This window comes from Rhinatrema bivittatum, chromosome 5, assembly GCF_901001135.1.
Source record: "Rhinatrema bivittatum chromosome 5, aRhiBiv1.1, whole genome shotgun sequence".
In the NCBI taxonomy this organism is placed as follows: Eukaryota; Metazoa; Chordata; class Amphibia; order Gymnophiona; family Rhinatrematidae; genus Rhinatrema; species Rhinatrema bivittatum.
Genome location: NC_042619.1, coordinates 214,398,766 through 214,859,254, shown reverse-complemented (window position 1 = coordinate 214,859,254; position 460,489 = coordinate 214,398,766). Strand labels below are relative to the sequence as shown.

Below are 460,489 nucleotides of genomic sequence, written 5' to 3'. Positions count from 1 at the left end.
GATGCGACATCTATTTCCACCTGAAGACCTGTTTGCGAGCTTTGTAAGGGCAATGGCAGAAGCCATCCCTTTCCAGCTCCTTTCAGAGGAGGATACCTGTCATAAGATGCTGGAGGTCCTTCAGTTCATCGATGCTCCCAAGGAAATCGTGGCAGTGCCTATCCATGACATCTTTAAGGAGCTCCTCCTCCATATGTGGGAACACCCAGTGTTGGTATCCCTGGTCAACAGGAAGGCCGATGCCACCTATTTGGTGCAGCAGGCCATGGGCTTTGAACAGTGGCACCTCCCCCACTAGTCGGCAGTGGTGGAATCTGCCATGAAGAAAGCTAGACTATTCCGGTAGCACGCTTCCGCCCCTCCAGGGCGCGAACACAGGAAACTCATTGGCATAGGGAAGAAAATGTTTCAGGGTGCCATGCTGGTGGCCCACATTGTGGCCTACCAGTTGCACATGACCTAATATAACCGCAATCTGTGGAAACAAGTCCAAGACTTTGTGGAGGGCCTTCCCCCAGCAGCAACAGGAATCTTTTGCAGCCATTGCCGCGCTGGGCCTTGAAGCAGATAAGCGAGATGTGAGATCCATCTATGACATGTTTGAAACCGCAGCCTGCCTGACCTCCGGAGGCAGGGACTCCAGAAGGCTGGCTTGGCTCTGAGCCTCGGGTCTCAGGCCGGAAGTTCAAGACAGGCTCGCAAATCTCCCCTGTACAGGCCAGAACTTGTTTGGGGACAAGGTGAAGGATGTCATGGTGCAGTTGAAGGATCAGCATGATACTCTTCAGCAACTCTCCACCACCCCTCAGAAGGCCCTTCCTCTGCCAGGAAGACATCCAGTCTGGCCTCTCGCAAGCCCTTTTACCAGCTGAGGAAATACTCTCCTCCAGCCGCCCATGCTTGCCCATCTCTGACCAGTTCCAGGGGTCGTGGCTAGCAGTAGCGGGCTTCATGGACCCCAGCAGGCCCCATCTACAGGCTTTTGACTGGCAGTTTGGGGGCATGAGCCAGACGCCGGCTCCCCTGGCAGTTGATTCCCTGGTCGGTGGCAGACTCCTTTGCTTTGCCTGCTGTTGGGAAGCAATCACTTCAGACCATTGGATCCTCTCCATTGTCCACCAGGGCTACCAGAGACCGCTCCACCATTTCCATCATGGGGTTTGCCCGCTCATCAGGTCATCCTTCAATCGGAACTTTCCGCCCTTCTAGCAACGAGCGCAGTAGAACCAGTCCCCCGCGAGCAGCAAGGCCACGGCTTCTACTAGAGGTACTTCCTCATTCCGAAGAGGAACAATGGCTTGTGCCCCATTCTCGACCTCGGGGCATTAGAAAAATTCAAAATGGGCTCTCTGGGTACACTGATCCCATTCCTCCGAAAAGGAGACTGGCTTTGCTCCCTCGATTTAAAGGAGGCTTACGCCCATATTGCAATTGTCCCCTACCACAGGAAGTACCTCCGCTTCCTGGTGGGAATGGCACATTTTCAGTGTAAAGTGCTGCCCTTTGGGCTGGCATCAGCCCCACACATCTTCCCCAAATGCTTGGCGGTGGTGGCTGCCTACCTCAGGTGTCGCTCAATGCATGTCTTTCCATACCTGGACGATTGGCTAATCCGAGCGACACCTGCTCTGGGGCCTTGCAAGCACTGGCTCTGACGGTTCAGACACTGCAGATGTTGGGATTCGTCATCAACTTCCCCAAGTCCCATCTCGGTCCATCTCCACGGCTAGACTTCACAGGCACCAGGTTAGACATGGCACAAGCAAAGGCTTTCCTGCTCAAGGACCGGGCAGTCACCCTCTCCTCGCTGGCCACCTCACAACAAGAGGGTGCTGGCCCGCCTACTGCTCCACCTGCTGGGTCACATGGCGGCTTCCATCCACGTGACCCCCTTTGCCCGCCTCCTCTTAAAGAATCCTCAGTGGGCCTTGCATTCCCAGTGGTGGCAGGCATCCCAGGCTCTGGAGGCTCCAGTTACAATCATGGACCCCATCCGTCTTTCCCTGACCTGGTTGGAAGCCCTTCCCAATTTGGAAACCGGGCTCCCTTTTCAACCCATGCCGCCCCAGATGACCCTCACCACTGATGCCTCACTTCAGGGAAGGGGGGGCCCACATGGACAGCCTGCATACTCAAGGCCTCTGGACTGTGGCGGAAGCTCTCTGACAGATCAACTTTCTGGAGCTTCGGGTGATCCAGTACGCCTTGTGGGCCTTCCAGGACAGGCTGCCCTCCAAGGTCATCCACATCAGAACAGACAACCAGGTGGCAATGTGGTACATCAACAAGCAGGGTAGCACAGACTCATTCCTCCTCTGCCAGAAGGCAATGCAGGTCTGGGATTGGGCCCTTTCCAGGGGGATGTATCTACGGGCCACTTACCTGCTGGGTCACCTAAACACACTGGCGGACCGCCTCAGTTGGTCCTTCCAGCCACACAAGTGGTCCCTGAACCATGCGGTGGCGGCCAACTTGTTCCACCTCTGGGGTACGCTGGACATGGACTTGTTCACTTCCCCCCACAATCACAAGGTGAGCAGATTCTGCTCCCTGATTTCGGGGAAGTGCCATCTGGCCTGCGATGCCTTCTCCCTTCACTGGGGGCAGGATCTCCTGTACGTGTACCCCCCCCCCCCCCCCCATTCTGCTCCTCTCGAGAACTCTGATGAAACTGCAAGAGGATGGGGCACCATGATCCTAGTGCACCCTCCTGGTCAAGGCAGGTGTGGTTCCCTCTTCTCAGGGACCTGTTAGTGAGCGCACCTGTCCCGCTGGGGCAACTTCCGACCTCATATTGCAGAACCAGGGCACCCTGCGCCACCCGAACCTCCAGGCCCTGGACCTTATGGTGTGGATGTTGAGCGCATGATCTTTCAGCCTTTGCAGTTCTCGGATGGACTGTCCAAGGTCTTCATTGAGTCCCGGAAACCTTCCACCTTGGAAGTCTTACAGCTTGAAGTGGAAGCGGTTTTGCATCTGGTATGGTGATCACGAACTGGACCCTTTTTCCTGTCAGCTCCCCCACTTGCCGGATTATTTCTGGCACCTGTCCGAGTCTGGCCTCCAAACCAGCTCAGTCCATGTGCACCTCAGTGCCTACCACCAGGGCGACACTGGTGTGCCCGTTTCAGTCCAGCCTCTTGTCGGACGCTTCATGCGGGGCCTCATTCAACCAAAGCCTCCACTTTGACCTCTGGCTACCCCGTGGGATCTCAACGTTGTTCTGGTGAGGCTAATGCGGCATCCATTCGAGCCTCTTAAGTCCTATGACCTGAAGTTCCTCACCTGGAAAGTCATGTTCCTGGTGGCAATCACTTCCGCTCACAGGGTTCGTGTGATCCAGGCCCTGGTTACGAACTCTCCCTTCACGAAGTTCTTCCAGGATCATGTGGTGCTGCATATGCATCCCAAATTTCTACTGAAGGTGGTGACTGCTTTCCACATCAACCAGACCATCATCCTTCCCACTTTCTTCCCAAGGCCTCATTCCCACCCAGGGGAACGTGCTTTCCACACCCTGGACTGCAAACGGGCGCTTGTTCTATTTGGATCGTACAGCGGCCCACAGGCAGTCCTCCCAGCTCTTTGTGTCGTTTGACCCTAATAGACTAGGAGCAGCGGTGGGGAAGCAAATCTCGTCAAACTGGCTAGCGGATTGCATTGCCTTCTGCTACGAGCAGGAAGGCCTTCAGGTGGCTGTCAGGGTGAAAGCTCACTCTGTTCAGGTTATGGTGGCATCAGTAGCCCACCTGCTTGCAGGCCCTGTCACTGAAATTTGCAGAGTCACGACCTGGAGTTCTCTCCACACATTCGCTACTCACTAATGCCTTGACAGGGATAGTAGTCAAGACAGCGCTTTTGGCCAGTCTGTCCTGCACAATTTATTCCGTCCTGAACCCAACTGTCTCTAATCGTGCTCCTTGTGGGACCAGACCGCTCCTTGTTAAAGCCGCAGTTTTGTTATGCCCGTTGACACCTTGTTTGGTTACTGTGGATTTCCTTTATCGAAGGGGGCTGTCTGGAGCTCTGTAATCACCCACATGTGAGGACAACCTCACTTGTCCTAGGAGAAAGAGTGGTTGCTTACCTGTAACAGGTGTTCTCCTAGGACAGCAGGATGTTAGTCCTCAGGAGTCCCGCCCGCCTCACCACGATGTTGGGTTCACCTTCGGTTTGTTGTTGTTTTTCTCATTCTTATTTTTTGGTATATTACGAGTCTGAAAGGGGACTGCGGGTGGACACGCGGATAGCAACAGGCTGGGCTCCATTGGATGATTTCATCCACATGTGAGGATTAAATCCTGCTGTCCTAGGAGAACATCTGTTACAGGTAAGCGACTGTGCTTTCTCCAATTAGTTTTAAATGTGCTACTTGCTAACTTCATGGAGTACACCCTAGTCCTATTATCCGAAAGAGTAAATAACCAATTCACATCTACCCATTCTAGACTTCTCATGATTTTAAAGGCTTCTATCATATCCCCCCTCAGCCTTCTCTTCTCCACGCTGAACAACCCTAACTCTTTAGCCTTTCCTCATAGGGAGCTGTTCCATCCCCTTTATCATTTTGGTTGCCCTTCTCTGTACCTTCTCCAGTGCAACTATATCTTTTTTGAGATGTGATGACCAGAATTGTACACAGTATTCAAGGTGTGGTCTCACCATGGAGTGATAGAGGCATTATGACATTTTCTGTTTTATTCACCATTCCCTTCCTAATAATTCCTAACATTGTTTGCTTTTTTGACTGCCACAGCACACTGAGCCAATGATTTCAATGTATTATCCACTATGATGCCTAGCTCTTTCCTGCAACCACTGCAAGCCAACCAAATATGTATGCAAGCCAACCAAATATGTATTTGGTTGGCTTGCAGTGGTTGCAGGACGCTTTTTTGCAGGAATCTAAGTCTCATGGCAAGGAATTCGTATGGACATCTACTGGACTACCTCCGGCTTTTTCAAAAACTTGCTTAAACAGAGTTATTTAGTACAATATATGGAATATAAGGACCTTACATCTGCATGAGGTGCTGTATACAGGCAAACACCACTTTCATTATTCAACAGCCCCCGAAGCAGCTCAATAGAGCGAAACTCGGTCTAAGTCAGGCTTTTTACTACGAAATAATAAATTCCTTGGTGTTTACCAATCTTCTTCTTTGTGTGGTCAAGACTTGGGTAAATCCATGTTGACTGTGTTCCATTAAAACATGACTTTCTATATGCGCTGTGATTTTGATCTTTAGAAAAGTTTCCACTATTTGTTTCGGCACTAAAGTAAGCTCACTGATCTAGAGTTTCCCAGATCACCACTGGAGCCCTTTTTAAATATTGGGGTTATATTGGTCACCCTCCAGTCTTCAGGTACAATGAATGATTTTAATGATAGGTTAAAAATGTTAACTAATAGATAAATTTCATTTTTTAGTTCCTTCAGAATCCTGGGATGCATACCATCCAGTTCAGGTGATTTGCTATTCCTTAGTTTGTCAGTCTGGCCTACTACATCTTCCAGGTTCACAGTGATTTGGTTCAGTTCATCTGTCTCATCACCCTTGAAAACTATCTCTGGAACCAGTATCTCTGGAACCAGTATCTCCCCAACATCCTCATTAGTAAATACAGACGCAAATAATTCATTTACTCGTTCTGCAATGGCCTTATCTTCCCTAAGAGCCCCTTCAACCTCTCGTTCATCTAATGGTCCAGCCGACTCCCTCACAGGTTTCTTACTTTGGATATATTTTAAAACATTTTTATTATGAGGTTTTGCTTCTACGGCCAATTTCATTTCAAATTCTCTTAGCCTGCCTTATCAATGTTTTACACTTAACCTGACAATGCTTATGCTTTTTCCTATTTTTTGCGGATGGCTCCTTCAAATTTTTTAAGGAATTTTTTTTGGCTAAAATAGCCTCTTTCACCTCAACTTTTAACCATGCCGGTAATTGTTCTGCCTTCCTTCCACCTTTCTTAATGCGTAGAATGTATTTAGACTGCGCTTCCAAGATTGTATTTTTAATCTATGTCCACGCCTGTTGTACACTTTTAACCTTTGCAGCTGCACCTTTCAGTTTTTTTCTATTTTCCTCATTTTATGAAAGTTTCCCTTTTGAAAATTTAGTATTAGAGCTGTAGATTTACATATTGTCCCCCTTTCAGTCCTTAGTTCAAATATGATCATGTTATGATCACTATTACCATGTGGCCCCATTTGGGGAGATGTCTTGGCACAGGGAGAGAGAGAAGGGGGGAAGGTTCTCCTGCAACTGCCAGAACTTGTTTTCATGGAGGGAGTGCCAATTTTAATTTTGGCACAGGGTGCCGGTTACACTAGAACTGGCCCTGCCTAGATCCACAATTTACTGTGCATTGTCTTCGTAGCATTCTGGCCCTGCATGCAGAAATGAGCTATTACACGGATGGAAGATTGGAGAGTGGTATTAGTAACAGTGCCTGCAGCAAGGAGCTATTTTGGGGTGGTGCTTTTGCAATAGTTCACTAGGCTGGCTGGGAACTGGGAGCAGCTCTGGGAGGTTCATATTTCCTTGCCTAACATTTAAAGCCTCCCATACAAGAAAGTTTTGCATATAAACAATGTAATCTGTGATGCTCCTTTGTTTGGATGTTACACACTAGCTGTGCTTCATGAATTTGTAACTTTACTTTCACAGCTTTTCAGGTATAAACAGAATTGTACTTCCCAACAGATGTTTGGTTTGTTACCGAGTCCTCTCAGGGCCAGGAGCCAGGGTATCTGGGATGCATTCTCCCACATGAGGTGAGACTGATATTTTGGAATGGATTAAAAAAATACCTGATATGAGCCTTGCTTCAGGCCCCCTTAACTATCAGATTGGGATTCCTCTAGATGAAATCTGTTAACTGGACCATACCCTGCTCCTCAGTCAGCTGTGAACTGGCCCTTTGATGGCTGAAACACTGAGGGAGTGCAATGAGAGGAAAGTTGCCCATGGTGGTCTGCTCCTGAATTTATCTGCCTAAAGTTACCTGGGTGGCTTTCCCGGATCAGACTTACTCATCTACATTTATGCTGATAACAATGAATTTCACTGCTACCTGGCTAAATTTAGGCCATGCTCCTAGAACTCCCAACTTTTTTTTATTCAATTAAATTTTACTTGGGTAAAATGCTACCCAAATAAAATTTTGATGGTCAACAGGCATGGGAATTTAAATCTCAATGTCTAGGTAACTTAAAAGTTATACGGACCAGTGGTTCTCAACTCTTTCCTGGAGGCACACCTAGCCAGTCATGTTTCAGGATTTCCAAAATGAATATGCATGAGGTAGATTTGCACATACTGGTTCTCCAATGTATGCAAATCTAAATCATGCATATTCATTGTGAATATCCTTAAAAAATCCTAATGGCTAGGTGTGCCTCCAGGAGAGGGTTGAGAAACACTGATCTGTACAAACTCTTTTGAATATTAACTTTGTATGGCAGTGGTATTCCCCCTCCAATCCTTGTGGGGTGCAACAGGTCAGGTTTTCAGGATATTCCTAATGAATATGCATCACATAGATTTGCATGCAACTCTGTCATGCATATTTAATAGGGATATCCTGAAAACCCAACCTGTTTGCCCGCTCAAGGACTGGAGATGAATAGCAGTGCACTAAGGGACTTGATTCATTAAGGACCCAGTTTGGAGCAGGAGAAAAGACTTATCTACATCTTTGAAAGTCTGAGATTGCATCAATGGAGAAAAGGCCTTTTCCAAAAGATAAAAAGCAGGATTAAAAAAAAAAAAAAAAAAAAAAGCATAAAACTGTTTTTTTTCATTTCATTGATGGGCAGGTGAGGGCTTCCAAAGTCACACAAACTCTCGGAAATTCTCAAATGATAAAACTGCAAGAGCTTGCTGTGGGTGGGATATTCATACCTGGGAACTCTGGTTTTGGCCTGGATACTCCAGAATTCTGGAAGAATTGATGGGTGTCCGGGCCAACATCTGAAAATGTTTGGTGCTCCTTCCTGTAGAAGCAGGCCCCAGAAGAAGATTGTGGGAGCTGTGCAGGTAGGAAGCAGGAGGAGCGTCGGACCCCTCTGAGAAAGAAAGACAGAGTCTATGTAGTCATGGGGTGGGCTATGGCCCACCAAATTAGCACGACACGGTGATCAAGAAACAGCTCTAAGGGCTCTGTAGATCTCATCCTGAGGCAGCCTGAGAAGAGAAGGCACAGCAGCAGGGCCACCGAGGACCTCCCCCGGCAGCCTGGGGGGGAAACTGGGGCCCTGATTGAGCATGTTTGTGAGATAGAATGCTTGCATGTGAGAGCCAGAGAGCATATGAGGGTGACATCCTTGTATGTGTGTATAAGAAAGAAAGACAGCATGTGAGTGAGAACCAGCATGTTTGTGTGTGTGTGTATATGTGAGGTGGAGACAGCATGCAAGAGTGAGAGCCTGTGTGTGTGTGTGAGGTGGAGACAGCATGCGAGAGTGAGCCTGTGTGTGTGATGGAGACAGCATGTGAGCCTGTGTATGTGATGGAGACAGCATGTGAGCGTGAGCCTGTATGTGTGTGATGGAGCAGCATGTGAGAGTGAGCCTATGTGTGTGTGTGATGGAGACAGCATGCGAGAGTGAGAGCCTGTGTGTGAGATGGAGACAGTGAGAGCGTGCATGTTTGTATGTGGGAGAGAGTGAGAGCTTGTATGTGTGTATAAGATGGAGACTAAGTGTGAGACCCAGCATGTTTGTGTGTATGTGTGACATGGAGACAGCGTGTGAGAGTCTGTGTGTGTTTGAGATGGAGACAATATGTGGGAGCATGTGTTTTGTGTCAGATGGAGATAGTGTGTGTGTGAAAGCCTGCATGTTTTTATGTGACTGAGAGCCTTTATGCATGAGATGGAGAGACAGCATGTTTGTGTGTGAGAGAGCATGTGAGTGAGAGTCTGTGTGTGTGTAAGATGTAGACAGTGTGTGAGAGTGAGAGCCTACTAGAGATGTGCTTCGGGTAAAAATTTCATGTTGGGCTTCATTTTGGGGGCCCCCTGCTGGAATTTTGGTTTTCCCGTGGTTTTCTTTTGGGGGGGCCCCCGATTTTCGGGTTAGTGCGCACTATCGGGAGTGAAAGCCTGTGTGTGAGAGAAATGGAGACAGCTTGTGAGATTGAAAGCGTGTGTGTGTGCATGAAATGGAGACAGCTTGTGAGAGTGAAAGCCTGTATGTGTGTGAGATGGAGAAGAATGTGTGAGAGCCTACATGTTTGTATGTGAGAGAGAGACAATGGGAGTGAGTGAGAGCTTGTATGTGTGTGGAAGTATTAAAGCCTGTGTGTATAAGACTGAGACGGCATGTGAGGGTGAGAGCCTGGTGTGTGTGTGTGATGGAGACTGTGTAAGCGTTAGACCAGCATGTGTGTGTGTGTGTGAAAGATGGAGACAGCTTGTGAGAGTATGTGTTTGTGTCAGATGGAGATAGCATGAGAGTGAAAGCCTGCATCTGTGTGTGAGAGAATGAGAGCCTGTATGGTTGAGAGTGAGAGGCTGTTTGTGTGTAAGATGGAGACTGTGAGTGAGAGCCTACATGTTTGTATGTGAGAGAGCATGTGAGGTGAGAGCCTGTATTTTATTTTTATTTATTTAAAGTTTTTTATATACCGGTATTCATTTTCACATCATATCGGTTTACACGGAATGGTTTAACAAAGTAAGAGAAATACATTGAACCGGTAGAGCTAAAAATAAGAGCAGGTAGAATAAAAATGGGTAACAGCATAAATATGTCATGAATTGCCTGTATGTTGTGTAACATGGAGACAGAGTGTGAGAGCATTTGTGCCAGATGGAGATAGTGAGAGCTTGCATGTTTGTATGTGAGAAAAGGGCAGCGTGTGAGTGAGAGCCTGTGTGTGTGTGTGTGAGAGAGAGAGAGATGGTGACAGCATGTGAGAGTGAGAGCCTGTGTGTGCGAGAGGGAGACAGCATGTGAGGGTGAGAGCCTGTGTTTGCGAGAGGGAGACAGCACGTGAGGGTGAAAGCCTGCATGTTGTATTTGAGAGAGAGCATGTGAGAGTGAGAGCCTGTGTGTGTGAGAGATGGACACAATATGAATGTGAGAGTCCGTGTGGTTGAAGGGAAGGAGGAGAAAGAGGGGGGAAAAAAGACCCTAAAAAAGGAATAAGGAAGAGAATGAGAACATGAAAAAAAAAGAGGCTGGGACCAACAACTTAATAAAATAAGATCAGAAAATAAAGGTAAAAAAAAAAATAATTATTTTCAGTGATTGGCATATTGCTGTCTTTGAGAGTGTGCATTTCTTATATATTTGTATTTTGCTCTCTTCAGTCAGAGTTTGATTTCTTGAGCCTTCCATTTTAGTTTTGTTTACATTTTTTTGTTTCTAATTTGTAGTCCCATAGGTAAGGGTCGATCCTTGTTCTGTGTGTGTGACAGAGGTGTAGTTTCTGTATAGGGATTTGTCGCACTATGACTTTTTCTGTTTCCTCAGTAAGTGGTATATTAGTGTTTTAGGGCCTGGTATAATAAATGCATTGCTACCTTTTCATAAGACTGCTGCTTTTTGAGTCTGCAGATTTAGTGCTGGTATGGCATGGTTCTAGGTGTTTTTTATTTATTATTATTTATTTTGTTTACTTTACAAATTGTTTGGCAGTGGAGGGTGCTTGGTTTGCTGTTATTGAGGTGAGAATGTGTATGGAAGAGTGGGAGCATTGAGTGACTTTGTATGTGCCTGAAATCTGTGGGTGAATGTGTGTGTGTAAGAATGAGCATATATGTATGTGAAAGTATGAGTTAACATGCAAGTGTGTTAAGTGTGTGTGAGAGAGCTGTATGCATGCTGCTACTGGTGCGTGCATTCCCTGCTTCCACCCCCACCCCATATTAATTTGCAGCAATCTCAGTGACTGAAAATCAAAAGTTTCCAAGCATGGGGATAATGTAACATTTGGCTTGCACTGATAACCAATTCTTGCTGATAGCACCAAGTTCTCTTCTGGCCTTACTCTGTTGCCCTACTATTCTTGCAAAGTTCATGTTTGTGGTTTCTCTGTTACTATGTATCTAAATATTTTTGTATTAATGTGCAAGACTGATACCAAGATGCTACAGTTTTTTAATGAAACAAATATGGTCTATCATTGTATTATTCAGCTCTGGTCTGAAGTCTTCTGCGGTTTGTAAATGCTGTCTTCCAGCATTTAAATTATAAAAGGAAACAGGTCTGCTCTCTTGAGATTATGCTGTAACAGGAGCTGAACGCCCAGAGGAAAGGTGTGCATGAATGGAAGTAAAACCTGAAAACGTGAAGGTTTGAACTAGCGTGAGATGCCTCTCCGTGACAATATAACTGCTTTGCTCAGGATCTTTTTATCTTAAGTGTTTGCCCTTCGTCCTGGTTTATAAAGCTCCAGGCATGTGCTACAGTGACTACTATGGATGGGGAATGCCGCAGAGTGGACATGGGGTGATGCTGTGCCCGCGGACAGCGCCATGAGGCTGAAGGTGAGGACTGAGACAGTGGTCACTGAAAGCCGTATCCTAGAGGTGTCACCAGCTTTCTCCAGGTTTGCTCCTCTACCCGCCCTGCACGAGAAGCTGGGCAACACTGGACGAGCAGCAGAGTACTGCTTGGACCCGCTGCTCCAGCCAACGATTCGGGGAACAGACTGCTTGCATTCGAGGGAAAGCTTAGCACAGAAACATTGCAAAACCCAGAGATTTCAGAACAAGAACAAGCCTTTCCATTAGTATAATCTAACAGAAAATGTTTCCTAAATACATATTTTTTTTCTCAATGGTGCCCTTTCATGAGTTGGTGAATATATCTCTGCGAGTATCATTGTCTGAATGGATAGCATGGCTGCACTATTATGTATGGCTATATATATAAAATGATTCTTTTATATGTATGTTAATGGTTTGTTTGTTTTTTCATGGAAAGGGTGGTGAATACCTGGACTCCCCTGGTGGGAGGTGGTGGTGGAGACAAAAACGGTGATGAAATTCAAAAAGGTGTTGGATAAACACAGAGGCGCTCCCTATTAACAAGAGGAAAATGATATATATGATAAAGAAGCAGACTGGCTAAACACAGCCTTACGAGTACACGTTCCACAAAGAAACCTCCGCTCAGCAAACAAAGCACTACTAACAATCCCTTCAGTAAAGTCAGCAAAACTAACCCAAGTGAGAGAAAGGGCTTTATCATTGGCTGGGCCCATACTATGGAACACAATGCCCCCTGAACTCAGATTACAGAATAATCTCAAAACTTTTAAGAAAAATTTAAAAACATGGCTCTTTAAAAAAGCCTTCACTAAAGAGTGTGGAGGGTAGAGAATGAAAGTACATGGAAACGCAGATGAGAATGAATTTACTCAATCCTACATTTAAGAAGTAATATCTCAAAGAGATAGTAACTCTATAATATACCTGGACTTGACCAACATTACTCAAATATTGATTTTATTTATGAAATTGTAACCGAACTTTATTGGCACCTGTTAGAATGTACGATATCCTAGATTTACTAACCTTAGTCTATGTGCCTATTTGTAAACCGTTGCGATGGTATATAACTTAGCGACGGTATAGAAAAGTTTTTAAATAAATAAATAAATAATCTGGTTCAGCCCAAAACAGCAGTGAATTGACTGCATTGTGCTTCCAAGAAGAAACAGGGGTAACCTGCACTGAGCAGCAGTTACAACCCTAAACAGAAGGCGTGGGTTGGGGGGGTTAACCTGTACCGAGCAGGACTTACAACCCTAAACAACTTGCGTGTTAGACTAGGATGGACTTTTTTGTTCCTAATCTGTGGTCATTTTCTATGTTATTAAGGGGCCAATGCAATAAAGTGCATTCAGCCTAGCGCACAGGTTTCCGTGTCGTCGGATGCACATTTTGGATGTGCCAGACTAGCACCCGATGCAATAAGGGAATTAGCATGGCCAAAACACCCGCCCAAACAAATGCATAGCCAATGGCACTCGTCACATGTAAATTCCATGTAGATGAGGCTATTACCCCCCAATGCACACTTTTTAATGCAGCAAAATTAGCTCCAGTCCCAGAGCTGACTTAAGTCAATCCACGAGACAAGGGCTCATTACAAATTTAAAAAATACTGTCCTTTGTGGTTCCTCCTACTTAGTATCGTTGCAATACTTCAATCTACTACTTGTGGCTTTTAAGAATATAAATTTGATATAAAATTCTGGCTGCACAATATACACCCCTGACTATTGTGAGTGTATATTGTATGTGTCTCTTGGCAAAATTGACCTGAAGCGGGATAAAACGGCCCCTCATATTGAGTGCCTTTTACAATTGTGGGCACGCAGCCAAGTCACCTGGGTGCCCAATGCATGAGCACTAGGGCCGCATAATTCTTCCCTAGCGTCTCCTTTTTAATGCAACGGTTAAATAAAATATTGCATTGGGTGCCCAGGAGATGTGAAAACAAGTGCCCATTTTAACACACGTCTTATTGCATCATCTCGCTTGTGTGATTAAGTATGATCAGGCCTGACAAAAACAGGACAGTGGGACCTTGAGCACAGGGGGCCTCAAAATTACATTTTTTTTTTCTGCATGCAAGTGTGAGGGTGATTTTCAGTGCTCTGCTACTATTAATATTCACCTCTGATCCAGTAGTTCTCAGCTCCATGCTGGAGGTGCTCTGACTGCTCTGGTTGGTAGGATATCCACAATGTCTGTGCATGAGACTGCTTTGTGTATACTGGGTCTCTAATTGTGCAAATCCAGTGCATGCATATTAATTATGGATATCCTGAAAACCAGATATGATTCAGGATGGCATTCAGGCCCACAGTATTAATATCTTGGGTGCATTGCTCACTCGTTCCATAGCTCCACAAGCCTGCTGCTTTCCTGTCTTCTAATAGCCCTACCTACCTGCCACTCCCTCTTCCACTTGCTGCTCTCCCTCTTCCTCCTCCTCCTATCACTCTTCTACAGGTCCATGGTGAGGCCTCACCTGGAGTACTGTGTTCAGTTCTGGAGACATCTCAAAAGGGACAGAGACAGATTGGAGGTGGCCAGAGAAGGGCGACCAAAATGGTGGGTGGTCTCCATGGGTGCCTTATGCGGAGAGGTTGAAGCCATGCTATCCATTCAGACAATGATACTCGCAGAGATATATTCACCAACTCATGAAAGGGCACCATTGAGAAAAAAATATGTATACCCTGGAGGAGAGGAGGAGGAGCAGGGGTGATTATGATACAGACTTTCAGATACTTGAAAGGTTTTAATGATCCATGGTCATCAACAAACCTTTTCCATTGGAAACAATTTAGTAGAACTAGGGCTCATGATTTGAAACTCCAGGGAGGAAGACTTAGAACCAATGTCAGAAAATATTTCTTCACTGAGAGGATGGTGGATGCCTGGAATGCCCTTCTGGAGAAAGTGCTGAAGACTAAAATTGTGAGGGGCATGGGATAAACACTGTGGATCCCTAAAAAGCTAGAGGATGGGAATAAATAAAAAAGCTTAACCAGCACGGAGCGGCAGTTACTACCCTTAAGGGAAACATGGGGGTAACCTGCACGGAGCGGCAGTTACTACCTTGGGAAGCTTGCTGGGCAGACTAGATAGACCATTTTGGTCTTTTTCTGTCGTCGTTACTATGTTACCTTTGTGGTAAGAAATTGGCACAAGCTTGGGCTGCCAACCCCATCTCTTCAGGAGGAAGCCCCCCTCTCCGTTTGGCAGAGAACTGCATCATTTTTTGTTTACCATTCCACAATGCACTAGTCTGGTTCAGTGATAGCTTTAAGACAGCTTTGGTCTCATTCTAAGCTTTCACATATCTTTGTATGCACTAATAGACATTGCAGTCTGGATTCCTCCTCCAGCTAACCACAAGTCCCTGTTCGGGACTTACTTCCAGGCTTTCTCCCTAAATCAGTAAGCCAAATCTAACATAGTAATGGCAGCAAAAGACCAATAGTCCATCCAGTCTGCCCTGCAGGTTTTTCATGGTAGTAGACCATAAGAAACTTGCTGGGCAGTCCTCACAGCACACTTGCATCAGGAGTTCTCCTTCAGAAGTGTCCATACATGCCATCTAACTGCCAGAATGATTTCACCCGATGAGGAAGAGTTTTATTACTAGCACTGGGCCTATACTGACCTCATGGCGAAGTGCATTTCTCACAAATTTATTTTTTCAAAGTACAGCTGCTATCAGACCCATTTCCTGAAGGGAGACACTCCTGGCTTTTTTAACTCCTCACCAATGCATTGGGGTAGTGGCCCAGTGTTATCCCAAAATGAATGAATTAATTTTGTTAGTTGCATTTATAACCCAAATTTTTTAATATGAAATTCATCCAAAGTGGTTTACAGTACATTAGAAAAGCATCAGATATGCAAAAGGTCATTTACAATTTGAAAAAACTAGATAACATAAAACAAAGTAGCAGCAGTTAAAATAGCACCAATAAATATTTCATTCCAAATACAAATGTATGTTTTTTAAATAAAAATTTAAAAAAATAAAAAAGACTACATATCCCACAATGCAATGGCTCAAAACCCCCCCCAAAACAACAACCCACGAATGGACTGAAGACTGCTGGGATCACTTAGCCCCAGAGACCTTTCAGCCATTTTGCTGGAATGCTGTGGATTGTTCCAGAACTGTGCAAATGCTGGGAAAAGCTGACAGAGATGCTGCAGGACCCGACCCTCCCTCTCCAGGAGCTCATGAGGTCTCTTACCTCCCTCAGCTCCTCACTTCCCATTAGCTAGGTCCTCACGTGTCTTCCCAGAGTATTAACTGTTGCTGGGCAGATTCTGGCAGGAGCCTCTGAGCATGCTCAGTGCCCGGGCTGGCTCTGGGCACTTCTTGCTCTGGCACAGGAAGCGTTTTTTTCTCTTTGCCCACGTCTCCCCTCTCAGGTCAGTTCAGTGCCAGAAACATTCTTGGCATGGCAGTTTGTGTGAGCTCCCAACACAATCCATGTGAATGGTAGAGACAGAACTGCAAAGTGCAGAAGAGAAATAACAAAAGACAGTTCTTGTGGTCTGCTGCTGCTCAGGCTTGTCCCTGGTCAGATTATATGTCTGGCCTAGTGGCAGGATACCACATGCTTTGCTGCTATAGCTGCTATTTCTCACAGGCTTAGTTTTTCCTGCTCATTCTTTTGTTGGGAAGAATGATTTTTTTTTTCCCTCTTAGCTTTGGGCAATGTGCACCTCTAATCTTTCTATTTTGCACAGTACAGGAGGAAATGACTTTCTGTTTCTCCACTGTTGCACTACAGGCAGAGTCTGGCTTCTTGGGTTTTGATGTCAGTATTTATTTATCTTCATGTTTCTAGTTTGTGTGGGCCCTAAGAAGGCTAAAAAATAAGATGAAGGTAAGACATTATTAGTGGCCTAACATCATACTTAAGGCCCCATGCACTACACATTTTTCCCACAGACACAAAATGGAAGAGAATCTTTAGTTGCTATTAATTAAGTTGACTTAGAAAATAGCCACTGCTATTACCAGCATCAGTGACATGGAATAGACTTAGTTTTTGGGTACTTGCCAGGTTCTTATGGCCTGGATTGGCCACTGTTGGAAGCAGGATGCTGGGCTTGATGGACCCTTGATCTGACCCAGTATGGCATGTTCTTATGTTCTTAAGTATACAGACTCTTAGTTCAATAAAAAGATCTTGCCTACAATTTATTTCTTCACAACTTTTTATTTTTTGACTTAGAGTCCTCCTGCTGCTTTGGGATACTAGTTCAATTGTAACCTGACACCACAACCCTTCATTTGCAACTAACTTGAGATTTCCCCCTTATTTTCTATCTCCTCCCACCTCCTGTTTAGTTTGGCCATTGCAGTTCTAGGCCTCGGCTGGGGGCTACACACTGCACTGGGGTTCCTTGCCAAACCTTGCAATCATGGGGCCCTGAGTCCGGCCACTGGGTGTCACATTTGTGCAGTGATTTGCTCACTCCCCCTTGCGGGCTTTGAATGCTACCTCTGCTCCAGGTTTTTTATTTCTGCATATCCCAAGGGGACTAATCTAACACCTCCCCCTACTTGTACCTGTATCTGGTGAAGGCTTGTGTTCTGCTGTGTGACTGAAGCGAGATATTCTGCTAACCTGCAGTTTCTGTGGAGGAAGCTAAAGCAGTTCAGTTTAGTTAATTTGCCCAATACGTGTTCTAGGGCCAGGGTTAATATTTGCAGGGCTGTCTTAGCAAACATAGGGTTTTGTACTGCATCAAAGTGCCTGGTGGTGAATGGGGTTTGGACCACTGGCACTGAGGTGATACCAGGATTTAAATATTCTTTCTCTTCCTCTGTCTTCTCTTCATGTCAAAGAGCTTTATTGGTATAAACATATTATACAAATAAAAAGAAGAAATAAGGGCAGTTCAACGGCAAATTGGGTGGGGGGGGGGGTTGTCATTGATAGCTGTTAAACCCAGTTGCCTTTTCCAATGTGCTGCATGGTCAAGGTGAAGACAACTCCTGTCATACAAAGACATTCAGTGCATTCCTAATGAGCTGATGTAGGCTTGGGCACTCTAGCTTGAGGGAAATACCGGTAGATTTCTGAGTGGTGATGCCTTCTGCTGTAGCAGAGGGCGAAACCAGTCCTATATGAACAGTTCAGATCACACATGGACAAAACTTTAAACCAGATGAAGGGAGGGGTAGCGAGTGGTAGTTTGACTCCAGCTGTCATTTCCAGAAAACAAATAAGGTCAATGGCGAAACATACACAGGTGACAAAACCATTGTAAGAACAGAGAGTGGACAAAGTGGTTACATATTAGGCCACAGCCAAGAAAGCTAGGAGCAGGAGCAATACCGAGAAGATTGTGGACATAAGTGCTCATTGCTTGTGAAGTATCATCCAAGACTAACAGCCACTAATGTCCAAGACACATTCAGATACTGGGGTAATGAGTTAATGATTGGGATATCACTATAGCAGGCTCTAATCTGGCCAGGAAGGACAGGGTAGGAAGAGATGAGAAAGTATTTCCATGGCTTTAATGTTATTTTGTACACTGAGGCCCATGGGGGAAGGGAAGAAAGGGGGAATGCAGGCTGCTTGGTGCTTTGATGTTACTACAATGCTGGTTGAATTCCCAGCTCAAGTCTTGCCCGCTCCAGGTCACCCAGGGCTGGGTGAGTGGAGGGAGTCTTACTTATCACACAATGGTGACACCTAGGGGACAGATTTCAAGTCTAGTATTGTAGGGTTTTGGAAGGGGTCTTGGAGGATGACTTCTAGCCAAAGACTATCACTACAGTGGCTGGACCAGAGTAAGTGGGGATGGGGATGGGGACATAAATAGGGGTCAAAAAAGCACTTTGAGTTGTGAATGAAGAGTTAGGGATCCCAGCCTTAGTTTCAATAGAGCTGGAAGGCCACAGGGAAACAGTACTATAGTGTGACTGAAAGAGCTTCAGCACAGACTGAAGAAATGGCCATGGCAAGGAACCTGCATAAGATTCCAATGAAGGAGGAGGGGTTGCTGGGGTGAGATTTTAATCCTCCAGATGTTGATTGGAGTACCCCATCCACAAAAACTGCCAACGATCCTGGACACCCTAGAAGGGGGTTCCTCAAATGATAACAGATTCCATAAGCGAGGGGTTGATACTAGACCTGAAATTTCCAACAGGGAAGGTGTTACAAGAGGTGATTGGCTGAGATCCTACTGAAGAACAGATTGTGTCGGTAGGAGGGGGGAATATCTTTATCCTTATTACAACAAAGTTGTCTAACGAGTATCATTCCATGCACATTCAGTATCCATTTAAATCACTGTGTCTTAAACATATCTCATAGCATATTCAACAAAAACTCATGATGTAATTTGCAAAGGATATTAAAAAAAATAATCACAAACAGCTAGTTCATCAACCCAGCTACAAGTTTTAAAGAAACAGTGTTAGCACCCCCATCCCACCACCCAAAGTTCCAGCCTAATGAATTAAGCCATCTCCTTTTTTTATGTCTATTTGTAGCATACTTGTGAAAGGGGCCCAAAATGGACACACACAAATCATCTTCTCCCTTTAAGGATGTGGATCCATAACACTGTGGATCCATAAAGTGAAGAGGCCGTCAATGAAGAGTGGGTGGCTCGCCAGAATGACGGCTACTGCCTGGAGATAATAGCCTCATTCAATAAACATACACATGGTTACTGTGACTCCAACATCACTCTAAGCTTCAACAGCAAGAGGAAATGTGGAAAAAAGGATTTGCACTCACAAAGCGGGGAGTAGCTGGCTTGTTACGGCGGTTACTACCCCAAACCAAATAAGCCTGATACTTCACTTTCAATGCATATCCAGCATAGCTCTCTGCTTCAACGGCAGGGGAGAAGAAAAACTAATACTTCACGCATATCCAGCATAGCTCTCTGCTTCAACGGCAGGGGAGAAGAAAAACTGATACTTCACGCATATCCAGCATAGCTCTCTGCTTCAACGGTAAGGGAGAAGAAAAACTAATACTTCACGCATATCCAGCATAGCTCTCTGCTTCAACAGCAGGGGAGAAGTAAAACTAATACGTCACGCATATCCAGCATAGCTCTCTGCTTCAACGGAAAGGGAGAAGTAAAACTAATACTTCACGCATATCCAGCATAGCTCTCTGCTTCAACGGAAAGGGAGAAGTAAAACTAATACTTCACGCATATCCAGCATAGCTCTCTGCTTCAACGGCAGGAGAGAAGAAAAACTGATACTTCACGCATAACCAGCACAGCTCTCTGCTTCAACGGCAGGGGAGAAGAAAAACTGATACTTCACGCATATCCAGCACAGCTCTCTGCTTCAACGGCAAGAGAGAAGAAAAACTGATACTTCACGCATATCCAGCATAGCTCTCTGCTTCAACGGCAGGGGAGAAGTAAAACTAATACTTCACGCATAGCCAGCATTAGAGATGTGAATCGTGTCCTCGATCGTCTTAACGATCGATTTCGGCTGGGAGGGGCAGGGAATCGTATTGTTGCCGTTTGGGTGTGTAAACTATCGTGAAAAATCGTTAAAATCGTGAGCCGGCACACTAAACCCCCCTAAAACCCACCCCGACCCTTTAAATTAAATCCCCCACCCTCCCGAACCCCCCCAAATGCTTTAAATTACCTGGGGATCCGGAGGTGGTCCAGAACGGCGGCGGTCCGGAACGGCCCCCTCAATAGAATCGTGTTGTCTTCAGCCGGCGCCATTTTTCAAAATGGCCGCCGCAAAATGGCGGCGGCCATAGACAAAAACGATTCGACGCAGGAGGTCGTTCCGGACCCCCGCTGGACTTTTGGCAAGTCTTGTGGGGGTCAGGAGGCCCCCCCAAGCTGGCCAAAATTTTCCTGGGAGTCCAGCGGGGTTCCGGGAGCGATTTCTTGCCGCGAATCGTTTTCGTACGGAAAATGGCGCCGGCAGGAGATCGACTGCAGGAGGTCGTTCAGCGGGGTTGCCGCTGAACGACCTCCTGCAGTCGATCTCCTGCCGGCGCCATTTTCCATACGAAAATGATTCGCGGCAAGAAATCGCTCCCGGAACCCCGCTGGACTCCCAGGAAAATTTTGGCCAGCTTGGGGGGGCCTCCTGACCCCCACAAGACTTGCCAAAAGTCCAGCGGGGGTCCGGAACGACCTCCTGCGTCGAATCGTTTTTGTCTATGGCCGCCGCCATATTGCGGCGACCATTTTGAAAAATGGTGCCGGCTGAAGACAACACGATTCTATTGAGGGGGCTGTTCCGGACCGCCGCCGTTCTGGACCACCGCCGGATCCCCAGGTAATTTAAAGCATTGGGGGGGGGATTTAATTTAAAGGGTCGGGGGTGGGTTTTAGGGGGTTTTAGTGTGCCGGTTTTCCTGCCCTCCCCCTTCCCCCGATTTACGATTTTTTAACGATAAATCGGGGGAATTGGTATTGTATCGTGGCCCTAACGATTTTTTGACGATTTAAAATATATCGGACGATATTTTAAATCGTCAAAAAACGATTCACATCCCTAGCCAGCATAGCTCTCTGCTTCAACTGCAGGAGAGAAGAAAAACTGATACTTCATGCATATCCAGCATAGCTCTCTGCTTCAACGGCAAGAGAGAAGAAAAACTGATACTTCACGCATATCCAGCATAGCTCCCTGTTTCAACGGCAGGGGAGAAGAAAACAACCAATAAGGGCTGAATAACATAGTCTGGGTAAAACAAATAAGCAGGGGTGTAGCTTGCTTATTGCGGCGGTTACTACCCCTACTACCCCTAACTAATCAAGCTTGATATTTCACTTGGATGCAGCTCCATCACTGCTATCTACATTAATGGTGGGGGTGGAAGGGAAATAGAACCAAGAGCTAAGAGAAACAGATAAGTATGAGAAAAAAAATGTGTGAAGCTTGCTGGGCAGACTGGATGGGCCGTTTGGTCTTCTTCTGCCGTCATTTCTATGTTTCTAAGAATGTTGTCATTTTTTCATATGTCATCAGTTCTCTGGCTTTTTCCCAACCACTCCTTAGAAGTTGGGCAATCATCGGATTTCCAATTTCTTACTAACACGCACCTTGCTGTCAAAAGTAATTGCATAATGTTTCCTCTTGGCACTGAGGGTATAATTATTCACCACATATCCCAAAAGCTGCATGTCTGATTTCAGATGAACCCATATTCTACAAATCTCATCAATCCTTTTTTGTATTATTGAGCAGAATGACTTAATATGAATATAGTCCCATCACATGTGGGCAAATTCCCCACAACCTCACCAACAAAGAGAAGAACCAGTTCATCCCATTTTGAATAAATTTCAGGATGTTAAATAAAGTTGACATAACAGCTTATACTGGAACTGCCTAAGTGTTGTGGAGAAAGAACAACGTAATGTGGATTTATGAATCTCTCTCCACTGCACTGGATCAAGTGGTTCATCAAACCGCCCATTCCAAGCTTCAACCAGTAAACGATTGTTATTTCCCAAATCCTCCAGGAGAGAGTAACAGAGCAATATTCAAGGAAAACTAAGTGCCTCAGTTTTTGGTATATAAAATTAGGTGAAATTTCAGCCAAACCTTGGGTACTAAATTTTAAGTTGAAAATTCTAACTTAAGTTCTCTAAATATAGTGCTGCTATTACATGTCCTACGATCAGGTGCCTACCACTGGAAATCAGCTCCAAGCCCCAGTTTACTTTCTATTGATCCCGCCCTTGGCCATGCCCACTTTTTAGAGGGCTAGTGACAATAGATTCCTAAATTTAGGCCACTCAGCCCTACTTAGCTTTCAACAGGTTTGATTTTGGATCCCAGTTCCAAACGTTAAGGAAAGCAAGCACTTTGAATGATTGTGCGCAGCAGTTCCAACAAGAGACACCCCAAGCTGATGAGGCAGGCATAATTATTTTCCTCATGGCCCCATTCATTCCAAAATATTGTAGCTGAAGATATTATACAGAGTTGATTATATAGTCCATTGTCCTTTCTCTCTTCTGTGTAGAGAGAAAGGTGTCATCTTCAACCGAATGTCACTGGCGTGATGACACCATCCTCCAAAATCTCCCGCACAGAATGGGACTCAATGCTCAAATTTACTGTAAAGGCAAAGTCTGGGGGGGAGAGAAGAAGGATAATGAGGACCCGGGCAGCGCCTTCTGATTTTCAGCACTTTCCAGACACATTTTGACTGGCTAGATTTAAGATGTTCATTTAGCCAGTCAAAATCTGAGCACTAAAATTAGGTACTCGCCTTTCTCTCTCTCTCTCTTTTTTTTTTTTTAATCTATCCCGGGCAGATTTCTTTTTCCTCTTTCTCATTTGGATGATGTGAGATAAAAAGTTCTTGTATTCTTGTATATGTTTTGTGAAAATAAAAAAAAAAAGCTATTCTTTCTGTAAAAAGAGGTAGTGAGAGTGGGAACCTTGTAACTTTGCCTGTATTCACTCTTTCTGTGGACTGGTTTTCCCAAATACAATTTCACACTACAAAAGACAATAAACTGTTCTGAATGCCAGAATCAGTGGATGATGAGAAAACATTTTCATCTGAATATTTCTAAAAATTTCAATAGTTCAACTTAAAAAAACCCCCCAAAAACCAGAAGTGCCAAACTCCTTCATAGGAACTGAACTGCATCTCTTCTATGTCTAAAATTGTTCCTTGTAAGAGTACCACTTGATAAATTAATTATTGAGATGCTGAGTCCTTATATTTCTGCTCATTCCTTCTCCTTGTTTCTCCTCCTTCTTTCTTGCCTTCAAACACTAGTCTGAGGAAAAAGATGCCATTTCTACTGACCACATAAAGCTTGCACTTCTCTCAGTGTTTTTGATTACATTATGCAGCTGGCATGCTGGAAGGCCAATGTAATTCTCAGATTTCCAGTAAGTCAAGGCCAAAAAGAAATAGAAAAAAAAAAAGTTGCTACAATTTTGATAAGATGTTTCACTCGTTTTGTTCATTTTCTGAATGTTCATTATATCCCCCGGGGTTCTTTTGTCTGGCCCAGTGAGATGTGGAAGGAGGGATGTCCCAGTCTGAAAATACTGTGGTTTGAATCTCCTGTTTGGGCATGAAGTGCAGTGGGTGCCCCCAGCTCCTGAGAGCAGTCTCCCCTCATGGAATGTGCCATCATTTGCCTATCTCACTTGGCCGGCAGCACGGTGTATGAACCCTATGTCCCTTTCTTCACCGAAAAGCTGTTTATGTTTCAGTTTTGCTTACTTTGCAGCTTCCTCCTACTTCTTTGGGCTTCCAGCTCTGTTGGCACCATCCTTTACTGGGGCTACAGTGCCATGATTGCAGTTAGCCCCGGGTTTCTTCTTTCATTTTAATACTCCCTCTCTCCCCCACACACACACATTTAGCTCGGCCTCTGAATCAATAGTGCTTGGCCATGAGTCACAGAATGCAGCACTATTCTCTCCAGAATCCACTAGAAGTGCACCCTAAGTCTGACCAGTTGGTGTCATTGGTCCACAGTGGTGGGAAATGACTCCCCTTCCCCAGTACTGGGTGGCCTGAACAATAGAAACGCGATATCCATGAATCAGAGCTGATTCTCCACATGGAATCACAAGTGCTGCCGTTGAGCCCCAGATGCTGGCCAGAAAGCTCTTTCTTCTGTTCTGTTCTATTTTAATGGCATACCTAGCTCTCGTTCATCACTTGAAAGTTCATTTAAAAGGGGGAAAACCTAAATAGCTTGAAACAACCCAAGAACAAAACAACAAAACGGGAAGGGAATTCATACATACCCAGGCTCCTTTTCCAATCACTCTGAAGTTATTTATTTTATTTATTTTTAATTTTTATAGACCGAAGTTCTTGTAGGAACTACAAATCAGTTAGAAATTAAGTCCTTTACATGGGTGCACTTTTTCCTAAAGAGCTTCCACACCTATAAAAGAACATATGAATGTCTTCCTCCTGAAGAAGAGATAGCTGGAAGGAGATGTGATAGAAGCCTATAAAATCTTGAGTGGGGTGGAACACGGAAACAGAATGGTTATTCATCCTTTCAAACAGTACCAGGCCTAGGGGACACTCCAGGAAGCTGATAGCACATTAAAAAAAAAAATCAGAGAAAGTATTTTTTCACTTGGTGCACAGTTAAACTGTGGAATTTGCCAGAAGATGTGATAAAAGCAATTATTGTAGCTGAATATATAGAAGGTCTAGACAAGTTCCTGGAGGAAAAGTCCATAAACCATTACTAGCCATATAGACCTAGGAAAGCCACTGCTTATCCCTAGACATAAGGAAGAAGGACTAGATCTATTCTTTGGGATCCTGACATGTACTTTTATCTGCATGTTCTCTGTCAGAAACAGGAGGCTGGGCTTGATGGTCCTTTGGGCTGACCCAGTATGGCATTTCTTATGTTCTTAATATTGCATTGTCAAGACACAAAAGTTTTCAGTATTGTGGGAGGAGGATGAATTATCCATGCAAACTCTCATCTATCAACAAGATGACCTGGCCTGCCAAAAAGCCTGGAAGACCTAAAGATTTCAAGGACTTTAATTATTTGTACTAAAAAGAGAAGGTATGAGTTTTTCCCATGTAGGAGGGAAGTCTTGTTTTTTCTGCTGTGCAGTGTGTTGGGGAGAATCAGTTAAATTAAATAGCAAAGCATCATTATAAGACTAGCATTTATGAGGTCCATATTCAAAACCCATTTAGATGAATAACTGTTATCCATCTAAATGACTTACCCGGCTATATTCAGCCTTTATCTTGCTAAATTTTAGCTGGCTAATAAGTTAGGAGGCTAGAATTTAGGAAGATAAATTAGGGGTGGTCTAGGAGCGTAACTGGGAGAAACTGAATTAGCCGGCTAAGTCTGGTTGAGTCAAAGAGCTGTCCTAAAGTTACCCAGCCACAGTTAGCCAGCAACAAACAGGGTCATTCATCAAAATGCATTAGGCTGTTATCTCTCTCTCTCTCTCACTTTCTCTCACTCTCTAGCCAGGAGAAGCCCAAAATACAAAAATGCCTGTCTGGGAACTTCGCTGTTTGCAAATTAAAAATATCACGGGGTTGCACTGTTGAATAATATACCTCCAAAGTTAGCTGAATAAGTTCATCCGGCTAACTTTCCAATCCAGATTGTGTCTGAATATAGACCTCACAGTTTTCTACAATATTTTAAAAGATGGTACGTCAGTGCTGTATGGTGAAGAACATTGGTCGTCTCATATCTCAATGTTAACTTTAATAGGATTTGGTGCAATGTTAATATGACTTGGAAAAATTATGAATGGGTTGAAACGGACTTTTAAAGATTACAGAGACACAAAAAAGAGTTGAATTAGCACAGGTTTGAAAGTTGTGGGCAGTAGCGCCAGTCATCAAGGCCTCAACAGATAAAGATTATACATAAAACTTTGATTGCTAAAGAGGTTAGGGCTGTTCAGCTTGGAGAAGAGAGGGCTGAGGGGGGGGGGGGATATGATAGAGGTCTTTAAGATCATGAGAGGTCTTGAACGAGTAGATGTGACTCGGTTATTTACACTTTCGAATAATAGAAGGACTAGGGGGCATTTCATGAAGTTAGCAAGTAGCACATTTAAGACTAATCCGAGAAAATTCTTTTTTACTCAACGCAAAATAAAGCTCTGGAATTTGTTGCCAGAGGATGTGGTTAATGCAGTTAGTGTAGCTGGGTTCAAAAAAGGTTTGGATAAGTTCTTGGAGGAGAAGTCCATTAACGGCTATTAATCAAGTTTACTTAAGGAATAGCCACTGCTATTAATTGCATCAGTAGCATGGGATCTTCTTAGTGTTGGGGTAATTGCCAGGTTCTTGTGGCCTGGTTTGGCCTCTGTTGGAAACAGGATGCTGGGCTTGATGGACCCTTGGTCTGACCCAGCATGACAATTTCTTATGTTCTTACATACATATGTCATTTAAATTATGAAGAACTATTTTTTTTTTTTAAATTAGTGTCATTAGTTACTGCATTTATTTTAAACTGGCTTGTAGATGTGGCCAGATACAGTATATTAAAATGAAAATGCATAATGCAAAACAATATTTTTAATAGTAATGATTGCATTTATTTAAATTCTACACTCAAACTTGGGTGTCGGAAAGGGGTGAGCCACAGGGCCCATGGCTCCACCAACTTTGGGTAAATGGACAGGGCAAATTAAAATGCTTATTCTCCCATATACAGTGACTCCTCCCCTCTTCCCCACTTCCTTCCAACTACCTAATGCAGAAAGCTGTGATCCTTCCCCTTCTATGCAATTTGCTTGTTGAGGAAGTTATAAGATGTAACTTCCATGTCAGGGCTAAAGGAGTTTGGGAAGATACTCTTAACAGGAATCTGACTAGTCCAGGTTAAACAGAAACCTGCTGACTCATAGGGAGAAGCGAGTCTGGGAGGAAGCAGGAAGTGAAACAGCCTGGAGGGAAAGAAGCCTAGGAGTCCTGAAGCCAGGGCCAATCTCACTACAGCCCAGAGCCACAGAGAAGCAAGCCTGGCTAAAGAGAAGCAGGAATCCTAACAAAAGAGACTAATCAGGAAAGAGCCCAGAACCGGTAGGAAATGCTGCCGGCTAAAGGAAGCTGGCAGCTGAAACTGCTTGCTTGCTGCAAATCCATGTTCCTGAGAGATGGGCTGACATCCTCTGAGGATACACAGAGAGAACAAAGTACAATCAATCCTGTATTAATATGAAGGCTTTTGTCTTGGCAAGTTACTTTAAAAGAAGCAACCCTAAGACTAGAAACTGAAAATCTGGCGATTCGTGATTTCCACCATGAGTAAGCTGCACATAAACAGGAACATGGGACCTCTTCAGCACTGGACCTGGCCTCTCTCTTGTTCTTGAATCCCTTTCCTGCCACCCCTGCCGATGAACCTGGCCTCTCTCTCTGTTGCAGCTGCTGCCGTGACTTGCTTTGCAAGGTAATACTTGTGACTTGCTTTGCTGCAGATGTCACTGGACCTGGCCTCTTTTGCTGCCGCTGCCATTGATACCAGAGAGGCCTTCCTGCTGGACTTGCCTTTCTGAATAGAGCTGCTGGTGGACCTGGCTTCTTTCTTTGGGGGGTGGAGAATTGCACCATGATCCACCAGCACTCAGAGACCTAACGTCATCCTGGACAGCTAGGGGTCGGGGCTGGAAGAAGAGACAGCAAGATGGGGATGAGTGGCAGCAGAAGGGAATGGGAGCAGGGGAAAGGAGAAGGGGGAGAAAATGGGGGACTGAGAGCAAGAGGGTGTGAGGTAAGAGGGGGATGCGGAGAGAGGTGGGATGATAATTTGGGGGAGATGAGGGGAGAGGGTTGGGGGCAGAAAGAAAGAGAAGGAGAGGAGAGGCTTTGTGGGTATTATTGTTGGGCCAATGAGCAGAGAGCGTACATTTTGTAATTAGCATTATTATAGTAATGATCATTTATACTTTATATGGTTTACACAAAAAATGTATAAAACAATGACATTAATTGTAAATGTACAGGGCAGAGTTGAAGGCGATTTGTAAGCCCACTCCCCCCCAATCCAAAAAGGTATCCACAGCCACAGCTTAGGAAAATGGACACTTGTTATTTGAGTATCCCTTTTCCTAATCTGACTGCGGCACATTTTTTTTAAAGGGTTTTTTTTTTGCCTCTCTTTGTTTTAAGTTCCTCTGACTTATTGTCGCCACGATATTAAGTTGGAGAAACTACAGAAAAAGAGTATTTTCTTCTTTTCTGTCAACTTTAGGGGCTTCTCAAAACTTAACATCTGCTCCGGGGAAGGGGTTCATTTCTGAGGGAAAAATATGTGCGCCTTGGGCGCATATTTTCTTTTTTGTATTGGGAAGTAATAGCTAATAGCTTCAGCAACAGGAATTTACATGTCATGAGTGCTATTAGCTTCACGGTGGGCTGGACGCATATTTTTGGCCGCGCTAATCCCCTTATTGCATGGGGGGTTGTGGACGCGCGTCCAACCATGGGTTAACCAGTGCGCTTGACTGAGTGCACTGTATTGCGTCAGCCTGAAAATGCATGAACCAGTCTTTCTGTTTATTAATCAGCTAATAGGCGGCTTTCTTTGTGTATGTGATTGAGATTAAGTCTTTTTGTGCATCTGTGACAGAGGCGCAAGAGTTCTGGATGGTTGCACAAAAGAGAGAGGTATTTGCATATGTGCAAATTTATTTGAAAAGGAGCTTGAATTTGCGGGTATCTGTCAGAGATGCTCTGATTGTCAAAAAAAGAAGTGTGTAAGTATTAAAAGGAGGCAGTGTGATCATTGCTGCTTTCCATCTTTGTCCTTTATTTTCAGGGTAGACGTGCAAGTTTCCCTTGCTGGTCAATACATGAGTATAAGTTCTATGGCACCTAGAAAAAAGAGGTGCTTTTGTAGACTCCGATCCAGGAATGGACACCATCTTGCGGCATCCAATATAGGCAAAGGGGTAAATTTTATATCGTGCGCATGCATGTTATAAAATCAGCATCCTAAAATACTTTCCTATTTTTTTACAGTTTTGCAGAATGTAAAAGAACACAAGGCTTGCCATACTGGATCAGACCAAAGGTCCATCAAGCCCAGTATCCTGTCCCAACAGTGGCCAAGCCAGGTCACAAGAACCTGGCAGGATCCCAAGAGGTAGAGAGATTCCAAGCGGCTTATCCCAAGAATAAGCAGTGGATATCTGCCATTCCACCTTAATAATGGTTTATGGACCTTTTCTTCCAGGAACTTGTCAAAACAGTTTTTTTCTATAACTACACTAATAGGTTTCACCACATCCTCTGGCAATGAATTCCAGAGCTTAATTATGCATTGAGTAAAAAAATATTTTCTGTTATTAGTTTTAACCATATTAGTTTTAACCTAGTAACTTCATTGCATGTCCCCCTGGTCTTTGTACTTTTCAAAAGAGTAAACAACTAATTAAAGTTTACTGGTTCCACTCCACTCCTTATTTTAAAGACCTCTATCATATCTCCCCTCAGCCATCTCTTCTCCAAGCTGAAGAGTCCTAACCTCTCTAGCCTTTCCTTTATAATTTTGGTCGCCCTTCTCTGTATGCCTACAACTGTCAGAGTGCATGCCAAAGGACAAGGACAGAAACTGGCATCTGTAGGAGATTCTCCAGCCTTTGCTATAAGGAACACCTACCTTCCTGCAAACTCTGCCATAAACTATTGAGATAACTGTTTATTTATTTATTTATTTTATTTTATTTAATTTCTTTTCCTATACCGATGCTCAAGACTAGGTCTTATCGTACCGGTTTACAATGTAACTGAGGGGAAACCAATTAACATCAAGGTAGAAAGTAAAGTTACATTAAACAGGGAGCATAAAACCTGGGCAATGGAAGACAGTACAGAGTTTAAACTAAGAAACAATTAGAGAGAGATAAATATATAAATCAACAAAAACTGTAAGATACAAAAACATAGGTTTATCCTAGGCAGTTATTAGCCTGGTATGTCCAGAGGGAGAAGGAAAGGGTGAGGTTGGGTGGGGGGAAGGGATTGGGGAGGGGTGGGGGAGTGAGAGTCAGTGATGGTTGAGGAGATCCTTCAGCGGTAGGCTTCTGCGAAAAGCCAGGTTTTCAATTTCTTTCTGAAAGTTGAATGGCATTGTTCTTGGCGTAAGTCTTGTGGAAGTGAATTCCAATGTAGTGGACCTGCTGTTGAAAGAGCTCGCTTGTGAATAGTGTTGTGGACCGATGATTTGTTGGGGGGGGGCCTTGAGCGAACCTTTGTAGGCAGTTCTGATCGGTCTTGCGGAAGTATGTAATTCAAGTGGGAAGGTGAGTTGGAGAGTGGATTGCTGGTAGACTGATTTGTGGATGATGGTGAGAGCCTTGAAAAGTATTCTATATTGGATGGGCAGCCAGTGTAGAATTTTTAGTATTGGTGTGATATGGTCCTTGCGACGAGTGTTTGTAAGGATCCTAGCCGCTGCGTTTTGCAGCATCTGAAGAGGTTTGGTGGACGAAGCGGGCAGACCAAGTAATAGAGCATTACAATAGTCGATCTTTGAAAACAGTATGGCTTGAAGCACCGAACGGAAATCCTTGAAGTGTAAGAGCGGTCTAAGTTGCTTCAGGACCTGTAGCTTGAAGAAGCATTCTTTGGTTGTGGCGTTAATGAATTTTTTGAAATTCATTCTAGAGTCAAGGGTGGCCCCAAGATCTCTGACCTGGTTTGCTAATGGGATGCTAGCATTATTTGCGAGGGGGTTGTTGTCACAAGGGGAGATAACCAGTAGTTCCGTTTTGGAAGTATTTAGGACCAAATTGAGACTCGAGAGCAGAAGGTTGATGGCGTGTAAGCAGTTGTTCCAGAAATTTAGAGTAGAGATGGGGTCTGAGATGGGGATTATGATTTGTACATAATGTTGTTTAAAGAGCTTTGCTGAACTTTTCTGTTAAGAAATGTGCTGAATCATTACATGCTTCCTCCTTGCATAGGCTCCCGGTGGGAGGAGTCATCCTAATTTTCAGTTCCTGTTTCATAGCTTACCTGCCGTAGTTTGAAGGAGGGATTTGGAACTCTAGGGCTGTATAGTAAATATCTTCTGTGCTAGAGCTGAAGCTCTAATGCTTTACTACTGCTCTCCTCTTTCTGAGCTGATGAAGCAGTACAGTTCTCTAAACCCCAGGAAAGGATATACTAAGGAGGGGAGTGGGGTTTGTGCTCCACATGACTTCCTCTGATACACACGACCTCTTCAGGGCTTTTTCTGTGGGAAAGTCCCAACCTTGACCAGTCTGAAATGTGAGAAGCAAAGAAGAAACTACCCAAGTTACAGAAAGGAGAACAGCAGCATCTCCCTCCCCCATCTGTCTGTAACCTGAGAAGAAAACGGAAATCAGTAACCAGAATAAAGCAGCCAGACAGAGAATCTGCTGGCACATAATGTCCACAAAGACCTATTTAATCTGCCCTGTATTCTGTGATTTTATTCTTTAAAAGAGTTTCTATGATTTTTCCTGGCACTGATGTCAGGCTCACTGATCCATAGTTTCCTGGCATTACACTGGCCACCCTCCAGTCTTCAGGTACTAGGCACATATAGATACAGATAAGAGACAAGTCTGTTCTTTATGGAGCTTGGAATCTAGTCACGACCAATAAGCTTTAGGAACTGTATGTATTATAGTAAACATGGTTAAAATAAAGAGGATGTAACTGGGAAGAGCCAGGGTTTAAGATTCCAAAGCAGTCTTAAAAAGCTGGGGTTTTAGGCAGGGCTTGGATATGGCCAGAAAGGAAGAATGATGCGCCAGCCTAGGAAAGCTGCTCTAGGTATTTGGTGCATCAAGTTTGAAAGTGTGAAGCAGAGAGCTGGTGATGGAGGAATGCACACAGGCCATGAGCAGGGGGTAAAGGGGGAGATAAGAGAGGAGAGGAGTGAGGAGCTGCAGAGTGAATGCATTTGTAGGTGAGTAGGGGAAGCTTGAACTGGATGTGGAAGCCACTGGGGGAGCCAATGAAGTAACTTGAGAATAAGGATCAAATGGTCATGAGAGCACTAGAAGAAAAGTCAGGCAGCTGAGGTTTGAATAGACAGATGGTTTTGACTTTAAATTCTTCTCAACAAAGAACCTTCTGTGCTTATCCTGGGCTTTCTTGAATCCAGAGTCCTTTACGGAAGTACTTATTGCTAAAATTCTATCCACCAATTCCGGAGACATTCACTCAGCCATCATTAACTGTAAAGAATATACTGATCAGACCATGGATGAAGAAGCCCCCAAAAAACTCATACACAAAATAAGGAACCACCATGCTCCATGCTATTTTTCAGAACTTAAAGTAATGAAACAAAACCTCAAGCACTTGGAATACGGATGGAGGAAAACCCCAATAACAGAAAGGAGGGTAGCTTACGATATTTACCTAAAGAGCTACAGGAAACAAGGTCAATGCGACAAAAAAAAAAAAGCGTTTTACACGCAAAAAAATGCAACAGGCTTCTAATGACTGTGCCCAGTTATTCAATATAGTCAGATCATTAACCAAAAAGCAAACCTCAAACATACCATCTTCTACAAACTTCTGTAATCAGATGGGCAATTTCTTTACTCTCAAAAGCAAAAAAAAAAACACAAGTTTTTCACACCTACCTATGCCTGCCGACAAACAATCTGAAAATCGAATCCCTATCTCAGCTAGCTTATGGGAAACGTTCACGGCTGTCATGCTCAACACTATAGAAAAAATCATTTCCAAGATGAAGAATTCAGTCTGCCCTTTAAACCCATGTCCCACAGTAATTTTAAAACATACAAATGCAAGCCTTTTACAATATCTGGCCTCAATAGTCAACCTTTCCTTTCCTTGAAGTTAGCATGTGGCACATTTAAAACTAATCGGAGAAAGTTCTTTTTCACTCAACACACAATTAAACTCTGGAATTTGTTGCCAGAGGAGGTGGTTAGTGCAGTTAGTATAGCTGTGTTTAAAAAAGGATTGGATAAGTTCTCGGAGGAGAAGTCCATTACCCGCTTTTAATTAAGTTAACTTAGAAAATACAAAATAGTCACTGCTATTACTAGCAACAGTAACATGGAATAGACTTAGTTTTTGGGTACTTTCCAACAGTGGCCTGGATTGGCCACTGTTGGAAACAGGATACTGGGCTTGATGGACCCTTGGTCTGACCCAGCATGGCATGTTCTTATGTTCTCATCTAGTGAACTCTCCGACCTGTTAAAACAATCACACCCATTCCAAAAAAACAATCTGGCAACCCTCTTGACTTCACCAATTATTGTCCGATCTCTAACCTACCTTTCTTATCTAAACTTATTGAATCTGTTATCCTCTTTCAACTCACAGATTTCTTAGAGGAGCATGAAATTCTAGATTCATGAAAACATGGCTTTAGAAAATGATATAGCACCAAAACATTACTATTATCTTCATATGAAATAATTCTCTATGGCTTTGATGCTAACACTGATTACCGTACATCCTAGTTTTTCTTGATATAACAGCTGCCTTCGATACCGTTGTCTACTCAACCCTCATATCATGCTTGGCCTCAATAGGCATTTCCAGCACAGTTTTGAAATGGTTTGATTCATTCTTATCAGACCGCATGCATCATATCAAGATATATGTTCTTCCTTCTTATCTTGGTTTAAAATCACCTCCAGGGTTCCACAATGTTCTGTTCTTTTACCTATTCTGTTTAACATTTATTTGGCCCCACTTTGCAAACTCTTCTTCTGTTTGGGTGTCAATTACAATACCAATGCCGATGACATCCAGTTTTTCATACCATACGCTCTTTCCTGGATTAAATACTCTGGACATAGTCTCTCTCAGCATTCAAACAGTTAAACAATGGCTAATGCCAATCAGATTACAAGTAAATCTTAGAAAAACTGAAATAGTCATACTTTCGACAAAACTACTTCTCACCCCTTCCAACTTCACTTATGCTTCTAGGCCAACAAATTCCAATGAAAGAATCAGTTAGCAACCTTGCTGTTATAACAGATTGCATGAATGAACATATTACTACTATTAAGGTCATCTTTCTATAAACTGCGCTTACTGAAAAATGTAAAGCATTAGATTTGCAAGACTTTCATTTGGTGTTACAAGCAGTAATACTCAATTCACTGGATTATTGTAACTCCCTTTACCTTGGACTTTCCCTTTCCACAAAGACCCTGTTACAAATTATCCAGAACTCTGCAGCAAGAATATTAACAGGAAGCAAACTGAGCACATAAGAACATAAATAGCCATACTGGGTCAGACCAGCATCCTGTTTCCAACAGAGGCCAATCCAGGCTACAAGTACCTGGCAAGTACCCAAGCACTAAGTAGATCCCATGCTACTGATGCCAGTAATAGCAGTGGCTATTCTCTAAATCAGCTTGATTAATAGTAGTTAATGGATTTCTCCTTCAAGAACTTATCCAAAACTTTTTTAAACCCCGCCACACTAAGGGCACTAACCATATCCAGAGCTTAATTGTGCATTGAGTGAAATAATTTTCTCCAATTAGTTTTAAATGTGCTACTTGCTAACTTCATGGAGTGCCCCCTAGTCCTTCTATTATCTGAAAGAGTAAATAACCGATTCACATTTACCCGTTCTAGTCCTCTCATGATTTTAAAGACCTCTATCATATCCCCCCTCAGCCGCCTTTTCTCCAAGCTGAACAGCCCTAACCTCTTTAGCCTTTCTTCATAGGGGAGCTGTTCCATCCCCTTCATCATTTTGGTCGCCCTTCTCTGTACCTTCTCCAACACAACTATATTGTTTTTGAGATGCAGCGACCAGAATTGTACAAAGAGTGATCTCACTATTGAGCAATACAGCGGCATTATGACATTTTCTGTTTTATTCACCATTCCCTTCCTAATAATTCCTAACATTCTGTTTGCTTTTTTGACTGCCACAGCACACTGAGCTGACGATTTCAATGTATTATCCACTATGATGACTAGATCTCTTTCCTGGGTGGTAGCTCCTAATATGGAACCTAACATCGTGTAACTAAAGCATGGATTATTTTTCCCTATATGCATCACCTTGCACTTGTCCACATTAAATTTCATCTGCCATTTGGATGCCCAATCTTCCAGTCTTGCAAGGTCCTCCTGCAATTTCTCACAATCCGCTTGTGAATTAACTACTCTGAATAATTTTGTATCATCTGAAAATTTGATTACCTCATTCGTCGTATTCCTTTCCAGATCATTTGTAAATATATTGAACACCAGTCTAAGTATAGATCCCTGAGGCACTCCAATGTTTACCCTTTTCCACTGAGAAAATTGACCATTTAATCCTGTTCTCTGTTTTCTGTCTTTCAACCAGTTTGTAATCCAGGAAAGGACACCTCCTCCTATCTTATGACTTTTTAGTTTCCTTAGAAGCCTCTCATGAGGAACTTTGTCAAACATCTTCTGAAAATCCAAATACACTACATCTATTGGCTCACCTTTATCCACATGTTTATTAACCCTATCAAAAAAGTGAAGCAGATTTGTGAGGCAAGACTTGCCTTGGGTAAATTCATGTTGACTGTGTTCCATTAAACCATGACCTTCTATATGCTCTGTGGTTTTGATCTTTAGAATAATTTCCAATATTTTTCCTGGCACTGAAGTCAGGCTCACTGATCTACAGTTTCCCGGATCGCCCCTGGAGCCTTTTTTAAATATTGGGGTTACATTGGCCACCTTCCAGTCTTCAGGTAAAATGGATGATTTTAATGATAAGTTACAAATTTTAATTAATAGATCTGAAATTTCATTTTGTAGTTCCTTCAGAACCCTGGGGTGCATACCATCCAGTCCAGGTGATTTGCTATTCTTTAGCTTGTCAATCTGGCCTACTACATCTTCCAGGTTCACAGTGATTTTTTCAGTTCATCTGACTCATCACCCTTAAAATCATCTCTGGAACCAGTATCTCCCCAACATCCTCATTAGTAAACACAGAAGCAAAGAATTAATTTAGTCTTTCTGCAATGCCCTTATCTTCCCTGAGAGCCCCTTTAACCCCGTGGTCATCTAATGGTCCAACCGACTCCCTCACAGGTTTCTTGCTTCAAATATATTTTTTAAAGTTTTTATTGTGAGTTTTTGCCTCTATGGCTAACTTCATTTCGAATTCTCTCTTAGCCTGCTTTATCAATGTTTTACACTTAACCTGACAATGCTTGTTTTTTCCTATTATCTTCAGATGGATCCTTCTTCCAATTTTTTAGGGATTTTTTTTTTTTTGTTAAAATAGCCTCTTTAACCTCACCTTTTAACCACGTTTTAACCACCTTTTAAATAATTTTTTCTTCCTCCCAGCTTTCTTAATGCATGGAATACATCTGGACTTCGCTTCTAAGATAGTATTTTTAAACAATGTCCATGCCTGTTGTATACTTTTAACCTTTGCAGCTGCCCCTTTCAGTTTTTTTTCTAACTATTTTCTTCACTTTATCAAACTTGATCATGTTATGATCACCATTGCCAAGTGGTCCCACTTCCCTCATCAAATCCTGCATTCCACTAATAATTAAATCTAAAATAGCTCCCTCTCTCATTCGTTTCTGAACAATTGCTCCATGAAGCAGTTTATTCCATCCAGAAATCTTATGTTTGTTACGCTTTACTGAGGTCAAGCGTTACTGGGAGCTCTCCAGCAGAAGCGAGGAGAATGTGTGCTCTTAGTGGTGGAACCGTCCAAGTCTGAGAGGTTTGGAGTAGGCGTGATGACTTGGAAGCAGACATGACGACTTGAGACTGGGTCAGACACGACGAGGACTTGGAACTTATGAACAAGCAAGAGTCCAGGCAGTGCTCAGCAAAGAACCACCGGAAGGCGACTCCAGCCACCACAGAAAGGGATACCCGGACGGAATGGGTACTCCCTGGATCTGGCCGACTGGAGACAAGGTCCGGGGCAAGCGGCTGAACCAGGAAAGGACTCAAGGCACAATTCAGGGAGGTGGCAACCCAACAGCCCTCCGAGGCCGGCACAGGATACGGGAGTCTGGGCAAAGACTCGAAGCTCTGGAAACAAAGGTCCTCCGGAGGCGTAGGCTGCAGGAGAAAAGAAGCAACAAGGCAAGCAATGTCCCTCAGACGCCCTACACAGCCCACCACAGGGCGGACCCATGGGGCTGATCACGGACCACACTGTTCCTCTACGCGTCCTACACACCTGGACGGCTGGTCACGGACCACGAGGGAAGCGGAACAGGCAAGCCTCAGCACCTCTTGGAGACATCAGGAATCACGAACATTTGGAGAAGACATGAAGGAATTTGGACATCACAAAGTGGAACTGAAGACATCACGGAACTGGAACATCCATGGACGAAGATCAGAAATGCCAGGCAGGAGCTGGAGACGGGAAGTCCTGGAGAGGACAAGCCCCTTGCCGAAGCAAAGCTTGAATGCAGAGGAAGTCCTTTTGTAGCCCAAGAAAAAGGCAACTCCCTGGGAGGAGTTCAGATGGGCCACACCTGGCTGGCCCTATAACTGAGGAGAAGTGCTGCGGGCCGGCCCCTAGAGAGAAGGAAGCAGGAAGTCCATGCAGATCAGAGCAGGCCTCAGGCATCGAAGGCCTCCCAGGCCCTGGAGCAAATCCTGGACAGTTCGTAGGCGAGACCCTGGCTTCGGAGCGGCCTCCAGGAAAGAGGTGAGAGGCCTCCTGTAGCACAGCTACAGGAGGTTTCATAACAATGTCACTAGTATGTCCTGATGTTACATTTACCCAGCCAATATTGGGGTAAGTGAAATCATCCATTATTACTGCACTGCCAAATTGGTTAGCTTCCCTGATCACTCTTAGCATTTCATCATCTGTCTGATCATTTTGCCCAGGTGGGTGATAGGCATTTACTATCACTATACTCTTACCTAACACACATGGGATTTCTACCCATATAGATTCTACTGCGCATTTAGTGTCTTGTATGATCTTTATCCTGTTGGACTCTATACCCTCTCAGACATAAAGTGCTACACCCCCACCAAGTTGATCCTCCCTATCATTGCGATTTAATTTGTACCCTAATACAGCACTGTCCCATTGATTATCCTCCTTCCACCAGGTCCCTGAGATGCCAATTATGTCTATTTCATCATTCACTGCTATACATTCTACCTCTCCCACCTTTCTTCTTAGACTTCTGGCAATGACATACAGACATTTATTTCAAAGTGCGTTTTTTGTTTGTATTAGCAACCTTCTTTTCAGCTGATATGGATAATTTGGAATTCTTTAGCTCAGATTATTCTTTTCTTATAGGCACATGGACTACTTTTGCTTTTATTAGAACCTCTCTGTTGGGATGCCCTAGCTCTCCTATTTCATTAGTATCCTTCAAAGATACATTCCTCCGACTCATGCACTGCTGAGTGACTGTCAGCTTTCCATCTTGTTCTACTTTAAAAGCTTCTCTATCTCCTTTTAGAAAGTTAGCACCAGCAGCCTGGTTCCATTTTGGTTAAGGCAGAGCCCATCCTTTCGGAAAAATCTCCCCCTTCTCCAAAAGTTTCCCCAGTTCCTCACAAAACTGAATCCCTCTTCCCTGCACCATCATCTCATCCATGCATTGAGACTCCGGAGCTCTGCTTGCCTCTGGGGACCTGCACGTGGAATAGGGAGCATTTCAGAGAATGCCACCCTGGAGGTTCTGGATTTCAGCTTTCTATCTAAAATCCTAAATTTGGCTTCCAGAACCTCACTCCCACATTTTCCTATGTCATTGTTGCCCACATGTACCACGACAGCTGGCTCCTCCCCAGCACTGTCTATAATCCTATCTAGGTGACGTGTGAGGTCTGCCATCTTTGAACCAGGCAGGCAAGTTACCAGGCGGTCCTCACGTCCATCAATCACTGTTAGGAGTTAACAGTCTGCTAGGGAGTTAGCAATCTGTTGTTATTTAGGAGAGTTGTGTGTGGATCCTTGGACCAGTGGCAGATGACCACGCCCCCGGGGGAAGATTCCGAGAGGGCCCACCGGTCAGGCTCAGAGTTAGGAGACAGACACACACCAGTTCTTTTATTAGACAGTATACTGAACCACCAGAGGTGGCAGTAGTGAGCTGGAATGTCCGGCTGGGCTGTAGTCCCTCAGATACTGGAACCGCGATCTCTGGAGGCTGAGCTGCAGAGAAACTGAAATATAGTGAGTAGGCAGGGTATGCAGAGTTCATGTACCGAACCTGATGGTAACACTCACACAATGTCTCATAGAAGCCCAGGAGCTGGAATGTATAGGCCCTCGAGAAGCGAGTACCTGGTTCCAGGAAAAGCTCTGAGAAGAGCGATGGAAAGTCACTGATGTAGTTGGCAGTGATGACTTCCAGGCAGAAGAGAATATGGAGCAAGTCTGGGAACGAGGGCCCTCGAGGAGCGAGTACTGGTTCCAGACTGTCACCTGAAAAACAAAGGAGAGAGCAGGGCCCCCGAGGAGCGGGTACCCCTGGTAAGTCCGAGGAGGCAGAGTAGCTTAGGTAGAGTAACCCGAACCCTTGCTAACTCAATCTGTTAGCAAATTCTAAGACCTTATATATCTGTCACGGGTGATGTCATCTCAGGGGGACGCCCCTGAGGTTCGCGCCATCGCTGGTACTTCAGTCGGGGCCGCACCGTGCGCGCGCCCCTACGCCTCCAGGAAACATGGCGGGTTGCAGCATCTAGCCGGTCCGGGGACGCCGGAGGACTTTGGCAAAAGGACGCTGCGGCAGCCAATCTTCCCATGGTCGAAGAGGGAGTCGCCAAAGAGATAAGGAGGGCGGAGAGAGGGCGTCGGGAACCGACAGACACAACAGTCACCTAGCTCTCTACATTTCTAATAATCGAATCACCATCAGATCACGCCCACCCTCATGAACTTACACTGGTTGCTTCTTGTTAGGAGGTCAAAATACAAATATCTCACCATAATATATATAAGTTGCTAAACAACAAATCTTCCACCTGGCTTGTCTCAATGCTTAGACTTTACAAACCCACAAGCCATCTGTGTTCAGTGGGCAAAAATCTGCTGGAGGTACCAAAAGTAAAAATAGCAAGACTGGAGATTACCAGAAACAGAACAATCTCCATGGCTGGGCAACGTTTATGTAATAGCTTTCTGGTATCATATATATGACTTTGTCTTCAAGAGCATTTAAGAAAGCACTAAATACAAACTTATTTGAGCTGGCTTCTCAAAAATGAAAATTGGGTGTTTTGCCTTTTTTATCATTTGTTTTTAAAACTGGATTTACATTTTTAATATTGTTTTTAATGATTTTGTAATGTAATTGAATGTAAGCCGCTGTGAACTCCCAAATGGAACATGCAAGATATAAGAATTTTTAAATATATAAATACATTCTCTTACTGTTTTTTACCTCCACCATCTTCTCTTGAAGGTGGATTCATGTATCTACCATTCTTTTTCTGAATTATTTCCTTATATTACTTTTGAGCCTACCCCCCTTTTATCCTTGTATCAAGACCTCTAGCTCTAGAACAGTGGTTCTCAACCCTGCCCTGGGGACCCCCCCAGCCAGTTGGGTTTTCAGGATATCCACAATGAATATGCATGAGAGAAAATTTGCATGTTATGGAGGCAGTGCATGCAAATGTTCTCTCATGCATATTCATTGTGGATATCTTGAAAACCCGACTGGCTGGGGGGGTCCCCAGGACAGGGTTGAGAACCACTGCTCTAGAACATCCTTTCCACTGAAAAGAGGTTGCTTCTTGTTCTCTGTTTATACTTTTGGAGTATTGGATTGCCTTTATCATATCTCCCTGTATCTTCTTTCCTCTGGGATATACATATTGTTATATTCTGTTATGTTTGTAGACCCTGGATCGGGGTGAAAGCTGACTCCACCCACAGGGAGGAGCCCTGTGGGGACTCACCACGATAGGCTTGGCCATAGCTGAGATGGACACAACAGCAAGAGACTTTATTGTACTGGAATGTAGACAAATCCACCAAGTGGGAAGAGAGAGACACAGTCCAGAGGAAATGGTAGATCAATTATGATATCCCCAGTAGTGGTCCATACAGCAGGGTATGCCGGGGAATCCCTTCTTCGATTGAACTTCCTGTATCGATCCGGTAGTGGCCCGCAGCGCGAAGTACACCGAGACTCACAGGAGAGTGTTGAGAGTAGAGCAGGAGGTCAGTACAGCTGAATAGCAGATGTTACTCACTCTGAAGTGTGCAAGGAAGGTTGCTGAGGCGATCACGGTAGTGGCCCGAGGCACGGGGTACACTGTAGGTTCGTCAGCTGAAGGTAGCGAAGTCACAAGGCTGAACCAGACAAAGCCCAGACTAGATGTAGAGAGATTCCAAGCAGGAAGGCCCCCGAGGAGCAGGTACCTAAGGCGTTCAAGTCTCTGGGTCAGGAACGAGTTCAGCGTAGCAAAGCAAAGCATCTCTGAAGGAGTGGAATTCAGCAGGAAGGAAGTTCTTGCTAACTCGTAGGTAGCTCAGACCGGCTGGCTCAAATACACGCAGGCAGATGATGTCATGTGGAGGGGACGCCCCCTGAGGTTCCCGCCATGACTTGTATAAGATGTGGCCTGGTGCGCGCCTTTGGTAATCCCAGATTCAAGATGGAGGACGAGATTGCCCACGCCGTCCCAGGAATGCTGAGGAGAGCGGCATGCAGAGGTCGCCAATTGTCCGAGAATTACTGATGCAGGAAAAAAAGAAGGTGAGCCACAGAGGTCTCAGCCATCTGTGACCGACAGGCGCAACAGTACCCCCCTTCTTAGGGCCCCTCCCAGGGGGTTTTGGCTTCCTTGGATAGTCAGATGAAATTGGTGAATCAAATCTTTATCAAGGATATTTTTTGCAGGCTCCCAGGTATTTTCTTCTGGCCCATATCCTTCCCAGAATATGAGGTACTCCCAGTGCTTCCCACGTTTGTGAATATCAAGAATGTCCTCCACTTGGTATGTGATGTCCTCTTCGGCATCAAGAGGTTGAGGATCTAAACCTCGGTGTGCCTTAGCTGATAGGCAAATCTAACTGTGGGGAGAATAAATAAATAGCCTTGCTTGCTGGGGTAGTTAAGCAGCATGAAGCAGCTGGAATATAGCTGATCGGCGTGGACGGTAGGAGAACAAATATCTAGGGCAGCTTCCCATTGCGTCGCCTACAAGACACAGCTACATGGGGACCCCCCGAATAAACGATTGTGCCATCCCCGCAGTCGGGGCGGAGTACACCACGGGAGGAGCGAACGATCTTGTTTTGGAGCCCATGGGCCGTGTCCCCCTTCATCCTCCCCTACTCTCACCTTCAGCCCTTACAAGTTGCATGAACTGAAGCTATCTAAATCAAGTTGTTTTCTGCCTCTGTCAACTTAGAGAGGCCATCTACTTTTTGAACTCTTTCAGGGGGTGGCGGAACTGGGGGGAGACGAGGGGAGTGAGTCGGCTATTGGGCGCTGCAGACATAGGAATAAACGAAGGGAGCGGGTGAGCGCAAGCAGCTAGATAATTTTGTCCTTGTAACTACTTAGCGGCGGCCATCTTTACAAGCAGGAATCAGTGGAAGTCTCAGCTAAACACTGGCCACTGACTTACCTCACTAAGGTCTGGCTGTGTGGGGCAGAAGAATTTTCACAAGAACATACCTACGTACCCACAATTAAACTTCTCTACAACAAATTGAGGAAGTGTGTGATGAAGTGGACCAGTCAGAGTGTCGGGCTAGAAAGCCCTGACTTACCATGAGCCTTTAAAAGTGGCATGGGAGGGGGGGGCACTGATGGACGCCGCTGTGCAATGATCGCTTGAGGGACGGATTATGTCCCCTCCTCGCCCCGATTTCTCCTCTGCCTTCGCTGGACCCATTGAATTCTCTTCACTGAACTTTTTCCATTAAACTCCTCTTAAGATAAATCTTCTTCAAGACACTTTACAGATCTACCAATTCTTATTTGAGAAAGCTTCAAGCATCCTGAGGTCGGGATGACCGTCTGTAGAAAAGCGGCAGATTTAAAGCAATTTGCCTTTAGCAAGTTAGCGGAAGAACAGGTGACAGAGGCAATGCTACCTCCGACTACATCCCAAGGTCTAAGGAATGCTGGTGAGGATGCAGTTGCTGCGAGAATAGAGGACTTGGAGATCGCCCCGGGGGACCCAGCTTCAAATTTCCCTACGTGGGATGAAATGCGTGGATGGTTTATTGAATTACGGTCGGAAATGCGGAACCATAAAGCAGAAATACTAGCATGCATCGAGAATATGAAAGAAGATATTGCCTCCCTGGGCTCTCGTGTGGATGAATTAGATGGGAGAGCGGATGGACAAAGCGTTCAGATGGAGGCCTTGTCAACCCAAACAAAATAGTTCACGATGGAGCTAGAAGCTTTGGGGGACAAAGTAGAAGATCTTGAAAATCGATCCCGCAGGTCCAACATACGCATTAGAGGAGTTCCTGAAGATGAGCAATACGCGGATAGCATGCAGACGGCGATAACCATTTGTCAAGATCTCTGGACCTGTTTTGGGACTTCATCGGAGGAGCATGATCGCATCCTTCAGGTGGATTTGGAACGAGCACATCGGGCCCTAAGGCCCAAACGAAACAACAAGCCCAGGGACATCATTATTAAATTTCTTCACTATAAACAAAAAGAACAGATTGTCAAGCTGGCACGGGCTCATCCCCAATGGAAGTGGCATAATCAGGACATTACCATCTACAACGATTTGGCGCCTTCAACGCTGCAAAAGAGGTTCCTACTGCGTGAGGCGACAACTGTACTATGTCGCGAAGAGATTCGCTACAGATGGGCCTTTCCCTTTGCTCTGATTTTCCAGCATCAAGGTATCTCGTACAGGGTTAAAACGCTAGTGGAGGCTGCCGACTGCTTCACTCAAGCTGGTATCAGCTTTGACTTCACTCCAGCTCCTCGGCCCACGCCACAGGTAACCTCGGATGCAGACCTGCGATGGAGACGACAGGGGCCGGGACGAGGACGGCTTTGTAGACAACCAGCGGGCTCCAGGACCTTATTACTGATAAGGGCTGATGGTGAAAGATCTTTCTTATTGATTGTCTCCAGGGTGAAGGAGACAGTGCTGAACAAAAGATTTTACTTCAAGCTTAGAACTCACAGGCTCTCTGAACTCACAGGCTCTCTGAACTCACAGGCTCTCTGACCCTCCCTTTGCCTCGACCTGCACTGCAGACGCCGGATCAACACGCGGGAGCTGGGAGAGGGGCCCGCGCAGCCGGCGCTTGAGCCCATCGGGGTAAGGCCTTCATCCTCTCGCCCCGACCACCGAGGGCCCCCGTGCCGACCACGCGGGAATTTTAAACTTACCTGCGGCTTCCTCATCGGCATCCTGATCCGACCCGACCAGACCTCCAAACGCAACTTTTCTCCGCGCCAAAAACCGCCGCGATCGGAAGTCCCGCCCACCGAAGCAAGCCTCCAATAGCAGCCAGCCCAGAGGGGCTTTAAATCTGAGTCAGACCGGCGCCGCGCGCCTTGCGTCGCGCGCCTAAGGAGCGCGACAAAGGGGCCTGCCCCTTTGTGTGCCCCTTCGTGTAGCCCCGGAGGGCTACACTTCCAGCTCCGGCTCCAACTAGCCTCTACTCACAAAGACTGCCTTCTCCCCCCGGCCCATCAACAGCACAAACGCAGCACCACTACAACACAAGCGCTACACACTAAAATGTTCCCCACCTTCCCAATACCTATTTTACAACACAGCCTGTCAGCAATAGGAAAACCTAACAGATCATTCATACTACAACACAAACGACAGGCGCTACACCGAAACCTTAAATCATTCACCCCAATTTTGATAACACCCATCACCCAACTCTTAGGCCTCACTGTATTCTCACTTTCACTATTCAATGCACAATCTCTGTCCAAGAAATCTCTAATCCTCAACGACTATCTCCTTGATACCAAACCAGATATATGTGCTATAACAGAAACATGGCTCAAACCCACGGACACAGCAATTATAAACCAACTTCCCACATCAAACTACGACATCTTCTCCATCCCCCGACTGAAAAAAAGAGGAGGAGGACTCCTATTTGCATCAAAAAAAGACCTCGGGTTCATCCAGCACCCATACAACTCAGACTCTAAACTAGAAATGGGTCTCTTCACCTCGGAACAACTACAAATCCTACTCGTCTACGCCCCTCCGGGCCTCCTTGAGACAGACCCCTCCCCCTTAGTAGAGGAAATCACAACCCTCATCAAACTGGATGCTCCAGCAATTATCCTAGGAGATTTTAATCTGCATGTGGACAACCCTACCCCATCATCCAGCTGTGAATCCTTTCTCTCAGCCCTCTCAGCCCTGGGTTTCAAACAATTAGTTACCAAACCCACACACAAAGCAGGCCACACGCTGGATCTTATCTTTATTAACCCAGGCATCAAACATTCTTCACGCCTCAAAAGCAAGAAGGTCCCTTGGTCTGATCACTCACTTATCTCAACCGCATTCTCATTGAAAAAACCCTCCACCTCCAAAGGGCCCTCACCATCTTTCCCATACAGAAGATCCTGCTCTACAGAAGACCTCAGCTCCCACCTAGCCTCTCAACTTCCATCCATTGATCTCTCAAACCCGAACACAGCTCTCCGCTCTTGGAAAGCCATCACAGATTCCATAGCCGACAAGCTATGTCCGCTAGCAACCAAAAAATCACTCCCAAACGCCTCCAAAAGACAACCATGGTTCACGGAAGAACTAAGAAAGCTAAAACAAAATCTAAGACAGAAAGAGAGCGACTGGCGCAAATCCCCAAGCACCAATACACGATCCATCTACAAAGCCACCCTCCATCAATACAAGTCAACTACCTCTAAATCCAAAAGGGACTACTATGCATCCAAGATTCACCACTTAATCTTCGACGCAAAAGCCCTCTTCGCCTATGTCTCCAATCTCACCCAAATCATCCCACAGGAGATTCCCAACGACCTAGCACAATCCAAAGCTGAAGAACTTGCTCTTCATTTTCACAACAAAGTCAACAGCCTTCTAACTCATCTGCCTTCTAATCCCACCGACCCTGCTCTTTACCAGTCTCTTCAACAGTCATCCCTCAACAACAATGGTCTGGAAACACTTGAACCCATCTCTATCTTAGAGATACAAACTCTTATAAGAAGAATGAAACCTTCCTCCCATCCTTTGGATACTATCCCCACCAAACTGCTCCTGGCCATCCCTGACTCCATCGCTAAAACTTTGTCGGACATCATAAACTGCTCACTCTCCCAAGGACTATATCCTGACGACCTCAAATTGGCCTCCATCAAACCTCTACTCAAGAAACCCAACTTGGATCCTAAAGACCCCAACAACTTCCATCCTATCGCCAATCTCCCATTCATAGCCAAGATTCTAGAAAAAGTTGTCAATACTCAACTCTCCGAATACATAGAAGAAAACAAAATCCTATTCCAATCACAATACGGATTTCGCAAATCACTGAACACAGAATCCCTCCTCATCTCCATGTCTGACTTCATATTAATGGGCCTTGACAAAGGCCAATCCTTCCTCTTAATTCTACTGGACCTATCAGCCGCCTTTGATACGGTCAATCATTCCATTCTCACTTCCATTCTGGCTTCTATAGGTATCTCAGGCACCGCTCTCTCATGGTTTAAATCTTTTCTCTCCAATAGAGGCTTCAAGGTTAAGATACAGAACAAAGAATCTTCACGAATGGACGCATCCATAGGAGTCCCTCAGGGCTCCTCACTGTCACCTACACTCTTTAACATTTATCTTTTACCTATCTGCCAACTCCTCTCCAACCTTAACCTCAAACATTTCCTCTACGCCGACGACATCCAGATCGTGATACCCATTAAAGAATCCTACACAAAAACATTGGTTCACTGGGAAAACTGTCTCTTCGAAATTAAACATCTCCTGGCTAACCTAAACCTAGTTTTAAACTCCTCTAAAACAGAACTGCTTCTCATCTCCCCAGATAACAATGCCATCTCTAATCCTCCAACTATCCCAACTACTACACAGGTGAGAGATCTAGGAGTATTAATTGATAACCGGATGAACCTTAAAGCTTCCATCAACAGAACCACCAAGGACTGTTTCCACAAACTCCAAGTTCTGAAAAGAATTAGACCACTCTTCCACACTCAGGACTTCAGAACCATTCTACAAGCCATCATTTTTTCTAAGATCGATTACTGTAACTCTATCCTTCTGGGCCTACCTTCCTCCTATACTAGACCCCTCCAGATGTTACAAAACGCTGCGGCAAGATTACTGACAAACTCCAGGAGGAGGGACCATATATCTCCAATCCTAAAAGATCTCCACTGGTTGCCTGTTCACTTTAGAATCCTCTACAAATCTCTTTCCATAATATACAAAACCATCCATCAACTCACCCCACTCGACTTACAAGTCCCATTCCAAATTTATAACTCCTCCAGACCAACAAGAGACACACTCAGAGGATCTCTTCAAGTGCCCCCAGCCAAAACTACCAAACACATTACCTTGAGAGATCGGGCCTTTTCAACAGCCGGCCCCCTTCTATGGAACTCCATCCCACCGGACCTTAGACAGGAGCCCAGCCTCCCAACCTTCAGGAAGAGACTCAAGACCTGGCTGTTTAAAAAAGCTTTCCCGGACACCGATTAATTCTATTCAGCCAGATTCTACCACTTCCACATGTAAAAATGTTATTACTAATGTAAATACCTATACCTAATGTTATTCTCTCCCTTTTCTTCTCTCCTCCCAGTTCTATTACCTTGTTATTTGTAACTGCTTCCTTCTACACAAATAGGTTATTGAATTGTTCACTGTACACCCCTGTTATATGTAAACCGGCATGATGTGTTTGCAACATGAATGCCGGTATATAAAAAATTTTAAATAAATAAATAAATAAATAAAACATGTTGTTCATTATTGATGGTTACAGTCCGTTTAAAAGTATTATTAGTAGATACGTTAAGTAATTAGAAAGTGTTGCGCTAACTTTTGAAACACATGGGTCCGGCGGGTGGGGGGGGAGGGGGGATGGAGACTTGGAAGGCAGCGGTGTACATCAGGTACCCCCCAGGGGTTGGATTCGCAGAAGATGGTGAGCGAATCCCTTTTGGTTAAGGTGAAGGAGGCAGTGGAGATAGAATACCTGACTAACTTTTCCAACTTAGACAGATCCAGATTATTCTCTTTTCATAAATTTGAGGCGATGACACATTCTCACTCTCCAGCACGCACCCAAGGTCCATTTGAATCTTTACAGGAAAATCTCCATACATTTACAGCGATGTTTCCTTTATAATTGATAATGGTTAGGATAATCTCGCTCAATGTTAAAGACCTAAACACTCATAGAAAGTGCTTCCTCCTCCGAAAAGAGCTGCTACATCAAAAAGCAGATATTGCATTCATTCAGGAAACCCACCTGCAGCGCAAACATGAGCATTTATTACAGTACAGAGAATTCCCACATGTATTCTTGGCCACCCTGTTGCGGCTTGATGCTGCTGGAGAGGATAGTGGACTCTTGGGCCGACCTACCGAGGGTGACAGGGTAGGCCGGGAGGCGGAGACGCAGCCTGGCAAAGCTTCACCCGGAGCCGGGGACCCCCCGGGAGGAGCCCGTAGGGACCCGGGCCCTTGGGACTTAGGCGCTGTTAAAGAATGTCCAGAAAGGCTGAGGCGGAGAGAAGGCCGGAGGCCTATCAGCAGCAGAGGAAGAGCGGGTCAAAGGGCTGGACCAGCAGGGACGCCGGAACCAGGGCAGGCAGAGAGAGATAAGAGTTTGTGATACCCGGGTAGGCTTGGGAGCCGGCTGAGCTGAGCAGAAGGTCAGGTGGAGGCAGGGCAGACCGAATGCTTCAGCGGAGTCAGAAGCAAACGGAGTCAGAGGCAGGCAGCAGGCTTGTAGCGGAGTCGGAAGCAAACCGGAGTCAGAGGCAGGCAGCAGGCTTGTAGCGGAGTCGGAAGCAAACCGGAGTCAAGGCAGGCAGCAGGCTGTAGCGGAGTCAGAAGCAAACCGGAGTCAGAGGCAGGCAGCGGGCTGAAGTGGAGTCAAAAGCAAACCGGAGTCAGAGGCAGGCAGCGGGCTGAAGCAGAGTCAGAAGCAAACCGGAGTCAGAGGCAGGCAGCTGGAGGTCAACAGGAACGCAACTGGAAGCAACTAAGAAGTTGGGAACCTCGTTGCAAGGCGTTTAGGGAATGTCTGAACGCCGGCTATATCGGGAGCCGGGCGTGACATCAGCCGCGAGGGCGGGGCCGGGCTTCCGGGAGCTGGACGCACAAGAAGGACGTCCTCGCGCGTGCGCGAGACCGGAGAGGAGCAGGCCCGCAATGGCAACCGCCACGTGGGAAGAGAGAGGCCACTGGGGCCCGGACCGGGCGGAATCCGGCGACTACTGGAACGGAGGTAGGCGGGCCTGAGCCCTATCAGGAGAGGGGCGGTCGGGACCGCAACACACCCGAGGATCAGAGGCTAAATATTCAGGAACAGGGATTTTGATATCAAAACACTTGGTATTTGAACATCTATCCCACGCTGCTGATCCGCATGGGAGGTACCTTATTTTAAATATCCAGATTGGCTCGAAGAAATTCACACTAGTGACGGTTTACGCCCCTAACAGAGACACAGGGCCCTTCTGGAAGGAATTACATGGGGCACTAGCATTACATGCGGATGGGCCAATTATATTAGGAGGAGACCTCAATGTCTCGCTCCGACCGGACATAGATACATCTAAGCTGCACTCTCAGCCTTCTGGGCCTGGTAGGAAGGCAGTGCGAAACCTTATATCCGATTGGAACTTGGTTGACATATGGAGAAGCCGATCCCCAAGTCTAGATCATACACTTTTTATTCTGCACCTCATGAAAGTTATTCACGCATAGATTATTTTTTGGTTGATAAACTAATGGGAAACAAGGTTAGGGGTGTGGATATAGACGCTATCACTTGGTCTGATCATGCCCCCATTACTCTTGAGGTAGATCTGGATGATAGGGACGAGGGCAGTCTGTCCTGGAAGCTGAATGAATCCCTACTACAAGACGCAGATTTTGTACAGATGCTGAGTGCTCAGATGCAGGACTACTTCTGTTTGAATTCTGGAGGGGAGGTATCCCCTAGCACCCTTTTGGAGTGTTCCAAGGCAGTGGCAAGGGGGATTCTGATCTCTCGGGCAACTGCATGCAAATACCAGGAACCAGGGGGCTCGTATAGCTTTAATGGGCAAAATCTCAGCCTTATCGCAGGTACATATGAAAACTCATTCTAAGCACTGCTACCAGAAGTTACTTGCCCTCAAAGATGAACTAGCGCAACTTGATAATAAACGTATACTTCATGCTTTGGACTCCCTAAGACAGAAATACTATGAAGGTGGGAATAAGGCAGGCCATTTTTTAGCATGTCAACTTCGGGCACGGACCTCCCAAAATAATATTTTAAAAATTAAAAATTCAGCAGGAGAGATCCTCACTGCCTCGGCGGGAATACGCAGCACTTTTTCAGAGTTTTTTCAGAACCTGTACAAGTCTGAGGGATCCATCCAACAGACTGACATAAACGCATATTTGCAAGATTTAGAATTGCCTAGCTTGACACCCGAGCAACGACAGAGCCTGGATGCTCCGATCCTCCCCAGTGAGATCGAGATGGTGATTAAATCCCTGAAATCTGGTAAAGCTCCTGGATTAGATGGGCTTTCTGAGGTGTACTATAAAAAGTGTGCATCCATAGTAGCAGAACCCCTAGCCCAGTATTTTAATAACCTCAGGGAGGGCAAAGGCATAGGGCCCCACAACAATACAGCCGGCATTACTGTTGTTCTGAAGCCTGGACGAGACCCGGCACAATGTGGCTCTTATAGACCCATCTCGCTTATCAATGTGGATCTTAAAATCCTGGCTCGGGTCCTAGCTCAGTGACTAAACAATTTTCTCTCACAGCTCGTCCATACTGATCAGGTAGGGTTCATCCCGCAGCGCATGGAGGCAGATAACATAAGAAAGGTCATTGATCTCATATGGTGGGCTCGAAAAACATAGACCCCTGCGGTATTATTATCCCTTGATGCTGAAAAAGCCTTTGACCTAGTGCACTGGCCCTTTCTGTTTTCCACTTTAAGACATATAGCTTTTGAGCCCTTCTTTTTGCAATGGTTACAACAGCTGTATGATAAACCCACAGCTAGGGTCAAAGTGAATAGCGGATACGGTCCTGCCTTTCCCATCGGAAGGGGCACTAGACAAGGATGCCCACTCTCCCCTCTGCTATTTGCCTTATATCTTGAACCACTAGTGACTCGGATCCGTAAAACCAACGATATATACGGAGTCCGGTTGGGGCCCGAAGAGTACAAGGCATCCCTGTTTGCTGATGATATCCTTTTAACATTAACAAACCCGACCCCGTCACTGGAGGGGGTTACTCATGAACTATATAGATTTGGCAAAGTAGCTGGCCTTAAGGTGAATCTCTCTGTCTGAGTTGCTCAATGTGACCCTGAGCCCGGATGAAGTGCAAAATATACGCAGCAGGTTTCCGTATAAATGGGCGACGTCCCATATAAAGTATCTGGGGGTTTATTTAACAGCTAGATTAACTGACCTTTATAATTTAAATTATACCCCGTTACTAAATAGTCTAACCCTGGATATGAGCCAATGGAACAGGTGCACTTTCTCATGGTTGGGAAGAATAGCCATTACGAAAATGACAATTCTGCCTAAATTCCTTTATTTGTTTTCCTCCCTACCAGTGGATGTCTCTTCTCTCCTGATCTGTCGCTGGCAAAAATTGATTTTTTATTTCATTTGGCGCAGACGCCCTCCCCGTCTAGCGCGTCAGGTTCTATATCTCCCGAAGTCGCAGGGGGGACTGGGGGTTCCCAATCTTTTATGGTACTATAGGGCAGCCCAGCTGCGGGCTTTAATTGATATCCATCGTAATACGGAAATTAAACAATGGGTGACTATTGAACAAGCAATTTTAGACCCAATGGCTCTACGGGCCATATTTTGGCAACCTCGGAATACCTGGCGGACAGCCAAGGGCATAGCATGGTCATTACAGGTCACTTTGAATATTTGAAAGCAGAGCAGTAGGCAAGTAGTTGGGGCCTATAAATACTTCTATCAAACTTCTCTCCTCTATAATAGACACATCTCCCAGTTGACAGTTTGGAGGAATGTGGGTATTACCACAATTGGCCATATGATGTCCCAAGGGTCGATCCTATCAATGCAGGGTTTAATGGATATCTCCTCCTTTAGCTCAAAGGATTTCCTGGCATATGCTCAAGTAGTCCACTTTATTCAGACTCTACAACGCGCTAAAGTGTTACGACCAAGTCGCTCGCTGTTCGAGTCTCTGGTGCAATATAGTGACAGAATGAAGGGGCCTATTTCTAAAATATATCATGCTCTCTTCCCAGATAAGCAGGAAACCACACGTTTGCGAGACAGTGGGCAGTGGATCTGGGGGAGCAATTGAGTCCTCAATCCTGGGAGGCCATACTATATTTTGCCAGGAAATGTTCAATCTCAGCTGGATTGCATGAAAATTGCTATAAGATGATATACAGATGATATCTCACCCCAGATAAAATTCATAGGATATATCCGGCTGCTTCGGACTCCTGCTGGCGCAACTGTGGAAGTAGGGGAACTTACTTTCATATATGGTGGACTTGTCTGAAAATCCAGACCATTTGGGAGATTCTTTTTACCTGGTTGAGTGACCTGTTTCATGTGCCTATTCAGGCTTCTGCTATTACGGCTCTGCTGCATGTATACCCAGATGCCCTACATAAGTCCCAGCAGCGCTTCTGTTCTCATACTTTTATTGCTGCTCATACTTTGATAGCAGCAAAGTGGAAAACAGAACAAGTACCGCAGTTGCCAGAGGTCATAGATAAACTCCATATATACTACCGACTGGCATCTCTAACAGCTACTAAATACGGGAGAATGTCTTCTTTTCTTAAATCTTGGAAACCGTTTATGGAATATATTTCTCAAATGTAATCTGATATTGGGTTAAGAGATCAGTTGCTCTATAACAACTTGGGTGAGAATGTCCCTTTACCTCCTGTATTCCAACGTGTCTTCAAAGTGCCATGTTTCTTTTCTAAATATTATGTACTGGGTATGAGAGCATTTTGGTATGCAAGTGAGAAACCAATACTTGACATTAATACCTCTGGATTCTGTAGCAGAGAGGCTACAGCTCCACTACATTGATGAGGGTGGGGGAGGGAGGGGGGATTCGGGGATGTATTCTGTATTCATATTGCTATTGTAATAGCACTGTTATATCAAAAGTTTAATAAAATTATTAATTAAAAAAAAAAAGAGGTTGAGGATCTGGAATCTTAGTAGAAAATTCGGAGAGGATGAGCGGCTTCAAGAGGGATACGTGGAAAGCATTGTGTATTTTCATGGACGTGGGTAACTACAGATTGTAAGTTACTGGTCCCAGATGACGTGATATGGAGAAAGACCCAATATAGCGTGGAGCAAATCGGACAGATGGCAGCTTGAGACAGAGGTACTTGGTGCTGAGCCATACTTTGTCTCCTGGTTGAAATTGAGGTGCTGCTCTGTGATGAGCATCGTAAACTTTCTTGGCATGTTGACCCGCTTTTTGAAGGAGGCCCTTGATCTGGGTCCAGAGTTGATGGAGTTCTCCAGCTGAAGCCTGGGCTGCAGGTGATGACACCAACAGAGGTATGGGTAAAGGAGGTAATGGCTGACGACCATACACAATTTGGAAAGGTGTAGATCCAGTAGCGGCTGAGGGATGCGAAGTCAAGGCGAACTCTGCCCAGGGAAGTAATTCTGCCCAGTCACTTTGTTGGGAGTTGATTTAGGAGTGAAGGAACTGCTTAAGTGTGCGATTTGTCCTTTCGGTTTGACCATTTGACTGTGAATGGTATGCTGACGTTAGGTCTAGAGAAATATCAAATTGTTTACACAGGGCTCTCCACAATTTAGCTGTGAAATCTCACCTCTATCCGATAGGATATACTTTAGCATGCCATGCAGGCGGAATATGTGTTGTATAAACAGCTTGGCTAATTCTGGGGCAGATGGCAATCCCGGTAAGGCCACAAAGTGCGCCATTTTTGAGAAGCAATCAACTGTGACCCATATGGTGTTGTTTCCGCTTGAGATGGGCAGGTCTACGACAAAATCCGTCGCGATGTGCATCCAAGGTTCCTCTTGGGCTGGTAAAGGCTGGAGGAAGCCCCAGGGGCAACGGGCAGGAGGCTTCTAACTTGCGCAAGTGGCACAAGATTCCATGTATGTGCATACATCCTCCTTCATTGAAGGCCACCAATAATACCGCTGTAATGTGGATAGCGTACGGAATTGCCCAGGGTGACTGGCCAAGCGGGAATCATGAGCCCATTTCAGAAGTTTCTTTCTCAGGCTCTGGGGCACCACTGTCTTCCCGGCTGGAACAGAATGAGTATTTATTTATTTATTTTATATACCGTCAATCTGAAACAATCTTAATGGTGTACACAATTATATAAAAACCTATATAATATTACAATAAAACAAATTTTGAGAATCAATATAAAGCATAATTATTTGCTACATAATAAAATTAAATTCAAATAAAACACAAATTATAACTAATATAAAATTATAGATTTAAACTTAAGAAATAAATAAAACCAATAAATTAAAATAAAAACATAATTTAAAAAAACATAAAACACATATAAGCCAGATGTTATAGCTTTAAAAGCAACAAAACAGCCAGAATAAGGGAGTAGCAGCCAGCATCACCTTTTCAGGGCTGATGATATGATGAGGTTCGTCAGGAACATCCTCTGGAGTGAAAAAGCGCGAGAGGGCATCTGTGCGGACATTCTTGTCAGCAGGGCGGTACTTAAGCAGGAAGTCAAACTGGTTAAAAAACGACGACCATCTGGCTTGTCGATGATTCAGTCGCTGCACATGATGCAGATATTGCAAATTTTTGTGGTCCATGTATACAGTTATCTGATGTTGTGCCCCCTCAAGCCACGGGCACCACTCTTCAAATGCTAGCTTAATAGCCAACAGCTTTTTATCTCCTAAACCATAATTCCTCTTGGCTGGAGTAAAACGCCGGGAAAAGGGGGGGGGCGCTTTCGCCACGGAGCAAGATGGCCGCATGACTTCGTGCTCCTGCCTTCCTCAAACCCAGCCACAGCTGCAAAACTGCCTTAAACCTTGCAAAACCGCGATCAAACCTCACCGGATTGCCAGTGTACCTCCCGAGATGGCCCAGAAGAAAAAAGGGCTGGATTTTAAACAATTTGCATTCACACAAAACGCCGGCCTCCATGACGGGCCTAACAGCGCTCCTGAAGCCCCGGATTCAGGTTATCAGGTACCTGAGGGGGAGAGCGTACTGGGGGGAATCGCGACACAGACCTCTGACCTTCCCACGAGAGATGAATTCCGATGCTGGTTTGGGGACCTCAGAAAAGAAATAAAAGATAATAAACAGGAACTTTTAACAGCCATGGAGCAAATAAAAGAAGAAATGGCTGAAATAGGGAGACGCGTGGATGAATGCGATATGAGCTTAGATGCACAATCCTTGAAAATTGATGCCTTACAAAAATCAGCATCACAAGCTGTTAAAAGATTCAGAAGATATTACAGCCAAATTAGAAGATTTGGAAAACTGCAGTCGGCGCAATAATTTAAGGTTTAGGGGCCTGCCTGAAACAGAGGCCTATATAGACTGCGGAGACACTATACAGAGTCTTTGTACCGTTCTGTTGCAACACGATAATACCAATGCAGACAGTCCAACAGCCACTTCCATAGAGCTGGAACGTGCTCATAGATCTCTGGGCCCTAGGATTAATGGCAGACCCAGAGATATCATAGTTTTGCTAGATATACTATGAAAGAAAAAATATATCAAATCGCACAGAAGCAATCCACGTGGGAATGGGAGAATCATCCTATTCAAATATACACGGATCTTTCGTCTCTGACAAAAAAAGAGAAAGGAATTCAAGGACATTACTACGGTGCTCAGAAGAGAGGGCATCAGATATCATTGATTGTTCCCTTTTGGCATTGCCATCACTATTGCTGGCACAACATCCAGGGTTAAGAATGTGGAAGAAGCAGTGGTCATCTTAAAAGGCGCGGGACACCAAGTGAAACTGTTTCTGGAAAGAGCTCTTCCCAGGCTCCGGTGGACACCCCAAAGTGGTAGAGGGTCTGCAACGGAGGCAAAAGGCTCCGCAGGAATTCTGGAGACAGCATCTCTGATCAAGATAAAGGAAAAGGATTAACTTTTGCTGGTTTGTTCCTTGACATAGGTCACTTAATCTGTGGACCGAAGATGGTCCGTGTCACAATGGTTGCAGCAGGTTGAATTTCCTAAGTTAAGCTGAGGTTTATTGTATATTACATGTGAAATGTTTGAGAGAAGGCTGGGTTCGGGGGGGGCAGGTTCCGTGTATGATCACATCCTCCATAGCCTGCACAGATATGCCAAAGGCAAAGGTCTGTGGGGCGCAACAGGATTTTATTGAACAGGGAGAGAGGAAGTGGGAGGGAGGGGATACCACAGGGGGTTTATTTCACAATTTGAGTATGCAGAGCACTGAGTTATGTAGAGTTCTAATACACAATATGGGTAGCAGGGAGCTATGTGATATGAGAAGTGTGACAGTGGAGTGGGGTAAATGCGAAATGAGTCCGGGAGGGGGCACCATGGCTGCGTGGCGTGGAGAGGCACTCGAGGAGATAAATGAATGTTACCATGTTGTCTATTAAATTATGGTCTCTTAATGTAAAGGCCTGAATAATCCTCAGAAAAGGCAAATTTTTAGGAACGAAGCTCAGGATTCGAGGGCAGACATATTATTTCTCCAGGAAACACATTTGAAAAAAAGGTATGAACGTTTGCTGTTGTGGCCTCTCTATCCACGTCAGATCCATGTGGTGGCCTCTAAGGTGGCGAGATATGCGGGTATCAGTATTCTCTTACATAAGGACTTACAAGGAACGATTCTCAAATCTATTGCAGACCCTATGGGGAGGTATTTGTTAATACAAATGGAATTAGATAAAGCACTTTATACTTTCTTAAAAATATATGCTCCTAACACCGATCAACATAGCTTTATAGAAAACTTGGGTCACCTGTTAGATATGGTAGATGAGGGCCACTTGATACTTGTGATTTTAATATCACTATTTAGCCCCATATTGACAACTCATTTGGAGGTGGGGCGGGAGCCTCTGTGGGACGCAAATACCTTAAGAAATTTATTGGGAACAGGGATCTATTGGATATTTGACGCCATTGGCATGGGTCAATGCGAGATTATACATTTTTCTCGCACCCACATAACTCCTATTCCCGAATAGACTACTTTATGGTAGACAGACTAGTCAGTTTACAGATTAGAGAACCAGCATTAGGTTCCATCACCTGGTTGGACCACGCTCCAATCTGGCTAACTATCCGAATTGACAAGAGCTACGACAGGCATACGAAATTGGAAGTTAAATGACTCCCTACTAGATGACGCCTCATTCTGCCAGGCAATATAATTGGTGATAGATGAGTACCATCAATTTAATGGGACAAACACACATCCCAAACCACTAATATGGGAATATTTAAAGGTAGTTCTTCGAGGTAAATTCATTTCTCAAGCTACTTATCAAAACTTATGACGCGAGCGAAATTTACAAGCGAGTGACATAGCACACAAAAACTACAGCTTGTAAAACAAGAGCACTTTGAATGGGGCAACAAAGCAGGATGTTTGCTTGCATGCAAATTGAAGCGCCAAATTGCACAAAATCAAATCACAAGGTTAAGGCCTTAGATGGTTCTATGTTGGATACGGCTGCGGAGATACAGCAATGATTCCTACAATTTTATGGCACGTTGTACGAAGCAGATCCCAATATTAAGATAGAAACGATTGATGCTTATCTTGAAAAAATAACTTTACCCCAGATTACAGACAGAGAGAGACAAATGTTTGAAAACATTATCACCCCCACGGAAATTTACCAAGCGATAAAAGCCCTTAAAGTAAATAAGGCACCAGGTTTAGATGGGTATATGGGTTTATTTTATAAAAAATGTACAGACCAATTATCCCCTTATTTACTGGAGGCCTACAATGCACTGCAGGATGCTGCCTCTCTACCCCAGGAGGCTAATGTTGCTGGATTCACTATCTTGGCCAAACCAGGACGAGACCCTACAGATTGTGGGTCATATAGATCCATATCCTTGATAAATATAGATCTGAAGATCCTGGTTAAGATATTGGCCACCTGGCTCAATAGAGTAATGCCTAAGCTAACACATCCAGATCAGGCTGGCTTCATTCCTGGATGGAAAGCAGCAGATAATGTCAGGAAAATAATAGATTTATTATGGCAGGTCAAACAAACCCAAATTCCGGCTATATTATTGACTGTCGACGCTGAAAAAGCCTTCGACTTGGTCCATTGGCCGTTCTTATTCAGAACATTGGAAAAGATGAACTTTGGCCCAAGGTTTCTGAATTGTATCCTAAAATTATATGACCACCCAAGGGCTAGGGTTAAGGTAAATGGGGTATATTCAGATCCATTCCCTATTGGTAGGGGCACAAGACAGGGGTGCCCGCTGTTTCCGCTGCTATTTGCGTTGTTTTTGGAGCACTTTACTACTAGAATTAGAGAGGAACAGTATATATCTGGTATAAACATAGGAGGAATTGACTATAAATTATCATTACTTGCGGATGACGTGCTGTTCACTCTGATGGACCCGCAACAATCCCTGGCCAGCGTAATCGATAAGATATTGGAATATAGTTCCGTGTCAGGATTCTGTTTAAATCTCGATAAATCTGAAGTGTTAAATATCTCCCTGTCCAAGGACATTGCTGATCAATTGAAATAGCAATATCCATTAAAATGGGTGGGAACAAAAATAAAATCCTTGGGGATTATGATAGGCACTAAGCTCGAAGAACTATTTAAACTAAATTTCCTTCCTTTGACAGCCAAAGTCTTTGGGGGAGCTGGATGTCTGGTCGAACTTACCTGTCACCTGGACCGGGCGAATAGCGATCTTAAAGATGACTGTCCTTCCAAAATGTAATTATTTATTCCAATCCTTGCCCATTCATATTCCCACTGCCCTACTGAAAATGTGGCAGAAACATTTATTTGCATTCATTTGGAAACGGAGACCCCCCCAGGGTATCACAAACTGTCCTATATAGGCATAAATTGAGAGGTTGGATGGGGGTCCCTAAACTCCAATGGTACTATGCTGCTGCACAACTTAACGCTATCCTATCCTGGCACAGGCAAGGAGAAACCCCCCGATGGGTTGACATTGAGCAAGCTTTACTGGGTCCGATTCCACTTTGAGCTCTTATTTGGCAACCTAGAGGGACGTGGAAATGAGGTGTAATATCTTTTACCGCTCCAAACTACACTGAGTAACTGGGATAAGTGGAAACATCTACTTATAGGGACAAGGAAGTATTTTCTTAACATGCATTTATTTCACAATACTAAATTTCCTCCAGGGTGGGACTCCTCTTTACTCCAAGATTGGAAAGTGGGGGGTATACTTACTTTAGGTCAGATCTGGAGCAAGGATGGTTTGATGACCTTCAATCACCTCCAGGAACTTTACCAGCTTCCACCCTCTGCGGTGTATTCATACTTACAGGTCTGCCATTTTGGGAAAAGGGAGATCATACAGGATGAGCTTCTAAAGGGAAAATCTAAATTTGAAGGGTGGCGTGATTTGGCAGATCATATTAAGGGTAGTCTATCCAAGCTGTATAATATGCTACAAGGATCCTTGGTGGGAAGACCTACCTATGTTCACAAGTGGGCAGGGGAATTGGGGCAAGCATGAGGAATGGGATCAGATATTTTCTTGCACTAAGCGATGCTCTGTTTCTACCTCTCTCACTGAAAATGGGTATAAAATACTATTTTGCTGGCACTTCACACCCTACAGATTGTTTAGGGCCAAACTTCACTTTATGTTGGAAAGGTTTATGTTGGAATTGTTGAGGACAGATTGGTTCTTTTCTTCATCTATGGTGGGAATGTCCTCAAGTGCAGAGACTATGGCATGATGTGACTATCATACAATGTACTTTAAGGAGAAGTGTAGTACTGACCCCAGCTCAAGGACTTCTGAATGAACCTATTGATGGTTCCAAATATGAAAGCCTGCTGGTAAATAAATTCTGCATTGGGGCCAGATGTTTACTGGCGGCAACATGGAAACAGCCTATGGTACCAACGAAAGACACTTTACTCCAGAAACTGGATACAATGGGGTAGATTTTATAATTCTACGCGCGCGCAAACAAAAGTACGCTGGATTTTATAAGATACGCACATATCTTATAAAATCCGGGGTCGGCACGCGCAAGGGGGTGCACATTTGTGCAACTTGTGTGCGCCGAGCCCTGCGCGCCTGCCCGTTCCCTCCGAGGCCGCTCCGAAATTGGAGCGGCCTCGCATAATCGTACATATCATACTGTATTAGTAATAGTATAAATGTTGTCTTTCTGCATACATATGTATAATGTTTTAATGTTTGAAAATGAATAATATACATTTCATAAAAAAATAAACGCCGGGGAAAAAAAGAGCAAGAGTGCAGTGTCTGAGTATCGCTGTTTTGGCTGAGCACGGCTCCTACTCCAATATCGGAGGCATCAACCTCGACAATAAACAGCCATCGAGGGTCCGGGTGGTGAAGGTAAGGTTTTTTGAGGAAGGCTTCTTTGAGGGTCTGAAAGGCAGCAACTGCTTCAGGTGACCACTGTGAAGGGTTGGCTCCTTTCTTAGTCATGGCAGTGAGTGGTGCCGACAAGGTGGAGTAATGCGGAATGAATGTGCGATAATAATTGGTGAAGCCGAGGAAGCAGAGGAGTGTTTTAGGCCAATCCTGTATGCTTTTGTTTTTTTGTGGATCCATGTGGAACCCTCTACTGGACACCACGTAACTCAAAAAGGGAACAGACTCTTGATGGAAGGCACATTTTTCAAGCTTAGCGTAGAGACTGTTATCCCGTAGTCTCTGCAAAACTCTGGCAACATCCACAGGATGGCTTTGCTGATCTTGGGAAAAAATTAGTATGTCATCTAAATACACAACCACGCATTGGTACAGCATACAGAATCTCATTCATCATATTTTGGAATATGGCTTGAGTGTTACACAGGCCAAAGGGCATGACCATATACTCGAAATGGCCATCTCGGGTATTAAAGGCCGTTTTCCACTCGTCCCCTTGATGAATGCGGACCAGATTATATGCCCCCTTTAGATCCAGTTTTGTAAAAATCTTGGCTCCCTGGAGTCTGTCAAATAACTCTGAGATCAGAGGTAGGGGATAGCAGTCCTTGATGGTGATTTTGGTTAGTCCTCTGTAATATATACATGGGCACAGAGATCCATCCTTGCCGACAAAAAATAATCTTGCGCCAGCAGGTGACTTGGAGGTCGGATGAATCCTTTTTGCAAGTTTTCTTGGATATAAGCCGACATGGCCTCAGTCTCTGATAGAGAAAATGGGTATACCCTTCCTCTAAGGGGCTCTGAGCCTGGTTTTAGATTAATAGCACAGTCGAAAGACCAGTGTGGTAGTAGTACATCAGCTGCTTTCTTTGAAAACATGTCGTGAAAGGATGTGTATTGTGGCGGCAAACCTGGGAGGGAAGCGGTGGTAGACATGCAGGGTATAGGAGTTACACTCTTCAGGCACTTGTCGTGACAAACTGTACCCAATTGTGAAAGTTCCATGGTGCTCCAGTCAAACTGGGGTGTGTGATCGTGCAGCCATGGGAGGCCCAGTACTATAGGATGAATGGCCTTGTCAAGAACCAAAAATGAGATGGTTTCAGTATGAAGGGCACCAGTGCGCAGGCAAATTGGTTGTGTGGTATGGGATACCTCTCCTGGTAATGGTTCGCCATGTATAGAAGAGAGAAGCAGGGAGGAAGTGACGTCACCCACCCGAATGACAGCGTGAAGCAGGGAGGAAGTAACGTCACCCACCTGAATGGCAGCGTGAGACTCGAGCTCCCCGCTTGATTGTGAGATCATCCCCTTAAAAGTGTGCCAGCCGAGGGATTTTAGCTGTGCAAATCGGAGGGGGAATGTCCCCAGGGACGTAGTAGTAAGTTTCCATGAGTTTCAAACAAAAGAAAAAATTCTCAGAGGTGCAAGAAGCCTCACGGATTTACAGTGGCATGGTAATCAGGTGGAAATCTTTCAGGACCTTTCTCCCATAACAATCAGGAAACAAAGAGAGTTCCGGGAGTTCCCGTTTGGACTGCTAATTACCATCAATGGGATGACTTCCCAAGTCCAGACAGTGGAGGCAGCAAAGAACATCATGCAAGCAGCAGGGATCTGGAAAGGAGCGACCCCTTACCTAGACAATCAGCCCATTCAAGCTTCACCCAAACAGCACATCAAAGATGGCAGAAGGTGTCTCATGGAGGCAAGCGTTTGAGATGCCATTCCGGAGGTGACCTGGGAGCCAGCAGAGCAGCTACTTGAGACTCTGTTATATATGCCGGGATGTTCTGGCGTATCAGGATTTTCCAACAGCTGCTGCTATAGAGAGCCCACAGACCCTGGATGATGACTTATTATTGAGATTGGAGGAGACCAACAGCAAGGCTCGAAGAGCCACCAAATCTGGGGTGCAGTTTATTGTTATTATGGACAGTTTGTATTGTTACAGTACAGTCCGAAAGGGGGGATGTTATGCATAATATTGTTAATGTGAAAGGGGACACCTCACGAGGCTATGAGATGGATGACAGTATTCCTCAGAGAGCAGGGGGAGGTGGGGGTGGCTGGGGTGTGTGTGTGGCGTGGGCATCAGTGGATGGGGTGGTATTTAGGAGAGGTGCATGGTCTAATCATTACACTAAGGGAGTCAGATGGTGAAGGGGGGAGGACATTTCTGTGTTTAATGTTATTTGGGTGTCAAAGTGCACTGAGCCCTGGTTGTATTGAATAATATGGCGGGAACTCTTAAACTTCTATCTTGGAATGTTAAGGGGTTAAATACCTTCCACAAATGGAAAACATTGTTACAAGATGCCCAACACGGGGGGGGGGGGCGGAGCCAAGATGGCGGCGGGACCCTAACACTGCGCTGCTCGGCGTCTTGTTTCCTCGTAAAACTTTCCTCTAAACAATCGCTATGCCGGCGAAAAGGAAGGGGAAAACAAAGATCTACCCCTCCGAACCCCCTACCTTTACCGGGCAGCAGACTATTCAGCAGTGTTTGGAGACAGCTATTAAGAAAGGGCCAGGAGGTCCGGCTGTCGAAGGCAGCGGAGGAGAGCTACCTTCGACCTCGGAAGATGTTTCCCTGAGCCCAGACGTCAGACCTCCACCGCAAGAGCGAGAACTCCAGCAGAAGTTAGCCAGCCAAAGCCCCGAAATGGCTGCTATGGATTTGGCTTCGGAGGGAGCGACTGCTGGGATTGAACCCGCTCTAAGAATGCTGGAACCCTCAACCGGAGAGAGAGATGGGAGTCCGGCGGAGGAAACATCTGCGGTTGGAGGAGAAGGTGAGACGCTGAAATTTCAGCCAGCCTTTGTCATGATTCCAAAACCAGCAAATATTACCCTTGAATCTATCTGGGATGATTTGAAGCACATGGGAAATGCTGTTAATGACTGTTCAAAGAAAATAACAACTTTATCTCAACAAATGGAAATGATCTCAAATAATAATAATGACCAAATGAAAGAAAATCAGGAAAAATTTGTTAAAATGGAAGAAGACATAAAGGTAATAAAAAATGTGCAAAATTCCCTTATTCAAGATGGAGACTTCTTGAGTAGGAGGGTGGAATTTGTTGAAAACAGACTGAGACACTTGAACTTGCACTTTTTAAACTTTCCCAAAGTGGTGGGGGAATTACCTCGTGTTATGCTGAGGAGATATCTCCTAGAAAATTTAGAATATACCTCTGATCAAACCCCACCTATGGACAAGGTTTACTTTTTGCCAACTAGCACAAAGTTTCAAGTGCAAACACAACCAATGGATCTTGAAAACCTTACAGATTACCTTGAGTCATCCCACTACGAAATCATTGAAAGAGCTACACTATTGGTTACTTTTTTGACTGAAATTGATCTTAGTGCAGTCATGAAGAAATATTTTAGAAAAGCGAATAACCCATTTATGGGACAGCCAATAAGAATATTCCCTGATTTATGTAAGATCACTCAGGAGAGAAGGAAAGGTTTCTTAGCCTTAAGACAAGAAACCCTGAATATCGGGGCTTCTTTTTATTTAAGATATCCTGCTAAATGTTTAGTTAAAATAAGAGGAGATAATTTTGTATTTACAGCTCCAGAACAGTTGAAAAAATTTATAGATTCAAGGAAACAGGGAACAACAGTTGGAATCAGTGAAATGACATAAATAATTGGTAATAGCTAAGTACCCGCTAGGCTATTTCCTATAAGTGTTTCTTGTGTTATCTCCTTGATAATTCTCCACCCCCCAAAAGTTTGGGGTCTAACGGATACTAAGATAAATGTTATTATGTTTCTTCTGGGTTTTTTGTTTTTTTTTGGTTTCTTGTTAAACTACGAAATTGTATCATGTTTCTTAAGCAAAGTTTATCTTTGTGAAATTATTTGAAATTTAATAAAATATAAATAAAAAAAAAAAAAAGATGCCCAACATGCCAGGGTTGACATTCTTTTCTGTCAGGAGACACACTTAAAAAAGACATCAAAGATTATTAGTGTCTCCGAACTTCCCACTGCAGTATTTTGTTGTGGCCTCAGTCAAGGGAAAGTACAACGGGGTGGGGATCCTTTTTTCAAAAAACCTAACAGTGGAGGTACAATCTGTTATCAGTGATCTGGAAGGTAGATATTTACTGCTGAAAATTAAAATAGGTACCCAGGTATACACACGAGTGAAAATTTACGCCCCTAATGTGGGACAAGGACTATTTCTAGACAAGTTGTCTATGGTGTTGCAACAATGGGCAGAGGGTTCATTAATTGTTGGAGGAGATTTCAATTTGACCTGCTATCCTTTTCTAGATACAAGTAAGGGAGGCCAGTCCTATGCTAAATCATATAGTAATGTATGAAAGTGCTCCTACGAGACTGGAATCTTGTAGATATATGGAGACATCAACATCCGTCAGAAAGAGATTATACCTTTTACTCACAAGCACATGGGACTTATTCTAGGATAGACATGTTTTTAGTAGACAAGGCTTTGGTCAACTATGTACAGGATTCTGATATTGATGTGATAACATGGTCGGATCATGTCGCTATTCGGCTTACTATGAGGGAGCTAGGCGGTCAAGAAGGGGAGCGCTATTGGAGGATTAATGAGAGTCTTCTTGAGGATGAACAATATGTTGTTCAATTTCAGCGAGAGATGGAACAATATCTAGGGGAAAATGATATCGGGGAGGTGTCCCCAAATACACTCTGGGTTTGCTTTAAAGTGGTAACCAGGGGCAAGCTAATTGCCATGGTTACTTATGTCAAAAGGGAGAGAGAGAGCCAACGCACCACTATCTTAAATCAATTGGGTCACTTGGAGGTTAGGAATAAAAGACAACCGGATCCTCATGTCCGCACACAAATAGACAAACTACGGGAAGATCTGAATAAGCTAGACCTGGGGACTATCACTCATCAGTTAAATAAAGTGAAACAAGAGTTTTATGAAGGAGAGAACAAGGTGGGACGGCTATTGGCTCGTCGCCTTAAGGCAAGAATGGGTATTAATCAGATTTTAGCAATTAAAAATGGGAAAGGGGAATTGGTCTCAGAGAACGCCGCTATCCGGGAACGGTTTACGCAACAGCTTTACGCAACAGCTTTAATCTAGAAGAGAGGATATTACTCAGGAGCCCATACAAGACTATTTGACGGATATTACCTTGCTGCAATTACAGATCAAGCAGCGGGATATATTAAATAGGGAAATCTCAGAACTTGAGGTAGCCCATGTAATCTGAGGATTAAATCAGGAAAATCCCCTGGAGTCGATGGCTACTCTGCGGGCTTTTACAAAAAACTCACTACCATATTAACCGGTCCCCTTACCAGAGCCTTTAATAATCTTCTGAATGACGGGCTGATTGCAGCAGATGCCAACAAGGCGGGGATCACAATTTTAGCGAAGCCAGGGAGAGATCCAACACAATGCGGACCATATAGTCCTATCTCCCTTATAAATCTAGATCTAAAAATTTTAGCTAAGGTCCTAGCTAACCACCCGGGGGGGTGTGGCCACTGATCTGATACACCCAGACCAGATGGGGTTTGTGCCTGGTAGACTGGCCGCAGACAATGTGAGACGGGTTCTTGATTTGATCTGATGGGGGCAAAAATTGAATATCCCTCTGGTGCTGCTTACGGTCGATGCTGAGAAAGCATTCGACATGGTCCACTGGGATTTTCTATTGGTATGTTGGATAAAATGTGAATGGGAGGAAATTTCTCCACATGGATCCGAAGACTCTATCACAATCCCACTGCTTGTATCAAAGTTAATGGGGGCTATTCTAAATCATTCCCGATTGAAAGGGGTACTAGACAGGGTTGCCCTCTTTCCCCGCTCCTGTTTGCACTGTACTTGGAGCCTCTCACAGTGGCCATTAGGGCAGTGGCAGTTGTCAAGGGTGTGTGTGTGGGGGAGCAAGAATACAAATTTTCAATGTTCGCGGATGATATCTTATTTACTGTAGCATACCCTGCTGAATCTTTAGCACCGCTGGTACAGGAGATGACCAGATTCAGTGCTGTCTCTGGTTATCAACTTAATGTGGACAAATTGCAGCTTTTGAATGTTACAGTTCCTGCGCCTCACTTTGAGGGATTAAGGAAGGAGTTTCCCTTCAAAGTTGTGCACAAACATTTGAAATATTTAGGGATGAGAATAGGTCCCAAATTAGACAATCTTTTCCAGATTAACTATGAGGGTCTTTGGTCACGTATTTACAAGATCTGCAGGTATGGGACAGAAAGGGGCTATCATGGCTGGGCAGAATCCCTACGGTAAAAATGAACATCTTGTCCCGCTTTAATTATCTATTTCAGACATTGCCAGTTAAGGTATCTGTAGACTCCCTCAAACAATGGCAGAGGAAACTCCTCCACTTCATTTGGAGGCATAGACCTGCCAGGGTTAGTAGCACAGTACTATACTTACCAAAACTAAGAGGTGGCCTTGGAGTCCCTTGCTTATTGTGGTATTATGTAGCAGCACAGCTCCGAGTAGCAGTTCATTGGCATACGACAGTGGGGTAAGAGATGGGTCGACCTGGAAAGATATATGGTTCAGGGGCCCGCCCCAGATTCACAGATGTGGCTGCACCCAATCGATCGTAGGGCAGATCCCTCTATTCCACCTACCATCCGACTTACCTTAAAGATCTGGGATTTGTGGAAACATACATTGACAGGTGATAGAGCGTTCTACTATAGAACGCCGATATTCCACAATCGGGGGTTTGCTCTGGGGCAATCCCAGCACTTGGCTCGTTGTTGGACTGAGGGCGGTTGCTTTAGACTGGAGCATGTATTAAAGGGAGGGGCTGTTCGGGATTTCTCCGAGGTAATGGGACAATTTGGTCTTTTGCCCTCAGATCAGTTCTTTTATACCCAACTTAGACACTATATGTCTCAGGCGCAGATCAGGATTGACTTGGCGAAGAACAGGACACTCTTTGAGGGCTTTTGCGATAAAGCGATAATGTTTCTAAGGTCATATAAAAGCTTTACACGCTATTGAATGGCGACTTGCCGACCTCGCCAACTCATATACAACATTGGAAATCTGATATCCCAGAGCTCTGCACCACAAAACGCTGGTCCAAGTGCTTTTAAGGTCAAGCAGTGCTCTATTTCCGCATCTCTGGTTGAACAGGGTTACAAAGTTCTCTACAGATGGCACATAACCCCCGTGAAGTTACATAAATTTAATTCTAGGCTGCACAACCACGGTTGGAGAAAGTGTGGCATGATAGGTACATATTTCCATATGTGGTGGACGTGCGCCAAAATAGCTACCTTCTGGACAGAGGTAGCGAAGCTTGTTCTAGAAATAACAGACACACAACTGGCATTACACCCAGCTCTGATTTTATTAAGCATTCAGACATCGGCAGCCTCATTAGATCACTTTTATCTAACTACACAGATATTAACAGTAGCCAAAACAGAAATAGCAAGGGGCTGGAAACGGGTGGCAGCACCCTCCAGACAGAATGTTATACAGAAACTGGCAAGGATCTATTATTTAGAACACTTGACTGCCCTTAAACATAAACGAATAGATAGGTTTCAGAAGCGTTGGCAACCATATACATCTTGGTTGGAAAGACACCCACCAGACATCAGCTCATTGACCATCCCTACTATCAGCCAGAGGGAAATTACACCATGAACATGACGTTATAGCAATCATGGTAGTGAAGAGAGTATTATTTATTTCTTTGATGCCCACGTGGGATGGGGAGGGAGGGTGGTGGGATGGGCTGGGGAGGGGAGGGTTTCATGCTATTCAAAATGCTGGGATAACAATGTACGTTTCTTGGAGATTGGTGCCTGTGATGTTGGGGCATATGTTTGCACATTTGTATATGTTTTTCTTTTTGATACAGTTCTGTATTATAGGCAGAGACCTTATGTTGTACATGGTTATCTCTGAAAATCATAAATAAAAAAAAAGAAGAGAGAAACAGCGGAGTGGTTGTTGGAATGGTAGGAATCAGAAGAGAGAAACAGCGGAGTGGTTGTTGGAATGGTAGGAATCTGTAGATGTTCTACCAGTCTTTTGAGTTTAAAATTGCCACCGGCTCCGGAATCGACAATTGCAAGAGTCTGGAATTCATGGGTCCCGGAGATGATCAAGACTGGGAGTGTCAGTGGAGGAGATGGTGTAGGAAGAGTCCTCCGGCGGATCCTAGGTCTGCATGTTTCCCAGACAGATGGGGCAGGATTGAACCGCATGGCCTGGTTGACCACAGTACATACAGAGACCCATTCTCTTACGGTAGCACCTCTCTGGCGGTTAGATGGCTGCGGCCTAACTGCATGGGCCTGAGCTGCAGGTGTGGCTCGTGGATGCATACTCACAGAGAGGTGTTTCTTAGGGCTCTTAACCTCTTGTGATCGTTCCCATAGGCGACGATAATTCTCCCAGCGAGGTCTATAAGTGAGTCCAAGGTGTCAGGTGATTCACTTGCTGCCAATTCATCCTTGATACGGGAGTTAAAGCCCTCTAGGAAAATCACACGTAGACACTCTAGATCTAGTGAAGCTCTGAAGATAGAGTCTTAAATTCAATCACATAGTCCAGGAGTGGCTTGGCTCCTTGTTGGAGATGTAACAGAGTGGATCCGGCGACTGGCTTGCACACAGGGTCGTCAAATATTGACTTAAAGAGAGCAAGGAAACCTGGCAAGTTGCTAAGGATCGGGTCATTGTGTTCCCAGAGAGATAAAGCCCAAGCCAGGGCTTTCCCGTCTAAAAGAGACAGGATATACGTAGTCTTGGATACTGCAGTAGGAAAGTAGGTTGGTTGTAATGAAAAGTGCATACAGCACTGATTGAGGAAGCCTCTACATAGCAGGGAATCTCCTGAGAAGCGAGTAGGGGCTGGTAGTGGTACTGCAGTTTGTCCTGAAACCACAGATGATGAGGCATCTTTGTCAGATGTAGCTGGAGTATTCAGTTGTGAATTCAACTGATCAAATGCATTAGTCAAAGTCTCTATCTATCTATCTATCTATCTATTTATTTATTTATTAGCTTTTTATATACCGGGGCACGTTAAAAACATCACCCTGGTTCACAATGTAACGTAACGTAGCAACAGGCTTTACAATGATTTAGGATAGGAAACATAGACATTATTTAGCTTAACAATAAATTAGAATATATAAACATTATAACAATTAATTCAACTTGAGACTGGTGGTTATATGATAAACTCTTAAGGAGAGTAAAAGAGAATAGGTTCATTAACTATTCACAAGGCAACTATTCACAAGGCAACAAAGTATATGGGCGGTAGTGGAAAGGTAGAAGGACGTTGGGGAAGGTTGGGACGAGAGGGGAAGAGGAAGAGGGGAGGGTGGAAGGAAGGGGAAGGGTGGAGGAAGGAAGGGGAGCAGGGAAGAAGGGGGGGGGGGGCGGGGATGAGGGACTCTAAAGTCCTCTGTTATTCAGCAATAAGTTGGGCCAGGCCAGGGATGGCCTGAAGGGCTGAGACCTGAGCCGGGTCCATGGAGTTAGCAATCTGTTATATTCTGTTATGCTTGTAGACCCTGGATCAGGGTGAGAGCTGACTCCACCTACAGGGAGGAGCCCTGTGGGGACTCACAACGATAGGCATGGCCGTAGCTGAGATGGACACTTTATTGTACTGGAATGTAGAGAAACCCACCAAGTGGGAAGAGCGAGAGACACAGCCCAGAGGAATCGGTAGCTCAATGATGATATCCCCGTTAGTGGTCTGCAGAGCGGGGTACGGCGGGGAATCCCTCCTTTGATGGAACTTCCTGTATCGATCCGGTAGTGGCCCGCAGCGCGGGGTACGCCAAAAATCACAGGGGAGTGTTGAGAGTAGCAGGAGGTCAGTAGAACTGAATAGCAGATGGTACTCACTCTGAAGTGTGCAAGGAAGGGTGCTGAGGCTATCACGGTAGAGGCACGGGGTACACTGGAGGTTTTGTCAGTTGAAGGTAGCGAAATCACAAGGCTGAACCAGACAAAGCCCAGAGTCGATGTAGAGAGACTCCAGGCAGGAAGGCCCTCCGAGGAGCGGATAGCCAGAACATGACAAGGCCCCCGAGGAGTGGGTACCTAAGGCGTTCAAGTCTCTAGGTCAGGAACGAGTTCAGCGTAGCGAAGCAAAGCGGCTCCGAAGGAGTGGAATTCAGCAGGAAGGAAGTCCTTGCTAACTCATAGGTAGCTCAGACCGGCTGGTTCAAATACACGCAGGCAGCTGTTGTCACGTGGAGGGGACGCCCCTGAGGTTCCCGCCATGACATGTATAAGATAGGGCCTGGCGCACACGTGTGCCTCAGGTAATCCCCGATTCAAGATGGCGGACAGGATTTCCCATGCCGTCCCAGGAATGCTGAGGAGAGCGGCATGCAGAGGCAAAGGTCGCCAATTGTCCAAGAATTACTGATGCAGGAAAAAAAGGAGGTGAGCAACAGAGGTCGCAGCCATCAGCGACCGGGCGCAACACATATTTAGGACCTCAAGTCTTATTTCAGATTCAACCATTCAACCATTTTGTTAGCCCTACTTTGTCTATATCATTTGGAGATACAGCCTCCAGAACTTGACATTATTCCACATGGGAGTCTCATAAATGATTTGTACAAAAGCACTCTCACCATTTTTTCTACTGGTGATACCCCTTCTTGTGCCCCTGCACTTCTCTATCACTGCCTTTTCACACTGTTTTGAAAACTTGAACTCATCATATATCATCACCTCAAGCTCCCTATCCTTTTTGAATTAAATTAAACATCTTTCCAAACTCTTGCGCAATGTGAGTTGTCATTCAGGTGTAGTAGGTATGTCTCTGCTGTAGAGAGCTTATAATCTCAATGGGAATTTGAGGCAATGGAGGGTTAAATGACTTGCCCAAGATCACAAGAAGGGTTGGCAGAATTTGGACCCTGACTTCTCTCTCAGCCTGTTCTTCAATCACTAGCCCATTTCTGTTATGAACGCTGCCCGCGGGTGTTCCCCGCGAGCAGGCTCACTGACTCACCGCAGATGTTTTCGCCAACGCGGCAGGACGCCGCCGTTGGCCTGCCCACGTGGCCCGGAGGCCGCCTGCATCTCTCCTCCGCTCCGCGGTCGGAGCCGCAGCCTTCTTCGGGGCTGGGAGTGCCCCGACGTCATCTGCCTTTTTGCGGCGTTCAGGCCGCAGCCCCGGGTTGGAGTAGCAGCAGGAGCCGCTCACGTTGGAGCCTGCTCCCAGGCTCAGCCCTGCCTCTTCTGGCGTCTGATGCACAGACGCTGTGCAGGCCGCTGGCCATGGTCCTGCACAGCCTCTGCTTCCTGCTACTAGGTGCGCGGCCGCGTCTTTCTGCAATATTTAAAGGGCCAGACACAGGAAGTGTCTGGGTCCCACCTTGATGACTGTTTCTTGCTTCAGCCCTATAAAGGGCTGCTCCGTCCATTGTTCCTGGCCTTGCATCGTGATGTCTTCCATCTGGAGGCTCCTGCCTGCCAGAGTTGTAAGGTCCTATGTTTTTGTGGAGCTCCTCGTCTGGTCCGCCTTCTTCACGTCTTCGTCTTGGTGTTTCGCCTGAGGTCCATGTCCAGGTGTCTTCATGATCTCCTTCGTCCCGGTGTTCCTGCCTTCCTGGATGTTCTTCCCTAAGCCTCGCCTCGCCTCTTCAACGCTCTCGAGCCTTCCGGTCCGGTAGGCCGGGGTCCCTCAGATGCAGTTCTCCTGAGTGGACTAGCCTGCCGGTGGACGGTTGTCCTGTGCTCCTGAGCCGTCAAGTCCTGATGTGTGTTCCTGTGCTGTCCCGCTCCCGTCATGGTCCGTGACCAGTTTGCAAGGGCTGTGTAGGGCGCGTAATGGACAGGGTGGTCTGTGACTCAGTCCCGCGGGTGGCCTGAGTAGGGCGCCCTGAGAGACAGTACCAATGTCCATGCCTCGTGTTGTCTTTGTGGATGTCAAGAGTCTTGTCTGGATGCCGTCCGCATTGATCCCAAGTGTCTACGTCATGGATACTGTTGCATCAGCCTTGTGTCCTCGCCATGGATGCCGTTGCATCAACCCCGAGTCTTCGTGCCTTGTGATGCCGTCGCATCAGTCATGTGTCTTCGTCTGGATGCCGTCGCATCAATCCACAGTCATGTCTTCATGTCAAGGCCCGTCTGCCCTCAACCTCAGGCCAGGCCTGCTGCTCCATGCTGCTCGCAGCAGGTCCGAAAGGGCCCGGAATGGTCTGAGGACCATTCACCTTCCAACATCCTTGGATGTTTGGCCATGGGAGCTTGCTGGCCTGGCCGAGGGCAAATTGTTCAGCCAGGCGGGGCCACCGTCAACCCTTGGCTTGGCTCAGAAGGTCTGGGTCGGGCTGAGGCCCATGGGCACACTAAACCACCAGAACACAACAATTTCTGTACTTTTTGATGCACATCAGTGCCTCACCCCCCCTCTCAGATACTGCTCTCTTGAATTATTGTACCCCAAATCCATGGCTTTACAATTTTATTTTTGCGTTAAATCTTAGTTGTCACACTTCTCAAGCTTTCTTAAGACACTCATTTTTTCTACTCCATCTGGAATATCTACCCTGTTACAGATATTAGTATCATATGCAAAGAGACAAACATTTCCTTGTAGCCCTCCACAATATCAACTTATGAAAATATTTAGCAGACTTGGAGCTAGGACCTATCCCTTAGGCACTCCACTAATCATTTCTCTTTCCTTGGAATGAACTCCCTTGTCTATCACTCAACCAGTTTTTAGACCAATGTACCACCTTAAGGCCCACCACTAGGCTACCCAGTTTAAGGTGAATTTTAAAAGAGTTGCACTCATAAAAATGAGCACATTTGTGTGCATAATCCCATAAGTGCTATTTTTAAAACCTCAAACATATATGCTTAAGTAATAGTGCACAAAAAAATTTGCTTGTATAAAAAAAAGTGGAGGACTAGAGGTGTGGCCAACATTTACACGTATAAGATGTTATTTTATATTCTGCATAAGCAATGCATATATGGCTGTGTAAGTCAGAACAGAATTCTTTATAGCTAAATACTGACTGGGGGAGGGGTCTGGATAAACTGGGGTGAGTTCAGGCTGAAGAACCATCGGGGTCTGATGACCTAGGGCTGGACTGGGCAAACTGGTGGACTAATTGGTAGAAGTAGTAATTTCTTTAACACGTGCATTTTATAAAATTTGATCATTTACATGCAGAAAAGCCGACAAGTGCTAAGGAAAATATGCAAGTTAAATTTCCTTGTGTAAAAGATTAAAATTAGGAGCATAAATATACGCACATAGCAGATGTGCAACACTTATCAGGATAAATTGTGACTTATCCGGCTAAAAAGCGCTATTTAGCTGGATAAGTAAGATAGCCGAATAAATCTTCAAATGCTATTTATCCAGCTATCTTCAAATGGGCGTTGTTTAAAAATACCATCTTAGAAACCCAGATCAGATGTGTTCCATGCATTAAAAAAGATAGAAGGAAGACCAAATGACTGCCGGCATGGTTAAAAGGTGAGGTGAGAGAGGCTATTCTAGCCAAAAGAATATCTTTAAAAAAATGTAAAAGGGATCCAAATGAAGAAAATAGAAAACAGCATAAGCAGTGGCAAGTTAAATGCAAACCTTTATTACGGAAGGCAAAAATAGAATTTGAAAAGAAGCTTAGTGTGGAAGCAAACACTTATAATAATAACTTTTTCAGGTACATTTAAAGCAAAAAGTCTTTGGGGGAGTCACTAGGACCATTAATGCCCCTTTTACTGCTCAATCATCTAAGGGATGGCAAGGCCTTAGCAGAGAGATTAAATTAATTATTTGCTTCAGTCTTTACTTAGGGAGTGATAATGCAGATACCCAAGCCAAATGTGATATTTAAAGGTGATGCTTCAGAGGAAATTAAATAAATCTTAGTGAATCTCGAAGATGTAATAGGCGAAAATGACAAACTAAAGAGTTGTAAATCACCTGGACTAGATGGTAAATGCTGAAAGAACTGAAAAATGAAATTGCAGGTCTATTTGTAAACTGTCATTAAAATCAGTTATGGTACCAAAGAGTTCCAGAGATGATCCAAGAAACAACGAACCATTGTATGTGATGTCAGTGCTGGGAAAAATGGTTGAAACTGTTATAAAGAACAAAATTACTCAACATATAGCTAGGTATAGTTTAATGGGACAGAGCCATCTGGATTTATTTATTTATTTATTATTTTTATATACCGACAATTGATCTCAATTGAGATATCACACCAGTTTACATTCAGGTACTGTAGGTATTTCCCTATCCCCAGAGGGCTTACAATCTAAGTTTGTACCTGAGGCAATGGAGGGTAAAGTGACTTGCCCAAGGTCACAAGGAGGGACAGCAGGACTCAAACCCTGGTCTCCTGGTTCATAGCCCACTGCTCTAACCACTAGGCTACTCCTCCTCCTTTAGCCAATCTGCTACATTTTTTGAAGGTGTGGATAAAGATGAGCCAGTTGATATAGTGTATCTTGGTTTTCAGAAAGCATTTGATAAAGTACCTCACCAGAGACTCTTGAGGAAATTAAAAAGTCATGGGATAGGAGACAATGCAAAGTGATTCTGGAAAAATAACCTGTGTTGTAGTTACATGGTTAGGTTCTGTATTAAAATTTACCACCCAGGAAAAATATGTGGGCGTCATAGGGGAGCGGTCAAAAAAGCAAATAGCAGATTAAGAATTATTAGGAAAGGAATGGTAAATAAATAGAGAATGTCACAGAACCTCTCTATCACTCCAGTGTGAGACTGTACTTGAATACTGTGTGCAATTATGGTCACTACATCTCAAAAACGATATAGTTGCATTGGAAAAGGTTCTGAGAAGGGTGACCAAAATGATAAAGGGGATGGAACTGATCCCCTATGAGGAAAGGTTAAAGAGGTTAGGCCTGTTCAGCTTGGAGAAAAGACAGCTGAGGGGGTATATGTTAGAGATCTATAAAACCATGAAAAGCCTAGAACAGGTAAATGTGAATCAGTTATTTACTATTTCAGATAATACAAGGAGTTGGGGCATGCCATGAAGTGAGAAAGTAGCACATTTAAAATAAATTGGAGAAAATTATTTTTCACTCAATGCAAAATTAAGCTCTGGAATTCATCGCCAGAGGATGTGGTTAAGGCAGTTAGTGTAGCTGGGTTTAAAAAGGGTTTGGACAAGTTCCTGGAGAAGTACATAAAACACTATTAATCAAATTGAGTTAGGTAATAGCCACTGCTTATTACAGTAATTAATAGCACATGATTTATTTACTATTGGATATTTGCTAGGTACTTGTACCCTGGATTGGCCACTGTTGGAAACAGGATGCTGGGCTTGATGGACCCTAGTTCTGATCCAGTATGGCAATTTCTTATGTGCTTATGTAAAGGACATTTGGTCTGAATCAGTATGGCAACTCTTGTGTTTTAAGAAAATGTCAAAGGCCTTGCTAACCTCCACCACTGCTTATCCCTAAGCTATTTCTTGGATCACCCACAACTGTGCCATATAGTAGGCGCCTTGCCTTTGTTCTGCTGTGCCTAGAAAGAGTAGGAGGGGTTTATTAAAGTAGCTGTGGGTGGGTCTAGGAAAGGGAGCAGCTTTTTAGATAGGGAACGAGCTGGGAACCCGCAGAACCGAATTCAGGGTTTGCGTTTGACACTGCCACTCTGTGACCTTCAGCAAGTCCGTTTCATTCTGTAGCTCACCCGCTTAATGAAACAGTAAACTCCTGAGGACTGCGCTTGGTCGTGTCTGACGCTTATGGCAATCCCTACACATTCGGTATAGAGAAGAAAAACAAATTAGACTTGAAATCCACATTACTCTAAAAATAAACCACAAACCTGGTACCCCCCTCCCCTCAACACCCTCCTCCCAAACAACACCTCTGCCCTGACGTCATAAACGCGGAAGTCACGGGGCGCGCAAGGCCTGCCTCCCCGGCAATGGAGCCACTTCCGGGCCCAGCTTAGCCACCGGTGGGCGAAATGCTCCCCGGGCCTTACATCTGCATACATTTGCCCCCCCGCCCACCGGATCCGTGCTAGAGGCTATAAGAGGTCTTCGTGAAGCCGGCGGCCCGGACAGGCAGATCTCGCGAGACATCGCCGAAGGAGGAGCAGGCGAGCGGCAGAGCCGCGAGGCGGGGAGATGTTGCGCGCTGACGCAATTTTGCGTGGGCGCGTTTAAGGAGACGCATAAGAGCCGGGCGTTCAGTTGGAAGTAGACCTCTCACAGAGCGTTTCGCTGACGGAGAGCGCGAGCGGAATATTCTTTGATCCCCTAAAACAAAGTCCCCCTTATTCTTTAGTTATGAGTCATGTGGCCGTGGAAAATGTCCTCAGCCTAGACCAGCAGGTAAGGAGCAGGCACCAGGGAGGGGAAGCGACAATAGCCGCTGGGAGAACGGACACATCCTGTCGGGCCTGAGTCGCTCTGTTTATGTATGTGGGGGATGGGGGAGGGGAGTCGCCGAGTAACGGCCCGAAGCAGCCCCGGAACGTTTTCTCCGTATGTATGTACTGTGGTGCGGGGTTATCGTCGAGGGCTGTGGAGAGCTGGCGCGGAGGAATGAGGTGGTTGGAAGGGTTAATACACCCCCGGGGGGGATGGGGGGGGGGCTTCCCTGGCTGAGCCCAGTGGAGCCGATGGCGAGAGTGAATGTGGCATCCTCGGTTTCCGGTTGGCGGTGGGGCCGAGGTTTAGATTTGTTGTTTTAGGCGCACGATGGCGGCTTTTGTTGTCTGGCTGACGCGGGAAAGGTGGGGGGCGCGTTCATGCGGGTCCCGTCCTCTGTTATGGGCTCGCTCGAGGAGATTCGGGGTTTTCTTACTCGCGGTATATTAGTGACCGTGCCTGTGATTTCTCTCCTGTTTCCCCTGGACGGGCCCGAGCCTCCTCTGGACTCCTTTATCGTCGGTGGGGGCTGCCTTTGTTTCCTTCTCGCTCTTCCTTTGTTGGCGCGGGGCCTGGCCGGCAGGGCTGGTGACGCAGCTGGTTATTGGTGCGGCTGCTGCCGGCCAGGGGAGGAGCTCTCGCCGTACGCCGCCTTGGGAATGCAGCGTCGGAGGCGCCTTAAGCACGTAGTGGTGGGGGAAGGGACGGTGTCAGCTCCGCCGGGCGCACCCTGTTATCTCCCCCTTTTCCGCTGGGCACGGTCGTGGAGGAGGGGCTTATAAAGTGTTCCGTAGTGATGGCGATACTGAACCCGAGTTAGGCCGGAGGCGCTGCACTCTTTACTCCTAACGCGCGGTGCTTTGCCACTGATCCTGTTTTCTAGTTGCTTGTCATATTTTCACTAGTGGGCTGGATCCAGAAAGTGTGGGGCTAAGGTCACTTACTAGTGAAGGCGGATCACGGCTTCGTTATGTAGGCTTTTTATGCGCTTTGCGGTCAAAAGCCCCCGAATACTGTATAAGCGATAGAAAAGTTGATATACTTACCATTTAGCACGGAAACTAGTTTTTCGAGACTGCCGACGATCAAATGTCGCGGTACAATTATATAATTGTTTAATTTTAGGAGTAAATTATGCGTTCTTAAATACGAATGTGGCTTAAGGGGCGAAACTGCAAGACTTTGTTTTTAAGTGGAGCAACTGGAAGGGATAAGTTAGTACTACTTTTTGGTTTTTGATCCAATGAAACTCCTGGTATTCTAGCTCAGTTAGCTTCTTAGGCTACAGTACCTGGGTTTGCTCATATTTTCCCCAAACCTTTAGAGCTCCCCAGTCAACCATTGCAGGGATAAGACTGGCCCAGGGAGCACACATTTGTTCACTGGAATCTAACTAACCTAGATCTTATGTATGCCTACCAGGTGTTGCTGTTAAGCAGTGGTTGTGAATGCCGTTTCCTGCAGACTGGAATTTAGCCTTGGGGGGGGGGGGGGGGAAGTGCTTTACTTTTTTCTTAAATTGTCAAGTATTCAGTGACCTATCTGCTTCTAATGTAAGCAGATGCTAGTATCTTTGCCATTCAAATGGAGTTTGATATGGGCACTTACAGGCTGATGCTATACAGCGTAAAAGTGAGTTCAGACTGAGTGCACAGTCTTTGAATGTGCACACATCCACCTCTCCTGGGTGCTCAATGCAATAGGCGAATGAGCTGCCACGCTAAAAGGGACGCACAATGGATAATCCTTGCATCCCTAGTGTTCTGCATTGGGTGTCCAGAAAGTGGCTGTTCACTCACAACAGCCTGTCCAGAGCTTTCTCCCCCACCCCTAGCAGGGCTGTTCCTGATTGGTCCTTTCAGGGTGGCCTTCTGAATGGTGTGGTTCTTTCACTGACATGTGACAGTGAATGGACCAATCAGTGGCAAGTGGAGTGAATAAATTAAGTATAAGGCACTTAATAATGTATTCACTCCTTCATTTATTGCTGAAAGGGGTTCTTGGCATTGGGGGGGGGGGGGATTTAGTCTGGCAAGGACTGTTTTACCAAAGGGATCTTGGATGTTCTATTTCAGGTACAGGACACCCGGGTCTGACCTGGACTACTTGGCTAATCAGGCCAGACCTTGGGGGTGCTGCTTTGTGGTGTCATCCCCCCCCCAAGCCAAACGACCAGCCATAGGAAGCAGGAGTTTTTTGTTGAGTGCAGGATGATTCTACTTTGTGGTTCCTCTTAGTAACATAGTGATACTTAATAGGAAGAATCGGACAGCAGGACTTTTTTCGGTGGGCCCTTGACCGCAGCATGGTTTATCAGCTCCTGGGCAAGTGTTAAATTTGCCATGATAAAATGGGTGCCTTGACTGCACAGCAACTTTTGGCATCACAGGGTAATAGCTAATAGCTCGCACTAATCCCCGTATTGCAACACGGTGGGGGTGTTGTGTCCAATGGCATGTTACCCAGTGCACTGGCTTGAGTGCACTATATTGCATTGGCCTGTTATGGTTTGTAGTTTATTTCCTAGGATGTCTGACATTAACCCAGTCAGGACTTGAATTATAATCTATCCTGTTCACTTTGGAGAAGTGACACTTCCAATGAACTAGACATATTTGATATGGGAGTAGAAAATTTGAAACCTTTTTTGTGTTGGTGTTCCAGTAAAAACATAGCACTATACTATCAATAGTAGCTGTCATGCCGCATTTCTTGTATTAACAGAAGCTATAAAATATTGCATAACTTCGACTGCGTATGTCATCTGGCAAGCTCTTCTGTTCCCTGGGCTTCCAGCTCCTGTTGAACTACCCTCTGGACTGTGAAGTTCACATCTGTCTGGGATTCTTCCATGTGTTAATTCCCTACCCTCTCCTCTTCTAACAGCTTAGCTATTGTAGGGATGTTATCCAGGAACCACAAGCAGGCTTCCTTAAGAACCTGGTGCATGTGCACATACAGGCCAATTCAGTAAAAGTCACGGGAGAGCAGGCGAGCGCACAGGCCACTCCTGTGCGTGCAAATTAGGGCCCACGGTAAAAAGAAGCGCTAGGGACACTAGTGTCTCCTTTTTGACAGGTGCGCGACGGCTGTCAGCAGATTTGACAGACTCAATTTTTCAGGTGTCTTCTCAAGCCCGCTGATAGCTACAGGTTCGGAAAACGGACACCAGCTAAACTGAGTGTCCGTCTTCCGACCTGCGGGCTGCCGGCTAATTTAAATTTAAAAATTTTTTTTTAAACTTTGGTGCCTCCGACTTAATATCAGTAGGATATTAAGTCGGAGGGTGTACAGAATAGCAGTTTTTTGTTCTGTACACTTCCCCGGTGCCGGCCGAAATTTCTGAAAGTAAAATGTGCGGCTTGGCTGCACATTTTATTTTCTGTATAGTGCGGGAATAACTAATAGGGTCATCAACATGCATTTGCATGTTGCGGGCGCTATTAGTTTTTTGGGGGGGGGGGGGGGGTTTGGACATGCTATTACCCCATACTCTTTTACTATTTTTACTATTTTTTATTTTTACTATTTTATTTTTATTTTATTTTTACTATTACCCCATACTCATATTACCCATACATAGTTCTCTATGTATTCACTGCTCAAAATTTTTTTGCCACTATCCCTCCTCCTGTCCTATCTTTCTCTCTGCCCTATTGCCCCTTGCCCTATTTCTCACCCTTTCTTGCCTGCTCCACCTATCTCCCCACCCCTGTTCTTTGTAATTTTTTTCTGCCTGCCTCAGTTTTTTGTAAACCGGCGTGATGTGCCTCACGAACGTCGGTATAGTAAAAGTTCTTAAATAAATACTGTATAAAGGGTAAAGCTAGCATGATTCGAAAACACACGTTCAAACCTGGGCTAACAGTGCTAGCTCTGGACTAGCCCTAATCATGTTTGTTTTATTTTTTAAAAGTGCATGCAAAGGTGGGAGAAAAAAAATTGCAAATCAAAATTGAGGTGCTGGAAAGGAAGTTTAATTGCTATTTTAGCTGTTTTGGTTACTTTCCTAACTCAAGTTTATTTTGCTGCTTTTTGCTTTCCCACTCTGACTTTCCCTCTTTCCCTTCAAATTTCAGCAGCCCAGCAGGGGCCACTCCTGCCACCCATGTTTGTTCAAGCTATGCCTGTTATGACACTCCCCTTATTTTATAGAATAAACTCTGTCCATTCTTTTATTACCTTGGAGAGAGCCTGTTTTGCCACTTCTGGGTGTCTTAATAAACTCCAACATATTCAAAACATTTCTTGATTGATATTTGTGGGAAACAAGCAAAAAAAAAAAAGATCTAAAACATAGACCATAATGACAAGTCCTGTTGAGGTATCATCCATTTGATTAAAATTGCTTTTCTTGCTACTGAATAAGGCTAGATGAATGGTCTGGTATGCTTTGTAACTTAATGTTCATGTTCTTGCTAATAGTTTTGCAGGAATTGTGAAAGTGGTTAAATCTGTTAGAAAACAGTTAACAGAATTCAAACATGAATCTTATTGGGTAACAAACATAGAATTAATGGTGCCTACTTTCTTGGACACGTCTGCTGTAGGTGAATCAGAAAAATACCTTTGCCTGGAACTTTGGTGCTTGCCTGGTATGTCTAGGACACAAGTGATCACAAAGGCTAAAATGGAATTAGCAAAACAGTACTCAAAGAATCTGACCAGCAGATAAGGGAAATCAGTTGACCAAAGCATAACAAGAGCTGGAGTTGCTTCATGAACCCCAAGTGGATCAAAATTTGTCTTGGGAATGGTTAAGGAGAGTGTAAAGTTTAGACCTAAAAATGAGTGATAATTGAGGCTAGTGGATTGTGGACAAGATGCTTCACAGCCAGTATAGAGAGAACCCATTAAAACTGAAATAAACTCTGCAAAACAGAGCTAGAAAAATGGTTTATACAAGTGAAGTGAGGATGCCAAAGGCATAAGATGGTATAGCTTATCTGTAAACATAACACTGCACTAGAAAAGCACTGGGATCATGACTGAGAATTGTAGACTGTAATTACCTGGGATATTCCCATTTCAGCAGATAAAAAATCTCAATGGATGAGAAGTGTGGTAAAGAAAAACCACAAGAACTGCATTGCTGATAAGTGTCAGTATCAAGTAACTATTCTGTGGATTGTATGGCAAGAATCCTCAAACAAATAATGCAATCGGAGACAATGGCAGAAAGTTCCGATTGTCTTGGGCACCATACACTTGGAAGTTTTTAATCAAGTTTATCTAGACTTGTCTGTGAATATAACACCTTATGAACTCAGAAGGAACCTCTTTGGCAACATGTAAGCTTTAAGGGCATTAGTAAATTTGAGATTAAGGTCACTCAACATGTGGTTTACATGTAAGGTTTATTCCTGTCTAGGAATACTTAACCAACCCATTTGGTCATATTACCCAGATAGGCTAAAAAGGCATAGCTCTGTATTTACTCCACCAGTCTGAAACCCTCGAGTACTTTGTTCTACTGCAGTAATCTTACATTTCACCAGCACCAAGTGACCTGGTCTCCAACAGATGGTGATATGCTATAGATTTTCTAGGCAAAAACTGAACTCTTAAAACTGCAGTCTGTTCTTTGTCAGCAGCAGGTTCTAGAGGCCTGGGATAGCAGAACCTCTGGTATCGTTGAAAAAAGATGGTCAGGCTCCCACTTTTCAGTACAGTAGAATTTGAAGCAGGAGCAGCTCCATATGTAACCTTGGTCAAGTATGAACAAACTTATTTTGCTATGAGAATGCTAGTATGGTCCAGATCAGGAACACTTTCTAAAGTGTCGTCTTGACTTTTCTTTGAGTTTCTGGAAGAATCCTTTGCCTGGCATCTTCCTTTCTGGGAGCTATTACCTGCTATTGTCATGCTTAAACTGTCTTCTGGGTCAGCTCTTTAATAGTTGGTAATCTTGCTTTCTGGGGCACACCTGGCCACAAGCATATTTCAACCCACAGTATTAACATCTATGGGATAGGGAAACTCTTGTAGGCTGGGATGTAAGCCTTCCTTCTGTGTATACTGCACTGCAGGGGATAATATCCCTGCTGCTCTCTTCCCCTCATCTGATGGTCTACCATTTTAAGCAGGGGCCACCAGTGTGGCTCTTAGGCCAGAAAAGATAGTCAAGCCCTATTTTTATTTTCTAGGGTATTAGTTGTCTTACTATCTTTGTGGTAACATCTCCCTGAATGGAGATACTGTTTGGATTTTGAATCTTCTGTACATAACTTGGTGACTGGAGCTTGCCTATTTGGCATGCCTGGTCAGAGCAGCACAAAATGAAGCCTATAGATGTGGCCTGTTTGCCATTGATCCCTCAGACCTTTTCTGCTAGAAATATTAAAGCACTGATAGGATTTGAGTGATATGTACAGCTGGTCAAATAAGACATTTGCTTAGGGACTTGTACTGGGGAGCAGGAGTCGCTTGGTCTCCATTCCTCTTACACAGGTTGCCTGACTAGTTTTCTCAGGAGTACCTTGATGTAGATTTAAAGGGAGGCAAAAGATTTCCTTTTTTTTATATAGGAAGAATTAACATACAAGCTTTCCCAAGGGACCTGTAGCTGGCCCCAGGCTGACTGTTGTATTTGTGCTTCTATCATGGCAGACGTTTAGATAAACCATATTCAAGCTCTCCTTCAGTAGCTGCATAGCTTATATTTAGTGGGAGAGGAATTAAGCAGTGGATTTTTAGCACCAGACTTAACGACACTCAGTGAGTAGACTCCAGAGTAACATTAGAAAATATCTTCATGGAAATAGCAATCTATTCAGGAAGGTATGGGATAATCACAAGATCTTAATCCTTAGGTGTGCTTTTTTTAGATTTGTCTTTTTGGGTTTTTTCTTGGTCTAGTTTGGATTTCTTTTGTTGGCTTTTTTCTGCCTCTCCAGTACTGGTAGCAGTGGTGACGCTTACAGCCTGAGTCAGTGGCATGCAATCTATTTTTTTTTTTTTTAAATATGTAGGTGACTTGCTTTGGAAGCTTCTATTCCTGACTGAAAGGGAAGACCTCAACTATGCCCTGAGGCAATACAGTAGATAAATTGGGCAGACTAGACAGGCCTTATGGCTCTTACCTGCAATCATTCAGTTTGCCTTTTTCACTAGACAAAGCCTTGAGGCTGGCTTTATGCAAGCCCTTTTTTTTTTTTCAAGGCTTTGTCAAAAGCAGAGGTCTCATTTATGTAGTGCTTGAAATGTTGGGAATGATAGGATTCCTTGCACACTGGTCTTTGTTGGAAAATAGTTTTGGTGAGGATCCTGTGTGATCTATTTTTCATGAGGTTGTTTGGCATTTAGTAAAAATAGTGACTTTCAGATGGTAAAACTTTCATATAAAATCAGTTGTGCCAGTCTCTGGGCAAGGGAAGTATTTTGGAATTCTAAGTTCATGACTGTTCAAAAGCGGTCATGAGAATTGGATTTTAAGGTTTTAAAGGAGTCACTCTAGTACATTCTGTGAGTAAAGATGGCACTACATATGTCTGGTGCTTTAAAAATCTTGCCAGCTCTAATGCATGCCAGATGCTTTGCTTCACATTTTCTAAAGGCATGTGATCTGGGAAAAATCACTTAGAGTTTGTCTGGCATCCATTCCAAGAGCCTTTATGAAGATTGTAGGTGCACTTTTCAAAATTCCCTCAACAGAGGCTAGTTCTTCATATTGATCTGTTTGAGGTATTCAACAAGGATGGGTATCCAAATAGAGTAAGAGCATGTTCACTACATCATTGGGCTTGATGATCAAGGCCTTCAATACCCGATGTCCCAATATTTATTTTTCCTGATGGAAGGAAAAAGCTTTGTAAAGGACTTGAGTTTTCAAAACTTTTTCCATCCCTGCAAAAATGGGACACTGACCAGAATTCACAACATTCTGACTACTGAAGTCCCTGCTCAAATATCTAGGAGCCAGGGAAAATCTCATCTACATTTTGTTTTGCTTTTTAATTTTTTGGCACTTATCTTTTCTGCGCCCCCCCCCCCCCAAAAAACTTGTTCTTCCAGTTTTGTGGTCCTGGTTCTTCCATGCAGCCAGGTAATAGGCTTCCTCAGTTGACACCTGCAATGCAGGGTTATTCCAAGATTGTGGCTCTTCATGCAGCCTGGTGGTAGGGGGTGGCTGCAACTCAAGCTGCTTTGCTGCCCAGTGATTGCTTTACTCAGTGTAAAGCTTGAACTGCCAACAGCAGCTGTTCTGGAGCCTGGGGCAGAGCTAAGCAGCATGCTCCAAATTTTTCACCAGGATTGTCCTTGCCCAGTAACAATTTTTCTAGCCTTGCTTACCAGTATAGATGGCACCATAGGCCAGGTTGCATATGGAACTCTGCATTTATAAAAAAAAAAAATTACACTCCATCCTATATCTTTTCTGCTCTGATTATGAAGCTTCTGAACTCATCTTTTCAGAGTGAAAAGCTATTCAGCAGTTTGGCAGTAGTAGCTCTATGTAAAATACTAATCTGCTTGGCTGGAATACCATTTTTCATGGAACTTGGACTGTTACAGAACAAATTGGTTCATTTCAACATTCTGTATAATCTTTTAATACCTAAGCATCCTTCATAAAACTCAGGATTGGTATACACTATAGAAGGGGAAAGATTGGTTAAGATGTTGCTATTAAGCTGTGGACCCAGAGTGAATTCTGGGAACCTACTAGAAACTTGATAGTGTTTCATATGCTTGTTTCACACTTAATTCCTCCAGTTAGTGAAGTCACCAGCTTCTAAAGCAGTGGTTCTCAACCTTTCTAATGCCGTGACCCCGAAATACAGTTCCTCATGTTGCGGTGACCCCTTGCCCCGCCCTTGCCCCGCCCTCGCGGGGTGAGGGTGGGGCTTTGGTCATATGGGGGTGGGGTTATGGATGGGGTTGGATTTTAGTGCATACTTATTTATTATGACATTTATAAACAGAACCACCATTCCTCATAAAACAATAAAATTAAGAAACATAATGCATCAGTTATAATAGTAAAACCATACTAATAAAAGAATATTTTAAAATTACTGATAAATAGAATTTCTATTAATTAAAATCATATACATTTTTATAATTTCCCACACACCAATAATATTTCAAAACAGCACATATATCAAATAACACACAATAATTAAAACTAATAAGGATTTTAAAAAGCCCCTGCTGTCCATACATGGGAGCTCTTGATTTCCAGTCACCCTGATATTGTCGAGGATTAGGAGGTTATCCTCTCTCTCTCACACATACACTCACATGTCCATTCTCTCTCACACATACACTGTCACATACTTACACATTCATGCTCTTATACCCACCATAACCTCTCACTCTCACAGACACTGATACACTCTCCCCCCCCCCCCCCCACTCACACACACTCTTACTCCCCTGGATTTTCTCATACACACTCATGCTCTCACTCTTACTGGCTCCCTCACAACCTCAGAGCCTCTCAGATAAAAGTCTATGCAGCAGAAATAATGCTGAATGTTGAGAATTGTGTTATGCAGACTAATCTGGAAAATGCACTAATTTCTACATGAGTCATAATGAATCAGTCCTCAGCTGCAGCCTTCAATTGATTATCCTGGCTCCCTTTAATAATGTTTGCCAAATACAGTTCATGTGTAACAGCAATCCTAATTCTCCACCAGATCAAGCTGATTTCACATCCCACTTCATACTTTGTCACCTCCAGCTGAGTCAAACAATTAATCTAATTACTGCCACTGCTGCCACGTGGCTATTGGGGAGGCGCTGATTGCTGCTATTGGCACCAGTGTTGCCAACCTCGCTTATTTACCGCGAGATTGGGCTTCTTTTGTAGTCATTCGCGGTTTTTTTTTCCGATTCGCGGGTTGCTTTTAATTGGGCTATTTTTTCTGCCAGTCGTGTTTTTTTGGGCTTGTTGGGCGGGACTTGTGCTCTGAATCATGTTACAGTGATTGGCTGCTGCGATGAAGCCTGTCCATAGCAGGCGCACCCTATCCCTATATTGCAGCAGTAAGCCAATCAGAGCAGGAGCTGCAAGCCTTGTTGATGCACACGTCAGGAGCACATTTTGTGGGCAGACCTAGCCAGCACTGCACAGCATCTCACGTGGGCGGAACGGGAAGAGCAGCACTGCATTGGAGCGCAACAGCAAAGGAATCCAGAGTGTGCAGCTACAGCCAGGTAGCAGGAGGGGAGGAATTAGGATGTAGGGAGGGGGAATGAGTGTGTGGTGACCAGAGATGTGCTGGGAGGAGGGAATTAGCGTGTGGGGGGCCAGAGATGTGCTTGGAGGGGTTACGGAGGGGGGGAATGAGAGTGTGGTGACCAGAGATGTGCTGGGAGGAGGGAATCAGCGTGTGGGGGGCCAGAGATGTGCTCGGAGGGGTTAGAGAGGTGGGAATCAGTGTGTGTGGAGCCATAGATGTGCTTGGAGGGGGCTGAGGAGAGGAATGAGTATGTGGGGGCCAGAGATGTGCTAGGAGGGGTTAGGGAGGGGGGAATCAGTGTGTGTGGAGCCATAGATGTGCTCGGAGGGGTTACAGAGGGGGGGGAATGAGAGTGTGGGGACCAGAGATGTGCTAGGAGGGGTTAGGGAGGGGGGAAAGAGTGTGGGGGCCAGAGATTTGCTTGTAGGGGGGTGGGGAGGGGGGTATGAGTATGTGAGGGCATTAACTGCTATAAAAAAATAAAATGTTTTTTTTTTTACATCTGCTTCCCTTTTTAATTTTTTGCCACTTCCTTTAATATTGCCTTTTTTTCTATTTCTTTTCTCTCCACCTGTCTTCTTCCCTCAAACACACAGTCAGGTTCTCATTCTCACATGCATTTCTCTCTCACACACACATACACAGGCTCTCACTGGCACAGGCTGTCTGAGTCTCACACACAGGCTCTCTCACACCCCCACATGCCTTGCTCAAGCACAGGCTCTCACTCTTACATGCTGTCTCTTTCACACACACAGAGGCTCTCACATGCTGTCTCTGCAAACACACAGTCTCTCAACTCATCTCATACTCGCACACACCTCTCTCTTACCTCTGGGCCTCTTTACGGGTTGCCACAGGATGGGCTCTGCAGCGGCCCTAGTCTTCCCGGCCCGCTGCTCCTCTTCTGCACGCAGCTGAAGCGCCTCCTCCTTCCTGCCCGTGCGGCTCCGGCAGTGTTGCCAGGTTTTCATGAACGAACAAGCACTTTTTTCCAAAAAAACAAGCCCAAAACACATGAGATTGAAACATTTTATTTTTTTATAGCAGTTAATGCCCTCACATACTCATACCCCTCTCCCCAGCCCCCTCCAAGCAAATCTCTGGCCCCCCCCAGCACATCTCTGGCCCCACACACTCTCATTCCCCCCCCCCCCCAGCACATCTCTGGCCCCACACACTCTCATTCCCACCTCCCACCTCCTCCCGAGCACATCTCTGGCCCCACACACTCATTCCCACCTCCCTAACTCTCTCCGAGCACATCTCTGGCCCCACACACTCATTCCCACCTCCCTAACTCTCTCCGAGCACATCTCTGGCCCCCCACACTCTCATTCCCCCCCCCCTCCCAGCACATCTCTGGCCCCACACACTCATTCCCACCTCCCTAACCCTTTCCGAGCACATTTCTGGCCCCCCACACACTCATTCCCCCCAGTACATCCCCGGCCCCCACACACTCATTACCCTCTCCCAACATACTAACTCCTTCCCTCCTGATACCTGGCTGTAGCTGCACACTCTGGATTCCTTTGCTGTTTTTCTCCAACGCTGTGCTGCTGGTCTTCCCGTTCCGCCCACGTGCGATGCTGTGCTGGCTGGGTCTGCCCACAAAATGTGCTCCTGACGTATGCATCAACAAGGCTTGCAGCTCCTGCTCTGATTGGCTTACTGCTGCAATATAGGGATAGGGTGCGCCTGCTATGGACAGGCTTCATCGCAGCAGCAGCAGCCAATCACTGTAACAGAGCACAAGTCCCGCCCAACTTGTGCTCTGTTACAGTCCGCCCTGATTCAGAGCACAAGTCCCGCCCAACAAGCCCAAAAAAAACGCGACTGGCAGAAAAAATAGCCGCGGACCGGCAAAAAACCCCAACGGCCCGGTACCGGTGGTTGGGGACCCTGCTTTAGGCGACCCCTGTGTTGTGGTCGTTCGACCCCCGCCGGGGTCGCGACCCCCAGGTTGAGAACCGCTGTTCTAAAGCTTTGTGCTACAGAATCCATGTTTTTGGTTGAGCAATAAGTCTTCTATTACAAAAATTCCTGAAATCATAAGAGATGAGCAAAGTCTGGACTCTTCCTGGTGTTCACGATACAGAACAGTGGAAAAACAGCTTCCTGTGAAACCCACAGGAAATGCCCACAGAGGACAAGTGACCTGTTGAAATGTGCTGAAAAGTAAATAAAGTTGCAGTCTCTTCAGAATTACAAGCAGGAATTGTCTGTGGCATGAAACTGAAGGTATTTGGCCTACCTACCCTAATGTGAGCTTCAGTAGAACTGGAGCTAAAGTTCTATTACTGCATTGATGTTTGTCTAAAATCAAGCATGATCTGAATAGTTGATGCCAGCTGTATGAGACTTGGAGTGTAATTTGCTTGCCATGGAAAAGAAGAGATGGTTCTTCAACAGGTGTGGCAATGTTTTGACAATATGGGAATCCTCAAGGCTTTTTATAAGCATATTTCTTCCCAGCAAAAAAGCTAATGCTAGTTAGGAATACCAAAAGGTGACTTGTTGCAGACTTTGAGGAGCTCAGCATGACAGGCTCACAGACCTGTTTTCTAGAAACTACTAGTGATCCATGACTTGTATACAAATTACTGAGGTATGATCAGATTGTCTAGATAGTCTGGTCATTGAAACAAGGTAATCATAATAGAGCCTTCCCCCTTTATCATGAATTTGTACTGTTTGTCAAAATAAGCTGAAACTGCTAATCTTTCACAAGAGACATAAAATCAGATGTGCCTCTAAGCCAAAGGACACAGAAACAATTTTCCTCCTTTATCATGGTTATGTATGATCACAAACTCCCTTTTTAAAGAGAAAGCTAAAGTGACTAAAGAGAATTTCAAGTACCAAAAAAATTAAGCAATTTGAAAACCAAATCAGGGTGGAAGGATAGAATTGAAATGCAAGGGACTTTCATTGTTGTGCAGTTGTATGCAGCACAGGATTGTTCAGCCAAGGTTCTTAAAGCGTGGTTTAGACCAATATTTAAGAAATGCATTCAGGCCGATAAGTGGGTTGAAAACCAGACCCTCAATTTTGCAGGCATCTGGTTTCCGAACAATGGCTGTCAGCGGGCTCGAACCGATGCCTGCAAAATTGAGGGTCAGCTGTCAAACTCGCTGCCATTCCTGTCCAAAAAGAGGTGCTAGGGATGCGCTAGTGTCCCTAGCGCCTTCTTACTGCCGGCCCTAATTTAAATTTTATTTACTGTATCACGTGCACAGGAGTGTTCTGTCCGCATCTCCGATTTTTACTGTATCAGCCTGATAATGAGCAAAATGTTGAATAACTAGCCAAGGAGTAACTGTACAAATAGAAACAAAATTAGAAACAACTTTTGCCCACCACATAAATTAGCTAGCCTGAATTAGAACAGAAGTACTATGATTTCACAACTCATAGCCATGAGTTACCCACAGCTAGCTCTTATGCTTTCAGGGTTTGAAAGTGGGGAAACAAATGAAATCTGTTCAGTTAAATGGAACACATCAACTGAATAAACTGCTTGTAGTTTTGGCTTTTCGCCGTAATAGGTGTTCCTTATCCAAGAGTTCTATATTTTGTCTTAGTGACTTTGTGCACTCAGTGACTGGGAGTTTCTTGTGCTTTCATTGCTTCATTAAACTGGGAATAGCACTTTCAGCTTCCTGTTTAGTGTGTATATCTGCCAAAGTCTAAAGATGTTGCAGCTTTGCATGACCAATTCAGACACCTTGTACACCTTTCTTTTTTTCCTCTGAATAAGGAAGCAAAGTTGCACTTGCGACATCGTTGATCAAACCATGGACAATGACTCATCCAGTGGCAACTTCTCACTTTTTGCTCTACAAATGGATCTTGAGAATAGATTAGTAGGCTATGTATTTAGAGCAGAGCTTTCCAAACTTCATGTTGGTGACACACACTTTTTAGACAAACATAATTTCACGACAGTAATTGTGTACTAGCAAACCAGAGGTTAAAGGTTAAATGAACAAAATGTATTTTGACAATATGATTCCTTAAATATGTACATAAAATGTTTCATGACACAACCTTTCATTTATATTAAAAATATTCCAAGCACTTTTCCAAAAAAAACAAGCCCCAGCAGGTCTGGCCCCCACACTCATGTACCTCTTTTTGATTGCCAGTTAAGTGCTTCACTCCCTTCAGGGTTCAAGCCTGCCGTGCTGCATAACATCATCCATGATCACCAGACACTTGATTGCAGTCAGTACGCCTCGTGGCCAGGCCTCATCGGCAGCAGCAGCCAATGACAGGGACAGCTGGACTTGAGTCCCACCCACCAAGCCCAAAAAACGCAATTGACAGCAAAAATTGTCCAATAAGCAACCCACAAACTGAAAACCAAAGTGAATCACTAGAAAAAAAGCCCAAACTCATGTCTGAGTTGATGGCATGGCATGTGACATGCCTGTACACTGCAGGTGACACTAAGGTGTCACGACAGTGTGGAAAGTTCTGATTAGGAGAATCCCCTTCAAAGTGCAAAAATAGTTTCTAGGACCACTGTCTAATGTTTATATGACCTGGAAATGGAATAAGTTGAGGTGATCAAATTTGCTGATAACACATTCAGTTAAATCACAAGAGCATTGAGACTTCAAGAGAACATTGCAAGACTAGGCATGCAAATGAAATTTCCTAGCGTGTAGCAGATGGACTCAGGACCAATGGGTATAGTGTACTCCTGTTAGCAGTTGGAGATGGATCAGATTTCAATCTGACGTCAGCCCCTAGTACATATACCCCTGCAGGAAGTGCAGCTCCCCAGTATTTTCTGTCTCCATAGAAGTTAGGGACTATCTGCACGCTCTCTGAGCGTTAGACCAAAATTATAGAATGAAACCTACCTGAAGGCGAGCCCCGCACGCCTGCAGTGATACCCTCGGGTCCCTCCCCCAGTTTCCAGAGGCGATTTCTGTGGTCCCTCGGAGGTGAACCTCGGTTGGGTGGCCGATTCTCAGCAGGGACCTAGCCCCAGATCTCAGGCGCGGCTGAGAGGCAGCGGGTGCACCCCCCTCGAGCACGGCAGTGAAGGTATTTGCCCTCTCCCCCCACAGCTGGAGACCGCCCGGAGCAAAACCAGGAAGCGCCGAAGACAAGGTAAGGTGGAAATCTTCTACTTAATCTGGTCTCCGAAGATCGAGGAGGAGCACAGGTTGGCGATCGGAATCTGTGCCACCAGGTTGATCCGCCCTAGCAGGGCTAGGCCCCGGCTGTTCCAGGGTCTGCCCACGTGGAGAACCTCCAAGGAGGTGGCCATATTGCCCGCCTGCTCACCGTTGCCATCTTGGCCTTGTTCGCCACGCCGTCCGATCCGAGCGCACAAATTAAGCTAAGCGCACAATTATTTGTGCGCCTAAGCTTAGGCGCACATAAAACCTTACGCGCACAGTACAAGGCGCACATCTACGGCTAGACGCACACCTGCGCGCACATATCAGACGCAATGGAGCGCATAAGAGCTTACGCGTCCACAGAAACGGCACCTTCAGAAACAGGAATAAGAGCTCAAGGCCTCTGCCCAGCATGCCACATCAGAGCCGCACAGAGCGAGGAAGCAAACTCCCTATGCGTACACTATGAGGAGGCCCTGGGAGATCCAGGTCAGGGCCAGTCCCACCCAGTGCTAGCTCCTTAGGGGGCACCCCGGACCTAGCAGGCCCCAGTGAGTCCATCCCACAGACAGGGACCCCCAGGGAACCGGCACCCCTCAACTTAGACCCAGCATCTATCTATCTCCTGGGTAGAGTTATTTAAGGGGATTCACGCTTTTCTCAAAATGCAAACTGAACCCTGGGCGGACCAGCCATATGCGACACTGGAAGACACTCATGGCACAGGCTCCCACCACCCAGAAGCCCCACCTACGGGGACACGGATTTCTCAGTTGAGCCCCTTGAGGAGGGAGAACTTCCCTCAGGGACAGAGCCACACCGAACCATGAGACACTTCTCAAAGGATGAGCTTCCGGACCTTGTATCCCAATGCCTATCGGAACTCGCTATCCCGGGCCAAGGCACCCCGGGGGAACCTAGAATGAACCCCCTGCTGGAGGGCCTTCGACAGACGTCTCGCCATTTTCCTCTTACAGGCGGCACAACAGCTAATTGACCTGGAGCGGAATGTGCCAGAGTCCTCATTCAAAGGGGGTAGAGCCCTATCGGCCATGTACCCCCTGGACCCAGCAACCAAGGAGCTTCTGGCATGCCTTAAAGTGGAAGCCATGGTTTGCGTGGTCGCTAAGCACACTACCATCCCAGTGGAGGGTGGAGCAGCGCTCAAGAATGCACACGACCGGCGCCTGGAAGCCATACTAAAACAAGCATTTGAGGTGGCAGCCATGTCCTTGCAGATTGCGGCCTGCTGCACTGTGGTGACACGTTCCTGTTTATCCCAAGCCAGGAACACCCCGGGAGAAGACATGGAATCAGCACTATCATTCCTCACTGACGCGGCTTCCGATCTAGTGCACACAGCAGCCAGGGGAGTGTCATCCACAGTGGCAGCCAGGAGACAACTCTGGCTTTGAAATTGGTCGGCTAATGCCTCCTCCAAAACACACCTCACGAGAATGCCCTTCAAAGGATCCCTCCTGTTCGGCAGCGAACTAGAGAAACTGGCTAACAAATGGGGCGACTCCCCATTACCTCACCTGCCGGAAGACAAGGCGAAGAGAAGCCAGCGTCCTTTTCCCAGGTCCACCAGAGGCAGAAGCTCACAGCGCTTTAACCCTCACAAGAACAACTATCAAGCGCCCCGCCCTACAGGGCAGGAACCAGTCCTTTCGGAACAAACACAACAAGAGGGGAACCAGCTCGGGTCCAGGCCCCAGCCGCACCCCACAATGAGATTCAGCCGACCCATCCAAGGGAAGAAGCCATAGGGGGCAGGCTAACCCTATTCTACCGCAGATGGGTCGAACTTCGGACAAGTGGGTCCTAGCCATCATCAGAGAAGGCTATTACCTGGACTTCCTTCGAACCCCTCTGGATAAGTTCGTGGAATCTCCCTGCCACGACCCCCCGCAAGAGGGCGGCAGTGGAAGCTACACTGACCAGACTTCTGGCCCTCGAGGCCATAACCCCGGTACCCACACGGGAAACAAATACTGGACATTACTCCATTTACTTTATCGTACCCAAGAAAGAGGGTACATTCCGGCCCATCCTGGACCTCAAGTTGGTCAACCGACACCTAAGGATCCCACGCTTCACCATGGAAACCCTACGATCTGTCATACATGCAATACAGCCAGGAGAGCTCCTCACATCCTGGACCTGTCAGAGGCCTACTTACACATCCCAATTCATCAGGAACACCAGTGCTACATACGCTTCAAGGTCCTGAATCGTCACTACCAGTTCCGGGCACTACCCTTCGGGTTAGCCACTGCACCCTGGACGTTCACCAAGGTAATAGTAGTGCTGGCGGGAACACTCAGGAAGGAAGGAATCCTCGTTCATCCTTACCTGGACGATTGGCTGATCAGAGCAAAATCACTGGAGGAAAGCCACCAAACAACCAGCAGAGTCATTGCTCTACTGGAAAGCCTGGGATGGGTAGTCAACACAAACAAGAGCTCCCTACAGCCCTCGCAGTCGCTGGAATACCTAGGACTCCGATTCGACACCAAGGAAGACAAGGTCAGCCTGACCCCCATGAGGAGATCAAAGCTGTGGGACTGGCTCCAGACCTTGCTGAGCGCCCCTCGTCCCACTGCATGGGATTACCTGCAAGTCCTCTGACTAATGGCATCCACACTGGAAGTGGAGCCATGGGCGTGGGCCCATATGAGGCCCCTGCAACGCTTACTCCTATCACAGTGGAGCCCACGATCCCAGAACTACACTCTACGTCTACCACTACAGGGCAGAGTCCGGACCCATCTAAGGTGGTGGCTTCAGACCAGCCACATGAGCTGGAGATCAAGACTATTCTCCCCAACCTGGACCCTGCTCACCACAGGTGCCAGCCTACACGGGTGGGGAGCACACTGCGAAGTTAACCGCCCAAGGGCGGTGAAACGAAGAAGAGGCGGGGTGGAACATCAACCACCTAGAAGCATGGGCGGTCAGATTAGCCTGCCTGCGGTTCGCCCACAGACTTCGAGACAAAGCGGTCAGTGATGTCGGACAACGCCATGACGGTGGCCTACATCAACCGGCAGGGTGGAACCAGAAGCCAACAGGTGTCCTTAGAAATAGACCCTCTGGCTTGGGCGGAAGCAAATCTCCAGGACATCTCCACCGTCCACATCGCCGGGAAGGACAACACCATGGCAGACTTCCTCAGCAGGGAAAGTCTAAACCTAGGAGAATGGAAGCTGTCACCCACAACCTTCAAGATGATAGTGAATCGGTGGGGGACTCCAGACATGGATCTTCTAGCAAACAGATCCAACGCTCAAGTACCCAGATACTTCAGCCGCAGGCGGGATCCGCAGTCCCAGGGGATAGACGCCCTGGTACAGACCTGGCCACTGGGGACCCTGCTATATGCCTTTCTGCTGCGGCCCTTGCTGGGCGCAACCATTCACAAGATTCAGCGGCACAGGGTTCTAGCTTTTCTGGTGGCCCCAGACTGGCCAAGAAGACCCTGGTATGCAGACATGAGAAGACTACTGGCAGGGAATACACTACCCCTGCCTCCACACAGAGACCTGTTACAACAAGGTCCCATCCTCCATGAGGACCCAGCTCAATTCTTTCTTACGGTCTGTCCATTGAGAGGGCTCACCTGAGAGAGAGGGGATACTCAGGGGCAGTAATAGATACTCTCCTCAGCACGCAAGTTCTCCACATCCCTAACATACATCAGGATCTGGAGAGTCTTTGAGGCCTGGTGCGAAGACCACAATGTCAAACCACGTTCCTCTAAAGTTCCTGTGATCCTGGAATTCTTACAGAAGGGTCTGTCCCTCAACTCCAAGGTACAGGTGGCCGCATTGTCATGCTACGGCTCCAGGAGCGAGGATGACAGCTTAGCTTCGCACCCAGATGTATCATACTTCCTGAAAGGAGTCAAACACATTCGCTCACCACTAAAGTGGCCAGTGCCCCTGTGGAACCTCAACCTTGTCTTGGAATTCCTAGCGGGATCCTCCTTCAAACCCCTCCGAGGCCTGTCCCTCCGTCTGTTAACCTTGAAGACGGTGTTCTTGCTGGCCATGTGCTCGGCCCGCCGCATCTCAGAGCTACAGGCCCTGTCCTGCCGTGAGCCGTTCCTCCCTCACCCCAGGGACCATTCAGCTACGCACGGTTCCCTCCTTCCTCCCCAAAGTGGTCTCACACTTCCACCTTAACCAAACCATCTCACTACCTACGATGGACGGCTTGAAGTCTGAAGAAGTCCGTAGTCTGCGTCATCTCGACATCGGCAGACTCCTATCCAGATACCTGGAAATGTCGGAACCAGTACAAAGACTGACCACCTTTTCGTCCTTCACAGCAGGAAGAGGCAAGGGGAAGCGGCCTCGCAGGCAACCATTGCCTGCTGGATCAAGGAAGTCAAGGCGGCCTACGTAGAAGCGGGAAAACCACCACCTCTACAGGTCAAGGCCCATTCCACTAGAGCCCAGGCAGTTTCCTGGGCAGAAACTAGAATGCTGTCACCTGCCGAGATTGCAGGGCGGCAACGTGGTCCTCCAGCCATACCTTCAGATTCTACCGTCTGGATGTTCAGGCTCGGGAGGACACAGCATTTGCAAGAGCAATCCTTAATGGACCACGGGCAGCCTCCCACCCGGTTCGGGAGTAGCTTTTATACATCCCATTGATCCTGAGTCCATCTGCTACACACTAGGAAATGGAGAAATTACTTGCCTGATTTCGTTTTCCTTAGTGTAGACAGATGATTCAGCAGCCCACCCGCGGCTGCCACTATACATGGTCCTTCAACAATTCAAGGGTAAGCCATGCTTTCATTTCCCTAGGGCATCCACCCTGCCGGGTGTTGACGCTTTCCAGTTGGGCACACTGGCGGTCTCCAGCTATAGTCAACCAACCAGTTCAAGTTAATCAAGTTAGTCAGTCACACATATATCCACAATGCTTTGCAAGGAAGAATACTGAGGAGCTGTACTTCCTGCAGGGGTATATGTACTAGGGGCTGATTTCAGATTGAAATCTGATCAGAGTACACTATACCCATTGGTCCTGAGTCCATCTGTCTACACTAAGGAAAATGAAATTATCAGGTAAGTAATTTCTCCATTTTGACATAGAGGTAATCTACATAGGCTATGTCCTTCCTTAACAAATTTGGGGTACTTCAAGGTAAACTTGGCAGTGGATGGAGGCTGAGGGGAGCCTGGTCATCCAGAGCGGGATCAGAGACGTCCGATCCAGTTCACCACATCACGTGACCATCCTATTTCTCCATTTTAATGTGAGCAAATGCAAAGTGATGCGCTTAGGGAGGAATAACCCAAATTATGGCTATATAGTGCAAGGTTCTACCTTTTTAGGAGTTACTTAGGAAAAGTATGTTAATCTGCTCAGTAGCAAAGAAAGCAAATAGAATGCTAGGCATTATTAGGAAAGTAATGGAGAATATCATGCCTCTACTGTATGGTGACATCTTGAGTATTGTGTGCAGTTCTGGTCACCACATTGCAAAGGAATAAATTAGAAAAGGTAAAGAGGGGTGGAAGAATTCCCATATGAAAGGCTAAAGAGGTTAGGGCTCAAGGTTGGAGAAGAGATGGCTGAGAGAGGTCTATAAAATTAGTGGAATGGAACAAAAGTCTACTCTTTCAGAAAGTACAAAGACCCGGGGGACAAGTTACTAGGTAATACATTTAAAACTTAAACTTACTCCACATAAGCTCTGGAAGTCTTTGTTACAGGATGTGGTAAAAGCTATTAGTGTAGCTGCATTTAAAGTTTGGACACTTTCCTGGCAGAAAGTCCAAAACCATTAAAGTAGCTGCAGAAATCCACTGCTTGCTCTTGGAATAAGCATCTTGGAATCTATGTACTCTTTGGGATCCTGCCAGGTACTTGTGACCTGGCTTGGCCTCTGTTGGAAACAGGGTAATCAGCTTGATGGACCTATAGTATGACCTAGTACAGCAAGTAGTCTTTTATGTACTTGTTACTTCAAGACTTGAAAAAACTAAAGCTTTTTTTTCTCAAGACCGGCAAATGAAGATGCAGCAGCTTTTACTTGGATTTGTTAGCTCCATTCAAAACATATAACACTTTTTTTTTATAACTTGCCGGAATTCATCTTCTGTTTAAAAGTACTCAAGACAAGGGTTCTACAAGACCAATTGGACTTTTTGAGGACCTCAATTCCCAAGTTCAGATCCCTGGGTTTAGGATGGAATGTGAGCAAGGACCACTTGCAGTTTAAAAAAAAATTAAGAGGGGAATTCCTATGTAAATGGAAGTGTTGATGCCTTTGGCTTAACTGCACAAACATAAGGAAATGTTGCTAATACTCCTAACCAGTCTTCAAGATGGGGTGACCCACTATCACCTGATCTAGCAGTAAGGTGGAAGGCTTTGCAAACCTTATCTCACTGGATCAAGCTAGTTTTCAACTAGTATTCTTTTTAGATGCCACTGAAGGAGCAGTACCTACTTTGGTTAATTTAACAAGGAAAAACTTATTTTTAAATGCAGACTTCCTCAAGTATTTCTCTAACTATGCCATGTCTAGCCCAGACTCCAAATGAATCATCTGGCTGCCAATACCACTGCACACACTTCTAAACTTTGAAGAATTTTTTTTTTAAAATGGAAGTAAGACCGGTCAAACTAAATGAAAATATTTGGCTCTGGAAAGGTTTGGAAACTGCACATATCACCTCACAACACATGGCTTATAATTGAAAAAGCCTTTTTGCCTCACCAAGTGGACAGAACTGTAAACCTGACAACTGCATAGCTTCAAACAGGATGGAAACAGGCTTTATAGTGTGGGGCTTTTTTTTTCCCCACCAGAAAGCTGCCATAAAAACCTATTGAAATGTTATCAAACCAGACAAAGGAGGCTCTGGTAACTTAGATACAAATATATAGGGCACACAGCTCTAAACCTTACATGCTAAATATAGGAAACTGACTGAGGCACCTATATAGGGATAAACTAAATTTGTTAACTCATTTCCAAACAAAGTACAATCTCTCAGCTGAAAAAACATAATCACCCATCCTTCTGTTGACACCTGCTACTCCCAATCCCCAAATCCATAAATCTGGAAACTCTAGCAGACCAATCGTATTGGCATTAGCACTTAAGAGGAAATGTCTGGATTTCTGTAGAGGGAATTCTCACACCCTTGGTACAGAACACAAACTGCTTCTTACAAGTTACCAGACTTTCTGAACAATTACATCAGCTAGTGACAGTGGATGTAGAATCACTATAAAGCTGCATGCCCCATGCAGATGACATAAGATATGACAAACTTCTAAAGACAACCACTCTGGACCACTAGTACACACACCACAAGCTAAACTTAATCAAATTCATCCTGGCACCAGGATGGATCCACAGCTTATCTTTATTCAGAACTAGAAGGCATTTAAAAAATGTGATTAGACCTTTCAAACATTGAAAGTTTGATTCTTGTGCATCAATTAGAAGGAAAGCTGTAGAACTAGGGGGGCATAATATAAAGCTCCAAGAGGGTGGACTCTGTACCAACATAGGAAATAGTTCTTTATGGCAAAGGTGGTGGATGCATGGAATACTGTCCCAAGACGTGGGGGAGAAACACAAGATCCCTAATGAAGAAAAGGGTGGAAATGAAGAAAAGGAGCAATCTGCTTAGTGGCTATACCCTAAACTTGCCAGACAGACTGGATGGACCATATGGGTCATCTCCTGCTGTCACTTACCATGTTTGTAAACGCAAATTTCATAATTCATCTAATGCATTCCATCCTTCAGTCAGATTCAAAATGACTCTTCCATGGTTAGCCATTTTTTATAAATTATAGCAAATCTATAAATCTGCATACAAGAACCTGACTGACATGTTATGTTCACATTTCAGCTTCCACCCTTCATACAAGTCTTACACAATCAAGCCACATGGTCTATCTTTTGGATCACAGCATATGATATACCAACATCTGTCCTGACTGAATCTTTCAAACAAAGGACACCCCCTCCCCCCCCCCCCCCCCCCCCCCAAAATCTGATTGCTTGTCCACAAACACCCAGGACAAACATGCAATACTAAGGAAAGAAAACAGAGCACTACTCCTTTTAGCTACATGCAACCCAGAGCTAAGAGCTCAGGAAGACTAATCACTGATAGAAATTACCACTCCACAGTACTGGTATTCAGACAACCACCCAATGTGAAGCAGAAAGTAGTAAAAGCAAGCATCCAGCAAGCTCAAAAGAAAATGGCACATATCCCAGAATAGCCACTGCCATTAGCAATGGTAACATGGAATAGACTTAGTTTTTGGGTACTTGCCAGGTTATTATGGCCTGGATTGGCCACTGTTGAAAACAGGATGCTGGGCTTGATGGACCCTTGGTCTGACCCAGTATGCCATTTTCTTATGTTATGTTCTTATATGCTGTCAACCATGCCAATGTATATCACAGGATCCTACAGTTCCCCACATGGGAGTGGGGAGATCACATTAACATAAGGGGATCCTGCTAATATTCCTCTATAGCATATATTTGGGGCAAAAAGAATGTGAAGATGCATTCCACACTGAGTCAGACCAGTCTTTTCAGACAGTAAAGATCAGATACCTCTGTTTGGTACTCTGTAACCAGACCACTATCAATGATGTCATGGTAATCAAAGGATATTAAAACCAGGAATGCAAGTCTTTTTGAAGTCAAAATTAGAACTGACAGACCTAGGTTTCCTATCACATGGAGCCAAACCTATACTGCTGTTGCTTGATCATATGGACTCTTTCCCGTCGATAGCAGGGCTGAATTAGCCATGCTGTCATGGGATCTGTCAATCAGGTCCAGGAGGCAGAGCTTTGCTCTCTGCAGCTGCACATGTGTTCCCACACAGGAAAGTAACAATCTCCTCAGTCTGTTTCCACACGTGGGATCGTACGTAGAGCTGTTCTTCTCCTCAGCGTTAAATAAAAATGTCAAAATCAGGTTTTAAACCCTGTAATTGTGGCAAAGTAATGTCGGTCATGGATGGACATGTCCAATGTTACCGATGCCTAGGACCAGATCACAATTGTGAAGATTTTGAATTTTGTTTGAGGATGTCTCAAAGAGCCCTGAAATGGGCTTACAGGCTTCAGGAACGTTTTGCCTCACTGGAGCCATCGGAGGCTCAATCGTCACCTGGCCCTGCAATTTTACCAGCTCCCACAAAAAAGAGGGCATCTTCGTGGGATCCTCAATCCTCCAATCTTGGAGGTAAGGATGTGGCAAGCCGACAAAGGCCTTCAGATTTCAAACAATCCATAGAGCCAGAAGTGCTGGTGCCAAAAATCGCGGCGCCTAAGACTTCTGCACCTAAGATGCCTTATGCGCATAAAACTGATTACACATAACACTTCTGGGTGCCGAAGACACTTGTGCGTCGGGCGCCAGAGACAGAGAAAGATATACGCACAAGTCTAGATCCACGCACAAGACACAGGAACACATGTCTCGTGCCACACCATGAGTTAGAGACAACATGGACCCTCACAAATATCTCATTCCACATCTCCATCGATAAACCCCACCATGTTAGGGTACTTCTCTCTCCGAGAGCTACTTCGACAGAGTTTACAACAAAACGCAGAAAGCGATCAGTCTTCACGTAGAAGTCATACAGACTCCTCACACTATAAGCACTCACATCACTACCACCACAAAAGGTTGGCAAAGAGGAGTGCAACATGGGAAATAAGCCCTTCGACTTCTAAATCATCACACATACCAGCTTCAAATACCTTCTCCCATACAGAGGTAATACAAGTTGCTTCCTTTAACGCTTCTACAGCTTCAGAGGATTTGATGGACATGATATGCAACCATAAAGTATCCAATACTTTACCTTACAACACTTCAATGCAACCTAAAGCATGTGAGTCACAAGAACCAAATGGTCGTACAATAATGCCCCTCATACAAAAGAGGCATTTTTTTCAATTGTCCCAATCCTTAGCAGGATTTTATGAATCTCTGCAGTCATCATTCAAAATGACTAATCTTGCTTCTGGCAGTTCTCCAGAATATAAGACACAGGTTAATAGAGTGGTCAGTGAAGCCTCCAACATCTCCCATAGCAAACAGACCAGCCTTGACAAATTATAACCAGGATATATCTTTTGATTCTCCTTCACCACAAACAATCCCATCAGATCTGCAAGAACAACCTCAGGAGCAGTATTCCCCTCCAGAAGACATTACATACCCAAAATGTCTGGGAAAAATTAGGTTCAATACTGCATCTAGAGTTTAAAAAAGAAACACTCTAGATAGAAACCCTTGGCCTCCTAAAGATTTTCGATACTCCAGGAGAACCAACATCTCTTCCACCACAAGAACTCCTGCATTCAGTCTTACAGAAATCCTGGGAAACACCTTATGCAATCTCAGCGGTTTCCAGGAAGACTGACACAAAATTTCATGAGGAAAACATCACCGTACTTATACCACAACTACCTCACGCTTCAATTATAGTAGAGTTGGCCATGCAAAGATTTGTCATATTCCTCATACCCACCAGGGAAAGACAACAAATATTTAGATGAGTTTGGCAGGAAAATATACCATAACTCAGTGTTAAATGCCCGAATTATGCACCTTCAGTTCTACATGGTACAATACCTATGAGTGCATACAGCCTATAAAAGGTATGCTTTCCTCAACTGCAGATCACATACCTCCGCCTCTTCATGACATGGAAGAGTGTTCTCAACACCTTTTGAGGTCAATCTATGAAGCATATGAAACATCTGCAAGTCATTGCAGCCCACAGACGTAGCATGGTTATGCTCAAGTTTAATACATGAAGATTTGCACGAAAAACTAACAAACCTCCCATGTACAGGAGAACCTGTTTGGAGAACAATTTCAGGACACAGTAGGTAAACTGAAGGAAGAAGCTATAGCAGTACAATCATTAACATCACATTCTAACTATTTGACCACACATCGTTATATTGGATCTACTCGTAGGCAATCATATGCCAGGAGACCCTACAGATTTTACCACTCCTTTCATACACAGGCTTACCCTGCATACCAGTGTCCTGCTCCACAACAGAATACCACATAACCAGAGATGACAGGCACAACAGCCGGCTACTGCAGTGAAAGCAACTTCATCTTTTTAGTTACCCAGCCGCCACCACCACCACAAAGCACCACCCAGCAGGATTCATTCCTGCCTAGCAGCCTGGGAGAGAATAACATTCGCTCAATGGATTTTGGAGATAGTATGTCACAGCTACCAACTCCAATTTGTCACAACCCATATTACCTCATCTTTCCATTTTCAAGATTCACAACTTCCAACCACAACTGGGGGAGGAAATTTGCTTTGCAAACAAAGCAATTCGACAAATTTACCTGGAAACCCAATCAGGATTTTATTCCCCATAATTCCTCATACCCAAGAAGTCAGGTGGCCTTCGCCCCATCCTAGACCTAAGGGAATTGAACACATTTCTCACCAAAGAAATTCAAAATGGTATCGTTGAAATCAATCCTTCCTCTGATTCAAACCAACAATTGGATGTACTCCATCGACCTGAAGGATGCTTACACACATTCCAATCCATCCATCCTTGTGGCATTACCTATGCTTTCGCTACAGGCATCAACACTACCAGTACAAAGTTCTCCCCTTTGGACTATCAGCTGCACCCAGGGTGTTCACCAAATGCATGGTAGTGGTGGTGGCTCATCTCAGACAACAAGGTATAACCATCTTTCCATATCTGGACGATTGGCTCATCACCCCAACTCCAAACATCTTAACTCAAGCACCTCCAAGTGATACAATGCTTGCAAGAAAACACACCTACAACCAACACAAGTTACAGTTCATAGGAGCATGCCTGGACACTACGTGCAACAGGGCATACCTACCAAGTGACAGAATATCACAATTCAGTCTTCTGTTACATACCTTGAGCCATACTCAGAGGCCTTCAGCAAGACAGATTTTAGTAGTCCTTGGCCACATGGCAGTGGCGAATTTCATGGTTCCCAACACCAGGCTACACAGACGCCTGCAGTGGGGCTTGAAACGTCTATGGAAACACTTGCAACCATTGACACAGAAGGTATCTTTGACTGCCGAATTGAGGAAAGATTTAACATGGTGGCTTCTAAACGCCACCCTATCCAAGGGAGCATTGTTCAGTTCCCCTCCTCACAGAGCAGTATTAACCGCAGATGCGTCTCGCAAGGGCTGGGGTGCGCACCTCGAGGTTTACGAACACAAGTGTTATGGACAATCAGAACAGAACCTGCAAACAAATTTATTGGAACTCAGAGCAATTCACAATGCATTACGAGTGTTCCAAGACCACCTGAAAGGACACAGGGTCATGATCTACACGGGCAACCAAGTTGCGATGTTTTACATAAACAGAGTCCGGTTAATGGTCCCTTTGCAAGGAGACCTTGACAATCTTCGAACATGCTCACCGAAATTGCATACATCTCCAGGCAACTTACCTACCAGGAGTTGCAAACACAAGAGCGGACAAGCTAAGCCGCATCTTTGCCCACTCGTGAGGATGAATCAATACAGAAATAGCCTAAGACACGTTCATGCAGTGGGGGATGCCTTTGATAGATCTCTTTGCAACAGATCAATGCTCAAGTTCCCAAATTCTGCTCGATAAGACCAAGCCAATTCAGGATTGCCCAAGATGCCTTCCTTATCCCGTGGACGACAGGCCTCCTATATGCCTTTCCTCCCATACCACTCATAACAAGGACAATTCAAAAGTGCATAGCAGACAAAGCTAAACTGATACTCATAGCCCCGGCTTGGCCGAGGCAACCGTGGTACAGTTTCCTTCTTAGACTATCCATCATGGATCCAATTCGATTACCAAATCGCCAGGATCTTCTCTGCCAAGATCAAGGGATGCTTCTACACCCGCTACTCATCTCTTCACTTGACTGCATGGAGATTGAGAGGCTCCTAACAGAACAGGGACAATTCATCTTGTTAGAATCCAGGAAACTCTTAACGAGGAAAAATTATAGCTATAAATGGAAACATTACTCTACATGGTGCACTTCCAAAGGTGTACCACCATTAGACTGCTCACCTGAGTTGCTGATTATCTTCATACATTATATATAGTGGGTCTAGCAACATCAGAGTTCATCTCAGTGCCATAGGGGCATATCATACAGTGAACAATATTCCTATATCTAATCACACCATACTATCTTGTTTCATTAAGGGGCTAACTCACATTTGTCCTCAGGTTCCATGGAACCTCAACCTAGTTCTGGAAGCTCATGCTTTCCCAGTTTGAACCCATGGACTCGGCAGATATTAAATACCTCACATGGAAAGTGGTATTCTTGGTTGCAGTAACATCAGCACGGAGAGTTAGTGAATTGTTGTCGGTATATAAAAGTTTCAAATAAATAAATAAATTGCAGGCCTTGGTCCATTATTCTCCATATTTGCGATTTCATCATCAAAAGGTAGTTCTCCAAACTCACCCTTCATTCCTACCAAAAGTGGTTTCCCAATTCCATCTCAGACCATGGAATTACCCACCTTTTTCCCTAAACCTCATGCAAATGATAGGGAAAAACTACTGCACACACTAGATTGTAAAAGAGCTTTAGCGTACTACAAAGAGAGGACCAACGCAGACTCCTTGGAAAAGGACCCGCTTCTGATCACTCAGACAGGTGCTTCTGCCACCCCAGTCTTCAAGCCTTGTCCCTGATGGCATAGATGTTGAAAGGTTAATCCTTCAGCCACTTAACCTTTCTGAACCAGTTTCCCATGTCCTGATTGCTTCACAGAAGCCTTCCACAAGGAAATCGTTTTCTTACAAATGGACCAGGTTTACGTCATGGTGCTCTTCTCAGTCCCTTGACCCCTTTACCTGGCCAATCACAAAGTTCCTGGACTATCTCTGGCACTTGTCAGGTCTCAAAACTTCCTCCATCAGGATGCATGTCTGTGTGGTAACTACCTTCCATAAAGGTGTCAGATGTTCCCATATCAGTACAACCCCTTGTTACACATTTTTTGAAGGGCTTGCTTCTCCTCAAGCCTCCTACATCCTTTGGCCCCTTCTTGGGACCTCAGCCTAGCTTTGGGTCGGCTCATGAAACCACCATTCGAGCCTCTTCAACCCTGTGACCTTTGATATCTCACATGGAAAGTGATTTTTCCTTTTGGCAATCACTTCTCGCAGAGTTAGTGAATTACAGGCTCTAGTTACCTACCCACCTTACACTAAACTTCTGCAGGACCGGACAGTTCTCCGCACTCTCTAAATTCTTACCTAAGGTAGTTTTGGAGTTTTATCTCAATCGGTCCATCATACTACCTACCTTTTTTCCCAGGCCCCATTCCAATCCAGGAGAGCAGGCTCTGCATGCCCTTGCCTGCAAACAGGCTCTAGTGTTCTACCTAGACCATACAGCCGCCCACAGGAAAAGCACTCAATTGTTTCTCTTTCCATCCTATCAAATTGGGGCAGCCTGTGGGTAATATCTCGCGCTCTCGGCGGACTGCATATCCTTTTTCTATCTGCGAGCGGGCATGCCACTTCAAGACAGTGTTAAAGCACACTCTGAGGGTGCTTACGATCTCCTGGAGTTCTCTCCATACGTTTACAGCCCACTATTGCTTGGACAAAGCCAGAAGACAAGATTCCATCTTCAGCCACTCTGTCTTGTGCAACCTATTTACAACATGACGTACCAACACCCTTCCGCCTGCCCAGTGGGGTTCAGGATGCCCTCTTCCAAATTTCATCCCAGGCCTAGTGCCTTGCACGCCAGAGTACATTTGCATACTCGACATCCTTAGCTCAGTACTCACCCATATTTGAGGACTACCATCCTTCCTGTCCTGTGAGAAAGTAAATGTTGCTTACCTGTAACAGGTGTTCTCACAGGACAGCAGGATGTTAGTCCTCACAAAACCCGCCCGCTGCCCTGCTGTGTTGGGTTCGTAACGTTTTCTTTTATTTTCGGCACTACCTGTAGCTTTTTAACAAGACTGAAGGGGGACCCCTGCTGCCTCAGCGTTCGTGCCATGCTGGGCATGCCCAGTAGGGGCCAGTCAAAGTTCTGGAAACTTGACAGAAGTGTTCCATGATTGGGCTCCATCCTGTGATGTCACCCACATGTGAGGACTAACATCCTGCTGTCCTGTGAACACCTGTTACAGGTAAGCAACATTTGCTTTGCTTTTAAAAGCCTGGGATTTATATAAAGGCAATTCAGAGTTAGAACTTAACTATTGGTTGAGGTTGCTATGTAGCTGAGAACCCAAAATAAATTCTGGGAACTTATCAAACTGTTCTCTGTAGGTTCAGACTTTTTTTCAGCTGCTTGTTGCTCACTTAGAAATCAGTTAATATCACCAGACACGAAAGCTTTATATGTATTTGTGCTATAGAATTTATGCACTTTTTTAAAATATTGAAATAAGTGGAAGTAAAGAGTCAATCCTTTTCTACTGCAAAAAAAAAGCCATAAGAGGTAAGCAAATCTGGATACTTGCTGGCTTTTTATTTACATTAGCTTAGCCCACCACTCAGCTCTTGTTCCTGGCAGATGATAAATATCAAAACAGTCATTAGCAGTTAAAGCTTCATTTTAAAGATTTCTTGAAACACCTTATATGTAACTGTATGTATATTTGAGAAGGCATTCCAGAGCAAAGGTTTTACCTCAAAAGGCATACCTTCTAGTAGAAACCAATTTTACCAACTTTGGAACAGGCTAAGCTAGTAACACTTCACCATCTGTGCCCAATGCTCTGGTTTGTATTGTATCACTTAACAGTTTCAGGTACTGAGAATATACACTAAAATATTTGTACCAATAGTAATATCATTTTACCAGATATTTAATAGGGAGGCAGCTGAAATACTTTAACTGTGGGAGTTGGGATTGTATTGGACAGCAGGCAGCTGCATTCAATCAACAGTAATTGTAAAGTGCAAATGCATTTTTGGCAGGCCTGCCAGTATATACAATTACTTTCTAATAGAAAACTAACAGGTATCGGTCTTAAATCAATTTCCAGAACAAATAGTAAATACAGTACCTGTAGCTTAAACTCTTTTTACCATGGGCTTTAACTGGGGTATAAAATTGACTGAATATTTAAAACCAGATTGTGCTAGATCCACAGGAATAATCTCCAAATCACCCAATCTAATCTTTGGACAACACTAGGGTTTCTGAATATAATTCACAGGGATAATCTTTGCTACAACTAAAAACCCATCTAAAATAGAAGAAATATATAAACCTTTTTTTGATCTAGAACACAGGTAAAACATATGGCATGATTATTCTCATAGTATGAATTTGGGCATGAATATTCAGGTATGCTGGGGTGGGTGGATACAAAGTTCCCCTAAAGTACATTAATAGGGATATAAAGTTAAGTAATACATGGTGATTGCCAGCTTGTGGAGGTCATTGGAACAATATTTTGGCAGTTTTCTTCCTTAGAAACACTTGAACAGATATTCTAAGCAAAGTCCTTGAATCCAGGAGACTTAAGGTAATGTGTGTTCACAAGGATAACTTCCAGGGATTGTTCATTGGATCCTTTCCTATAAGATCCTGTATGGCTATTGTAGTCACAATGCATCATAAGAAAATGAACAAAAGCCCCCAGAATAGCTTGTAAACTAAGATTACTGCTGTTCTAGTTTGCAAGAACTTGTCATTTATTTTTGAAACTGCTTCCTTCCTTGTATAGAGACCTCATTAGAATTCTTATCTTACTCCTATTTATGGTAAGATGCAAGGGAAGTATCCAGTCTGCAGTTTCTTGCAGTCTCTTGGTGAAACTTATTTGGTCTGCCAATTGAGTGTTTTTAACTAATGTAAAAAACTCAGATAAGTTAAAATGTCAAGACCTCTACCACTTGTCCACTGTTCAGAATACTAGGGCTTCACAAGTTCAAATTGAACTGACTCTTAAGTCAACTTTAACATAACACTTTCCTAGCATGTAGCAGATGGACTCAGGACCAATGGGTATAGTGTGCTCCTGATAGCAGTTGGAGACAGAGCACTACATATATACCCGTGCAGGAAGCTCTGCTCTTCAGTATTTCTCAGTCTTAACAGTTTGGGACTATACACATGCTTCCACAGTGTTAGAAAATCCAAACCAAAGAGGCCTGAGTAGCTGAAATGGTAAAGCTTGAGACTTGTAATCTTTGGCTAATGGGTTCAAATCCCATGTTGGGGGAGAAATTTCTGGGAGTCCGGTTCGACACCCAACAGGACATGGTTGTCCTTCCCGTTACACGGAGAAGGAAATTGATGGACCAGCTGAGAACTGAACAGCATTCACCCCAAGGTAAGGGACTACCTCAAGTCCTCTGACTCACGACATCAACCCTAGAAGTCGTACCATGGGCAAGGACCCACATGCCGCCACTACAACATTCCCTACTGTCACGATGGAACCCGATGTCCCAGGACTACACCATCCGCCTCCAGTTGCCATGTGGAGGTACAGACCCAGCTCCTATGGTGGCTGCAAAACCATCTGAACAAGGGAATAAGACTATCCCCACCGACTTGGGTCTTGCTCACCACAGATGTGAGCTTACGAGGGTGGGGAGCCCACTGTCGGGAACTGACTGCCCAGGGGCAATGGGACAAGGAAGAGTCGGGCTGGAACATCAACAGACTGGAAGCCTGGGCAGTCGGACTAGCCTGCCTACGATTCAGTCACAGACTCTGAGGAGAAGCTGTCAGTCATGTTGGACAACGCCACCACAGTGGCATACATCAACTGCCAGGGAGGAACAAGAAGCCAACAGGTGTCCATGGAAATAGACCCCCTAATGACACAGGTAGAAGCAAACCTGCAAGGGATCTCTGCCTCCCACATTGCAGATTACCACAGCAGAGAGCCTAGACCCAGGGGACTGGAGGCTGTCAACCACAGCCTTACAGTTGATAGACCATTGGGGAGCCCCAGCCATGGATCTTCTGGCAACCTGGTCCAATGCCCAAGTTCTTCAGTCACAGACAAGACCCTCAATCCCAGGGGATCAACATCCTCGTCCATACTTGGCCACAGGAAGATCTGCTGTATGCCTTTCCTCCATGGCCACTACTGGGCTGTATCATTCGCAAGAGAGAACACCACGGGGGCTAGTAGTTCTAATGGCCCCAGACTGGCCAAGAAGGCCATAGTACGCAGACATGTGAAGACGTCTGGCAGGGAACCCCCTGTGTCTAACTCCAGACAGGGACCTGCTCCAGCAAGGACTGATCCTCCATGATGACCCAACTCTATTCTCTTACGCTTTGGCCATTGAGAGGACTCTCCTGAAGAAAAGCGGATACTAGAGGGCAATAATTGACACTTTGCTCTGAGCAAGCAAGTTTTCCACATCTTTAACTTTTATATACAAATATGGAGAATATTCGAAGCCTGGTGTGAAGATCGCGACATCCTTCTGCGGACAGTCAAAATTCCCATGATCCCGGAATTCTTGCAGGATGGCCTGAAGAAGGGGTTCTCAACTCCAAGGTCCAACTACCTGTGCTGGCCTGCTTCAGAGCCAAAGTGGACAGCATCAGTCTATTCCCATCCAGACATCTCCCACTTCTGAGAGGGGTCAAGCAAATCCGACCACCATTAAAGTGGCTGGTACCCCTATGGAATCTCAATTTAGTACTCTATTTTCTAGCAGGAGCTTCCTTCAGACCTACACGCAGTCTGTCCCTACAGCTCCTGACCTTGAAGACTGCATTCCTAGTGGCAATATGTTCAGCCTGTCGCATCTTCGAACTTCAAGCTCTATCCTGCCAGGAACTGTTCCTCAGATTCACACCAGGATTCATACAGCTACACACTGTCATCCCCCCCCCCCCCTTTCCTTCCAAAGGTGGTTTCTCATTGCCATCTCCAGACGAGCATAAGGACTCGAAGACTCATGCCGCCTATGTCGCAGACTCCTAGTCTGCTACCTGGAAAGATCTGAATCCATACGAAAGACGGATCACCTATTCGTCCTTCAGTGTGAAGTAACAAGGGGAAGCAGCCTTGCGGGCAACATAGCCCACTGGATCAAAGAAGTAATCAAGGCAGGCAAGCCTCCACCACAAAGTCGAGGCCCATTCCACAAGTACCCAGGCAGTGTCCTGGACAGAATCTAAGATGCTGTTACCTGCCAAGATCTGGTTGGCAACATGGTACTCCATTCACACCTTCTCGAAGTTCTACCGCCTGGATGTTCAGGCCAGGGAGGACACAGCATTCGCAAGGACAGTACTAAGTGGGCCACGGGCAGCCTCCCACCCGGTTCAGGAGTAGGTTTTGTACATCCCATTGGTCCTGAGTCCATCTGCTACACGTTAGGAAATGGAGAAATTACTTACCTGATTTCGTGTCTTAGTGTAGACAGATGGACTCAGTATCCTGCCCACGGCTGCCTCAAAATATGGAAACCTCAGGTGACAATCCCAGAGAGCAAGACAAGCATGGGTAAGCCAGACTTACCCCCAGCTAAGACACCCATAGCTACTGGGTGTTGGTATTTCTCGGTTGACACTGGCAGTCTCCAGCTACAAGTTAACCAACCAAATCATTTTCTTTTGTTTTTATTAATTTATTAATCTCTTTTCACAAAAGGTCTAGGTGATTTACAGTAGGAACATACATAAAACAAAACATACAACATAAAGAAAATACCATAAATTTCATAGAAACAATGGTTTAAAGACATTTGTCAGTCTGCAAAATTACTCATTCACCATCACAAAATCAAAATTACTCTTTTAATGACATCCAAATAGAGAAGTATTACATTCAGTACGCATGAATTTATATTTAGCACGATGGAGCACAAACTCTTTCAAGGATCACCTGAATCTTTTTCAAATTTATCTTGGGTTCAAATGGAAGGAGATTCCAGACTGGAGCAGTTACCGAAAAAGATGTCTCTCTGGTAGAAAAATGTGCTAAGCAGAGTTGAGAAGATCTTAGCCCTCTTGTGGGCTTATATATGCATAATAAAGCATTAGACCATGTGGGAGAATCTGGACTAAAGTTTTGAAGATAGTCATTGCAATCTTATTCGTTCAGGGACAGGTAGCCAATTCAGGCTTGATAAAACAGGAGAAATACAGTTTGGTATTTGAAAGCAAGTGAGCAGCTGCATTAAGTAATTGAAGCGATTGGAGTAGAACTTTGGGTGTGCCTATTAACAGACTATTGCAGTCATCTAGGTGAGGAAACAATATCACACGTATCACAGCATGAAAATCATTTTCAAAAAGTGACAGACTAGAAATTAAGCGAAGTTTGAAAAATCCTGATTTTTACAACCACTTTAATTTGAGGTTTAAATGAGTTTCTTCCATCAAGGCTCTTCCATCCAAGGCTCTTGACAGGCTTGTTCAAAGAGATTGTCAGGTGTTTAAGGGAACTGAATGAGAACAATGAATTAACAAATTCAGTTTTATTTGTATTAAGAGACTATTTTGATGTAACCATTTCGTAATGGTAATCATGCAAAGTTGAAGGTGGTCCCATAGTTTCTTGCCATGAAGTTTGAATTTTAATATAAAACTGAATATCAGTATATATCTTAAAACCATCCGTAATAGCTGTTAGTAATTTAGCAATGGGAGCAAGATATAGGTTAAAAAGCATTGCTGACAATGCAGACCCTTGCAGGACTCCGGATTTCAATGGTTGAAGGCAAGTATATGGATTAACAGTTTCCAATTTTTCAAATTTAATCAAGCTATCCAAACACAACATATATCCACTATTGCTTTTTGAGGAGAATACTGAAGAGCAGAGCTTCCTGCACGGGTATATGACATCAGATTGAAATCTGACTCGGTCTCCAACTGCTATCAGGAGCACACTACCCATTTGGTCCTGAGTCATCTGTCTACACTAAGGAAAACAAAACTATCAGGTAAGTAATTTCTCCATTACTGGCTTACTTTCAATACAAAAACTTAGGTTAGGGGTCCCCAATTCCAGTCGATTGACCAGCCTGGTCTCAATTTCCACAATGAATTTGTGTACAGTACCTCTATTGTATACAGATTGAGGCTTTATGTGGAAATTCTGAAAACCTACTTGGTTGCAGTCTGGATCTGAAAATACCTAGCTTAGATAACTGGAACTAAGAGTAATCAGGAACTCTTTGATTGCATTCCAATCATGGTTACAAAAGAAATCAGTAATGATCCATATCTGCTATCAGGTAGCGATGTTTTATATCAACAAGGGGGATCCGGATCGTTGACTCTTTGCAAGGAAGCGGATCAAATCTGGGAATGGGCAGAGTGCAACAAGATCTTTTTCTTACAGGCATCCTACCTTCCAGGTCTTCCGAACACAAGAGCAGACAAACTCAGTTTTCCATTCCCACGAATGGTCGCTCAAGCAAACGGAAGCAGACAAGATTTTCGCAAACTGGGGTACTCGAGAGACCTCTTTGCATCAGAAGACAATCGAAAGGTACAGAAGTTTTGTTCTCTTCCCAGCGCACACAGGGTGCTTTCCTGATTCCTTGAGAAAGGCCTTCTATACGCATTTCCTCCCATACCACTAATCTCACGCACAGTCCAGAAATGTATTGCAGACAAAGCAAACTTAATCCTAATAGCTCCAGCGTGGCTGAGACAACCGTGGTATCCTTATACTCAGTCTCACTCATCCATTACTTTTGCCAAAAGACTTTTCTCCTTTCTCAAGATGCAGGGAATCTGATTCACCCCATGCAGTCCTCCCTTCATCTGACAGTGTGGAGATTGAATGGCAGAGTTCCCTGAACCTCTCTCCAGACATTTTGGAAGTCCTCATAGCATCACAAGTCTTCCACTAGAAAAAATACCTTCAAATGGAATAGATACTCAAAATGGTGAACCCATCAGAGGCTTGACCCCCCCCCCCTTCTTGCCCTCCTGAGTTGCTGTTAACTTATCTCCACAATTTATCCCGCTCAGACCTGGCAGTAACTTCTATCAGAGTTCACCTTAGTGCTATTGCAGCTTACCATGTCACAGATAAGGGCTGCGCCATCTTTACTCATCCGTTGATTTCTAAACTTATGAAGGGCTTGCTTTGTCTGCACCCGCCTTTAAAAAAAAAAAAAAAAAAAAAAAAAAAAAAAAAAAAATAGAAAAAAATATATAGTTCTATGGGATATTAACATAGTCCTCGAAGCGTTGATGAATCCACCCTTTGAGCCCATGTCAACCTCTACGCTTAAATTCTTAACTTGAAAGTACTTTTTCTAGTGGCCATCACTTCTGCGAGAAGAATAAGTGAACTTCAGGTGCTAGTAGTCAATTTTCCATATTCAATTTTACCATAAGGTGGTCGTGCAAACTCACCCTTCATTTCTACCAAAGGTAGTATCTGCTTTTTATTTAAACAAAACAATCTCCCTTCCAGTCTTTTGCCCAAAACCACATTCTAACTATCGACAGAAGTCTCTTTATACCTTAGATTGTAAGAGCTTTAGCCTATTACAAGAACAAGACCAGCTCACTCAGACATTCTTAATTATTTGTCTCCTTCAAACTATCTGGGTCAATCAGTTTCAAAACTTTCAAACTGGCTTACCGCCTGTATCCAATACTGTTGTTCTACAAAGGCAATACCTCTGGGTCCTGTGAAAGCTCATCAGACTAGAGACACTGCAGCTTCAATAGCTTACATTCAAGGAGTACCTATGCAGGACATTTGCAGAGCAGTGACCTGGTCATCTATTCCTACATTTACATCACACTACTGCCTTGATCAGCAGTCTGCTTCAGATTCCTCCTTGGGATCTGCAATTCTAAACTTTTTCATAGTATTGATGGCTATCCACCTTCCATAGGTTGCAAAAAAAATAAAATCACTCAATTCAAAGTTTTTCTTCACTGGCAATGTCAGTTCGCAACCTGTGTGCTTGGGACTCCCAGTATGCATGGCTAAATGCCCTGCTTATCGATGGGGGAAAAAAGCAAGTTTGCTTACCAAAATGGTGTTTTCTGTAGATAACAGGGAATTTAGCCATGCATTCCCACCCACCTCCCTGGACAGCCTTCCATCCTCAGAATGCCTACACCAGCACTTAGCTTGGAAAACCAACTGAAGAGTACAGGAACCAGATGTCATGCACACTTCAAAGCTTTGAGCTAAGAGTAGCTCTGCCTTCGTGACATCACGGATGACATCACCCCAGTATGCATGGCTAAATTCCCTGCTATATGGAAAACAGTTACTTGCCTTTTATTTCCCTCTTAGTGGAAAAGGGGTCATGAGTGGGGCTGGACATGAAAAAGATAGGGATCTAGAAACTGGAAGAGGGGATCCTTAAAGAGAAGGGATTTCAGAGGAGAAAAATGAGGATCTCGTAAGAGGGGTTAAAGGATAAGAACATAAATTGCCATACTGTGCAAGATTGAGAGCCTAGCATCCTATTTCCAACAGCCAATCTAGGTTACGAGTACCTGGTAAGTACCCAAACATTAGATACCATGCTATTAATGCCAGTAATAGCAGTGGCTATTCCATATCAACTTGAGTTTATGGACTTCTCCAGAAACTTATCCAAACCTTTTAAAACTCTGCTACACTACCCTAACCACTTCCTCCAGAGCTTAATTCATGGAGTAAGATCATTTTAAATAGGATACTTGCTAACTTCATGGAGGGCCCCCTAGTTCTATTATCTGAAATTAAGATTCACATTTGCCTAATCTAGTCCTCTTATGATTTAAGACCTCTATCATATCCCACCTCTGCCCTCTCTTCTCCAAGCTGAATAGCCTTTCCTCATAAGGGAGCAGTTTCGTTCCCTTTATCATTTTGGTCACTTAATGTGGCAACCAAAACTGCACACAGTGCAGTCTTGCCATGGAGATGCATGACATTCTGTTCTTCATTCCCTTCCTAATTCCTAACTCACAGGCCGGTACAGTGCGCACTGTTAACCTGCCCTTGGACCCGCGTTTTCCCTTACCCCTTAATCAGTAAGGGGAGGAAAACGTGTGTCCAACCCATGGCACCTAATAGCGCTCTCAACATGCAAATGCATGTTGATGGCCCTATTAGGCATGCCCGCAGGATACAGTAAGTAAAATGTGCAGCCAAGCCACACATTTTACTTTAAGAAATTAGCACCTAACCAAAGGTAGGTGCTAGTTTCTGCAGGCACCGGGAAAGTGCACAGAAAAGCAGTAAAAACTGCTTTTCTGTGCACCCTCCAACTTAATATCATGGCGATATTAAGTCAGAGGTCCCGAAGAGTAAAAAGTTAAGAAAAAATTTAAAATGGGCCAGCGGCTGTCGGGCCGAAAACCAGACACTCAATTTTGCCGGCGTCTGGTTTCCAAGCCCATGGCTGTCAGTGGGTTTGAGAACAGACGCCAGCAAAATTGAGCGTCTGCTGTCAAACCCGCTGACAGCCACCGCTTCGGGATAAAAGGAGGCGCTATGGATGCACTAGTGTCCCTAGCGCCTCCTTTTGCCTGTTTCTACCACACCACCTAATTTGAATACTGAATCGCGCGCAACGGCGAGTGTGCTGTGGTAGTCAAAAAGTAGACTTTCAATGTATTATCCACTGACACTTAGCTCATTTTTTCTTGGATGGTAACTCCTAATATAGAATGTAAGAACATGCCATACTGGGTCAGACCAAGGGTCCATCAAGCCCAGCATCCTGTTTCCAACAGTGGCCAATCCAGGCCATAAGAACCTGGCAAGTACCCAAAATCTAAGTCTATTCCATGTTACTGTTGCTAGTAATAGCAGTGGCTATTTTCTAAGTCAACTTAATAGCAGGTAATGGATTTCTCCTCCAAGAACTTATCCCATCCTTTTTTAAACACAGCTATACTAACTGCACTAACCACATCCTCTGAAAACAAATTCCAGTATTTAATTGTGCATTGAGTGAAAGAACTTTCTCTGATTAGTTTTAAATGTGCCACATGCTAACTTATGGGGTGCCCCTACTCTTTCTATTATCCGAAAGAGTAAATAACAGATTCACCTGTTCTAGACATGATTTTAAACACCTCTATCATATCCCCCCTCAGCCGTCTCTTCTCCAATCTGAAAAGTCCTAACCTCTTTAGTCTTTCCTCATAGGGGAGCTGTTCCATTCCCCTTATTTTGGTAGCCCTTCTCTGTACCTTCTCCATCACTATCTTTTTTGAGAGTATTCAAGGTGTGGTCTCACCATGGAGCGATAGAGGCATTGACATTTTCCGTTTTATTCACATTCCCTTTCCAATAATTCCCAACATTGTTTGCTTTTTTGACTGCTGCAGCCCACTGAACCGATTTTTCAATGTGTTATCCACTATGACACCTAGATCTTTCTTGGATTGTAGCACCTAATATGGAACCTAACATTGTGAAACTATAGCATGGGTTAACTTTCCCTATATGCATCACCTTGCACTTATCCACATTAAATTTCATCTGCCATTTGGATGCCCACTTTTCCAGTCTCAAGGTCTTCCTGCAATTTATCACAATCTGCTTGTGTTTTAACTACTCTGAACAATTTTATATCTGCAAATTTGATTACCTCACTTGTCACATTCCTTTCCAGATACTTTTTAATATATTTATAAATAAAGGGTCCCAATACAGATCCCTGAGGCACTCCACTGCCCACTCCCTTCCACTGAGAAAATTGTCCATTTAATCCTACTGTTTCCTGTCTTAGCCAGTTTGCAATCCACAAAAGGACATCACCTATCCCATGACTTTTTACTTTTCCTAGAAGCCTCTCATGAAGAACTTTGTCAAACACCTTCTGAAAATACAAGTATAGTAAATCTACCGGTTCACCTTTATCCACATGTTTAACTCTTTCAAAAAAAAGTGAAGCAGATTTGTGAGGCAAGACTTGCCTTGGGTAAAGCCATGCTGACTTTGTTCCATTAAACCATGTCTTTCTATATGTTTAGAACACTTTCCACTATTTTTCCTGGCACTGAAGTCAGGCTAACCAGTCTGTAGTTTCCCGGATTGCCCCTGGAGCCCTTTTTAAATATGGGGGTTACATTAGCTATCCTCCAGTCTTCAGGTACAATGAATGATTCTAATGATAGGTTACAAATTTTTACTAATAGGTCTGAAATTTCAATTTTTAGTTCCTTCAGAACCCTGGGGTGGATACCATCTGGTCCAGGTGATTTACTACTCTTCAGTTTGTCAATCAGGCCTACCACATCTTCTAGGTTCACCGTGATTTGATTCAGTCCATCTGAATCATTACCCATGAAAACCTTCTCCAGTACAGGTACCTCCCCAACATCCTCTTCAGTAAACACCGAAGCAAAGAAATCATTTAATCTTTCCGTGATGGCCTTATCTTCTCTAAGTGCCCCTTTAACCCCTCGATCATCTAACGGTCCAACTGACTCCCTCACAGGCTTTCTGCTTCAGATATATTTAAAAAAGTTTTTACTGTGAGTTTTTGCCTCTACGGCCAACTTCTTTTCAAATTCTCTCTTAGCCTGTCTTATCAATGTCTTACATTTAACTTGGCAACATTTATGCATTATCCTATTTTCTTCTGTTGGATCCTTCTTCCAATTTTTGAATGAAGATCTTTTGGCTAAAATAGCTTCTTTCACCTCCCCTTTTAACCATGCCGGTAATCGTTTTGCCACCTTTCCACCTTAATGTGTGAGATACATCTGGACTGTGCTTTTTTTTTTTTATAATTAAAGTTTTTATTAGAGACAAGTACAAATATAACATACAAACCAATGTACCAGAAATTTCAGGCGAAAGAAACATTATAAAGAACACAACAGTCTCTGTATGATTTTTCCTTTGAGAAATAACCCCTTCACCCCCTCATCCTCCCTCCCCTCCCCGCAAATGAATCACTTACATGCATGTATGATCCAAACAAGAATTATCCTAGCTTCAAATAAAAATTGGTAAACACTCCTATGTACGAGAATCCCTCCATATTTGGTAAGTCTGCCATACCCGTAGAAAGGTCCCATATTTCCCTTGTTTATGTGCAGTGATTTTGCAAAGGGTATATATCTTATCCAGTCTGGCTTGTATAGCTGCCAAAGTAGGCCCTTTGGCCACCTTCCATAAACAAGCTATTTCACATCTGGTTGCAGTTGCCACAAACTTTATAAACTGCGAACTGTATTTATCCCCCTGAACTAAATCCCCATTCAGTAGAGCAGTCTGAGGTGTAAAAGCTACGGGCATCTTAATAATCTCTGCCACCCAACAAGCAACCGCTGACCATACCTGTGTGATTACCCTACACTCCCACCAAAGATGAAAAAAGGTTCCCAAATCCCCACATCCTTTCCAGCATCTATCAGAGAGAGATGGCGAAATACGATGCAATCTCTCCGGAGTATAATACCATCGGTAAAGCAGTTTGAGACCATTTTCCACTAAAGCAGCAGAAATTAGACCTTTCCCCAAGGTGGAGTAAGTCTCTTCCCAAAAGTCTTCATCTAGGGCCTCCCCAGTATCTCCCTCCCATGCTTTAATATATACTGGGGTAGATGTAAGGTCACCATTTAACAATTTATAGATCTTAGATGGGGAGATTGCAGAACCCTTATCAACCTCCTTACAATAGACTTCAAACAAGGAGACCGGGGCTTGTAGCTCCTGCTGCAGTCCAGAATGTAAACCATAACTCCAGAGTTGCAGACAGCGATAGCTTTCCCCTCTATCCAATCCAAAACGAGCTTGTAAAACCTCAAAGGGCACCCACCCATTATTTTCCCAGAGTTGCTCACAAGTGCAGATGCCTGTCTGGAGCCACGCTTTAAAGGCCCAATGAGCCCGGCCCTTCAAGAAATCCCTATGAAAAAATGGGGGAAGCATTAATTGATCCTACTGGTTTGCCAATCAGTACCCTTCTCCATGCTTTCCGAATCTGCAGGGTATTATATACTGGAGGTGGGATATCTGTTTGCTTAGGCCACTCTGTCCATGGCCACCAAACCAAAGCAGACAGGGGACGGATCCCACCACTCGCTGTTCAAATTCTATCCATTGTTTTCCCTTCCCTTTGCTATGCCAATCCGCTACCCCTCTTAGCTGCGCCGCTGCATAGTACCATATCAAGTTAGGTACAGCCAAGCCCCCATGAAGTTTTGGACGAAACACTCTACGGGCCACCATAGGCTGTTTACCCTGCCAAATGTATTTCATAAAACGACATTGCCACGTCTCCAAAATGGGCACAGGGATAGGAACTGGGAGAGTCTGAAACAAATAACAGAGCCTGGGGAGCACATTCATTTTAATGGTAGCTATCCTACCTAACCAAGAAATATATCGACTCCACTCTTCTAGCTCTTTATAAATTTTCGCTAAAAGCGGAGGGTAATTGAGAGTAAAAATATCTGTACGCACCCCAATATATATACCCAAATATTTTATCTTATCCTTTGCCCACCGAAAAGGATATGCCGCCTTAAGATCACGGACTTGGGCCTCCATAACTGAAATATTTAAAATTTCAGTTTTGTCCCAATTAATGGAGTAACCAGATACTCGACTATACGAGTTTGTTTACCACAGCTGGCAGAGATCGTGTGGGATTGGTGAGCAGTAGAATCACATCAGCAAACATAGCCAATTTGGTTAAACTCTCCCACCTGAATACCAGATACATCAGGTGAGCACCTAATTTTCTGAGCCAGGGGTTCAATAAAAATAGCAAATAAGGGTGAGAGGGGACACCCCTGTCTCGTCCCTCAACCTACAGCAAAATAAGGAGAGTACCCACCATTAACCTTGATGCAGGCTTTAGGTGAGGTGTACAGGGTTTGAATCCAGTTTACAAAAAAATAACCAATGCCCATCTTCTTTAACACTTGAAACAGAAATGGCCAGTGCATCAAATCGAACGCTTTTTCAGCGTCCATGGCCATCAAGAGAAACGGGGACCTATTTCGCTTGACCCATCATAATGAGTCCAAGATCTTCCGCACATTGTCAGACGCCATGCGCCCTGGTATAAAGCCAGCTTGATCTGAATGAATCAACCCAGCTATATACTGATTAAGCCTTCCAGCTAAAATTTTTGCAAGCAATTTGAGATCAATATTTAAAAGTGAAATCGGCCTGTACGATCCACAGATAGTGGGATCCCGGCCTGGCTTCGCAATTATGGTGATACCCGCAATATTTGAATTAAGGGCCAGCTGACTCTCGTTCCTTAGGGCGTTTAAACATTCCTACACAGGGACCCGACAGTTCTCCCACAAAACTTTGATAAACTCTGGCCGTAAATCCATCCAACCCCGGGGATTTGTTCGCCTTCAATTGTTTAATGGCATAGGAGACTTCCGCCTCTGAGATTTCTGCATCTAAACAATCCCTTTGCTCCTCCAGCAAGCATGGCAATGTAATATCCTGCAAAAAGGCCTTAATATCTGAATTGGCAATAGTAGCGTCACCCTGATATAGCTGTTCATAAAAGCGGAGGAAGCGCTGTTGAATGTCATCAGAGGTGAGCAATTGCCCTTGCTCATCCTTGATTTTAGTGATAAGTTAAGGGCGGCAGCGTATGCAGAATCTTATTAGCCAATTTCCCAGCCCTGTTACCCCCCTTCAAAATAGGATTGTTCAACTCGTTCTAAATCATACGCTATTTTAGCAGCATCCAATGCTGCAATCTGAGAGCGACAAAACTAAATATCTTCTAAGAGCCCCTGTAACCTGTCGTTATGTTCTAGCCAGGAAAGCTGGTCAATGAGCGTTTTCTGCGACTCTGCCTCGCTTTCTTGACATGTGAGGCTCTGGCTATTAGCAATCCCCTAATCACAGCTTTCAGACAATCCCAAACAATAATAGAACTATTGGGTGTCATATTCAATTGTAGATAATCAAGTATACTCTGTTTACACTGTGTAAGAAATGACTTGTCATCTAGTAAGCTATCGTTTAGCCTCCAGAATCTCTGACCCCGATCATACGCCGGAAATGAGTTCCACCCACACAGGCGCATGGTCGGACTAGGTGATGGGCTCTACAACGGACTTCAGTACTCTATTGATCAAACCTTGTCCACAAAATATGTAATCAATTCTAGAATACTGGTTGTGTGGGGCAGAGTAAAAAGTATACTCCTTCCGTTTAGAATATAGGGAACGCCAGGTATCCTCCAGCTGAAAATGCCGGAGTAAGCCTACCAAGCTTCTCCTATCCTTCTTGGCCGTGGACCCTCTTCCAATAGGGTCCACGGCCAAGAAGGTCTATTTTAGGGTTAAGTGGAATATTAACAATCCCCCACCATAATTAAGTGTCCCTCCAGGTGAGTGTGTAGAATCCCCTGTAAAGAATAAAAAAAAAAACAGCTGCTTGAGCATTAGGAGCATATACATTCAGCAGAGTAAACTGCTCCCCTGCAACCATAATGTTAAGCAACAAGTATCGTCCATCAGGATCCGTGACGCAATTGCGGAGTTCGAATGTGAAGTCTTTCTGGAATAAGATCCCCACTCCTGCATACCTCTGTCTTAGTGCTGGCTGACCAAAACTGATGCGGATAATGAGGAGATCTCATCAAATGTTCAAATCTCTGCTTCAAGTGTGTCTCCTGCACCATAGCTATCGCAATGTTAGCCCTTCGGAGGTCATGAAACAATTTACGTTTCCGTGGGGTATTTAAGCCTTTAACATTTAAGGAGAGTAATCTGAACGTCGTCATTGATCCATAGGGTTTTCACCTGTCCCATAACTCAAAAACCGCAGCCAGGATAAATTCAGAAAAGGCTTGCTCTGGAGTGAAAAACCAAGCAAGTGAACATACATTCCACCCAACGGTAACCCCCCCCCCCCCCCCAACATTTCTCCCTTCCCACAAGCAAGACCATCTAAACCACTGATCTCTTTTCCCATATTAGGGGTATGGAACAGCAAACACCCGCTGCCCATCCTGAGCGGAATCTGCAAAAAGCAAACAAAACAAGAAGGTAGCCATCCAGGACTTTCACTTGAGATTCAAAGCCATAAATGAATTGTGAAAATTTCAGGTAGGCTCCGTTGGGTTTGGTTCTGGATCCAGAGTACGTTGCAGTCTTTTGCCGCCTTTGCCTATACGTTGCCATCTAGGTTCCTCCCTTGGTGCTGTAGGGGACGACACCGGGGCCTGGGAATCAGGCAACTTGAAGCCAGCTTCCTGAAGACTGCGTGCTGCCTCCTTTAAGGACTGAGCCTGAGTTTTGCCTTGGATAGAAAAGCTGATCCCAAAAGGGGAACAGCCATCTATAGCGAATGTTTTCTTTAGTTAGAAGCGCCGTGACCGGTCTCATCTCCAATCGCTTTTTAAGGGTAAGGGGAGAGATATCCGCATAAACCAAGATCTCGTGACCATCCAGAATGAATTTCCCCTGTTTGCGTGCCAGCGTTAGGATTTGCTCCTTTACTGCATATTCATGAAAGCATGCTATGACATCTTTAACTTAGTCTGCTTGGGCCCCCAAGCTCTGTGTGCCCTCTCAACTTTCACTAGTGGAGGTTGATTATTGTCCCCAGAGGCGCCATCACTTTGCACTTGCAGCGCAGTTGTACACAGGTTAGTAATCACTTGCAGACAATTAGCGTAGTCCGGAGTCTCTGGTATCCTTCTAAAGCACAAGTTTACCCTGCGGCTTCTATTTTCCAAGTCTTCTAGCTTGGCTGAGAGCTGCTGTATTTTCTTTTTTGAGGGTTTTAAGTGATTCTGCTTGGCCTTCTGTTAGGGTTTCATATTCATAGATGCGGCATCCCATACCACTCACTTCCTCCCGCAAGTCGCCCACCACCTCCCTGATTTCAGCTTTAAAGTTCTGTAAATCATGCCTCAGTTCTTTGAACCACATTTTAAACTCACCCCTAGTGGGGACTTCAGAATCGGGCCCTGCTTGCAAATCCTCAGCTTCTCCCTCAGATTCATTGCTCGTGGCGGCCGCCATCTTGGAATTCTCGGAGCGATCCTCCCGATCCAATTTCTGATAGGAATATTTTTGAAAATCCGGACCTTTTTTCCTGGTCGACATGGGGTAAGCTCCAGCAGCTAGTTTGAGCCGTTTGCCGAGCAAAACAAGTCCTGGATGGCCACAAACGATCGCGATTCCGCTCTGATCGGTCTGGAGCTAAGAGCTAGGCTGCTACTCGCTCCGCTGACGTCATCATTCCCCCTGGACTGTGCTTCTAGAATGGTATTTTTTACCAATGACCATGCCTCTTGCACACAACTGAAATGAGCAGCTATAAAAGTTTTTCTCATTTTATCAAACTTTCCCTTTTGAAAGCTTAGCACTAGAGCTGTGGATTTGCATACTGTTCCTTTTCCAGTCATTAATTCAAATTTGATCATATGATCACTATTGCCAAGCGGTCCCACCACTGTTACCTCTCACCAAATCCTGTGCTCCACTGAGAATTAGATCTAAAATTGCTCCCTCTTTTGTTGGTTCCTGAGCCAATTGCTCCATAAAGCTATCATTTATTCCATCCAGGAATGTTATCTCTCTAGCATGTCCAGGTGATACATTTACCGAGCCAATATTGGGGTAATTGAAGTCTCCCATTACCACACTACCAATTTGGTTAGCTTCCCTAATTTCTCTTACCATCTCACCATCTTGACTAGGTGGATGGTAGTATACTCCTATCAGTATAGTCTTCCCTGATACACAAGGGATTTCTACCCATAAAGATTCAATTTTGCATTTAGTCTCAGACCTTCCACTTGGTCGATGCATGGGCATATTTCCGATAAAGATTTCAATTTTATTTATCGAAATGTGAGCAAAGCAGTCTCCACTGTATCTGAGACTATTAGGGTTGCCTCTGAATCATGTTATCCCTGATCTTGTTCAGTCAGCCATTTTGGAGAGGAGAGTTTCACTTTCTCGTTTTCTGTTATCCTTGGTGCCATAATGCTGCGAATTTGATTGATAACTCCAAATTAAGCTTTCACCCTTCTCTCCTCTTCAACTGTAGTCAGAGGGTGATTGTTTCCTCTTAACTGTGCAAAATTGTCATGAGAATGCACCTGGAGCTCAGCCTGACATGTCCGGCTAAGCCCACCACATCGCGTGACTCCCTCTGAATGCAAAGCATTTAAATTCAACACAACCAGCAAACTGCTCAGAACACCATGTTTACTATGAAGCATTGTGGCACAGCATGTAATGGGAAGGTTTCTCATCTGTGGGGACTAGAGCATGCAGGATAGAAGGGACAGTGAATGGAAATACAGAAATCCTTGAAGAAAAACATCTGCAAGAAAGCTGAAGCAAGTGCTGAAACTACACTAGAGAAGCTAAGGAACAAAGTGAAAATCCTGGAGTGGGCTAGTCAAACTTCTACAGTTTCACAACTGAAAGATTGCTGAATATCTATACTCAAAGGAACTTGACAGCTTGAATCATTTTGTAAAGAATAGCTTAACATAGGTATGTAATGTTGGAGATCTATTCCAGTGCTCAGAGCTAAAACTGCTAAAGGTGCTTCTACCATGGCAGCAATTGACTGTGGTGGAGGAGAGGGGGGAGACTTATCCAACTTCATTTGTGGGGTCTTTTTTATTACATCTATGCTCTGTTTCCAATAAAAACCTTGTCCTGAAAGGTATGGCTTAAGTGAATGAACCGGGAAAGTGCACAGAAAAGCAGTAAAAACTGCTTTTCTGTGCACCTCAGACTTAATATCATGGCGATATTAAGTTTGAGGTCCCAAAAGTAAAAAAATAAAAAAAAATTAAGTTGGCCCGCGGCTGTCAGGTCAATAACCGGACGCTCAATTTTGCCTGCGTCCGGTTTCCAAGCCTGTGGCTGTCAGCGGGCTTGAGAACTGATGCCGGCAAAATTGAGTGTCGGCTGCCACTCCCCTCCAAAAGGAGGCGCTAGGGATGTGCTAGTGTCCCTAGTGCCTCCTTTTGCCTGTCTTTACCGCCAGGCCTAATTTGAATAGTGAATCGTGCACACAGGAGTGGCTTGTGCATTCACCTGCTCTCCCGTGGACTTTACTGTATCAGCCTGTAAGATAGAAAGTACATAGAACAGGGGAAGGGGTAAGGGTTGTAAACAGTGGCATAGAGAGGAGGAGAAGATTCTAACTGGAGAACAAAACTTAAACTTAAGAGCAGAACAATAAATAACTTGGGGGCATAGTGAGGTTGCAGCGGAGTTGAAACACAGGAGAACTAATCTGGGTATGCCTGTTTGAAGAGTCAGGTCTTAACTTTTTTTAAATTTGGTGCAAGGCTCAAGGCAGAGATCCATGGGTAGTGAGTTCCAGTGGGTGGGGTCTGCATTGGGGAGAGTTTGATCCCTTGTAGAGGCGAGGTGAGCATTTTTGAGGGATGCTCTGGTGGGGTGGTTGGCGGAGGTGAAGCGGAGAGGCTCGTCAAGCCTGTTGGGAGTTGTGATTGTAGATGGATTTGTGTATAAGGGTTTTGTAGAGGATGCGAAAGGGGACCAGGAGCCAGTGGAGCTCCTTAAGGTGAAGGGTAATGTGGTCAGATCTGCAGGTATTTGTGAGGACTCGAGCAACTGCATTCTGCAGCATTTGAAGCAGTTTGATGGTAGAGTAGGGGAGGCCTAGGAATAGGAGTTGCAGTAGTCACATTTTTGATGTGAAGGTGACCTGTGTGACAGTATGGAAGTCGTGGTGTGGAGTAAAGGTTTGAGTTTTCATCACATGGAGCTTATAGAAGCCTTCCTTTAGGACAGTGTGGATATGTTTTTGTTTTTTTTTTAGTTTAGTTGCTGGTCAATCATAACACAGATCTCATACAAAGGGCAGTGAGGCGATTGAGCTGTATGCTGGGTCATTTATGAGGGGGGGGGGGGGTTTGGTGGTTGGATATGAGGAGCAGTTCTGTCTTAGTGGTATTGAGGGCAAGGTGGAGGTTTGTGAGGAGGGTATTTATGAAGGCAAAGACATTTCTCCCTGAAAGTTAGTGATTTAGAAATAGATTCTTGAAATGGTATGATTTGAACATCAGCATAGATGTAGAATTTGAGGCCAAGGTTGGAAAGGTGCTGGCATATATTGAAAAGAGTGGAGGAGAGTGAGGAGCCTTGGGGAACTCCTTGGGTGAGGCCGATGTGTGGATTCAGTTACCTATTTTGACAGAGTATTGTCTATTGGCAAGGTAGAATTTAAACCAAAGGTGGGCTGAGCCTGAAATACCAATGTCGGAGAGGCGAGCAAGGAGGAGGTTGTGGCTTATGGTGTCTAACACTGAGATGTCAGAGGGCTAGGATGCAACAGTGACCTTGATCTAGGCCTTTTAGGAGGGAGTCAGTAAGGGTGAGTAAGAGTGTTTCATTAAGGTACTTACTGAAACCAAACTGAGAAGGGTGGAGGATGTTGCTGTCTAGGTATTCCATGAGTTGAGTTGACCACCATTTCCATGATCTTAGCAATGAAAGGAAGGTTGGAAATGGGACGGTAATTAGCTGGGTCCTTGTGGTCAAGTGTGGGTTTTTTGAGTGGTTTGACAACTGCATGCTTGAGGGTGTCTGGCACTATGCCAAGGGAAAGGGAGCAGTTTATGATGTCCGCTAGGGGTTTGGTGATAGTATTAGGGATCGTTAGAAGTGCTTTGGTAGGGATGGTGTCAGTGGGGTGGGATGAAGGTTTGGTCTTTAAGGATAGATTCAATTTCCTTGGAGGAGATTTAGGTCGTGCAAATTTAGGTTAGTATTAGCATGGGGGGATGGTGATAGGGAATTGGAGAATGTTTGCTATTTTGTTATGTAAGTAGAGGGAGAGTTCTTCACTTTTGCTACTGGCTTCTTTGTCAGAGTTGGAGTGTGGAGTTGATATTGTGAGATCTGCAACATAGAGGGCTTTGGGGTTGTACTTGTATTCATGTATTTTGGTTGCATAGTAGTCGCATTTGGTCTTAAGTGTAGAGTCTGTAAGAGTATAGGGCAGATCTGTAATAGGCATGTTGTGAGGTGGGGTCTTTGTCCCAGATTCTTTGTCTGAGCTCATTTTTCATTCTTTATAATTCAGGGGTGTACCATGGTTTGTTTTTTGTGTTCAATGTAGTTTTTGGATGATGAGGGGACATAATTAATTTGCTATGTCATGGGTGAGGTTATTCCTTGAGGCAAGAGCAGTTTCAGGAGTGGTGTAGTCTAGTTTGGTAAGAGTTGGAGAGTGAGATTAGGTCCTCAGTGGGGCAGGGTTTTTTTTTTTTTTGAAGAGGATGGTGGGAGGTGTGGGAGGGGTTGGAGGTAGGAGACCTTATAGAAAGAGCATTGAGAGAGTGATCAGACCAGGGTACTGGTGTGCATGAGTGTTAGGTGAGTGAATGCAGGAATTAATGAATATGAGGTCTAGGGTGTGCCCAGCTTTACGGGTGGGGGAGGAAAAGAGCTTTCTAAAGCCGATGGCATAAAGAGAGTTAAGGAAGGTTTCACAGGAGGAGGGAGGGGGGGTTTGGAGTCTACATGGAGATTGAAGTTCAGGGGATTTGAATAAGCCAATTTCAAATCTAGGGGGTGTGTGTATGTTCAGTGGTCTGAGTTTGAGGTGTTTGACAGCCTCACTTCTTTTTTTTTTTTTTTTTTTTTAAGGTCTAGGGATAGAGAAAATGTCGTAGGGGAGCTGATTTAAGAGGACAGAGCCAGGTTTCTGTGACAGCTCAGATTTTCAGGCTTGCAGTCTGAGTAGATCATTAAGGACAGGGGTTTTTGGAAAGGGATTGGGCATTGAAAAGGACTAAGATATTAGTCCTAGTATCCATGTCAGGGGAAGATAAGGATGGGTAGGAGGGATTTGCACTGTGCTGGAGGCTTGATAAATTAAGGGAGGGTGAATCTGTAGGAGGGGTAGTGGATGCAGGGGATGGGATGGGGTGGGGTGTCATATTAGGGGCAGGGGGGGTGGTCAAGGATACTGGCAGGGAGAGGATGACAGGGGAGGGTTGGAACTAGAGAAGGGGTACAGTATGTACAGGTTGTAAAAGTTGGAAATACAATTTGCAATTAATAGCTAAGTTACCATTTAGATGCAAAATAATAGAGGGCTGAATAGAGGTACAATAGGGGTACAATGATCAGATGAGTATAACTTATCACTGGGTAATTGTCAATGGTGCTGGGACCTAAGTCAGTATGCTCTGAGACAGATTGGGAAGGTGGACTGCCAGAGGCTTTATATAGGCAATGCAGATGAAAGTCAGGATTCCAGGAGGTTGTTGGTAGGCTGCCTTGAAGCTATCAAAGGCAAATGAAGAAAATGGTTCTTCCCCCATGTGTCACAAATAAGTGCAAACTGTAGCCTTTTTAATTTGAGCTGGAAGCCCAAGGAGCAAGATGAACCATCACTTATTAGCTGAATGCCAATGAACTCTGGCAAACCTTCTCACTTTGGTATGTCTTTGCAAGAATAATCTAAATTCAGTTGAACTATCAGAACAGAATTTTTTTTAACACATTGATATTTGTGACCTGATGAGCCCATGCTTTTAACTTCCCCTAAATAAGTTTAAGCATTGTTTTCCTAGCATGTAGCCAGATGGACTCAGGATCAGTGGGTTATGTTTTGCTCTGCTAGTAGATGGGAGATGGAGTCAGATTTCAAAGCTGACAACACCCTAGATATACCCCTGTAGTGACCTTAACTCCTTAGTATCTCTCTCCTTCTCTTAGCAGATGTGAACACTATCCCACACACTAGCAAAGTGTTAGGAAAATTACAGCAAGAAGTCAAAACTACCTTAAAGATCGCACCCCACTCTCCTGCGGTGATACCTAAGGATCCCTCCCCCAGTTCAGAATTCCTGAGGTGATTTTCTGATATCCCTCAGAGGTGTGCCTTGGTCCGGTAGCTGGTTCCTGGCATGGACTTAGTCCCCAGAGTGGCTGAAAGGTAGCGGGTGCATAACAGAGCACGTCGGTGAAGGTAAAACCTCTCCCCTCGCAGCTGGAGACCATCCAGCACACGATCAGTAAGCGCAGAGACAGAGCTTGAATTGCCGTACTGATTCCTCCTCCTGGCAAGTTAAAAAGGGAGCACCAATCTGGTTGAGCAGCCTTGATTGAGCTAGGCCCCAATCCAGTGCAAGGGTCCACACGTGGAGACCCACATGGGGGTCATCGGCACCATCTTCTTTTCTTGACCGGCGGTACACACAGGGCAGGCTGGATGGCCGATGCGCCTAACTTGTGCATGCCCAGTACAGCTGCCCACAGCGGCTCGCATAACTGCTCACAAAACTGTGCACACAACCGCGCGCATTGAAGCTAATTTCCTGTGCGCCTAGACATAGAGGCAATGGCACAGGCATCCAAGAAGACCAGAAGGCACTCTTTAAGTTCAGGCTGTGTGGCTCTTATGTGGCAGGCTGTGCAGAGTCCTGCCTGTCAGCATTGTGAAGAAGCCTGGGGCCAAAGCCTGGACCCTCACTGTCTGAAGATGGGCCTGGAACTATTACATACGATAGTTCCCCTGGATCTGTGCAGCCCCAAGATGGCTTCTCCACAAGAGGGCACATCAGAGGCCCCTACTCACTCACCCTGGGATTAACATGGACCCAGGGACCTCCTGGTTAGAATTCTTACAAGGGCTGCAAGCCTTTGTTCGGGTGCAATCAGCCCCAGCTGCACCCCAGGCTCAACCTCTGCCAGAAGCACAAGATCATCCCTGCTCTACTTGAATGTCTCACCTAACCAAGAATTTCCCTGACAGGGGACCCAGACACCTCAGATGGCAGCTCCCTGGAAGGAGACATCCTTTCAGGCCTGGAGCTGTACCAGACCATGCTCTGCTTCTTCCACAAGGATGAATTACCAGCCCTTGTTTTCCAGACTCTGAAAACTCTGGGTATTCCAGGCACAGACCCTATGGCAGAACCAAAGAACCCCATCTTGGTGTCCCTTCGTAAAGCTTCATTCTACTTCCCAATGATGGAAGTCATCCAGGAACTGATTGACCTGGAGTGGGATGCCCCCGGAGGCCAGCTTTAGAGGTCAGCCCTTGGAAGCCTTATACCCTCTAGAACCGGCTACCAAGGAACACCTACGACTTCCCAAAGTGGACGCCATGGTCTGTGCAGTCTCAAAGCGAACAACCATTCCTGTTGAGGGAGGGGCTGCATTGAAGGATACTCTGGATAGACAATTGGAATCCATTCTTAAGCAGGCCTTCGCAACAGCAGTGACACTGCAGATTGCTTCCTGCTTGCTCCTCTCTCGAGAGGCAAATAACTCCAAACATTATACCGGTGAGACGATGAAACCGGCAGCAGCCTTCCTGACAGACGCAAGCTCAGATCTGGTGCATACTCCAGCCAGAGGAGTAGCCTCTAGTGGCAGCCAGAAGACAACTGGCTGCAGAATTGGTCTGCTGATGCGACCTCTAAAGCAAATCTCACAAGAATGCCCTTTAAAGGATCTCTTATTTGGAAGTGAATTGGAGAAGTTAACCAGCAAGTGGGGTGAATCTCCAGTGCCTCAGCTACCAGAAGACAGGGGTAAAAGATCCCAGCGCCCCTCCCCCAGAAGAACCAGGGGCAGAAGTTTGCAACAGGAACTCAGTTCTAGGCACATCATCCCTCTGGAAGATTATAGCCCTTTTGGAACTGACAGGCCCAGGGGCAGGCTCCAGCCATGCTCCCCAATGAGAATGGGCCGACCCATCCACAGGAAGAGGAAATAGGGAGTCAACTTTCCCTCTTCTACCAAAGATGGGTCGAAATCACATCTGACAAATAGGTACTAAATATAATTCAAGAAGGTTACTCTCTGGAGTTCTGCAGCATCCCTCGAGACAAATGTCACCCTGCCACTCCCATACCAAGAAGACTGGCAGTGGAAGCCACTCTGACAAGACTACTCAGTCTGAAGGCAATATCTCCAGTTTCTACACCCCAACAAAATAGAGGGTGCTTTCCATCTATTTTATCGTTTCCAAGAAGGAAGGATCATTCCAACCCATCTTGGATCTCAAGAACATCAACCATCCTCTACGGATACTATACTTCCGCATGGAGACTCTTCGCTCTGTAACAATGGCAGTATAACCAGGAGAGTTCCTAGCCTACCTTCACATTCCAGTCCAAGATTACCAGTGTTTTCTGCACTTTGATACTGGTTCATCATTACCAGTTATGAGCACTACCCTTCAGACTAGCAACTGTCCCAGAACATTCTCCAAAATTATAGTGATCATGGCAGCGACTCTGAGGAAGGAAGGGATCTTGGTACACCCTTACCTGGGTGACTGGCTGATCAGGGCAAAGTCTTCGGAGGAGAGCCAACAGGTGACAAGCAGTGTCAAGAACCTACTGCAGGAACTCGGTTGGGTCATGAACACAGGCAGAGCAGTCTGTAGCCCTCCCAGTCTCTAGAGTACCTGGGAGCCCATTTTGACACCAAACAGAACAGTCTTCCTCCCTCCCCTGAGGAGAAGGAAGCTGATGGAACAATTACGATTGATAGTCCCATACCTTGGGATGTGCATTGGTTATCTTAAGTCCTCTGCCTCATGGCAGCAATCCTGGAGGTCATCCCATGGGCAAGGGCCCACATGTGACTGCTCCAGCACTCCTTACTGTCACACTGGAACCCACTGTCCCAGGACTACTCTATTTGCCTCCAACTACCAGCAGAGATACATTCTCAGCTTCAGTGGTGGCTACAGGAAGACCACCTAAGCAGAGGAGTAAGCCTATTCACACAAAACTGGATCTTGCTCACCACAGATGCAAGCCTGCAAGAGTAGGGAACCCACTGTCAGGAACTGATGGCCCAGGGACAATGGAGCAAGGAAGAGGCAGGATGGGAACACAAACAGCCTAGAAGCTCGAGCAGTCAGACTAGCATGCCTGATTCAGCCACAGACTCAAAGCGGTTTGAGTAATGTCGGACAACACTATGGTTGCCTACCTCCTCTGTCAGGGAGGAGCCAGCAGGTGTGTCTGGAGAGAGATCCTCTTATGGCATGGGTAGAAAAAAACCTACAAGGGATCTCAGCCTCCCACATCTCAGGAAAAGACCATGTCTCAGCAGACTTCCTCAACAGAGAGCCTGGACCCAGGGGAATGGATGCTGTCGACCACAGCCTTCCAACTTTTAGCAAATTGCTGGGGCCTCCCAGCCATGGACCTACTGGCCACCTATCTCAGTGCCCAAGTCCCCAGGTTCTTCAGCTGCAGACAAGAGCCACACTCCCAAGGGATTGATGCTCTTGTTCAGACCTGGCTGGAGGAAGACTTACTGTACTAGCCCCCCTCCCCATGGCCACTACTGGGCAAGGTCATCCACAAGAGAACACCACAGGGGGACTAGTCCTACTAGTGGCCCCAGGTTAGCCAAGACACCCATGGTACGCAGACATGCAGAGACTCCTTGCGGGGAGCCCTCTGTGCCTACCTCCAGCAGGCCCGATTCTTCACAAAGATCCATTTCCATTCTCTTAGTCTGGCCCCCGAGAGGACTCACCTGAAGTGTGGTTACTCGAAGCCCGTGATTGACACCCTGCTCTGAGCACACAAGTTCTCAACATCCCTGGCATACAAACGGATCTGGAGAATATTCAAAGCCTGGTGCAAGGACTGTGAGAACTCTTGCGGACGGCCAAGATCTCCCATGATTCTGGAGTTTCTACAAGACTGTATGAAGGGGTTGTCACTCAACTCCCTCGAGGTCTAAGTAGCCACCCCCTCCTGCTTCAGAGCCAAAATGAGCAGTATCAGTCTATCAAATCATCTGGATTTGACCTGTTTCCTAAAAGGGGTCAAGCCACTTTGGCTACCCCTAAAGTGGCTGGTGCCCCTATGAAACCTCAATCTAGTATTAGACTTCCTAGCGGGGGCTTCCTTCAGACCAATGCACAGTCTGTCACTACACCTCTTAACATTGAAGAATGTATTCCTGGTGGCAGTATGTTCAGCTTGTCGCATCTCCAAACTACAAGCACTATCCTGTCAGGAACTGTTCCTTAGGTTCACCCCTGGAACCATACAGCTGCACACCATCCCCTCCTTACCGAAAGTGCTTTCATTTGAACCAGGCCATCTCCGGATGAACAGAAGGACTCTGAGGATTCCCACCACCTTCGCCATCTAAATATCAGCAGACTCCTGGTGTGATACCTGGAAAGATCGAAACCGGCGCACAAAATGGATCACTTGCTTGTTCTTCACAGCAGGGAAAAAACAAGAAGCAGTCTCGTGGGCAACAATAGCCTGGATCAAGGAGGTAATCAAAGCAGAGGCAGGAAAGCCTTTACCACTGCAGGTTAAGGCTCATTCTACTAGGGCCCAGGCAGTATCTTGGGCAGAAATCAAACTATCGCCTGCCGAGATGTCGGGCAGCGACATGGTCCTCCCTACACACCTTCTCCAGGTTCTACTGCCTGGATGTTCAGGCCCGAGAAGACTCAGCCTTCGCAAAGGCAGTACTAAGTGGGCCATGGGCGGCCTCCCGCCCTGTTCAGGAGTAGCTTTTGTACATCCCACTGGTCCTGAGTCCATCTGGCTACACACTAGGAAATGGAGAAATAACTTACCTGATTTCATTTTTCCTTAGTGTAGACAGATGGACTCAGCATCCCGCCCACGGCTGCCTCAGAGGACCCCAGAAAGCGAACCTCGAGACTAAAATACGGGTAAACCATTGCCTACCCCTAGTTCAAGACACCCACAGTTAGTCTGGTATTGGTGTTAACTTGAGTGTGCTGTTGGTCTCCAGTTTTGAAACCAGTTAAAATAAGTTTAATCAAGTTTATTTATGCAAAGATATATATCCACAATGGCTTTTTGATGAGGATGCTGAGGTCACTGCAGGGGTATATGTAAGGTGATGTCAGCTTTGAAATCTGACTCAGTCTCCCATCTGCTAGCAGAGGAACACATAACCCTTTGGTCCTGAGTCCATCTTTCTACACTAAGGAGAATGAAATTATCAGAGCATGCTCACAAATGGAGAAATTACTATTCTAGTATATGGATAAACGGAATGCATTTGATTAAGCAAGTCAATGCAAGAGTTGCCAGCTTGATTTACTGCAGTTTGCCAGTCCTGTGAAAGATTTGATTAGATGAACTATGCAGGTTAATATTGATATGCTAAATCTGGTCGGAGTTACTTTTAAAGAATTAGGGAGCTGCGATGCAAGAAATGTGCTTTGTAATTGGTCTCTTTCAAGCACATTGGTATTGAGTTTTAAATTCTCAACCCTTTAATAGGTTTTGAATTTTCATGACTTTCTCTTCTCAGTTTGCTGGCCTGGACTTGAACTCCTCAGACTCTCAGAGCGGAGGAACTGCAAGCAGTGAGTATTTGTGAAATTAGTCTGCATGTCTTGGGCAACCCCGATTCATTCTAATTATATTAAGAGTCCACCATAAACTGTTACATTTTGGCCAAGGGCTGTATGTTTGACTTGCCAACTTTAATGACCACATGTAATCTGCTCAGGCAGCTCTTGCATACCTCTATTAGCTTCTGCCCAAATGCAGTTGGCTAATACATTGTCCTTCTCCCTCATGATTCCTTTTGCTATTGAGTGCTTGTGTTTTTTCAGTTTAAGGGTGTGGTGGGGGTGAGGGCATTACTTGCCGCTGGTACAGGGAATGTGGTACCAAGCTATATACCAGACCGCCCACATTGACCCAGCCCTGTTGTCACAAGTAGTGCTAGTCTGTGAGATGGAACAGAGGAGACGGCCTCATTTGGTTCAGGCTGAGAAGAGAGGTTTGTTCTGAGCAAGTATAGGAGTTAAAAAAAAAAAAAAAAAAAACCAAAACAAAACCTGCTTGTTTTGATGCCCATCCATTGGTCTCCTGTCCTGTACAGACAGTCTTCTCAGCCAGAGGTTGGACACCTCATAAGCCATCTTTCTGAAATTTTGCTCTTTGAAGTAAGAAACTGATTTAGCTCTTAATACATGCTAGACTTCCATGTTAAATGATTATTATAGAAACATGATCAAATGTTGGCATAGCTTGAAAATGTTTTGTGTTTGGGTTTTTTGTGTATATGCCTTTCAAAAGATCACTGAAGACTAACTCTGTACTTCTGGCTGAAAGACTACAGTGGAATTGTGCATCATATCTCTTCCCCCCCCCCACCAAATCAAACAGCCCTTGAGTAACTTTCTAGTTTTAAAACGTAAATAGTTATGGGGCAAGGGAAGCTTCCCCCCCCCCCCCCCCCCCAAATATGCTCCCTACACCTTTCAAACTGGATGTAAAAGATGCATATCTAGCCAAGGAATAAGTGGCTATCTTCAGGCTGTATCTGAATTTTATATCTCTCTGGTTATCTGACCTAATTTATCTCATCCTTAGTACAATACAAACTGACATACTTCCTTTCGGGGTACTAATTTGAAGGCAATGCCTCATCTCTAACAGGCCGATTCAGTAAAAACAGAGTGAACGAACACCCGCTGTCCTGGCGCACGCACCGGCCACGTGCCGGTGCGCACGATACAGTATGCAAAGGAGGCGCTAGGGACACTAGCCCCTCCTTTTAGCCTGGAGCGGCGGCTGTCAGTGGGTTTGACAGCAGACACTCAATTTTGCTGGCGTCTGTTCTCGAGCCCGCTGACAGCCACGGGCTTGGAAATCGGACGCCGGCAAAATAAAGGGTCTGGTTTTCGGCCTGACAGCCGCGGGCCGAATTCAAAATTTTTTTAAACTTTTTTTTTTTTTTTTTTACTCTTCGGGACCTCAGACTTAATATTGCCATGATATTAAGTCAGAGGGTGCACATAAAAGCAGTTTTTACTGCTTTTCTGTGCACTTTCCTGGTGCCAGAAGAAATTAGTACCTACCTTTGGGTAGGCGCTAATTTCTGAAAGCAAAATTTGCAGCTTGGCTGCACATTTTACTTTCTGTATCCCGCGCGCATACCTAATAGGGCCATCAACATGCATTTGCATGTTGAGGGCGCTATTAGGAGCTGTGGGTTGGATGCGCATTTTCCTCCCCTTACTGAATAAGGGGTAAGGGAAAACGCGCATCCAAGAGCAGGCTAACAGAGCGCTCCGGAGCGCACTGTACTGTGTCGGCCTGTAAATGAGCAAGACATGAACTTTCAACATTAGTACTTGGCTAGGGGGAAGCTTAAGGACAGATCTTGACTAGAATACTTGCATGTGGGACAGTGTTAAGTTATGGGGCAGCAAGTTTAAGACCCTTGGGAGGGGGTACTTACCTCATTGAATGACAGGCTGCCATCAGTTCACAATTCGTAGGCTCTTTAACCTTGTTGAAATCTGAACAGTTTGTGTTAAAATATTTAAGTTCTGTAACCAAACATTCCTTTCCAAAATCTTGGTGATCTAGTATCACATTTCAAAATGTAACCTGGTTTCTTTCTTCCTAGAAGGGCGTTACATTCCTCCTCATTTACGGAACAAAGAAGCTGCAAGACATGGTAACTTTTTTTTTTGTTTGTTTTTAGCATAGTATAAGCACCAATCTAATGGTAAGGCTTTGAAATAGTAAAGCATAATTACTACCTTAACTTCATCCTCTGAAGAGGCCTATCAAAGCAGGGATTCTGGTGCAGAAAACAAATATCCTCCTGTGCTGGCAGGGTTCAGATATTATAGAAGTGATGCCTTGAGTGGGAAGATAGCTGCCTTTACTACAGCAATCGCTGCTGATTGAAAGAGCAGTGCTTGAGGGTTGATATTTAGTTTGCCTTCCTGGCTGATGTGGGCACATGCTTTCTGGATTAGTAGAAGCTAGTATGTTTTAAATTGTGCAGAGTCTGACTCTCTCTCTTTCTAGAGACTCTTGAAGTAAGCATCAGACCAGTACCCAACTGAGGCAGTCTCTTTTTTTTTTTTTTTTTTGGTCCAGGATAGTGACTTACTCAAGACTTGAGAGCCTTTCTAGTAGGGAAGAGGCTTAATTTTCTACTTTTAGCCCCAACTACTTTTTACTGAGCTAGTCTCTTTGCCATCCTACAAAACATTTCTAATTTTTTCAAAATGGAAATAAATGCTTTGAGGCTAAACTCTTAAACCAGTTGGGAAACTTCAAGTATTTCTAGTACCTGAACATCTTAATCTTAAGGACTGTTTCTAATGGTTTCCCTGACAGTTTTCTAAACTTGAGTGGGGATTAGGATTCTTTTCTACCTACCTGGTGACTGGATGCTCATTTAGATCCATGGGATGCCATCACCTAGGAGCTGGAAGTCAGAGCTCCTGTTACACTAAATGGTAAATCTCTTCCATTGGTCATTCTCTGCACTTAGTTTCTTTATAGAAACATAATAGGATTGGCCTTGACAGGTAACTTGCATAGTAGGATTCTGTAGAATTTTGGCTGTCAGTACACATGGCTTATATTGTGAAATGTTGTATCCTACTTAAGTTGTTAGGGGAAAAATAAGCAGCCTATAAATGATGAATAGTGTTGGATAATAGCTTGATACATTAATACTGAGTTTTAACCATTAGATTTTCTCAAGCTACTTGGCATCTTTCAATAAGCCCAGATCAGAGTATATTTGTTTGTGTATATACAGACATTTGATCTAAGATCACATCTGCTTACAGATCAAATAAGACATAGGCTTCTTATTTCTTACATAATAACTTAGAAACAATAGGAATAGCCTAGTGGTTAGTGCATCAGGATATGAACTGGGGAAGCCAGTAGAGCTTTGAGCTCTACTGAGCATTTGCAGGAGTTTCATGTGAGCATTGCCAATCTTTTTTTTTTTTTTTTTTTTTTGTCCATGCTTTGCACATATTTCTCCATCTCTCTTTTTCTTCAATCAGTATTTGTTTACTCTATACCTTCTAGTGACCCACAGTAGCACTCTTCAGTGCCAATTACAGCCTTTAACAGAAAAAAATTGGTTGAAGAAACTTCACAGAATTTTCCAGAACGACCTTGAAGAAAACCACCAATGGCTTAAAATCCTGCATAATGTGACCAGATAATGTCCAAGACAAATGAACATGACTTACGTTCTCTGCTTGGGGCCAGAACATAACCAAATGGTCTGGTGTGTAGACAGATGTCCCAAATGTTGAGAGCAGCAAATATAGCTAGTTTAAGATCCAGCAATAAGAGTAGATCCAGTTCTAGAAGCAACCATTCTCCTTACTCAGAGTAGCTAGAGCAGATCTTTTGGAGTTACTTCCACCAGGGTGACCCAGATGGGATGTCTCAAAAAGCATAGAACCCAAAATGGCCATGATTTATGGAACTGGTCAGAATGCATGTAAGGCAAAGCATTGGGACTCTTGAGGCACTTAGTGCAATCTGCCCCAGTGCTGACAAAACATTGAAAAATTGGCTGGAAAAGATGTGCCTGGGCCTTCAAAGCAGTTAATGCACAGAACATATTAAGTCCCAGTAACAAATTCCTGCATCAACTAAAATAGCAAAGCAGCCTGCATCGCATCAACCAGCACAAGATGCACCAAAGTCATTGCATATTGCACTGAAGACTCTGCAAAAGAAAAGCTGAATTGATTTACCATAAATCTGTCAAATCAAACTACAAGGCAAGTTGCTGAATTGATGCATACAGAACTGGAAACATTCCATATAGGCTCTGATGGTCCTAACATCTCACTTTCATCTCCCTGCTCTACAAAGTCTAAAGGACAGCGATATCTTCTAGTTCTGTCAGTACATGATAGAGAAAATTGTGTAGGAAAACTTAAACGCGCTACCTACACCACTGTATGTAGCCTACAGCACTTCACTAGCAGAGGCCAGACTACACATCCCATCACCAGAACCCTGCCGGTTGCCCAGTCTCTGCCTATAGTTTCCAGACACTCATTTCCATTCTGACATTGGTCTCCAGTTCTCCATCAGTAATAGATTGTGAATCTGTTAGTATCAGAACACTACAACATTGACACCAGCTCAAATCTCAAGAGGCAGTTTTTTTTTTACCTCCTTTGTACCAGAGATGGAACAACTTAGTTTTGCTCTTTCCATTATTGCCTGAACAAGAGATGCTGGGTCCTCCACCACTAACATCTTCAGGACAAACAAATCCATATCTAGTGAGCTTTTGCCATATGCTTCAATCTGCTCAGCAGAAGTCTGCTCTCCTTTCTCCAGTCTTATTGGTCCAGTACTCATTATGCAAGGGAGTCAGCTGGCACATCCATGGACATCCATTCTGAGCTGCTTCTGGGACCACCAGATCACTCTTCTCCACCAGGGGACTTGAACTCTAAATCCATAGAGAAGATGGGTACAGCACTCACCATAGCAGTACACAAGGACCCAGACTCGACATTAAAGATCCTGGACATTCTGGCAGAACATGCTGCCTTACCAATACACACATTGGACATTGTCCTCATGAAGATTTGGAAAACGCCAGGTCTTGTAAAAGTGACTAACACCAGAGTATGAAGATCAAAATCACTGGGATATGGAGTAGTACAACTCCCACTCAATTCTGTGGTGGTAATCTGTCATGAAAAATGGCAAACATTTCAGGTCGGGGGTGTGGGGGAAGGATCCAGCTATTTCCAACAGTCTGGAGCCATCACTTCTGCTCAGTTTGCTACATGAAACTCAGATGCCTTTCTAATTCCATGGAACACAGGCCACATTTGTTTTTCCACAGTTAGCACTTATAGCAAGGACTATACAAAAATTCATGCAAGAACAGGCCACTATGATTCTGATCGCATCAGAATGGCCGAGACAATCGTGGCATGCGTTACATAGTTCAATTCTGAGGACAAGCAGGATAGTAATCCTCACAGATGGGTGATGACATCAGATGGAGCCCAATGTGCAAAACTAGAAACTTTGTCTAGGCACACTGAGCATGGCCTATACCTTGCATCCACGTAGGGTCATTGCTTTGGCAACCATTGTGACAGGTGCAACAGAGCCAGCAGGTATCAGACTGGGTCATATATCACTCCCTTGGCAATGGACCCTGAGCTCAGTGGCACCAGGCCACTCGCCTCTAGGATTGCATCAGTCACCCAGTCTCAGACTTTGTCATGGTGGCAGATACTGCAATCTGGAACAGGGATTTCCTTTTGGAGTCTCCCTACTCAAATTATGCTAACCACTGATGTATCGACCCTGGGATGGGGAGCTCATGTAGAAAGCTCGGCACCCAGGGACTGTGGTCTGCTGAGGAGTGTTCTTGTCAAATCAACTTCCTGGCACTTCAGCAATCAGGTACACAGTATAGGACTTCAGAGATCGGCTGTCCAACAAAATTGTCCTGATGCAGCCCAATAACCAAGTAGCCATGTGGTATATCAAACAGGGAGGTATGGGATCGTACCTCCTGTTAGGAAGCAGTCCAGATCTGGTCATGGGCACTAGCTCACAGGATGGTGCTTAGGACTGTGTACCTGGCCAGAACAGAATATAACACAGGCTGAATCGAGCATTCAGACTCCATGAGTGGTTCCTGGACCAGTGGGTAGCAAATCAGATTTTCCCCTTCTGGGGAAGCACACTTACATCAGTTTGCAACCAGAAGGTGCCTCAGCTCTGCTCCCTGTCCAGGTCATTGGGACAAGGGTCTTACTGTATGCATATCCTCCGATTCTCTTAAAGCTTCGCAAAGACAGACTATGATCCTTATAGCCCCTCACTGGCCGAGATAGGTCTGGTTTCTACTCCTGTGAGTTATCCATCCAGAAGCTGATCAATCTGAGGACTTCTCCAGATCAGAGCAGGCTGCAGCATCCCATCCTCCAGGCCCTGTTGCACAGCCTGTATGTTGAAGTTAATCTTGCAGCCACTTGATCTTTCTGAGGATGTCTCCAGGTCCTGGTGGCTTCCAGAAAGCCATCCACTAGAAAATCCTATGGACTGAAGTGGAGGAGGCTTTGTGTGGTGTGATTAGAAGGCCCTGTATCCGTTCTGGCCCACACACAAACTGCTTGACTACTTTTTACACCTATTGGAGGCTGGCTTAAAAACCAACTCCATAAGCTCATCTTGATGTGATTTGGCACATACACCACATTGTAGAGGGTATGCCCATCAGTGTAGCATATAGTTGTACACTTCGTGGGACCTGCTTCAGTTGAAGCTTCTCTTGAGGCCTTCTGTATCTTGGTACCTCAACATGTCAGCTCAGCTGATGAAAGCTCCTTTTTGAGCTGCTGTGCATCTGTGACCTGAAGTACCTGACCTGGATGGTCATATCTTTGGCTCACTTCAGTGTGCAGGATTGAGTTCCAGGCCTTAGTGGCTTACCCCCCTTATACTAAGTACCCTCATGACAGAAGCCTAAGATCTTGTCTAAGATGGTGATTTCCATCTTAACCAGTTAGTTGTCTTGCCAATATTCTTTCCCAGGCCCTGTTTGCACCAAGGTGAACCAGCACTGCATAGTTTTAGTGTAAGTGAGCCTTGTCCTACCTCACATGGACAGAAGCCCAGAGAATGTCCACCCAACTTTTATTTCTTTTGATAGGAATAAGTTGGGCATTGCTGTTGCCAAACAATATCCAGTTGGCTAGCATATTGCATCTCCTGTCATGCCCAGCGGAACTGCATTCTGGGGATCATGTCAAGGTTCATTCTGTCATGGCAGCATCGGTGGCCCACTTGCAAGCAATTCCTATGGAGGAGGAACTGCAATGTGGCATTCTCTACACATTCATATCCCACTACTGTCTGGATACATATGACCAACATGACAGGTTCAGCCACTCTTCTGGAACATGTTTGTGCAGAACTCAACTCTCCCAACTTAGGACCTATTTGGGTTCAGGCTGTTGTCTCCTCTTACCAAAAGCACCAGTGATGTGCCAGTTGGTGTCTGGTTTCCTTTTTCTTTTGGGGAGCAGCCTGTAGTTAAGAATTCACCTATGTGTGAGGAATACCATCGTGCTTGTCCGCATAGCAGAGTTGCTTACCTGTAACTGCTGTTCTGAGGACAGCAGGATGTTAGTCCTCATGAAACCTGCATGCAGCCCTACAGTGTTTTTTTTAATTGTAATTCTTACAAGATTGAAGAGGTACCCTGTGTGGACAGGTGGTATAGGGTGTGCCCATGTGTGAGGACTAACATCCTGCTACAGGTAAGTGACTGTTTTCACCACGAGACTGCCAGATCATCTGTGATAAGATCCTTCTTGCCAATCCCAGAAGACTGATCATCTCTACCAGCCCTCAATTTGACAGTATGAATGTTTTGTGTGCTCCAGTCTTATCTTAATGGTCTTGACCAGATCAGATTCTAAATGTGCTTCTGTCAGCAAGAAAGTAATCGGGATGCAATTATTCAAATGGCAATACTACTCAAAACTTTTTTGCACAACCTGACTAATTCAGCTGCAAACCAAGATACCTCATGTCCTATCTTCACTTCCTTTCACAATCAGGACTTACTGTAGCATCATTGCCTCTGCAGCTTATTCTCCAGAAAACAGATTACATAGTTCTGTGTCCTATAGTCTGTTTTATGACTAGTTTGTTACAGCTACCCTTGCCAGTTTGATAACTGCCAGTGCTGTGGGATAGTAATGTAGTCCTGACCCACCTGATGTGAGCTCAGTTCAAGCCCTTAGAAACTGCACCTCTAAATACTTAACCTGGAAAGTTCTCTTTCTGATAACAGTTACTTCTACTTGTTGAGTCAGTGAGGTGCAGGCATTGGTTTATTACCTATGTAACATGCAGTTCTTTCATGGTACTCCAAATGCATCCTAAATTTTGCCAAATATAGTATCTGCATTCCATTTAAATCTGTCAATATTCCCTTTTTTCCAAACATCATGCTCATGAGGGTGAGAAATTGCATATGTTGGACTGCAAGAGCTCCTAGCTTAAGCACTGTATGCACCCCCACAGAGTATCACAACTGTCTCATACAGTCCTAACAGACTTGGAACAGCTGTGACTAAAAACACTTTCCAATTGAATTATGAGCTTTACTCAATACTGCTGTGCAGTAGCTGAACTTGATCTCACTAATCATGATCACCAACTTCCTCCATTGCATATGTCAAAGGAGTTCGTTGAGGACATGTAAAGCAGCTACCTGGTTATCAGTGTACACATTCACTTCCTACTACTTGGATGCCTGGGCTCCTGTGGATAATGCAGTAGGACAAGCAGTGTTGCATCATTTCATACAAAGTCTGTAATCCATGGTGGAGTCTAGATTGTTTATCAAAACTACAGTAACCCTCAGCTCTAGATTCACCACAGATAATCTGTTAGCCCTGCTTATCTATTGCGGAGGGGGCAGCAAGTTTGCTTACCGTAAACCTTTTTTTCTATGGATAGCAGGATGAACTAGATATGAGATGCCTGCCCTCCTTCCTGGATGGCAGACTGTTCTCATGACTATTTTGGAGCAGACTGAGGAAATGCCCACATGGGAACTCTGGCACATACTCAGAAAGCTCTACTAGCTTGGAGAGTTCTGTTCAATGATTGTTGTCTCCCAAGATCATGTCTAAATCCTGCAATCTATGGAAAATTTTATGGTAAGCAAACTTTTTTTATCCTCAATTGCCTAGGATTGTAAGCCCTTTGGGGCTATAGAAATGTACAGTACCTGGATGTAATCAGTTTAAGTACAAAAAACAAACTTAGGATCTCTGATTCACCAAACATATACAACTTTCAGCTTACAGAAACACTAGTCTTGAGCTGAAATCTGTTTTGATTTTTAGTCATAGCGATTTTAGTAACTTTGGTTTTAGGTTTTGGTAACTCAGACTTCTCACATGCTTGTAAAACTTCAATGGTAGTTAACAGGTATGCTCACTTAACTTATTTAGGGTTATCTATATTAGCTAGGTTAATCTTGCTGGACATATTAGCCTTATGAATTAGACTAGACTAATCTTTACTGCTTTCATGTGTCCTGAAAATCCAACCTTGGTGGGTATTATCAGTACAATACCAGAGAAGCCTCTGCATTAATGGTCTCCCATAAGAGCAGTGGCACAAGAAGTGTAGACTTGTGTGTTGCATGTGGGGAGCATCTAGCATGGTTTAGTGCAGGGCTGGAAAAATCCTGGTAACAGGTCATGTGGGTGCCTAAAATTTGTTACCTGATACCTAGACTTTAGAAAATAGATGCAAAATTCCAAACTAAAATAGCAGCACCAAGAACTTTGCTGGCTCTTGGCTGGTGCTAAGGTTTTTCTAAACATATTGTCACATCTGGTTCCACCCTTAACTGTAAAGCAAAATTCTGTGTGGGAAAGCATAAACAGTAACCTAACAAGCTAGCAGGATGTTATAGGAAAGAAGGTTGCATAGTTTAGTCCTAAGACCAATTCCACACATGCTGTCGTAAGCTAGTATCTATTGAAAACACTCAACTGCAGTGATCAATATACAAACTAGGAATATAAGGCATTCTTTTTTTTTCCTGAAATATTAGTAAACATCGGTTAAACTTTTGTCAGGGTTCTTTCCTTCCACAGTATATTCTTAAATTCTTTAGTACATAAGAACATAAGCTATACCATACCGGGTCAAACCAAGGTCCATCAAACCCAGTTTTCCTGCCTCTAACAGTGAGTGGCCAGTTCAAGTCAAAAGGTACCTGCCAAGTATCCAAACATTAAATAGATCCCATGCTACTAATGCTGGCATCAAATGTTGGCTATTCCCTATTGATAGCAGTTTATGGACTTCTCCAAGATCTTATCCAAAACTTTTAAAACCTGGCTATACTAGCTGCCTTGACCATATCTTCTGGCAATGAATTCCAGAGCTTAACTGCATAGAATGAATATTCTCAGATTTATTTTAATGTTAACTTCATGGAGTGCCTCTAGTCCTTGCATTATCTGAAAGAGTAAATTCACATTTCTGTTAGAGGACTATCCTATCCCCCCCTCAGCCGTTTCTTCTCCAAGCTGAACAGCCCTAACCTCTTAGCCTTTCCTCATAGGAGAACTGTTCTATGCCCTTCATTTTGTTTGCCCTTTTCTGTACTTTCTACAGTGCAACTATCTTGAGGGCAGCTAGAATTGCACACAGTATTCAAAGTGCAGTTTAACTGAGCAAATCGGACACTGACATCCTTTTATTCATTTCCTTCCTAATTCCTAACATTGGTTGCTTTCTTTTTTTTTGACCACCATAGCACACAGTCAACAATTTCAATGTAATCAACTATGATGCCCAGATCTTTCCTGGGTGCTAGCTCCTAATACAGAACCTAACATTCAGGCCAATACTGTAAAAATTGCAGGAGAGCAGGCGCTCTGGGTTGAGCACCAGCTCTCCTAATTGTTCCAGGTGAAATCAGTTACATACACTGATTTAGTCCTTGTATTTATACACCCCTCCCCCCCCTTTTAAAGTCCATGAATTTGGATACCCACAGTTGGACTGTTCAGCATTTGCTGTGGTGGTACTATGACTGTTTGGAGTCCAATATGATCTTTGACAGAAGTCAAGTTAAATCCCAATATGGATTCAAAATTATAAGTGTTCACTATTTTAATGCTAAAATATTCCATGCCTTGGTGGGTAACAATGAGTCCCTCCATGTACTCATTAACAAAGCATATTGTGAGCAGGTTCTGCATGCAGTTATGTTCAAAAGCTACCATTTTGTGCAAATTTTTTTTTTGGGGTTTTTTAAAACTTTTTTTAATTTATATTTTATTGGCAACTAGAACAATAACAGCCATATTCGCTTCAAATACAAAACAATTAAATGTACAATAAAGCTTTTACAACCAATGTCTTGCCATTCTTTTCCTGTTTTCCCCCGACTCCTCCCCCCACCTATAACAGTCTCCCTGGCTGATACGTGCTCCAAGGATGGGGGTTTTGGGAATGGCTGCCTCCATCGTGTCCCAAGGGAGCCCCACAATGTCACCATATCCGTATAAACCAGCCGCTCCGGACCTCCGTCCCCATGAGACCTTGCGCTGCCCCAATGCTCTCCTGTTTCTCAAAGCGCATTATACCAATGTAAAAAGGGCTCCCAAATTAGGACATGCTTTGCCACGGTATCCTGTTGTGTGGCCCTTAGATATAGCCACGAGTGCATAATCCATAGCTGCTGTATAACTGACTCCGCAGCCGGTGGCCTGTCCTGCTTCCAATGGGCCGCCAGTTCCTGACGCGCCGCGCTTAGCACGTGGTGCACCAGCTGTCTCACCCTCCTCTGCCACGCCTCTGGAAAGTCGGATAGCAAGAAGAGTGCCGGTTCAAAGGACACCGGAATATGTAGCATCTGTGTGAGCGCCTGCCGGATCCATTGCCAAAACGATATATTGGGGCATCCCCACCAAATGTGTAAGTGTCCCCTGTTGCGTACAGTTCCTCCAACACTTTTCAGCTTGTGCCGGGTACATTTTGTGCAACTTGGCCGGTGTCAGGTACCACCTCGCCAATACTTTGTAGTTAGTCCCTCTTGATGCTTGAAGAAAGCAAGTAGTCCAATTCAAATTTAAGTCCTTTTCCCAGGCCTGCTGAAAACGATGGCGGGTTAGGTCTTTTTCAGATAACCAAACGTAGATATCTGAAATAGTCCCCTTTAATTCTTCCCTTGTACTACACAAGCTTTCAAACGCCAAACATTGCCTGCTTACATTCACTCTGATATAAGGGTCCTGAAGACAATGTATCTGGAGGTAGCGGTAATACTCCCCTCTGGGGAGGTCGTGTTTACCTTGTAAGTCCTCAAAGGAGTTTATGCGAGAGTCCTGAAACAATTGTCCATATCGCAAAATCCCCCACCTATCCAGACCAACCCCCCCTTCAAAGACCACACATCGTTGCTGATACAGCCCAATAGGTAATAGTGGAGTCACCACCTCTTTCTCCGTCAGCCTCCCCCGGCATTGACTCCAAATTTTTAACGTTGCCTGCGTAAAGGGATTTTCTACCTCTTTAGGGTGCCCTTTCATTGGGAGCCCCCACACCCTCGTATGTAGGGGCATGCCCCCCCCCCCCAGGCTTTGCTCAAATTGAGCCCATATTTTTAGACATCGCCCTGCAGCACATTCCAGTATGACCCGGAGCTGTGCCGCTTGATAATACTTAATAAAATTGGGAACCGCTAGTCATCCTTCCTCTCTAGGATGATACAACACCCTCCTCGCTATTCGCAGTGGCCTTCTCCATATAAAATGGAACACCTTGGTTTGCAGAGACCGTAAGAATTTCGAGGGGACCTCTATCGGCAGCAATTGAAAAAGGTACAACCATCTGGGTAGTATATTCATTTTAATCACTGCCACTCTCCCCACCCATGACAGCCTATAGGGAAACCATATATCCAGATCCCTAGTCATTTGCATCATCAAGGGAACATAATTAAGATTAAACTGCTTCCAATTTGCAGACAGTGTGATCCCTAGATATTTTATTCCCTTCGTAGCCCATTTGAAGGGAAATTTAGCCTGTAACGCCGGGATCTGCTCTGCTGGCAGTGTTACATTCAAAATCTCGGTTTTGGTCATATTAACTTTGAATCCAGACATCCCACTAAATCTGTCCAATTCTTGAACTAAAATCGATAGGGTACTCTGAGAGTGGGCCACTGAAAACAGGAGATCATCTGCGAGCAGTGTGACTTTTAGAACAATCTCCCCCTATGTCCAATCCGCTTATATCCCCATTTTGGCATATAATAGCAGCCAATGGTTCCATAAATAGAGCAAATAACAGAGGGGATAAGGGGCACCCCTGTCTGGTACCCCTCCCCAACGCAAACGCCTCTGAATAATTATTTATTTTATTTAAAATTTTTTTATATACAGACATTCATCAAAGATATCACATCTGTTCACAGTGTAACGCAAACAGACGCCTGGAGTAGCGCTTTACATCGAACAAATATAACAAGTTAAGAGTAATTTAGGGGGGGGGGGGATATAATGGGGAATATAGCATTAAAAGTTATAACCAATAGCCATTCACTTTGGCACAGGCCTTGGGGTGGGTATACATTGCTCTAACCCATTGTTGAAAATTATAATCTAAGCCCACCTTACGCAGAACCCCAAACAAAAACCCCCAGTGCACCCGGTCGAAGGCCTTTTCCGCAACCACCGCCATTAAGACCAAGGGTACCCCTTGTTTCTGTGCGGCCCACATCAAATTCACTACTTTTCAAACATCCCCCGCTTGCCGGCCCTGTATGAACCCAGATTGATCGGGCTGTATAAGGGAAGGTAATACCATATTTAATCGTCTAGCCAGCACTTTAGCTAATATTTTTAAGTCTATATTAAGTAGGGATATCGGTCTATAAGAGCCACACAGCGTTTTATCCTTGCCCGGCTTGGGCAACACCGTGATCCCCGCCAGGCTCATGGTTTCCAGGAGAGCCGAAGTCTCAAGTAGATTATACACCTTTTGCAATTGTGGGACAAGCAGATCCTTATATTTTTTTATAAAACAGCCTGGTAAATCCGTCCAACCCAGGGGCCTTGTGTATTTTTAAACTAGTAATAGCATCAGAAATCTTCCCCCCTAGTAATTGGCATATCCAAAATTCGGACTTGGTGCTCCTCTAAACTGGGTAGAGTAATCTTCCCCAAGTAGTCATCTATTTGTTCTGCAGCCACAGCTAACTCTTCCGTATATAACTGCCGATTAAAATTGGGCAAACAGATTCCTTATTCCCGTATTTTCCATGAGAATGCTACCATTATGGGCCTTTACTTTGAGGATGGTACTTTGTGCTATTTGTTTCAGTTGCCCTGCTAGCCATTTACCCGGCTTATTACCCTCCAGGAAGTGGATCCCTCTTCTATTGTCCAGCTTATCCAAGATCTCCCCATCCAACATTCATTACGTTTCTGATCTAACTCTCGGAAGACCCGCCATCCCCCTACTCTCTTATGTTCCATTTCCAAAGTCCCAATGACCTTTGTCAGCTCCTGCTTATAATGCCTCACTTCTCGCAGCTTCGCTGCTTCCCTGGCTATCAGGCGCCCCCGAATTACAGCTTTAAAGCAGTCCCAAACCGTCTGGGAAGGGACTTCCCCGTTATTATTTCTCTCAAAATAGTCTTCAATGTCTAGTCGCAGAGACTCGTAGATTTTCACATCCGTAAGGAGCTTATCTTTGAGCCTCCAATATTTCATCCCCCTTTCTTCCTGCGTCAATCGAAAGGTCCCGTATATTGGGGCATGATCTGACCAGACAATCTGGCCAATCTGCGACTCTACACAATCTACCACCCATTTCTTACTACCCAGCCACATATCTATGCGGGAGTAAACCCCGTGCACTCTAGAGAAAAAGGTATAATCCCTATCCTTGGGATGTCGTTGTCTCCAAATATCTGAGCCCCCAGTGCTCCATCAGAATTTTTAGCCTTTCTCTGTGCCCTTTACCTCCACCTCACCCAGCACTGTGATCCATAATAGGGCTCAGAGTGGTATTGAAATCCCTACCAACTAGCACTGAGCCCTGAATAAAGTCACTAAGTGATTGCTCCAGCTGTATAAAAAACATCCCTTGGTTTTGATTAGGGGCATATACGTTAATGAGGGTCATCAAAACATTATCAGTCTTTAACACTAGAGCTATATACCTGCCCTGTCGGTCCTTTCTAGTATCCAAAATCTCGACCCTCAGTTCTTTACCCAGCATTATTCCCACTCCATGTCTTCCTCGCCTCACAATTAGAAGCCAGAAAAACATGTGGATATGCAGCATCTCTCAATAACCGCTCGTCCCGCTTCAGCAGATGAGTTTCTTGTATAAAATATATCTGCGCCTTATGCGCTTTGGCATCCTTAAATTACAGTTGCCTCTTCCTTGGGTGATTCAGCCCTTTCACATTCAAAGACACTATAGTCAATTTAGCCAGTCTGACCTCCCTCTATTAGTCCTGTACTTATAAATTGAAAAGTACTCCCATCCCCCTTGTTTCCTGTGCACCAGAAGAATGTACCCCCCCATCCCCCCCAACCCCTTCCACCATCCGTGAGGAACCCATCCTCACCCAAACCATAGGAGGAATGATCCCATCCCGTGTAGCACCATAACATAATCTGAACATTTGCATGTATTAGGCAATAAAACATCATAAAACACCCCCAGTGTAACCACTAACACAGTCAACCCTTATCACTTAACAGTTTAAACCTGAAATGCCGGACCATTCCACTATATACCATGGGTACCTCAACCCACAGCCAACTTGCGATCCCCATAACATATTCACAACTCCAGGACATGGAGGGTAGTGGCCTGCTCATCCACACTCTGCTCCACCACATGTACGCGTTCTCCAAGCTCTTCTACCTCCACCCAAAGCGCCCCCATGTTTTCCTTTATTTCCAGTTTCAGTGTCTGTATAATTTCCTGTTTCATATCTTGCAACCATGTCTGCAGTTCCTGCTTAGTGGGGCTGTTCTCAGTATGTGTACCCAGGTGGGACCCACTGGTATCAGCTTGCTTGGCTGCCACATTATCCACTTCGTCCCCCCTCGGGGCTCCTTTCTCCCCCTCCATGGATTCACTGTAGGCAAATGCTGACAAGTCTATTATTTTCCTGCGGGCTGCCATTCACTGTTCCTTTGCTGTTCAGATCTGCCCCAGCCTCAAGGCCCCTTTACGCCACAGCCGCAGTCTCAGGATCTTGCATTCAGGGTCGCTCTGCCTGCTGCCACTCCCCGGGGGGTTCTCATTCAAACCGGCTCGCACCCTCTCCAGTTCAGCTCAGACCCAGCTATGAAAACTGTCCCAGATTCCAAATTATTGCTTCCCCACTGTTATCACTGCACTTCGGGGCCTCTGGGATCTTTGGGGTATTTTTTCGCCGCTTCCCTGGGCCCTGCCTCGTGGTCCCATGCCATTTTGGCTACCTTCTCGGCCCGCTGAGCTCACTCCTCCACCGCCTCTCTTTCCCTGCCGGCTGCCGATTTCGTCAGGAGAAAATCCTCCCTGCACGTCGTAATCTTCGGGGTACTGTTATGCTGCAGGTGCTATGTCTGTTTGGGGGCGCTAGGGAAGTGAGTCGCCGCGATCCCGGACCCCACCACGTGTTCCACCTCCATATTGAGAATTTTTGTCTCCCGTGGGGCTCCCTCCTCCTCCGCCCCGTACTCACTGCCGGCTGTCTCTTTCTGCCTGCGATTTCTGCGGCTCAAAGCCCGGCATTTCCCCCTGCATATCCTGCTCGTTTTGTCCTACGGGGTGCCGTTTTACAAAGTTTGCATGCTGTTTCCCTTTTCTGCTACTGCGAGCTAGGCAATCAAGCTGCCATCGCCCCGGGATGACGTCACTTCCTCCCCATTTTGTGCAATTTTAACTTCCAGTGAATCAAGGATGGGCTTTCTGCTACTGTCCAATGTTCCAGAATCTATTTTTCACTAGTAGAAAAGCCTTTTGCAGGAACCTTCTTTGATATCTAGATACTGAAGAAGTTAGCAAATGAAAATTTTCAGACATACACAAGGAGACTTCGGTACATTACTTATTCAGTTTGGACAAATATTCCAGAACAGCTATGTTCTGTGACTTTATTCTTTACAATGGTTTCCACAACTTTCCCTGGCACTGAAGTCCAGACTTAGCCGTCTATAGCTTCCCAGATCACCTCTGGAGCCCTATTTATATATCTGGTTACATTGGCCACCTATTCAGGTACAACAGATGATTTTAATGATAGGTTACTTGTAATAGGTCTGAAATTTCATTTGAGTCCTTTCAGAACCCTGGGATTTATATTATCTGGTCCAGGTAATTTAATACACTCCAGTTTGTCCTACTAAATCTTCCTGGTTTACTGTGATTTGGGTCAGTTCATCTGGATCTTCACCCTTAACCTCAAACAGGTATCTCCCAACATCCTCCTCACTAAACACTGAAGCAAAGAATTCATTTAGTCTTTTCATAATAGGTAAGGTTAAGTGCCCTTGTAACCCCTAGATTATCTTGCAAGCTTCCTGCTTTGGATATAGTTTTTGAGTTTTGCCTCTATAACCAACTTTTCAAATTAGTGTCACTCCTAAGAACATAAATTGCCATGCTGGGTCAGACCAAGGGTCCATCAAGCCCAGCATCCTGTTTCCAACAGAGGCCAAAACCAGGCTACAAGAACCTGGCAATTACCCAAACACTAAAGAACCCATGCTACTGATGCAATTAATAGCAGTGGCTATTCCCTAAGTATAATTGATTAATAGCCATTAATGGACTTATCCAAACCTTTTTTGAACCCAGCTACACTAACTGCACTAACCACATCCTCTGGCAACAAATTCCAGAGCTTTATTGTGCGTTGAGTGAAAAAACATTTTTTCCGATTAGTCTTAAATGTGCTACTTGCTAACTTCTTGGAATGTCCCCTAGTCCTATTATTCCAAAGTGTAAATAAGTCTATCTACCTGTGATATCATGGTTCAGCACAGAATTTGGATTTTTTTTACCCATGTGTAACTTAAGAACTCCATTATAAACAAATCCATAGACCAGTTTCATTGCACCTACATCCTAGTAAGCATACAGCCACAAGATCTGCAGTCAAACTAGTCTATTGCAACACACATTTTTAAAACCTACTCTTGAGCCAAATACTTAGTCCTTAAAATTGATGTAAAACAATTGTCCCTTATCCTGATATACCAGTTCATATGTATGGACTTATGCCATCCTGTCAGATGAAGACTGTACACAACTTGTACCAGTGATGACACTGCTGGTGATAGTGCAGCATAGTAAGATTACCAGTAATCTCTCTCAGCAGATGGTACAATAGGATTTTAGGCTCCAAGGTGGGCTCAGGCCTTCTCTGGTTGTCGCAGGGTTATTCCTTCCCAGGATCTTGTCTACGGATCAGCCTTGCCTCCAAGTAGAGCAAGCAGTGTCTGAGCTCCCAGGGGTTTGCTGTCTGTAGCCTCAGGTTGAAGGGCATGAGCCTTCCATCAAGATCTATCTTCCTCCTTCCTAGGGAGAGGCCTTACAAAGCTTCCAGTCAACTCTGATCTCAGTCACTTGGAATGGGGGTGGCTTGTTTTTGGCTTTAGAGCAGCTTCCAACTTAGGTGGACAGCAGCACGAGAATATCCAAGCTCAAGATGTGGAGTCCACATAGCTGGTGTCAGGCTTCTGCCCCTCATGCAATGCTGCTTTGGCCATGGGAATTTCTATGATGGCTGCAGGCAGATGCAGCAGCCATTACTGTATGGGAATCTGATATGGTGGGAATCTGCATCATGTTATCCTCCACTGTAGCCAGAGGTAGTTCAGACTTTAGGCCCTTCTGATCCTAGCTTTTTTTGGGGGGGCTTTAGATTTAGTTTGGGATACCTCCATTCAGCAAGCTATGCTTCAGAGTTGCTGAGAGAGGTCATGCAGCAAGTATGTGTTGCAGAAGGGACCTACTGGGGAGACTGCTGTGGTCCTTGGGGTGCCTACCTCTCTCTCTACCTTCAGTTGGTATTTACTCTTTCAGGTAATACAAGGACTTGGGGGCACTCCATGAAGTTAGCAAGTAGCTCATTTAAAACAAATTATGTAGTGAGTGAATTATAAGTTCCGGAATTCATTGCCAGAGGATGTGGTTACGGCAGTAAGTGTAACTGGGTTTAAGAGGTTTGGATAAATTCCTAGAGCAGAAGTCCACAAACTGTTAACAAGGATTAGTAGCTTGGGATCTATTCATTTGTTTGGTTATTTGGGTACTTGTGACTTGGTTAGCCACTGTTGGACACAGTACTGGGCTTGATGGACCCTTGGTCGGACCTACTATGGCAACTTATGTGATATATAAATGCTGAAGGGTCTTAAACTGAATATCTCAAGTTTGCTGGCTGAATATATCTCTACAGTGCAGAAAGTGGCTATCATATCATAAATATCAAGTGATATACTCAAATCTATGCCCCATGTTTGGGCCAGTTTAGAGATTGGTATCCAGTATAGTTTTGTTAGTGTGCCATCCAAATTCCCACCTTATAAAACCTGGGTAGTTTCTAAAAACTTCTATCTGTAGACATAGTATCTCTATCCTTTGCTAACAATAAGCAGTAGTGTCTTGCTTGTAAATAAGTATAGGAGCTCTTATTGAGACTATCCCGGTTCTCTGTTTTTGGAATTAGCATATATTCTTGCATTCTTCATGAGTTAGGTGCCCTAAACAAAGTCCCTTTTTCCTTCTAATCTCTGAATATACCATACTCCGAGCTACCTGGAAAATTATTTTCCAAAAGGATGAGCTCCACCTTCACCAGAGTGGAACCATGCTGCTGGCACTAACTTTTTAAAAAGGAGCAGTTTTTAAACTAGAACAAGGAGGAAAGCAGTCACTCAGCAGTGCATAGCTTGGAGAAATGTATCTTAAGGATACTAATGAAACAGTTAGGAAATCCCAATAGAGGTTCCAATAAAAGAAAACATAGTCCATGTGCCTATATGTAAAAAATCACCTGAGCTAAAGATTTCCAAATTATCCCTAAACTGAAAAGCAAGTTGTTAATACAAAGAACACACTTTGAAATGCCGGAAGTCTAAGAAGTAAGATGGGAGAGTGCTATATCAGGGTACAAATTATATCGCAATGATGGGGAGGATCAACTTAGTGGGGGTGTGGCACTCTATGTTCTGGGGGGGGGGGGGGGGTTGTAGAGTCCAATAGGATAAAGATTATACAAGAGACTAAATGCTCAATCTATATGGGTAGAAATCCCATGTGTGTTGGGTAAGAGTATAGTGATAGGGGTATATTACCATCCACCTGGACAAAATGGTCAGACAGATAATGAAATGCTAAGAGATCAGGGAAGCTAACCAATTTGGCAGTGCAATAATGGAGATTTCAGTTACCCTAATATTGAGTGGGTAAACGTAACATCAGGGCTCGCTAGAGACATAAAGGTCCTGGATGTAATAAATGACTGCTTCATGGAGCAATTGGTTCAGGAACCGAGAGAGCTATTTTAGATTAAATTCTTAGTGGCATGCAGGATTTGGTGAGGTAGCAGTGGTGGGGCCACTTGGCAATAGTGATCATAACATGATCAAATTTAAACTAACTGGAAGGGGGTCTAAGTTCTAACAGTAAATTTTCAAAAGGGAAACTTTGATAAAATGAGGAAAATAGTTAGAAAAAAACTGAAAGGTGCAGCTGCAAAGTTGTGTTCAACAGGCATGGACATTGTTTAAAAATAGAATCCTAGGCGGGCAGTCCAGATGTATTCCATGCATGAAGAAAGGCAAAACGATTACCGGCATGGTAAAAAGGTGAGGAGAGGCTATTTTAGCCAAAAAATCCTTCAAAAATTGGAAGAAGGATCCATTTGAAGAAAATAGGATAAAACATAAGCATTGTCTAGTTGAGTGTAAAACATTGATAAGACAGGCGAAGAGAGAATTTGAAATGAAGTTGGGTATAGAGACAAACTACAGGTATTAAAACAGCTAAGACCTCTCCTTCACTTTCATGACTACCGTTCGGTCCTTCAAGCCATACTATTCTCAAAGATAGACTATTGTAATGCGCTGTTACTTGGTCTCCCGGCCTCTTCTACCAAACCTCTTCAAATGCTGCAAAACGCCGCAGCCAGGATCCTCACAAACTCCTGCCGCATGGACCACATCACCCCGATTCTAAAAATACTTCACTGGCTACCCATTCGCTACAGAATTCTCTTCAAGACACTTACTATTATCCACAAAACCTTATTTCAAGAATCCTCGCTCCAACTTACCATATCCCCTCAAACCACATTCCTCTGCAAGACCCACCAGATCTGCATATAGAGATTCCCTCCAGGTTCCCCCAAAAATCTGTTTTTCACAACTCTATTGAAAAACGAGCACTATCAATTGCTGGTCCGCATCACTGGAACTCCCTCCCGCCAGATCTCTGCCAGGAACATTGCCATATCACGTTCAGAAAAAAAATTAAAAACTTGGCTGTTTGCCCAAGCATACCCCTGAAAAGCCTCAGGGTCACCCACACAGTCTCATACCCCACGGATGCGTCCATTTCCGCAACTCAAAGGAACTGTTAGACTAATTGTTAGACTTGCTTAATTCATATACACTATGTAAATTTGTACATAATTCTTATCCTGTAAGCACCCTCTCCTGCTTTTGCCCTTCTCTCCAGTTAGAATTTGTTTAACCTATCTTTTTTTCTCTAACAGCCTAGTTCCACGTTCCCTGTTATAATGTAACTTTTGTTTGCTCTGTTAACTGGTTCCCCCTAGTTTATTGTAAACCGGTACAATTAGACCTGGTCTTGAGCATCGGTATATTTAAAAGAATTTAAATAAAAACTCAACTTTTTAAAATATATCTGAAGCAAGAAATCTATGAAGGGAGTCCATTGGACTGTTAGACGACAGAGTAGTTAAAGAGGCTCTTAGGTAAGATAACATTGCAGAAAGACTAAATTAATTCTTTGCTTCTATGCTTACTAATGAGGATATTGGGGAGATACCAGTTCCGGAGATTGTTTTCAAGGGTGATGAGTCAGACTAACTGAACCAAATCACTGCGAACCTGGAAGATGTAGTAGGCTAGATTGACAACCTAAAGAGTAGCAAATCACCTGGACTAGATCGTATGCATCCTAGGGAACTGAAGGAACTAAAAAATGAAATTTCTGATCTGTTAAAATTTGTAACCTATCATTAAAATCATCCATTGTACCTGGAGGGTGGCTGATATAACCCCAATATTTTTAAAAAGGGCTCAGAGGTGATCTGGAAACTATAGACCAGTGAGCCTGACTTCAGTGCCAGGAAAAATAGTGGAAACTATTCTAAAGATCAAAATTGTAGAGCATATAGAAAGACATGATTTAATGGAACAGTCAACATGGATTTACTCAAGGGGAAGTCTTGCCTAACATCTGCTTCATTTTTCTTGAAGGGGGTTAATAAATAATAACAGAGGTGATGTTTCTAACGTGCCCCGGTATATAAAAAATCTTTAAATAAAATAAATAAACATGTGGATAAAGGTGAACCGGTAGATGTAGTGTATTTGGATTTTCAGAAGGTGTTTGACAAAGTCCCTCCTGAGAGGCTTCTAAGAGAACTAAAAAGTCATGGGATGGGAGGTGTTGTCCTTTCATGGATTACAAACTGGTTAAAAAATGGGGAAACAGTAGGATTAAATGGTCAATTTTCTCACTAGAAAAGGGTAAACAGTGGAGTGCCTCAGGGATCTGTACTTGGACCGGTGCTTTTTAATATATTTATAAATGATCTGGAAAGGAATACAGTAGGTGAGGTTATCAAATTTGCAGATACAAAATGTATTCAGTTGTCAAATCACAAGCCCAAGACTGGAAGATTGGGCATCCAAATGGCAGATGAAATTTAATGTGGACAAGTGCAAGGTGTTGCAGATAGGGAAAAATAACCCTTGCTGTAGTTACACAATGTTAGTTTCCATATTAGGAGCTACCACCCAGGAAAAAGATCTAGGTATCTTAATGGATAATACTTTGAAATTGTCAGCTCAGTGTGCTGCAGCAGTCAAAAAAGCAAACATGGTTAGGAAATAAGGGAATGGTTAGTAAAACAGAAAATGTCATGCCTCTGTATTCACAGGACAAGCAGGATGGTTGTCATCACATATGGGTGACATCAGGATGGAGCCCAATCACAGAACACTTTTGTCAGTTTCTAGAACTTTGACTGGCACCTACTGGGCATGCCCAGCATGGCGGCCTCCCACATTACAGGGAAAGACAAGATCTGTAGATGTATTTCCACCCATTCCATAAAGAGATCTATCTCCTGTGACACTTGCTGGCTCTTGGTCCCTCGCCGGTAGTTGATGTAGGCTAACTGCTGCATTGTCTGACCATTACACAGACCACTTGACCCTGGCGAATGTGGCTGAACTGAAGACACTCTAATCTGACTGCCCAGGCTTCCAGGTGGTTTGTTCCAGAGTGACTCTTCTTGGTCCAGTTCCCCTGGGCTGTCAGTTCCTGACAGTGAGCTTTCCAGCCTTGGAGGCTTGTGTCTGTGAGGACCAGCCAGTTCAATGGGGACAGGGTTACACCCTTGCCTGGATTAGCTTCCTGCAGAGAGCATATTTCAATCGGTAAGTGGGGGCAACTAGAATAGTCTTGAGGCGGCGGGTTCCAACGTGACAGCAGGAAGCATCGAAGTGTTTGCATGTGCCCTTGTCATGGCACTACCTCCAGCATTGACTCCTTCAAATGAAGGATCTGAAGAAGGCTCTTAACCATCTGGCATATCGTGTTAGTCAACTGACACACTTGGCATATCAAATTCCTTATCCAAGTGGAAGGGAGAGCAGAAGACTTTGCCCTGCTTGGTGTCAAACTGGACTTCCAGATATTCCAAGGGCTGGGAGGGTTTGAGATTGCCTTTGTCCAGGTTTTATGACCCAACTAAGCTCCTGAAGCAGGGAGGTCACTCTGCTGGTCACAAGGACTTTGCCCAGATCAACCAGTTGTCCAAGTATGGGTGCACTGGGATTCTGTGTGCAGCTGCTATGACCACCTTAATCTTGGAAAACATTCTGGAGGCAGTAGCCTGGCCATAGGGCAGCGCCTGGAACTGATAATGGTGGCCCAGTACTGAAAAGTGTAGGAAATGTTCTTGCCAGATTGGCATATGAAAGTAGGCCTCTGGTCCATGGAGGTTAAGAACTCTCCTTGTTGTATGGCCATTATCATGAAGTTCAGCATTTCCATGTGGAAGTCACTCGTAGATGTCTGTTAGCATGTTTGGTTTCAAATTCTAGAACTCTCAGTTCTGTGCTGGGCTCAATCTGTCACCCATGTGAGAGGACTAACATCCTGCTGTCCTAGGAGAACACCTGTTTCATGTCAAAGCAGAGTTGCTTACCTGTAGAGCAAGAAGCAGGAATGGGTAAAGTTTGATGTCCCTAACTGACTTCAGACCCACTTGTTTCCAAAATGTGTGCTTTATAAATAGTGCTATAGTGCTTCTGGCATGATACATATAGTAAAACATAATAGGAAATGCTAAGAGGATACCACCCCCAGTGGCAGTCACTTGAACAACTGCCCTGAGTAAATATAAAGAAAGTAAGTTGTCATGAATATTAACCACATATTAAAAATGATTCTATTTGTCTCCTTTAAACCATAGGGATCAAATATTAACTATGAATCTTTTTCCCTAATTCATTACCACACTAAATCAAAATCATTATTTTCCCCAAACTGTAAGGTTAACATGGCAATTTGTTGTAGCACTGGCTTATGTGAACTATTTGATCTCATTGCTGTCCCATACTTGTACCAACGACTTTGTTAGTTTTCATAACATTGAATGAGCAGAAATCAAATGTGGTTCAACAAGTGAATTTCTAGTTTCCTTCATAGCTCCTGGATATACTATATACTTAAGCACTGTAAAATATTTTGCTGGGGGTTTTTGATCTAGCAGTTTCCAGCTCAGTTGAAACTAGTGCTGTGAACTGGCATGTGGAACCTTCATTAACCATTACCTGGGGATTTTTATCCACAATTTCATATCTCCTTACCAACTTAATCAAGTTGCTGCAGTGATTGCCTTCAGCAAGGGCCCATGTATTAGTGCCTTCCAGTCATGGGCCTGAAACTAAACCAACAGACTTCACATTGCACTATGATACTGCTGAATACGAGATTGGTGTTGCAGTTGTAACATAAGCAGATGCAGAAGTGCTTGCAGCAGTGTTCTTAAAGCCAGCTCTGACTGCAGAATTACTCCTTTCTTTGCAGCAGGGAGTGTCTGTGACTACATGAGCATCCATTGCCATTCAGTGCCACCAGCAAGGAGTTGTAAGTGGACTGATGCTAGTGGGGAATTTGGTTTTGAAGCATGAGAATTTAAAGTTGTGGGGTTTCCATGTCCTGCTTGAATAATGCAATATTCACTAACATTTTTCTGAAAATTTACTTGTACCTGAATTAAGATTGTTTTCAAAAGATATCAGTGTGGTAGAAATCTCTGAACTTAACTTATCCAATTTCTCATGTAATCACTGAAGCTTATATAGCTACAACTGTAGCATGCAAGGTTCTGTTCATTAGATAAGCTTAATAGTGACACATTTGAATCACATTAAAATTTAGGAAAGCATGCAGCTTATATATATCTGAGTATGTTGCCTCATGCTTGAATGTTAAGGCATGACTTCCATTGCTAATGCAAGAAAATCTAAATGTAACCATTTCTACACTTGGTAACCATAATTTATAGCTCCATCTATGGGTGGAACCTATTCAACAAAATTGAAGTGGAACTAATTTATACACATCACTTGTGACCTGTATTGTCCACTGTTGGAGACCAGAATGCTGAACTCTGAACCATTTGATCTGATTCAGCATGGTACATGTGGCTTTTTTTTTTGTATAATGATTTTTATTCAGTCACAGGCCCATAGTAACAATACACGATATCATAACCAGAAATACAATGTACAAAAACACATTGAAAATTTTGATCCAAAGCGTAACATAGGAAGAATACAAGGGGAAATGAAACAAGACATGGATCAAGGAACAAGAAAAAACAAACTCATCTACCACAAGTCCCGGCTAAAAAGCGACAATGTATAAGTATATAGCCGGTACAAAATTCTGACCTTGTGTAATGGGCAACTAGTAACTGGGTTTTAATATTATTCTTGGACGAACCCCCCCCCCTCCCTTCCCCCCCTCCCAAGAGCAGCAGTAGCATCCAAGATAAACAGACATACATAGTATAGAATCACATTAGGAAATACAAACATTTACCAACATAAGTTGACCGTATACAATCTGCGATCAGGTAGGAGGCAATCTAAAAGATCTAGATCTCATGGTCGTATGAAAAAGGGGTAATGACCGGACACAGGAAGCATCATAGCATATCAGATCAGTATATGTCCTATCCAGCCCCACAGGACATCCCCATGAACCCGCCCAGTCCAGTCAGTGTACCATGAATTTTATGGTCCCGAGAGGTAAAGACAGTTCAAAAACACAGAGCAATAAAGGGAAACATCATCGCGTAGTAAGCAAAGTCTTCTCGGTATCGGGGAGCAGTTTAACATATGGCTCCCAGATGTTCCAGACCTTATCGTGTCGTTGAGTTGAGTGGTGTTTTGCAGACAGCAGTTCCCAGTGTAGTATTTTATGAAACTTCCCCCGCCAGACTAGAGAGAACGACGGTGTAGGATTTGTCCATTGGGCCAAGATAGAATCTCTGGCAATTAGGCATATTTTGTCAAAAAGCAACAACTGATTGGTTGTGAGAGTTATAACTTGTTCTGGGATTTCACCCAATAACCAGATTGTCGGGTCCAATGGTAAGACACATCCCCATAGTTTATGGATCAGATGTTGTAAGTATCCCCAGAATATCTGTAGACTAGGGCACGCCCAAAAGCAATGGCGAAAGTCTGGATTATGCAGGCCGCATCTATCACAATTGCTATTCTGTGCAACGCCCATGTAGAAAGCTTGTTTCTGGGAGTAGAAGGCGTGATGAAAAAATTTGTAGGCCTTGTCCCGCAGCAGAACATTTTCAACAGAATTTGGTATTCTCAGAAAGCATTTCTTGACAAGAGGACGAGCCGCATTCAGTGAAAACATGTGATTCCATTTAGCAGCCACTAAGTCTAAGACGGGCCACGGATTTAAACATTGTAGGGCAGCATAAAATTGAGAGCATGAACTTCTTTTGCCGTCTTCACCCGTTAAGAAAATCCGAATAGCATTATGATGTTGGAGAAAACCCGGGTGAAGACCTTGTTGTTGTAGCAAAAAATGTCTGATTTGTAGGTATCCAAAGAAATCAGCATTCGGTAAGGAGAAATGGGCTTGCAATGCCAAAAAACTGTGTAGCTGTGGAGGTTGTATAACCTCGTCGAATAGTTGATTCATGAACTTTAGTCCCAAATGATGCCACCGTTGAAAGAGCAAGTATGTCATACCCGGCGGAAACAGTATACAGCCTCGAATAGGCAAATTAGCATGCGGCCCTGAGGAAATCTGCATCCTTCGACATAGTTTATTCCATGCCAGTTTAATAGGGCGCACCACCACGCTTTTTGCAATATAAGTTGGAAGTTGGGCAGCTTGAAGCTGCAAAACTGCTCCCGGAGCATGAGGAGAGAACCAGTTTTTGTAAAGGTCCAAAGGAGAATAGGAAGAGGTGTCACAGACCCAGTCTTTAACATGCCGAAGGAGGCTAGCTTGATTGTAGCTTTCTAAATCGGGACAGTTAAGCCCACCTTCTTGTTTAGGGGCCATGAGCACCCGCAACGGGACACGAGCCCGTTTACCGTTCCACAAGTAGGAGGTAATACCTCTTTGAATGTCACATACATCCCCTTTTTTCAACCAGATAGGCAGCATATGAAACAAATACAACCATTTCGAGATTTCCATCATCTTTAGAAGCAATATTTTCCCAGATAAAGATAACGGCAAACCTTGCCAGGCAGAAAGATTCTTGAGTAATTTCGTTTTTAGCGGGAGAACGTTTAGCACATAGAGGCGGTTAAGATCCGCCGGTATATGTACCCCTAAATATTTGAGTGAATGTGTGACCCATCGCAGCGGGAATACCCCAACCCACTTTCCCTGCAACGTACCCAAGACATCCAACGCCTCTGACTTATCCACATTTACTTTCAAACCCGCAAACCTCCCAAAAGCAGATTGAATTTGTAACACATGCGGCAGAGACACAACAGGATCACTAAGGAAAACCAGCATGTCGTCCGCAAAAGCAGCCACCTTAAAGGAATTGTTATGATGCAGCAGGCCGCGGACCAGCGGTGTTTCCGCCAGTTTACGGAGCAGAGGATCTAAAGACAAGATATACAATATGGGTGATAAAGGGCACCCCTGGCGGACCCCTCGTGTAATCTGAAACCCATTAGAGAGTGAATCATTTACCACTATCTGAGACACCGGGTTTGTATAGAGAATGGAGATAGCCTGGATAAAATGTTCCGGGAACCCAAACCTGTGAAGAACCGAAAACATATATTCCCAAGAAACCCGGTCGAAAGCTTTCTCCGAATCAAATCCCACAGCCATTGATTCAATTTGACAGTGGTGGGAGGATTCGATAGCAGAGATAAGCCGTATGACATGGGCCCCAGCGTTTCTGCCACTCACGAAACCTGCCTGATGCGAGGATATTATGCTCGGCAGGACCGAGTTCATGCGAATTGCTAAAATTCGGGCATATATCTTAAGGTCCGTATTTAAAAGGGAAATCGGACGATAGGATGATGCCTGAAGAGGGTCCTTACCCGGCTTAGGTAATACTGTGATGTATGCCCTGTTAAATTGGGCAGGGAAGCGTTGGACGTCCCAGGCACGATTGAAGAAAGCTGCCATAGAGGTAGCAAGAGAGGGGCTTAAAATTTTGTAATACTCTGAGGTAAGGCCATCAGGACCTGGGGCTTTGTGGTTCTTACTTGTTCTAATTACACCTTGTACCTCTCCCACGGAAATAGGTCTGGTCAAAAGATCTACCTGCAAAGGGGTAATCTGTGGCAGTTGTAAATCTTGAAAAAACAGATTTTCATCCGCCTGCCCACCTAATCTGTCTTCGCTATATAAGTGTTCATAAAACAAGCGAAAGATTTCGCAAATATCTTCACTCGTGTGGGAGGTTATGCCTACCGAGGAGGTGAGACTACCAATGAAAGTCTTTTTCCGTTTGGTAGCCACCAGCCGGGCCAACAGCTTACTGGACTTATTGCCATAGCGAAAAAAGAAATGCTCTGAGGCCTTCATAGAGCGTTGAGCTCGGACATGCAAATGTGCATTTAAAGCGTTAAGACATGCCCTATAAGTTTCCTTGTTGGAAACCGTGGGAGCTATAGCCAGTGCGTGCTTTGCTGCCTGCAACTCAGTGTCTAACTGCAGGATAGCGGCATTTAACTTTTTCCGCTTCAAGGCTGAATAGGCTATCACCTCTCCTCGAAGGACAGCTTTACTGGCCTCCCAGAATAAAACGGGATCTCCACTATGCTGATCATTATGCGTGACGTATTCCCCCCATTTGTCATTCAAATAGCGGTGAAATTCCTGATCAACCATTAGCTGACCCGGGAACCTCCAGAATTTGTGACCGGGACGCGTTGAAGATAGCCATAAATCCACCCAAATAGGAGCATGGTCAGCGATAATGATAGATCCTATGTCCGCCCCCGCAATGCTGGAAAAAAGGGTGGTAGGAATAAGGATATAATCGATGCGGGACATAGTGGCATGCGCTCTAGAGACATGCGTGTATTCCCTTACCTCGGGATTTAGAGTACGCCAGACATCAATAAGTTCTAGGTGCTGACACAAGTGCCGGACATATGAGTCCGAGGTAGGTCTGTAGCTGGTAGGCAGGAATGGTTTATCCAGAGCGCTATTAACGAAGCTGTTAAAGTCCCCGACTAAGAGCAGTTCCCCTTGTGTGGCTGTCATGAGTGTCGTGGCTAAATGGTTGAGAAAAACAGTCATATATATTTGGGGCATATAGGGAGCATATGGTCACCTGTTTCCCTGCTAAAGTGCCTGTCACCAAGATAAATCTGCCCTCCGGGTCTGCAACCTCCCGTTGAAAGGTAAATGGGGTATTTTTATTCACTAAGATGGCCACTCCCCCCTTTTTCCCCTTAGCCGCCGAAAAGTAACAAGCAGAAACCCATTCCCTACACAATTTTTTACTCTCAATTTCTGAAAGGTGTGTTTCTTGTAAACAAGCTATATTAACGCGCAAGCGTTGTAAATGTTGAAAGATTTTTTTCCTTTTAACAGGGGTTCCTAAGCCATCCACATTCCATGATATGATCCTACACTTACTCCCCATGGTCATCAAAGTAGAGACATAGAAAAGATAACGTCACATATTTGAGATAGAGGACCGGCTCCCAGCTGACCAAGTCCTCTAAGTCCCCCACACTGAACACAAAGAGGTAGTGCAGAAAAGAGAGGTACATATAGAAAATCCCACATTTTGAATGCTACCAGAACTCCGTCTCCCTTCCCCCCCCCCCTTCTTCCCTCGCCCCTGAAACATACCCTGATAACCCGTTCAGATCCTAAGTCTGAACAAAGATCAATGTGAGTGTTCAGTCGGCTCAGAGCCGACTCCCTGCCTCCAAATTACAGCAGAAAAAGAAGAAAGCATCCCCCATAACAGACCTGCAGCACACTCAAAGTCACTTGTTCAAAGAGTCCATAAACTTAGTGGCTTCGTCCACACTGTTGTACAGTTGCCATTTACCTTCATAATTAATACGTAATTTTGCTGGGAACTGCATACCGAAACGGATATTTTTAGCAATCAATGCACTGCACACAGGCACATACGCCCGCCGTTGAGCCGCCACTTTCGCCGAATAATCAGGGGCTAAGCGCACTTGGAATTGCAGGTTTTCACTCTTCCGTGCGGCTTGCATGAGAAGCTCCTTATGTCGGTAGTTCAGAATTTTTGCTATAACAACTCGGGGCCTAGTTTGCGCCGGACCCCGGACTCCGATTCTATGCACATGCTCGATCTCCAGGGACCCCTGCAATTCTGGAAGGCCTAAAGCCTCCGGCAGCCATTTTAGAAAGGTAGAACGCAGGGAATTATCCTCTAAGGCTTCCGGAATGCCCAGGAATCGGATGTTGGATCTTCTAGCACGGTTTTCAAGGTCTTCAGCCTTATCCATCTGCTCCTGAAGTTTGTTTTCAAGGGTAAGTACTTTCCCTTGTAACTCCGTAACCGCGTCTTCCAGAGATGATGTACGGTCTTCGACTTGGGTGAGACGGGGAGCATATTCTTGGAAGGAGTCCCGGAGTTCTGCTAGATGATCTGAAATCCCGGTTAATTTGCCCTCCAGAGCCGCGAGCACCGCATCCTTGATAGCCTGCACCACAGAGGAAGACAGGGCGTTCACCTGTGAAGGCTCTCCCGTCCCCAAGCCTGGGGAGCCGGGCGCCATTTTGGGGTCCGGGCCCTTAGGGAGTTCCTTGTCCCTTTTAGCTAGCTTAGGTGCCATATTCGGCGATTTGGACATAAAAGAAGTGATGGACATGTGGGGGTCCAAATCCGTCGAGTAGAGGTCTGCTCCTAGGGTTTTGCAGGTTTTAGAGGCCGAGAGCCGGGTGAGCCTTCCGGAGAGAAGTCAGTTGCAACCGACCGCTCTCACCGCATCACGTGATCTCCCACATGTGGCTTTTTGATTAGGTACTTACTGTCACATTTTTCATTTTTACTTGGCTATTACCCATTCTTTCTGGATTTTCAATGACTGTATTGTTTCTAGAATAGATAGTAGAAAGACCAATTGCTTAGTTATTGCAGTCCACACTGTCAAAGATATCTCTCAGCTATGAGCCATACAACATAACTTGTGTAAGATCTGTGGAAGAGTAGCCTAGTAGAGCAGCAGGCTATAAACCAGAGTCCAAATCCTGCTGCTATGCCTTGTGACTTTGGGCATGTCACATCACTCTCCATTGCCTCAGGTACAAGCTTAAGTTTGTAAGTACTCTGGGACAGTGACATACTTATAGTACCTGAATGTAATCCACTTTGAAGTGCAATATAAATGAAATCTAGGACAACTTGCCTTCCAGACTTCTATGCTCCTCTACCTAAGTTGGTAGAATGATTCCTCCCCTTCACACAACAAATTTAATACAGGTGACTATGTTAATATAGGATTACTCTGTAGATAGTGAGTCAATTTAACAGGGTGGTAAAACAAACTAAACCCTGAGTTTTATATTGGCTGGTCTAACTTAAGTTTCAAAAGTTGATCTTTCTAACTTGCTCTTGGTATGAACACTAAATGCTTTTGTTGAGAAAAATATTAATGTGGCTACTAACCAGCTTTACTAAATCTAAAACTGGCATTGCTTAAATGCACATCTTTGAGGGAGGAGGGGTTGTTTTTGTTTCTGTGGCTTCTTAACTCACTGAGTTGTTTGCAACAGATTGGTGTGAACTCTGAAATGAGCATGTCCTAGATTTAGTTGTGATCCGGGTTTAAACTAGTCCAGCATACCTGTTTACCCCCACCCTCAGCATCAGATGGAGGCAGAGTTTTGGTTTTTGGACAACAGTGAAGCCTGCAGCAGTTTAGAATTTCTCAAGTAGATGGTAGTGCTGAATCCTACAGCATAGATTTAGACAAATTGTTCCCAGGAGGTTTCATGGAGGCTGGTAACCCTTCCCTTAGCTTTGTCCCAGGATTTTGACAGAAAACAAAAGCAAATGTTCCCTGTACGTACCAGGATCAGTCCAGACGGTGGGTTGTCTCCCGTCCAGTAGATGGTCAGAACAAAACTTCTGAGGGAGGAGCCACATAAGCCCTCACCCACTCTATCCCTCTTTAGTACTTTTCTGACTCCAACAGATAGTTGGGGAACAGCAGTTCCCCACTATATAGGCTAATTGTAGGTTTTTTCCTCAGTTTTGCCTCTTTGTTAATTTTACTCTGGTGAGGGATCAAGTTCTCTATAAAAAAAAAAAAAGTCTAGGGAGAGCCCCATTGGCTGGCTCCCTTCAGGGCACTTGCGGACAGGTTGCTTCTTTCTTCGGTCTGTCCTCTCACTACTGCTTTGTTTGGGTAGCTGGGGTAAGTGCCGTTTGTCCTTTCTTTTTCAGATTCTCTCTGGATTCGGCTGCGCCGCTGGGGTGCACATTGGTGGTGCCAACCTCTTCCCCCCCCCCATCCCTTGGATACTTCACAACCCGTGGCCCCACGACATCACATTCCCTGGGGCTGCCGCCGGGAGGTCCCATTCCCTGGCCGGTGTTGGGGGCTTTGGTCATTAGGGGGGCCTACGGCAGCTCTTGCGCTTACTTGGTGCTCGCGGCGCATCAGTCAGCCGGTTCCCGCGCTTCGCCTCCCCCCACGCGCCATGCCGCGATCTTCCACATACGCTGCGTGTGGGCGCCTAGGGGGCCGGCTCTCCCGAGCCGGATTCTGTGCAGACTGCCTCCCTGGTGGGGAGGGCAGCTTGCGGCAGGGGGATGGCCAGGACGCGAGAAGCCAGGACCTTAGCGGTAGACAGCAGCCGGCCCCGATCCCGAGGAGCATGGGAACAGTGGCCATTTTGCGGCAGGACCTGGAGGATCAGAAGCCTCTGAGGCAGGGGAGCCCTCTGTTTCAAGTCTGCCACCGGTTTTGGACCCGGTGCAACCAGCAGTCACCGTGCACCATTCGGGGGACCCTCTTCCAAGACCTCTCCCGGTTCCAACGGCTTTCTCCCCGGAATTCGTCCGGAGGATTCATCAGGCCTTTCTGGCCAGGCTCTCCCAGCCCCTGGGCCCGCTTCCCGGGAGAGTTGTTTGCGGTTCCCCGATTCTGGAGTGGCCTTGCGCACCGTCCCTTCGTTTCTACCCAAGGCTGTTTCTGCCTTTCACCTTAACCAGACGGTGGAATTGCCTTTTCATCAGGGGCAGCTCGGGATATCCGCGAATTCGATGTTAAGAGATGTCTGCTGCGGTATTTGGCAGTCACCAACGTTTTTCGGCTTCTGGATCACCTCTTTGTCCTTTGGTCCAGGCCTAAGAGGGGATCATCTGGCCTCGTCTATCGCCCACTGGCTGAAGGAAGGCATTATGTACGCTTACCTTGGAGCGGGGAAGCCTCCCCTGCTGGGGAGGTGGGCTCACTCCACCCGCGCACAGGCGTCCCCCTGGGCGGGGAGTTCTTCGGTCTCATCGCAAGAACTTTGTAGGGTGGCCTCGCGGAAGTCCCTGTACATGTTTGCTCGACCCTATCGCCTGGATGTTAGGCCCTCGACCTACGGGTCCTTTGGCGACTGGGTCATTTGAGCAAGGCTATCTATGGCCCACCCTCAGTAGGGAAGCTTTGGTACATCCCACAGTCTGGACTGATCCTGGTACATACAGGGAAAAAAATTCTTTACCTGCTAATTTTCGTTCCTGTAGTACCACGGATCAGTCCAGACGCCCTCCCTCAGATTGGTTGGGATCTATCAGTGAAGCTGCTGCTCGATTCTGTTTTCTCTTCGGAGCTTTCACATCACAATTCTCTGTTTGCAAGTTGCCTTCAGGGCCTTAATTTGGTTCAAATTCTTTCAATTACCAGTTTAGGGTCTGATGGGTTACTTGATCCCTCCGTCTTTGTTTATGGCTTTGATAGTCTATGTACTGAAGAGGGCTCCTCCCTCGGAGTTAGAACAAAACTTCTATCTGCTGGACGGGGGACATAACCCACCATCTGGACTGATCTGTGGTACTACAGGAACAAAAATTAGCAGGTAAGGAATAATTTTCTTGTGCTGGCTCTCTCCTTCCTTCTTGTTAGCAGAATCTGGCTCCTTCTCCCTGGGTTTGGGATTTGCCCAATCCCTGGTGAACTGGATCCTTGCTCCTGTGGATGGGCAGAAATCCTCCCTTTTTAGGAAAGCATTCTTACCTTTTTGTTAATATTTTTCCTAAATGTTTCTGGTATCTTCCAGCTAGTGTTCTGAAGACACCTTGACTGCTTAGGTCCTATCCCCAATGGGGTAAGTTAAGGAACAGGCAGTAAAATTGTCTCCTCATAATGGAGAACTATCAGTGTTGGAAGTACTGTAGGGGTTGCCATGGCAGCTCTTGTCAGCCCTTGATAGTAGTGCTTCTAAAAAGTCACAGCATACTTTGACTGAGGTGGCTGCTGTAGTCTCCCACGTTGGTGGTGGAGTTGCAGGACCCAGTGTATCTATTACCATACCAGAAACTAATGCCTTTGGGGGAGTTGAACTAGCAGGGAAACGGTGGGTATTTTGAAGTCTTAAGCAGTGCCACAGGGAGGAATTAAGGAATCCTTCAGATCTATACAAGGAGAGAAGAATCTAGGCCTTGTGTAGGCTTCAGAAACTGAGTTGCTTTAAAGGTGGTTCTGAATCCTCTGTTTTGAGTTTCTTGCTTATGGACGAAGACTTGTTTTAAGCAGGACAAACCTCTGTGAAGATCAATGTAAATTCTAAGTTTACTGGAAAAGTTTTAGGCAAAGACACATTAGAGCAGGCAGGGCCAGCGTGTCCTATTAGACTAGGCAGTCGCCTCAGGTACTGACCATTAGGGGATGCCAGAACAGCCATGTGGGGCTGAGTGGAGCCTCTCACTCAATGCCCAGAGAAGCACACGCTCAGTGGGCGTGAATGAGGTTGAAGTTGGGGCCGGGGGGGGGGGGGGGGTGAGGTGGTGCAAGGCAGAAGCTTCACCTAGGGTATCTAATAACCTTGTACCGGCCCTGAGAACAGGAAGACAATTTGGAATAATGCTTCTGTATCTTCAGAAGTGGGGTCTCTGGGATATCTAACACAGTGACCCAAGGGGAGGATTTTTCCATTAGAGGGAGATGGTCCTTGCGTTTTCAAGTTATTCAGAAAAGATGGGCTTCCCACGTTGCTTGCCCAGGCCTACATGAAATGGAGTATTGAAGAAACTCCTATGGAAACAAGTGGAAGATTCTTATTTTGGAGGGCTTTCGTAAACCAGTTAGTCTTCCTTGGCCTAGAACAGTGAGGAGTCTGGCTAATGTAGAATGGGACTGGAGGCTGGCTTGCATGTTGACACAGCTGTGTCTAAATTATATCCACTGCTATTCGAGGACCCAAAGGCTGATGCCTTGGTATCAAATCATAAAGACAACCATTCTGGTGAAGAGCACAGCCTTGAAGGATGGAGGTAGGCACCATATCTCAAAGATATATAGCAGAACTAGAAAAGGTACAGAGAAGGTAATCAAGATAAAAGGGGGAATGGAACAATTCCCCTATGAAAGGTTAAAGAGGTTAGGATTCTTCAGCTTGGAGAAGAGATGGCTGAGGTGAAATATGATAGAGTGGAATAGAATGAGTGAGTAAATCAGTTTACTCTTTCAAAAAGTAGAATGACCAGGGGGAACACGGTGAAGATTTTTTTTTTTTTACTCAGTGCATAATTAAGTTGTGGAATTCAATGCCAGAGGATTGGTGAAAGCTATTAGTATAGCTGGATTTATATATAATAAAGTTTGGACAAGTAACTGGAGGAAGTCTATTAACAATTAAGGGAGAGTTGCAGAAAGCCTCTGCTTATTGGGATAAGCAACTTGAAATCTTTCTATCCCTTGGGATCCTGCAAGGTACTTGTGACCTGGCTTGGCCACTGTTGGGAACAGGATACTGAGCTTGATAGACCCTTTATGACCCAGTATGGCAAGCATTATGTCCTGAAGTGACCACACTTACTCTTCAGGCTGCAGTTTGCACAGATTCTGGTAGGATAGTCTCTCTGTGGGAAGCAGAAAGGCTGGAATAGGCCTTTAGTGAATCTTATTTGCACCTCAGCTAGAGATCAGTGGCTGCTTGTGGTTAGTTGTGCTCATAAGTTTACGTACCCTTGGCAGAATTTGTAAGTTGTATAGCATTTTAAGAAACCAGTGATCAGATAAAACATGTCTGTTTTTAATGTTTCAAATTATGCTATTCTGTGATGTATAATTTTAATCATTAAATAACTATAGCAAGTCCTCTTCAAAAGTTTGCATACACTTGAATGTTTGGGCTGATAATATAAAGTTGGCACACACAGATTGAGATGGCAATGAAGGTAGGTATCCACACCTGTGCCTTGTTTGACATCTTTAAAGTTTTCTGTTTTGTCTCCTGGAAAGTACCCCTTGAAAATATTGACCCAAAAAGTGTGGAAAAAATAAAATTGTAGATCACACCATTAATTCTTTAAACTTCTCAAGAGTCAACAGTTAAATCTTCACTAATGCTACTTAAAGAAATAAAGAATAGACAAATACAGCCAGATTGTAAATGCTCTTTTCAGTTTACTCTAAGTGAACTCAGCCCTGAAATCTGGCCAAGGCAAAACCTGCTCAACGTAAGCAAAAAGTCTTACTTTTGTAAATGTATGAGACATGTAACTTTAGAAAGCTCTAATGCTCTAAGTACTAAATTAAAAAAAAAAAGAATTGTAATTTTCCCCTCTAAGCAGGCTGAATTAGCCATGCTGTCTGGCATATCTATCAACAAAAACTTTATTGAGAATTCGATCAGACCCCGGTAGGCCACTACCAGACACATAGTGAATTCACTAATACATTTAAAGGAAGTTAGACACATTCCTACTCCCATAGCAACCTAAAACTTAACTAGGAACTGATCAAAATTGAGATGAAGGCAGCAGTCCAGCAGCAAGAGGGGGGCTTCCCAGTCTTTTGCATAGTGTCACATGTATGATTTTTTACCCACCGGTGAGAAGTTGTACATGTGCATGCGATGCAAAGAGCTCCTGGCTCTCAGAGAACGAGTCCAATCTCTGGAGGCTAGAGTGGCAGACCTGGAGGAGCTGAGGCAGACAGAGGTATATAGATGAGACCTTCAGGGACATAGTAGTCCAGTCCCAACTTCAGACTGGCAGCCCTGGTGCTGCCTTGGAGGAAGAAGGTCTCATAATGGGAGAGCACCAACCAGGTGTAGCAGGACCTGCTCTCTAGGTGATGCATTGTCCTTTCGCACTGAGGATATCTCCCCAAGGCCTACTGCCCAGGAGGGAAGGGTTAGGTCGGCCGTCATAGTTGGTGATTCGATTATTATGAATGTAGATAGCTGGGTGGCTGGTGGGCGTGAGGATCGCCTGGTAACATGCCTACCTGGTGCGAAGGTGGCAGACCTCACGCGTCACCTAGATAGGACTTTAGACAGTGCTGGGGAGGAGCCGGCTGTCGTGGTACACGTGGGCACCAACGACATAGGAAAATGTGGGAGGGAGGTTCTGGAAGCCAAATTTAGGCTCTTAGGTAGAAAGATTAAATCCAGAACCTCCATGGTAGCATTCTCTGAAATGCTCCCTGTTCCATGCGCAGGTCACCAGAGGCAGGCAGAGCGCCGGAGTCTCAATGCGTGGATGAGACGATGGTGCAAGGAAGAGGGATTCAGTTTTGTTAGGAACTGGGGAACTTTTTGGGGAAGGGGGGAGTCTCTTCCGAAGGGATGGGCTCCACCTTAACCAGGGTGGAACCAGACTGCTGGCGCTAACCTTTAAAAAGGAGAGAGAGCAGCTTTTAAACTAGAACAAAGGGGAAAGCAGACAGTCGCTCAGCAGCGCTTGGTTCGGAGAGAGGTATCTTTAAAGGATACTAATGATGCATTAGAATTAGGGCATCCCGAAAGTGAGGTTCCAATAATTAGAAAAGTAGTCCAAGTGCCTGTAACTAAAAACTCACCTGAGCTAAAAAATTCTAACTTATCCCTATCAATTAAAAAGCAGAATAAAAATACAAACAAAAAACAAACTTTGAAATGTTTGTATGCTAATGCCAGAAGTCTAAGTAAGATGGGAGAATTAGAATGTATAGCAGTAAATGATGACAGACTTAATTGGCATCTCAGAGACATGGTGGAAAGAGGATAACCAATGGGACAGTGCTATACCAGGGTACAAATTATATCGCAATGACAGAGGAGCAGTCGGGATGAGGTGTGGCGCTTTATGTCCGGGATGGCATAGAGTCCAACAGGATAAACATCCTGCATGAGACTAAATACAAAATTGAATCTTTATGGGTAGAAATCCCTTGTGTGGCAGGGAAGACTACAGTGATAGGGGTATACTACCGCCTACCTGGTCAAGATGGTGAGATGGACAGTGAAATGCTAAGAGAAATTAGGGAAGCTAACCAAATTGGTAGTGCAGTAATAATGGGAGACTTCAATTACCCCAATATAGACTGGGTAAATGTATCATCGGGTCACGCTAGAGAGATAACGTTCCTGGATGGAATAAATGATAGCTTTATGGAGCAATTGGTTCAGGAACAGACGAGAGAGGGAGCAATTTTAGATCTAATTCTCAGTGGAGCACAGGACTTGGTGAGAGAGGTAACGGTGGTGGGGCTGCTTGGCAATAGTAATCATAATATGATCAAATTTGATTTAATGACTGGAAAAGGAACAGTGTGCAAATCCAAGGCTCTCGTGCTAAACTTTCAAAAGGGAAACTTTGATAAAATGAGAAAAATTGTTAGAAAAAAACTGAAAGGAGCAGCTACAAAAGTAAAAAATGTCCAAGAGGCGTGGTCATTGTTTAAAAAATACTATTCTAGAAGCAGTCCAGATGTATTCCACACATTAAGAAAGGTGGAAAGAAGGCAAAACGATTACCGGCATGGTTAAAAGGGGAGGTGAAAGAAGCTATTTTAGCCAAAAGATCTTCATTCAAAAATTGGAAGAAGGATCCAACAGAAGAAAATAGGATAAAGCATAAACATTGGCAAGTTAAATGTAAGACATTGATAAGACAGGCTAAGAGAGAATTTGAAAAGAAGTTGGCTGTAGAGGCAAAAACTCACAGTAAAAACTTTTTTAAATATATCCGAAGCAGAAAGCCTGTGAGGGAGTCAGTTGGACCGTTAGATGATCGAGGGGTTAAAGGGGCACTTAGAGAAGATAAGGCCATCGCGGAAAGATTAAATGATTTCTTTGCTTCGGTGTTTACTGAAGAGGATGTTGGGGAGGTACCCGTAATGGAGAAGGTTTTCATGGGTAATGATTCAGATGGACTGAACCAAATCACGGTGAACCTAGAAGATGTGGTAGGCCTGATTGACAAACTGAAGAGTAGTAAATCACCTGGATCGGATGGTATACACCCCAGAGTTCTGAAGGAACTAAAAAATGAAATTTCAGACCTATTAGTGAAAATTTGTAACTTATCATTAAAATCATCCATTGTACCTGAAGACTGGAGGATAGCAAATGTAACCCCAATATTTAAAAAGGGCTCCAGGGGCGATCCGGGAAACTACAGACCGGTTAGCCTGACTTCAGTGCCAGGAAAAATAGTGGAAAGTGTTCTAAACATCAAAGTCACAGAACATATAGAAAGACATGGTTTAATGGAACAAAGTCAGCATGGCTTTACCCAGGGCAAGTCTTGCCTCACAAATCTGCTTCACTTTTTTGAAGGAGTTAATAAACATGTGGATAAAGGTGAACCGGTAGATATAGTATACTTGGATTTTCAGAAGGCGTTTGACAAAGTTCCTCATGAGAGGCTTCTAGGAAAAGTAAAAAGTCATGGGATAGGTGGCGATGTCCTTTCGTGGATTGCAAACTGGCTAAAAGACAGGAAACAGAGTAGGATTGAATGGGCAATTTTCTCAGTGGAAGGGAGTGGACAGTGGAGTGCCTCAGGGATCTGTATTGGGACCCTTACTGTTCAATATATTTATAAATGATCTGGAAAGAAATACGACGAGTGAGATAATCAAATTTGCAGATGACACAAAATTGTTGAGAGTAGTTAAATCACAAGCAGATTGTGATAAATTGCAGGAAGACCTTGTGAGACTGGAAAATTGGGCATCCAAATGGCAGATGAAATTTAATGTGGATAAGTGCAAGGTGATGCATATAGGGAAAAATAACCCATGCTATAATTACACAATGTTGGGTTCCATATTAGGTGCTACAACCCAAGAAAGAGATCTAGGTGTCATAGTGGATAACACATTGAAATCGTTGGTGCAGTGTGCTGCGGCAGTCAAAAAAGCAAACAGAATGTTGGGAATTATTAGAAAAGGAATGATGAATAAAACGGAAAATGTCATAATGCCTCTGTATCGCTCCATGGTGAGACTGCACCTTGAATACTATGTACAATTCTGGTCACCGCATCTCAAAAAAGATATAATTGCGATGGAGAAGGTACAGAGAAGGGCTACCAAAATAAGGGGAATGGAACAACTCCCCTATGAGGAAAGACTAAAGAGGTTAGGACTTTTCAGCTTGGAGAAGTGACTACTGAGGGGGGATATGATAGAGGTGTCTAGAATGGGTAGATGTGAATCGGTTATTTACTCTTTCGGATAGTAGAAAGACTAGGGGGCACTCCATGAAGTTAGCATGGGGCACATTTAAAACTAATCGGAGAAAGTTCTTTTTTACTCAACGCACAATTAAACTCTGGAATTTGTTGCCAGAGGATGTGGTTCGTGCAGTTAGTATAGCTGTGTTTAAAAAAGGATTGGATAAGTTCTTGGAGGAGAAGTCCATTACCTGCTATTAAGTTCACCTAGAGAATAGCCACTGCCATTAGCAATGGTAACATGGAATAGACTTAGTTTTTGGGTACTTGCCAGGTTCTTATGGCCTGGATTGGCCACTGTTGGAAACAGGATGCTGGGCTTGATGGACCCTTGGTCTGACCCAGTATGGCATGTTCTTATGTTCCCCCTGGCAGCCCAAGGTGGGAAAACTCTCCACAGCTACAGAATTTTGCTCTGCACACCTGTGCTGCTGTTCCTGCTTGATTAGTTGCTCAGTTCTAGTTCTTCTCAAGCTTTTTTTTCTTTCACACCTCTGTACGCCAAAAAAGCACTTAAGTGCTGCTCATGGCACCTAAAGCCTCAGACCTTAAGTATTGCCAGTGTGCAAAGTTATGACTGTTACAGATGGACAAAACTATTGCTATCTGTGCCTGGAGATAGTCTATGACCAAGCATCCTGTCGTGACTGCAGCAGGATGTCCTGAGGGCCCAACATCGAGCCAAAAAAAATCACCAGACTGAGGGAGAACAGGTTATTGTGCTCATATGCCCAGATACACCACGCCATTGTCTTCACTGAAGCTAACCCCAGCAAAACGAGCAGTGTTGCTGGAACCAACCCCAGCAGGCTGGAGCCAGGTGGGGAAACTCTCCAGAGAGCCTGAAGATAGGGGTTCAGGTGAAAACCCCCCAAAGACCCGAAGGCACCATTGAAGCCAAGAGCAGTCGAGCAGGTGCCTCCAAAAAAAATTCTAAAAAAAGCTCAAAATAGGTGCATGATGCAGGAACTGAGCACAATGCAGCACAGATACAAAACATATTGACATGTCAAAAGGAAAGGTGAAGGACAAACATGCTCACAACACAACCTAAATTAAAGTAACATGAAGGAGCCTAGCAGGCTCTATGGCAGTGATGGCAAACCTTTAGAGTGCCCAAACTGTAACCCAAAATCCACTTATTGCAAAGTGCCAACTCGCAATTTAACCTGAATACTGAGGTTTTAGTTTAGTTCCACCACGAACTACCATAAGCTCTTCATAATCGAGGCCAGCATTCAAACTGTGATAGTGCCAACCTACAAAGCCTCAAATAGTCCACCCGGCCGTGCGCCTCTACGTAAGATAACAGCAAGCAGCTCAGATTGGCCGTCACTATAGCAATGGCAGATGCGTAAGCACGGGGGCCAACTGGTAATTAAACATGCTTAGGGAGCAAGGTCTCCTCAGTTGTGATTGAGACTATCTAGGGGAGGAGTTCCTGCTGAGTGGTAAACTGGACAGCTACTGTTCTGCTTTTGCTACAATACTGCCATTAAATTTGTGCTAATGACAAACATTGCATGAGCGTTTAGAAACCTAAAAAACAGAACATCACTTTTTTTAAATACACATTTGGAACTCCTCGCACACTAGCTGATCACGTTTTAGGAAAGGGGTGACCAGTTTTCAGGCCAGTTTTAAACTTTAGATTTTTTTCCCCCCACCCAAGGGAGATTATATACATAAAAAGGCAGCACAAATTTTGTGTGACAGTAAATAACTGGAAAAATGAAGAGACTTGCAGCTCTTGAAATGTCTGCACTAATTTGCCAAGACTATCTGAAAGTGGGCACTGGCTGGCAGGAAGCTAACAAGATGAGCGATTTACAGCAAATTCAATTCAACAATTTCTGCCCAGACACTGGGGGCTTTAAATAGCATCAGAAAATGGAGAGCGCAGGAATCTGACTGCCTACCCGAAGAGCAAGGGGTAGATGCTGGGGAGTCCCCAGATTCTGGCCACCTGTGGCCACCAACACCAGGGAAGAAAGACCAGACAGCAGCCTGGCAACGGCAGATGCTGGCGGTGGTGCAGGAGGGAGACGGCTGCGCGGTTACCACCGCTGGCACAGTCAGCAGGCGGCCATGGAGCTAGGCAGCTGTACTGTCCAGAGAAAATCCAGACTGTTGGCAACCCTAGCAACAGCATACATGTCCACAGAGGGTTCTGAGTGCCTCATGTGGGCACGTGTGCCATAAGTTCACCACCACTGCTCTATGGCATGTGGACCCTCAGGTAGTTTTTACTGCAGGGGAACGCTGGGGATCAGACTGATACAGACAAGGGTTTCGGACAGGTCTTTGCCTTCCTCTCCCAGAAGTAGTGTTCACAGGTCTTTCAGATGTCTAAGCAAAAATGGAAACAATCTCAACTCAGGAATCCTTGGCCAAAAGGCAAGTCTCATGAGGACCAGATCCAGTCACACAGGAACAGGGAACCGGACTCCTCAATTCTTTTGGTGGCATTACCATCTTCCAAAACAAGACTGTAAACCCATTCAGGAAGGAGGGAAGAGGTAGGTTCACCTCTGCAAAGAAAGGAACACCCCCCCCCCCCTTCCAACCCTAAATTGGATGGTGTGGCCTCATAAGCCATGTCCCAAATTTTCACATTTTACAGACCTCCTTTGCCTCCATGCCCACTACCCACCACACTAGGCAATCCTCTAGTGCCTCAGAAGATAACTTATGGTCATGATCACTTCCCTCCCACCTCACCTCTGAGGAAGTTGTAGGGAAAGAACAGCTGCCAAGGCCTGAATCCAACAGTCTTAGAACTTGATAGGGACATATAGACTTCCAGTGGCTCCTCCCATGGACATTCCAGCACAGTCTTCACCTCCAGAGGATTTTCAATACTCCAAAGATCATTGAAAAGGTGGGTTCCCTCCTAAAAATAGATGAAACAAATTGCCAGATCAAGATCAGAGGTGCATAGGATTCTCAATATTTTTGACATCCTGCAGAGCAGACTGCACATCCGTCTCATGTAGTCCTGGAAGGCCTATTGGACAAATCCTGGGAATCTCCTTTATCAGGGCCTCCCATTTTACAGAAAACAGACTTGAAATACAGAATGTAAAAATCTTGACACTATGGGTAAGTAAGGCGAAGATTCACCACCAGGAAGAGATTTAATACCTAGATTTTAGTATAAATGCTTTTTAAGCAGCAATGCTGAACTTCAGTATTCAGCAACATCAATTCTCTATCACCCAATAATTGTATGAATGCTTGCAAGTCTTGAAACCTAAAGAGAGGGTATGAAGACCAGCTCACTAGAGAACAAAGCCAAAACTGACATGTAGGAAGGCTTACGCCATCTTCATACAGTGTACGAGGCCTTTGATACAGCAGCTAGGATGTCAGCAGCTCCAATAGCCTGCAGGATTGCTTGGCTTCGAGCATACTTAAAGCTGGCTAATCTCCCTTGTAAAGGAGAACTTATTTGAGGACAAATTACAAGAAACCGTATCCCAACCGAAGGAGCAAAGCACTGTGGTCTCTTCACTTATGATATTGACGGAACAATATTCCTCAGATTCTACCCAACTTTATGAAGTCTTTCTACCAGAGATGTCAATATAGACCATTCAGTCCCTACAGGGTACCTCCTTACCAGACTGAGGCAACAGATCCAAGCAATGGGACATGTAAGAGCTCAATGCCCACAAAAAGCAGCAGGGCAACAACCAGACACTGTAACAGAATTTTTGAAGATTTTAGCCACAGCCTTTGTCAGCTATAGGTGGTAGGATATCCTGCTCTTTTCAGACCTGGTCCTCTAAAATCGTACTGTTGAGTTCTCAGAGTGGTACAGAAGTTACAGCCGAACTTTTTGATCCCACAACTGCCCCATCTTGAAACCAAAAGGACCATGTTCTTCTTCGCGCAGGAGTTTCAATCTGTTTAATCGCTTCAGACAGCATGATATCCAACTATTACCATGATATAAACACCAATACTTCCTCATCCTGGGGGGGGGGGGCGCTCTGATCTATCTTGGACCTTTGGACTCTCAAACCTTATTCAGAAAGATTCAAGATGACATCTCTCAATCATTCTACCATTCCTACAACCCAACAACTGGATGTGCTCTCTAGATCTCATGTATGCATAATCCACATCCACATGTATTGGTGTTCATGGAGTTACCTTTGTTTTCAAGTGAACAAAAAAACATTACCAATACAAGTCACTTCCATTTTGGCCTATCAGCACACCAAGTGTTCACAAAATGCCTCTATTGCTGTGGTCCATCTATGCAGGAAAGGGATCGAGATTCTCCTATCACTTATGAATATGAGGTCCAGCGTGTGTCCGCCCTTGTGTGTAGGACCTTTGACTATTTGTGTAAAACCTAAGTGACTGAGCGCAGTGAGCATTGTTTCACAGTTTGTGGATTGAGGGTGTGAGTCCACATGCAAGTTGAAGTCACCCATGATTGATTTATTTATTTATTTAAAAGTATTTATATGCCGCTTTATAAAAAATAAATTTTGTCAAAACGGTTTACATTAATTAAAATAAAATTTTTAAAAGAACAATCAAAATTAAAATATACAAAAAAGTCAATAGAAAAATTCTGGCTTGAAAATAAATCAAATTAATTACTCAAATAAAAATAAAGATTTGTTGCCATAGGACTTGCTATTGCAGGAAAAGAGGGGAGGGGAAAAGGGGGGCATGAAAAAAATGGAGACGTAACTAATATAGAAGGAATGAAGAAGTGGTAAAGGGGATGGGGGGGGAAAGAGTGAAGTGAGAATTATGAATGTGGCAATAGGGTGAGATGAGTATTATATTTGGTCTTGAGTAAGTGTTTGAAATGCGAGTTGGAACAAATGAGTTTTAAGTGATTTTTTGAAACGAGAAGGATTTGAAATTGATCGGAGAGGGTTTGGGAGTGAATTCCAAAGGATAGGACCGGCTACCGAGAAAGCTCTCTTTCTGGTGACATCTAATCTGGCTTGTTTGGGTGAGGGAATATCTAGGAGATTTTGGGTAAGTGATCTTAAGTGTCTTGTGGGTTTGTAAATCCGTAATAATGAGCAGAGCCAGGTGGAAGTTGGATTGTGAATTAAACCATGAATAGTGGAAAGAATTTTATATTTTATCTTGAACTTTATGGGAAGCCAATGTAATGATTGGAGAATTGGAGTAATGTGATGGTGTAAAGGAGTTCTAGTTAGTATTCGGGCTGCACTGTTTTGAATTAGTTGAAGGGGGTATAGTGAAGAATCTGGTAGTCCTAGGTAAAGAGCATTGCAATAATCGAGACGGAGAAGACTAGGGATTGAAGAATAGTTCGGTAATCACGGTAGAAAAGCAATGGTCAGATGTTTTAGAAGCCGTAGTTTATAAAATGATTTTTTTGGTGAGTGAGGAGAGATGTTGCTTCATGGAAAGATCTGAGTTTATAAGTATACCTAGGTTTGTAGCTTGACGTGTTATGGGTATAGTGGTGTTTATTGACAGATGTGGTGGTGGTGGTGGACCTATTGAAGTATCTGAAATAGAGGATAAATGTATAATTTCAGTTTTTGAGGAGTTTAATTTTAGCCGGTTATGAGAAAACCAGGAGTTTATGGTGGATAGAGAGAGACCAAAGATAGTGTTGCTGACCAAGATGTTTTATGGGATATAGAACTGAATATCATCTGCGTAGATTATGGTGGGCTTGTCTGAGTTGATGTATTTGGCTATCAGCTCTATAAGAAGTGATGGATCCGACTCTAGCATTCCTGGTGGGGCATAGATGAGGCATATTTGTAGATGATCTGACTTGAAGAGAGAGAATTCAAGTTTCGTGGTGGAGTTTGAAGAGTGAGACCAAGATGTTTTTTAGCGGCCAGTAGAAGGCCGCCTCCTTTTTTTTTTTTTTTGGTCTGGATAGTGAAATAATGTCGTAGGCTTGTGTGGGCAGCTGGTTTGTTAGTACTATGTCTGAAGGTTTTAACCATGTTTCCGTGATAGCGCATGGGTCTGGGTTGACTTCTATAAGATAATCATTGAGGATATGCATTTTTTTGGAAAGTGACTACGTTGAATAGCGTTAACGTGAAAAGTGAGAGACCTAAGAGTTGAGTGATTGGAGAAGTCATTGTTGAGATTAGTCTTTGTTGTCTTGAAGTGTTTTGGGAGGTCGGTGTTGTGTGTGTTCTTAGTTTGTTCCTGATTATGGGAATAGTAAGTGGGTGCATCTTTGAAGTAGTTGTGTCTTATGGTATTAAGTGGTGAGGTGAGGTCGTTCTGTTGTGGAGGGGCGAATGGCTTTTCCTTAAAAGGTTTAGCCTTAAAAGGTTTAGCCTTGAATTCTCTGAAGACACAAGTTACGTCTATAGGGGGAAAGTTAGAGATCTACAGTGGTTCATCCAGTGGTGGTGGTGGTTTTTTTTAAAGGCACAACATTTTCATCCTCTGCTCCATCAGATTTCCTCCATGGAATCTAAATCTGACCTGAGTGCTATATGAGGCACCACTGGAACCAATGAGAGGTGCATCTGAAGGTTTTCTGTAGGTGATCTAGTCAGTGTGACATGAGTTAAGTTCTTATGTAGGGAGCCATATGTATAATTTAAAGGAGTATCCATTAGGATGGTCCCATGTCTGCCAAAAGTTCATTTCACTTGAGCCAGTTGGTGAATCTTTCAGGAAGCATGATTCCTCAGGCAAGTGTGGGGGTCTATCACTTCTTAGATGTGAAGAGAGTATTGCTCAAGTATTTGAAAGAAACACATTCTTTCAGGAAATGACCATTTTTCCTCCTTTTCTGACTACCAAAAAGTGCAACCTCTAATTTACTATTGCCAGATGGATTAAAGAGGCTCAGTTCGACTTACATTTATCCAGGCTTGTTGGTTCCAAAAGGGCTTTGAACCTATTTTACATCAGTCGGGTGACTTCATGGGCAGAATGATTCAGTTGAGTCTTGAGGACAGTTAGGTTTCTTACCTACTAATTTACATGTTTCCTTATTGCAAACCAGTTTACACATGGAATGTACTCATACCACCTTCAGGGTGAGAGCTGGCCAGATAAGCCTGCCCTCAAGACTGTCCCCAAAGGAGGTCACCTGCACATCTAATCTCTAATGTTTAGAGAGCATGCAAGGATGCCCACGTGAGTGCTCTAGAGATCTCAACCAGTAATAGGGGTCAGTTTAATGTGTTTTACTTTGATAGTTACATTGAAGTGTTACAGGCTTCACTGTGTCCTATAGGGGTTGCATTAGTGAATTGGAGTCTTTCAGTCTGCTTGGGGGGAATGGCCAAACCAAGGCATGCTGGTCTGGTCTGAAAAGGCTTAAAAGTTTTAGTAGGTAAAACTCCCCCCCCCCCCCCCCCCCCCCCCCCCTTTACTCATGCTACCCATAAACAGATTGAATAAACTGTGACTCATCCCATTCCAGCATTACAAAACATGTAAAGCTTGGATATTTAGAGGCTTTGAACCATTTTTAAAGCAGTAATAGAATAAAGAATGAAGTAAACTATACTTTAAAGATCCAAATACTGCATTAAGATAATCTAGGCATGGTTTCATAGTATTAGACATGGACACCTGTACTATTAGTGTTTAAGTTGTGTAAAATCAGCTTTAGTTACCAAGATTGAGTGATCCATGAAATAGTTTATGATGTAAGTAAATGTGAGCACAAGCCATGTTAGAACTTTAGGTAACTGGCAGGTTTCCAGCATCCACAAACCTTAAAGCATATTCAAAGTAAATGTTAAAGGTGATCTGTTGTATTGACACTGCTTACTGCTTTTACTTTTTTTTTTTTTTTTGTTGTTGTCACTTGACTGTCTGCAGTTCACATTTGTGGCCCCCAACAATGTGCTCATGCAGCACAAAACTGACCTCAGTAACACTTGGCCAACTGGGACAACAGCAATCTTGTCTATGTGGTTTTATGTATTCAGTGTCTTTGATACCACTGTTACTTAACCTAAACTGCAGTAACTTGTATCCTTGGGGAAGAAAACGGACACAAGCTAATGATTAGTGGCAGGATTATTCACTATGCACTCATGAAGGGAAAAGGGTTTCAAAACAAATATTTTTTTAAATGTTTCACACTCAAATTGTGGAAGTTCCTCCCAGTTCTAATATGTGAAACAAGGGCCCTGTTGTGTGGCTTCTAGTACACATACCTAATCTGCCCATTGGTAACCACCATTGTGGCTTGTGGGAAAATGTGGGCTTAGGAATTGAACCCATGTTTCTGTATTGCTGTTAGTTTCAGGAAGACTTGATATCAGTTTTGTTAGCCTCACTCTGATTTACGTAACTTTTGCTCTACTTTTGGTTAGGTTGTCCACTGGAATTCACAGGTCATTTATCATTTTAGTGGCCTCCCCTTTTTGATACCTGGACTGAAGACTAGAATATTGCATTTGGCTGTAGTTCTTGATCCATTGGTAATAGCAAGTGCTGATACCTCACATCCCCTCTGTTAAACAGTTTGAAATTATCTTCATTTGTGCACAATATTGTATCAGTAACTTCTGTTGTCTTGAAGATGACTCTGGCCGTGGAGGTAATGGATATGTGAATGGGTATCATGATGACCGTGACAGCCGGATGAATGGTTTTGGCGCCAGAGGATCTGGGCGCAATGACAGAGGTAAACATTGGTGTGGTTTCTAGAAATTTCCTTCCTAAAGAGGCACAATTGAAGCTGTAACAGTGTTGAACAGCAAGTTTAAAGCACAAACTATTCTGTTAAATTTTTCATACTGACAGGATTGGCATTTTGGCCGTGTTTAAACTTAATCTCTTGCAGGTTAAATGTAGTTTATGCCTGAATCTTATTGCTGTCTCTGGTGTTATCACTTAGTTGGCAGATGACTGGGGCATTCAGTTTGTCAAATATCAACTGAACATTGTAACATCTGTGCCACATAATGAAAGCAACTTCTTTCTTCAGGGTTATATGACCGGGATGGGTGGAGCTCTGGCAGAGACAGGGATGCTTACAGCAGTTTTGGCTCCCGCAATGAAAGAGGTGGAAAATCTAGCTGCTTTGATCGTGGAAATGGGTCCAGAGGAAGGTGGGTATTTTTCTGACTGTGTAAGCAGGTAATGAGTTTTAGTAATATTTTCAGTTAAACTAGCCATTTTGGTTCTGATCACATCTGAGAATGAGTTTAGCAACTTTAGAACTGGAAACTATCCTCAGCATTTTCTTTGGGTTGGAAGGTATAGCTGATAGAAGCAGTACCATTAATTTTTTGATCCCTTGATTAAAGGGAGGTCATGCATATGCTCTAACTAGACAGCTTTTGATTTCACTAAACAAAGGTTTGGGATAAATCTAGATCTGTCAGTTGAGAAGGGTCATTTGGATGAGGTTCCAAAGACAAAATAGCTTCCTCTAATCTAATCTACTGTTTCATATGTGCTGATTGGAATACTTGAGCCACAAGTTAACCTGTTTCATTGGGGTAATGTCCTTTCCATGACTGGACTAAACTACAGGGTGGCCCATGGAAAAGTAGCCTGCCTCCAATGCACTGGTATTGGAGGCAGGCTACTTTTCCATGGGCCACCCTGTAGAAGTTAATGATTAGTGTAATGCTTCTTGGGTAAGATTTTAGAGAATTTTTTTTTAATATTGTGATAAGTTTGTTAAACCCCTTGTGTTTTGTACACAAGTAAGGTGACTGTGCCCTTTTTCCTGGCTAATAATGCTGAGGTTAGTCCTGTATCCTGAATTTACTCAAACCCTGGTTTACCAGACCTAAAACTGTAACCCCACTCTTCTTCAGGTAAGAACTTCATACTTTTATGCCATTCAGGTTAATGCAGGTGTACTAGCTGGTGCATACAGAACAGACTTAAATATAAGGTTACAATTTCTACAGTTTTGAATTTTTGAAAATAAGGGTGGTGGGTAAAATCTTCATTCTGGCTTTCATATCTGCCACAAAAAGGCAGATAACTGCAAGTCCAAATATGTAAAATTTGGCAATGTAAATATTTGCAGGAGTGAGAACAGCCCTTTTTGTGATGAAGTGCTATTTGTGTAGTGTAGCATTCCATGTTTAAATATTTTTGTAGCTGCCCCTCAGGTCTTTACATAGCCCTCCGGTGATGGGTATTTTCTCACCAGAAGCATGCACAATTGGAGATCCCTTTTTTTTTTTTTTTAAATTTTAACGATTTCCTACTTGGACATTTTAGTCTGTTCAGGAGCAGGGATTTGTAGTTGAGTGGACAGCACAGCTGTCCTGTCCTTTTCGGTCTTGCTGCCTTGTTAATGGGAATTAAAACTGCTTACTTTGTACATGAAACTGCAGTTTACGATCATACAATTTAGAAACTTCCCAAATTGCATATCCATTAAAACCGGGGGATACCTATCTTAGTTGACTGTCTCACACATTGGATTTGTGCCTTGTCTAGATTTGATGAACGTGGAAGAGATGGCTTGGATGGATTTGGAAGCCGTGGTGATAGAGGTGGCTTTGGTAGAAGCAGTCGTTGGTCTGAAGATAAATGTGACGAAGATGACTGGTCAAAACCACTTGCACCTAATGATAGAATTGAACAGTGAGTGATACTTAAATATAATCTGTACATTAAATCTGAGTTTTATAGGGAAGTTCATTTAGGTAAGTGTAAATTATTTTTTTTGCAGGGAACTCTTCTCTGGAGGGAATACAGGCATTAACTTTGAGAAGTATGATGACATTCCTGTTGAAGCAACAGGCTCCAACTGCCCTCCTCACATCGAAAGTGTACGTAGTCCATTCGGGTGGGGTGGGTAAAACAGTTTGTTCTTGTGTTGGAGTGTTAATGAATAGGAAGCCATAATTTGTATTCAATAACTTTTCTTCAGGTGCATGTACAGAAGTAAAATTTTAATTCTACCTCAACTATATTTGATATTTAAATCTAGGCTTAATCAAGAATTTCTTTTTCTCTCCAGTTTCATGATGTTGACATGGGAGAAATCATCATGGGCAACATTGAGCTGACTCGTTATACACGTCCTACTCCAGTACAGAAACATGCCATCCCTATTATAAAGCAGAAGAGAGACCTGATGGCCTGTGCCCAGACTGGTAGGCCGACTACCCACATCCCACTGCATCTGTCCTTTCCATGAAGAATCCAGTCAAATCAGTGTATGAAAACTGGCTAAAACTGCTTTGTATAGCCAGTCAAAAACCTGCTGTTGGTACATCTTTACACTGCCAAAACTAACATGAATTTAACGTGTCATGCTGCTTTTTCATTTGAGTATGGTGAATGGGTTGGTAGTTTTGACATGAGGATGCCAATTTGTAGAATTAACTTAGAACTGGGGCTGTGTTCACTAGAGCCCACTTTAGGGATTTTCCTAATGTCTTAAGCATTGAATGCATGTTTGCTCTTCTGCCTTTGGCAGTTGATAAATTCTTCAGCTAGTGCTGACAGGTTAGGTGGGAGAACTTAAATTCATTTTCATGTTGCTGATTTAGCAGTTTGACATTAAATGTTCAACTGTTTCTACAGTTGCTGGCATCTCATTTCATAAGAGGTCATTGCCACATGGTTTCTGTGTCAGAACTAACCTGTGAACACTAACATGCTGCAATTCAATTAATAGGTTCTGGCAAAACTGCTGCATTTCTTCTGCCAATCTTGAGCCAGATCTATGCAGATGGCCCTGGGGAAGCTTTAAGCATGGCGCGGGTAAGTATATATGTAGAAGATGCTAGCCAAGTGTTAGACTTTACTAGCAAAACAAACACTGACCACTTGGTTGAATTTAAAGATGGTAGTCATTTTTTCATTACACAGCTATGATTAATGAATTTAGTTGGTCCAATAAAGGTATTGCTCTCTATTGTCACTTTTTTGGTTCAACTGAAAAATGAGCTGCTTTCAGTTGCAAAGATTGCATAGCAAATCAGTATTTGGCAGAGGTAGAAATATATTTAGAAAATTTAGGTGTCTTAAGCTTTTAGGATTACAAAAATACTGTAACTTACAACTTTTTTTGCTTTTAATTTTGGCTGTAAGCAGATGGGCACACAAATATATAAAAATGATTACCAAACACTTCCACTGTGCTTAGCACCTTAATGTGAGTGCTTACCAAAGTAGTTCTCTCCCCCCCCCCCCCCCCCATCATAAAGCTTAAAAATTCAATTGTATGTGTAAGAAAATCCTCAGGAAACATTCTCTATTATAGAAAAATACCACTTATAGGATGTTCCCTGTACATACCCGGATCAGTCCAGACTCCTGGATCCATTCATCCGTGCCAGCAGATGGAGACACAAAGTAAAACTGACACATAACTGCTACCTGCAGTTCCTCAGTATTTGTCTCCAGCAGATGGTGGCTGCATAAACCTGTAGTTTGGTCTAGTATCTTTCCCCCCCCCCCTTTATTTTTTTTTTTTGGTAGCTCTGAGCCTTCCTCTCAGGGGTCGGGGGTTCCTAGTAAGGGATCCCAATCCTATTTGGTTGAGGTGGACAGGCTGGGGGTTGGCAACCCTCTTGTAAGCCTGATTCAGGATTTGTGGGGTGTACATCTGGTCGTCCAGATCCCTCCCCTTCACGAGATCTCTTAAATGATTAGAATTTTTTTTAATGGGCTTCCCCCCCCCCCCCCCCTTCACTTTCCTCTCCTTTTTATTAACTTGCTGAATTGAGCTGGACAGTTCTCTTCAGTGTCTGGAACAGGAAGCTGGTGTGAGATTTTGTTTTCAGTTTATTTAACCTAAGGGTTAAAAAAAAAAAGAAGAAAGCTATTAGTCTATAAAGGCAGGTAGGATGACCCCACCCCATGGTTTTTCAGGGCTCCTTTCATCGGGGAATCTCAGGGGTATTTTTACTATTTTTTTTTTTCCACCCCTCCTGCTCCGGCGACGTGATGGTACAAGGGGTGGCCTGCTGTGTATGTGGAGCGGCTTCTGAATGGCTGAATCACCGCAGTCTGTGTTCGGGCTGTGCTTCGGGTGGGGAGGGACCCTCTAATCTCCCTTCACCTGCCAAGCAGAGAAAAATCACACCTGTGCAGACCAGAGCAGAGCAATCTGCATGCAGCCTCCTGATGTTCTAACCGTGTAAACTGGCCATCTTGGATCCCCTGGCAGTCTGACCTCTGTCAGGGACCGCTGGGGATCTTCCCAAGCTTTCCCTGGTTCTCCCAGGTCCTATTGGGGGACAAGGGGGACCATGAGGGCTACCTGGAGCAAAGTCCCATACCTGTGGGTAAGAACAGCTTGAGGTTCCAATTGCTCCCCACTGGCCCAAATTCGTTCTCGCCAGAGTTTGTTCTTTTTGATGCATAAGGCCTTTTTGGCTCAGCAGGAAGGAGTTGGGTCCCACCGGGGCGGACAAGAACTCTTCCCACTTGTTTCCAGAGGTGGGATCGGTACGGACCTGGGCCATTGCAGAACACACAGATTGCCAGGGAGCTGAGTTTGCCTAACATGGCTCTGCAGGTGGAGGGGTGCCACTCTTGCAGGGCTGGAAGGCGGATTTGGACGTGGCAGCTATGCAGGGGGATGAGATTGATCTGGGGCCTGCTGCTAAAGGTGATAACCCCAAGATCCTCCAGTTCCGCAGGGAGGAACTGACCCTGCTCATTCCCAGAGTTTAGGAGGAGCTGGGGCTCCAGCCTCCACTTGGCAACTCTCGCAAGGACTGAGCGGATCCAGTCTTAGAGGGCATGCGGAGCCCTCCTTCCGGGAGGACCCAGGAGTGGGGTAACCTGGACATGGGATTGCAAGTCGGCAGGGCTATGGCCAAGCTTTATACCTTGCTGGAGCAAACCCTGGAAACCTTTGCGCTCCCTAAGGTAGAAGTCGCGATCTCTGCCGTCAAAGATCATTCCAGTTGTGTGAGCGGTGGCTCTGAAGGATGTTCAGGACCACAAGCTGGAGGTCCATCTCAAGCGAATTTTCAAGGTCTCAGCTTTTCTCCATGCAGCTATCTGTTCCAGCTTCATGCAGAGGGCATGCTTATGCTGGGTGCAGCGTTCCCAGGCGGGCCAGGCTTCTGGAGGTACACAAGGCATCTCTTATGGCTCTGTAACTGGTTGGTTGGTTGGTGGACGTTTCATCTAAGTCCCAGCTGGCATCTCTGCCATTCAAAGGCAGACTCTATTTGAGGAGCAGGATCAGCCAGAGAAGCAATTAGGTGACACTAAGGTGCATAGATTGCCAGAAGACAAGTCTAAGGGCAGACAATTTTCCTTCGATTTTGGGACAGTATCTCGGCAACTGCAGAGTGCATAGCGACTGAGGCCTCTTTCATCTTGGGGGCAGTCCTTTTGAGGAGGACATCGACCCTTCAGAACCCACATCACTGGATGATCCTCAGGTTCCAAACGGTCACAATGAGGCGAGGCCAGCCCACTCCGCTATTCCTTTTATAGGGGGTCGGATGGCATGTTTTTACGAGAGTGGGCCAGAGTCACATTAGAATTTGCTCGCCTTGTCCACAACCTGTTCCCTGTACGTACCAGGATTAGTCCAGACTGCTGGGTTATGCCTCCCGTCCAGCAGATGGAGTCAGAGAAAAGCTGAAAAGCACCCCCTAGATATATACTGGTGTGCCACCTGCAATCCCTCAGTATATATCTGACTCCAGCAGATTGAGAGGCATAACCTGTGATCCTGATCTTTTCTAAATTTGAGTTTGGTTATTCAGGTTTGACTTTTTGCTGACCTTTGACTAGATCAATTTTTTGTTTAAGATAGTTAGATCAGCGGATAGGTTTGGTTTCTGTCCTTTCTTTTTACATGCATTGGGTGAAGTTCTGATTCTTGGCAGGGCAGTGCCCTAAGGCCTATTTCCCGGAGATAGTGATCCCTTGGGACCAGGGGGAGTATTTACCGGTGGGCCGGTCACTCTCCCCGCTGTATGTATATTCCAGGGGTGTTTCACCTCTGAAGGGGGCTCAACTATCTCAGAAAAGAAGCGGGGATCAGATTTTACTTTTATAAAAAAGGTATACAGTAAGTCCTGTTGGTGGCAGGCTGTTTGATCGCTTCGTTGGCCCCAGCCTGCAACGCTAGGGTCCTGGGACTCCGGAGGGGGTGGCCAGGTCACCCGGCGCGTTTTTATTTTACCTCAGTAACAGCTCTGCTGTTTTTGCACGCTTTTTTTTTTTTTCCCCCCCTGCTCTAGCAGCTTCAGGCTGCTATGCCGCGTGCGTTGGCCTGCGGGGAGTCGGGGGCGCAGCTCTCTGGAGAGGGTCTCTGCTCCCGTTGTCTTCCTGGGGGCAAGGGACCTTCTCGGAGGCAGAGCACTGCACGTGGGTCCCCCCTTTCGCAGCTGCATGAAATGCTGAGTATGCAGCGTCGGACAGAGGAAATTTCCCTCCTGATTCTCCTCCGGCCCTCAGCCCACAACGCAATTGCGATTTCACAGTGTATAAACCCCCTCCCCCCCCCGACCCGCAGAGACAGCTTTAAAAAGGCGAGTTCCATTTTCTTCGGTTTGTTCTGCTGATGCATCAAGCCTTCCTAGAGGCAGAGGCTGGCTAGGAGGATGCGGGTCCCTCTCCCCCTAAAATCTCCAAGTCCGCTGCAGGTGCTGGGAATGCAGGGGTTCGTTGTCCCCGGCTGCCAGTAAATCCGGGGGATGCAGAGCCAGCTGTCCTGTTCCCAGACTCCTTGATTCTGGATGTAGGGGGTGATTTAGAGGGAAATGTCCTGGTTGAAGGGGATGACACCCCAGATCCTTCATTTATTTGATAAGGATGAGCTGGATCCCTTAATCCCGCAGGTCGGGGGGGGGGGGGGCCCGGAATCTCAAGCTCAATCTCAAGCCCTGGGGGATTTTGTTTTGGTGGGAATTAAGAGACCCCCTCAGACCCTTCCCATTTCATCCAAAATTATTTCAGATAGTATCTAGGGAATGGGATTTTCCAGAGATCTCATTAAGGGTTAGCAGGGCTATGGAGAAGCTGTACCCCCTCCCGGCTGAATCATTAGATCTTCTCAAAGTGGACTCGGCGGTCACGGCCATCATTAAACATACTACTATTTCCGTGATGTGGGGGAGCAGCGCTTAAGGATCTCCAGGATAGGAAGCTGGAGGTTTTGTTGAAGCGCATTTGAGGTTTCTGCATTAGGTGTTCGGGCTGCAGTCTGTAGCAGCCTCATGCTTATGACCCAGGACCTACCGCCTGAAGAGGCGGAGCAGGCAAACCGCATGGAATCTGCGGTTGCATATACTGCAGGCACCTTATATGATCTCCTTCGGACTTCTGCCCGCACTATGTCCTCGGCGGTATCCGCAAGGCACTTACTATGGCTTCGACACTGGGCTGCAGATGCTTCCAAGTCCCGATTAGGTTCCTTCCCCTTTAAGGGGAAATGGTGGTTCGGAGACTAGCTGGAGCAGCTCATTAAGGACTTGGGGGTCAAAAAGGTCTACAAGTTGCCAGAGGACAAGCCCAAGCAGTTTCGCACTTTTGGGAATTTCAGAGGCTGTTTTCGTGGTCAACGACTGTTCAGTGCAGGGAGGGGTGTTTCCTCCGCACGGAGACAACAGGCGTCTGTCACAGGCTTGGACGCACTCCTTTCGTGGCAGACGGCCTCAACGTTCGAGGGCATTGCATGCCTTTACCCCCAATAAGGCGGCACAATGAAGCAGTGCCGGCCCATTCCTCCGTTCCTTTAATCGGGGGTCGCCTGTTCCTGTTTCGGGAGGAATGGGTCAAGATAACATCGGACCAGTGGGTCCTCGATGTTATAAGTCACGGTTACATTTTGGATTTTGCTCACCTGCTCAGAGATCTGTTTCTTGTGTCCCCTTGCGGTCCTCTGGCAAAGCAACAAGTTATTGCGCAGATATTGGGACTGTTTACGGGCGCTGGGAACGGTGGTCCCAGTCCCGCCTGCCAAGTGTCGGACCGGTCTGTATTCAATTTACTTCGTGGTTCCAAAGAAGGAAGGAACATTCTGACCAATGTTGGACTTGAAACAGGTCAACAGAGCTTTGCGCGTTCTGTGTTTTCGTATGGAGACTCTGAGGTCTGTCATTTCTGGCGTCCACAAGGGAGAATTTTTGGCTGCTTTGGATCTAGCCGAGACGTATCTCCACATTGGAATTCAGGAGCACCATCAGATTTCTGAGGTTCATGGTTCTGGGGGACCATTATCAGATTTGCGCCCTGCTGTTCAGTTTGGCAACAGCCCCCAGAATTTTCACCAAAGTATTGGTGGTGGTTGCGGCTTCACTTTGCCGCCAAGGGATACCAGTGCATCCCTATCTGGACGATTGGCTCATAAGGGCCAAGTCAGAAGCTCTGTGCAAGCTAGCGGTTCAGTCAGTGGTGGAGCAGCTACAAGGCGCTAGGTTGGGTGATCAACTTCACGAAGAGCCATCTAACCCCAACTTAGGACCTGGAGTTTCTGGGAGCCCAATTCGATACCTCAGGAAAAGGGTTTCTTCCTCGACAATGGATAGTCAGTTTAATGGCTCAGGTGTGGAACCTGTTGAACTGCCATTGCCTACGGCCTGGGATTATTTACAGGTACTTGGGCATATGACTTCTATTCTGGAAATGGTCCCTTGGGCCTTTGCTCATATGCACCCTTTGCAGGGGGCACTGCTTTCCCGCTGGGATCCCAAGTCAGAGGACTTACAACATGCTATTGCCCTTGCCGGAGCCGGCACGGTCCAGTCTCAGTTGGTGGTTAATACCAGACCATCTCCTTCAGGGGGTGGACTTGGAACCTCCACCTTGGATCCTTGTTACGACAGATACCAGTCTATCCGGGTGGGGGGCGGTCTGTCAGTCCCGAGCAGTGCAGTGACTATGGTCCCCCCGGCAGGCCACATGGTCTATCAGTCGCTTGGAGACCTGGGCAGATCGTCTGGCCTTGCATCAACTCCTCCCGATGGTGCACTGTCAGGTGGTGCGAATTCTCTCAGACAATGCGACCACCGTGGTGTATATAAACAGGCAAGGAGGCACAAGAAGTCGCCCGGTGGCTGCTGTAGCGACTTTGCATTCCGCCCAGGCCATTAACAATCTGACCTGCATCGCGGCCTTGCACATCGCAGGCGTGGACAATGTTCAGGCAGACTTTCTCAGTCGACAACACCTGGATCCAGGAGAGTGGGAACTGTCAGCCGAGGCGATGCAACTCATAACTCATAACTTGTTTCTTCAGTTGAAAGAGGGAACACGGATCGGAAGGGGTGGATGCGCTGGTACTTCGTGGCCTCCATTCATCCTCCTTTGTGTTTCCCCTGTGGCCCCTAGTGGGAAAGGTGTTGAGACTCATCAAATCTCACCAGGGTCTGGTAATTCTAGTGGCCCTGGAGTGGCTAAGAAGGCCATGATTCGCGGATCTGGTCAATCTGGCAGTGGACGGTCCATTGCACCTGTCATTTCCCGAATCTTGAGTCAAGGCCCAGTATCTTTCCATCTGGCGGATCGCTTTTGTCTAGCAGCTTGGCTTATCACGGAGACAACTGAGAGGGTTACTCTTCTCAGGGCACACAAGTCCTCGACTTCTCTCGCCTATACTAGAGTTTGGAAGGTCTTTGACTCCTGGTGCAGTAGGTTAAAGCTGATGCCACGGAGGGCCTCTGTGGGGCATATTCTCGTGTCTTTGCAGGACTGTTTGAAAAAGGGCTTAGCTTACAGTTCGCTTTGCATGCAGGTAGTGGCCCTGGGCTGTCTGAGGGGCAGGATTGATGGTTCTTCTCTTGCCTGCCACCCGGATGTTCGTTTTTTTACATGGGGTTAGGAATGTGTGCCCCCCCTGTTAGGGCTCCATGTCCATCCTGGAACTTGAATTTGGTTCTCCGTGGTCTCTGCGCTTCTCCATTTGAACCTATCAAGAGAGCCACTTTGAAGGATTTAACTCTCAAGACAGTATTTCTAGTGGCTATTTCTTCAGCACGTCGTGTTTTGGAACTTCAGGCATTGTCGTGCAGGGAGCCATTTTTGCTTATATCTGAGTCTGGGGTATCCCTACACACAATGCCTTCTTTCTTGCCTAAGGTGGTTTCGGCCTTCCATGTCAATCATGTGGTGGAATTACCTGCCTTTTCTGAGGAGGATATTTGCTCTTCTCAAGATCGGGATCAGAGGTGTTTGGATGTCTGACGGGCACTTCTGCAGTACCTGGCGGTGACTAATGATTTTCGACGGTCGGATCATCTATTTGTTTTGTGGAATGGCCCCAAAAAGGGTCTTCAGGCTTCCAAGACTACTGTCGCCCACTGGTTGAAAAGCACGATTGCTTCCGCATACATCGGGTGCAGACGTCCTGTATCGGATGGGCTTAAGGCTCACTCTCTTCGTTCTCAGGTGGCATCAAGGGCTGAAAGTCAGTTTGTGTCTCCCCAAGAGATTTGCAGGGCAGCCACTTGGAAGTCCTTGTGCACACTCGCTCGACACTATCGGTTAGACATCCGTGATCCGTCGGCGGATTCTTTTGGTAGCACTGTGATTCGAGCAGGACTCTCTGGGTCCCACCCCATTTAAGGCGGCTCGGGTACATCCCAGCAGTCTGGACTGATCCTGGTACATACAGGGAAAAGAATTTAGTTTCTTACCTGATTTTCGTTCCTGTAGTACCTAGGATCAGTCCAGACGCCCGCCCAAGTCTGTTTGCTACTGGAGAGTCCACTCGTATTTCTTTGTTCCTTTGTCTCCTTACAGTTCCTGCAGCTGCAGAGTATCGGAATACGTGTTGATGCGTAGTTTCAGGCAAGTTATACAGGGTTTTCTAGTTTCATATAGGGAAACAAGTTTGTGTTTTCAGAGCACTAGGCTTACTCGATCTAGTCATTGGTTGAGTTAAAGGAGTTTACTATTCAGCAGGAGTGGATGTTTTTATGATTCATTCTGCTTTGATATTCTTTATACTGAGGGATCACAGGTGGCACACCAGTATATCTAGGGGGTGCTTTTCAGCTGTTCTGACTCCATCTGCTGGACGGGAGGCATAACCCAGCAGTCTGGACTGATCCTAGGTACTACAGGAACGAAAATTATCAGGTAAACTAATTTTCCTTTGCTGATCGCCCCCTGTGGCTTGCTGCAGAAGTGCTGTGCAGTGCGGGAGACATTGGATAGGTTGCAGCCCTTGGGGGGCCGTGGTTCCAGTGCCTCTGGACAAACTCCAAACGGGTCGCTGTTCTATTTACTTTTTTGTCCCAAAGGAGGGGGGACCCTTTCTCCCCATTTTCTATTTGAAACGTGTGAATGCGGCATTGAAAGTGCCTCTATTTCGCATGAAAAATTTTGCGGTCTGTGATAGCGGCTGTACGCACCCAGGAGTTCCTGGTGTCGCTGGATTTGACAAGCGCATATTCACGTTCCAATTCACGGATTATAATCAACCCTATCCGAGGTTTATGGTCTTAGACAGCACTTCCAGTTTCAGGTGCTCCCGTTCGGCTTGGCCACAGCATCCCGCACCTTCACCAAAATCATGATGATCGTACCGTCTGAGTCCTGGTTCATCCTTATCTCGATTGGCTAATTGGGGTGAAGTTGGAGAGCAGTTGTCATTCCGATGTACAGACAGTACTTTGGACTCTGCAATCGCTAGGCTGGGTGGTGAATTTGGCCAAGAGCCACTTACTCCAGAGTTTGAAACAGGGTTATCTAGGGGTGCATTTCGACACAAGCCAAGGTCTTTCTGATGGAGGTGAGTGTGCAAGCTACAGACTCTGGTTCAGCGATTGTCATGATTGCATGTCCCTAGAGCTTAGGATTTATTTATACATTTTTCTATACAGATATTCGTGGCAACATCATATCGGTTTACATTATAACAGCAAGGAGGAAAATACATTGACCAGGGGAGGGGGATAAATAGAAACAAAAAACTTAGTACAGGAAGAAAGTGAACCAAGCAATAAAATCAACACTAAGATAACAGAGGCAATAGATGTTAAATAGTAATTGTGGTTGAAATTAAAATTGCAGCCACCAACACAATAGAAGAAGTTGTGACTGAGATTGCAACTACAATAACAAACAAGTTATAACAGAGGTTGTGACAGATGTACAGGTACTCAAAGAGCTGGCATGTTAGGAATGACAAGGGAAGCAGGGCAGGTTATTGGGGGTACGCTTGTTTGAATAACCTGGTCTTGAGGTTAGCTCGGAATTTGGATGGACATGTTTCCAGACGTAGGCTAGCAGGTAGGGAGTTCCAATAAGTGGGTCCAGCTATAGAAATAGCTCGTTCCCTTGTGGATGTGAGGTGTGCATGTTTTAGGGTGGGCACATGAAGAGTCCCATTCTTGGAGGCTCTAGTGAGTCGCTTGGAGCGTTTTGGTTGACATGGTTCTTCCAGCCAATTGGAGTTGTGGATGTGTATGGCTTTGTGGATTATAGTGAGGGTTTTATAGAGAATGCAGGAGGGGATAGGGAGTCAGTGCAACCCTTTGAGGATAGGGGTAATGTGGTCATATTTACGGGCATTAGATATAGTTCGTGCTTTAGCATTCTGCAGTATCTGAAGGGGTTTAGGAGGTGGAGGGAAAGCCTAGAAAGAGTGAATTGCAGTAGTCCAGTTTTGACGTGAGAGTAGCTTGTATGACCATGCAGAAGAGGTTTTAGTTTTTTTTGACGTTGAGCTTGTAGTAGCCTTCCTTAAGGATTTTGTTATGATTTTTTTAGGTTCAGTTGCTGGTCAAGTTGCATACCAAGGTTTCGTGCGCAGGGTTGCATAAGGTAGGGATAGTTTGCAAGGTTGGGATTAGGGGGAGTATTATGAGAGATGAGCAGTTCAGTTTTAGAAGAGTTAAGAGCAAGGTGGAGATTGGATAGTAGGGTTTTTATGGAGGAAAGGCAGTTCTTCCAGAATTCAATTGCATTAGTGAGAGAGTTGCAAACAGGAATAATGATTTGAACATATTCTGTGTAAAGGTAGAACTTGAGACCAAGGTCTGTAAGGAGATGACAGAGGGGGATGAGGTAGATATTGAAAAGGGTGGATGAGTGGGAGGAGCCTTGAGGGACTCCTTGGGGCAGGGCATGGTGGGAGGATTCGGCATTGCCAATTTTAAGACTTGTCTGTTAGGATGTAAACCAATTGAGGGCAGTGCCTGAGAGGCCAATGTCAGAGAGACGGGAGATAAGTTGGGTGTGGCTTACAGTATCGAATGCAGCAGAGATGTCTAAGAGGGCAAGGATGAAGCAATTACCTTGGTCCATTCCTCTGAGGTGATCAGAGAGGGAGAGTAGCAGGGTTTCTGTGTTAAGGTGCTTACAGAATCTGAATTGAGGAGTGGAGTAAATTATTTTCTTCAAGGTAGTTTGTTAGCTGGGAGTTGACCACCTTCTCCATGATTTTTGAGATGAATGGGAGGTTAGAGATGGGCATATAATTAGATGGTTCTTGTGGGTCTAAGGAGGGGTTTTTAAGAAGGGGTTTGATCATGGCATGTTTGAGGGTTGGGAGCAATGCCTGAGGAGAGGGAGCTGTTTATGATATTGGCTAAGGGTTTGGCTATGGTGTCTGGGATCGAAAGTAGGGCTTTTGTGGGAATAGTGTCTGAAGGATGGGAGGCAGGCTTCATCTTTTTGAGGATGGATATGATTTCAGTCAATGAAGTGAGCTCAAGGGAGTTTAGGAAGGGAGGTCTTGTTGGGGTATAAGGGGTTTCAGGAGGAAATCTGAGGAGGATATTAGATATTTTGCTATGGAAGTAATGAGCTAGTTCACTTTTGTTCTTTGCTTTATTATCAGGGATGGGAGGGGGGGGGGGTCTGACTTGGTGAGTTTAGAGATGTATGAGAAGAGGACTTTCGGATTGTAGGTATAGTCATGTATTCTTGCAGAGAAGAAGTCACGTTTGGCATTTAGGGTGGAAGATCTGTAAATGTGAAGTGCAGATTTGAAGGTTCTTGGTTTGATAACTTCCAAGCTATCGAAGATATCACACATTGAAGTCGAGAACATGGGGAAAAACCCCTGAACCCTGCTCCTCACTCAATTGATACCATACCCATAATGGAATTAAAAAAAAAAACAAAACTAGCCAACACAGCTCCAACGTTAACTAAGATCAACCTTTCCCTAGATGAAGGATCAATGCCAGATATCCTGAAAGAAGCCATAATAAAGCCAATCATGAAGAAAAAGAACCTTGACCCCCTAAATCTGAGCAACTATAGACCAGTCTCCAACTTACCCCAATAGCCAAACTAATTGAAAAAACAGTTCAAAAACTATCAAACCACTTAGAAAGTAATAATATATTATATCCTGCACAACATGGTTTCCGCAAACACTACAGTATTGAGATATTACTAGCTATATCAGACAATATCTTAAGAGGCTTTGATACAGGAGCACATTACATTCTTATTCTATTGGATCTCTCTGCAGCATTTGACACTGTGTAAATCACAAAATACTAATCAATAGACTAAGGAAATAGGATGCAATAACAAACTGGTTTGAGTCATACCTAAACAGATTTTTCCAAGTACAAATCAAACACGCTATCAGACAAAGTTAAACTACAAACAGGAGTCCCACAGGGTTCAGCCCTGTCCGCAACACTTTAACATTTACCTCCTCCCAGTATGTCACCTACTCGCTGGACTTGGAATAGTACACTACATATATGCGGATGACATACAACTACTGTTACCCATCGTAAACACAATCGAAGAAACAATGAAACTGGCTAAATATGCATCTTGAAATCAAACTCCTCCTAAACCAAATGGAAATAGTAATAAACATTGATAAAACTGAATTCTTACACCTAGAATGAAAAAAATATACCCCTTACACAACCTACAATTGCAATCAAAAATAATCAAACCATAGAGTTGGCAATAAAAGTACAGAATCTAGGGGTAATAATTGACCCTGAGCTTAACATGAAACACAAAGGTTACGCCAAACTAATGGTCCTTAGACTGAAATCACTGCTAACACTGGAGGGGAGGCATAACCCAGCAGTCTGGACTGATCCTTGGTACTATAGGAACAAAATTATCAGGTAAGAAACTAATTTTCCTATGTTTTCGCACAGTCCTACAGGCAATGATATTTGCGAGCACAGACTACTGTAACTCTCTGCTATTAGGACTACCTCAAGTTACTATTAGACTACTCCAAATATTGCAAAATTCTGCTGCTAGAATTTTGACAGGCAAAAAGACATCACAGGTACACTTGCTGAACTACACTGGCTTCCAATTGAACAAAGAATACAATACAAAGCACTGTGTATAATTCATAAACTAATCCATGATGAAAAGGCAGACTAGCGTAGCGTAACACAGCACTGCGCATACATGTATCACACAGAAACCTTAGATCTGCTAATAAAGCTCTACTAACTATGCCTTCTGTTAAATCAACACACCTCACTCAAGTAAGGGAGAGAGCACCGTTGCTGGCTGGACCTGTTCTATGGAACTCCATGCCACTCGAAATAAGGCTGAAGAGAAATTTGAAACTATTTAAAACTAGTCTGAAAACATGGCTTTTTAAACAAGCTTTTTATAAAGACAAAGAGGAGGAAAACGGTTGAAAGATATGGTCGCACCAAGTAATCATTTTTTCCCTTATAATCTCCAATTGCATATTAATGCTAGATTTGAACCACTTGACAGTTTTTTCAACCGACATATAAGCCTTAATTAACACAGTCCTTTTTTTGAAATGTTAACGTTCTTTTGTTGGCAAATGTATAATTTGTAATCTATACCAATTATAGTTTTTCCTTATTGTGCCTTTCTGTAAACTGTTGTGAGGGTGAATTAACAGCATAGAGTTTTTAAATAAAGCTAGATCTGGTGCCGTGGGCCTTTGCACATATGTGTCCATTTCAGAGAGCTCTTCTGGCTTAGTGGAGCCTTGTCTGAGGTGTTTCACCACCCTGTCTCCCCCCCCCCCCCCCCCCCCCTCCTTCAGCCAGGGACAGTCTGTCTTGGTGGCTGCGGACGCCCAACCTCATGCAATGGGTCACATTGGAAGTCCTGGATTGGGTGATCCTGATTACAAATTCCAGTGCCCTGGGCCCCTTGCCAGAAACAAGGGGCCCAGGGCACCTGGTCAGTGGAGGAGGCTTCTTGGTCTATCAATCACTTGGAAGCCAGAGCAATGCAGTTAGTGTTACTTGCTTTTTGGCCTTTGGTTCAGGGGCGTTCAGTGCGAGTTTCGGATAGTGCTGTAGCTTACATCATGGGGCACCAAGAGCCTTTCAGTAGCTCTGGAGGTTCAGGAGCTGATCCTTTTGGAACAGCACCTGGTTCAAATAGCAGCATCGCATATCGTAGGAATAAACAATGTCCAAGCGGATTTTCTCAGTGGCGCTCTTCTCGATCTGGGAGCTGTCTGACAGGACGATACAGCTCATTTGCAAGAAATGGGGCTGCCTTCATGCCAATCTGGAGATGTGCTGCAATGCGAAGGCTCCTCGTCTTTTCAGCAGACTAAGGGAGTATGGAGCAGAAGGAGAAGACGCTCTGGTGTTACCGTGGCCACGGGGAGTTCTGTGGGGTTTTTTTTCCCCCCATGACTGCTGGTGGGAAAGGTCTTGTGGCGGATAGACATCCGGGGGAGGTGGTGCTGGTGGCCCCACCAGCTTGTAGTTTGCAGATCTGGTAAACTTCGCAGTAGAGGGTCCGTTGCGGCTCAGTCATTTCCCTCTTCTACAGCAGGGCTCTGTATTTTCTGACCAGGCAGATTGCTTTAGTCTACCAGCTTGGCTTTTGAGAGGTGTTTGAGGACGAGGGGGTACCCCTAAACGATTACTACCCTTCTCCAATCAAGACCGAAGTCCACTTCTTTCTTTCTTCCATGTCTGGAAAGTCTTCGAGTCCTGGTGTGAAACTATGGGAGTGTAGGCATTATGGGCTTCACTGTCCCACGTCTTGTCTTTCAGGAAGGGTTAGTTAAGGGCCTCTTTCAACTCTTAGTGTTCAGGTGGTGGTTTTGGCTTGTTTGAGAGGGTAGGTGGATGGTTACCTCTTGTCTTATCCAGATGTGATCAGGTTTATTAGAGGAGTCAATTTGTGAACTCCTGTGAGGAGTTTGTCCTTCTTAGAACCTCAGTCTGGTTCTTTGGGGTTCGAGGTCCCATTTGAACCTATCTGCAGAGCAACCCTCAAAGATTTGACTCTAAAGGCTGTTTTCTTGGTAGCTATTTGCTTTGCAAGGAGAATTTCAAAATTGCAAGCTGTTCTGTTCCTTCACATATCGGATGTAGGTGTGTCTTTGCAAACAGTGCCATCCTTTCTCCCAAAAGTGGTATCTGCCTTCTGTGTAATCAGTCGATTGAGTTCCTGGCCTTTATGGATTTGGTAGCTTCTGAGGCTAATGCTCGAGCTTAGACTGCTAGATGTGCATAGGATGTTGCTCTGCTACCTTAAAGTCCCTAATGATTTTAGATCTGATCATCTTTTCGTTTTGTGGAATGGTCAGAAGGGTTCTCAGGCCTTAAAGACTACCATTGTGGGATGGCTTGAGGCTATTAGGGCCCATTCTATTCGTTCTCAGGTGACCTCTTGGGCAGAAGCTCAGTTGGTGTCCCCACAGGAAATTTGTAGAGCAGTGACTTGGAAATCTCTGCGTACCTTTTAGCGAGGCATTATCGGCTATATGTGGGGGATCGAGGGTGTCTCTGGGACTCTCCAGGTCCCACCCTGTTTAAGGTGCTTTGGTGCATCCAGGAGTCTGGACTGATCCGTGGTACGTGGTACTACAGGAGCAAAAATTAACAGGTAAGAACCAAATTTTCCTTCCCATAACGTCCATCTTTTTTCCAAGTTTTTTAGGAGCTAGGGATTTTTCTTCCTCTTCATATGGTCAGACCAGTCCTGATGAGCAGGTTATGCATGCCAACCAACAGATGTAGACAGATCATTGGGCTTGCTTATGTCCTCTTATATACCTCTATGCTAACACCAGCCTGCCAGTATTAAAAGCAGTTTTTCATTTGAAGCAGTATTTCCCTGCCTTTGTTTAGCAGATAAGCTGATTCAGAACTTTCTTCACCAGTTTGTCGTGAGGAGACATCTTTTGAGAGAGCTTGAGGTTGCTAGTGCCTTTAGGTGATCCAATCATCTTTTTGGGCTGTATATAGAATGCAGAAAGTTGAAACTGCCTCTTGAGCTACACTGATGTGTTGGATCGAAGGTATCTATAGCAGCTTATGTGGATTCTAGCACTCCATTGCCAAAGTACGTATAGGCTCATTCCATGAGGACACACCACTGCTTCTTTTTGTCTCCCCTTTGGAGATTAGTAAAGTGACGACTTGATCATTGTGGCACTCCCTATATATAATTTTTTATTTATTTCTTTGAGCATTACTTCCTTAGAATCAGGGCTAGGGAGGAAGCCACCTTCACCTCTAGTTTTGCAAGGGGCTTGGGCAGCAACCAGTTTGGGTACATCCTGTTCATCTGAACTCTCTGAAATTACTAATTATCTGATAACTTCCTTTCCTTGAATATGATCAGACCAGTCCAGTCCAGGACCCTCCCTTTGCTGTCAGTATCTTCAGGATTTTTATATACCCTGTATGCCTTGCAGAGTTTGAAGGCACTTAAGCAAAAGTAAGCACCATAATGGAGGTCTATGCTTTGCAGGTGAGTTGTTTCTAACTTTGGGAACACTTCCTTACTCTTTCACTTCCTTAGCTTTCTGGAAGCCTTTTGGTGTATAAAAAAAAAAACCAAACAAAAAAAACCGGTAATGATTTGATAGTTATTGTTAGTACCCTGTAACAAGCTAAGTGGATAGTGGACTGCTGTCAGCATAAAGGTATGTAGCATAACTTGTTTGTCTGGACTGGTCTGATGGTATTCAGAGGAAACGGAGGTAAGTCATTTCACCATGCTTTGCTTTGTGTCTCTTTTTTTTTTTTTTTGGAACTTTAGGTATCCAGGTGCTCTGGCTCCTGGGTTTTTCCAGTCCTAATTTTTTTTTCTCCTAGGACAAGCAAGATGGTAGTGGTCACATATATAGGTGACATTGCGATGGAATACTTATGTCAGTTTCTGGACTTTGAGCATACTGAGCATGCCCTATTCCATGCATCCATGTAGGGTTGTGTTTTTTCTTTTTCTTGCGGAACTCATGGCTTTTCCTTAAATTGCTGTTGGAAGCTTTCATAGTCTTCTGGCTTTTTAAAAACATTTGAGGCATAACAAATAGTACCATCCACAAATGAGTTCCATTGGTACTGCAGTAAAGCATTCATTTTCCATATTTTAAATAAGCTTACAGTACTCAACATACAGCCCCCATATGCGCTGAAGCTTATAGCAAGCATTCGTTTGATCAAAATGCAGCCATTCAATGCACTATCCTGGATTTGGGCATGCCAATCTGACTGGCTTTCCAAAATTTTGCAATTGTGAATCAAGCAGTTAACAGCTGCCCAACCAATGACCTGCTCTTAACAGGTATTGTAGAACCAGTCCACCTACCCAGGAGTCCAAGACCAGGCCTGATGGACAGAATAGCCTAGAATATCAGCCATGACCTGAGTGACCTGGGACCAGAAAAACTGATACTTTAGCACCTTTTGGTACAGTTTGGAACACGTGGGGATATCTTCCCACAACCCCACCAGCAAACGTTTAACGGGGGACTATTTTAGAGTAAAATGATGTCTGGTAAGTACAGTGCAACACCAGAGCATTAGGGAGACCAGTTTTGCACAAATATGAGCAGAGATCCAAATACCCCCTCCAATCCAGCTAGTTAAAACCATGTCATGGTTGTCATTCCAAGCTTCAGTGAGTGGAAGAGGTCACAAACCATAATTACTACACAAAATACCATGATGATAAATAAGAGCAATGCTTCTCCATGTCTTAGGGTCACCCAAAAATAATTCCATTCAATGGCTTAAGAGGCCTAGCCAGATCAATATATCCTTGCAAAGCTTGACTGAACTACTTATATTGGGCCAAAATCCTCAACCAGAGTGGAGGAGGATGCCATTCCCTCCCCCTCTTCACTCCATAAATGCACTAAGGAAACTTGTGCCTGCTAAGCTTTAAAAACTGGGGAAAAAGTGCAACTAGACAGTTATAGTACAGGAGTGAGGTGAGATCACCTCCCTATCCAGCTGCAGAAAATGAGAAACTAGATGCCAGATCCGCAAGGTATGTGCCAATATAGGACTTCCTCCGATAAACCTTGTGACACATGGGAGAGCCCCACGGCAAAAAACGTAACACATCAATGTTGGCCTGCTCCAGTTCTAGCTCTACCCAAGACACATCCAGGACTGCGCAAACAAGCCTTGCAGTCCAGTAGTAAATATGGAGATTGGGCAAGGCCATTCCTCCTTGTTGCTTGCTTAACCATAGCTGACTTGGCCAGATCGAACAGGTTTATAATTCCAAATAAACTTGCCCATCAGCCATGTTAATCTGCAAAGATTTTAAGCACATCACAGGGAACATGCTGAAAATGATACAATAAGCTAGACAGGCTATTCATCTTAAGTAAACTGATTCTACCCTCCCAAAAAACCAGCATGTCACTCCAAGATTGGATTTTCTTCTTTACATATCAAATAAGGCCCTAAAATTCAAACATTTTGGAAATCACAGGGAAAACATACTCAAGTACTGAAAACCATACTGTCCTTAGAGAAAATTGGCTAGACATTGCTGGATTGGCATTCAGTTGGCAATGAGGATGATTTTGTAGCTAGAGAACTCTGTATTTCTCTGACGCAAAAGTATTGGCCCAGACCTCAAGGGTGCAGACAAATCAAAATATCTGCATAAAGGGAAATCTTCTGTTCTCTACCACTATTCCCTGTACGTACCAGGATCAGTCCAGACTGTGGGTAAAGCCCCCGTTCCAGCAGGTGGAGACAGACCAGAGTTCTGAGGCTTGCCCATATAAGGACGGAACCCACCCAGGAACTCTCAGTATTTGTTTCCAGCAGGTGGAACAGCTCACCCTTTGGTTCCCTGTTTAGCTTGCCCTCTAGTCTGTCGTCTTTCTCTGGGGCAAGCTCACGCAAGTACATTTTTAGTTTACTTTTTTTTTTATTATAATTTCTTTTTGTCAGTTTTCTCTGACTGTCAAGGCAGACAGTTCTGTTTCCCTCGCTCTTGGGGTTCCTAGGGGGGCTTTGTCCCTTGATATTTATCAGCCTAGGTTCCCTTCCCAGTCCCTCTCCCCACATTTACTGCTGCCGTGCCCTGAGATGCACATGCCTCGGTTGAGCCTTCAGGGATGACTTTCATGCCCCTGCTTCTGTGAATTATTTACAAAAAAAGAAAACTCACTTTCACAGAATATATTTTATATACTTTATTTAATCAAATAAAAGGCAGCAGTTTATTTTGTGAGGAGGGGGTGGGGTTCAATCTCCCGCCCAGCTCCTCGGGCTCCCTGCTCAGCTGTTTTTAATTACCTTAGCGGCTGCTTCCCTGCTCTATGCCGCGGCCATCTTGCTGTTTAGGCTGTGGAGTCTGCCTCCCGACTCTCTCGCGAAGGGGTATGTTCAAGGTGCATTTCAGGGGGTGAGGGCTCCTCTATTGAACTGCCACCTTTTAGACCTCTGGGAAGGGCTCCCCGACAAATTTCAAAGCCGTTCCTGTCCCGGGAACGCGTGTCAGCGGCGGCCATTTTGGATGTTTCAGATGAAACACTTCCTGCTTCTCTGGGGGCTGGGGATCTGATTCCCCCCCCGATTTGAGCCCGGTTCACTCTTGGGGGGGGGGGAGGGTGGCTTGGACCCCCCTCACCTCTCCCCCCTTCCACAAAAAAAATCAGCATGGACCTGTTCATCGGAGTTTGCTTTTATTACATGAGTCTTATTTAGCAAGTTTACAAAGGGAGGTAGACCCCCCTCAGTGGTTTTCTCCCCCCGTGCGGTCTTCTGATATGGTTCCGGACCCATAGGGTCCGGTTTGGGTGGTTCCGGGTGTTCCCCCGCCTCCCTCTGACCCGCTTGATTTAGGGGATATTGATACTACGACCCAAGCCCCCCCGCTGGAGGGCAACGGCCCTCGTGTCTGCGCTTATTTCAGCGGGAAGAATTGGAGCCCCTTATTCCCTTCATTCTCCAAGAGTTGGGAATTGATGCCCCACCAGATGACTGTGGCAGCTGCAATGACACCAAATGCAGACCCAGTCCTGGCGGGACTCAGGGTGTACTGCGTACTTTCCCATTTCACCCTATGCACCGCCTGCTTCTCCTCAGGGAATGGGAGTCCCCAGAGGCGGGCCTCAGAGTTGGTAGGGCTATGGATAAGCTATACCCGCTCCCTGAGGACTGCCTGGACATGTTAAAAAAAAAAAAAAAAAAAAAAAAAAAAAAAAAATTCCCTAAAGTAGATTCTTCTGTCACTGCTGTTACAAGACGTACTACCATTCCCGTGGTGGGCGCTACTGCATTGCGAGATGTGCAAGACCGTAAGCTTGAATTTTATTTGAAACGCATTTTTGAGGTCTTAGCGCTCTGAGTCCGGGCGACTATTTGCAGCAGTCTCATGCAGCGGGCAAGCCTTAGGTGGATGCAACAGTTACTCAGCACCCAGTACCTCCCGTCTGCGGAGGCTGAACAGGCTGAGCGTTTAGAGGGTGCTATAGCCTATGGTGCCGATGCCCTTTATGACTTTCTTCGGGTCCAAGCTAAGGCTATGGTTTCTGCGTTTTCGGCCAGGTGTCTTCTCTGGTTACGCAATTGGTCCGCTTATGCTTCTTCCAAGGCTCAGTTGGGCATGCTTCCTTTTAAGGGCAAGTTGCTTTTTGGTGAGGACCTGGAACAGCTTAAGTCCTTGGGTGGAAACAAAGTCCATAAGCTGCCAGAGGACTGTCCCAAACAGTCAGTCTTTTTTTCCTGACTCGCTCTCACTTCAGGGGGAACCGCCGTTACGCTAGCAGAGCCCGCGGCTCCTTTCCCAGGGGAGGTGTGTCCAGGTCCCAGTCTTGGTCCCATTCCTTTCGTGGCCGTTGGGGTTTCCGAGATGGCCATCAGCAGCTCACTACCACTAAATCAGCTCCCCAATGAAATTCATCCAGTCCATTCCTCTGCACAAAACTTAGGTGGGTGTGTTTCTCGGAGTGGGCCAAAATCACTTCCAATCTCTGGGTCCTTGATGTGATAGAACACGGCTATGCATTAGTTTGCCAGGGACCTGCCGGATCCATATATCGTGTCCCCTTGCGGCCTTTCCAAACGGCCTACAGTCTGTCACACCCTTTTGAGACTTCAGGATTTGGGAGCGATGCTTCTGATTCCGGTGCAAGAACAAGGCGCCGGACAGTATTCAATTTACTTCATTGTTCCCAAAAAGGACGATTCTTTTCGCCCCATTCTGGATCTCAAAAGTGTCAATCAGGCCCTCAAGGTTCCCCGTTTCAAGATGGAAACTCTACGGGCAGTAATTGCAGCAGTCCATCCCGGCGAGTTCCTCGCTTCCCTAGATCTCATGGAGGCTTATTTTCTCATTCCCATTCGTCAGGAACATCAAAAGTTTCTTCGTTTTCAGATCCTAGGCCAGCACTTCCAGTTTCGGGCTCTCCCATTCGGTCTTGCCACTGCCCCCCACACTTTCACCAAGACCATGGTAGTCGTTGCGGCAGCTCTCCATCGGGAAGGGATCTTAGTCCATCCTTACCTGGACGATTGGTTGGTTGATAAGGGCAAAGTCCGCCGTTCTCTGCACACTCATGGTAGACAAGAGTTTTAGCCCTTCTCACATTTCTCGGCTGGATAGTAAACTACTCCAAAAGCACTCTTCAGCCCTCACAAGAACTAGAATTCCTGGGCGCTCTTTTCAACACTCGGGTCAGGAAAGTTTGTTTTTTTTTGTTTTTTTTCCTTCTTTCGGACTCACGAACACTCAACTTGATTGATCAGTTGAACACTTTCGTCACTCTTCCACTTCCCACGGCGTGGGATTACTTGCAGGTTCTATGGACCATGTCTTCCACGATCGATCTCGTCCCCTGGGCATTTGCTCATATGCGTCCCTTACAGAGCATTGTCCCGTTGGAGGCCGAAGTCCGAACAGTGTCAGGAGATTCTCCCTCTCTGACTCTACCATCGCCAATATACAATGGTGGTTCTCCCCGGCTCACCACCTCAAGGGGATGCCTCTTTTGACTCCCTCCTGGGTCATAGTAACGACAGATGCCAGCCTCTCCGGATGGGGGGCTGTCTGCCAATCCCATGTGACTCAAGGTTTCTGGTCCCTGTCCCAGGCTTGGTGGCACATCAATTGTCTAGAAGCCCGAGCGGTTTGCCTGGCCCTCAAAGTTTTTTTTTCTTCCTCTGATTCGCCACAAAGCGGTCGGAGTGTTATCAGACTATTCCACCACGGTGGCTTACATAAATCGACAAGGGGGGACTCTAAGTCGTCTAATGGCACTAGAGGCCAGCAAGCTTTCTCTGGGCAGAGGCATTTGGATCGCCTGGCGGCTTCCCACATAACAGGCAAGGAGAATGTCCAAGCCGACTTCCTCAGTTGACAACATCTCGATCCCGGCGAGTGGGAGTTGTCAGACGTAGCAATGGATCTAATTGTGCGCGGGTGGGGTCCCCCTCACCTAGACCTCATGGCGATGCTATCCAACACCAAGGCTCTCCGGTTCTTCATCCGGTGGAGGGAGCATTGCTCAGAGGGAGTGGATGGTGCTGGTTCTTCCCTGGCCCATCGATGTTCTTCAAGTGTTCCCACCGTGGCTGTTAGTGGAGAAGGTTCTTCGGAGAATAGAGCTCCATTGTGGACCAGTCATTCTCATGACCCCAACGGCCGTGGTTCGCGGACCTAGTGAATCTCACTGCGGACGGCCCTCTTCGTCTGTCATCTGCCCCATCTCCTGCGTCAGGATCCCGTATTTTTCAACCAGGTGGATCGCTTATGTCTAGCGGCATGGCTTTTGAACAGAGACGTTTGAGATGCAGAGGATATAAGGAAGAGGTCATTGCTACCCTCCTTAGGGCTCGTAAGCAGTCAACTTCGCTTACCTATGTCCGGGTCTGGAAAGTTTTTGAAAACGTCTGCGAGGATTTGGGCTTTTCCGCTCGTTCCCCTTCTGTTGCGGTGATACTCTTTCTTCAGCGAGGTTTCTCCAAGGGTCTTTCGGTCAGCTCCCTGCATGTTCAGGTCTCTGCTCTTGGTTCCCTCCTGGGTTCCATTGAAGGTTGGCTGGTAGCCTCTCATCCAGATGTTGTTTTTTCTTAGAGGCGCTAAGCAACTAAAGCTGCCTATCCGGTCTATTTGTCCTTCGTGGCGTTTAAATTTGGTTCTTAGAGCTCTTTGTACGGATCCGTTTGAACCTCTTCGTCGTGCCACTCTCGAAGACTTGTCTCTCAAGACTGTTTGTTTGTTTTCCTGGTTGCTATCTGTTCAGGCAGGAGAGTGGCGAACTTCAAGCTCTATCTTGTAGAGACCCTTTCTTGAGTTTTTTGACTCTGGCGTCTCAAGACTGTACCTTCTTTCTTACCTAAGGTTGTTTAGTCTTTTCATATTAACCAGTCTGAACTTCCCGCTTTTTCTCCAGAGGATATCGCAGCCTCTGGTGGTGGTGATCTTCGTCATCTAGATCTTAAGCGAGTTATTGCGTTATTTTGAGGTCACCAATGATTTTCGTGTGTCTGATCATCTTTTTGTCCTGTGGAGGGGACCCAACAGGGGGAAGCAAGCTTCTAAAGCTACGATCGCTCACTGGTTGAAGGATGCGATTTCCTCTGCTTACATTTGCAAGGGCCGAGCAGTTCCTGAAGGCCTAAAAGCTCATTCTTTGCATTCTCAAGCGACCTCTTGGGTGGAGTCTCAATCTATGTCGCCACAGGAAATTTGTAGGGCGGCTACATGGAAATCCCTTCATACTTTGCTAGTCACAGCCGCCTCTATGTTCAGGCTCCAGTCTTTGGGTCTTTTGGTCGGCAGGTTCTTCGAGCGGGACTATCTGGGTCCCACCCTTTGTAGGGAATCTTTGGGACATCCCACGGTCTGGACTGATCCTGGTACATACAGGGAAAGGAAAATTAGTTCTTACCTGATAATTTTCGTTCCTGTAGTACCAAGGATCAGTCCAGACACCCGCCCGTTCTTTTCTGTCCGCTCAAATCTTTTTCCATGTATTTTTTATCTTTTTCCTTCTTATAGGATTTCTTTGATTCCTGTATCAGCTTCCTGGATTTTGCTTATAGGCACCAGAAGCATAGTTACGATGATCAGGGGTAGTTATACAAGAGTGTTTAGTTTACACAGTTCATTCAATTGTACTGTTGGTTTAAATTACATTTAGTTATCCTGTTACTTGCTTGATCCTTATACCTTTCTGCTTTCACAATGGTTATACTGAGGGTTCCTGGGTGGGTTCCATCCTTATATGGGCAAGCCTCAGAACTCTGGTCTGTCTCCACCTGCTGGAACGGGGGCTTTACCCACGGTCTGGACTGATCCTTGGTACTACAGGAACGAAAATTATCAGGTAAGAACTAATTTTCCTATTCCCTCGTGTTGCCTAATTGCTATTGAGCCTCTGGCAGCAGTAATGTCAAAAAGCAAGGGAGACAAGGGACAACCTTGGAAAGTACCTCTTGCAATAGTGAAAAAAAGCAGTCAAGCCATTAATCAAAATGCATGCCCTAGGATGATACATAGCACATATTCACACAAGGAATTGAGCCAACATGTGCGAGAGTTTGAAACAAAAGGGCCAGCCTACCCTATCAAAAGCTTTTTCAGTGTCCAGGAACACAAGAGCCAGCCTTCATCTGTGCTTGGCCATGTGCAATACATTAAACAGGCATGTAGTATTTGCCATGGGAGACTCTACCCCAAACAAAACAGGTCTGATCGCTATGGACCAAACTAGGCAGAACCACCTCCAAACTTTGTTGCAACACTTTAGCTAGGATCTTTAAGTCAGTTTAATAAAGAAATAGGCTGGGAAGATCCACAATCAAGAACATCTCTACCTTTTATCAAAAAAAAAGAGTAATAGTGGTGTCTGACACATGCAATACCACAGAGGATTCACCAGCTTTTTGTAATAGTGAAACAAGAGGGAGCCACCTCCTGAAGGTACTTATAAAACCCAATCTGAAAATCGACTGGTCTGGGACATTGCGCCCCCCCCCCCCCCCCCCCCCCCCCCAGAAGTGCCATAACGGCATTCTGAAATTCCTTCAGAGATGGAAGCAGACAGCTTCTCAATCTGCTCTTCCAATGACAGAGGTAAGCACAAACCCTTCAAAAACTGAGCTATATCCTCTGCCAGTGGAGTGTCAGATGCAGTGTAAAGGTTAGAAAAATTTTGCATGTGGGTCATTGTACTTTGGTTATAATCAATGTGACATTTTTCTCATATTCATCTCATACCTGTTACCATTTTGTTCTCATGTCTGCTTTTTCTTTGACCCAATAAAGATGAATTAAAAAAAAAAAGCTTGAATACCTACTCAACAGCATCAAGACCTGAAAATATTTGACCCTGCTCATTGCTGATTAAGACTGTGACTTCCCCCCCCCCCCCCTTTTTTTTTTTTTTAAACCAGTCTAGCCAACATCAAACCTGGTTTATCCCCATGTCCATAAAATTTTAGTCTGGGCATGCCTTTAAATATTCCAATCTTATCCATCTCTAGGGATTTTAACTTCCTACGTTTGGCCTCCAACAGCCTATATGTGCAAGGTAAACAATCACTTGTATGGTTTTTTCCTCCAAACCTGCAATACCAGGGATTAAATCACTCTTCCTGCATATCTTTTGCAAATGACTGGCATATGTGATTATTCTACCTTGTAGGAAAGCCTTAAAGGTCTCCCACCAGAGCACAGGATCGTAATCAGCAATAGGGTTAAACCCGTTAAATTCTGAGACCTCTCCCTTGATCAGGTCTGAAAGTCTTTATTGCCAAGAAGAAACATTTAAACACCAATTAAGTCTTGGCTTCTGAGAATTAAGGCAAATCTGGATCGTTATCGGATGGTGATTAGCGGCATCGGGATCACCGGAGAAGAGAAAAAGCCGCGGGGGGGCCCAGAGGAGGAGAGAGGTGCCGCGGGGGGCCCAATAGGCCTGCACTACCTGCCAGAGACCGTCCCAAAGGTGCAGGGGAATCGCCCCTCCCTGCAGCAGCGGCCCCGGGGAATGCTCATCTCGGGGCTGCAGGACTGAGGAAGATGACGTGGAGAGGCTGGCACCACCGGCTTCCACGAGGCACCCATGATATTCAAAACCTAGACGCCAAGAAAATTAAAAAGCAAAACAAACATTTTAACTTACCCCCGGTCAGGAAGGAGGAGAGACCGAGAGAGAAAGATAGGCAGAGCTCAGAAGCAGACCACGCCTCCCCAAAAATTGGACAAACTTTTTTTTTTGTAAACTTGATCCAAATTGTTCAAAGAGAAATGGGTAAGAAAAAAGAAGCAGAAGAACGAGTTCCCCTACTCGCATCTGCTGGAGTCTGAAAGGTACTGGTCTATATGGTAAGCCCCGTGAAGTCTGTTCTGACTCCATCTGCTGGATGGGGGACATAACCCACCGTCTGGACTGATCCTGGTATGTACAGGGAACTGAGAGTGAAGATTAGGCACAAATAAAATAATCAGTCCTACTATTTATTCATTGTATGTCTAGGTGAAAAAGTGTAGTCTCGCTCTGGGGGTGGTTTCTCCAGATATCCACAAGGCAAACTAAGATCAGTGTCATTAGAACAAATAGATCCCAACCTGACTTTAGAGGTTTTGTCCACCTTTGGATTAAAACTATTCCCTGTACATACCAGGATCAGTTCAGACCACTGAGATTATGCCTCTCTTCCAGCAGATGGGAGTCTGAGAAACAAACTGAAAAGCACCCCTCTTGATCCGGTGTGCCACCTATGATCCTTCAATATTTCTCTGACTCCAGCAGATGAGGGTGCCAGAACCTGCGGCCCTGATACTGCAAAAATAAATTATACCACTATTTACAAATTGGAAAATGAGGGGTTCTTGGGGCCCCTCGTTGCCTCTGGCTAGTTCAACTGGTTTATTAAAAACAAAACAGGAGTGCAAGGAGTTACAGCCGGTTCCCCTTGGTGGTAGGCAAGGCAGGGATTTTCCCGAGAGCCAAATTGCCCGGAGTTTCTTTTTCACCTGGTGAGTTGGGGGGATTTACCAGTGGGCTGCCGCCCCCCCCCGCTACCTAGAGACATGACATTCCTCTGGAAGGAGCAGTTTCTGCTTGGCTCAGACCTAGGGACGCTTCTTCCCCCTGGTTGATTTGGAGTGCAAAACAAAAAACTTAAACTCTCTCCTGGGTCTCTGGAGGGGTTATCTTTTATAGCCAGATACTTACTGTGCCACGGCTCCCTTTGTCATGCCGCATGGATCGCGGTGTTCTGCCTGCGGGGAGCTGGCAGCACGGCTCTCCCGCAACTGCCTCTGTTCCCAATGCCTTCCTGAGGGAGAGGGGCCATCGGACAGCCTGGTGTAGGCAGGGGAGTGTCGCGTGCAGCAGAGAGACCTCTGCAACCTTTTAGGCTTCTGCCCGCCCCTTTCCCGAGCAGCGCGGGAACGGCGGCTATTTTAGCTCCCTCAGTCTGAGGCAGTGCAGAGCTCGGGGGGAGGAGATTTTCCTCCACAGCTGTTGCCACCCAGTTTGAGCCCTGTAAGGCCTCAGTCAGGGCATGATTCTCCTCCTCTGAGCCCCCCCCTGGGTAGCATCCTTTTTTTTTTGTCCCAGTTTGTGCTTCTTTTGCACAAAACCTATATGGAGGCAGAAGCTGCTTTGGATACGCAAGATCCTCCGCCAGCGAAGGTTCAGAGGCCTGCTGAGGACCCAGAAGTCCCCAGGGTCCGGGTGGGGGGTACGACTTCGGACATGGCGGCAGCGTGCATTGACCCGCTAGGTCTCGCGTCCCAGGATCCGGATTCGCCTGGGGATGTGGATACATCTGCTCTGGTGGAAGGAGATGATCAGAGAGTCCTCAGTTTGTTCTGCAGGGAGGAGCTGGATATTCAGGCTCCGCAGGCTGTGGTTGAGCCTGCTTCAGGTTTTGTCGGGTCTTCGACCTCTTCTCAGGACTTTTCCTTTTCACCCAATGCTCTTACAGCTTATGACCGACCTGGAAGTGGGACGTGCTGGAGGCTAGTCTGCAGGTCACTAGGGCTATGGAGAAAGCTTTACCTGTTACTGAAGGAGCCGTTAGAGCTTCTAAGGATTTCTAAGGAGGATTTGGCCATCTCTGCTATTGCCAAGGGCACCACGTTCCCAGTGACAAGAGGGGCTCCACTTAGATCTCCAGGATAGGAAGCTGGAGGTGCTTCTCAAGAGAATTTGAGGTTTCAGCACTCTGTGTCAGAGTGGCAGTCTGCAGTAGTCTCATGCAGCGGGCAACTCTCAGATGGGTGCAGCAGCTGCTCACAGCTCAGGCACTGTCCCAGGGGAAGCAGAACAGGCAAACCGGATGGAGGCGGCTGTGGCTTATACCGCGGACGCTTTGTATGATCTCCTTCGTACTTCATAGTGCACGGTGTCCTCGGCAGTATCAGACAGGAGGCTCCTTTGGCTCCGTAATTGGTCCGCTGATGTCTCCTCCAAGTCAGTTGGGTTCTTTTCTGTTTTAGGCAAGCTGTTATTTGGTGAGGATCTCGAGCAGCTTAAGTCCTTGGGGGACAATAAGGTGTATAAATAAACTTCTGGAGGACAAACCTCTGCCTTCTAGGGGGCAGCGCAGTTACCGTTTGGGCAGGACTCAATCTTTTGGCCCCCCCCCCCCAGCAGTCGAGGTTCCAGACTTGGGCGCATTCCTTTTATGGTAGACGGCCGGCTCGAGACACGGTTTCCCAAGGATCCTCCGGCAACAAATCTTCCCAATGAAGATGCGCTGATTCTCTCCTCAGTTTCGGAGATAGGAGGGCATCTGTTTTTCGAGGAATGGGTCAAGATCACTTCAGATCAGTGGGTCCTAAACATAGAACACAGTTCCGCCTTGGATTTTGCTCGGCCGCTAAGAACTTTTTTTGGTGTCCCCTTGTGGTTCTCGAGCAAAATAGCTGGTGAACCAAACTCTGGGTCACTTGAAGGCTCTAGGGGCCATGGGTCATGGTCCTGCCGGCCGAGCACCGGACAGGCAGATACTCCATATATTTCGTGGTTCCCAAGAAGGAGGGCTCATTCCGCCCAATTTTGGACCTCATTGCAGCCTCCCACAAAGGAGAATTTTTGGCCTCGTTGGATCTGAAGGAGGCTTACCTTCACATAGGCATCCAGTAAGATCATCAGAGGTTTCTGCGGTTCCTGATCAGAGCACTTCCGTTCGGGTTAGCGACGGCTCCCCGCATCTTCACCAAAGTGGTGGCGGCGGCTCTGAGAGGGGATATTAGTTCATCCATACTTGGATGACTGACTCATTCAAGTGAAGACAGAGGAACTTTGCAAGTTAGTGGTTCATTTGGTCTTGCAGCGTCTTCACTCTCTGGGTCATCAACTTCTCCAAGAGCCAGTTGATCCCCCTCACATCAGTTGCTTTTCCTAGGAGCCCGGTTTGACACAGCTATCGGCAAAGTTTTTCTCTGCCAGGAGCGGATAGACAAGCTGACGGATCAAATCCAGTGGCTGTTGGCCCTGCAGGTACCTAAAGTATGGGATTACTTGCAGGTTCTTGGCTCTATGGCATCTACTAAAGAATTGGTCCCCTGGGCTTTCGCACATGAGACCTTTGCAGGGATCCCAAGTCGGAAGAATTACACTTGTCCTTGCCGCTTCTGGACCCTGCCAGAGCCAGCTTGGCATGGTGGTTAGTTCCAGAACACTTGAATTGTGGGGTGGACCTGGAGAACCCCCAGTGGGTTATCGTGACAACAGATGCCAGCCTGTCCGGTTGGGGGGCAGTGTCAGTCATGGTCGGCGCAAGGTCAGTGGACGTGTTAGGAAGCACAGTGGTCCATAAATCGTCTGGAAACACAAGCTGTCCGAGCGTTGCGTGCTTTTCTCCCACTCGATTGGCATCAGTCGGTGAGGATTCTGTCAAGACAATTCGACAACTGTGGCATATTAATTGTCAAGGTGGCATGAGAAGTCGGCCAGTTGCTGTGGAAGCAGACAAGCTGATGGTCTGGGCAGAGCGCGACCTGGCTCGCTTGGTGGCGGCGCACATAGCCAGCATGGACAAAATGCAGGTGGATTTTCACAGTCATCAGCAGTTAGACCCCCGGAGAGTGGGAACTGTCAAGTGGACGCAATGCAGCTGTTAACTCGCTGGTGGGGGAAGTTCCCCGTCTGGACTTAATGGCAACTCTGTGGAATGCAAAGGCGGCTCGCTTCTTCAGTTGCAGGAGGGAGCACGAGGCAGAAGGAGTAGATGCTCTGGTCCTCCTGTGGCCCATCAATGTTCTGCTCTGTTTTCCCTCCTTGGTCATTAGTAGGCAAGGTCCTGAGAAGAATAGAGAACCACCCAGGGTCTGTCATTCTCATAGCCCCGGAATGGCCACAGAGGCTGTTTGCAGACCTGATCAACTTGGCAGTGGACGGACCCTTGCGTTTGTCATCTTCTGAATCTACTTTGGCAGGGTCCCATATCTTTCGATCAGGCAGATCGCTTCTGTCTAGAGGCTTGGCTTATGAAAGGAGACAGTTGAGGAAGAAAGGTTACTCGGATTCCGTTATTTCCACTCTTCTCAGGGCACGTAAAACTTCTACTTCGAAAACATTCCAGACCTGAACATACTTAACCGATCTATGGTGTAGTGGGTTGAGTTTCGCCACAGCAGGCCTCTGTTGTGCAAATTCTTGCTTTCTTGCAAGAGGGTTTGCGGAAAGGGTTGGCATACAGCTCCCTTCGGGCGCAAGTAGCGGCTCTAGGATCTTTAAGGGCTAAGGTTGATGGCATGTCCCTTGAGACTCATCCAGATGTGGCACGGTTTCTGAAGGGTATGAAGCATCTCAAGCCTCTGGTTCATCCAATCAGTAGTCCTTGGCGTCTGAATCTGGTGCTCCGGGGATTGTGCATCCTCCGTTTGAACCTCTAAAGAGAGCTACATTGAAGGACTTAATGCTCAAGTCTGTTTTCCTTGTGGCGATATGTTCAGCCAGGTGGATATCTGAGATTCAAGAATTATCATGCAGAGAACAGTTTTTTTTTGTTTTTTTTTTGCTGTTTTCAGAGTCTGGGGTATCGCTTTGAACGGTGCCCTCCTTTCTGCCAATACTACTCCTGATGCAAAGCCACAACCATACTCTCTTCCAAATTGCGTCAGAATGACTCCCCACAGACCAACTGCCACAGACTCTACAAAGCTTTAACACAAAATATCGTAAAGTCTTAAGATGCAAAAGGTTATAAAATTCAAATGCAACTTGTTACAAAGCTCAATATAAAGTGTTCAATCTTAATGTCACAATGTTCCTTTGTTAAACAAGAAGTCTACACTAATGGATTCCTGTTACACTGTAAACCGGTGTGATATGTCCGATGAACATCTGTATAGAAAAACAAATAAAGGTCGTGTCTGCGTTTCATTTTAATCAGTCAGTTGCTGGCTTCTCCGGATTTAGATGGGGACTCCCCTCGGGCTCGCGATTTGAGGAAGTTGGATTTCTGGGTTCTCCTTCGGTATTTGGAGGTGACAAATGAATTTCGATTGTTGGACCATCTTTTTGTTTATGGGAGCGGTCCAAAGAAAGGACTTCGGGCATCTAAGGCTACCATTGCCTGGAGGTTGAAGGAAGCTATAGCTTCGATTTATGTCGCGGTTGGTCTGTTCTGGAGGGTCTCATGGCTCATTCGATCAGATCTCAAGCAGCATCCTGGGCAGAAGGCCACTGTGTTTCGCCACAAAAGATTTGCCGAGCAGCTACTTGGAAATCTTTGCGCACGTTTGCTAGGCATTACTGCTTGGATGTCTGAGCTTTGGAGGTCTATTTTGTCAGCAGTGTGCTCTGAGCGGGACTTTCCAGTTCCCACCCCATTTAGGGTAGCTTGGGTACATCCCAGCGGTCTGAACTGATCCTGGTACATACAGGGAAAAGAAAATTTGGTTCTTACCTGCTAACTTTCATTCCTGTAGTACCATGGATCAGTCCAGACGCCTGGCCGGGGTATTATGTTCTGGAGAGTCCGCTTGGTGGTTTTTTGCTTGTTTTCTGCAGGATGTATTGAAGAATACAAAGATATTGACAAGACTGTTTCAAGTTGGCACTCTTTCCATATGCATAGTTTGTTAGAATCTGTTCTAGCCATTGGTTTAAAAAAAAAAAAAAAGTTTCTTCATTCTGCTTTATCGATTATACTGAAGGATCACAGGTGGCACTCTGGATTAGGAGGGGTGCTTTTCAGTTTTTCTCTCTGACTCCATCTGCTGGAAGGGAGGCATAATTTCAGTGGTCTGGACTGATCCATGGTACTACAGGAATGAAAATTTAGCAGGTAAGAACCAATATCTCCCCCACTACCAAGACTTCAAAGCCAAAGGAAGCTGTCTTATCAGTCAATTGGTGGTACATCTTACTGATCAGTGTTCAGACCATAGACATTCACAAGCATGAAAGATATCAAAGGAAATATACAGTCCAGAATTACATACCAACCAGCAATATCAGACTAGGATCTATTTCTCCCAGGACACGCAGGATGGTAGTCCTCACATATGGATGATGTCACTGGACGGAGCCCTATCATGGAAGACTTTTCTGTCAGTTTCTAGAAAGCTTTGACTGGCATATTGAGCATGCCATGATCCCTGTGTCCACAGGGGTCTCCCTTCAGTCTTTATTCCCACAATGCAATTTGCCTCACATTTAGGAGCTCTGAGATTTTTCTCACAACTTTTCCTCACAGAAACACTTGAAGTTTTACTTCACAAATTTTCCCTACACGGGTCTCCCTTCGCATACATTTCATTGACACTCTGAGTACTATGCCCTGTTTTTCAGTCTGTTCCTGTTACCTCACTAACTGTTCCCCCAGGATACCAACCGAATTGCTGCCTCTTTTCACCCTTTGTCCACCTCACGATACCCATGGGTGTCCTTGCTGCAAACCTCCATCTGGCCTAGAGGGTTTGGGACATCCACAGTTCCTGTTGCTGCCAGGGCCAAAGTCTATGCCATCAAGGCCCTCATCGATTCCATCGATGGCCCCTCCCCCAGTCGGGGCCTCTATCGATGCCCTCACGAAAGAAAACACTCCATACTTCGGGTTCTAAACCAGAGCCCGTTATAATCCTTGGGTGACAATGCCAAGAGCAGTAGAGGCACATGACCATCAGTCACCAACACAATCCATGATATCGGTGGCATCTTCCTCTGTGCTGGAGAATGACTGGGTCAAGCACAGAGCGAAACAGTCGCCAGCACAGACATGGTTCCGCGTTCGGTGCTGGCACTGATACCGCACCGGCATCATTGTCCATTGAGCCAGTTGCAAAGCAGGCCCAGGTACAAGTCTCCATGCTCCTCTGCACCAAGGCGTTTCCCACTGACACCAGAACCGGGTACTGAGCCACTGCAGATTCATTGGGAAGTACCAGTAACGCCTAGCCTGTCTCCCCCTGTAGCTGCGCTACCTATACCAGCTTCCAGGGAGAAGCTGGATGTCCTCGTCAGTCAGGCTGTCATTGATGCAGTCTGTAATCTACTAACACCGGAGCCATCTATGTCCACACCATCGTGGCACAGCTTCGTTGTAGTACCTACCAATGACAGCCTAAGTCACTTACGCCGACTCATCCTTCTGACCCTCCACGGACCCCATACCTATCCCGGGATCCTCGACAGGTGATGGGCACTCTAATCCTGCTTTGGCATAGAGACCTCAGTTAAGGACATGCCTGAAACCATCCCTTTTGACCTGGTCACTAAAAAGGACCAGATGTTTCAGGAGTTTCTAGGCTGTAATATCTTCCAAGAACCATATTGGTGTCACATATTACAATTTTTAACAGCTGTTTGACATAACACCAAGGGAACTTCTCTGCCATCCACATGAAATTCGAGCAACATGTGATTGCTTCAAAATGTCCTCCCATTGCCAGCAACAGGACTCGGTACTAGATGGTAACCTGATTATTGGCCTGAAGTCCAAGATAATCTAGCTGATCTGCCATGCACTGCAGATAATTTCTTGGTGCACAAGCTTCAGCAGATAGTGGCTCAATTGCAAGACCCCCACGAGACGCTTTAATAGCACTCTACGTTTCTTGCAAATCCTCCCTCTGCTAGAAAACCAGCAGAGGGATGCTAGAAGGACCTCTTACCGCTCACGCGTGAGACCAATAGGTATCCAGATCACACCAGCTCCGCCAGTCCTGGATTTTTCTACCTTGCCAGAGAACAGAACGGTCCACCCCACTGAGGAACAGGGCTCGGGATACCATTCCCCAAACAAGGCAGAGGTTTTTAATCCCGCTATTTCCTACTTTCAAAGAAAATAGGCGACCTCTGCCCATCCTGGACATCAAATCAATTTCTTCAGAAAAAAGTTCAGAATGGTGTCTCTCTGCATCATGCTTCCCTTACTACAAGGGGGTTGTCTCTATTCTCTGGACTTTCTATACACGACATAGTGAGTCAATAACACTTTCAATACCAAGTTCTGCCATTCGAACTAGCTTTGACAACTTGTCTTTCACCAAATACCTAGCAGTGACTGCCGTTCATCTACAAAGAACAGCATTCACGTGTTTCCTGGACGACTGCTTAATGAGTCAATCCAAACAAGCAGCCCTAAATATAAGACTCACTATAAATCTAGAGCAGATCTGGGCACTACAGTCTCAACGGCCTTCCTGCCCAACAACCGACCAGACATCCTATCAAACTGTCCACATCTCTGCACGCATGCAACATAGCCTCGGCCCATCAAACATGTCATTGCTGGGCCACATGATGCCTCGATCCATGTCACTCTTATGGCCAGTCTAGCCATGAGAAGAACTCTGTGGGTTTTAAAATTTCAGTGGCTCTAAGCTGTTGCACCGCTTTTGTCCCTGCTCCATACCACCGATCCTGTACCAAATCCTTACATGATCTTGGCCACAGCCGCATTCAACTTGAGTTGGAGAACTCGTATCAATACTCTCCAAACCCAAAATGCATCAATTCTGCTCCATAAGTCTCAGATCAATTTCCTGGAGCTTCGAGCCATGCATGATGCCCTTTATGCCTTCCAATACTGCTTCACACAAAACTGTGGATTCAGACAGACATGTTGGGAGGAGGAATAGCCTAGTGGTTAGAGCAGTGGACTATGAACCAGGAGACCAGGGTTAGAGTCCTGCTGTCGGTCCTTGTGACCTTGGGCAAGTCACTTTACCCTCCATTAGATTGTAAGCCATCTGGGGATAGAGAAAATACCTACAGTACCTGAGTGTAAATCAGATCGAATGTCGGTATATAAAAATAATAAACATAGTAGCAATGTGGTACTTGAACAAACAGGGACACACAGGCTCTTATCTACTTTGCCAGGCAGCCACGCAGTTCTGAGCCTGGGCCCTCGCATACTCCATGCATCTCCAGGCTGAACATACTACAGTCTGTCTCCAACCCCACGAGTGGTCTCTGAATCTGTGTAGCAAGCAAGCAACCAACCATTGACCTCTTGCGTCTGAATTTGAACCACAGAGTGGACAGATTCTGCTCCCTACACAGGCATACAAATGTTAGCCATGGGTTCCTTTGCTCGCCCCTGCAACAGAGGCATCCTATAGGAGTCTCTTCCAATACCGCTCATAGCCAAAACTCTCATGAAGCTGCAGCAGTACAGGTTTTCAATGATTCTCATAACCCTGTACTGGCCTTGACAAGTATGCTTCCCCATACTTTTCAACCTATCACTCCAGGAACCAATTTGCCTGCCCACAGGCCAGTCTCATAACAGACTCACTGATATTCTCAGGTACTTGTAGCTTCTCGACAACTTTCAACATGTAAATCTTGCCACTCGAAATGGGCAAGATTTACCAAATGGTGTTCACAAAAAGGTATTGGCCCCTTTTTCCTGCCCCACTCCATCTCTATTAGGCTATCTAGGATACCTTTCAGATTCTGGTCCCCAGACATCCTCTGCATGGGTACACCTCAGTTCCATCTCAGCATACCATCAGGAGTAGGGGATGCACTGATAACGCCTCAACCCCTTGAGTCAGCTTATCATGGATTTTCTACAACTTAAGCCTCCTCTACGATCACTGGTTACAGAATGGGGCCTAAATGTAGTGCTTACAAGGCTCATGTGTTTCCCGTTCGAGCCTTTGCATTCCTATAACATTAAAATTCTAACATGGAAATTTTTTTTCCTCTGAGCTATCACTTCTGCTAAAAGAGTCAGTGAGTTACAAGTCCTTGTTCCCTGTATGTACCAGGATCAGTCCAGACAGTGGGTTATCTCCCCCTTCTAGCAGATGGAGTCAGATAGAACTTTGAAGGATGCTTCCTTATAAGGTAGTGCATCCTCTACTAATCCTCTTTATTCTCTTGACTCCAGCAGATGACAGTGGTGGCTTTCGTTCCTCACCTGAGATGACTAGAAAGCTATTAGGAATTTTCTCTTTTCCTCAGCTTTCCTTTCTTTTGGATGGATCAAGTCTGATTAAAAAAAAAAAAAAAAAATCTTTTGAATTTTGAATTTCTGAGGGAATCTGGAGAGCTCTCCTGTGGCCTCTGCTCCTGTTTTAGTGGGAGGCAGTACTATTTGCAGCTCTCCCCACCCCCTCCCATCTCTGTTGCTGGGGTAAGTTTGTTTTTATTTCCTTTTGACAGGGTATTTCCTCTCTCCGGGGTGCAAGTCGGTGGTGCCGACCTCTCCCTTGTGGCTGCTATCCGACCTGCTGCCCCGAGATGCCGTTTTCCTCGGGGGCAGCCGGCACAGAGAGGAGTTATTCCTCTGTGCCTCTAACTGTGGGCCGCTGAGGAATAGAGAGCAGGACTGAAGCAGAGGCTATTACCTGCTTCTTACAGCCATGAACCTGGTGAGTGTGAGGAAGAACAGGCTGAAGCGGAAGTTTTTCCCACTTCACGCAGTGTTAAACCTTGCCTGTTTCTCACGTTGAAATCAGCTGGTTCCCTCGCGGCTCCGGGGATCCCCATGCCTCGTTCGTCCAGGTGCTGTGCTTGCCTCGAGCCCAGGTCGAGGCTCTCCCATGAGGGGATTTGCACAGCTTGCCTCCCTGGTGGGGAGGGACCCTCTCAGCTGCTAGGCCGCTCTGGTTCTAGTCTTCTGGCGTGCCTCTATGGACAGGAGCTGGCCCCGATCCCGTTGACCGTGGGAACGGCGGCCATTTTGTCTCCAGACTCTGCTGCCCTTGCGCTAACAGGAGAAGAGCATGACGTGCCTATTTCATCTCAGCCGCTGATTTTGACACCTGTTCCACCTCTGGAGCCTTTTCCTCCGTCAGGGGATCTTCCCACTCTTCCTCCTTTGGGGCCACCTCAGTTTTCCACGGATTTTGTTCTGCTTCACAATGCTTACCTGGCCAGGATGGGCCAGCACCAGGAATTTCTGGCAGGACCTCCTCCTCCAAAGGTACCCAGAATGGCTGATTCCACTGAGGTCTTGGCATGCCCAAGGGACAGGGGTACCTCCGACCACCTCAAGCACTCAGAGGGTCCATTTGGTACACCCCTCTGCGGGGGGGTGTTCCTCAGCAGGACCCGGATGAATCTTCAACTACGGTTCAATTGGTAGGGGATAATCCTAGAGTCCTGTGGATCTTCCAGAGGGATGAGCTGGACCCCCTCATTCCACATATCCTACAAGAATTGGACATTGAGGCTCCTCAGGGACCCGCCTGAGCCTAATCCAGCAAAGTAAGGGGACCCCCTTCTGGCTGGTCTACGTCCGCCGTGTAGGTCCTTTCCTTCCCATCACACTTTCCTTCAACTGTTATCCAGGGAATGGGATTCTCCGGAGACCTCCCTCAAGGTCGGCAGAGCCATGAATAAGCTATATCCTCTCCCGGATGATTTCCTGGAGCTCCTTAAGGTTCCCAAAGTAGATTCTGCGGTCTCAGCGGAGATGAAAAGAACTACCATTCCAGTAACGGGTGGTGCAGCCTTGCGAGATCTTCAGGATCGAAAGCTGGAAGTTTATCTTAAGAGTTTTCGAGGTGTCTGCCCTCTGGGTCCGGGCGGCCATTTGTAGTTCCTTCGCTCAGCGTGCAGGCCTCCGCTGGCTTCAACAGCTGCTCAGCTCCTAGGAGTTGCCTCCTGAGGAAGCACTTCAGGCAGCCCACCTAGAGGCCATCATAGCATATGGAGCAAACGCTCTATATGACATTCTGAGAGTCTTGGCCAGATCTATGGTTTCTGCAGTCTCGGCTAGACACCTCCTCTGGCTCTGCAACTGGTCAGCGGATTCTTCCAAGTTGCAGCTGGGATCCCTACCCTTCAAGGGCAAGCTACTATTTGGGAAGGATCTGGACCAGATTATCAAGTCCCTCAGAATAAGGTACACAAACTGCCAGAGGATCGCCGTCGTTCATCTAAGTCATTCAATTCCACTAGAAGCCGATTCAGGAATAAACATTGTTTCTGCCAGGCAAGGACTGCAGCCCTTCATCAGCCGTCCTCTCGATCCCAATTCTGGACTTGGTCCTTTTGTGCCTGAAGACAGCCCCGCTCTGGTCCGGCCCAGGGGATGTCCTCCAAGTCTTCACAATAAAGCTATGCTGGCCCACTCCCCGATCCCCAGGATAGGGGGACATCTCTCCCTTTTTTTTTTCTACGAGGAGTGGGTCAACATCACGTCACATCAGTGGGTCCTGGATATTCTAAGACACAGCTATGCTTTAGAATTTGCTCGGCCACTAAGACAGGTTCCTCTTTTCTCCATGTGGCCCAGTCCAGAAACAACTCATATTCCGGCAGACACTAGACAGGCTTCTGGCTCTCGGAGCGATTCGTCGGGCCCCCCCCCCCCCCCCCGGAAGTAGGCCGGGGACATTATTCGGTATACTTCGTAGTCCCCAAGAAGGAAGGTTCCTTCCGCCTGATCTTGGATCTCAAGATGTTCAACAGGGCCCTCAAGATTCCCCACTTTCGGAGGAAACCTTGTGCTCCGTGATAGCGGCGGTGCACTCTGGAGAATTTTTGGCCTCCCTGGATCTGACGGAAGCTTATCTACATATTCCCATCCTCCAGGCGCATCAGCATTTTCTGCAATTCAAGATTCTGAGACAACTTTTCCAGTTCCAGGCTCGACCCTTTGGTCTTGCGACCACTCCTTGAACCTTCACAAAGGTGATGGATAGTAGCTGCCGCTCTCCGGAGGGAGTCTTGGTGCACCCATACCTGGACAACTGGCTCATTCGGGCGAAGTCCTCAGCCCAGTGCCACCGTGCAGTCGACAAGGTGTTGACGCTTCTTCACTCCCTGGGTTGGGTGGTCAACTTTGCCAAGAGCAGCCTTTCTCCATCTCAGTCTCTGGACTTCCTGGGGGTGCATTTCGACACTGCGCTGGGCAAGGTGTCCCTGCCCCCGGACAGGGCTCATACACTCACAGCTCAGATACGACGATTCATCAGTCTCTCACTTCCAACGGTGTGGGATTACCTCCAGGTCCTAGGATCCATGGCTTCCACCATCGATCTGGTCCCCTGGGTGTTTGCACATAAATGTCCCTTACAGCGCACCTTTCTCTCCCGCTGGAAGCCAGTGTCTCGGGACTTCCAAGCCATCCTCCCTCTCCCGCAGGGAGCCAAGGACAGTCTCTTGTGGTGGTTCAACCTGACTCATCTTCTCCAGGGTGTTCCTTTGGACATCCCAAAATGGGTAATCGTCACAACGGACGCCAGTCTCTCTGGCTGGGGAGCGGTGTGTCAGATGAGTTCTGCGCAAGAGAAGTAGATGCCGTCCCAAGCAACTTGGCCGATCAATCGCTTGGAGACCAGAGCAGTGCGTCTGGCATTGAAACGCTTCCTACCTCTCGTCCATCGTCGCGCAGTCTGAATACTCTGACAATGCGACCACTGTGGCTTACACCATCGCCAAGGTTGCACAAGCAGCCGGCATGTCTCTCGGGAGACAGACAGGTTGGCGTGGGCGGAGACTCACCTCTCCTGCCTAGTGGCTTCCCACATCGTAGGTGTAGACAACGTTCAAGCCGACTTTCTCAGTTGTCAACATCTAGATCCCAGAGAGGGGGAACTCTCAGAGGCAGTGAATATCCTATTTCACAGATGGGGGACCCCAAACCTGGACATAATGGCAACCTCCCAGAATGCCAGCAGTCGCAGAAGAGAGTATGGCGCAGAGGGAGTTGGATGCCTTAATCCTCCCTGGCCCTGTCACATTCTCCTCTATGTGTTTCCCCCTTGGCCTCTGGTGGGCAAGGTGCTCTGGAGAATAGAGTCCCACCAGGGCCCGGTAATTCTGGTGGCGCCGGAATGGCCCCGTTGCCTGTGGCTTACAGACTTGATCAACCTCGCCGTGGCCGGACCTCTTCGTCTGGGTCACCTTCCACGCTTGCGTCGGGGTCCGGTATCTTTCGCCCAGGCCGATCGCTTCGGTCTTGCAGCCTGGCTTTTGAGAGGCGCCGGCTGAGACGGTGTGGATACCCAGAGGCCATTATCTAGACCCTCCTCAAGGCTAGAAAGACGTCTGCCTCCATCTCCTATATCAGGGTATGGAAGGTTTTTGATAACTGGTGTGCCTCCATACCTGTGTCACCTCAGACTGCCACGGTGGCTCAGATCCTATCTTTTCTTCAACAGGGACTGGACAAGGGTCTGGCCTACAACTCGCTGAGAGTGCAAGTCTTTGCCCTAGGCTCTCTACTTCATCAGTGAGAGGGAACGTCCCTTTCCTGTCACCTGGATATCATCAGATTCCTCAGGGGGGTGAAGCACATGAAACCCCCGGTCCACTCTCTTTATCCTCCATGGAGTCTAAATCTCGTTCTCCGAATCTTGGTCGGGCCACCCTTTGAACCCATGCGTTCCGCGACCCTCAAGGATATCACTCTCAAGATTGTTTTCCTGGTAGCTATCTGTTCTGCCCGCAGAATCTCGGAGCTTCAAGCACTCTTGCAGAGAGCCCTACCTTCGTTTTATGGATTTGGGAGTTTCCTTACACACTGTGCCTGCTTTTCTGCCCAAGGTGGTTTCAGAGTTCCACTTGAATCAGACGGTAGAGCTTCCGTCCTTTTCAGCGGACGCATCGGCGGATCTATGCAAGCTAGATGTCAAGCGTATCCTCATTTGCTATCTGGAAGTCACTAATGATTTTCGCTTCTCGGACCATCTTTTTGTTCTCTGGCATGGTCCGAAGAAGGGGGCCAAGGCGTCAAACTACCATTGCTTTCTGGCTGAAGGAGGCGATCTCGGTGGCCTACATTGGGGTGGGTCAGTAACCTCTGGGTGTCGAGGCCCATTCTCTGAGCTCAAGCTGCTTCCTGGGCAGAGATGCAATCTGTTTCGTTCCAGGAGATTTGTCGAGCGGCAACTTGGAAATCGTTACATACCTTTGCTCGTCATTATAGTCTACACATACAGTTGCTTACCTTTGGCTCCTTTGGCTCTAGGGTCATTCGAGCAGGGCTTTCCGGGGCCCACCCTACTTGGGAAGCTTTGGTACATCCCACTGTCAGGACTGATCCCGGTATGTACAGGGAAAAGAAAATTATTCCTTACCTGCTAATTTTCGTTCCTGTAGTACCAAGGATCATTCCAGACGCCCTCCCTGACTGTTTATTGGGTTTGGGATTGCCTTTCTGCTCAAATTGTTCTTCAGTGCCTTTTTTCCTTTGGCTGGTTAATGGTTCATTCTGCAAGTTTGTTGTTTGACACTGTTTTGTGCCCATTGCACACTGTTATATTACTTAATTCTATTCTTGATCCATCCTGATTTTCCTCTTTGCTTTGATATACTCCATACTGTGGATCAGTAGAGGGTGCAGTACCTTTATAAGGAAGCATCTTTCAAAGTTCTGTCTGACTCCATCTGCTGGAAGGGGGAGATAACCCACTGTCTGGACTGATCCTTGGTACAACAGGAATGAAAATTAGCAGGTAAAGAATAATTTTCTTTTGCATACTCACACGACACAAGGTTCCTCCATGACAGTGGTCCTCCGTACTCACCCTAAATTTCTTAAGGTGGACAGTCTCTCCCCTTACTCAGTCTATAGTCTGCCCACTCTTCCCAAAGCCTCTCACCAGGGCGAGAGGGTTTTGCACACCTTGGACAGTAAGCATGCACTTGGATTCTATGTAGACTGCACTGCAATCCATAGGAAATCCACCCAACTCTTTGCTTCTTTGACAAAGACAAGCTCTGAGTTCCAGTGGGCAAACAAATTCTCTCCAACTGGCTAGCAGACTGTATCTAATTCTGCTGTGAGGAAGCAGGCCTTCCTCTCCAAGGGTGAGTGCAGGCATATTTTGTAAGGGCCGTGGCAACATCGGAAGCACACTATCAATTGCTGACATCTGCTAGGATGCAACATGGAGCTCTCTTCACACTTTTGCAGCCCTCTACTGCTTAGATAAGGAAGTCCACGAAGACTCTACCTTCTGCTAATCTGTCTTGCAGAACTTTGTTCCAGTTTAATCCCCAATTCCTTCCACAACCACCCGCTGTGATTTCAGGCTGCCTCATCCTTGCTTATAGCACCCCAATTGTGCCTGCTGCATGAATTGTCTGCTATTGGCCTGTTGTAATATGTCAGTCTGTAGCTTGCTAATCACCTTATGTGAGGACTACCATCCTGCTTGTCCTGGGAGAAAGAGTTGCTTACCTGTAACAGGTGTTCTCCCAGGACGGCAGGATGTAGTCCTAACGAAACCCACCCACCACCCTGCGGAATTGGGTCCGTTTAAGTTTTATTTTTCTTTCACTTTTTTGCTACAAGCGAGACTGAAGGGAGACCCCTGTGGACACAAGGATCATGGCATGCTCAGTGTGCCAGTGAAAGCTTTCTAGAAACTGACAAGTTTTCCGTGATAGGGCTCCGTCCAGTGATATCATCCATATGTGAGGACTACATCCTGCTGTCCTTGGAGAACACCTGTTACAGGTAAGCAACTGTGCTTTATGTTCAGGGGTAAACGTTTGTCTATCAAAACATCTACGGGAAGAATAGGAGTAGTATACTGCTATGACCCATCCCATGTTTTACTCTTCAAGCTCTTGTGGCGTCAAGTGCATCTCTTGCAAGCGGAGTATTTGGGCCTTAGACCTGTGTGCAAATTGCAGAATCAGTTTTCTCTTGAGGAGGAAATCCATCCCCCCCCCCCCCCCATTCAGGGTCATAAGTAACAAGGACAGTCATAATGAAACTCTAGAAAGATAAAGCAAACTTCCAAAAAGAGGAAAGAATACCCCATAACAGCACCCCGCAGTTTCACCATGGAACCCAAAACTGTAGTAGCCAAATATGGGTTTGTACACAGAAAGCACCCATGCCCGTAAGCCATAAAACACTGACCAAAAAATCAGAAAATACCAAAATACAGTCCACCTGTCTAACCCCAAACTGGGTGCTAATCCCCATTCTTACCACTGCCTATCCATTGCCCCTCAGATGGGAAACAAATCATGATCTGAGGTGAGCCCCATTTCCCAGGAAAAGAACAAACCTCCCTAGCAGACCTAAAACCACCCCAAGCCAGCATCTGAATATTTAAGCACAGAAACTGACCATGGAACCTCCAAAAACCACTCATCTCCCATAAATGCATCCAACTCAACAGTATGAGCAAACGTAAATAAAAGAAAATGAGTGACGTCAAGACATCAATAAAATGAGAAACATGGCATGCATTGATCCAGGACACAGTGCACATGCACTCCAAATCACAATAAGAATAAGCATGACAAACAAAGTTCAAACCAGGCACCCAGTAGTGCGTACAGCAAGGACTTCTGACTTAGCTATACTTGTGCTTTCTCCAGAATGCCTATCGGGAGACATACGCTCCAGCATTGCTCCATGCAGATAACCGGTGTGCACACAACAAAAAAAACATCATTGTCACCAGCCTGTACAAAACAGTGAGGACTCGGCAGGTATGCGTGCCAGGCGTACATCACAAGCTAAGCATGCCGCAGCCATTGTCCCAATACCGACAAAAATTAGAAAGGCACGTACCATGAAACTAACAGGATCCCAGTACACTTCTGCATTCTATCACACCCCCCATCCCAAGGCACAGCAAAATTAAACTTATTACCTCCCATACCCCCACCACTACCCAGGCCTCTGAAATACAATAATTAATAAAAAAAAGAATGAATAAAGAGCAGTCATTCCGTCATGAGGGAGAGGGAATAAGTCAGTCAGATCTTGCGATGTAAGGAGACTGCATGCTGTCTCCTGGCTGGGTGAGCCTCTCCCTCCTGCTCCAAAAAAACAGCATGTTTTTGCAGGTGAGTTGAAAATCCAGTGTTTACTCTACCCAGCATGCTTAAAAAATTACCTTAGTGTACACCAGGCCACACTTTTAGAGCTCTTTTTTTTATTGGGCCATATTCTGCTTGCCTTTTCTGTGTTGCTGCAGCAAAGTTCTGAAACAGTATTAACTTCTTGCCATGGTGCAGAACCTCGCCAAGCTCCTGAGCTCTATTCAGGACACACACCTTGTCCTGAAAGCAATTCAGTTGCTTTATAATTTGCAGGTGACCACCTGGCCCCATTCAATTTTAATAAAGACCTCCCTTCACAAAGACTTAAGATAGGCAGCCACTACTCAAAAATACTGTCTGATCTGGTCTTTCCTCACCCTTGGGGAAGCAAACTAAACTAATATTTTGCAGACTTCTACAATTTTCCAAGTGCTCCAATTTTTCAACTTCACTGCGGTTTTGCACCACTGCCAGCTTAAAGTCCTCTATTTTGGTCTCCATGGACTCTTTAGCTGCATTATCTTGCATGGAGGCAACCAAATCAATGATTTTGTCCACAACAGCAAGCTCACTGTTAAAAGTAGAAGTAAGCTTAGTAGAGAAGGCTGCAAAGAGCTGCTTAAGCTGCAAGTTTAGTGTCCAGTGGGTTTGCAAGCACAACCATTCTTCATCTGCAGCTCACACCTCTGCTTTATCTGTTCTGTCTGCATGTGCTTTTTTTTTAACCAGAATGAAGCATCTTAGGCTGATCAGCCCAAATGGCAGGCAAGTATTTTGAGGTGATTTCTTTGAACATTGTTAAAATTGAAAAAGCAACAGTTAGATCGAGGATGATGGGTTAAATTCAGAGGCCTAGGAACGTAAGCAGGGCTCATCCTCTCGTTACATGACCTTTCTTTTCGGGTTTTCTTGTGATTTTCAAACACTGATCCCTTTTGGTTCCCTCTAGTTTCTCCAGTCAATTTTTTCGGTGGTTTGGTGCAACGGTGCCTGTCGGTGTTGACTGCCTGCCATCACTGTCTCATTCCCCCCCCCCCCCCCCCCCTCATTAATCATGGCTTCCATCCAGTTGCCCCACTGTCTGAGGACCATGTCCATCACGGACCCCCATGAGGTGTGTCCTTTCCCTGGGAGCATCACATGACTGCCACATGTGCACCCAATTGACCACTAAGGGATGTCTTGCTCGGCTCAAGATGGAGAAACTCTTAGGTCTCAGGCATTGGTGGGGCCATCTGTTCCGTCTACGCCATCAGTGGATAGGGGTGCTGGGGACCAACCTCTGGTATCTTCCAGGTCAAGGATGAGTTTATCATAGACCTCAGCACTGGGAAAAGACCAGGCTGAGCACTGAGAGAAGCCAAGGAAGCATCGGCACCAGTCATGGTGCCGGGCTTGGGAAGGCACTGGCTTATGCTGTGGTGCCCTCAAAGCAACCCTACTGCGAGGCATGCCCATCCATCAAAGCCAGGGGTCTGCAATAGTCTCCACTGGTGCCAGTTGCCGATCCACCTCTGGGATCTGAGGAAGATTTAGCCATCCCTCCTACCCCCCCCCCCCAGTCTTTCAGCATTGGCAACTTTTGAGGAGTGCAGGGTCCAAGTGGCAGTGCAGTGGGCATTGCAGGGCATCAAACCAGCAACACTGCCAGTGCCAGCACTCTTCTTGCTGGAACAGCTCAATGTGCTTACTGGTGTTACAGACCCAGTTGGTGCCAGTTCCTGGGAGGCCATTGATGCCCAGCGGGGCACAAATGCTTCCCCAACAGATACTGCACTCATTGGCAGTTCCTCAGAGGAAGCTCCATCGAGGCATCGAGGCTTGTCTGGCAAGGTTGGACTCTGGACGAAGGCCGTGCACCCAGGGCCTCTTCCCCTGTGGACTACAGAGGATGAGGCTCTGTATGACCCCTGGGGGATGATACTGTGGAATCCTCAGATGAGGACTTGGAGAGTCTCCCTTCAGAACAGCCTCCTCCAGATGAGCAAAGGAGGTAGTCTCAAGAGGACTTGACCTTCAGGTTTTGAACATCAGTGGCAGAGGCCATCCCTTTTCAGTTAATGACTGAGGATGCCAGGCATAAGATGCTGGAAATCCTACAGTTCGTGGAAGCTCCTATAGAAATTGTGGCAGTCCTGGTGCACAAGATCTTTAAGGAGTTGCTGCTGAGGATCTGAGAGCACCCCTTACAGTACCGCCTGTCAACAGGAAGGCGGATGGGGGGGGTTTCTTGTCCAACAGGCTATCAGATTCGTGAAGCATCAGCTGTCACATGGGTTAGTAGTGGTCGAATCTGCTCTCAAGAAGGCAAAGTGCTCTTCAACCCATGTCTCGGCACCCCTGAGCAAGGGTCATAGAGCAATGGACACTTTTGGGAGGAGTGTTCCATGGGGCTATGCTCATTGCCTCTTGCCAACTCTACATGAGCCAATACTCAGGCAAGCTCTGGAAGCAGGTGCAAGAGGCAGCAGAGGGACTGCCTCAACAGCAGCAAGACCCTTTCTTATCGCTGGTGTGTCAGAGCCAGCAGTGTGGAAAACAGGTTCATTTAACCTAAAATGTGTTCGAAACTGCAGCAAGTGTCTGCAGCAGGAATCGGCACCTACAGAATGGCATGTCTACAGGCCTCTGATCCCCAGCCAATGATACAGGAAAGATTGTATCTCTTCAGACATAAAGTGAAGGATGCAGTGGTTCACCTGTGGGACCACCATGAGACATTCCAGCACTTCAGACCCACCTTCCTCAGCCAGGTGGTCTCCAAGGCAGGGTTGGAGGAAGTCTTTCTATCACCAATGGAAGTACTCTCTTTTGGCCCCCTTGCCCCCATTTGCAGAGGGTGAGCTCATGTGGCCACTCCAGGCAACAGAGCTCCCAAATCTGTCTGCTCCCCAGCCAAATCCTGGGATGGGGTTTTCCCTGTATTGTAGGAAGCATAAGCCGGTCACCTGTACTTAGGTTGCTGGATCCATCTCCCCTCTTCCCGGTTGGGGCAGGCTATGGTTCTTCATGGATCAGTGGCCCAGTATAACCTCAAACCAGTGGATTCTGTCCTCCATCCGTCAGATACCAATTAAACCTATTGGGTGTCCTGTTACATGCCACCCGTACCAATTTTGGGGGCCAATAGCACATCAGGAGGTACTGTTTGGGAGCTTTCCACCCTCTTTAACTGCCAGAGCACTTAAGCCTGTCCCAACAAGGCAAAGAGGGCAGGGATTCTACTTCTGGTACTTCCTGATTCCAAAGGGAACAGGGGGACTCTGTCCCATCCTAGACCTTAAGGGCCTTGAACAAGTTTCTCAAAAGAAAAAAATTCAGGATGGTTTCTCTGGGCACCCTGATTCCCCTCCAACAAAAGTAAATTGGATTGGCTATGCTCCTTGTATAGTGTATGGGGCAGGGGTGTGGCCTGCTTGTTACAGCGGTTGCTACCCCTAATTGAGTTGGATGTTCACTTGGATGCAGATACGGCGCTGTTCTCTACATTGGTGGTGGGGTGGAAGGGAATTAGGGCTGGAGGGTACTGGAAGCCAATAGTAACAGGTGGGAGAAAGAAAAGGGGGGAAAAATGGATAAAGTGCGTAGCTTGCTGGGCAGACTGGATGGGCTGTTTGGTCTTCTTCTGCCGTCATTTCTATGTTTCTATATGTTTCTATGATTAAAGGATGCTTATGCTCACATCGAGATCTTCCCAGGTGACAGGAAGTATCTCAGATTTGTGGTGGGACAACAGCACTTCCAGTACAAAGTTTTGCTGTTTGGGCTAATGTCTGGCTGTGGTGGGGCGCACCTGCACAGACTGGGAGTGCATGTTTTCCCATACTTGGACAATTGGCTGGTCAAGAGCACCTCTCAGGGGCCAATAGGTTCTTGTGCTTGATTATCTGGGTGCTGGAGTCACTAGGTTCATTATCTACCCAAAGTCCATCTCAGCCTGTCATCTCGATTGGACTTAATAGAAGCACTGCTAGACATGGCTCAGGCAAGAGCCTTCCTGCCGCATTCCAGGGTTATTACCTTGGCATCCATAGCAGTGGTGATTGAACAGAGCCAGCAGGTTTCAGCTCGGCACATGTTGAAGCTGAGCCACATGGCTGCAGCCGTCCATGTTATTCCCTTGGCATGCTTTGACATGTGCAGAGGCCAATGGACTCTAAGGTTGCAGTTACGCCAGGCCACTCAGCCTCTGGGCTCGCTTCAGTCACTTAGACTCTCTGGGACTTTGTCCTAATGGCAGGCTGTCTCAAATTCGGAATGGAATATCTTTCCAAAATCCCCCTACCCAAATTGTCCTAACCATGGATGCGTCCACTTTGGGGTGGGGAGCTCATGTAGATGGGCTCTGCACCCAGGGCTTATGGTCTGTCCAGGAAGCACGGTGTCAGATCAACTTCCTGGAGCTCCAAGCGATAAGTTACATGCTATGGGCTTTCGGAGACTGGCTGTCCAGCAAAATTGTCCTGATACAGACAACCCAGTTGTGATGTGGTATGTCAGCAAGCAGGGAGGAACAGGGTTTACCTCCTGTATCAGGAAGCAGTCCAGATCTGGTCCTGGGCAGTGTCCATGGGATGGTACTCAGAGCCATGTACCTGGCCAGAACAGAGAATGTGATAGCGGACAGACTGAGTCGTGCCTTCAGACCCCACGAGTGGTCTCTGGACCAGGAGGTAGCGAACCGGATCTTATGCCTCTGGGGGAGCCTGTATGTGGACTTGTTTGCATCCCCCTACAACAGGAAGGTGACTGTTCTGCTCCCTGTACAGGTCAGATGGCAAACCAGCCTTGGATATTGGGGCAGGGGTCTTCTGTATGCATATCCTCTGATTTCCTCTAGTCACATAGACTCTTGAAGCTTCAAGGACCGAGGGACTATGATCCTCATTGGCTGAGACAAATTTGATTTCCACTCCTTCATGAGTTGTCCATCCAGAGACCGATCAGTCTGGGGTATTCCCCAGATCTCATCACACAAGATCAGAGCAGTCTGAGGCATCCCAAACTCCAGGCTCTGTTCACAGCCTAGATGTTGAGAGGTTAATCCTGTAGCCACTCAACCATTCTGAGGATCTCTGGTCCTGGTTGCTTCCAAAAAGCCTTCCACTAGAAAGTTCTACGGACTGAAGGTGGAATAGGCTTTTTGTTTGGTGTGGGCAGAAGGCCCTAGATTTGTTCTGCCCCATGCAAAAACTGATTACCTTCTACACTTATCGGAGGCTGGCTTGAAGACCAACTCCGGAGGGTCCATCTGAGTGTAATTGGTGCAAACGACCAAGGTGTAGATGGTAATGCCCATCTCTGTGTAGCAGATATTGTATGTTTGTTTTTTTAATGTGGGGCCCACTTCAATTCAAACCTCTCCTAAGACTCCTGTGTCTTGGGACCTCAGCGTGGTGCTAGCTCAGCTGATGAAAGTTCTTTTGAGCTGCTGTGCTCCTGTGACCTGAAGTACCTGACCTGGAAGGTTATATTTTTGGTGGCTGTCACTTCAGTGCTCGAGGTCAGTGAGCTCCAGGCCTTAGTGATTTATCCACCTTATACCAAGTTTTACCATGATAGGCAGGCACTTAGGGTGGTCTTGCATGTGCACCCTAAGGTAGTAACTTAAAACGTATTTATTTTCTAGAGCTTTCAATTCCTATATCTCACAACTTACCTAACTTAACTCTAGCCAGTCAAATTTTCTTTTTGCTTATTTTTAACTTACATTCTGTTTTTCTACTTTGTGTGTTAATGTAACCATTTTTTGATCAAATTTATGAATGTTTTATTGTAGACCATTTTTGATCAGTTTATTGTAAAGGCGGTTTTCCTAGCATGTAGCTAGATGGACTCAGGACCAACGGGTTATGTGGCTCCCTTGCTAGCAGATGGAGATGGAGTCTGTTTCAAAGCTGTATCACCTTAGATACATTTCTGCAGTGACCTCAGCTGTCATGTCATTCCCCCCCCCCCCCCCCCCCCCCCCCCCTCCGTAACCAACAATGCTGTGGTGGTTGTGCTTGTTGGCACCTGGTGGTTGCTTGTTGGTCCCTTTTTTGTGTTGGGGAGCAGCCTGTAGTTCGGGATTCACCCATGTGTGAGGACTACCATCCTGCTTATTCTAGGAGAAAATAGCTTACCTGTAACAGGTGCTCTCCTAGGACAGCAAGATGTTAGTCTTTAGGAGACCTGCCTGCCCACCCCACAGAGTTGGGTTTCTCCTATTTTTGTGTTAATTTTTATCATAATTCTGTTATGAAACTGAAGAGGGACCCTGCATGGACATGTGGAATACGGCATGCCGGGCATGCACAGTATGCTCAGTTCCCAAACTGACGTTTTTTGTACTGGGCTCCAACCGTTGTCACCCATGTGTGAGAATAACATCCTGCTGTCCTGGAACACCTGTTACAGGTAAGCAACTCTGCTTTCTTTCAATTCGTAATGGGTTTACATAGCTTCACCAACTAGAATATGCAAAAAACAGAACTGCAAGACTTGCAAGCTTTTACATACGTTTTTATTAGATTCTTGACTTTACCTCTTCTAGCAAAAGTAATATTGCGTTTCTGTAGACTTCAACAGCTCATTTTTTTGTGCACTTGCTAATATTTTATTTTATTTTCCATTTGCAGGAAAATGGAAGGTATGGTAGACGCAAACAATATCCAATCTCCTTAGTTTTGGCTCCAACTAGAGAACTGGCAGTCCAAATCTATGAAGAAGCCAGGAAGGTATTTTCTTGTTTGATCCTTTAGTAAATAGAAACCTAATGGCAGCTGTGTGTTCTAGTTTCAGTATGATTAATTTTAGGAAGGGGTCCCAAATCTTAATAGACTTATGGAAAAATAAGGAACATATCAAAGAACCAGGCAAAAACTTGCCTGACTAGACTCTGTCTAAAAAATTGTCATTCTCTGTGTGTACCAGGATCAGTCTAGACTGGGTTATGCCTCCCTTCCAGCAGATGGAGTCAGAGAAAAGCTGAAAAGCACCCCCTAGATATACTGGAATGCCACCTTCGATCCTTCAGTATCTCTCTGACTTCAGCAGATGCAAGAGAGCATAACCTTCGGCCCTGATCCTTGTCAAATTTTTACAGATTTATATTTCCTTCTAACAGGTTTGGTTTCTGACTCTTGACTAGATCAACCTTGGGATTAAAAAAAAAGGAATATAACTCTTTGAAGGTCCGGTGGACTTTTCTAGGGGCAGGCATGGCAGGGCATTGCCCTAAAGCCTTTATTCCTGGAGACTTTTACCTTGCCCAGTGAGCTGGGGGGAGTATTTACCGGTGGGCTGGCCACTCTCACCCCTCTATACTAGCCCAGTGAAGTACAATTCCTCTGGTGGGTGTTAACACTGTTTCTACAGGGAGGTTTTGGTTTTCCCCTGTAGGTGGGGGGGGGGGGGGGGGGGGCGGGAAGACAGAAGTTAGGGACAGACTTCTCTTCTTTCAGCCCTAGTCTGCTGGGATATCCCGGGCCTCCAGAGGGGGTGGAATTTGTTCACCCGGCTGCTGACTGCTATTTTTTGCATGATTTCATGCCACGTGGTTAGATATGTGGGGCGTATGGAGAGTCGTTGGCATGGCTCTCCTGTAAAGGCCTCTTCTCCCGGTGTATTCCTGGGGGCGAGGGGCCTTCGCGGAAGCAGATTTCAGGGCAGAGCTCTTCCTTGCGACCACACGCAGCTCCACTCATGCTCTGGCAGCCAAGAGGCAAAGGCCTGACCCCTGCACGGGAGCGGTGGCCATATTGCCTGCATTGGGTGCCAATGCAGATCAGATCTGGGAAGGAGATATCCCTCCTCTCTCCCCGCCGGCCTTAAGCCCTCAGCAAACCCGCGATTTGCAGCCAGATTCGGCTCCTCCCTCAATTTTACCGCCGGGGGGGGGGCCTTAAAGAGGCTTTTCACCCAAAGCATTTTCAGATTGTTTCTTGGGAATGGGATTTGCCTGAAGCCTAGTTACATATTAGCAGAGCCATGGAAAAGCTTTATCCACTGCCTCAGGAATCTTTGGATCTCCTTAATTCCTAAAGTGGACTCTGCCGTCACGGCCATAGCTAAACACACCACGATCCCCGTGACGGGGGGGGGGGGGGGGGGGCAGCGCTCAAGGATCTTCAGGATAGAAAGCTGGAGATCTTACTTAAGCGCATTTTTGAGGTCTCTGCTTTAGGGGTAACGGCCGCTGTCTGTAGCAGCCTCATGCAGAGGGCTACCCTCCGCTGGGACCCTTACTTTTCAATATATTTATAAATGATCTGGAAAGAAATACGACGAGTGAGATAATCAAATTTGCAGATGACACAAAATTGTTCAGAGTAGTTAAATCACAAGCAGATTGTGATAAATTGCAGGAAGACCTTGTGAGACTGGAAAATTGGGATTCCAAATGGCAGATGAAATTTAATGTGGCTAAGTGCAAGGTGATGCATATAGGGAAAAATAACCCATGCTATAATTACACTGTTGGGTTCCATATTAGGTGCTACAACCCAAGAAAGATCTAGGCATCATAGTGGATAACACATTGAAATCACCGGTTCAGTGTGCTACAGCAGTCAAAAAAGCAAACAATGTTGGGAATTATTAGAAAGGGAATGGTGAATAAAACGGAAAATGTCATCGCTCCATGGTGAGATCGCACCTTGAATACTGTTGCCACATCTCAAATTCACACCTTGAATTCTGGTTGCCGTATCTCAAAAAAGATACAATTTTGATGGAGAACGTGCAGAGAAGGGCTACCAAAATAAGGGGAATGGAACAGCTCCCCTATGAGGAAAGACTAAAGAGGTTAGGACTTTTCAGCTTGGAGAAGAGAAGGCTGAGGGGTGATATGATACAGATGTTTAAAAATATGAGAGGTCTAGAACGGGTAGATGTGAATCGGTTATTTACTCTTTCGGATAGTAGAAAGACTAGGGGGCACTCCATGAAGTTAGCATGGGGCACATTTAAAACTAATCGGAGAAAGTTCTTTTTTACTCAACGTACAATTAAACTCTGGAATTTGTTGCCAGAGGATGTGGTTAGTGCAGTTAGTGTAGCTGTGTTTAAAAAAGGATTGGATAAGTTCTTGGAGGAGAAGTCATTACCTGCTATTAATTAAGTTGACTTAGAAAATAGCCACTGCTATTACTGGCATCAGTAGCATGGGATCTTCTTAGCGTTTGGGTACTTGCCAGGTTCTTATGGCCTGGATTGGCCACTGTTGGAAACAGGATGCTGGGCTTGATGGAACCTTGGTCTGACCCAGTATGGCATTTTCTTATGTTCTTAATTCCCTGTACGTACCAGGATCAGTCCAGACGGTGGGTTATGTCCCCTGTCTAGCAGATGGAGTCAGACAAGAACTTCTGAGGGCGCTGCCATATAAGACAGCATACCAAGTGTCCCTCTCCAGTATCTTTCTGACTCCAGCAGATAGGCGCAGGGGAGCAGTGGTTCCCCAGTACACTGATCTTAGTGAAATTTCTTTGTCTCTTCATTCTTTCTTTGCTATTGTTGTAGTGAGGAATCAAGTTTAAAAAAAAGTGTTCTTATTAGCTTTTGAGGGAGAGCCTACAGCCTAGCTTTCCACAGAGCCTTGCCAGCAGAACTTGCGGTCTTTATCTGGTCATTTTCTCTCTTCCTGCTTCTGGTAGAGGATCGGGGTAAGTGAGTTGTTTGCTTTATTTTGCAGGGCTCTCTTCTTTTCCATCGCGCAGGAGGGGCGGGGGTGCAAGTTGGAGGGCTCCAAACTCCCCCTCCCCCCTCACACAGTATCCAACCCATGGCCCCGCAACGCTCATTCCCCGGGAATGAGCCGGGAGGTCACTACTGCGCTTGGCAGAGACCAGCTTTCTTTGGTGGTTGGACCCTTCCCATTTGGCCCAGGGTATGCCTTTAGACGTTCTGGACTGGATAATAGTCACCACCGATGCTAGCCTCTTCGGATGAGGTGCAGTATGCCAGACAAGGTCCCTGCAGGGGCAGTGGCCGATCAACTGCCTGGAGACCAGAGCAGTCCGTCAAACGCTGAAGGCTTTCCTCCCTCTCGTTCGCCATCAGGCGGTCAGGATACTCTCAGACAACGTGACCACAGTGGCATACATAAATCACCAGGGGGGGGTACAAGAAGTCGCCACGTCTCGTTGGAGACTGACAAGCTCATGCAGTGGTCTGAACTCCATCTAGCTCGCCTGGTGGTATCGCACATCGCAGGAGTGGTCAACATCCAAGCAGATTTCTTAAGCCGGCAACACCTAGACCTGGGAGAGTGGGAGCTCTCAGAAGAGATGCGCCTCCTGATTCAATGTTGGGGGACTCCCCACTTAGACCTCATGGCGACAGCTCACAACACAAAGGCCCCTCGATTCTTCAGCCGCAGAAGGGAAAGGGCGTAGATGCCCTAGTGCTACCGTGGCCTCACCCGATTCTACTTTACACATTCCCACCGTGGCCACTGGTGGGAAAGGTTCTACAAAGAATCGAGCATCATCAGGGTGCCGTAATTCTGGTGGTGCCGGAGTGGCCCTGACCTCCATGGTTCGCAGATCTACTCAATCTAGCAGTGGCGGAACCCTACACCTCGGTCACCTTCCCCACTTGCTCTGACAGGGCCCAATATTTTTCGACCAGGCAAATTGCTTCTGTCTTGCGGCTTGGCTTTTGAGAGGCGCAAACTGAGGCACAGTAGTTATGTGGAGGCGGTGATCTCGACCCTCCTCCAGGTGGTGCAAGACCTCTACTTCAGTTGCCTATGTTAGTCTGGAAGGTCTTCGAGTCATGGTGTTCGGCGCATGCAACCCTACCCGGACACGCTTCCGTGTATCAGATCCTTTCTTTCCTACAAGCGGTTCTAGAGAAGGGTCTAGCCTATAACTCAGGTTACAGGTAGCGGTGTTAGGGGCTCTGCTCCGCCGTGAGAACATTCCGCTTTCTTCCCACCCAGACATTATCTGCTTCCTCAGGGGAGTAAAGCATTTGAAACCACCACTTCAAGCTCCTTGTCCACCTTGGAGGCTCAACTTGCTGCTTCGGATCCTGGGGGGAACACCTTTCGAACAGTTACGTACCGCCTCACTCAAAGATCTAACGCTCAAGATAGTGTTTCTGGTGGCCATTTGTTCAGCCCGGCGTGTTTCCGAGCTCCAGGCGTGCTCCTGCAGGGAACCTTATCTGCGGTTCACAGACTCGGGGGTTACCTTGCGCACGGTACCCTCATTTCTGCCCAAGGTCGTCTCCATGTGCCATCTGAATCAGACGGTAGAGCTTCCTTCCTTTGCCGCAAGCTAGACGCTAAGCGTTGCCTAAAGTACCTGGAGGTCACCAATGACTTCCGTCTCTCTGACCACCTATTTGTACTCTGGCCGGGTCCCAAGAAGGGGGTCCAAGGCTTCTAAGGCGGCAATTGCGGCAGCTTACATTGGCGCAGGAAAGTCACTGCTGGTAGGCTTCAAAGCTCACTCTCTTCGCTCTCAAGCAACCTCCTGGGCGGAGAGTCACTCCGTTTCCACCCAGGAGAATATGTAGAGCAGCCACCTGGAAGTCTCTACATACTTTTGCACGTCACTATCGCTTGGATGTACAGTCTCCGACCTTTGGGTCTTTTGGTCAAAAGGTCATTTGAGCAGGGCTATCTAAGGCCCACCCTCAGGGAAGCTTTGGTACATCCCACCGTCTGGACTGATCTGGTACGTACAGGGAAAAGAAAATTATTCCTTACCTACTAATTTTAGTTCCTGTAGTACCAAGGGTCAGTCCAGACGCCCTCCCTCTACTTCGTTGCTATTTACATTGGGGGTTTTTCCTGCTTGATGTACTGTCATAAGATCTTTCCTGTGTCTGCAATTCTCTAGTTCTCTTGGCAAGTTGCCACTGGTTCAGTTCTAGTTCAGTTATTGGCACACACTTCTCTTGATTCCTCATGCTTTCCTCTTTTGGTATGGCTTTGATAGTCTATTTACTAAAGAGGGACACTTGGTATGTTGTCTTATATGGCAGCGCCCTCAGAAGTTCTTGTCTGACTCAATCTGCTGGACGGGGGACATAACCCACCGTCTGGACTGATCCTTGGTACCACAGGAACGAAAATTAGCAGGTAAGGAATAATTTTCTTTTGTTCACGTCCCAGGAGCTTCCCCCAGGTGAGACTGAGCAGGCGAACCGCATGGAGTCTGCGGTTGCCTATACAGCGGATGCGCTGTGTGATCTGCGCGCACCAGGTCTTCTTTGGTCTCCGTAAGGAGGCTCTTGTGGCTCTGTAACTGGTCAGCGAATGCCTCTAAGTCTCAACTCTGTTCCTTTACTTTCAAGGGGAAGCTGTTTGGGGACGAGCTAGAATAACTTGTTGAGGCCTTGGGGGACAAGGTTTACAAGCTCCCTGAGGACAAGCCCAGACGTCTTGCTCCTCTGGCGCCTTTCGGGATCGTTTGAGGCCAGCACAGTTTCTGATCAGGGAAGGGTAATTCCTTTGCTCCCCGGCAAACATCAAGGTCACAGACATGGGCACATTCCTTTTGAGGCAGGTGGCCTCAGCGCAATGGTGCCTCTCACGGTTTCACCCCTAATAAACCTTCCCAATGAAGGGTGCTGACCCATTCCTCCGTTCCGGAGATCGGGGGGGGGCGGCTCTCCTTACTTCACGAGGAGTGGGTCAAGGTAACTTCGGACCAGTGGGTTCTAGATATTATAAATCACGGTTACGCTTTGGATTTTGCTCGCCTGCTTCGGGATCTTTCTGGTGTCTCCCTGCGGGTCTCTAAAAACAAGTGATTCTTCAAACGCTGTCTCTGTTGAAGGCACTGGGAGCAATTGTCCTGGTCCCATCAGCCGAATGTCAGACCGGTCATTACTCCATTTACTTCATGGTCTCCAAGAAGGAGGGCTCCTTCCGACTGATACTGGATTTGAAGAAGGTCAACAGAGCGTTGCGGGTCCTGTGATTTCAGATGGAGACATTGAGGTCCGTCATTGCGGCCGTCCACAAGGGCGAGTTTTTGGCTTCTTTGGATTTAAGAGGCCTACCTTCATATAGGTATACAAGAACACCATCAAAGGCTTCTGCGGTTCATGGTGATGGGAGAGCATTACCAGTTCCACGCCCTACCTTTTTGGACTGGCGATGGCCCCCACGAGTTTTTACCAAGGTGATGGTGGTCGTGGTGGCGTGCCTTTGGCGGGAAGGGATATTAGTTCTTATCCCAGGACAAGTAGGATGCTAGTCCTCACATATGGGTGACTACATTGGAGCCCTATTGCGGAAAACTTTCTGTCAGTTTCTAGAAACTTTTGACTGGCACTCTGAGCCCACTGAGCAGGCCCAGCATGCCATGATATTCTCAGCCACAGGGGTCTCCCTTCAGTCTTTGTTTTTCCACACTGCTGTTGGCATCGCGGAGCAGGAGCCTGTGTGAGTTTTCTGTTTGTCTGACTAAAAATCAGATTTAAAAAGCATTTATTCTCTCCCATATCGAGGTCTCTCTCGTGTTACCACCGGCTGAGTAAATTGAGTCTTTTTTACTCCTTGAGTAAAATTTTTTTCCTTTCACGTTTTCTCTCATTTTCATCGGCTGTTGGCGAAAAAATATGGCCACGGGATTTAAAAAATGTCCCAACTGTAATCGGACAGTGTCCATTACAGATCCACACCTAGAGTGTGTCCTTTGTTTAGGTCACACATGACGCAACAACCTGTCCCAAGTGTGCTGAAATGACCACAAAGGGAAGAAAGGCCTGCCAAGAAAAGATGGAGCAATTTATTCCATCTACAACTTCTGCCATCCCCTTCCACATAGACTCAATTCTCTCCGGCCAGAGTCTCTAAACGTATAATACTGAAAAAGCGTCGTCCGCAAGGCTCGGGGGATCATTCATCGCAGAAACCATAGCATTGAAGTCAGCACCGGAACACAGTCTGAAGCATCACCATCGACCCAGACACCCATCGATACCAGAGGCGCTTCTCTCTCTGGAGGAATCGACCACGAAACGGCCTAGACTCCAGGAAACACTGGTGCCTTCGCCGCCGAGGCCTTCACCCCATATCAAAGCATCAATCGAACCTCCACAGGGCCCTGTGGAAGGACTATCAACACCTCCATCCATCAAGCGGTGCTCCAAGCATTGAAGGATCAGCAGACATCTATGCCAGTGCTCGCACTGAAGCCTATATTTATTTATTTATTTAACATTTTTTATATACCAAAATTCTAGCAACAATGTTGCTAATCATTTCGGTTTACATATAACATTGGAGTGACTTAACATGCGAGTCTATACAGAGGCTACCATCGATGCCGATGCCCGACCCGATACCATCCATGCCGATGTCACCTGAGGCTCCAGGACATCTGGAGTTCGCACTGTTCCAGCTTCTAATGAACAAATTCGATGAAATAGTCGGTGCTCTTCCATCGACTCCATCAAAGCCACGAGAAGAAATCCCTGGACAGGTACTTTTAGATGATCCACAGCCAGGTCCTTCAGGACTGTCTCGTCCACCAAGGTCTTCGCCAGCGTCTCCACATCAAAACGACCCGTATGATGCCTGGGACGACAGGCATACAGACACTTCTTCTGAAGGATTTATGTCTGATCCTTCTCCTCCAGAAGAACAAAAGAAATCTCCACCGGAGGATTTATCCTTTACAAATTTTGTTCAGGATATGGCAGACACCATACAGTTTACTCTGGTAGCTGAAGAGGGCACAAGACAGCAAACACTGGAGGTCCTCCAAAACAAGTCTTGGCTGTACCTGTCCACAAAGTCCTCCTAGACTTACAGCACAGACTCTGGGAGCACCCATGCTCAGTACCATCCATAAATAAGAGAGTGGACACTACTTATTTGGGACAATCTGTCCCCAGCTACCAGAAAGCACAACTGCCACATCAATCAGTTGAGTCTGCACAAAATAAATCAAAACAGATAAGGCCTCATTCCTCCACTCCTCCAGGCAAGGATCGATTCTTGGATTCCCTGGGCAGGAAAATTTCTCAGGGAGCCATTCTAAACACAAGAATTGCATCATATCAGTTATACATGATGCAATATCAGAGAAACCTGTGGAAACAGATGCAAGATTTTTCAAATTCGTTACCACAGCAATATCAAGAAGCAGCCCAATCAATCATCACAAAGGACTTGTAGCTGGCAAGCACGAAGTCCGAGCCACTTATAATTTTGAAACGGCCTCCAGAGTAGCGGCCTCTGGTATAAGTGCGTGTCGGGCATGGCTTAAGGCCTGTGACCTCAGGCCTGAGGTCCAAGAAAAATTGGTTGATTTGCTATGTGTGGGCGACAACCTTTTTGGCTCTAAGGTACAGGATGCTGTAGCACCATTAAAGGAACACACAGAAACCCTGTGTCAACTGTCATCAGTTCCACAGGACTCTGCTACACCATCTCGCCGACCTCCAAGGAAGGAATCTAGACGACCCTTCTACAGACAGAGGCGTTATTACCCTCCAGCATCAAGAGGCAGATCATCTAGGCCACAGCAAAGATCTCAGCCCAGACAATCTAGAGCTGCTAGGCCTCAACCTCCGCCGCAGACTGGACCGGCTGCAGGCTTTTGAGGCCATCCTCAGAGACCAAAGCCATCTCTACAACCCTTAACCAGATCTACCAGTAGGAGGCAGAGTATCCTCCTTTTACAACCATTGGGTACAAATAAGACCAATGGGTACTCACAATAATATCTCAAGGGTACCAACTCAATTTTCTCTCAACTCCAAGAGATTCTCCTCCAAGTCCTCTTACACTAAGCGAAAATCACATAATCCATCTACAAATAGAATTATCCACCTTTCTGAGAGCCAGAGCTGTAGAGCAGTGCCCTGGACTCAGCAGGGCAGAGGATTCTATTCCCGTTATTCCTCATGCCAAAGAAAACCTGAGGCCTACGTCCCATCCTAGACCTCAGAAATCTCAACAGATTTCTGAAGAAAGAAAAGTTCAGGATGGTCTCTCTAGGCACCATGGTTCCACTTCTTCAAACAGGAGATTGGATTTGTTCTCTGGATCTTCAAGACACTTACGCTCACATTCCAATATTACCACCTCATTGCAAGTATCTGCGCTTCATGGTGGGTAATCAACATTTCCAGTACAGAGTACTACCATTCAGACTTGCATCAGCTCCCAGAGTATTCACAAAATGTCTGGCGGTAATAGCAGCACACTTACACTTCTCTTAGTCAAACAATTGCTCTACTTCACTCCATGGGCTTTCTCATCAATTATCAAAAGTCCCATCTCACCTACTTCAATTCATAGGAGCAGAATTGAACACCATACTTTCAAAAGCTTTTCTACCCGAGGATTGGGCAGACACACTTACCCTATTGGCAAACTCGCTACACTCAAAGAAACAAGCAACAGTTCATCAGTTTCTAACCTTACTAGGCCACATGGCCTCCACAGTGCATGTCACTCCTATGGCTCGGCTAGCCATGCAGGTAACCCAATGGACTTTAAGATCACAATGGATCCAAGCCATTCAACCACTGTACTCTCCAATTCAAGTAACCCACCAGCTATGTTCATCTCTACTTTGGTGGGTGAACAAGGACAATTTGCACAAGGGCCTTCCCTTCCAGCAACCAGTCTCACAGATAACTTTAACTACAGATGCATCCACCTTGGGTTGGGGAGCTCACATAGACAATCTCCAAACCCAGGGTACTTGGACAAAACTCAAAGCAACATTTCAAATCAATTTCCTGGAACTTCGAGCTATACGTTATGCTCTGCATGCGTTCAAGGACTGCCTTTCCCACAAGACTGTTCTGATCCAAACAGACAACACAGTAGCCATGTGGTACATCAACAAACAGGGAGGTATGGGTTCATATCTCATTTGTCAAGAAGCTGCTCAGATTTGGGACTGGGCCCTGACACATTCCATGTTTCTCCGAGCAACTTACCTGGCAGGCATTCATGACGTAGTGGCAGATTGACTGTTGCCAGTTCCAACCACACGAATGGTCCCTGGATCCCTTACTAGTGACCAGGATATTTCAACGTTGGGGACAACCTACAATAGACCTCTTTACGTCACATCTGAATCACAAAGTGGACAACTTCTGCGCTCTGCACAGACCAAATCATAAACTAGCCAAGGATGCCTTTGCTCGCCCTTGGAACTCAAGCTTTCTATACACGTATCCTCCAATACCACTTATAACCAAAACTCTAGTGAAACTACAACCGGACAAAGGGTCCATGATCCTCATAGCCCAGTATTGGCCTCGACAAGTATGGTTTCCCACACTTCTAGACCTCTCGATCAGGGATCCAATTTGCCTGGGTGTAGCTCCCACTCTCATAACTCAGGATCAAGGTCTGTTGCACCATCCCAACCTTCAATCCCTAGCCCGGACAACATGGATGTTGAAAGCTTGATTCTGCAACCAATGTATCTCAAGTGCTTATAGCTTCATGTAAACTTTTCAACATGAAAGAATTATTCTTCAAAATGGAAAAGGTTTACTTTGTGGTGCAGACAAAGGAACATTGATCCTTTCTCCTGCCCCACAACTTCTCTACTTGACTACTTATGTCATCTTTCAGACTCTGGTCTACAGACTTCATCTGTAAGAATACATTTAAGTGCAATCTCAGCTTACCATAACAAGATGGGAGATGCACCAATATCCATACAACCTTGTGTCAGATTTATGAGAGGTTTAATTCACCTCAAACCGCCAATTCAACCACCAGTTACAGAATGGGACCTGAACTTGTTCTTAACAAGACTCATGCATTCTCCTTTTGAACCCATGAATTCCTGTGATCTTAAATTTCTCACATGGAAGATCTTCCTCATAGCCATTACATCAGCTAGAAGCACTGGTCACGTACTCACCCTATACAAAATTCCTACATGACAGTGGTTCTTCGTAAGCATCCAAAATTCCTACCCAAGGTAGCTGTGGAATTCCACTTGAACCAATCCATAATTTTACCCACTTTCTTTCCAAGACCTCTCTCACCAAGGAGAACGAGCTTTACATACCTTGGACTGCAAGCGTGCGCTAGCATTTTACTTAGACCGCACTGCAGTCGACAGGAAATCCACTCAACTCTTTGTATCTTATGATCCAAACAAACCAGGTAAAGCAGTGGGTAAACATACTCTCTCCAATTGGCTAGCAGATTGCATACAGTTCTGCTATGAAAAAGCAGGCCTTCCTCTCCAAGGGCGAGTAAAGGCGCATTCAGTAAGAGCAATGTCAACTTCAGTAGCACACTATCGTTCAGTGCCGGTTCTTGACATATGTAAAGCAGCAACATGGAGTTCTCTTCATACCTTTGCAGCTCATTACTGTTTGGACAAAGGACGACAAGATTCAGCCTATGGACAATCTGTCTTAAAGAACTTGTTTCCAGTTTAATCCCAACTCCTTCTACATCCAATCTGCTGTGATCTTCGGCTGCCTCATTTTCAACAACAATACTTCACTGTTGCTTCACTACAAAATGACTCAGCCTCTAGCTTGCTAATCACCCATATGTGAGGACTAGCATCCTGCTTGTCCTGGGATAAAGCAAAATTGCTTACCTCGTAATACGTGTTATCCCAGGATAGCAGGATGTAGTCATCACGAAACCTACCCCGCCACCCCGCGGAGTTGGGTCCAATACATTTTATTTTATTTTTGCTAAAGCTTATTGCTACATACAAGACTGAAGAGAGATCCCTGTGGCAGAGAATATCATAGCATTCTGGGCATGCTCGGTGGCCTCACAGGGCCAGTCAAGTTTCTAGAAACTTTGACAGTTTTCCCGCACAGGGCTCCATCAATGATGTCACCCATATGTGAGGACAACATCCAGCAGTCCTGGGATAACACCTATTACAAGGTAAGCAATTTTGCTATCCCTACCTAGGCTGGCTCATTCGAATGAAATCAGAGGATCTCTGCAAGGTGGCAGTATGGTCAGTTTTGAACTGCCTGCATTCCCTAGGCTGGGTCATAAATTATGCCAAGAGCCACCTGGTCCCGTCCCAAGTACTGGAATTTCTAGGAGCGCGCTTCAACACCACTGTGGGCAAGGTTTACCTACCTCCGGTGAGGATGGTGAAGTTGATGACTCGGGTTAGACATCTGTTGGCCCTTCCTTTGCCCACAGTGTGGGATTATTTACAGGTTCTTGGTTCTATGGCATCTACCCTGGAGTTGGTCCCATGTGCCTTTGCTCATATGCAACCATTGCAGAGGGCCCTACTTTCCCGTTGGGACCCCAAGTCGGAGGAGTTCCATCTGCCCTTGCCACTGATGGAACTGGCAAGGACCAGTCTGGATTGGTGGTTGGTCCCGAATCACTTGCCTTGGGGCGTGGACCTTGAAACTCCCCAATGGATCATCGTCACAACAGATGCCAGCCTGACAGGTTGGGGAGCAGTTTATCAATCTCTGTCAACACAGGGCCAGTGGTCCATAAATCGATTAGAAACCAGAGCAGTTTAGCACTGCGCCAATTTCTACCGCTTGTCCAACACCAGTTGGTCCGGATCCTATCCAACAATGCAACCACTGTGGCTTACATAAACCGTCAGGGTGGTACCAGGAGTAGGCCGGTAGCCTCCTAAGCGGACCAGTTGATGGCCTGGGCAGAATGCAATCTGTCCCGCATAGCGGAGTCGTCTATAGCTGGAGTGGACAACGTTCAGGCAGACTTTCTCAGCTGGCAGTGGATAGACCCCGGAGAATGGGAATTGTCAGAGGAAGCGATGAGACTTATAACATGCCGCTGGGGGATCCCCCGGCTGGAGTTGATGGCGACTCGACTAAACGCCAAAGCAGCTAGTTTCTTCAGTCGCAGATGAGAACATGGATCGGAAGGAGTGGATGTTCTGGTTCTACCGTGGCTTTTCGACATTCTCCTCTACGTGTTTCCTCCTTGGCCCTTGGTGGGAAAGATTCTACGACTATTAGAAGCTCACAGAGGACTGGTAATTCTCATAGCTCCAGAGTGGCCAAGAAGGCCGTGGTTTGCAGATCTGATCAACCTAAAGGTGGACAGACCTCTGCGTCTGTGCCAGGGTCCAGTATATTTCAACCAGGTGGATCGCTTTTGTCTAGCGGCTTGGCTTATGAGAGGAGGCAATAGAGAGGCTATCCAGAGGCTGTGATTACCACCCTTCTATGGGCCCGAAAGACATCTACTTTGCTCACCTATGTTAGGGTGTCAAGTGTTTGATTCCTGGTGTAGTGGGTTGAAGGTGTCCCCACGACAGGCCATAATAGTACACATTCTTGCCACCTTGCAGGACGGCATGAAGAAGGGTTTGGCATATAGTTCCCTCAGGGTCCAGGTAGCGGCATTAGGATGCTTAAGAGGTAAGATTGCAGGTTCCTCCATTGCAGGACATCCAGGTGTTCTTTTTTTGAGGGGAGCTAAACATTTATTCCTGCCGGTGCAGGCAGTTTGTCCTTCATGGAGTTTGAATCTGGTACTCCATGGACTTTGTGGTTCTCCTTTTGAGCCTAACAAGCGAGCCACGTTGAAGGATTTAACTCTTAAAACGGTATTTCTCGTGGCTATCTGTTCGGCTCGACACGTTGTCCTGTAGAGAACCGTTCTTACGAATATCTGACTCAGGAGTCTCGCTTCGGACGGTGCCTTCCTTTCTGCCAAAGGGGTCTCGGCGTTTCACGTCAACCAGTCTGAGTTGCCAGCTTTTCCGGAGGTGGATAAGTCTTCACCTCAGGGACCGGATATGAGGAGGTTAGACGTGCATCGGATTCTTCTGCGGAATTTGCGCTAATTGCGCCTGGAAGAAACCATACATATTTGGTTGGATTATCCCCAGCTATTTCGGTACACCAGATTATTTTACAGGAGAAGATCCCCTGAAGAAAGGTCCTGTTTTGGACCAGAAACATGGCTGCGTCGGGTTTTTTCAATCATACCAGATAAGTTGGGATATTAACTTATAAGCATACTTTTAAAATAATTTTTAGCACAAAAAATATTTAAAAAAAAAAAAAAGAAATTTCACCTATGGTGTATGTTATAATTGATGAAAACATTGAATGGAGGAGGCTTGGTTGATTATGCAGAGTGAGTTCACCCATGGGGGTTTAATACTCCAATATATGAAACCCCTCCTCTGTCCTTTCAAAAAAATTTTTCTTTTTATAAATGTTGGCATTGGGAGTCAGAAAAGACTCCGGAGCCTATTGTGAAATTATTCAGTTCATTGTATGACTCATTTTTGAGCATATATAGCGAGTATTGTTTACGTGGATGAAAGACATTACTGGGGTATTTGTTTTTTATTTGATTATATAGTATAAATCCCCCATGGATATTTGGTGCATTTGAGTTTTGTTAGGCTTCTAAGACTACCGTTGGCTAAAGAACGCTATTGCTTCCATGTACATATGTCACGGGCGACAAGTGCCTGATGGTCTTAAGGCTCATTTTATCAGATCGAAAGTGGTGTCGTGGGCTGAGAACCAATGTGTCTCGCCTCAAATCTGCAGGGCAGCTACTTGGAAATTGTTGCACATGTTTGCTAGGCATTACCGTTTGGATGTCCGGGCTCCGGATGTAGATTCCTTTGGCAGCAGTGTGCTCAGTGGGACTGTCGGGGTCCCACCCCATTTAGGGCAGCTTGGTACATCCCAGCAGCCTGGACTGATCCTGGTACGTACAGGGAAAGGAAAATTGGTTCTTAACTGCTAATTTTCGTTCCTGTAGTACCAAGGATCAGTCCAGATGCCTGCTCAGAATGATTTGTCCAGAAGAGTCCGCTCAGATGTTTTTTGTTTCTATTTGCAGATCTTAGCACGTTAATGTATTGGACGCGCAATTCTACATAGTTTTTCGCTGTTTACAAAAAAAAGGGATCAGTAGGGCAAGTTGTTTTGCTTGATCTAGTCATTGGTTATTAAATTTACTTCATTCTGCTTTGATATTGATTATACTGAAGGATCGAAGGTGGCACTCAGGTATATCTAGGGCAGGAGTCGGGAACCTTTTTGGCTGAGAGCCATGAACGCCACATATTTTAAAATGTAATTCCGTGAGAGCCATACTAACTACAACCCCCTACTCTCCTGATGCCCCCCCAAGACCTGCCAAAAGTGCCTGGTGGTCCAGGGGGGTCTGAGAGCGATCATCTGGATTTGGGCTGTCGGCTGCCAGTAGTCAAAATGGCGCCGACGGCCCTTTGCCCTCACTATGTCACTGGGGTCGACCAATGGCAGCGGTAGCCCCTGTGACATAGTAAGGGCAAAGGGCTGTCGACGCAAGCAGCCGACGGCCCTTTGCCCTTACTATGTCACAGGGGCTACCGCCGCCATTGTTCGACCCCAGTGACATAGTGAGGGCAAAGGGCCGTTGGCGCCATTTTGACTACTGGCAGCCGACAGCCCAAGTCCAGGAGATCGCTCCCGGACCGCTGCTGGACCACCAGGGACTTTTGGCAGGTCTTGGGGGGTGGGGGTTGTAGTAAATTAATTTTGGAGGTCTTTAGGGGCGTCAGGAGGGGGGGGGGAATTTGTTAGATTCTTACTTTTTTATTAAAGACTTGTCTGCGAGCCAGATGCAGCCATCAAAAGAGCCATAGGTTCCTGACCCCTGATCTAGGGGGTGCTTTTTAGCTTTTCTCTGATTCCATCTGGTGGAAGGGAGGCATAACCCAGCAGACTGGACTGATCCTTGGTACTACAGGAACGAAAATTTGCAGGTAAGAACCAATTTTTCTTTCCTTGTACGTACTCTGATCAGTCCAGACAATGGGTTGAGCCTCCTGTCCAGCAGATGGAGACAGAAAAACTGAAAGGGTATCCCATGAGGACAGTGCTCACCCTGCACCCCCCCCCCCCCCCCCCCCCCAGTATTTCTGTTGCCAGCAGATGCAGACTGATGAACCTGCAGTTCCCTCCTCTTAGTAAAACTTCTTCTTTTGGGAAGTTTTCTTTTCATGTTTCTGGTCTCTCTGGATCAAGCAAGTATTATCTGGGGCGGTGGAAGGAACATTGTGTTTAAACTTCACAGGAGACAGTTCTGTCTCCTAGCTCTTATGGAGTCCTAGGGTTCTCCCCCCCCCCCCCCCCTTGTGTAATCAGCCTAGGGCTCCTTTTCCAGGTGTCCTTTGCATTTTCCCTGCCTAGGGGTGATACTGGTGGTCCAGTCACTTCCCCTTTTTGAGCTAGGTGATCCCAGAGATGTTGTATGCCTCTGGTCCTATTGTGGAGATTAATTCCTCTGCTGTTGCAAAAACAAAGGCACTTCAAAAGAAACCTCTTGGAAAAAAAAAAGGGGGGGGAAGGCAATTCTCCACAGGTGAGTGGCCGGCCAGCAGGGAAAGAAGCGACTCGGAGCTGTCTCGTCTGCTCCCGCACTTCAGAGCAGATAGGCACAGCTGATTTGCTTCCTCCGTGGCTTACTTTGTCCTCCAATGCTGCGATCAGCTTTTTGTATAGCCTGCAGGGAGCCTGTTTGGCGGCTCTCCTGCGAGGGTCTCTACTCTGTCTGCTTGCCTGGAGGGGAAGGACCCTCCATGGCACCTTTAAAATAGACAGCCCAAGATCGGGTCGTGAAGCATGTGGCCAGGCCGTCCCCCTTGCAGGAACAGTAGCCATTTTGTGCCCGGACATCGCTGCCAACTCAGAGCCTCAGGGGGGAGGGAAGCCGGATTTATTTCACTCGCCACCTGAATTAAGCCCTGTGGGGTCTCTGGGTGCAGATCCTGATCCTCCCCCCCTCCATTGCCCAGCAAAGCACAACACAGTTTTTCCAATTAGTTTTTTGCTGTTAATGCACAGGTCTTTTCTGGCAAGTTTAGAGGAATAGAGGGATCCCTCCCCCCCCCCCCCCCCCCCCCCAGCGAAGATCCCTCTATTGATCATTCACCAGGGCTTTGGCGCCTCGAACTCTCAAGGTGCTACTGGGGTCAGGACTGTACCGGATGGGCCGGATCCACCTGACCCTCCTCTGCCAGATCCGGATCAGGATCCAGACCTGTCGCTAGTGAATCGACCTGCCACGGGTTCTGAGATTGTTTAAACATGAGGAACTTGGGATTGAAGTCTCCTTGAAGAATCAGCCAGTGCTTCCACTTCCCACACCATGGATCCAATCCTAGCAGGGCTGAGGGCTTCACCTCGTACTTTCCCGTTCCATCCTATGCTTGTGCAGCTTCTGCTCTGGGAATGGGAGTCCCCCAAGTCTGGTCTCCGGGTGGGCAGGGCGATGGATGAGCTATATCCCCTGCCGGATCAGGCTCTTGAAATGCTTAAGGTCCCCAAGGTTGATACTTCGGTGTCTGCAGTCACCAAACGCACCACCATTCCGGTGGTGGGGGCAACGGTGTTTATCTTCAGGATCGCAAGCTGGAACTACATCTCAAGAGGATCTTTGAGGTGCTGGCCTTAGGAGTCCGGGTGACGGTTTGTAGCAGTCTCATGCAGCAGGCAAGCCTCAGGTGGGTTCAACAACTACTCAACACCCAGGACCTCTTGTCTGCAGAGCCGAACAAGCAGAGCGGCTCAAAAGTGAGATTGCGTATGGAGCTGATGCTCTTTATAATCTCCGGGTGCAGGCTAGGGCTATGGTCTCTACGGTTTCCACCAGGCGACTCCTCTGGCTGAGAAACTGGGTGGCGGACTCCTCCTCCAAATCAGTTGGGCACTCTCCCCTTCAAGGGCAAGTTGCTTTTTGGGGAGGACCTAGAGCAGCTTATTAAATCCTTAGGTGACCAGGTTCATAAGCTGCATGAGGACCACCCTAAACAGTCCAAATCCTTTTTTCCTCCTTGCTCTCGATTCAGGGGTCAGCGCTGTTACAAGCAGCCGCGGGGGTCTTTTCAGCGAAATACCTCCACCAGGTTGCAAGCATGGTCTCATTCCTTTCAGGGACATATGCCATTCTGGGATGGTAACACCCAAGTATCCACCATGAAGTCCTTGCAATGAGATGCGGACGGCCCATTCCTCCGTTCTGCCTTAGGTGGACATCTGTCCCTTTTTCTCGAGGAATGGGCCAAAATTACTATGGATCAATGGGTCCTCGACGTGATCGGAAGAGGTTGTGTTAGAATTTGCTCGGGACCTTCCGGACCGCTACCTGGCCTCTCCATGCGGCAGTCGAAAATGGCCAGCGGTGTCTCAGACTCTAGACAGGCTCCTGGAGCTTGGGGCCTTAGTCCTGGTTCCCCCAAAGGAACAGGGATCCGGCCAGTATTCCATCTTCTTTGTCGTCCCAAAAAGGATGGCTGCTCCCGACCGATCCTGGACCTCAGAATCAACCAGGCACTCCAGGTTCCCCATTTTCGGATGGAGACCCTGAGGGCAGTCAGTGGCAGCTCGCTCAGAGTTCCTTGCTTCCCTCGATCTCAGAGGCTTACCTCCACATCCCGATTCGCAAGGAGCACCAGAGGCTTCTTCGCTTCAACATACTGGGCCGGCACTACCAGTTTCAGGCACTTTCGTTTGGCCTTGCCACCGCACCTCACACATTCACCAAGGTGATGGTGGCGGCTTTCCTCTGGCAAGAGGGAATCTTAGTCCATCCCTACCTGGACGACTGGCTCATCCGGACGAAGTCTGAGAAGCTCTGCACGACAGCAGTCAGTCGGGTCGTGTAGGTCCTTGCCTCTCTCGGATGGATAGTCAACTACTCCAAGAGCAATCTCCTGCCCTTCCAGGTTCTGGAATTTCTGGGAGCTCGTTTCGACACTTGTGGGTCCAAGGTCTCCCTGCCAGGAGCTCAAGCTCATGAATCAAGTTCAGCATCTCTTCTCTCTTGATGCCCACGACCTGAGACTAACTTCAAGTCCTGGGCTTTATGGCTTCAACTATAGATCTGGTTCCCTGGGCGTTTCTGCATATGCATCCTTTGCAGAAAGCTCTACTAGCCTATTGGAAGCCGGTCTCTGAAGAGTTTCGGGCATCCCTACCACTTCCTGAGCCTACTATCACCAGCATGCAGTGGTGGCTCTCGCTCTGTCACCTGTCAAAGGGGATGTCCCTGGAGACTCCACGGTGGATTGTTGTGATGACGGATGCCAACCTATCAGGCTGTGGAGCAGTGTGTCAAACTCAATTGACCCAGGGACGATGGTCCATTATCCAATCCAAGTGGCACATCAACCGCCTGGAGGCCCGAGCTGTGCTACTGGCACTCAAGTTCTTCTTTCCCTTGCTCAGTCACAAAGCGGTGAGAGTCCTCTCGGACAATGCCACCATGGTAGCTTACATCAATCACCAGGAGGGTACCAGGAGTCGCATGGTGGCCCTGGAAGCCAGCAAACTGTTTGCTTGAGCAGAGCACCATTTGGATTGCCTGGCGGCCTTCCACATTGCAGGGAAGGAGAACGTTCAAGCAGACTTCCTCAGTCGTCAGCATCTCTATCCCGGAGAATGGGAGTTGTCAGAGGCAATGGATCTAGTCGTGCACAAGTGGAGGGGCTCCCCACTTGGACTTGATGGCCACCTTGAGGAATGCAAAGGCTCCCAGGTTCTTCAGTCGCAGAAGGGAGCACTGCTCGGAGGGTGTGGATGCTCTGGTCCTACCCTGGCCCAGCGACATCCTCTACATATTCCCACCATGGCCTCTGGTGGGAAAGGTACTCAGGATAGAGCTTCACAAGGGGCTGGTCATTCTTATCGTGCCAGAGTGGCCCTGGAGACTGTGGTTCGCAGATCTCGTGAATCTCACGTCGGATGGTCCTCTTTGTCTCTCACCTCCCCAACCTTCTACAACAAGGTCCTGTATTTTTCGATCAGGCGTATCACTTTTGTCTAGTGGCCTGGCTTTTGAGCAGCAGCGATTAAGAAAGAGGGGCTATAAGGAGGAAGTGATATCCACGCTCGTAAAACTTCTATGTTCGGGATTGGAGAGTGTTTGAAAATATGGGTGTGGAGGCTGATGTTTCAGCATGCAAGGCTTTGGTGTCCCTGGTTCTCTCCTTCCTTCAGAGTGGCCTCTCCAAAGATTTGTCTTTCAATTCCTTTTGTGTACACGTTTTCTGCACTCTATTCCCTCTTGGGGAGGCTGGACGGATATGTGCTGGCGGCCCATCCGGATGTCGCCCACTTTCTTAAGGGGGCTAAGCATTTGAATCCACCAGTCCAGGCTACTTGCCTGTCCCGGAGCCTTAACCTGGTTCTTCAGGTACTTTGCGAGGCACCCTTCGAACCCCTCCGGGCTATGCTCAAAGATCTGACTCTTAAGACTGTTTCTAGTGGCTATTTGCTCGGCCAGGAGGGTTTACGAGCTGCAAGCTTTATCCTGTAGGGTAGTCTCCTCTTTTTTTTTCATGTAAATCAATCAGTGGAGCTTCCTGCTTTTTCTCCAGAGGATATTAACATGTCTGGCGGGGATCTGCGACATTTGGATGTTAGTTCTCCTGCAATACCTACAGGTTACCAATGACTTCCGCATCTCCGATCATCTTTGTTTTATGGAGTGGGCCTCATAAGGGACAGAAGGCCTCTAAAGCCACCATAGCTTGCATCCACGTATCTTTGCCGGGGCCGGCCACTTCTGGAGGGTTTAAAAGCGCATTCATTGTGTTTGTAGGCTACCTCGTGGGCGGAGAGCCAGCTGGTCTCTCCACAGGAAATTTGCAGGGCAGCTACTTGGAAATCCCTGCATACTTTTGCTCTGCATTATCGTCTTGACGTACAGGCGCCAGTGTTTGGTTCCTTCGGCAGACAGGTACTTCGAGCGGGATTGTCTCAGTCCCACCCTAGTTAGGGAAGCTTTGGTACCTCCCACTGTCTGGACTGATCTGGGTACTTACAGGGAAAGAAATTGGTTCTTACCTGCTAATTTTCGTTCCTGTAGTACCACGGATTAGTCCAGACTCCCTCCCATTCTACTTTTTTCAGTCCGCTCGTAGTATTTTTCTTTACAGATAAGGAGAATGCCTTCTTCCTTGCAGAACTATTATATAACAGAACTATAAGGCACCGGACATATCTACCACATAGATAAGAGCTGTTCCTTTACTGTTCCAAATTCCAATTAATATTGTTCATGTTGGATTGGTTACTTGCTTGATCTTATTCAGGTTCAATTTCTGGTTATGTTTATCTGCTCTGATAACATTTATACTGAGGGCCACAGGGTGAGCACTGTCCTTGTATAGGATACCCTTTCAGTTTTTCTGGACAGGAGGCTCAACCCACTGTCTAGACTGATCCATGGTACTACATGAACAAAACTTAGCAGGTAAGAACCAATTTTCCTGTCTTGTCTTGAATGTTAAGGCTTCTATTGGTAGCTCAGTCATCTGCTGCAGACAAATTGTAATCTGCTTCTCCCTCTATAGGTGGGAGAAGCTGATATCACAGCTGCTACTGGCATGATGGATGACTCTTTGAGTAAAGTTCTGGAGAAATGCTCTAAAGCTTATTCTGCCAGGAAGTTCCCAATTGATAGTTTGGATCTATATTGGATATGGAATTTCATTGGTCTAAAACATGCAGTATGGAGTGGTGGTTTTCAGACTGTGTAGGGGCTTTTCTTTTGTCATGTTTCAGTTGCTAACTTGACAGTTCAATGTAAAGCTTGTGTAGATATATTCTTTAAAGCTTAAAATAACTTGTCTTGTTTGCAGTTTGCATACCGTTCCAGAGTTCGTCCATGCGTGGTCTATGGTGGTGCTGATATCGGTCAACAGATCCGGGATTTAGAACGTGGATGCCACTTACTTGTAGCAACTCCTGGACGTCTTGTTGACATGATGGAGAGGGGAAAGATTGGCCTGGACTTCTGCAAGTATGTTATACCCGTATTGGCATTTTAAACTGACATAAGAACATGGAACTTATCAGAACAGAGGAATTCTTAACTAAAGGTTCACAATTTATGGAATCTCAGGTCTTGGTATGGATAGTAACGCATACTGTATTGGTCAATTACTGTACCTCTGGTTATCCAGTATACACTTAATTGCCGCATCCTAGCATACTGTACCGACTTTGGCTGTCAGTGCCATCTGAACATGAGAGCCCAAATTTACTTGACCAGTTTTTATAAAAGCTACCTTAGTTTCATGTGAAAAGATTTTATTAAACAAGGATACTAGTTCTGAACTTTGTTTTTTTTTTAAATACCACTTTTCAGGTATCTGGTCTTGGATGAAGCTGATCGTATGCTTGATATGGGGTTTGAGCCTCAAATTCGGCGTATAGTTGAACAAGACACTATGCCGCCCAAAGGTGTGCGGCACACCATGATGTTCAGTGCCACTTTCCCCAAGGAAATCCAGGTAAGATGAAATCAGATGAGAAGACTTTTCAGAACTATTCTCATAAAGTTGCTAGAAAGCTTGTGTTCTCTTTACAGATACTTGCTCGTGACTTCCTGGATGAGTACATCTTCTTAGCAGTTGGCAGAGTTGGCTCCACATCAGAGAACATCACCCAGAAAGTAGTCTGGGTGGAAGAGTTGGACAAGCGCTCTTTCCTGCTTGACCTGCTGAATGCTACAGGTAGTGTTTGACCTGTTGCTAGAGAATAGCCCCATGTAGGAAGCAGGTCTTCCTCTGTGTTGCAGCATTGACTAATGCTGGTGACATCTTAAGTGCTTGAAGTTGCATTACAAATAAAATTTAGTTGGGTAGCATCATCTCCCAGGACAAGCAGGATGGTAGTCCTCACATGTGGGTGATGTCACTGGATGGAGCCCTATCATGGAAAACGTTTCTATCAAAGTTTCTAGAACTTTTGACTGGCACACTGAGCATGCCATGATCCCTGCAGCCACAGGGGTCTCCCTTCAGTCTCTCTTTTTCCTCCCCCCCCCCCCCCCCCCCCCCCCCCCCCCCCCACGCTGCAGTTTGCCTCATGGTTAGGAGCTCTGAGAATTTCTCATAATTTTCCTCACGGAAAAAATTAGTTTCCCTGTACATACCAGGATCAGTCCAGACAGTAGGGTTATGTCTCCCTTCCAGCAGGTGGAGTCAGGGGTCAAAGTTCTAAGCACCTCCCATATCCTAGTGCGATCCTCCAGTATTCCTCTGACTCCAGCAGGTGAAGGAAGACATCCCCTGCGGTCCTGTTACTTTAGTCAGCTGAGTAATCTTATCTTTATTTGCAGTAGAGAGATTTATGATTTTTGGCTTATCTTTGACTAGATCGTCTAGTGTTTAAAAAAAAAATTTTTTTTTTAAAGATTTTCTTTTTAATATTGTGTCTTTAAGCCTTATCCGGAAGACCCTTATCATTCCCAGGCAAAGAGGGGATTTACCGGTGGGCCTGTCCCTCCCCCTTTTCTGTGCCAGAGAAGTTTATACCTCTGAAGGGAGCTTAACTGTTTTGTTTAGATTCCAGGGAGGTTCTTATTCCCCTGAAGAAGCTCCATTAGCTATATCCTTTACAGATTAAAAAAATAAATAAAATAAAGACCAGTCTGTTTATTTTAAGGCGAAAAGATTTGAGACAAAGCATTTTGTCTTTGTTTTGGTTCAGAATTTCTTTTTAAAAAAAAAAATCAATCAGAGCCATCAGCGTGGCTCTCCAGAGACAGTCTTTGTTTTCAATGTGTTTCTGGCGGCGAAGGGCCGTCAGAACTGCCTCTGGTGGGCAGAAAACGGCAGTTACTGCAGACGTGCGATTTAAATTTGTCTCGGCCCGTTCCTTTGCCTCAGCCGGCTCAGTCTTCGAATCTCGGAGGAGCAGCGGCCATTTTAAATTCTGATCGTGGTGTGCCGCGGTCTGGGGCAGGGGAACTGCTTGAGGGATTATCTCCTCCTAATTTAAGTCCAGAGCACTCAAATTTCAATGAAAATGATTCCTTTCAGTCTCCTTTACCTCTGGAGGAGGTATTAAAACAACCATTTTCTTCTCAATTTATTTTATTAATGCACAAGGCATATTTGGAGGCTACAGCTGATGCTGAATTTAATAAACCACCATCTGCTAAAATTCCTAAACATGCAGATGAATTTATTTCACATAGGACTCCTGTAAGTCAGGATCCAGTTTTGCAAGACACTATTTTGGGAGCATCAACTGATACAGTGGATGAGGATATTATGGAATCAGCTCTGGTGGAGGGGGATGATCCTCAAGTACTGAGATTGTTTCGCAAGGAAGAATTGGATCCTCTTGGAGGAACTTGCAATTCCAACACCACAGCCACTGGTGGATTCTACTCCTGGGGATCCTGTTCTTTCAGGGATTAGGCCTCCACCAAAATCTTTCCCTTTTCATCCTAAGCTTTTTCAGTTGCTTGCTCGAGAATGAGATGTTCCAGAGGCTGGACTTAAAGTTACTAGAGCTATGGATAAGCTCTATCCGCTTCCACAAGAATTTCTGGATTTACTGAAAGTCCCTAAAGTGGATTCTGCAGTTTCTGCTATTGCTAAGCACACCACAATTCCAGTTACTGGAGGCACTGCTCTCAAGGATTTTCAAGATAGAAAACTTGAGGTTCTTCTTAAACGTATCTTTGAGGTATCCGCCTTAGGGGTACGGGCGGCGGTGTGCAGTAGTCTAATGCAGAGAGCTACCCTTCGGTGGGTTCAACAGCTGCTTACCTCTCAGGATTTACCAGCAGCAGAACTTGAGCAAGCCAACCGTTTGGAATCAGTGGTGGCATATACGGCTGATGCGTTGTATGACCTTTTACGTACTTCTTCTCGTACAATGGCTTCTGCAGTATCGGCAAGAAGACTTCTTTGGCTTCGCCATTGGGCAGCAGATGCAACATCCAAATCTAGATTGGGTTCTTTCCTTTTAAGGGATCCTTGCTTTTTGGGAAAGAGTTGGAGCAGCTCATTAAGGATTTAGGTGATAAGTGTATAAGTTACCGGAGGATAGACCGCGTTCCTATCGTTCCTTTAATACCTTTAGGGGTCGTTTTAGGGGCCAGAGACACTTTTGATCTTGTAGAATACCAACTTTTTCTACACGCCAACAACTTTCAAGAGCCCAGGTATGGTCCAATTCCTTTCGTGGGAGATGGCCTCTCCGTACTAACACCTCCCAAACTTTTCCAACCTCCAAAACTTCCCAATGAAGGTATGCCGGCCCATTCCTTGGTGCCAGAGATAAGAGGACGTCTCTCTCTTTTTCACAAGGAATGGGTCAAAATTACCTCAGACCATTGGGTCCTCAATATTATAAAACAAGGCAACGCTTTGGATTTTGCCCGCCCGTTACAGGATCTTTTTCTAGTTTCTCCGAGCGGTTCTTTTCTAAAACAAAAACTGTCAAACCTTACGTTTGCAGGATCTAGGAGCTATTGTTTCGGTCCCTCGGTCACAACATCAGACAGGGCGTTATTCAATTTATTTCATTGTTCCCAAAAAAGAAGGGACATTTCGTCCGATCTTGGACTTGAAGGCAGTAAACAAGTCACTTCGGGTTCCTCATTTCCGCATGGAGACCTTAAGATCCATGATTGCGGCCATTCACAAGAACGAATTTTTGGCCTCTAGATCTAACCAAAGCTTATCTTCATAGTCCAATTCAGGAGGCACATCAGAAATGTTTCATGGTGTTGGGCGAACACTATCAGTTTCGAGCTTTTCCTTTTTGGTCTAGCAACGGCGCCACGAGTATTTACCAAGGTGATGGTGGTAGTTGCAGCAGAGTTAAGACTGGAAGGGATTTTAGTTCATCCCTATCTCGACGATTGGCTCATCCGGGCAAAGTCCCAGACTCTTTGCAGACTGGCAATTCAGAAGGTTTTACATCTTCTTCATACACTAGGTTGGGTAGTCAACTTCAAGAAAAGTCATCTGGTTCCGAAACAGGTATTGCAGTTTCTGGGTGCTCGATTCGATACAGCTGTGGGGAAAGTTTTTTTTTTTTTTCTTCCACAGGATTGAATGCTCAAATTAATGGCGCAAGTTCGTCGCCTTTTGGATCTGAGTTTTCCTACGGTATGGGATTATTTACAGGTTCTTGGTTCTATGGCATCTACTCTGGATATGGTCCCATGGGCTTTTGCACATTTAAGACCTTTGCAAAAGGCGTTTCTTTCCAGGTGGGACCCCAAGTCAGAGGAGTTTCATCTTCCTCTACCACTTCTGGAGCCAGCTCGGTCCAGTTTAAAGTGGTGGTTAGTGCCACATCACCTACAGAAGGGGATCGATCTGGAACCTCCTCAGTGGATATTGATGACAACGGATGGAAGTCTCTTCGGTTGGGGAGCTGTATGCCAGTCACAATCGATACAAGGTCGATGGACAGATTCACAGGCCAAATGGTCCATCAATCGCTTGGAAACCAGAGCGGTACGACTAGCACGCCGCAGATTTCTGCCACTTATTCAGCATCAGTCAGTGAGGGTTCTCTCCTACAATGCCACGACAGTAGTGTACATCAACAGACAAGGTGGCACAAAGTCGCTCTGTCGCCATAGAAGCAGACATGCTAATGACCTGGGCAGAGTCTCATCTACGCCGTCTAACAGCATCACACATAGCAGGAGTAGACAATGTTCAAGCGGACTTTCTAAGTCGTCAGTATCTTAGATCCCGGAGAGTGGGAACTTTCCTGGGAGGCAATGAACATACTCATCCGAAGGTGGGGGACACCGAGGCTAGATCTGATGGCTACCCGCGACAATGCGAAAGTGGCTCGATTCTACAGTCTAAGGAGAGAACACGGAGCGGAAGGGGTGGATGCCTTGGTTCTACCTTGGCCCAAAGACATCCTTATGTGTTTCCACCATGGCCACTAATAGGAAAAGTCGTGAGACTATTAGAATCCCACGAAGGTCCGGTGATTCTCGTTGCTCCAGAATGGCCTCGCAGACCATGGTATGCGGATCTCATCAACTTAGCAATCGATGGTCCAGTCCGCCTAGGCCACCTCAACAATCTCCTTCGACAAGGTCCAGTATATTTCGACCAGGTGTTTCACTTTTGTCTAGCGGCCTGGCTTATGAAAGGTGGCAATTAAAAAAAAAAAGAGGCTATCCAGACTCAGTCATCACCACCATGCTTAGTTCGAGAAAACCACCTACTTCTCTCACCTATGTTAGTATGGAAGGTATTTGCTTGGTGTAGTAAGTCCGGCTTATCTCCGCGCATAGCTACAGTCTTAGACATTTTGGCTTTCTTACAAGACTGTTTAAAAAAGGGTCTAGCTTATAATTCGCTCCGCGTCCAAGTTGTGGCAATTGGCTGTTTAAGGGGTAAGGAGAATGGTGTGTATTGCTATGCATCAGGATGTTGTCAGTTTTCTCAAAGGAGCCAAACATTTGAAACCACCAATCCGGGCTATCTGTCCATCTTGGAATCTGAATTTGGTTCTTCGTAGTCTTTATGCTCCTCCTTTTGAACCCCTTAAGCGAACAACTTTGAAGGACTTAACGCTCAAGGCAGTGTTTCTCTTGTCAATTTGTTCTGCTCGGCGCATTTCAGAGATTCAGGCATTGTCTTGCCGTGATCCTTTCTTAAGAATTTCAGATTCAGGTATATCATTACGTACAGTACCATCCTTTTAGCCCAAAGTGGTTTCCTCTTTTCATATCAGTCTGTTGAATTGCCAGCTTTTCCAGATTTGGATAAATCTTCTCAATCATGAGACTTAAAAAGACTTTATGTCCGCCGAGTGCTTTTACGTTATTTAGAGATTACTAATGCCTTTCGTCTTTCGGACCACCTTTTTGTTCTATGGAGTGGTCCTAAGAAGGGCTATCAGGCTTTAAAAGCTACCATTGCACGATGGTTGAAGGAGGCCATTGCTTCGGCATACATTTGTAACGGTCGTCCAGTTCCTGATGGTCTCAAGGCGCATTCGATACGTTCTCAGGTGGCATCTTGGGCCGAGAGTCATTGTTTCACCACAAGAAATTTGTAGAGCTGTGACTTGGAAATCTTTGCATGCTTTTGCCAAACATTATTGTTTGGACGTTCGCGCTCCAGATGTCGACTTTCGGCACTAGTGTGTTGAAGGCGGGACTCTCCGGATCCCACCCCATTTAGGGTACATCCTTACTGTCTGGACTGATCCTGGTATGTACAGGGAAAGGAAAATTAGTTCTTACCTGATTAATTTTTGTTCCTGTAGTACCAAGGATCAGTCCAGATGCCCGCCCAGTTTTTTTCCGGAGAGTTCGCTATTGAATACTGTTTATTTCTTATTTTGATTTCCTTTTTATATTTTTACTATGCAATGATTTAAGAAGCTCTGACTATTATGTTATTTTTTTCATGTTATGTATTTGTTCTATTCATATAATATAGTTGATCTAGTCATTGATTATCCTTCTTCATGAGTTTCTGCTTTGTTATTCAAAATACTGGAGGATCGCAGGAGGCACCCTGGGATATGGGAGGTGCTTAGAACTTTGACCTCTGACTCCACCTGCTGGAAGGGAGACAAAACCCTACTGTCTGGACTGATCCTTGGTACTACAGGAACGAAAATTATCAGGTAAGAACTAATTTTCCTATTTTACTTTAAAAAATAAATAAATAAATAATCATTGCCTCATAGGGGTCTCCCATCAGAATAGTGTTTTTCTATCGTTCGGTGAGTAAGTTCACTATTCCCAGTCGATTCCTGCCTCCACCTTTTTTGATGTCTGCAGGCCATTGACCGTTTTTGGGCCTCAACCTCTACCATTATGGCAACAGGTTACCGAAAATGTCAGGAGTGCCCCTGAACCATGTCGATTACAGACATAAGAACATAAGAAATTGCCATGCTGGGTCAGACCAAGGGTCCATCAAGCCCAGCATCCTGTTTCCAACAGAGGCCAAACCAGGCCACAAGAACCTGGCAATTACCCAAACACTAAAGATCCCATACTACTGATGCAATGGTGCTTAGACTCCAGAGTCTAAGCACCATTGTCCCAGTCCTGCAGCAGGAACTGTGCCGGCCAGTATTCTATTTCCTTCATCGTACCCAAGAAGGACTGTTCCTTCCGTCCGATACTGGACCTCAAGAGGGTCAATCAGGCCCTCAAGATCCCACATTTTCGCATGGAAACCCTGAGAGCAGTTATCGCAGTGGTTCATCCCTGCGAATTCCTTGCCTCTCTCGATGTGACAGAGGCCTGCTTCCATATTCCGATCCACCGCAATTACCAAAAGTATCTTCACTTCCACATCCTCGGCCGGGATTTTAAGTTCAGAGCGTTGCCATTCGGCCTCTCCACTGCCCCACGTACCTTCACAAAGGCCGTGGTGGTGGCGGCTGCCCTTCTCCGAGGAGTCCTAGTCCACCCCCCCTATCTGGACGACTGGCTCGTGCAGGCCAAGTCAGCGAATCTCTGCAGGCAGTGGATCGGGTCCTAGCTCTCCTCTCTTCCCTGGGATGGATAGTCAATTTTCCCAAAAGCAATCTCCAGCCTTCCCAAGTGTTGGAATTCCTGGGGGGCCCGTTTCAATATGCGGGTTGGCAAGGTGTCCCTGCCTAGCGCTCAAGCTCTCAAACTGACCAATCAGGTATGGGAACTCCTCGCCCTCTTCCGATAGCGTGGGACTATCTCCAAGTTCTGGGCTCAATGGCCTCCACCCTCGACCTCGTCCCATGGGCTTTTGCGCATATGCGTCCATTGCAGAGAGCTTTACTATTCCGTTGGCAGCTGGTGTCAGAGCAGTTCCACATGGTCCCTCCCCCTTTCGGTAGAGACCGAAAGGGGGAGGGACCATGTGGAACTTGCAGTGGTGGCTTTCGCTCCCTCATCTCATCTGGGGAATGCCTCTTCTGACTCCACAGTGGATGGTAGTGACCATGGATGCCAGTCTCTCCAGCTGGGGAGCAGTCTGCCAGTCCCAGTCCTCGCAGGTGATTTGGTCTCCGGCTCACTCAGTGGCACATCAATCGGCTGGAAGCCCGAGCAGTATGTCTGGCGCTACAGGAGTTTCTACCCTTAATCCGCGGCTAGGCGGTGAGGGTCCTATCAGACAACTCCACCACGGTTGCTTATATCAACCGCCAGGGGGACATGTGCAGTCACCTGGTGGCCCTAGAAGCCAGCAGTCTCTTTGCTTGGGCGGAGCATCATCTGGACTCCCTGGCGGCCTCCCATATTGTGGGCAAGGAAGAATGTACAGGCAGACTTCCTCAGTCGTCAGTCTCTGGATCCGGGAGAGTGGGAACTCTCGGACGAAGCCATGGATCTGATTGTCGACAGGTGGGGTCCCCCTCACCTGGACCTCATGGCGACCTTGCGCAATGCCAAGGCCAACAGGTTCTCTAGCCGCTGGAGGGAGCATTGTTCGGAGGGTGTGGATGCTGTAGCTCTCCCCTGGCCCACAGACGACGTTCTTTACATGTTCCCTCCGTGGCCTCTGGTGGGAAAAGTTCTCCGAAGAATAGAACTTCATCTGGAGCCAGTGGTGCTGGTAGCGCTCGAATGGCCCCGCAGACCGTGGTTCGCGGACCTAGTCAACCTGGCCACGTATGGGCCGCTTCGTCTTAGCCATCTTCCTCGCCTGCTCCGACAGGGGCCCGTATTTTTTGACTAGGCCGATCACTTTTTGTCTAGCGGCCTGGCTTTTGAAAGGCGACGTCTGAGGCGTAAGGGCTATAGAGAGGGGACTATCTCCACTCTTATGCGGGCTTACAAATAGCCCACATTAACTTAAGTGCGTGTGTGGAAGGATTTTGAGTCCGTCTGTACTGAATCGGGTGTTTTGACTCGCTCCGCTCCAATTTTGGTGGTTCTGTTTCCTCCAAAAAGGTCTTTCCAAAGGTCTCTCCTTTTACGCATTCAATTGTCCGCCCTCTGAGTCCTTCTTGATAGAGTAGACGGGCATCCCTTGGCGTCTCATCCGGACATGGTTAATTTCTTGAAAGGCGTCAAGCACCTGAGGCCACCCATTTGCTCCACTTACCCGTCGTGGAGTCTCAATCTCGTTCTTCGGGCTCTTTGTACTGCCCTGTTCGAGCCCCTTCGGGCTACGGTGAAAGAACTCTCTCAAGGCAGTTTACCCCATCTGAACTTGATGGCGATGCACAGGAATACCAAGGCCCCACACTGCTTATCGCCAGAGAACACCCTGAGCAGAAGGGGTCGATGCCCTGGTCCTCCTGTGGCTGAACACAGTTCTGCTTTGTTTCCTCCATTGCCTCTGATAGAAAAGATTCTTCGGAGAATAGGTTCATCCTGGTCCGGTGATTTTGGTGGCCTGAAGACCTTGGTTTGCAGACCTGTTCAATCTGGCATTGGGCGGTCCCATGCACCTGGCTCATCTTTTGAACCTGCTACAGCAAGGCCCCATATTTTTCAACCAGGCAGATCGCTTCTGTCTAGGGGCCTGGCTTTTGAGAGGAGGTGGCTGAGGAGTAAAGGCTACCAGGAGGATGTCATTACTACCCTGCTTCGAGCTCTCAAGGTGGATGCAGCCATTTTGGTGGTTACTAAGAAGACTACCATCCTGGTGATGGGAGCAGCGGCTCTCAAGGATCTCCAGGATAGGAAGCTGAACTTTCTGCTTAAGCAGCTTTTTGGAGTTTCTGCTTTGGCCCTTCGAGCAGTGGTGTGTGGAAGTCTGATGCAGAGAGCCTGTTTGTCCTGGGTGCAGAAGACACATGACAGTGGATCCTTGAGGTAGTAAGAGACGGTTACGCCTTAGAAATTTCTCGGCCACTCAGGGACGCCTTTATAGTCTCCTGCTGCATCTCCCAGAGCAAGCAGGAAGTGGTGCGGGACACGCTATGGTGATTACAGCTTCTTTGCACTGTTCCTGTGCCCCCTCAGGAGAGTGGGCAGGAATTCAGTTTACTCGGTGGTCCCAAAGAAGGAAGGGGCTTTTCAGCCCATTCTTTATCCTGAGAAGGTGAATTTGCCCTCCAGGTGCCGTGGTTTCAGATGGAGACTTTGCACACTGTGATAGTGGTGGTGGTGCGCAAAGGGGAGTCTTTAGCGTCCCTGGATCTGTCAGAGGCCTGCCTTCATATCCCTATTTGACACAAACAGGCTTCTGAAATTCATGATTTTGGGAGAACATTTCCAGTTTTGAGCTCTTCCCTTTGTGCGCTGTGCCATCACTAACCCATTCACAAAGGTGATGGTAGTAGTAGCGGTGGCCCTAGAGGGCATTCTGGTGCACCTGTACCTAGACTATTTGCTCATCTGAGCAAAGTTGGAGGTAGTGTGGTCTCAGTCCAGCAGGTGCTTCAGTTTCTGGGTGTGCTGGGCTTGGTGACTAACCTAGCAGGAGAGTCATCTGAAGCAGACTCAATCCTTGGAGTACCTAGGGTCTCACTTCTATACTAGTCTGGGGAAGATGTTCCTGACCACATTTCTCAAGCTGCAGATTCAGGTTCTTCAGTTGCAGAGCTTGGTGGTGCCCAAGGTTTGGGATTACCTACAGGTCCTGGGGTCCATGGCTTATATGCTGGATTTAGTGCCATGAGCTTTTGCTCACATGTGTTCTCTGCAGGAGGGTGTTATCCAGCTGGAAGAATTTCAGCGTCCATTGCCAGAGGAGGCCAGGTCCAGTCTTTCATGGTGCTGGAACAGCCACCATCTCGAAGGGAATGGATCTGGAAATGCCCAGCTAGATACTTGTAACCATGGATTCCAGCCTCTCTGGATGGAGGCAATTTGCCTGGGGAAATCAGCCCAGGGCCATTGGTTGCCAGAGGAGGCGGCTTGGTCAATCAATCGATTGGAAACATGTGCAAGGCCTTGTTGGCCTTTCTTCCGCTCATTCAGGGCAAATCACTGCAAGTATTATCAGACAATGCGACAACAGTAGCATACATCAATTCAGTGGTACAAAGAGTAGTCTAGTGGCATTTTGGAAGCCCAGGAGCTGTTTCTCCGCCCACAAACATCTGGAGATACTAGCTTCTTTTCATGTGGCCACTGTGGACAATGTGCAAGCAGATTCCTCAGCAGGCATCATTTGGATCTGGGGGACTGAGATTTGTCTGCCGAAGCCTTCGCCTTGCTGCAAGCAAGGTGGGAAGAATCAGTGATAGACCTCATGGCAACTCTAGCGAATGAAAAAATGGGTTGCTTTTTCAGTTGCAGATGGGAGGTCTGATCGGAGGGTATACTTATAGATGCTCTCAGTGGTGGCAGACACACCTCTTGCAGTACGTTTCCTCCATGACCACTCGTAGGCCGGGTGCTGCTGCACATCGAAACTCATCCGGGCAGGGTGATTCCGGTGGTGCTCGAGTGGCCGCAGCAGCTGTGGTTTGCGGACCTTGTGTCTTGTAGTGGATGGACTTATTTGCTTGGCTTACCTGAGTTACTTCACCAGGGACCTGTTCATTCAGAGCGGGAGGATTGCTTCTGTCTAGCAGCCTGGTGTTTGAGAGGCAGCGGCTCCATTTGAAGGGATACTCTGAGCCAGTTATTGCAACTTTGCTTCAGGCAAGGAGGCCTTACATTTCAATGGCTTATGTCCGATGGGGAGTATTTAAGGACTGGAACTTCTTTTAAACACCATGATTCAGAGGTGGACGTCCCGCAGATCTTGTAATTTCTGCAATGCTGGTTATCTAAGGGGCTAGCATACAGTTCCCTCCGGGTCCAAGTAGCAGCTTTGGATTCCATGTGCAGCAGGATTCAGGGAAAGCCACTAGCATCTCAGCCAGCTGTGGCTTGTTTTCTGAGAGGGGCAATGCATCTGTGTCCTCCAGTGTGGAAGATCTGCCCAGCATAGAATCTGAATTTGGTTCTTCGGATGCTGTGTGGGCCCCCTTTTAACTGATGCAGAGGGCATCATTGAAAGATTTAACCTTGAAGACTGTTTTCCTGGTGGCTATTTGTTCAGACTAATCTGAGCTGTAAGCGTTGTGTAGGGACACTTTCCTCTATTTTTCAGACAATGGGGTCTCCTTACAATCAGTTCCTTCCTTTTTGCCAAAGGTAGTGTCCTCTTTTCACCTTAACCAGGTGGTGGAGTTTCCTGCCTTTTTGAACTTGGCAACAGATTCTTCGATGACTCAAACTTCGTTTATTGGACATGCATTGTATCCTTTTGTGATATCTCAAGGTGATTAATCCCAGAGATCAGATCATCTGTTTGTCCTGTTCAATGGAGCCAAGAAGGGAAATAAGGCTTCCAAAGGCTCGATAGCTTCGGCTTACACCTGCAAGGGTCGGCCGGTGATGGAGAGGTTGCAAGCACATTCCACTAGGGCGCAGGCAACCTCTTTGGCGGAGTGTCAATTTCTTTCTCCACAGGAGATCTACTGTGTGGCGACATGGTCTTCTCTTCACACTTTTACCAAACATTATTGCTTAGATGTGCATGCCCTAGAGCAGGCAATTGTTTGGAGAGAGTTTGTGTGGGTCTTTTGGGATCCCGCCCAGAGTAGAGGGACTTGGGTACATCTCACTCATCTGGACTGATCCAGGGCACAAACAGAAAAGGAAAATTGGTTCATTCTTGCTAATTTTCAGTACCACAAATCAGTCCAGAGACCCGTTCCCATCTTTCGAAAGACTTCCTTGATTCTGGATGTTGCTGGTAGGGATGCATAAACCCACTCGTCTGGACTGATGTGTGGTTATTCAGGAATGAAAATTAGCAGGTAAGAACCAGTTTTCCTTTAAAGAAGATAAATGCAGCTCTGTTCTGTTTCCACATGGAAACTGAGGTCCGTTATAACGGAAGTACACAAGGGAGACTTCTTGGAATCTCTCATCTTGATTGAGGTGTATCTACACATAGCCATCAGGCCGGAGCACCAGAGAATCCTGAGGTTTCATGGTCCTAAGGGAACATTCTCTGTTTCAAGCCCTTCCCTCTGGCGTCAGCTCCATGTACCTTCACCAAGGTGATGGTGGTGGTGGGGGCACCTTCATCGCAAAAGGGAGGGTGTGTTATAGCATCTGTCTGGACTGGTTCATTCATGTGAAACTAGAGGACCCTTGACAATCAGTACAAAAGTTACCAACATGCTTGAAGACTCTCTAGGATGGGGGTGAACTTAGCAACGAGCCATTTAATCCTCTTACAAGCTCTAGAGTACCTGGGAGCTCAGTTCAACACACTGGAGAGTTTCTCACGGAGTGAGTGCTGAAGTTGCAAAGTCAGATTAGGCTTCTGCTAGTACTTTTGGTTGCTCACTTTTGCTAAGCATTATCGCTTGGATGTAGGGGGATTTGGCTTCCATGTGCTTTAGTGAACATAAGAAATTGCCATGCTGGGTCAGACCAAGGGTCCAACAAGCCCAGCATCCTGTTTCCAACAGAGGCCACAAGAACCTGGCAAGTACCCAAACACTAAGAAGATCCCATGCTACTGATGCAGTTAATAGCAGTGGCTATTCCCTAAGTAAACTTGATTAATAGCCGTTAAAGGACTTCTCCTCCAAGAACTTATCCAAACCTTTTTTGAACCCAGCTACACTAATTGCACTAATCACATCCTCTGGCAACAAATTCCATAGCTTAATTGTGCGTTGAGTGACACAGAATTTTCTCAGATTAGTCTTAAATGTGCTACTTGCTAACTTCATGGCATGCCCCCTAGTCCTATTATTCGAAAGTGTAAATAAGTCACATCTACTCGTTCAAAACCTCTCATGATCTTAGACCTCTATCATATCCCCCCTCAGCCGTCTCTTCTCCAAGCTGAACAGCTAACCTCTTCAGCCTTTCCTCATAGGGAAGCTGTTCCATTCCCTTTATCATTTTGGTTGCCCTTCTCTGTACCTTCTCCATCTCAACTATATCTTTTTTAAGATGTGGTGACCAGAATTGTACACAGTATTCAAGGTGTGGTCTCACCATGGAACGATATAGAGGCATTATGACATTTTCCGTTTTATTAACCATTCCTTTCCTAATAATTCCTAACATTCTGTTTGCTTTTTTGACTGCTGCAGCACACTGAGCCGACTATTTTAAAGTATCCACTATGATGCCTAGATCTTTTTCCTGTGTGGTAGCTCCTAATATGGAACCTAACATCATGTAACTACAGCAAGAGTTCCCTGTACGTACCCGGATCAGTCCAGACACCTGGGTTTTGCCCCCGCACCAGCAGATGGAGACAGAGCAAGATTTTGATTGGCTCAGCCCTGCATATATATAGCAGCGTGCCAGCCTCAGCCTCTGTCTTTCTCTGTCTCCAGCAGATGGTGCAGTTGCTAAGCCTCAGTCTCTGTGAAACTTGGTGTTTGTGGTAGTGTTAGGTTTTTTTTTCTGAGAGTTTAAAAAAAAAAAAGAAAGAAAAAGGGTTTAGAAGAATTTTGAAGCCTGTCCCGCACCGTGAGTTCCTCCCAGGGGGGTTGAAAGTCCTGAGGGGATCTCTTCTCCCCCCCTCCCCGGTCGAGGCTGCTGCTAAGGGTCGAGGACCTGGCCTTTTCCGGTTAGCAGCATTGGGGGTTGACACCGGGGAGCCCGGTTCACTCACCCCTACTGGAGCAGGAGTCCAGTACCTGGGACAGCGCTGGCAAGCATTTAAAAAAACCAAAAAAAACCTGCTTTATTTTTTACTCAGCGCGCCGACTCTCCGCTGCTCGTTTTAATTTTATTTCGACTCGTTTTTCATTTTTATTAGTTGCAGGGGGGAGTCCGATGCCGCGGGGGTCAGCTTGTCACGCGATGGGGTTTGCGCTAATTGTGTACCAGGTGGTGAAGGTCCGTCTGGGGCTGGTCGGGGAGGCCGGTCTCGGGCGCCGCGGTTCGGGGAAACCTTACCTCAGCGTCTACAGAGCCGTTCCCGCTTAGCGCGGGAACGGTGGCCATTTTGGAAACTTTTCAAGAGGCCAAGAGGGCGGCTCTGGGGGAGGCTCTGGTGCCTCCCGCACTTTCTCCTCAACGGCTGTCTCGGGGGGGACGCCCTGGAGGGGACTGCCTCTCCTCTATCTGAAGATAGCCCTGAGGAGGCTTCCTGCTCGTCGGCCTCCACTTTTTCCTCTGACTTGGTGCTGTTGCTACAGAAGGTTCTGAAACACAAGGTTCTGAGGAAAAAGTCATCTAGGAAACAGAAGTCTAGGAAGAGACGTTCCAGGGATGAGTCCAGGAAGGGCTCCAACCCACCAAAGGATAAGACGTCTCAGGTCAGTTACTCAGGACTCGTACACAGAGTCCACGTCTCAAGACGAGATGGATCTGCCCTTTGAGCCCCGAGGTGGGTACTGGTGGGGCGGAAGGAGACGTGTCAGCAAAAGCTGGTACCACTAAAGGTTCCACAGCGGTAGAAGGGGACGACCCTAAGGTCATTCGCCTCTTTAAAAAAGAAGAGCTGTCCCCACTTATTCCAGCCATTCTTCAGGAACTCGGCTTGGAGGTGCCTCCAGTGGAGTCCCGTCCGGGAACCAAGATGGACCTGGTTTTGTTGGGCCTCAGTGGTCCGTCAGTTGCGTTCCCATTTCATTATTCGGCGACGGATATCTTGTTCCGGGAATGGGATACTCCGGAGCTCGGGCTGAAGGTCAGTAAGGCCATGGATAAATTATATCCATTACCAGAGGAAGCGCTGGAGATTCTCCGCCTCCCTAGAGTGGACTCGGCTGTGACGAAGAGGTCGACCATTCCAGGTACAGGAGCTACTGCCCTCAAGGACTTACAGGATAGAAAACTTGAACTTCAACTTAAGGTGTTTGAAGTCTCGGCTCTGGGGGTCCAAGCAGCTATATGCAGTAATTTTGCCTTGAGGGCGGGCCTGCGCTGGGCGCAACAGCTTCTAGCCAATGAAGGGGCTCTCAGAGGCAGAAGCAGCTCAAGCGGATCGTCTGGAGGCGGTGATCGCTTACAGTGCTGATGCCTTGTATGATCTTCTACGCACGTCTGCAAGATCTATGGTTTCAGTGGTTTCAACGCGTCGTCTTTTATGGCTTCGGAATTGGGCGGCAGATGGTTCGTCAAAGGCTCACCTTGGTTCCCTTCCATTCAAAGGGAAGTTATTGTTTGGCAAGCAGTTGGATGATCTCATGCAGTCTTTAGGGGAAAACGGGGCTTTTCGTTTACCGGAGGATAGGCCTCGGACTAGGAGTTCCTATTCCAATAAGCACCGGTTTCGGGGGAATAGGAAGTCTAGACCAGCGAGGTCGTCTGGTACGTCCTACCGTTCAAGCTCGGCGCGACAGTCGTCGTGGTCGCAGTCCTTTCGTGGCAGACATTTTGGGAGGCAAACCGGAGCCCCAGCAGGAATGGGGGCTAAGGCTTCCCAATGAGGATTGTGTGGCCCGTTCCTTACCTGGTCCCAATCGTGGGAGCCAGGCTATCTCTTTTTTTGTCGAGGAATGGGCCAAGATAACGTCGGACCAGTGGGTCCTCTCTGTGATAAGTCAAGGTTACGCTTTAGATTTTGTACATAAGAACATAAGAAATTGCCCTGCTGGGTCAGACCAAGGGTCCATCAAGCCCAGCATCCTGTTTCCAACAGAGGCCAAACCAGGCTACAAGAACCTGGCAATTACCCAAACACCAAGAAGATCCCATGCTACTGATGCAATTGATAGCAGTGGCTATTCCCTAAGGGGCAAATCTTTCTCGTTTCCCCGTGTGAATATCGAGAGAAGCATGAGGTGGTGCAGGACACTCTCTGCAGCGCCTAGAAGACTTGAGGGCAATCACTCCCGTGCCTCCTGGACAGCGACGCACGGGGCGATACTCCATTTACTTCATAGTGCCTAAGAAAGAGGGAACCTTCAGACCAATCCTGGACTTAAAAGGAGTCAACAGGTGTCTACGGATTCCACGATTCAAAATGGAAACGATCCGTTCTGTGGTCGCATCGGTTCATCCCGGCGAATTTCTGGCCTCCTTGGATCTTACGGAAGCCTATCTGCACATAGGAATTCAGCAGTCTTAGAGGTTTCTCAGATTCTGCATCCTGGGCAGGCATTATCAATTCAAAGCTCTTCCGTTCGGTCTTGCCACCACGCCGCACACGTTCACCAAAGTGATGGTGGTAGTGGCAGCATAACTCAGATGGGTTTCTGGTGCATCCCTATTTGGACGATTGGTTGATCCGGGCGAAGTCGGAGTTGCTGTGTCAGAAGTCGGTCGCCAGGGTTCTACAGCTCTTGCGCGCTCTTGGGTGGTTGGTCAATCTTTCCAAGAGTCACCTGATCCCTACTCAGTCCTTGGAATTTCTGGGGGCGCTATTCGATTCGAAGCAGGGAAAAGTGTTCCTCACCCAGGAGAGGATTGTCAAGCTGCAGACTTGAGTGTGCCGCCTCTTGTCCTTATCGATGCCTTGGGTGCGGGATTTTCTGCAGGTCTTGGGATCCATGGCGTCCACGATATCTTTGGTGCCCTGGGCTTTCGCACATCTACGACAGTTGCAGTCAGCATTACTGTCCCGCTGGAAGCCTGTGTCTGAACAATTCCATCTACCGCTTCCACTTACGGACCAGGCGAGGGCCAGTCTTCCTTGGTGGCTCGTGTCGGATCACTTGACGTCTGGAGTGTCTCTAGTGATGCCCGAATGGACGGTGGTCACCACGGATGCCAGTCTTTCCGGCTGGGGAGTGGTCTGTCTTGGACATTTGGTGCAGGGCAGGTGGTCCCGGGTGCAGTCTCAGTGGTCCATAAAACACTTAGAGACCAGGGCAGTAGCCTTGACGCTTCACGCCTTTCTTCCATTGATTCAGGGGAAGGCGGTCAGAGTGTCGGACAATGATACTATTCGGGCTCATTCGACGCGGTCTCAGGCCACCTCTTGGGCGGAATCCTCACGTGTCGCCTCAGGAAATTTGTTGGGCAGCTACTTGGAAATCCTTGCATACTTTTGCGAGGCATTATCGTTTGGATGTTCAGGCTACAGCTTCGGGTGTTTTTGGTGAGGGCGTTCTTCGAGCGGGACTCTCTGAGCCCCCACCCTAAGTAAGTTAGTTCTGGTACATCCCAGGTGTCTGGACTGATCCGGGTACGTACAGGGAAAGGAAAATTAGTTTCTTACCTGATTTTCATTCCTGTAGTACCACGGATCAGTCCAGGGACCCGCCCTTGCTCTATTCTGTCTGTTTGCGTATATCTTTTGAAGTAACGGAGAGTCCGCTCGTGGTTTTTGATGTTCTATTGTTTACTCCTTTGGTTCTGGGAGTCTTGTTCCTGTTGGGGGTTTGAACTTGGCCGTGGGTTTTTTAGGGCCAATTTAGTTAGTTTGTTTTGTTTGCTCATTCTGCTTTGACATTACGTAAGGCTGAGGCTGACACGCTGCTATATATATGCAGGGCTGAGCCAATCAAAATCTTGCTCTCTCCATCTGCTGGTGCAGGGGCAAAACCCAGGTGTCTGGACTGATCCGTGGTACTACAGGAACGAAAATTATCAGGTAAGAAACTAATTTTCCTTTATTTTTCCCTATATGCAACACCTTGCACTTGTCCACATTAAATTTCATCTGCCATTTGGATGCCCAGTCTTCCAATCTTGCAAGGTCCTCCTATAATGTATCACAATCTGCTTGTGATTTAACTACTCTGAATAATTTTGTATCATCCGCAAATTTGATAACCTCACTCATCTTATTCCTTTCCAGATCATTTATATATATACTAGCTGTTAAGCCCATAACAACGGACTACATTATTTTTTTTTCGGTCCATTTTCTTCCCCCCTCAGTCACTCCCCCTCTCAGCTCATTCACAACCCCTTCGGATGGCACAAACAGAAGATCTCTGGGGAGGTCCCTCCCTCCCTCCCTCGCGCACGCCGCCGCTACTGCTCCTCGCCGCTGCTGCCATGTTTTCAAAGAGCTGACTCTGTGCTCTGACAGACGTGTTTGCCCGCACATGCACAGTAAAGCTGCTCTCTACTGCGCATTTGCAGCACGTCGGTCAAGCCTCATTTATCTAATAAACTAGCCGTTAAGCCCGTAACAACGGACTACATTAAAAAAAAATTTCGGTCAATTTCCTTCCCCCTCATTCTCCCCTCCACCCTCTATTCTCCCTCCCTCCTCCCCTCAGTCACAACCCCTTCGGATGGCACAAAGGGAAGATCTCCAGGGGAGGTCCCTCCCTCCCTCGCACGTGCCACCGCTCCTTGCCGCCGCCATGTTTTCAAAGAGCTGACGCTCTGCTCTGACTGATGTGTTCGCCCGCACATGCGCAGTAGAGCTGCTCTCTACTGCGCATTTGCGGCACGCCAGTCAAGCCTCATTTATCTAATAGATTGAAAAGCACCGGTCCAAGTACAGATCCCTGAGGCACTCCACTGTTTACCCTTTTCCACTGAGAAAATTGACCATTTAGTCCTACTCTGTTTCCTGTCTTTTAACCAGTTTGACAAAGTCCCTCATGAGAGGCTTTTACGAAAACTAAAAAGTCATGGGATAGGAGGCGATGTCCTTTCGTGGATTACAAACGCCTTCTGAAAATCCAAATACACTACATCTACCAGTTCACCTTTATCCACATGTTTATTAACCCCTTCAAAAAAATGAAGCAGATCTGTTAGGCAAGACTTCCCTTGGGTAAATCCATGTTGACTGTGTTCCATTAAATCATGTCTTTCTATATGCTCTACGATTTTGATCTTGAGAATAGTTTCCACTATTTTTCCTGGCACTGAAGTTAGGCTCACTGGTCTATAGTTACCCGGATCACCCCTGGAGCCTTTTTTTTAAATATTGGGGTTACATTGGCCACCCTCCAGTCTTCAGGTACAATGGATGATTTAAATTTTAATATGTGTTCTACGAGCAGACCTTTCTATGTCCCACTCGAGTTAAGGGGAGCTTAGGTACATCCCTGGAGTCTAGACTGATCTGGGTATGTACAAAGAGAAAAAATGGTTCTTACCTGCTAGGTTTTGTTCCTGTGGTACCACAGATCAGCCCAGAGACCTGCCCATTCACTCCAGGGGGTAGGGGGAGAGTCTGCCATTCGTACTGTTGCTTTGTATAGAGTGTGAGGAGTTGGAGGTTTTTCAGTGCTGATTGCTTATGTTAAATTTGGGAAACAAGTTTTCCATTGTTTTCTTGGGCGACTTCATATTCTTCCGGTTCATTAGGAGTGAGTTTGCTTAGAAATTTTAAGGTTGTTGCTGTCAGCTTGGTTTGGGTACAGGTCAGTACTGAGACTGCAGGTGACACACTGGGTTATATACAGTGTCGGTGAAAATTGGTCTCATCTACTGGCAGAGAGGGAAAAATCTAGGAATCTGGACTGATCTGTGGTACTACAGGAATGAAGTAAATTAGCACGGAAGAACCAGTTTTCCTTTCTTGGTTTGGTGCTCAAATCACTAAGCTATGCTTCCACGCCATACACTAAGCATGTCTTCTATGCCCAGTTTCATTTTCAGTTAGCATACAATTGGCTTTCTGCATCAAAAGTCAAACTTTATTTTTAGCATGTGTAATAAGCTGTGCTGAAATAGTGGAGTTTTTTTATAAGCAGTTAGCAAACGAGCCCTAGGGGAGTGCTTTTGTCACAAGACCCTGTGCAAGCTTCACTAATCTTTCTAATGTGTGTAATTACAGCCAGACTAAACTTGAGACTATTATTTTGAAATGGTTGACAATAACAGAAATAGACAGTCTAGCATTGACAGTAAAAGTGGAAGCAAGATAGGTTTGAGGAAGGAAAAAAGCACAGGGAAGTAAATGACAGGTGTACCCTGTCAAGCTCTAATGCACGCTTATTTACTAATTTTGTCACTTGGTGCCAAACATGGTCTAATGCAGTTCTGGTCTCTAGGTAAGGATTCACTGACCTTGGTATTTGTGGAAACTAAGAAGGGAGCAGATGCACTTGAAGACTTTCTATACCATGAAGGATATGCTTGCACAAGTATTCATGGAGACCGCTCCCAGAGGGACCGAGAAGAGGCCCTGCACCAGTTCCGCTCAGGAAAATGTCCAATCCTTGTTGCCACAGCAGTAAGTCACTTTAAACAAACACCTCTGCGCTGCTCATTTGGTTTATTGGCTCAACCATAAGTGGTCTTTAGGTTATGGTATTGCTTGGGGGTCTGGTTAGAGCAGCAGACTGAACCAGGGAAGCCAGGGTTCATAATCCTGTATTCCCTACAGGTGCTCCCTGTGATCGTGGGCATGTCACTTCCCTTCCATTGCTCTAGATATGAACTCTGATAGCTCTCTAGGGAAGGGAACTGTAAATGAATTGTAACTAGTCATAAGCTCAGCTTTGGAAAGTTAGTGTATTTAAAAAAATATATATATCTCAGAAAAACACTCTGTACAGAGTGGGGTACAAGCATAACAATTATTTCTACAGGCATTTTTATATAAAAATACTTTTATTACAAAACCATATTTCCTAGCGTGTATCAGATGGACTCAGGACCAATGGGTATAGTGTGCTCCTGATAGCAGTTGGAGACTGAGTCAGATTTCATTCCCTGTACGTACCTGGATCAGTCCAGACAGTGGGTTATGTCCCCAATCCAGCAGATGGAGTCAGCCAAAGCTTCGAGGGGGCGTCACCATAAGTACTACTACCCCCTCTGCAGGAGTTCAGTATCTTCTGACTCCAGCAGATGCGAGTAGTAGAATCTGGGTTGCTCCAGATTGCCTGAAACCATTTCTTACAGTGATTACTTGTCTTCTCTGTTTTTCTCTCACTGTTTCTGTTGGATCAAGTTTGCTTTATTTAAAAAAAAAAAAAAAAAGTTAGAGGGTTCAATTTGGGACGGCGTGACTTCCCTCTGCGTTGTCTCTCACTCTCTTTCTCGGTGCTAGCTGTAACTTGTGAACCGGGGTAAGTGCATTCTTCTGTGTTTCTCTTTGCAGCTGATTTTGCTCGCGGCTGCTTCGGCTTCGCCGCGTTTTTCTCCCTCACCAGCAGCCATTTTGCCGGTTCCTCGTGGGCTGCGGAGGTGAGCGGGGAGATCTTCGTTGGCGGGTTGTGAGGCCAGGAGGGCCCCCCCGCGGCACCGTTCATCGGCGGGCAGTGCAGGCCGCTCGGGCCCCCCCGCGCCAGCGTTTTTCCTTCGCGGCCCCCCCCCCGAGGCATTTCGTTTATTTTGCCTGTCTCCTCCGTTGCCAGCAGTGCTCACGATGCCGCGGCCAGCACGTTGCTCGACCTGCGGTGAGCCGAGATCGCGGATTGCCCGTGAAGGGATCTGTGCCCGGTGCCTCCCCGGGGGGGAGGGCCCATCGCAGTTCCTTAGCGAATTTTCGGTTTTGACAGGCATGCCCGGGCGGCGCGGGCCGGCCCCTCCCCCATTACTGGCGGGAACGGCGGCCATTTTACATGCCCAGCGCTCTGAGGGGACTCAGGCAGCGCTGGATGACAGGGACTCCCCCGAGGTTTCTCCACCGAATTGGCTGCCGGACAACAGCCTGACGGGCCAGGGTCCCACGGGGTCCCCCCCCTCCGGGGCTAGGCCGGGATTCTCCCCGGACTTTGTACTGTTAATGCCCACTGCGTATCTGCAGGGCCTCGTCGCTCCCGCAGCACAGTCTCCAGCCAAGGTCCCGCGGCTCTCGCCTCCCTCTCAGGCCCCCCCCGTCCCGGCGGGTGTGGGGGCCACCCTGCCTCCCGCCCGCACCTGGATTCCTGCGGGCTCCGAGGGAGCAGTGACAGGCCCGGCGTCTCCTGGGCCGGACCTGGGAGAAGGGGGCCAAGGGGATTCCACCACAGGGAGAAGAGCTGGACGAACTTATTCCAAGTGGGTCTTGGATCCAGGAGCTGAATCTCGATCCGCCGCCGGACCCGCCCGCTCCAGTAGCGCCCGCCGTCGTCACGTCGGCCAAGAAGGGAGAACCCAGATTCTACTACTCGCATCTGCTGGAGTCAGAAGATACTGAACTCCTGCAGAGGGGGTAGTAGTACTTATGGTGACGCCCCCTCGAAGCTTTGGCTGACTCCATCTGCTGGATTGGGGACATAACCCACTGTCTGGACTGATCCATGGTACTACAGGAACGAAAATTAGCAGGTAAGTAATAATTTTCTTATCTGTCACCCCTAGTACATATACCCCTGCAGGAAGCTCTGCTCTTCAGTATTTCTCAGTCTCCATAGCAGTTCAGGATTCTATACATGCTTGCATAGAGTAGGGTATTCTAACCAAAGAAATCTTCTCTACAGATGAGCCCCGCTCTCCTGCGGTGATACCTACAGGTCCCTCCCCCAGTTGAGAATTCCTGAGGTGATTTCTGCAATCCCTCAGAGGTAGGCCTCAGTCCGGCAGCTGGTTCCTGGCGTGGACTTAGCCGCACCTGTTGCCGGGGGGCTGAGAGGCAGCAGGTGCAAATTTGAGCACGGCGATGAAGGTACCTTTCCTCTCCCCCCACAGCCGGAGACTGCCCGGAACGAGACCGGGAAACAGAGACACAAGGTAAGGTAGAAAACTTCCTAAATGTCTCCGAGGCTCGAATAGCTGCACAGATCGCCAGTTGGCGTCAGTGCTACCGGGTTGATCAGCCCTGTCCGGGCTAGACCCTGGTCCGATACGAGGGTCCCCTCCCATGTGGAGACCCTCCAAGGTAGTTGCCATATTGCTCGTGTGGTCAGACGCCATTTTCCCGTGATCGCCACCCTGTTCGCTGATCCATGCGCACAGAGGCGAGCTGGGCGCACAAATCACTTGTGCACACATTGGCTCCTGCATAAGTGCCAGGCGCATGGCGACCCGCGCATCCAACCTGAGTGCATAACTAAGCTTCCCAGCGTACGCTTGAACGCACAAACTGGGCATTTCCTAGTGTGTAGCAGATGGACTCAGGACCAATGGGTATAGTGTACTCCTGTTAGCAGTTGGAGACTGATCAGATTTCAATCTGATGTCAGCCCCCAGTACATATACCCCTGCAGGAAGTGCAGCTCCTCAGTATTTTCAGTCTCCATACAGTTAGGGACTATCTGCAAGCTCTCAGAGCGTTAGACCAAAATTTAAAGAACAAAACTGAAATTTAAAGAAGAAACCTACCTGAAGACAAGCCCCGCACTCCTGCGGTGATACCCTCGGGTCCCTCCCCCAGTTGAATTTCCAGAGGTGATTTCCGTGGTCCCTCTGAGGTGAGCCTCGGTCCGGTGGCTGATTCGCGGCAGGGACTTTGCCCCCGGATCCTCGGGCGCGGCGTAGAGGCAGCCTCGGTCCGGCCGAATCACAGCGAGAACTTAGCCCCCGATCTCGGGCGCGGCTGAGAGGCAGCAGGTGCACCCCCTCGAGCGCGGTGGTGAAGGTATTTGCCCTCCCCCCGCAGCCGGAGACCGCCCGGAGCAAAACCGGGAAGCGCCGAAGACAAGGCAAGGTGTAAATCTTCTACTTAATCCGGTCTCCGAAGATCGCGGAGGAGCACAGATCGGCGATCGGAATCTGTGCCACCGGGTTGATCCGCCCTAGCAGGGCCAGGTCCCGGCTGTTCCAGGGTCTGCCCACGTGGAGACCCTCCAAGGAGGTCGCCATATTGCCCGCACACTCGCCGTCGCCATCTTGGCCTTGTTCGCCACGCCGTCCGATCCGAGCGCACAAATTAAGCTAAGCGCACAAAATTATTGTGCGCATATTCTTAGGCGCACATAAAACCTTACGCGCATAAGTTACGCGCACAGTACAAGGTGCACATCTATGGCTAGGCGCACACCTGCGCGCACATAGACGCAATGGAGCGCATAAGAGCTTACGCGTCCACAGAAATGGCACCTCCAGAAATAGGAATAAAAGCTCAAAGCCTCTGCCCAGCATGCCACATCAGAGCCGCACAGAGCGAGGAAGCAGACGCCCTATGCGCACACTGTGAGGAGGTCCTGGGAGATCCAGGTCAGGGCTAGTCCCGCCCAGTGCTAGCTCTTCAGGGGGCACCCCGGACCTAGCAGGCCCCAGTGAGTCCATCCCACAGACGGGGACCCCAGGGAACCGGCGCCCCTCAACTTAGACCCAGCATCGATCTCCTGGGTAGAGTTATTCAAGGGGATTCACGCCTTTGTCAAGATGCAGACTGAACCCTGGGCGGACCAGCCATCTGTGGCACCGGAAGACCCTCATGCCCCAGGACCCTTGAGGCCTAGGCACAGGCTCCCACCACCCAGAAGCCCCACCTACGGGGACACGGATTTCTCCGAGGAAGAAGTCTAGCCCCTTGAGGAGGGAGAACTTCCCTCAGGGACAGAGCCACACCAAACCATGAGACGCTTCTTCTCAAAGGAGGAGCTTCCGGACCTTGTATCCCAATGCCTATCTGAACTCGCTATCCCGGGCCAAGGCACCCCGGGGGAACCTAGATTGAACCCCCTGCTGGAAGGCCTTCGACAGACATCTCGCCATTTCCCCCTCTTACAGGCGGCACAACAGCTAATTGACCCGGAGTGGAATGCGCCGGAGTCCTCATTCAAAGGGGGTCAAGCCTTATCGGCCATGTACCCCCTGGACCCAGCAACCAAGGAGTATCTGGCGTGCCCTAGAGTAGACGCCATGGTTTGCGCGGTTGCTAAGCACACTACCATCCCAGTGGAGGGAGGAGCGGCGCTCAAGGATGCACACAACCGGTGCCTGGAAGCCATACTAAAACAAGCATTTGAGGTGGCAGCCATGTCCCTGCAAATTGCAACCTGCTGCACCGTGGTGACACGTTCCTGTTTATCCCAAGCCAGGAACAACACCCCGGGAGAAGACATGGAATCAGCACTATCATTCCTCACTGACGTGGCTTCCGATCTAGTGCGCACAGCAGCCAGAGGAGTGTCATCCACAGTGGCAGCCAGGAGACAACTATGGCTTCGAAATTGGTTGGCTGACGCCTCCTCCAAGACACGCCTCACGAGAATGCCCTTCAAAGGATCCCTCCTGTTCGGCAGCGAACTAGAGAAACTGGCTAACAAATGGGGCAACTCCCCATTACCTCGTCTGCCGGAAGACAAGGCGAAGAGAAACCAGCGTCCCTTTCCCAGGTCCACCAGAGGCAGAAGCTCACAGCATTTCAACCCTTACAAGAATAACTATCAAGCGCCCCGCCCTACGGGCAGGAACCAGTCCTTTCGGAACAAACACAACAAGAGGGGAACCAGCTCGGGTCCAGGCCCCAGCTGCACCCCACAATGAGATTCAGCCGACCCATCCAAGGGAAGAAGCCATAGGGGGCAGGCTAACCCTATTCTACCGCAGATGGGTCGAACTTCGGAGAAGTGGGTCCTAGCCATCATCCAAGAAGGGTACTACCTGGACTTCCTTTGAACCCCTCCGGACAAGTTCGTGGAATCTCCCTGCCACAACCCCCGCAAGAGGGCGGCAGTGGAAGCTACACTGAACAGACTTCTGGACCTCGAGGCCATAACCCCAGTACCTACTCGGGGAAACAAATACTGGACATTACTCCATTTACTTTATCGTACCCAAGAAAGAGGGTACATTCAGGCCCATCCTGGACCTCAAGTCGGTCAACCGACACCTAAGGATCCCACGCTTCCACATGGAAAACCATACGTGCAATACAGCCAGGAGAGTTCCTCACATCCCTGGACCTGTCGGAGGCCTACTTACACATCCCAATCCATCAGGAACACCAGTGCTACCTATGCTTCAAGGTCCTGAATCGTGTCTGCCAGTTCCGGGCACTACCCTTCGGGTTAGCCACTGCATCCCGGACGTTCACCAAGGTAATAGTAGTGGCGGCGGCAACACTCAGGAAGGAAGGAATCCTTGTTCATTCTTACCTGGACGATTGGCTGATCAGAGCAAAATCACCAGAGGAAAGCCACCAAGCAACCAGCAGAGTCATAGCTCTACTGGAAAGCCTGGGATGGGTAGTCAACACAAACAAGAGCTCCCTACAGCCCTCGCAGTCCGATTCGACACCAAGGAAGACAAGGTCAGCCTGACCCCCACGAGGAGATCAAAGCTGTGGGACCGGCTCCAGACCTTGCTGAGCGCCCCTCGTCCCACAGCATGGGATTACCTGCAAGTCCTCGGACTAATGACATCCACACTGGAAGTGGTGCCATGGGCGCGGGCCCACATGAGGCCCCTGCAACGCTCACTCCTATCACGGTGGAGCCCACGATCCCAGAACTACTCCGTACATCTACCACTACCAGGCAGAGTCCGAACCCAGCTGAGGTGGTGGCTACAGACCAGCCACTTGAGCCGGGGATCAAGACTATCCTCCCCAACCTGGACCATGCTCACAACAGATGCCAGCCTACACGGGTGGGGAGCATACTGCGAAAAGTTGCCCGCCCAAGGGCGGTGGAACGAAGAAGAGGCGGGGTGGAACATCAACCGCCTAGAAGCACAGGCAGTCAGATTAGCCTGCCTGCGGTTTGCCCACAGACTTTCGAGACAAAGCGGTCAGAGTGATGTCTGTCAACGCCACGACTGTGGCCTACATCAACTGGCAAGGCGGAACCAGAAGCCAACAGGTGTCCTTAAAAATAGATCCTCTGGCTTGGGCGGAAGCAAATCTCCAGGACATCTCCGCCGTCCACATCGCCGGGAAGGACAACACCACGGCAGACTTCCTCAGCAGGGAAAGTCTAAATCCAGGAGAATGGAAGCTGTCACCCACAGACTTCAAGATGACAGTGAATCTGTGGGGGACTCCAGACATGGATCTTCTAGCAAACAGATCAAATGCTGAAGTACCCAGATACTTCAGCTGCAGGCGGGATCCGCAGTCCCAGGGGATCGACGCCCTGGTACAGGCCTGGCCACCGGGGACCCTGCTATACGCCTTTCCGCCGTGGCCCTTGCTGGGCGCAATCATTCACAAGATTCAGCGGCACAGGGGACTAGTTCTTCTGGTGGCCCCGGACTGGCCAAGAAGACCCTGGTACGCAGACATGAGAAGACTACTAGCAGGGAATCCACTACCCCTGCCTCCACACAGAGACCTGCTACAACAAGGTCCCATCCTCCACGAGGATCCAGCTCAATTCTCTTACGGTCTGGCCATTCAGAGGGCCCGCCTGAGAAAGAGGGGGATACTCGGGGGCAGTAATAGATACTCTCCTCCGAGCACGGAAGTTCTCCACATCTCTAACATACTTAAGGATCTGGAGAGTCTTTGAGGCCTGGTGCGAAGACCACAATGTCAAACCACGTTCCTCTAAAGTTCCCGTGATCCTGGAATTCTTACAGAACGGACTACAGAAGGGTCTATCCCTCAACTCCCTCAAGGTACAGGTGGCCGCATTGTCATGCTACGGTTCCAGGAGCGAGGACGACAGCTTAGCCTCGCACCCAGATGTATCACGCTTCCTGAAAGGAGTCAAGCACATTCGCCCACCACTAAAGTGGCCAGTGCCCCTGTGGAACCTCAACCTCGTCTTGGAATTCCTAGCGGGATCCGCCTTCAGACCCCTCAGAGGCCTGTCCCCTCCGTCTTTTAACCTTGAAGACTGTGTTCTTGCTGGCCGTTTTGCTCGGCCTGCCGCATCTCAGAGCTACAGGCCCTGTCCTGCCGTGAGCCATTCCTCAGACTCACCCCGGGGACCATTCAGCTACGCACGGTTCCCTCCTTCCTCCCCAAAGTGGTCTCACACTTCCACCTTAACCAAACCATCTCACTACCTACGATGGACGGCTTGAAGTCGGAAGAAGCCCGTGGTCTGCGCCATCTCGACATCGGCAGACTCCTATCCAGATATCTGGAAATGTCGGAACCAGTACGAAAGACGGACCACCTTTTCGTCCTTCACAGCGGAAAGAGGCAAGGGGAAGCGGCCTCGCGGGCAACCATCGACCGCTGGATCAAGGAAGTCATCAAGGCAGCCTACATAGAAGCGGGAAAACCACCACCTCTACAGGTCAAGGCCCATTCCACCAGAGCCCAGGCGGTTTCCTGGGCAGAAACTAGAATGCTGTCACCTGCCGAGATCAGCAGGGCGGCAACGTGGTCCTCCATCCATACCTTCTCCAGATTCTACCGTCTGGAGGTTCAGGCTCGGGAGGACACAGCATTTGCAAGAGCAATCCTTAATGGACCGCGGGCAGCCTCCCACCCAGTTCGGGAGTAGCTTTTATACATCCCATTGGTCCTGAGTCCATCTGCTACACGCTAGGAAATGGAGAAATTACTTACCTGATAATTTCGTTTTCCTTAGTGTAGACGGACTCAGCAGCCCACCCTCGGCTGCCACTATACATGGTCCTTCAACAATTCAAGGGTAAGCCATGCTTTCATTTCCCTAGGGCATCCACCCTGCCGGGTGTCGACGCTTTCCAGTTGGGCACACTGACTGTCTCCAGCTATAGTCAACCAACCAGTTCAAGTTAATCAAGTTTTTAACGTTCTAACAAGTTATCTAAGTTAATCATATTAAGTTAATCAGTCAGTCACACATACATCCACAATGCTTTGCAAGGAAGAATACTGAGGAGCTGCACTTCTTGCAGGGGTATATGTACTGGGGGCTGACGTCAGATTGAAATCTGATCTGTCTCCAACTGCTAACAGGAGTACACTATACCCATTGGTCCTGAGTCCATCTGTCTACACTAAGGAAAACTAAATTATCAGGTAAGTAATTTCTCCATTTCTGCATTTCCACGCACATGAGCCATGGCGCCACCAGACAAGAAGCCCAAGGCTCAGGTCCTCTGCCCAGCCTGCCACATAAGAGCTTTACAGCATGAAGAGGCCACGCCTCTGTCTACAGTGCAAGGAGGCCCTGGGTGAACCAGGTCCTCCACAGACAGTACACCGGACCTCTCTACCCCCAGCGGGAGCCTCCTTCAAATGGGTCTCCCCGGGGACACAACGCCTCTCAATTTAGACCCAGCATCTTTCTCCTGGGTAGAATTATTCAAAGGCCTACATACTTTCGTCCACATGCAACCGGCGCCTCCAATGACAACCACAACCTCCCCCAGAGGACCCTATCATCCCGGGACCCTCTAAACCCAGAGAAGTGCCTCTCATGCCCAAAAGCCCCAACATTGTGGGGACGCAAGACACCTCTGACGAGGATCAAGACTCCCTGGAGGAAGGGGAAATTCCCCCAGGAACAGAACCTTACCGAACCATGAGGCGATTCTTCGCCAAAGATGAGCTATCAGACCTCGTGGCTCACAGCTTGAAAGAGCTCACTATCCCAGGCACAAATTCCACAGGAGAACCGAAGACTAACACCCTCCTCGGGACTCCGTCAGGCCTCCCGCCATGTCCCTTTGCTGCAAGCCGTTCAACAGCTGATTGACCTGGAATGGGAGGTTCCGGAGGCCATGTTCAAGGAGGGATGGACCCTGGCAGCCCTGGACCCCACTGCCAAAGATCTGGCATTCCCCAAAGTGGATGCCATGCTCTGCACGTCTCAAAGCACACTACCATCCCAGTCGAAGGAGGAGTGGCACTAAAGGATGCCCAGGACAGACGTCTGGAATCAATCCTCAGTCATGTGACATATCAGCCATGTCACTACAGATCACGACCTGCTGTGCCGTGGTGACACACACCTGCTTATCAAAGACCAGGAACACCAGCACACTCATCGAAGCACTAGAACCAGCAGTAGCATTCCTCATGGATGTGACCTCCGACCTGGTGCGCACCACAGCCCAGAGGCGTTTCGTCCATTGTGGCAGCCAGAAGGCAACTCTGGCTCCGAAGCTGGTCAGCCGATGTGACGTCCAAGACGAGACTCAAGAGAATGCCTTTTAAGGGAACCCTCCTGTTCGGAAGCGAACTGGAGAAATTAGCCAACAATTCCCAGTATTGCGGCTACCAGAGGACAAGAACAAGAGAAGCCAGCGCCCCTCCCCCCCCGAATATCTAAGGGCAGGGGATCACCGTGCTTCAAACTGTATAAAAGTACATATCAAGCATCTCGCCTCGCAGGCAGGGGCCAGTCCTTTCGGAACAACACAGCAAAAGGGGAGCCGGCGCAGGTCCAGGCCCCAGCCACACCCTGCAATGAAGATCAGCCGACCCATCTACAGGAAGAAGCCATAGGGGGTAGACTTGCCCTAATCTACCAAAGATGGGTCGAGATAACTTTGGACAAGTGGGTCCTAACCATCATTTGCGAGGGATATTAGCTGGACTTCCACAACATTCCTCCGGACAAATTTGTTAAATCTCCCTTCCAAGAGGACGGCAGTGGAAACCACACTGACCAAATTGCTCAACTTAAAGGCCATAATGCTTGTGCCCACACCAACAAAATACTGGGCACTATTCCATCTATTTTATCTTTCCCAAGAAAGAGGGTACATTGCGGCCCATCCTGGACTTCATCCGTCAACCGCCACCTGAAGGTACCTCGCTTCCGCATGGAAACACTATGCTGTGTCATAAGGGCCATATAGCCGGGAGAATTTCTCACATCCCTGTATCTGTCAGAAGCCTACCTGCACATCCCAGTCCACGAGCATCAGCATTTTTACGCTTCTCGATCCTGGACCAACACTACCAGTTCCGGGCACTACCCTTCGGGCTAGCCACAGCACCCCAAACATTCACCAAAATCATGGTTGTAGTGGCGGCAACACTGAGGAAAGAAGGAATCCTCGTACACCCATATCTGGATGATTGGCTGAGCAGGGCAAAATCCCCAGAGGAAAGTCATCAGGCAACCACCAGATTTAAAAACTCTACTGGAGAACTTCGGGTGGGTAGTCAACACAAACAAGAGTTGTCTGCAGCCCTCCCAATCTCTGGAATACCTGGGAGTCTTACAAGACAAGGTCATTCTGACTCCTACAAGGAGAACAAAACTGATGAACCAATTGCAAAACCTGTTAAGCAGTCTTCGCCCCCAAGGTGTGGGATTACCTCAGTCCTCTGTCTCATGACATCCACACTGGAAGTGGTTCCATGGGCAAGAGTTCACATGCGTGTCCCCCCTGTCCGTCCGTCCCCCAAGTGTTCCCTGCTGTCATGATGGAATCAGATGTGCCAGAACTAATCAGTTTGCCTCCAGCTCCCGGAGGAAGTTCGAACCCAGCTACAATGGTGGCTACAAGAAGACCATCTGAGCAAGGGAGTAAGGCTATCCCCGCCAACCTGGATCCTGCTCACCACAGATGCAAGCCTACAAGGGTGGGGAGCCCACTGCCAGGAGCTGACCACCCAGGGGCAATGGGATAAGGAAGAGTCGGGATGGAACATCAACAGACTAGAAGCTTGGGCAGTCAGGTTAGCCTGCCTACGATTCAGTCACCGACTCCGGGTCGAGTCGGTCAGATTCTGGTCATACGCCACAACAGTTGCCTACATCAACCGCCAGGGAGGAACCAGAAGCCAACAGGTGTCCCTGGAAATAGACCCCCTAATGGTGTGGGTGGAATCAAACCTACAAGAGATCTCAGCCGCCCACATCACAGGAAAAGACAACATCATTGCGGATTACCTCAGCAGAGAAAGTCTAGACCCAGGGGAATGGAGGCTGTCTGCCACAGCCTTCCAGTTAATAGTAAACCGCTGGGGAACACCAGCCATGGACCTCCTGGCAACACGGTCCAACGCCAAGTTCCCAACTTCAGTCGCGGATGAGAACCACAATCCCAAGGGATCAATGCCCTCGTCAGGCCTGGCCACAGGAAATCCTGCCTTCCCTCCGTGGCTGCTACTGGCCGGGATCATCCGCAAGGTAGAACACCACATGGGACCAGTACTTCTAGTAGCCCCGGACTGGCCAAGAAGGCCGTGGTATGCAGACTACTGACAGGGAGCCCTCTCCCTCTACCTCCAAATAGGGATCTGCTCCAACAAGGCCCGATCCTCCACAAAGACCCAACTCTATTCTCTTACGGTCTCGCCATTGAGAGGGACACGCCTGAAGAAGAGCGGATACTCGCATGCTCGGAGCAGAGTGTCAATCACCGCCCCCAAGTTTTCTACATCTCTAACCTACATACGAATATGGAGAATATTCGAAGCCTGTGTAAAGACCGCGACATCCTTTTGGACAGTCAAAATACCCACATTCCCTGTACTTACCAGGATCAGTCCAGACGGTGGGTTATGTCCCCCGTCTAGCAGATGGAGTCAGACAAGGCTTCGAAGGGTGCTCACATAAGTATGTGTGCACCCTCTGCAGGAGCTCAGTATATCTGACTCCAGCAGATGAGTAGGGGAACCTGGTGCTTCCCCTCCTTGAAGGATTTCTTCATTTATTTCTTTATCTTACTTAGGCTGGATCAAGGTTGTGTTTAAAGTTGTGACAAGTTTTGTTGAAAAAAAATAGAAAATGCAAACGAGGGAGGAGTGAGTTTCGAGGTTTGCAGGCAGGGCTGATTGCAGTCTCCCTCCCTTCCTTTCTGCCTCCAGGTAAGTTTGAATTTGTTTCTTTTCTCCTGAATATCTTCTTTCAGCACGGTAGTCGTTGGTTGCTGGGGAAAGCTAGTGGTGCCAGCCTCTCCCCCCCCCCTCCCCCCATTGCCACAGGTGCCCCACGGCCCTGAGACGTTTTCATTCCCCGGGGCCACTGCAGCAGAGGGGAAATTCCTCTGCAGCCCTTCCGGGGGCACTCTGAAGTGCAGGGTTTTCTTCCTGAGGTGAATTTGCTCCTCGTCTGCTCCCCACGTGGCTTAAACCCCCCCTCCCCCCCAACCCGGGCTGCCTGTCACCATGCTGCGGCTGTCCCGCTGCTCTGCCTGTGGCGAGCCGGAGGCAAGGATATCGAGGCAGGGAGTTTGTTCCAGGTGCCTCCCTGGTGGGGAGAGCACCTCCGGGCAGCCGGACCTCTCCCCCCCCCCCCCCCCCCCCCCCCACCCGCGCCTCAGCGTGACACGGATTTCGGGGGCCGCTGGCCATTTTGATGTCTCGCGGTCAGCTTCAGCAACCATCAGGGGAGGATTCTGATAGGGGAGAACCACAGATTCTTGCTCCGATTGGGGCCCGGGGTCCCCCATCCTTTTCCCCGGAGTTCATTGTGCTGATGCACAATGCTTATTTGCAGCGCCTGGAGGGTCCCTAGGGTGCCCAGTCTGGACCCACCTCCCCCCCAAGGCAGCCCGGCTAGAGGAGGGCTTCCAGGGTCCATTTCGCACCCCTCTCACGGGGGGGGGGGGGCGGGATCCTTCCCAGACCTGGGGGGGGGGGGGGGAGATCCCCCGTCTCATCCGGACGATCCGATTTTGGAGGCACAACTGGAGTGTGATGACCCGCGGGTCCTACGCATCTTTCGGAAGGAAGAGCTTGAAGACCTTATTCCGCAGATCCTTCAGGAGTTGGATCTCAACCCCTGACCCGCCAGCACCCCGGTTCCAGTTGTCACCTCGTCTACCAAGAAGGGTGATCCGCTCTTAGCCAGCCTGCGCCCTCTATCCCGGGCTTTTCCTACCCATCCAACCTTTCTACAATTATTGGCCAGGGAGTGGGATACTCCCGAGACATCCCTTAAGGTCGAACGCGCCATGGAAAAACTTGATCCTCTCCCGGAGGACTTTTTGGAGTTGATCAAAGTCCCGAAAGTAGACTTGGCGGTGTCAGCAGTGACCAAGAGGACGACGATACCGGTGACGGTGGGGCACGGCCCTGCTAGATACGCAGGACAAAGTTGGAGGTCTACCTCAAGCGGGTATTTGAGGTCTCAGCCTTGGGGATTCGCGCCACCATCTGCAGCTCCTTGGCACAGAGGGCAAGCCTCCGCTGGGTACAACAGCTCCTCACCTCTCAGGTCTTACCACCTGAGGAAGCGCGGCAGGCAGACCGTCTGGAGTCCGCCAAAGCTTATGGGGCGGACGCCTTGTATGATTTGTTCCGCGTCCTGGCGAGATCCATGGCCTCCGTGGTTTCCGCAGGGTGTCTTCTATGGTTCCGCAACTGGTCGGCGGATACCTCTCCAAGTCCAGCCTGGGGTCTCTTCCTTTCAAGGGCAAGTTCCTCTTCGGCGAAGATCTCGACCAGATCATCAAGTCCTTGGGGGAGAATTCAGTACACAAGCTGCCAGAAGACCGCCAGCGGAACTTCAGGACATTTACTCCCTCCAGATCCCACTCCCGGGTGCAGCGTCGCTACTGCGGCTTCAAACAGGCGCCTCGACTCCCTCTTCCAGATCTCAGTCCTGGCCCCATTCCTTTCACGGCCGCAGGCCCACCCGGGAGGGAACGGGTCAGGGGGGCTCTTCCAAGCCCGCTCAAATGATGCCGCGCCCACCCACTCCTAGACTCCGCAGATCGGGGGACGGATCTCTCGCTTCTACAAGGAGTGGGTTCGCATCACTTCGGACCAGTGGGTCCTAGACATCTGAAAGAACGGCTTCGCTTTGGAGTTTGCCCGCTGCCCCAAGGGACAGGTTTCTCTTCTTGCCTTGCGGATCGAGCCTCAAGAGACTGGCGGTGCAACAGACCTTGGACAGGCTTCTGAGCCTCTGGGCCATCGCTCCCGTCCCCTTCGGAGCGGTGGGCTCGGGCCATTATTCAATTTACTTCCTCGTGCCCTAAAAGGACGGCTCCTACCGCCCAATCCTAGATCTCAAGGAGGTCAACAAGTCCTTAAGGGTCCTCCGTTTCCGCATGTAGACCCTGCGGTCCGTGATTGTGGCAGTCATCAAGGGGAATTCCTTGCCTCCCTCGATCTGACAGAGGCTTATCTCCACATCCCCCATCTTCAAGGCGTACCAGAGGCTTCTTTGCTTCAAGATCCTGAACCGACACTTTCAGTTCCAAGCCCTCCCCTTCGGGCTGGCGACCGCCCCACTGACGTTCACGAAGATCATGGTGGTGGTGGCGGCCGCTCTGAGACTGGAGGGGATCCTAGTCCACCCCTACCTGGACGACTGGCTAATTCAAGTGAAGTCTCTCTCAGGGGTAGTCGGCAGTCTCCAGGGTCGTCCATCTTCGGTCACTTGGCTGGGTGGTGAACTTCGCCAAGAGCTCCCTCACCCCCTCGCAGCACTTGGATTTTTTGGGAGCACACTTCGATACACTCCAGGGCAAGGTTTTCCTACGCCCGGACAAGGCCCAATTCCTCCGGGAGCAGGTACAGAGTTTTCCTGTTACCAGATCCCACGTCCTGGGACTACCTGCAACTCTTGGGCTCCTTGGCCTCCACGATCGATCTCATCCCATGGGCTTTTGCACACCTCTGCCCCCCCTACAAGCAGCTCTGCTCTCTCACTGGAAACCAATCTCCCAGGTTTACCAACTGGTTCTTCCGCTCCCACAGTCTGCCAAGGACAGCCTGGACTGGTGGCTGGATCCACGCCATCTAGCACAAGGTGTTTCCCTCGAGACACCGGATTGGGTGGTCACCACCAATGCCAGTCTATCTGATTGGGGGGCAGTATGCCTCCGGAGTTCGGCACAGGGGCTCTGGACGAAGGAGCAAGCGTCCTGGCCGATCAATCGCCTGGAAACCAGGGCAGTGCGTCTGGCTCTCCTGCATTTCTTACCCTTGGTGAGGAATCGAGCAGTGAGGGTCCTATTGGACAACGCGACGACAGTCTCGTATATCAATCGCCAAGGAGGCACGAAGAGCCAGCACATGTCGCCCGCCTAATGTCCTGTGCGGAGAAGCACATAGCGTGCCTGGCAGCGTCTCACATTGTGGGTGTCAACATTCAGGCAGACTACTTGAGTTGTCAGCAGATGGATCCCGGGGAGTGGTCGCTCTCCGCAGCCATGCGTCTCCTTTGGCAGCGCTGGGGGACGCCACGATTTGACCCCATGGTGACGTCCCTAAACACCAAGGCAGTCCAGTTCTTCAGCCACTGGCTGGAGTGAGGGACAGAAGGAGTGGACCCTCTGGTGCTCCCCTGGCTGGACCACGTTCTACTCTACATCTTTCCCCTCTGGGCAAGGTCCTTCGGAGAATAGAGCTTCATCGGAGGCCCGTCATTCAGGTGGCTACCGAGTGGCCACGGCGTCCTTGGTTTGCAGTCCTGCTTCATCTGGCAGTGGACGGCCCGATCCGGTTGGGCCATCTTCTGCGATTGCTTCATCAAGGGCCAGTATTTTTTGAGCAGGCAGAACGCTTCTGTCTTGCGGCCTGGCTTTTGAAAGGCACCGCCTCCGACGCAAAGGATATCCTGATGCAGTAGTCTCAACTCTCCTCAAGGCCCGGAAAACTTAAACGTCAGCTACCTACGTGCGGGTCTGGAAGGTTTTTGAGGCATGGTGCACAGCGCATGATACCCCTACTGCAAAAAGGCCTTAGTGCCGCAGATCCTAGCGTTCCTTCAAGAAGGATCGGATAAAGGACTCTCCTACAATTCTTTAAGGGTTCAGGTCGCTGCCCTGGGCTCGCTCCTTCAGTATGCAGACCAGTCCTCTCTTGGGACAGCCAGATATCGCCTGTTTTCTCAAAGGCGTGAAGCACTTACGGCCCCCGGTCAGGTATCTGTTCCCTTCTTGGAGTCTTAACTTGGTTCTCCGGTCTCTGGCAGGCCCTCCTTTCGAGCTTCTACGAAACGCTACCATTAAAGATATCACGCTCAAGACTGTCTTCCTGGTGGCCATAAGTTCCGCGCGCCACATCTTGGAACTTCAAGCACTCTCCTGCAGAGAACCCTATCTCCGGTTCACGGATTCAGGTGAACCGGAGATAGGGGTTTTGCTACGCACAGTGCCCTCCTTCCTACCCAAAGTCTTAATCGTCTTTCCACCTGAATCAGACGGTCGAGCTCCCATCCTTCTCAGCGGGGGATTCGGGTCACCTTAGTTCTCTGGACGTCAAGCAGGTCCTCATTCGCTATTTGGAGGTCACAAATGATTTTCGAGTCTCAGACCACTTGTTTGTGTTGTGGTCAGGACTGAGGAAGGGTTCCCCGGCTTCGAAGACAATCGCCAGGTGGCTTAAGGAAGCAATAGTTACGGCGTACATAGGTAAGGGTAGGGATCCTCCGCGGGGGATCAAAGCGCACTCTCTCTGTTCCCAGGCTGCATCCTAGGCCGAAGTACAGTCTGTCTCTTCACAAGAGATCTGTCGGGCGGTGACTTGGAAGTCTCTTCATACCTTTGCACGTCATTACCAATTGCATCTACAGTCGTTGTCCTCGGGATGTTTTGGCGACAGTCATTTGAGCAGGGCTTGCAAGGGCCCACCCAGTGTAGGGAAGCTTTGGTACATCCCACCGTCTGGACTGATCCTGGTATGTACAGGGAAAAGAAAATTACTTCTTGCCTGCTAATTTTTGTTCCTGTAGTACCAAGGATCAGTCCAGACGCCCACCTCTCGATTCTTCCCTGCTCGACCTATCTACTGCACTCTTGTTTTCTCATTGTTTACTTACACTCGACTTCTAGAGCCTGTTGAGCTCGCGAGTCTGTTACTTAGTTCGTTCTGCAAGTTTCAATTCTGGCACCAGTTGCCTTAGTTGAGATTTTTATGATTGTTGCACTTGATCCAGCCTTGGTATGTGGTTGTTCTGGCTTTGATATTCTTGATACTGAGCTCCTGCAGAGGGTGCACACGTACTTATGCCAGCACCCTTCGAAGCCTTGTCTGACTCCATCTGCTGGACAGGGGACATAACCCATCGTCTGGACTGATCCTTGGTACTACAGGAACAAAAATTAGCAGGTAAATAATTTTCTTATTCTGGAATTCCTGCAGAACGGCTTACAGAAGGGGGGGTCTCAACTCCAAGGTGTAGGTGGCTGCTTTGGCCTTCTACAGAGCCAAGGTGGAGGGCAGCAGCCTAGCCTCTCACCCGGACGTCTCCTGCTTCCTGAAAGGGGTCAAACAGATCAGACCACCCTTAAAGTGGCAGGTGCCTCTTTAGAACTCAATCTAGTCCTAGACTTCCTAGCAGGAGCCTCCTTCAGACCCACCCACGGGCTGTCCCTCCAACTAACATTGAAGACTGCATTTCTAGTGGCAGTCTGTTCGGCCAGTCGCAAATCCGAGCTTCAAGCACTGTCCTGTCGAACTGTTCCTCAGGTTCACACTGGGATCCATACAGCTACGCACGGTCCCCTCTTTCCTCCCAAAAGTGGTTTCTCGCTTCCATCTAAACCAAACCATCTCGCTGCCATTGCCAGACAAGCATAAGGACTCTGAAGAATCTCGCCGCCTTCGCCATCTTAACGTCAGCAGACTCCTAGTCAGAAACCTGGAAAGGTCAGAATCCGTACGAAAGCCGGACCACCTCTTCGTCCTTCACAGTGGGAAGAAACAAAGGAAAGCAGCCTCACGGGCAACCATAGCCCGCTGGATTAAAGAAGTAATCAAGGCGGCCTACGTAGAGGCAGGCAATCATCCACCTCTACAAGTCAGGGCCCATTCTACTAGAGCCTAGGCAGTGTCCTGGGCGGAAACCAAGATGCTGTCACCTGCTGAGATCTGTCGGGCGGCGACATGGTCCTCCATTCACACCTTCTCTAGGTTCTGCCACCTGGATGTGCAAGCTCGGGAGGACACAGCATTCGCAAGGGCAATACTAAGTGGGCCACGTCAGCCTCCCACCCGGTTCGGGAGTAGCTTTTGTACATCCCATTGGTCCTGAGTCCATTTGCTACACACTAGGAAATGGAGAAATTACTTACTTGATAATTTTGTTTGTCTTAGTGTAGACAGATGGACTCGGCATCCTGCCTACGGCTGCCAACAAACACTGAAACCTTGTGTGACAATCCCCGAGAGCAAGACAACACGGGTATGCCAAGCTCCCCTCTAAGACACCCATACCTACTGGGTGTCGGCGTTTCTCAGTTGAGTGCACTGGCGGTCTCCAACTATAACCACATCAACCAGTTCAAGTTAATCACGTTAACAAAGTTATTCAGTCACACATATATCCATAATTGCTTTTTGAAGAGAATACTGAAGAGCAGAGCTTCCTGCAGGGGTATATGTACTAGGGCTGGCGTCTGATTGAATTCTGACTCAGTCTCCAACTGCTATCAGCACACTATACCCATTGGTCCCGAGACCATCTGTCTACACTAAGGAAAACGAAATCTTACAACTCTAGCTTGTTTGTTCCTTAGATCTGTTTCATCTTCAGCATGCTGACACTCACTAGTTTCAAAGCGAGGTAAAGCCCACCTATCTTGCCTCACCTTAAATTCATCTCTTCTGATTAGAAAACTGTCCAATAGCCTAACAGAACTCCCCATATCTCAACTCTCATTGGACCAACCATGCATTTTAAACTAATAAAGGGAACAACCTAGTTCAACTTACTCACACCAGCCCTTTAAACAGAGCTGTATGGGACTTGACAGAGAAACTAATAATGTGAGGAGAAACAAGGGGAATGGGAAATGTATGTTGTAAGAATGTTAAAACAAGGGATATAATTATTGTAGTATTCATTGTTTGATACTGATTTGTACAATAAGTGGGAGATCAATGTGTGTTTATGACTGAAGTGTTAGAATGAATGTTTTTAAAGTATAGTAGAAATGTATCTGGATGGTGTTCATGAATTAATGATTTGAATATTGCCTGAACTTTGTTTTATATAATAAAATACTCTAGGTAGCCGGGGGGGGGGGGGCAATATTCAAATTCAACTGTGCTTATTGATTACTACAACAGAAAAACACTCTGTATAGAGTAGGGTACAAGTACATCAGTTATTTCCACAGGCATTTATTTAAAAATACTTTTATTTACAAAACCATATTATTCAAAAATCATTAGAAAAATTGCTTTGAGATCATTGCACATTATATTAATTGAATGACTCCTTTACATCATTCATGAATACCATCCAGATACAGATATATATATCTCGAAACCCCCCCCTCCCCCTTTCATGGCTACCTACAGAATTCCCTCTATTCTGTATCCAGTCTCTGCCATTGCAGAACTGTCCCCTACCCAAGGACCACAGCTTTGTGGAACCTGGTACACATGGAATTTAAGTTCAACCAACCATCACTGTTTCCTGCTGTGCTCAGGATTTAGATCCAGGTCCACCAGCTGTGCACAGAATTTTGAGCCACCAGTCCAGCCCAGAAAGCTATATGCTTATTGACAGACAACTTTTCTTACAGGTTGCAGCTCGAGGACTAGACATTTCAAATGTGAAACATGTCATAAACTTTGATTTGCCAAGCGACATTGAAGAGTATGTTCATCGGATTGGCCGTACTGGCCGTGTCGGTAACCTTGGTAAGTTTGGATTCTGTAGCAATGAAGATGGCTTTTTGGATGGTGAACTTAAAACTTGAGTGGAAGTGGAAAGCCATCAAATCTTGATCGCTTAATGCTTGTTAATGGTGGAATAATATTATAAATGGAAAGTTGGCATGTGTGAAAACAATCTGCCAGTAAGGTTGTGTGCAAATGTGCTTGAACTTATTTAGAGGCAGATGAAAAAACTTAGTTCCTTATCCTTCTGCTCACCAGTCAAGAACATATTCCCAGTTATCCAGCATTTGGAGGCAGTTTTTTTTTTTCTTGACCACCTCTACATATGACATTAGAATCCTACATGTCTATGTTCTTTGCCTCCAGCTACCAACAGACACCCCAAGATTTATTTTACTAATTCATACTAACTTTACAGCCAGTTCTCTTTGAGCTGAAACAGCCTTTATGCTTACTACCTAGTTACTAAATTGACTCTTGGCCATGTACGTGCAGATCTGATCTCCTGCAGAGTAGTGAGCCTCTCTACATGTCTTCCTTCTGACTGTTGATTGAGTCAAAGATGACTATTTTGTCACATTTCTACCAGTGTAGCTACTTTTGAGCATAATTGAAACAGCCTACTTTGGCTTTTTCACTACATTAGCGGCTCAACCTTGAGTCGGTCTTCTGACTTCAAATGTCAACTTCCTGTAGCAGTTTACTCATGAGTCACTTAAGAGTTAAATAATGGGACAGACAGGTAGTTCCTTGTACATACCCAGATCAGTCCTGACACCTGGTTCATCTCCCCCTATCAGCAGATGGAGACAGAGAGAAAAAAACCTCAACACATATCTAAGCAACTGTGACACCTGCAGTTTGTCAGTATCTTTCTCCCAGGACAAGCAGGATGGTAGTTCTCACATATGAGTGACATCAGACAGAACCCTGTCACGGAACACTTTTGTTAGTTTCTAGAACTTTGACTGGCACACTGAGCATGCTATAATCCCTGTAGCCACAGGGGTCTCCCTTCAGTCTTTTTTTTTTCTGTACTGAAGTTTGCCTTGCAGGTTAGGAACTCTGAGATTTCTCACCTTTTTTCCTCATGGAAAAATTAAAAGTTCCCTAACAGGGGTCTCCCATTGTGCTCTGTTCCCTCCGATGCTCAGTGAGTACTTTTCCCATGTCTCCGGTCGGTTCCTGCAGGTCACCGACCGTTTCGTGTTCTTTTTTGGCATGGCGACCGGGTTCAGAACGTGCCCAGAGTGCCTGCAAACAGTGTCTATCACGGATACTCACACAGTGTGTGTTGTGCCTGGGCCCATCGCACAATGTCTGCTGATGTCCCGACTGTGCCCAAATAACTCCGAAAGGCAGACGAGCTAGTCTTGACAAGATGGAGTCTCTCCAATTTAAAGTTAACTCCATTGACTTTATGCCCAGTCATCACCGGTGAGTAAACATCCATCCACCGACAAACCTCTCTGGGAGCAGCAGGGGGACTGTGACTGTCCGTCAGACGCCATCCAGGACATCAGTAGCGTCATCCTCTGTGCCGGAGAAAGACCGGACTGAGCACAGAGGGAAACATCTGCACCGACGTGAGTCCACATGTGGTGCTGGCACAGACATCGAAGCTGCATAGATGGCCATCGAGCCGCCTTTGAAGAGGAGCCCCCATCCTCTGCACCCAAGGCGTTCCCCCACCGACATTGGTGCCGGGTACTGAGCCTCCACAAACTCCTGTGGAAGGGCCAGTAACGCCTAGCCTGCCTCCCCCTATAGCTATACTATCCACACCAGCTTTCAGGAAGGAACTGGACATCCTTGTCCACTAGGCAGTCCTCTATGCCTTCCAAAGCCTGCAACCGCCATTGATGCCAGCCCCCATGCCGGCACCGACCCCAGAACCATCTGTTTGCATCATTGCAGGACCAACTCAATACCCTCATTGGTGCTTTCCCGACTCAGCCCATTCCATCGGCACAGAGTCAGCCATCGAGACCGCCACAGCTCCTGATAACCCATTCTGGGCTCCTCGGAGAAAGACGACACAACTTCTAGTCAGACTCTAGCTCCTCGTCCATCGATGCTGGAACCGCTTCCAGGTCCATCAGGGCTCTCGAGGCCTAAACGTCCTCCATTCCCTAGATGCCATCGCAGCCTCCATTGATGCCAGTACACCCGCCATCAATGCCTACATGCCCTGGAATGTTAAACATGCTCCCTCCTTCAAGAACTCCATGACCCATGGGAGGATGTGGACACAGATGACTTGATCTCAGAGCCTTCTCCTCCAGAGGAAAGACTGTCTCCTCCAGAAGACCTTTCTTTCGCCAACTTGATCAAGGAAATGTCTGAAACCGTTCCCTGCAACCTGGTGACAGAAGACACCCATCACAAGACCTTGGAGGTTCTACAGTTTGTTGATGTCCCCAAGGAAATTATGGCCATTCCAGTGCATGAAGTCCTGTTGGATCTCCTACACCACCTATGGGGAGCATCCTGGCACTGTTCCACCAGTCAGCCGGAAAACAGATGCAACATACCTGGTGCAACATGCCCCAGATTTTCAAAAACCACAACTTACTCATTAATCTGTTGTGGAATCCACACACAAGGCCAAGCGATTGCGTCCGCATTCCTCAGCTCCCCCTAGTAAAGACCAGAAGTTCTGGATGGACTGGGTCGAAAAATCTTCCAAGGCTCCATGTTGGTAACCCACATAGCCACCTACCAACTAAATATGACCCAGTACCAAAGAAATCTATGGAAGCAAGTCCAAGATTTCATGGACTCCTTGCCTCAACAGCAGCAAGAAAGCCTGACTGCTATCATCCAGAGGGGGTTTGAAGCAGGGAAGCATGAAGTAAGAGTGGCATAACTCCTTTGAGACTGCTTCCTGGTTATCAGCAACAGGAATCTGTCCTAGAAGATGGGCTTGGCTGAAAGCTTCTGATTTAAGACCTGAAGTCCAAGTTAAGCTTGCTGATCTCCCATGCACAGGAGATACCTCTTTAGAGATAAAATACAGGGCGCAGTGACTCAGTTGAAAGATCACCACGAGACCCTACGTCAATTGTCTACAGTCATTATGGACGCTCCCTCATCCCGCAAAAGCATGAGAAGGGACCCCAGAAGACCGGTCACGCAAGTACTATCCTCCTGCATCTCGAGTGAGACAAGCCAGAGCCCCTCAATGGGGACATACGCACCATCCCAAAGCACCCAGAGCACGTCCAGCCTCCCGATTTTGATGCGTTTCCAGAGAACAGCAGCCAATCAACAAACCCAAGCCTAGGAATACTTGTAGGAGGCCGTCTGCACCACTTCCAACACAATTGGCGCCTCATAACAGATCAGTGGGTAATATCCATCATAGCCCAGGGATACCGTTTAAACTTCCTCAGAGTACCTCCAGACTCTCCACCCAATCCACTGTGGACACGAAAAGACCACGCATTGCTTCTAGAGTCAGAACTTTCCACTCTTCTGTGAACTAGGGCTGTAGAAGCTGGCCCCCTGGGGCAGAGGGTTCTACTCATGTTTTCTGATTCCAAAAAATCAGGCAGTCTCCGCCCCATCCTAGACCTCCGCAATCTTAACAAATTCCTTCAAAAAGAAATTCAGGATGGTGTCTCGGCACCATACTTCCTCTACTACAGCAAGGACATTGGCTCTGTTCTCTGGACCTTCAGGACGCATATGCATAGATCGCCATATTCCCACATCACCGCAAATACCTGCGCTTCATAGTGGGTCACAGACATTTTCATTAGAGTTCTGCCATTCAGTATGGCCTCAGCGCCTCGAGTGTTTACAAAACTCCTAGCAGTGGCTGCCGCACATGTTTCCTTACCTGGATGACTGGTTAATAATCTATCCAAGCAAGGAGCTCTCAACTCTCTAAAGCTCACTACGAATCTTCTACAGTAGCTAGGATTTCTGATAAATTACCAAAAATCCCACTTGAATCCATCTCACCACCCTACCTTCATCTGAGCAGATTTGGGTACTACAGTAGCAAAGGCCTTACTGCCCAATGACCGCGCGGACATTCTCTCCAAACTGGCTACATCTCTGCACACATACAAAACAGCCTCAGCCCATCAATTCCTCACGTTGCTGGGCCACATGGCTTCCACGGTCCACGTCACGCCTATGGACTTTGAAATCTCAGTGGCTTCAAGCCACTCAACCTTTCATCCCTGATCCATATCACTGACCAGCTGTGCCTGTTACTTCTCTGGTGGACAAACGGAGCCAATTTGCTGACAGCTCTACATTTCCAGCTACCAGTTCCTCAAGTGACCTTAACCACTGACGCATCCAACTTGGGTTGGGAGCTCATGAGAACAACCTTCAAACTGAAGGTACTTGGACACAACTTGAAGCAAAGTTTCAAATCAACTTCTTAGAGCTTCGCGCCATACATTATGCTCTATATGCGTTCAAGGACTGCCTTTCACACAACTGTTCTCATACAGACAGACAACACAGTTGCAACATGGTATTTGAACAAACAGGGAGGAACAGGCTCAAAGCTGCACAGATCTGGGCCTGGGCCCTTGCACACTCCATGCATCTCCGGGCCACTTATCTGGCAGGCATACAGAACATAGTAGCAGATCACCTCAGTCGGTTTCCATCCTTACGAGTTCTCTGGATCCCTGTGCAGCGAGCAAAATCTTCAAACACTGGGGTCAACCAACCATCAACCTCTTTGCATCCGAACTGAATCACAAAGTGGACAGATTCTGCTCCCTGCACAGGCAACAAAACATGTTAGCCATGGACACCTTCGCTCGCCTCTGGAACACAGGCTTCCTATATGCGTATCCTCCAATACCACTAATAGCTAACTCTCGTGAAGCTACAACAGGACAGGGGATCAATGATATTCATAGCCCCGTACTGGCATCGACAAGTATGGTTTCCGATGCTTCTCTACCTCTCCATCCGAGAACCCATTTGCCTGGGCACAGTGCCCAATCTCATAACTCAAAACCACGGCATGTTATGCCACCCGAATCTTCAGACCCTATCCCTCACAGCCTAGATGTTGAAAGCCTGATCCTACAACTGCTCAATCTTTCAACTAGGGTATCCCAAGTGCTTGTAGCTTCACAAAAGCCTTCCACACGGAAATCTTTTTTCTAAGTGGAATAGATTTATCATATGGTGCACGCAAAAAGGTATCGACCCCCTTTTCCTGCGCCATACTATCTCTCTGGCACTTTTCAGACTCTGGTCTCCAGACTTCCTCGGTACGGGGTACACCTCAGTGTCTCAGTGTACCACAAGGGAGTTGGGGATGCCCCGATAACAGTGCAGCCCCTTGTGAGTCAGTTTGAGGGGCCTACTACAACTTAAGCTCCCTCTATGGCCACCAGTTACTGAATGGGACCTGAATGTAGTACTTACAAGACTCATGTGTTCCCCGTTTGAGCCTTTGCACTCCTGTGATAAATTTCTTACATGGAATTTTATTTTCCTTGTAGCCATTACATCTGCTCGAAAGGTCAATGAGTTACAAGCCCTTGTCACATATTCACCCTATACAAGGTTCCTCCATGAGTGGTCCTCCGTACTCACCCTAAATTCCTTCCCAAGGTGGTAACCGACTTTCAGCTTAATCAGTCTATAGTCTTGCCTATCTTTTTCCCAAGGCCTCACTCTCACCAGGGCAAGAGTTTCATATCTTGGACTGTAAATGTGCACTTGCATTTTACCTAGACCACACTTCAGTCCATAGGAAATCCACCCAACTTTTTGTTTCTTTCGATAAACTAAACAAACCAGGAGTTGCAGTGGGCAAACAAACTCTCTCCCACTGGCTAGCAGACTGTATCGAACTCTGCTATGAGAAAGCAGGCCTTCCCCTTCAGAGAGGAGTGAAGGTGCACTCAGAGCCATGGCAATGTCAGTAGCACACTTGTTCAGTACAGATTGCTGAGATGTGTAAAGCAACATGGAGCGCTCTCCCCACATTTGCAGCACATTACTGCCTGGACAGGAAGGGACGCCAAGACTCTGCCTTTGGCCAATCCATCTTGAACCTTTTTCCAGTATAATCCCAACTCCCTTCCACATCACCTGCTGTGATTTTCAGGCTGCCTCATTTTTACCAACAATACACCAGTTGTTGTGCCTGTTGCACCAGTTGTATGCTTTTAGTCCAAACAAATGAGTCAGCCTGTAGCTTGCTGTCATCCTGTAGCTTGCTAATCACCCATATGTGAGGACTACCATCCTGCTTGTTCTGGGAGAAAGCAGAGTTGCATACCTGTAACAGGTGTTCTCCCAGGACAGGATGTAGTCCTCACGAAACCCACCCGCCACACCACGGAGTGGAGTCCAAAACCATTTTATTTTTCACTCTCACCTTTTACTACAAACGAGACTGAAGGGAGACCTCTGTGGCTACAGGGATTATGGCATGCTGGGCATGCTCAGTGTGCCAGTCAAAGTTCTAGAAGCTGACAAGTGTTCTGTGACGGCTCTGTCTGACATCACCCATATGTGAGGACTACATCCTGCTGTCCTGGGAGAACACCTGTTTCAGGTAAGCAACTCTGCTGTCTCCAGCAGATGGCAGAGGCTGTTAATTCTGCAGTTGACTAATTTTTTTCAGCTAATTTTTCTTTTGAGCCTTCCTCAGTGTTTTTTAAAAACTTTTTAGAATCCTTAAGGTTCTTCCGTGTCTGGTTGAGGCGGCTGGGCTGGGGGTTGGTACCCTTATGTGTGCTTGGTCTGGGTGCCTGTGAGGTGTAAGTCTGGTTGTCCAGATCCCTCCCTTCATGAAGTCGCTGAGGCAGCTGCAGGCTTATTACAATACTTTTTTACAATTTTTGCCTATTTTAAACAAAACAAAACTGTACCAGAGCACTGCTCTACAGGCGAGCGACTTCCTCCCCTTAGGTTGGAGCTTTTTGTGGGGCTCTGGCTGTTTGGGGGACTTTTTCTTCTGTCGTGAGTACCTTCAGAGAGGATTTTAATTTTATCTCTACCTTATGGTTCGCAGCAGGGCATGCAGTTCATGCGGCTCTGATTTTTTTTTCCTGGCTTAATAGGTCGGGGTTATGTGCTAACTGTGCCGACGGTGGGGAGAGTTTGTCTGTTGCTCCTTCTCCCGCTGAACAGTCGAGTATCTTTTGGACCAGCTGCAACTTTTTCTTTACCTCACCCGGCTGGCGTGAGAACAGCCATTTTGGATTTTGCCACAGCAGTTCCCACGTTGCCTGGGGTGGGGGAGGCTCCTCCATCTGTCTGGCCCGTTGCAGGTTGAGGAACGGGCAGGGAGGGCTGGAAGGGGGGGAGGAAAGCTCTGGTTTGCTTCAGCCAGACCATGCTAGTTTTGGTGCAGGGAGGCTTTTCTCCAGACTGTTTTGTTTCTTCAGGATACCTATATGGCCAGACAGAAAACAGCTTTGGGGGTGATACAGCTGCAGATTCCACCAGTCCAGCCCACTGAGGGTCTTTTGGGAGGGGTCCCAGGAGGTCTCCTATGCCTGGTAATAGGGTTTCCTCAACACAGGGCTTGATTTTTCGCCCACAGGGTGATGCAGCTGGGGCAGTTGATCTGGAGGATGCTATCATAGCTCCTGGTGGTACTGGTTCGGGGTCTGGCCAAGCTCTCCTGGAGGCTCCAGTTATTCCGGCTACCAAGGATGCGGGTCAAGGGGATGACACGCTCTCTTATTCATGAGGCGGAGGATCCTAAGGTGGTCTACCTCTTTAAAAGGGAAGAGCTGGAGGTTTTGCTTCCCTTGGCTTTCCAGGTTCTTGGTTAAAATGCTTCAGGAGAACCAGGATTTGGACGGCGAGGACCCGGTACTAGGTGCCATCCGAGATCCTCAAACTTCTTTCCCTTACCACAAGTCGGTTAGGAAGTTAGTAGAAGAGGAATGGGGGACTCCTAATTCTGGTTTAAAGGTTGGCAGAGCCATGGGGAAACTTTACCCTCTACCAGAACAGGATTTAGAATTTTTTTTCTCTCCCGAAAGTGGATACGGCAGTGTCTACTGTGACTTAAGTGCACCACGGTTCCAGTTATTGGTTCGGCTGCTTTAAAAGATGTACAAGATCGTAAGATGGAGTTAACACCTTAAAGGATTTTTGAGGTGGTGTCCCTGGATTTGCATACAGTGCTTTGTTCAAGTTTCTTGCAGCATGCTCATCTCTGGGTACAGCAGCTTCAAGGTAACTTGTCTCAATCAGGTCTGGACGCGGATACGGCTGAGCGTGTGGAAGAGCTGTGGCTTACAGTGTGGATGCTCTGATTTGGTGCGTACTTCCTCCAGAGTAATGGCATCAGCTGTCGCCACCCAAAGGTTGATTTGGCTTCGCAATTGGGTGGCAGATGTTTCCTCTAAGGCACAATTGGCATCCTTGCCTTTCAAAGGTAAGTTCTTGTTTGAGGATCTAGAGCAGCTGATCCAGTCTCTTGGAGTCCTCAGGTTGCCCAAGGATAAACCTAAGGATAAGAGATTTTTACAATCAAGGTCTCGTTTTCAGTCTGACAGAAGATCGCGGCCTACCCATGGTATGCTGGGACCGCAGAGACAATATTTTTTGTGGGGACAATCCTTTCGTGGAGCCAGAAGGTCCTTTAGGGGATCCCTCTGGTGGCTTCTTGGCAGGAGGTAAGTCTACCCAATGATGCCAGGCTGGTCCACTCAGTTTCTATTATAGGAGGTCGCTTACGGCACTTTTACAATAAGTGGGCCAAGATCATTCAGGACCAGTGGGTTCTCAATGTGATAAACAGTTACGTTTTAGAATTTGTTCGTCCTGTACAGGAATGTTCTAATTTCCCCATGCAGCTATCCGGTCAAGCGGGCTGCGGTACAACTGACTCTAGACCGGTTATGTCAGTTAAGTGCAGTAGTACCAGTTCCAGAGCAGAGCTCCATCAGGGGAGATACTCCATTTATTTTCTGTTCCCCCAAAAAGGAGGGCTTGTTTCAGCTGATACTCGATTTAAAGAAGGTCAGTGTAAAACTCAAGGTGCCACGCTTCAGTATGGAAACCCTCAGGTTGGTCATAGTGGCTGTACGTAAAGGAGAATTCCTGGCTTCCTTGGATCTCATGGAGCTTAGCTACATATTCCCATCCATCAGGACTCTGTTTTCTCCACTTCATGATTCTGGGTCAACATTTTCAGTTTCAGGCTCTTCTGTTTGGTCTCACCACAGCTCCACGGACTTTCTCCAAGGTGATGGTGGTGATGGCGGCAGCTTTCCTTCGAAAGGAGGGTATTCTAGTTCACCCATATTTGGACGATTGGTTGATCAAAGCCAAGTCAGTCTCTATGCCACAAGTTGGTTCATGGAGTTCTCGAAGTCCTACAGTCCCTAGGTTGGGTAGTGAATAACAACAAAAGTCAGCTAACACAAACTTTGGAGTATTTAGGAGCTCTGTTTGATATAGGCAGAGTCTTTCTCTCAAGATTGAATCTTGAAACTTCAGGCCCAGATCTGCTGGTTTTTGTGCTTGCAGGTATCCACGGTCTAGGACTACTTACAGGTACTCAACTCTGTGGCCTCCATGCTGGACTTGGTTCCCTGGGCGTTTTCCATATGAGACCACTACAGACTGCATTTTTGTCCCGCTGGAAGCCAGTACTGGAAGAATATCATATCCGCTTACCTCTTGAGGGTTTGCCGAGAGACAATCTGTCATGTGGCTTCAGACTTCCAATTTCAGTCGAGGAGTGGACCTCTAAGTTCCCTATTGGATAGTGGTTACTACCAATGCCAATCTCTTTGGATGGGGAGCAGTTTGTCAGTCCCATTTAGTTCAGGGATCCTGGTCCACGAGACAGTCTGCATGGTTTATCAACCGTCTAGAGACCAAGGTGGTTCGCTTGCCCTTGAAGGAGTTTCTGCCGTTACTACGGAATCCGGTTCGAGTTCTGTCGGACAACCCAACAGTAGCGTATATAAATCGGCAGGGCGGAACCAAAAGCAAGGCAGTAGCTCTAAAGGTACAGAGGTTTGTGCTCTGGGCAGAAAGACATCTAGAGAGATTAGCGGCATCCCACATCACAGGAACAGAGAATTCAGGCAGATTTCTTGAGTCGCACACACTTGGATCCAGGCGAGTGGGAACTCTGACAGCCATGCAGCTAATTTGAGATCATTGGGGTCTACCTCACGTCGACCTTATAGTGACCTCTCGGAATGCCAAGGCTTTCAGATTCTTCAGTCGCCGAAGTATGGAGCCAAAGGGATTGATGCTCTGGTTCTACCATGGCCTCTGAGTTCTGTTTTTCCTTCGTGGCCACTGGTGGGCAAGGTTCTACATTGCATAGAAAAGCATTGCGGAGAGGCGATTCTGGTGGCCTCTGTGGCCATGGTTTGCAGATCTGGTCAACCTAGCGGTGGACAGCCTGCTTTGGCCACCTGATGCGGCGTCTTTGACAGGGTCCTATATTTTTCAACCAGGCTGCTTGCTTTTGTCTAGTGGTATGGCTTTTGAGAGGAGGCATTTGAAAAGGAAAGGTTACCCGGGCTCTGTAGTCACCACATTGTTACTCTAGAAGAGGGGTGGGCAGTTCCGGTCCTCGAGGGCCACAAACCAGTCTGGTTTTCAGGATATCCCTAATGAATATGCATGAGAGAGATTTGCATGCACTCTGCCTCAGTTGTATGCAAATCTGTCATGCATATTCATTAGGATATCCTAAAACCTCGACAGGTTTGTGGCCCTCGAGGACTGGAATTGCCCACCCCTGCTCTAGAAGGAAGTCTAACCTCTCATGTTCGGGTATGGAAGATTTGAGTCCTGGTGTTCTGTCAAGGGAATTCGCCCTCTTAGGGCTTTAATTCCTGAAATATTATCTTTCTTACAGGATGACTTCACCAAGAGCTTTAGTTCTCTTAAAGTGCAGGTAGCAGCACTGGGCTGTCTCCATGGCAGAATTGAAGGTTCCTCTATTTCGTCTCATCTGGACATGGTTCGTTTTCTTAGAGGTACGATAATCTTCATCCTCCAGTTTGGAAATCTTGGCCATCCTGGAATCTTAATCTAGTTCTTAAAGCACTGTGTGAACCTCCCTTCGAGCTGCTCCGAAGGGCTACATTAAAGAATTTGACACTTAAGGTAACTTTTCTTGTCTCCATTTGTTCGGCTGGAAAATTTGAGTTACAGGCATTATCTTGTCTAGATCCTTTCCTTCAGATTTTGGAATTCGGAGTTTCTTTACAGACTTACCGGCTTCGGATCCTAATGCAAGGGAGCTCAAACATCTAGATGTTTGGAGAGCTTTACCTCGATTACAAATGACCTTTAGGAGGTCCGATCACCTCTTCATGTTGTGGAGTAGTCCTAATAGAGGCTGCAAGGCTTCTAAAGCCTCTGTTGCATGATGGTTGAAGGAGGCTATTTCTTCTGCATATATTACATGGGGTCGTCCAGTTCCAGAAGGCCTATGTGCTCACTCCACACGTTTGCAAGCAGCCTCGTGGGCAGAATCTCAACTTGTTTCCCCACAGGAAATTTGCAGAGCGGCGACTTGGAAGTCACTGCATACTTTTGCAAGGCACTGTCACTTAGATATCAGGGCTCCAGCAAACCCGTCCTTTGAGAGTGTGTTGCGAGCGGGACTCTCCAGGTCCCACCCTGGGTAAGGGCTTTGGTACATCCCAGGTGTCTGGACTGATCCAGGTACGTACAGGGAAAGGAAAACCTGGTTCTTACCTGTTAATCTTCATTCCTGTAGTACCATGGATCAGTCCAGAGCCCGCCCAATTAGAAGGGGGTTATATTAAGGGGAGAGTCGTCCACTCAGCTGTAAGATTGTTCTCTGATGCATTCAGTATTTTAGATTTCTTTTACTTGTTCAAAGTTTTTTCCTATTACCTGCTTTGATATAGATATATACTGACGAACTGCAGGTGGCACGGTTGCTTAGAGAAAAAAAACCTCTGACACCGTATCTGTCTCCATCTGCTGATGGGGGAGATGAACCCAGGTGTCTGGACTGATCCGTGGTACTACAGGAACGAAAATTAAGAACCCATTTTCCTTTCTTCAGAAGTAGGGCTTTCTTCAAAAGCTACCTCTAAATCACACTTAGCATTGTCTAAATCAGCACATTTAAAAAAAAAAAAAAAATCTTTAGCACCAGCAGCTTCTCAGCATAGCGACACTGAGACCAGTTGATCAATGGTTGCTAAGGATGTGGTAGCCATCTTGACTCCCAAGAGATGCACTAGAAGTTAGAGACAGTGTTTCTCAAGCATTGGAGCTGCCATGTTTATCTCCTGAAGGTTTTTTTTGTAACATACTTTGTTCCAGGGAAAGATTCAAGTACCTACACTCCTGAGTTCTTTAAATTTTTACATCAGACTTTTCATGCTCTAAAAGGAAACCATGAAAACGTATCTAATCAAAACAAAGTGGCTTATGAAGTCATTCTCTGTACGTACCCGGATCAGTCCAGACAGTGGGTTGTGTCCCCCTTCCAGCAGGTGGAGTCAGAGCAAAGCTCAAAGGCTGGCCTCTTATAAGCTGGAGTGCCCTCTGTCCCTTCAGTATTTCTGACTCCAGGTGAAAGGCAGCAGTCCCTTAGGTCCTCCATCTAGCTTACAAAGGGGAACTTTTCTTTTGTCCTTATTTCTGTTGAAGTATTTCTTTTTTTGGATGGATCTCTTTAAAAAAAAAAAAAAAAGAACTTTAACAAAGTTTACTCTCAGCAAATTCTCAGGGATTCACTCCCTCAGCTCTAGGCTCCAACTTGCAAGCAGAGCCAATGGTTCTTTTCTCTTCTTTCTGGGGGTAAGTGCTGTTCCTTTTTATTACTTTCAGGTCCAGCTTTTTTCTTCTGGAGGGAGTTCAAGGGGTCAGGGTGCACGCTGGTGGTCCAGCCTCCCCCCCCCCCCCCCCCTCGACAGTGCCCTGCCCTGAGAGGTCATTGCCTTGGGGCAGTTTTTCCAGAGAAGCATTATTCCTCTGGTTTTTTGGGCTTCTAAGCCTTGTCGTTGCTCTGCTAGCGGATGCCTGCTTCCCGCTCCAGTCAGCCTGCAGTCAGCGGCTCCTCTGAACAGCCATGCCGCACCCGACTTGTTGCTGCGCCTGTGGAGAACTGGGTTCGCAGCTCTCTAGGGAGGGTATTTGCGTGAGATGTCTCCCCGGTGGGGAGGGTCCCTCAAGAGCAGCTGGGTGGTTTCATTCAAGCTTGCAGGCGCGTCTCACAGCAGGAACGGTGGCCATTTTGGATTCCCTGCTGCCAGCTCCTGCGCATCCAGGCCCTGACTCTGACCTCTCTCCAGTGACTCCCCCGGAGCCGCAGCCTCCTTCAGCGCAGCCCATGGGAAACCCCACCCTGGTGTTTGCTCTGGGCCCTCCCCCGGGTCCTTTTTCCACTGATTTCATTTTATTGTTACACAGTGCATATTTGGCCAGCATGAGCCACCAGCAGGGCTCTGCTGCCGGGACCTCTACCTCCCAAAGTAATTTGGTCAGATCCAGACTGTGGTCAGCCTTCTGGATCCCAGGATGACTTGGGAATCTCCCAACCTGGGGGGGGGGGGGTGGTATGCTAGGAGCCAGTCAGCTCCTGCCCCCCCCCCCCCCGGAGCAGGGGGGACAGCAGCCAACTCCCAGGGTACAGGTCGTACCACCTGTATCCGCTCCGGATGATCCAGAAATGGATGACCTTTCTTCTCTCGTGCAGGTGGAAGGGGATGACCCAAGGGTCCTGCATCTCTTTTAGGAGGGTCCTGTGGGGTATCTATGTCCAGTTCGGCTAGAACATGAGGAATTAAGGGGTCCCAGGCATGGCCATCAGGACACCTTAATTCCTCACGTTCTAGCCGAACTGGACATAGATACCTCTCAGGACCCTCCTGCTCCTACTGCATTGTCCCAGAAGGGAGACCCGCTCCTCGCCGGTCTGCATCCACCTTCTGAAACGTTCCCTTTCCATCCGATACTACTGCAGCTGTTGACTAGAGAATGGGATTTGCCAGATTCTTCTCTCAAGGTGGGCAGAGCTATGGATAAGCTCTACCCTGTACCTGGAGCTCCTGAGGGTCCCCAAAGTGGACGCATCTGTCGGTGGTTACAAAACTCACCAGATTCTGGTTATGGGTGGAACAGCCCTAAAGGATCTGCAGGACCGTAAGTTGGAAGTCTACCTCAAATGGATTTTTGAGATGGCTGCCGTCTGCAGCTCTCTCATGCAGCGAGCAGGGCTTCGTTGGGTACAGCAACCGCTCGGCGCCCAGGATTTGCCACCCAAGGAAACTGCTTCCAGGCTGAGCGCCTGGAAGCAGTCATGGCATATAGGGCGGATGCTCTTTATGACTTCTGGGTCCATGGTTTCAGTGGTCTTAGCCAGGCTGCTCCTTTGGCTTTGCAACTGGTTGGCGGATTCATCTTCCAAGGCACAATTGGGATCGCTTCCTTTTAAAGGAAAACTGCTTTTCAGTGAGGACTTGGAACAACTCAAGTCCCTCGGTGCGAAAGTCCATAAGCTGCCAGAAGATCGGCCAAGGACCTTTCGGACCTTCAGCTCTTCCAGATCTTGCTTTTGTGGGCCACGACTGTTTCGTCAGACCAGGCCTCCAGCACAAAGGCCACCTTCACGCTCTGTCCTGGTCTCATCCCTTTCGTGGCCGAAGAACAGTTCGAGAAACCTCCCTCACGGGGCTCCTGCCAAGTCTTCCCAATGAAGGCTTGCCGACCCACTCTTCCATTCCCAGGATAGGCGGCCGCCTGTCTCTTCTACGAGGAGTGGGTCAAGATTACCTCAGATCAATGGGTCTTGGACATTCTAAGACACGGCTACGCTTTGAAGTTTGCTTGACCCCTCAGGGACAGGTTCCTCTTCTCCCCCTGCGGAGGTCTTCAGAAGCAGGCCATGGTCCAACAGATGCTCGACCACCTCTTGGCCCTCGGGTCCATTCTCCCAGTGCCACCAAAGAAACAAGGATTAGGCCATTATTCAGTCTACTCCATGGTTCCCAAGAAAAGGCTCCTTTCGTCCCATCCTGGACCTCAAACTGGTCAACAAGGCTCTCAAGGTGCCTCACTTTCATATGGAGACCTTACGGTCAGTTGTGGCAGCAGTGCACCGCAGGGAGTTCCTGGCCTCCTTGGACCTGACTGAGGCATGCATTTATTTATTTAGTTTTATTTAAAATCTTTTCTATACTGTCGCTAAGTTATATACCATCGCGACAGTTTACATTTAGGCACATTAATGTAGGTAAGTGTACTATAGTACATTCTAACAAGTGCCATCAAAGGTTCAGTTACAATAAATCATTCAAGATAATTAGTTGTTTAGTGAAGTGGGCCATGACCTAGTGTACCAATAAGGTACTCTTTATGGCTAAAAATTCATTAATCAAGTGTTAATTGTTTATGGTGATGTAGGGTTCATTGACCACTCTATTGCACATTTCTAAGAGCTGTGTTGGTGCTCTTCTGCACATTCCTGAGTATTTTCTAATCTCCAGTCTCTTTTTATAAAATGCTTGTTTAAAAAGCCATGTTTTTAAACTTTTCTTAAATATTTTGAGATCTTTGTAATCTGACCTCTAGAGGCATTGTGTTCCAAAGTGTGGGGCCTGCTAATAAGGCCCTTTCTCTCACTTGGGTTAATCTTGCCATTTTTACTGAAGGAATGATTAAGAGTGCTTTATTTGCTGATCGAAGGTTTCTGTGTGGGACATGTACTCGTAATGCTGTGTTTAGCCAGTCTGATTTCTCATGTATTAGTTTATGTATGGAACATAGGGTTTTGTATTTAATTCTGTGTTCAATGGGTAACCAATGTAATTCTGCCAGGGTTTGTTATATGGTCCCTTTTCTTTTTTTCCGGTTAGTATTCTGGCTGCTGTGTTTTGAAGTATTTAAAATGGTCTTAATGTTGAATTCGGGAGTCCTAGTAGAAGTGCGTTACAATAGTCCGTGCTGGAGAAAATTAGTGCCTGTAGAACTGTTGGGAAATCAGTTTGTTAGTAGGGGTTTTAGTTTTCTGAGTACCAAATCTCCACATCCCCATCTTCAAAGCACATCAACGCTTCCTGCGTTTCAAGGTCCTCTGCCAGCATTTCCAGTTCTAGGCCCTACTGTTCAGGTTGGCGATGGCTCCCCGCACCTTCACCAAGATCATGGTAGTGGTGGCAGCTGCTCTGTCGGGAAGGAATCTTAGTTCATCCCTACCTGGACAACTGGCTCATTCGGGTGAAGTCAAAAGAACTGTCTTCAAGCAGTGGAACGAGTCTTGCACCTTCTCCACTCCCTCGGCTGGGTCGTCAATTTCCCCAAAAGCAACCTTACTCCTCAGCCCCTAGACTTCTTAGGAGCACACTTAGATACCAACACCGGGAAAGTCTTCCTGTGCCAGGATCGGGCTCAGTCTCTTCTAATGCAGGTCCAGCGCTTCCGGAGCCTCCAACTTCCTGCCGCGTGGGATTACCTCCAAGGCCTAGGCACTATGGCTTCTACTGTAGATTTAATGCCGTGGGCTTTTGCACAATTGTGCCCCCTACGGAGGGCGTTACTCTCCCGCTGGAAGCCAGTATCTCAGGATTTTGAAGCCCTACTTCCGCTGCCTGATATAGCCAGCCGCAGCCTGGGCTGGTGGCTCAGCCTCGATCACTTGCTGAAGCGAGTGGATCTGGAGGTCCCACAGTGGGTGATCGTCACAACGGATGCGAGTCTCTCCGGTTGGGGAGCAGTGTGCTCAGGGACTTTGGGCGTCACTCCAGGTCTCATGGCCGATCAACTGACTGGAGACCAGAGCGGTCCGTCTTGCCCTGCAGCAATTCCTCCCTTTGATGTATGTCACAGTGGTTGCACTGTCAGAGAATCTGCACCACTTGACGATGAACCAATCGCTAAGGAGGGACGAGGAGCGGACAAGCTGGCGTGGGCGGAGCTGCACCTTACTCGCTGCGTCCCACGTAGCTGGGGTCGACAGCCTTCAGGCAGACTTCCTAAGCTGACAACACATAGATCCAGGGGAGTGGGAGCTCTCCAAGTAAGCAGTGTCGCTCCTCTTCAGCAGATGGGGAGCCCCACACCTGGACTTGATGGTGACGCTCAAACGTGAAGGGTCCCTGCTTCTTTAGCTGCCGATGAGAACATGGTGCAGAGGGCGTGGATGCTCTCATCCTTCCCTGGCTGCAAAATCTTCTCCATGTATTCCCACCATGGCTCCTGGTGGGCAAGGTGCTGCGCAGAATAAAGCTTCATCAGGGCCTGTCGTTCTGGTGGCCCCGGAATGGCCTCAAAGACCATGGTTTGCAGACCTAGTCAACCTAGCAGTCGACTGTCCTCTCCGCCTCTGACACCTACCGAACCTTCTGCGCCAAGGGCCAGTATTTTTAGACCGGGCAAATTGCTTCTGTCTTGCGGCATGGCTTTTGAACGGCGGAGGTTGAGGAGACATGGCTATGCAGAAGCAGTCATCTCCACTCTCCTCAAGGCACGAAAGATGTCCACCTTCATTTCCTATGTCCGGATCTGGAAAGTGTTTGAGGCTTGGTGTGCTTACATGGGCATCTCTCTGTGCTGGGCTTCCATTGCACATGTTTTCTTTCCTACAGTGTGGCCTGGACAAGGGCTTACAATTCCCTGCAGGTTCAGGTCACAGCACTTGGGGCTCTGGTTCATCATCAGGAGACAGCTCCCCTTTCTGCACATCCGAATATTGTCTGATTTTTGAAAGGAGTAAAGCATGTCAGGCCACCAATTCACCTCCTTTGTCCTTCATGGAGTCTCAACTTGGTCCTTCGGGTACTCACCGGCCTGCCTGCCATTTGAGCCTTTGCGGAGCACATCTCTCAAGGATTTCACCCTCAAAGCAGCCTTCCTTGTGTCAATTTGTTCTGCGCGCCAGATCTGAGTTACAGGCTCTATCCTGCAGAGAACCTTTTCTCCGTTTTACGGACTCCGGGGTGTCCCTGTCCACAGTGCCCTCCTTCTTGCCTAAGGTGGTTTTGCCTTTTTCATCTGAATCAGTCGGTGGAACTTAATTCCTTTGCCACAGAGGATCGGCTGGACCTTCGGAGACTGGATGTCAAACGGGTTCTTATTTGTTATCTGGAGGTCACCAATGAGTTTCATTTATCGGACCACCTGTTTGTTCTCTGGAGCGGTCCCAGGCGCGGCCATCAGGTGTCCAAAACCATGATCGTGCACTGGTTGAAGAATGCCATTGCCTCAGTGTATATTGGCGTCGGCCGTTGCCCTCCGGAAGGCATCAAGGCTCATTCGCTCCGTGCTCAAGCAACCTCCTGGGCCGAGAGTCTATTTGTCTCGCTGCAGGAGATATGTAGAGCTGCTACATGGAAATTGTTGCATATCTTTGCACGACACTATCGCTTGAATCTGCAACCTCCTGGGTTTGGCTCCTTTGGAGCCCAGGTCCTTCGAACCGGGCTATCTTGGGCCCACCCTACGTAGGGAAGCTTTGGTACATCCCACTGTCTGGACTGATCTGGGTGCATACAGGGAAAATAATTATTCCTTACCTGCTAATTTTCGTTCCTATAGTACCACGGATCAGTCCAGACTCCCACCCTCAGATCCATGGGTTTGGGATAGCGGCTCTCCTTACCAGCATCTGTTTTCCTATATGCGCTCTGCTGTTATTACTGTTCTTACCCAATTGGTTCACGTTGTACATTTTTTTGCCTGTTGGCATGTTTCTTCCAAAATTTTGTTGCGGTTCATAAGTTGAGTATTTTATACAGATTTCTTGATCCATCCAAACGTTTTCTCTTGCTTTGATATTCTTAACACTGAAGGGACAGAGGGTGTTCCAGCTTATGAGGCCAGCCTTTGAGTTTTGCTCTGACTCCACCTGCTGGAAGGGGGGACACATAACCCACTGTCTGGACTGATCCATGGTACTACAGGAACGAAAATTAGCAGGTAAGGTATAATTTTCTTATATTAAGAAAACTGTATGAAGATTGTTATGCATGCAGTGACACTCTTGTTTTTATTCCTTTGTTGCTAAATGTAACAGAAGGTTTACCAGACTCATGAGGAAGGAGATCTGGAATTAGGAGATGAGGAAGAGGATTCAGTTCTCATTTTTCATGAGGCGGAAGGTTCTGTTTTAATCACACAGTTTACATCAGCTCTTAAGTTATTAGAGGAAATAGGAGGAAACCACACTCTAGGATCCAATCTTGAGGTTCAACAAAACTTTCTGCTTTCCTTTTACATTCTGAAGTTGACATTTTATTCAGAATGGAATTCATCTGAATCTGGTTACAAAAGACCTAGAGTCTTCCCCCCCCCCCCCCCCCCCTTAATTGTACCCTCTCTCTCCTGGTTTAGGCAGTATCCAAAAAGACCACAGTGCCATTGGAGGGAGGGCTGGCTCTGAGGGGATGCCCAAGATAGGAAAATAGAGATTCTGCTAAAAAAAAACCCCCAAAAAAAACCAAACAAAACTTTACTGCAAACTAATTTCTCTGGAGGTTGCTATATGCTCCAGTTAATGTTTCTAGGACTTTGCTTTGGTTACAACAGTTTGATGAGGAAACTGCTAGGCCAGAGTCCGCAGCAGCTTATCAGACAGCTTATATATGCTTAGGCTTTCAGCCAAACATTTAGCACTTTCTGTGGGAGCCAGAAAACTCCTATGACTTAGAAGTTGAGCAGATTCAAGTTCAAAATCTAGATTCCCTGTACGTTCCTGCCCATCCGCTTCAAAGCACGCTACGCAGTTAAAAACAAGGGAGTCCTTGGAATTCCCACTCAGCCACAGATTTCAGAGATTTGCCAGGGACTAGATCTGTCAGATAAAAGATTTCTAAAAATCATTGACTTTGGATACCCCCCCCCAGAACTTTTATTTACAGTAAGATCATTTTGTGTCGAATCTAGTGGGTTCTGTAGAAAAACTGCAAGCAATTCATTTAATACTAGAAAAGGTTCCCTGTACATACCCGGATCAGTCCAGACAGTGGGTTATGTCCCCCGTCCAGCAGATGGAGGGTGCTGCCTTATAAACCAGTGCACCCTCTGCCAATCTTCACTATCTTTCTGACTCCAGCAGATAGGAGTGGGGGAACCTCTGAAAGCTTGATTTCTTACTTTTCTACCTTTAAGCTTCTTTCTTCATAGATGGATCAAGTTGTTAACAATTTAAAAAAAAAATAATAAAAACTGCTTATAACTTGCAGACAGATCTAATTTTTCTCACTGTCTTCTTTCCTTACTTTGTGTTTGGCTGTACCGGGGTAAGTTGTTGGGTTTTTGTTTTGGTTTTTTTTGTACTTGTCTTTACAGGGATAGTCTCTCCAATTCTGTTCTTCTAGGGGTGCATGTTGGAGGGTCCCGACCCGCTGCCCTGAGTCCCCGAGTAGCACATTCCTTGGGGCTGCCAGCCACAGAAGTTACATTCCTCTGGCGCCTGAGAATTTGATCGGGTCGGTGAGAGATAGCAAGCGGAGGTTTTTTCCTGCTGCCCGCGGCACTGCCTGTTAATTTCCTCATGAATTCCCCCCCCCCCCCCCCCCATGCCAAGGGCTTTAGGGGTGCTCATCGTGCAGTGAGCCCAGATCGAGGCTCTCCTGCGTGGGGAGGGCCCCTCACAGCGGACAGGACACTCTTATTTTCATGCTTTCAGGCACACCCCGACAGGCAGAGGCTGGCCCCGATCCTGCTTAGCGCAGGAACAGCGGCCATTTTGGATGCAGAGCCAGCTGCCCTAGTGCTCCCAGAAGACGATTCGGAAGGAGTTTCTTTGCTCTTGCCACTGGTTTTAACCAGTTCCTCCTCTGGGGCCCTTCTTGCTGTTAGGGGATCCCCCAGTTTTGCCTCCCCTGGGCCCACCTCAGTTTTCCACAGACTTTTCACAATGCCTATCTGGCCAGGATGAGCCAGCTTCTGGATTCCAAAGTGCTCAGGATAGCAGATCCTCCTCCTGTGGGAGTCCCCCCAGGGAGTAGAGGGCTTAGGGGCGGGGACTGAGAAGTAAGCACCTCTGGAGGAAGCACGACAGGCAGACTGTCTGGAGGCCGTCATAGCCTATGGAGCGGATGTGCTGTATGACCTTCTCAGAGTCCTGGCCACATCAATGGTCTCTGCAGTCTCGGCCCAATGCCTTCTCTGGCTCCGCCACTGGTTGGCAGATTCCTCCTCCAAGAAACAGTTGGGATCGCTACCTTTCAAAGGGAAATTTCTCTTTGGGGACGACGTGGACCAGATTATCAAGTCCCTCAGTGAGAATACGGTGCATAGGTTTCCAGAAGATTGGCCACAGGCTACTAGGACGTTCAGTGTCTCCAGAAGCCGATTCCGCAGTCAATGCCGTTTCCGCACCACAAGACAGACACCTCGTGCGCCCTCTTCCCGCTCTGTCCTGGCCCCGTTCCGTTCGAGGCCACAGACTGGCAAGAGACGGGATGGTCCAAGGGGTATACTCCAAGTCTTCACAATGATGCCAGGCTGACTCACTTCCCCCCCCCCCCCCCCCCCCCCCCCAAGATAGGGGGGCAGCTCCTTTCTAAGAGGAGTGGGTCCAGATCAAGTCGGACCAGTGGGTCCTGGATATTCTAAAGCACGGCTGCACATTGGACTTTGCTCGACACCCCCTAAGACAGATTCCTCTTCTCTCCCTGCGGACCACTGCATCACAAAACAAATTGTTCCCTGTGCATGGAAGGTCTGCTAACCTGTCCTGGACTTCCTGGAGTAAGTCAGAAGATTTGAGTGTTTATTCCTGCCGCTGATACTCTGGAAACAATGTCGAAGATATCATAAGCTGCCCTGACCTTGTCTTTCCCAGCTTCGAATCCCTTCTGGAGGATGGTAGACAATCCTTCCTGGAATTCTTCAGGCAGGGTTTCGGAGAAGTCTTGAACTGGTTTCCAGAGATTTCTGGTGTCTTGTCTTCTATACGCATACCCTCCTATTCCTATCAAGACTTTCTTGAAGTGACAACTGGGGCACAATGATCCTCATAGCCCTATCCTGGCCGTGACAAGTTTGGTTTCCCATCCTCTTAGTTTTAGCAACCAATTCGCCTGGGCACAGATCCAACTCTTAACGCTTAACGGACTGAGTCATCCAAACCTCCACTCTCTGTCTCTGACAGCATGGATGTTGAAAGGTTGATTCAACAATCCCTTAACCTTTCTAACTGTGTCCCAGGTCCTTGTAGCTTCACGGAAGCCTTCTACTAGAAAATCTTATCATTCAAAGTGGAAAAGATTCTTCTTGTGGTGCATGACATAGGAAATAGATCCCTTTTCCTGGACTACCTGTGGCACCTCAGAGTCTGGCCTACAAACTTCCTCTATCCGAGTACATATAAGTGCCATAGCCACTTACCATAAAGGTATAGGAGATGCCCCAATTTCGGCACAACCCCTTGTTAGGTCACTGAGAGGCTTACTCCAGCTGAAGCCTCCACTGCATCCCCCAGTTGCTGCATGGGACCTCAATGTTGTGCTAGCATGGCTCATGCGACCTCCAAGCCCCTACACTTCTGCGAGCTCCGACATCTTACTTGGAAAGCGATCTTTCTAGTTGCTATGTCGGCTTGCAGAGTCAGTGAGCTACAGGCACTGGTAACATACCCACCTTATACCAAATTTCTCCACGATCGGGTGGTACTCCGCACTCACCCTAAATTTTTGCCAAAGGTAGCTTCTGATTTCCACTTAAATCAAACCATAATACTTCCTAACTTTTTCCAAAACTTCACTCACCCAGGTGAGCAGGCACTGCATTCCTTGGACTGTAAACATGCACTCGCCTTTTATTTGGACCGCACTACAGCCCACAGGAAGTCCACCCAACTTTTTGTCTTTTGATAAGACCAAACTGGGAGTTCCGGTGGGCAAGCAGACCCTGTCCACCTGGCTGGCGGACTATATTACCTTCTGCTACCAACAAGCAGGCCTTCCGCTACAGGGACGCGTGAGAGCGCATTTGGTTAGAGCCATGGCAACATCAGTAGCACACCTCCGGGTACCTATTGTGGATATCTGTAGAGCTGCTACTTGGGACTCTCTCCACACTTTTGCAGCTCATTACTGCCTTGACAAGACTGGCAGGCAGGAGTGCATCTTTGGCCAGTCTGTACTGTGTAACTTGTTTCCAGTTTAATGACCCAACTTCCTACCTACAACCCACTGTGAAATCCAGGCTGCCCTCATAAACAACAGCACCCCTGTTGTGCCTGTTGCACATTGTTGGTTGCTGCTTGATTGCCGCTATTCACCCATATGTGAGGACTACCATCCTGCTTGTTCTGGGAGAAAGCAGAGTTGCTTACCTGTAACAGGTGTTCTCCCAGGACAGCAGGATGTTAGTCCTCACGAAACCTACCCGCCACCCTGCGGAGTTGGGTTTGCTAACATTTTATTTTTTGCTTGTACTTTTGCTACAAACAAGACTGAAGGGGACTTCTGGTGGATGCAGGGTTAGTGGCATGCTCAGTATGCCAGTCAAATATCTAGAAACTTTGACAAAAGTGTTTTGTGATAGGGCTCCATCCGATGATGAACCCATATGTGAGGACTAACATCCTGCTGTCCTGGGAGAACACCTGTCACAGGTAGTAAACTCTTTGCACTCTCCCTTTTTATGAAATTTGCAAGGGATATTCAGTTTGTGTAATCCCAAAGAAAGATGGAATTTTCAGACCAAATTTGGATTGAAAGGTGTGAACGGAGGTCTTAATTATCCCTCACTTTCATATGGAAACTCAGTTTCCCTGTACATACCCAGATCAGCCCAGACTCTTGGGTTTTTCCTCCATGCCAGCAGTTATTCAGATAATTTCACTGACATTGTGCATAACCCAGGGTACCATCTGCAGTCAGTGGCGTAGCCAGAATTGATTTTTTGGGTGGGCACAAGGTTAACAGGGTGGGCTGTAGGCATGCAGGTCTGAGACCTAGTTGTTTTCTTATTGATAAATAATGCCATATACTGCACACTAGAATGGCTTTGTAAGTAATTTGCAACAGCCATCATGCATGAAACTTTAAAACATTTTACCTCAATTATTTCAAGCATTTACCAGCATTAAAAATTCCTTACTAATCAGAATTTATTTTAATTTATTGCAGTTTATAAATGCACAAGTATAGAAAACAATCAGATCATGTAATAAAACAATGTATTCTTTCTTAAACCATCTTTGCAGAAAACCAGAAATCTTCATAAATACAATAAAATACAATTAATCATCAGAACAGGTGCAGCGCAGAGCTAGGGCAATTCACATTACAACTAACGTGAAAAAAATTTCAATTTCCTAGCGTGTAGCAGATGGACTCAGAACGAATGGGTATAGTGTGCTCGTGCTAGCAGTTGGAGACGGATCTGACATCAGCACGTAGTACATATACCCCTGCAGGAAGTGCAGAAGCTCAGTAATTTCTGTCTCCAAAGCAGTTTGGAGCTACCTTACGCTCGCTGAGCATTTTTCCAAATTCTAACGACTAAATTCATAGAAGAATCCTACCTGAAGACGAGCCCCGCACTCCTGCAGTGATACCCTCGGGTCCCTCCCCCAGTTGAGTTTCCCGAGGTGATTTCCATGGTCCCTCGGAGGTAAGAGCCTCGGTCCGCTGGCCGACTCACGGCAGGGACCTAGCCCCCGAGTGAGAAGGGCTCGGGCGCGGCATAGAGGCAGCCTCGGTCCCGATCCGTTTGCGGTGAGGACTTGGCCCCCGAGCGAGACGAGTTCGGGCGCGGCCTAGAGGCAGCGGGTGCACTTCCTCGAGCGCGACTGTGAAGGTAATCACCCTCTCCCCCCGCAGCCGGAGACCGCCTGGGTCGCAGCCAGTAAGTGCCGAAGATCAGGTAAGGCGTACATCTTTACTTTTGCTGTTCTCCGAGGAACGAGGATTAGCGGGGTCTGCCTACGTGGCAGCACGCCAAGGAGGTCGCCATTTTGCCTGCCTGCTCACCGTCGCCATCTGCCCTGGTTCGCCGCCTCTATTTAGCGTTCAGACCAGACTAAGCGCACAGGCAACGGGCGCGTATGTTAGGCGCCCGAAAGTAATTGGGCGCATATTATTTAGGCACACGTTGATAGGCGCACGTTAACAGGCGCACATCTTTCGCGCATATTACAAAGCGCATACTTTCGGCTGGGAGCGCACCGGCGCATAGAGATAACAGACGCGATGGAGCGTATGAGAGCCCATGCGTCCACAGAGCCGGCACCTCCAGAATCAGGCATAAGAGCTCTAAGCCTCTGCTCAGCATGCCACCTCAGAAGCCACACAGAGCGAGGAAGCAGACTCCCTATGTGTCCAATGTGAGGAGGCCCTGGGAGTTCCGGGCCAGGGCTGGTCCCAGCCCAGATTAATTGCCAGTTCCTCAGGGAACACTCCGGACCCAGCAGGCCGAGGTGAGCAGCAGGGGAACCCTAGAGACCTGGTGCCCCTACGGCTAGAACCTGCTTCGCTCTCCTGGGTGGAATTATTCAAGGGGATTCACGCCTTTGTCAAGATGCAGTCTGATCCCCGAACGGACCCATACGTACCGGATGACCCTGGACCCTCAAGACCTAGGCACGGCCACTCGGAAGCCCCACTTCTGGGGATTCAGATTGCTCTGAGGAGGAGGGCGAGCTCACCGAGGAGGGAGAACTTCCCTCGGGGATAGAGCCGTATCAAACAATGAGACTCTTCTTTCTTAAGGAGGATCTCCCAGACCTGGTCTCTCAATGCCTGTCGGAGCTGGCTATCCCGGGCCAAGGCACCCCAGGGGAACCTAGAATGGACCCCCTGCTAGAGGGCCTTCGTCAAACGGCTCACCATTTTCCCCTCCTACAAGCAGCACAGCAGCTAATCGATCTGGAGTGGAATGCGCCGGAGGCCTCATTCAAAGGGGGTCGGGCCTTGTCTAGCATGTACCCCCTGGACCCGGCAACCAAGGAGCTGCTGGCGTGCCCCAAGGTAGACGCCATAGTTTGCGCAATTGTGAAGCGCATCACCATTCCAGTGGAAGGAGGGGCGGCCCTCAAGGATGCACATGGCCGGCGCCTGGATGCCATTCTGAAACAAGCCTTTGAGGTGGCAGCCATGTCCCTACGAATCGCGACCTGCTGCACCGTGGTGACTCGTTCCTGTTTATCACAAGCCAGGAACAACACCCCGGGAGAAGAAATGGAATCGGCTCTCTCGTTCCTCACTGACGCTGCCTCCGCGGACCTTTACCAAGGTAATAGTAGTGGTGGCGGCGTCACTCAGGAAGGAAGGAATTCTCGTCCATCCCTACCTAGACGATTGGCTGATCAGGGCAAAGTCACTGGAGGAGAGCCACCGGGCAACCAACAGTTATATCTCTTCTGGAAAGCCTAGGATGGGTAGTCAACACAAACAAGAGTTCCCTACAGCCTTCACAGTCGCTGGAATACCTAGGAGACCGATTCGACACCCCAGGGAGACAGTCAGCCTAACCTCCAAGAGGAGATCAAAGCTCCGGAATCGTTTACAGACTCTGCTGAGCACCATCCGGCCCACAGCTTGGGATTACCTACAGGTCCTCGGCCTAATGGCGTCCACTCTAGAGGTGATACCATGGGCATGGGCTCATATGAGACCGTTACAACGCGCCCTCCTATCTCGGTGGAGCCCACGATTACAGACCTACACCGTGCATCTACCGCTACCGGCCAGAGTACGGAATCGGTTATGGTGGTGGCTGCAGCCCGGCCACACGAGCCGGGGGTCAAAAATGTCCTCCCCAACCTGGACCCTGCTCACTACAGATGCCAGCCTGAGCGGCTGGGGAGCACACTGCGAAGAGCTAACCGCCCAAGGGCGGTGGAACAGAGAAGAGTCTGGGTGGAACATCAACAGACTAGAGGCACAGGCAGTCAGGTTAGCCTGCCTGCGATTTGCCCACAGACTTTGAAACAGAGCAGTCAGAGTGATGTCGGACAATGCCACCACGGTGGCATATATCAACCGACAGGGCAGAACCAGAAGCAGACAGGTATCCTTAGAAATAGCCCCCCTGATGGCTTGGGTGGAAGCAAATCTTCAGGACATCTCCGCCGTACACATCGCCAGGAAGGACAACACCACGGCAGACTTCCTCAGCAGAGAAAGCCTAAACCCGGGGGAATGGCAGCTGTCATCCACGGCCTTCCAGAAGATAGGGGGACTCCGGGCATGGACCTACTAACGGACAGGTCCAACGCTCAAGTACCCAGATACTTGTCGCAGGTGAGATCCTCTATCTCACGGGATCGACGCCCTGGTGCAGCCATGGCCTCAGGGGATCCTGCTATATGCCTTTCCCCCATGGCCCCTGCTGGGCGCCATTATACACAAGATTCAGCGGCACAAAGGCCTAGTTCTTCTGGTGGCCCCAGACTGGCCAAGAAGACCCTGGTACGCAGACATAAGAAGACTACTGGCAGGGGATCCTCTACCCCTGCCCCCTCGCAGGGACCTGCTGCGACAAGGTCCCATCCTCCACGAGGATCCAGCTCAATTCTCTCTTACGGTCTGGCCATTGAGAGGGCTCGACTGAAGAAAAGGGGATACTCGGGGTCGGTAATAGATACACTCCTCCGAGCACACAAGTTCTCCACATCACTAACTTATATAAGGATCTGGAGAGTATTTGAAGCTTTGTGCGAAACTCGCAACACCAATCCCCATGCCGCTAAAATCCCCATCATTTTGGATTTCCTGCAAGATGGGCTTCAGAAGGGTCTGTCCCTCAATTCAATCAAGGTTCAGGTGGCAGCGCTATCCTGCTACAGCCCCAGGAGTGACGGCAACAGCATTGCCACGCACCCAGACGTTTCACGTTTCCTGAACGGAGTCAAACACATTCGCCCACCACTGAAGTGGCCAGTGCCCCTGTGGAACCTCAACCTAGTTTTGGAATTCCTAGCGGGACCCGCCTTCAGACCCCTCAGAGGCCTGTCCCTCCGTTTGTTAACCTTGAAGATGGTGTTCTTACTGGCCATATGCTCAGCTCGCCGCATCTCAGAGCTACAAGCGCTGTCCTGCCGCAATCCGTTTCTCAGAATCACCCCAGGGGCTATCCATCTTCGCACGGTTCCTTCCTTCTTACCCAAAGTAGTCTCACACTTCCACCTCAACCAAACCATATCCTTGCCAACCATGGAAGGTTTGAAGAAGTCAGAAGCAGGTCGAATACTGTGTCATCTCGACATCGGCAGGCTGCTGTCCAGATACCTGGAAATGTCGGAAGCAGTACCACCTGTTCGTCCTTCACAGTGGGAAGAGGCAAGGAGAAGCTGCCTCACGGGCGACTATTGCTCCCTGGATCAAAGAAGTTATCAAGGCGGCCTACGTAGAAGCGGGAAAACCACCACCTCTACGGGTCAAGGCTCACTCTACCAGAGCACAAGCGGCCTCCTTGGCAGAAACTAGGATGCTGTCACCTGCAGAGATATGTAGAGCGGCAACGAGGTCCTCCATCCATACCTTCTCCAGATTCTACCGTCTGGATGTCCAGGCCAGGGAGGACACAGCATTTGCAAGGGCAATCCTAAACTGACCTCGGGCAGCCTCCCACCCAGTCCAGGAGTAGCTTTTGTACATCCCATTCGTTCTGAGTCCATCTGCTACACACTAGGAAATGGAGAGATTACTTACCTGATAATCTCGTTTTCCTTAGTGTAGGCAGATGGACTCAGCATCCCGCCCGGCTGCTGATATACATGAGGATTCACCGATTCAAGGTAAGCCATGTTTACTTACATAGGGCATCCACCCTGCCGGGTGTCGACGCCTTCCGGTTGAGAACACTGGCGGTCTCCAGCTACTATCAATCGGTCAGGTTAATCATGTTCAGTTAATCGGTCAGTCACACATATATCCATAATGCTTTTGCAAGGAAGATTACTGAGCTTCTGCACTTCCTGCAGGGGTATATGTACTACGTGCTGATGTCAGATCAGTCTCAAACTGCTAGCACGAGCACACTATACCCATTCGTTCTGAGTCCATCTGCCTACACTAAGGAAAACGAGATTATCAGATAAGTAATCTCTCCAATTCTGGTGTCACCTCGGCAAAAAATAACTCTCCACTGCTATTTTGTGAAGTAACACAAACTCTTGCAAAGAGGCATCTAGAACCTTGCCATATAGTCACAGTACTGACTCTCAGGATTTAAATAACAGCAACCTTATGAAAAAGTAATGCAAATACTACACTAGGCCCTAGAACATAATACATCACCTACGGGAATAACAGATCAAGCTGGACTACTACTACAGAGAAACTACATGCTAGCAGAAATACTGCATTTCTGTCACTCACAGGCAAAACAGAGACCGATCTTTACCTAATCTACCTTTATAAATGGGCTCTGACTGGTCCGCAAATGCGCAGTAGAGAGCAGCTCTACTGCGCATGCGCGGGCGGGAGAGTACGTCTGTCAGAGCGGAACTAAGATGGCGCTGGGAGGAGCAGCAGCGACGGATCAACGGCGATGATATCGGGCGGAGCAGCGGTGGTATGCGAGTGTCGGGCGGGCCGAGCTACACTAGGTGGGAGGAGTGGAGGCAGCGATATCAGGAGGCAATGTGGCGGCGGTGGCATGGAGCAGCTGAGGTGCGCGCTGGGGAGGGATCCCCAGAGACCTCCCGTCTCCATGAGCAGGCCATGCTGAAGAGGGAAGGGGGTGGGGAGTGAGTGGGTGAGGAATGACTGAGGGGAGGGAGGGAGGGTGTGTGAAAGGAGGGAGTGGGGGGGGAGAATGGGAGGTGAGAGTGAGTGGAGGGAGTGGGAGAGAGAATGATGTCCCCCATCATTCTGTGAGAGTGGGGGCAGGGGAGGGAGGGGGGGGGTGAGTGACCAAGGGGGAGGAGAATGAGTGACTGAGGTGAATGAGCGAGGGGAAGGGGGAGTGAGGGAAAAGTGTAGACAGGTGCAGTGTCCGAAAACAGACCGAAATATTTTTTAAATGTAGCCCGTTTTAACGGGCTTAACGGCTTGTATAGAAATAAGAGACCACAAATTAGAAACAAACATGCAGATAAAACCAAAATAGCCTGAGAAACTAAAGTCTCTGAAGAGAGCAAAATACAAGAAATGCATATTCCCAAAGATGGCATATCAATCATCTAAAAATTTTTTACCTTTGTCTGATCTTTGTATTTTTCTAATCAGTTGGTCCTGGTCTTTTTCCTATTTTATTCCCTTGTCGCTCTTTTCCTAATTCCTTTTCAGTGTCTGTCTTCTACTACTGTCTTCTTCCCTTACACACATACACGCTTTCTCTCACTCCCTCACACTCAAGCTCTCACTCGCATATGTTCTCCCCCACACACACACAAGCTCTCACTTTCTCACCCCTCCCCAGGTTTACATTCTTATGCACATCCAGGCGCACATACACGCATTCAAGCACCCATTCTTACCCACATATTCAAGCTCCCATTCTCACCCATACACAAACCCAGGCTCCCATTCTCACCCACACATACACATTCAGGCTCCCATTCTCACCCACGCACAGCTTCAGCTTCCACTTCCTCCCCCTCCCAAGCAGGAAGATCAGTTGGCCGCCTCCTATCTTTGGGCCATCTTCCTGCTTGGGTGGGGAGGGGGAGGAAGCTGTGTGGCACTTCTGCTCCCTCCCCCTTCCAAAATGGGAAGATCTGTGGGCCATATGGCCGCAGGATCGCGTCTCCATGCACAGAATGGCACACCAGCCCTGGGTCCTCTTCGCTGCGCAGAGATGGGATCCCGTAACGGCCTTGCAGATCCAGTGCTCCACTTCTGGTTCCACCACTGCCTGCAGTCGCTCAGTATTTTTCTCCAGTAGATGGTGTAAAACATGCAGTCCAGAGCACATTAAAAAAATAAATTCCAGTTCCTCCCAGGGGGATTGTTAGGTCATGGTGGAGCCATCTCCCCCCCCCTCCCCCCCCCACTGGTTTGAGGCAGATGAGCAGAGGGTTGGTGACCCTTGATGGTAGCTTGCTCCGAGATTGTGGGGTTTTTTCTTGTGATCCAAATCCCTCATCCCCCATGAGGCAGCATTTGTTCTGCTGGCATCTCTGCATTTTGGATCCTGTCTGAACAGGGAAGTATTGAATTTCTGTTCCTCTTTGTTCTGGGGCTAGTTAAGCAGTGGGTACAGTTTTAAAGCTTGTTTAAAAGAAAACAAGCGAGCGACCTGCCGGCAGTGGAATTGCTGTGCAGGCCATTTGGGGCCTTGATCACAGCTTCAGGACTGGTCACCCAGGGCTTGCCTAAGGTTCAGTAAAATGGGGTGGCATGCTGTTCTGGCCGTGTGGCAATGGCACGAGGCAGGCAGTACATTAGTGTGTAGACTTGCAGTTGCATCTAAACTCAACTGCTTATATGTGCATCCTTGATGGGGAAAGCACTTTGAGGGGAGCCCAGAATACTCCAATGGCTAGATGAGCCTTGCAGGTGACAGGGTCTAGCGCTGAGGCTTTCCCTGCTATCATGGGAATGGCAGCCATTTTCGATTCTCTAGCAATGTCGGGAGAAGCAGGGGAATCCCCCTCCCCCCACTATTTCCAGCTATTCCCTGTCCCGCAGAGGTGCAGAAAGGTGCTTGCACAGAGGAGTCTGTAGTTCTGGTAGAGGGCTTCTGCTGGCTTTAATTTGTTTATGCACAAAGCTTGTTTAGTGGAACAGGCGGCAAAGGATGCTGACTCTAATCCCCAGTCTCCAGGGATTCTAGGCGAGTCAAGAGGCCTAAGTTGTTGAGAAGCTCTTCAGGCCTTTGGTGATTTTCAGTGCTGGTTGTTGAAAGGATCCAGGTCTAAAAACTGAAAGTGCAGGCAGGCTTTGCTTAGCCATGTGGTTGGCCATGGTGGCAGTTTTTCCCACGTGCATAGGCATGTTTTCGCATTCTCACACTTGGCGTTTGCATGTGCAGGGACCTGTGTGCAGAAGGCCGTGGCCTAGTTTTGAGTACATACGTCTACGACAGTCTTGAGTGTGTATTTATGTGGGTCCTGGAGGGATGTGCGCAGGTGGTATTGGTGTGCACACAGGAGGCTGAAATTCAGGAGAGCTAGGCACCAGGGTCGAACAGGTCTAAGCAGGTCATTCCTCACCTCTGTTTAGATGCTCAAAGCAATTTGACTACTACAGGTTTTGCCCATGTTGGGACATCCCCTCAGCCTGTGGAGTGAGAGGTGAAGAAATAGTCATTGCTCCCTTGTTGCTGATGGCAGAAGCTTCCCCGAGAGAGATGAGAGCAAAGTTGGGCCTATGGGCTCTGGTATAGATCCACCCTCCTCCTGGGCTCAGTGTTTCAAGGGCCTGCAGACCTTTCTGCAGGGGCGCCCAGCGAAGGCAAAGCAATCTATTTAGGGATTGCGTGCTTGAGCCTGCTTTGTCTGATAAATGGGAGGCAAATGCTGTAGGGAAGGCCTGTCCCTGGTAATGTTCAAGGGGATGTGGATCAAGAGACATCTGAGGATGCTGATGGGAAAATTGACTCTCGCCTCTAGAAGAGGGGAAAATTGCCTCGGAGAGCTGCATCAGACTCTGTTCAGATTTTTTTTTTCTTTTTTTTTCCCACAATGTCTTGCTGAGTCCGTTGGCTCAGACTCTGAACATGCAGTGTGGCCAGAAGTCAATTTAATCGTCCTGTTTCTTTATCCCCGTATGCAATTCGAGTTAGTTGCCCTTCATTGGAATGCCCCGGAGGCAACTTTTAAAAGGGAAAAAAAATTTCTGCACGGAGGGGGAGGATGTTTCGGCAGATTTTGGATTTAATGGAGGTAAACGTGGCTCTCAAGTTTCCCCTTTCTGCATGGCTATTGAGGTCCAATTCTGAGGTTTGTCATAGCGGCTATACACAAGGGAGAGTTCTTGGCATCTCAACTCGACAGGCATATCTACACATAACCATTAGGCCAGAGATTCTCAAGGTTCATGTTCCTAGGGGAACATTTTCATTTTTGAGCCCTTCCCTTTGGCTGGCGATGGCTCCGCGTACCATCTTCACTAAGGTGGTTGTAGTGGCCACCTTGCAGAAGGGAGGGTGTGTTGGTGCATTCATGTCTAGATGACTGGCTCAGGAAAATCAGAGGACCTCTGTCAATCAGTCAAAAAGTACCACTGTACTTGAAGTCTCTAGGAAGTGTGGTGAACCTAACAATGAGCCATTTAGTCCTCTTTCAAACTCTGGAGTATCTGGGAGATGTTTGACACACTGGAGGATAGTGTTTCTCTGGGCGAGAGGTTACTGAAATTGCAGTGTTGGATTCAGCATCTGCTAGAGCTTTTGGTGCCCAGGGTCAGGGGACTATTTAAAGGTCATAAGAACATAAGAAATTGCCATGCTGGTTCAGACCAAGGATCCATCAGGCCTAGCATCCTGTTTCCAACAGAGGCCAAACCAGGCCTCAAGAACCTGGCAAGTACCAAAACACCAAGATATCCTATGCTACTGATGCAATTAATAGCAGTAGCTATTCTCTAAGTAAACTTGATTAATAGCAGTTAATTGACTTCTCCTCCAAGAACTTATCCAAACCTTTTTTGAACTCAGCTACACTAACTGCACTGGGTTCTTTGTCATTGGAATTAATGCATTGGGCATTCACGCATATTGGGCCTCTGCAGGGAGCTCTTCTCTCCCGCTGGAATTTATTGGAAGAGTTTAATTTTCCTCTTCTGTTAAAGGGGGAAATCAGGGTCAAGTCTATATACCCACATCTAATATTTAATTTTAATTTTATTCATATGTTACAATGTTCCTTATATTTATTGTTTAATCAACTGTTCTCTTGTTACAATGTAAAATAGGGCAGTTCCGGCTCTATTCAACCTGTTTTCTGGAAACCGATGTGATATCTCGATCGAATGTCGGTATACAAAATAAATAAATAAATAAATAAATAAGCCACTATAAATCTCAAGCATGGTGTGGAATTGGAAGTTCTGAATTGGGTATAGTCACAACCGATGCAAGCCTCTCCGGATAGAGGGCAGTGTGACAAGACAGGCGGTGCAGGGCCAGTGGTTGAAACAGGCAAGCAATGTGAAATGCACTGCTCATCTGATAAATCACAAGGCCTCCTGTCTGCCATGGTTACACTGCCATCCAGTACGGATACTATCAGGCAGTGGGATGACAGCAGCTTACATCAACTGTCAAGGTGGAACCAAGATTTGTACAGTAGCTCGAGAGGCCCAGGAGTTGATTCTCTGGGCAGAGCAGCATTTAGAGTGGCTGGTGGCATCTCATCGCCGGTGTGGACAAATTTAGAGCCTGGGGAATGGAAGCTGTTGGCGGCACGATGTCTCATTCACGAAAGATGGTGGTATCCTCATAAGGACTTAATGGTGACCAAAGAACATAAAGGCTGTTTTACAGCTAACGAAAACAACGTATGGAAGGAATCTATGCTTTAGTTCTGCCATGATTGAGGTATTCTTCATATCTTCCCTCTGGGGACTCTGGACGAGGGATTCTGAGGACAAGCAGGATGGTAGTTCTCACATATGGTGACATTAGATGGAGCCTGGCATAGAATTTTGATCTCAAAGAATCTAGACCTTTCAAACATTACAGCTGCACATGCTCAGTATGGCATCACCCTGCCCCCTAGGCAGAGTCCCTAAGTCTCTTCCCCCGCCTGCCCCTGCTGAGCTGTGATGTCATGGTATTCAGCTTTGCTCTCTACATCAGTCTTTGTAAGTGATTTTTTTTTCTAGAGCTGCAACTGTTTTCTTTTACCTTACAGTAGTTTTATTTTTTTACCTTTCTCCTCTCAACTGTCTGCCAGCTGCATGGTGGGCCTTTGTCACTGTTCAAACTGGCAGTCTTTCTTCCCTTTAAAAAAAAAAACAAACCAAAAACCCAAAACTGCACTTGCAGTTAAGTGTGTTCTCTCCTTGCTCTGTTTTTCTACGTTTTGTCCGGTTCTGGCAGGACTGACTGAATGCAGTCTGTGGATGATCCATGTAGGCTGCTGAGCCTGGGGACTCGCCTGAGTTCTACCTGGACAGGAGCTCCATGCCATTTCACCCATCGGTCGACATTGAAGGAGGTCAGACAGTGAAGAGAGGACCATATCGTTCCTGAGGGGAGAGAGCTTATTCTTCCGACACGCCAAGGAACTAGTCTCCAAGGACCCAGACCCACCCATTTACTGGGGGGGCACGGGGGAAGAGTCTGCGATTCATACTGTTGCTGTATATATAGTGCAGGGTTGTTGGAGGTTTTCAATGTTGATCACTTATGTTAAATTTGGGAAATGAGTTTTCCATTGTCCTTTTGGGCAACTTCACCTTCCTCCTGCTCATTGGAGGGGAGCAGTTTGCTTAGTTTATGGTTGCTATCATCTGGCTTGGGTACAGGTCAATATTGAGGGACTGCAGGTGGCACACTGGTTTATGTACTGTCAGGGAAACTTTCTCATCTGCTGGCAGGGAGGCAAAAGCCAGGAGTCTGGACTGATCTATGGTACTACAGGAATAAAAATTAGCAGGTAAGAATACATTTTCCTATCTCTAATAGCTTTTGTAAGGGAAGGGAGAGTACCTTGGATCTCAAAGAAGCTTATTTCCACATTCCCATGAAGGAGAGTTTTCAAAATTATCTACACTTTTGCACGCTCAGCAAACCTTTAGTTCACGGCCCTACCATTCAGTTTATACACTGCCCAGAGAACCTTTACAAAGGTTGATAGTAGCTGTGACATTCCTTTGAAAGCAAGGCATCGGAGTGCACCCATATTTCAACTGTTGATTAATCGGAGCCAAAACATTTTCAGAAAGTTTAGCCACAACACTATGTAATATCTTTAAATCCTTGGTTCGGCAATCAATATAGAAAAGCTTTTTAACTCCATCACAAGAACTGGAGCACTTAAGGCCTATTTTCAGAACCAGCATATGTTTGATCTGTTTTAACCCCCAAAAGAATATCCATGATTGTAATACAGGTGACAAACTATGCAAGATACAGCTCTAGTTGCATGGTCTTATCTTAAAATTCTGGGATCAATGATTTCAACAGTTGAGGTGAATCTGTGGGCTCAAGCTCACATGTCTGCTTCACTGGGTGTTAGTCTCCCATTACCCATACACGTAATAGGAAATCTAATTTCCTAGCATGTAGCCAGATGGACTCAAGACCAATGGGGTTTATGCTCTCCTGTCAGCAGATGGAGACTGTCAGGTTTCAAAGCTGATGTCACCCAAGATACACCCCTGCAGTGACCTCAGCCCTTCAGTATTCTCTTCAAAAGCCATTGTGGACATACTATCTAAAAATCTAGATTAAGCATGGATAACCGTAACTGTACCCAACCAAACACTGAACCCCCAGTAAGGATGATAGATGCCCTGATCTAGGGCCTGGATGACAGCTTATCTGTAATCTCTTGGAATAGATATCCACTCCATGGGCAAATCCTTGCCAACTTTCTTGGGCAGCCTTGAGCAGGATGCAGAGTCCACCTGTCTACACTAATGAAAACAAAATTATCAAGAAGTAATTTCTCCACTTCCTAGAATGTAGCCAGATGGACTCAGGACCACTGGGATGTACAAAAGCAACTCTTGATCATGGTGGGAGGCTACCCATGGTCCAGTTAACACCATCCTTGCAAAGGCTGCATCTTCTCGGGCCTGAATGTCCAGGAGAAGGTGTACAAGGAGGACCATGTCGCCACTTGACAGATGTCAACAGACAGCAGTCTTGTTTCCACCCATAAGACCGCTTGAGCCCTAGGGGAATGAGCTTTAACCAGAAGAGGTAATGGTTTTCCTGCCTCCACATAGGCTCCTGTGATCACCTCCTTAATCCAGCAAGCTATGGTAGCCTGCGAAGCTGGTTCACCCTGCTTCCTTCCACTATGAAGGACAAACAGGAGGTCCATCTTTTGGACCACTTCTGAAACTTTCAGATACAGCACCAAAAGCCTACTGGCATTCAAATGGCAGAGGTGGCGGTATTCTTCCATGTCCTTGTGTTTATCTAGGGATGACAATGAAATGAATTGATTCAAATGAAACCCTGAAACTACCTTGGGCAAGAAGGACCGAACTGTACAAAGCAGTAACTCTCCTGGAGTCAAGCAGAGGAAATGTAAACTACATTTTTAGATCTCTGCCTCTGTTCGGATCACGTTTGGGGGAGCTTCCTGGCAAGAATCCCTTGCTGTGTGCTGCGGCGATATGACCTTGGTCGGCCATGTTGCATGGCCTAGCTCGGAGCAGGGAGCACGTTTGAACAGAGCAGTCTGTCAGAAACCATGTGTGGAGACCTATAGAGCCTGCGGTACTTGGTCAGTCCACCTCAATTCCTTCTCCCTTTGCACAGGCTGTGCTTCTGAGGGAGAGGGATCCTCCAGTAGGGGTCCTAAGCGAAGGAGGGCCTCTCATGCCCCGGGGTCCATGGGGGGGTGGCTGTCCTCACTGCTCCCAAGGGAGAGCGCAGCCAGGGAACTGTGGCTGGTGATTCCCCTCCTCCACTCTCCTGCAGCACAGGGATGAGAAGATGCAATTGGTGATGGACTGGTCTCTGAACCCAATAGCCTTGAGGGGGTTACTGAGAGCCTGGGGGGGGGGGGGGGGTTCTCCCAAATTTGTTTTACTGATGCATGAGGCCTTCCTGGCAAGGAAGACAGCTAAAAAGGCTTAGGGCGAAGTCTGCAGGTCCTTCCAAAAGGTCTCAGGCGGCCTCTGAGGTGAGACAAGCTTCACAGGTTTTGAACTGTGTGGGTGGAGTTGGACCCCAAAGATCTGAAGGTCTCTGATCCGCAAGAAGAGAGGGCATCCACTCCATCCGTGGATCTGGATGTAGAGCAAAATCAGGACTTGGATGGGAGCAAAGATGAACCAGACCTAGCTGGAGCAGACTGGGATGACACCCAGGTGGTGGTACTTTAAAAAAAAAAACAACCTCTGGTCTCTTATCCCCCATGTGTTGGAGTTTGGGGTGAAGGTGACTCAGGAGTCTAGTAATGAGAGTTCACCCAGTTCTTGATGGTCTGCGGGGTCCACCTAGTGCCTTTCCCATTCTGAAGGAGATTCAGAAGCTCATTAGTCGGGAGTGGGACTTGAAGGTTGGAAGAGTGATGGCAAAGTTGTTTCCTTTGCTGAAAAAGCATTTGGATCACCTTAATCCTAAAGTCGATGAGGCGGTATCAGCAGTTACCAAGAAGACCACGATCCCAGTGGCAGGAGCGGCTTCTCTTAAGGATATCCAGGATTGCAATTTCCTGGATATCCAGGCAGTGGTTTGCTAGTATGATGCAGCACGCTTGTTTATGCTGGATCCAGAAGCCACAAGAGCAGGTGTCTCCAGGAGTGCTGTCCCCCACACAAGCTGCTCATCTGGAGGCAGGAGTGGCTTATGTGGCATATGCATTATATGATCTGGTGGCGCAGTGGCTTTTATGGCTGCATAGCAATGGCTTTTATGGCTTGCATAGCAATGGTTACATGGAATAGACTTAGTTTTTGGGTACTTGCCAGGTTCTTATGGCCTGGATTGGCCACTGTTGGAAACAGGATGCTGGGCTTGATGGACCCTTGGTCTGACCCAGTATGGCATTTTCTTATGTTCTTATAATTGGTCTGTGAACATGTGGTCAGAGACTCGGTTGTGTAATCTTCCCTTTAAGGGAAAGCTTCTCTTTGGGGTAAGATCTGGATCAGCTCTTGAAGTCCCTAGGGGAAACTAAGGGCAATTGGCTACTGGAAGATAAAGGCATTTAGAAACAACTTTCCTGCTCGTCCTCTCCTTCAGGAGTTGGAGACTTCAGTCTGGGAGAGGTTTATCATCCTCTGGGCCTAAGCAATCTTTGAGTCAACAGTGTTCCTTTTGGTAGGGGCTAGCCGGTCCCCCAGAAGCAGATCTGGTCAGGTGACTGGAGGAAATAAGCTGTCCCAATGAAACCAGGGGCATCCACTCCTCTGTCATGGTAGGGGCAGGTTGTCCCATTTTTACAAGCAGTGGGTCAAGATTACCTCAGACCGGTGGGTTCTGGAGGTAATAAGGGACAGTTACGCCTTAGAATTTTCATGTCCACTGACAGATGCCTTCCTGGAGTTGCATTATTCTCGAAGTAAGCGCAACGCGATAGAAGGGACTCTGTGTGGGTTAAGTTTGGAAGCTATCCTTCCATTTCCTCTGAGTGAGCAGGGGCAGGGAAGGTAATACATCTATTTTGTGTGTGCCAAAGAAAGAGGGCACCTTCTGTCCCATCTTGGATTTGCAGAAGGTGAACTTGAGCTTACGGGTTCCACAATTCTGAATGGAGACCCTGTGTACAGTAACTTCGGCTGTTTGCAAAGGAGTGTTTTTGGCATCGATGGACCTCACCAAGGCATATCTGCATCTTCCCATTTGTAAGGTCCACCAGAAGATCCTGTGGTTCAAGGTGCTGGGTCAGCATTTTCCAGTTTCAGGTCCTTCGGTCTGGCCACAGCTCCTCAGACCTTCTCGAAGGTGATGGTGGTAGCGGTGGCCTTGAAGAGGGAAGGGATGTTGGCTCATCCAGGCGAAGACTGAGGAAGGCAGCAAGTGAGGCATCTGAGCTCCTTAGGGTTGGGTGATCAATGTGGTGAAAAGCCACCTAGTCCCCTCTCAATCTCTGGAATACCTGGGGGTTTGTTTTGAAACCTGTAGGGGCAAAGTATTTGACAGTGGACAGAGTGAAGTTGAAGGGACATGGTTGTATGTATTTATTTTTGCATCTGCTACATCTCCCAGTTCCGAAGGTCTGCGGCTACCCTGCAGGTCCTGGGGTCCATGGCCTCGACATTGGATCTGGTTCCGTGGGCATCTGCTCACATGCGGTTGCTGCAGAGGGTGTCTTGGTGGAATCCAAGGTCAGAAAAGTATTTTGTCCCTTTGCCTCTTAAGGGATGCCAAGTCCAGCCTGGAGTGGTGGCTGTCACGGAGCAATTTGGAGACTAGGATGGACCTCAAGTTCCAGGTTGGGTGGTCCTGACCATGGATGTCAATCTCCACAGCTGGGAAGCGGGGTGCCTGGGACATTTTAGCCCAGGGTCTATGGTCAAGGGCGGAGAAGACTTGGTCTATCAATTTGGAAACGAGCTGTGCGCAGAGCTCTGGAGGTGTTGTACCATTCGACCGTGGACTAATGGCAATGATGTCTTCAGACAAATTGGCTGTGGCTCGAGAAGCTCAGCTGTTTGTGTGGGCAGAGCATCACCTTGAAGGGATTGTGGCCTCTCATGTAACAGGAGTAGACAGCATGCAGGCAGATTTCTTGAGCTGGCAGCAACTGGATGCCAGGGAGTGGAAACTGTCCCCAGAGGCTTGGAATCATATTTGTGCTGGGGGGGGGGGACGGGACCTCAGCTGGACCTCATGGCGACAAGGGCCAACTCGAAGACATCAAGGTTCTTCAGTCTCAGAAGAGAACTGGTGGGCCTAGATGCACTAGTATGCCTTTGGCTGACGGGGATCTTTGTTTCTTCCATGGCCACTCATAGGACAAGTGGTGCGTTGCATAGAAGTGCGTTCAGGTCTAGTTGTTCTGGTTGTGCTGGAGTGGCTGTGTTGCCCATGGTTCGTGGACTTAGTGCATCTGTTGGTGGACGGTCCTCTCAGATTGGCTCATCTGTAGGGGCTGCTGAGGCAAGGTCCCATATTTTCAGATCACTATTACTTTTGTCTCGTGGCTTGGCTTTTGAGAGATGGAGACTGTTGTTTGTACCCTTCTCCAGGCTAGATGTCCTACTTCCATGGCTTATGTTAGGGTCTGGAAGGTCTATGAGTCCTAGTGTGGTCAGCAGCAGTTGGATCCTCTGCTGGCATCCATTCCACTTATTGTCCTTTCTACAGCTCTGTCTGTCCAAATGTCTGGCCTATAGTTTGCTCAGAGTCCAGGTTTCAGCCTTGGATTGTCTCTGGGTAAGGTGCAGGGCAGGCCGTTGGCTCTCATCCCAATGTCATTTGTTTCCTGAAGAGAGCAAATTTTAAACCACTGTTTCGCAGGGTCTGTCCAGATTGGAACCTCAACTTGGTCTTGAGGATTCTCTGTGAGCCTCCTTTTGAGCCTTTAGGTCTAGCCTCATTGAAGGATCTTATGTTAAAGATGGCTTTTCTGGTGGCAGTCTGCTCAGCTAGATGTATTTTGGAACTTCAGGCTCTTTATTGCAGCGACTCTTTATTACGTATTTCTACCAACAAGCTGCTTTGGCAAAAAGGAAGGCTCCGTATTCAAAGGTGGTTTCTGCTTTCCATGTGAACCAGACAGTGGAATTGCCGGGGTTTCCAGAGTGGTCTTGGGACTCGACAATGGGTAGAGATCTTCACCTTTTGGATGTTTGGGGTGTCCTCTTGCGTTACTTGAAGGTCACCAATTCTTTCAGAAGGTCAGACCATCTTTTTTTGTTCGGAGGAGCAAAGAGTGTCGAAAGCTACTTTGGCCCTTTGGATGAAAGGCTATTTCTTCAGCCTATATTTCCAACGGTTGTGTGGTCTTAAGGCACATTCTGCTAGTGCGGGCAGCTTCTTGGGTGGATTGTCAGTTGGTATCTCCGTAGGAGATCTGCAGGGCTGCAGTGTGGTCCTCTTTTCATGCGTTCACCAAGCATTACGTTTTGGAGGTCTGGGTACCAGAGATGCGACTTTTGGTGAAAGTGAGTGGGTCTTTCAGGTTCCTGCCCAGTGTAGAGTTGCTTTGGTACATTCCACTGGTCTGGACTGATCTGGTTATGTTCAGGAAAGGAAAATTGGTTCTTACCTGCTAATTTTCATTCCTGTAATACCACAGATCAGTCCAGAGACCCGCCCCAGTATTGTTGCCGAAAGACTGACTTTTTTTCCCTGGTACCTTTTGTCTTTAACATAACCAACTTAACTTTTACAAATGGTAAACAATTGCCAGGACCTTGTGGGTCTTGGTATTTTTGATAGAGCTCCAGTTCAGAGGAATTCATCCCTGGGTTTTTTTGTTTGGTTTTTTTGTTTGTTTTTTTTACAGTTCGCCCTAGGAAAGGGGGTTGCTTTTTAATCTTGGCTTGGGTACAGTACTAAGGGACTGCAGGTGGCATGCTCGGTTATGTAGCAGTGCCTCAAAAGTTTTTGCTCTGCCTCATCTGCTGGTAGGGATCATAAACCCACTGGTCTGGACTGATCTGTGGTATTATAGGAACGAAAATTAGCGGGTAAGGACCAATTTTCCTTTGCCTCCACTTCCTCACCTAGAAGGCATGTGAAGGAAAGCATATCTGACTTTGTCAGGGATAGAGATGTGCAGTCGTTTATCACGAATTAGGCAGTTACAACGAAATTGCCTAATTCGTAGTGGTTCGGGGGCCCCGAAAACGATTTTCCCCGAACTTCGGGGAAATTTCGTTTTTCGGGTTTGCATGGGGAGAGGGGCACTTTTTTTTTTAAATTAGAAACCACCCCAAACATTTAGATTAACTATAATACAAACCCCCCCCCCCCCAATCCCGATCCCTCCCCAAGACTTACGAACATCCCTGGTGGTCCAGCGGGGTCCCGGGTGCCATTTGTTCCTCCGTGCCCATGTGTGCCATTGCCAGCCTTGCTCAAAATGGTGCTGAATAGCCTCTGAACTACTATGTCACAGGGGCTACCGGCGCCATTGGTCAGCCCCTGTCACATGGTAGGAGAACCGACCAATGGCACCGGTAGCCCCTGTGACATAGTATGGGCAAAGGCTATCTGCGCCATTTTGATTACTGGCAGCCGACAACAAAATCGCTCCCGGACCCCCGCTGGACCCCCAGGGATTATTGGCAAGCCTTGGGGGTCTCCCAACCAGGGGTGGCCAACTGGCATCTCATGAGCCATATTCGGTTCTTCCGAAGTTAAATGGTGGCTTCCGACTTCCAATGCACGTGCATCTGCATTATCTGTATCCTGTAAGCAGTTATCTTTTCCCTTAGCTGGCTCCAGAACAAGTTGTAAACTTACAACTTCTGCCCAAGCCAGCTACTATGAAGGGGGAGGATTGCTGCACTGAGGCGCCAGAATGGCGTGGACCACAGGCCATAGCCCCATCAAAATTTGTCAGCAAATTTTTCAGGAGACGGAACAGCAACCTGAGAGTTGGACCACAACGCACAACCCACCTGTCTAAGAGCATCTTGCTTTTCCCCTTTGTCCCGCAGTCTTAATCAGTACTGCGGGAGAGAAGCAGCATCTTATTTCTCACCCTCCTCCCCTTCCTGGTAATCAGGAGCAGGAGGGGCAGTGTGGAATAAGAGGGGACCAGAAGAAGCAGTATATCATCCTCCCTCTGCAGTCATTCATAGTGTGGCTGGCTGGACTGAAGAGGAGTATCAACCTCCCCCAGCACTTTGGGAGCAGGAGAAGCAGCATCAGCCTCTGTCAGTGAGGAGCAGTTGGGGGCGCAACAATCACCCCGCCTCTTCTCCTGCTGATCCACCACAATCTTAGGACATCCGGATATCTGGAGTTCTCAGATATGTAGAGTGGAGGATTATTTAATTGTTTTAATTATTGGATGTTTATCTGCTGATTTGAGTTTGCTGTTCCTGAAATTTTTAAAGAATATTATATGCATTATTAATTGGATATTTTATCAGTGTGAAATACTTTACTATTTTTTTATTTCATTGTTTAATGTATTCTGAGGAATGATGGTGATTGTTTTCCAATTATACTGAAACAGTCTGAACTGGAAACTGCAACAAGCCAATCTGTCTTCGTGTCCTCTTAAACTTTATGGCTTTTTTCTGGATTTGAGGGTATGACTGTGTTCTGCATGTGTAATCAAGAATGTAAGTGTATAAAGAGAAGTGTGTCTGGGAGAGAGAGAGGAAGGGCTATGTGGAAGAAACAGGAATGGATGTATGATCTCTTTTTTTCACAGGGCAGTCTTTCCTCTCCTACCCCATCCCCAGCTCTTAAGAACATAAATGCTATACTGGGTCAGAACAAGTCCAGTATCCTGTTTCCAACAGTGGCCAATCCAAGTCACATGTACCTGGCAAGAACCCAAACATCACAAGCTACTATTGCTTATTAATTACCATAAGTTTATAGATTTAACTTCTACGAACTTATCCAAACCTTTTTTAAGCCCAGTAACACAAATTCTGGAATTCATTGCCAGGGCATGTGGTTTACATAGAAATGACGGCAGAAGACCAATCGGCCCATCCAGTCTGCCCAGCAAGCTTCACACTTCTTTCCTTTCATACTTATCTGTTTCTCTTGGCTCTTAGCAACCCTTGGTTCTATTTCCTTTTCACCCCCACCATTAATGCAGAGAGCAGTGATGGAGCTGCATCCAAGTGAAATATCAAGCTTGATTAGTTAGGGGTAGTAACCGCCGCAACAAGCAAGCTTCAGCAGTTAAACTATGCGCTGAGTGAGAATTTTATTCAATTTTGTTTTAAACGAGCTACTTGCTAACTTCATGGAGTGCCCCCTGGTCCTATTTGAGATTAAATAACAGATTTACATTAACTTGTTAAAGTCCTTTCATGATTTTGTAGACTTCTATCATACCTCCCTCAGTCATCTTTCCTCCAAACTGAACAGCCCTAACTTCTTTAGCCTTTCCTCTTAGGGCAGCTGTTCCATGCCCCCATATTTTGGTCTCCCTTCTCTGCACTTTCTCTAGTGCAGCTATATCCTTTTTGAGCTACTGTGACCAGAATTGCACACAGTATTCAAGGTGTGGTCTCACATTGGAATGATTCAGAGGCACAACATCCTCCGTTTTATTTCCATTCCCTTCCTATCATTCCGTTTACTTTTTTGATCTCCATAGCATACTGGGCTGACTATTTCAATATATTATCCACTTTGACGCCTGTATCTTTCCTGACTTCTCCAAGAACTTACCCAAACCTTCTTTTTTAAACCCAGCTCTGCTAACTGCACTAACCATATCCTCAGGCAACATTCCAGAGATTAATTGTGCATCGAGTGAAAGAATTTTTCAGATTAATTTTAAATGTTCTACTTGCTAACTTCATGGAGTGCCCCCTAGTCCTTCTATTATCCAAAAGAGTAAATAACGGATTCGCATCTACCCGTTCTAGACTGCTCATGATTTTAAAGACCTCTATCTTTATCTGCAATCAGCCTTCTCTAAGCTGAACAGCCCTAATCTCTTTAGCCTTTCCACATAGGGGAGCTGTTCCATCCCCTTTGTGATTTTGGTCACCCTTCTCTGTATCTTCTCCAGTGCAAGTATGTTTTTTTGAGATGCAGTGACCAGAATGTTGAAATTAGGATGGCTTTCTGCTGCTGTGAATTCTGGTTTTGTGGCTCTTGTTGTGTGAAAGTTTGGCCACCCCAGACTAGACTATATTTGCTTCTGTTTCAGGTCTTGCTACTTCATTTTTCAATGAAAAGAACATAAACATCACCAAGGACTTGTTGGATCTCCTCGTAGAAGCTAAACAGGAGGTACCGTCTTGGTTAGAAAGCATGGCTTATGAACATCACCACAGGAGTAGCAGCCGTGGGCGATCGAAGAGGTTAGTGTGTAAAATCAACTTTACTATGCTTGTATTACATTATTAGCTCATATTTAGTTATCCCTGATGTGTTCCTCTAGTTAGTAACTAAGCCACTGGGGATCTTGTTCATAGTCTTCCGTATCCCTTTTATACAGCCTAGAGTTTGCCATGCAAGACTGTTCTGTTACCAATAAGAGCCAGTGTGTCATCTCCCCCCCACCCCCCAATCCCATGATACTTCAGTATCTGTTCAAGGTGTTAGATTGTGGTAGCCTCATACTAATTGCCCATATAAGTTTGGTACTTGCTCTGGTAGCTTTTCAACTTTGTGAAAAAAAAATACCCTGAAATTCCTCTTCCTAGTGTGTAGGCAGATGGACTCAGGACCAATGGGTTATGCTCCCTTGCCAGCAGATGGAGTCAGGTTGCAAAGCTGACTTTACCCTACGTATACCCCTGCAGTGACCTCAGCTCTCCAGTATTCTCAGTCTCCAGCAGATGAATGTACCTCTCCCTATCGGGATTGCTGAACGTTTTGGAAGGAGAAATTCTGCATTCTAAACTGAAGAAAATGTGGGTTCCGCTCTCCTGCAGTGATACCTAAAGGTCCCTCCATCAGTTGAGAAATCATTGGCCGGTTCCTGGCATGAACTTTGCTGCTTAGACAGCTGAAAGGCAGCAGGTGCAGGAAGCTGAGTGTGACACTGACTATCAAAGCCCTCTCCCCCTGCAGCTGGAGACTCTCTGTACTCAGCTGGTAAGTGCTGAGCCCAGGTATTTCTAAAAAAATAAATTTACCTCCTAGTTCAGACTATTAGAGTTTCAGTAGGACTCCCCTTGGTCTCCGTGTTCTGTGCCATACCGACGTCATTCCTGCTTCTGTTGTAGGCAAGGGGAATCTGGCTTTTGAGCGGGTTGAGCAGCCTTAAAAGTTGGGCATGATAGACAGTCTATCCTTAAACAAGCCTTTTGATGCAATAGCTGTGACCTTACAGATCATTACTTGTGCGCTCTGGTGGCTCGTTCATGTTTGCTTCTCTCTCAGGCAATTGACTCAGGGGTGAATCCCAGAGTGGTTATGGAACCCACTACCGCCTTTTTAGCAGACGTAGGCTCTGATTTAGTCCATACTTTAGCCAGAGGAGTGGCCTCAGTGGTGGCGGCCAGACAGCTATGGCTGTAGAACTGGTCAATTGATGCAACCTCCAAATCTAATCTTACAAAGATGCCCTTTAAAGGATCACTTCTATTCAGGATTGAGTTGAAAAAGCTGGCCAGTAAATGGGGGCGAATCTCCAGTTCCCTGGTTACCAGAAGATGAGGAAGCAACTGCAGTGCTCCTCACCTATGAGGGGTCTTTCCAGGGATTCCCAGCATTTTTGCCCCTACAGAAATTCAAAACTTCAGAGGTCTCAACCCCTTCAGATGTTCCAGCCATTTTGTAGATGGCAGCCCAGGAGAAGGGCAGGTTCAGGTTCAGGCTCATCCCAAACCTCCAATGAGATTTTACTTTCCCACCTTGAGACGAGGAGATAGGCAGTCGTCTCTTTTTACCAATGGTGGGTAGAGATTACTTCTGACAAATGGGTACTGGAAGTTATACGAGAAGGATATGCACTGGAATTCCACAGGACTCCTTGGGATGTATTCATGGTGTCTCCTTGTCACTCCCAGCAGAAGAAGCAGGCAGTGGTGTTACACTTCTAAGGCTCCTTAGGATGAGGGCTGTGATCCCAGTACCTAGGCCCCAGGAAAATATGGCGCATTATTCCATCTATTTCATCCTACCCAAGAAAGGTTCCTTTCACTTTATCCTGGATCTCGAGTGTCAGCAGTCACCTGCAAGTGACTCATTTTCATATTGGAGACCTTGCGTTCCGTGATAATGGCCATACAACCAGGAGAGTTCCTAACCTCCCTGGACCCTATCTAAGGCCTACCTACATATGCCAGTCCGACAGGATCACTAACATTTCCTTCGCTTTGTGGTGCTGGGTTGTCATCCGTTTCGGGTGCCGCCCTTTGGCTTAGCCACTGCCCACAGACCTTTTCCCAAGATTATGGTGGTTGTAGCAGCAGAGGTGAGAAGATGGGATCCTGGTGCCCCCATACTTGGAAGATTGGCTGATCCAGGCCAAGTCTGTGGAAGAGGGCCTCCTGGTGACCAACAAGGTGATCTTCTTGTTACAGGAACTCTGGGTAGTAAAGCTGTCCAAGAGCAGCCTCAAGCCTTAACAGTCTTGGGTTATCTGGGAGCTCGGTTTGACACTAGGCGGGATAAACTCTTCCGTCCTCGCAGGTACAGAAGTTGATATACCAGGTGCATCAGTTGATGAACACAGTACACCTGATGGTGCGGAGCTGTCTCCAAGGTCTCTGGCAGCAACCCTGGAAGTAGTGCCATGGGTGAGGGCACAAATACATTCTCCAATGCTCATTGTTATCACGTTGGAACCCACAGTCTCAAGACTATTCGATTCATCTCCACTTACCGAGGGGAGTCTGCTGTCACCTCCAGTGATGGTTACAGGAAGCTGATCCGAGCAGGGGTGTGTCCCTGTCCACTCCGAACTGGCTGGTTCTCATGACAGATGTGAGTCTCCAGGTGCTGGGGAGCCCACTGTTGGGGGTTGATGGCCCAAAAACGGACAAGAGAATAGGCCCTCTGGAACATCAATCGCCTGGAAGTTCGGAGTCAGATTGGCGGGTTTACAATTCAGCCACAGACTCCAGGGTCAGGCGGTCCGCGTGATGTTGGACAATGCAATGATGGTGGCTTACATCAATCACCAGGGAGGAACCAAGAGCCAGCAAGTGTCACAGGAGATGTACTTCTGCCTACTCCATAAGGAGGTTTATCTACAGATGATCTCAGCCTCCCTCATTGTAGGAAAAAACGTCAGGGCAGACTAAGTAGAGAGAGTCTGGATCCAGGAGAGCAGAAATATTTGGCCATAGCGTTTCAACTGATGATAGAACGTTGGGGCCTCCCATCAATCCACCTACTGGCCGCATCCCACAATGCCAAGGTTCCTCTATTCAGTCGCAGAAGAGTTCCATGGTCCCTGGGAGTCTATGCTCTCATTCAGATCTGACTAGAAGACAAGTTGCTATTTGCCTTCTCTCCATGGCCCCTACTGGGCAGAGTCGTTCACAGAATTGAGTACCACAGGGGACTAATCCTGCTAGTAGCTCCGGATTGGCCCAGGCATCCATGGTATGCGGACATGTGGAGGCTCCTGGTAGAAAAACCTCTGCACCTCCTACCGCACAGGGACTTGTTACAAGGACCGGTCCTTCATGAGGATCAGACTCTGTCTTAAGGTCTGGTCCTTGAGAAGGCTTGCCTGAAGAAGTGGGGGTATTCTGCAGTGGTAATTATCACCTTGCTTCTTGCAGGGAAGTTCATGTCCCTAGCATATGTGTGGGTATGGAGAGTATTTTGAGGCCTGTTGTGAAGAATGTGGTGTCTCCCCTTGGGTGGTCAAAATCCCACTTCTGGAATTTTTGCAGGACAGCTTGAATAAGTTTGACCCTTAACTCCTTGAAGGTGCAGGTAGCGGCTGTCTCCTGTTACAGGAGTGAGGTGAATGGGGTCTCCCTGTCGGCTTACCAGACATGGCTTGTTTTTCTGAAGGAAGTAAAGCACCTTTGGCCTCTGCATTTGCTGGTTCCCTTGTGGAATCTTAATTTAGTGCTGGAGTTTTTGGCAGGTCCTTCCTTTCAGCTGCTGCACAATCTTTCCTTGCATTTGTTGAATTTGAAAATGGTGGTCCTATTAACTATATGCTCGGCATGCCTCATCTCTGAACTGTATGCATTATCATGCTGGGAGCCTTTCTTCCAGATGACTCCAGGGGCGTTGCAGCTATGTACTGTTCAGTCCTTGCCCAAGGTAGTCTTGGAGTTTCATTTGAACCAGTCTATTTTGTTCAGAGGAATATCTGCTCTGCCATTTGGATGTCAAGAGGCGCTTAGTGCAGTATCTGGAAGCCTCAGAACTGGTCTGATAGACGGACCACCTGTTTGTCCTTCACTGCAGAAGGAAACAGGGAAAATAGCTTCACGGGCAACCATAGCTCACTAGATTAAGGAGGTGATCACGGGAACCTATGTGGAGGCTGGGAAGCCATTACCCCCTCAGATTAGAGCTCATTCCACTAGGGCTCAAGCAGTCTCCTGTGCAGAGGTGAAACTTCTGTCTCCCATCTATATCTGATGGGTGGTGTCATGGCCCTCCTTGCACATCTTCTCCAGGTTTTATTGCCTGGACATACAGGCCCAAGATGACGTCACCTTTGCACAGGAGGTGTTGACCGGACCGCTGGCAGCCTCCCATCCCGACCGGGAGTAGCTTTTGTACATCCCATTGGTCCTGAGCCCATTTGGCTACATGCTAGGAAATGGAGAAATTACTTACCTGATAACTTAGTTTCCCTTAGTGTAAACAAATGGACTCAGCATCTCATCCTCAGCTACCAAAGGTCTGCACCAAGGGTCCTCTCATGGAATGGGCTTTGAATCCAAGGGATCACGGGTTAGTGTTTGTCAGTCTCTAGATCAAAGTACCTATATTCTTACTGGAGTTCAGTGTGTTATGGTTGGTTGAGTACAGTTATCCATTTTTTTAATCAAGTCCTTTCACTAATATGTCCCAGTGGCTTTTGAAGAGAATACTGGAGAGCTGAGATCACTGCAGGGGTATATGTAGGGTGATGTCAGCTTTGAAACCTGACTCAGTCTCCATCTGCTGGCAGGGGAGCATAACCCATTGGTCCTAAGTCATCTGTCTACACTAAGGAAAACAAAATTATCAGGTAAGAAGTTTCTCCATTATCCATCTAGAAAAGTCCAGAGTGTGGGATATATTCCATTACCAGCAGACTTGCTGATGCCCTATATTGGATCCTATACTACATTCAGTCCGCTAGTATTCTTGACATGCAGCACATGGTAGTGCCCTGTACTGCTGCCTGGTATAGGCAGTGAATGTTTGGGCTGCTTCTGAAGCAACTGACTGATCCTCCTTTTGGTTAGAGCATAGCTGGCACCAGGGGGGTTGTGGGCCTCTGTAAGGAGAGGCTGAAATCTGGTTTTGATTGTCTGGGTCTCCTTAAACCCCCCTGCTACTTTTATCTTAATCTGCCATTTTCCCACTCCTCCTTCCTCTTCACTACAGTTAAGGAAGGGGCTGGTGGTGGTACATCATGTCTCCCAGACCTAGATTGTCTGGACATATAAACTTTTACATGCATTTTTTTTGGGTCTAAAATCAAGCAGACTGAGTATTTTTCAGTGCTCTTGAGTTGCTTCAGTGGAGGGGGTCAGCTGTGGGAGATTAACCTGGGTGGCCAGTGAGGTGAATACAACTCAATTCCCTGTACGTACCCAGATAGGTCCAGATTCCTGGGTTTTTCCTCCCTGCCAGCAGATGGTGACAAATACTGAGGGGACTACAGGTGGTCCAGTGAGTGTCAGTGATACTGTCTCCAGCAGTAAAATCTGCAGTCTGGAGAGAGAGAAAAAATAAGACAATTTCTGGATCCTCCCAGAGGGTTGAGGTGGAGGTCCTGGAGGGGCCATTGTCTCTTTCCCCCCCCCCCCCCCCCCCCCCCCCCAGTTTGAGGCAGATGAGCAGGAGGTTGGTGACCCTTCTGATGTTTGGTCCAGAGGTCCGTATGATGGACACCTGGTGGTCCAAATCCATCATCCCTCTCAAAACAGCAGTGGAACCTGATGGCAGTTCTGGACTGCAAGCCCAGTGGAGCAGTGAAGTATTTTGATTTTCACTAGACAGGGTCATTAAAATTTGGTGAAAAGAGACTGATAAAGCCAGTCTGGCTGTCTTCTGATTTGCTATGCAGCCTGCACACCTGGAATAGGAATCTCTGCACCAAAGGAAAGTATTGATTTCTATGTATCTTTTTTGTTCTCATGGGGTGGGGGGAGAGAACAAGGAACTAGTTAGAGGAATCTGTACAGCGGGGGAGGACCTACCTTAGCTCAGGAAGCTGAGCAATGGGGATTTTCAGCAGCTTCTCTGCCTGTGGAGGAGAAGGTTGTTACTCTAAAGCGCTGAGGAACTGTTCCCCCTGCTTGCCATTGAGGTGCTGTGGTGCCATGGGTGCCGGGAGGAACAGCATGTGGCAAAAGTGGCATGGTGTTTGGGGGGTCTGTGTCAAGCATGGCCACATCAGTAGAACAAGCCTTGTGAGTGACAGGGTCTAGTGCTGAGGTTTTCCCCATCAGTGAGGAAATGGCAGCCATTTTCGATTCCCTAGTAGCCTTGGGAAAGGCAGGGAATCCCTTCCTCAACCATTGCCAGCAGTTCCCCTGTCCTGCAGAGGTACAGAGGCAATTTGGATAGAGGAGTCTCTGGTTCTGGTAGAGGTCTTCTGCCAGTTTTAATTTGCTAATGTGCAAAACTTGTTTCCCAGTACGTACAGGATTAGTCCAGAGAAGTGGGTTGTGTATCCCTACCAGCAGAGGGAGTCGGAGAACCAAAGCTTTGGGCACTGCCATATATACCAGAGTGCCATCTGCAGTTAGCCAGTATTTCTCTGACTCCAGCAGAGGGTAGAGATATACTCCTGCAGTTTTTTGTAGTTAAGTTTTTTTTTTTCTTTTAGTTAGGGTTTTTTCTTGAACTTGCGACGCTTCCTGAGGTGTTAGGCACCTTCTTGGGCCATCCTTCAGTGGAAGCTGGGGGATTGGGAATCCCTGTCTGCGTCTCGCCCGCCTCGAGTTGGTGGGCAAATTCCAGGGGCTCCTGGTTTATTCCCCTCAGACACTGCTACAGCTGCTCCTTCGATCCCTGCTTCAGTTTAGTAGTAAAGTTTATTTAAAAAAAAAAAAAAAAGCTTTCATTGCTGTGAGGCTGGCCAGCTGCCTTTGGAGCGAGGTAAGGAGTCTGCATAGGGGCATCGGGTCTTTGTGACCGGGGCCGGAGGCTGGTAGCATGGTGTCCTTCTCCCAGGGCTCTGGGGGACATCAAAGGAACAGGGATGAGTTTGATGTTTCTGACCCGGTCAGGGTTCTTTTGCGGCCACAGGTGTTCGTATTTTTTTCTCTTCAGCCGGTGCCGGGTAAGCGCAGCTGGGCGGAGGTTTTTTTCAGCGATTTTGGGGCAGACTTCCTCCGACCTGCCGCTGGTTATTTTTTCCCGCATCGCGGCTGCGCTCACCCATAGTTGTCTGATCCATCCTGGTCTGGTTGTCCCGCATCACGGCTGCAGGCGGGGGTTTTTATTTTCGCGGCCTTGTTCCTCTTCGCGCCACGTGGCGACGCACCTGTCTGATGGGTCCCCGCTCGAAATCGCCGGCCTGCCGCGTGTGTGGTACACGCGGGCAGGTTCTGGATGCAGATTCCCTATGTCCCACTTGTGCCTCAGTCAGGGGACTCGTTGAGGTCGGAGGGCCTCTCTTGGGCGGAGGGACAAGGGCTTTTAGAGATGGACTCACATGTGGAGGAGGCTCCTCCCGTTTTGGCCCCTATAGGGGTGGACTCCTTGGGGAGTACTGGCACAGTGTCCAGTTCCCCCTTGGGAGGGGAGACTGGAGGGATTTACCCCGGAATTTGTACTCCTCATGCATGAGGCATTTTTGGCACGTCAGCGGGCGCCTGTCAAGTGGCCCGGCCCTCATGGGGGTGCAGGACATCCACCGGAGAAACAACCTCGGGGTGCGGGTTCCGGTCACCCCCCCCCCCCCGGGGATCAGACCTGTCTAAGTGATGTGGGAGCACAGGCTCCCCAGGGCCCGAGCCCAGGATCAGGTTCAGCTCCGCCCACGGGGGTGGTCTCGGGAACAGACCCGGACCAAGCGGATGTGGATACGGATATTTTCGATGACCCGGAGGCCCTGTCGGTGGAAGGGGAAGATCCCAGTGTGGTCCAGCTGTTAAACGGGATGAGCTATGCCCTCTTATTCCTCAAGTTTTGGAAGTGCTGGGGCTTAAAATTTCCCAAGAGGAATCGGACAATGAAGGGGTTAACCCCGTCCCTTGTCAATGGACATATTGGATTTGCTCAAGGCTCCTAAGGTGGACTCTGCGGTCTCAGCGGTCACCAAGAAGACCACCATCCCGGTGACTGGGGCGGCAGCTCTGAAGGATGTGCAGGATCGCAAACTGGAGATCCAGTTGAAGCAGGCCTTTAAAGTTTCAGCTCTGAGTTTACACACGGCGATCTGCGCTAGTCTCATGCAGAGAGCATGCCTGTGTTGGGTTCAGGAAACTCCAGACAGTGCTGATGCCGGCAGCAGCGGAGCATTGCAGTCCACCCGTTTGGAGGCCAGTATCGCTTATGTAGCAGATGCTCTCTATGATCTAGTGCGGACCTCGGCCCTCCACCGGCAAAAATCCCTCGTTTGGTTGTTAGGGCTCTGGCATCCCAGACTCGCAGGGTACTACTAGGGTCAGGACTGTACCTGGTGGGTTGGACCCCCCCCCCCCCCCCCCCACTCCGCTGCCCGATCCAGATGCCGACCCGGATCTTTCTCTCTAATTCTCTTCTCCCCCCCCCGTGGATGGAGATGGCCCACGGGTTTTGAGGTTGTTTAAGCGGGAGGAGCTGGACCCGCTTATTCCTTTTGTCCTGGATGAACTTGGAATCGATGTGCCCACAGAAGAACCCACCGTTGACCCAGTCCTGGCGGGTCTGAGGGCTCCGTCCCGTACTTTTCCCTTCCATCTTATGCTTATGCAGCTTCTGCTCAGAGAATTGGAGGCTCCAGATTCTGGTGTCCATGTGGGCAGGGCAATGGATAGGTTATATACCCTCCTGGATACAGCTCTTGATGCTCAAAGTCCCCAAAGTTGATGCTTCAGTGTCAGCTCCACCATCCCGGTTGTAGGGGCCACAGCCTTAAAGGATCTTCAAGATCGCAAGTTGGAAGTAGATCTCAAGAGGATCTTTGAGGTGCTGGCTTTAGGTGTCCGGGGCAATGGTTTGTAGCAGTCTCATGCAGCGGGCAAGCCTCAGATGGGTTCAACTACTACTCAGCACCCAGGACCTCCCGTCTGCAGAGGCCGAACAAGCGGAGCGGCTCGAAGTTGCAACTGCATATGGGGCTGATGCCCTTTATTTTCTCCAGGTGAAGGCCAGGGCTATGGTCTCAGCAGTCTCTGCCAGATGGCTCCTCTGGCTGCGTAACTGGGCAGCGGACTCCTCTTCCAAGTCTCAGTTAGGCACACTCCCCTTCAAGGGTAAGTTGCTTTTTGGGGAGGACCTGGAACAGCTTATTAAATCTTTAGGTGATAACAAGGTTCATAAGCTGCCTGAGGACTGCCCTAAACAGTCAAATCCTTTTTTCCTTCGTGCTCTCGATTCCGGGGTCAGCACAGGTACAACAGAACGAGGGGATCCTCTCAGCATCCTGCCTCTTCCAGATCGCAGGCATGGTCTCATTCCTTTCGAGGACGTTGACTGTTCCGGGATGGCAATCCCCATGGATCCGCCACCAAGTCCTCGCAATGAGATGAGGCAGGCCCATTCCTTCACTCCCGCCTTAGGTGGACGTATGTCCCTTTTTCTTAGGGAATGGGCCAAAATCACCACGGATCAGTGGGTCCTCGACGTGATCGACAAAGGTTACACGTTAGAATTGCTCGGGTTCTTCCTGACAGCCACCTGATCTCTCCATGTGGCAGTCAAAAACGGCCAGCAGTGGTGCCAGACTCTCGACAGGCTCTTGGAACTCGGGGCCATAGTCCCTGTTCCTCCAGAGGAACAGGGATCCGGCCACTATTCCATCTACTTCATCGTCCCCAAAAAGGATGGTTCCTTCCGACCGATTCTGGACCTTGAGTCAACTGGGCACTCAAGGTTCCCCATTTTCGGTTGGAAACACTGAGGGCGGTCATTGTGGCGATTCGTTCCAGCGCGAGTTCCTGGCTTCGCTCGACCTCACAGAAGCTTACTTTCACATCCCGATTCGCAAGGAGCACCAGAAGTATCTTGCTTCGACATTGGGCCAGCATTTTCAGTTCCAAGCTCATCTGGGCGAAGACAGAGCAGCTCTGTGTGATGGCATCAGTCGGGTGGTGTCTGTGCTCACCTCCCTCAGGTGGATAGTCAATTACTCCAAGAGCAACCTCTTGCCCTCTCAAGTTCCGGAATTTCTGGGAACTCACTTCGCACTTGCATGTCCAAGGTCCGTGCACTCAAGCTCATGCATCAGGTACAGCATCTCTATCTTTGTCGATGCCCATGGCCTGGGATTACCTTCAAGTTCTGGGCTCCATGGCTTCCACTATAGATCTGGTGCCCTTGGCATTTGCGCATATGCGTCCTTTGCAGAAAGCTTTACTGGCCAGTTGGAAGCCAGTCTCGGAGGAGTTTCAGGCGCCCCTACCACTTCCAGAGTCTACCATCATCAGCATGCAGTGGTAGCTCTCTCAACCACCTGTCGAGGGGCCATGCCCCTGGGGACTCCCCAGTGGATTGTCGTGACAGATGCCAGCCTCTCCGGCTGGGGAGCGGTTTCAGTCTCAATCGACGCAGGGCTCTTGGTTTCCAATCCAGTCCAAATGGCACATCAATCGTCTGGAGGCCCGGGCGGTTTGACTGGCACTCAAGTTCTTCCTTCCCTTGATCTGTCGCAAAGCGGTGAGTCCTCTCCGACAATGCCACCACGGTAGCTTACATCAATCGCCAGGGGGGCACCAGGAGTCGCCTGGTAGCCCTGGAGACCAGCCTTTTGTTCGCTTGGGCAGAGCGCCATTTGGATCAACTGGCGGCTTCCCACATTACAGGAAAAGAGAATGTTCAAGCTGACTTCCTCAGTCGTCAGCATCTCGACCCTGGAGAGTGGGAGTTGTCAGACCAGGTGATGGATCTAGTCGTTCGCAGGTGGGGGGGGGGTCCCCCACTTGGACTTGATGGCCACCCTGAAGAATGCGAAGGCTCCTCTGTTCTGCAGCTGCAGGAGAGAACACTGCTCAGAGGGTGTGTATGCTCTGGTCCTGCCCTGGCCCAGCGATGTCCTCCTTTACGAATTCCCTCTTTGGCCTCTGGTGGGAAAAGTTCTCAGAAGGATAGAACTTCACCAGTGGCCGGTCATTTTCATAGCGCCGGAGTGGCCTCAGAGGCCGTGTTTTGTGGACCTCGTGAATCTCGCGTCGGACAGCCCTCTTCGTCTTGTTCACCTCCACAACCTCCTGCGACAAGGTCCAGTATTTTTAGATCAGGCAGATCGCTTTTGTCTTGCAGCCTGGCTTTTCAGCAGCGGCGGCTGAGGAAGAGGGGCTACAAGGAGGAAGTGATTTCCACGCTGTTGTGGGCCCTTAAAACCTCGACATCTTTCTTTGTTCGGGTTTGGAGGGTTTTTGATATGTGCATGGAGGCTGGGGTATCGATGTGCAGGGTCCCGGACTCTCTGCTTCTTTCCTTCCTTCAGAATGGGCTCTCTAAAGGGTTGTCTTTCAATTCCTTGTGGGTTCAGTTTTTGGCTCTCTGCTCCCTCTTGGGCAGGCTTGATGGTTACTCGGTGGCCACCCATCCGGATGTTTGATTTCTTAAGGGGGCTAAGCATTTAAATCCGCCAGTCAGGGCTACTTGCTCATCTTGGAATCTTAACCTGGTCTTACGGGTCCTCTGTGCGGCACCTATTGAACCCCTCCGGGCCATGCTCAAGGACCTCACGCTTAAGACTGTGTTCCTCTTGGCTATTTGCTCAGCCAGGAGGGTTTCTGAGCTGCAGGCTTCATCCTGCCAGGAGCCCTTCCTGCGATTCTCTGATTTGAGGGTTTCTCTAAAAACGGTCCCTTCTTTTCTGCCAAAGGTAGTTTCCTCCTTTCATGTTAATCAGTCTGTGGAGCTCCCTGCTTTTTCTCCGGAGGATATTGCTGGCATGGGTGCTGATCTCAGATGCTTGGATGTTAAGCGTGTTCTCCTTCAGTACTTGCAGGTTACTAATGATTTCAGTCTCCAATCATCTTTATTTTATGGATTGGTTCTCATAAAGGTCAGAAGGCCTCTAAAGCCACCATTGCTCGCTGGCTAAGGGAGGTGATCGCATCGGTTTATCTTTGTCGGGGCCAGCCAGTCCCAGAGGGACTAAAAGCCCATTCTCTGCGTTCGCAGGCTACTTCTTGGGCAGAGAGCCAGTTGGTTTCTCCTCAGGAAACTTGCAAAGCGGCTACCTGGAAATCTATGCATACTTTTGCTCGGCATTATTGTCTTGACGTTCAGGCGCCAGTTTTTGGTTCTTTTGGCAGACGTGTGCTCCGAGCGGGACTGTCTGTCCCACCCTACTTAGGGAAGCTACAGACTACAGGTTCTAAAAAGACTCAAACCCTTCCTATATTTCCACGACTTCAGGACAGTTCTCCAATCCTTGCTATTTGCCAAAATAGACTACTGCAGTGCTCTCCTCCTAGGTCTCCCCAACTCTACCACCAAGCCGCTACAGATGATACAGAATGCCACAGCCAGAATTTTGACTAACACCAACCATGGAGAATACATTTCACCCATCCTCAGAACCCTACACTGGTTACCAGTTAACTTCAGAATCCTACACAAATCACTCACCTTAATACACAAATCCATCCACAATCAATTTCAACTCGACCTAGAAATCCCATTCAAACTCCATACCTCCAACAGACCGATTAGAGAAGTCCACAAAGGAACTCTGCAAGCTCCTCCAACTAAAGCCATGCGCCTCACCTCGACCAAAGACCGAGCTTTCTCGACAGCAGGCCCAGCTATTTGGAATAACATCCCCTCAGACCTCAGACTGGAACCCTGCCTCCTAACATTTAGGAAAAAACTTAAGACTTGGCTTTTCCGCCAAGCCTTCTCAGATCCCCCTGATACACACTAGATGATCTAATACTCCTCATGAGAGATGGAACCTTAAAGGTATAAGTTCATATTAAGCACTAGCCTGTTTACTCTTTTGTATTATATTATTAGTTATTGTCCTCTTAGGCCTCTTTCCAGCTGATTAAGCTTCCAAGTTTACCCTCCTTGTTGAATGTAACTTTGCCTCCTCCGTTCATATGTTTGTTTCTATTTCAGTTTACCCTGTTCGATGTAAACCGATCCGATATGGTTATTACCATGAAGGTCGGTATAGAAAAGTGTTAAATACATCTCACTGTCTGGACTGATCCGGGTACGTACAGGGAAAGGAAAATTGATTCTTACCTCCTAATTTTCGTTCCTGTAGTACCACGGATCAGTCCAGACTCCCTCCCATATTTCTTTTCAGTCCGCTCATAGTTTTTTTCCTTTTCAGCTCTGGAGAATGCCTTCTTCCTTGCAGAACTTTGATGTAACATGATTTGGTACTAGATGTTTCTAACGCATACAAGAGCTGATTTTTTTTCTTGCACTGTTCAATGTTCTCATATTAGCCTTGTTGGTTTTGTTACTTGATCTTCTGGTTAGATTTGCGTTTGTCTTTTCTGCTTTGATAACGCTTATACTGAGGAGTGCAGGGTGAACGCTGTCCTTATGGTATGCCCTTTCAGTTTTTCTCTGGCTCCATCTGCTGGACAGGAGGCTCAACCCACTGTCTGGACTGATCCGTGATACTACAGGAACGAAACTTAGCAGGTAAGAACCAATTTTCCTTTATGCAGTTCCTTCAGGGAGCTAAGAACTTGTCCTTAGATGTGGAATTTTTGTCTGTCTTGATCTGAATCTAGTGTGAGGCTTGGTTTGAACCACTAAAGAGGGCTATGCTTAAGGACTTGACTCTTGAAATGGTTTTCTTGGCTATTTGTTCAGCCAGGAGAACTTGGAGTTCTGGGTGTTGTCGTGTAGAGATCCCTTCCTACAGATGTCTGATTCGGGAGTATCTTTAGGCATGGTGCCACCTTTTCTGCCTAAGGCAGTCTCTGCATTTCATCTTGGGTGAATTTTCAGCTTTTCTGGATTTGGATTCCTGTACACCTCATATGGGGGAGCTTAGGCTCTTAGATGGGAGGCATGCATTATTGAGGTATCTAAAGGTCACTAATTATTTCTGAGGGTCGCTTCACCTCTTCTGTGGGTCCCCTCTTCGTATTGTGGAATGGTCCAAAGTAGGGAGGTATGGCTACAATTGCATGGTGGTTGAAGGAAGCTATCCAATTGACTTACACTTCTAAAGGGTGCCCAGTGCTGGGGGGTTTAGGAGCACCCTTAACATGTTCTGTTGTGATTCTGCCCAGGTGGTCACCTGAGGTGTCTGCATGAAATTTTCAGGACTGCTATTGGAAGTCATTGCATGCTTTTGCTAGGGATTATCACTTGGATGCTGGGGCTCTGGCTTCCAAGTGTTTTACTGAGTGTTCTTCGAGCAGAACACTGCAGGTTCCACCCAAGTTAAGGGGAGCTCACATACATCCCAGGAATCTGAACTGATTTGGGTACGTACAGTGAAAGGAGAATTGGTTCTTAGCTGCTAATTTTCATTCCTGTAGTATCATAGATCAGTCCAGAGACCTGCCCATTTGTTGCCAGAGGATGTGGTTAGTGCAGTTAGTGTAGCTGGATTCAAAAAAGGTTTGGATAAGTTCTTGGAGGAGAAGTCCATTAACGGCTGTTAATCAAGTTTACTTAGGGAATAGCCACTGCTATTAATTGCATCAGTAGCGTGGGATCTTCTTAGTGTTCGGGTAATTGCCAGGTTCTTGTGGCCTGATTTGGCCTCTGTTCGAAACAGGATGCTGGGTTTGATGGACCCTTGGTCTGACCCAGCATGGCAATTTAAGAACATAAGAAACAGTGAAGTAAAGTCTTTCCCTATGAGGAAAGACTAAAGAGGTTAGGACTTTTCAGCTTGGAGAAGAGACGGCTGAGGGGAGATATGATAGGTGTTTAAAATCATGAGAGGTCTAGAACAGGTAAATGTGAATCTGTTATTTACTCTTTCGGATAATAGACTAGGGGGCACTCCATGAAGTTAGCATGTGGCACATTTAAAACCAATTGGAGAAGGTTTTTTCACTCTATGCACAATTAAACTCTGGAATTTGTTGCCAGAGGATGTGGTTAGTGCAGTTAGTGTAGCTGTGTTTAAAAAAGGATTGGATAAGTTCTTGGAGGAGAAGTCCATTACCTGCTATTAATTAAGTTGACTTAGAAAATAGCCACTGCTATTACTAGCAACAGTAACATGGAACAGACTTAGTTTTTGGGTACTTGCCAGGTTCTTATGGCCTGGATTGGCCACTGTTGGAGACAGGATGCTGGGCTTGATGGACCCTTGGTCTGACCCAGTATGGCATGTTGTGTTCTTTTCAACAGAGTTGGAAGGGATACAAGCTTCTGAATCTTTTTCTCCCCTGGCTTCTAATAGCTCGAGTATTAAGGAAAATAGAGAAAAAGAGTGCTAGTGGTGCTGATGTCCCCCGATTGAGTATGGAGACCATGGTAGATTGGTTCAGCCTCTACTCCTGCCACAAGTCAAGGGTCTTCTACATCAGGGATCTGTAAAGATGGAGGATCCAACTCCATTCTTGCTTATGGCTTGGCTATTGAAAGGGCAAAGTTAGCAAAGAGGTTACTCGCCCTCTGTGATTAGTACAATGTTGCACTCTAGAAAAGTTCCCCTTCTCTTTATTTTATATAAGAATTTGGCACATAATTGAGGAATTTTGTAGGAGTAGGAATTTCTCCATGGGTTGCACAAATAAGGAATATTCTCTCCTCTTTGCAGTTTGATTTGAATAAAGGTTTAGCTTTAAACTCTTTGAAAGTTGAAAAAGCTGCCATTTCTTGCTTTTGGAGGCTAATGGTAGTTTGATTTCTTCCCATAGGGATATTTCCCTTTTTCCAAGTGGGTGAAACATATATTCTATCAGATCTGTTTTTCCTCATTGGAGTTTAAATTTGGTTTTGCAAGCGTTAATCCTCCTTTTGAGCCTTTAAGTGAAGCTACAAATAAGGATTTAACCTCTCAAACAGTCTTTTTGGTCACAATTACTTCTGCAAGGCAAATTTCTGAATTATAGGCTTTCTCATGTCCATCCCCTTTCTTGAGGTTTTCAAAAAAATATGGTTATTTTGAGGCCAGTTCTTTTTTTTTTTTTTGTCTGTATCTTCTTTTCATATTAATCAGCATATTATTCTACCTGCTTTTTAACAAGAGGGGAGTGTAAGGAAGATTTAGATTCATTAAGGATTTTCGTAGCATCTAGAAATCTTAGTTTTTTTCAAGGTAAAACTAAGCACATCAAGTCTGAGAGGTTGGTTCTTTGAAGCTGGTTCTCTCTCTCGTGGTTCACGATAAAGACTTTGATTGCTAGATGGTTAAATGCCATTTTTTCGGCTTATTTCTTGCAGGGTAGAATGGTACCTAAAATGATTAAGGTCCATTCAACATGAGCACAAGCCTTGTCATGTGCTGAAAGATGTTCAGTAAGTCCAGTGGAGATTTGTAAAGTGGCAACACGGACTTCCTTGAACATTTGCAAGGATTATAATTTGGATCTTCTCGCTAGACAAGATACCATTTTTGGATCTTCAGTCTTAAAGGTGGGATTGTCATCCACCCACCCTTAGATGAGCTTTGGTATTTCCCATAGGCTTGGGGCTGGTGGAGCAGAAGGTAGAAGGAAACTCTTACTTTCCTTTCCTTTACTTCTGCTACACGAGTCCAGAACACCTCCCATTATATATAAAAAAAAAAACAAAAAAAAAACTAACAATTAACACATCAGAAAACAAATAGAATAGACAAAAATAAACTTGTTTGTAAATATAAATCTTGCAGTGCCACCGCCTAACAAGCTGAGAATACAGCAAAATGTTTAAAATTTCTTGAAGGAAGCCAATTCCATATGCAACATCCAGTATGTATGAAAATACCTAAATATATAAAAGTTTGAGTTTTGGACAATTATATTTAGGTATTTTCATACATACTGGATGTTGCATATGGAATTGGCTTCCTTCAAGAAATTTTAAATAACATTTTGCTGTATTCTCAGCTTGTTAGGCTGTGGCACTGCAAGATTTATATTTACAAACAAGTTTATTTTTGTCTATTCTATCTGTTTTCGGATGTGTTAATTGCTAGGTTTTTTTTTAGCTTTGACAGTAGTAAACTGGCTGAATTGGTTCTGAACATCATATATTCTAGAGATGTCATTTAAAAAAAAATATAGAATTCTTCCTCCATATGTGCTGGATGAAAGGATATACCCATAGGTTCTGGACTGGTATAGCAGAAGTTAAGGAAAAGAAATTAACAGGTAAGAATTTCTCCATCTGAAGGTACAGAGAATGTGGTGGCAGACAAGACTGAGTCATGCCTTCAGACCCCACGAATGGTCCCTGAACCAGGAAGTGGTGAATTGGATCTTCATCTCTGGGGAGCACAGATATAGATCTGTTACCAACCCCCTGGAACAGGAAGGTAGCTTTGTTCTGCTCCCTGTACAGGGCAGACATCAAACCAGCCTCAGATGCCCTTACCTGTCCTTGGGGCAAGGGTCTTCTGTATGTGTATCCTCCAATTCCTTTGCTAGCAAGGACTCTGAAGCTTCTCTGCCAGTGAGGGGCTATGAGGATCATAGTCCTTATGTCCTCAAAGGTCTGGTTTCTACTTCTATGGGAGTTATCCATCCAAAATCATATCAGTCTGGGGTCTTCCCCAGATCTCATCACACAGGATCAAGGCAGGTTGCAGCATCCCAACCTCCAGGCCCTGTCGCTCATAGCCTGGATGTTGAGGTTGATTCTGCAGCCACTCTGAGGATGTTTATCAGGTTCTGGTGACTTCTATTAAGCCTTCCACTAGAAAGTACTATGGATTGAAGTGGAGGAAGCTTTGTGTGGTGTGAGCAGAAGGCCCCAAATCCGTTCTCCTGCCCTACATAAACTGCTTGATTACCTTCTACACCTATCGGAGGTTGGCTTAAAAACTAACTCTGTTGGGATCCATCTGAATGTAATTGGCACATACCACCATGTTGTAGAGGCTTCAGTTGAAGCCTCCCCATAGGCCTCCAGCTGTGTTTTGGGACCTCAACGTGGTACTAGCTCAGCTGAGGAAAGCTCCTTTTGAACTGCTACGCACATGTGATCTGAAGTACCTGACCTGGAACGTCATATTTTTGGTGGCAGTCACTTCAGCACACAGGGTCAGCAAGCTCCAAGCCTTAATGACTTATCCACCTTATACTAAATTTTATCATGACAGGTTGGTCTTGCACACACAGCCTAAGTTCCTGCCTAAGGTGGTGACTGACTTTCATCTTAACCAGTCTATCATCCTGCCAACTTTTGTCCCAGGCCCTGTTCACACCAAGGCGAACAAGCACTGCACTGTTTGGACTGCAAGCGAGCCTTAACCTTCTGTCTGAAGTGGACAGAAGCACATATAGATCACCCAACTTTTTATTTCTTTTGATAGCAATAGGTTGAGAGTTGCTGTTGCAAAACACACTATCTAATTGGCTAGCATATTGCATCTCCTTCTGTTATGCCCAGACGGGACTGCATCTTGAGCATCATGTCAAGACTTATTCTGTCAGCCATAGCAATGTCGGAGGCCCACTTGCAAACAGCTCCCATGGAGTTCTGTCCACATGTTCACATCTCACTATTGTCTGGATAGGGATGGCAGACATGACAGGTTCAGCCAGTCTGTCCTTCAGAATATCTGTAAGGTATAAAATCCAACTCTCCCTGCCTAGGGCCCTTTGGGCTCAGGCTGCCTCCCACCCTGTTACCAACAGCACTGTTGTACCTAATGGCACCTGGTTGGTGTCTGTTGGTCCCCTTTTGTATTGGAGCAGCCTGTAGCTAGGGATTCACCCATATGAGGACTACCATTCTGCTTGTCCTTGGAGAAAGCAGTTGCTTACCTGTACCAGGTGTTCAAGGATAGCAGGCTGTTAGTCCTCATGAAACCCACCTGCCACCACATGGAGTTAGAGTTACATTTAAAAAATAAAAAGTAGGAGAAACCCATGTTACAAGAGCTAGAGAAGGACAGCACGTGGTATACGCCTGCTCAGTATGCCAAGTCAGTGAGGACTAACATCCTGCTGTCCTTGGAGAATACCGGTTAAAGGTAAGCAACTTTCTCTTCCCTGGAAGCCCCCTGGTTTAAAGAAAGGGGAGGTGAGTGGGGGGGGGGGGGGGTTGACAAGGGGAGATGGACTGTTGAATCGGTTACATAGATATTGCCAGGATCCTATTCTAGGATGTCAGTGAGTCTGTCTTGTCTCCCACCTGCTGGCAGGGGCATATAACCCAGGAGTCTCGACTGGTCTGCCTGGCTTCAAGGAAAGGAAATTTAGGTAAACAAATTTCACCATCTAGAAGTTTGCTAGCCAAGGCCATTGTAATTCCAATGTTACCAGTTTGGGGAAGTTTGTCCATCTCCACAACAAACATTGCTTAAGCTGTATCCCTAATTACATTTGATACTATTGGAGGGTAAACACTTTTAAATGTTGAAATCTTGTAGCACACCTTTCCAAATACTCAAAGCAGCTTCCTGATTCAGGTACAAGAAGACCCTGTACCAAAGATTTTGCAACAGAGGCAAAGGAATATAGTGACTTGCCCAAAGTTACATGGAGTGTCTGGGATTACAACATGGTTCTAAGCCTATTATCTCAATGTAGTCCTTGGGGCACATGCCAGCCAGGTTTTCAGGATATCCACAATAAATATGCATGAAGTGCAAATCTCATGCATGTTCATTGAGTATCCAAGGACTTAGGTATGTTCCCTTTTTTCATTAATTTTAGGAAATCTCTTGTAGGACATCTTTAAATAGTCCTGGGTAAAAAGCCTTAGCCTGCCCCCATACACATTTTCCTTCCAGGAGCTCTGTGCTGCACAGGAAGACTTGACTAGTTTGAGAAATGTTTTTAACATTTTTTTTTGAGTGGTTTTTTTTTTTTTTTTTTACAAATGTTTGATACTTCCTTGATATAAGTGGAAAGCTGTAGCCTTCCACCATGAAGACCAATGGACAATACTACTTCTCCAGGGGTTTCTTAAGATTGAGCAATTCAAATTTACATGACTTTGTTTTGCAGTAGCCGCTTCAGTGGTGGGTTTGGCGCCAGAGACTACAGACAGAGCAGTAGCGGCAGCAGTTTTGGTGGCAGTAGTTTTGGTGGCAGTAGCTTCGGAGGGGGCAGTGGCAGTAGCAGCAGTAGCAGAGGAAGCCGCAGCAGTGGTCATGGAGGCAGCAGAGGATTTGGTGGTAAGAAATGTGTTCTATTCACACATGCTGAGTCTGGACATTAAAACTGTCTGCAAACTTTCCAGTAGTAAATGTTTTGTTTCCTTCCCACTAGGTGGTTATGGAGGCTTCTATAACAGCGATGGATATGGAGGAAACTACAACTCCCAGGTTGATTGGTGGGGGAACTGAAGCTGCTTGCAGCAGAGATTGCCCTATCAAACAAGCTAATATGGAAACCACATGTAACTTAGCCAGACTATACCTTGTGTAGCTTCAAGAACTCGCAGTACATTACCAGCTGTGATTCTCCACTCCATTTATTTTAAGGGAGCTCAAGGTCACGAGAAGAGAACCAACAAGGATTAAGAAGCCCTACGCAGAAGGTGTTTGAAGACTTCATTGCTGTAGTTTTGGATTAACTCCCCCAAACTGCATTTATAATTTTGAATGAGGATCATTTGTTTGTTAATGTACTGTGCCTTTAACTTTAGACAACTTTTATTTTTGATGTCCTGTTGGCTCAGTAATGCTCAAGATATCAATTGTTTTGAAGAAAATAAATTTATTGAACTTGGGCTAAATCAAACCTTGGCACACAGGTGTGATACAACTTAGAACAGGAATCGTTGGTTCATCCATACATAAATACAAAGAAACTTGGGCAGTAACCTGCATTAGGGCATTCTGATAAGGTGCACATTTGAAAAACCATCTTTGAAGCATATCAATAGAATTATAATTCCTAATGTGGCAAACTGCACAAAGTTCTGATTTGCTCACTCTATCCTGGATAGGTACTTCGAACCTGAGTCTTTTAATAAGCCATTCCAGTCATGATTATGTATGGACACATGCATACATTCAAAGCACTGTCTTCAAAGTTAATGTAAGCAAATACAGCAATTCCTCTTTTCAATGTTTAGGCAGATCATAACTAAAGGAGCTAGCCAGACGTGGGCAGACTATTACAGGGAAGGTTTAAGGATCTGATAACTTGAAATAGTTTTTAGGAGAACTCATCTATTTAGACTTCTTAAAATGCCTGTCATATATGAAATTGAAATGGTAGAATGGCTGACTGCAGCAGCAGGTGGTCCTGTTTCTGGACCTGGCTGCTTGGTCTTATAACGCATGCTAGTGTTGATGTTTTTTGGTCAAGAGGGTATGAACAGGAAGAATTATGCAGCAGGCTTTATTTTACTGCAGATCACATTACTCCGTTCAAGCTGCGTTGAAAGGTTAAAAATTCTTGGCTTATTGTAGACTTTGCAAAATGGCTCCAGAAGAATAAATTGAAATCTTGAGATCACAGAGGTTGGAAATGTACATAACTGCACAAGGTATCAATTCTGCTAAGTGCAGTGAGTCAGTTTTAGTTGCATAGGTTTCCATAGTATTAGTCGGTTTATGCTAAATCTGGCCAAAGATGAGTATTGTCCACCAGTAAAATGCCTCTGCCACATGGAATTTAACAGACTGTGGCTGTGATCAAAACTCAATTAGTGGCATAGGAAAATGTTAACTCTAAAGTGCAATAGATTTTCAAGTGTATTGTGCCTTGTTCTCCAACCATTTACATAGATGCACTTGACAGTATTAAGGTCATTTTGTTATGGTGCTATTTCAAATAGTCTAGGTTTAGGCCCTTGTACATTTTGCCCATAACTTTTTACAAAATACTTCTTTTTATTGCACATTCAGAGAATTTTATATGTCTTGTGTGCGTGTCCTTAACTTCCAATCTTGTCTCTTGAAGATTGAACGCAGCTTGTTTAAGGAGAAGGGGCTAGAACTCAAGTTTCATTTGGGACCATGGGAAGGAAACTATTTGCACACAACAGATTTCTAGATACTTTTTGCTGCTAGTTTTGTGTAATATTTATTGAACATTTTGACAAATATTTATTTTTGTAAGCCTAAAAGTGATTCTTTGAAAGTTTAAAGAACTTGACCAAAAGACAGTACAAAAACACTGGCACTTGAATGTTGAATGTCACCGTATGCGTGAAATTATATATTTCGGGGTAGTGTGAGCTTTTAATGTTTAAGTCCTATTAAACTCTTAAGTCAAATTAAGCAGACCCGGTATTGGCAATGTAGCCATAACTTTCTGGTGTAATTTAAGAGAAAATTGGCAATTTAAAATGAAACATGCCAAGGTTTTGATACTTGTCTTAAGATATTAATGATACACTTCTAAACACTGATGTGAAGTGTCCAGATTCTTTGATGTTTGTTGCGTGAGTTTTGTTTAGTTGTGTGGTTTTTTTATTTCACGGAATGTCTGGCACATTGCAATCTTCAAACATGTGGTTATCTTTGTTGTATTGGTATAATCAGTGACTTGCATGTTCAGCTGTAACATTTTGGCAAGTTTTATTGGCAATACTTTCAGTTCAGAAATAAGATTTCTAAAATCATATGCAACATGGATTCAAACTTGCTAAGTGTGGAGAATGAACTTGAAGTCACTGTAGGGTTAGAATTGCTTATTGTACTAGTTTAGATGCTAGCGCTGCATGTGCAGTGCATTGCTCTGATTTTATTAAAATAAAAAGTTAGAATGCATTTTGTCTTTAGTTCCTCATTGCTCAGTAATCTGGAATCCTGGCACAATTAGGTTAGCCAGGTTAGAATGCTTTTATTTGCACACATCTTTGTATGCATTCTAGTGTATTAGCTGTTCCAACATTCAGAGCCTGCTGTAGGCTAGAGATGGCACCAGTCACAGCTGGTCAGACATGCATTGTTGCAGTCATACTGTGTACATTTTCAGTTTACACTTAATGCACCCAGTGTACCAGAATGTTCAGGAACATTGGATGCAATAAACTTGCTCTATATTGAATTGTTTGACTTGAATTTTTTTTAAACCTGCTTCTGGTTCTTGAATTTTATTTGGTTGAATACTTGCTATACCACTGACAGCTCTGGAGCTTCACACATACTGTACATGTTGTACATTGCTTTGAGCAATTCTATCTGTGATTTAAGAGACCACAATTCTGACTTGAGCCTGTTCAAAGCAGATTATAGGATAATTAAGAAAAAAAAAAGAAAGCAAAATACAATACCATAATTGTACTCATTAACTATCGTTTGCACACTAGGGTTAACATAATTCTCCCCACAACCCAGATGATAAAGTTGCTGTAATGCTCCCAATATCTATTGCAAAAAGCACTTGTCCTGTTCAGTTTGGAGTATTTAGTCTTTTCAGTTAGGCAATTGTTGCCATAACTGCCTGCCAAATTAGATCTAGCAGTTATAAATTTAACACTACAAGAAAAAACTCAGCCTTATATGCAATAAAGAAACTGCTCCACAAATACAGTAAAGCTACTAAAATTCAATATCCTTCAACTCTTATATAGCAGTAAAGTCTGGGCATTATTAAACTATACAGAATAGAACCCATTGGAAATCCTACACCCCCAGTTCTGCATACACTGCCCAGAGACCCACCTTGAATGGTGGGTGTTAAAGCATACCACTTGCTATGAAGAAAAAAATTGTCATTTCAATAACTCCCACTACCAGATACTTCAAAGTAAACAAAACCCTGGCAAAAACACCTATGCAACAAACCTGGAACTCCTACATAATCTACAAAAAAGATAATGGAAATAATTGCAAGGTGCCCTAGAACACAATATACCTCCCTATTTGGAGGTCGAAACTGCAAAACAAAACGAGCTGGATTGCTACAGATCCTTACACAAAATACAGTGATGGCATCCCTCACCTCTCACAAATGCAAAAAAAAAAAAACCTTACTAAAATAGAATGCAATCAGACTAGAAACAAATATGCAGATAAACTGGAAGTCTCAAGAAGCCAGACTCTATGCAATGTTGGACAAATGGAAGCTCATGCTTCATGTGCTGTGCAAAATACAAAGATATCAGATGCACATTTTTCAAAGCTACAATAAACCATGAAAAAGTCTAGCTCAAATTCAAAGGGATTGTATGTAATCAAACTGAGGAAACCTCATAAAGTGCCAATACTAGGCTAAATCGGATGCCTATATGGCTACTTATTCTGAAGCTCCAACTCCAACAATGTGGATGTTAGAATGAGTTTATAATCATTGGTAACCCCAGAAAAAAAGATGCTTAATATATTATTCCATTAAGCTATCTTGTCAGTCCAGTACAAGTCCACTGTTGTAGGAGTAAATAATGGTATACAAAAGAATTGTTATATCAATTAAAACTCACTGTTATGACACCAAGGTACTCCGTGAGAAACTTCATGCAATAAGTGTAACGATCCCGACACTGCAATGTTTCGAATAGGATTTCTTCATCAGGGAATCACTTTTAAGCATGGAATATACTTGTATATCTCGGCTGTAATAACACACTCAGTAAATGATGGCGAATACGCTCCTTCATTGAAGTGCTGTGCGTGCACTGAAAATGGAATGATGGCTTTTTATGGTCGAAGTGCTTCTTCCTCTCTGGGATTGCGCGATTACAACACAGCAGTGTCAGTGTCACAGCAGCGAAACAAGCAGATCGTAATCGTATAACAATTCTTTTGTATACCATTATTTACTCCTACAACAGTGGACTTGTACTGGACTGACAAGGTAGCTTAATGGAATAATATATTAAGCATCTTTTTTTTTCTGGGGTTACCAATGATTATAAACTCATTCTAACATCCACATTGTTGGAGTTGGAGCTTCAGAATAAGTAGCCATATAGGCATCCGATTTAGCCTAGTATTGGCACTTTATGAGGTTTCCCCAGTTTGATTACATACAATCCCTTTGAATTTGAGCTAGACTTTTTCATGGTTTATTGTTGATACTATAAGTGTCTGGCATTTTCTGGATCATTTTTTCGAGCATTTTTCAAAGCTGACAGCTCACAAAAGAATGAGCAGGCTAAACTGTGGTAATCCTGGGGGAAAGAAGTGAAACAGTTGCAAAATGTGCTATCCTGCCACCAGAACAGAAATGAGATGACTGTGAACAATAGGGATTGGCACCAAAACAGGAGACTTATCCCTGATATTGTACTTTCTGTAAGCTACAGTTTCTTCCCTTTTTAATTTAAATCATTCTGTATTTGAGCAACACAATTATGGCAGAAAAGAGATGTCTGTTCTAACTTCCTAAAATATTTCTATCTATTCAATAAACCAAACCTTACAATAAGGAACAGGACTCCATAACTTAATTCTTACATGGACAAGCAGGAATTCAACCTTGCAAGTGGGTGACAACAGATGGTGCAGACACAGAACATGCTTTCCCTGAGTTCAGACTTGGGAAATCTTTTCAAGCATGTGCAGGTTTCCTTAGCATGCTATGGACTTGCATGCTATAAGAAATTGGAGGTCATACATTAGATACTTTTTCAATTTTAAGAAACTGGATATTGCTTTGTTTCTGCCTCATCAATCCAGAATGATTGGGATTCGTTCCTATCCCTCTGCTGATGGAAGTAGTGTCTCTATTTAATTTTTTTACAACACTAGTACTGTATATACCACATGAGGAACTCTAAGCCACCATTCCCTGTACAAACCCAGATCAGTCAAGACTCCTGGATTTTGCCTCCCAGCAGATAGAGACAGAAGTTTTAACAGACTCAGTCCTATACCACTGAGGTGCCCAGTATTTCTCTGTCTCCTGCAGATGGTGGAGGTGCAAATCCCTTTAGTTTGGTCTACTTACTTGGTATAAATTTTCTAGGATTGTAATCAGGGCTCAGGTTGGATCCTTATTTAAAGGAAATTTTTTGTTTTGGCTTTCATTAAAAAAATAAAGGTGGCAAAACAGACAGCAGCAGATTCTTTCAGGCACCCAGAGGGTTGTCAGGTCCTGGTGGGACCACCCCCCCCCCCCCCCCCCGGTATCTGAGGCAAAAGAGCAAGGAGTTGAAGACCCGGTGACTAGTGGCTGAGGGTGATATTGGGGAGCCCGGTCACTCACCCTCGGCAGGAAGGAGTGCAGTGTCTTACAAGAAAAAAAAGGGTAACTTAAGTTGTTTTCCCCTTCGGCCGGCCCAGCCTTCTCTCCGGCTCCTCCCTGTTTCGCTGACACGCAGGACACTGCCAGTCTATTTTTGGCACGCAGCTTGCCTCTGAGGATAAATTTAGCCCATGGATGATGCCTCATGGTGCGGCTGGCAACACACGCACGCCTCACTAGGGCCGGCTTTTGTGCTGACTGCGTCTCGGAAGGAGAAGGGACTTTGGGGGGGGAATTCCTGCGATAGCGGTGTAAAATGGTGCCAGGAGTCTGGAAGGCTTGAAACGCAGCACCAGCCATCTGGCCCGTTCCTGCTCAGTGCCGGCACAGAGGCCATTTTAAAAACATTCAGAGATGCAGAGCTGGCTGCTAGGGGGGAAAGGAATTCTCCACCACCTTCTTTCTCCATGACTGGGGGCCAGCGGGGGCCAGTAGCAGGAAGATCATGCACATTCTTCGGGAGATGACTGAGGGTGCCTCAGATGGGCTGTCGTCTTCGTTCTTTGATTTCGTGATGTCTTTAAAACCTGGAAAGCGGCTAGGCGCCAGAGTGGCAAGGTCCCTCATCCGGGTCAGATGCCCAGACAGGAGATCCCCTCCTCTCTTAAGCGGTCAAAGACCCCACTGGGGGTGGGGTCCCCAAAATCCAAGCGCCCTCTCAGATCAGTTACTTATCCGGAGGATTCATCTTCGTCAGATTTTTCGGATGGCAGGGAGTCTCCTCCGCAGGATCCTCAGGGGGCGGATGCAGGCCAGGATGGTTAGCCCCAGGTTCCCAAACAAGGGGGTGCTTCTACAGTGGAGGGCAATGATCCGAAGGTGGTGCATTTGTTGTGCAAAGATGAATTGGGTCCCCTCATCCCAGCTATTTTGGAAAAATTGGGAATTGAGGTTCCTCAAAGATTCTCATGTGGGCGTGGTGGATCCCGTGATGTTGGGTCTCGGGTCCAGCTCGCTCCTTCCCTTATGTCTGACTGATCTCTTGTTCCGGGAGTGGGATACTCTGGATCTGGGTTTAAAGGTCAGCTGCGCTATGGATAAGTTGTACCTACTACCAGAGGACGCTCTAGATCTTCTCAGGGTGCCCAAGGTGGATGCGGCAGTTTCCGCAGTAACAGACAACCACCATCCCGGTCACAGGGGCGACGACCCTTAAAGATTTGCAGAACCAAAAATTGACGGTACAGCTTAATATTTTTGAGATCTCTGCTCTGGGAGTACGGGTGGCCATGTGCAGCAGTTTTACTCTGCATGCGAGCCTGCGTTGGGTGCAACACTTGCAATCTGTAGCGTCCTTTTCGGATACTGAAGCTGTTTAGGTAGGTTGCTTGGAAGTGGCAGTGGCTTACAGTGCGGATGCTCTATGATCTACTACGCAAGTCTGGAAGAACTATGGTTTCAGCCATCTCTGCCCGCAGTCTCCTCTGGCTTAGAAATTGGTCTGTGGATGTTTCTTCAAAAGCTCAGCTGAGTTCCTTGCCTTTCAAGGGAAAGCTACTCTTCAGCCAACAGCTGGAGGACATGATAAAGTCTCTGGGAGAGAATAAGGTCCACAAGCTACCAGAGGATAGGCCTAGGAGCAGAGGATCCTTTCCTCAGCGGTCACGATTTCAGGGGAATCTTTTCCGTTCCTCACAGTCTGCCGGATCAGACTCTAGTCAAGGTCCCAGCCATCAAAATTCCTGTACCCAGTCCTTTTGTGGCCGATGGCCAGCCAGGGACGGAGCCTCCAAATTCATGCAATGAAGCGAGGCCAGTTCACGCCTCCGTTCCCAGGATAGGGGGAAGACTGCCCCTTTTTCTAGAGGAGTGGACCAACTTGACCTCAGATCAATGGGTCCTAAGAATAATAGAACACGGCTACCCTTTAGATTTTACTCTGCCGATCCACAAGCGTTACATAGTTTCCCCGTGCTCTTACCACCAAAAACGTCAGGCAGTGCAAGACACTCTGCAGTGGTTACAGGACCTGGGCGCCATTGTCCCGGTACCCATAGGAGAACTCCGGTGAAGGCACTACTCTGTCTACTTCGTGGTGCCCAAAAAGGAGGGCACCTTACATCCCATCCTAGACTTAAAAAGGGTCAATCTGACTCTGAAGGTGCTTCGGTTTCAGATGGAAACTCTTCCTTCGGTGATAGCATCCATGCACAAAGGGGAATTCTTGGCTTCTCTGGACCTGACAGAAGCTTACTTACACATACCCATTCGCCTGGATCGTCAGTAGTATCTATGGTTCACAGTCCTCTGTCATTTTCAGTTATGTGCACTGCCTTTTGGTCTGGCGACGGCTCCCAGGGTGTTCATCAAGGTGATGGTGGTTGTGGCAGCGGCCCTGCGGAAAGAAGATATACTGGTGCATCTCTACCTGGACGATTGGCTGATTCGAGCGAAATCAGAAGATCTTTGCAGAGCAGCGGTTCAGAGGGTGCTACAGCTGTTGAGCTCATTAGGTTGGGTGGCCAATCCCAACAAGTCATCTGGCTCCTTCCCAGTCCTTGGAGTTTCTAGGTGCTCGGTTCGACATGATCTTGGGAAAGGTCTTACTGAGGAGAGACTGTCCAAGCTTCTCACTCAGGTGGAGTCCTTGTGGTCCATGCCTCATCACAGTCTGGGATTATTTACAGGTCCTGGGTTTGATGGCTTCCACTCAACCTCGTGCCATGGGCCTTTGCTCATGTGTCCTCTTCAGTCTGCTTTGCTCTCCCAATGGAATCCGCTCTCTGGGAAGTTTCATCTTTTCTTACCACCATTGCACTCAGCACGTTCTAGCCTTCTTTGGTGGCTTTGCCCGGACAATTTGCATCAGGGTGTGGATTTAGAAATTCCCTCCTGGATAGTGGTAACCATAGATGCCAGCCTCTCCAGATGGGGAGTAGTTTGAGGGACAGCAGTGCAAGACCAATGGAAGAGAACAGAGTCCTCCTGGTCGATCAGTTGGTTGGAAACCAGAGCAGTCAGTTGGCCCTGCAAGCCCTCCTTCCCTTAGTTAGATCAGTGAGCATTCTCTCTGACAATGTGACAGCTGTGGCTTACATCAATCTTCAGGGCGGAACCCAGAGTCCAGTGGTGACGGAAGATCAACTTTTAATCAGCTGGGCAGAATAGCACCTGTACAGGATAGCAGTCTCTCTCACATTGCCGGAATGGACAATGTGCAGGCTGACTTTCTCAGCCGCCACCAGTTGGATCTGGGAGAGTGGAAACTCTCTCCAAGGCTTTCAGCCTCCTGTGCAACAGATGGTCCAGGCCTCCGGTAAGTTTTTTTTTACCCGTTCTCCGTCGATTACAGTCGAGTTTGGCCCTCGCGGCCTACTGGCCGTCGACTGTACCGTGGCTCAGTTTTTGCCATGGCGTCGGGGTTCATTGGTGCCTGGACTGTAATCGCACCATGTCCATCACAGACCCCCATAAAGTCTGTGTAATGTGTCTTGGACGAGAGCATGATGTCTTGACCTGCACCAAATGTGCCCTAATGACACCAAAAGGTTGCAAGGCCAGAATGGAGAAGATAGAACTTCTCTTCCATGCTCAAACCTCGACTCAGTCCATTGCATCGATGTAGTCAGAACCGGCTCAGTCAACTTCACGCTAGCATCAACCACCTGCTGGTGACCGTCCTCCATCAATGACATCTCTGCCTTCGCCACCCTCTACCCCCCCTCAGGTCTGAGGGGATTGTAGAGATAAACATAGACATCAAAAGTCTCGGACCATGGAGGGAGCGAACTCATTATCCGAGCCGCTGTCGAAGAAACCCCGTCCAGAAAAGGCACAGACCTTTTCGGCGACCGGGTCACTGAGGCAACCCTCACCTGACAGGGTATTGGGAGCCGTGACTCTGCCTTTAACGGTGGTCCCTCCGGCTATGCCTCTGCCTCCTCCTTCTGTTCCGGGGCTGCTTGCTCCAGGTCTCCGAGAAGAACTGGACCAGATGGTTCAGGAGGCCATAGACAAGGCGATGCAACAACTCCAGGTTCCTCCCGATACCGGTACCGATTGTAGAACCGCCCACCGACCCGATTCCAGCAGCGTTGGCATCGCTGCTTTTGAGGATGGAAGAGCTCATTGCAGCTTTTCTACCGATGGACCCCAAGTTACTGATGGCTCTGGTACCCTCCTGCTTACTCTGTCATCAGGAGGAGAAACACCGTACCGCATTCCTCCATCAGGAGTTCTACATCAGCCATCGATGCCGATACGCCCGTCAGCGTGACAGAGCCATCCATCGATGCCGGTGCCTTCGATGCCTTCATCAGTGCCTCCAATTATTCCTTCAGAGCCTAGACCAGGACCCTCGTGTATCCCACCATCCCGTCCTCTAGTTCCTAGAGGGGCAGGTGCTGATCCCTATGATACCTGGACTGATGATTCCTTCCCAGCCACTGATGATTTGCCTTCACCACCTTCACCCACTGAAAGTAGAAAGTGTTCTCTCCCAGAGGCCCTTTCCTTTATAAATTTTGTGAAGGAAATGTCTGAATTGGTTCCCTTCCAATTAGACTGAACAGGATGATAGATATCAGATGATTGAGTTGCTACACATCCTGGATATGCTCCCAAGGAACTAGCCTCCATCCCTATCCACCAAGTTCTTCTGGATCTCCTCAAGAAGAACTTGGAACATCCTGGCTCCATTGCTCCAGTCCATGGAAAAGCTGACACTACCTCTTTGGTGCAGTCGGCTCTGGATTTTCAGAAAACTCAATTGGTGATCCAATCTGTAGTGGTAGAATCTGCACAGAAAAGAGCAAAGAGATCAAAGCCTCACCCTTCTTGTCCCCCTAGCAAGGAACAGAAGTTTCTAGATGCCATTGGTTGCTGTGTCTTCCAAGGATCAATGCTCATCTCCCGAATTGCTGCTTATCAGCTCTATATGACCCAATATAATAGGGTCATTTTTAAGCAGATACAAAATTTCACAGTCTCCCTGCCTCAGCAATTTCAAGATCAGCTCCAAACCCTAGTAAACAAGGGTTTTGAGGCAGGCAAGCATGAGATCAGATCATCTTTGACACTGCTACTAGGGTATCTGCAGCCGCTATTTTGGCAAGGAGCTGGGCCTTCGCCCTGAGATACAAGACAGGTTATCTGACCTACCCTGTGTAGGAGATAATCTGTTTGGTGAACAGATTCAACGGATGGTGGTGGAACTTAAGGACCATCATGAGACCCTAAGACAGTGCTATTTGATGCCTTCTGACTACTCTTCAAAACAGCCCTTCCGAAAGGACTCAAAGAAGTCATTCTTCTGCCTGAAGAAGTCCTACCTGCCACCAACCAGATCCCGTGCCATGAGACCTTTTCAAAAAACCCAGTCTAGTCAGACATGGAAACAAAAAACGCAAGCAGCTCCTCAACCAGGTCCTGCTTCAGGTTTTTGTCTTCTACCTAGAGAGCAGCAGCCAGCTTCCATTACATCAAATACCCGTGGGAGGTTGACTGTGTGCCACTTTAACAACATATGGCACTCAATCACCTCAGACCAATGAGTACTGGTGATAATTGCTCAGGGTTACCATCTGAACTTTCTCTCCTTGCCACCAGACTCCCCACCTCTACAGACGTGGAGAACATCTGATCAGGAGGTCTCCCTCCTCCAGTCCAAGGCAATAGAACCCGTACCCTACTCTCAGCAAGGCCTAGGATTCTATTCCTGGTACTTTCTACTCCCAAAAAATCTGGAGGTGTTGGTTCTATTCTGGACCTAAGGGCCCTCAAGTACCTCCAGTGAGAGAGATTCAAAATGATAACCTTGGGCTCGCTTCTTCCTCTTCTACAAAGAGGAGACTGGCTCTGCTCGCTGGACCTCCAGGACGCATACACTCATATTGCAATAACTCCATCTCATTGCAAATACCTGAGGTTGCTAGTAGGCCCCAAGCACTATCAGTACCAAGTGCTTCCATTCAGCCTAGCGTCTGCGCCACGAGTCTTCACAAAATGCCTCGTAGTAGTTGCAGCCTTCCTCAGGACTCAAGGTGTTCACATCTACCCCTATCTAGAAGATTGGGTAATCAGGGTTCCCACTCAGCAAGCTGCTCTGTCATCCCTCAATCTAACCTTACACACTCTAATTTCATTAGGATTTCTTGTCAACTATGACCAATCCTACTTAGTCCCATCTCAAACCTTGTCGTTCATTAGGGCAGACTTGGACACCTTGCAGGCAAAGGCTTTTCTGCCTCGACAGTGAGCTCTCACCCCGTGTCTCTTGCGCACCAGCTGCACTCTCAGCACTCCGCAACTGCACGCCACTTTCTCATCCTCCTGAGGCACATGGCATCCTCGGTTCAGGTCACACCAATGGCCTGTTTGGCCATGAGAGTCATGCAGTGGACTCTAAGGTCTCAATGGACTCAAATCATTCAGCCCCTGTTGACCATTGTCCATGTAACTGACTCGCTCTGTCAGTCTCTTGCCTGGTGGAAAAATCAGATCAATCTCCTCCAAGGCTTGCCCTTTCAGGCTCCAGACCCTCAATTAACTCTCACTACCGATGCGTCCAACCTCGGCTGGAGAACCCATGTGGCCAATCTGCAGACACAAGGATCTTGGTCTCCAGAGGAAGCCAAACACTGAATAAATTTCCTGGAGCTTCGAGCAATCAGATATGCTCTTAGGGCATTTAGGATCACCTCTCAAATCAAGTTATCCTGATCCAGATGGACAACCAGGTGCCCATGTGGTACATCAACAAACAGGGAGGCATGGGCTCATTCCTTCTGTGTCAGGAAGCTGCACAAATATGGGTGGAAGCTTTCTTCCATTCGATGTACCTCAGGGCCACCTACTTGCCGGGAGTGGGCAATGTGTTGGCAGACAAGCTGAGTTGCATCTTTCAACCGCACGAGTGGTCTCTCAACCCCTCAGTAGCGAACTCCATCTTCCAACAATGGGGATATCCTCAGATCTCTTTGCATCTCCTCAAAACCGCAAAGTAGAGAACTTCTGCGCTCTCATTTGCAGCAAACACTCTCTGCCCAGAGATGCATTCTCCCTCTCGTGGGCAACCAGTCTATGCATTATCCCAGGACAAGCAGGATGCTAGTCCTCACATATGGGTGACGTCACTGAACGGAGCCCAGGCGGGAAAACTTTCTGTCAAAGTTTCTAGAAACTTTTGACTGGCCCAGTGAGGCCACTGAGCATGCCCAGCATGCTATGATATTCTCTGCCACAGGTGTCTCTCTTCAGTCTTCGTTTTTCCGCGCTGCAGTTAGCATCGTGGGTCCGGAGCCGTTGAGTGTTTCTCAACTGTTTTTCTCTCGACTTAATAGTCTTGAGTTTGATATTCTCTCTCACAGAAAATCTCTCAGGGTTTTCCTTGCCGGCCGGTAAGTAACCCAGTCTTAAATTTTCTGTTTCGGGGAGTAAAAGATTCTCCTCAGTCGAATCGATGGCCGTCGATTTTTCACAATGTCAACAGGGTTCAAAAAATGCCCTGTTTGTACAAGAAAAATGTCACTTACAGACCCACACACCGAATGTGTGATGTGTCTGGGAGATAAACATGATGTTCATAACTGTCCACAATGCGTGGAGATGACGCCAAAAACCCGAAAAACCAGGCTCGAAAAAATGGAGCATTTATTCAGCCTGCAACTTATACCTTCTCCATCACAGTCATCTAAGTCGTCTCCGGCTGGAGCGACTAAGCGCATAGTCCTTAAAAAACCTCGCCCGGGACCGTCGGGGGATCATTCGTCCCCTTCATCGTCCTCGACGTCGACAAAATCGACAGAAAAATCAAAGTCGAAACATCGACACCGGCATCGAAGCCCCTTGTTGTCCGACCCTGCTTCCCAGGAAGCCACGACAGCGAAGCGGCCTAGACTTCAGGAGACGTCGGAGTTGTCAACGCCTCGGCCTACCTCGACTCCATTGCCGACACCAGATCCAACACAAGGTACGTCTCAGGAACTTGTGCTTCAGCCTACGCCACCGCCCTCAACCGCTCTGATCCCAACGGTTGCGCAGCCGGAATTGTCAGATATAATCACAAGCGATTTCACAGGCTCTGAAGGAACAACTTGCAGTACCGACTTCGTTGTCGATGCCGATGATTACTACATCGATGCCTGCAAACTTGCCGATGCCAGTGGTAACACCGATGCCGGGTCATTCTTGACTCCGGTACAGAGGGATTCGACGTCGACACCAAAGATTATTACGTCATCGTCGATATATGCTCAAATCCCATCTTTTTCATCGATACCGATTACTTCGATGATACCGCCATCGACAGTATCGACACGGGGAGGACCACCCTCGACAACGACGTCGAGGCCACCTATCATTTCATCGATGACAACAGTCCCAGATGATAGTGACCCTCAGGAGTTAGCACTTTTTCAACGTCTGTTACAGAAATATCAAAAAGTCATCGACACAACTCCTCAGAAAACCATAGAAAACATTCCTCCAATGATTTCCATCGATGATCCTTTACCTGGACCATCAGGTGTTTCCACTAACTTAAGAAAAACCCCAAGAACTCCCTATCAAGAACCAGATGAAGAAGATTCTTGGGATGATCAAACACCTCTTCTGAGGAGTTCATGTCCGAACCCTCACCTCCTGAAGTAAGGAAAAGATCCCCACCAGAGGACTTATCCTTTTCCAGTTTTGTCCAAGATATGGCAGATACAATACCGTTCAAGCTTTCATTAGAAGAAGATTCAAGGCAACATACCCTAGAGGTACTACAGTTTGTGGACCCACCAAAACAGGTTCTAGCAATCCCTATCCACGAAGTCCTGTTGGACCTACAACAACGAGTGTGGGAACACCCATGCACGGTTCCAGCAGTTAACAAACGTGTAGACACTACCTACCTAGTGCAGCAAGCACCAGGCTTTCAAAAGACACAGCTACCACATCAATCTGTGGTAGTAGAATCTGCCCAGAAAAAATCTAAAAGGGTACGTCCACATTCTTCAGCTCCTCCAGGGAAGGATCATCGTTTTCTAGACTCCCTTGGCAGAAAAGTGTACCAAGGTGCACTTCTATCTTCCAGAATCTCCACCTATCAACTGTATATGACACAGTATCAAAGGGATTTCTGGAAGCAAATGGAACACTTTACGAATTCTCTCCCAGAACAATTCCAAGAATCAGCACAAACCATCATTACCAAGGGCCTGGAGGCTGGGAAACATGAGGTAAGGGCTGCTTATGACAATTTTGACACAGCCTCAAGAACAGCAGCAGCTGGCATTACAGCACGAAGATGGGCCTGGTTGAAAGCATCAGACCTCAGGCCTGAAGTGCAAGACCAAGCTTGTAGATCTGCCATGTCGTGGAGATAATTTGTTTGGGGAAAAAGTACAGGATGCTGTCCAATAACTTAAGGATCACACAGAGACCTTAAGACAGCTGTCCCAATTACCACAAGAACCAACAACTCAGGCCCCTAGGCATTTTCCTCGTCGAGAACCTAGACGACCATACTACAGACCAAGAAGGTACTACAATCAGCCTACCAGGGCTAGACCTTCTAGGACTACCCAGCGCTCTCAAGCCAGGCAACCAAGAACAGCCCGTACCCAGCCTCCTCCACAGACTAGTCCAGCTACGGGTTTTTGAACAACAGTCCAGGGAACAAGCCCTCCCTCCTAAACCCCAACAACACATACCAGTGGGAGGAAGAATTTCCTATTTCCACTCAAATTGGGAAAAGATAACAGACCAATGGGTACTTTCCATTGTAGCTCACGGCTACAAACTAAATTTTCTCTCAATTCCTCCAGAATTCCCACCAACTTCCTACCCACAACACAATTCCCAAATAATTCAATTACAAATAGAATTATCCACCCTCCTGACAGCCAGGGCTATTCAACCAGTGCCCAGGTCTCAGCAGGGCAGGGGATTCTACTCCCGATATTTCCTCATTCCAAAGAAAACTGGAGGCCTATGTCCCATCCTCGACCTCAGAAATCTCAACAAATTTCTAAAGAAAGAAAAGTTCAGGATGGTTTCCCTAGGCACAATGCTCCCACTTCTTCAAGCAGGAGATTGGCTCTGTTCTCTGGATCTTCAAGATGCTTACGCCCATATACCAATATACCCTCCTCATCGCAAGTATCTGCGCTTCATGGTGGGCCTTCAACAATTCCAATACAGAGTGCTACCATTCGGACTAGCTTCTGCTCCCAGAGTGTTCACCAAATGTCTGGCAGTAATAACAGCACACCTACACAAAGAAGGTGTACATGTTTTCCCATATCTGGACGATTGGCTCATCAGAAGCCAATCTCAACAAGAAGCAATACAGTCTCTCAACCAAACTATTGCTCTACTGCACTCCATGGGATTTCTCATCAATTATCCAAAATCACATCTAACTCCAAACCATCTCCTACAATTCATAGGAGCAGATTTGAACACCAACTTCTCAAAGACATTTCTACCAGAAGATCGAGCAAACACATTGTCTCTACTGGCAAACTCGATTCACTCCAAGAAACAAGCAACAGCTCATCAGTTTCTAACATTACTAGGCCACATAGCATCCACAGTTCATGTCACTCCTATGGCAAGACTGGCCATGAGGGTAACTCAATGGACTTTAAGATCACAATGGATCCAAGCCATTTAACCACTTTATTCTCCAATTCAAGTAACCCACCAACTACGTTCTTCTCTACTGTGGTGGGTGAACAAGGACAATTTGTGCAAAGGCCTACCCTTTCAACAACCAGTCCCACAAATAACCCTGACTACAGATGCATCCACCTTGGGTTGGGGAGCTCACATAGGGAATCTCCAAACACAAGGAACATGGACAAAGCTCGAAGCAACATTTCAAATCAATTTCCTGGAACTTCGAGCTATACATTATGCTCTGCATGCCTTAAAGGACTGCCTTACAAACAAGACTGTGCTGATCCAAACAGACAGACAACACAGTAGCCATGTGGTACATCAACAAACAAGGAGGGACAGGTTCGTACCTCCTTTGTCAAGATGCAGCTCAGATATGGGATTGGGCCTTGAACAACTCCATGTTTCTCAAGGCCACTTACTTAGCAGGCATTCACAATGTAGTGGCAGACAGTCTCAGTCGTCAATTCCAACCACACGAATGGTCCCTGGATCCCACAATACTGACCAGGATATTTCAATGTTGGGGACAACCAACAGTAGACCTCTTTGCATCACATCTGAATCACAAAGTGGACCAATACTGTTGCCTATACAACCTGAACAACAGGCCGTCCAAGGATGCATTTGCTCGCCCTTGGAACTCAGGCCTGTTATATGCGTATCCTCCGATACCACTCATAACCAAAACTCTAGTGAAGCTACAACAGGACAAAAGGACCATGATTCTCATAGCCCCATATTGGCCTCGACAAGTATGGTTTCCCACACTTCTAGACCTCTCAGTCAAGGATCCCATTCGCCTGGGAGTAGCTCCCACTCTCATAACTCAGGATCAGGGTCGGTTGCGACATCCCTATCACTGACAGCTTGGATGTTGAAAGCTTGATATTACAACCACTCAATCTTTCCTCCAACATATCCCAAATTCTCATAGCTTCACGTAAACCTTCCACAAGAAAGAACTATGTTTCCAAATGGAAGAGATACACGTTGTGGTGCAAGCAAAACGACATCAATCCTTTCACTTGCCCTACAAAATCTTTACTAGACTACTTGTACCACCTTTCAGAATCAGGTCTACAGACTTCATCTGTAAGAGTACATTTAAGTGCAATTTCAGCTTACCATAATCAGATAGCAGATGCACCTATCTCTACACAACCTCTTATCAGCAGGTTTATGAGAGGTTTAATTCACCTAAAACCACCAATTAGACACCCAGTCACACAATGGGATCTAAATTTGGTTTTAACTAGACTCATGCATTCTCCTTTTGAACCCATTGATTCCAGTGACCTAAAATTTCTTACATGGAAAACTATCTTCCTCATAGCCATTACATCAGCTAGAAGAGTTAGTGAGTTACAAGCACTTGTCACATATGAACCCTACACTAAGTTCTTACATGACAAAGTGGTTCTTCGTACTCATCCTAAATTCCTCCCTAAGGTAGTTACGGAATTCTACTTAAACCAATCTATAGTTTTACCCACATTCTTTCCAAGGCCTTACTCTCACCAAGGAGAGAGAGCCTTACACACCTTAGATTGCAAGCGTACTCTGTCTTTCTATTTAAACCGCACTGCAGTCCACAGAAAAACTAATCAACTATTTGTTTCCTATGACCCAAACAAACCGGGCAAAGCAGTGGGTAAACATACTCTATCCAATTGGTTAGCAGATTGTATACAGTTTTGTTACAAACAAGCAGGCCTTCCTCTCCAAGGGCGAGTAAAAGCACATGCAGTAAGAGCAATGTCAACTTCAGTAGCACACTATCGTTCAGTGCCAATACTTGACATATGTAAAGCAGCAACATGGAGTTCACTTCACACTTTTACAGCTCATTACTGTTTGGACAAGCAAGGAAGACAAAATTCCGCCTATGGACAATCTGTCTTAAAGAACTTATTTCCAGCTTAAACCCAACTCCTCCTACATCCAATGTTCTGTGATCCTCGGCTGACTCATTTCAACAACAACATTCCATTACAAAATGACTCGGCCTCTAACTTGCTAATCACCCATATGTGAGGACTAGCATCCTGCTTGTCCTGGGATAAAGCAAAATTGCTTACCTTGTAATAGGTGTTATCCCAGGACAGCAGGATGTAGTCCTCACAGAACCCACCTGCCACCCCGTGGAGTTGGGCCTTCTATTTTTATTATTCTTTTTTGCTAATGCTTTTGCTACATACTAGACTGAAGAGAGACCCCTGTGGCAGAGAATATCATAGCATGCCTGGCATGCTCAGTGGCCTCACTGGGCCAGTCAAAAGTTTCTAGAAACTTTGACAGAAAGTTTTCCCGCCTGGGCTCCGTTCAGTGACGTCACCCATATGTGAGGACTACATCCTGCTGTCCTGGGATAACACCTATTACAAGGTAAGCAATTTTGCTTTCCCTCCACTTCCTCTTCTCTCGAAGACTCTCATGAAGTTACGTCAGGACAAGGGAACCATGATCCTGATAGCACCTCACTGGTTTCCAATACTTCAGGATCTCTCCATTCACAGGCACATTCCCTTAGGAAAGGACCTGCTTCTGATCACTCAAAACGACGGGTGCCTCCGCCACCCCAGTCTTCAAGTCTTGTCCCTGACAGCATGGATGTTGAAAGGTTAATCCTTCAGCCACTTAACCTTTCTGAACCAATTTCCAGTGTCCACATTGCTTCACGGAAGCCTTCCACGAGAAAATTTTACTCTTATAAATGGAACAGGTTTATGTCATGGTGCTTTTCTCAGTCCCTTGACCCCTTTATCTGTCCTATCACCACTACTTACATCAGAATGCATGTCAGTACCGCCTTCCATAAAGGTGTCAGGGATGTACCCATATCAGTACAACCCCTTGTAACATGTTTTTTGAAGAGCTTGCTTCACCTCAAGCCTCCACTGTGTCCTCCAGCCCCTTGGGACCTCAGTCTGGTTTTGGGTCGGCTCATTAAATCACCATTTGAGCCTCTTCAATCCTGTGATCTTCGCTATCACATGGAAAGTGATTTTCCTTCTGGCAATCACTTTGGCTCGCAGAGTTAGTGAATTACAGGCTCTAGTTACCTATCCACCTTACACTAAACTTCTGCAGGACCGGGCAGTACCCAACACTCACCCTAAATTTTTACCTAAGGTAGTTTCAGACTTTCATCTCAATCCATTATACTACCTACCTTTTTTCCCAGGCCCCATTGCAATCCAGGGGAACAGGCTCTGCATACTAGGGATGTGAATCGTTTTTGAACGGTTAAAATTATCGTCAGATAATTTTAAAATCGTCCTAAATCGTTAGCATGCATGATACAATACAAATGCCCCCGATTTGTATTGTATCGTTAAATAGGGCACGGGAATTATTTGAGGGAGGGCGGGAAAACCGGCACACCAAAACAACCCCTAAACCCACCCTGACCCTTTAAAACCAATTCCTTACCCTCCCCCACCCTCCCGAACCCCCCCAAAATGTTAAATTACGTGGTGGTCCAGTGGGGGGGGTGTCCCGGCGCGATCTCCCGCTCTCGGGCCATCGGTGCCATTTTGGCTGCCACTAATTAAAATGGCGCCGATGGCCTGATTAAAAAAAAAACCAAAAACCACCCGACCCTTTAAATCGACCCCCCTTAGCATCCCCCACCCTCCCGACCCTTTTTTTTTTATGGAGGCCTGTGCTGCTAAAAAAAACAACCCACCCGACCCTTTAAATTGACCCCACCCTCCTGACCCCCCCCCCCCCATACCTTTTAAAATTACCTGGTGGTCCAGGGGGGCCTCGGGGAGAGATTTCCCGTTCCCAGGCATCAGCTGTTCTAAAAAAAAAAAAATGGCGCCGATGCCCCTTTGCCCTTACCATGTGACAGGGTATCCGTGCCATTGGCCGGCCCCTGTCACATGGTAGGAGCACTGGATGGCCGGCGCCATCTTTACTCATCAGCCCCTATTATAGTATAATATATAGTATAATAGGGGCTGATGAGTAAAGATGGCCGGCACCATCTTTAAAGATGGTGCCGGCCATCCAGTGCTCCTACCATGTGACAGGGGCCAGCCAATGGCACGGATACCCTGTCACATGGTAAAGGCAAAGGGGCATCGGCGCCATTTTTTTTTTAGAACAGCTGATGCCTGGGAACGGGAAATCTCTCCCCGAGGCCCCCCTGGATCTCTCCTCTCCCCGAGGCCCCCCTGGACCACCAGGTAATTTTAAAAGGTTTTGGGGGGGTCAGGAGGGTAGAGTCGATTTAAAGGGTCGGGTAGGTTTGTTTTTTTTAGCGGTGCGGGCCTCCCTAAAAAAAAAATTAGCGATGTGAATTGGAATGGGAAACGATTCCAATTCACATATCTTAACGATCAGATTTCCCCCCCCCCCCAGCCGAATCTGATCGTTAAGACGATCTGGCACGCGATTCACATGTCTACTGCATACCCTTGACTGTAAATGGGCTCTAGCATTCTACCTAGACCGTACAGCTGCCCACAGGGAAAGCACTCAATTGTTTGTCTCTCTCCATCCTAACAGGTTAGGGAAGCCTGTGGGTAAGCAGACTCTCTCCTCCTGGTTGGCGGACTGCATATCCTTTTGCTATCAGCAAGCGGTCATTCCATTTCAAGACCGTGTTAAAGCATACTCTGTGAGGGCCATGGCGACTTTAGCACACCTATGATTGGTGCCGCTTCCTGACATTTACAGGGCTGCCACCTGGAGTTCTCTCCACACCTTTGCAGCCCACTATTGTTTGGACAAGGCCGGAAAACAAGATTCCATCTTTGGCCAGTCTGTCCTTCGTAACCTATTTACAATGTGATGTACCAATACCTTTCCGCCTGCCCATTAGGGTTCAGGATGCCCTCGGCCAAATTTTTATCCCAGTCCTAGTGCCTTGCACACCTGGGTACATTTGGTGCATTTATTGGACATCCTCAGCTCTATACTCACCCATAAGTGAGGACTGCCATCCTGCTTGTCCTGTGAGAAAGCAAATTTTGCTCACCTGTAACAGGTGTTCTCACAAGATAGCAGGATGTTAGTCCTCACGAAACCCGCCCCGCGGTGTTGGGTTCGTAACATTTTCTTATTTTATTTTTCAGCACTACCTGTAGCTTTTAAACAAGACTGAAGGGGGACCCCTGCTGGCTGCAGAGTTAGTGCCATGCTGGGCATGCCCAGTAGGGGCCAATCAAAGTTCTGGAAACTTTGACAAAGTGTTCTGTGATTGGGCTCCATCCTGTGATGTCACCCATATGAGAGGACTAACATCCTGCTGTCCTGTGAGAACAACTGTTACAGGTAAGCAACATTTGCTTTCTCTGTCCCTCCCTGGTTAGGGAAACTTTGGTACATCCCAGGAGTCTGGACTGATCAGGGTACATACAGGGAAAGGAAAATTGGTCCTTACCTGCTAATTTTCGTTCCTGTAATACCAAGGATCAGTCCAGAGTCCCACCCATGGGGAAATGGAGAGTCCACTCAGCTGGTTGATGTTCATATTCTGCAGATTTATTGAATGCGTTTGATACTGTGTGCCCACAGTGTAAGAGAATGGGCATGTTTTTGTTAATGTTACCAGTTTTCATTCCCTCTACTGGGGGGTGGAGTTTGGTTGTATTAGTTTACCTTTTCTGCTTGGGTACAATGTAATACTGACAGACTCAAGGTGGCACCTCAGGGATATAGGACAGTCTGTTAAAACTTCTGTTTCCATTGCCTGGAGGGGAGGCAAAACCCAGTAGTACCACGGCTCAGTCCAGGAGTCTGGACTGAGCCGTGGTACTACAGGAACGAAAATTAGCAGGTAAGGACCAATTTCCTTTCTGTAACTAGTGTTAAGCACCAAATTATGCTTTATGATGCTTACCCAGGGATCCAAGAACACTTAGATTTTGTAGAAAGTATAATTTTTTATCGATCTATATAAGTATTCTTGGGAGATGCTGGATGCCCTTTCTCTGACAAACTGACCACCAGCATCTCCTAGTATACATGAACTGATCCTTCTTTTATAGGTAAAATACAATATAGTACTAGGTTAGAAAGTCTAAAAGTGTGTGACTACCCAGAGAATCATTTACATTGATTGTCATGGCACCAGCATGATAGATTATCCCTAAACTACCCTGCTTATTTCTCCAAGGTGGGGCCCATTTATCATCACTCTTTAGATAGTCCTTTGTTCTGTTAGAATCTTGCTGGTCAGGGCAATTATCACATCTTTGGCTGTGTTTACAGATGCCCCTGTAGTGACAATCTAGCCTGAAGTTCCAACCGTTTCCTTCTGCTTTTGTGACCCTATAATGAGGCATCACAAACTGTCGCCAGCTTCAACTGCTATCCAGATGACCTTGGAATTGCTGCAGTTCAGGCTCAGTAAGACATTTGAAGTTCACATAGCCAGAAAGGCTAAGATAGGATTCTGGGTCAGTTGCTGTCTCCATGTTGGTCTCAAGCTCAGGCACACATATCATTTCCCTCTTGTGCCACTCACAAATGGCAAGAGTGGTACACCCAAGTACCGTAGGGGAGGACAGAACCGTAAGAAGTAATTATGGCAAATGGGCTAAAATGTGTAGGCTAACAACTAAACTTTTGTGTGCATTGTTATCCCTACTAAAGTAAATGAGGCTCATACGTAGACTCTCATTCTCTAACAAATAATAGCAGTATGACTAAGTTCCACTAGATATCAGTTAGCTCTATAATTGAGCTGTAACGATGGGTGCATTATAAAGAAGAGAGAACCTATAATAGCAAGACCACATGTTATCTTTCAGAGTCAAGTAATTACATAATAATGTTGTACCAAGTATAAAGGTAGGAAAAACAGACTAGTATGAAAGTATTTTTGTTATATAATACTATTTATAGTGGGCGAGTCTCTGCAAGGAGTACAGTCTTATAATGAGAGGCAGAGACAGGAGGGGAAAGGTATAAAACAAGTGTGAATATTTGGAAAAAGAGCATTGAAAACAACAACCAAGGATAAAAATTGCAAAAATAGCAAATAGGGATATAAGCAATGTACTGTTGATTCTAAAGAATCACGGCAACAGTTAGTAACTTGAGACTTTTATTTAAAGAAAGACAGAGACAAAGACAACAAGAGAGGAGGGGAGGAACAAATTATTTTGTTCCCCGGAGTATCAGGCTTACAGCAATCGTGTGAATACCTTGGTATTCAATTGTCCAGCAATATACCCACACTTTACATATTCCTTAACTGACCAATCAGAACACATTTAGAGTATTGGTTATAGATAAATATAGTCTATTTCATTTGAGGATGTATTAGACCAGGGGTGGGCAAGTCCGGTCCTCGAGGGCTGTAAACCAGTCGGGTTTTCAGGATACCCCTAATGAATATGCATGAAATAGATTTGCATACAACTGAGGCAGTGTGTATGCAGGTCTCTCTCATGCATATTCATTAAGGATATCCTGAAAACCCGACTGGTTTGCAGCCCTCGAGGACCGGAATTGCCCACCCCTGTATTAGACCAATCAGCTAATGGGTCTGGGGTGTTGGCTGGCTACATTCTAGCACGTAGGCAGGGTCCTCAGTAGTCTTAATCTAAAACTAGCATTCTTGAATACAGCAGAGATGAGGTACTTCAGAAAGTCAGTGCATAATATAACATACATACCCCCTCTTGAAGGGTTACACCTAGGAACCCTTCACATGGGTGGGGCCGTGGGTGCCTGTCTTATGTTGTCCCTTGCATCCTAAGCTAGCCTTAGGTGTAAGAATCATACCCATCGTATGCTAACCCCCACTATTGTTCCCTACCCATTTAATTCATGGGGAAGCTCATGTATGTCCATCATTAAACGCTGACGGATAGTAGTTACTTGATCTTGCACTGCAGATGAAGAATTGACCATAATTTTCAGTTCAGGCATCTTGGGTATGGCTGCAGTGATGGAAGATCCAAATCGTCGAAAGCAGAGGCATATGCATGGTAGGCAAAGGTATATCAAAAGTCCAATACATAGGAATATCATGAGAAAGCAGATAAAAACTTTCAAACCAGCTCCTAGTTTTGAAAACCAGGGACCAAATCCATTGAAGATACCATCAAACCAAGATGAATCCCATAATCCACCTTGATAGCAACATTAAGCTTAGCAAGATTAACAATCTTTCCATGGCGTTCTTAACTATGTAAGATCGATTCACTATAAGTGTACAACATTCAGAGCTGTTCAAAACAGTACAGAGACCTCCTTGAGCTGCGAGAATGTAATCTAAGCCCTGTCTGTTATATTGGGCCATTAAGGTTACCTCATTCAATTGTTCTTGTAAAGCATTGATAGCACTATTAAGTTCTATTACAATTACATGTAATAATGGTTGTAGTCAGCCTATGGCCATGCCAAATTCTGCTGTGGCAGCTACTGGACCGAAAGGTAACCAGGCAGTAGATGACAAAGCATCTAAACGAATTTTGGTCAAAGGGTAAGTACTATTAATGTAATCAAGCACTCGCTGAAGTGCTTCATCTTTGGGTGCAACTGGAGAGGCTGGACTGAGGCTTCTCCTAAAGCGGTGGTGGATTGGGACATTATCATCATAGTCATCATGATGAACATGATTAGGGGGATAAAGAGATATCCCTCTTGTAAGAGGAATAACTGTAACAAGTGCACAGAACGAGAAGTGTTGGGGAAGGTGAGTATATATTTTACTTTGGCACCACCAGTATTGACCCATATAAGTAGACACTCCTGGGGCAAAGCTTGTAATCAATCCATACACAGTGAATCGTGGAGCAAAGGGAGTTCGAAACTTATTTATATCTGTGTAAGTACAGTGTTTTCCTTTTCCACATCCAGAAAAGAGACTATGTGGTAATCTGTCAAGTAAACTACGAAGGGAGAATGTCTGTGTACTCAAAGTTTTAGATTGGAATGGGGCAAATGATACATGGAAGTCTGATACAGTCATGACATATGAAGAATACCCTATTGCATCTAATTGACTTCTAAAATTGTACTGAGCATCAATACGCCACTGGTGTGTAAGAATATTATATGTAAAGTTACAGGGAATATTAGTGAGAGAGTCATAACGTGCACTTGTGTTCATTATCCACAAGAATGATTTACTTGGGGCGTTACCTGTTAGTGGGGGAAATCGTACTCCAGGGTAACGTGCACTCCAAGTTTCATTAGTGGGAAGTTGGGCATAGTCAGGACTAAATAAATCTGTTCTGTTAACACCAACAATTATGCCGTCTGCCTGTCCTAAGGCAAAACGATGAGGCACACATACTAAACATACATCAGTATCATCAATAGGCTGTACCACTCTAAGAACACTGGCCACCCATGAATTTTCTTTTAGGACAGACACACAGGGTAAGAGAAAAACGTGGAAGAAATAGAGAGACTACAAGAAGAAAAAGAATAAGAGAACGCATGCGTGTGGTGATCACCATTATAAAGAAAACAAATTAAAGGAGAGAGACAATAGAAAAGAGAAAGAGGTATAAGAGAGGCAAAAATATTATTTAAAAAATAACTGCAACCTTTTCCTATTCTATTCTACCTTATATATCTACCATGTATATATGTGTATACGTCAGTGTATGTACCTTATGTAATCTGATCAGTTCTTACCCTAAGCTTAATATAACATATATAATGTACTTTTGATAACAATCCTGCCTAAAGTTATCTACTATACTAAACAATCCTAATCCTTATCTATCAAGGTATTAAACCAATTATGATACTAATATAAAACAAATGGTTAACCTCAAACCTAACCTTACAACAACTTAATATCAAAATCAAAACACAAAATAGAAGCAATGCTGGAAATAATAACAAAAATAATAGCAAAAATTCTGATCCAGCAATGAAAGTCACAAATCAGAAGGGACATGAGACATCATGTCCTATTCAATATTGTCAGAATCAGTTAGTTTATGTTGAAGTCTAATATCTTTAAGATGAGTCCACACAGTGTCTTGTCCAAGTTGCACTGCGGTAGGAGTTATAGCCGTAACAGTGAAGGGTCCAACATACACAGGATCCTTCCAAGTTTTATGAGTGAAGTTCTTTCTCCACACAGTGTCTCCTATTTCCAACTTTCCCGACAGTTGCAGATCTGTATTCTGATGACTGCCTATAACGGACTGCATATATGTTAAACCAGAGCAAAGGTTTTTCCAATAGACGGGCAATTGGTCCAATGTAGCAGTGCTAGCGGTTACCCATGGCATGCAGCGTCCTGTAGTCAATTGAAAAGGAGAAAGCTTTAGTTTAGTAAGAGGAGCATTCCTTAGATATAACAGAGCCCATGGTAAGCACTTCTCCCATGATTGCTTTGTGTGCTCCATTAACAGCCGGAGCCTAGTTTTCAGTAGGCCATTATACCTCTCCACAAGTCCATTGCTCTGAGGGCGATAAATGGCTACTCGTCTGTGATAACACTGTAAAAGAGTGGTAATTTGATCCACTAACCTGTTTGCAAAATGGGGTCCATTATCAGTGACTATACAATGCGGAAACCCATGTCTTGGAATGATTTCAGTATAACACCTTTGCCATAACATCCCCTGTTTCACGCTAACAAGGATAATCCTCTATCCAGTGTGAATACCTGTCTACACAAACCAATAAAAAGCGTTTACCTGATTCTTCTCGGCTACCCATGTCCGTGAAGTCACAGTGCCATTCAATACCAGGGCCCTGTGGTTTCGGGATGTGCCCTGAGGCTACCGTGAAACCCTTTTTCGATGTATTGGCCATGCAATTATTACAATTATGGTTAATTTCATGACACAACGAATTTTAGGACTCCACCAGGACATAGTAATTTCCTCAATAATTTGGATTGCAGGCCGATGTGCTGGCAAATGCAATTGAGGTATCATTCTATGTAAAGCAGCTAAAGGCAAACATGGCTTCCCTGAAGGGTGTACATACAAGAAACAATCCTCTGAAGGATAACTTACAGGAGAAGCTCCAGCTAAGAGCCACTCTTCAATTTCTGCAGCAGTACGCATTTGTTGTAATTGATAAGCTGTCTGAATAGGACTAGGGACAAGATCTTCAGGGTAAAGTAAGGGCGTCTCCTCTTCCTCCTTTAAGGGATCCTTTTCCTGATCAACCCCTAGTGTTACATCTGCACCCATTCGCTTCACCTGTGCTCTAGTAACCACTAAAGCTGATAGTCCTAGTTGGGGTTTAAACTGTTCCAACTTCTTATCTACAGCATCATTCCCATAAGCTTCCCAAGACTCACCCTTCGACCTCTTCCCTATCCCTCCCTCCCTGCTCACCTCCCCATGTCTCCTCCTCCCACAGGATATATTATATTAATAATCGCCTAGGATAAATCTCTGTTTATGTCTCGCTACTATATTGTTTTTGTTAATTTTATCACTCTCCAGTTGTTATCGTTTAAAATCTTTCCTGTCTTCCATCTCCCATGTTTTCGCTCCCTGTTTAATGTAACTTTACCTTTCTACTTAGTTGTTAAATTGGTTTCCCCCTGTTCTATTGTAAACTGGTACGATAAGACCTCGTCTTGAGTATCGGTATAGTAAAAGAAGTTAAATAAATAAAATAAATAAGACATACTCGGGTCCTGATGCCCTTTAACCCAGACAATGGCAACAGACTCTTTTCTAGCAGTGAATTCTTCTAACGATTCAAATAACTTCTGCCAAATACTCACACTGCTCAAAGTCATACCAGTACCTGAAACCATACCTCTCCATTTCCATTTGTGTCTATGCTGGTGTACTGAAGAAAAAACATAATGAGAATCGGTATAAATGGTTACTGAGGTTAGGGGTGATCTATCCTTGAGTAAGTGGGTCAGTACCCATGTTACAGCAATCAGCTCACCTACCTGAGCTGTACAATGAGGAGGCAATGTGAATACGTGTTCTTCTAAAATCTGAGTAGAATATTGTCATATCTGCAAAGCAGCAAAACCTAGGGCAATGGTGGAATGACCCCCTGCATCTGTGAACTAGTGTTCTCCTTCCTCTAGAGGGCTGGCTTGCAACCAGAGATCGTCTTCTGGTGGCAACTTCTGAGTACATTTATGAGGGCAAAGTATACGACCAGTAGCCTCTCAAATCTGCTGTAAAGTGGTGGCAACTGCAGGTACTATTTTTCCCCATGGTTTCAATTTAGTAGCTGATGAAGCTAAAATAGCTATATATTTCTCAGTACGGGATGCAGTGAGAGACATGTTCATTGAGGCTAACAAATATTCTACATCATGAGTGGTGTGTATGGTCACTGTTGCATAAGGAATATAGTGAGCTAACTTTTCTCTAGCTGAAGCACACGCTACTACTCCATTCTCGCAGGTTGTCATCCCCTTCTCAATAGGGGTGAATTTCCCAGACATAGATTAAAGGTTCCATAGAATTCTGTATACCTACTGCGGACCAAGTACGTTTGCCTGAGGTTACCCACAAATGGACAGGCTGGGTATTGTCATATATCTGTAGTATATGAGCCTGCAATGCTTCAGATAATAGTCCTTTCAGTTCGTTTACTTCCTGCTCAGATAAAGTCACCCTATCTTTTCCATTTCCTTTTGTATAAGTATACAAAAAACACTAAAGGCAGGTATCCAAAGCCTGCAAAAATTCAGAAGTCCTAAAACAGCGCGGACTTCAGTTACCGTGGTGGGAGGCATAGGTAAATTAGAAAGGGCCCTGACTAAATCATCGCTAATGGAACGCACCCCATTACCCAAACATGTTCCTAAAAAGGAGACCGTAGTCTGAGCTAATTTGAATTTGGCCTTATTAACTTTGTACCCCAAACCATGTAATCTGGATAACAACTCATGTGACCATTTGACACAGCTATCCTCATCGACAGTGGGCAGCAACAAATCATCAACATACTGACACCAACTCACACCTGGAGGCAACGCTGCTTCAAAGGTTTCTAGATCCCTCCTAAGTTGTGTACTAAAAACTGTGGGGCTATCTTGGAAAGCTTGTGGGAGCCTGGTCCACTGATAACTATGAGGGCCAAATTGAAAAGAAGTAAGGGGCCTGGAGGTATCTGCGAGGGGCACACAGTAAAAAGCATTAGACAAATCAATACAAGTTTTGTACAAATAAATAGGGGAAGAATGTAATAATGTCACTGGATTGGGCACATTCGGATAGATAGGAACAGTTAGATCATTTAGAAGTCTAAAATCCTGGACTAACCTCCAATGGCCACTTTTCTTTTGGACTGGGTACAAGGGAGTATTGTAGGGGGACTTGCTATATTCTAGAATATTAGCCTGTACAAAATATGCAATTTCGGCCTTAATAGAATCAAGAGAATCAGGTGCCAACGGATATTGATCCTGCTTAGGGCCATAAGATGGATCTTTCAATTGGATGTAATGGGGCACAGCATTTTTTGCCAAACCAAAAGCATTGGTATTTGCCTCTGTCCAGAGGTCCTGAGGTAAACTATGTATAAGAACATAAGAAATTGCCATGCTGGGTCAGACCAAGGGTCCATCAAGCCCAGCATCCTGTTTCCAACAGAGGCCAATCCAGGCCATAAGAACCTGGCAATTACCCAAAAACTAAGAAGATCCCATGCTACTGATGCAATTAATAGCAGTGGCTATTCCCTAAGTAAAATTGATTAATAGCCATTAATGGACTTCTCAGTATAAACTGTTCTCGTTTAGTGGCAGAAGCACTAGCTATCGCTATTAACAATGAAGGTTGGGTTTCGCATGTCAATTGCACTTTAAATTCACTCAATAAATCTCTGCCCAACAAATTAACTGGACAGTCTGGCGCATAGATAAACTTACAAGTGAGTACAGTATCATGCCACTTAACAGTACATGGAGTAGTGTATTGCATAACATTGGAAGTTCCTGTAAGCCCAGTAATAGTCTGTGTTTCTGAAGTTAAGGTGAAGTTAAGGTGAAGTTAAGGTGGTAATTGCCTTAAAACTGAAACAGCTGCACCTGTATCAATCAAGAAATCAACATATGTAGCGCCATTTAACAAAAGTCTGGCGTGTGTTTAATGTTTATGAATGGGGACATGGATATCAGCTACTATCAGTGGCTTATGTACCTCAGCAAAATCTAACTGGGCCTGGCGTCATTGTGGAGGTGGGGCAAACTGGCTCCGACTTCCACTATTATTCCAAACATTGGGGTTGAATTGAGGCACAGGTCTGCGTATCCCCCCTCTTGTGGGAAATCTACCTCTTGTATACCCTCTCTGGTATGTGGGGACATTGCCAGGGTAGTGGCACTCGCGGGCGAAGTGACCTATTTGCCCACACTGAAAACACTGAAGACTCGGCAAGCGACGTTGCGGGGTTGGCCAATCAGGGGCCATACCTTCCTTCCTCACATTCCCAAATTCCCCCATCTCTTTCCCAATCCCAGGGTCCAGATTGAGGACCTCGATCCACTGGGCATCCTCGTCCTCTAAATCCCCCCCTTTGAGTAAGGCTGGACCCAGAAGACTGATAAAAACAACTCAGGTTTTCACTTTCTCTAGTATTCTGCTCACTTACCTTTTGTCCTTCAAACCCTTTAATCTGCAGCGCACAGACCTTAGCTTGTGCCTTCACTAATTCCTCTTGTGGCTTCTCCCTTGTGTCCTCAAACTTGCGCACATGGTGTAAAATATGACTATTCATTTGAGCCCAATGCATGTCTGCTAATCCCACTACCGAGGTGAGAGTGTTATGTAATTTATCAGGGAGTGTCTGTATGAACATGTGGCAAAAAACAGGAAGCGAATTAGGATCACTATAAGGAGCGCCCAACTCCTGATTAAACATGTCTTGGAAAGAATGTAAATGGGAATCAAAAGCAGTAGTCTTAGGATTCCAGCGGGCTGCGGACAGGCGTGCAAAATCTCTCTGCTTAGGATATATATGTTGAAGTGCTTTCCATATATCAGGGCGATGTGAATTAAAAGCATCTCCATCATAAATATGTGTCTGCATTACTTCCTGACGATTGGCCTGTGCCCACACAGCTGTTTGTTCCAACCCAGGGGTTTGGGCAAATAATGCTTTTATATCCCCAATTGCTAACTGCATGCCCATAGTAAGTTTCTCTAAAGCTATAATCCAGCCGTCTGCACCTCGAGAGAGGGGCGGCAAGCTGGAAAGAATTGTGCGCAAGTCAATGAATGTCCAGGGGACATACACCGGACGTGGCACACCCTCTGTTGTAGTTTTTGTCACAATTGGCAAAGCATGCACTGTATCCTTTAGTGCTCCTGGAGCACTACTAGGTAGCAAATGCTGACCTTCATATTTCTCCCACACAGACAAACCTTTAGACATATAATCCATCAGTGCCGAGGACCAAGAGGGGTCCGGGATATCTCTTATGGCACTCTGAGCAGTATTCATATCACTTGTGGTCAAAGATCCCATAAGAGGATAAACTCTCATCCAAATAATACTCTCACTTTGCATGGAAGAGTTTACCATGCAAAGTGATGCACGTAGGGAAAAGTAATCCAGCTATAGTTACACAATGTTAGGTTCCATAGAAGGAGTTACCACCCAAGAAAAAGATCTAGGCATCATAGTGGACAATACATTTAAATAATTGGTTCACTGTGTTGGAGTGGTTAAACTTTGTCAAACACCTGAAAATCCAAATACACTACATCTACTGGTTCACCTTTATTTACATGTTTATTAACCCCTTCAAAATAATGAAGCAGATTTGTTAGGCAAGACTTCCCTTGGGTAAATCCATGTTGACTGTGTTCCATTAAACCATGTCTTTATATATGCTCTACGATTTTTATCTTTAGAATAGTTTCCACTATTATTCTCTGACTGAAGTCAGGCTCACTGGTCTACAGTTTCCCGGATCACCCCTGGAGCTCTTTTAAAATATTGGGGTTACATTGGCCACCCTCCAATCTTCAGGTACAATGGATGATTTTAATGATAGGTTACAAATTTTAACTAATAGATCAGAAATTTCATTTTTTAGTTCCTTCAGTACCTTAGGATGCATAACATCTGGTCCAGGTGATTTGCTACTCGTTAGTTTGTCAATCTGGCCTACTACATCTTCCAGGTTCACAGTGATTTGGTTCAGTTCGTCTGACTCATCACCCCTGAAAACCATCGCCGGAACTGATATGTCCCCAACATCCTCATTAGTAAACACGGAAGCAAAGAATTAATTTAGTCTTTCTGCAATGGCCTTATCTTCCCTAAGAGCCCCTTTAACCCCTTTGTCATCTAACGGTCCAACTGACTCCCTCACAGGTTTCTTGCTTCTGATATATTTTTAAAAAGTTTTTATTATGAGTTTTTGTCTCTACGGCCAACTTCATTTCAAATTCTCTCTTCGCCTGGCTTATCGGTGTTTTAAACTTAACTTGACAATGCTTATGTTTTATCCTATTTTCTTCAGATGGATCCTTCCAATTTTTGAAGGATTTTTTTTGGCTATAATAGCCTCTTTCACCTCACCTTTTAACCATGCCGGTAATCTTTTTGCCTTCCTTCCACCTTTCTTAATGCGTGGAATACATCTGGACTGTACGTCTAGGATTGTATTTTTAAACAATGTCCATGCCTGTTGAATACTTTTAACCTTAGCAGCTGCACCTTTCAATTTTTTTCTAAATATTTTCCTCATTTTATCAAAGTTTCCCTTTTAAAAATGTAGTGTTAGAGCTGTAGATGTATTTATTGTCCCCCTTCCAGTTATGTTTAAATTTTATCATGTTATGATCACTATTGCCAAGCGGCCCCACCACCATTACCTCTCTCACCAAATCCTTTGTTCCACTAAGAATTAAATCTAAAATAGTTCCCTCTCTTGTTGGTTCCTGAACCAATTGCTCCATGAAGCAGTCATTTATTACATCCAGGAACTTTATGTCTCTGGCAAGTCCTGATATTACATTTACCCAGTCAATATTGGGATAATTGAAATCTTCAAAGACCATGTAAAATATAAAGTGTTTTATTCTTTCAATACGGCAACTCCACAATATTATGCAAGCAGCAACTTAATGGCGTCCCCCGACACGGACCCGTGTTTCGCCGCGGGCTGCATCGGGGGGGATCACCACTTCAGGCATTCACACAAAGAGCTGTAACATGAAAAATAAACAAGTGTCAGGAGAAAAAAGGACTTACAACCGACCATAATCCATTAAACAGAACGTCACATACCTGTTTACAGCGTTTAGAGATAAGCGGGAGCGCAATGACCTTACAAAGTGACAGGTATTTAAAGATGCCAGTTGGCGCCAAAACACCGGGAAAGGCAGCCACGTGAGTCAAAGGACTCCATTCATTGGCTGCCGTTCCTGTGAGGCACCTAAGCAGTACCTAGACCAGCCTATCCTGCTAGTCAAGGATCTTCAAGTAAATAAAAACCATTCAATCTCGCGATTTAAGCCTTTCGGAGATACTGTATCTAGAGTAAAGATCCACCGTTGTTCGATCCTGCCGAGTATCTCACCACAGTTACATCAGCAGATCAAACAGGTGGTTGAAGAGGCAGTAGATCGCCATTGTTTAACATCTAGGGAGGCTAAATTCCTTACCCCCGCACATTGCATTACCCCGGTTTTTTATACCCTTCCGAAAGTACATAAAAGTCTACAGAATCCCCCAGGCCGCCCTATTGTGGCAGGGATCGGTTCTATTTTAGAACCCCTGTCCCAATTCGTAGACCTGTTTCTTAAACCTTTTATACCAAATATCAAATCATTTGTTAGGGATTCTTCGCACTTTATTACTTTATTAGACCAAACTCCGGTTCCCCAAGAACCGTTTCTCTTTGTGACACTTGACATTGTCTCCCTCTATACTAGCATTCCCCAATCAGATGCCTTACGGGTCATTGAACAGGTGTTGAACTCCCGGATTGGTCCTCAACGGATTCCAACCTCTTTTCTGATGTCTTTAGCAACATTGGCACTTACTAAGAATTTTTTTCGGTTCAATCATTCATTCTACCAGCAAATTAAAGGCACAGCCATGGGGGCCACCATGGCCCCTAGCCTGGCCTGCCTCTATGTGGCAGAATTTGAGAATCTTTTTGTGTACGATGTTGACAGCTTTCAAAATGTCCCACTATGGCTTCGCTATATCGATGACATTTTTCTGCTGTGGGTTGGTACAGAGGTTCAATTTTTTATGTTCATTGACTATCTCAATGTGTGTAACCCCAATCTGCAATTTAACTTTTGTATACATCGTTCTCAGATTGCATTCTTAGATGTGCTGGTATCAGCTGAGGACCTCCGTTTTGTGACCACCATTTTCCGCAAAACCACGGACCGCAATACTCTATTGTCTTTTCAAAGCTGCCATCCGAGTACACTGCGCAAGAACATCCCGACAGGCCAGTTTTTTAGGCTGCGCAGACTATGCACTACCCATCAGGAGTTTCTAGTTAAAGCCCAAGAGATGTCGGCTCGGTTCGTGTCCAGAGGCTACCCTAGAACTGTCATCAAAAAAGCGATGAAACGCGCTCTATATACCAACAGGGAGTTGTTATTTACCCCTTCACAACACGTTGATTCATCAGTGACTAATTTTATTTTACCCTTCTCTACTCTGAGCCGGCCTATCACTCATTTGATCCGGAGACACTGGGAGGCTTTATCCTTGAATACGCTGTTTTCTGATCCTCTGAGGTTTACTTTCCGGCGCGGAAAAAACCTCCGTGATAAATTGATTCACGCAGATCTTCCAGTGCCTCCGGCTCTTATCAGTGAGCCTGGCCATTATCCTTGTGGACATTGTACTGTGTGTATGTATACTAAAATGACTACCAGTGTGAGGCATCCGTCCACGGGTAGACAGTTCCAACTCCGTTTCCACTCTGACTGTACCACATCCGGGGTAGTCTATATGCTTTCCTGCCCCTGCCCCTTAGTGTATGTTGGAAAAACTGCACGGATGGTTAAAACCCGGATCATAGAGCATTGCTCTAATATCCGTTTGCAACGCGAAAAAGAACCCCTAGTTGATCACTGGCTTAAAAAATCACACACACTTTCAGATCTCTCATTCTGTGTCATTGAAGTTGTTCCACGTCCTGCTCGGGGGGGTAATTATCCTGAGATACTCGGCAGGATCGAACAACGGTGGATCTTTACTCTAGATACAGTATCTCCGAAAGGCTTAAATCGCGAGATTGAATGGTTTTTATTTACTTGAAGATCCTTGACTAGCAGGATAGGCTGGTCTAGGTACTGCTTAGGTGCCTCACAGGAACGGCAGCCAATGAATGGAGTCCTTTGACTCACGTGGCTGCCTTTCCCGGTGTTTTGGCGCCAACTGGCATCTTTAAATACCTGTCACTTTGTAAGGTCATTGCGCTCCCGCTTATCTCTAAACGCTGTAAACAGGTATGTGACGTTCTGTTTAATGGATTATGGTCGGTTGTAAGTCCTTTTTTCTCCTGACACTTGTTTATTTTTCATGTTACAGCTCTTTGTGTGAATGCCTGAAGTGGTGATCCCCCCCGATGCAGCCCGCGGCGAAACACGGGTCCGTGTCGGGGGACGCCATTAAGTTGCTGCTTGCATAATATTGTGGAGTTGCCGTATTGAAAGAATAAAACACTTTATATTTTACATGGTCTTTGAAGTTCCTCGTCAGGATTATATATTTGTCTGCACTATCATTATTTTACGATATTGCTTCAGGTGCAGCAATTGCTCATTGTGGTTTGCTGGTCTTGGATTACCTTTGGTCCTTGGGCTTTAAATGGCAGCCGACGACCAGACTTTCAGTTACTCAGAAGCAGACTTAAATGCAGTACTCTCTGACCAGCCTTTCTTTGATGATCCTCCTCCTGCGGGTTTACCCCAGGTGTCTTGGGCTGACGCCATAGACATCCAAAAACGCCTCACCCGGGCAGAACTTCATGCTGCAACTCTTATAGAGTATTGCAGAGTCCGTCGGATCCCGCGCGGCCTTCGAGTGCAAAAAGAACCACGTTTACATATGGACAATAGCACCTTCATTACCCGATGGAATCAGATACTGAATAAGTGCTCTTTAGATTTAATGGTACTGATTATTGAAACCACCAAGACTCTTCAAGTCACTCTTCAGGAAGACTTAAATAAACATTTGGACATCATTAAACACTCGGTATCTATTGAGTCATTTGACCAGGAGCACTCAGAATTCCAGACCCAGCTCTCTAAGTTTCGTGCTGAACTTAAAACGGTAAAATACCAGAAATTCATCCGTGACGAGACCGATTACAAGTCTGGTTTCGTCTACAAATGGATGGCCAAGCCCCGTCTGCAGTCTGCACCGCGAGTCACGTTTGCCCACGATTCATCTGGCGAGTCCTCTGGCGAAGATGTATATCCCCCCCGGGCAAGGCAGGAGCCCGCCTCTGCAGTACCTTCCTCTTCTGCTGCCTCATCTCGCTATGCTTCGATTGCAGCTTCTTTTTTAGATTCCGGCCAACATCCTCCAGATCCCGGACCATCATCCAAGACCCCTCGTTCTACACGGGCACGAGGCCGGCCCAAGCAGAAGCAGCAGCAGCAGCAACAGCAAGTATTTCCTCCACGGACCACCAGAGCCACTCCGGCAGTCTCGGACCCATGGATTTAGACCCATCTGCAGTTTTCAATTTGTCTTCCCGGGCGCTTTCTCCCTCTGAAGTAGAACTGTTAACTAAAGGTCTATCCTTTGTACCCACAGCCAAATGTAATCTGTTTGATCTTAAAGTCCATTTGCACCGATTTATCCGGTTGCTAAAGATTAAATCGTTCTTTGGAGACACCGCTCCTGGTACTGATATTTCATTAGTTCGGCCCAGATCCCGGTGGGTCCCACCGGGCCCCGCGGATCCTTTGATTTCGGCATTTGAACGCCTAGTGGATAAAGATTTAACTCAGTTGGTGAGCAGTCAGCACTATACCAAATTTAACCTGTCTAAACCTGAATTCCAGGCGGCGCTGTCTCTCCAGAATGATTTATCTATAGTTATCAAACCGGCTGACAAGGGTGGTGGGATCGTAGTGCAGGATAAATCATGTTATCTATCAGAGGTGATGAGGCAACTCAGTGACACTGCCTTCTACCTTCCGTTATCAGATGATCCATCACCACAGTTACATCAGCAGATCAAACAGGTGGTTGAAGAGGCAGTAGATCGCCATTGTTTAACATCTAGGGAGGCTAAATTCCTTACCCCCGCACATTGCATTACCCCGGTTTTTTATACCCTTCCGAAAGTACATAAAAGTCTACAGAATCCCCCAGGCCGCCCTATTGTGGCAGGGATCGGTTCTATTTTAGAACCCCTGTCCCAATTCGTAGACCTGTTTCTTAAACCTTTTATACCAAATATCAAATCATTTGTTAGGGATTCTTCGCACTTTATTACTTTATTAGACCAAACTCCGGTTCCCCAAGAACCGTTTCTCTTTGTGACACTTGACATTGTCTCCCTCTATACTAGCATTCCCCAATCAGATGCCTTACGGGTCATTGAACAGGTGTTGAACTCCCGGATTGGTCCTCAACGGATTCCAACCTCTTTTCTGATGTCTTTAGCAACATTGGCACTTACTAAGAATTTTTTCGGTTCAATCATTCATTCTACCAGCAAATTAAAGGCACAGCCATGGGGGCCACCATGGCCCCTAGCCTGGCCTGCCTCTATGTGGCAGAATTTGAGAATCTTTTTGTGTACGATGTTGACAGCTTTCAAAATGTCCCACTATGGCTTCGCTATATCGATGACATTTTTCTGCTGTGGGTTGGTACAGAGGTTCAATTTTTTATGTTCATTGACTATCTCAATGTGTGTAACCCCAATCTGCAATTTAACTTTTGTATACATCGTTCTCAGATTGCATTCTTAGATGTGCTGGTATCAGCTGAGGACCTCCGTTTTGTGACCACCATTTTCCGCAAAACCACGGACCGCAATACTCTATTGTCTTTTCAAAGCTGCCATCCGAGTACACTGCGCAAGAACATCCCGACAGGCCAGTTTTTTAGGCTGCGCAGACTATGCACTACCCATCAGGAGTTTCTAGTTAAAGCCCAAGAGATGTCGGCTCGGTTCGTGTCCAGAGGCTACCCTAGAACTGTCATCAAAAAAGCGATGAAACGCGCTCTATAAACCAACAGGGAGTTGTTATTTACCCCTTCACAACACGTTGATTCATCAGTGACTAATTTTATTTTACCCTTCTCTACTCTGAGCCGGCCTATCACTCATTTGATCCGGAGACACTGGGAGGCTTTATCCTTGAATACGCTGTTTTTCTGATCCTCTGAGGTTTACTTTCCGGCGCGGAAAAAACCTCCGTGATAAATTGATTCACGCAGATCTTCCAGTGCCTCCGGCTCTTATCAGTGAGCCTGGCCATTATCCTTGTGGACATTGTACTGTGTGTATGTATACTAAAATGACTACCAGTGTGAGGCATCCGTCCACGGGTAGACAGTTCCAACTCCGTTTCCACTCTGACTGTACCACATCCGGGGTAGTCTATATGCTTTCCTGCCCCTGCCCCTTAGTGTATGTTGGAAAAAACTGCACGGATGGTTAAAACCCGGATCATAGAGCATTGCTCTAATATCCGTTTGCAACGCGAAAAAGAACCCCTAGTTGATCACTGGCTTAAAAAATCACACACACTTTCAGATCTCTCATTCTGTGTCATTGAAGTTGTTCCACGTCCTGCTCGGGGGGGTAATTATCCTGAGATACTCGGCAGGATCGAACAACGGTGGATCTTTACTCTAGATACAGTATCTCCGAAAGGCTTAAATCGCGAGATTGAATGGTTTTTATTTACTTGAAGATCCTTGACTAGCAGGATAGGCTGGTCTAGGTACTGCTTAGGTGCCTCACAGGAACGGCAGCCAATGAATGGAGTCCTTTGACTCACGTGGCTGCCTTTCCCGGTGTTTTGGCGCCAACTGGCATCTTTAAATACCTGTCACTTTGTAAGGTCATTGCGCTCCCGCTTATCTCTAAACGCTGTAAACAGGTATGTGACGTTCTGTTTAATGGATTATGGTCGGTTGTAAGTCCTTTTTTCTCCTGACACTTGTTTATTTTTCATGTTACAGCTCTTTGTGTGAATGCCTGAAGTGGTGATCCCCCCCGATGCAGCCCGCGGCGAAACACGGGTCCGTGTCGGGGACGCCATTAAGTTGCTGCTTGCATAATATTGTGGAGTTGCCGTATTGAAAGAATAAAACACTTTATATTTTACATGGTCTTTGAAGTTCCTCGTCAGGATTATATATTTGTCTGCACTATCATTATTTTACGATATTGCTTCAGGTGCAGCAATTGCTCATTGTGGTTTGCTGATAATTGAAATCTCCCATTATTATTGCACTGCCAAATTGGTTATCTTCCTTGATTTCTCTTAGCATTTCATCATCTGTATGACCCTTTTGTCCAGGTGGAAGGTAGTATACGCCTATCACTATACTCTTACCCAACACACATGGGATTTCTACCCATATAGATTCTACTGAGCATTTAGTCTCTTGTATGATCTTTATTCTGTTGGTCTCTATATTCTCCTGGACATAAAGGCCACACCCCCACCAATTTTATCCTCCCTATCATTGCGATACAATTTGTACCCTGATATTGCACTGTCCCATTGGTTATCCTCCTTCCACCAGGTCTCTGTGATGCCAATTATGTCAATCTCATCATTTACTGCTGTACACTCTAACTCTCCCATCTTTCTTAGATTTCTAGCATTGGCATACAGACATGTCAAAGTGTGTTTTTTGTATGTATTAACAAACTGCTTTTCACCAGCACCCATCTAGGTGGGAGCTGCATGGCCACGTAAGATTAGACAGAAGCAGGAATCAAGAGAGTGTCTGGCATAGAATCTGAAAATTGCATACAACTAGAGGGTCCCTTGCTGCCTACTTAACTAATTTAAGCACAGCTACTGTATGGTTTTGTGACCCTATGCATTATGGGAGTTGGCATACAAATAAGGTAATGGGCAGTGCCTCTCTCTGCTTTCTAAACCCTGGTGTTTGAAGAAGCAGGAAAGAGTCACCTCAGGTCTGTAGCCATTGGCCCATCTTTCCTCATGTACAGACTGATGAACATGGAGTAACATGCAACAGTTCCGTGAAGCGTGAAGGAGCATGCCGCAGCATTTTCAGTTACAGAGGCAGGTTGGTTTTAGGGGTGGGCAAGCAGAGCACTTGCCTAGAGCTCCAGTGCCACAAGGAGAGACCAAAGCTGAGTGATGTCACTGAGACAGAACTTCAGGGTACCTGCACTAGCTGGGCCCACTCCTTGGTTTCTGCCTGGGGCCTCATTTTATCTAACACCGATCTGGCCTGGAGGAGCATGTAGCATGGAAGGGCATGCAGCAGCAGTAGCATGGAGATCCTTGGACAGCATGAAGCAGCAGGGCCAGATTTAAGAATTGGTGCCTATAGAGGAGTGCTATGGTGACACCCCTTTGACACCATGCCGGCACATGGCTCTAAGCAAGCAGAAGCAGGTTCTTCTTTGACCTGGACATCTGGCGTCTTTTAAAATGTGGTGCCCCCTAGACAGTTGCCTATGCCTAAATCCAGGCCTGCATGGCAGTATGGAGAGAAACAGGATGGCATGTTGTGTGTGGTTTTTTTTTCCCAGTCATGCTTATTCCACATACAGGAGTGTAGTGCAATATCTAAGAAAATGCCATACTGGGTCAGACCAAGGGTCCATCAAGCCCAGCATCCTGTTTCTAACAGTGGCCAATCCAGGCCATAGGAACCTGGCAAGTACCCAAAAACTAAGTCTATTCCATGTAACCATTGCTAATGGCAGTGGCTATTCTCTAAGTGAACTTAATAGCAGGTAATGGACTTCTCCTCCAAGAACTTATCCAATCCTTTTTTAAACACAGCTATACTAACTGCACTAACCACATCCTCTGGCAACAAATTCCAGAGTTTAATTGTGCGTTGAGTGAAAAAGAACTTTCTCCGATTAGTTTTAAATGTGCCCCATGCTAACTTCATGGAATGCCCCCTAGTCTTTCTACTATCCGAAAGAGTAAATAACCGATTCACATCTACCCGTTCTAGACCTCTCATGATTTTAAACACCTCTATCATATCCCCCCTCAGTCGTCTCTTCTCCAAGCTGAAAAGTCCTAACCTCTTTAGTCTTTCCTCATAGGGGAGTTGTTCCATTCCCCTTATCATTTTGGTAGCCCTTCTCTGTACCTTCTCCATCACAATTATATCTTTTTTGAGATGCGGCAACCAGAATTGTACACAATATTCAAGGTGCGGTCTCACCATGGAGCGATACAGAGGCATTATGACATTTTCCATTTTATTCACCATTCCCTTTCTAATAATTCCCAACATTCTGTTTGCTTTTTTGACTGCCACAGCACACTGTACCGACGATTTCAATGTGTTATCCACTATGACACCTAGATCTCTTTCTTGGGTTGTAGCACCTAATATGGAACCCAACATTGTGTAATTATAGCATGGGTTATTTTTCCCTATATGCATCACCTTGCACTTATCCACATTATCCACATTAAATTTCATCTGCCATTTGGATGCCCAATTTTCCAGTCTCACAAGGTCTTCCTGCAATTTATCACAATCTGCTTGTGATTTAACTACTCTGAACAATTTTGTATCATCTGCAAATTTGATTATCTCACTCGTCGTATTTCTTTCCAGATCATTTATAAATATATTGAAAAGTAAGGGTCTCAATACAGATCCCTGAGGCACTCCACTGTCCACTCCCTTCCACTGAGAAAATTGCCCATTTAATCCTACTCTCTGTTTCCTGTCTTTTAGCCAGTTTGCAATCCACGAAAGGACATCACCACCTATCCCATGACTTTTTACTTTTCCTAGAAGCCTCTCATGAGGAACTTTGTCAAACGCCTTCTGAAAAGCCAAGTATACTATATCTACCGGTTCACCTTTATCCACATGTTTATTAACTCCTTCAAAAAAGTGAAGCAGATTTGTGAGGCAAGACTTGCCCTGGGTAAAGCCATGCTGACTTTGTTCCATTAAACCATGTCTTTCTATATGTTCTGTGATTTTGATGTTTAGAACACTTTCCACTATTTTTCCTGGCACTGAAGTCAGGCTAACCAGTCTGTAGTTTCCCCGATCACCAACTAAGTTGGCAAGTCATCTTTTCCCCTTTTCCATACAGCTGTGCTGTCTGGCTCTCGATGAAAGGAGGCTGCATGCATGTGACTCACTTTCTATAATCTATTTCATTCTGGACCCAGCTGCTGAATTCATGTGGTAGCAGAACCTTGTTTCGAGACAAACGTACAATGTCTGAGCATCCAGGGGTGTAGGTGCCTTACTTGTAAGTTTTATTCTATCACTTGTTTGTTATCTTCAATTATGAAGCCAGGTTTTCTTGAACTTATATTTGCATTTGCTGGTGCTGTCTCATACTGATGACTGGCAGACTCTGCTATTCAGGCTTCAGGGAGCCAGGTAGAGATTTTAGTGGTTTCACAGCAGATTGGGTTGGCAGCTGTGAAGCACAATCACATTCTCCCAGCCCTGCTAATCTTCATTTGAAACAGAGGATTTTCCTACCATTACATGATAGCTTTTAGAGGAGGGGAGGGGGACAAAAACAAAACAAAACAGGTCAACGTCTCTGAGATGGAATAGTGCAGTGAGTTTCGGCTTCCAGGAGGAAAGCAAAACTCAGAAAAGGTCCCTTTTAGGTAAGTAATGTTGCAAGACATATTTCACTTCTTCTCCACTGTTCAAAATCTGCTTTTAGTAGAAAAGAGTTCTATTTGTGCTGAGGTCGATGTAAAGCTGGGGCCTGGCTCTTGTAACTCTCTGCTTTGCTTTTTCCACTTTAGAGGCTGCAGCAGAAAATTAAAAAAAAAACAAAAACAAAAAAACTTTGAAATGCCACAAGTGAGCAAGGCCAAGGATGTCGGTGACTGTCTTACATTGTAAGTAGTCTGCTATTTAATTACTACAAAACTTGATCAGCAGCTCAGGCCACGTAGCAATGTGCTTCCGATACCCCTACAGCTCTTAAATCCAGGAACTGTCCTAAACTTGCTATTAGGAGTCAGCTGTACCCTTCGGCGCCTTGGTAAGAGATGGGCTGAGTCATCTCTGTCCTGCTTGCCAGAGATGGCCAGACTGACTCTGGGTTGCCTAATTGGTTTGTTGCCAATGAACACAAGCAAACCTCCCCCAGGTTCAGACGCCTGAGGGAGATAGACACTTTGTCGGCCCTGTACCCAGCGGTGCTGTTAGTAGTTGAGGTTGCAGCTAGCTCATTTCCCACGTTCCCTCGTGTGCTCCCTGGGGAAGTACATTCCTCCTGGCCGACCTTCCTCCTGTGCCACCACTTCCCCATGCATCTCAAGGCTGGCAGAAAAGCCCAGGAGAGTTCTCGGCTGCTGTGCATTAGGGGTGTGCTCTTGTGAAATCGCCACATTTCTTTGTCGTGTCCAAAGATACACAAAAGATGACCGCCTTGTTTTGCTTCTACGTTAATTGTTTTATTATGCTCAGCAGTTTTCTTTTGCGCTCCCAGCTCAAATGGATTCTGCCCTGACTGCTCCTTGGCGGTCCCTTTTCCTCCTTAAATTTCTTCTGCTATGGGCAGTCAGGCCGTGACTGTCCTCCAGTGAGGGGCATGGGCTGCTCTGAGCCAGCCACTAGGCGTCACTGTCGGGAATCCCTCCCTCCCAAGGGGTCTGAGTGCTCTCTCTGCAGCGACCCCAGGCCCACTGATATTCTGAACATATTTGCCAATAGTTGGCTGCAGCGGGAGGTCCTGCTTCCATAGACAAGGCCCACGTCTTGCAGAAGCAATGTCTGGCGGTTTGAAGTGATGTTCATCTCATTTTTTTCTGTCTGCAGAATTAATTCTGGGTGCTGCTTTTTTTTTTTTCTCTGCAGTAATACTGAATGAAATGTAATCTCTCTGGACAAGCGGCAGAACCATAACAAGATAGCACCACCTCTTGTGGTCTTGCTGTGGGACCACGGTGGCTCAGAGAGGAAGGTGTGCTGAGGAATTCATGCCCATTGCATGCTGCTGAGTTTTTCTGCTAATACGATGGCAGCATCTTTCTTGCCTTTCTCACACAGTTTTTGGTTTTGTCTCTTTCTTGATTACGTTTTCTGCTAGAAAGCTAAAGCCAGTAAAACAGACTTGAACCCCCTCGAAACATATGTTGTAGAGTTAGAATTTGACTGCTAGAACAAATACTGAGCAAGAATTACCTGAAAGGGAAAGGGTCTCTGCTGGTGATAAGGAGCTTATTTGTTTGGAATTTTAAAGACAGAATCACTGCAATCCAGAGTCAGGGAGTTGGACGCTGCATGAGTGGCAGGATCTGAAAGTATTAAGAGCCAAGCAGTAGAAAATGAAATATTTATTGGTTTTAACCTAAAGAGGCTCCATACAGGGGTAAACATAATTAAAAAAAAAAAATTCTCTGCCTGAAGCTCTGTGTGGGCTCTGCCACAGAACCTGTGCTTGGAGGCCAGCTGGTAACGAAGAGCCAATGCTCTTTCTGGAAGCTGCAGACCTAATCATTTTTACCAAGCACTTTTTCCTTTTTTTTTTTTTTTTTTAACTTCATTTGTAACACTGCTGTGCAGCCTCCTCTGAGTGTTTCTACAGAACCGGATCAGCAGTATTAAAATTTTACCTTACAAAGGATAATTTACACAGCCACTGGCCGGCTTGTCTCAATATTGAAGAAAGTGTATGCGGTGTTCACAATTTAGCCTCATTAAAAAGGGCCGATTCCGGGGGTCATGTTGAGGTCAGGGCTGGTAAAATAGCTGCACACAATGGAATTTTCCAAATTTGTTATGTATTCTCTCCCGCCCCCTTTCATTCTCCCACAGGAGGAAGAGGAGAGGAGATGTCAAGTCTTCAGTGACTTGGGCCCGTGTACTCACAAAAGTGAATTTTCCAAAGGAAAACTGTGCACGTGGCTTTATTTGAAAACTGCCTACCAGGTCTGTGGCTGAAAAACTATCCCTGAATTTTACTCCTAGGTGGGCTAGGATAAATTGCTCTCAAAATATAATACCTTATACTCCTGAAATTGTATGTAGCACCAATAGAAATTTGAAGTGTGCAAGAATACAGAGGATCTCAGCAAGTGCAGCAAAGAGAATTGGTCTTCAGGATGTCTGCAATGAATATTCAGCAGATGTGTTCAGGGCCAGTACATGATTCGGCATGCTAGGCAACCATTGGTCTTGCCCCCCCCCCCCCCCCCGCAGAGACGTATTGTTCTTCAGCCACCTCCCAAGGTTTGGCACTCTAGGTGATGGCCTAGTTCACCTGATGGAAATACCAGCCCTGCCCTGAGTGTATTTGCATACATCTGGTCTAAGAAAAGCCTAATTTGCATAGATAATTTTTCCTGAAAACTGGACCAGTTTGTGACCGTTGATGAACAGAGTTGAGAAGTTGAACCCCCCCCCCCTGCAATAGTATCTATATATACAAGTCAGTTTAATAAATATCGCAACCTCCAAATAATCCTCAGTTGACATTTCTTTTCCTCAAACATTTTACTGAGCTTTTGCAAGAAACGTTTGGGGTTTTTTTTTTCATTTTAAGAATGCGCAAAATGCTTAACATTTCTTTTAAATCACATTTAATAAAAACTGCTTTTGTCTCCTTTCACCCCCATCTTCTCTCACCACACCACTCTAATATCTTTAGTCTTCCTAATTCTTCTTATGCAACCCATCTCTGCTGTGAGGGCTTGTGCTCGCTCCTGCCCACCTCACTGTCTTTGTACTCAAGAGAGAAGCTGCTCTGTTTTATGTGATGGCCTTGGACTCCCTCAGATCCCTGGCGAGTTCCCCTGTGAGGCTTCCTTCATCAACCTGGATAAAAACAGCATCAAGTTCCTCTCAGAGAAGGCCTTTGGCACCTTGCCTTCTCTACGATGCCTTTCACTTAATCACAACAACATCTCCTTCATCACCCCAGGGTCCTTTAAAGGCCTGCCCAATCTGATGGAGCTCAAAATGGCACACAACAAATACTTTCGGTACCTGCACACTCGGACCTTTACAGCTCTTAAGAAACTCATGAAACTGGATCTCGCTGACTGTAATCTCTTTAACATGCCTGACAGGATTTTTATAGATCTCCCTTTTCTCCAAGAGCTGATCTTCTTTCAAAATAACTTCCGAAGGATCCCTGGGGCTATAAGGGGCATGGGAAATCTAACCCATGTTTACTTAGAGCGAAACAGGATAGAAGCTGTAGCCTACAACTCTCTCCAGGACCTGGGCAACCTAAAATATCTGAATCTGCAAGACAATAAAATTAATGTTATTCATGATAAGTCTTTCCAGGATTGTCGCAAAATGGAATATCTCTCTCTGAATGACAACTTGCTTAGTGAGCTACCAGATAGCTCATTTAAAGGGCTAAGGCACCTGAAGACGTTGAATCTTGGTGGAAATTTTATAAGGAAAGTATCCAGTGCTTGGTTTCAGGGCTTGGTTGAACTGGAGGTGCTGTACTTGGATCGGAACAGGATCGATTATATAGAAGAAGGGGCTTTTGAAAACTTGACCAGTCTCATGTCCCTGCACTTAAACAGCAACAGCTTAAGGTCGTTGCCTTTTTTGGTCTTTAAGCCCATTTACTTCCTTGCAAGGCTTTATCTGTTCAGAAACCCTTGGGAATGCGACTGTGGGATTGAATGGCTTAAAGAATGGATGGAAAATTACAGACTGGTAAGGGACATTCCCTGTTCTTCACCAAACTCACTTGTAGGTATTGATCTCAGCAAAGTCTCATTCAATAAATCACCCGAAGGTTTCTGCCTTGATCCAGTTGAGCATAATGTAACCTCAGTTATTCCCACCTCTACAGCAGGACTTCACCCTACCATGGAGAACAAGCTTGGCAGCTTCATCTCCAAGCTTCTCCTCCCGAGGAGGAGCCTTGAGGTGAGAAGAAACAATTCAGATACATTTAATAGCACCGTCATTAAAGGAATGGATGATGACCTTTCATCAGGGATTGGCGAATATAGCAGGAAACATCTTATATATTTTAATTGTATCTTACTTATTATAGTGCAGATAGTGACTATTCTCTAGAGTAAATGACTCAAAAATAGAAATATTGCTATTTAGGTTAAAATGTGAAGAAAGTAATCAACTTTGTAATAGTGAACACTATTGACAGTAAATTATGAAAAAAATATGGAAAATGTGTATTAGTAATCTCTAACTTATTTATTTGATTTATATTCTGCTGTTCGGCACTTCAAAGCATATTACATTCAGGTACTGTAGGTATGGGACCTGAGGATTGGAGGGTGACCAATGTAAATCACATTTTTATAAAGGGCTGTAGGTGTGAATCGGGAAACTACAAACTGATGAGACTCACATCTGTACCAGGAAAAATGGAAGTAGTTTTTCTGAAAAACAAAATTTCTGGCCATTTGGCTAGACAAAGACTAATAGGCAGAGGGGAGTCTCGACTTACAAATCTGTTTGCTTATTTTGAAGGGGTTAACAATAAACGTGGAAAAGGGTGAGTCAGCTGATAGTGTATCTGTATTTTCAGAAGGCTTTTGACAAAGCGCTCATGAGAAACTCATCAGAAAATGAAAAAGTCATGGGATAAGAGGCAATGTCCTTTTGTGGATTGGGAGCTGGCTAAAGAATAGGAGAGCAGAATTGAATGGTCATTCCTCTCAATGGAGAGAATTAAAAGGTGGAGTTCTCCAGACATTTGTAGTGGAACCAATGCTTTTTAATATTGTCATAAATGATCTGGAAAAAAGGAGTGATGCATTAACAATTTTGTGTCATCTGTGAATTTGATCACCTCAAATTTGTCTGATATTAGCTGATTATGAGGAATTGCAAGAGGACCTTGCAACACTGGAGGACTGAGCATCTAATTGGCAGATGAAATTTAATGTGGACAAGTGCAAAGTGATGCATCTAGGGAAAATAATTCCAACTAGAGGTACATGGTGCTGGGTTCCATGTTAGGAGTTGCCACCCAGGAAAAGGAAAATTGGTTCTTACCTGCTAATTTTCATTCCTGTAGTACCATGGATCAGTCCAGACCCTGGGTTATGTCACCAATCCAGCAGAGGGAGGCAGAGAAAACATTCTAATGACTCTGACGTATACCCTGGAGCACCACCTGCAGTCAATCAGCATTGAGCAGTATCAAAGCAGAAATTTAACTACTAACATATTAACTAGCTATCCAAATAGGAGAACGAATTTCCAACTCACAAATCCTAAATGGAAGCAGAATCCCCCCCCAAAATATCTTGGGAATAAACAAGAAAATATTAAGAAAAATAGACAGCATGAAAGGCGGTTTAATCACCCAAACAGTGAATGAGCGGACTCTCCGAAAAGACAAATATAATACACAGACATAAAGGGTGGGCGTCTGGACTGATCCATGGTACTACAGGAACGAAAATTAGCAGGTAAGAACCAATTTTCCTTTCCCTGTACGTACCTGGATCAGTCCAGACCCTGGGATGTACCAGAGCTGATTCAATTAGGGTGGGACCCAGAGAGTCCTGCTCGGAGAACACTCTCTCCAAAGGCTGCCGAACTTGGAGCATGAACATCCAAGCGGTAATGATGAGCAAAAGTATGCAACGACTTCCAAGTCGCTGCTTTACAAATCTCCTGAGGAGAAACTAACTGACATTATGCCCAAGAGGTAGCCTGTGACCTAGTAGAATGAGCTCTCAACCCTTCAGGAAAGTCACGATGAGCTAGAAGATAAGCTGAACGAATTGTTTCTTTTAACCAACGAGCAATCGTAGCCTTCGAAACCTTATGACCTTTGCGAGGGCCACTCCACAAAACAAACAAATGATCAGACAATTTAAAATTGTTTGTAACTTCAAGATAACGCAACAGAGCTTGTCATACATCCAATTTTTTAAGATCCCTAGAGGAAGGATCCAAACGATCTAAAGACGGAAAAGCCGGAAGCACTATGGACTGATTTAAATGGAAAGAAGATACTACCTTAGGTAAAAAAGATGGTACAGTCCGTAATGAAATTCCTGTATCAGAAATTCTAAGAAAAGGCTCTCTGCAAGACAAGGCCTGCAACTCTGAAATTCTACGAGCTGAAGAAATGGCCACAAGAAACACCACCTTCAATGTGAGATCCTTCAAAGTCGCATGATTAAGGGGTTTTAAGGGAGCCGAACACAGAGCCCTAAGAACCAAATTCAAACTCCAAGCAGGACAAGGATTCCGAAATGGAGGACGTAGATGTTGCGCACCTTTGAGAAAACGCGCTACATCCGGATGCGCAGCCAAGGATAATCCCTGAACCTTACCACAAAAACATCCAAGCGCTGCTACTTGTACCCGTAACGAACTACAGGACAAATCCTTGGCTAAACCGTCTTGTAAAAAAGATAAAATATTGGATACCGAAGAGTGAACTGGATCTACTTGATGCTCATTACACCAAGATTCAAAAACTTTCCACACCCTTGCATAAGCCAAAGATGTAGAAGGTTTTCTAGAACGCAATAAAGTAGTCACTACAGCATCTGAATAACCTTTATTCTATAACCGACGCCTCTCAAAAGCCATGCCGCTAGAGAGAAGCATTCGACCTCTTCCAAACAAACCGGACCCTGAGACAGAAGGCAGGGAAGATCTCGAAATCGAAGGGGACCGTCCAGTGCTGGTCTGACAAGATCCGCGAACCACGGATGGAGTGGCCACTCCGGATCCACTAAGACAATGTCAACTTGTTGAATTTCTATGCAATGCAGAACCTTGCCGATTAGAGGCCAGGGAGGGAACACATAGAGAAGAACATCCCTTGGCCAAGGAAGTACCAGAGCATCTACTCCTTCCGCTCCTCTTTCCCTCCTGCAGCTGAAGAACCGAGGGGCTTTGGCATTCTGAAATGTGGCCATGAGAACCATTGCCAGAGTGGACCATCTGTTGCATATCATTTGATAGGCTTCCTCGCACAGTTCCCACTCGCCTGGGTCGAGATGATGCTGACTGAGAAAGTCGGCTTGAATGTTGTCCACCCCGGCAATGTGTGAGGCTGCAATGCTGAGCAGATGTTGCTCCACCCAGGCAAATCAGCTGTTGTGCTTCCTGAGCTACCAGGAAGCTTCAGGTTCCTCCCTGACGGTTGATGTACGCTACAGTGGTCGCATTGTCGGAAAGAACCTGAACCGACTTCCCGCAAAGGAGAGGTTGAAGAGCGATTAAGGCTAAACGAACCGCTCTGGTCTCTAAAAGATTGATCGACCACTGCGCTTCCTCTTTGGACCACTGACCCTGAACAGATGTATTCTGACATACCGCTCCCCAGCCTGAAAGACTGGCATCGGTAGTGACCACAGTCCATTCCGGAATCTCTAGTGGTACACCTCGTTGCAGATTCGCTGTCTGTAACCACCAATCTAGGCTGGAAAGGGCCATCTCTGTAAGAGGAAGGGGAAGGTGGTATAGTTCCGAAACCGGATTCCAGCATGAAAGCAATGCAGACTGAAGTGGTCTCATGTGCGCAAAGGCCCAGGGAACCAACTCCAGAGTAGAGGCCATTGAACCTAAAACTATCAAGTAATCCCGCACACAAGGAATAGGAATAGACTGTAAATCTCGAATTTGTGATTGAATCTTGAGAAGGTGATGCTCCGGAAGGAACATTATCCCTTGACGAGTGTCGAACTGTGCACCCAAAAACTCCAGAGATTGGGAAGGTAATAGGTGACTCTTGTCTTCGTTGATCACCCAGGCTAGAGACTGCAAAAGGCTGATTACCCTGTTGATTGTATAATAACAAAGAGATTCCGACTTCGCTCGAATCAACCAGTCATCCAGGTACAGATGTACCAATAGGCCCTCCTTCCTGAGTTGAGCGGCCACCACAACCATTATTTTGGTAAATGTTCTGGGAGCTGTGGCTAATCCAAACGGGAGAGCCCTGAATTGATAATGTTGCCCTAGAATGCAAAACCTGAGAAACTTCTGATGATCGGATCGAATGCCGATATGAAGATAAGCTTCGGTGAGGTCGAGAGATGCTAGAAATTCTCCTCTGTGAACCAAAGCTATGACAGACCGAAGAGTCTCCATCCGGAACTTTGGAATCCTTAGACAACGGTTGACCCTCTTGAGATTGAGAATGGGACGAAAGGTTCCTTCCTTTTTGGGAACGATGAAGAAAATTGAATAATGACCTTTCCGATGTTCTGATGTTGGAACTGGAACTATAACTCCTAGGTCGCTTAAACGCTGTAGCGAGTCTTGGATTATGAGACGCTTTTGAGGGAAGAACATGGTGAAATTAGGAACAGGTGGTGAAGTCGCCGAACAAAATCTAAAGCGTAACTTTGATTTATCACTGATAGAACCCATTGATCCGACGTACATCTGGCCCATTCTCCGTAAAACAGAGACAGCCTGCCCCCTATGACGGGAACCGGAGAAAGGACCAGCCTTATCTCATTGGACAGACTTTGTGCCTCCTGAGACTTGGGAAGTTCTAGGTCTACCAAAGCGGTGGCCAAGAAAGGACTGAGACCAATTCTGTTGTCTACCTGAAGACTGTTTAGCTGGAGGAGCCGACGGACGAGAAGAATGAAATCTTCTGTTAGACCGAAAACGAGAGTGAGATGAAAAAGAGCTTCTAGGCCTAGGATGGTCCTCTGGCAATTTGTGAATCTTATTTTCCCCTAGGGACAAAATTAAATCTTCCAATTCCTTACCAAATAATAATTTTCCCTTAAAGGGTAAAGCCCCTAATTGAGCTTTGGAGGATGCGTCTGCAGACCAATTCCTCAACCAGAGAAGTCTGCGAGCCGATACAGAAGCAACGAAAGAGCGAGCCAAGATCCTAATGAGTTCATATAAAGCATCTGCACTATAAGCAACTGTAGCTTCCAGTCTACCAGCCTGAGCAACTTCTTCAGAGAGGGAAGAATTGTTTTGTAAAGCCTGGACCCATCCTAGTCCAGCTCACAAAGCCAAGCTACTACACATGGCCGCCCGCACACCAAGAGCAGAAACCTAAAAAATTTGCTTAAGCTGAACCTCCAGCTTACGATCTTGGAGATCTTTAAGAGCCGTAGCCCCAGTTACTGGAATAGTTGTTTTCTTAGTGACGGCTGAAACAGCGGCATCCACCTTAGGAAATTTAAAAATTTCCAAAGCTTCCTCAGATAATGGATACAATTTTTCCATGGCTCGTGCTACCTTAAGCCCCAACTTAGGAGTATCCCACTCCCGGTACATAAGGTCAGTGAGAGAAAGATGAAATGGAAATGATGTCGTGGGACCTCTAAGGCCAAGCAACACTGAGTCAACGTCACCCATTCGAGAATCCTTTACTGGAACCTCGAGACCCAATTCCAGTAAAATAGCTGGAATTAAGGGACTAAGTTCCTCTCTTCTAAACAGGCAGACTACTTTGGGGTCATCCCCATCCGCAACATGAGGGTCTGAACTAATACTCAAAGCAGGGTCTTCATTTAAATCCCCCTCCGGCAAGGACTTGTCCGGGATAGGTAAAGAGCCATGCTCAGAATCATCTGAAAAAGAAAAAATTGTCTGATCCGGACCCTGATGAAGGGGACGCTTCGGAGCTGACCCCACTCCCAAATCCGTGGGACTAGCCCTTTTAGAGGAACGAGGCTTTAACCTCTGTTCAGATGAGAGACTCTTATGTCTCTTATGAAATTTCTTAGATTTGTAAGCTTTGCGAAGAAAACGAAGAAAATCCCCTGAAAAGGCAGAAGAAGAGGAAGAAGAATCTGAAATCTCCTCCAGGCTTTCAGCCGATAAATATGGCCCTGTTTCGCGCGGCTTGTCCCCCCCCAGGGACCGCCGGCTGCGGCGACAGCGGAGGCGGGTCAGAAGCACCCTGAATAGCTTGTTGTGTTGCCACCCTCACAGTAGACAGGAGTGCCTCAGTTCCTGCACTGCAGCGAAAAGAGTCCGGGGCAGGAGAGCAGCTGAGCCGAGGTTTTGGGGCCGCGCGAAGTGGCAGAGTCCCTTTTTTTTTTTTTTTTATCGGCAAACTTGATGAGCCTTCCCCCCCAGGGAGACACGATGAACAGAGACGCTAACTAGAGAGACACGCGCGCGCATCTCCACAAGTGCGACAGGCCGCGCCTCGCAGCATTATAAAGAAAAAACGGTGCAAAATAAAAGGTATGAAATAAATTAAAAAAACTAAAAGAAACCGCGGCGAAAAACAAAGGCATGGGCCCACCGAACACCAAAAGGTAAGTAAACAACGATTCAGTTGTGAAGAATTATTTTTATTTTTATTTTTTACCTGACCGAAATGCCGCGGCCTCCAGGAGCTGCTCCAAGTAGGGTGAGTGAGCCGGGCCCCTCGGTATCACCCCTGCCAGGAGTGGTTGCTGGGTTCAAAACCTCCCCAACTCCGGCAGCCTCAAAAACCAGGAGGGATAGTCCTCCCAGGACTTGGCAACCTCCCGGGAGGCAGTGAAGCGGCTGTGAAGAAAAAATAAAACCTTTTTTTTTTTTTTTAAATAACTTAAATGAAAAGAGCAGGCTCTCTTCAAAAGAAAAAGGAAGCCTGCAAAAAAATTAACTCCTAAACTACCTGACTAAAAAATAACAAACTACCACAGACTGCAGGGGTTAGGGACGTCCACCTCTGCTGGGAGACAGAGAAATACTGGTTGACTGCAGGTGGTGCTCCAGGGTATATGTCAGAGTCATTAGAATGTTTTCTCTGCCTCCCTCTGCTGGATTGGTGACATAACCCAGGGTCTGGACTGATCCAGGTACGTACAGGGAAAGGATCTTTACAACACTATAAAATCCTCGGCTCAACGAGTGGCGTGGTAAAAACCCCCCACATAAAATGATAGATATTATTAGGAAAGGAATGCAAAATAAAATAAAGGATAGCATAATTCCTCTGTATAGATCCATGATGAGATTGCTTCTTGAGTATAATTGTGTGACATTCTGTCATCTCCATCTCAAAAAAAAGATATAGGTAAAGGTACAGAGAAGGTGACCAAAATGATAAAAGGGATGGAACAGCTCCCTTATGAGGTGATGCGAACAGGTTAGGACTCTTCAGCCTGGAAAAGATAGGATATAGAGGTCTATACAATCATAAGTAGGGTGGAACAGGTAAATGTTCCATTTAAGACAAACTGGAGAACCAAGCATTGTTTCATCAGTCGAACTCATAAGCTCTTCCCAGTTCAGTCTTGTCTGATGGCTAAAAGATGCATGCTGTTAAAATGGTTAGATGAGTCCCCACCAGTTGTAGTCCTTTAAAAGGCTAAACTATATGATATAATGGGCATGGAATTCTGAACGGCATTATTGGTATCTGAGAATGCTAAGAAAAAGTTCTGTAATATTTGGGAGCCCTTTGTCTCAGATAGAATGTCAAAGGAACTGGGGAAACGTTTGGGAAAGGGGGAGACTTTTCCCGAACTAAGCTGCTGGCACTAAATTTAAAAAAGGAGATAGAACAAGGGGGAAAGCCGACAGTAGCTCAGCAGTGCATGGTTCGGAGGAATATATCCTTGAAGAATACTAATGAAACAGGAGAGTTAGGGCATCCCAACAGAGAGGTTCCAATAAAAGCAAACGTAGTCCATGTGCCTATATGTAAAAAATCACCTGAGCTAAAGATTTACAAATTATCCCAAACAACTGAAAAGCAGGTTGTTAATACAAACAAAAAACACACTTTGAAATGTCTATATGCCAATGCCAGAGTCTAAGAAGATGGGAGAGTTAGGGGCGGATTTTAAAACCCCTGCGCGCCGGCGCGCGTAAAGCCCCGGGACGAGCGTAAGTCCCGGGGCTTTCGAAATGGGGAGGGAGGGGGCGTGTCCGGGGGCGTCCCCAAAATGACGCAGCGTTTCGGGGGCGTGCCGCAGCGTTTCGGGGGTGGGCCCAGGGCGTGGCGCTGGCCTGGGGGCGTGGTCGAGGCCTCCAGACCACGCCCCCGGGACCGGAGGATGGAGCGGGGCTGCCGGCGACAGGCGTAACTTTGCCGACAAAGGTAAGGGGGGGGTTTAGATAGGGCTGGGGGGGGGTGGGTTAGGTAGGGGAAGGGAGGGGAAGGTGGGGGGAGGGCGAAGAAAAGTTCCCTCCGAGGTCGCTCCGAAATCGGAGCGGCCTCGGAGGGAACAGGCAGGCCGCGCTGGGCTCGGCGCGCGCAGGTTGCACAAATGTGCACCCTCTTGCGTGCGCCGACCCCGGATTTTATAAGATACGCGCGTATCTTATAAAATCCGGTGGCGCGAACAAAAGTACCGGCACGCGTATTGTTTTAAAATCCGCCCCTTAGAGTGTATAGCAGTAAATGATGAAATTAACATAATTGGCATCACAGAGACTTGGTGGAAGGATGATAACCAATGGGACAGTGCTATGTCAGGGTACAAATTATTTCACAATGATAGGGAGGATCAACTTGGTGGGGTGGGTGTGGCACTTTATAGCCGGGAGGGTATAGAGTCCAACAGGATAAAGATCATACAAGAGACTAATTGCTCAGTAGAATCTATATGGGTAGAAATCCCATGTGTGTTGGGTAAGAATATAGTGATAGGAGTATACTATCATCCACCTGGACAAAATGGTCAGACAGATGATGAAATGCTTAGAGAAATCAAGGAAGCAAACCAATTTGGCAGTGCAATAATAATGGGAGATTTCAATTACCGCAGAAAACGAAACGTGCAGATGCGTCTTTCAATCCTGACAAGGCACTCACACAGTGTTCAAAAATCAGAAAATGTTTTTATTAGTTCAATCGGGCCTTGTCAAGATTGAAAGACGCATCTGCACTTTTCGCTTTCTGCGATATAGCTTCAAGTGCAGTTTCTGCTCTCCTTTGTGCTCTTGGTCTTGAGATTTCAATTACCCCAATATTAACTGGGTAAATGTAACATCAGGACTTGTCTAGAGACATAAAGTTCCTGGATGTAATAAACGACTGCTTCATGGAGCAATTGGTTTACGAACCAACGAGAGAGGGAGCTATTTTAGATTTAATTCTTAGTGGAATGCAGGATTTGGTGAGAGAGGTAACGGTGGTGGGGCCACTTGGCAACAGTGATCATAACATGATCACTTTTAAACTAGTAACTGGAAGGGGGACAATAAGTAAATCTACAGCTCTATGTTGCACTGTAGGTGGATCCTTGGCCTGGTGCAGGATTGGTATGGCCCTCTGCTCGGACCAGAGAGTGCCTGCCACCATGAGATGGAGCACACAAGGAGACAGAGGCTTGCTGGAGCTTCACCAATAACAGTCCGGGGTTTCCGCAAGTGAGCCCTTGGGTACCTGGACCGCCTGGACTTAGGTGGGCCTCCGGTGGTCTCCCAGAGAGGAATCGGAAAGGTGTGCCCACCACGAGCAAGGGTGCGTGACTGATGCAGAGCGAGTGGACTAGACCAGAACCGGAAGCTCCAGAGACCTCGGGAAGGCAACAGTTCAGAGAGGTCCTCCGGATGAGACAGGCAGTGCCTGCAGGTCTAGCTCCGTGGAAGCCATGATTGTTATCCAAGGACGTAGGCCCGAAGGACACCGGGGGCCGGAAGAGAGTGTTCGAATGAAGCGCAAGGGTCAATGCCAGAATATCAGTCCAAGAGATGTCAGCCAAAGCGGGGGTCAATACCAGAGTCAGTTCGTGCGTAGTCATGGCAAGCATGGGTCGGTTTCAGGCGGCAGACAGAAGAATGGTCAGACAGGCAGTGGTCAGTTCCAGGTGGCAGGCAGGCAGTGGTCAGTTCCAGGTGGCAGACAGAAGAGTGGTCAGGCAGGCAGTGGTCAGTTCCAGGCGGCAGGCAGAAGAATGGTCAGGCAGGCAAAGGTCAGTACCGAGAAGTCAGTCCGGAAAGGTACTACCTGAGGACACGGAAGCAGAAGAAACTGTAAGGGAGATGCTGGAACAGGAGACCCTGGAACAGGAGGCACTTGGAACATGAAGGCAAACTCACTACACAAGCTGTGTCGACCCGATTGCCAAGGCAGGGATCAGGGGTTTGAGCCCTGCCTTATATACGGAGGGTTGCTGATGTCATCGGGGCGCGCCTCCCGAGGATTTCCCCCGCTGGGCCCTTTAAGTAGGATAAGGTCAGCTGCGCATGCCTAGGGGTGGGGCCGAGCCGGCTGAGGATGCGGAGCCCCGACGGGAGCTCCACTGTGAGGCCTGAGGAGATGGGGACGCCAAAGGAGGCTGCAGAGAGCGACAGGGTTGCCGGGGGTTAGTGGCAGCGGGTAAGCTTGCGCTCGTGGATGGCAATGCCAGTGAGCAGGCCCGGTCATGGCACCCACGCAGCCAGGACGCACAATACTCTAATACTAAATTTTTAAAAGGGAAATTTTGATAAAATGAGGAAAATAGTTAGAAAAAAACTGAAAGGTGCAGCTGCAAAGGTTAAGTATTCAACAGGAATGGACATTGTTTAAAAATACAATCCTAGTTGTGCAGTCCAGATGTATTCCATGCATTAAGAAAGGTGGAAGGAAGGCAAAATGATTACCGTCATGGGGGAGGAAGTAACGTCATCGGCAGAGATGGCAGCTTAAACTAAGAGCTCCCGCTCCCGAAATAAATATCTACCTCCATCAAAGCAGATCTTGCACCTGCCCTTATATATCCCAGCTGGATTTATACGCAGAAATCGGCGCCATATCCTCTAAGCACAAAAATATTGAATTTTGTCGATTTTCGTATTGCAAGGAGGGAGAAACTGAAATCAAAGGCCCTGACAATGAAACATGCACCACCCAAGATAGTGGATCTACGAAACCACCTGAAGAGGAAACATCCAATTCGGTCCCGGAGGCACCTATCTCTTCGGACGTGTCTACCAGAGCGGAGTTTTGAGTATGGTTTGCAAGCTTAAGAAAAGATATAAAAGCGTACTGCCAAGAAATGCTTGAGCACATGGACAAGATGCGGGAAGAAATGGTGTCCCAGGTCAATACAGGTCACCCCTTCTTCACAGGGACTAAGCGCAACACTGGCCGGAGTTTAGACTTTCTTTTTCAGAATTTTTTACATGCTTCACTGAGATCTCGACCTTAACCGAAAACATTCTCTTATGAGAACTGCAATTTAGATTTATGTGGCACTTTTATTGGTCTCCGGACAAAGCCTTCTTAGCCAAACAGTCTGACAGTAATCAATGTCCTAAGTGTGAGGCGGCTCCTGGTGTCTATTTTCACTGTTTCTGGTCTTGTGCCCTAATTCAGTCCTTTTGGTCGCAGGTAAGATTAAAGCTGTTCTGATATCTTGAAAATGGATGTTCCACTCGACTCTCACTTGTGGCTGTTTGACCTTATTCAGCCTTCCCTTCCAACTGATGATGTGGGGTGTTGTACCTTTCTCAAGAAGGCTGGCTTGATAGGGAAAAAAGTTATTCTAGCTACATGGGTTGGTTTGATTAAACCTCAACATTCACTGTGGTTTAATTTGTATGTGAAACTGTTTACTTTTGAATTCCTCTCTGCTACAATGAGTTCTCGTAATAACATTCATATCATGATGAATACGTGGGGCAAATTCAGAGATTTTCTTTCTTCAGGTTTCTCATATGCAAGCACGTTCTCCTGAGTTGAGACACGTTTTCCAGCAGTGATAAGACGTATTCTGCGGATACAGCTGTTGAAGTTCTAACTATCAAGTTAGCTATTATTGCGAAGTACAGATCCGCTGGATCTATGCTGTAGATTTCTATTTTGTATTATAGCTCTAGCCATGCCAGTAGGTGGGTTGTGGGGCAGGATGGGTAGAAGACAACCTGTACCCTGTTTTGTTTCACACCGATCAAGATCTATGCTTGGAATTCTTGTGTCTGTTTACTCTATTGCTGTAATGCTAAAACTTTAATAAAATTATTGAACATAAATGTTCTTATTTCTAGGTCAGAGTATTAATACAGGGATTTCATCATTCTAAATTTCCTGGGCTGGATGGGCTTGATAATAATTTATTATTAATATCACATCTATGTGATCCCTTCTCTAATTTATTCAATCACATGGTCAAGATAAAACAGTTACCTAATTCTATGACTGAGGCCACTATAATAGTACTATCTAAACCAGGTAAGGATCCACTTTCTCCCTCTTCGTATAGACCAATTTCTTTCTTAAACCAGGACATAAAAATGTATGCATGCCAGTCTAATACAGTAGACTATCTGAAGATAAATCTACCCCTACTAAACCAGAGCCAGCAAGAAACTTTAAATAAAAATATATCGGAGACCAAAGTCCTTCAGGTGATTAAAGAATTGAAAGTGGGGAAGGCACCCGAGTTGGACGGGTTCTCAGCAGGATTTTATAAACAATTCCAATCCCTGGTGGCACAGCCTCTATCGTAGGCATTTAATGATTTGTTATCATCAGGTACCATAGCTGCTGAAGCTAACAGAGTGGGCATAACCGTCTTGCTGAAGCCTGGGCAAGATGCGACTCTGTGCAGCTCTTACAGGCCAATTTCACTTATCAATTTGGATCTAAAAATATTAGCAAAAATTTTAGCCAACAGGTTATGAGGTGTGGTTACTGCTTTAATACACCCAGATCAAACAGGGTTCGAGCTGGGACATCTCGCAGCTGATAATGTTAGGCAAGTGATCAATTTGATTTGGAAGCGCGGAATACCCAAATACCATCAGCCTTGCTCACAGTAGATGCAGAAAAGGCTTTCGATCTAGTCCACTGGGATTATTTATTTCTTTTGTTGGAAAAATTGGGTATGGGAGGTAATTTCTCTACTTGGATATGGAAGCTTTACGGCAATCCAAGTGCCTGCATAAAAGTCAATGGAGGATATTCAGAGGCTTTCCCAATAGGCCGAGGTACTAGGCAGGGTTGTTCTCTCTCCGCTACTTTTTGCCTTATACCTTGAACCCTTGGCAATTAAAATTCGAAACAACAAAGAAATTCTGGGCATAACTCTGGGGGGTCCATGGTTGCTGATGACGTGTTATTTACTTTGCATTTTCAGACTCCTCTTTATCATATTTAATGGAGGAAATAACACGGTTTAATAGAATATCTGGCTATTAGTTTAATGCTGGGAAATCCAAATTTTTAAATATTTCCATGTCTGATGAGGAGGTTATGGTAGTGAAGAAATAATTCCCCTTCAAAATTCAAAAGTCGAAAGTGAAATATCTGGGAGTAAAAATTGGTCCGGATTTGAACAAGCTGTTTGCCATGAATTATATTAGCCTTTGGCAAAAGATCTCTGGGGACCTGCTAAGATGGGAGAGGTCAGACCTGTCATGGCTAGGCAGAATTGCAGCCATAAAGATGAATTCTTTGCCTAAGCTAAACTATGTTTTTCAAACTTATCTTATCTCTGTGGCAGCATAGATTCTTTTCTTTCTTATGGAAGAGACGTCCACCTAGGTGAGTTGCCGAGTTTTATATCTACCTAAGGAGAGGGAGGGACTGGGGGTCCCATGCTTGCGTTGGTACTATGTTGCAGTGCAGCTCAAATTTATTTTAGATTGGCATGGAAGAAGTCCGGAAAAGCGGTGGATAGGTCTGGAAATGGCATTACTAAATAATGTTCACCCAGATAATTTAGTTTGGTTGCCTAATCAGACCCGTGTTCTGCCTAATCTGGTTCCACAACGGTAGCCTTGACATTAAAACTCTGGGACAAGTGGAAATCTGAATTAGTGGGCGATAGGAGTTCTATGAAAATAAGTTCTATCTTTCTAAACAAAGCCTTTCTACCAGGCTGCTCTGCTAAAGAGGCGAGAAAGTGGGAAGTGAAGGGGTGCTGCCGATTGGAACATTTTTGGATGGGGTCAGACTCGAGGAATTTTCAGGACTTGCTGGAGACTTATCATTTAGATCCTTCCACTTATTATTTTTATCTGCAAGTCATTCATTTTATATCACAAAGAGACGTGACGGGGAACCTAAGGCTGGGCAAAACATCGTTTGAAGGGTTTTGTGATAAAGCCCATATGGTCATGAAAGGGTTGTCAAGAATATATCATCTCCTCAACAAAGATCTTAAGCCTCCTTCCTCGCATATTTTGCGTTGGGAACAAGATTTAGTATCTGAAATGGGAGATAGGCAATGGGATTGCTGTTTTCTATTGGTTAAAAAGAGTTCCTTCTCAGCAGCAATAGCAGAAAATGGCTACAAATTACTATACAGATGATATCTAACCCCTGCCAAATTAAATAGTATGTACTCTAAGGTAGATAAGCTATGTTGGCGGAATTGCGGTGGGGTAGGCACTTTTTTTCATATGTGATGGGACTGTCCCTTAATAGCTGCTTTCTGGGATGATGTTGCAACGTTGATAGAGGAAATAGCGGGAATGACAGTACATAAAGACCCCAGGTTTTTTCTTTTGATTATACCCTTGAATGATTAGATATCTGAGACACATTTACTTTCTCAACAAATTATTCTGGCAGCCAGGGGAGAAATAGCATATTCTTGGAGGAAAGCCTTGGTGCCGCCACTCCTCCGAGTAGTTAAAAGGCTAACCCGGTTTTATCATTTAGGTAGACTTACAGCCCTAAGAGGAAGCAAATCCCCAAATTTGAAAAAACCTGGGATTGCTTTGTTTTGTGGCAACAGAAGGGTTCTATTGCTATTCAGTGATCTTTCTGGAAGGTTTGGTAGACTTATTATGCAGCATAAGGATTAAGGGGTGGGTATGGGTGGGAGGGCACAGGGGGTAGGAAAATGTAGGTGGGGTTGTAATAAACCCATGAGCAAAAGTTGTTATAATTGCACAATAGAAATGTAATGTGTATCTCTATACCTGTTACAGTTTGTTTTTCTTCCTAGTACAGGTCTTTTATGCTGAACATTCTTGGATATGCTTAATAAGCTTTATATAAAAAAAAATTTTATGCAAAAATTATTGCCAATCATTTAAAATGAATATTACCAGATTTGATTTCCTTAGAGCAATTCGGGTTTGTCTTTGGGAGGAAATCGAATGCTAACATACGTCAACTGTTACTGGCCATGGAATCATGTATCCATTCCAGACCTCTGACCTTTGTTAGTTTGATGCCATAGATTACTTGTTAAAAGAAAATAGTTTTCTTGGTTTTATTTATGACACTATGAAAATACTCTAATCCTAAGGCCAGAATAGATGTCAGTGGTATATACTCTCCGATTTTTAATTTGCCTCAAGGTACAAGACAAAGTTGCCCACTATCCCCACTTTTATTTATTTTAACCTTAGAGCCACTTATTAGAAGGCTAAAAAGTGATATACCGTTCAAAGAATTAAAATTGGTCAGATGGAATCCCAAATACTATTATTTGCAGACGACATATTGATGATCTTAGCTAACGTCAAACAGTCATTGCCTACAGTGTTGCATATACTAAAGTTGTATGGTACTTTTTCTGGTTTAAAATTAAATTTGGGGAAGTCAGAGGCTTTGGATATTGGAGGATACCTACAAAATGGTTGGCATTCCTTTCCTTTATCATGGGCAAAGGATTCAATGAAGTATTTGGGAATAATTATTTATAAAGATCCCAAGCAATGGTACAAACACAATATTCCCCCTCTTACGGCGGGAATAAAATGTAAATTACGGTCTTGAATGACCTTTCCAGTCTCACTAATGGGGAGAATTGCCCTTGTGAAGATGGTTTTAGGCCCAAGCTTTTATATATACTCAAATGGCCCCTTTTCTTTTGCTAAAGAAAGATTTAAACTTATAGGATCTGTAATCAATTCTTCTGGAACAATCGCAGGCCTCATTTGTCTATGGCTAAAATAATGGCCCCAAAAGAGGGAGGACTGGATTTTTCCAACATAAAACTGTATAACATTGCCTGCAGTATGCTGTAAGTGGGGGAATGGTTAGGAAATTAGTCTAAAATTACTTGCTTAGTTTATGAAAAAAGTTATGTTAGACCACTGGATGCGCATTTTGGGCCGGATTTTAAAAGGGTTACGCGCATAAGGTACGAACGTAACCCTTTTAAAACCCCCCTGCGCACTCTGAGCCTATTTTGCATAGGCTCAACGGCGCGCGCAAGCCCCGGGACGCGAGTAAGTCCCGGGGCTTGCAAAAAGGGGCGGTTGGGGGGCGTGGCCAGGGGGCATGGTGTCACATTGGGGGCGTGTTTGGGACGTGTGGGCGGTCTGGAGGCATGGCCGAGTGCCCCAACACAGCGGCCTGTGTCGGGGCCTGCTGCGCTGGCGCGCATAAGTTACTACTGCACATTTGTGCAAGTTGCACAAATGTGCACCCCCTTGGGAGCGCCGACCCCAGATTTTATAAGATACGTGTGGCTACACGCGTATCTTATAAAATCCAGCGTACTTTTGTTTACGCCTAATGCATGAACAAAAGTACGCGCGCTGTCTTTTAAAATGAACCCTTATATACTTCATACCCGAAAAGACCATTTGCCTGAGCAAATATCTAATTCAGTTTTGAGGAAGACTAATTGTTGGGTCTGGAGGTATTTGAGGAGGTCTTCGGGTCTTATGTAGGAGGCTACCTTTATTTCTACCGTTGGTGGGGAATATGGATTTTCCTCCAGGAGATATGCTTATATTTTATAATAAACTGAATGCTGAGGGTAAAGCTGCTATTAAATATTTTATTGATCCAGTTTCAAGTCAGATATACTCTTTTCAACAATGTAATATATACCTTCTTCTTGGCTCGTGATTATTTTTATTATTTACAAATATAAAGCTATATAGAAAAAACAGTGCTGAAGGATAGGGTAGTATACACCTCAAGTCCTTTTCAGCACTTAACCCATCTTTTTCAAAGCAAGAAAGTCTCTATGGCTGTGCTATATAAATATTTGCATACAAGTATGATATATCATCTACTGGATGCATTAGCTGATGTTTTGTGCAAGGATTTAAATATAAAGTATCAGATGTTGATATAGGAGCTTGTAATAAAATAACTCAAAGTGCTGTTAATAGCATAACTCTGTGAGAAGTTCATTTTAAAATCGTAAACAGGATTATCTATTGGCTTCTGAAGGCCTATAAAGCAAATATTTTGACTTTTAGCTCTTGTTTTAAGTGCTTAGCTCTTGATGCCCTACTTATGTACTATCTTTAGGAGTGCAAGGTACTTCAAGATTTTTGGAATACAATTCAAGTCTACATGAACAAGGCGTTAAAAATCTCCTTTTCCTGGGCTTCTTCATTTTGTCTATTGGCCTCAACAAATCTTCTTCAAGTAAGGGATCCCAAAAGCTTCTTCTGATTAAGAGCTGTGGGGCAGATCTTTAAACCTGCGCGCGGGCATAGATTTCTTCGTGCAACCCGGCGCGAACAAATCTACGCCCGATTTTATAAAATGCGTGCGCTGCAGCGTGCATGTTATAAAATTCAGGGTTGGCGCGCACAAGGGGGTGCACAATTGTGCAACTTGCGCGTGCCGAGCCGCGCAGCCTTCCTCTGTTCCCTTCGAAGCCGCTCTGAAATCGGGAAATCGAAGCAGCCTCAGAGGGAACGTTCCTTCTGCCCCCCCCGCACCTTCCTCTCCCTTCCCCTATCTAACCCGCCCCCCAGCCCTATCTAAAACCCCCTCCTTACCTTTATTGGGAAAGTTATGCTTGCCTCTGGGCAGGCGTAACATGTGCGCGCCAGCTGGCTGCCGGCTGCGCCAACCCCCGGAACAGCAGCTGTTCCGGAGGCCTCGGTCCCGCCCCCAGAACGCCTCTGGGTTGGCGCCCTGCCCACGGCCCCCGGCACGCCCCTTTTTTGAAGCCCCAGGATATATGCGCATCCCGGGGCTTGCGCTCACCGCCAAGCCTATGCAAGATAGGCTCGGCGCGTGCAGGGGCAGCTTTTTGGGGGTTACGCGCGTATGTTACACGTGTAACTCTTTGAAAATCTGCCCCTCTATGAGTGTGAAAAAATGCATCTTAAAGACTTGGCTAGATAAGCATGGTCCAAGTTTTTTTGGTATGGGTATCATCTATGACTAAGTTGCTTCTTCTGGAGCTCAGATCTGTGGATCCACTGCGCTCAAATTCTTTCTAGCGTTTCCAAGAAGTGTGGTTGCCTTTCTTTGTCTCTCTGTCTGAAGAGATAAAAGATAAACTTAAGGATAAACTAAAATGATTCCAATCTACTGGAAAGAGGAGGTAACCAAAACAAGTTTGGGCTTGATACAAGCAGAAGCCCAACTAATGAATACTTATCAGCTTAACATCCACTTCACATGTCAATATCACCTTCTCTAATGGAGTTTACTGGAGTTCTCCATCCACGGGGAAGGGACTGGTAGGGGATGGGGATAGTGGGGGTATTTGATGGTGTACAGTGTGTCATATTTGTTTTCTAGGAAAGTTCAACAATTTGTGATTGGGTTGATATTGGATATTACTGCTATTGCTACTTATTTCTTGAAAATGTAATAAAGTTTTAAAAAAAAAAAGAGAAAACGCACAACTGTTTAAAAAACTGAGCACAAATAAACATAGAGGTCAATATTGAAAGACATCTGGTTAGGTACAGGGTTACTCCCCTCCTAATCTGTCATCCAGTTTTCTCTGACAGCGACACTGGGGCTTGATACACAACAAGCATTGCTGTTGAAGTAACAGTGGATGGCATCTAGTGATGTCCTTATAGAGCAACTCCAAAAAGTATACCAAACCCGTCTGCAGACCATAAACATATAAAAGACTATTAATGGAGAGAGACATTGGGGTAATAATCTCTGGTGATCTGAAGGCAATAAAGCAATGTGAAAAGGTGATAGATAAAGCCAGAAGAATTCTGGGTTGCATAGAGAAAGGAATAACCAGTAAGAATAAGGAGGCGATAATGCCATTGCATAGGTCCTTGGTGAGGGTTCACCTGGAGTACTGTGTTTAATTCTGGAGCTCGTATCTCAAAAAGGATAGAGACAGGTTGGAGTCGGTCCAGAGGCAGGTGACTAAAATGGTGTGGGTCTGTAGCAGGAGAGGCTGAAGGATCTGAATATGAATACCCTGGAAGAGAGGAGATGCAGGAGATGCAGATATGATACAGACCTTCAGATACCTGAAAGGTTTTAATAATGCACAAGCTTTGAACCTTTTACCTTGGAAAGGAAACCATAGAACTAGGGGTCATAAAATGAAACTCCAGGAGGGATAACTGAGAACCAACAGCAGGAAATATTTCTTCATGGAGAGGGTAGTGGATGCCTGGAATGCGCTCCCAGAAGAGGATTAAAACAGTAAAAATTTTAAAAGGCATGGGATAAACATAGAGGTTATAAATGAAGAAAACGGTGCATGACAGTAACTTGTATGGAGTGGAAGCTACTACCCTCAACAGAAGGCATGATGATTACTACATTTAATCAATTAGCCTTGGTGCTTTTGACACATCACTTTGACAAAGCTGGGCCCCCAACTTTTATGGTCCAGGGTACTGATACTCAAACATTAGGTCAAGGCAGGTGGCAGGCAAGGCGAGATAAAGAACAGATTAGGTCAAGACCAAAGGCATGTATCCTAGACTCAAGACATGCAGGGACAGAACGTGTTGCTCCAGCATTGACCAGCTGAATGAGCAAACTTATATACTAGAAGAGTGATGACATCATCAGGGAGCACCACAGGAAGACCAGGGTGCTGGGCCTATGAAACCAGGAAGTGAGCATGGCAGGAAGCAAACAAGGAGCCGGTGCCAGAGACTATGCCAGAACCATCACAAGTAGCAGAAGTCAATGCTGGAGCCAGAAATGTGACCCACTTGGTGCCCTTCTGGGAGCAGAGGACCATGGCAGGAGGTAGGTTACATGTCTTTTCCTCCCAAAGCCCTGATCTTACACTGCGTATCCTTCTCCCCCCCCCCCCAGCAATCACACTCACTCCACTGGCTGTCAAACCCTCCCCTTTCACTATGTTGCTTCTCTCAGCAGGCAATTTCATCCCTTGCAGCAATCACACCACTTCTGCCTGCATGTCTCTCTGGCAGCCCATGGGGACTGTGCACCCTGCACCGATAATCAGGCCTCCCTGCCAGTGATTGATGAGTCTCACTTGAAAGTGTATAATACTTTATCTTTAATTTTTCTTATAGCACCAACAAGCCAGCAAGGGTTGCAGGATGTTCTGGAATCTAAAAATAAATGGAATAGCATTGATTATTTTCTCTGCTATTGGTGCTATGTAAATAACACATATCACATTACATATATATTTACAGATACTGTCTCTGTCAACTCACCTTGCTTTCCACCATCACCTGGAAGGGGGAGGGGATGCTGAAGGGGAAGTTGGTAAAGGGGTAATTGGAAAGGGAGGGGATGATGGAGGGTGAAGGGGTAGGAGAGAGAAGGGGGGGGGGCAAGGTGTTGGGGAGGAAGAGAGGGTTGAGGAGGATTGGGAAGGATATATTGAAGGGGAGGTTGGACCAGAAGAAGGAACTGGGGTGGAGGATGATATTAGGGAGGGAGGAGAAAGAGGAGGGACAAGAATAATGGGGGCCAGGGGAGGTGATGAAAGGGTGAAAAGTGTGAGAGGAGATGGAGGGGGAGGAGAAGAAGGAGATATGGGCTGAGGGGGTGGAAGAATGGGATTTATTGGGGGAAGGTGTTGGGATATTTTGGGGGCCTGGAGGATAGGGTTAACAGAGGGGGTAGGGGGGTTGAGAGCAGGAATGAGGTTTTGGGGAGTGGATGGGGGCTGGATGAGTGGACAGATATAGACAAATTATTGATACTTAGACAGTTAAAACCACTCTTAACCAAACAGACTTTCCAACAGTGCTCCAGGCTTCGGTGTTTACGATTATAGATTATTGTAACTCTTTATATCTAGGTCTCCCTCAAACAACTTTAAGACCGCGTCAGATTTTTCAGAACTCAGCGGCTAGAGTTTTAACAGGAATAAACAAAAGAGAACATATTACTCCTGTGCTAGCAGCACTACATTGGCTGCCGATTGATGCAAGAGTCAAATATAAAACACTCTGTTTGATTCATAAAGCAATTTATGCTGAACAAATTGACTGGCTGAATGCAATGCTGCGGATACACACCCCCAACGTAATTTATGTTTCGCTAATAAAGGATTTCTTCTTGTTCCTTCCGTGGCAAGTGCCAAACTAACTACTGTCAGAGAAAGAGCTGTCTCGTTGGCGGGCCCAAAACTGTGGAACTCTATGCCACCTGAATTGAGGCTACAAAGAGATATGAAACTGTTTAGAAAGGCGCTAAAAACATGGCTTTTTAATCAAGCATTTGATATAGAATTGAGCAAATGATTCTATCTTTATTTTAATTAATTTTTAATTTCATTTTAATCCGTTTATTGTAAGTGATTTTATTTATGAACTAATTAATTTTTATTTCAGTTTTATTTTATGACCAAATTGTATTTTTATTTGTATAATTTGATTAAAGTATCATGTCTGTTCTTTTTTAAATTTTTACAATGTAAATCGTTGTGAAGGTTGAAAAATTATACATCGGTATATAAAATCGAATAAATAAATAAATGGGGAGGGGCAGCTAAAGGGGATTGGTGACAGTGGGACAACTTTAGCTCTAGTAAGGGGGTGAGGGATAATGGGGGTAGGATTTTAGAAGGGGCATGAGTTATTTTGGAGAAGTGCTGGGTGGAAGGGGGATGGGATATAGGAGGGGTATGCAGAGGAGGGAGGGAAAGGGGCTGAGTGGAGGAGTTGTTTGGCCCCCTAGCTGGCTCCCTATCTCTGGGTCTGACCTGTTAAAGCAAGGTTCAGACGTTAAAATGTGTAAAGTAGAAAGCACATCACAAATATACCCAGGGAGGCCAATAATGCAAGCCATTTCCTTGAGTAAAATTGTTTTACCCACAAAGGTGGGCTGTTTGATTTTTGCCCCTTCCCCGTCTATGTGGATAAGAGAATGTACATCTGTCAACTAGGTCAAAGCGGGCACTTTCAGCCACGTCCTGCTGTAAACATTCCCGGGGCGGGGTTCATTCAGGGGAGGAAACTAAGTGCCTCGTTTTGCCTTAAGAAAGTGGCCACAGAAGAAGTAAAAAGCAGATGCAAATTTATGAGGGTACTTAGGAGACGGTAATAAAATCTAAAATGCAACCATGGCTCGTTTACACAGGAACATAGTGAATGAGGGCAGATAAAGTCCAATATGGGCCCTCCAGTCTGCTCAGCAAGGTTTTATGGTGTTATCCCCATACCTTATGTGTAGGATTGGAACTGCAGCGCCATCCAGGTAATCTGTTACCTTTCATATGACGCAGTCATAAAAGCTGAAGACTGGAAAGTGGCTAATGTGATGCTGATTTTTAAAAAGAGCTCCTGAGGTGATCCGGAAAACTACAGACCAGTGAGCCTGATGTCAGTGCTGGGCAAAATGATAGAAGCTGGCCATATAGCTAGACATGGCTTAATGGGGTAGCATTAACATGGTTTTAGAAGGGGAAGTGCAATAAAGCACGCTTCACCTAGCGCACAGCTTACAAAGCGATTGGACGTGCGTTTGGATGCACTAGGCTAACACCCAATGCAATAAGGGGATTAGAGCGTCCAAAACATGCATCCGAATAAATGCGTAGCTAATAGCTCTCATCACATGTAAATGCCACGTAGATGAGACTATTAGCTATTACCCCCAATGCAAAAAATCGCTATGCGCCTGAAGCACACTTTTTAAACACAGCAAATTTAACACCAGCCCCAGAGCTGGCGTAAGTCTTGCCGTGTGTTAAGGGCTCAAATAAAAAGCAAAAAATACTGCTTTTTGTGGTTCCTCCTACTTAGTACTGTCGCGATGCTAAGTAGGAGGAAGATTTACAACGTGCAGTGATTAAGAATTATGCAAGGCCTGAAGAGTGCAATTCAAAAACTGTTCATGTTTATTTAAAAAATGTTTCCTGTATTCAAGTAGTTGCAATGTTCAGTAGTTGGATCTTCACTGGATGTGGACACTCGCATTGAGCGTCCTTTTTCCTAAACCGCACACAGCCAAGTCTCCTGGGCGCCCGATAGAGCACTAGTGATGCATAATTTCCCCTAGTGCATCCTTTTTAGCGCGGCAGCTCATTCGATTAGTGCATCGGATGCCCAGGATTGGTGGTTGTGCGCCCGTTAGGAAAGCAGGTGTCCAATTTGGATGCACGTTTTTACAACATTTGACAAAGTCCCTTGGAGAGATTGCTCAGGAAATTACAAAGGAGGCAGTGTCCTGTTGTGGTCTGGTAACTACTTTCCTGTCTGCATTATGCCTATTGGGTGTATGGGAAGACGCCACCCTGAATGCATGTCAACGCAAGTTAGGTGTTGCAAGATTCCTATAGCCACCTTAGAAAATCTTCCCCACAATTTCATAATGGCATAAACAAACACATGATATTGCTATGATGGAAAAGTTAACATACGTTGCAATAATAATGACAAGATATGGGGTAGTTAGTGGATTATTAATGTTGCACACTAGTTATTCTCTTTGGCTGTATATTGAAGGAACATTCAAAGTGCAATTAGACATAAGACTGATAATTTGAATTTATAATGTTGCATATTTTCTATCATCTGGTTATCATTATGGTTATCATCTGAATACATTAAAAGTTATTAAAAAAAAAAAGGGTTTGGACAAGTTCCTAGAGGAAAAGTCCATAACACATTATTAGATAAACTAAAAAAAGTTGTTGCTATCCCTTGGAGTAACAGGAAATAGATCGAATTATAGGATCTGCCAAGTACTCGTGACCCAGACTGGCCACTGTCATAGAAAGGATGCTGGGCTTGATGCACCTTGGTCTGACCCAGCCTGGTATTTCTTATGTTCTTAAGTACACTCGAAGCAAAAATGTTACACCAAAAGTTATCCGTATAAGGTACATACACTGGGTGATGCGAAACCAATTCCTCTATCTCATCAATATCACATAATCCCAAAAAAGAGGAAAGCTTAATGTTTTTATTTATATTCACAAAAATATTAACTTCACAATGTGTCCAAAAAATAAAAATAAAACATCACACACACTCTCACTCATTCATTTAAAAACATTCGCATTGAGAGAGCACAACAGGTCAGCATGTATAAATCATTAACACAGTTATAGTATAACAAACACTTCCCTGTGGAACACTCCACTTACATACTTATTAACATTACATACGTTTATACAAATTACATTGCAAGCTGATGTCTCCTGTGTAACCTCTCTTGCGATTCTCTATTGTTGAAGTGGAATAAGACTAAATAGTCAACCCCGACAAGTGGCCCTTGTTTCGCCTTTGTTTGCTTCCTCAGGGGGACTTTGCCACTGAGAAAATCAAACGATATAGCATAAATTTCACTCCAAGGACACATGCTCCATTTATATATTCTCTTTCAAAATAATACCAAAACTATCCACTTCAAATATAAAGACTCAAATGACTCACCACACGGACGTCTATTTCTTTTCCACGCCCCTCATATAAAGTGCTTAATGTATTTCAAACTACTCGTTGTATGAACACCAGCTTATAATCTGAAAAATACCCATAGACATAATAAATAACTCCCAAGACTACCAAAAAATATTGGCATCCTCACGAGACCACCACCTCTAATACCCCCACTCACCTTAAAAAACGCTACCAAATAACCTCCCATATCGCTATACAAATCTCCTCGCAACTTGCTTCAACTTGAAGAAAATGTGGACGGAACGACTCCACCGTCAAACGTGTCTTCCGGGTTCTAACGTAACCATATTCACGGATCGCTTAATGACGCCCTGCTTTCATAGAGCTACTACAAAAACTCCCCAAAGTTTTATACAAAATCCTTAACAACCCCTCCCTTGTACGTCTCGCGGCGTACGCAACGCTCATCACACGCTCATTACGTACTCATTCATAAAAACTCTACCTCACTACCACGACGTATTCTAAGGGCTCACGTCCCCAGAATGCGATCAATTACGTACTGCTTTATTTACAACCTAATTCATCATCACGTGTGACTCTACGCGCTGTAAACATTGTTATCCTTAACTAAGATTACCCCCTATAGATGATATCTAAAGACATCCACAATTTAGCATGACAATAATATAACATATATCTAAAACTATATGACAAAATCTTTATGACTAAGTCAACCTATACAACTCGACCTTTGCTGAACCGCTCTAATAATAAGCACCAACTAACAGACTGCTGTTACAATGTGTACCTCGCTATATTAAACCAAAAAGGAATGTATTAACCTAAAAACAGGCATTCCATTCAATTTCTATGTTTAAACCCCTAGGTGCCAAAGTTTGCCATTCGAAGATGTATCGTTGTTCCCAGCGTGTCAACAATTTTTGAATGTCACCTTCAACTTCCCTACATTGTCTCAATACAAAAAACTTCACATCATTTACTGAATGTGCTTTTTGTAACCAATGAGACACCAAAGGCGCAGCTTCTTTTTTAGTTCTGACACAACTTTTATGTTCAATAATCCTCTGTCTAATGGTCCTGATGGTATGACCAATATATAACATCTCACATGGACACATAATAGCGTATACAACACGTTCGGAAGCACAGGTATAATGGCCCAACAATCTATAAGGACGAGATGCAATATTATATTGATATTGTGTAATCGATAACGCGTTTATACACACGGAGCAATGCCCACACTGAAATTGTCCCATAACTTCCTCCTGTAAATCTTTCTGATATTTAGGTTTTAATCTTTGCCGCAGATTTCTTCCTTTTTTGGTAGCAAAGATGGGCAATTCACTAAAACCTGGTAGCGTGGAAATAACTCTCCATTGTTTCATAATACTCTGTTTGATGGCTGTTGTTCTAGATGAATATGGTAAAGTACATATAACCCGGGAGATTTTATCTTTAACTTGTACTTGTAACAAATTATCACGGTTGGCATAAAACCCTCTTTTGTATGCCCTTTTGATGATTCTTTTATTGTATCCTCGTTCCAAAAAATTATCTATCAAAGGTTTAATATAGCGAGGTACACATTGTAACAGCAGTCTGTTAGTTGGTGCTTATTATTAGAGCGGTTCAGCAAAGGTCGAGTTGTATAGGTTGACTTAGTCATAAAGATTTTGTCATATAGTTTTAGATATATGTTATATTATTGTCATGCTAAATTGTGGATGTCTTTAGATATCATCTATAGGGGGTAATCTTAGTTAAGGATAACAATGTTTACAGCGCGTAGAGTCACACGTGATGATGAATTAGGTTGTAAATAAAGCAGTACGTAATTGATCGCATTCTGGGGACGTGAGCCCTTAGAATACGTCGTGGTAGTGAGGTAGAGTTTTTATGAATGAGTACGTAATGAGCGTGTGATGAGCGTTGCGTACGCCGCGAGACGTACAAGGGAGGGGTTGTTAAGGATTTTGTATAAAACTTTGGGGAGTTTTTGTAGTAGCTCTATGAAAGCAGGGCGTCATTAAGCGATCCGTGAATATGGTTACGTTAGAACCCGGAAGACACGTTTGACGGTGGAGTCGTTCCGTCCACATTTTCTTCAAGTTGAAGCAAGTTGCGAGGAGATTTGTATAGCGATATGGGAGGTTATTTGGTAGCGTTTTTTAAGGTGAGTGGGGGTATTAGAGGTGGTGGTCTCGTGAGGATGCCAATATTTTTTGGTAGTCTTGGGAGTTATTTATTATGTCTATGGGTATTTTTCAGATTATAAGCTGGTGTTCATACAACGAGTAGTTTGAAATACATTAAGCACTTTATATGAGGGGCGTGGAAAAGAAATAGACGTCCGTGTGGTGAGTCATTTGAGTCTTTATATTTGAAGTGGATAGTTTTGGTATTATTTTGAAAGAGAATATATAAATGGAGCATGTGTCCTTGGAGTGAAATTTATGCTATATCGTTTGATTTTCTCAGTGGCAAAGTCCCCCTGAGGAAGCAAACAAAGGCGAAACAAGGGCCACTTGTCGGGGTTGACTATTTAGTCTTATTCCACTTCAACAATAGAGAATCGCAAGAGAGGTTACACAGGAGACATCAGCTTGCAATGTAATTTGTATAAACGTATGTAATGTTAATAAGTATGTAAGTGGAGTGTTCCACAGGGAAGTGTTTGTTATACTATAACTGTGTTAATGATTTATACATGCTGACCTGTTGTGCTCTCTCAATGCGAATGTTTTTAAATGAATGAGTGAGAGTGTGTGTGATGTTTTATTTTTATTTTTTGGACACATTGTGAAGTTAATATTTTTGTGAATATAAATAAAAACATTAAGCTTTCCTCTTTTTTGGGATTATGTGACACCAAAAGTTATCACAGGTTTTTCATTTCCATCATCTAGCCACTAGGGATCCTCTGTTACCTTTCTTGTCCTCACCACTTCTTCCAGGAAGGCATTCCAAGCATCCACCACCCTTCCATAAAAAAGTATTTCTTATGGTTGCTCCTGAGGCTACTCCTGGGGAGCTTGAAATCATGACCCCTAGATCTACCGCTTCCTTTCCATCTGAAAAGGTTTGAGGCTTGTGCATTATTAATACCTTTCAGGGATTTAAAAGTCTGTATCCTATTCCCCCTATCTCTCCTGACCTCTAGAGCATGGGTTCCCGACCCGGGGCCCTGTGAGAAGAGCTGAGTGTTGAAAGAGGAGGCGCTGGCAGTCTTCTGTTTTCCTCTCTTCTTGGCCTGCAGTCTGTCCTCCTACCAGTAGAGGGAGTGGGAGAGCAGTGCCTATCCGCTGCTGCTTCCCTCACTACAAGCTCTCTTTTGCCAGATCTGCTGGCCTACTGCTGTTACTATTGCAGAGGAGGAAGCAGCAGCAGCATCAGCAGCAGCTGGGGGGGGGGGAGAGAGAAACAACAGCTCAATGTGCCAAGGGGTGGGGGGAAGGTGAATGTGCCATAAGGTATGCAGGAGAGGGACTCAAAGGTAAAGATGGCAGGGGGTGGGAAAGAGGGAAGATGATGACAAGGGCTAGAGGGCCTGGGTTGCTGGACAAGGACGGTGATGATATACTGGTGGTGGGGGGGAGGGTTTAGAGGGAGACAATGCCAGGGGAGAGGGAAGATTAAGATGATGATGGTGCCAGACAGGTGGAGGAAAGGGAAATAAAAGTGGTGATGATGCCAGGGGGTGGAGAGAGGGAGGGATTGAGGGAGGGAAGGTGGTAATGATGCCAAGAGAGAGGAAAGAGAAAATGTTGATGCCAAAAGGATGGAGAGAAAGTGAAGAGAAGGTAGTGATGATGCCAGGGGAATGGGAAGATAAGGTGATGATGTTGCCAGGAGTGGAGTGAGAAGGAGGAAAATGCAGTGATAATAATGCCAGTGGGTGGACACAGAGGGGTTGCTAGAGAGGGAAGAGAAGGTGGTGATGATGCCAGAAGGGTGAAGGGAAAGGGAAGAGGAGGTAGTGGTGATGCCATATGGATGGAGGGAGAGACAAGGGAATGATGATGCCAGAAGGGTGGCGGGAGAGGGAGGATGATGATACTAGGGTATGGGGGAGAGAGAAGGGAAGAGAAAGTGAAGATATCAGGGAATAGGAAAAGGAAGGTGATGATGCCAGGAGGTGTGGAGAGAGAGGAAAAGGAAGGAGATGATGCCAGGAGGTGTGGAGGGAGAGGAAGGTGGTGATGCCCAGGTGGTGGTGAAGAGGGAAGAAGGGAACGCAGGATAAGGCGACGATGATGCCAGGGGGTTGAAGGAAGGGAAGAGAAGATGTTGATGCCAGGGGGAAAGGAAAAGGAAGGTGATGATAGCAAGGGATAGAGGGAGAGGGAAGGTGATGATGATGCCAGAGGTGGGGATGATAGGAAAGAGATGATGATGATTGTAAAGGTGGTGGTGTGCCATGAGGAAATGAACCCTGTGCCGGGTATGCCACGAGACAAAAAAGGTTGGGAATCACTGCTCTAGGGTGCACATATTTAGATCATCTTCATGTCTCTTCTAATATGTCTTTCGGTTCAGCCCTTACTCCATTTTGGTTGCCTTTCTCTGGGCTGACACATTGTAAATGCCATCTTAAGATACCTTTCCTCATTCACTCAAAAGTGCACTCATCAAACAAATTCTGAAGAAACCTGGGTCAGATTAAAAAAGATTAGACAGTATCTAGCCTCCCCATCCTATCTAAGGTAATAGAAAAAGTAGTTTATTTCCAACTCCTCAGCCAACTTGAGGAAAACAAAATTTTTACAATGTCAACAATGTGGCTTTAGGGAAACACCACAGAACTGAATCTGTTCTATTAGCCCTCACTAACAGCATCCACGTGCGTGCTGATAGAGGTGGGGATTCCCTACTTCTCTTGCTAGGTCTCTCTGCCACCTTCGACACAGTGGAGCATACATTGGCATGGAAGTTACTTCCCTAAACTGGTTTGAATCATTTCTCTCTGACAGAGAGAAATGTCACTTGAGCCAATAAACCATTAAAATGTCAAGTTCTCACATGTGGAGTCTCCCAAGGTTCAGTCTTTTCCTCAGTGCTTTTTAACATTGACATCCATCTGATATGTGACCTCATTCAGGCCTTCAGCATTGAGTTGCCTTCTTTTTGAGGATGATATTCAACTCTGCATCACCTACCACCCTCCATTTCAAATCTCACTAACTGTCTTATGTCAGTATCAGTAACCAAAAGTTCAAATTGATCCCCTCTAAATCTGGTTATCTCTTATGGTCACACCACACTATTTGTTAGACAAGCTGATAAATCCCAAAGAATCAATATGAATCTTAGGGGGTTCTACTCGATCAAAACTTCAATATGGAAATGCACATCTCCAAAGTAGTAAAAATCTCATTCATGCACCTTTGACAGATCCACCATCTATGGAACTACCTAGATAAACACAATCTGGCAACAGTAACCCATGCACTAATTATGAGCAGAATAGACGACTGCAATTCTTTATTCAGTGGCATCTTATACAATTCAAAATTCCTCCAGCTTCTACATAATACAGCAGCAAAAGCATCTGATGACATAAAACCTATTCTGTCTTGATTACACTGGCTACCAATAGAGAGCAGAATCATACTCAAAACCCTCTGCTTTGTCTTCAAGTGCACGAACAGCAAACAGGCTTCAGAATATTTCTTGCAATTTCTTCTCCCTTATACTCCCAAGAAAGAACGCAGATCTTCCTAACTGGCTCTACTTTCTACCCCGCCTCTGGCCTCTTCTAGACTGTTCCTCACCAGACTTTGGGCCTTTAGCTGTTACGCACCAAAGATCTGGAACTTGCTTCCATTATCCCTACACTTGGAGCCCATCTACTTCACCTTCATGAAGAAAGCATTCCCAACAGAGACTTCCTGTCTAGCAATCTAGTTACCACAGAAGTATTTCGGTTTCTTCAGTAACAACAAAAGAATCTGTCTTTAAATATACAGATCCTCAACCAATATTGTTGATTTAATACTATTGTAACCTACTTTAAAGTTATTGTAATCCACTTTAGAGGCCATTCATGGTAAAAGAGGAATATCAAATGCCAATAAATAAATTCATAAAAATAATGTAGCCATATCCTTTTTTAGATATGGTCTCCAAAACTGAACACAAGAGTCCAGGTGAGGCCTCAACAATGACCTACACTGGGGCATAATCGCCACCTTTTTCCTGTTGATTATGACTCTTTCTATACAGCCCAGCATCCCTCTGGCTTTAGCGACTGCCATCTCACATTGCTTTGCAAATTTCAGATCGAATACGACCACCCCAAACTTTCTCTCTCAGTCCATGCTCATCATCAGTCTTTCACTCCCAGGCATGTACAGCTCCTTTGGATTACCAACCTCAAATGTATGACTCTGCACTTCCTCACATTGAAACCCAGCTGCCAAACCTTTGACCACTTCTCATTCTCTTTAGCCCTTCGGGGGTGTCCACTCTGTTGCAGATCTTAGTATCATCTGCAAAAAGACAAACCTTTCTTTTTAACCCCATTGCTATGTTGCTCATAGAGAAACTGAACAGAACCAGTCCCAGAACCGTTCCCTGAGGTACTCCACTAATCACCATTCTTTCCTCAGAGTAGGTTCCATTAAACACTACCTACCGCCATTTGTCAGTGAAGCAATTTCAAACCCATTCCTCCACCTTGGGACCCACTCCCAGGCTGCGCATTGTATTCAGGAGCCCCCTATGTGGGACTGTATCAAAAGCTTTGCTGAAATCCAAGTAAATCACATCAAGTGCTTGTCCTTGAACGTATTCTATAGTCACCCAATCAAAAAAATCTATCAGGTTCATTTGACACAGCCTTCTTCTGGTAAAACCATGTTGCCTTGGATCCTGCAACCCACTGGTCTGAGATAGTTCATCATCCTTCCCTTCAGCAGAGTTTCCATTCATTTTCCCATGACCGAGGTAAGGCTAACTGGCCTATAGTTTCCAGCCTCCTCCCTGCTACCACAACCACAACCACCCTTCTCCAAACTTATGGCACCACTTCTTTCTCTAAGAATCTATTGAACAGTGGACCCACCAACACCTCTATTTCCACCCAAACACTCTCTTCTATAAATGGGGTGGTACCTACCCCACACCCATCTGTACTCTTGCCAGCCATCAACGTTCCTCCTCTGGGATATTCTTTACTGATCACCAAACTGAAGTACCTGATTAATATTTCAGCTTTTTTTCCCATCCTTCTCCACACATTGCTCCTTATCTCCTTTCAATATTACGATGCTACCTCTGATCTTTCCCCTTTCTCTGTTATACCTGAACAATGTTTTGTCACCTCGCTTTACCTCTTTGGAGATCCTTTCTTCCACTCGAGATTTTGGTATCCTGGTTTCTGTCCTCGTCTCTTATACAGCTTCACCAGATATTCTTCCCTGGCTTCCCCTATTTGAATTCCTTTATATTTTCTGAATGCTGATCTATTTGCCTTCAGTCTTTCAGCCCCCTCCATGGAGAACCATATCCGTTTGCCTTTCCTCTTACTTCTATTTCCTTTTCTCACATAAAGACTTGTTGCTTTTAATACAGCTCCTTTTAGTTTGCTCCACTGTCATTCCACTGCACCTGTCTTCTTCTTCTCCCAGCTTTCCCTCTCCCCTTCAAGGTACTTCCCCATTTACCAAGGTCAGTATTTTTGAAATCCAGGGCTTTGAGTTTTGAGACTTCTCTCTGGTTCAGCCATTATATCAAACCATAGGGGCGGATTTTAAAAGCCCTGCTCGCGTAAATCCGGGCGGATTTACGCGAGCAGGGCCTTGCACGCCAGTGCGCCTATGTTCCATAGGCCTACCGGCGCGCGCAGAGCCCCGGGGACTCGCGTAAGTCCCGGGGTTTTTCGAGGGGGGCGTGTCGGGGGCGTGTTGGATCGGCGTGGCGTTTTGGGGGCGGGACGTGCTGTTTCAGGGGCGGGCCCAGGGGCGTAGTTTCGGCCCAGGGCGGTCTGGGGGCGTGGCCGCGCCCTCCGGAACCGCCCCCAGGTCGCGTCTCGGCACACTAGTGGCCCACTGTCGCGCGGGGATTTACTTCTCCCTCTGGGAGGCGTAAATCCCCCGACAAAGGTAGGGGGGGGGGGGTCTAGATAGAGCCGGGGGGGTGGGTTAGATAGAGGAAGGGAGGGGAAGGTGAGGGGAGGACGAAAGCGAGTTCCCTCCGAGGCCGCTCCGATTTCGGAGCGGCCTCGGAGGGAACGGCGGCAGGCTGCGCAGCTCGGTGCGCGCCGGCTACACGAAATCAGCAGCCTTGCGCGCGCCGATCCAGGATTTTAGCGGCTACGCGCGTATCTACTAAAATCCAGCGTATTTTTGTTTGCGCCTGATGTGCCAACAAAAGTACGCGAAGGCGCGCTTTTTTAAAATCTACCCCATACTGTCTGATCGCTCCTGCTCAGGTGGGCCCCTACCCAGACATTAGAGATACTGTCTCCATTTGTACCAGTTTGATTATTTAGTGTCTAGGGTGGGGGGGGGGGGGGGAGGTAGGCAGCTCAGTACCTGGAGTGCCACAAACAGGTCTGGTTTTCAGGACATCCACAATGAACATGCATGAAGTAGATTTACGTACAATGGAGAGAGTGCATGCAAATATACCTTAATTGTATTCATTGTGGATATCCTGAAAACCAAATCTCATTGTGGCCTTCCAGGACTGACGATTGCCCACCCCTGATCTAGGTCAAGGCCAGGGAACGTCCAGCCCACAGGCCAGGCAAAACACTTAGCTGTGCTCCAGCTGGTCTGCCCCAAGGATCCCAAAACAGCTGTTTGTGGTGGGTACTCTTGCTCTCCCCCTGCCAGGTCACTTGCTCCTCCTCCAAAGTTCTTCCTCACTCCCCCTGCAGAATCAATGTCCACAACAGGAGTGGGAAAGAGCTCCTGCAGCATCTCTGGCTCCTTCCTGCCCATCACCCCCTTCAGAATTAAATGCTTATGGTGGAAGCTTCATCTCTTCCTTTTCCCCACATGAAGTGTTTGAAGGCAGTGAGGAAGAGAGAGATTTCCTGCAGCGTCTCTGCCTCTACCCAATGCTTAATTTTCCAAGTAATTGTCATTGAGATACAAAAATAGAATCACCTGCAATACACGGCAGCTTGGCCTTGTTCAGAACTGAGCCATTCCTGTGGGGGACTCTTCCCTCTACTTTGCATGCTAGAGGAAGAGGGATGTTCTCTCCGCTGGCGCTTGCCCATCATAAGAACATAAGAAATTGCCATGCTGGGTCAGACCAAGGGTCCATCAAGCCCAGCATCCTGTTTCCAACAGAGGCCAAAACCAGGCCACAAGAACCTGGCAAGTACCCAAACACCAAACATCTAAAGGTAAAAGGATATAAAATGTGGAAAATATCAGTGGGGTGTGGGCATGAGAGCTCAGCAAGCAGAGTCCTGGCCCTCCAATGCCTTTTTGGAATCCCGCTGCTATATTCTTCCATTCTCCCTCTCCCCTTCTTTAATCTCTCTCCTGCACTCCCCTCATCTCCCACACAAGATATCCCCTCCCCTAATACAAGCACTCATCCTTTTCCTGCTTCTCTCACACACATCCCTCCCCTCCCCTCCTTCCCTCATCTTTCTTCTCTCCCTCCCATCCCTTCTCCCCACTCCTTCCTTCCCCTCCTGTTAACATCTTTCCTGATGATGTACTTACTGCTGAGCTGTGCAAATCTTTGTGATTAATGGCTGAGATGGCCCCTATCACCATCTTACCCACTGACCAGCAATGGGTAACGGGAAACCTGCCTGCAAATACTATAGACAAAGAAAAATACTATATACAAAATAAAATAAAAGGAAAAAATATATAAAATAATATGTACCAAAAATACAAAGAAAAAAAATATTTATATAGAATTATATGTACAAAGAAATATGTACAAAATATAATACAAAGAAATATATTTATATAAAATTATATGTACAAAAATTAAAATAAAAGCTAAACTAAAAGACAAAAAAGAACAAATTAAGCAAAAACAGCAACAAAACTAAACTAAAAGAAGAAAGAAGAAAATAATAAACAACAAACAGAACAAAATAAAAATAAAATAGAAAAAAAAATCCAAGCAATAAAAGAGCAAAAAGCTTCCCAGAATATTGTAAAACGACTCAACAATGCTCCACCTCCACAGCAAACCGCCTCTCAACCACAAAAGACTCTCCTGACGCGAGCTCTTTTCTGTCCTGTAGTCTTGCTGCTGTCACAGAGCTCTCTTGTGACCTCATCGCTTACTCTGCTTGGCTGTAAATTTCCAAGGAACAGAAAAAAATAATAAAAAACTCCTTAAACCACGCTGAAAGTCCCCAAGATGTTACATCTCTGGGAGAAACAGATTACAAGGTCATCAAATGCCTCAAAGTACATAGGAAGGCCAATGTGTGCTCCTCCATGATGTGAGGATCTTTGGCCGTATTGGAGGGAGGCATTCTTAGGTGGTCATCTTTGCCTTCTTCCCTCCTGGACCATGGTGGTCCACTATCTTTCCCTCTCTCTCCACCTCTGTGCAGCATGATTCCTGGAGGTCCTCTCCTTCTCTCCCCTGTTAGGCTGCCTTCCACTCTCACTCCCCTTAACCAGGTCAATCATGGATTCCTGTATCCCTATTTATCCTTCTTTACTTCATTGCTGTCTCATTTCTTCTCTCCTCCGTCTTTCCCCTCATACTCTCAGCCCAGTCCCATTTCCTCCTTGATTTCTTTGAGCCATTCTTCTCACTTTTCTAGTGCAGCTCTCCTCTCCTCTCCTTCTCTGTCAGGCCAGTGGCAGAGCATAATGCAGCAGTGATAACTCTGCTTTCCTCAGTGTGTGGCAGAGGCCACAAAGGTTCTGACAGCCCCAATCAGCCCCTCTCTTCCCTGAATCCCCATGAAGAGAGCAGTGGGGGTTTATGATTCTTGAGGACTGCAATCGATCCCTCTCTTCCTGACCTCTGCAAAACATGCAGCAGTGCAATCCGAAGCTTCTAATGGCTGTGAACGGCCCCGCTCTATCCCGCTCCTCCTGGTCTGCAACAATGTGGCGTGAAGTTTTCGGGGCCATAATAGTCCTCACGCTCGTGCTCCTGACCGGTGGCAGCAGCCTGCTCCTTTTCTCCCCAGCTAAACTTCCTTGCATTCCTCCTGGAGGGCCCCTGGGATGGTCTCATGGACCCAAGGAGAGGAACCACCATTCTAAAGGAATTGCCATGTCTCTGGACTCTGGGTCCTGCTGCAGAAGCAGACTGCGGAAGAAAATCGCCGTGCCAGGGGGCCTAGCTGGGAGATCTGTCAGGCCTGCACAACCGGAAGGAAGAAACCCATCGGCTGTGTGCCCATAGAGTGGGACAGTTGGCCCCTCACTGGAACAAAGACAGGAGGCCCCCTGCCTCCCCTCCCCCAGGTGCCTGAACAAAGACAAGAGCCACTGGCTGGGCAGCTGCAAGGAGGAGGAGCATAGGCCCCCTTTGACAAAAGAAAAGAGGAGGAGATCCATTGAGCCCGCACAGGGGAAGGAGACCCGTCAGCCCTGAAGAGGAAGGCCCCTGTCGGTGGTGAGTTGCGGGTGAGGAGAGAAAATGAGAGTGTGAGTGGGTACGGGCACTGGTACGGGTGTGGGAGGGAGAGTGAGAGTGAATGTGAGTGTTAGTGTGTGGGCATGCAATGCTGCTGCTGCTAATCCATCACAATCTCAGTGTGACAAGGAATCAGAAGTCCCCAGCTATGTTAATGTGTGCGTATATCTATGTATCTATATTATAAGATGATTTAGGCTGCGGGTAATGATTGTGTGGTGTCTGCTGTCCCAGCCGGCCTCTGTCCTGACCCTCCCTACCCAGACCACGCCCCCTGGCCCGCCCCTTTTCCAGGGCCCAGCACTTGTGCGCATATCGGGACTTTCGCGTGTGGCCGGGCTCTTTTGAAAATGCATGCGGCGAACGCACAGGGCCCGACCCTGCACGTAATTCCCGAGTTTTATGTGTGCAGTCGTTTTAAAATCCGGCCTGTAAGGTACATGTAGGCTTTACTCCACTGCACGATTATAGTATTACCCTCGCTGTGTGTACATTTTCCTGCTTGCAAAGTAAAGAATGTCCCAATAGGCAGCAATTAGTTGGGATTAAAGGAATTCACATTGTAAAACCTCAGAGCAGCTGCTATGGTTCTCAAAGTCTGTATATTGACGTGTAGCCTAATACTGAGAAACGGAGGTAGGAATATTTTCCTCTGCGTGTTGGCCCTGTGTACCCTGCAGTAGATGCCATTGGGATACTGTGACAAGTGAGATTTTTTTTTTTTTTTATATCTGCTACAGAGGCTTAAGATTTGTTAATTAAAAAGTAGGATGTACATTTTCAGATTCTCCACACTGAGGCAAAGTCTGTTGTCCCCTTCCTCCCTGTGGACTTTGCTCCAAATTTCAAAGAGAAACTCCATGTCTGCTTTTCCTTTGAACCTTGCCTGAGGTCTGTGGTACCCATAGATGTTTGCATCTGCTTTATGCTGGTAGACTTTTCTTGGATACAGAGAACGAATATGCATAGATTTAAGCTGAATCAGAAAATAACACACATAACTCCCCCCCCCCCCACGCTATCTCTGACAATGCTGGTGAAAGCATGCGTGTTGTGGGACAGCATGCAGACTTGGAGTGGGATTGGGGGGGGGGGGGCAGTTTTCAGAGAGACAGTTTATGTAGGTCAGTGGCTATTTGCCCACAGTAATGGCTTTGACCGTTCAGCCCAGGAGAGCCTGTGTCCTTGGCTGCAGAGTACTACTGGATCACATCAAAATCAAGCTGCAGTGCTGACATTTCCCATGGTGCTCGCCTGTTCTTGATGCCAGACGTTTGCTAAATCCTTGCTCTATTTCATACACTGAATTCAGTGACTTTGGCTTTTCGGGTCTATTTATGACTGCATTAATCCTCTTACATGCTTGCCTGTGCATTATAAAAGGAGAACTGTAAAAGCTGTCCTAGCCTAATGTATTGGATTAAAGTGGCGAAAAATAAAGATTAAAGAAACTGGATGAGGAACTAATGGTGAATGAATGCAAGAAATGATACTGCCTGGCTAGGTGTATTGTTTATTTAAATTTATTTATTTATTTATTTAAGGTGTTTTGTATACCGTCATTCGGTTTCGCCATCAAAACGGTTTACATAAACATGCAACAAAAATTGTAACATTATCATCAAATCGTCATATCTTGTATTGTAAGTTAGTTGTATCTGCTAGATTCTTGTACATCAAATTGTTACACACTGCACGTTGCTCTATACTTAGTGTTATATACTGTAAGTTATATCCTAGTGCAAATAAATTCCTACATGCTATTACCTACTGCAAGTTACTACTTGCTGTGAAGATATTTCCTACATGCTGTTACATATGCAAGATCTTGCCTACGCCTTGTATATTCCTGTAAATAGTCCGTTGCAGTTTTTATTTATTGCTTTAATTCCTCCACCTCCTGCTCTTTGTATACTCCTCCTTGATCGCCCTCCCTGTTCATTGTAATTTCTACCTTTAAAGTTACATTGTAAACCGGTATGATGTATGCATACTAATACCGGTATATAAAAGTTTTTAAATAAATAAAATAAATAAGTTATTTCCTACAAGCTGTTAGCTATTGCAAGTTATTTCGTTATTATTTCCTGCATCCTTGTTACATACTGCAAGTTACTTCCTTCATACTGATGCGTACGCCTTATTTCCTATTTTTCCTACCTAGTGTTATATACAGCAGGTTATCTACTGTTCCATAGTGCTAGTTGAAAGGTGTTACATACTGTTACATACTGCAAGTTAGTTTCCTACATATTGTTACAGATTGCTGTTTTTTTCTACACACTGTTATCGATTGCAGGTTCTTTCCATCTGTAAGGTTATTTCCTTTACAGTTTTGCTACTTGGTTGGGTATGTTATTTCTAACATACTGTTGAATCTTGGATTTTCCTACAGATAGAATAAGTCCTGTACATTATTATTACTTAACTGGGTATGTGACCTTTTTGTGTTGTTGGATGCGTGTCTGATATGTGTATTGGTTGATTGAGGGAGTTTGAGTAGGCTCTCGTGAATAGCTAGGTTTTTAAGTCTTTTTTGAACATTTTTATGCATGGTTGAGTTCTTATTCCAATTGGTAAAGCATTCCATAGTTTAGGACAGGCGATGGATATGGCTCTCTCACGTGTTGTGTTTAGTCTTGTGCTTCTTGCTTCAGGGAGCTTGAGTAGTCCTTTATTCCTCGATCATAGAATCCGTCTTGGATTGTATGTTACTATGTATTTGCTTAGCCAGTTGTTTTGTTCTCCTGTAATTATTTTGTGCATGGTTGTAAGAATTTTGTATTCTATTCAGTATTTTATTGGGAGCCAGTGTAACGAGATTAGAATTGGTGTGATGTGATCATGTTTTTTTGATCCAGTTAGAATTCTGGCGGCAGTGTTTTGTAGGATTTGGAGAGGACGTATGGAAGTGAGAGGTAGTTCAAGGAGTAGTGCGATGCAGTAATCTACAAGCACTTATATTCTCCAGCACAGACCACTGTAATACTCTATTTCTGGGACTACCATACTCAACAATAAGACCTCTTCAGATATTACAAAACTCGGCCGAATTACACTGGCCGAATTACACTGGCTGCCAATAGAACAAAGAGTGCAATATAAAACACTATGCACAATTCACAAACTGATTAACGAAGAAAAAGCAGACTGGTTAAACACAGCACTACGCTTACACGTCCCACAAAGAAATCTTAGATCATCCAACAGAGCTCTACTAACCATCCCCTCAGTCAAGACAGCAAAACTTACCCAAGTTAGAGAACGAGCCCTTTCCTTAGCCGGGCCAGCATTATGGAATTCATTACAAAGTGATTTAAAAAGCTTTAAAAAAAAGTTTAAAAACATGGCTTTTCAAAAAAGTATTCTACAATATGAATGGGGAACAAGAAGTTTAAAGGAATAGGCGAATGAACATCTACACAAAGCTAAAGTCACCCTATTAGCATAATTGTATATCCATCATCATTATAGAATAACTTAAGAAACTTGCAGTTTAAAGTTCAATTATTGTATGATTTCCTATTAATCATATAAAAGACAAGATCCAGATTTCACATTATATACCTCAGATTATGAAAATTGTTACCGTAAATGTTTTGGCACTTTGTTAGTAAGAATTTAATCAAATATATATATGCGTGCCACCCTGTAAACCGTTGTGATGGTGCACTATTAAGCGACGGTATAGAAAAGATTTTAAATAAATAAATAAATAAAAATAGTTGGAGCACTGTTCTGAAATCATCCTGTGTGAGGAATGGTTTAAGGTGTCTGAGTGTCAGTAGTTTGTGGTATCTTTCTTTAATCTTGTTGGTTATGTGGGGTTTGAATGAAAGCTCCTTGTCAATGGTGATTCCTAGATTACGTGTATGGGTGACAGGTGAGATTAACGTTTTTGGATTATCTGTAATGAGTGGCTTCGTGAGGGCATTATTATTATTTTTGTCTAGTATGATTAATTCAGTTTTATCAATGTTTATTATTAGTTTCAGGTCATTTAATTGGTTTTTTTTATTTCTGCAAGGTAGATGGCTGTTCTATCATATGTTACTTCCAGGGTATTCTGTATAGGGATCAGAATTTGTATATCGTCAGTGTAAAGGAAATGGGTCACTCCAAGGCATTCTAGAGTATGGCAGACTGGTAGAAGGTATATGTTGAATAGTGTGGCTGAAAGGGTGGATCCTTGTGGTACTCCTGTGTGGAGGTTTACTTTCTTCGAGAATTTGTTGTACATTACTTTGAAACTTCTATGTGCTAGGTAGGAAGAGAACCATTTTAATGTGTTCCCCATGATTCCTATTTCAGATAATCTGTCAATTAGTTTCCGGGTTTCCCTCTTCCAGACAGCTAACTTTCCTTCCCAATCAGTCTTCAGGCAAAGATCTTTTAAGTTTGAAATTATTTATTGCACAGATACTTTTCCATTACTTACAATCATTGCTTCCAAACGTATATGCCCCAGGCAGAGATCTTTGTAGCTGGAGATAGGCAGGAGAAGGGAGAATGGAGTTTCTTGGGATTCAGGATGAGAAGACAAGGGGGCTCTGAATCTGATTTAATCTTTAGAATTAAAGAGGTAGGAAGAAATGTAAAAAAAGCTAATTGTATCACAGAGGTTGCAGGCACATCTAGCTTTGAGGTACCATGGCTGAGACTGACTAACAGTCTTGGAGTGTGATTACAGGAAACGTCCCCACAAGCTGGGGCTAGAAGGTGAGATCCAATTGTAACGAGCCTAGGATCCATGTGACTCAGGGGGGAACATGAAGGGCAGTCCCTTGAACCAATAAGGCACTTAAGAAGACTCAAGCTAGATTGAGAGGGCATACAGAACCCTCCCAAGTGAGAGAAAGCAAAGGATGAAGGGAACTTCTCTTAAGGGCAAGCTCCCTTAAAAGCAAGGCTCACAGATTTTTATCATGGGTTACAAAAAGGTGTTTCCATTAAGTACAGTATATTCAGACACAAACATGTACCCACTGCTGGGGACAGAACACTCCCCATCTGGTATCACAAGATACCACTATATCAGTTCTTATATCATTATGCAACAGTGTAAAGTCTATTGTAACTGGATCTTTCGACGTTCAAGGAAGTTCCCGATCATCTCGGTCATCCAGTCGTCCTGGCGATAGGCAATGTTTTCTTCACAGGGTTTCACCAAGCTGAAATGAAAAACAGACAACACAAAGAGAGAAAGAGTCTTTGGTGTGGACAAAGGTCCACGAAGTTCAAGTTTCTTCATGCGGCATGAGGAGTACCACCTCATTGAAGAGCCTGTAGAAGATCTTGGATCGCCACTTGCTACGATACTGGAGAGTCGGCAAGTACTCTTTCTTCCGACGGATCCAAAGGGAGTTGGCAAGCTGTTGGGCTTGTTTCCATTGACGCTTGTGGAGCTCCCCACCATCAAGTTTCCACATGGCACAGGAATGTTCACAGTCTTTTGCATTAAAAGCATGACGGATGTAATGTTCGACTCTTTACAGGTTCCTACAAAGTCAGTTCCACAGTCGGAGCGAGTTTGGGTGGCTGAACCCCAGAGTTGAGCGTATACATGGAACCTTCTTGTCTGGTTGTAGATGTAGCTCAGTACTACTTTGCTGTCCATGTGAAGATGGACAGCATAAATTTGAATGTCCTTTTCGGCTGTCGTTAACTCCACTGTTTCCACTGCTAGCACTGCTCCACACAATTCTAGACGTGGTATGGTGTAGTTAGGCTGTGGTGCTAGCTTGGCCTTGCCGAAGATGAAGTCCTCACGCACTGTTTCTTCTGAGTCTGTCACTCTCAAAAGAGCTACCGCAGCTATGTCCTTCACAGATGCGTCCGAGAAGATGTAGATCTTTTTGCGGCTGGCTGTTTTAAGTGGTACTGGAACATGGGCGTGTGGTATGTGGAGTTGTTCAAGCACTTTTAGGGAGCTCTTCCACTTTTCCCATTCTGGCTTCATTGCTTGAGGTAGTGGGGTGTCCCACTCGGTGGCACTTGATGAGAGCTCTCTTAACAAGGCTCTTCCTTGTATCGTGGCTGGAGTCACAAACCCCAGTGGATCGTGTAGGCTGTTGACTGTAGATAGGACACCTCAGCGACTGTCCGGAAAAATTAAAAAAGGCAAGTAGAGAGACTAGGTGAAAGTATCTCATCTAGACAGCTGAAAATCACCTCATCTTTTTACAAATATATATGAAAATATATACATATATCATGGGAATAGTATTTACTGCTGGACATTATACACTACCTTACAATTAGTGGAGCAGTGGCTTAGTGGTTAGAGCAGCAGGCTGAGACCCACAGAAGCCAGGGTTCAAATCCCATAAGTGCCCTGCTGGGTCAGACCAAAGTCCATCAAGCCTAGCATGCAGTCTCCGACAGTGGCCAGACCAGGTCACAAGTACCCATCAGATCCCCAGTAGTTAATCTATTTCTTGTATCCCATTCCCAGGGATAAGCGCTGGCTTTCCCAAGTCTAACTGGCAGATAATTGTTTATGGACTTTTCCTTCAGGAACTTGTCCAGTCCTCTTTTGAATCCCCACTATCAGGCCGATACAGTAAGGCGCGTTCGACCGAGCGCATCATTTAAACTGCAATTTAAACTGTCCTTGGGTAGGCAGTAATTTCTGAAAATGTGCAGCTTGGCCGCACGTTTTACTTTCAGTATCCCAGGGACTAACTAATAGCCTCATCCACGTGCATTTGCATGTGATAAGCACTATTAGTTTTCAGGGAGGTTGGCCGTGCATTTTCGACACGCATCTATTACCCTTTATACAATAAGGGGTTTAGCGTGTCAAAAACGCGCGGCCAACCTCCCTGAAAACTAATAGTGCTCATCACATGCAAATGCACGTGGATGAAGCTATTAGTTAAGCCCCAGGATACTGAAAGTAAAATGTGCAGCAACCCGGTAAAGTGTACAGAAAAGTAGAAAATACTACTTTTCTGTACACCCTCCGACTTAATATCCTAGTGATATTAAGTCAGAGGAACCAAAACTTAAAAAAAAAAAAAAATCTGCCCACCTGTCAGCGGTTAGCAAAATGAACACTCAGTTTTACCAGCGTCCATTTTCCTAACCCATGGCTGTCAGCAGGTTCGAAAACTGACACCAGTAAAACAGAGCATCAGTTGTCAGACCCGCTGACAGCCATCTCTACCGCTGAGGCGGCGCTAGGGACGCACTATTGTCCCTAGCGCCTCCTTATTAGCGCACCAACTCATTTAAATACAGAATCACGCGCCCAGGAGAGGTGCCTGAGCACGCATCAGGAGAGTGGGCGCTCAACACGGAGCTCCCGCTCTCCCGCATTTTTTACTGCATCAGCCTGTGTGTTAAGTTGCTTTGACCATGTCCCTTCAGCAACAGATTCCATAGCCTGATCGTGTACTGAGTGAAAAAATACTTCCGATTTGTTTTAAAGCTTTCGGTTGCTGGTTTCATGGAGGGTCCCCTAGCTTTAGTGTTACTTGAAAGGGTAAATAACTTTTCTCTATTTACCTGTTCCACATCACTCATGAATTTATAAATCTTAATCATAGCCTCAGTCATCTCTTTTCCGAGCTAGAGCCCTGATCGGTTTAGCCTTTCTCCATAAGGGAGCTTTTCCATCCCTTTTATCAGTTTTTGTTGCCCTTCTCTGTACCTTTTCTAGTTCCACTGTGTCTTTTTGGAGATGAGGCAAGCAGAACTGCAGACAAGACTGTGGTCACATCATGGATCTATACAAAGACATTATGATGTTCTAAATTTTGTTCTTATTTCTTTCCAAATAATTCCTAACATATTTGCCTTTTTGACTGGCACCGCACACTGAGCCAAAGATTTCAAGGTATTGTCCACAAGGACGCAGTTTTTTTTCCTGGGTGATAGCACCTAACATGGAACCCAGCATCATGTACCTGTACAGGGCCAGTGCTTCCATTATGCCAAATTTTGGGGGCAGCAAAATCCCACTGGCATGAAGCAAAGAGGGAAGCTGTGTCAGAATCAATACCACCAAAGAAGGGAGAGATGTGCTGGAGCCACTGCTGCTGGCAGGAGGTAGCACTGTACTAGAGGTAAGTTGGGGGAGGGTGTGCCTGACCAAAGGTTCACTTGGGCACCAAGCTCCATTGCACCAACTCTGTACCTTCCACTGCTGCTCCTTAGAGTGTGAGCCCTCATGGGACAGAGAAATACCCACAGAACCTGAAATATAACTCACCTTGAAGTACCAATGAAGAGGTGTGAGCTAAATTAAAAATACAAAGAACTTATCTATCAATATATATATAATGTGTTAAATGCACAATAAGTATGGATCTGCAAAGTTATTGGTTATTAATGGTTTAAACTATTTAGGGTGTAGGAATTATGTTGATAGTTAACTTAAATCTGAATTTCATTCGGATCTGTATTTTATCTAGGCAATTTTATTCTAATTTTAAAAACTACAGCCAGTATTGTGAAATCTATAAATGAAAAAGAAGTTCCTTTAGATATCAAACAATTTAAAATAAAGATTCCAAAAACCTTCTAGATCAGGGGTCGGGAACCTATGGCTCACGAGCCAGATATGACTCGTAGACAAATCTTTAATAAAAAAGTAAAAATCTAACAAAATCCCCCACCCTCCTGACGCCCCCCAAAATTAATTTACTTCAACCCCCCACCCTCCTGACCCCCCCCCCCCCAAGACCTGCCAAAAGTTCCTGGTGGTTCAGCGAGGGTCCAGGAGCGGTCCGGGAGCGATCTCCTGGACTTGGGCTGTCGGCTGCCAGTAGTCAAAATGGCGCCGACGGCCCTTTGCCCTCACTATGTCACTGGGGCTACCACCGCCATTGGTCGACCCCAGTGACATAGTGAGGGAAAAGGGCCGTCGGCGCCATTTTGACTACTGGCAGCCGACAGCCCAAGTCCAGGAGATCGCTCCCGGACCGCTCCTGGACCCCCCGCTGGACCATCAGGGACTTTTGGCAGGTCTTGGGGGGTTGTAGTAAATTAATTTAGGAGGTCTTGGGGGGCATCAGGAGGGTTGGGGGGGGTTTGTTAGATTTTTACTTTTTTATTAAAGATTTGTCTGCGAGCCCTGGACCCCCGCTGGACCATCAGGGACTTTTGGCAGCTCTTGGGGGGTGGGGGGTCAGGAGGATGGGGGGTTGTAGTAAATTAATTTGGCAGGTCTTGGGGGCATCAGGAGAGTAGGGGGTTGTAGTAAATTAATTTG

General features: G+C 46.1%; 2 protein-coding genes and 1 long non-coding RNA gene across 6 annotated transcripts; all 3 read left to right on the top strand.

Annotated features, from left to right (window-relative positions):
• Positions 1-26,848: 26,848 nt before the first annotated feature.
• Positions 26,849-29,433, top strand: LOC115091546. Its single transcript, XR_003856764.1, has 2 exons — positions 26,849-27,426; positions 28,998-29,433. It is a non-coding gene; the product is annotated as an uncharacterized LOC115091546 (long non-coding RNA).
• Positions 29,434-76,856: 47,423 nt separating this feature from the next.
• Positions 76,857-370,548, top strand: DDX3X (DEAD-box helicase 3 X-linked). 4 transcript variants are annotated; one of them, XM_029603138.1, is made up of 19 exons: positions 76,857-77,174; positions 135,791-135,845; positions 137,909-137,956; positions 161,167-161,226; positions 185,790-185,894; positions 186,198-186,321; positions 187,676-187,822; positions 187,911-188,010; positions 188,202-188,337; positions 188,865-188,950; positions 239,114-239,212; positions 261,056-261,216; positions 261,565-261,709; positions 261,787-261,931; positions 281,982-282,163; positions 302,077-302,194; positions 347,418-347,571; positions 367,549-367,718; positions 367,813-370,548. In XM_029603138.1, the coding sequence occupies exons 1-19, from the start codon at positions 77,130-77,132 to the stop codon at positions 367,887-367,889; spliced, it is 2,157 nt and encodes a 718-aa protein (XP_029458998.1). In that variant the 5' UTR covers positions 76,857-77,129; the 3' UTR covers positions 367,890-370,548. The 4 variants fall into 4 exon arrangements, with proteins under 4 accessions (XP_029458998.1, XP_029458997.1, XP_029459001.1 ...); XM_029603137.1 differs by having other exon boundaries at positions 76,858-77,174; positions 137,906-137,956; XM_029603141.1 differs by lacking the exon at positions 161,167-161,226 and having other exon boundaries at positions 76,861-77,174.
• A 43,449-nt stretch (positions 370,549-413,997) lies between these two features.
• On the top strand, positions 413,998-415,404 carry NYX (nyctalopin; the record flags this gene model as incomplete). Its single annotated transcript, XM_029603245.1, has 1 exon — positions 413,998-415,404. A coding segment is annotated over one exon (1,407 nt), but the record flags the coding sequence as incomplete, so codon positions are not given.
• Between the last annotated feature and the right edge of the window lie 45,085 nt (positions 415,405-460,489).

Coding starts and splice junctions, on each gene's coding strand:
- DDX3X (XM_029603137.1), top strand. CDS start 77,130: ATGAGTCATGTGGCCGTGGAAAATGTCCTCAGCCTAGACCAGCAG. Junction 185,895..186,197: donor ATCTGGGCGCAATGACAGAG/GTAAACATTGGT, acceptor TTCTTTCTTCAG/GGTTATATGACCGGGATGGG. Junction 347,572..367,548: donor AGCCGTGGGCGATCGAAGAG/GTTAGTGTGTAA, acceptor TTTGTTTTGCAG/TAGCCGCTTCAGTGGTGGGT.